Raw genomic sequence first — 458,935 nt, 5'->3', positions numbered from 1 at the left:
TAAATAATTAACTCAAGATGGATTAAAGACTTAAATGTAAGACCTAAAACTATAAAAAACCCTAGAAGAAAACCTAGGCAATACCATTCAGGACATAGGCATGGGCAAAGACTTCATGACTAAAACACAAAAAGCAGTGGCAACAAAAGCCAAAATTGACAAATGGGATCTAATTAAACTAAAGACCTTCTGCATACCAAAAGAAACTATCAGCAGAGTGAACAGGCAACCTACAGAATGGGAGAAAATTTTTGCAATCTACTCATCTGACAAAGGGCTAATATCCAGAATCTACAAGGAATTTAAACAAATTTACAAGAAAAAAAACAACCGCATCAAAAAGTGGGTGAAGGATATGAACAGACACTTCTCAAAAGAAGACATTTGTGTGGCCAACAAACATATGAAAAAAAGCTCATCATCACTGGTCATTAGAGAAATGCAAATCAAAACCACAATGAGATACCATCTCACACCAGTTAGAATGGCAATCATGAAAAAGTCAAGAAACAACAGATACTGGCAAGGCTGTGGAGAAATAGGAATGCTTTTACACTGTTGGTGGGAGTGTAAATTAGTTCAACCACTGTGGAAGAAAGACAGTGTGACAATTCCTCAATGATCTAGAACTAGAAATAGCATTTGACAGAGCAATCCCATTACTGGGTATGTAACCAAAGGATTATAAATCATCCTACTATAAAGACACATGCACACGTATGCTTATTGTGGCACTATTCACAATAGCAAAGACTTGGAACCAACTCAAATGCCCATCAATTATAGACTGGATAAAGAAAATGTGGTACATATACACCATGGGATACTGTGCAGCCATAAAAAAGGATGAGGTCACGTCCTTTGCAGGGACATAGATGAAGCTGGAAACCATCATTCTCAGCAAACTAACACAGGAACAGAAAACCAAACACCACATGTTCTCACTCATAAGTGGGAGTTGAACAATGAGAACACATGGACACAGGGAGGGGAACATCACACACCGGGGTCTGTTGGGGGGTCGGGGGATAGGGGAGGGATAGCAATAGGAGAAATTCCTAATGTAGATGATGGGTTGATGGGTCCAGCAAACCACCATGGCACGTGTATACCTACATAACAAACCTGTATGTTCTGCACATGTATCCCAGAACTTAAAGTATAATAAAAAAAAAGTAAGCTTTTTATATATAATGCAGAATGAAGAATAAGTAAAGTTTTCAAGTTAAAGTAAATTAAAAATTAAAAAGGTATCAATATTTAACTCAACTTTAAAACAATGTGCAGAGTAGCTTCAAATATAATTTACATGCTTAAATAAATTATAATATATCAAATTACAGATGCAAATGGTTAATATATAGAATTACACAATAATGATAACAATAGGATCAATTTTAAAAAACATTCAAATCATATTTTTCAGCAAAAGTAAAACTATTAATAACATTAATTTCTTAAAAATTATTTTTAGCAAACTTTTGACCTTTACTCAGTATGAGAACATCTTTTAACTTATTTAGCTGCTAGATATCCTTTCAGATATTGTTGGCATTTTTTCCTTTTTAACATTTGACAAAATGAATGATGAATTGATTAATTTTGTCAAATTAAATAATGCAATATAAAATATTTTAGTTTAATTCTGAAAGCCCAGTGCGCACACAAAAGCATGAGGATCAAATATAAACAACATCCACAAGGTGGCCAATAGCAGCCCATAGCGATGCTTGGGCCATCTCTTGCAATATGACTTTAAGATGGAATAATCATGCATTAGAAAGTTCTTTAATCACAGCCATCTATTCCACATAGTTTTGTAACACTGATCTTCCATACATTTTGCATATTTTCCAATTATTCAATTTCTATACTGCTAATGTGATGCCCCAAAACAACAGCAAAACCCAGTAATAGAAATTAAATACTAAGGAATAAGGTTTCATTATTTAGGGTTGAGTTATAGGGCTACAAATCATTGTAATAGCTAAGTTTTTTTTTTTTTTTTTTTTTTTTTTGCCGTCCATGAACCAATTTTAGCCCTGTTGGGGGCAGTATCACCCCTGTTGAGAGGTCATGGTCTAAATAAAGTATCATTTGTCACTCCTGTTTCTAAAATAACCTCCTGGTAGGCCTCAATACCTCCTTTCTTCCCCTCTGCTCTGTTCTGCACAATGCTATCACATGATTTCTCAAAACATAAATCTGATCACCCCACCTCCTTCAATGATTTCAGTGCTTTCAGAATGAAGCCACAATGCCCAACGCTACCTACAAATCATGCATAACTTGGTCCTAACTCTGGTTTCACCTCATACAACATTCTCCAACCTTCTCTGCACTTCACCAGCACTAGGCTACATTTCATTGAACCAATTCATGCCACAGGGACTTCATACATGCTGCTCTTCTGCCTGGAAGCCCCTTCTCTGCCTTTTTTGTTTAGTTAAAGGCTACTTCTTCAGACTGTTGCTTAATCATTCCTTCCTCAAGGAATCCTCTACTATTATCTTCAATTTCATCAAATCTGCCTTTAATAAACTGTGATACAGGAATACCTTCCCTTCAATAACACTCATCACAGTTGTAATTTCATATTTATTGTGCTATAAGTGTTATAGTTGCTATACTTTATAGTTTTTTTTTCCCATCAGTATCTCCCCTGTATCTAGCACAAGTCTGATACATGGTAGATGCACAATGAATTTATTAAATGAATGCATAATTGATGAATTAATTGTGTTTTAATGAACTTGAGTAATTCAAAGAGGTAAAGAGTGAATGACATCCATACCATAATAGTCAGCAAAGCCTTGATGAGGCAAAAGTAAAACTATTACAAGTATAAACTATAATAACAAGTAATATGACTGTATACCTTGATTCTTCTACTAAATTATATTCCACGAATCTTATTTTAAAGTCCAATTAAATAAATTGTGTGGGTTGCCATATTGTCACCTTAGAATGCCATCATATGTAGTGAATACTAAGACTGTTCTAAATATAACTACTTTTCGATACTTCAGATCACATCCTAAAAACTTGTAGTGCCTTAGGGACATCATTGTGAACCACAATTATCATAGCACAACTCAGCAGTCACAGACAACAAAGGCTTGCTTTCAGGATCTGTCAAAAATGCTGCACCAGCATTTTGCACTTCAGCCTTCTGCTGTGCTCTGGGCTGAAGACAGTACCCTGGCATACACCAAGTAGGCAAAATTAGCTCTCACAAGCCTTATCCATGGGAAATGGGTAAGGCAACCACTAACCTCCATCCACAGAAAATGGCCTTCATGCCATTTATGGTACAAGTGTTTAGCGTTGTTCCTGCTGAGGACAGCAATAATGTAGTGAAACATATAACAGGGTTTAGTCAGAAATTTGGGACTTAATCCTGCCTCCATTATTAACCAGTTGGATGATCTTGGAAAATGCATTTGACCTCTTTATACCTCAGTAGAAAGTTAGAATAAATCAGTAGTTGAAACATTTTCACTACTAAGCTCTCCTGTTAATAACTTTTAACCATAAATCTTGTACTTCAAAATATTATATTTAGAAAAATTCACTTACTGAGCAGTAAATTTTGTTTTGTTAAAAATTCTGACGAATATCTAAGGGGGTTAGGAATGGTGGCAAACAAAAAAGGGGAGCTGTGGGAGGCAGAAGGCAGGGTACATGAATGGGCGGGAAGGAGATGTCAGGGAATTAGTGTCCTGTTTTTATAGAACAAAGACTGAGCACGTTAGGGAAACAAACTCCAGCAAGAGTAGGACTTTCTCTAGGTATTTTGAAATATTAAAAATAGTTTACAACACCCATTACTACCTTTGTAATTACCCAAAGATCTGGGGCTGGACACTATAGCACAAGATGATCCCTGAAGTGCCTAGGAAAAGTGTGCTTCAAAGTGAATTTCTATTAAAAGAGTTTTGAGTCACCGACTTCTGTAATCAACTTAGGGAAATTTGGGGGGGGGGCAGGCAAAGGGGAGTTATCTCTTGTAAATATAAGTTACATGTTAAAAAAAAAAGTCATACAATTCAAAGGAAAATATTTCTGTCCTGCAAATACACATTCAAAATATTAATTGTATAAATATGTCCTATCATTGATTTAAATTCATTTACATTATGCATTCCCAGTGAGTACACTATTACACTCAATTGGGCAAAAATTATTTCTTGGGGGATGCTCAAAAAAATCTTAATATTGCAATGGTATATGGGCCGCCAAAGCTCAACCCTACCTGGTAAAATCTCATTTCTTAATTCTAGTTAATTCCTCTCTTTGGGTTTTGGATTTGAGAGAGGTATCCCATGAGCAGCATGGACACTGAATTCACCAAAGGTACACAAGATACATGCCAGATCAATGCTACAAAACTATGCACATAGATAGCTGTGAATCAAGGACTTTCTCTTGTTTGATGGCTGAATCTCAGACTCCTATTTCAAGAAGTGGCCTGCTCATGGCTATGGGTTGCTGTTGGCCTGTGGATGTTGTTTATATTTGTTCCTCATGCTTTTGTGAGTTGGGCTTTGAGAATTAAACAAGAATAGTTTACATTTTATTATTTATGCTGAAAAAAATCATGTGATCCATTATTAATTATGTCAAGTGCTAAAAAAACTGAATAAAAACTAGCAATTACATTAAATTATATTCTCATATCAAGCATAAGCCTAAAGTTAACTGAATAAGAATAGTTTTTAAGAAATCAATTTAATATTTTTATTTCAGCTGGAAAAATAATACTTTGGAGTGATTTTTCAAAACTTTGATTACATTTCTATCATTCTTATGTATTTATATAAATTTCTAGGATTTGACCCCTCTTTTGAATTTAGTTCCTTTAGAATTTTTTGTATTTAACAGCTGTCATTTTAAAAATTATTTTCTTAGTTTGTCCAATTTTTTTCCAGTTAAAAGTGAGAGTGACTGTCATAACTTTCTACATTCTAACTGGAGCAGAATGCTACTTATTTTAATTTTGCCATATTGATAGAGGAGAAAAATTAACAGGATACAGGGATTCTATACATTTGAGAAAGAAGAAGGGGTAGATCAGTATCCAAGGTGAAGATTAATTCTCCAGGCTAAAGACACTGACACACTAGGCACTTTATTCTGAAGGGGGTCTCTATATAGGGAAAAGCAGCAAATTGATTTCTTACAAATGGGCCCAAACACTAGGGATGATGCTGATTCTCAAATTGTGGGGCTTAAGCTCTTTAAACTCTTCTTATGTAAAGTCAGTTGATCCATGCCTTTGAACTAAAATTTCTTTTAGTTTCCTTTTAGGGTCAAAAGCAGATGTGAAACCTCATTCAATACTTTTCTCTTTGGTCCAGAAAGAGATGTTAGCCAGAATGCTAGATGAGATCAAAGATCTAGGGAGAAGCTCTAGTTTCTAATGTCCATGTATAGCCACCCTTTGTGGGTCACAGTTTGTAGAGGCCTGAAGCTAGGCAGAGTATGTATCTTTCTGAAGTTGCATATTCTGATAAGTAATGGTTTTCCATAGCTAATCATCCCAAAGAGGAAACCCTGTCATCAAGGCTGCTAAATGAGCAAATTAAGGAACTTTGTGCTAGAGAATGAGTTTTTGGCTGGGCACAGTGGCTCATGCCTCTAATTCCAACATTTTGGGAGACCCAAGCAGAAGGATCACTTGAGCCTGGAAGTTCAAGAACAGCCTGGGCAACATAGCAAGACCCTGTCTCTATCTTAAAAAAAAGTTACTGAAAAGAGAATGAATCTTTCTACTTCATTGCAGTATATTAGGTATTTGGTTAGCACATAACTTAGCTACATCCAGACCTGATGGAAAGGACTAACTATTTCCTGGAGGTGTGTTAGACTTTGAGCTGAACACTGTAACTGGAAGATGTGGATGGGTTTCTGCTTTGGACAGAAGGTGAGTATGTTCTATGTGTCAAAAAAACAGTATGAATATTTGGGTGGCCAAAGTGGAGGGCATTGTGGCTGAAGCTGCTAATGTATTATTTTTCGAATGCTGTCATAACAAATTGCCATAAACTTAGTGACTTAAACCAGTGGTCCCCAACTGTTTAGGCATCAGGGATTGGTTTTGTGGAAGACAATCTTTTCACGGACTCAAGGGTGGGATGGGAGATGGTTTCAAGATGAAACTGTTCCACCTCAGATCATCAGGCATTAGATTCTCATAAGGAGCATGCAACCTAGATCCCTCACATATGCAGTTCACAATAGGGCTTATGCTCCTATGAGAATCTAATGTCATCACTCATCTGACAGGAGGTGGAGCTCAGGCAGTAATGCCCACCTGCCACTCAGCTCCTGCTGTGCAGCCCAGTTCCTAACAGATAACAGATGAATGAACAGATAACAGGCCATGGACCCATGGCCCGAGGATTGGGGACTCCTGGCTTAAACAACAAAAATTTATTATCTTTCAGTTTTATAGACTAGAAGTTTGACATGGACCTCACTGGGCTAAGATTAGGTGTTAGCTGGGCTGAGTTACTTTCTGGAGATCCTAGGAGAAAATCTATATCCTTGCATTTTCCAGTTTCTAAAGGGCAACTACATTCCTTGGCTAATGGTTCCCTTTCTTCCTCCTCAAAGCCAGCAGTGGTGAGTTGAGTCCTTTTCACATGGAATCTCTGACCCTCATCTTAGCTCCCTTCTTACCATAGCTTGGAAAAAATTATCTGCTTTTAAGAATGTATGTGATTAGATTGGGCCTACAGGGATAATCCTGGATAATCTGCCTGTCTAAAGGTCCTTGCCTTAATCACATATGCAAAATCCTTTTTCCTATGAAAGGTAATATATTTACAGAAACATTCTAGTATTAGGATGTTTTGGGGGAAAATTATTCTACCTACCACAGCTAATTACACTTCAATACTAATGTTCTTCTTCGTCACAAGTATTACTAAAAACTGGGAATATCACTATAAATATCCATGTCATTTACTAAAAACTGGGAATATCATTGCCCAGAATAAAGACCATGTTTCTCCACTTCCTTTGATGTGACTAAATTCTATGATGGGATGTAAATGGAAGTGATATGTGCAGCTTCCGGAAGTTGCCTTAAAGAGGGAGGGCATTTATCATTTATCCTTCCTGCTGGCCAAAATGAACATATGAGGAATGAAGGTGGATAAGACATCTTCAGCCAAGATACAGAAGGTGCGTAATGAAGGTGAAAGAGTAATGAGACAGAAAAGTGTGTCTCAGTTAGTTGTGGAACCACTGTATCAACCCTGTGTTTTTAATGTGAGGGAAAATATTAACTCTATTTTCCTACCCACTGTTACTTGGGAGTTTTCATACTTACAGCCAAAGCTAATCCTATCAAATACAGCGTGTAATAAAGTTGCCAATCCAGTGTACAGAAAATGAGATAAATGGATGAGGAATGAGAAAACAGGATTTGAGATTTCTCCAGACTTTGGCCAGTTAAAGAAGGAGAAGCTATGGGTATGGCCATCCTCCCTACCCTCCCACCCCCACAGATTCAAGAAGAAGGTGTAACTGCAGGACACAAGAGAACTATAGGGCTCAAATACATCAGCCTTCTCCATTATGGGAGTCTCTCATCAAAGTTCTCTGCAAACTTTGGAAGAGTCAAGTTTTAATTTTAAACCTTATCAGTTTTCACTAGGAAAAGAAAAAGGATCCCCAAATCTCTGTGGCTTCAAAACAGCGAAGGCTTATTTCTCGTTCACTCTACATGTCCATCTTGGGTCAGTTGGGAGCTCTGCTCATTTTAATAATTCAAACGCCCAGGTGGAGAGAAGCACATCTTTGCATGTGCTTCCTTGCTCATGGCAGCAAAAAAAGGGGGCAGTATGGTGAATCATGCACTGGTTCTCAATGATGGTGCTCACCATAGCAACACTATTCACAATGGCCAAGAGGTAGAAGCAATCCAAATGTCCACTGATGGATGAACAGATAAATAAAATATGGTATATTCATACAATGGAATATTACCCAGCCTCAAAAAACAGAGGAAATTCTGTCACATACTACCACATGAATGGACTTTAAGGACATTATGCTAAGTGAAAGAAGCGAGTCAATAAAAAGACAAATACTGTATGATTTAACTTATGTGAGAGACATAGAGTAGTAAAATGCATAGACACAGAAAGTAGAATGGTGGTTACCAACGGCTGGAGGAGGTGGAAAAGGGAAGTTGTTTGATGGGTATAGAGTTTTAAGTTTTGCAAGATGAAAAGGTTTTGGAGATTGGCTTCACAACAATGGGAATTTACTTAACACTACTGAACTATATACTAAAAATGGCTAAGATGGTCAATTTTATGTTATGTGTTTTTTTGCTGCAATAAAAAAAAATGATACTCAGAAAAGACACACATCACTTCTGTTCACATTTAATTAGCCAAAGCAAGTTACATAGTTATGCCTACCTTTAAAAGATGGGGAGGGGAAGTGCAATCCTGTCATGAGGCAGTAAAGCAGAAATATTTGGTGAATAGTACTAATGATAATTGCAGTCTTCACTTCAGGGCATGAAGTATTTCCTTCATCTTTCTTCCCATGTACAAAATGCATTCATTCACTTTCCTCTGAGGGAAGAAAACTCAAAAGTCTCAGTGATGGCATCAATTTCAAAACCCAGGATCCCTGGATGACGCATGGTAGTCTTTATGTCAGGGGATAATGTGAAGGAGCCTGTAAAATAGGTCTGTGTATATCTCCTTTTGATCCAGAGACCTGGCCCTCCCACCTCCCACTCACACATTATCCAGTAGTAGAACAGAGTCAAGATACCTTCAACAAATACTCACATTAAAAAGCAGAAGAATGGGAAACATATGGCAGTCATTGGCCTGTCATTAGCAGTCATTGGCCTTTCAATATTAGACTAGGCAGATGTTTTAAACCTCCTACCCAGAGGATTGGAAATGTTCCTTGAATAGGCTGGATTTCCTGAAAGGAGCTCCCCTGTCCACTGATCTCCGTGATTCTCGGATTCTCCCTTTGGGAAAGTCCTCTTTCAGCCTTCTCTGAATAGGCACCCTGCTTCCTGCCTATAAATGGTGCAGAGTCCAAGAGCCATGTTAAGTCTCAAATTGCAACAATCACATTTAATCCAGGTTAGAGCCTTTGTTTAGCAGTAAAACTCTTACAAAATTAACCTTGGTTGTCTTCTGACTTACTCCCATGTTTCTTTCTAGATTTACTTCTTTGCCATATTTCTGTGTTTTCTTGCCCCAGCAGTTCTGTTTTCCCTGCCTCTCCCTTTTCTCCCTCTGTCCCCTCTCCCCTAATTATAGGTTCCTTGAGCCTAGCAGTGACAGCTACGCCTTTTCCCATGAGCCAATTTAAGTCATTCTGGGCCATTTGGTCTAACTGAAGGAATTACTGGGCACCATACCCTAATTCATGACCAGTGATCTGATCCTTGCCACAAAGCTGAGTTTTAATGTGCTTTTGTTGCTCAAAGGATCGATTTTACCTTTCATTTTTTAGACTGAGAAGCAGTTGCCTTTTCCAACCTTATAAGTTCTTGACTTTGTAGACTCTCTAAATCTCTTTCATCTACCCTTACAAACTGACCAAGTCTTCTCTGAATATATCTTTTTCTTACAATGTCTTATTAAATACAATTAATAATAGGCAATAAACAGTAATGATAATCTGTTTTCAACCTCTTCCCCAAAGTTAGATATGCCTTTTGCCTCCAAATTACTGTAGGGAATAGTCTTACCAAACTTTTCCCCACTAGAAAAATAATTTCCATTCTTCCAGGCTTCAGTAATAGTTTGCTTGATTCCTTCTGACCAGCTCTTAAGCCAATGCCACTTATTTTAGGGTTTGTTTTATTATTAAAGCAGCACCTTTCTCTTAGGATCTAAGTTCTATATCATTTCAGGATAAGATAGATAATCCTGTGGAAACAAATTTCCCTCAAATCTCAGCAGCTTAAATAAAAGGTTCATTTTTAGCTTTGACAGCTCTATGTCCATTGGAGGGGGGGATCTTCAAAGGGTTCTGTTCTGTTCACTGTGATCACTGAAAGAAACACATGGGCAATCTCCATATCAATATCTGTTTCCATAATCAGCTCCAGTGAGAGTGTGTCTCTTTTTTGTTTTTGTTGTTGTTGTTCTTTGTTTTTTGTTTTGCTTTGTTTTGTTTCGTTTTGTTTCGTTTTTTGAGACAGGGTCAGGCTCTGTCACCCAAGTTGGAGTGCAATGGCACAATCTCATCTCACTGCAACCTCCACAACCTCTCTGGCTCAAGCAATTCTCCCACCTCAGCCTCCTGAGTAGCTGGGACTATAGGCACATGCCACCATGCCAGGTTAATATTTGTGCGTTTTTTATTTTTGGTAGAGATAGGGTTTCACCATGTTGCCCAGGTTGGTCTCGAATTCCTGGGATCAAGCAATCCACCTGCCTTGGCCTCCCAAAGTGCTGGGATTACAAGCATGAGCCATTGAGCCCAGCCAAGTATGTCTCTGAAAGCTGGAAATATTTGGTAAGCAACACTAAAGGAAGCTCCATAGTTCTGGATTCAGTTGTAGAGAACAGAACCCACTCTACCTAATTTAAGGAGAAAAGGTTTCAAAGATTCAATAGACTATGGGATAGCTCAGAAGACTAAAGAGATAGACTGCAGGTTGAACTCTCAGAAAAGTCTCCCAAAGTCACACTCAGAACAAGGTCGTCAAAGGAGCTGTGTCTCTTTTGCAAGCAGGAATCCACTAGTATCGGGACTCTATAAGAATAAAAACACTTTCTCAATCATAAAGCCCCTGTCTCTGCCAGTTTCAGACCACACCTCACCGCTACAGTCTATGCCTACAGAGTGAATGCAGGGAGACATGCCTCTCTGAATCCACAATGCTGGTGCCTGGGATCTTTGCTGATGTTGTTTTAGGAAAAAAAGCAGCAGACACAGCAGATGTAGCAAAAGTGTGGCCTCTTCCTAACCTCCACTGTCTATACCTCATGCTTCTAATTAGGCAAATGCAAATTACATCAGAACCCCAGCTGTAGTGTGGACTCCAGCATCTAGAGTGTAGGGAGTCACACTAAAACTGAGATGGAGTTGAGCAACAATCCAGCATTTGCATCGGTAAAACACAGCAATAGGCCATATTATGGAGCACCCCGTTCTATAGCAACAATAAAATACTTCTTTTAATCATGTTTATCCCTGCCTACTTTAAAGTAATTTTAAGAGGTTTATGCTAAGTGTTCATAATCAGGCCCTTAGGGATTCAGGAAAAGTTAAAAATTTTCTGTGTTCTCTTTTATCATTTTAGGGGGAGTATAATATACATGCTTCAAATGAAATATGTTAAGCATCATCCTTCAGGGATATGCACATTCCCATAGTTTGGTGGTTTAACATCTTCAATTTTCACACCAGTTCCATGAAACAGTGTATCAGTTAGGGATAGTATTCAGCTGCACATCACAGACATCCACCTAAAGTGCCTTGATCAAACATGGTGTTTATTTTCCAAACATTAACAGTAGACTACAGCTGGACAATCTGGGGCCACTGCAGAGACCTCAAGTCCTGCCTTTCTGCTCTTTCATCATGAACTGTGGCCCTTCTCTCTTTGGACATAGATGGCTGTTCTACTTCCAGACATTGTTAGCAACTTCCAGGATGGAAGGAGAGGAAGAACAAAGGCACAAGGCAGCTAGCTACCCGGCTAGGTTTGTCCTGTTATTTGGTGTTGCTTACACAATCACCTTATGACTGTGTGTTCATGTATTTCATTAGCCCCAGAGGTGTCACATAGCAACCTCTATCTGCCAGGGAGCTGGAGGAACTAAAGATTGCTTTGTTATGTTTTGTTTTGTTTTGACCAGGCCTATTGCCAAAATCAGAATTCTGTTAGTAGGAAGAAAGCTAGTGTGAATATTGGGCAGGTAACTAGTGGTATCTGCCTTGAATAGACATTCTTTTTCTCATTTTATAATAAGGAAACCAGGGTTCAAAGAGGTTAAGTAATGTGATGGTAGCTCAATAGCTTGAGATTTGAATTCATGCCTATGACTGCAAATTCCAAACTTTTTGATAAACATTTATTTTTAAAATGGTTAAAACAATTTTTTTGACATGTTAAGAGGTAAATTGGATTATTTAGGAGAAAAAAAAAGAAAAAAACAACCCATTTGCTTAAGATTACAGACAGCAGAAGTGGGAGTGGGAATGAGAAGGTAGAAAAGGATGAGAGTTTTTTTGTGGGAGTAGCACAATTCTGTGTTTTAAAAACAACAAAAGCCTTATGCAGATAAGCAGCCTTGAAGATTATGGCACATTTGCAGGCTAGTTTTCCACTGCTGGGCAAAACTTTATTGCCTTGTGGCTAGAATTCATTCTGACCTGGTGGCTAGAATTCATTCTGACCTGGCCAAACTCATTTTATCGGCTAACTCTTTCTTAGTGCTTGAGAATTACAAGAGTTATTAACCAAGCTAACCTGAAAATCATCTCCAGTTGCTTTATGGTATTTTTCAGAATGATTCATTCGACTCTCATTTCCCCAAACCAGCATTTTCTTGCTTTCATTGAGAAAAGGAAAATGGTATGATATCTCCGAAAGGCAGGACCATTGAGGGTAGCGACGGGGATGGGGTTACTAAATGTTCCTTACAAGCTCCCAGGGATTCTGAGATTTGAAGGAAATGCAGAAGACACCAAAAATAGGTAGTCAAAATCACTAGCTTAAAGAAAAGGGTGTGGTCCCATTTGAGAGTGTACTGGCACTGACAGTAGTTTACAAGAATGTGCAATTCAGTCGGAGAGCTCTGCAACAACTACTAATTGGTCTTTGGCACCTTGCAGCTTGTGGCTTTTTACCTAAGGGGATGGGATGGAGTCCTTATTTTGCTGTGTCCTCACCATGAACTTTGGGGATTTCCTTCCCTTAACTTTCTCACCTCCTTGAGCCTGGATGGCTCTTGGCACCAGCCATGCTAACAATCTGACAAAAAGGAATGGCTAAACCAATGTATCCCAATCCCTGGTTCTAGCTACTGAGCATATCTAATTCATTCCCAAATAGTCATTTGGGTGCTAAAAAGAGCAAATTAATCACACTCCTGTGAGTTTAAGCAGCAGGAGCAAGAAGGAGAGGTAAATATCACAGAGATTGAACCTGAAAAGTACCAGGGGTGGAAAAACTGTGTAAAACATACCTGGGGTAAAGAATCTGCACAAATATTAAATTTGATTGAAGGTTGGGAAAACAAAGAGTGGGTTCCTTGGAAGGTCACAGAATGCCCTGGTTCCTCTTGCTGTTAATGCAGTTGTGAAGTATGCTTATGCAATCATTGACATTTAGCCTTGAAAGGGTGTGGCTTATGGGCTTTGGCCAAGGTAAGTTCCCTTTGAGGATTTGGGATCAGGGATTTTCATCTCCCAGGGGCCCAAGGAGCTGCCTAGAGGGGCTGCCTGGGAAGAAGAAGACACTTTTCTAGGTATCTGGATGTGTGCAGTTTTTAATCACTCTTCAGGTTCCTTGCAACTACAGAAGAGAAAGAAAGTGAAATAAACAGGTTGTGCCCAGCAAAACTGAGATGGAGCAAAAGCATGAGGTGAGGACTGTGGGGCGAGTTTCACCCACAGAATTACGCTCCTGCTCTGGAAGTATGTTGAGAACTCCACAGGCTTTTATAGATACCTGTCATCAGAATCCAAGTACCGGCATTCAGCAAATATTTGTTGAGAGCAAGGGCCTAGTCTATTAAATACTCTAGTCCCCGAATTATAGTGTAAGCAACACATGAAAAGCTTGTTTGAAAATGCAGATTTCCAAGCCTAGCCATTCAATACCTTGGGACTGGGGCCTAGGGATCTGCACTAATATCAGGCAGCTCATTTGATTTGGGACCGTTAGTTCTTGGACTCTTATTGTTGCTTTGTAAAAACTAACCTTGGTCTCTTCAAAAGTTAGCACCCAATCAAAGTAGAGACTTGACTGGAAAATACAAACAAAATATTCTTTTGCCACCTCTTATTTGTTGTTTTTGATGTTGTTTTGTTACACACCTGAATTCTTCACTGTGTATTTTTTGACCTATTTATGGAAGATTAGTAACTTAATCTGGAATTACAAACTATCAGAAGCAACACAGTATCATTTTCACTTTTCCCCTTTCTTCCTTTCTCCCTCTGTCTGTCTCTCTCTCTCTCTCTCTCTGTGTGTGTGTGTGTGTGTGTGTGTGTCTGTCTGCCAATGTCTCTGTCTCTTTCTTTGCCTTAATGATAGTCATGACTATCATTTGTTTTGCCCTGCTGTCTGAAAAATGCAAAGTAGGTGTACAGTTGCAACTATCAAAAGCAACAATATGTACATTCTGGATCTGACTTCTCCAGTAATTTGTCATTACTTACAGCAAAAGCCTAAGGGACCCTGCCTGTGTCTGCCTGAAAGAGGAAAAGAGGGACAGTTCAAGAAGGAGGTGATCTGCAAGTCATTCTTTCCCTTGAAAACTTCCTCTCAAGCCTGGTGTGGTGGCTTGCACCTATATAACTACTCAGGAGGCTGAGGCAGGAGGATCTCTTCAGCCCAGCAGTCTGACGTGCAGTGAGCTATGATTGTGCCACTGCATGCCAGCCTGGGCAACAGAATGAGATCTTACCTCTAAAAAAAAAATTTTAATATTAAGCATTTTTTTTTCGGAATGTCAAAGATCCACAACATTCATTAGCAGTGGCATTCAATTTTTTTGACCAAGACCATACTAAAAATATATTTCATGTCACAATCCAACATACACACATACATATCTGTGTTGTGTATGTGTTTATATGAGCACATATGGAAAATAGAAACAATTATCTTATGAAACATTACTTACCTTTACCATATATACTCTGCTATTTTCTATGCTTGGCCCTTTCTTTGCTTTTCTTAGCCTTCCCTTCTCCCTTCTCCCTCTCTCTCTCTCTCTCTCTGTGTGTGTGTTTGCGTGTGTGTGTCTGTCAATGTCTCTGTCTCTTTCTTTTCCTTAATGATAGTCATGACACTATAAATGGTTTTGCCCTGCTGATTGAAAAATGTGAAGTAGGTGTACAGTTCCAACAGTTTTGAGTAGGACAAAAGAGGAGAGGAGCTGGAATTGGAAAACAAGTTTGTTCACTATTTTTTTTCTTTCTGTCTCAGTCAGTAACTCTGTTAATTTATCCAGGTCTACCTTAGCTAAGATAGTATATACATCCTACTTTTACTGTCTTAGAGGCTGATATTCCAAAGTAGTAGAAATGCTCAGTGGAATATATTGATAAACAAATGAGTCTGTACTTCTTACCAGCTTGACCTCCTCACTGTCTTCTATGTGACACCCTCATTTCTGCCCAGATGTCTTTATCTCTTAACCTAGAATTCTAGCTACCTGCTAAATCATTCTCTTTGCCTACTCTTCTTACCTCCAGGGCCACCAGTAGAGGTTTGCACTGACTTTCCCAGATCTTGAAGGCTACTAAAGGTACAAGGGAGAACACTTCATTTCCTAGAGTAGTGCTCAGCCAGGTGCAATCTACATCAAAGGAAAGATAAGCAATGCTGTTGTTTTTCAACCGAAGCTGTTATTTTCATAACTTGTAAATGAACTAAAGATTCCAAGAACTCGAGGTCCTCACAATCAGCTTTCTTCATCCAACAAGCAAGCTTCAATTTCATCGTAGCATTTTTATTGTGTGCAGTAAAAACATTCACAATTTTGTTTGCTGTTGATGATCTGAGTGTTTGGTTTTGAAAAAAAATTAACAAAGAAGCCAATTTTGTGAGTTATTTTTCATCACAGAGGAGAAATATTCACCTTAGCACTACCTTTGTTGTGGCACCTTTCCATCTCCATGAAGAAAAATAGCCATCCAGTCCAGATTGCAAGTGCTACTCAGTATCCTTCTCACACATATCTTACTAAAAATGTTTTCACTGACTTTTTCTTTATTTAACTATCAAGTATTTGGCAAATTAATATCTTGAAAGACATCTTCATTATAAATATTATTTTAATGATAAAATTATTAACTTGTAAATTTTTATCTAGCTCTAAGCAATTGGTTTTTATCTTAATTCGTTTCAGTATACTATTGTCATTCACTGAATGCCCAAGAACAGGGAATCTATCAAAAATGATTAAGATCATGTCAAAAGGACACAAGCACTAATTTGAAAGGGTATGCATTGGCTAAAGATGTGGTAATAGGAGCATTAAAAAGGTAATAATAATGATAGCAATACACTGATGCACACCAAATATGTAAAAATCCATGAGTTCATAAAGATGTTCCAAAAAAGAAAGTAATCAACCACCTCTGGAGAGTACTAGATCAATTAATGTATTCTGAAAATTACTAAAGAAAAAGTGAAATATTAAACTTCATTGCTTTTTTAATACATATTTAATACATGATATTTTTAATACATATTTGCAGCCTCTGTGTTACCAAAGTGGATTTGGCCATATTTGTAATGTAAGGCTTCAACACATTTTCCTATGATGTGAGCTTTGCCTGCTAAGATGATTCTGAAACTAACTTTGCCCAATTTTGCTTTTTCTATAATTTCATATGAATGCAATCATTCAGTGTGGTCTTTTGTATTTGACTTCTTTCGTACAGCACTTTGTTTTTGATATTCATCCATGTAGGAAAATTTTTTATTGTTTTTTATTGCTGAATAGTATTCCACTGCATGTGCTCATCACAATTTGCTTACCCATTCACTAGCGCTTTTCCTGCATCTGCTGAAAGGATTGTTTTTCCCCCTTTATTCTATTAATCCTGCCAATTACATTGATTGATTCTCAGATATTAAAAAAGCAGCTTTGCATTCCCAAGATAAGCCCCACAGGTCATGATGTATTGTCCCTTTAAATGTTGTTGAGTTTCATTTACTAAAATTTTGTTCACGACTTTTGTGTCTATGTTTATGAGTGATATTGGTCTGTAACTCTCTTTTGAAGTCTTTCACTGGTTTTGGTATCAGAGTAAATCTGGTCTCATAAAATGAATTCAGAAATATTTTTGCAATGCTCATTTTATGCCTTGCAGAACTTTGAGAAATATTACGCATAAAGTGTAACATGACGGGTGTCATTCAAATATATGTCTCAAATATAAAATAATCAGTTTTTGCCTTGTTCTTTCTTTTCCTAATTTCCGTAACAAACATGTCCTATTCGTCTTCACATCTAGTTTGAAGTTAGCTGAATTAGTGAGTGATTTATAATCACAGATTTCAGAAAATTAGAGCTAAGTGATTTTAGGGACTGTTGTCACTATATATCTAGGGGGGGAAACTGAGGCCTTTAGAAGTTGCCACGCTCTTCCAGTACAGAGTACCTTCCCACGCTTTACAGATTCCCACCATGTAACATTCATTAAAAGCCTTTATGGGTAGGAAATGAATAAGGTACCTGCTGTGTATATATTTACATTATAAAGTTTACGTATTCATTCTTACTCTTTTTCCTTCCTATGAAGACACACACTGTTCTTATTCTTACAATCTCAAAGAGAGAGCAGCGAAACAATGAAACTTCAGGATTGTGTGGCCTGGAGGCTACTAGTTGAACTGGGCATGCTCAGTCGCCAGGCAGATTTTTTTCGGTGAAGTGGAAACTACAACAGCGCGTACCGCGCGCGGAGGTGGGCGTGCCCTCGTGGAATTTAGAACGTTGCCTCAGCCAATGGGGCCTCGCGGCCGGCTGGCGGGGCTCCTCATTGGAGCAGCAGGGAGGCGAGCAGAGGGCCCCCAGAGGGAGCCGCGGAGGTGCAGGTCGAAGAGGCCGGGCTACGTCGTGCCCTGCGCGTGAGCAGCTGCAGAGGCAGAGGCAGCATCCAGCGGCGGCGCCAGCAGTTCCAGTCCGTTGCTTTACTTTTTGCTTCACCGACATAGTCATTATGCCGAAGAGAAAGGTAAGTCTTACCAAAAAAAGATTTCAAAAGCCTTCAAATTCTGCTTACAGTAAATGCTGGCATTGCAATGGCTCGCGCAGAACGCGCGCGGTAGTAACCCGGGGATTGGGAATCTTTGCTCCTCCACGCTTGTTTTTAGATGCCTGTTGCAGACGTTCCTCTCTCTGTCCCCCCTACCCACTCCGTCCTCATCGATCTCTTAATGTTACTTTCTCTCCAGTGACGCGGTTTCCCTTCTTTTTGAACTCATTCTCGCTGGAATGTTTTCCACCCCCAACAACAAGAAGCAAAAGCGGCTTTCCATTCCGAAAGGGAGTTTCCTCTTTGCAAACTGCCAGGTTGCGAATTAGTGTGAAGGGAAAACAGCGAGAGGAGAAAAACAAGTACAAGCGTAAGGAGAGGGAAGAAAATAAATCAGGCAAATGTTGGGATTATTCCCATGCGGCTGTACTCGCGGGCTGGGTGCGCTGCGGTGGCTCCTAGGCTAAGGGAAAGAGAAAGCCATGTTTAAAATAGCGCTCACCCTCCTGCTCGCCTCCGCTGCAGACCCGTATGTACCAACTCCAGTGTCAATCAGGGCTGGGGCCGGCGAGGCGGGGCCTGGCGGCCTGGACCTACCCGCAGTTCGGGGCGGGAGCGGTGGAGTTGGCAGCGTGGAAGACGGGACGGCGCCGGGGCGTCCAATATGGCTCGTCCAAGGTCAGGGGGCCACCAGGTCCTCCCCAGCGACTGGAACCCACACTCGGTTGGGGAAGGCGGGGTCCGCGCGCTATCCGCCCCTCTGCGCGTCTAGCGAACTGGAGTCATTTTTGTCTTGTCTTCCGCCCCTTGCGGACTGTCCTCTTCTGCGCAGGCCCCGGACACCAACTACTACATTCAGGGACACAAATCTCCCTCGGGGTGGGGCTTCGACTTGTCCCGGGGAGGGAAGGGAAAGGTTTCCTCCTCCCTGAGAAATCAGTGAGGATTTCTCAGCTGGTTCCTAAGCAAGTGCTTTGCACCCTCCCACCGCCAGCCTCAGTGTTTCCAACAGTGTCAACGAGTGTGGGTATTAAATTTGAAGCAAAATTACACCTAATGTCTTGCTTTATCAAAGACCATGGACTAATTTGTGTGTGAGAGTGACTGCATTATTTTAAAATACTGAAGTTTTAAAAATTCAAAAGCTTTCCCCTTCTTATATGTTATTACTAAAAATTGGGTAGAAACTTGTCTCCTACCCCACTTTTTAAAAATAATTGAAAGTGTTTAAAAGTCTTAGAGTTTGTTGTGCACATACTGTGTCCCTCACGCTGTGCAGAATTTGACTTGCATTATCTCATTTAATCCTGAAAACAGCTTGAGCGGTGTTACCCCCATTCAGCTGGGACTTAAAGACATAAATTGTCCTGCATCTCACCAACCAATAACTACTAGTAAAGATTTAATCAGATGCTATAGATGCCAAAGTCTTATTCTCACCCATTTCGTACTCACTTACGAAAGGGTGGGTCAAGAGGAATTAAGGAAATCCAAAGGTACTCCCAGTTTAAGAAGACAGATGGCATATTAAGAGCACTAATACTTGAGATTTATTATTTAAACTTAATTTTATGAAGGTATTTTCTAGCCCTGTTTTACTAGAATTAGGATATTAAGTGATGTCACCATTTTCAGCATTTTGACTGAGGGTTAATGATGGATTGGAAATTCTAGTAGAGACAAAGGAACTAATCATCAAGATACGGGTTACAGAGTAAGTGAGCTGGAGGCCATCTTTTTTTCCTGGGAATTATAACCATTGTTTACATAAACAGTAGGTTAGGTGTGCACACTTTATGTATAATGGACCCTGACGATGGAACCCTTCCTTGCTGTTTATTCAAGGGCCAGAGCTGCTGAAACCATTATTCTTACTTCCCCTGTCTGCCTCTCTCAAGGAGACGGAAGGAAAAAAAAAAAAAACTAAAATAACAGTAAAATTACAGCTACAGTTTTATTTCCCTGGAAGGCAGGGAACCCCCATGCATAAGCTAGCCAATGGTCCTGAGACTAGGGGCAAAACTGTGTACAGGCACCTGTGTGTCATTCCTGAGGACATCAGAGTGTTCTCCGGTGATGGAAAACCTCTCCTTGATTAATAGGAAGGCTTTCCATTTATACCTGAAGCCTAACGACCTCAGTTGGTACCTGGGCAGGAACAACCTCAGATTAAACACGGCGATCATGGCCATCCATCTATCAGTCAAGTCTTAGAGCAGCCTCATGGAATCCTGAAGTTCACTGGAACTTATGTGAGGAACCACTGTCATTAGGTAAAGCCTGCTTAGATACAAAAAAGAACTGGAGACAATCCATGCATAGCTCTTCAAGATCTTCAAAGCTGGGGTAACTGCCAAAGCATTTACATACTACACAATATTTTTCTTGACTAAAGAATTGTCTGCTCTACAATATAATAAGCTTTTAAAATGTCCCCCTAGTACTTTTTTGCCTTCTTAGCCCCCTGTATCAACCTTTCCTAGAAATCAAGAAATGTTATTTAATGAACATCTGAGTAAGTTGTTCTGCAGAGCAAGAAGTGGTACAGATAAAGTCAATGAAAACATCTGGAATCCTAGCCCTGTTGTAATGCTGTAGGGACATACAGTTTTTGCCCTCTTGGAACTTGTGTTTAATTCAATGAGGTGATAAGACTAGCAGCACAAAACAGTTGAATAACATTAAAACTGTGTATGTGTTCCAGAATGTGTAGTTATAGATCCCACAAGCAGTAGGACAGATAAGGAAAGTTAACTTTAGGCTGGTCTTAAAAGTGTGGGTAGGACTCAAATATACAAAGAAGTCAGAGTCATTTTTTGTTACCAGGTATTCAAGTGTGTCTCCTGATTGTATCTTAACATGACCAGGCCTCAGTTTTGCAACTTCAGGGCTATAATATCATCTGAATTAATATTAAAATGTTCTGATGACATTTCTTTGTAAGTTTTATGTGTATCTTTGTGTGTGATAGTCATAACTACATTAAGCCAAGTGGTTTTTTATAAATGCCATAGTATTTTGTGAAGTAATACAGCACTTAGTGAAGAGTTCTTCAGTGCATATTATCTCTAAGTTTGTGAGATGTAAATAAAAGTGAGTTTCCTGTATTTTTTAGATAATGGATGGTGGGTGAGTGGAATTACAGGGGAAATGATAACATTCATGGACTCAGTGGTGAGACAATGAGTGATTGAGTTCTAGACTGTTCTGGCCAGACATCCACAAATGCCCGCAGTGGTCATGTTGTTATGTGATGATTTGATGTTCTACGAAGAGACATGAGCCAGCGAGGCCTAGAGTCACAGTCCTGGCATGATTAGCGACAGGAAACACATTTTTACCTCTTTCTTTTTATTAATATTTTCCAGTTCCTTATCACTAGAACTATTTTAAATGTCTAGTGTATCACATCAGAAATTCTCTAATGAGGCAATTTTCCATGAATGTGGCATGTAAGCAGTCATGTCTCTTGACACTTAAAGGTTTAAGGAAGGAAAGCCCATCTGCCTCTAGCTTTGAAACTCAAAATTAGGTTTTTATCTGTTTCCTTAAAATGGAAGGCCCAGTAGCAGTAGCATTGGGCTTATTAGCACAGGGGATGCTTAACTAACCATGATCAAGGTTTGTGATAGTTAATTTTGAAAAGAATATTACTTGTCATAACACCAAAAACAGAAACTGTAAATGAAAACACAGATAAATTTGGCTACATGAAAATGAATATTTCAATATGGGAAAAAAAACTGTTAACAAAATTTTTAAATTTATGAAAAACTGGGAAAAAATATTTGTACCACATATCACTGAAAAAGGTTTGCTGTTTTAAAAAGATAGCATCTCACATTTCCTTATGGAAAAGATGTATATCTTTATAGGAAAATAATGAAGACTCAAGTAGACAGAAATGTTTGGTTTTACTAGAAATCAAAGAAATGTACAATATTAAGAATAATGAGATGTAATTTTTAAAATAACCAATCTGGTTTAAAAAAAGATTAAAAACCTACTGGCTAGTGCTGAGGGATATAGACACTCAGCACTCTCAGTTATGAGAGTATAATTTCCTTTAAAACATTTATTGAGTATAATCTACTTACTATAAAGTCCATTCATCCATTCGAAGTATACAATTCAGTGATTTTTAGTAAAGTATAGAGTTGCGCAACCATTGTCATAATCCAGTTTTGTAACATTTCCATCATTCCACAAAGGTCCCTCATGGAGTTTATAGCCAATCCCCACTCCCAGCCTAGCCCTAGGCACTAATCTACTTTTGCTGTATCTAGATTTGCCTTTTCTGGAAATTTTATTTAAAAGAAATGATACAATATGTAGTCTTTTGTGACTGATTTTTTCACTCAGCATGATGTTTTTGAGATCAGTTTGTGTTGTAGCATATATCAGTACATCATTCTTTTTTATTGTCCAGTAGTGTTCCATTGTATGGATATACTCATTTTTGTTTATCCTTTCACAAGGTGATGGACATTTGGATTGTTCCAGGTTTGGATTATTATCAATAATGCTGCTGTGAATATTTGTAAATAAGTGATTGCATGGACATATATTTTCATTTCTCTTGGGAAGATTTCTAAGAGTAGAACTGGCAGGTGGTATGAAAGTCTATGTTTATCATTTTTTTTTTTGGAGGCGGAGTCTGGCTCAGTCGCCCAGGCTGGAGGGCAGTAGCGCGATCTCAGCTCACTGCAAGCTCCGCCTCCCGGGTTCACACCATTCTCCTGCCTCAGTCTCCCGAGTAGCTGGGACTACAGGCGCCCGCCACTACGCCCGGCTAATTTTTTTGTATTTTTAGTATACACGGGGTTTCACCGTGTTAGCCAGGATGGTCTTGATCTCCTGACCTCGTGATCCGCCCGTCTCGGCCTCCCAAAGTGCTGGGATTACAGGTGTGAGCCACGGCGCCCGGCCGTCTATGTTTAACGTTTTAAGGAACCTCCAAACTGTTTTCCAAAGTGCATGCGTTCTAATTTCAACATACTTGTTCATACTTGGTATTGTTGATTTTTTGCTTATAGAGATTCTTATGAATTTTAATTTATATTTCTGTAATAACTACTGACAATAAGCATCTTTTCACGTGTTTACTAGCATAATGTGTATCATATGTGAAATGTCTATTCAGATATTTTGCCCATTTTTAATTGGGTTGTCTTATTATTGAAAGAGTTCTTTATAAGTCTGAGATACAAGTCCCTTATCAGATATATGATTCGTAGATATATTCTCCCAGTTTGTGACTTAAAAATATATTTTTTTCTTAATGGTGTCTTTTGAAGAACAAAAGTTTTTAATTTTGATGAAATCCATTTAGTGTTAATATCTAATAAATATTTGCCTAATTCAAGGTTATGGATGTTTTCTCATAGAGGTTTTATACTTTTAACTCTTATATTTAGGTATGTTATCCATTTTGAATTAATTTTGTGTGTGGTATGAGGTAAGGGTTTAAATTCATTTTATTGCTTGTAGAAATCCAATTACCTCAGCACCATTTGTTGAAAAGACCATCCTTTCTCTACTGAATTGCCTACGCACCTTTGTTGAAGCTCCTTCATAAATGTAAAACTTTATTTCTGGACACTCAATTATGTTTTATGGTCTGTATGTCGTTCTTATACCAGTGCTACACTATCTTGGCTAGGTGAGCAGTGGCTCACACCTGTAATCCCCACAGTTTGAGAGGCTGAGGCAGGAGGATCACTTGAGGTCAGGAGTTTGAGACCAGCTTGGGCAACATAGCGAGACGTCATCTCTACAAAAAATTTAAAAACTACGCTATCTTGGTATCTTGATTATTATGGTTTTATAGTAAGATTTTAAATCTGGTAATGTCAGTCCTTCACTTTTTGTTATTTTTTCCCAAAATTGTTTCTGGCTATTCAGTCTTTTATGTTTTCATGTAAATTTTAGAATCACTTTATACATTTCTACAAAAATAAAGCCTGCCATTATTTTGATAGAGATTGAATTGAATCTATAAATCAGTTAGGAAAGAATTGCTTTCTTAGCAATATTGAGTTTCCCAGTCTGAATATGAAAGGGCCTGACATCCATAAATGCTTGCTCCATTTGATTGAGTTAAATATTGATATGGAATCTATGTTTGAGTAAAGGCTCCAAAATGGCAGGGCTGTACATTTAATTATTCATTTGCTCCATGTTAAACATTCATTGGGCATCACCTTTATGCAAGATACCATCGCCTTGGGAAATTAAATGAAAAATTACTGTTTTTTTCAACCTGAATGAGTAAATACCCTTGTTTTTAAGGATTTTTCTGTCTGATGGGATAGGTAGAACACATAAACAAGTATTTATAATTCATGCCAGAAAGTGATAATGAGCCACAAGAGAAGCTATGAGCAGTGAGCATTCAAAGGTTTGGCCAGGCTGAATGTCCAAAGAAGAAACACTGCGAAAGAGTGTTGTTCAGTTAAAAGGGTTGGGGGTTATAGCTTTTAACCACCCTGTTGTGTTTCAGAAGTTGTCTGGCGCCATGTTTCTAAATCAGCACAAGTTATTTGATTGATTACCTATTTTTGATTTAATTTTGTTTTGTAATCCTAATTTTACTTTACCATGAAGTCATTCATGGCTCTGATCTTCCTTTCATCCCCCATAGCACCTAGCACAGGTAGTGTAAATATTTGTAGAACAAATTGATGAATAAATTGTTTTCAAAGGAAGGGAGTAATAAGTTTAATCATTTCATACTAAGTAGGTTTAATTATTTCATACAGTGGGAAAAACTCTAGTATGGTTCTGGCATTTGCTGTTTATTAGCTATATGATCTAAGGTAGCTTCCTTAACCTCTCCCTTAGCTGCTAAGTTCCTAATTCTCTAAGACTCAGTTTCCTCTTCTGTAAAATGGGAATAATGATATGCTCTGTTTCGTTGATTATGAGAATTAACTGAGATAGTGAATTCAAAGAACTTAGCCCAGTGCCTGATATGTGTAAAACAATCAATGGATGTTTGTTGTGATTATGAGATTTTTAATTATTAAGAGAATCACAGTGAAATAACAGGCTTCTAACAAGCACTAGGCCTCCACTTTGTGGGATGATAAATGGTGCACGCAGTGAGTAGTAGGGAGCCAGCAGATCCCACCCTGATGTCAAATTCACTGCAATTATAGAAATACATGTTTAATCACCAAATAACAAATGGAGTGTTTCTGAAAGAACAGAAGCTTTAATCTTGTGCATTTTTACATGGTTGATTTTTCTAATGGAAAAAAAAATGTTTAAAAATATCTTCATATAATGTTAAAATTCCCTTGGAAGATCAGGTACCAAGTGATCCTCTTTTCCTATATTTTTCTCCTAAAACATTGCTTTTGTTTACACCAGAGTTAAATATATTCCACTTTCCTGCAGGGTACAATTTGGAAATGGTGACTGAAATAAACACCATTTAAGCTGTCTGCCTTCATAGTACCTAGAGTGTTGAAATATGATGTTAGTCTCCTGAGTAATTTAAAAATCACTGTCGAAGTTAACAAACTAAATCAAAATGTTGAATTCCTTTTCACTGGTTACTTACTTATTGTACATTTCACTGTCTTCTTAGAAGAATTCAGTCAAATCACGTAGGGGTTCTTGGTCAAGCTATTTATTGAATCCAGTATTCTTCTACCCTGTGGGCATATCCAGAAACAGGGCTATTGAGATATGCCCAAGGCAAATACATATTCAGTCACACATAAAGTAAATGATATGCACATTCAGAAGTAGGAAGATAGAAAAATGGTTTTAAACTTCGAAATTGGCTCCAAAATTTAATATTTTAAGAGAAATGTCAGTAATTAACACAAATATACTTACTACTATTAAAATTGAATTAATATCAAAATCGAGCTATTTCCTGAATGCCTGGGTGTACCAGACCTGAGATACGTGTTTTGTATTCATAATGCACCTTAGTTTAAATAAAAATGTGAAATTATTAGAAATAAATGCGAGAGAAGTATATACTATAATTTCATTTTTCATTTTATTCTCACAACAGTTTAATGAAGCAATTTCATCTCACAGCTAAGAAAGAGGTCTCTTTCTATGAGTCAGACTGTTTTTAGCACTTTGCATTAATAATATTAATTCTTCCAACCACCCAGTAAGGTGTGTCCGTTTCCCGTTCTCATTTTACATATGAGAAAATTGAAGCACCAAGAGGTTAACAGACTTCCCCACAGCACCTGTGATAAGGAATGGCTGAGTTGGGATTTCACTCCTGAAGTCTGGCTGCAGAGCCTGTGATCTTAACCAGTGAACCCTGCAGCCTTTCTCAAACACAGAGGAAAATATTGGGATTTAGTGAGATTAACAAATTTCCTCTGGGTCACACAGCTAGGAAGTGATAGAACCAGCATTCTAACCAAGCCCTCTTTTACTCAGGAATTTTGCTGTTAACTATTACACCATAATACTTTCTGTATATGTTTATTTCTAATAACCACATGTATTTTTATTTTAACTACAGTGCCTAATGAATGAAACATGGAGGAATCAAGAGTTACGTAAACATGAGTGTTCATTTGTTTAAAATATCTTTATTACAATATAGGCTGGTGCCATGGTTTCTAAATGCCTGTTGTAGAAAGTTACCCAACAAGTCATTATTATTTGTGATCCTGCCCTAAGGCTGGCCTCAGGGTGCAGTTCTGTTCTTGGTAAGAGAGGAGCATTACCATGAAATCTTCTAGGTATTTCAGTAACTAGTGGACTGTAGGGTTGTAGACAAGATACACATATGCAGTTTCCTCACCTAAATATTGATTGTTTAGAGTATTAAAAGTCTGACTCTTTATAATTTTCTCAGATTCCACTGTGAACTGCTGGATTTGCTACTTCCATGATACATTGTCTTCATCAATTTGCTATATATAGAATAATGGGAATACTCCCTTGTGAACAGGAACATGTAAATACGCTTGCATATTATACAATATATTGAGGGATTTTAATGTAAATATTAAGCTGTCATTACTTAGGGACTGGGTTTAAAAAATAAGTAGATGCTTTTGTTTTTGGAACTCGTGAAGAATAAAAGCTTAATAGCTAGGAAAATCCACTGGACCTAGGACTGGATGGATTTTTATTTAGGTGTGCTAGATTACCAGTTGACTAATGTTTTATTTCAGATGTTATTTTTTAAATGTACAAGTGATATTTTAAAATTATATTTTGATTATTTTGACCCCATACAATGAAATACAAAATCTACCCTGAGAGGTATTGGTTTTCTTATTTCTTTTACTTTTTGCTCACTCTTTGTCTCTTTCTTAGGTGGAAACTGTGGGATGTTTTTATAATATTGGACAGAATTAGTTAAGTTCTATATTGTAGAAATTCATGGTATGAAAAGTAAGGCATGATGTATATGGGAGAAAACGTACCAAAGACGAAGTTATCAAAATGTGAAGCTTTAAAGGCTCCTTAAGTTCCATATGTATTTTATTTAATACATTTTTTAACAAACTATATTCTGACTACTTCTCATTGCTTTACTTTACCCCTTAATTACAATTTTTAATTTTATTTGTCCTAAGCAACCATATGTAGATCACATTACAGCCAGCTGATTAGTTTTGCAAAAATACAAGGAACATCATAACTGTGTTTACCATTTGCCAGAAGTTAATGTATGTCCGAGCAAACAGGAAAATAATAAAGTAACCATCTGGTAACATCTCTTTTAAGAGCCCTGTTATAACAATACAGAGACTTTGGTCTAGTGTGAATTCTGCCACTTTTTACCTCGGGAAGGTCACTTGACGTCTTGGAAGCTCTACTCTTCATCTGTACAATGGAAATATTAAGACTGTGCCCCTGTTTATCTCAGAAATATTGAAAGCATCAAATGCAACAACCATATGGAAGCACACTGAACATGTAAAGTACTACAAAAAATTATAGATGATTTGGTGTATGTTTTTGGTTTCAATACTGAGATAAAAACAACCAGATCCGTGCGTATGACTTTTTAAAAACCCAGAATAATACTAAAATTTTGTTCAACTCAACATAAACTATTTTTAATAGGTTATTGTTTGTTATTATTTCAAGAGGCTCATGAATGATGGAGAATAGGAAGCACTCCTTTACATATCATTTGTTCTTTGGCTAGGGCTACAGGTTAAAGCATTTCCCAAGCTGGAAGGCTTTTGCTCTTCTAGAATCCCAGATCTGCACCCAGTTTTGAAATTAAGAACACTTAACACAAACCACTTTGAATGGTGTAGTGGATAAGAGTATGAACTTTGAGCCAGCCTAGAAGAGCTGAATTCCAGCTCTTCTGTTAATACTTACCAGCAAGATTACCAGCTGACTAATCTTGGGCAAGTTATTCAACCTCTCTGGCCACAATTCCTAGTTAATAAAATGGATATAATCATGTTTTACCAACCTCATAAGATTGCGGTGAAGATTAAATCATTTCAATCATTGCCTTGCACATAATTGCAGTACACATCTTCATTATTCTGCTGTGCTCCTTTTCCTTTGCTTTCCTGATACCCCAGTGCTTGGCATTCCCATGATGTACACATGGCACTTCTATAGTGTGATAAATAAGTACACAAGTAGCTAAGTTAGTCAGGTGAGTGAGATCTTAAGGTCCATCTTAACTAGTTTTACTGGTGAAGAAACTCAAGTCTAGAGAAGTCAGGTGTGAGCCAGACTGGAATTCAGGCTTCTGATTGAGCCACGTGCTTTCTGCATGGCCATGTTTGTACAAAACCACAGCACATAAAAAAAAAAAAAGGTAACTCTAGTGAAAGGGACAGCTCAGACCAAAGAGGTTTAAAATATTTAAACTTCTTTCTTTTTTTGAGACAAGACAGGCTAGAGTGCAGTGCAGCCTCCACCTCCCAGGGTCAAGCGATTCCCACACTTCAGCCTCCCAAGTATCTGGGATTACAGGCATGTGCCACCATGCCCAGCTAATTGTTTTTTGTGGGTGTTTGTTTGTGTGTGTGTTTGTTTGTTTGTTGAGATAGAGTCTCGCTCTGTCACCCAGGCTGGAATGCAGTGGCGCGATCTCGGCTCACTGCAACCTCTGCCTCCCAGGTTCAAGCAATTCTCCTGCCTCAGTCTCCTGAGTAGCTAGGACTACAGGCATATGCCACCCGGCCCAGCTAATTTTTTGTATATTTAGTAGAGATGGGGTTTCACCGTGTCAGCCAGGATGATCTCCATCTCCCGACCTCATGATCCGCCTGCCTCGACCTCCCAAAGTGCTAAGATTATAGGCCTGAGCCACTGTACCTAGCCTTGTGTGTATTTTTAGTAGAGACGGATTTTGCCATGTTGGCCAGGCTGGTCTCGAACTCCTGGCCTCAAGTGATCTGCCCTCCTCAGCCTCCCAAAGTGCTGCGATTACAGATGTGAGCCACTGTGCCTGGCCTATATTTCCTTAATATTAAATATAAACCCTAATTATTGAATTGTGTGTATTTACACTAATAAAGTTTCACTGAACATACTGGCACACAACTTTCTTTATTTTTAGTTATCTTTTATATCTGATTGCAAGAGAAATATTTTCCCTGCAAAGTGGTCCTCAGAAAAGAGAGAGTTGCTATTTATTTCAGTTCAAAGTCTTCTAAAGAAGCGTTCTTAATTACTACTTTTATCTTGAACAATAAAATAACATTTACAAAAGACATAGTAGCCTGCAGTGACCTTAATCAATGTAATTTGAGTTTATAGAAGTCACCTGTTGGAATTGATAAGCCAAGCAGGGGAGGATATGGAAAATAAATTTAACGTAAGTTTGATTATTAATCCCATGAAGGGACCTCTCAATTCCAAGTATTGGATATTTAAAGATTACTTTAAAAGCAATGTAGTAATAGAGGATCCCAGACATACACCTACAGGATCAATGAAAAACAACCAAGCCATTGTTAAACATCGCTTGGTGGCTTTGAGTAAAACTTCCAGTGTCTGTTTAATGTGTCATAGAAGTATTTGAATTTAAGGAGACTACCTTTTAACTCAAGAAACCTTATAAGAATTTCATGGACAGTGCCCTCATTTGTGGAGAGAATTAACCTTGTGTTAAGTAGTTATGTGTTCATTTTAGCTGAAGAGCGACAGAGTTAGGTATAGGCACATTTCAGACCTTCTCGTGGTGTGTTATTTGAATTTTTTGGTGCCATAGTGGTTTTCTTTTTAACCAATTTAATACTGGACTGCTTTTTTCCCCAGCCTTGAGTTTGTAACTGAAAAAAAACAATAAAAGTAATAATTTTAAAACATTGGCCAGCAAATTAGAAAAAGATTATCTCAATGTAATACACTCCCTAGGTTAAAAGAAATGATTGTTGGTCTCTTTGCACTGTTATATATACCATCAGCTTTTCCTCGTTAGCATGGATAACCTAGGAGTTGAGATTGGATTTATTCTGGGGCTGCTGGCAAATGGTTATTTGAGTTTCATAATTACTGTAGGCCTTCAGCTAATTCGCTGAAGTCGTAAAACAATAGCCTTTGTCACTTAAACTCTTAGAAGTAAAACTCTAAGTAACTAAGAGCCTATGTGTACCAATGAATTTGTACTACATGTACCAATACATGTACCAATACATGTACCAATGAATTGGTACTACATGTACCAATGAAGGTTTTTTGGAAGTTTAACATAAGAAAGGTCCAACACTGTGCTGAAAATCCTGAGCCCTCCTCTTTCTTGTCTTCCATGGGCTGAAGATCACTCCTAGTGCAGTAGCGTTAAACTTCTCTGCCTCCTGCCTCTCCCTCAGTGTCCTTCTCCACACTAACAAAGCCACAGACTGCTGCCATCTAAAGCCGTTCCTAAGCAGCTGTTGAAAGGGTGTAAGGATTTTCTTACACTCTTCTGATACCTTCTTGAGTTTGGAGGGAGAAAATTGGGCTCATCACCCCACAGTGCCTGTTTATGTTGTGGTAAGCACTGTTTACATGAAAGAAGGTCAGCAAACCTTGTTGATTCTTCATGGATGGCCTATGGAATAAAAATTCCAAGTTTCTTCCCTTGGTTTCTGATAGGGACTGCTGGAAAGACTTAAGGAAAATACAGTTCTGATCCCTTCAGTACATTTGAGTGTTCTGCACATGCAGGACCCAGGCATCTTTGTGTAAAGAAAGAATGGGGATGGCACAGTTGGTCAGCTGTTGAAGGAATCCACACTCCCTCTGCCCATCTCGACTCCCACACTCCTTCAAGAGTTCTGAGTCCAGTGCCTTCATTATCAGTACAAATGAAGCAGTTATATTACATGTCTTGTACAGAAGAGGAGGCAATATAAACCAGATTGATACGATATTGAAGAAATAGAAAAAATGCTGTGAGTAAACCTAGTTATGTAATTTGTATTAGGGAGTAGATATGGTACTGTTTTTAATAGAGTAGGTTTGCTTTTAGTCTTTTTCTTCTCCCCAGTATGGATAATATTTTTATTTAGAAAAAAACATAAATACAGAGAAATCCAGGAAATAATATAATATACCTATTTACCCACCACTGAGAATTCACAAATTGGAGTCTTTTAAAAATCATTGTTCATTTCAGGCCTTTTTAGAAAATAAATTATTAAAGTTCAGTTTCCTTTGAAACATCCCCTTGGTTCCTTTTTCCTTATCATCCCCCCTAAAGATAACCATCATCACGAATTTGTTGTGTATTCTTCCAGTTCTTGCTTTTATACCTTTATGACACATCCATCCATCCATCCATAATATTGATTTGTGCATGTTCTAAAATTTGTATAAGTGGTGGGGCGTGGTGGCTCACACCTGTAATCTCAACACTTTGGGAGGCCAAAGTGGGTGGATCACCTGAGGTCAGGAGTTTGAGACCAGCCTGACCAACATGATGAAACCCCATCTCTACTAAAAATACAAAAATTAGCCAGGTGTGGTGGCACGCACCTGTAATCCCAGCTACTCTGGAGGCTGAGGCAGGAGAATCGCTTGAACCCAGGAGGTGGAGGTTGAAGTGAGCCGAGATCGCGCCATTGCACTCCAGCCTGGGTGACAGAGTGAGACTTCGTCTCAAAAAAACAAAAAAGGCAATTTGTAGAAGTGTAGTCCTGTACATGTATTACTCTGTTTCTTCCCTCTGTCACTTGTCATTATAATGGAAGGGTATACTATGTCTAGGTATATTGTGATTGCTGATTTATTTGGACTTTTTATGTTTTCTATTCTTTGTTTTCCTTTGTTTTTTACTTTCCTGCTTTTTATTGGTAAATATGTTTTATTCCACCCCTCCTGATTTGGAAGTTTATAGATCCTATTTCTGTTCTTACATTTTTTAATGGTAACTTTAAATTTTATTTTAACAAAGTCTAAAATTAATCTGTATCTGTATCATCCTCCAGAACAAAACCAGGACCATAGTATCCTTTAACTTCTTATCTACCGACCCCACTTCTATCTTTCATGATTGTTTTTGTCTAAAGCTGTGCTATATGGTAGCCATTAGCTGCATGAGTTTATTAAACACTTAAGAATGAGGAGCTGAATTTGTTATTTAATTTTAATCAACTTAAGTTTAAAAACTGATATTAGAATCAGCGATTGGTAAATTATAAATGTTTGGAGCAACCTGGGTAAAACTACTGTAAGTTTTATGAATTCTAAATACAGATTAGATGTTCCTGATAAAAATTTAGCATTTGAATAAAAATGTGTTCTAAGTATAAAACGAACACCAGATTTTAAAGATTTAGTACAAAAAAGTCTGTGAAATATCTCATTAATCTTTTTTTGCATTAATTACAGGGTGAAATAATAAAGTTTTAGATATAGTCAGTTAAATAAAATATTAAAATTAGTTTTACCTGTTTTTATGCTTTTTTAATGTGGCAATTAGAAAATCTAAAATTATATGTTGTATTTCTGTAGGAAAGAACTGCTGTAGAATTTCTGTTGAAACTTAAAAACACAATAGGTAATGTTGTTTACGATTAGTGGTTAATTAAATTTATTAGTATATTTTTTACATTTTTTTCTTACATAGTTTTCCTTCCTTCTAGATTTGTTTTTCTTATTACTAAATTTGAACCTTTAGTAATAGATTCTTGTTGAAAGAAATGCTTTGTTGGAAGTGAACTCTCTTTATGTTTGTATTCTGAAATGGCTTTATTTTGCCATCACTCTTGAATGATAGCTAGGTATAGAATTCTAGGTTGGCAGTTTTCCTCAACTCCTTGAATAGTACTCTATATTTTCATACATTTGTATTTGTTGTTGGAGAAGTAATTCTTTATAGGTAATCTGCCTTAACTCTGATAACTTTACAGATTTTCTCATTTTCCTTGATGCTTTGTAGTTTTATTACAATATGTCCTGTTGTATTATTTTGTTTGTTTTGTTTTGTTTTCAGTTTGTTCCTTGGTGTGAGTGTTCAATCTGGGGAGTCAAGACTTTACTTTGGGAAAATAGTCATTATGTCTTTGCCTTCCTACTGATACCTCTTTCTCTGCTTCTGAAATGCCTATTAGATAGTTGTGGAGCTTCTCAATTAACCACATCACCTAACCTCTCTTTTGTTCATCCTTTTGTTGTTCTTTGTTGCATTCTTAATTCCTCAGCAGTCTATGGCAGTTCCTACTGTGTCTGGTCTAGAGTTTATCCGTGTTTTGAGTTTTTTATTTCAATGAGCCTGCTTTTATTAGCTTCAAAATTTCTATTTTGTATGAATCAAAAACATTTTAATATAAAACATACATACGTATGTAGTATCTAAATAAATATTATTTACATAATAATAAACCACCATCTAGCTTAAGAAATATAACTCTTACCAATGACTTTGTCTTTCCCAGTCAAATTACCCTCCCTTTCCTCAGCAAAAGGTAACCTCAGTCATGATTTTGCAGTTATCATTTGTTATGCTTTTCTTTATAGACTTTTCTTGTATTTGTATTTTCAAACTTTATTTAAAATCGTGCCATGACTTCCCTTTTTTGCCCAACATTACGTTTGTGAGATTCATCTCTGTTGATGTGCACACCCGTAGTTCATTTGTGTTCACTGCTACATATTATTTGATTATATACCACAGTGTATATATCCTTCTGATGACATATGTTTAGGTCGTTTCTACTTTTTAATTAATTTTAGCTAAGTATATATTTTTTCAACATCCTTTTATTTTCATGCTTTCTATATCCTTGAGTTTTTGGTGTCTCTTTTAAGTATCATATTGTTGTATAAGTGTTAGTTACCTATATTGTTTATTATTTTTAAGTCTTAAAATCTAATTGAGCAAGCATTCCTTCCCTCCCCACTCCCCATTGTTTTCCTTCTTGGGGTGTGCCAGAAGGGATAAGAAACAAAGCCTAGGGCTGGTACAGGGTGAGAGCATACAGGAGTATCCTCACATAAGCAGCTTCCTTAAAAGGCATGAGAAACCAACAACAAAAAGTTAAAACGTCTCTTGCAGACGTGGATACGTGCATGAGACCTTTTTATTTGACCATGATTTGGGCCCTCTTGACCATTCTTGGTTCAAACTGGATTAGTGTAAGCCTGTTGTGTCCTGGAGAGTGGGGCAAGAGCCCCCTTTGCCTTGGCAGTCCCTGCATCCCGTCTAACTCTCCTCATCTTTCACATCCACCTGCCAGGAGGTTGAAGTACATCTGAGATCCCCTATATCCACCCCCAGCCTTTTGTTTCCCTCCTTTCTATGTTTTTATTCTTCGCAATCCCTTGGCACAAAAAGCTTTGGGTTTCTGTTTTAATCCCTTAAAACCATGCTCTCTTCCTTCCTGTCTCCGGCCTGTGGCTTAGTGTTAATTGATGGAGAGGGTTATGTGATAAGACAGCTTATAATGGTAGGTCTTTCCAAAATAGTCTACCTGTTACTCTGTGCAACAAAAACAGATAACCAGTTTGCAGGGAATCTGGATGTAAGGAAATGTGCTCAACTTTAAGGCTCTGTTGAATATAGTTTCATACTGTATAATTTAGAAGACTAAAGATCTTTTTTATTGCATAACCTCTGTGTAACAATTTACAGTTTATGAAATGCTTTCTCCAGTATCTCACTTGATCATAAGCAGTACCCTTTGAGTTAGCTGTCATTATCATCTATCATTCATGGATGAAGGAGACTGAGCCACCGTGATCAAGTCACTGTCCCAGATCGTACAGCTTCTAGGTATAGAGCCAAGATTCAAACCAGGTGTCTTGAGCTCACATCCTGCATTCATACCATTGTATCACACTGATCCCCGGTAAAGATTGATTGTTCCTGACTGCAGGTGTATTAAATGCTTGCTAATAGAAAGCCATTGTGGTAGATTGCCAGAGAAACGAGCTTTGCTAGCTCTTTACATCCAGAGCCTTATGTTCATTTGTCTGAAGGCATTCACATTTTCAGTGTACCTGCTTTTTTCATGCAGTGCCTTTCCAAGTTTCTCTTTTTTGAATAATTTGCATCCCATACAAACATTATTAGGTCGGTGTTTAGAGATTGAACTCCATCATATTGCCTGTCACTAATCCACTGCATAGAAAAATATGAAAATAATGTCATTAACATCAGTTTTTCTTATAATAGCTATGTACTGCTGCTTTAACTGCCTATCAATTATAGGTAGAGAGTACCCTAGACTGAAATCTACTGAGTGACCTGACAGGTCTGAATGAAAGCCCAGCACTCCTAGACAACCAAGGGTCTGTTGTGTGGCCAGAAGGGTTGAGTTTGTAGCCATGGAAGTGAGCAAAGACCAGTGGTCCACCTAGGAATTATCTTCATATGCTCAGACTAAGATTTTGCCATCTCTACCACAACTGACTGATTAACACAAGATCTATAAACGAAATATTCCTGTGCAAGAGAGTGGGGTACAAAAAAGAGAAAACTGTTTCTTCATAATTGAGAAGGTTCCACGGAGGAGGGGAGATGGTTAATTTGGAAACAAGAGAGAAATCCATGACATGGGAGGTTCTGGAAAGAGGGCATATGATAGGCTCTGGGTAACGGGCAGCTCTAGGGAATAGAGAAAGGTCACTGGGTCCTTTGCCTTGAAGAAAAGCTTTTATCTTTCCTAAAGACTTTTATATATACTTAGGACCTTTGTTTTGCGTACATTTTTATGACCTAAGTTTTTGAATTTAGCCTTATTTTATGTGGACTTTTCATGTATTTACATCACCTAACTTTTTAATTCCATTCACTGTTACATAAATATGTAAATAAGTAATAGTTTACTTAATCATTTCTCTATTATTTACTGATACATGAGTTGCTTCCACTTATTCCATATTAGAAATAGTACAAATAAAACCATATTTTTACAAAGAGTTTCTTTTTCTGAGTCCAGGTACCAAAATTAAAATTACTAGGTCATCATATTAATTCTCTGTGTCTTTTTCATATTGCCAAGTTGTTCTTTGAAACGATTATATTAATTTACAGTGTCACTAGCCTCAAACAGTGGGTTTTATGATCTCTTGAATTTTGTTCTCATTTTATCAGATGAGGCATTACCACATAGCTGTTTTATTTTGCTGAGCCAAACATCGTGTCAAATGTCAGTTTGCTATTTGTATTTTTTTCTAACAGGAGCTCTATTCAGATCAGCAGCCTATTTGTGCCATAGAGACTGAGTATTCACTTTCTAACTTTATGTAGTTTAAAAATGTTAAATAGTCTAGTTTTCTAAGTAGTTTAGTTGTTTTAATATTATTTAATAACTCTTAGCCAATAAAAAATATTGGGACATGTGCAGTGTCCAATAAATCCAAAGTACATTTTACTTTAAAATATAAAGAAAATATAAGATATGTTTTTCCCATAGTATACACATCCTTTAAAGGAATCAGGTTTGAGCTGTTACAAGAGGAGGCAGGTGCTGCCCCAGGGGATGGATCAAAACCTGGAAATAAATCAGCTGAGGGTGGCACGTAGCCTGGCTGTCATGCCAAGGCTGGGAGTTTAGTAGAGATGCTGGAGTTGATAATGGAAAAATGGTAATCTATGATAAATTTGTCAGTTCATATCAAGAAATGGGCTAGAAATCAAGGCTAGGCAAGGATGGGATGAAAATGTGCTTTTGTGGTTGGCCTGGGCTTTACCAGCATCCTGCCCTTATCTTAAAGGAATGGAGTGACTGGAACAAGCAAATGGAACAAGAGGGTGGCTCCCAGGCATTCCTGCCACTGACCTCTGGCCCCTGTTCTTTAACTGGAATCATCAAAGATAAATGAAAGTCGCTTAGGGTGAATGCACATTGAGAACAGGGAATCACATAGTTCTTTCACCATTTCTGCTTTAAAAGTCGAGCAGTTATGCAGCTATCTACCGTGTGTGTGCATGCATGCACGTAGGTGTGTAAAAGACATACCCTGTTGTAATTTACTTTTTCTTTGCAAAAAAATCTGTTGGCTTGTCTTGTCCTGGGAATGAGATAACTTTTTAAAAACATTTTTCTAATGTGTGTTTTCCAATTTAAATACAATTCACTGAAATATTTTCTTTCTAGTCTCCAGAGAATACAGAGGGCAAAGATGGATCCAAAGTAACTAAACAGGAGGTAAGTATATCTTTGACATCCTATATTTAATTATTTACATTGAAATGTTTAATATTGTTAGGATTGTCTGCATCTGAATGAAATGCGGACAATTGTATGAACAAAGTTTAATATGAATGATCAAGGTTGTTAAGACTACCTGAAAGAGCGATAAGTGTCTATATGTAGTCTCGCTTGGCCTAGGTGTGTTTCAGTTGGGTATATTGATGAGGCATTTTCCACTTACTGTGTTGTTTATGTTTCTACCTGTCAGCCCTGCTTTCTGTTAAAGCAGATACTGAGAATTCCTTCTGGGCAAAGAGTAAGATAATAGGTAAATTCATCAAGGAGAACAAAGTCTGCCTTTCACAGCAAGAAAATGAAAGACTGTTGATCTCATAAATTCTGTGCTCCAGTGAGTGGATTATAAGTCACTTTTTAGGTTCTGAATATTTTGCCTGAGAAGGATCATCTCTAAAATCAAAAACTATAGGCCGGGCGCAGTGGCTCACGCCTGTAATCCCAGCATTTTGGGTGGCCGAGGCGGGCGGATCACGAGGTCAGGAGATAGAGACCATCCTGGCTAACACGGTGAAACCCCATCTCTACTAAAAATATAAAAAGTTAGCCAGGCGTGGTGGTGGGCGCCTGTAGTCCCAGCTACTCGGGAGGCTGAGGCAGGAGAATGGTGTGAACCTGGGAGGTGGAGGTTGCAGTGAGCCGAGATCACACCACTGCACTCCAGCCTGGGTGACAGAGCGAGAGAGACTCTAAAAAAAAAAAAAAAAGAAAAAGAACTGTAGAGGGATACACAATATGTCAAAATATTAAAGCTTTTTTTTAAATTGGGAACACTCAGGATATTGGGATAATTAATTAGGCAATGATTCAAAGATGTTTTGTTTTAAAATTCAGAAACCTCCAAAAGTCTAGAAACTTGGAAGAGATTCTTGGATTTGACCATCCACAGTTATTATTATGAACCTCTAAAAAAAGATGGGCTAAACAGTAGGAAAAGAGATATAACTTTGATGACAACCATTCCGTTTGCACAGGGCTTTAGAATAGGTGGAAAACTGCAGCTGTTACCCTTGAACTTATCAACTAAAAGGGGTCATGGGTGAGACAAAAACAATATCTAGTTACAGGTTCTTTGATTGGGTGATTCATAATGTGGTTAATAATTCAGAGGAGTTTATCGTGATACCAAAACCCCTGCACAAGATTTGTACAAGGAAATTCATTCTGCCAAGTGGAAAATCTTAAACAGAACCTATAAAGAAATAATTTAAAAGCAAAACAAAACAGTCTGTCCCCATCATCCATGTACCTAGCATTCACTGTTTGACAGAGTTTGGAATAATCATGAAGTTTGTTATCCAAAACAGAGTCATCACACACATGCAAGAACCAACCAAAAAATGATAAATGCTTGAATTTTCTTGGGAAATGGCAAAATGTGATTTTTAGAACAGTTGGCTAAGTATAACTAACCTTAAATGTTTTTAAGATTTGGACACCAAAACAAAAGCATTTGGGTTTTTCCTTAGGGACTGGCATTTAAATTGATTTGTCAGTCAAAAAACCTAGAAACACCATGGCACCCAGTAATCTTTGATTGTCTTTCCAATCCCACTACACCAAAAGTAAATCAAGCTTGTGAGAATGTATATATAAAGGATATGTGTGTGGTTTTGCTTGTACAGCTGTCTTATACATATTATTTTATTTTATTTTATTTTATTTTTTGAGATAGCATCTCACTCTGTCATCCAGGCTGGAGTGGGTGAGGTGGCAAGATCATAGCTCACTGCAGTCTCGATCTCCCTGGCTCAAGTGATTCTCCCATCTCAGCCTCCAAGTGGCTGGGACTGTAGGTGCATGCTAGCACACCTGGCTAATTTTTTTATTATGTTTTTATTTTTAATTGTTATTTTTATATTTTATTTTATATTATTTCTATATATTTTATGTATTTTTGGTTGTTAATAAAAATGGTTTCTAGATAAGGCTCTACCTGTCATTTAAGCCAAGGCCAGATTAAAACTCATGATAATGTCTTCAGGACATCAACACAGTTATTTAAAAAGTGAAAAGGTCAGTTAGTTTGCTGATGGTTTCGGGTAAAAACTGTCAGTGTATTGATTGATTGATTTTTTTTCTTTCCCACTGGATTGACTGAATTTTCCAGTTATGTCATTGAGTATGCACCACCTTGACTTTAGTGAATAGATAACAGTTACTAAGGGGGATTCTCTTTTGAAAATCCTCTTCCACTGCCATATTAGAAGGCATTGTGCAGAAGATAGTACTTCAGGGGACTTGGACAGTAAATAACCAAAATAATACATTATAGTCATTACAATCAACAGTTACAAACCCTTTTACATCCATTATTTTGTCTGGTCCATATAGTAACTCTAAAATGAGAGGAAGGCAGATTATTCCTCAACGAAAACATATAAGCACCTATAATGCGCCAAGCACTGTTCTAAGCTCTCCAGATCCCACAGTGAACAAAAGAAGCAAAAATCGCTGCTTTCATGGAGCTTCCTTTTAGTGGGAGAGAGAGTAAAATAAAATGATTGAATATTAGCTATGAAGAAAAACAAAGTAAGGAAGGAGAATAGTGAATGTCAGAGAAGTGCTATTTTTGAGGACAGATTGACAGATGTTATCCCTATTTTAACTAGAGCAAAGTTCTCAGAGAAACATGATTTTCCCTGGGTGTTAGAACTTGTAAATAGCAGAACCAGGAAAGATATCTGCATCTCCTGTTCCAAAATCCGCTATCCCTATGGCCCTTTTATGACAGTCCTAAAAATCTGGTAATCCAGTATCCATTTTTCTGTCTTGTCTATTCCCAGCCAAGGCTCTGAGGTACAAACTTTTCTACTTCCCAGTTTTGAAAAAAAGGCAATTTCTTTTTAGGCATTTTTTTTTTTTTTTAGAATTAAAAGCAACTTGACTTTTGGGTTTTGCTTGGAGGTACATGGTCAGGCTCAGGAGCAACAACATCTCATAAAAATAAAAATACTCCCACATTCCAGAGGAATAGTCCATGTGTTTCAAGCAGTATCCAGCAAAGTGCAGTGATTCTATTGAATCTAGCTATCCCTGTGTACTTTGTCATTGGGAGATTAGACTTCTATGTTGCTTTTGCAACCAGGATATTAAAGTAGAAGATTTCATGTCTTTCAGAATAGGCTTCACCAGAATTTTCTCCAACCTAAAGGATGATCATGCCTATGGGATGATGCCTATGGGATAATTCCACTGTGACCAGCACCTATATACCATAGTGGCAAACCCTCACATTTGTCGTATCTGTTTGTCATATTTATCAATGATGACTTTTCATTCTAAAAGCCCTCCTTCCCTCCCTGAGAGCTAGTAAAATAATTGGATATTGGCAATTAAGGAAAACAAAGCAAGGAAGGGAAATAGCGAATGTCAGAGAAGTGCTGAGGAGCAGTCTCTGGACCACTTTTCCTGAGGATTCACAATTAAAAAAAAAAAAAAAAAAACAAGAGAAATTCTTAATAGCTTTTTTTTCCCCTCGTAGTCCCACCCAACAATCTGAGTCTCAAATGAGTACTTCACATGTTAGTGTTTTAAAAAGGAAAAAATAGCAGTCTAATCTATTTCATATCCAATAAATATAGTCCAATAATTTACAGATTTTAAGGCTGTGAAAGCTGATAGAACTTTCCAGGAAGGTGTCCATACTTGTATGCATAATCAGTACTGCTGACTGAGTGAAAGGTTCATCTCAGCCTCCACTGTTTGCAGTGAAAACGAAAATCTCTTATGATAGCTACTGGAAAAGAAAATGTAAGAAAAGTCTTTTTTAATGGCATAGAAAGAAGAGCTGGGAAATTGTATGTAGCAAGTCATAAAATGATTTTATAATAGAAGATAGGATTTTTAGGTACTGGCTGGTTTAGACAGCTTAGGCATTTTTTTTTTTTTTTTTTTTTTGCATTAATTTCCGAGGCTTTTTATTTTGGAACTCCTGTACTGGACCTGAATTTTTAAAAGGTATTAAGTCCTTTGGATCAGAACAGCTGTTAGTCCCAGTAGAGCAGTGCTTAGATTGGAATGTCTCTGGAAATCCCAAAGAGCTCTCTGGCATCACTTAGTCTATTTGGTATGTTCAGGTCTTCACATGGAGAGGAACAACATTGTCGCAGCTGGGGAACTTTTCACATGATTTTGCCTCACTTCATGGAGATTTTATTCAAGACAACTAGATGGCAGATAGGGAGGCAGTTTTGAGTAATGGCTAACATGTTTGGACCCTTTTCAGGCCCCAAACTAAAGAGTAACTGAGTAGTGGCTCTAGGACTTCTTCCCCTCCCTACAAGTTCACAGTTGCTGTATGTTTCTGGTGCTTACCCCTTCTGTTCATCTCAACACTTATTGAGGGCCCCTGCTACATATTGGAGCCATAGAAATATAAGAGAAGGTGGTCCTGTGCAAGGAGGTATGGAGACGTGTCAGATGAGGTGAACGTGAGGCAAGACCAGCATGGTGCACATGAGTTGACATCAAGTGGAGAGAGAGTCAGATAAGGCTCTTTCACCTCTCTTTAGCATGGAGACTGTCACTTTCATCTTGGAAGGTATTGTTCTGCCTGCTGTAGTTTATGAGACATGGATAGTCCTTGAGGCCACACTGAAGCTTCAAAGCTGAGCTCTGTTGGGTAATTGGAAGGTGCTCTTTGCTCCTCTATGCTCAGAAAGTACATTAAAAAAACACAAGATACCTCTTATTGCCCGGTTTACTTGAAAATGTTGCCTTCAGTATACTTAATACGGTTAACCATGCTGGGAAAGGTATTGCAGGATTTGGATTCTGGTTCCCAGGGACTTATGGGTGCACTGTCAAGAATGCACCCTTGATAACCATAGCAGGCACTATGGTTCCTATGGAGAATCTGACACACACTCCTCCTGTACTAATTCACAGGGCTATGTGCTGAGTTGTACAAGCTTTTACTCTGTGCAGTGAGTGTATCCCACCCAATCACTTAACCTGCACAGCCTTTCATTCTCAGCACATTCTCCTAGCTGGCCTTAAGTCCAGCTCTGATCTTTCTTCGAGACTCCAGGGTTAAAAGTATTCATGGAGGCTCTGGCCCTTCGTTTCCTTCTGTAGTTTAAAGAAAGATGAGTTTAGCTTCTCTGGCTATTTTCAGCAAGAAAGTTCTTAGATGTGGAGATGGCAAGAAATATTTCTTCCAGTTTGGCCTGACTGGCTGACCTAGACTGACCTTAGCCCCACTTCAAGAATTCCATGATTCCTCATAATTATGGCATGGATTCCTACTGACCATTTTTGCTGTCCCCCTTAGGAAGAATTATTTGAAACATTTAAGCTATTGTAATGAGGCAAAGTCTGCATAAGGCAGTGAGAATTAGGGAAAGGCTTGGATTCATTTATTCAGCAAATACTGAGTTTGTACTATATGTTGGCCAGTACCCTACTGTACTGGAGATGGAGCAGTGAATAAAACAGACAAAAAGTATGGAGTATTTATTTCTAGGGCACTTTTTTTAAAAAGGCAGTTATGCTTTTAGAATGTGAAATCCCTTGGGGAGCCACCGTAGGTTGGATGGTAAGTAGAATATCAATTTTGTGTGTTATTGCTGAAATGCCTAGGACAGTTCTGTTAATTTAGATTTTCTTTTCAGGGTCATTTGCTGTTAACTTGTAATATCCTTGAAGAAAAAAAGATTTCCCCAAAATATCAATTTCTACACAGTTTCTCTGTAAATTTTCTAAACTTTGAAATTAAAAGAAAAAGTAATGCACTTTTAATTCTGGTTAAATCCTTTGAACATATACTACTAGATAAATGTGTTTGTTTTGTTATAGGTAAAAAGAAGCCTTTCTTGTTAACTGCCAAGATTTGTAGTCATTTTCATTTCTAACATAGCAGCAAGATGGGGAACTCCTGCTATTTTGGTTTCTACACAATTGCATAAGTCTCTTCTTGTATTAACTTAAAAGCTTTAGTTCCATTTTTAAGGAGCTGGAGTCAGACTGAAGACTAGCTCTTAAATAGCACCTCAATGTTCTTGCTGTTGATTTTGTCATAAAAGTAGAGGTTTTAATTTGGGATAAAGCCTAAGTTGATCTTCATTTCCCTTACTTATTCACCACACCCTTAGTTGGGAGAAGCCGTTTATTTGAACAGTATACCTACCCCTTTTTAGAAACACTTCCTCTTGAGTGTCATCGTGCCCAGGGGACTTGGGATATGTTTCACTGTGCTTACCTGGAGAAGGTGATGGGAATCATACATTATAGTCATTCAACAAAGTAAGGTATATTAAGAATAGATTTTTAAAAATCAACTTCGTTTTATATAATCACCAAAAAATATGTATATTTTCCCATTCCCTTTGTAGCCCACAAGACGGTCTGCCAGATTGTCAGCGGTAAGTACCTTAGAACCACTTCAGTGTTAGTTCTTATGAGTACATGTTCCCTTTGTCCAAAGTGAAGCAGCAAAAGGAAGATTAACATGGTTTCCCATGAGCTTATTTTCTTTTTGAAAATTACCTAGGGTCCTCATGTCTAGCAAATTTGACCAGTGTTGCCAAGCAATTCACTTGATCAAATGTGTCAGAAAAACAGTGGCCAGCCCCATAACGAAGAATATAAAGCAGGATGTTGTTTGACATTGCTAGATCTCTGAAACAAAAGTAGTATATTAGGCAAAGTTCCAGTCTTCAGATTGTACCTATGATGTGCTGAAGTGGACAGAATTCTGATTCTCTGTCCACAACTCATACTTTAGAATGTATGTATGAGAATGTTCTGAAAGTTGTCTGAGTCCATATACTGTAGCCTCATTTCAGACCTAAAGAATCTTTGTAATAGTAATAATTCTACTTTGCTATTTGGTGTCTCCTTCTGTGGGCCAGGAGATTCTTGTGGGGTTAGGATACAAGCTGAGATGGGCAGATGTGGCTGAGCCTCTGAGGTGGACATCCTTCAGCTCTTCCTCACCAACCTGTGCTCCTTACTGGTTCTTATGCTCTTCTCTTTTGCTGCTCTCCTGAGAGATTAGCTGGACTCTAGTGGAGGATTTTGGTTAAAATTCCTGCAGCCCAGACTTCCCACTGAGAAGGTAGAGGGAAAGGCATTGGCATTTTGGCTGACACTATATTAGTATATCCCCATACTAGCTATTACAGAAGCTTCATGCTACTTTGGTCTTCAGGAAAGCATGGATTTCATTCTCAACCCAAATCTGTGCCTGATACAATATAAGGAATCAAAGCAAAAATGGGTATTAGGACCACTCACAAGTTCAGAAATACAGCTGTTTGGATCAGGCAAGCCAGTGTTTCACGTGAGTCTCGTAAGGAAGTATATTAGTCTGTTTTCACACTCACTGCTGATAAAGACATACTCAAGACTGGGCATTTTACAAAAGAAGGAGGTTTAATTGGACTTATAGTTCCATGTGGCTGGGGAAGCCTCACAATCATGGTGGAAGACGAGGAGCAAGTCACATCTTATGTGGATGGCAGCAGGCAGAGAGAGAGCTTCTGCAGGGAAACTCCCATTTTTAAAACCATCAGATCTCACCAGACTCATTCACTTTCACAAGAACAGCACAGGAAAGACCCGCCCCATAATTCAATCACATCCCACCAGGTTCCTCCCATGACACATGGGAACTGTGGGAGTTATAATTCAAGATGACATTTGGGTGGGGACATAGCCAAACCATATCATTCTGCCCCCAGCCCCGCCCAAATCTCATGTCCTCACATTTCAAAACCAATCATGCCTTCCCAACAGTCCCCCAAATCTTAATTCATTTCAGCATTAACTCAAAAGTCCAAAGTCTCATCTGAGATAAGGCAATTCCCTTCCACTTGTGAGCCTGTAAAATCAAAAGCAAGTTAGTTACTTCTTGGGTAAAATGGGGATACAGATATTGGGTAAATACATCCATTCCAAATGGGAGAAATTGGCCAAAACATAGGGGCTACAGGCCTCATGCAAGTCCGAAATCCAGCAGAGCAGTCAAATCTTAAAGCTCCAAAATGATCTTTGACTCCTTTTCTTGCATCCAGGTCACGCTGATGCAGGACGTGGGTTTCCATGGTCTTGGGTAACTCCGCCCCTGTGGCTTTTCAGGATACAGCTTCCCTCCTGGCTGCTTTCACAGGCTGGCATTGAATGGCTGCAGCTTTTCCAGGCACACGGTGCAAACTGACAGTGAATCTACCATTCTGGGGTCTGGAGGGCAGTGGCCCTCTTCTCACAGCTCCACTAGGCAGTTCCCCAGTAGGGACTCTGTGTGAGGGCTTCAACCCCACATTGCCCTTCTGCACTGCCCTAGCAGAGGTTATCCATGAGGACCCTGCCTCTGCAACAACGTCTGCCTGGGCATCCAGTTGTTTCCATACGTCTTCTGAAATCTACGCAGAGGTTCCCAAACCTCATTTCTTCACTTCTGCACACTCGCAGGCTCAACACCACATGGAAGCTGCCAAAGCTTGGGGCTTCCACACACTGAAGCAATAGCCCCTGTACCTTAGCCCCTTTTAGTCACAGCTGGAGCGGCTGGGAGACAGGGCACCAAGTCCCTAGACTGCACAGAGCAGAGGGACCCTGGGTCAGGCCCACGAAGCCATTTTTTCCTCCTAAACTCTGGGCCTGTAATGGGAGAGGCTGCTGCAAAGGTCTGTCACGTGCCCTGGAGACATTTTTCCCATTGTCTTGTGCATAACATTTGGCTCCTCATTACTCATGCAAATTTCTGCAGCCGGATTGAATTTCTCCTCAGCTCAGAAAATGGGATTTTCTTTTCTTTCGCATTGCCAGGCTGCAAATTTTCTAAACTTTTCTGCTCTGTTTCCCTTTTAAAACTGATTGCCTTTAACAGCACCCAAGTCACCTCTTGAATGCTTTTCTGCTTTGAAATTTTTTCCACCAGATACCCTAAATCATCTCTCTCAAATTCAAAGTTCCACAAATCTCTAGACCAGGGGCAAAATGTTGCCAGTCTCTTTGCTAAAACGTAACAAGAGTCACCTTTGCTCCAGTTCTTAACAAGTTCCTCATCTCTATCTGAGACCACCTCTGCCTGGATTTCATTGTCAATATCATTATAAGCATTTTAGTTAAAGCCATTCAACAAATCTTTAGGAAAGGTCACAGTCATTCAGCAAGTCTCTAGGAAGTTCCAAACTTTCCCACATTTTCTTGTCTTCTTCTGAGCGCTCCAAACTGTTCCAACCTCTGTCTGTTACCCAGTTCTAAAGTCACTTCCACATTTTCATTATCTTTCAGCAGTGCCCCACTCTTCTGGTACCAATTTACTGTATTAGTCCATTTTCACGCTGCTGATAAAGACATACCCAAGACTGGACAATTTACAAAAGAAAAAGGTTTAATTGGACTTACAGTTCCATGTGGCTGGGGAAGGCTCACAATCATGGAGAAAGACAAAAGGAGCAAATTATGTCTTACGTGGATGGTGGCAGGCAAAGAGAGAGAGCGCTTGTGCGGGGAAACTCCTGTTATTAAAACCATCAGATCTCATGAGACTCATTCACTAATCATGAGAACAGTGCAGGAAAGACCCACCCCCATAATTCAATCACCTCCCACTGGGTTCCTCACATGACACATGGGAGTTGTAGGAGTTACAATTCAAGATGAGATTTGAGTGGGGACACAGCTAAACCATATTAGGAAGAGGTGTCAGTCACTAGGAGGACTTAAGAGCTGGGGTTGCTGTTGTGAATCTCCAGGCAGTTAAGGGAACAGACCTTGTAAGTCAAATGAAAACCAAAGTTTAAAACAAAGCTTTTCCTGAGCACCAGAAACCAGCAATATAAGCACCTTCCACTGAGATCATTCCCTGTGCTACCGAAACAGAGCCTCCTCAGAGGCCAGCAGGATTACAGACTACAAAACCTCATTTCCTGGTCCTATCAAAACACTTGAATGCTGGGTCAGAGGGAAAGGTCTGTCCTACAGAAAATAATATAAAAGGAAATTGTTTACTGTAAATGGAGAAAACATGTATATTAATACAGTATATCAAAGCTTAGGATGACAAAATGTTTTAAATTCTGAAAATGTAAGAGCCATGAAAGCTGCTGTATTTGGCCTGCAGATTTAGGGTGATAAGAAGATTAATAAAAACATTTCTTAACTTTTCAAGCTCGATTTTCTTTTTTTATTTGAAAGGTCATTTCTAACAGCCAATCTTCTGAAATCAAACTGTCTACAATTTCACTTTATGCCCTTGATGAAAAGGGGCAGATTCAGTGTGAACGTGAATTACCTAGAGGCACTAGGGAGGAACATGTATTTTTCTCCATAGGGGGAGACCCTGGCCAGTGTTTTCTATTTTAAAACCATTCTTCTAGTGCCAGGAGAGATGTACACTTTTTTCTAGTTCTATGAGAGAAATATTTGCCCTAAAATATCCACAGAAAACTCCTGGTGTAAAATGGTTATCTTTCCCCAGTTATCCGCATGTGCCACCTGGTCTCAGGCCCCTGGGAAGCTGGCCAGGGCTGAAGCATTGTGTGGCAGAGGGTCCATGGTCACACGGTGTGCAGGTGCTGCTCATGGGAACTGGAGGAGGACCACATGAGGCAAGAGAAAAATAGTTTCCTAGGGGACTGTTTGGCTAATAATATCTGTGAAAAATTTAAACTTTGGGAGCTAACAGTAGACATTTTATCATTATAATGATGTTCTCAATAAAAACCTTTAGACACAAATGAGCCCAGCATATCTGGTTAGACAAGAGATTCTCACCTTGAGCTGGCATTGGGGAGAATAAAAGTAGGAAGAAGCTTGGCAACAGAACTCGAAATCTACATTAGAAGTGGAAGGATTTGGAAGTGATTTTGAAATACTTCACAGGCAGCAGTCTTCATTACCAGTTGGGCTTTGCTAGTGATTGTGCTGTGATTTCTAGACTGTTAGGAAGGCCAGTGCAACTGAATTCATTGAGTCCTTTGGCCATGGGCCTGAGTCATTCCTCTTGCTGCTGTGCTGTGATAAAAGGAAGAGCAGACACATTGGAGATAGAAGCTTAGACCTGTTCCCGGAGAGCTATTCTGGACCAGGGAATAAGGAGTCGGCTTTTCAATCTCACCTGCAGTTCCCTTGTGAACCCAGGGTGAAAATAGTTATGAAATGCAGAGATCTTTATGCTGTTACCTGGTGCTGAAAATAGGATGAAATACTTTTTAATGACCAAAGCCATGTCAAAATGGATAGTTGTCTTTGTTAGTCCTTTTGTGTTTCTTTTGGTGCTGATAGTTTTTTTTTTTTTTCAGTATTTGTGTAATTTAAATTATCTTTGCAGAAACCTGCTCCACCAAAACCTGAACCCAAACCAAGAAAAACATCTGCTAAGGTAAGAAGTGCTGTTTCCCACTTTTGGCTTTTTAAACAATGAATAAATTATAATTCCCTACCTCAGAATCATTCAAAGAAAGGCCGTATTTAATGATCCAAACTGAAACCATTACCACTGTTACGGGCTTGCTTAAAGGCATAAAGCACAGTTTTCTGCGTTAATAGGAGTGTGTTTTCCATTTGGTCAGTGAGGCACGGGAAGTCAGAGATGTTGCTCTGAGAAGCCTCATGTCCGAAGGGGGTTTGGCAGCAGCCTCGTGAACATGCGGTTCATGCGGCACACAGCGGGGATGAGTTTGGGCCCTGGCAGCACTGCCCCACTATGGGAGGAATTTGGGAAGGGGCTTCTGACTTCATCTAACTGGATTTCGCAGGCCAGTCTGAGGTCTAATAATAATAATATAATAATGCCAGCAGGTAATATTGGCATTTATAAGGCCCTTATAGTATGGCAGATAAGGTTGATTGCTTTACTCATATGACCTTCACATCAACTCTGTTGAAGTAGATACAAATATCCTGTTTTGCAGATGAGGAAACTGAGGTACAGAATTCTTAGGGAACTTACCCAAAATGGCTTTTCTGCACTCTGCCCTTTGGTATTGTCCCATGTGAATTGTTTAAAACTTATGTGTATAGTGGCATGAGTAGGTGATTTCAGAAACAGAACTCACTTTTGTTGTTTGGTCTTAAAATTAGGAACTTTTCTTCATCTGGGCTTCATTTCCCTGCACCTTCCCAGCTTTCTAGTCATGCAAGCCACATGTCTCCACGTGAGGGGTTCATTGGAAAGCAGCCACAGAGCCACCCCCTGGCTGGGTTCTTCCCCAGCTCTGCTTCCTCCTTCCCCAAGTCCTGCAGCTGCTCTCTCCATGGCAGAACCACTTCTCCCCTTACTGGAGGGGAGGTCCACTGAACAAATCCAGGAGAGGAATCATTGTGTTTTCCACAGAAGAGAAAGTACACTGGACTTTCTGTGCAACCTGTTACTACATTTTCACAGAGACTCATATTTGTGCAGTGTAACTCAGTTGAAACCCAGCAAAATTAGGCTCCCGTGTCTCCATAAAGGCCACCATGATGGTAACGGTTGTACTTCACCTTGTGTTTGGACAGAGGCTGATTGATTTTAGCCATCATCACACCGTGTCTAACATTCTCTTTCACTGTGCTTTGATCCTCTGTTAGAAAGAACCTGGAGCAAAGATTAGCAGAGGTGCTAAAGGGAAGAAGGAGGAAAAGCAGGAAGCTGGAAAGGAAGGTACTGCACCATCTGAAAATGGTGAAACTAAAGCTGAAGAGGTACTTTCCATAAATACCTCCCACTGATTGAATCAGTGTCTTTAAAGAAATTTCTCAATCCTTCAGCCGGTGATAGCACGTTCTTAATGTCTCTTTTTATTGCCTGTAATGTTATTGCAGATCCACATCTCTCGCTCAACTGTTAATGTCTCAACCTCCAGAGGCACCCCACCCAGCACACTGTCAGTAAAGGGGCAGATTGAAACAGTGAGAGTTAAGGGTACAGTAGAAAATTCTGCATGTTTGCAGTGACTAGAATCAGATAGTAGTGTGGTGGTTTTTTTTTTTAATCATTATGAAGAGTGGGAGCTTGCAGGTAAGGCTTCTGTGGTGGTTTGAAAAGCAGAAAGCAATAAATGAAACAAAGTGTTTGTGTAATATATTCCTGCCTTGTCTTCTTCACTCAGAGTTGAAATAGGTTTTGCAGTAAAGCTGGAAAAAAAAAAGAAAACAAATGTTCAAAACTGTGTGTGTTGGTGGGTGGAATTTCCTTTGCTTATAGTAGTTTCAGTAGTAACTATATGTTTTTTTTTCCTTTCTTTTTCACAGGCACAGAAAACTGAATCTGTAGATAACGAGGGAGAATGAATTGTCATGAAAAATTGGGGTTGATTTTATGTATCTCTTGGGACAACTTTTAAAAGCTATTTTTACCAAGTATTTTGTAAATGCTAATTTTTTAGGACTCTACTAGTTGGCATACGAAAATATATAAGGATGGACATTTTATCGTCTCATAGTCATGCTTTTTGGAAATTTACATCATCCTCAAGTAAAATAAATATCAGTTAAATATTGGAAGCTGTGTGTAAGATTGATTCAGCATTCCATGCACTTGCTTTAAAATTTAGTCCTGTGCATACTGTGGTGTTTTTACTGTGCATATTTGAATTTTTCATGCAGTTTTTCTAGAGCAATAATCAGTGGTGCTTTTGTACCTAGGTTTTATGTGATTTTAATGAAACATGGATAGTTGTGGCCACCTGCTGACTATTTGTGGTTTAAAATAAAAGGTTTACTTGTCTGCAGAATACCTGACTCTTAGTATCTTTACTGCATTTTGGGAGTGTTTCATTTTATTGTTGCAGAAGATATAAAGAATTTTGATAGACCTTGCCATAGCGGTATCTCCAATAAGTCAAATAAGATTGTTTCTTAATTTTCTGGCCTTTAACATTGTTACTATTTTAATAAAATCATCTATGAATGCTAATGTAGAAGAATTACATCTAATTCACTTTATACCAGAAGTGGCCAGCAATGATTACTGTATAATAAAACTTTATAAAGCACTAATTTTTAAAAATCCTTATAAATAGGATATAGTGCTGCTAAATCAAAGCTAGTAAAAAAAAAAAAAAAAAAAAAAAAAAAAAAAAAACATAAACTAAGGCTCAACTTTGAAAATCTCCCACTTTTGAAATGATAAATACTAAGTCACATTTGTACAAAATCCTTCGCATTCAGTTGAGAACTTCACAGCTTTGAAAGTGCTTTACCCAACATGAGCATGTTTCAGCCTTGCATCAGTTTGAGAATGGAGTTGGCATGGGTATTATTAGAGCTCCTTTCTAGGATAAGAAATAGGGATGTGGAGTGTATTTGACTTACTGGAAGGAGAAAATCCAGGCTGGAGTCTTGAATTTTAAACAGTGTCTTTATGTCTATGAAAGGACATAGCAGTGCCAGGAACAGAGGAGTTATTTTATACATATAATTTTTCGTTGTTGTTTGCAACCTGAGAAGTTTGGTAACTGCATAAGCACTCCAGGAAAGCTGAATTCTGGGCATTTGTCTTAAATGAAGACTTGAATCTTTTAAGATGGCAGGTGGTGCCTGTGCTGCTCAGGGACTCCTGCAAAGAAGCTGTTGTTCCTTTGGGCCTTAGATGCTTTTGTATTGTGCTTATGAACAAAAACAAAGTTCCTCCTCCAGATTATATTTTGGGCCTAAGAACTTAAACTTGCCTCATTGTCCCAAGTCTGTCATTAGTTGACTGCATATATCAACCATGTTATATACAGAATAATCTTGTTCATAGTTTACCTGGCTTCTGAGTATGAAACATACTTTAATTCATGAGTTTTGGACATGCTAAAAACTGCTTTACTGCAAAGAAAAATATCTAGTATCCAATGAACTCTTCACAAAAATATTTTCAGTATACAGTTAGTACTCAGTTGAAGTATATTGCTGGCTAGTTTCCATTCCAGAAGTGAATCATAAATTCCCTAGGTTTACTTTTTAAAAAATTATATAAGTGATCCCAGTGATTTTTTTTTAGAAGACCAAATACTACAATAATACATAAAGCAAAAAGTCAAAATCTTTTTTCCTCCCATTCCTACATCCCAGAGATAATCACTGCACACTATTTTCTCTATTTTCTCTTTCTCATGTGTGTGTATGTGTGTGTGTGTTAGGGTTATGTACACACACACATATATATGTATATATATAATTTTTAAAAGAGAATGAATCAGTATCCTATTTTGAATTTATTCAATCTGTAGTTGGAGAAATAGATCATTTCTAATATTACAGTGCTGTCAATGATACTGCAGTAAACATGCTTATATACAAAGTTTTTCTACCTATGTATTTCTTCTGCTCAACTAAATAACTTCCCAGAAGCAGAATGTCTGAATCAAAGGGAATATACATTTGACATTTTGACTGCCTCCAAAAAGGATGTACCAATTTCCCCTTCCATCACCAACATTTGAATACCATCTCTTTCCACCTTTGCCAGCACTCATTTTGGTCAGTCTAATAAATGAAAATATGCCTCACTTTTAATTTTAAATGTATTCTATTATTAGTAAAATTAAACTTTTTCTGTTTAATGGTCATTTGGATTTCTTCTGTGAATTCTGATTTTGTCTTTTTCTGTTGGGGAGTCAGTGTGTTTTAAATCATTGTTGCTCATAATAACCATTGATGCTATTACTATTAATAGCATCAATTATTACTATTATTGCTATCAGTAATAGCATCAAACACACAAAGATCAGGGGTTCTGTAGGCTATTGGTGTCTACTTAAGTACAATATATGGATATTATCGTGGCCACATTGAAAAACCGAGCAGGTATCATAGAGACCACAGCTACCCAAAATAACCCAGGATCCCTAAATTGGTCCCCCAGAACTTGAAGACTTGATGAATATACTGCCAAAGATAAGGACACACTACCTTCAACTACATGGAAGCTGTGGGACTCTCCATGCACTGCCCCACTGCTACCCCTTTGGTGAATTTATAGAAAATTAGAAAAAGGTTCTTCTTCTCTAAGACACTTGTCTGCTAATTTGCTGGAGAATCATAAAAGCCCTATGAATCTACAATCACTTTGAGTCAGATGGTACCCCCGTAATTGGGTTGCACTATTTGTACACTTAAAATTTACTGCACACTTAAAATTCTTTCTGGAGGCTACCCCATGGATTCTGGTGCAGCAAGAGTGGGCATGTGGCCCTGGAATCCCCAATTATAAGTTCTGTGAAAAGCTAATCTGAACCAAAAGTCAAGATACAATGGTCAAACAATAGGTGAACCATCCCATAAAATCTTAAATGTATGTTTACATAATTAAGAAGTTGGAAACAGGTATGAAATGAAGGTTTCTATCCCCAAATTTTAGGGGACATCACTGTTGGTTAGAGGTACAAATGCTATCCCTTAGGTTGACCAAAAATAATGGGCTTAGAGAAGCTGTCTCAGCTCAGCTATCACATGCTAATGCGTCTCTTTTTTGAATGTTTTTCCCTTTACCATGAATGCCAAACTTTTATTATTTTCTATTTATTATTTTATGCAGAATATTGATTTAAAATCTTAGGATGGTTATAATGATTAGGATAATAATAGCCAGAATGTGTATAAGGTCCTGTAAGAAGCACTTTACATAAATAATTTTAATTTAGGAGAAAATGTTTAATTATTTATTTAAATGTAATGTTCCTATCCCCTAGTGAAAATAAGCCCAATTTTACAACACCAAATAGAGACTTAGGCTCACTTAAAGCCATAAAGGGAACTTTGTGATTATGCATCTCTTCCCTCATGTGAGAAGAGAAAGTCTTTGAAAGCCCAATTTTAAAATTATATTTACATGTATATCTTCATGACTTTAAATTAGGCAATGATTTCTTAGGTATGACATCAAAAGCACAAGAAACCAAATTAAAAATAAGTAATTTAGGCTGGGCATGGTGGCTCACATCTGTCATCCTAGCACTTTGGGAGGCCGAGGGCAGATCACCTGAGGTCAGGAGTTCGAGATTAGCCTGGCCAACATAGTGAAACCCTGTCTCTACTAAAAATACAAAATTAGCCAGGTGTGGTGGCACATGACTGTAGTCCCAGCTACTAGGGAGGCTGAGGCAGGAGAATTGCTTGAGCTCAGGAGGTGGAAGTTGTAGTGAGCTGAGATCATGCCATTGCACTTCAGCCTGGGCGACAGGAGCAAAACTCAATCTCAAAGAAAAAAAAAACAAAAGATTTCAATAGACATCGCTCCAAAAATGGATGCAAATGACCAATAAGCACATGAAATATGAGAGGACAGTCAACATCATTAGTAGGGAATTGCAACTGAAAACCACCATGAAGAATCACTTTATACCCACTGGGATGGCTATTACAATAATTTTAAAGGAAAAATAGTACTGAGAAGATACAGAGAGATTTGAGCCTTCATTCACTGCTGGTGGTACTGTAAAATGGGAAGCCTCTTTAGAAAAGAGTTTGGCTGCTCCTCAAAAGTTAAGACAGTTATCATATGATCCAGCAATTCCACTCCTAGGTACATACCCAAGAGAACTGAAAGCATATGTTCACACAAAAACTTGCACATGAATGTTCATAGTAGCATTATTGGTAACAACGAAAAAGTGGAAACTAATCCAGATGTTCATCAACTGATGAGTAAACAAATATAATATGTCCATAAAATGGAATAGCCATAAATAGGAATGAAATATTGATACATGTTACCACACAGATAAACCTTGGAAACAAAATGCTAAGTAAAAGAAGCCAGACATAAAAGGCCACATATATGAAATATCTGGAATAGGCAAATCCATAGAGACACAAACTAGATTATTGGTTGCCAGGGGACAGGGGAGGAAGGAAAGGGAAGTGGCTACTAAAGGGTGGAGGGTGTCTTTTGTAATGTCCTGGAATTAAATAGTGGTAATGCTTGCACAACTTTGTAAATATACTAACAACTACTGACTTGTCTTCTTTTAAAAAATGACTTTTATAAGCCTACTGAGAGCACAGGACTTAGGAGGCCTGAGCTTAAATCCCAGCACTATTTCTCAAAAATTGTGTGAACCCAGACAGGTCATTTAAGTTCTAGCTCTCAGTTTTCTCTGTAAAATAAAGATAGTATCTGTTTGACAAAGCTGTTAAGATTGAATGAGATAGTCACTGTGAAATCACCTGGTGCAGTATCTAAAATACAGTAGGTTTTCCACAAATATCAGTTGAACTCATTGGATGAATACAAACGGGCTATGTAGCCATCTTCTGATGAGTATGTACCACATTTTTTGTCAGAGGCAGTGGGTATCCCTTGAACAATGCAAAGGAATTGTGCTTCTCTTAGAAGGCAATATATTATAATGCTTAAGCTTGTGAACACTGAAGCCAAACTTGTCTTGGCTACTCACCAGCTATATGACCACAAGCATTTACTCAGTTATTTATATTTTAGTATTTTTATTTAGAAATGGATTAAAAATGGTACTTACTTTATAAGGTGTTTAGAAGTGTTAAATGGCACAAATTAAGTGTTCAGGGAGTGATGTGGTTTGTCTGTGTCCCCACCCAAATCTTACCTTGAATTGTAGTTCCCATAATTCCCAAGTGTCGTGGGAGGGACCAGGTAGAGATAATTCAATCATGGGGGCAGTTTCCCCCATCCTGTTCTCATGTTGGTGAATTAGTTCTCATGAGATCTGATGGTTTTATAAGGGGCTTTCCCCCCACCTTCGCTTCTGACTTCTCTTGCCTGCCATCATATAAGATGTGCCTTTGTTCCTCCTTTGGCTTCCACCATGATCATGAGGCCTTCCCAGCCTTGTGAAACTGTGAGACCATTAAACCTCTTTTTCTTTATAAATTGCCCAGGTTCATGTATGTCTTTATTAGCAGCAGGAGAATGGACCAATACAGGAGTATTAATATTTCTAGCCAAAACTTGGAGCACATTAGTTCCTTGAGGAGTGGTTGCATTGTCTCATTCTCCCTTGTGCCTCTAGGACATGACAAATTAAATAGACTCAGTAAATACTTGTTGAACTGAATTTGGTCTTTTATGGACAGGAAATGACCAAGCTCAGGGTTGTTAGCACTGCTATATCCATCTCCAACTGAAGCTAATTGGACGCTATATGTTTGGTGTAGCCCAAACATATAAACCATGGTTCTGGCAAGTATTCCTTGGAATTAATGCAAAAATTAATCTTTATCTAATTTAGTTTGGATTTAAAGCCTTTTGAAACACTAATACCACAAATTTAAGAAAATATTTCTGTTGGTTGTGGTCCTATTCTTGTGATAGTACTTGTTCACCTTGTGTATACACATTTATTTTTAATCTAGACCCAAGTTCACTTTTGTAGAAAAATTATACCATGATCTGTTATACCTTTCTTTTTAAATCATATAATATTTAACAACTGAATACAGAATATCCCCTTAGAGATAAATACACCTGGACCTACATTAATGGGTCTCACTGGGTTCCTTGAAGCCAAGTCATAAACTCTAAAGCTGAGAAGAGCCTCTGAGGTCATCTAGTCTCTCCCTGATGTGGCTTAGATTTCTCTTTACAATAGGATCAAGCAAAGAGTTACTCAGACTGATTAAATACATCCGGTTTGAAGAAGTATCATCCAAACAGCTCTGAAAGAAAGTTCATCCTTATTGCTGAGTTAAGAACTGTCTCCTTGTAGCTTCCAATTATTGATTCCAGTTAAACTAGGATCAGGCACATATAAGCTAATTTGATCCTTCCCCCAAAGCTGCTCAAATATCTAAAGATGTCTATCGCATCCTGTCTAAAACAACTCTGTTTCTCTTACCCTGCCAGATTATGGTCATAGGACATAAATGTCTTTTTTTATTTTATTTTATTTTATTTTTTTTGATGTGGAGTCTCACTCGTTCGCCAGGCTGGAGTGCAGTGGCACGATCTCAGCTCACTGCAACCTCTGCCTCCTGGGTTCAAGCAATTCTCCTGCCTTAGCCTCCCGAGTAGCTGGGACTATCGGCGCATGCCACCACGCCCAGCTAATTTTTGTATTTTTAGTAGAGACGGGGTTTCACCATGTTGGCCAGGATGGTCTCGATTTCTTGACTTCGTGATCCGCCCGCCTCGGCTTCCCAAAGTGCTGGGATTACAGGCATGAGCCACTGCACCCGGCCGATGTCTTTTAAAAGTGTGATGCATTTAAATGAGTCTTATAAATTCAGATGGTTGAGAAAAAGGAGCAGGAATATTCAAAATGGTCACATTAGGTTGAACCAAAAGAAAGGTTTATCTTCTCTTCTCATTTGGACCTGCAAAAACAGCATTTTCCTACGGCTCAACCTACACTTTCCCTAGCTGTTCCCACCTCTGCAAATTTGATTAGTGTGTCTTCTGTGAGTTCATCCTGATCTCCAAGAAGTATATTTTACTAGGCAAAGAGTAATCCAGGAGTGCGCCAAAGTCTATCTTCCAAGTTCATCAATTTAGCAAAAATATATTGAACACCTAGGTATCAGGCATTTTGCAAGGCACTAGGGAAGCAGTAGTGAAAAGGTTAGTTTCACTGCTCTTATGGTGCTTAGAGTATAGTGGGTGGGGAAGCCAACATTAATTACATAGTAACACAAATAAACATACATTTACCAGAGCCATTATGGAATCCTAACCTCTTTCATGGTACACCTTTAATGTAGTTTCTCTAATGGATTTCATTTTGGGAACTATATCTCCATGACTTTAACAGATGTTAGCCATAAACAAACCCACAAGAAATTAAATACGTTAACTTAATGAATAACATCTTAAAAGTATTATTCATCTGGTTGCCAGAGAGTGCCTGCCAAAAATGACAATTTGGGTTTGGCGTAATTAATGTTTAGTTGTACTTCCAGGAAATAATTTGTCTTGAGTATTTCTTGTGGCTCTTCCACTAATATATTTTTGTACTAGAAAACCCTAGAATGTCACACAAATTGCCTATGGAATTTGAATTTAAGGTAAAATAGTTTTGGGGAATAAATGATAAGAGGAAGGTAGCCTCAGAGTTGGGAATCGTAGGCCTGGGCTTGACCTTAATAATTATCTGATGTAGTTTTATTCTTGGAGCTGAGTCTCCTTTGAATTCCAAAAGAATTGCTTTTTCTCCTGAGAAATTTTTGAAATCTCCTGAAGGTAGGATCGAATCGGAATAAGGTGATTTTAAAATATGCTTTTGCTCTTTAATGGAATTCAATGTAGGAAATTGATAATGAATGGTACTCTTAAAAACTGGTAAGTACAAAGCACCACAAGCTGCTTTTAACAAGCAAGTGTTAAGCAGTTACTATGTTCTGAGCCCTGTGTTGCAAGAGTAATCACAACCCCAAAAAGAGATTTAATTTTTGGCTTTGTTCTTGTAAGGCAAAACAGGCCTTTGGCCATATCTACTTCTGGATTTTTTTCCCAGCAAAGTTGAATACTAATTCATCAAAACTGAGATGGAGTAAAACCCTCTGTTAATCAACAGCACTTGTCTACAGGGTGCCCCGTGATGGATAGAAACAAATGGAAACTTTATTGATCTTTTCTGTTATAATGAGTTGCATTTCCTCTTGCATTTTCACAGCACTTTTCTTGACCTATATTTTGTACTTACTTCATTCACACTGTAGAACATTATTTCCTTGTCTCTTTTCACAAATAGAATTTGAGCATCTGGAAGCAAGGAGTTATTCATCCTTATGTTCTTCAAAGCACCTCAACCAGTGCCTGGTACACAGTAATTATTCGGTAAATGTTTATTTGTTTGGTGGACTAAAAAGTGGAAGTCGTTCTCCCGAGTTCAAAGTACCATTGACCTTGAAGGGAGAGAAAACTAAAACACACAAAAAAAGAAAAAATATTTTCCAGAGCACAGAATTAAATGTTAAATGTATGCAGTTCAGACTAAAAATGCTTTAGGAGAGCAGAGAAAGATACCACCTTGGGCAGCTTGTTGGGAGATTTAATGATAAAGAAAGGGTAGATGTTGCCAATGCTTTAAGGAGATAAGAGTGGATCTGAGAGGAGTTTGAGTGGCTGTTCAGACAAGGGGACAACCTTTCCAAAGGCTAAAGGTAAGCATGGGTACTCAAATATCCCTGAAGTAGGTTCTTCTCCCCAAACCCAAGTTTTGGATATGTGAGCAAATTGATTCACTGTTCTGTAAAAGGATTTGGTTGGATTAGATTAATGGTTTGTAAAATCATTTTTTTAAAAGTGGTAGAATACTAACAATTCTTTCTCAGTGGTAGTAGGGGAAGCTATAGGGACACTATGACCCAACCTCTTGGCCATCACCTCAACCTCAAGGCCACTCCTGGGGTTCATCAACTGAATCCATGGGACACAATTTGAAGACTACTGAACTAGGAAACTCTAAAGGCTGAGAGGACAAAATAACCCCTCTCGACAATCAATGCACACAGTTTTTGCAGAAAGATAAGGAGACACCATGTCTGAGCAGAAGGTTGATGGAATGAGGCAGTAGGAACCGAGACTGTGAACACAAAGCAATCAGCACCATGCCTGGCACACAGTAGGCACTCTGGAAATGTTACGTAAATGTACGTGGGAACATAGGCAATGCACAAAAGACCCACAAGATCATAGAAAGCTTTGAAAGTCAGCCACCAGTGTTTGGACTTGAACAGCAAGAAACATGAAGCCACCCTAGATTCTTCCATGGGGGAGATACAGGATGAGCATGTGTCTGGGGAAAAGGAGTCTGGCAACTAACTGGATCCCTCAATTAACTCATATTTTATCTTTAATTAGAATATAGTCTGGATATTACATATTAGGAAATTACTGTTAGTTTTATAAGTTATAATAGTGGTTTTGTAGTTATTCACAGGAAATGTGTGCTGAAGTGTTGAGGGATAAATGGTTGTGATAGCTGCAACTGATTTTCAAATGATTTACCAAAAATATTACCCATACATAATATACCTATTATATATGCATACATATGTATACTCATATTCATCTAGATAGATACATATGGCAAAATGTGTGGTGGTTATATTGGTGTTTCTTACAATGTTTTTTTCTGTATGTTTGTACATTTTTATAATAAAAAGAGAAGTGGGAAAAAATGTTTTTCTTTGATCTTCTTATAAGAGAAAGAGGGCAATTACTATTATAATCATAAACATTAGGAGAATGCTTACCCTGCGTAATAAAGAAATTGGCCTGACCCAAAGAGAGGTCTGGTCCTTGTCCCTGGCTTCTGGGAGGTAACCTTTAAACTCTTAGAATTTTCCAAGTGAAAGAAACGTCTTGTTATTCATGGTGGGCTAGACAACTCCTGGTAGTTTATGCTAACAAGGTTACCCATGGTGTGGCCCTTGAGCCATGTGGTGTTAGCGTGACATTGGAGAGTGAGGGGAGAGACTAGAAACTGAGTTTAACCACATGGGCAAACAATCATTCATGCCTACATAATGAAGCTCCAATAAATACTCTGGACACTGAAGCTAAGGTGAGCATCCCAGGTTGGCAATATTACATGTGTATTGTTGCACATTGAGACCAGGAGAGTAGAAAATCCTGCGGATAATGGAAGCCTTGTGTTTGGAGCCCTCCTAGATTTGGCCCTATGTGTCTCTTCCTTTGGCTGGTTCTAAGGAGTATCCTGTAGTAAACTGTAACAGTTATCAGTGTAATGGCTTTCAGTAAGTTCTGTTAGCTCTTTCAGTGGATTATCAAAACTAGGCATGGTTTTAGAGACCCACCCTAGGCTTGCAGTTAGTGTCAGAAGTGAGGACAGTCTTGGAGACTGTCCCATTAGACTTTGCAGTTTGCCTAATTTCAGACACAGACATTCTCCTTAGTGCTTTAGTGTGAATATTTAATATTCATAACATGAGTAGTAATGGGTTGTTGTAGGTGTTACTATTTTGCCTGTTTTACAGATGAGGAAACTCAGGAACAGGGAATTAACTTGTTCAACATCATGCAATGAGTAAATGGTAGAACTAGAATTTAAACCCTGGCAAGCTGCTCCAGAGCCTGTGCATCTTGTTGATTAAAAAAAAGAAAGAAAGGAAAAAAAAAACTTAGAGATACAAGTGAAAAGAATTCCAGAGTAGGTAAGTCCAGGAAGCAATGAAGGTTGAGTCCTGTCCTCTCTGTTCTCTAACTACAGTTCTGTAGAGCAATAATGGTCCTCCTGAATGAGGACCCTCAGGCATACCAATACCTTGTTCTCTAAAAGAAAGAATCAGTGATGTTTAGTACTACATACTTTGTTTTCTAAGGCCATTAGGTGGGCTAATTAGTTTTACAAAGAAGGCTAAGAATTCTAACAGAACGGGCTTTCTCATTAACTCTTTGCTTATCCAAGTAGCCAGACATCCACATTCTCTGAACATTCCAGTTAATACCAAGCTTCCTGTAAAATTTCAGTGGCATGGAAAAATGCTTTAAAGGGGTGAGTAGTCCCACCTCTCCCCACTAATTGATAGTTGAAAATAATCCAAATCTAAATGGCATGTGCTTCAGAATTCCAAAATAGGGGTGGTAAGAATTGCAATACCCTAAGGAAATTATATTATGGAAGATTTATCTAATAAGTGAAGATGCCATATACTTTTCTTTTTCAAAATCCAAAATGCTCCAGCAGGAGGGTTCTAATTTTAACAGACCACAAGTCTCAAGACTTTGCTAGAACTATGATAGTTTTTTAAACCAACTAGCTGGATATTCATTAAATCAAATTGTCACAAAAGCTTGCACATAAATGGTACTATATAGGTGCAAGCAAAGTGTGAATGACCATAGTTGGACATTTGCTCTTTTAATATGTGCATTGGTGTGTGAACAATAGCCTTACACAGGTTGTAAGGATGCTATTCTTCTCTTGCCACCCCCCAAAAGCCTAGAGGTTCACTAGTGGGGAAAAAATTAGGCAATGCCAAGAGCACATAAAACATGAGAAATTCAAGAGATTAAAACCTCTGGTGCTGTATTATTCTTCTAAATTAGGCCTAATGGTCAAATGAATCTCTAAGAGGTTTTAGTTTATGCCCTTCTATGGAATTCCTTAAGTAGCTCATATTTCACTAGAACAAAAAACTCACAACTCTAAACGTCGTGTTTTGAGATTATGCTTTGCTCTAGTCATTTTGTGATTTTGTTCAATCATTAAAAAAAAGTTCTACAAGAAAATTATGCATTGTCCTAAAACCTTATGTAAGGAAAAAAAAAAAAGGAAAGAAGAAAAACACCTACCAGCAAAGAAAAATAGACAATGTGTACATGTTTCTTCATCTGTAAAATAAGAATAATAAAAGTGCCTATCTCCTAGGGTTGTTATGAGGATTACATGAATTAACATTTTTAAAGTGCTTAGAACAGTGCCTGGCTAGTGGTAAGCTACATAACTTTATTTAATAAAACTGGCGCAACTGGAATAAAGTGAACATCAGAAAACCTGCTCTGTCCTCCTTGCAAGTAATTAAGTACCATGAGGTCTTTCTGGAGGCAGAGAGAATTGAGGTACAGTGGGAGAAATGTGTTTCCAGCAAGTCTTAGCTAAGTGTGTTATCCCTTGGTTTATTTTCATTATATGAGTTTTTGATTCCTGCATACTTTGAAGTTTGCCTCAAGGGAAAAAGTTGAATTGAGACTCTTTGTGACTAGAATCTTTGGCCTGGAAGGTTGGCACCTTCAGCTATTTCTCATGCCAAGCCTTTGAGATTCTGTTCCCGTTCCAAAAGCTGACAGGAGCTTCCTTGCAAGTTCCTCTGAAAGAAATGAATGAGACTAAACTCCAACAGATTTCTGCCTTTACAGACCCTTAACCAGCCTAATTAGCTTGGTGAATTAGCAGTGTGAAGGGTAGAATGCAGAGCGGGCCCTAGCTCTGGGGTAGAGGCACATGGGGCCCCCACAGATCAGGAAGCAGGACCAGTTCTACATAACCAGTCGGGGAAGCTCCAGAGAGGCTTCACTGAAAGACTGCAGAAAAACTCCTGCCATCCTGCAGCTGATTCCACAAAAAAAAAAAAAAAAAAAAAAGAAAAAAAGAAAAAAAAAATGTGGATTTTGAACTGTGAACCATGCAAAATTATATTTATAACCAGAAAAGGCTTTGCTATGCCAAACCTAGTGGGCAATATTACATCATTGACACCTTTGGACTTAAAAAGAGAAAGAAAAATTTAAGGTGATTCTGAGTAGCTCTTTTCCATCTCTAAAGGGAGGGGGAAGGTGACTGAATTGAAAATGGCCCTAAACAGTGACAGTAGGGATCCAGGTCAAATACAAAAAAGAACTTCCAGGACTTCCTAAAATAACTATACTCAAGCCCTGCCAGACTTACTGCCTTATGTAATAAATATTTGTTCAAAACTCTTTTACTATCTTGAAATAAAGTTCATAGATAATATAACCTATCTACAGGCATAATTTCAAAATCAACACATACTGCTCTAGCTGTAAAATGAATAGGAATTTTTAAGTAATTTATAATAAACTGTATATTTTAATATGTAGATGTTTAGGCATGACTTCACAAGAAGACATAATGGAAGAGACAGATGCACAACCTGAGAAAAATAAAACCTACTCAGTGGATTATCAACATGCTTCCTTTATACTTGAAACTTTGAAATAGAGAATAAATATGTTGCTACGTATGCTTGGAATCACTGTGATGCAACAGCTACAGTTGCACTGGAGTCTCAAAGTCTACAAATGGTGTTACTATTGGCGATATGATTTTCTGAAATGGTGCACACAATACTTATTAAAGATCTAAACTAAACATGTTTAAAACTGCAAGAAAATTTCAGAAAATTCAATGTGAATATATTAAAACACAGTAGATTCTAGGCTTGGATACTTTTAAACAAGGTGACTTCTTTTTAACTACATGAATGTACAGTAGGATATGTGAAAGTCATGAGAGAATCAGGGCAATCCTACACTGTGTGGACCTGTTCACACCTTGCGAGATGTCTAGCATCCCTAGTTCCTGTCCAGGAGATGCCAGTGACCCACTCCAGAGCCCCTCACCTACCTCACCATCCCTTGTCACTGTGACAATTAATAATGACTCCCCAGAAGATGAAAACTTTCCCTGAGGGCACAGTACATCCCTCATTAGGACCTACTGCTCTAGAACTTCAGTAATCTCCCATCCTGAAGTCAGAGTGAGCATCTGGGTACAAGGTCAGGCTTCAAGGGGCAGGATCTGTGCTCTTCTTTGGGGGTATGATGGAACAAGGGATTCCAGGTCACAAATAAACTCCCTTCTCGATGGATCTCCACTCTTTTTTATTTACTTTTACCTTTTTTAAAGCCAAATGTTTTAAAAGTCAAGTGATACATAAGTACCTGCCTACTACACACTTGCCCTCCAAAGCTCACTCCCCAAAAGCAAACACTTTCAGGTATTCCCCTAGTGTCTTGCTTCCAAAATTCCAAATAATATGCTTTTCTCTTCTCAGTTATTGATTTTTTAATCATAATTTTTAATAATTTTATATTATATATGTTAATGTATATTATAAAAATAACTTTTAACCACAAATACTATCGATTGGCTTCCCAATAGGGAATACAAACTTTCATACCATATTATAGCATATATTGAAATTAAGCTATTTTCATATAATGTTTTAGATTTGCACATGTATAATTTCATGTGATCCTCACAGAATTGTTGACAGGTATGTTGTCATATCATTCCCATTTAAAAGATAAGGAAATCAGAACACAGATAAATGTTGTGCCCAAGACCACATGACTAGAAAATAGCAAAGATGGAACTGGAGCCCAGAATATTTGCTACTAATATACTGGTTTTTTTGTTTTGTTTTGTTTTGTTTTCATTTTTACTTCAACAGCTATGGAACCATTTTGCTTAGAGTCTCGATTCTGGTAAAAACTCCCTCCAGGTCCTGTTCCAGTGGCACCTTCTTCATGAAATTTTCACCCCTGGGCAGGTCTTTTCCTTATGTTTTCACAGCCATTTGTCTGTGCCTCCATCATAGCCTTCATCACAATGAATAATAAGTTGCTCTTTTCACAATCCTCGAAGTTAGAGTGTGAGCTCATCAAAGCCCTGGACAGCTTCTAATTCCTTTTTCTGTCCCCAGAGTGCAGCAGGGCATCAGGCGCCTAGAAGATGCTCAGTCATCAGGGAACGTGAAGAGACAACTTTAAGCAGAGGCCTGTGCTAAGTGCTGGGGGCACACAGATGACTAAAACAGAACACATTTCCTGACTTCCAAACCCCCAGGTTGGTCAACGTGTGGATGTATGAGTGCTACTCTCTGAAATGGGTAGAGGAGTTACATTTCAAAAGGATAGCTGCGCAGAGACTAAAGTCCTCAAAGTTAAAACATTAGCCAAGATGACAGGAAGCAGAACACATAGAAGACAAACAAGATTCATAATATAATGGAAATCCTAAGGGGGAATGCAGTTAACAAAAGAAGAGTCTGGTAAAGATATGCTCTTACAAGAACAAAGATGGAAAATAATTTTTGGCAATGAAATTGAAATTTTTGGCAGTGAAAGTGATTTATAAGTAAGGCCAACAGGAGAAGTTTACATTAATCAAGATGAGGAATGGTAAATGTGTAGATTGATATTTTATCTGGAAGAATATTAAATAGCTTTAACAATGGAGAAAATAGCTTTGGCTTTTCAGGTGGCCAAGGAGAGAAAGAAGAATAATTTAAAAAGTTAAGCCCTTTGTGTCAATATGATAAGAGAGAAGGAATAGAATTTAGCAATAAATGGGTCATGGATATGAAGTCGAAGGGAGTTTATGAAGATGTCAAATCAAGTGCTATTGACAAATTCCGCAGAAAAAAGGAAAATAAAGGAGACAATTTTTTTTGTGAGGGGTGAGTAATTCTTTCGTTTCTCAGCTGAGTAAGAAGCAATGGCAATGAACACCTAGTAGAAATTCCGGTACATATGTATAGTTGTGTCCATAAATGCCACCCAAAAGCATTTGAATTACCAGTCTTGCATTTCTTTTCTTTTTTAACCTAAGAAGGAAAACACTCTCATTAACTGTGCTAAATATCAGTTATAAATATATAAAAATATACATGTAATTATAACTACAGTTATAAGAAAATAAATAACTCCAAAGAGAGGTCCTATTCCTGAAAACAAGAAATAGGTTCCTGGTTCCTGGTTCCAGATTTGCCAGACAGACACCCTGCAAGGGCTGTATGGCCAAGATCAGCATCTCCTCCCAATATCTCCTTCTCAGAAACGGACTGGATTTGAAATCTGTTAAAAATTAGGGGAGAAGCAAATTGTCTTTATTCACAGAAAACAGGAATTTGTATTTAGAAAATCCTGAGGAACACACACATAGAAAAAAAAACTGTTAGAACTACTTTTGAAAAGTTTGGCAAAATTGCAGTACACAAAGTCAATATACAAAAATCAATTGTATTTCAGTATACTAGCAATGAACAATCCAAAATGTTCTAAAACTGAATTTTGGTGATAGTTGCAAATCTGGGTAAATTTACAAAAAGTAATTGAATTACACATTTAAAATGAGTATATTTTATGGTATGTAAATTATACCCCCATAAAGTATTTTTAAAATTGGGGGACGGCTCAGGCACAGTGGCTCAGGCTGTGATCCTAGCATTTTGGGAGACCAAGGCAGGAAGATCACTTGAGTCCAGGTGTTCCAGATCAGGCTGGGCAACATAGTGAGACCCTATCTCTACAAAAAATAAAATAATTAGCTGGGCATGGTGACACATGTCTGTAGTCCTAGCTACTTGGGATGCTAAGGTGGGAGGATAACTTGAGTCCAGGAGTTTGAGGCTGCAGTGAGCTATGATGGTACGTGCCACTGCACTCCAGACTGGGTGACAGAACAAGACCCTGTCTCTAAAAATTTTTACAAATTAGGGGATGTCAAAGAAGGAAAAACCACAATTTTTTTCCACAAAAGGAGGATTTTACTCGTTACCTACACCTAATTTTTATGTTGTAATATCTGGGGTCAAATACTCTGATTTTGAAGGACAGAGCCCCAAATGTGGTAATTCCAGGTCATTCAGAGTAGCAGTCAGATATACCACTGTCATAAACCTCAGTACTGACAACAGCAGGTAGAACTTTGGCAATCACATTTGATTGCCGTTTATCTGACAGAGCACTGAGGAGTCTGGTTACAGAACAACAGGTTAAGGTAAAGTGAAAGGTAAGTCAGATGGCCAGTGATGGCTATGGGAGATCAGGGTCCTTATTCCCTGGGTTTGTGTGGATCGTGCCTTAGAAGGACAAGAGGCATTGGGTACTTAGAAGGAAACTCCCTCCTCAACTTCCAAGACCCAGTCAGTTCCTTGGACCAGGGCAGGGGTCTTGGCTTTGGTAACTCAAAACTAACAGAATACTTAGAACTCTCAACAACTCTCAGCATCTTTGCACAGGCAGATGAAAATACACTCATGGGGATCTACAAATGATCATTGTAGAAAATGTCAGTGGCACAATGGCCCTATGCCTTTGGCTTTTTAAAGCCCTACATGGTTATAATTGAAGTCACATTTGTAAACATAAAACGTTCCCAATAATGACTATAAGAATATTTAATACTTCTGTGAACAGTTTGTATTTCCTGTCTAGAAGTAGCATAAAAACCATCTGTGGAGTAGGTTTAGATGCTGAGCTCAGAAGCAAAGTTTTCAGATATAGTCTCCCGTGCTCTGGTGATTGAAATAAACAGGTGCTCAACTGGAAAAAAAATTCTTTTTTTTTCATACAACAATAGAAATTCATGAACTGATTCTGTGGCATTTAGGTCTGTAGCCATTTTTATTCCAGCTTTTATTATTTTTAACCTATTATTTTTTAGAACTATTGAGTGACTTATGAAAAATACAGTAACCCATTGTCATCTGTCATATTTTAGGAGTACTCTGTCAGTGAAATATTCTGGTTCAAAGAGAGTTGACTAATTGTAAAGAATAGTAATAACAGTCAGAATAATACTTAGAAGCATTTACTAGGTCTTGAAACAAAGTTATCTTAATATTCTGCAAAGAAGTTTTAGTGAGAAAACTAAAGCAACTTGCTTGTAGTCAGGAGTAGTTCCACAGATTTCCTATGGGCCAAGCACTCTCTTAAGTATTTTATATACATGTTTCCCTTAGTGATCATAAAAAAAAAATCCAAGGAGAAACTATGATTACTCTTATTTTACAAATGAGATTTGGGAATAATTTTTGCCAAAAATTGCTATTTAAGTTGTAGCTAGAATCTCATTAGAGTCTACCTGGTTCTAAAGTGTATTCACACCTTTCTTCTTTGTGGTATCCAGCAATCCTTCTTTGACGATAGAAGATGCTTATTAAGTCATACAAGGATGTAAATACGAAACTGAATTATTTCCAGAAAAAGCTAGTTACATAGTCTCTCTTTTGTCAAAAATATCATCATCATCATTCATAACAAACATCTGCCATCCCCAAAAACAGCCACCCAAATTTCATTAATGATATTGAGTTGTTGAAAATTCCTCATGCCTGGCAAGTAATGGTCACTTTGGATTCAAAATATCAGCTCAATAAAAGGAACCACAAAAGGAAACGATTCTGTGGCTTTGATACAAAGCATGCATTGAAAAGGTAATTTATAAGAAAGGCAGACTGAATGGATTTCAGGATGAAATAATGAATGTTAAATTAGGCTTTTAAAATCTTGAATAAAGGAAGTTTCAAAGTGACCAAATACAATTTTGTTTAAAATTTTCTTCTTTTATATTAGCACTTTTTTTAGAATAGACAGTTATTCATCTTTAGCTGGCTCCTGAAATTAAATAAATTGATTTTTAAAAAGAGGGTTTTAATAAGATATTTCTGTTCTTGGTGCATTTTCATCTTTATCCACAATGTTCTCATAGAGTCCCAAGAGCTAAAGAGTAATTTGAGGTTGCGCCCTTTTAGGACCAGGTGAAATGGCAATTGTCAAAGTAATGGGGTCAGCAGAGGGCCGAACAGCTTTTTCTTAATTAGCATGTGAAAGGGAATGTGGGCAAATTAACCTTGTATAACTAAATCTCCACTTTATTTGCTGCTGGGTAGCCATATTGCTAGAGCTAGATTCATCTTTTAAAATGGAACTCTTTGGACAATCCTGTAACAGTTCCTTTCACATTCTTGGTCATATGTGTACATAATAGTAAAACTCACGTATTTAATACTACATGCCAGGTTTTAGTGTTTTACATATATTATTTCATTCTCACAATAACACTATGAGATACTGATTTTGTCAGGATTCATTACAGAAAAAATGAAACCACTTTATGCAAGCTGGGATTCAATACAAGGAGTTAGATGTTTACAAAGTTGTTGGAAAGGCTGAAGGAATAGGTTCTAGGCTGGGCCTCCAAAAGTAATTATCAGAGAAATACAGAACTCTCCCACTAGGAAAGCTACTACTTTCAAGGTCACTGAGAGCTAGTAAATTCAAGAATGCATCCCAGAGCAGGAATCTAGATTTGAGAAGCTGCTGCAGATCCCACCACTACCCCTGCCTTTGGCACCAAAGAAGCTGGGAAAAGGACACTGGACCCCTGCTGCAGATGTAGCCTCACACCTCCAAGATCTAGCGTTCCAGCAGAAAAATGGCCAAGTGAGGTGAGAGAATGGCCTCCACATCTGCCTTCCAAATTTCAAACAAGCCAATCTAAATGACGAGACTGACCTAACATCCAAATCCCTACGTGCCAAGGGGTTTGAGAAATGCAGATATTAGCTTTTCAACCTCCGCAGGAGGGGAAGGACCCCTGGAGGGAGGTGGAATATAGGATAAGCAAGGCAATCCACTTTATTCCAGGTAAGTACTATTATTATCATCCTTATTCCTCACCCTTCAGTTTGATAGATAGGGTAACTGAGACACAGAGGATTAAGTAAATGGCTCAGCCAGGTGTGGTGGCTCACGCCTGTAATCCCAGCACTTTGGGAGGCCAAGGTGGGAGGATCACTTGAGGTCAGGAGTTCGAGACCAGCCTCGGCAACATGGTAAAACACCATCTCCACAAAAAATACAAAACTTGGCCAGGCATGGTAGTGTGTACCTGTAAATCCCAGCTACTCCAGAACGGAAGCATGAGAATCCTTTGAACCCAGGAGGAGGAGGTTGCAGTGAGCTGAGATCGCACCACAGCACTCCAGCCGGACAACACAGCAAGACACTGTCTCAAACAAACAAACAAACAAACAAACAAAAAAGGAAATTGCTCAAGGTCACACTAAGACAGTCTTCAAAGAACCCATGTTCTTAACAACTGGGCTTCACTCCTGAAAGTCCAGTGTGTCCTGTGCACACACAGGTTAAATGAAAATCCCAGTAGCATTTTTTTTTGCTTAAGGTGAAATCTTTTTCAGTGATAAAAAACATTTCAACAGTGTAAATCAGGAAAGAGCCAAAGCTCTAGTACACTACTGCACTCTTATTGACCTTTACAACACTAAATAAAATCTACTTAGAGAGGATCCAGCAAAGCTTTTGAATTTCACTTTTTCAGAATCTCCAACTGTTGATTCAGGTACTATTAGATGCTATTTGAGACGATGTTTTGATGGAGAATCAGGAATATTCAGCAATTCAACTTCAAGTGAACCCCTACTATTCACTAAATTGAAAGGCAAATCTCAGAATTTACTATTAAATGTGACAATGAGTCCCTTCCAAAGACACCAAAATCAGGCCTTCAGAGAGGAATAGAAATATTTCTCATCCCCTAGCCCAGACCTGGTGTGGCAGAGACACTGCCTAGTGTTTACCAAGCCCATTTACTTTCCTCCTGGGCCCCTTGGCAATTAGGCTCAGGCTATGTGAGTTCTGACTAATGGAAGATGTGTGGCAGTGATATACATGACTTCTATGCCTGGCCACTCATTCTGTGACAACTAGGATTTGTGCTGTCAATGGTGGTGTCAAAAGATAGAAGAAACCTGAACTCCTCCTGCGTGACTGCCAACCACATTGACTGTGATGTGAGGAAGCAATATATTTGTATCAAATTAAGCCACTGAGGTCTGGGACTCTTTGTTAGACGAGTTAGCTGACCTGGACCTTCTGCTACAGATCTTCTTAGCAAATGCAAACCTGGGTCCAGTAGACCTAGCCCGCCGGCAGGGGCAGACCAAGTTAGATTTGTAAAGGAGCATACAAAAGAGTGTTACTCTCTGGATAGCCTTCATCTCATGGCATTTTTCCTACCATTTCCTCATCAACATCATCTCTTTTTTTCAAAATTAATCGAAGTGTTGCCATTTCCTTTGCCTTGCTTCTGTTTCGCAGGTCAGAGCAATGAACCTGGACACTGTTGGAGATGGAAAAAAAGAACTAAGATGGAGTCAGAGAAAAGGGACCCTACCTGTAATTGCTGGATGTGTAAATGCCTTAGACAGTTCCACCCTGGAAAAAGTAATCCCTTCCAAATGCTGAAACCAGGCCATCAGGATCAGCTCTCTTCTTCTACCTGAGATGGGTGCAAGCTGGGTAAAAAGACATCAGGGAGAAAGACGATTTATGCTTGCTCTTCGGTGCACCACTGGGAACCACTGGGACAGAATGCAATGCAAGGTTCTCCTTCTGTGTATTACAACACACGAACAGGCTAAACCAGATTTCCCTCCCTAAGAAAAAAAACTAAAGCTCTTTAAAAGCACCATTTATGTACAATAGCAAATATGTTCATTGTAGATCACTTTTAGCTGTTCATTAAACCAAATCCCCTGGGGACATTTTATGCCAATGCTTTGGAAATTAGTCCTTGTTACTTTATGTAATTGAAAACAATAAAGCTAAGTGCCTGTTACACTCTTCTGTAATTTGAAACAGGGATTTGCAACCTCAGGTCCTATCTCCAGGCCCTTCACTGGCCTCAGAGGTAATGATGGGAAACTGTGTGTTATATTCATTATATCAGAAAACCTTGCAGAAATGGCACATTTAACTTGAAGCTGTATGAGCTCACTAAAATGCCAAGTCTCTGTTTTTTGACTGAGATAACATCAATTTAGTACAATAATTGATTGTCTAAAAGGATAATGATTGATAACTGATTATCTCATGCTATCTGGGAACTTTAAATAATAGTAATTTAATGTCTTAGATTAATATAAATGGGATAAATTAATGATGCTATAAGACTTTCAAAAAGAAGACCCTTTAAGAAATAGGCTTCACGTAGAAAAAAACTATTAACAGTTTAAAAATCTAGCCAAAAAGTGGAAACAGCCCAAATGTCTGCCTCCTGATGAATGGAAATATGAAATGTGGTATATCCATTGTCTTAGTCTATTTTTCACTGCTATAACAGAGTACCACAGACTGGGTAATTTATAAAGAAAAGAAGTTTATCTGGCTCATGGTTCTGCAAGCTGAGAAATGCAAGACTACGGTCCAGCAACTGGTGAGGGCAATCCTATAGCAGAAGGCAAAAGCAAACATGTAAGACAGACAGAGGAAAGCCAAACTCATCCTTTTAATCAGTAATCCACTGCTGAGATAACTAACCCACTCCCTCCATAGTAGCGTTAATCCCCTCATGAGGGTGGAACCCTCATGACCTAATCCCTTCTTTAAAGTTCCCACTTCTTAATACTGTTACTATGGGAATGAAGTTTCAACATGAGTTTTGGTAGGAATATTAAACCATAGCATCCACACAATGGAATATCATTCCATGATAAGGAATGAAGACTTGATAGATATTGTAACATGAATGAACCTCAAAAAATTACGCTTAGTGAAAGAAACCAGTTACAAAAGACTATATATTATGATTCTATTTATATGAAAAGTCCATCCCGTGCAAATCTGTAGAGACAGAAAGTAGATTAGTGATTATCTAAGGCTGAGATGCAGGAGAATGGGGAATGACTCTTAATAGCTATGAGGTTTCTCTTTTGGATAATGAAAATTAGATTGTGATGATATCTATATCTATATATATATATATCTGTAAATATATAAAAACAATGGAATTGTACACTTAAACAGGTAAATTTTATGGTACAGGCATACCTCAGAGATATTGCAGGTTTGATTCCAGACTACCACAATAAAGTGAATATTGCAATAAAGCTAGTCACACAAATTTTGTTTCCCAGTACATAAAAAAGTTATGTTTATACTATACTGTAATCTATTAAGTGTTTAATAACATTTTGTCTAAAAACAATTTACATGCTTTAATTGAAAAATACTTTATTACTTAAAAAATGCTAACAATCATCTAAACCTTCAGCGAGTCTTAGTCTTTTTGCTGGTGAAGGGTCTGGCCTCAATGTTGATGGCTGCTGACTAATCAGGGTGGTGGTTTCTGAAGGTTAGGATGGCTGTGGGAATTTATTAAAATAAGACAATGATTTACCGCATTGACTGATTCTTCATGAAAAGTTTTTCTGTAGTGTGTGATTCTGTTTGCTATTTTATCCACAGTATAACTTCTTTCAAAATTAGAGTCAATCCCCTCAAACCCTGCCACTGCTTTATCAACTAAATTCATGTAATATTCTAAATCCTTTGTTGTCATTTGAACAATGTTCACAGTATCTTCAACAAATGTCGATTTCATCTCAAGAAACTACTTTCTTTTCTCATTCACAACAAGCAATTGGGAAAATTTTAGAGAATATATTCAAGTATAAAGAAGAAAATATTACCACCACCACCTAGTAATAACCTTTGTTAACATTTTGGCATGTTTCTTTCTAAGGTTTTATATATATTTATGTTTATTTATGACCTAATTAAGTTCATACTATAAATTCATTTTTGTAGATTACAATATCATGACCAGCCTCCAGTTGGCAATGGCTGCTAAAAAGCCTAGAGTCAAAAGCACAAAGCCTTACAGCATTCATTTTATGGACAAAATACTTACAGCTTAACTTTATGTTTTTCTATTCAGACTTCTTTCATCCTATTTTCCATGGTCCTTTATTTCCATATTTAATATAATTTCATTATATGTAGTTCTATAAAACATTCTAAAGGCTTTCTAAAATAAGTATTTTCATCATAATCATTTTTAAATATACAGTTCAGTTGTGTTGAGTGTACCCTCATAGTTGTATGACAGATCTCCAGAACTTTTCCATCTCAAAATATTGAAACTCATTGAACAACTCTCCATTTTCTCCTCCTCTCGTACTCCTGGTAACAACCATTCTACTTTCTGTTTCTGTGACTTTGACTACTTTGGATACCTCACATAATCGAAATTATACAGTATTTGCCTTTGTAACTGGCTTATTTCAGTTAGCATAATGTTCTCAGTTTATTCACATTGTAGCACATGACAAGATTTCCCTTTTTTTGAGACAGAGTCTCGCTCTATTACCCAGGCTGGAGTTCAGTGGTGCAATCTCAGCCCACTGCAACCTCCACCTCCCAGGTTCAAGAAATTCTCATGCCTCTGCCTCCCGAGTAGTTGGAATTACAGGTGCACATCCCCAAACCCAGCTAATTTTTGTATTTTCAGGAGAGACAGGGTATTGCCATGTTGGCCAGGCTGGTTTGGAACTCCTGACCTCAAGCAATCTGCCCACCTCAGTCTCCAAAGGGCTGTGATTACAGGCATGAGCCACTACACCAAAAAGAAAGATCGAGATTTCCTTTCTTTTTGAAGATGAATAATCCATTGTTATATTCCACAATAGTCTTCCCTTATCCACAGGAGTTATGCCTCAAGACCCCCAGCATATCCCTGAAACTACGGGTCTACTATGTTTTTTCCTATACACACATACCTATAATAAAGTTTAATTTATAAATTAAGGCACCATAACAGATTAACAACAAAGCTAATAATAAGATGGAACACTTATAAAAATATACTGTAATAAAAGAGTGTGAATGTGGTATCTTTCTCTCTCTCTCTCTCTCTCTCTCTCTCTCTCTCTCTCAGTATCTTACTGTATGTGATTTTTTGGACCACAGTTGAATACTGGTAACTGAAACCACAAAGAGTGAAATCAGAAATAAGAAGAGACTATTGCACAGCATTTTGTTCATCCATTCACCCAGCCATGGACATTTGGGTTGCTTCCACTTCTTGGCTATTGTGAATAATACTGCTATGACATGGATGTGCAAATCTCTTTGAGAATCCCCTTTCAATTATTTTAGACATATAGACAGAAGCAGGATTTCTGAATCATATTATAGTTCTATTTTTAATTTTTTGAGGAAACCACTATACTTTTTTCATAGTAGTTTCACCATTCCCACCAACAGTGCACAGGATTACAATTTCTCAACATTCTTGTCCGCACTTGTTATTTTCTGTTTGTTTGTTTATAGTAGCCATCATAATGGATGTGAGGTGATATTTCATTGTGATTTTGTTTTGCATTGTTCTAATGATTAGCAGTGTTGAGCATCATTTCATATTCTTGTTGGTTACTTGTATATCATCTTTAGAGAAATGCCTATTCAAGTTCTTTGCCCATTTTTGATCAGGTTGTTTTTTGTTGTTGAATTGTAGGAGCTCTTTATATATTCTGGATGTTAGGCACTTATCAGATATCTGATCTGCAAATATTTTCTCCCATTCACTTATTAATTCTGTTAATTGTGTCCTTTAATGCACAAAGGTTTTAAAGTTTTATGTAGTCCCATTTGTCTATTTGTGGTTTTGTTGCCTATGCTTTTGGTGTCACATATAAGAAATCATTGCCAAGTCCAATGTCATGAAAACTTTCCCCTATGTTTTCTTCTAGGGATTTTATAGTTTTGGTTATTATGCCTTGGTCTTTAATACATTTTAACTTAATTTTCATATATAGCATAAGATAAACGCATAATTTCATTCTTTTGCCTGTGGATATATAGTTTCCCTTGAACCATTTGTTGAAGAGATTGACCTCTTCCCATTGAGTGGTCTTGGAACCCTTGTCAAAGACCATTTTACCATATATGTGAGGGTTTATTTCAGGCCTCTCTCTTCTATTATATCAATCAACATGCCTGTTTTTATGCCAGTATCACACTGTTTTGATTACTATAGCTTTTTATATGTTTTGAAAACAGAAAGTGTAAGACCACCACCTTTGTTTCTTTGTTTGTTTGTTTGTTTTGAGATGGAGTCTCACTCTGTCACCCAGGCTGGAGTGCAGTGGCGCAATCTCGGCTCACTGCAACCGCAGCCTCCCGGGTTCACGTGATTCTCCTGCCTCAGTCTCCCAAGTAGCTTGGACTACAGGTACGTGCTTCCATGCCTGGCTAATTTTTTGTATTTTTAGTAGAGACAGGGTTTCACCATGTTAGCCAGGATGGTGTCCATCTCCTGACCTCATGATCCACCCACCTCAGCCTCCCAAAGTGCTGGGATTACAGGAGTGAGCCACCATGCCTGGCCCCACCTTTGTTATTTTTTAAGATCGTTTTGGTTATTCAGTATCTCATGAGATTTTATAGGAATTTTAGGATGGCGTTTTCTATTTCTGCAAAAATGCCATTGAGATTTTGATAGAGATTGCATTGAATCCATAGATGGCTTTTGGTAATATAAGCATCTTAACAATATTAAGTCTTCCCTACACATTGGGTACAGTGTACACTGCTTGGGTGATGGGTGCACCAAAATCTCAGAAATCACCACTAAATAATTTATTCATGTAACCAAACACCACCTGTTCCCCAAAAACCTATTGAAATAAAAAATAATTTTTTTAAAAAACAATATTAAGTCTTCCAGTTCATGAAACTGGGATGTCTTTTTATTTATTTGAGTCTTCTTTAATTCCTTTCAGCAATGTTGTGTAGTTTTCAGGTAAGAGTGTATCTCCTTGTTAGAATTATTCCTAAGTATGTTATTCTTTCTTATGCTGCTGTAAATGGAATTGTTTTCATTTCCTTTTCAGATTGTTTGTTGTTACTATATAAAAACGCAATTGATTTTTGCATGTTGATTTTGTATCCTGAAATTTTGCAGAATTTGTTCATTATTTCTAACAGGTTTTTTTTTTAATAGAATCTTTAGGGTTTTCTACATATAAGATTATGTCATCTACAAACAGATAATTTTTCTTCTTTTCTTATTTGGATACAACAAACAATTTTTAAATACAATAAAATTTATAAACCACTCTTTTTCTCTCAAACATATTTTCCACATCATTAAAAATATTTTGTAGACATCATTTTAATTGTTGCATATAAGTCCATCATCTAGATGTGCTATAATTCACATGACCATTCCTCATTTAGGTTGCTTTAAATTCGTATCATGATAAACAATATTCTAGGGCATAACTTTATGTACAGTTCTTTGGTCACATATAAAATTCTTTTTTCCTTGTGATAGGGTCCTAGAAATTGCACCACTGGGTCAAAGATTATAAATATTTAAAGACTTTTACACTTTTTTTTAGTTTGGAAATGCATAACTTTAAAAATAGTAATTGAACATATAGTATTTGAATATGTTATATCTATTCTTTGAAAATTTACAATATATCTTACATTTTTAGATGGCATAAAATACACCATCTTTGTAGCTTTAAATATACAAATATATCAATTATATTTTATTATCATGTTGCGCTCTTTTGTTAACACTTACATTCCTCTCCAAATCCTACTTCCTCTTTACTGGGGTGTTAAGTAGCCCACTCTGGTGGGTTCCCAGAGGCCAGGATGGGGTGGGGTCGTCTACTCCAGGATGTACAAAGTAGGAGGCAATTAAGTGGTCCACTTTAGACAAAGTTCATGGGAGCAGAGAGTGAGGCTGAGAGTCTTTCTTCCAAGGAGATATAGAATGAGCCTGAAGGGCCTAAGGTTAGGCTGGACTTAATGAGGCTCAAACAGCTGGGTGTCAATTGGAAAGTGGGGAGATTTGGGTTGTCACAGTAATTAGGTGGGCATTGAGTAGACAGGGGTTACAGATGCTAGAAACATTGTGTTGCTTGAGACAGTCCTCTAAAATAACTTTCCAGCCCCCAGTGCTATTTATTATCTCTCCCATTGATACACACTGGGCTAGTTTTGTGCTGACACATTTAGATTCCAAGAGCTACCCTGTATTGTATTCCCTTAACAATTAAAGACCATAGAAATGTAGACATTCAGTGAATGAATAACTTCAAAGTCCCTAAATGTGAAGCTTTAACTGTTGTATACCTTCTAAAAATGCATGTGACAGTGATAACAGGTTAAAATAAAAGGAGAAAATTTATATTTATTAAACACTTACTATGTACCACAAACTTTACTTATTACTTTCCTATGGAAGCTATAACAAATTATTACAAACTGGGTGACTTAAAACAAGATAAATTTATTCTCTTGAAGTTCTGGGGTCCAGAAGTCAAAAGTCAAGGTGCCAACAGAGCTGCACTCCCTTTAAAGGCTCTAGGGGAGCTTCCATTTCCTGCCTCTTGCAGCATCTGGTGACTGTAAACATTTCTTAACTTATGACCACTTCCCTCCAATCTCTGCCTCCATGGTCACAAGACTGTCTCCTCTTCTGTCTAATGTATTGCCACCTCACTCTTATAGCCATACTTGTCATTGGATTTAGGGCACACCTGGACAATCCAGGATGATCTCCTCATCTCATGATTTTTAATTTAAATCTGCAAAGGCCCTTTTTTTGAATAAGGTCACGTTCATAGGCTCTATGGATTAGAACCTGAGCCTGTCTTTTTATGAACTATCATTCAGTTCACTACAATTTACTCCCAGAATTTTGTTAAATTCTCCAGCAATCTTGTGATGGAGACATCATTATCCTCTGTTTACAGGTGAAGAAATGAAAATTTAGAAAGAAGTACTCGGCCAAAGCCTTCTGGTGCATGCCAGAGCTAAGATTCACCCCAATGCTCCCTGATACCCATATCCAGTGCTGACATGGTCTACCCTGTACCTGGTTGGTTATATGGCACTGTTCCCACCAAAACAAAGTCAGCTTCAGAAACAGTGCTCACAGGTGACCTTGAGCACTCCACTGGTCTCGACCTAAAAGAACTAAAAGTCTTATTTGCTAAAGGAGCATTCAGTCTAATATAAGAAATAATATAGTCAGGCAATTATATGAGTTCTTTTCACAGTTAAATCCAAATAAATATCAACCTAACCTAAATTTCAATATCCATACAATGTTCCAAAGTATCTTTTTCCATTTTCTTATCCCCTGAAAAAAAGGCACATTTCTTTAGATTGGTCCAGTGCATTCTCTCAACATTTGCTGAGTACCTACTAAAATTTGTAGTATGATATGCTTTGAAATCCTTCTTCCCTTGTTTTGGACATTTTTATTTTACTGTAAGGATAAATTTGAACTCACACCAAAAAGAGGCCCAAAAATATTCTGGCATTCTCCACATCCTGGATTATTTTAAAACCTAATTTATTGAATATTAACTTGTTGTTTTGCTCTTTTCCTTTGTTTAAATTTAAGTTGTTTTAAATAGCATTTAAGGTTTTACATAACTGCAACTGGTTACTTCTAGAAAAACTTCTTTTTAAATAAAGCTTTTTTTACAATTCAGCTTTAGGAATGTTTGAAACAGGACCAAGGGATGCACATTCAGTCAAACCCATCAAAGTAATTGTAAAATAAGAGAATATCTTGCTGTTTTTCAAGGATAGCTTGTCTTACCAAGGATGGGGTTTTCTGCAAATGTGTTAGGATGTCTCAAGGGTAATAAATCTCATATAGTCAAAAAAGTTCATAGTTTTTTTTGTTTTGTTTTGTTTTTGTTTGTTTTTTTGTTTTTATTTTTGAGACAGAGTTTTGCTCTTGTTGCCAGGCTGGAGTGCAATGGAGCAATCTTGGCTCACTGCAACCTCTGCCTCCTGGGTTCAAGCGACTCTCCTGCTTCAGCCTCCCCAGTAACTGGGACTAGAGGCATGTGCCACTACGCCCGGCTAAATTTTTGTATTTTTATTTATTTATTTTTTAAATTTTTTTTTGAGACAGAGTTTTGCTCTTGTTGCCCAGGCTGAAGTGCAATGGCGCGATCTCGGCTCACTGCAACCTCCGCCTCCCAGGTTCAAGCGATTCTCCTGCCTCAGCCTCCCGAGTACCTGGGATTACAGGCATGTGCCACCACGCCCTGCTAATTTTGTATTTTTAGTAGAGAAGGGGTTTCTCCATGTTGGTCAGGCTGGTTTCGAATTCCCGACCTCGGGTGATCCGCCCGCCTCAGCCTCCCAAAATGCTGGGATTACAGGCGTGAGCCACCACGCTCGGCTAATTTCTGCATTTTTAGTAGAGACGGGGGTTTCACCATTTGGCCAAGCTGGTCTTGAACTCCCGACCTCAGGTGAGCTGCCCTCCTTGGCCTCCCAAGGTGCTGGGATTACAGGCGTGAGCCACTGTGCCTGGCTGAAAGTTGATAGTTTAGAATCACAGCACCTTTCAGGGAAGGGATAGATTATTTCATAATTTTGTGTGTTTAAGGAAATAATACATTTAATAAACTCACATGCAAAAATAACATCTGTTACTACTGATTGAGGAAATTTAGCAGAAATGCAAAAATTGAAATGACGTTAATTTGGCCACATTGGAGAGGATCGGCAGAAGAGACTCATGTTTAGATACTTTAAAATGTAAATAGTGCTCATCAGGGGACACAGCCTCACTTCACATAATGTGTTTTCAGATAAATAAGTGGGGGAAATGTGCACTAATTCTATAGGGGCATAATTAAAAATAATTAGGCAGAAAAAAATCCCCTCACTTATTTTATTTAAAAACTTCAAGGAAAAGACAGAGATGGATTTTGCATTTTCAGAAAATGGTGAGCGTGTAGTACAGGCTTGAGATCGGAAGTCCCCAGTGATGTAAGCTTCCTTCTTCATGTATACCTGCCAATTTACTTTAAAAAAAAAAAAAGTGCTTACAATGGACTGTCTCCAGGGAAGAGAAGGTATGCGCTTAATGACTCAGTCCTTGGCAACCATCAATAAGTATGCTAGTTAGAGGCAATCAAAGAGTGTAATGTGCATACTGCAAACCCAGGAAAATACTAGTGTGGATAGATAAATAATAAACAGATAGATAGACATATTATGGTGAAATGAAAAAGTAAGCAGAATGGCAATCACCCTGGCTTTTGCTACAGTAACAAATAATAACCAAATCTCAGTGCAAACACAAACATTTATTTCTCGCTCACATTATAAGAGGGCAGTAGGTTGATCGGGCTTGGGGCAACCGTGGCTAGGCTCTATGTCTTCTTATTCTGGGACCCAGGTTAAAGCAGCAGCCACTATTTGGAGCATATAATACTCAGAGAGAAGGGCAGAAGATGAGGGGGCAAGAGCTACTCCCCACAAGATCATTGGAGTTTTCTGCAGGGACATAGCATACTCCTTATCCACTCACATTCCATTGGCAAAGCAATTCCAAAGTCAGTGGGGCGAGGAAATTGATTGCACCACAAGAAAACATGGGAAAGGGGGAGAGAAATGAGGAATTGTGAATAAATAAGTTTATCACACCCGAGAGATAGAAAACAGTAAAATAATATGACCGAATGTACTTTTTTAAAGAAAATATTATGATTATTAAACACATAATTCAGACAGAAAACTCCTTCTGCCAGTGGCAAATGAACCCAAGTTTTATGGGGCCTGAAACCTGTGCAATTTTTATGATCATCTTTAGAAAAACATGGTCAAATACTGCTAATAAAATTAGGGGGTTTGAAGCTTAAATTTAATTAGCTTCAAGGTAAATCTGATTTTGCCTCCACTTTAAGTAATGTAAAAACAACCTAACTCTATTCATTAATAAAATTTTGGTAGAAATTTCACTTCAGAACTTGTATTAGTACTGTTCTTTTAAAATAAGATACTGTGTTTTTTTTGTTTTTTTTTTTTTGTTTGTTTTTTTTTTGAGACGAAGTCTCACTCTGTCACCCGGGCTGGAGTGCAGTGGCATGATATCGGCTCACTGCAACTTCTGTCTCCCAGGTTCAAGCAATTCTCCTGCCTCAGCCTCCTGAGTAGCTGGGATTACAAGCGCGCACCACCATGCCCAGGTAATTTTCGTATTTTTAGTAGAGACGGGGTTTTACCATGCTGGCCAGGCTGGTCTTGAACTCCTGGCCCATGATCTGCCTGCCTCGGCCTCCCAAAGTGTTGGGTTTACAGGCGTGAGCCACAGCGCCAGGCATGATACTGTATTTTTTTTTAATAAACAGAGAATCAGTTATTCGTTTGGACCTAAGAACATGATAAGATAATCTTCTGGCCTCTTGAGGTCACCTAGGTCATTTAAAAACTACAAGGGAGGTAAGAATTCGCTGGATGTCCTTCTCTGAAGAAACCCATTGATTCAAATTGTATTTATCTAATAGAATCCAAATTGGCCGCCATTGTTAAATATATGATGACCTGCTTTGTGATAGTATTGTAATGAGTATGTTTAATTTTGGAAAAAAATGTTTGCCCCCACCCCTGGCTCCAGAAGATGGCTGATGTGTAAATGCAAGATTTTTCCTAAGAATAAATGCTTATTTTTTCAGCTAACATAAAAAGTAACTTATTTCATATAAATTTTCCAGACTTCTAGATATTGTTGTTGAGAATATGGAGTAAATTATGGATGATGTAGTTTTTAAAGCCAGGTGAGCTGACAGTAAACAATAAGAGTATAGGGTTAAAATATGGTGGGGTATATTCATGGTAGGTCCAGATCCAGTCAGTAGGTTAAGACATGAGGAAACGTTGAAAGATGGAAGCCAGAAAGAGCCTGTACCCCAAGTCTCTATCATTCTACTCTTTACTTGGTGTGGTAGGCAGGATAATGGTTCACAAAGAAATTCACACCCTAATCCCCAGAACCTGTGACTATGTTCCTTACATGGCAAAGGTACTGTATAAATATGATTCAGGTTATGGACTTTGAGATGGGGAAATTATCCTGCAGTGGCCAGGTGGGCCCAATCTAATTATGCAAATCCCTAAAAACAGAGTCCCTGTCCTGGCTGCGGCCAGAGAAAAAGATGTGATGACGGAAGAGTCAGTGAGATTGGACCTGCTGAGCTGGCCTCCAGAAAAAAACAGAGCACTGCCGACACATTGATTTTTATCTGGTAAGATTCTTGCTGGACTTCTGACCTACAGAACTGTAACTTAATACATCTGTGTTGTTTCAAGCTACTACATCTGTGGTAATTTGTTACTGCAGCAATACACTAATATACAAAGCTAATACACTTGGTGAAGCAGGGCAATGAATCACCAATAATATATGCAGATGATGGAGGTCCTTAATTCCCTGGTGCGAATGCCTCAGAAAGATCAAGTTCCCCTAAACCTCAGTCTTCATCTTTGACTCTTACCCAAGTTTCTGAGGCTAAACTGGATACATGCACTGCCACTCTGCCGTGGTCCAACAGGCATTCTTTTTTCAACCCAGTTTATCTCTGTCCGTTTCCTCAACTTGTGTTTGTGAAGTGACATTTTAGGTCCTCTTAGTCTGCTTATTCTGCATGAGGTAAAGTGGCAAAATACACTTTGACAACCCTATGAGTCACTTTCTCCAGCATGATCAAACTGCAGTGGATCAGGGAAATGGTTTTGGAAGTACATGTATTTTCTCTTGGTACAGTTTGACAATTTGGTTTGTTCATATTGCCGAAACTGAGCATATAATGTTAACTTCTTCTATGGTCTTTGAAATATGAACATATTTGAACTGTTACACTGCATTCTGATTAAATCCACTTAAACCTTATTGCAATGCATGCCTATGTTTTTATTATCGGCTGGACAGACTGCTGTGCAAAACAAGAATCCGTCTAGCTCCAAAGGGGATACTCAGGAAGAAACCGTAAGAGGAGCCCTTAATTAAAAACATAGGCGAGTCATTTGGGGGAAGTTAGAAAAAAATACGGTCTATATGCAAAAGCAAGTGATGGACTGATTCCAAAACATTGTTTAAAATACTTTGAGAAATAGTCATTAATGAGGTGAGAAAAACAGTCACTTAAGCTATTGTGAATGGTTTTCTTTGCACATAAAATAGGCTGGAAAATGGATTCAAGCAGCAGTGAACGTGTGATAAGTAAATAGACTAAATCTATGAGGAGAACAGAGAGTCCTGGAGAAAGACATTGTGGAAGAATAAGACTATTTGCCAAATAATGGACCAGAATGATGAACTTTGTATTAATTGACATTGTAAAGTTATTATACAATATTTAGTATACTTTAATGCATATTCATTTTTTCAACATCAAAAGATTTAATAATGTTGTGAAGAATATTTAGCATTCTCACAGAGCTTAATTCTGGATCTCAGCTGTTCATCACTGAACAAACAGGATGCAATACTAATGGAGCATTACCTTGCCCAGAATATTGACTATTAATAATATACAGTCATTGAGAGGAAGCACCAGTTTATGAACACAATTTAAATACTAGAGATTGGCAAAAGAGAAGATTATTCGTGTTCCTAAAGATGTTTGTTCATGTCAACCCTCTTTCCACTGTAACCCAAGTAGAAGCAGTAAGAACATATTATGAATTTCCTCCTGAGAGACAGCTAAGTGCACTGGACTTGGTGCCATAACACCTGGGTTTCAGTCTCCATTCCTCTGCTTCTGGCAATGGGAACACTACAGGGCCTCCCAGAGCCTACTTTCTACCTGATAAACACAGATAATATTACCTATTTTTGTCTGATTTCCAAAATGAGGTAACATGATATACTGCAACGTGAAAGTGCTTTGTAAATTTTAGAGTTCTATACATTAGGGTCCTTATATTAGGCTTTAAAAAAATAGTATGTAAATCGTTAAAATACCACTTCAGCACAGATATATATTGTTATAACTTTTGATAGAATTTTATCAAAACTTAATCTAATAATAGTTTCATGCTTTGGTACTTATCATCAACTTAGGTTATGTGTGTTTACAGCGATGTTCATTGCACGTAAATATTTGAAAAATAAATGCTCCCTTCACAGTTTTACCTAGAGCTAGGCCTTGTGACCTTTACTTTGTTTCTGAGTTTTTTTATAGTTTTTGTTGACAGTCAAATCATGTCTTCATTAAGGTGCCAGACAAATATTAAATTCAGTAATCTATTGACCAGCAAATATTAATAACTTATTCACTTATTATGTGCATGTTACTATACAAAGTACTATTCAGTAAACTCAGCAAAATGAGCAGTTTGATTTTTTTTCCCTCTTCTAAACTGACTAGCTCTTTGTCTGAATTAATCAAATCAACCAGTAGATTTTTGGCTTCCTGTAGATGCAGCTTAAATGTCACTTTCTATCTTCAAGCTGCTATTTTGAAAATTGGTGGTGTGTAGGTGGAAAACACTTCACTATTTACAAGTAGAATACTATACAGTAAGGCTTATTAGATTGTTATTTTCTCTCTGTAGGTTTATTTTATTTAACATTTTATTATGGAAAATTTTAAACATGTGACTAGGCATATGGAGTAGTATCATGAATCCCCACACACCTAACCCAGTTTCAACAATTAACAAATCATAGCCAGTCTCACTTCATCTCTACTCCCATCGATTTCTCTTCTACCCCATGTTATTTTGGAGCAAACATCAGATATCCTATAATTTAACTCTTAAATATTTCAATATATATCTTTAAAAAGAAAGAATTTTTTAAAATTAATCACAATAGTATTATCAAATCCCAAATACAATTAACAAGAATTGCTTAATATCATTAAATATTTAGTGTGTATCCAAATTTCCAATTGTTTCATAATTTTATATTTTTTTTGCAGTTTGTTTCAATCAGTAACCAAATAAGGCCCACACATTATGATTGGTTAATACGCCTCGATTCTATTTTAATCTTCAACTTTTTCTTTTTTTCCCTCTTGCAATTTATTTGTTGAAGAAACTGGGTGATTGTCCTATGGCCTTTTCTACAACCTACATTTTACTGAGTGTATCCCATGGTGTAGTGTAATATGTTTTTCAGTCCTATGTGTTTCCTGAATACTAGTAGTAGGATCTAGAAATGTGCTGTGCAATATCATATTCACATATAGTTTCTTTTCTAAAAATGAACTTATTATTTCAGAATAGGTTTAGATTTACAGAAAAATATGTGAAGATCATACAGAGAATTTACATCCAGTTTTCCTTATTATTAATATCTTAAATTACTATGGCACATTTGTTAAAATTAACAAACAAATATTGATACATTATTATGAACTAAAATCCATGCTTTATTGAGATGTCCTTAGTTCTTACCTAATGTATTTTTTCTGTTCCAGGATCCCATCTAGGATATTACATTGCCTTTGTAGTTATGACTCCTTAGATTCCTCTTGGCTATGACAGTTTCTCAGACTTTTCTTACTTTTGACGACCTTGACAGTTTTGAGGAGTACTTGTGAGGTGCATTGCAGAAAGGGTTATGGGTTTTAGGGAAGGAGACCACAGAGGTCAAGTGCCGTTTTTATGACATCATATCAAAGGTATATATTGTACATATTAATTATCACTGTTGATGTAATCTTGATCACCTGGCTGAGGTAGTGTTTGTCAGTCTCCATTATAAAACTACTCTTTTTTCCCCATTTCTACACAGTGCCCTTTAGAAGGGGAGCACTACACAAAACCTCCACTTAAGGAGTAGAGAGCTATGTTTCATCACTTTTGGGTGGAATATTTTTATTATTTATTTATTTATTTATTTATTTTGAGACAGTCTCACTTTGTTACCTTGGATGGAGTACAGTGGCGCAATCATGGCTCACTGCAGCCGCCACTTGCTGGGCTCAGGTGATCCTCCCACCTCAGCCTCCTGAGTAGCTAGGACTACAGGTGTGTGCCAACACGCCCAGCTAATTTTTGTATTTTAAGTAGAGACAGGGTTTTGCCATGTTGGCCAGGCTAGTCTCAAACTCCTGGCCTCAAGTGATAATCCACCTAGGCCTCCCAAAGTACTGGGATTACAAGAGTGAGCCACTGTGCCCTGCCTATTTTCATAAATTATTTGGAATTCTTCTGCACGACAGATGTGTTTCTTTTCCTCCAATTAGTTATTTATTTATTCAATAATTTAGTCAGTATGGACTCATAGATATTTATTTTACATTTCGGTTATAATTCTACACTACTTTACATTGTTGCTCAAATTGTTCCAGCTTTGGCCATTAGCTCTTTCATTCGGCTCCTGTGTTCCTTTGTCATACCCCTACTGCTGTGAGTGTGTGTGGTTTTAAGGACTTTCTTACCTTCTAGCACTATAAGATGCTTTAGGCTCATCATATACATTCCCTGACCCCGTCCTAGAATCAGCCATTTCTTCAAGGAAACTTGGTACCTTTAATTTGAGAACGGTATTAGAAATAAAGATCTAAGACCAGATACAGTAGCTCATGCCTGTAATTCCAGCACTTTGGGAGGCTGAAGTGGGCGATTGCTTGAGGACAGGAGTTCGAGACTAGCCTGGCCAACATGGCAAAACCTCATCTCTACTAAAAATATAAAAATTCACTGGGCGTGGTGGCACATGCCTGTAATCCCAGCTACTGGGGAGGCTGAGGCAGGAGAATCGATTGAGCCTAGGAGAAGGAGGTTGCAGTGAACCGAGATCATGTCACTGCACACCAGCCTGGGTGACAGAGTGAGACTCTCTCCAAAAAAAAAAAAAAAATCTAAGGGCTAGATTTAATAAAGTTTTTAAAAGTCCTTCTTTTATTGCCATTATACCTATTTCAAAAATTTTAAAGTACTTTTATAGTTGGTTATTTTTAAATTTTGATTTTTATAGTTCAATTTTCAAAAGTTACCTAAGGTGTCTGCTTGTATTGAATAGTATATCTTTTATTCCAAAGCAAGTCATTTAAACATATATTTTGTTTCTAAATATCTTATTATTAAATACAGTGTCTGAAAGCTCATATTTTTCTACATTTTGTCAGTCCAATCAGTTCAAGAGGCTGTATGGTTAAGTGAAGCTAAGTGATCTTTGACTGTTTTTTTAAAAATTCCTAGTGAATTGACTAAATATTTTGACACCTTGTAATTACAAAGGGCATAGAGAAAGTAGATTAAATGACAAATATAATAAGGAAAGATTGTGTTTATTTCTGTGTAAATCATAGAGTAAAATGCCTTAAGGCAAATCCTTATAGGGTGGACTTTCTGAATAGCTAGGTAAAACAGTGGCTAAACCTTTCATTATAAAATTTATGAAGTATTTGTTCAAAAAATAAGCAATGGAAAAATTTTATATAATACTAGGTGAATAAGAGAAAATATCAAGAATGGTCATTTCTATATAAAATATACTAATTATATTATTTTCTTTTATTGGTTAATTTTTTCATAGAATTTATTTTTTTAAAAGGTGAATCTTATGGAAGTTATACATGAGGATGCCTTAGTCAGGCAAACCTAGCAAAACAACTTACGAACTTCTTGACACTGGGCAACTTGCTAATCTTTCTGTGTTATTTCCTCTTCTGTAAAATAGATTGTGAAGACAAATTGGTTCGTATATGTAAAGCTCTTAACATATACATGTGATATATGTGTAACATGTATGTATATCAACATGTATGCATAACATATATAGCACTCTACAAAACATGTAGAGCCCAGCCCTTCCAAATGCTCAGTAACAGTTGTCTCTTTCTTATCTTTAATAATATTTTATTTTCTTTCTACATACTTTCATGTTATTTTTCTTTAGTAATAGTCAATAACTTAAACATTTTGCTAATCCAGACTGACTCCACCTTTCAGTGCAAATTAATGAAATTTTGCTATAGTTAATGTTTTCTCCAAACCAATATTGTATTGGGAATATTTGTATTATTTTGGTACATATTAATGAGTTTTTCCTCTTTTACTTTTCTTAATGTGTAACCTTTGGTTATTCTGCCCAAGGCTTTAGGATTATAACTGGAATACAAAAATCAAGAGGGTTTCAATATTCAGAAGAATGTGACAAAGGGGAAGGAGAGGCCAGCCTATCATCTCTTTTGGCCTAGGGAAGATTTGCAGCAAAGAGAAGGGAGACAGAGGCAGGAAGTAAGACTCACTCTCAACCATCTCTTCCAGGCAAAAGTCTTGCCAGCAGGGTGGTGCATTAGATATACTGGGGAACCTGAAAGAAGAGAGTCTTTGCATTGCTCCCTCTGTGGAATTCTGGGAGGACAAGTGGGGTGAGAAGCCCAACAGTGGCACTTGGTGGAGAGAGTTGTGTAGACCAAAGAGTCTGCTCTCCTGGCCTGCTTGTGGTGAGCAGGGGATCCAGAAGTGCCTGTGTATCCTGCTGGGGAAAGTAGAGTTCCAGAAGGACCAATGGACTAACAAGGTCCTGAAGAGAGACAAATAGGCAAATAGTCCAATGGTAGGTATTTACAAAACTCGCAGGGCAAATGGGACTATCAGCCACCACAGTCACAAGTCCAGGGACCAGACCAGCCACTCAACTGCAGAGACCAGGGAGAGGCCACCGAGGTCACCATCTGAATCCAAAACTCCTTTTTGCTACCACCCTCCTCACCCCCTTCACGTGATATCATGATTGTGTCTTGGAGTTGAGTAAAAAAAAAGAAGAGAAAATCTTAAATAATTAGCATTTTCCCAGAAGAGACTGAGGTATCCCCAAAAGACTAAACCATAAGAAAACTCAGTTATTGTGAATCCTTAAATTTAAAATACACAATCTAGTAGGTGAGAAAGAGTAAATCGGTTATGAGAAACAAAGTTATTAAATTTGCAACACTGCTACAAATACAAAAGGATTTGAAAATGACAAGTGCCTTCCTTTCCCAGCTGCTGTGAGGATCAGAGGGGCAGTTAATGGGAAGCAACATTAGGATGTGAAAGTGCTCCATGCAGCTAATGATAATGACAGCTGCATGCCCTGCGCTGAATGTGCTGGGATCAGAACAGGACAAGCAGCAGGCACATCTCAGCTCCAGGCCAGGAGGCAAGGGCATAGACAAGAAGCCAGGTCCAGGCCAATTACAAGGTGTCAGGGAGAAGAAACCAGCACCACAGAGCAGCAGATTCAGATGAAATGTGGAAAGGAAGCCAAGAGGCAGCAGAGGACCAGGCACAACCTCCTGCACGCAGAGAAGCACCATGGAGGCATGTTCTCCAGGAATGACACTAGGCCTAGCGCTATCTGGTATTCCTCTTGCTCAAATGTTTGATGCAAAAGACTGAATATCTAAAAAGCATGTTCACTGAAGATATGCAATAGAGTGTGGCTATTAGTCCCACAGAGTGTGTGTATTAGCCCGTTCTCATGCTGCTAATAAATATCCAAGAATGGGCAATTTATAAAGGAAACAGGCTTAATTGACTCACAGTTCAGCATGGCTGGGGAAGCCTCAGGAAACTTACAATCATGGTGGAAGGAGAAGTAAACAAGTCCTTCTTCACATGGCAGCAGGAAGCGCAGGTGTCGAGTGAAGAGGGGGAAAAGCCCCTTATAAAACCATCAGATCTCATGATAACTTACTCACTATCATGGGAACAGCATGAGGGTAACCACCCCCATGATTCAATTACCTCCCACTGGGTCCCTTCCACAATATGTAGGGATTATGGGAACTACAATTCAAGATGAGATTTGGGTGGGAACACAGCCAAACTATATCAGGGAGCCTTGAATTAAAATTAAGAATCATCTTGTCAGGGTAGAGAATTAAGAAAAGTTTAAATTATAAAACTTAGTGAGATCAGGGTAAATAATTCATGGAAATTTTTTCTCTAAGTTTCAGATTTAGGAAAGTGGATCTTTGTAAAAACATGGCCAAAAATATGTGGCAAAAAAAGATTTGGAGATTCTGATGATCTAGATATTAATTCATTCATATTCCTGGCCCCTATTAGGTGTCAGATTCTTTGATAGGTAATAAAGAGGTCTTTGCTAACAATCCCGCAGGAAGACAGCCAAGTCAACGGGCACTTAAAGAACATACACAATAATGGAAGAGGTATGGGAGTACAGAAGAAGGACAGCTAAGTGCATGTGGGGTGCCAGAAGAGGCTTCCTGAAAACAGTAATATCTGAGTTAGAACTGAAGAAGGAATGCATAGTAGCTAGGTGAACAAGTGGGCGAAGGTGCTTCAGGCCAAAGAAACAGCATAAGCAAAGGCCTCAAACCAGAGAGACTTGCATTTGTCACCAGACTCAGACAAATGGGTAACCAGTGCACAGTGAACATGCTTCACACAGCATAAGAACAATTATACACATATAGTAGTCCTTTATATTTCAGGCAAAGAAGGGCCAAATACCTTGAAAAAAGAGAGTATGTCATGGAAATTCAGAGGAAAGAAACAGTTCTGTGAGTTATGAAAAAGCCTAGAAAGAATTCTGATGGAAAAATTTGGGCTTTAGACTTAAGATTTTCATTATTTAATGGAAAATAATCCTATAGAGATCAAAAAGTTATCTCTACATGATCCTTCAAACTTTGCTGTGTGGCTCTATTGTGAGAATGTGTATATGTCATGCTTTTTAATTTGTAATAGTATTAGTTCTTAAGTTCCTTGTTACCAGTTTCAAAAAATCACAACCAAAACTTGGTACAAGATTATGTATCTCCAGATAATGTATTTAAAAATGAGTGCTACTAATAAAATAAAAGATTCTGTAATCAAATAACAACTTTTTATAACTCTTAATAATGTTACACTTTAAATCTGAGGGGGGAAATGTGATTAGATTGACCCACAATAGTACATTTATTTATTTTCCTTCAGGTTTTCTCAAATTAACAAGATTTTGTTACTTGAGAAACTAGAGAGTAGTGGCTTTCACCTGCCTCTGCTTAGGAATTATTATGAACCAAAAATACTATTCTTCCTGTAAACAAAATAAACACACTTTTCCATTTTCAAAAGAAGTTTTCCTTTTCTAACCTAAGAAATCCCAAATAGATCAGATTTTTCCCAGTTCTATCCAAGTGTTCATTTCTAGCCAAAGATTCTGTCATAAAGCCTGCATTTGGAGAAAATCTATCCTGGGGGTGGGGTGAAGAGACTATAAAAAGGAAATGATGGTGTAATTTTAAGAAGAATATTTATAGTTGTGTGTACTAATTTATTCTTTTAAACTGGCTCGGTATTTTGATTTGGTCTAAAATAGATCAACCCTACTAAATTTATATTGGATGATTGTTTGTTCAACTATTGAAAATGTGCAGGGAAGTGGTATAGCTTGATGATTAAACATCCAGACTCCGAAGACTGCTTTGTCTGGGTTCGAATCGCAAGCCTGCTGCATTCTTACCACATTACCCTGGGAAGGTTTCTTAAACTCTCTCCATTTTCTCAACTGAAAAATAGAAATAGTAACAGTACCTGTCTCAAAAATAAATTGGTACCTGGAAAGCAGTTAGAAACATGCCTAGCAAACAGCAAGCACTAGGTCATAGCTGCTAGTATTATTCTGTTTTTATGAAGTCATAACTGCAGGTGTGCTGTTTCTTGACTTTTCTGTTGAAAACATCTTTCCTTTCCTATCCTCCCTCTGCTCTCACTCTATCTTCTATACACTCTGGTTCATTTCCATAGCCATTCTCCATTGCCCAACAGGGTTTTCACAAAGGTGTTCAATAACTGTTGAATAAATAAATGCCTCAAACTCCTGTTTGTTTTTTAAGTCCTCCAGAACTATACCTGGCCCTCTGACCTCCTGCAATGGGAGGAGTGCACACTTCCTTGCTTCCGTAGCCTTTATACATAACCTCTCTCTACAGTTAGCACACCTGGATGAACTGATCTTTATATAACTCTTTCTTGCCTTCAGTTTTCTTCAAATTCACGAGATCTTGTTTCTTACTTAGGGATTACTATGAACCAGAATCTGTGAGCTTCTTGAGAGTAGCGGCTCTCACCTGCATCCCCTAATGCTTGGAATACTGTAAGCTTGGTTAATGATTCATTGAGTGAGTGCATCAGTGAATGATTGAATGAACTCATCTTAACTCCTCAGCAGGAGCTGGATATTCTCCTGCCAGTAGTCATCCTCCAGGAATTATAAGCACAAAGCCAATGGCTCCTCTGCGGAAAGGCCTGACCCTGGGAAAGGGTGGCAGAAACCAACAGCAGAGAATTCTGCCTGCCATCACCAAACCACAGAATGAATGCTACAGCCGGAGCTTAATGTATTCTAATGCCTTCGTTTCACAAATGAAGAAACTAAATCCTAAAAAGCATTCAGTTAATATCTCCTAGAACATTAGAGAAGCAACTGGGAATAGAGTCTAGGTCTCCTGGCTTGTAGTCAATACTTATTCAAGTGCAAAGAGATTATCTGTATAAGGCTTGCGTGCTTCATGAAAGCTTAGCAGTAATAGGTGAATGAAAGAGATAAATAGGATAAATTTAAAAAGTCCTGGCTTTTTAATTCATTATTTTTAATGAAAGCCTTGCTAGTTATAATATCCTCCCATTTGAATGTATAAACTATTAATGATTGAAGCCATAGGTAGAAATTAAAAGTAAATATTATGGTAGTGATGGTATCCCATATTTTAGAATCTAAGAACATGTACTGCTTTTGCCTGCCCAGAATCACTTCCTCTTTTCAGTAACAACAGTTCACTTTTCCTTTGGGAATCTATGTCTTCTCAAATGCCAACTTTCTTCTCGGTAATTTCAGTGAAGATGTCCAGCTGCCCCAGTCAAGTTGTGGCCTCATGCACCTGGCTGTGCAGATCAGACTCTCTCCCCTATATCTGAATTCTGAGTAGAGTGATGTCGAGACAGAAAATGGCCAGTGCAGATTCATTCCAGTGAGCTTTCTGGGGGTGTTGTTCACTGATTCCTCCTAGACCTCCGGAACTACCCTAGGACCTGTCCTTCATGGGGTTACTTATCAACTTTCCCTTTGACTGTGTGAGCTAATCCATGTCCTTCTAACAGATTTCTTTTCTGTTTACTTAGGTAGAGTTTGTTTTCATTGTTTACAATCAAATTCTAGTAGCAGTTGGACTTGCAAGTTCCACTTTTGTTATGGTTTGTGAGTACAAACCCAACAGCAAAAATAAATATGGAAAAAAAAATTTATGTATGTATGTGTGTGTGTGTGTGCATGTTACCTACTAAGTATGTAACTGCACAAGAGAAAATAGATTTGTGTTACAATGTATACAAAGGGAAAATAGGCCAAACTTGATTTTACCATGGAAATCTATCTGGAATTTTATGTACTTAAATGAGAGCTTTCTTTGAATGTTAAAAGTTGTCACTACGCTTATAAAAACATAATATGCAATATTATAGATGTACGCATTTAAACTTAGGTTCTTTGTTAACTGTCCTGACATATATTTCCCTTAAAATAATATTTAATTTAAACTGGTTTATTTATGTAGGTAATAGTAAACCAATAGTAGAGATCAAATTCATAAACTAGAGAAAATAATATGTAATTGTAGCTTAATTTAGCCACATTATTTATATTAAGCTACAAACACATATTTTATAAATACATGGGTACATGCAAAATTCTGTGTAAATCATATGTTAATGATTTCACCATAAACTGTATCTGTTCTTTACTTTTAAATTGCACTTAATAAATTAAACTAGAAAGTTCATGAAAGTTGTTCATTTAAGTAAATATTGATGAAAAGTTATTAAGAATTAACTCATGAGAATAATCATCTGTGTTCTCTCTGAAAAATAACTATTTTTGGAAAAATATGACACAAAGTTTCTCAATAAATATTTGAAGATTTTTTCCCCTTTTTACCCATCTCTCCTTTTGATTGTATTTAACTCTTTCCTGGGTGAATGTATATTTTGCAGGTAGAATGTCACATCAAGCACTAGAAAAATTTCTGACACAGTATTTAGTATTTATTTAGTATTTAGTATGTAATTTCTGATGGCAGCAAAAATTTACCTAAGAATTTATTAGGAAGTCTTTTTACAATGACTGTAATAAACACTTGGTGCAATATTTGTACACATATTCTAAACAATTTTGTAATAGTTAATATGTCAGCTTTCCTCTATGCTTGGTATACTCTTGAATGTAAAACAAAGATCCACACAGAAGCTGCGCTAGTTTTTATTTCTTCCTCAATACAAGAGCTACATACATAACATGTACACCTAAGCAGAAAGATGAAAGAGATATATGGCTTCTTTTATTTGAGGTTGTTTTCCATTATCTTTCACAACCTGACCTGGGTAGAAAGGCTAAAACACTGATCTTCAGCAAATGTTGATATTAAAGTTATGTGTATACTGTTATTTAACAAACAGTTTCTGATAACACTTACTAAGTGATTTTTATGAATTAGGAAAATCTTTAAGAGGACTGGTGTCTTCAAATTCTCGGTTTGCAAAAATTACTGTATATCTACAAGGGGTCATCAAAAAGTTCATGGAAAGTGCATATTATAAAAAAAGTAGTGTGTGGATTTCAAATTGTTTTGTACCAAAATAAACTTGTACTAATTTGTACTAACTTGTTATAACATGTATGAATAGGATCTAGTTTTGCAGCACTCAGAAAGATAAAACTTCAGTTTGAATAGAGCCCCTATCGAAGCAACACGAATTCCTTTAAAACTGAAGTAAGAACAAACATCCAATTTATGGTGAAGCTTGGGTGGAAGAATGGTGAAATTATTGCTGCTTTACAATAAGTTTATGGGGACAATGCCCCAGAGAAATCAGTAGTTTACAAATTGATAACCCTTTTTAAGAAGGGATGAGACAAATTTGAAAATGAAGACTACAGCTGCAGATCATCCACATCAATTTTGAAGGAAAAAAATGATTTTGTTTGTGCCCTAATTGAAGAGGACCAATGACAAACAGTAGAAACAATAGCCAACACCATAGACATCTCAATTGGTTCAGCTTACACAATTCTGACTGAAAAATTCAAGTTGAGCAAACTTTCTACTCAACGGGTGCCAAAATTGTTGCAGCCAGATCAGCTACAGACAAGAGCAGACTTTTCTATGGAAATTTTAAACAAGTGGGATCAAGATCCTAAAGCATTTCTTCAAATAATTGTAACAGGAGATGAAACATTACTTTACCTGCAATAGACTGAAGACAAAGCACAATCAAAGTAATGGCTACAAAGTGGTGCAAGTGGTGGAAGTGGTCCAGTCAAAGCAAAAGTGGACCAGTCAAGAGCAAAGGTCATGGAGACAGTTTTTGGGTGATGCTCAAAGCATTTTGCTTGGTGACTTTCTGGAAGGCCAAAGAACAATAACATCTGCTTATTATGGTGGTATTTTGGGAAATTTGGCCAACACTTTAGCAGAAAAACACCCCAGAAAACTTTACCAGAGAGTCCTTTTCCACCGTGACTATGGTCCTGCTCATTCCTCTCAACAAACAAAGGCAATTTTGCAAGAATTTTGATGGGAAATCATCAGACATCCACCTTATAGTCCTGATTTGGCTCCTTCTGATTTCTATTTGTTTCCAAATCTTAAAGAATCTTTAAATGGAACTCATTTTTCTTCAGTTAATAATGTAAAAGAGACTGTATTGACATGATTACATTATCAGGATAATCTGTTCTTTAGAGATGGATTAACTAGCTGGTATCATTACTTACAAAACTGTCTTGAACTTGATAAGTCTTACGTTGAGAAATAATGTTTATATTTTTTATTTTGATCTTTTAATTTCATTTTCACACACTTTATAAAGTCCCCTCATTACTATGTGTATGTATGTATGCATGTGTGTGCATTCTAATCACTTACTTTTTTGATGTTGCTCTTCTGTGCCAATTTTCAACTGAGAGGGGACTTTAAAAAACAACAACAAAATAATTTTCTATTGTTTTCAAGATAATTTTAAATGTAAAGTACATTTTAAAATATGGTAGAATACACACCAAAATATTAATTTATGATTACCCTAGCAGGAAAATAATATGGGAGGGAGGATCAATAGTAAGGGAGGAGAGAAAAAGAAAGGTGATTTTAATTTTTAACTTAAGACACTTTTATATTTTTTGAATTTTTATAACAAACATGTACTACTTTTATAATTAAAAAGTGAATTTCAAAATGAAAAATGTAGTTACTACTGCAAAATCCCATTAAAATTGGAAAAAATGTATATTTTGTATTCGTTCATATATTTTTTGAAGTTTGATCTTTTTAAATTTTGATTAAGCCCTTTACAATCTTTTCTATAGGTAAATAATTTAGTAGTGTTAAAAAATGATAATGGTGACAGGAATAGCTGCCAGGTTTTATGCTAAGTGACTTACATATATTGTTTATTTCATTTTCACAAAATCCTATCGGCAAAGGTAGGATTAGTGTGTTCAGTGAGGCTTGAAGTTTATATGATTTGGGGGAGGATAGATCTTTAAGAAAATAATACAAAATTACAGTGGCACTTCACAGGACATTAGAAGGGGGTCTGGGTGGATGAGGGGCCGTAAACTTTAAGCTTTGTAGGCTTCTTTAATAAATCTATCTCTACCCATTAATCACATATTAGTTTGGTTATACATATGGGGAACTGAGGCCTAGAGAGATAACTTACCTAAAATCATGCACCTAACAAGTGGCTAAGCAGCCACTTTGTTTTTCTAAGAGAATTTTTATATCTCAGTGATCACTGACCTGAAGTATTTTCAGTGAGTTGGAGAGAGAGCTCAATTTCTGCCCAGCTCTGACTTAAGGATGTCTGCTTCCCTTAATTACTTACTCCAGTAAGAGACAGAGAGGAGAAAGACGGAAAACTGGAGGAGGGGAAGGAAAGTCGAGAAGGGAGCCAGAGGGACCAGAGGTTGTGCCATTGAGAGAGCGAGAGGTTAGAGAACAAGCAGTGTTCAAATTCATGACCATATTCTTTAAAGGCTGTTTGTTGGCCACCATGGGGCTTGCTGAAAAAAGAAGGGGGTTACATGAGTCAAAGTGTCTGAAGCAACAAGTGTGATTCCTGGTTGATATATACTCTTGATGACTAAATATGTAGGACAAAATAAGAGATGGGGATGTTAGCCAATGCCATTATCATTATCAGGGCAAGGGACAAAAGAGAAACAAAAGAAAGAAAAAAAATAGTGCTGTTTGGGGACCTGAAGCAGAAGGCAGATGAAATTGATACAGTCATTGCATTTACAAGAAGCAGGAAGATTGGCACTTGGAAGAAAGAAGGATATCTTCCAAAAGATGTAAGAGGAAAGAAGGTATATTGGGCAGGTTCCAATCTAATTTGAGTTCTATGTTTTTAATCCTCCTACTAATGCTGATAAAGGCAACAAGGTTTAGGGGGTGATTCTTTAGGGCCAATGACTCCGAGGCAGCCCTGAAGCATCTGCCAATGGAGTTGATGCCCCTTAATTGCTGTTCATCCTTAGGTCCTTCACAAGGCCTTGCATAGGGTCTTTAACAGAATAGGTATTCAAGAAAAGAGTCTGAATGATTCAATCGTGGGGCTCACAAGAGAGGATAACCATGAGCTCTCAAAAAAGAAACCTCCTTGGGGCCCAAAACGTTTTCTTCTCTCTACCCTCTTATTTCCATCTTTCTCTAAGAAATCCCTTCCCCCTAGGAAATTAGTGCACATGGCTGGAATCCCTAAGTAAACTCATAGAGGTAGTTATTTCTCTCCAGATCCATGAAGATGCATAAAATAATTCCATAGGCATGAGAAGACCAAAGGCAAAAGGTCTTCAGAAATAATTTGATTTATAGGTATGTATGAATACACTGATACTGTGCCCATGGATAATTGGTGCTGTGGTACAGTTCTTGGTCACCATCCTAGATTGGACTTTTGATATTTTCCAGCAATTGCACTAGATCTTTCCCCTTTGCCACAGCTCTTTCTTGTTTCTACAGCAATTAATCACCAAATCTCATCAATGCTGCCTCCTAAATACCTCTCCAATCCATTTGTTTTCAAACTTTCTCAGTGCTCCTCCTAATCTTTCCGTGTCTTATTTCTTGATTACATCACCAAACTTCTAATGGATTTCCCACCTTTCCTAGCGTTCCTCTTCTTTCTGTATTCTAGTAATCATCTCCGACTTCTCTTAACTTCTAAAACACACCATATTTTCTTCCTCTGTGCTTGCTCATGTCTTCCTTTTCCCAGAAACACTTTTTTTCTCTTCTCTACCTTTACAATATCTACTTATGCTACAAGTTTCCAATTAAATATCTTTTTTTAGTGAGCCATTCCCATATTCCTCAGCTAGGTTATACTCCCTTCCTGTATGTTATATCATATCAGTCAATTTACTTTATTGCGTTTATTTGTTGAATGTGTTTTCCCTACTAGTCTGTACATTCCTGGAGTGTCTTGACTTCACTCCTGTGTTCTCAGCTCCCCAAGTTCTACCCCAGGAATTCACAGGCCTCTAAGTGCTGTTTACTTTCGCTCCACCTTTCTCCTCACTAAAGCCCAAGGAATCTTTATCTAGTCTGGGAGGGGTTGAGAAGGCTTCTCATCTTACACTTCCTGCTTTTTCCAAATACTTTTGTCTTGCTGAGGCCTACAGTTTTGAAACTCAAAAGCAAAGAATTGATCCCTTTGTTCTCTGCACTCGGCCGTTTCATCCTTCTGCCAACACAACAACGGCAGATGAAATGGCAGAAAAGCAAAGGGTGTAGGAATGTGAATATGAGGGAGGGGGCCAATCAAATGTTATCTCCACCCTCAGTCCACCCCACATTAACAGCCAGCCCTTGACCAAAGGATGACATCTGTTGTCCACGTTCTGTGGTGGATGCTGTGCTGCATTTCCCAGATTACTGCTCTACTGCTACAGGTCTTACTCTCCCTGGAGTTAGGCATTTTGCCTGCTGACAGCTACCAGCTTTTGGCTTTCTCTGAGAATTTACCTGAGCTGTAGAGAGCCTTCTTACCTAATTTTTAGCTTCTTCCCTTAAGGATCTCACATCCAGAATAAAGGCTGGCCTAATTCCAGGAGTTAGCTGAAATCTTATAGCAACTATATCACAGCCCATCTTTTCCTTGGTTATCTCCTGCTTCCTTCCCTTCTCCCAAAGTGTTAATCCCAGGAAGTCTCCAGTAAACTTTCTGCACACCAGTCTCTATCTCAGAGTTTACTTTTTGGGGGACTTAACCTGCAATAGCCATTCTTAGACTTCTTTTGTCTATGAAGATTTTTTTTTTAATTTCCATCCATCTATCTCCCAATTCCTAAAACCTAAAAATGGTGGGAGAATTTTAAGTTGCTTGGAGGCTTCCCTCAAGAAGTCACATGGGAAAAGAATGATAGCTTATTTCTGCTCATTTTAGTTTTAGGATACAGTCAATGGGGATATTGTTGCAAGGAAAAAGAAAAAATAGTGGAGACAAAAAATCTTGTACATTTGCTCCTTTCTAGATTGCATTGAGAAGGAGTGTGTGTGTGTGTGTGTCTGTAGATAACTGGAAGAATTTAAAATAAGATGTTTAAATGAAAGTTGCTGACAATTTTTTAAGTACAAATTATAAAATTTTATAAAATACTATAAAACCAAAAAAACTTCAGTCTTCTTGAAGAGCAGAGCTGATATTTGTTATGCAAATTATGAAATGCCATATTCCAAGACTTCCAGTATCAATTGCTTCTCACTGGAAAACCAAATGAAAAAAAAATCAAGTTGAAGAAAAGGCAACATTAAAAGAGATAACATCTATGGTGTTTTTTGATACAAAGGAATGATAATGCTACTTTTTTTTACTGAGAGTTAAAAGGATTTTAGAAGTCATGTAGTCTAAAATTGTGGACAGTGCAGCAGTACCTCCTGTGAGTTATTTTCTTTTGCTTAGAACACACAATTATCTTTCTAATATTAATTTTACATGTTCTTGTTTTGAAGTTTAATTAATAATTCTTGCTACATATCAACTGGAGGCCTTATGCACTACATTGCTTTTTCTTGTTCTTTGATTGTGTGCATACTGATGCATTTACCTATCTTCCATCTAATTTTGCCCCTGGGATCTATTACATTTAGTTAGTACAGAGTGTCTAAACGAGATAAATTGATTTACTTTGGTCTGCCCTCAGACTTATACTACACTTAACCCATGTTCATGATAGTTCAAGAGATTTCCCCTCTTCTCTGAATAACTACAAAACAAAGGTGGACAGTGTCCGAGTGATGTAGTATAATAGCTCTCTTGAGCATTGCCTTGTTGTATATGAATTATGCCACAAAGAATACATCTGTAATTTATTTCCTTGTGTGTCAGTGTATGTGTATGAGAAGCAAGAGCTAGACTGTCTCTTTACTATACAGTTTATTATTATTATTTTGCCTCTTTATGAACACTAGCAATTTTATTTAGAACGTGAAATGTAAAACAATGTAATAAAAATAGCCACTTTTTATAAGTGTTTCCCATGTTCTAGGCATCATGTTGAGTATTTTCTATACATTTCACTCATTTAAGCCTCATTATAACCCTGTGAGGTAGGTATTAAATACCTACATTTTATAAATAAGAAAACTGAGGCTCAGAGAGTTTAAATAATTCGCTTAAAATCACATGGCTGGAAAGTTATCGTAAGTAATTTACAATTATTTTTTAGCCACTCTTTCAGAACTTTTAAAGATTTTCACTTCAGGTCTTGATCAACTTCTCCAGAAAGAGCCTCTTTGCTCTTAACTCCCTCTCTATGTTTAAGTAACCCAATTCCACAGCTTTTCCTCCTCTCCATGTAAAAAATGTTTCACACTCCTTCCCACTGCCAGCTATCTTTCCTGTTCCCAAGTGTGTATCTCTCTACTCAGCACTTTATATCTTCGTTATCTCTTAGACCTTCCTAACTGGATGATGAGCTGCCAAATAAAATCACAGGAGGAAAATATAAAGCATCTCATCTTTCTCTCTTAAGTCTTTGCTGTCTTCTACTTCCTTGTCAATGAGTGTTCAAGTTCTCCAGTTTCCTGAGGCAGGCCCAGTGCTAAAAATAGCCCACTATGTGTAGTACCCTGGCAGAATTTTCTGGGCTATGAGAACCTAAATAAGAACCGCTGGTAAATTGAGATGACCAAGTTCTGGAAGTGAGTGTGGGGACACCCTGTACACCTCTGCTGTTGCCACTGTTAAGATGCTCAGCCTACCCCAAGAATTTGTTCATAATTCTTCTTGGATACATGATGGAAAGGCACTACTGTGTTTCCTTCACTCAGAGGACAGTGGCATAACTTACTATTTCAAGGGCATAAAACAGGCATAACCATTAGGATACAAATGTAATTTCAGCCTGTCTGTCAATTATTTCATTGTTCTGACTAAGCAGAGAAGTTTGATGTGAAGTAAATGTTACTTGAACTGTTTAATAAATAAATGTTTAAAAAATATATGTTTAAAGAAATGCGATTTTTGTAACTTATTTATCTAACTTATTAAACTTATTTTATTATTCACTTAATAGTTATTTATAATTATTAAAATGTTTAATAAACATTATTAAATTCATTGCAAATTGTTGGAGAATAATTTTCTCTCAAACATAATATTTTGGGGACCAAATATATAATATAAAAATAATATAAAAAATCACCTTTTTTAAAAGGTGATTACATTTCTTAAAAGAAGACTTCCTGCCAGGACACAGATGAAAATGAACCAATATAGCGATATATAAGTTCATACTCTCCAGCTCACTATTATTATGAAAGAACTTTTTTCCACAATAAAATAGCTTTATAATTTTTCTGATTATAGTGATAATGTATTTTATTTTTAAAAATTCAATTTGATATAAGGCAGAAAGTAAAAATTACACAAAATCTCCCACATGAAGACAGCTAAATAGCTAAATATTTTTACAACTTGTTTATACATACATGAGACCTAAGCCAATCAATTTATTTCCCTACCCATGGGGATTCAGAAATGCAGCCAGTTGGAGCCAATGAGATGTGAGAAGAAATCTTGTGAAAGCTTCTTTCCTCACTTTGAAGAGAGGGCCATTGGAGGAAATTGGCTCTTTTTCTCTCGGCCATTGTCAAGTATAGACGTCACTTCCAGAAAAACTACTGTAGCCTTCTTGATACAGGCTTCAGGAGGAAGCCAATTCAAAAAATTGGACAAAGATGAGAGAATCACAGAGAAACGCACTGGATAAAGACACTGGGTTAAGCCACTTTTAAAGGCCACCATGCCTCTGAACATCTAACAGTGTGAGCCCATACATTCCCTCATGGTTTATTAAGCCTATGTAAGTTGGATTTCTTGGTACTTGCAGCTGAATGTATTCTAACAAGCACAGATAATTTTTCCTATTAAAAAAAACCCAGCGTTTGTACAGGGTTTGTATTTTCTTAATAATTTCTGGGTTACTAACTTGCCTTAAAAAGTATCCCTACTGTGTAGGTTATACATATTATCTAAATTTTATATTTTTGAAATTTTATTATTTTATTAACTTTTAAGACAAATGCAGTATTTCTGTATATCATGTGAGATAGTAGTTCAACTTTAATTTTTTCAAATAATAATTGTGCTACTAATATGCAAATGAAATATGCTAATTTACTAAATAAACCATTCTCTTCCCTTTGAAATGAAATACCACCTTTGTCCTATATTAAGTTCCCATGTATTCTGTGATTCTTATTCTGGTCTACTAATCAATTAGTCTATTCCTATGCTAATATCCAACCATTTTGATTATGCAGACTTTATAACATATTTTAATATCTGGCAAGGATTCTCATCATTATTTTTCATGTTCTTACATTTCTTAGCTTCTCTTGAACATTCATTCTTCCATATAAAATGTAGAATAATCCAATTTTCTGAGAGCAGAGAGTTTTAATTGGAATTTCATTAAATATATAAAACAATTTGGGCAGAATTGACATATTTGTAGTATTAAGTCTTCCTGTACAAGAACTGGGTGTTTTTCCATTTGTTCAGCTGATGTTGTAGCCCTTCAATAAGATTTTATGATTCTCATCCTATAGGTCCCCTACGTTTCTTATTAAATATATTTAAAAATATTTTAATGCTTTTGTACTGTTGTAAGTGGATTTTTTTTTTTTTACATTTCTAATTCTAGAGATTATTTCTAGCATAGAACCACACCATTCCTTTTTTGAGTAGGTATTACATATACAGGCATGTTACCAAATTCCCATGTAATAGTTTTTAAATGAACTCTCCTAAGTTAATGCCTGGAATAATGTTTGCTCTTGGTTTTGCATGAGTGCATTTATCGTATTTAGATGGTTCTCATTTATTCATATTTTTTATTAGAGTTTTGTAGGAATGGCTGCTGAATTTAACCAAATGCCTTTTCAATATCGATTAATATGGTTTTAATCCATGAATATACTTGTATAATAAATTATGATGTTGAAAGAGCTCCTGACATGACACAGTCTTTGCAATAAACTACACTAGGTCATTGCTGATACACTGCTGGATTTTATTTGCTAATTTTTAATTAAGATTTTTGCATCTATATCCATAAGTGAAATTGGACTATTACTTTATTTTTCCATTATTATTACTGTCTGGCATTAGTATTAGCATTATGCCAGCTTCATAAAATGTATCAGCAAGCGCAATATCATTTTGTAAGATTTGAAATAGTTTAAATAACCTTGGAATTATTTCTTCCTCAATAATCCTAAATGTGATAAGTGTATTTATTCTTTGTTTACATAAGAGCCCCACAGTCAGTAGCTCTGATTAAAACTAAGAATACATGCATTCTAAAAAATTATAAATGGCCTACGTAGAAAAGAAAATGGCTTTGTGAATTTGAGGTAAACAAAAATCAAAAGCAAATTAACTTCTCATCTCTTACCCATGATGATGGCTCAAGGTTCATACTCTTTCATTCCCTTTTAGGAAATATCTTACCTTTTTATACTTTCATCTCCCCTTACTGATTCTGGTCTTTTACAACTGATCTTGTCCAAAGTGCCTGCAGGACTCCTCATTCATATATATCCACTGATTTTGCATAATTGCATCTTTTTCTTTCTTTTCTGCCTCTCTATGTAGGCAAAAGCATGACTTTTTCTTGATAAAAACTTCCTGAAAACTCTTGAGACACTATTCATTTTCTCATGCCCTCTGTGTCTCAGTGACAAGTTGTAAGGGTAGAAAACATTTCTAGACTGCTAGATTATGGATCTTGAAGCTCATGCCATAGTTATGCCACTCTCCTTTTCCATCTTCATGGTCATTACTTTATGATATCCCTGTATCAACTGAGGCCACACTGGCTCAAAATCTTCTTTTTGATTCTCCTTAGAATCTTGAGAATATGCAGGGCCCACACTGAAGATCCACTAAATCCTCATCTTATAATTTCTTATCTTCTTTCCATCTTCATCTCAGTTAAACCTCAACATTCATCTCCATGACTGTGTAAATCCTACCATTAGAACAACTTACACAAGAGCACTTTGTGCCAGGCACTATTCTAAGAGCCTTATGTGTTTGACTCATTCAGTCATTACAAAAACCCTCTGATGTAGGTTAAAATTTCCCATGAGGAGTGTGAGGCACAGAAGAAAAAAAAATGTTACTTACTTCCCTAATGCCACACAGCTAGTAAGGGGCAGAACTGCTATTAAAACCCAGACAACCTGCTCAACCACTGCATTATATAAGAATAACCTCCGGTTTTTAACATTTTTACACTTATAGTCCTGCTACATTTGCCCTTTAATTCCATTAAAACACTGGTTTCTTCTAGAATCTTTTGCTCTATCAGCCTCCTTTTGACTTTCATCCTATTTAAATTGATCACTACACATATTTGGGTTGTTAATCACTTCAACTACACATTCCCAAACTTGCTTAACTTTCTGGAGATTGCCTCTTCATCCTGTAATTTGTTTTCTAAGCCCTACTATGAGCACAAGCATTTATTTTTTCTACTCCTTCTCTCAAGTTAGCAATCACTGCTGTAGAAAATGACAAAATCATGTTGACCGTCTCCACTCTAAATGCTACAGACTCGCTGGGTTGGTATCATTGCTCTGCAGTTCTTCTCCTTCTGTCTAACTGACTCTTTCCATTCCTTATAACTATTCCCTTAGCAATTGCTCTGTAATTTTACTTTCTTCAATCTTGTCGTTCAACTTCTCAACAGAAGACTTAATTTCTAATATCACAAGAATATATTGGCCATTATGAATAGACTACTTCAACTTCCCCATTTTTTGCCTCCAAAATGTCCTGTATTTTTGTCCTTCCCTAAACTTTCCTATGTGTTTCAGAAGAAGTGGTCTTATTTCTCTCTAAGCCTCTTAACTTATGACCTTGAATCAATCTTCTTTTGCCTCCTTTGACTTGTATGACCATTAAGTATTGACTTTTAAATTTTTGTGTTGGCCAGGGTCGGTGATGCTATATTGCAGTAACCAAAGAAAACTACCTTTAAAGTTTTAATAAAATTTTTATTTATTTTTATTTTATAAAGCCAAATTCATTGTGGCTTTTGCTACCTCTCCAGAGCAACTGCCTTTGATTTCATTACTCATGAATTCAGGCAGCTATGATCTTGTGGTTCCCCACATCAACATGACACCCCTTCCTTTGTTCCTATGACAGGGAAAATGAAACAGATTTGAAGACTATGTAGACTTGTTTCTTTCACCTTTTGTGTCATTCATCTCTCTCTCTGTCTCTCTCTCTCTTTTTACTAAATCTTTTGTCTCTATCACAAATAATGCTGAGTTTAAGCCATCTTGAAAATCTCCTTACCTATATAGTGCTCACTCCCACTTGCCTTTTTGCCCTTTCTCTTACACAAGAATTTATCAAATCACTGAAATATCATTTCTACACTTCTCAGACCAAGTTTACTTTCAGACCCTTGAAAAATGAATATGCTCTTTCCCTCTCCTTCCCCATCATTCCATCTACATATGATCTCTGATATATTCCCCACATTCCAGCCACACTGCACTGTTCAATGTTACCCACATGTCCTGTGCATTCATATGCCTCAGTGTCTCTCCTCATAAGATTCCAGCTTTCTCAAATATAGATGCTCCTTCTCTGAATGTGCTTTCTAAATATCTTACCTCTGCAATCTATGTTCATTCTACAAATTCAGCCCAGATTTTATTTTCTTTCTGTAGCTTTCCGTAACTGCAGACAGAAAGAAGGCTCTGAAATCTGCAACTTATAAATAACTATATTTAAGCTATCTTATATTGTATTCTAATTATTTGCATGACTGTTTAACTTTCCATCTAAACTATAAGCTCATTGAAAGAATAATCATATCTTGTTTATCCATGTACTCAGCACCTTGCATGGTAGTGCCTGGCACATAGAAAGTCTTTCAGTAAGTACCTAGTGAATAAATGGCTGAAAAAATCAATGAATAATGAAAGTTCTGAAAGCCAATAGTGGAGGGTGTATGTTATAATTTTTAGGTGTCATTGACGTTAGAGTTCTGTTTTTTTAAGAGAAAACTATATACAATTATTTACATTTTAAAAATCATTGGTAGCAGAAGTCACATAAGGTAAGGAATAACTAATATATTGTAATGTATTATTTATGCAACATTAAATAAAAATAGCATGGCACAAAATACATACTAAACAAGCTATCCATTTCAAGGATTTAAAGTATGTCTCCATATTAATGATACAATGTCTTACAATAAAGACCAGAGTGCTCTGGCATGTCTCCTGTGATAGGTGAAAATGTTTATAGCATCAGCAATATCGAAGTGAATTTTACTTTGCATGCCTGAGGTGTTATAAATGAACATGTCCCCTTCAATATATAATATTAATGCTGGAAAAGAGCTGACCAAATAATAATAATGATAAAGCTCACCAAATGTTTAAGGAAAGGTCTTTTTTAAATATTCTGAGGATGTTTATAATTATTAGTCATAGTTCTTTAAATTTGGCTTTGAAATAAATGACAAGGCTTGGGCTATGAATAAAGCTGACATATCAAGACATTACTTCAACCATTAATTTTGGGTATTTCTATAATGCTTATTCACTTGATTATCACATTCTGTCATTTGAGTTGAATTACAGGTCAAAAATTGTTATATTCTAAATCTTTCTTTTGTTCAAAATATAAGCAAAGAGACAAGAGAATCCTGCCGAAATACAATGGTGTTTTTTTCATTCACTTATCAAGTGTTCACAGTCATACTATACAGAATTTAGTCATTGTGGATCTTGCTTTTGTTAGAAAACACTTTTTAAAAACTAAGATTCTTTTCTATATTAAGCACATCATCTGTCTCCAAAATTGTTGATTATTAACTTTGCCTCTTTTTAATGTTCTGGTCCATACTCTGGGACTGGCTGGGAGTTGTTAGGGAGGAGCCACGAAGCAGCCAGAGGAAGCAGCTAAACATGCAGGCACCTAGCAATAATGTGCCCAGGAATGAGAGTCAGAAACCAAAAGGAGTCAAGGTGAAACCAAATGAACATAAGTGCAGAGCAAATCCAGAAGCCAGAGCTAGGGATCAAAGGCAATTTGAGTTACAATAGACAGTTATTGTGGGGGAGAAAAGAGGAAGCAAGAGGAGTCCAGGTAGCAAAGGTTAGTGAGCAAAAACACGGTAAGGGAGAGAATCAAGGAGAGGGCAGAGCAGTTACTATACTTGGGATTGAATTAGTGCCAGGGGGTTTGTTCAAAGAGCAAGAATGCCTGTTCAGAATTCTGCTGAACATCTCATTTGGCTTCTACTTTTGTTTATTCTTAATCTTCCCATCCTGGTGTTTTTGATCCCAGGCCTTGAAGGCAAGAAGAGTGGCTTCTGACATTTTAAATTATAAACATTTTCTTTCTTTCCAAGAAAAAGAGCAAAGGTCTTAACATTTCAAAATCCAAAGAGAAAAACGTGCAACTGAGAATCAACTGGTAAAAAATACGGCTGTAGTGGATTAAGAACCAATTTAGACTTTGTTTTTATAATTTAAACTAGGTCAACATACCCAACGTAGAAATGTAAAATATAGCATGAAATATATATCTGATATTGCTAGTACTGTGGACCTCCATATGTAAATCACATAATTATGTCAAATTTCCAATGGTTCAGGATTGCATGATTGTGGAGTGAAAGTCCAGATCATGTTGTACATGCACACTTAGTAGTAGGAATTCATAGCTTTAATGGATTTTTAAAAGTGAAATATTTACTATCTCCACAAAACATTCAAAAGATCATACTCCTACTCAGATTATTTATCATCATGATGGTACTTTTTATAAAGATCAAGTATGAGTAACCTACAAAAAATTGTCAGTTGTTCCAGGGCATAACATTTAGAAAAATGTGGTTCCTCTACAGTGAGATACCATCTCACACCAGTTAGAATGGTGATCACTAAAAAGTCAGGAAACAACAGGTGCTGCAGAGGATGTGGAGAAATAGGAACATTTTTACACTGTTGATGGGAGTGTAAACTAGTTCAACCATTGTGGAAGACAGTGTGGCCATTCCTCAAGGATCTAGAACTAGAAATACCCTTTGACCCAGCCATCCCATTACTGGGTATATACCCAAAGGATTACAAATCATGCTACTATAAAGACACATTCACACATATGTTTATTGCAGCACTATTGACAATAGCAAACACTTGGAACCAACCCAAATGTCCATCAATGATAGACTGGATTAAGAAAATGTGGCACATATACACCATGGAATACTACGTAGGCATAAAAAAGGATGAGTTCATGTCCTTTATAGGGACATGGTTGAAGCTGGAAACCATCATTCTGAGCAAACTATCTCAAGGACAGAAAATAAAACACTGCATGTTCTCACTCATAGGTGGGAATTGAACAATGCGAACACTTGGACACAGGGTGGGGATCTTCACACACTGGGGCCTGTCGTGGGACGCAGGGAGCGGGGAAGGATAGCATTAGGAGAAATACCTAAAGTAAATGAAGAGTTAATGGGAGCAGCACACCAACATGGCACATGTATACATATGTAACAAACCTGCACATTATGCACATGTACCCTAGAACTTAAAGTATAATAAATAAAAAAAAAAAAAAAGAAAAATGTGGTTCCTCTAGTCGATAGGTTCCTTACATCAGCCAAAGACATTCACAGAGAGTTGGGTTAGGAGAAATAGTGCCATAAGCAAGAGGGAAAAAAATTGTCATCTCTCTTCCCTCTACTCTTCATATTCTTTGTCCAGCTGAATGTGGTTTTCATTTTATACCCTTCTAGATATAAAAATAAAAACAGATATTGTTAATTTCATAATGCAAGGAGTTCTAATGCATTAAACTTTTGTTTAGTTATTTAAATGTTATTAATATAGAAAAGTACATCATATTATAAAATGTTGTAACTATTACATTCATTTATTCAAAAAACATGTACTGGGTGCCTTCCCTAACCAAGGATGGGCCCTAAGAGGCAGCACCTATTCTCTATTCACTATTTCAATCTGATTTCAGGGAAGAAGACAGACCTAAACTGGCCCGATTTTTACTTTTGTGCTCTCTAATCTTCTCAGTACTCAATACAATTAGAGGATCACATTATTTACCTGCTCAAAATCCTTCAATGGCTTCTCATGTCAGTAGACTAAAATCCAGACTGGTTACTTTGTCTTATTTATTCCTGAATAATCCTGCCTCTGTCTCTCTAATTTCAGGTCTTGACAGTATCATCCACAGGCCTTCTTTCAGGATCTCACATCTGCCTAGCTTCTCCCTACCTTAGGACTTTACACATGCCTCTCATCTGTCTGGAACATTCACACACACACACACACACACACACACACACACACATGCACACTCTATGCATAACTAACTCCTTCTTATTCTTCAGGTTTCAATGTAAATATAACCTCTTGGAGATAACTTCCTGAAACTAACATGTAAAATAATTCATGTCACATGCTTTCTCTTATTTTCTATTGTTTCCTTCATCATACTTACAGCAATTTGTAATCATATCATTTACTTGTTAATTTTTTAAGTTTCTTCCACTAGGTTATACATTCCATGAGGGCAGTGACACTAAGCAGTACTATATCTTGACCTAGTAGATGTTCAGTAAATTTTGTTGAATGAATATTAAATGAATAAAACAATAAGGAAATAATTGCGAGGTAGCATTTACACAAGCACATGGCAGTTTAGTACTCACTCTAGATGTATATTCTAGGAAAGACTTCATCATAATATAATAGAATTTGCGGCAAGATATTTTAATAGAAGTGAAATAATCTAGTTTGATAGGTCATATGTTCCCAGGAACATTTTTTTTTTCACTGAGTTCAATGAAATGAAGGGAAAAGAAAAATCCTTTGTGAGCACCGTCAAACCTCTTCTGAATGTACAAAGTACAGAGGTGGCTTTGGCTCTATGCAAGAAGCTTCAGGTAGTCAGTGCTTATTTTATAAGAGGAGAAAAGTGAAACTTTCTGTGAGTGACTCTAGCATTACAACTAAGACCTAAAACCCAGTCTACTTCTAGTTCCTTCCTGCTCCACTCCTCCTGTGAACACAAAGTCTAGCAATTTGTAGACAATTTACAGACATTTATCTGTGGCCTTTCTCATACTGATTATTTCTTCTTTTTTCTTTTTTTTAACTTTTAATTTCAGGGGTGCATGAGCAGGTTTGTTAGATAGGTAAATTCGTGTCATGGAGGTTTATTGTACAGGTTATTTTGTCACCCAGGTATTAGGCCTAGTACCCATTAGTTATTTTTCCAGATCCACTCCCTCCCACCCTCCACTCTCTAATAGGCCCCAGTGTCTTTTGTTTCCTTCTATGTGTCCATGTGTTCTCATCATTTAGCTCCCACTTGTAAATGAGAAGATGTGGTATTTGTTTTTCTGTTCCTGTGTTAGCTCGCTAAGGAGAATGGCCTCCAGCTCCATCCATGTTCCTGTAGAGGACATGATCTCATTCTTTTATATGGCTGTGTAGTATTCCATGGTGTATATGTACCATATTTTCTTTATCCAGTCTACCACTGATGTTTATTTAGGTTGATTCCATGTCTTTGCTATTGTGAATAGTGCTGCAATGAACATATGCATGCATGTGTTTTTATGATAGAACAATTTATATTCCTTTGGGTATATACCCAGTAATGGGATTGCTGAATCAAATGGTAGTTCTGTTTTCAGGTCTTTGAGGAACAGCCACACTGTTTTAAACAATGGTTGAACTAAGTTATAATCCCACCAATAGCGGATAAGCCTTCCTTGTCCTCCTCAATCTTGCCAGCATCTGTTATTTTTTGACTTTTTAGTAATAGCCATTTTGACTGGTGTGAGATGGTTTTGATTTGCATTTCTCTAATAATCAGTGATATTAAACTTTCTTTCATATGCTTGTTGGCTGCATGGATGTCTTTTCTTTAAATTAAATTTAATTTAATTTTGGTTTAAGTTCTGGGATACATGTACAGGACATGCAGGTTTGTTACATAGGTAAATGTGTGTGCCATGGTGGTTTGCTGCACCTATCAACCCATCACCTGGGTATTAAGCCCCACATGTATTAGCTATTTATCCTGATGCTCTCCCTCCCCTCCACCCCCCAATAGGTCCCAGTGTGTGTTTTTCCCCTCCCTGTGTCCATGTGTTGTCATTGTTCAGCTTTCACTTATAAGCGAGAACATGCATATATGTCTTCTTTTGAAAAGTGTCTGTTCATGTCCTTTGCCTACTTTCTAATGGGGTTGTTTGTATTAATATTTTTCTTGTAAATTTGTTTAATTTCCTTATAGATGCCAGATATTAGACCTTTCTCAGATGAATAGATTGCAAAAGTTTTCTCCCATTCTGCAGATTGTCTGTTTACTCTGTTCACAGTTGATTTTGCTGTTGATAGTTTCTTTAGTTTAATTAGATCTCATTTGTCAATTTTTGCTTTTGTTGCAATTTCTTTTGTCATCTTCATCACGAAATCTTTGCCAGTTCCTGTGTCCAGAATGATATTGCTTAGATTGTCTTCCAGGGTTTTTATAGTTTTGGGTTTTACATTTAAGTCTTTAATCCATCTTGAGTTGATTTTTGTAGATGGTGTAAGGAAGGGGTCCAGTTTCAATCTTCTGCAAATGGCTACCCAGTTATCCCAGAACTGTTTATTGAATAGGGAGTACTTTCTCCATTGCTTGTTTCTATCAACTTTGTCAAAGATTAGATGGTTGTAGGTGTGCACCCTTATTTCTGGGTTCTCTATTTTGTTCTGTTATTCTACATGTCACTTTTTGTACCAGTACCATGCTGTTTTGGTTACGGTAGCCCTGTATTATAGTTTGAAATTGGGTAGCGTGATGACTCCAGCTGTGTTCTTTTTGCTTAGGATTGCCTTGGCTAGTTAGGCTATTTTTTTGGTTCCATGTGAATTTTAAAATAGTTTTTTTCTAGTTCTGTGAAGAATGTCATTGGTACTTTGATAGGAATAGCCTTGAATATATAAATTGCTTTGGGCAGTATGGCCATTTTAAAAATATTGATTCCTATCCATGAGCATGGAATGTTTTTCCATTTGTTTGTGTCATCTCTGATTTCTTTGAGCAGTGTTTTATAGTTCTCCTTGTAGAGATCTTTCACCTCCCTCGTTAGCTGTATTCCTGGGTATTTTGTTCTGTTTGTGGCAGTTGTGAATGGGACTGCATTCCTGATTTGGCTCTTAGCTTAACTGTTGTTGGTGCATAGGAATGCTTAGCTTGACTATTTTTGGTGTATAGGAATGCTAGAGATTTTTGTACAATGATTTTGTATCCTGAAACTTGGCTGAAGTTGTTTATCAGCTGAAGAAGCATTTGGGCCAAGACTATGGGGATTTCTAGATATAGAATCATGTCATCTGCAAACAGGAATAGTTTGGCTTACTTTCTTCTTATTTGGATGCCCTTTATTTCTTTCTCTTGCCTCATTGGTCTGGCCAGGACTTCAAATACTTTCTTGAATAGGAGTGGTGAGAGAGGGCATCCTTGTCTTACACTGGTTTTCAAGGGGAATATTTCCAGGTTTTGCCTAGTCCATAAAATGTTGGCTGTGGATTTGTCATAGATGGTTCTTATTATTTTGAGGTATGTTCCTTCAATGTCTAGTTTATTTAGAGTTTTTAACATGAAGGGATGTTGAATTTTACTGAAAGCCATTTCTGCATCTATTGAGATAGTCATGTGGTTTTTGTTTTTAGTTCTGTTTAAATGATGAGTCACATTTGTTGATCCGCATATGTTGAGCCAATTTTTCATCCCAGGGATACAGCCTACTCAACTGTGGTGGATAAGGTTTTTAATGTGCTGCTGGATTTGGTATGCCAGTTTTTTTTGAAGAGTTTTGCACTAATGTTCATCAAGGATATTGACCTGACGTTTTCTTTTTTGTTGTTATTGTGTCTCTACCAGGTTTTGGTGTCAGGGTGATGCTGGCCTCATGAAATGAGTTAGGAAGTAGTCCCTTCTCCTCCAGTTTTTGGGATAGTTTAGTAGAAATGATACCAGCTCTTCTTTGTACATCTGGTAGAATTTGGCTGTGAATTTATCTGGTCCTGGGCTTTTTTGGGTTGATAGCCTATTTATTACTAATTCAATTTTGGAGCTCATTATCGGTCTGTTTGGGGATTTGATTTCTACCTGGTTCAGTGTTGGGAGGGTGTATGTGTCTAGGAATTTATCCATTTTCTCTAGATTCTCTAGTTGTGTGCCCATGTTCATAATATTATCTGATGGTTATTTGTATTTCTGTGGGGTCAGTGGTAATATCCCCTTTGTTATTTCTAATTGTATTAGTTGGATCTTCTCTTTATTCTTTTTTATTAGTCTAGCTAGCTATTTTATTATTTTTTTCAAAAAAACTCCAGGATTTGTTGACCTTTTGAATAGTTTTTCATGTCTCAATCTCCTTCAGTTCAGCTCTGATTTTGGTTATTTCTTGTCTTCCGCTTGCTTTGGGGTTAGTTTGCTCTTGGTTCTTTAGTTCTTTCAGTTGTGATCTCTTTAAATTGAGATCTTTATAGCTTTTTGATGTGGGCATTTAGTGCTATAAATTTCCCTGTAATCACTGCCTTAGCTCTGTCCTAGGTATTTTGGTATATTGCATATTTTTTCTCATTAGTTTCAAAGAACTTCTGATTTCTGTCTTAATTTAATTATTTACCCAAAAGTCATAGGAGCAGGTTGTTTAATTTCCATGTAATTTTACAGTCTTGAGCAATTTTCTTAGTCTTGATCTCTAATTTTATTCTGCTGTGGTCCAAGATAGTGGTTGTTATGATTTCAGTTCTTTTGCATTTGTTGAGAAGTGTTTTGTGTCTGATTATGTGGTCAGTTTTAGAATATGTGTCATGTGGTGGTGAAAAGAATATGTATTCTGTTGTTTTGGGGTGGAGAGTTCTGTAGATGTCTATCAGGCCCACTTGATTCAGTGCTGAGTTGAGGTCCTGAATATCTTTGTTAATTTCCTGCCTTGATGATATGTCTAATACTGTCAGTAGGGTGTTGAAATTTCCCACTATTATTGTTTGGGACTCTAAGTCTCTTTGTAGGTCTCTAAGAACTTGCTTTATGAATCTGGGTGTTCCTGTGTTGGGTGCATACATATTTAGGATAGTTAGGTCTTGTTGAATTGGACCCTTTACCATTACATAATGCCCTTCTTTGTCTTTTTTATCTTTGTTGGTTTAAAGTCTGTTTTGTCTGAAATGAGGATTGCAACCCCTTCTTTTTCCTGTTTTCCATTTGCTTGGCAGATTTTTCTCCATTCCTTTATATTGAGCCTATGGGTGTCATTGCATGTGAGATGGGTCTCTTGGAGACAGCATACCAATTGGTCTTGGTTCTTTATTCAGCTTGCAACTCTGTGCCTTTTAATTGAGGATATTTAGCCCATTTACACTCAAGGTTAGGATTGATATGTGTGGATTGGATCCTGTCATCATGATATTAGCTAGTTATTATTCAGACTTGTTTGTGTGGTGGCTTTATAATTTCATTGGTCTGTGTATTTCAGTGCATTTTTGTAGTGGTTGTTAATGGTCTTTCCTTTTCATGTTTAGTGCTTCCTTTAGAAGCTTTTGTAAGGCAGTTCTGGTAATAATGAATTGCCTCAGCATTTGCTTATCTGAAAAATATCTTATTTCTCCTTCACTTATGAAGGTTAGTTTGGCTGGATATGGAATTCTTGGTTGAAATTTCTTTAAGAATGTTGAGATCATGGCAGATGGGAGGCAGGACTACATTGCAGCCCCCACTCGGACAGAGAGACAGTGTGTGCAGGCTGACATCATGAACTTTTGCTCCAGCATGACTGCAGGAATACACTAGGAAAGTCAAGAGAACCCACAGACCCTCTGAAGGAAGCAGATTGCTCCTGCAGGACCCAGGAGACACCCCAAATACTGTGGAGTGGCCAAACTGTGGAAGTGGGAAAGGGAGATCGTCCACCCTTGAACACATGCCCCCACTGGGGAAACTGGAGGTCTAGATTAAGGAGATTCTGACCTTACCTGGAGCAGAGTCCATTTAGAGAGCCAAGTGAAATACAAGTGTAGAGGAAGCAGTGGGAAAAGCCCTGTCGGATTGCTGGGCCGCCTAGCAAGCCATTTCTGCCTTGTCTCACAGGGGTCCTTGAGGAGGGCTGCCAGAGGCACTGGGAAAATGTCACAAGAAGGAAACCTCCAACTGAACTTTGTAACAATTTGAACTGATTGAGAAGTCTTCTGGCCAGAACTCAGGGGAGGGCATGAATCCAGTGTGCAGACTCCACAGGCAGGAGAATAATGAAAGCCCTATTTGCTTTCACAGCTGGGAGGCAGGTAGCCTGGGGCAAGCTGTTAGCCCTGCTCATCTACTTCCTGGAAACAGACTCTGTGCTGTTGCAGGGGGGAATGGTGGGAGTGAGACCAGCCTTATGGGTTGCTTGGGAACTGGGTGAGTCCTGTGATTGCCAGCTTTCCCCCATTTCCCTGACAACCTACATGACACAGTAGAGGCATCCATAAGCTTCCTAGGAACATAATTCTATTGACCTGGGAACCTCACCTTCATCCCCCACAGCAGCTGCAGCAAGACCTGTCCAAGTAGAGTCTGAGCTCAGACATGCCTAGACCTGCCCCCACTTAATGGTCCTTTTACCCACCCTGGTAACTGAAGACAAAGGACATATACTCTTGAGAGTTCTAGGGCCCTGCCCACCACCTGTTCCTCCCCATACTACCATAGCTGACCCTCTCTTGAAACCGCCACCTCCTGGCAGGAGGCCAAATAGCACAAAAATAGTGCATTAACCAACCAAATATAAGGATTCTCACAGAGTCCATTTCACCCCCCTGCCACCTTCACTGAAGCAAGTGCTGGTATCCACGGCTGAGAGACCCACAGACAGTTCATATCACAGGACTCTGTGCAGACAACCCCCAGGACCAGCCTGGAGCCTTGTACACTTGCTGGGTGGCTAGGTCCAGAAGAGAGATAACAATCACTACAGCTTGGCTCTCAGGAAGCCACCTCCCTAGGAAAAGGGAGAGACTACTACCTCAAGGGAACAACCCATGGGACAAAAGAATCTAAACAATAGCCTTGAGCCCTAGGCCTTCCTTTAGCAAATGAGAAGAAACCAGAAAACAACTCTGGTAATATGACAAAACAAGGTTCTTTAACACCATCAAGAAAGCACATTAGCTCACCAGCAATGGATCCAAACCAAGAAGAAATCCCTGATTTACCTGAAAAAGAATTCAGAAGGTTAGTTATTAAGCTAATCATGGAGGCAACAGAGAAAGGCAAGGTCCAGTGTAAGGAAATCCAAAAAATGATACAAGAAGTGAAGGGAGAAATATTTAATGAAATAGATAATGGACAAACTTATAGAAATGCAAAATGCTCTGGAAAGTCTCAGCAATAGCATCGAACAAGCAGAAGAGAAAACTTCAGAGCTCAAAGACAAGGTTTTTGAATTAACCCAATCTGACAAAGAAAAAAGAATAAGAAAATATGAACCAAGCCTCCAAGAAATCTGGGATTAGGTTAAACAACCAAACTTAAGAATAATCAACATTCCTGAGGAAGAGAAGAAACCTAAAAGTTTGGAAAATATGTTTGGGGGAGTAATTGAGGAAAACTTTCCCAGCCTTGCTAGAGAACTAGATATCCAAATACAAGAAGCTGAAAGAACTCCTGGGAAATTCATCGCAAAAAGGTAATCACCTAGGCACATTGTCATCAGGTTATCTAAAGTTAAGACAAAGGAAAGAATCTTAAAAGCTATGAGGCAAAAATGCCAGGTAACCTAAAAAAGAAAACCTATCAGATTAACAGCAGATTTCTCAGCAGAATCCTACAAGCTAGAAGAAATTGGGACCCTATCTTCAGCCTCCTCAAATGAAACAATTATCAGCAAAGAGTTTTATTTCCAGCGAAACTAAGCTTCACAAATGAAGGAAAGATACAGTTGTTTTCAGACAAAAAAATGCTGAGAGAATTCACCACCACCAAGCCAGCACTATAAGAACTGCTAAAAGGAGCTCTAAATCTTGAAACAAATCCTGGAAATGCATAAAAACAGAACCTCTTTAAAGTATAAATCTAACAGGACCTATAAAACAAAAATGCAATTTAAAAAAAGGTACAGGCAACAAATAGCACAATGAATGGAATGGTAGCTCACATCTCAATACTAATATTGAACATAAATGGCTTAAATGTTCCACTTAAAAGATACAAATTGCAGAATGGATGAGAATTCACCAACCAACGATCTGCTGCCTTCAAGAGACACAACTAACACATAAGGATTCACGTAAACTTAAGGTAAAGGGATGGAAAAAGTCATTCCATGCAAATGGACACCAAAAGCGACCAGAAGTAGCTATTCCTATATCAGACAAAACATGTTTTTTTTTATTATACTATAAGTTCTGGGACACATGTGCAGAATGTGCAGGTTTGTTACATAAGTATACATGTGCCATGGTGCTTTGCTGCACCCATCAACCTGTCATCTACATTAGCTATTTCTCCTAATGCTATCCCTCCCCTTGCTTCCCACCCCCAGGCAGGCCCCGATGTGTGATGTTCCCCTCCCTGTGTCCATGTGTTTTCATTGTTCAACTCCCACTTATGAGTGAGAACATGCGGTGTTTGGTTTTCTGTTCCTGTGTTAGCAGATAAAACAAATTTTAAAGCAACAGCAGTTAAAAAAGACAAGGAGGGACATTATATAATAATAAAAGGCCTTGTCCGACAGGAAAATATTACAATCCTAAATATATATGCACCTAACACTGGAGGTCCCAAATTTATAAAACAATTACTAAGAGACCTAAGAAATGAGATAGACAGAAACACAATAATAGTGGGAGACTTCAATCCTCCACTGATGGCATGAGACAGTTCATCAAGACAGAAAGTCAACAAAGAAACAATTGATTTAAACTATACCCTGTAGTAAATGGACTTACCAGATATTTACAGAACATTCTACCCAACAAACACATAATATACATTCTATTCAACAGTGCATGGAACTTTCTCCAAGATGGACCATATAATAGGCCACAAAAGAAGTCTCAATAAATTTATGAAAATTGAAATTATATCAAGCACTCTCTCAGACCACAGTGGAATAAAACTGGAAATCAACTCCACAAGGAACCTTCAAAACCATGCAAATACATGGAAATTAAATAACCTGCTCCTGAATGATCATTGGCTCAAAAACGAAATCACGATGGAAATTTAAAAGTTCTTCAAACTGAACGACAATCATGATACAACCTGTCAAAACCTCTGGAATACAGCAAAGACGGGGCTAAGAGGAAAGTTCATAGCCCTAGATGCCTACATCGAAAAGCCTGAAAGAGCTCAGACAATCTAAGGTCACACCTTAAGGAACTAGAGAAACAAGAACAAGCCAAACCCAAACCAAGCAGAAAAAAGGAAATGACCAAGATCAGAGCAGAACTAAATGAAACTAAAACAAACAAACAAAAATACAAAATGAAAAAAAGGTGGTTCTTTGAAAAGATAAATAAGATTGACAGACCATTAGCAAGACTAACCAAGAAAAGGGAGAAAATCCAAATAAGCTCAATTAGAAATGAAACGGATGATATTACAGCTGACACCACAGAAATACAAAAGATTATTCAAGGCTACTATGAACACCATTATGAACATAAACTAGAAAACCTAGAGGAGATGGACAAATTCCTCAAAAAAATACAACCTTCCTTGCTTAAATCAGGAAGAATTAGATACCCTGAACAGACAAATAACAAGCAGTGAGATTGAAACGGTAATAAAAAAAATTACCAACAAAAAAAATCCAGGACCAGATGGATTCACAGCAGAATTCTACCAGACATTCCAAGAATTGGTACCAATCCTATTGACACTATTCCACAAGATAAAGAGGGAATCCTCCCCAAATTATTCTACGAAGCCAGTATCACCCTAATACCAAAACCAGGAAAGGACATAACCAAAAAGGAAAACTACAGACCAATATCCCTAATAACATAAATGCTAAAATCCTTAACAAAATGCTAGCTAACCAAATCCAACACATATCAAAAAGATAATCCACCATGATCAAGTGGGTTTCATACCAGGGATGCAGGGATGGTTTAACATATGCAAGTCAATAAATGTGATACACCACATAAACAGAATCAAAAACAAAAATCACGTGATCATCTCAATAGCTGCAGAAAAAGCATTCAACAAAACCCAGCATGGCTTTATGATTAAAACTCTCAGCAAAATTGACATACAAGGGACATACCTCAATATAATAAAAGCCATCTATGACAAACCCAAAGTCAACATCATACTGAATGGGGAAAAGTTGAAATCATTCCCTCTGAGAACTGGAACAAGACAAGGATGCCCACTCTCACCACTTCTCTTCAACATAGTACTGGAAGTCCTAGCCAGAGCAATCAGACAAGAGAAATAAAGGGCATCCAAATGGGTAAAGAGGAAGTCAAACTGTCGCTGTTTGCAGATGATACAATTGTTTACCTAGAAGGTCCTAAAGAATCCTCCAGAAAGCTCCGAGAACTGATAAAAGAATTCAGCAAAGTTTCTGGATACAAAATTAATGTACATAAATCAGTAGCTCCTCTATACACCAACAGTGACCAAGCTGAGAATCAAATCAAGAACTCAATGTCTTTTACAATAGCTGCAATAAATAAAATATTTAGGAATATACCTAACCAAGGAGGTGAAAGACCTCTACAAGGAAAACTAAGAAACACTGCTGAAAGAAATCATCCCATGCTCATGAATGGGTAGAATCAATATTGTGAAAATGAACATACTGCTAAAAGCAATCTACAAACTCAATGCAATTCCCATCAAAATACCACCATCATTCTTCACAGAATTAGAAAAAACAATTCTAAAATTCATACAGAACCAAAAAAGCCCACAGAACCAAAACTAGACTAAGGAAAAAGAACAAATCTGGAGTCATTACATTATCTGATGTCAAACTGTACCGTAAGGTCATAGTCACTGAAAAGTATGGTACTGCTATAAAAATAGGCACATAGACCAATGGAACAGAATAGAGAACCCAGAAATAAACCCTAATACTTACAGCCAACTGATCTTAGACAAAGCAAACAAAAACATAAAATGGGGAAAGGACACTCTATTCAACAAATGGTGCTGGAATACTTGGCAAGCCACATGTGGGAGAATGAAACTGGATCTTCATCTCTCACCTTATACAAAAATCAACTCAAGATGGATCAAGAACTTAAATCTAAGACCTGAAACTATAAAAATTCAAGAAGATAACATTGGAAAAACCCTTCTAGACATTGGCTTAGGCAAGTTTTCATGACCAGGAACCCAAAAACAAAAGCAATAAATACAAAGATAAATAGCTGTGACTTAATTAAACTAAAGAGCTTTGCACGGCAAAAGGAACAGTTAGCAGAGAAAACACACAACCCACAGAGTGGGAGAAAATCTTCACAATCTATACATCCAACAAAGGACTAATATATCCAGAATCTATAACAAGTTCAAACAAATTAGCAAGAAAAAAAGCAAACAATCCCATTAAAAAGTGGACTAAGGACATGAATAGACATTTCTTGAAAGAAGATATATTAATGGCCAAAAAACATATGAAAAAATGCTCAGCATCACTAATGATCAGGGAAATGCAAGTCAAAACCACAATGCGATACCACCTTATTCCTGCAAGAATGGCCATAATAAAAAAATAAAGAAATAATAGATGTTGATGTGGATGCAGTCCACAGGGAACACTTCTACACTGCTGGTGGGAATGTAAACTAGTACAACCACTATGGAAAACAGTGTGAAGATTCCTTAAAGAGCTAAAAGTAGAACTACCATTTGATCCAGCAATCCCATTACTGGGTATCCGCCCAGAGGAAAAGAAGTCATTATATGAAAAAGATACTTGCACACACATGTTTATAGCAGCATAATTTGCAATCACAAAAATGTGGAACCAACCCAAATGCCCATCAGTCAATAAGTGGATAAAGAAACTGTGAGATAGATAGATATATATATATATATATATATATATATATATATATATATATATATATATATATATAAAATAAAATACTACTCAGCCATAAAAAGGAGTGAATTAATGACCTGGATGAGATTGGAAACTATTATGGTAAGTAAAGTACCTCAGGAATAGAAAACCAAATATCGTATCTTCTTACTCATAAGTGGGAGCTAAGCTATCAGGATGCAAAGGCATAAGAATGACACAATGGACTTTGGGGACTCGGGGGAAAGCATGGGAAGGGACTGAGGGATAAAAGACTACAAATTGGGTGACATGTATACTGCTCAGGTGACGGGTGCACCAAAATCTCACAAATCACCACTAAAGAACTTACTCATGTAACCAAACACTGCCTGTTGCCCAATAACCCATGGAAATCTTTAAAAAAATAAAATAAAAATAAAAAGAATGTTGAATATTGACCCCTAATTGCTTCTGGCTTGTAGGTTTTCTGCTAAGAGGTCTGCTATTAGTCTGATGAGCTTCCCTTTGTAGGTGTCCTGACCTTTCTCTCTAGCTGCCTTTAACATTTTTTCTTTCCTTTGGACCTTGGAGAATTTCATGATTATGTGTCTTAGGGATGATCTTCTTGTGAAGTATCTTGCTGGGGTTCTCTGCATTTCCTGAATTTGAATGTTGGCCTTGCTAGCTAGGTTAGGGAGGTTCTCATGCATGGTATCCTGAAGTACATTTTCCAAGTTGGTTTCATTCTCCCCATCTCTTTCAAGAACACCAGTGAGTCACAAATTTGATATCCTCACATAATCCCATATTTCTTGGAAATTTTGTTTATTCATTTTCCTTCTTTTTCTCTATTCTTGTCTGTCTTATTTCAGAAAGCCAGTCTTCACGCTCTGAAATTCTTTCTTTTGCTTGGCGTATTCTCCCATTAATGCTTACAATTGCATTCCTAAATAATTGTAGAATGTTTTTCAGCTTTGTTAGGTTGATTACTTTCTTTTCTATACTGGTTATTTATCTGTCAGCTCTTGTATCATTTTATTGTGATCCTTAGCTTCTTTGGATTGGGATTCAACATACTCCTGCATCTCAATGACCTTCATTCTTATTCATATTCCAAATTCTATTTCTGTCATTTCAGCTATCTCAGTTCAGTTCAGAACCCTTGCTGGAGAGGTAGTGAGTGCGGTTGTTTGGAGAAAGAAGACACTTTGGCTTTTTGAGTTGTCAGAGTTCTTGCACTGGTTCTTTCTCGTCTTTGTGGGCTAGTGTTTCTTCAGTCGTTAAAGTTGCTGTCCTTTGGGTGGATTTTTTTTTCTTTTATTCTGTTTGATGAGCTTGAGGGTTTGATTGTGGTATAAGATGGATTCAGTCCACTGGCTTCATTTCTGGAAAATTTTAGTGGGTACCAAGTCTCAGCTCCCAGCTCCTGGACTGCAGGCTGTAACTCTTAGGGACTTGTTTCGGGTCCTGACTTTGTTCTCTGGCTCCTCAAGGCTAGGAACCCACTGTGCTGGGGGAGTTGAGATGCTGCCACTCTACTGGTCCCTAAACTCTGATGGGTAGTGCCAACAAAAATGTGGTGGCAGTGGGCTCTGTCCTTGTTTGCACATGCCAGCAGCAGCAGCAGTGGCAGTGTCAACATGGAGGGGTGCACACTCATTGGCTACAGTAGGATGGTAGAGAGTGCTGGGATGCCTTCCTCCATGTAGGTGTTTACAGCAGCAGCAGAAGTAAGACTGCTTAGAGGGGTGGGGAGGCCCCTGCTGGCAACTGTGCTTATGGGCATGCTGGTGGTGGTGTTAGCATGGGGGTGGGGTGCTCTTCTTTTTTCAACATAAAATGATTTTCAGTTATTTGTAAAAGGGCTTCTTACATATAACTGGGAAGGAAGAGGTGAGGTTTGTGTTTTTAAATTACAGATGCTCCTTTAAAAAAATTGGAACTGTATTTTCATCAGTGAAACCCTCTGCTTTAAAATCTCAGTGTCATTGCCAAAGACTAAATACATTGACCTTGGACTCAATTTTGAGCTACACATTCATTTCTCTAGAATGTTGGTAAAAGTTGCAGAAGTAGAGTCATCTGTATATTTCTCTTCAAGTCCTTAAACTTTTAGTAAACCATTATTTATGGATCTAACACACTTGTAAACAATGCCAGCAACATATTATTTGTCCTGCATGCTTATAAAATTCTTTTTTTTTTTTTTGGTCATGGTTAGATGATTCCCGGTAACTACATTTTAATTCTAATTCTGAGAAGTAAGTAACAAAAAAACTATAATCCTTAAAAAAATCAGTTGAATTAACAAAGGCACTTGCTTCACACAAGATTAAATTAGGCCATATGAAAAGTTACTTTGCATAATCTCTTCATGACTTTGCATCTAGTTATTTCCAAGCTAATATATCTAGCCTCTAATTCAAAAAGAATTGTAGACATGACTTTATTATCTTCCTTATGGAAAATTTCTTGATAAAAATTAGGTTGCTTCACTATTGATTTGAATCTAATTTTAGCAGTGGTTAGAAGTTCCAACACAGCTTTCTACAAGGATTTGAGATTTGACATCCATCTTAGTAGGTGTTGATTTACTTTCTGTTTTAAGCAGTTTCCACATTAGGGATTTGGGGCTCATTCTACCCACAAACCCTAATAATTGCCTAGGTATAATGCTACTCTGCATATATCACATGACTGGTGGAAAAATAAATCATTCATTTAACAAATATTGATCAAAGTTCTGCTGTGTGCCAACTATTATGGCAAGTGTGGAAGAATCAGAATTAACTAAGAAGAAAAAACAGACATGGAAACATTTCAAGGAAGAACTAGCTAGAAGGGAAGGATACAGAAGGATGGTGTTGGCACAAATCTCTGCTTTAGGTAAGTCAGGAAGTTTTCTAAAGGAGACATTTAAGTAGGAATTTTCCTTTTGGAGTTGGGTTGGAGAGTAGGTAAGAAGAAATCAGGAGGGTTGAGCATTCCAAGGAAAGAAAACAGTAAAAGACTAGGGACATGAAATAATTTATTGCACATTGCTTGGCTTGGATGTAATTAGTAGAGTAGTTAGTTAGGCAACAAGTATTTATCAAATAACTACTAAGTGCCAAGCATCTTGCTTGGTTTTGGAGATTTCAGATGTAAAGAAGACAGACCCACAAAAATATTACAGGTAAGCCCAGAAGACAGATATTAAAGAAATGATTTCAAGTGTGTTACGTGCTTCAAAGAAGTGTTACTAAGTCTAGAAGAATAATAAGTTTGAAGTACCGAATGTTGCTCCTCTCTCTCAAGTTTGCCTACTTTTTCCTAACTTCATAAAGGCTTTCTTTTCCTGTCTCCATTCACAAACCCAATTCAAGTAGCTAGTCTCATTGCCTAAGAATACACTTTGACATTATGTAGAAAAGAAATAATCTCTGAGGCTTTTCCTAGTTTTGTCATTATTGGTATAATGATTGAAAGCATGGAAGTGGATAATTGACCTAAAGAGAACAAAGGGTGTAAGTGGAAAAAAAAAAAAAAAAAAAAAGCAGGGCCCAGCATAGAGCTATGAGGAGTGCACAAAGAAACTTAAGAAAGAGCTAAACAAGAAGTCAGAGTAAAAACAGACTGAGAGAGAGGGTAGGCAAGTGAGTTGGAGACACAGGCAAGGCCCAGATCATGAAGGACCATGTAAATAATGAAAGAGTTTTGTTCGAAATGGCCCCACACCCTCAGCTGTTCCTTAGTTACCCTTCCTCTACTCCCTGAACCAGGTTACTCCTTTTGTCGCTCCTCTATGGACATTTCAGAAAGTCCCCTATTTCCTCTGTTCAACACCCATTGCCTTGGGACAACCCTCCTCTTGCCCACACACATATGACTGATATGACTTAGCCAACTTTACTATGAGAAATGTAGTGGTACTGAAAGGATTTTTTCTCCCACTGTTTGTTTTCTCTCTGTTAAACATTTTTGTGAGTTTTATTATAGTATAATTTACATAAATAAAATTCATCAAGCTTAAGTGCATACTTCACTGAATTTGGACAATTGGGCATAGAGTGTAACCACAATCACATTCATGGCATGGAACTTCCCATCACCATGAAAAGTTACTGTATACTCCCTTTGCAGTTAATTTTTTCTCTCCACCCTCTGGAAAACAGTGATTGGGTTTCTGACACTATAGTGTGGCTTTTTCTAGAATTTCATATAGTGGAATAATAGAATATGTAGTCTTTTGTATGTGACTTCTTTCACAAACCATAATAATTTATAGAATCATCAATGCGAGTATAAGTAGTTTTTCCCCTTTATTGTTGAGTAGTCATTCATAATATGGATATGCCACAAACTGTTCATTCATTCTCAAGTTGATGGTATAAGGGAGCTTCAAAAAGTTCATAGAAAATGGAATTAAAAGACAAAAATAAAAAATGTAAACATTATAAACATAAGTTCAATCAAGTAAACTTAGACACTTTTATAAGTGATGATACCAGTTATTTAGTTCATCCCTAAAGAACTGAGGGTCCTGGAAATTTAACCATGCCAATGCAGTCTTCTTTACATTATTAGCTGAAGAAAAATGGGTGCCATGTAAATATTCTTTAAGATTTGGAAACAAAAAGAAATCAGAAGGAGCCAAATCAGGACTGTAAGTTGGATGTCTAATGATTTCCCATCAAAACTCTTGCAAAATTGCCTTTATTTGATGAGAGGAATGAGCAGGAACATAGTCATGGTGGAAAAGGTTAAATTTTCTGGGGTGTTTTTCTGCTAAAATGTTGGCTAAATTTCCCAAAACACTCTCATAATAAGCAGATGTTGGCCTTCCAGAAACTCACCAAGCAAAATGCTTTGAGTATCCCAAAAACTGTCACCATCACCTTTGTCCTTGACTGGCCCACTTTTGCTTCAACTGGACCACTTCCACCACTTGGTAGCCATTGCTTTGATTGTGCTTTGTCTTCAGGGTAGTACTGGTAAAGTCATGTTTCATCTCCTGTTACAATTCTTTGAAAAAATGCTTCAGGATCTTGATCCATTATTTAAAATTTCCATTGAAAGACCTGCTCTTGTCTGTAGTTAATTTGTGTGCAACCAGTTTGGCACCCACTGAGTTAAAAGTTTACTCAGCTTTAATTTTTCAGTCAGAATCATATACACTAATCCAATTGAGATGTCTATGGTATTGGCTATTATGTTTTTAATCATTGGTCGTCTTCAATTAGGGCATGAACAGGATGAGTTTTTCTTACAAATACATGCAGATGATCTGCCTCTGCAGATTTCATCTTCAACATCATCTCATCTCTCCTTACAACAAGTTATCCATTTGTAATCTGCTGATTTATTTGGAGCATTATCTCCATAAACTTTGTATAAAGCACCAATGATTTCACCATTCTTCATCAGAAATTAAATCTTTGTTCTTGTTTCAATATTAGCAGCATTTATGTTGCTTTGATAAGAGCTCTTTTAAAACCAATGTCTTATCCTTCTTATTGCTGCAAACTAGATCTTGTTAAGACATGTAATAGCAGGTTAGTATGAGTTTATTTTGGTGCAAAAATTTTTTTGAAATCCACGCACTGGGTTTTTTTTATGATATACATTTTCCATGAGCTTTGAAGACCCCTCATATTTCAATTGTTTTCAGCTTGAGACTACTATGAATGAAGCTTCTATAAGCTTTGCTGTACAACTCTTCATGGAAGTGTGTGTTCATTTCTTTTGGGCAAATCCTAGGAGTGAAACTGTTAAGTCATATGGAAAGTGTATGTTTACTATTATAAGAAACTGCAAATTGTTTTCCAAAGTGGCTATGCCATTTCATATTCTGTCCAGAAATGTATGAGAGTTCCAGTCGCTCAACATTTTCATCAGTACTTGCCAGTCTTTAATTTGACCCATTATAGCAGGTGTGTAGTTGTGCCTCACTGTGGTTTGAATTTGCATTTCCCTAATGACTAATGATGCAGAATATTTTTACATATACTTATTTGGCATTTGTACCTCTTTTTGGTGAAGCCTGTGTTTACATATTTTGCTCATGTTTTAAAACAATTTTTGTCTTCTTATTACTGAGTAATGCAAGAACTTTATATATTCTGGATATAAGTCCTTTATGACATAATGTGTTTTGCAAATATTTTCTCTCAGTTTAGTGCTTGACTTTTTATTTACTTGTCAATGACTTTTGAAGAGCAAAGTTTTAAATTACAATGAAGTTCAATTTATCTTTTTTCTTTTATAGTTTGTGTTCTTCATATCCTAGTTAAGAAATCTTTGATAAATCCAAGTTCATTAAAAATTTGTCCTGTGTCTTCATCTAGAAGTTTTATAGTTTTAGCTCTTACATGTACATCTATACTCAATTTTTAATTAATTTTTGTATATGATTTGAGAAAATGATCAAAATTAATTTCCATATAAAATGTTATTATTTTAGTACCATTTGTTTAATGATTATCATTTCCCCCATTGAGTTATCTTGACCACTTTGTTGAAAATTAATTGATCACATATTTTTAAGTCCATTTCTTCAATTTTTGCTGTGTTCCATTAATTGCTACACCAATACCACTATTGATTATTTTGAAATCAAGAATTATAAGCCTTTCTACATTGTTGTTATTTTTCAAAATTGTTTTGGCTATTTCACATGCCTTGCATTTCCAAATAAATTTTAGAATAATTTATCAATTTCTACAAAAAGAAATTTGCTAGATTTTAATTGTAATTATATTAAATCTGTAGATTGATTTGAGGAAAATATACAGCTCAATAATATCTAATCTGTAAGCATGTTATATCTCTTTAATTATATCGGTTTTATTTATTTTCTTTCAGCAATGTCTTATAGTTTTCCATATACAGGTTGTAAACATATTTTGTTGAATTTATCCTTAAGTATTTTATACATTGTGGCTACTGAATTGGTGTTTTAAATTTTTTTAATTTTCAATTTTTCATTGCTAACATATAGAAATTAAATACGTTTTTATGTTGACCTTTTAACCTGCAACCTTGTTAAATTCATTTATTAGTTCTTATAACTTACAGAGTTCACTGAGTTTATTATATACATGATCATGTAATCTACAAATAACATTTTTCTTTGCAATCTCTATGACATATTTATTGCTTTGTTGCATTTATTAAAACTTTTGATATGATAATAGGAGTGGTAAGAGTGGATATCCTTTTCTTCTCAATCTTAAGGAAAAAGCATGCAATCTTTCACCATGAAGTATTATGTTTGTTGTAGGTTTTTTTAGTTACCTTTTATCAGATTCAGGACATTTTCTTTAGTCTCATTTTGCTGGGAATTTTTCTAATGGCTGGGTATTTAATTTTACCAAATGATTTTTTTCTTCATCTATTGAGAATGTCAAATATTTTTTTCTATATTGTTTCTTAATATGGTAAATTACATTAATTGACTTTTTAAAATGTTGAACCAACTTTGCATTCCTAAGACAAATTTCTCTTAGTCTTGATGCATTATCTTTTTAAAATATATGTATTGCTATATGCAATTTACTGATATTGTGAAGATTTTTGCACCTATATCCTTGAGAGATATTAGTCTGTAGGAATTTTGTCCTTTGTAATGTCTTTGTAATGATTTGTTACCAGGTTAATACTAGTCTTATAAAATGAGTAGGGGAGTGTTCCCTTCTCTCTTATTTTCTGGACAAATTTGGATAGAGTCTGTATTATTTCATCTTTAAATGTCTGACGTAATTTGCCAATAAAGTCATTTTGTGGAGTCTTCCTTCATTTTTCTGAGACCAAGTATCGCTCTGTCGCTTAGGCTGGGGTGAAGTGGCATGATGTCGGCTCACTGCAACCTCTGCCTCCCAGGTTGGAGTGATTCTCCTGCCTCAGCCTCCCAAGTAGCTGGGATTACAGTGTGTGCCACCATGCCCAGCTATTTTTTTTTTCTTTGTACTTTTAGTAGAGACGGGGTTTCACCTCATTGGCCAGGCTGGTCTCAAACTCCTGACCTCAGGTGATCCACCTGCCTCAGCCCCACAAAGTGCTGGGATTACAGGTTTGAGCCACCGTGCCCGACCACTGGAGTTATCTTTGTGTGCAGCTTTTTAAACTATAAATTCATTTCCTTTAATAAACACTGGCTATTCCAGTTATTTAAGTAAGTTGCTTCTTGAGTATGCTTTGATATTTTGTATCTTTCAAGAAATTTGTCCATTTCATCTAAGTTCCTAAGTGGTAGGTATAAAGATATTCATATGTCCCTATTATACTATTAATATAGGTATCATCTTAGTGATGCCTATTTTTATATTCCTGATATTATTAGTTTGTATTTTCTCTCTTCTTGATCAGCTTGTCTAGAGGTTATCTAACTTTATTCATTTTCTCAAGGAATCAGCTTTGGTTTCATTGATTTTAAAACATTTTTGTTTTCCATTTCATTAATTTATGCTCTTAGCTCTATTATTTTCTTTCTACTGCTTGCTTTAGGTTTAATTTGCTCTTCTTTTGCTAGTTTCTTAAAGTGAAAGCTTATTGATTTAAGAACTTTATTCATTTCTAATAGGAACATTTACTACTATAAACTTCCTTCTAAATCATACTTTGTCACAGAAATGTTTATATATGTGTGTTCATTTTATTCAGTTTAAAATATTTACTAACTTTCCCCGTGATTTATTTTTTGACCCATATTTTATTTATATGTGTGTTAAATTCCTGGTATTTGAGGATTTTTCCGGGTATCTTAGTATTTAGCTCAATTCTATTGTGGTTAGAGAACATATTTTTCATGACTTCAGTTATTTTAAATTTCCTGAGGTTGGTTTTATGGCCTAACATATGGTCTATCTTGGGGGACTATTCCATGTGCACTGAAGAAGAATGCATGTTCTGCTGTTTCGAGGTGCAGTGCTCTATAAATAGCAATTAGGTGAAGTGCTGTTCAGGTCTTCCGTGTTCTTACTGAATCACTCTCTGATTTTTCTGTCAACTACCAAGAAAAGAGTGTTGAAGTATCTAAATACAATTTTGGTTTTGTCTGTTTCTCTTTTCAGTTCTACCACTTTATGTTTTATGCATTTGAAGACCTGTTATTAGGTAGACACACATTATGTTATGTCTTTGCAATAAACTGGCCCTTTACCATTATGTAACGTTTCTTTTTCTCATTTTGAAGTCTGACTTCGATGTACCGAATTCAGTATTCTTTTAATTAGAATTTCATATTTTATGTTTTCCATAATTTTAATTTTATTTTATACTTTTACTTTCAGCCTACCTATGTCTTTATATTTACAGTGGATTTCTTGTAAACAGCATTTAGTCTGTTATTGCTTTTACATCTAATAAATTTCTGTCACTCAGCTTGCGTGGTTAGAACAGTACTGTCCAGTAAGGTAGCCTCTAACCACACGTGACTCTGAAGAGCTTAAAATATGTATGACTGGTCTGAATTGAGATGCATTGTAAGTATAAAATACACATGGAATTTTAATGATTTTGTATAAAACAGAATGTAGAATCTCTCATTGATCTTTGTTGATATGTTAATATATGCAATATGTTAATATAATATGTATATAATTATATATAATTAATACAATAGCTAATATAATTTGTATAGTTACATATAATGATTTGTATACATTCTATTAAGCAAAATATATTATACAATTAATCTGTTTCTATCTTTAATGTGGCTACTAGAAAATTTAAAATTACTTACCTTGCTCACATTATATTTCTATAGAACAGCACAAGCTTAGTCTACTTTAGTTCAATTTAATGGTTGATTGTTGATATGATTTATTTAAAATCTGTCATCTTGCTGGTTGTTTTCTATTTGTTCTATTTATTATTTTTCCCCTTTCTTCTCTTTCTCTGCCTGCTTTTGAAATAATTTACGACTTTATTTTTCTTCACTACTGGCTTATTATTTATACACTTTAAAAACGTTTAAAATTCCTAAGGTTTACAACTTACATTTTAAATTTACCACAGGCTACCTTTAAATAATGTTATACTACTTTTGATATAGTATAAGTATCTTTCACAGCAAAATATTCTCTTTTTCGCTTCATTTATGTTATTTTTTCACACATTGTATATGCCTTTATATGTGCCACAATCCACAACACATTGCTTCTATTTTTGCATTAGTCAGCTGTTTCCTAAAATAAGGGAAATGCCTTTTATATTTACTTTCATCTTAAGTACTTCTGGAGCTCCTCATTTCTTTGTATAAATCAAGGTTTCTCCATGTATCATTTTCTTTCTGCATGAAGAACCTCCTTTTACATTTTTTTAGTAGCACAAGTGTGCTCATACTGCTTTCATTCAGCTTTTGTTTTTCAGGAAAAACAAACAAACAAATGTTATTTTACCTCTACTTTTGAAAGATACTTTTTTTCCAGATATAAAAATCCAGGTTGACAGTTTTATCTTTCAGTACTTTAAAGATGTCACTCCATTGTCTCCTGGCTTGTATAGTTTCTGATGTAAGGTTGGCTTTAATTATTATCACTATTCCTTTATATGTGATGTGTGTATTTTCTCTTGATGCATTCAAAATTGTTTCTTTATTTTTGGTTTTATGCATTTTGAATATGATGTGTGCAGAGGTTTTTTTTATACTCTTGAGCAAAAAAATACTCTAGGCTTTTTGAATCAATATTTGTCTTCTTTAATTAATTTGGACCACTATCTCTTCAAGAATTTATTTGGTCTCATTGCATCTCTTCTCTTTCTTCAATTCCAATTGCATGTACATCAGACCACTTTTACATTAGATGAGAGCTCTTGGATGCTTTGTTATGGTTCTTTCCACCCTTTTTTATCCCTTTGTGTTTTAGTTTAAATGAGTTTTATTCAGCTATTTTCAAGTTCACAGATTATTTCCTGTATCAAGTCGACTGAGGACTGCATTGAAGGCATTCTTTAGTTGTGTTGCTTTGTTTTTTTATTTCTAGTATTTTATTAGTATATTTTTACGGTTTCTATCTTCTGCTAAAATTCTCCATGTGATCATGTATGTTGATCAGCTTTACAAATAAAATCTTTAACATTTTAATATAGTTATTTTAAATTCCCTGTCTGATTTCCAACCTCTAGGATATCTCTGAGTCTGAGTCTATAAATTGCTTTGTCTTTTCACAATGTGTTGCTTTTTCTTATCTTTTTATGTCTGGTAATTTTTATTGAATACTAGGCATTGTATATAGAACAGTCAAAATTGAAATAAATGCTATTCATGCATAGAAATAAGCATTTTTTTTCCTTCTGCTAGACTATCAGTGTTGGGGTTGAGTCAGTCTAGCCAGAAATTTAAGTGGATTTTGGTTTTCTTGTTGTTATAATTACAGTTCTCCACCAGTTTCAATTTCCTCTAGTCTTACCTTGTGGTTAGAGTTGAAGATGCTTTGCTGAATGGTTTTTCTTTTTTTCCCAATGTTCTTGATCTACCCTCAGCTTTAAGTCTTCCTGTGCAACTATGCCACATTGGAGATCTTTCTCCACAATCTTGACTCTTTTCTACTGGTAGCCTGTTCAGTGCTTGCTATCTGGGGAGGAGGCAGGAAGTTTTTCTGTTGTCCTTGTCCAGCTTAGTCTTACTCATACCCCATGTGACTGTGTCTTTGGGGTAGGGCATTCTCATGTTCTTGTCCCTCCTCCCATGTCAGCCAAACTCTGCCTTGCATACTTCATGAGTCTTGTTCAGGGAGTTTTCTGAGTCTTTCCCAGCAATAAGAGACCTCGAATAGTTTTGATAGAAACTCGTTGTCTAGAATTGTTTTCTGCCCCTCTTTAATGAGTAAGGTTATTTTTTCTTTTTAACCCATCCACCAGCCACAATGATACTTTATCCGTGTTCTTGAGTACCAACGTTTGCTGCTTCTACCTCTGTGCCTTCAGGCTATTATTTCATGAGGGTTCAGAAACGCTTCTTGTCATTTCCACATTAGTGCCCAATCTGCTTCAGTGAACATGAACCACTGAAGGAAGTTCTTTCTGGTCTCTTGTCCTGCCCCAATCTTTCTTTTAAGCACCTGAGTGAAACCAATGGAAAAGAGTTTGCAAGTAGGTGCAAACTCCCTTTGTGTTTGTAACTCCCAGGGATCTATACTCTCATGCTAGCCCACACTCAGCTTTTCTACAAATCTCTTAAAGTTTTAGCTGTTGCATATCATCTTTTTCCCTATGCTTTTTTTCTTCATGCCACAGATGAACCATTTTGTACATTCTTGTGCTCCTTGGAGGGGCTGGTCTGTTTTTGGATTTCAGGCCTCTTGATTGTCCTATAATCTTAGCTCTCTAATGAGTTCAAGAAAATTTATGGGTTTGTAACTCACTGCTACAAACTTTCATTGTTATGTGAAAGCATCATTTCACACACCCCCACCTCTCCCAACCCTCACCACCAGCTTGCTACACTTTAACAGAATGAAGAACTTTGTCTTCATTACTGAAAGATACTTTTCTGGATATAGAAATCTAGGTTAAACATTTTTGTTTTCTTTGTTCTTTAATGAGGTTTCTCTGTTATCTTCTGGCCCGCAAGGTTTTTGATTCAAAAAAGTCTGCTCCTGTTTTTTAATCTTTGTTCCTTTGAGCATAATGTGTCTTTTATCTCTGGGTACATTTAAGATATTCATTTTATCATTAATTTTTAGTAATTTGATTGTGATGTGTCTTGATGTGTTTTGCAACACATTTATGTTGCTTGAGGCTCATTGAGGTTCTTGGATCTGTGGTGTATAATTTTCATCAAACTTGGAGAAATTGTGGCCATTATTTTCTAAAATATTTTTTCCATTTTCCCCTCCCATTCTGATATTCCAGTTACACACATTATACTCTCTAAAATAGTTAATTACTCACTAACCTTATGTTTATATTTTTCAATGGGTTCTCTCTTTTGTTTAATTTTGTTAGTTTATATTGCTGTGTCAAATACACTAATCTTTTTTTTTGCAGTGTGTGATATGCTATTAATCTCATTCAGTTACTTTTCATTTCAGATCATGTATTTTTCATCTATAGAAGTTTAGTTTGTTCATTTAAAATATCTTTCATTTTTCCCATCATTATGTTCATGTTTTTCTCTACCTTCTTAGACATATGAAATATATTTGTAGTACCTATTTTGACATCCTTATCAGCTAATTCTATCTCTCTTGTTCTGAATCTGTATCTATTGGTTTCTTTTTCTCCTGCTTATGGGTGGCATTTTTCTGCTTCTCTGCATGCTTGGAAATGATTGATTGGATGCTGACATTATTAATTTTACATTGTTGGATGCTGGATTTTGTTGTACTCATTTAAATAAGTGGATTTTTTTTTGCTTGGAATTAATATTTGGTCCTTTTGAGGTTTGCTTTTAAGCTTTATGAAACAGATGTAGCATAACCTTTAGTTTAGGTTAAACTGTCCCCATTACTGAGGCACTATCCTTCTGAGGACCCTAATAGATGCCCATGTATTAGGAGGAATTGCCTGGGTAAAGTTAAAAATTGCTTAACCTATTTTTTTCCTGAGGATTCTTTCTCAGCCTAGGGCAATTCCTTCCATGCATTTGCAGATCAGTATGCAGCCTTAAGACTTGTGGAGAACCCTAGGAAGATCTGGGGTGCTCTATCTCACTTGCAATCTCTCTCTCTCTCTCTCTCTGAAACTCATCAATTCAGTATTTGCTTCACAAATTCTAGGTGCCTTCTTCTCTCTGAACTCCAAGCTCTGTAACTTCAACTGAGCAAGACGCCAGACTTTGTTTTGGCACTCTCTCACCTTTCTATGACCTAGAAACTTTTTCCAGGCTGTAAGATGAGACAATCAAAAGGCTTACTTAGTAACTGGGTGTGGTGGTGCATGCGTGTAGTTCTAGCTACCCAGGAGGCTGAGGCATGAGGACCCCTCAAGCCCAGGAGACTCACCTGAGCAACTAATGCAAAACCCCTGTCTGTAAAAAAAATAAAAATTAAAAAGTGTTCTCCTATTAGTCTCCTTGCTCTCAGAGATCAGTATCCTATACTGCTTATTGTCTGAATGTCTAAATATTGTTTTGACCAGTTTTAATATGTTTAAAGTGGTAGGTTAAATAACATTCACTTTTACTCTATCATCTCTAAAAGTAGATGTAGCCCACTTAAAGGTTTTAAAGTAGAGAGAAAATGGTAAAATTTGTGGTTAAGTCACTCTGATGGGTAAATAAAGTGAGACTAGAAATGAAAATCAGGTTAAGATACCAATATTCCCAGTAACAGACAGCAGGAACATGAATTTTTGGCAGTAGACACGAGCATGGATAAGAAGTGACAGATATAATAAATATTTAGGGCAATAGGAACTAGTGACTAATTGAATCCGGAAAAATCAAATGAGATAATGAGCACAAAATAATTTTCAAACATCCATTTAAACATTCGTTAAATAACTACTGTGTACCCCGTCTGATCGGTTAACAGAGTGCTAATATAAGTAAGACATGGTACTTCGGCTAAAAGAATTAGCAGACTTATAATTATAAAATAATTCAGAGGCTACCATAATGTAAGTACAAACAAGATACTATATTATACTAATAGTGGCACTCTAACGATTGAGGGGAGTCAAGGAAGCCCTAAAGAGAGAGTCATATTTGAGGTAGTTCTTGAAAAATAATGGGAGCTTTTCAGCAAGATAAGAAGAGAAAGGATATCCAGGCAAATAATAATAATAATATAAGCATCGTGATTTCCAAGAATAAAAACAGTATTACTATAAATGAAGTCTTGAATATGTGGTACACTTAATGTGTGTAAACATAAAAGTATAAAATTACAAAAGCAAGATATTATTATTGCATCTCCAAGAACTATTTCTATAGATATATACATACATAATGGGAAATATGGAAATAAGTTTTGGTGATGCCATGGTACTCAAAGTAGACTCTGTTTCATCAGTTACACAGCACAGAAGAAATCAATATTTATGCCTGCTTCTAATCCAGGATACAACAAATGCAATTACTTTAAAATGCCTGCATTCATGTACCAAGATAATGTTCAAACAATCCATGCACTTTAAAAGAAATAGAAATAAATATTTGAAATAGCTCTAAGAAATAAAGAAAATGTTATATAGCAGTTCATTATTTTAAAATTCTTTTTATGTAGGTGAATTCCATTGGCAATCATTGCTACACAACAAAATAGTGTTCTTTTTATTTGCCTCCACATCCCTTAGTAACAAATAGAAATTATTCTTAATATTTTGGTTTTAAGCATTCTGATATTAACTTTGACTTAATCTCCCTGCTTTCCACTTGGAATTCCCATTCACGTGTGCCTGTTGTTCTGCAAGCAAGATCCCCTCTTAACCCTCTTCAGAAAATAAGTCTCCAGGCTGTTGCTGCCTGGTAGAGGTTAGTCACTTGGTAGTGTAGAGTGGTGGGGGTGTCTGTGGATGTATCTGCTTCTCAAACAGACATTCAGCTAAGTCTATTATTGCCCAACATTAACCTCCACTAGCAGAAGTGCCAGAAACAATTTCTGAGCCTTTGCAAGGGGGCAGGGGCATGGCTGATTCTGTATTGTAAATCAGGTTGTATCTCTGCTTTTTCTCCACTGCAGCCTCAGCTTTCCTGAGTCTGTGAGTCAGTTGTTATTTGTCTTTCTTCTTTACAGCTTCCTATATTTTGGTGGTATTGTTTGTCTGCTGTTCTCTTTGTCCTTGTGGGTTTATACCTTATTTTTTAAAATCCATTTACTATCACTGTAGTGGGCCTTTAGCAGGGAGCTGAAAAATGCATGTGTTCAATACTTCCTCTTTAACTGGAAGTTGTTCAGCTCATTCTTTTTTAATATCTGTGTCTGTGTATTTTGTAATGTACATAATATATTTGTGCAAAGATACATATATATTATTTATAGATAAATATCTACATATCACATTGCTTAGTTTAAATTAGTTTTTCTTCTTCTTACAAATTGTAGTGTATAATTATAAGGTTCAAAGACCTCTGCTCTGCCTGATCTCTAAATGGTGTTGTCCTCCAAGGCTTGGAGCTTGGCTTTTTCTCTTTTCATGTTCATAGTCCCCCCAGGTGATCTTCTTTAGAGCCAATGTTGATGACTCTAAAATTTATAATTTTAGCCATGACTTAGCCTCAGATATGCGGATTTCACTTGATATCATCACTTAGATGTCTAATAGACACCTCAAGTTAACATTCAAAATTGAACACTTGATTCCCACAACCCCACACCTCACACAAACTACACTCATCCAGTCCACCTCAGTTATTCAGTCAAAAATTTATACTGAATTTGATTCTGCTATGATTCCAAAGCTTGAGAATGCAACACCAAAACAAAACTGAAAAGATTGCTGTCATGCAGCTTATGTTCTGGAAGCAAAAAGGAAGCGACAACAAACAAATGTAAAAATCAATATATATCTTGTGTTTATATTTACTTACATTTATCTAGGTGAAGTGCTATTAAGAAAAATAAAGCTAGGTAAGAGGAATGGATAGTCATGGTGTGTGTGTGTGTGTGTGTGTGTGTTGTGTATGTGTGTGTGTTTTGTTATCTCTTCTCTCCACCTTCCAAAATTTTGTCATTAGAGTCTTCTTTGTTCTTTTTGTCTTTGTGAGTTTATAGGCTTAAAATACAATCATTAACTGCCATTTAGTGGATGTTGAAGAGGGTGCTAAGGGAAATGCACATGTTTGATTCTCCATCTTTGCCTGTGAGTTAAAGAGTGTTAAGGGAATGTCCTCAAGATAAGATGATATTCAAGCAGAACCCTGAAAAAAGTGAGGAACTAAGCCGTACAAAAATCTGAAATAAGAGCATTCCAGATGGAGGGAGCTGCAGGTGATAAAGCCCCTAAATTAGAAGTATGCTTTCTCTGTTCAAGGAACAAGAAGCCTAGTGCTACTGAAGTGGAGTTGAGAGGTAGGATGGGAAGGGAAGCCTGTTAGAAAAGGAGGTAAGAGAGGTGGCGTGGGACCAGATCATTTATTGGAAGTCAAGGCAAGGATTTTTATTTTTATTGAGAGTGAAGTAGGAAGCCCTTGGAAAACTTAAAGCAGATATTATTAAAATTATGTTTTAGATAAATCACCTGGGCTGCTATAAAGTATCCTGTAGAGAGACAAAAGCAGAACCAGGGACACCAATTAGGAGAGTATAGGCAAAAGATAATGATGACTTGAACTAGAATTGTGGCAATAGACAAGTTAGATTTTACTGATGGACAAGACAATAGAAAAGCCAAGCATATTCCAAGGTTTTTGACTTGAAAAAAAATGTAATTATAGTGTTACTGAGATCATGAATACTGCAGGTGGAATGGATTTGTATGGGTGGATTGGGGGAGGAATAGGAGCTCAGTGGGACATCCCAAGTTTGAAATAACTGTTAACTAGATAGTGATGTTGAGTGGTTGTTGGATATGAGTCTAAGATGTGAAGGAGAAGTCAGGTGGCTCTTCTAATTGGAGCTAATCAGTATTTGTACAGTATTTAAATACTGTTATTAAAAGAAAGGGTGGCCAGTGAAATAGGAGAACCAAGATAAGGTGGTCCCTGGAGGATAAGTGAGAGAAGCATTTCAATGAGAAGGGCATAATGAACTCTGTTAAATGCTGCTGAGAAGATGAGTGAGATGAAGTCTAAGAAATGAGAATTATACTGACAATGTGGAGGTCATTGATGATCTTGAAAAAGGAAACTTCAGTAAAATGAAGGGAGTGAACACCTAACTAGAGTGCTACAGATGGTGACTGATGACTCAGGAAGACAGAAGTCATCTGCTGTAGCAAGGTACACAAGTAGTCAAGAAAGAGGAAATGCAGAGCTCAGATGGAGATAGTGGTCTTAGGTAGTAAACCAGACAATTTATCCATTGCAATTGGAGGGAAGGCAGGAGGCTCAGTTTGTAGTAGATTGGCAAATATGACCAGAGATGTGGAAGCTCACTTTTGGTTGAAATAGCAAGCAAGATAATTATCAGCTGAAAAAATGGATAGCAGACAAATGTTCAAGGTCAAAGGAAAGAGGAGATGCAAAATAGTTATTTAAGAGAGTAGGAAGGTGAATTAACTAGGAAATTATAAAACTATAGTGGGAAATTATATTTTAAAATATGGCATGACTAAAAGCCACTTGAAGATTTAGGTCATAAAGAGAGATCAGTCAGCTTGATCCAGTGATTTTTCTCCATCCATGTTTCATTGCTCAGGTACAGGTGAAAAGTGAATAGAGATTTAGATTTGACCAGGTTTGGGGTTTGGCCAGGCAAGTTTGATGGAGAGGTGCAAGCAATCCATCTTCCACACAGCACCCAGAGTCAGTTTCTAACATCTTAATCAGATTATATATTGCCTCACTTCAGACCTTCAGGGGCTCCCCACTGGACTTTCATTTTAGCCCAAATGGTGGCCATCAAGGCCCTTGCTCCTCTGGCCACTTCTCCAACCTCCTCTAGCACTACTTTCTGCATGACTGCTCTATTGCGGGCACACGGGCCTCTTTGGTTCCCAAACATTCAAACCCTTTTTGTCTCAGACTGATGAAATCCTTTCTTTCTCTGTCTGGGCTGCTCTTCCCTTAGTTCTTTAATTGGCTACTTTTATGCATTCTTCATGTCTCAGATTAAGCTGTAACTTCCTCAGAGAAGACTTCCCTGAGAATTGCACTTAAAGCACCTCTACTCGTGTACTCGGCATCACATCACTTCCTTACTTTTAGTGCCCTTAAACAATCTGAACCATATCTTTATATATTTCTTCGCTTGCATGCCCCAACCAGGATGAAGGCAGGGAATTCATCTCTTTCATTCTTCTTCTATTTCTAGAGCAAAGATTTTCAAATTTATTTATCTCAGAAAGTTTACATTCTTAGAAATCACTCAGGATGCCAAGGAGCTTTTTGATATGTAAGTTATATCTACCATGATTTGCTACTAGAAATTGAAAAGCAGAAATTTGGAAAATATTAATGGATTTCTTCATTAAAAAAACAATTATTTTGTTGGTTTATGATTGGTATATGTAACCAATTAAATTGTTAACATAAATAACATTTTATGAAGAGTAATTCTATCTTCTAAAATAGAAAAAAAGTGAAAAGAGTGGTATTATTGTTTCTTCTGCAAATTTTTTTTTTTTTTTTTTTTTTTTTTTTTTTAGATGGAGTTTTGCTCTTGCTGCCCAGGCTGGAATGCAGTGGTGCAATCTCAGCTCACTGCAACCTCTGCCTCCCGGGTTCAAGCGATTCTCCTGCCTCAGCCTCCTGAGTAGCTGGAATTACAAGCGCCCAGCTAATTTTTTTGTTTTTTTAGTACAGACGGGGTTTTGCCCTGTTGGCCACACTGGTCTTGATCTCCTGACCTCAAGTGATCGGCCCACCTCGGCCTCCCAAAGTGCTGGGATTACAAGCTTGAGCCACTGTGCCTGGCCTGTTTTGCAAATCTCTTTAATGTCTGGTTTAATAGAAGATGTTGATTCTCATATCTGTCTCCATATTCAATCTGTTGTGATCTGTTGTTTAGATTGAAATATATGAAGACAATCTGTCCTCCCACCAACATATAATTGGAAAAGGAGGTATATTTTATAGACTTTTTAAGTACTTGTATATACCATCTTTGGTAGTACACTAAGGGTCAACAAGTGGCTATTCCTTAAAGGTAAGCTGCAAAATGGAATCTGTATCAATTAACCTTTTCACTGTGCATAAATTTTTTGGTCTACTTTGAGATTTGAATGGATCTTTTACCTGTGCATGACTTTGTAACATCATGCATTGGTCATCTGGAACTTATTGGTTTACTAGTTTATAAAGAGTTTTCAAATGTTGACATATTTTATTATATAATATTTTAAAAGCACATTTGTTCTGATCTCATCAAAGTATCTTTAGTATTGGGAAGCTGTCAAGCTTATAGTAGGAAATACAAATTTTCCAAAATCCTAATTTCTATTTGAAAACTTAAATTTTTTATTGGCATCAAATATTGTTAATTGCTTATTTTGAAATAGCAGACTTTTTTTATTTTTTGAAAAAAACAGTGTTTGCAAAATTCCTAAGCCTGAATAATCATAGTTGTCAGCCAGTTGTTCTTTCAAGTGATAATGATGATCCATGAAGAAAGTAGCTAATTCATCTTTCAAATAATGGGAAAAGTGTTTTTTTCCCAAAATGGCCATTGTACTTCAGCATGCATACTTTCAATTTTACTGCAAAATATAAAAAGGTTCAAATTCAAGGATTGAGATTTAATAAAATTAATTTTTTAAACTGCTCCAGCAAGTATATTCTTAATAAATACAACTGGCATTATTATTATTTTTTGTTTTTGTTTTTACTGTGAGTACATGTCAGTCAAAGACACAGTGACCATTGGTACAGTTTGGTGCTACTTCCTTGATTCATGCTAAGACATCAGCAATTTTACCCACTGTTGCTTTTGCACCATCAATGCAGATATCAACACAGTAGAAAAAGAACATCTCAAAATTGTTATGGATATAGTTATTATCTCATAGACCCCCTGAAAGGGTCTCAGGATTTTAGGCATTCACGGATCATATTAGAACATATGGTAGCCTGGCACATAGTAGGAAGTTATTAAATGTTTGTAATATAAATGAGGGGTTATATTATTTTACTACTTAAGTCTATTATCGTTGATTTGGCAACTACTTGTTCTAAAAGTAACTAAATCTTATAATTGATCATTTTGTTAGAAACATTTTGTAAGATAAAAAATAGGGAATCATTTAATCAAAAGTACATAGCAATATCTATCTTCACACGGAGTTGTGTAGACACTGCACAGATTGAGTTAAACATACTTCATGTCTTGAGAAGTTTATCAGCATTGCAGACATAAAGGGCATAAACAGAGATAATATTGAACAAGTACGTTAAATTAGTTAATACTGTCAACTTCTAGAAAGAAAACCACATATTAGATATCATTAATGTCTAAGTCCTCTAGGGAGAAAATTTAAAACCTTACTAAATAAAATTAAATAAGACCTGAATAAATGGAGAACTGCATTTAGATGAAGTGACTTAACAATGTAAATATGTCAACTATCCTGAACTTACTCTATAAATTAACTGCAATCCTGATTCAAATGTCAGTCGTAATAGACAAATAGATGAATTGAACAGACATAAGAAACAGACAAAGGAATGATAAAGGTACTATGGAAGAAACTCCTAGAATCAGCAAGACTAAAAACCTAGAAAGATGGAAAATATATGGATAATTAGTATATTATCTCAGTAAATAGAAAATAAATTTAACAATGAGATACTACTTTACATCCATCATATGGGAAAAAATTGCTGATTTTGATAATATTAATTGTTAATGGATAAATGAGTATTTCTTCATATTTGGCTTCTGCCATTTTGAAGAAAAATCTGGCAAAGTCATTGTGCATATATCATATGATTATCTGATCTCACTCTTAAAGAGAAAGGGGGAGATAAAAATTTTATAAAAGAATGTAAGATAATATGTTTTTTCACAACATTGTTTATGAAGGCAGGGAACTGGAAGCAACATTGTTGTCCATTATTAGAGGACTATACTAAAATAAGGTTGTGGAGGCATACTACTGAATACCACATGGTAGTTAGAAACAACATAGATCTTAAAAGTGTAATGCTTTGTGAAAAACAGAAGAAAATGAATGGGTTCCATTTATGTAAATTTAAAAGTATACACAAAAAAATGACACTACATGTTTCTAAAGATACATATAAATTTGAGAATGTATATCAAACACATTAGAGCAGTTACCTGTTTGGGAGGGAGTAGAATATGATAACAAGAAGAAATCAGTTTAAAATTGCTTTTTTTTTTTTTGCTTTGCTCAAATCAATGATGATAATGTGCCATGAACCAGAGTCTGCATCTATCTCACTCTCCTCTCTTTTTCTTTAAAAAAAAAAAAAAAAAAGGAAAGAAAGCTACATACATTGTAAAATAGTAACACATTTCAGGTAGTCTGCATATTTACACAAGGATAATTAGAAAAATTTGTTACCTACCTCTTTTGTGATTAATCAGGGAATTAGCCAGACAACTGTAGAGTTTTTGAAGGCTGAAAGAAGATCTAAATTATTTAGGTTTTCTAGTTCCCTGATTGCAAGTATATCTGCTCCTTGGCCATAACAAATTGATGTGTCTATTTTTCTCTAGAATAGTTAGCAGCAAAGGAGATGCCAAATATTCTTCTTATATCCTGTTTTAATATTTAACTCTCAACCCTATCAGTGAATTCCTTCTTATGTCTGTGTTATATGTCCACAGTTACTTTCAAGTCATTTCTCAGAGAAGAGAAATGGTCTATATTTTTCTTGTAATAATGCTTCATGTATTAGAAGGCAGTTATTATTTCCAGACTAATTAATTCAAACTCCTTTTCTCATGGGTCTTATTTATTCAACACTTTAATCATATTATTAATCTACTCCAAACTCCTTAACTTCACAGCATCCTTATTAAGGTAAGGAGACAAAAACTGGGTGCAACACTAACTCCACAGTGTGTCTAATCAAGAGAGAGAAATTATTTCCAACTATTGCTTTCATGAGTCCTCAAAGATAACAGTGGCTGGGCGATCTCATCAACCATTTTCTTTATGAATTTTAATTATTACAATCCCCTTATATGTATAAGTTTTATTATTACAAAGCACTGTCATATTTTTTCTTCCAACAACTCAATAACAACAGGAAAGATGCCATAATTCTCTGCACAGATGAGTAATGTAAAGTGCAAAGAGGTTCCCATAACTTGCCTATGATCACTGAGCTAGTAAGTGCTGGAGGTAGAACCTCCCATTCTAAGTATGTAGGAAGCATGTAATGTGCTTGAATGGGAGGCAGCATAGAGCAAGAGAAAGAGCATAAATTTGTTGCCGGAGGACTTGGATTCAGACTCTAGATCTGTCACTGGTAGTCTTGTGGCCAAACAGAGATAATAATAGGGTTGATGTGGACATTGTGGTGTAATCAACTCTCTAAACTTTTATTGTCATCTTTTCCTTGTTCTGATGAGTTGAATACATCTGACTTTAAAAGGTTATTTCAAGATTATTTTCCTTCTCTTTTCTGCTCCCACATCACCAGTTTATTTTTCATGAAAATATGTTCTTTTTTGTTGTTTTTAGTTGCTTGGTTTTTATTTCTGTTTTACTTGAAGCAACATTTCTTACTTCCTCTTATTTCTTAGATTTTTATTAATAAAATGAAGATTTGCTCTGACACCGTTTTCCTTCCTTAGACTGTATAATCAGGCCAGTCTCAAGATATTTATAGAAAATAGACAAAAAACTAAAAAGCATTAAATATTTCTACTCACTTATATTTGTGGTTTTGAAGCTGTAGAAAATGGAGCAAATGACCCCAGAATCAAAGAAGAAATATTTTAAATCAACATAATTTTGTCATATTTAGTGACTTTTTAAACCTTCAAAAGTTAGTATTGGAGAGCAAAATTTCAGAATGTGTCAGGGACCCACCATTGAAATAAACCATTTTGTTTATTGAATATAATCATAGTATTTGTACCCCTATTTTCCTATCTGAAGTGCCAGAAAGTCCTCACAGAAGATAAGCAATACATAAACTTTATTTTTTGCTATGGGACATCTGGAAGTGTCTACCTAACATTCCCTTTCTAGACAATTCTCTGCTTTCATCCACATAATTAACATTCGTCCAGGGCCTCTTTCCATGTTTCCAGTTTCCTGAGATTTAGCTATATCCCTGATCTACTTATGATGTGGTTACTTCCTTGGATTACATGAGCCAATTTAATTTTCCTTTTGCCTGAAAGTGGTGACATTGATATATCTCTCACTACCCACCTAATACCTGCTACAGATGAGGTTTACATGGTTAAGGTGATGTCTTTTGGATGGGCTGCTGAGCTGAGTAGGTAAAGTGGGAAAGCATAAGGCAGGAGTAAGTAGCCTGGCAAAAGTAACATTAAGCTGATGTCAAAGAAAAAAAATCATCCATTGGAAGATACAACAACTTTACATAATGAATATTACAGAGTACAGGCATCAGCAACATAGCATTAAAAGAACAATCAAGTGAACTGCCTCACAGCTATCTTGCTTTCATAGATACTATGAGATATTATGCAGATATCATAACTGTATTACAGGTATTATAGATTAGAGATATTATAACTATCTTAACCATACAAGTGCCCTTGATTCGACTGTAATTATTTAGTGTTGCTTCAAGTCTACAACCCTTTAACCCTTTCAATGTGCTGCAGCACCTAACATTCAGAAGTGCCACAGGAACATGAAAGATTTGAGGACTCGGACTAACATACAAAATAGAAAAAAAAGTCGTTGAGACACCCCCTATTTTCTCAATTCGAGGTCTTTTCTCTTCACATTTAATGTGTCTGGAGTTGAAATATATTTCATACTGATATTTTCTTTAAAACTTACCAGCCATCAGGGAAAATAAGACAGTAAGTTGTCATTGTCTGTGCATGTGCAAACCTATGTATTGAAGGAAACTGTTCAACTCAGTTATTTGCTGTTTGAATTTTAAGTTAAATTGGCATCTTGTTTTTGTGAAGTGAAAGCCTTTCACTAAAACACTGAACATCTACCTGTTAAAAGCTTCCAGTTAACTGTTAAGAAAAGTGATTTTTTAATTTACATAAAACCCTGTGATTTTACCCAAATAAGATGTACAGAGAAAACACTGGTATCCCTCAATATGCCTAGAAACTCTCCTGTCAAATCTAAGGATGCTACAGAGGTCAAGCTTTGAGCATAGATTATGAAAGGCAGTGGGTTATCATGGTATTATTCATAATTGATAATAGCCTAACATAATTCTGAAAAATTAGACGTGGAACACACAGAAGATTTACTCTCGTACTCTGATTTGCTGCTGAAATTAAAAGGCATATAATTGTATGGATAAAAGAATCATATTACTGGCAGTTAAGATAAATTATCTTTATTTAATATAGTTGTTTTTCCCTCTTGAAAGCTACTATAAAATAGTTGAAGTATGCCAAATTGCTAACATCTTAAAATTGAGGGATTTATGTATTTTTTTCTATCCTAACAGGCCACTAGTTGTGATTAGAGCAGCTATTTTTCAAATACGTGCATCTACAAAAAATAATGTTGGATTAAATACACCTGGGTCCAGTTGAATTGCTCAACAAATAAGTTTATTCTCTTCATTCTCAAAAACTTCCAGGACACGATTAGTTCATGCATTGTTAATTGAAGGTTCTGTGAGTTTCTGCTATCATATTTTAAAAGTTTCTTTTAGGAAAAGTTTTTAAAGTTCTTATGAGAGGTTTCCACCAGGTAGTCTATTGAAATCAATTGGTGATAATTAAGTGAATTTCACTGCCACTATAGAGACTCTTTTAAAACTCTCATAGAGATTGGAAATTGATTGGGATTGAAACAAGAAGAAATCTCCAAGTTTCAAACATTTCAATGACCCAGTTCCATAAAAATTGCAAAGCTTGGCTAGGCATGGTGGCTCACACCTGTAATCCCAACACTTTGGGAGCCTGGGCCAGGAGTTTGAGACCAGCCTGGAGAACGTGGCAAAACCCCTTCTCTACCAAAAATACAGCAATTAGCCGAGAGGGCACCCACATTCCCAGCTACTTGGGAGGCTGAGGTGGGAGGATCACTTGAACCCAGGGGACAGAGTTTGCAGTGAGTTGAGATTGCGCCACTGCTCTCCAGCCTGAGAGACAGGGTGAGACCCTGTCTCAGAAAAAAAAAAGGAAACTTCAAGCTTTGAGGCTACTGATAACTGAGATGGCAAGATCATTAGTACTCAAATAGTAAATTTAGCCAGTCACGTACTGGTCCTTACATAACCTTGAGTTTCTTCCAGTATCAATTGACCTGACTGAGAATATTTAGGTGATCTCTAGTTCAGAGTTGCAACAGTATTGAAACTTTTTATTTTAGAATCTCTCATTTAATAGAATTCCATAGCCTATATAGAATATATGTATATGTCAAAAACACATAGTTTTCTTGCATCTTTCATATTTTTGTTTTATAAATAATTGTGCCTAGATATGTTAGTGTCAGTATGACCTTTTGTAAAGCAAAGTTTCATTATGTAAAGATATTTAATTTTTAAAGAGTAATTAAATACCTTTGCTTATCAGGACCCTAGTGTAAAAAAAAGCAGCGTGGAGTATTGTAGCTTGATACTGACAGATCAGATTCAGATCCTTTGATCTGTTTAAGTTTCCACGGGGATGGATCTTAAAATAGTTGGTATATCATGCTAATATACTGCAACTTGTTGTTTTTGCCCCGTGTGCCACCAACTGCCCACCATTAGTCAAGAGAAGCCACATGCAAGCATAACCAGACTGTATCATCTTTGTCATTATTATCATGGTCCATAAATTAAGAGAACACACTAAAATTCCTACAATCATATACTACTTTTGAGATTACAATTGCTGGTATTAAATTTAGATCCTTTTAGAATTCTGACGTTTTGTATTAATATTGCATAGACAAATGATAATTTCCTTTCTGGGTGAAAAATACTTCACTCAACACAATGGGTATAATGAACAAACTTACTTAAATAATTATTTAAGTTAACAAGTTTATAAAAAATCTATATAAAGGGATGATTTTTTTCAGAAAAAAAGACGATTAAAAAAAACTCAGAATCTGGAGCTCTATTTATTGAATGGGGCAATTGGCAAGTCAGGTATCAATATATCCCCAAATAGTGTAATAAAATGCTTCAACGATAAAATAAAATACTTCCTTATTGAAATATTTGTATTTTGGTATATTACTGACTCTTTATGGGGAAACTCTTTTTTGATATATAGATTGCTTAGTTATCGGATTAAAGAAATCAAAATGGTAAACTGCCAAAGGGAGAAGTAAGTGTAATTTGAATCTGAGACATGACGTGAAAAATAAAAAACATGAATGGATGATGGAACATTTCTTTCTGGATGACCTTATTGTTACCTTTCTTTTCATCAAAGAAGCATTCCCAGGTATCAGAAATGAAACCAAAGGAAGATTTAGATCAAAATACGGTGCTTACCGGAAGTAAACCCATGCATGTAAGGTCAAGCAATCTTCAACAAAGGCACCAAGGATATGCAGTGGGAAAAAAAATAGCCTCTTCAAAAAAATGGTGTTGGATGCAGTTTTGTTACAGGTGTAGTGAACTAAATTTTTCTTGTTTTGTTTTTTGAGGCAGAGTCTTGCTCGGTCGCCCAGGCTGGAGTGCAGTGGCATGATCTCGGCTCACTGCAAGCTCCGCCTCCTGGGTTCACGCCTTTCTCCTGCCTCAGCCTCCCGAGTAGCTGGGACTACAGGCGCCCGTCACCATGCCCGGCTAATTTTTTTTTTTTTTTTTTTTTGTATTTTTAGTAGAGACGGGGTTTCACCGTGTTAGCCAGGAAGGTCTTGATCTCCTGACCTCGTGATCCACCCACCTCGGCCTCCCAAGGTGCTGGGATTAAGGGCATGAGCCACCATGCCCGGCCGTGAACTAAAATTTTTTTAAAATGATGTTGGGAAAACTCGATAGCTACATGCAAAAAAAATATGAAATGGGATTTTTATCTTATGTCATATACAAAAATAAACCAAAAATGAATCAAAGATTTAAATATAAGACCTAAAACCATGAAAATCTTAGAAGAAGGCATAGGGGAAAAGGCTGCATGGCAGTGACCTTGGTAATTTTTTGGATATGCCATCAAAAGCACAGGCAGCCAAAGCAAAAATAAACAAGTGAGACTACATCAAACTAGAAAGTCTCTGCACAACAAAGGAAACAATTAACAAAATGAAAAGGCAGCTTACAGAATCGGAAAAAATATTTGCAAATTATATCCACTAAGGAGTTAATATCCAAAATCTATAAGGAACTCATACAACTCAGTTGCAAATAACCCAATTAATGGGCAAAGGGCCTGAATAGAAAATATTCCAAAGAAGACATACAAATGGCCAACAGATATATGAAAAGATGCTCAACATCACTAATTGTGATGGTTAATATTGAGAGTCAACTTGATTGGATTGAAGGATGTAAAATATTGTGCCTGGGTGTGTCTGTGAGGGTGTTGTCAAAGGAGATTAACATTTGAGTCAGTGAACTGAGAGAGGCAGACTCATCATCAATCTGGGTGGGCACCAACTAATCAGCTGCCAGAGCAGCTAGTATAAAAGCAGGCAGAGGAATGTGGAAGGACTAGACTGGCTTAGTCTTCCGGCTTACATCTTTTTGCCATGCTGGATGCCTCCTGCCCTTGAACATGGGACTCCAAGTTCTTCAGCTTTTGGACTCTTGGACCTTCGACCACAAACTGAAGGCTGCACTGTTGGCTTCCCTGCTTTTGAGGTTTTGGGATTCAGACTGGCTTCCTTGCTCCTCAGCTTGCAGACAGCAGATTGTGGAACTTTTATGATCATGTGGGTCAATACACCTTAATAGACTCTCCTTTATATATGCATCTATCCTGTTAGTTCTGTCCCTCTAGAGAACCCTGACTAATACCCTAATCATCAGGGGCATATAAATCAAAACCAAAATGAGATATCATCTTACTCCTGATAGGAAGATTATTATCAAAAAGTCAAAAGATAATAAGTGTTGGTGAGAAAGTGGAGAAAAGAAACCCATTCTCTTTATATTGTTGGTGGGAATGTAAATTGCTACAGACATTGTAGAAAAGAGTATGAGGTTTCCTCAAAAAATTAAAATAGAACTACCATATGATCCAGCAATCCCACGTCTAGGTATATATCCAAAAGGAATGAAATTTGTGTGTCAAAGAGATATCTGCACTCCAATATTTGCTTCAGCATTATTCTCTATAGACAAGATATGGAAACAGCCTAAGTGCCTGTCAACAGATGAATAGAAAAGAAAATGTGGTGTGTATGTATGTGTGTGTGTATATGTATACATATGTATGTAAGTATATACACATACATACACACCACATACACAATGGAATATTATTCAGCCAAGAAAAAGAAGGGAATCCTGCCATATGCAACAACATAGATGAACCCGGTTGACATCACTCTAAATGAAATATGCCACACACAGAAAGACAAAAACCACATGATCTGACTTACATGTGGAATCTAAAAAAGGTGAAATCATAGAAAAAGATAGTAGATGGGTGGTTACCAGAGGCCGAGGTTGAGGAAAATGGGGAGATGTTTGTCAAAGGGAAAAAACTTGCAGGTATAAGAAAAATAAGTCCTGGAGACCTAATGTACAGCATGATGACTATAGTTAATAATAATATATTATTTATTTGAAATTTGCCAAGAGAATAGATCTTAAGTGTTCTCATCACAGGAAAAAAGGTAACTATGTGAGGTGATGGATATGTTAATTAGCCTGATTGTGGTAATCATTTCACAACATTTCACAATGCATACATATAGTAAAACATACATTGCATACCTTGAATATACACAAATTTTGTTTGTCAATTTTACCTCAATAAAGCTGAAAAAAAAAAGACAGTGCTTAATAAGAACAAGTCAAAAATAATGAAGTGGACTTCATCATAAACAGAAGCTGTTTTAGAGCTTCTGGTTTATTAGAAATAACATAGAACTAATAACATTTTCCTGACATGAATAATGATAGAATGAGTTATTATAGAATGATCAAAATGATTAGTCTCTATTCTGAGATCTGGTGCTGTTTGGCTGGAAAGAAAAAGAAAACATAGAAAAAAAACCAGTTTATTGTGAGAAAGAGTAATGTGATTTTTAAAAAATCATTCAAGTCTTGATATACAGTGCATTTAATCTTACCAAATTGGCTTCATGATTTAGCATAGACATATGGTAAACTAACATCTAGGTGCTTTCCCTTGAAAGGTAGACCATGTAAATGAGTCACTTAGTCTCTTTTTTTATGTCAGTGTCCTAGAAATGTTTTATAACCTTAAACAAAAGTTTCATCTGAATATATTCTTATTTTTATTTTTTAACGCAAGTAAAGAAATACAAACCAAATACAATATAGTTACAATTTTTAAGCCACTGAAAGAGCTGATTATCCTGTTGTTAAACCATTAGCTATAATGTGGGATACAGCAAGAGATCATTGGGCCAAAAATGTCCACTCTGAGCCCTGAGTGATCTGGATTCCTAATTCACCCTCAGAGGGTAATTTTACGGGGGGTGTTGTTCCATAGCACTTTGACAATGGGTCTCATTTTTCTGTTTCTCTACTCTGCAAAGAGACTACATGGAAGACTCTTAGCATAGTAATTTAAAACCCCTCTTTGAGTGCCAAATAAGTTATGGAGTCCATGTACAGAGAAAAAGAACACATACACAAACATTTGCAAACAATTTCAAGATGTTCACACTGTCCAAAGCACCCGTGTACCTGGTCCCAGGTTAAGAAACTATTTTGCAATGTCAAATATGCTGTGAACTTGCTGTGAGCACAGCTTTTTCCCTGTCACTGAAGTCTATATAACTTCCATAATATGATATTCTCACTACCAGTAGGTATAATGCCTGCTGGAGGATAGAACAGGAGAGAAGAGCTTCGTCAGTCTGTAGTCAACCCCAGAAGGGTACATACTAGCACACAAAAGCGATGAGCAAGCCCTGTGTATTAAACATTCTGTCATCACTGACAGCCCCCTAAAAAGTCAAACCTACAATTTATCTAATGTTCAAATTTTAGTACTTGAATTTACAATACTTTTGTTAGACAAATATATGCTTTACTTAAGTAATTGTAGAAGAGTTTATATTTTTCCTCTATTAAATGGTTAAAAACATGTCTTCATGACATTCCAACTCACTCTGTTGGCAAAAAAAAAAAAAAAAAAAAAACAGAAAACAAAAGAGAATATGGCTTGTTTCCAAGCTTTTCTGCAAAGAATAGTGCAGTGGTGAAGAATTAGGCACAGCAGTTAAATCTTTTGCTTCATTTTTTTTTAAACAATTATGGAATGCATTCATCATACAAAGTCTTACTGTCAAATTGATCCCAATAGCTTACACTGAAGACCTTTAATGAAGCTGATGGGTGAAAATTATATAAGGCAAGCATCAGGCTAAATACAACAGTGGAAAGCTTCCTTCTCACCCCTCCTGAGAGAAAAATAAAATTTTTAAAAAGTATCAAAGTTTTAAAGTATTACTAAAAAAATAAGGAGAAAGTAAGAGAGACAAGTTGGCCAAACTTGGGTGAGATAAATGTTTTTAAAGTTTAAGAATGGACTTCTGTTTCCAGCCAAAATGAAGTAAGGATTGAATCTATTCTCCTTCCTGAAACAAAAACTGAATAAAATGTATGAAGCATTGGTTTTCAAGAAATTGGACTTAGGCAATGAACGACAGTGATCCTAAGACAATGGAAACAAATGAGATGAGCACCTGATTGTCTCAGCTTATTGCCTAGAAATAGTTTCCAGACTGGTACAGAACTGGAGGACTCCAGGAGGAGACTGCAGTCTCCCTGAGTTCAGGATGCATAGCAAGCAGTCCAGGGAGGCCGAGGTTGCTGAAGGTTGCCAGGCATAGAACTATATAAAAGGAGATTTCCTACATATACTTAGTTTACTCAAGAAGAAAGAGATCATTTTAGTAGTCATATACTAATTAAAGAAATTAAATTTTTAGCTAAAAATATTCCTATAGAAAAAATACCACGTTCAGATGGCTTCATAGGTAAATCCTAACTAGGCATATAAGGAAGATAATAATCTTACAAAAATTGCCAAAAAGTTAAAAAGGAAAAAATACTTCCCAACTCATTCTATGAGGCCAGCTTTACTCAAATATGAAAATCAAAATCAATCCAAGACTTTACAGGAAGCAACTACAGACTAACATTTTTCATAAAGATAGATTTTTTATAAACTTTTTTTTATAAAATGTAATAAAACATTAACAATCTGAATTAAAAAGTCGATTCCAACTGGGGTTTTCTCAGAAATGCAAGGTTGGTTTAACATTCAAAAATCTACCAGTGTAATTCGTTATATTAATTCACCAGTTTTCTCAGAAATTCAAGATTGGTTTAACATTCAAAAATCTACCAGTGTAATTCACCATATTAATAGACCAAAAAGGAAAACCATATGATCAACTTAGCAGGTCCAGAAAAAGTATTAAACAAAATCCACAGCGATTCCCGATTTAAAACAAAACAAGCAAACAAAAAAAAACTCTCAGCAAACTAGGAAGAGAAGGGAATGCCCTCAATCTGATAAACAGCATCTATGAAAGCTCACATTTAATATCAGATTTAATGGTGAAAGATTGTTTTTCTTCTAACATCAACAAAAAGGCAGTATGTCTGCTCTCACCATTTTTACTCTACATTTTATTGGAGATTAGAGTAAGGAAAAAAAATAAAAGGCATGTAGATAAGAAAAAAAAAGAAGAAGTGAAATTGCTGTTATTAACAACCAGATTCTCCTATATGGAACATTTTGTGAAATTACATAAAAGCTATTGGAACTAGTATAGTATTTTTTTGCAAGTTTGATGTTTATACATGCAACATCAGTATACAAAATTCAGTTGTTTTTCTGTATACTAGCAATGAACAACTGGAAATTAACATAAACTTTTTTTTTCTACAAAGAATCAAAGGCAATTCAGTGATCTGGGAATGGATATAATCATTGATATTATTCACCACAAGCCTTTCTGCAGATAAGAGAAGTCCATACTAAGTAACAAAACAGATTCAGACTTCCCATAGCTCATTAAAATTGCCCCATGAGTTGCAGGACTAGTATTTCTGATTCCTGGTAACTAATGAGATTGATAGCAATCTCATAAAAATCACAAAACTACTTCTTTCCATTACATTTATTCATTTAGAGACAGAGTCTATGTCACCCAGGCCAGAGTGCAGTGGTCCAATCTCTGTTCACTGCAATCTCCGCTTCCTGGGTTTTAGTGATCCTTCCACCTCAGCCTCTGGAGTAACTGGGACTACAGGTACACGCCCCCATACCTGGCCAATTTCTGTGTGTTTTTGGAGGTGGGTTTTCACCATGTTGCCCAGGCTGGTCTCAAATTCTTGAGCTCAAGCCATCCCTCTGCCTTAGCCTCTCAAAGTGCTGGGATTGCAGTCCTGAGCCACTGCACCTGTCTACCATTGCATTTAATTCTACATAGATAATCTAAGACTATTTGAAATTAGTTACCATGACTGACACTGTAAGTTCCGAATAGTTTGTCCTATATCTATAAATCCTAATTTTAAGGAAATTGATTGATTCAGTCGGAGTAATCAGTGATTTGTGCAGTCAGAGTTGTGTACAATAACAATATATATTTTTATCCGGATAAAAATACTAAGCTTTTAGTGTAAAAATGGACTAAAAATATTTAAACTAGTGGCTGAATTAAATATTAGCCCTTTAAGTGTTTAGTTTGTTCTTAGTTAATATAAATCAAAACAACTGGTAAGAAACAGCCAAACTGTCAGTTAACAACCAAGAGCATTTTTCCGAGAAGAGGAGTAAGATTTTCACTGGATTCTTAGAAGTGTTGTTACTCAAATGAGTTTTGAAAATCACTGAGTTAGAGATGTCTGTCACGGTATTTCAAAAATATTTTTCATAGAAGGGTGTCTTACTCCAAACAATACAGATATACTTAATTATTTATTTAACAACAACAATGTACTAGTTACTATTACTGGGTTTTTTTGTTTTTGTTTTTGTTTTTTGAGACAGAGTATAGCTCTGTTGCCAAGGGTGGAGTGCAGTGGCATGATCTTGGCTCACTGCAATCTCTGCATCCCAGGTTCAAGCGATTGTCCTGCCTCAGCCTCCTGAGAAGCTGGGACTACAGGTGTGCACCACTACACCCTGCTAATTTTTAGATTTTTAGGAGAGATGGGGTTTCACCATGTTGGCCAAGCTGGTCTCAAACTCCTGGCCTCAAGTGATCTGCCCACCTGGGCTTCCAAAAGTGCTGGGATTACAGGCGTTAGCCACAGTGCCTGGCCTATTACTGTGTTATATAACAAACCACACCAAACTTAGAGAATAAATAATAATCATTTTATGTTGCTTATAAATTTCATATGTCCAGGGCACATCAGAGAAGTTTTGCTGCTTTGCAATATCCATGAACACTCAAATTACTGGTAATGATTCAGAAGGTTGGGAACTGATATTATCTGGAGGCTCCTTCCCTTACATGTTTGGTGCTTGTGCTGGGATGACATGAAGACTGGGCTCAGCTGGGACTGAGCCCAGGTATTCATTGGAATACCTACATGTGGCCACTCCATTTGGACTCTCACAGCAGGGCAGGTGTGTTCTGAGAAGGGAACATCCATAGAGTGAGCTTTTCAAGAGAACCACATGGAACCTGCATGGCATTTTATGACTCAGCCTCAAAAGTTATATATCATCACTTCTGCAATTTTCTGTTGTTTGGAGCAGTCACAGACTACCTAGATTCAAAGGGAGAGGACATAGATTTCACCTCCTGTAACTGGTACATTGCTTTTGATGAGGGAGTGGCAAGGTCACATTGTAGAAGAACATGTGGGATGGAAGATATTTTGGCAGCTCTCTTTAGAAAATACAACCTGTCACTGAGAACAGCAAACAAACTCTTCTTTTCAAGTCAAGTATAATAAATAGTATATAAATAAACACATAATAAGTACCTAATTAAATAGTAAATAAATAAAGGCTAAATTAATGGAAATGGTGTCTGGCTTCTGCTAATCTATAAGCAGGAAATGAGGCATTCATGTTATAAGGCTGATTTTCCCAAACAGGAGACTTCTAACTGTCCCATAGCTTCCTCTTGGGAGATACTTCACTCATCCTGACTTACCATTAGCTGTAGACATAAAATGTTATTCCAATTGCTAAACAGATAATATTAATGATCACCACTTCTGCTGAGGGCAGAGTAAGAAGGGATTATTTCGCATAAGTCCCATGTATTACTTATAAGGTTAATTTTATTCTGTTAAAAATATAGTTGCATCTAATTTTTTATTCCCACTGACCTAAAATGAATTCAGTTTATTTTATTTTCCTAGCATATCTGCTGTTTAATAATGGCTTGTTATTATTCTCAATTTATATGAAGATCTTTTAAACCTTCCTACATTTAAAAAACCACTTATTATATATTTAACTATGAGTCAAGTACTTTGCTGATGCCAGAGACATGATTCTTGCCTTCATTCCTTGTGGAGGACAGGTATCAAGCAGATAGTTACAATGTCATGAGAGCTATAAGGAACTGCAGGATGGATGCAGTGGGGTCATGTAATGGGAGATGCAGTATAGTCTTTGGGTTAAAATATGGGGATGGGGATAGAATAATATATTTTGAGGAAGTAATCAGCTTGTATAAGAAAGATCATGGCACCTTTAAGAAGAGAATTATATTGAACACCTTTTTAAATTTTCATTAGATGGTCTTTTTCTTATTAATTTATGAGAGTTAAAAATATATTCTGGATATGACTCCTTTATCGGATATGTATGTTTCAAACACGTTTTCCCAGTGGCTTGCTTTATTTTTTTAACCTTCTTCTTTTTTTCTTTTTTTTTTTTTTTGAGATGGAGTCTCGCACTGTTGCCCCGGCTGGAGTGCAGTGGCACGATCTCAGCTCACTGTAACCTCCGCTCCCGGGCTTCAAGTAATTCTCTTGCCTTAGCCTCCCAAGTAGCTGGGATTACAGGCACCCGCCACCACGCCCAGCTAATATTTTTGTATTTTTAGTAGAGACGGGGTTTCACTATGTTGGCCAGGCTGGGCTCAAACTCCTGACCTCGTGATCCACTTGCCTCGGCCTCCCAAAGTGCTAGGATTACAGGCGTGAGCCAGCACGCCTGGCCTATTTTTTTTTTAACCTTCTTAATGATGTCTTTTGATGACCACAAGTTCTTAAGTTTGATATTGTTTATCCTTTTTATGATTAGTGCTGTCTGTGTCCTGTTTTCTCATATATCCCATGTTCATGAAGATATCTCTTATATTCTTTTTAAGAAAGTTTTTGGTTTTAGCTTTCACAGTTAGGTCTAATAACTTATTTATTTCTTTATTTATTTACTTAGAGGAGGATCTCACTATGTTGCTCGGGCTTGACTTGAACTCCTGGCCTTAAGTGATCCTCCTGCCTTAGCCTCCTGAGTAGCTGTGACTACAGCGTGCACCACCACATCTAGCTGTAATAATCCATTTAAAATTAATTTTTTGATATAGAGGAGCAGTTGCCCCAGCACCATTTATTGTGGAGAACTCCATTGCATTGAATAGTTGGCACCATTATTGAAAATCAAATAACCGAGTATGTGTCGGTTTACTTTCTGAACTCTCTGTTCCCCACTATCTTCATGAGGTAGCTTTATGTTCAGTCTTCAAATTTGGTAGTGTAAGTCTTCCAACTTTCATCTTATTCTTCATTGTCTTCTTGACTACTCTAGGTCTTTGTACTTTTGCACAAATTTAGAATTGGCTCATCAATTTCTCACTAGAGAAATGCAAATTGGATCCACAATGAAACCCACTACCCATCCACCAGAATTGCTAAAATTAAAGACATAAAATATTAAATGTTGACAAGAATGTAGAACAATTGGAAATCTTGTAAAATGCTGGCAGCAGGGTAGAATTGTAAAATCATTTTGAAAATATTTGGGATTATCTACTAAAACTGAAAAATTCCTAGTCCCTAATTCATAAATGCCATTGCTATGCATAGACCCAAGAGGAAAGAGTACATATGTCCACGAAGTTACTTACACAAAATACCATTTATATAATTATGGCTAATCATAATAGCCATGTTATTCATAGTAGCCACAAACTGGAAACAAATCAAATGTCTTTCTGTAGACAAATACATAAACAAATTATGGTTTATTCATATAATGAAATACCGCACAGCAATAAAAAACTATGGATACATGCAATAACATAGATGAATCTCAGAATGGTATGTTTGGGAAAAGAAGTCAGGCACAAAAGGATACCATACTGTGTGATTGGTTTACATAAAAATCAAGAACAGGCAAAACGAATCTATAATGATGAAATTCAGAATAATACTTACCTTGGGAAGAGTACTGATGAAACTGTATAGATGACGTAAATTTGCTGTATTTTGATCTGGGTGGTGATTGATTACATGAAAGTATACATTGATAAAGACTCAGCAAATCATACCCTTAAAATTTTTGTATTTTACTTTATGTCTATTATACCTTAATCTAAAATAGAGAAAATTCTAGTATAACTAGAGCAGATAAATCAAAGTGGAAGAGTGGTTTGAAAAGAAGCTTGAAAACTATATCAGATCATGTAAAGCACTAAGAGTACCCCACTGATATGGTCTGGCTCTGTGTCCACACCCAAATCTCATCTTGAATTGTAATCTGAATTATAATCCCCATGTGTTTGGAGAGGGAGCTCGTGGGAGGTGATTAGATCACGAGGCTGGTTCTTCCATTCTGTTCTTGTGATAGTGAGTGAGCTCTCATGAGATCCAATGATTTCATGAGGGGCTTTCCCCCGCTTCCCCAGGCACTTCGCTCTCCTGCCACCATGTGAAGAAAAATGTGTTTGCATCTTCTTCCACCATGATTGTAAGTTTCCTGAGGCTTCCCCAGCCATGCTGAACTGTGAGTCAATTAAACCTCTTTCCTTTATAAATTACCCAGTCTTGGGTATGTCCTTATAGCAGCGTGAGAATGGACTAATACACCCACCTTCTGGTGTGACGATTATAATGAAAAATGAAGCTGATTGTTGAAAGAATTGTTAGCCACTGTGACCATTTTTGGTGTTAATTATGGTAGCATCACTAACCAGCTTTTAACTGGTAGTGTTAGCTATATTCCTTTTGCTTACAGGTGGCAGAAACCAAATGTGAGCTATCTTAAGCAAATGGGAAAATTTATTATATGCATACCGGGTTATCTCACCCAATTCAAGGATGGGAACTTGGTATCAAGTAGAACAAACGACTTAGACAACATCTTGTCTGGCACTTTTCATTTGGACAAAAATTTAGTAAGTAGTAAATATGATTGAACAACTGGTTAATTTATACAAAATACCTGGTTTGATTATCCAGATGGACCATTCTTTTCTTGGGTAAAATCAAAGATTTTTGTCTTGTCAGTAATTATAACAATAATTATATAAAACTGACACTTCATAAAAATTTATCAATTTTATAACAACACCGGAAGGTAAATGTTATCACTTCCATTTTACAGATGTGGAAAATACAACTTAAAGAGTTAAATGACTTCATTATAGGCAAGTAGCTGAGAAGTAGCAGTGTTAAGTTTCAAACTCTTTCTGCATCCCAAATCCATGTTAATTTTATCATACCATATTTTCATGAAACACTAACATGAATAAATTTCAGTTTGGAAATTCTGGAAAAATTAGTAATTCTCTGTATATTTTGTGCATCTATATCTTCCCCCAATTTCGAAGACTTTGAATTGTTAAGTGAAATAACCATACACTCAACATCACTGAGGATGTCAGTAACTTATGAGGTTAGACAATATTAATATACAAATATTTTTCTCTCAAAGATTTTTATATCTCTTCAAATGCACTCTGAAAGAGCATTTAGAATCAATGTTGCAAATGTCTAACTGACTGGGATTTGCTTTTGTGATGAGAAAAAGAGAGAGACATTAGAAAATGCCATTTTTAGTCAAGCTAGTACAACAAAGTCACTTTTCTATTCCTCAGAGTAATGACAAGAGATATCTGTGAAAAGGCATACTAGGCCCCATAGTGTCACCTGCAAAAAGTTGAAGAGGTATTCTGAAACATTCATTAATTTCTTAACAGATTTAAGTGTTATAGATTAAGTCCTTTTATTTTAAACCTTTTGAACCAATGATATTACTTTCTTTGCTCTTGGAAATAACAAATACTCTGGGATACAGTTAGACTTTAACAGTTCTAAATCTCTTCTCTTCCAGTCTTTAAGAAGTGTTTACAGGATACAACATTAACTATGTAGTATTTATTCTTGCCAAAAATCGTCAAATTTAATATAATCATGAAGAAACAATTAGCAAAATTCAAACTGAGAAATGTTCTGCAAAAGACTTTTCCTGGACTCTCAAAAACTAAGGATGCCATCAAAGATGGAAAATTCTGGACAACTGTTCCAGACGAAGTGAAAATAGAGCATTATATCAAGTAAATGCAACTTGAGATACCTGACTGGACCCTGGGTCAAAAAAAGAATAAAGGAGGGAAGGAGGGAATGAAGGAGGGAATGAAGAGGGGAATGAAGGAGGGAAGGAGGGAAGAATGAAGGAGGAATGAAGGAAGGAAGGAGGGAAGGAGGAAGGAAGGAAGAAAGGAAAGAAGGAAGGAATAAGGGAGGGAGGCAGGGAAGGATGGAAGGAAGGAAGAAGGGAGGGAGGGAAGGAAGAAAGGAAAGGAGGAAAGGAAGGAAAGAATGGAAGGGAGGAGGGAAGGAGAGAGGGGGGAAGAAGGGAGGAAGGAAAGAAGAAAGGAAGGAGGAAGAAAGGAAGGAGAAAGGAGGAGAAAGGAAGAAAAAAGGAGAAAAGAGAAAGGAATAAGAAAGGAAGGAAGCAGGAAGAAAGGAAGGAAGGAGAAAGAAGGGAAGGAAGAAGGAAGAAAGAAGGAGAGAGCAAGGAGGAAGGGAGGAAGTAAGGAAGAAACAAAAAGACAAGAAGGAAAAAGAGAGGGAGGGAGGAAGGGAAGAAGGAAAGAAAGAGGAAGGAAGGGAGGAAGGAAGGAAGAAAAAGAAGCAAGGAGGGAGAAAGGGAGGGCGAGAAGGAGAAAAGAAGGAAGGAAAGATGGAGGGAAAGAGGGAGGAAGGAGGAAAAAAGGAAGGAAAGGAGGGAGGAAAACAGGAGGAAAGAAGGAGGGAGAGAAAAAGGAAAGAAAGAAGGAGGGAGGGAGAGAAGAGGAAGGAAGAAAGGAAAAAAGGGCAATAAAGGACCTTATTGGGACAGTGGAGAAACTTGGATGTGGATTATATGTTAGGTAATAGTGTTAATGTGAAATATCCTAAGTGTGAAAATATATGATGATCCTGTAGAAAATACCCTTCCTTCCAGGAGATACATTATGAACTATTCAGAGGTTAATAAGAACAGAAACAAGGTACTTGCTGGTTCTAGAATTCTAGATTTTGATGAATAACTTTGTGTTTGTCCTACCCATTTTCCCCATGACTTTACTACATCCCTTCTCAGTTTTCAAAGACATTAACATATTTAGTCTATTTTCCAGCGGTCAACTTTCTATATCTTTACAACATTTTAATTATCTTTCTCTAGATAGTTTCAAGCCTTATGTATTCTTTGAGGTGTGGTGACTAGTACTTCAAAATACATCTAATGCTGATGTACAGTCCTTGGGATAATATTTTATGTTTCCAGTACTCTTCTTTTTGGCACTTTGTATTGGGTTTTGGCACAGAAACTTTTTAGGACAATGTTTTGCATGGACTAATCTAAATGACTCAAAAATGCCTTGTCTAGCAACTCATCTTGGATCTTGCCACTTGACATCATTGGCTTGGCTCTTTTCTCCTGAGAAAAACATATTGTCAACTGAAAATCAATACATGTTAACGTGTATTTGTATGCCGCATCATGTTCTAAATCATGAAAAATTGACTGGTTCCAGTGTAGACTCTGGGGACATTAGCTGTTTATTCTTCAGAAACTGGCTAAATTCTTCCCTTGTTACTCTTTATTTTCTCTTTACTAAATTTTGCTCACTCGTAGGTCAAATAAAACATTGATAATATGCGTATATGTGCCTTATATCTTATGCAGATACATACTAATATGTCTAAGCACATTTTTGGTAGAAGAGGAAGAACAAATAAAAGTATTGATCCAAATAAGAGTTCATGTTGGAATGTAGTAATAAGACCATGGGCTTTGGACCAAGACCAATGTCTTCTGAATCCTGGTTGTGTCCTTACTGGCTTCTGACTGTGGTTGAGCCATGGAACCTCCCTGGGCCTCTGTGTGCCTTCCAGGTTAGTTGTAAAGAGAATACCTTATGCTTAGAGTAAACCTTTAGTCAATATTAGGCATCCCTTTCTTTGTCCACATGAGAAAGTATAAAAATAGTATTATCCAACATTTATTAAGCCCTTATTATGTACCTAGTTCTGTGCATGGAAAAGGGTTTATGCATATTAATAGCATAGGAGTCAGGAGATTGACTGGCTAAGAGTGAAGGCTCTGGAGCAACCTTCCTAGGTTTTATTCCTGACTTTATTAATCACTAATTCATGACTTAGGACAAGATGTTTTATCATTCTTTGCCTCAGTCTCTTTGATCTTTAAAGTGGGGGAGGTAACATTGCCTTCCTTATACAGGCCTTATGAAGATTAAATTAGGTAATATTTATTAAGTAGTTAACAGTGTCTGGCATATCCCATGGTACTATGTATCATACTAAATATTTGATATGTGTTAGCTTTTATTATAGACAATGTTATTATCTAATTCAATCCTCACAGCAGCCCTATGAGTTAAGTAAAATTCTTATTCTTATATTATTTGTGGAAAAATGTTAAGCAAGGTGAAATAATTTCCCCAAGGCCACTCAGTAAGAGACAGAATTAGGACTTGATTCTTCTCTGTCTATATTGTTAACTACTAAAATTTCTCCCTATTTCTCTCCAACTCAATTTCTTATGGGGATTGTCTAAGTAGTCTCTGATATAGGAACTTTCATAAAGCTTTCTGAAAGTTTAAATATAAACTTTATCTCCAAATCTCCTTAGTTATGATTATTTATCCCCTGAAACAACTCTAGTGAAACCTACAAACATCATTTCTCATGCAGAAATCATGTTGACTCCTCCATACTAAATTATTCTCTTTTGGCTATTCAGCTATCCTGCCTTTTCACCAATAATCTCAAAAACATTTCAGGGCTGACTGAAATTTGAAAAGACAGTGTGAGTTTGGACAAACCATTTAACCTCTTTGAAAGGAAATTTGGACTAGATAATCTGCAGGGTACGTTCCAGCTCTAAAATTCTGTGATCCTATGTGTGGAATTGCCACAATCATGCGAGTAATGGCCCAGATGCTCTTTTCCACTTGGTAGTGGAGCCTTGCTGATGCACCATGCTATTTATTAGATACCCTATTTACATGCATGCTTGTTTTCCCTCTGATTCTTGAAAGTATAAGATGTAAGATGGAGATAAAAGATATGCAAGAGAAATGTACTAAAAAAGACATATTAAAGTTAAGTGGTGTATTAATCTGTTCTCACACTGCTAATAAAGACATATGTGAGACTGGGTAATTTAAAAAGAAAATAGGTTTAATTGACTCCCAGTTCCACATGGCTGGGGAGGCCTCACAGTCGTGGTGGAAGGCGAAGGGGAAGCAAGACACGTCTTACATGGCAGCAGGCAAGAGAGCTTGTTGTGTGGGGGAACTTCCATTTATAAAACCATCAGATCTTGTGAGACTTATTCACTGTCATGAGAGCAGCACAGGAAAGACCTGCCCTCATGATTCAATTATCTCCCACTTTTTCCCTCCCATGACACATGGGAATTATGGGAGCTACAATTCAAATGAGATTTGGATGGGGACACAGCCAAACCATATCAAGTGGCAAGAGGAAATGTGAAGGGGTAAAAACGGAATTGCTGTTCATTAGGTTAGGCCTTCTTTTTGGGCTATTATTTTGTATTCTGTGACCTCATTTTAGTGATCAAATCATCCCTTCATTTTATATTCAAATAATACTGTCATGAAGACTGAAAAGAGAGAGCCAATATTGAAATGGCACATGATAGTCTGGTGTTTCTTTTAAATACAACACACATTTTGTTTCTTTCCCTTCAATGGGAAAACTACCAGTGGTTCCATAGGATTTTGTTAATCTTGTGAAATTATGGCAAACTGGAATCATCATTAGGCACCACCCTAAAATATCTCCAGAAATGACCATAGTTTATTTATTTAACCAACACATTCCAAGGAAAAAAACCCACTGAATTTATTAAATACCCATTGTATGTTCTGAATTGTGCCACATAATACAGAAATCTAACGTTCAGGAACTATTCTAAAAAAAACCTCTTAGTTTAGTTAGTGAGGAAGAGCACTATAAAACAATAAACTATCTGAATGCTATACCACTGTAGAGATATACAGAAGATTCTCTGGAAGCACAAAGGATGAACACCTAGTTGTTTGTTTGCTGGGAGGAAAGACACAGGGTAAGGTTTCCCAAAGAGGCAAAGAATGGGCTGTCTCTTGAAAACCACATTGGAATTGGCCTGGTTTGGAGATGAAGATTATAGAGAGGCCAGTATGTGCAAAAAAATAAAGGAGACATATCTGGAAAACTAAATATTTCCATACAGAAAGAATTTAGAATGATTATGCTCTGGTGGATAAAACTGAGTGTGGAGAGTTCGAGGGAGGGCAGATCATGAAGGATCTCACATATCATACTAAGGACTGTCCAGGACTCATGAAGCATCATGGATGGGGTTTAAGCAGTTGAATGATATTTGTTAGCAGTTTACATTTCCAATCATCAGAGAACTTCTTAATAAGGATGCTAATGACATTGCCTGGCTAATCAATTCCCAGGGCTTAATCCAGTGTCTGGAATATGGTAGCTCAACAAATGTTTAATATATGAGATAGTAAATAAATGAGTCAATCAATCAATAAAAGAACTTAGTCAAGAATTTGCTTCTGGACTGCACACCAAATTATTTACAAGGATAATGATGAGATTTACTTTAAAATATTCAAGTAAGAAAGGTTGGGGAGGATAGGTAAAACCAGAATGTCGAAATGTGGATAATTGTGAACACTGGGAATTGGAAATCTGGGGGTTATCCTTCTATTCTCCTTACTTTTTTGAATGTTTGACAATTTTTCCATAATAAAAAGGTTTGAAACATCGCTCCAAAGTTAATGACTTGATTTCTAGACTCCAAATATTACTGTGTTGAAGCATAAATATGTTAGGAAAAGAAAAACTAAACTTTTAATGAATGACAACATGTTTGTAACCTAAAAAAGCTAAAAGGAAAAAATCTGCACACTAAAAAATTTTTTGGAGTAAATGCAACTTGTGACTCTAGTTTGTAAGTTTCAATCTACTTGTGGCTAGAGGACTTGATTGAAACCTCTCTATGGTTAATAATATTGTATAAATAAAAATAATCTGTTATAAATTAACTGTTAATTTTAAAATATGAAAATAATACCCTCACTCAAAAAGTGTTTTGAAAAAAAATTCAAGAGTCTATCACACTCAAGTGATTACTTCACAAAGTTTTAGCATGTTGTTTTGCAGATGCTAAAAATAACTTGGTAGACTTTATTCCGGCTAGCATTGTAAAATATATACATTTTGTACTAAAAGCAATTAGGTTAAGATACAGAAACATAGTCTATATGAAATACTCATTGTTTCAAAAATGTGAATTCTTTGCAGTTAAATTTGAATGGTATATATAGCCATTGATTCATATCTCTTGCAATCCATTCAATAAATTGAGTTATTGCTGTTAAACAAAGTCAGATTTTAATAACTGAAAATTTCTGGAGACTAGCCAGATTATGCAACCTTTGTTTTCCAGATGTTGTGGTTAGAGGGGTCACTGCTGCTTCAGATTATCAGCCTCTAGTAAGCTGGGCATCTCCATGTGTTGAAACAAAGTACATAATGAGGGTCAAACTGCAAGTGTTTAAATGATGGTTCTTCAGCTGACACACAGAGAGAAAGGAATAACGCTGCAATGAGAATACTATAGTAGTAGGAATGACATATAAGGGCCAAGGACAGATGTTAGAGGTTGACTTTGGGTTTTTATGTCATCTTAAATAATTTTGCCCAGGAAAAAAAAAACACAGCTTCACAGCAATGCAGAACACCAGAACTTGTGACAGAAGTTCTTATTTTTTTCATCTTTTTTAACATTAAAAAAATTTCTATTAAAATATTATGAGTAGTAAAAAGGGAAAAGATCATAAAATAATAACAGGAAAAAAGTTGGGTGATTAACAGAGGAAATTACCTTTGTAATTACTATTCTAATAGAAGAATGCCTGTTAATAGGCTTTAGGGGAAAGTATCTTCACTATCGTGCCACGGAAATTTGCCATTGTGTGTTCAACACAAACTGATCTAAATTTTTTTAAGGTATAATACGATCTGGATCTAAAAATGAAAATGAAACAAGTTATCTAAATATCTCAAAGAAGTGAAGTTAAGCAATATTAACCATAGAGAGGTTTAAGTTTATGTAAGTCCTGAAAACTTTATGGAGTGTGAAAAATGCAAAAACTTTTTTTAAAATTTAGTAATTCCTCTAACTCAGTAAAATCTAACATCTGAAGAGGGCCACATTTACCTGGACTTCGGTAAAAATGTTGAAATAAGAAAAATTTGGCAACACAAAAATGCAAATACATACTGCACAAACAGCAAACGTTTGCCACTTAGCACTTCATTTCTTTCCTTATGGAAAAACAGAGGAAAGAAAGCAGGAAGAGGGAAGCAGGGAAGCAAGGCAGGAAGAAAGGAAGGAAGACAGGGAGGCAGGCTACATGTTTTTTCCTCCTTTTGACACCAATTCTTTAAATTGTTTTAGTCTTTTGTATAATAACCAGGAAACCTGAAAATAAGAGATGTTGAAGATTTTAATGTGTGACAGTCCCAATTATAAGAGGAAAGAATAGATTCATATTTATATTTTTAGAGTTCTTAGAATATATCCAAACTGAAAATATAACATGGGAATTGTTTCTCCAAATAATTACATATCTTATTTTCCGTATTTTACCTTTGGAAACTAACATTTCACTGATGGAAAAGAAGGAAACTTTTACAGAGACACAGAAAAAACTGAAAATGCCGGAATATCAGGGAAAGATGGAATTCTTACACAAGTACTTGCCAAAAAACCCAAAACACTGAATGACAAAAACAAGTGTAAAGTGTAACATGTACAAACTATAATAAGACAAAAAGACAATATACTTCTTCCTTCTCACATGATGCTACTTACCCAACATTTTTAAGAAAGATTTTCTCTAATGATGTCTTAGAGGCATTACTTCTGATACCTGTTAAGGGGAAATACCACATATATTCTTACCACAATATTCCATCTAAAGGCTATCATAGTTTGTCTATAAATCATTATCAGTTGGTAAATTTTGATGAGCATTTAAAAATCCACTCCAGCCATTTCGTCTGCACCTGTATTTTTAGGCACTCAAGTGTAAACATGAAAACTGTTAGTGTAACAAGATTTGTAGGTGTAATCTTAAAATCAAATTATAAGCTTTTCTTAAATTTTAGCACACACATCTTGGTTGAAAGATCTACCTGGTATCAATATTGTTTTAAATTTTTAACTATGATATAACTAATTTTTTTGTAATAGCTAGTCATTGTTTCAATAAACATGTATGAGAATATCTGTGAAAGAGAATAAAGCAACAGAGGCATAAGTCAGGGGGACCTTCGCAAGTACACACACATCCCCATATATGAAGAAAAACAAAAATAATATACAAATTAGATTGTATAATTAGGTCTCTTATAGGAATTCAGAAAATAGAGTATTTTTGGTTACAGTTAAATCTAAGTTGCTTTATTCTTAATTTTGAATTAGAACTTATATATGAGTCTCAAGTCAGACTTGTGAGTGCTCTGAATGTTCAGTCCTTATTCTTTCAAACACCTGTTCTTCTTTGTCATCAGTAGTGTCTACTTTGGTGTCCTTGATATCCATTATTTTTACTCTGTATAGATTCCTCACTATTTGTCAGATAAAACTTTCCCTTCCTTTTCTATAACTAAAATGCTTTTTCTTTGGGGTTCCTGAAGTTTATGGCTTTAGGCACATATAAAGGCAAGTGACTATGTAACTGTTTTTCTCAAATGCCATCTTAACATCGCATAGATAATAGTGTACTACCAGAGCCTCTGCACCCATTTTCTCCTCCCCTCCCCCACTTTACCTTCTCTTCTTTCACTGTTCTCTGTTCAACTCAGCCCACTCCCAGTCCATCAGACATCTTCCTATGATAGAACATGCCTACAGACTTCTCCTTTATGTTTCCTGCCATCTGGAACAGCTTTTTCTGCTTCATCCACTGTGTTGCTCCAAATCTTAGGGGAATATGTTCTAAAATTGTTTTTCTCCTTTAATCTTTGTAATTGTACTGTTAAAACTCATGAAGTGATCATTTAAAACAAACTATATAAATAAACCCATGAAGATGTGTATTTCTTGTGCAAATTAAGACTTATAAAAATACAAACTACTAGAATTATTTAACTTGGATAAAAAAGATTGAGTGAATTACTAACATTTAAATACATAAGGGATAACATGATTGTTGAGGACTAGCTATATTTGTTACACATTAAAAGGAAACGTGCTCTAATTTAAGTAAAAAGATTCCTCAGTGAGATATAAGGGAGAACTGTTAATGTTAAATAACAAAAACATTGTTAAATAATGGAATGGCTCACTTAAGTTGGTTATCTCTATTCTTTTTGGAGCAGCCAAATAGTATATCTGTTCATGTGCTTCAAATCTGATAAATATTCATGCTCTATGAAGAAGGATATGTGTGTGTGTGTGTGTGTGTGTGTAAGAGAGAGAGAAAGTCAGATAAGCATGGACAGAAACACACAATATTGGGGAGCAAGCCACAGTGAGGAGTGTGGCTTGTTAAATAAGATCCTTGACAGTTGTATTGTGTTCTTGGGGCAGATGAGTAGTTTTTTTTAAAGTACTTTTGAGAGAACAGTGTTTTCTACTTTTACATTTCTGTATTTCACAGGATAAAGCTTCTGCTATAGAAGAAATGTAACATCAAAACAAAAGCAAGATTTAACATGAAATTTTAAAAGTTGTACTTATAGAGATTTTTTGAGTTACGTATTATTCACCATACTACTGGAGATTAAATTTCATAAATGTATAATTTTTGTACTTATAAATACCATCCCATCTTGTTCCTGAAACAACTGAAATGATAGTATTTGATTATTTTATTGGAATAATAGCTTACAAGATCAAGACAAAATTTTTGTTAAATATTTATTTTGTTTCATGTGTTGCCACGTGAAAAGTGATGAATTTCACATAAACTTTTATATTTCAAGAAAAGTTTCTATATCTCCTAGAGAGACTATATTATGTAAAAACGTTAGGTCTTGGCTTTCCAAACTTTTACTATTATTTGTTAACCTTGTTATTTAAACTGCATGGAGATCTTTTTAAAGTGATATTTTATTTTTGGAAACCCATAAAAATGTTAAAATAAACAAACAGGAAAGGATATAGATGGAATCTGAACTATCCTTATATGCAAAAGAGTTGGCTGAACAAAAAATTGCAAGGATCATTGCTTTGGGAACTAAAATCTAGAACTTCCAAATAAGACTTTTCTTTCTATTTGATATTTACAGACTTTGTACATAAACAAGTACAATAAACAACTTAATAAATCTTACAGTTAACTGTCAATGCTATAATTCACAAATGTTTTTTATGTTTAAGAAAATTAAAAGGGCTATTTGGAGTATTTGTTACATTTAAAGGACTTAGTAAAATTCAATTCAATATCCACTGTTAAATACAAATAGTTTATTTGGCTGAAGGGAAGTTTTAATTTTTAGCAGGTAATGTATATTTTCTTATAACAGACAATAGTTCAAAGGGAAGGTTACAACAATCTGCATATTGGACATTTGAAAAAGAAATATAAACACTGTCAAAAATCAATCAAAATGACAGGAACATCATGTTTAGAAAACTTAGAGGGGGATTTTCCAAAAAATTTTTAAGGAGCTAAGTACTAGTAGCATATTTAGGTGAAAGCTTTTGTGGCTTCTAAATGAAAAGAATATATGAGATAATCATGCTAGTTTTCTATGTTTACAAAACACACAGAAGATATATATCACAAACTTTACCCAGAGTAATATTATATTCCATGTCATAATTTGGTTTATTTTCAATCACAAGAATAAAACATCTATTAGTAAGAATCATACATTCCAAGCCTTCAAAACCAGAAAATCCCACTATAATTTTTAGTTTCTAAACTCTGTTTATTTGAAGAACTTCAAGATCGTGTAAAATATTACAATTATTTGAAGAACACTTTTTTAAAAGTTAAGCTAAAACAGCATCGGTCTTAGAAGTAAATACAATTTGCAAAAAGGCATACAAAATTTCCTATCTTTTCAGTCTATCTTTTCAAGCCTAACCACCTAGAAATAGGCTACTTTACCTATAATTGAATAGAATAAAGTGTCTTTAAAGATGCAAATATGTTCAGTATTTGAGAATAGCTATCTTAAAAAAAATAAGTTATTCTGATAACCAGGTTGCAATAGGACAAGTCATGGTAACCTTCCATTTTTAAGATTCAGTTACAAAAGGCAATTTTATATCCTATTATTCCAAAGGGTTTGAGGCTTTATTTCTTCTTCCTCATATGTATGATGATTTCTGGATGTTTTAGTATAGGGCATCACACTGGTGCAGCACACTTGGGCTTACAGTGCAGCCCAAGGCATTTGCAGCAAGTATTTCCCACTAGGAATGTAAGGAGCTAGGAGGTTACAAGGCTTGAGGAAACAATCTAGAAAACCACAATACAGCTTGTTGGTCCTTTCCCCACAAATAACCTTTTTAAACCAGACCCATAAAATGCAGTTTATTATCTAACATTTTTAAGGAGAATCTTTTGTTAAATGTTAACAAAAGAACGACTATCCAAATTCCCTTTAAAATGCAATCCTTAAAAAATATTGAACTCTCAAGTCTTTTTGGAAAGTGCTTAAATCATCTGGAGATAAATATCATTTGGTGTCCTTGTTTTCTAACAAATGGCTTTTTCTATTGTTTCCATTAATTTCACCCATATTCGTTTTTTTAAAAACAAGGCCCTTATCCTCATCAGCAAAACACAGATGTATGATTTAGCATATAAAATCGGTAATTACATACTAATTTACGAAAGATTTTTTTTTCTCCTTTTCGTCAGTTTTCAAGAAGTCTTCCCGTGATTAACTGTAAACAGGAATGGTTTACATCTCAAATTAGAAGCCATTAATTAGCATGACGAAGTCAACTGCAAGATACACAGATTATTTAAATTATTTAATCACTATTCACCTTGGCTAAACTGTAGTATACTCTTTCAATATCCTTAGGCAGGTTATCGATCTGTCACTAAATTACCTCCAGATCAGTTAGACATGAATATTAGCGTCCTTTCCTTTCCCTCAGGTTTACATTCTCCCTTCTCGTAAACACTTAAAAAAGCTTTAAGGTTCTTTAATTCCAAATACCTAATTAGCCATCACTAGCCTTTTTGTAATAAGGAAAAAGAGTATCTGAAGTACAAATCAAGAGTTCGCTTTGCCCGTTTAACAATAAAAAACATTTAAAAAACGTACGCCAAAGGCAATGGCAGTAATAAAAGAAATATGCAGAGGTGGCTTCAGCAAATAACGGGTTTGCAAAACGCAAGTGCTTAACAAAAAGCAGCCCAAACCTCTATTGCAATATACAGCACTCCAATAAATTACACAACACTTGCATAGGCTGCAGAAATAACGCAGGACAAGACTTACACAGATGCCAATCCGCAGCATTTATACACATGCACATGGCAAGAGACAGAAACCAAACACTATCATTCAACTCGGGAAGGGTAGCGCGATCCCGAGCTTGCCCAGCGTGAGAGTGCTCTCTGCGTGTGTGTCTGTGTACGCGCGTGAGTGAGACCCATCCTTGGGGCATTTCCCCTCTCTGGGCAGTTTTGCTTCATTTGTTTCATATTTCTGCTACATAGAAACTAACTTCCATCTCAGCTCCAGCCAGCGCCGCTGAATAGAGCCTGTGCTGCGGCTCCGTGTGCGTCAGATCCCTCCGCGGAACCGTCCCCGGCCCCCTCCCTGCCACTATCGGCCTCCACAGAGAAAGCGCCTTCCAGCCAACCGGCGGCTTGGGCTCCGACATCTTCTCCGACTGGAAATAAATAAATAAATCGCACGCCCTGCGGGGAGGAGCGGGTGGGGGTCTCACTGTGCCGCGTGCGGAGCGCTGGGGACGAGGGGTCGGAGGCACTCCTTTTTTAGCGCCGGGGGGCGGGGGCGCGGGCCAGAGCCGGGGCCGAGCCCTGGGCCGCGAAGGCGGCGGACTCCTTTCTGCGGCGGAGGGATCCGCGGCGGAGGCGGCCACGGCCGTAGTCGCTGCCTGAGAGTTGTTGTTTCCTCCTCCTCCTCCTCCGCCTCCGCCGCCGTTGCTTGAATGGTGGAGCCGAAGCTCGGCTCGTGAACACACACTGACAGCTATAGGGCAGGCGGCGGCACCGTCCCCGCTTCCCCTCGGCGGCGGGGTGTCCCGTCGGCGGCCCTGAAGTGACCCATAAACATGTCTTGTGAGAGGAAAGGCCTCTCGGAGCTGCGATCGGGTAAGTCGGGGGGCTGCCGGGGCCGCTGGCACCGGGCGATTCCGCCCGCGGTCCCCCGCCCCCCGCCGCCCGACCGCTCAGCCTGTGTGTCTCCCCGTCCCTCTCTCCCGCGCAGAGCTCTACTTCCTCATCGCCCGGTTCCTGGAAGATGGACCCTGTCAGCAGGCGGCTCAGGTACGGCGGCGCGCGGCGCGGGCCGGGCCGGCGCTCGCCGCTCGCGGGCGTGGGGGAGGGAGGCGGCGGCGGCGGGGCCGCGGCCCGGGGCGCGGGGCTCAGCTCTCCCCGCTTTGTTGTTGCAGGTGCTGATCCGCGAGGTGGCCGAGAAGGAGGTAAGGGCGGCGGCGGCCCGGCGCGTCCCGCCGCCGCGCGGCCGCCTCTGGGCCGCTGCGCCGCCGCTGCCGCCGCCGGCAGGGCGCGGGGCGCGGGGCTCGGGGTCCCCGCCGGGGCGCGGGGCGGGCGGGGGAGGGGAGCGGGCGGGTAGGGGCCGGGGGCCGGGCTCACGGGGTGTCCTCTCCCCGCAGCTGCTGCCCCGGCGCACCGACTGGACCGGGAAGGAGCATCCCAGGACCTACCAGAATCTGGTGAGACATTCACGTCGCAGAGCAAAGAAACTTTTCCCTGAGTCGAATAAAAATTGAATTTCCCGCAATTTTTTACAGAGACAAAAACTTGGCCCTAGAACGTGAAAGCTCCAAAGGCCATGGGGAGGGTTGGGAGGCCGGCGCGGGGTCTGCGGGGGCCAGTGGCCGGGGGTACTCGTACTTCGGGGCCGCAGGGGCTGCGGACAATTTATTTGTGATATTTTGTTAATGTGCTAGAAATAAAGATACGTCATGAGTGTTGTGCAGTGCAAGGCCGGAGGAGGAGGGGCCGGCGCGCGCGTCCGTGCGGGCGCGGGGGCGCGCGAGAGTCGGCGGCGGCGGGAGCGGCGCGAAGAGGGAGAGCGCGCTCGCTCGTTCGCTTGCTCGCTCTGCACGCGCGGCCGGCTCGGCTTTCTCCTGCCCTACACAATAGCTGGTGACTAACTGCTCCGAAGTGGCATTAGCATTTCACAAGCAGGCTATCCAGCCGCTGCGGTACCGTGGCAAGACATTATTTTTTCCCCCTCTGTCGTTTATTTTGTTTTCCTTAAATTCAGTCCTGGGTTTTTTGTTGGAAGGATTCTGATGTGTGATGATAGTTGGTCAGTGCTTCGTCTTGCATTTACTAAAACACATCTTTGCAGAAGTGTAAAGCCTGTAATTCCCTAAAACCAGAAGTTTAGTAGGCTTTTTTTAATTCTTATGGTATGCCTCTCGTTTAATTAAAAATTATTATTGGAGTACACTGAAGAGTTTTGATTTTTGTCCACATATTTACTGTGGGATGGAACTTGGCCTATGAAAGTTGTGTTTATATTGGGACATATTTTGTTTAATAGCTTAAAAACCTTAATTTTGTGGGTTGTCAAAATGAGTATTTTAGGAATCTTTAAAAATTGCTTTTCAGAAGTGGATTTATCACTTCAGTATTGTGATTGGAAGTTACTTTAAAGGAGCTATATTTTCTGTAACACTTTCTCCTAAACTGATACAGGTTCGTTGTGTGAATATGTGTGTGGGGCAGTTAAAGCAGTCGCACCGGACCCACCAAGCCTTTGAAATTTATGTAGTGTGTTGATTTTATGAGGCTTTTGTAACTGTTTTGAGATAGTTATGATTACTAATGTTACTTCATCAGAACTTCTCTAATGACTAGGAAGTTTCAGCGAGCTTAGAATGAGTGTCTTTTGTGAGGTGAAAGCAGGACATGATTATAATGGCGCTTTTTTTGGTATGTAGTGTATTTCCTAACTTTTGTGTATAAATCTCTTGTGGTTTAATATAAGATGTTGATAACCGCTCAAGGCTGTTGAAATAAGCAAGGGTACTGAGGTTTAATACATCTAATGGAGATTTAACAGTGTATTAGTGTATTCATTTTCACACTGAACGTGTGTTAATTTTCAAGGAGTGATTTGGGTTACTTTCATTCAATTCTTGGCCAAAGTGAATGGAGCTGGAAGTAAACTCCAAGATTTACTAATTTGAAATTAATTTTTAGGTTTACAAATACTTGATAGAAGTCTTCAGTGAATTTACATGTCTTCCTTGATATTTGAAAAAATTATCGCAAAGATTATAATACTCCATTTTTAAGATGGGGCAGGTTTTACAAAACTCGTCTTTGCATCTGCTTTTACATCTGTGCATCTCTTAAAAACCCACAAACCTTAAGTCACTGAGGAATGCTGCATTTTCTTAATCTTTTGGTAATGTTACATTTTTTAAATGAAGCAGCTTAATGTTATCTGGCTAAATTATGGTAATGGCTAATCCTCGTAGGAATATCATTTTGTTTTTTTGTTTTTTTTTTCAGTAAAAATGAGCTATCAATTTTGATTTTGAGTTAATTTAATTTTTGGGGGGAGGGTGGGGGGAGGAATTATTAGTAAAGTGAATTTCTATCCCTAGTCTGCATCGCAGATTTAAGATACAGTAAGCATTCTTTCTATCTATGTATTATGCTCAAAATTCACCTATTTTGAATGGAAGTGGTTTTTCTTGCTTGGAGTTTTCTCCTTACTAGAACAGGAACGTTGGCATACTCATCAGACAGTTTAGAAATCTTATTAGAACTTGGAGTTCTTTGACTCGTTTTCTCTTTTCATTCATTCAGCATATTGCTTACTCTATATCTACTGGATGCAAGGTACCATTTGAGGTGCTTTCTCATCCATCAAACTGTATATCTAGGTGTGTGAGTTAACTTTATTTTACCTTTTTAGTTGAGATTTAGTTAGGTCTAAAAACATTTGGAACACTGGATTTTTTTGTTCAATAGTTGATCTCGCTGTTTAATATCTAAGTCAGCACATGCAAAGTCTCTTGTACAGTATTTTCTATTTTAATTATTCTGACTTAAAAAGTTTTACGTTGTTGTATATCGAGTTGAATTTATTTAACATTGATTTGAAAATTACTTGTTGAGTCATTAGTTTCTACTCTACCTGGAAATGATTTGTTGTATTAACTAATAAACTGAGCAATATTTTAAATGGGAGAACTCATATATCACATCGCATTGAAATTTCTAGGAAACCTCAAATTATTGCTGCTTAAAATGGGGTGTAATATTTGTAGATGTGAATTTAAAAATAGTCACTGATCATCTGTAGTTAGTCTAGTTACAATCGCAATGGTTGAATTTTAATCAAGAGGAAAGTAGAATTTTAAGAGCAGTTTTAAAAGTTTGCAGGTTAAAATTGATGCGTTCATTTCAAGTGTGATTGAGAAAGGAAATGGTCGTATCTTATGGTTGTTTCTGTCTCTGGTATAAAACATGACTGATTATCACCATCTACCTTAAGATTTAAAACATTTTTAACAAAGTAAATGGAATTGGATAGGAAGCTAAAAGTTGTTTTTGGTACTATGGTATACGTTTAATTAGATTTTACATTTTTTAAAATATGAGATTTATTTTAAAGAAAAGGGGCACTTTTTCCAAGTATCAGAATTCTTAAACTGTAGAATAAAAAACTTTTTTTGGACGAAAGGAAAGCTTTGTCATTTGTTTATTTCTTAGTTTGAATAGTGAATCTAGTTAGTTTATTAAGTCTGCTTTCTAGTTGTCACTTAATGATGATTGCATATTTACGAGATCTAGAGGCAGAATTTTCAAGCATTTTACCGAATTTGGCACTCTCTTGATTACATTTTTTCTTGTAAGACTTCTCTTTTTTCCCCCCAAGAACTAGTTCATGTTTTGCCAATCTGTTAAAATGATTTAATTTTTTCCTTGTAAAATAGTGATACTTGCCTTTCTTAAAATTATTCCACTTTATTAGAAATCTTTTTTGTTTGTTTGCTTGTTTGTTTTAAGTGAAAGGATTGGGAGTCAGGAGATGTGGATTGTGGTTTTAAGCCCCGCTGACAGTTAAACTGTAGGTAATCTTGGGCAAGTCATGGAATTTCTCTTTGTCCCAGTTATCTCATTTGAAAAATAAGTGGATTGAAATTTTTTCAATCTGAAAATCTGTGATTTTGAACTAGAAATAGCAGTACATTGTATTTAAGAACTAAGCTTTATTTCATTCTTAGAGCTTAGTTTTCCAAAACACAGAAAAGTAGAAATCACATAGGTTACAAAATTATATAAATGCTTTTCATAGTGCCATTCTTTGGTGGTAATATCATTTCTTGTTGCAAAGATGATTTGAGACACTAACTACGTTGTAAAATGCCCCAAAATTACCATGATTTCCATCATAGTTTAAGTACTAGTTTTCATTATTGTTGGTCTCAAATTCAGAGATGAATAGGAATGATGGATAGGATTTATTTAAGTATATATCTTAGGTATACATTTATTTAGTGTGTGCTGATTAATGTGAAAGTTAAGGTATAAAACCTAGAGACAACTTTCAGGGAAAAAAAAAAGATATCATATTAAATGTTTTAGAAGTAGGGATTCCCATTCTATATTGAAGATAACATAGTTTCAACACTTGATTATTATAATTTTTTGGGGTTGGGTGAACATGTAATAAAGTAAATGTGTGTAGTTGTAGTAGAGTTACTATTTCCTTTTTTAGTAGAGTATCAATGAAATAGAAGCTTTGCGTGGTAGTCTCTAAAACAGCTTTAATCTCATATGGTCGTTATAATGATGAATAAAATATGTTAGGCGTGAAGGGTTATATGATGAATAAAATGTTAGGTGTGAATATGTTGCTGAGAGGCTGAAGGAGCATTCTTCATTCTTTCTTACATATAGAATTATTCTATTGATGCTTATACCATTTTTTAAAATTTGAGGCATTTACAAACTTTTTAAATGCAATACTTACTATATTGTTAATATTCTTAAATAGTTGTAAAGCGGCATGAGCATAAAGCGGGAGCTGGAATGTCCCTTTCCCAAACCATAATGGTTTTTATTTGATTGTTGTGAGGCAGAATCGTATTGAGGGAGTCTGTTTTCCATTCTGTAAAATGGGCTAATAATAGCTTCTACTTTGTGTGGTCTGTGAGTAATAACTGGCATGAATCAAGTACTATGTAAGGGTTTTGGTTTGCTATTATCAGAACTTTAGTAGTGGTAGTAAAGGTTGTTCTGCTTAGAGCTTTATAATAAAGTTTTCTTTAAGAAAAGCATTTACATTTTTATTCCAGGCACAAGTATGTATATACTTTCTGAACATAGAATCTGCAGTATAAAAAGGCCACATTAAAACTTCAGAAGAGTCCAGGTGTGGTGGCTCATGCCTGTAATCCCAGTACTTTGGGAGGCCATGAGTTGGAGACCAGCCTGGACAAAATGGAAAACCCCATCTCTACAAAAACTAAAAAAAAAAATTAGCCAGGTGTAGTGGCGCATGCCTGTAGTCCCAATTACCCCGAAGGCTGAGGTGAGAGGATCGCCTGAGCCCAGGGAGGTTGAAGCTGCAATAAGCTGTGCCCCATGCCACTGCCCTCCAGCGTGGGTGACACAGTGATACCCTGTCTCAAGAAAAGAAAAAAAAAATCTTCGGAAGATACTATAATTACTTTATAGACTCAAGGATGAAACAGGTCTAAAAAATAAAGGAAAAATGTTTAATACCAAAAATAAATCATGGTTAAGGCATTGTGGATAGACCTCTGGAAAAATTGTGCTACTGATTTCTACTGTGACTTGTTTTTATGGAACACTGAACATTAAGAAATAATTTGGGTGGTTGACATATCCTGAATGGATTAGAGAATATGCAAAGCTTTTTTTCTTTGGGTAATCATCAAATGACATTTAGGAATATATGAAGAGAATTTGGCTATGGCGTCTGCCTCCTTCTATACAGTTATTTGTGAGATTTACAACCATCACAATAGTTTGTATTCTTTTTGGAAACTGTCAGAGAAGAGATGTCTTGACTTCTGTTTTGTCAATCTGTTTATATATATTTTAAACAGAATTCAAGAAAGACTTTAGCTTTAGGTAAAATAAATCCTAACCGATTTCAGTTTTTTAGTTGATTCAGAATTTCTTTGTAAGTTAGTTTTTGGTTTTCTTTTTTTTTTTCATAATCTGGAAAGTTGTGGATGAATAATAAGAAAATAATAATAATAATAGTCTAATGCAGCTTCAGCTTAAGTTAAAACCAATTGACAGTCATTCTTCCCTTTCTCAAGTTTTGTGGGTATTTACCATGTCACTACAGAATTGTAACAAATAAAATGTATCTTGTACAACTTACTCTGAACAAGTAATACTAAATAGGTTAGTTTCATTCTTACTAGTAGTTTCCTTGTATAAATTTCAGAATTCATAGAAAAATATCTGTAATACTAAGCTAAGTAGCCTTTAGTTGCCAGAGAATACCAAACATACTTATTTAAAATAACTTCCTATTTTAATGCACTTTTACTTAGAAAAAAATTTTTAACAGCTAATTTTAGGATATTTAAGTTGCTTTTGTGGTTATATCTAAAAGTGGCAAAGGCTATTATAGGAATCAAATTTAAAATTTTAGAAAGACATTTTAAATGTGAACATTCTCAGTTTCTATTATTTTTTGAGAAGCTATGTCAATGAAATTATGAGGAAATTGTGAGTTAATAAATTACTTTGCAGTGAATAATGTTATTGGACCTATGGAATATAGAGGAGTGTAAGTATTTTATAACAAATTGGTGAAAATGATAACATGTTTTTTCTTGATGGAATTTGATAAAGCAGGGTACTGAAAAATCACAAACTGTTATCTTATTGAATAGTGATGAATGTAAGTTGACAAGTTACTACAGAGAAGGCAATCATCAGTTGTGAGGCAGGTCCTCCTTTATTTACCTTACACACTCAAAAACAGCCGTATTTGAGCTTAGGCATCACAGGTAAGAAAAGGATGGTTGGATGAGGAGTTTTTGATAAGAAAATTTAGGTGGCAACATAGTCGAATGCAGCTTCTTCTTATATTAAAACTAAATTGTAAGGAGAATGAGATGTGTGGTATAGGTAAGCCCTAGGTTATCCATGACAGTACAGATGGCTATGGCAGGTTTTTTTGCAGAAGAGACACAGGAAGAATTCATGTACAGCAGGCCTTCCTTATCTGCGGGTGTCACATCTGTGAATTCAACTGTAGATCAAAATAGTTTAGAAAAAAATACATAAAAAATTTTTAAAATACATTGTAACAATTATTTACATAACATTTACGTTGTATTAGATATTATAAGTAATCTAGAGATGATTTAAAGTGTGCAGGAGGAGTGTAAAGGTTATACGAAAATACTGTGCCAGTTTATATGAGGAATTAGAGCATCCTGGATTTTGATTTTGGTGTGGGGTTTCCTGGAACCATTCCCCCATGAAGATTGGAGGATGACTGTGTTCTGGACTCCAGCTGACCCATGGTCATGTGTCATGGTCTATTTGGTCTCTGTCATGAATAGAAAAAGGCATGTAACTTGTCTTGGGAAAGGTTATAGTATAATGCAAGAAATACATACCTTGTGTTTGACTCTGGTTTAGTTTTTGGGTGTAGAGACACTAAATTCTAGGCAACTTAGTGAAACATCCGTTGTCTGAAACAACTTTGCTGTCATTGTATAAGAATTGTGTTATTTTGAGTACTGTGCTTGAAACTGAAACATTAAAAATGAAACTGGTCATTCAAGATTATTTACATTGGCCTTAGTATAAGCAGTTAAAGGATGTTTCGTCCTTAAATTAATACACAGTAACTTTTCATCAGATTCCTAGATTTGAGTTTAACGTTTTACTAATAATGCTTTAAAGAGAATTTTAAAATTACACAAATTAGCACATATGACGACTTAAACATCAAAACTTGAAAATTTGTTATTTTAAGCAGTTAAATGTTGTCATTTTGTTGTATTTTAAATTATTTTTTATGGAGCATCCCTACTTTGGTTTATGGAAACCTCAATTCTGAATAGAGTCTCTTTTTTTTAGCAAGATGTAATTGGTTTATGATGAATAAAATTTGGAAGCGTAGTATTGCATTTTCTTTTTTTGTTTGTTTTTCTTATAGTATTGCATTTTCTTTAAATGACAAATTTGTGTTGGTATTTGTATTGATAATGTAAACTGAATTATTATCTAAATGAATTCTTAACAGTTAAGTAAATTCTGAATATGACATATTCTTTGAAGCTTGTTTATTCACAATTACTTGAGCAAATAGACCATCAAGATTTTTACACTTAATAAGGTTCTATATTAATTTTATTATAATTATAAAGAAATAATAGGCATCTAAGGGTCCTTCTGAGAATAGTTACCCAGGTTAGAGGACTTGACTTGTACTGACTTATATGGGTTCTATTAAGTTTTTAATCAAATCTACGTGTCGATGGGGAGAAAAACTAAAGTTCTAATAAGGAAGCTGTAACATAATAAAAATATCAGTAAACTTGGAATCAGGAGACCTGGGTTTGATTACTATTTCTCCTATTTTCCAAATGTGTGCCCTCAGACAAACTGCTGCCTTTGAACTTCAGTTTTCTTTATGTATGAAATAGGGAGAGTAGTTAAGCTTATGTGCTTATGAAGATAAATAAATTTTGGGAACACTCAGCACAAAGTAAGTACTCTGTTTTTCTGTGGAGAAGCTATTACAGTTAAAAAATCAGAAAATGCATTCTTTCTTTAAAGATTATAGATATAATTTAACCCACACTGTTAGTAACAGATTTATAATTGTAAGCTTGGATGTTTTTAGAATTTTAGGGGCTGGGATTTTAATATAGGCCTTACACAGTAATTATCACATAGTATTTCTATAAATTTATATTTATATATTGTATATTATATATTATAAATAATAAAATATAATTAATGTATATACAATATATTGTATTTCTATAATTTTGTTTATATGCTACAGTAGTGTACAAATAAGAACTATATTCCAATAAACTGGCCTTTTAGAACTCAAAAACATAATAGAGAGCAGAAGTGTAACTAGCCTTTTATATCTGACAAAACTGTGAGAGAATAGATTTGAGAAGATCTGAAAAACTGACTTTTTTAGAACCAATTAGGTGTTCAGAACATAAGGATGAAGTGAAAGCCTAGTTAGACAAATGATACTGGTGCCAAACAGCAGGGTCTTATTTTCATAATAATTATATACTAGAGGAAAGAAGGGCACTTCTAGGTCTTCACAGCTAAATCAAATAATTGGAATGAATATATTGATCTAACATCACTTTGAAAAGGTTGTTAAAAACATGCTCAAATTTTTTTCCTATTTAGATTTACAAAGATTTTGTTCAACACGAAGGGTCAATATGTAATATAGAATGTAATTAAAGTAACAGCCAACTGTTAGGTACAGTACTAACTGCTTCATATGGTTTAATTTAATAATTTATGACTACTTTCCAAGGTGGTGACTGTTGTGATACCAGTCATACAGATGAGGACACTGAGGCTTAGAAAGAGTAAATGTTTTTCCCACCCTCAGCCTTAGCAACTTTAAACCCAGGCTGTGTGACTTGAGATTTCGTGGGGTTTTTTGTTTATTTCGCTTTGTTTTTGAGACAAAGTCTTGCCCTGTCACTCAGGCTGGTGTGCAGTGGCATGATCTTGGCTCACTGCAACCTCTGTCTCCAGGGTTCAGGCAATTCTCCTGCTTCAGCCTCCTGAGTATCTGGGACTACAGGCACGTGCCACCACGTCCGGCTAATTTTTGTATTTTTGGTAGAGACGGGGTTTCACCATGCTGGCAGGGCTGGTCTTGAACTCCTGACCTCAAGTGATCCATCAGCCTCAGCCTCCCAAAGTGCTGGGATTACAGGCATGAGCTACCATGCCCAGTGAGATTTCGCATTTTAAACTACTGACCATTTCTTTAAAAACTGAGTAGAGTTCTTAGTGACTGTAAGTCTGGTAGAATGCAGCAGCTTCCAGATCCATTGTATTTTCTTCCTACTGATAACACTTGCCTTTTAACAATACCTTCCACTGAGATAATGGCAAAATTTTTTGGCTGGGAAGGATGGCTGTTTATGTGAAGTAGCATACTATCAGAAAATGTTGTTTTAGCCAAAAATGCGGGATAATAAACCTCTCAAAGAGCTCAGTTTCTTGTTTCTTCCATACTGTAATTCACATTCTCAGAAGATGACCCTTTTGTTCAAATTGCAATGGATAATTTTAGAAATACTTTATATATGTGATCTGGAAAAGGGATGATACAGATTTATGACTTGGGCCAAGATGGACAAGGAATGAGCAGAGTTGCTGCTGTTTCACAGAATTCTTTTGTTCTTGCTGATGGAAACGTTGCTAGAACCATGAATCATTCTTTCGATCAGGGGGTGGTAAACTAATGGCTGCTGTGGGTAAATTGTGCAGGAGATCTGTTTTTGGAAGGCCATTAAGCTAAGCATTGTTATTGCATTTTTAAAGAATTGTTTTTAAAAAATAAGAACATGCAATGGAGATAGTATATTATTCTTAAAGCCTCAAATATTTACCATATGATGGTTACAAATGTTTGCTGACTTGCACTCTAAATAATATAACATGATATTTTAAAAAAAGGATACCTTTGGCTAATTCAAATTTTAACTATGAAAAAGAGTTAAAATGGATGGACAGTTAGCCAAAGATTGTTGTTCCCATAGCAAGCAACTCAACTGAGAACGGAGGTGGAAGGGACATAAGTTTGAAAAAGCTCTGACTAGCCTCCTGGTTTAGCCAGTAGAGGTGTGAATCTCAATGGGATGGCATCAGGATTTGCATCCATAGGGCCCATTCTTGCATCTTATTGGAGGAGAGAAAATGTTTTGTTCATCAAAAAGGGATGAGAGCTAGGCATGGTGGCTCATACATGTAATCCTAGCTACTTGAGAGGCTGAGGCAGGAGGATCACTTGAGGCCAGGAGTTCCAGACTAGCCTGGGCAGCATAGAGAGATGCTGTATCTAAAAAAATAAAATAAAAATTAGGTGTGATGTAACGCACCTATAGTCTCAGCTGCTCTGGAGGCTGAGGTCGGAGGATCGTTTGAGCCCAGGAATTTGAGGCTGCAATGAGCTGTGACTGTGCCCCCTAGCCTTGGTAACAGAACGAGATCCCCCTGCCCCCTTAAAAAACAAACAAAAACAAAACCAGGGTGGATGAGTTTAAAAAGTTTTGAGCACTACTGATACATGGGCATTCTTGGGGAAATTTAAAAAATAGTAACAAATTTGGTATTAACTCTTTAATCTGTTTTTACTTTCTAATTTTAAATTAAGGGTTTAGAGCAGTATAATCTTATAAATATTGTAGTTTTATCTTCTACTTTTACCCTTAGAATTTTTTAAAGTGTTCCCTTTTACCTATAGGAATTTATGCTTTTATGCTAGTTTCCTTAGTAGTGCAAGTGAACTGTGAAATGTTTCTCTTTTTCTGGCTCAGTTTAATGTCTGTTGAAAACTATTCAAAATGTCTGTTGTATGACTTGCTTATATCTTGCACATTGATATATACACATATTTGAGGTAATAGGTCATTTGTGTGATAGTATGAATTGTAGGGTCCAGAGTTAGATTGCTATGGTTTGACTCTCTTATGTGCTGTGTTTGAACTTGGGAAGGTCTCAATATCTTTTTAAATAAATTCTATAATTTTTTTATAGAATGGGAATAATGATAGTATATACCTCTCAGAGTTATGAGTAGTTCCATGTAAAACTTACCACACTTACCATAGGGCCTGGCATTCAGTGTGCAGCCAATATGTGTTAGCTATATTAGTATAATTTATCACACTGACTTTATAATCTGGTCATACTTTTTATGTCTTGAATGTTAAGAATTTGAAAGCACTTAGGGTCACAGAAAGTAACTCGTATATCAGAAATTGGGGATCTTGAGGGGTTATTTTTCCCCTGAAATAATATTGTATGGCAGATTACTGAGAAACCACATATATACAATATAGTAAGAGATTTTATTATTATATTATTTTAAATGTGTCTTTTAATTATTTACCAGTGAAATAAAAGCTAATTTAAATTAAAAGCTTAAGTTTATATTAAAGATATGGGGTTCTTACTAAGTTGAAAACTGAAAATCACATATGTATATCTGTAAATAATGGATTAATATTTATGAAGAATATGAATATGATTAATATGTTTATAAAGAATGTTTAGAAAAAGTAGAAAAGATTGTTTTATTTTAAAAAATATTTTTGTTTATTCTGTGTGTGTGTGTGTGTGTGTGTGTGTGTGTGTGTGTGTGTGGTATAGTTAAGAGCAAAAAGATTCATGGCCCCTGCTCTTTTGTAGTTAATGGTGAAGTAGAAAAACATTAAATTACACTTTTAAATGTATAATCACAAGCCAATATATTGAGTTAATAAAGGAAAGTCACAGGAAGTGTGCAACCAAGAAAACAGACTTGGATTGTGTAGAGTATAGAAAAACAAAGGAAGTTACATTAGAGGGAAGATCTGAGACACATGGAAGAGTTGTCTGGGCAAGGAAGTGTGGGGAAATGCAGAGTGTATGCTATATGATAAAGTCTGACAGGAGAGAGAGATTATGCGTAAATAACCTGAAAGAAGGCCATGTGTTTGAAACGTGAAAAGTGAGAGTTGGGGAAAGGGACTGGGAATGTGCCAGGTGAAGCTAGAAAAATAAGAAGTGACCATACATGCATTTCTGGGCTGATAGACCAAGTTAAGGATTTGGATCTTTATCCAAAGAGTGAGGAAAGCATCAGAAGTGTTTTAAGTAGGGGTGACTTGATCCAATATGTATTTTGGAAAGAACATTCTAATTGCAGTATAGAGAATAGATTTGAATGGGGCATGAGTGCATATGGGAAAGGTATGCATTTATTGCAAAGATTATTTGGACTGTTATGGAGATACAGGTAGATGGATTTAAAAATAGGAAGGAAAAATTAAGTTGAACTTGGTGACTGCTTGGATATTGGGAATATGATGGGAAGGAGGAAGGAATGAACTGTGTGCAAAATGCAGCTCCTTGGTTTCTGGCTTCCAAGGTTGGATAAATGGGGTTGACATCCACCCAGGTAGGGAACACTTTAGTGGGGAATGTTTTCATGAGGATCCATCAATTCAGTTTTGCATATGTTGAGTTTCAGATGCTTTGGGGCTCTAGAGAGCTGTTTTAAGAAAGTTTGCTATGCAAGTCTATGCTATAAATAGAAATTTGGCAATCATTGTTATAACAATTGTCCAAAGAGAGAGTATATAGTGAGAAGAAAAGAGGATCTGGAACTGGACTCTGGTACCTAGGATCTTAAGGAACTTCACTATTTAATGGCTATATAGAGGAGTATAAGCCTAAAAGAAAAATGAGAAGGAATGGTTGGAGAGGAAGAAAGCAAGCCAAGGAGTGTCACAAAAGTTAAGAGAAGATAGTTTGCAAATGAGGAAGTGTTCAACAGTTAGGTGAAATATTATGGGACATTAAATAAGGTATAGATTTAAAAATGCTTATTGGAGTTATTGATAATTGAAGGTGAACTTTTGATAAGAGCTATTTTTTGTAAAGTCATGAGTGTGGGAGCTAGTGTGGAGTAGATTGAGGAGAGGATGGGATACGAAATTAGATGGACTATGGACCATTCTTTTAAAAACATGTTTCCGGAGAGGAAGAGAACGGGAAAGGGGTAGCCAGGATATTTGGGTGGGGAGGTGTTGGATAATAGCAGTTAGGCAGGATTTTTGTTTTTTCCTAAAGTGGATGCAAAATGAGCATGTTTACATGTAGATGGGAAGGAGTTGGTTGAGAGGAAGTTAGTGTACATACTAGAATGTGGAGGTCTAATTTATAGTGTAGGATTTCCGTGCAGTCAGAGAAGTTAGGATTCAAAGCATAAGTAGAGGGATTGGATCTTAAATATTTATTAAGAGGGACAGTTGTGTTAATAAGAGACAGAATTGGTACAGGTGTAGATAGGTTTACAGATTTGATAGGGAAGAAACAAAGCTTCAGCTTTAAAAAAGGTTCTCCTGTAAAGTAGGTTAGGTCATCTGCTGAGAAAATGAGGGGTGGGGAAGAGGATTCTTGGGAAAGAGAGGATAATAGCATTGTTTGTTAGTCTGTTTCCACTGTTCTTTCCAGAGACCCTTTCATGGTGGTACCTCAGGGACTGCTAAGAGGAAGCAAGTAGAGAGTCAAGCATTGAGATATGTGTTCCCTGATGCCACTTAAGTAAGATACTTTCTGAGTACCTTTACTTTAATCTGTTTTGTCTAAAATTTGTTTGAAGACATGTTCTAAGGCTTTCTTTAAAAAGTGTTTTAAAACTGTTAGAATTGGCCGGACGCTGTGGCTCATGCCTGTAATCCCAGCACTTGGGAGGCCTAGGGGGCGAATTACTTGAGGTCAGAAGTTCGAGACCAGCCTGGTCAACATGGCAAAACCCCGTCTCTACTAAAAATACAAAAATTAGCCAGGTTAGGTGGTGGGGCGCCTGTAATTCCAGCTACTCGGGAGGCGAGGCAGGAGAATCACTTGAACCTGGGAGGCGGAGGTTGCAGTGAGCCGAGATCCCGCCATTGTACTCCGTCCTGGGTGACAGAGGGAGACTCCGTCTCAAAACAAACAAACTCACCCCAAAACTATTAGAATAAAGAATTATACCATGTAAAAAAATTTTACTGCATCTATTTTTATGTGCTGGGATAGGTGCTAACAAAATGTTTTGGGTTTTTTGAGAGTGGGGAAGTCAGTCGTTTCTGCATATTCTTAAATCTTCATATATCCAACTAGAACTTTATTAAGCACTTAACTATAAGTACTGCATTAGGTATTGGGTAGACAGAGGTAAACATGGCCCAATCTCTCCTTATGCAGGACACAGACAAGTAAACTGGCAATTTTAGTATAGTGCATGAGTCTTATGAACCCCCAAAACAGGGCACATAATGGTAGGGCTTGTGTATTTTTGCAGGGAAGAAGATCGTAGCTGTCATTAGATTCTTAAAAGTCTAAGTATCAAAATATATTAAGAACAATTAATATGGTAAGTACTACACAGTGCTAGAGGGATGAAGGGACATTCGAGGAGTATAATGTGCTGTGGGAACACAAAGTGTCCAAAAAGGGGCACAGGTGGTGTAAATAGGTCATGGAAGGCAGTGAGTGAGACATAGACTGAGACATGAAGGAGAATGAGGTGTAGAGGTGAGCAGGTAAGACAAGATTGCCAGCAGAGGCATCAGCTTGTATAAAGTCTCAAAAGCCAGAGAAAGCACAAGGAATTTAAGAACTGGAAGTATCTCTTCTAACTTTAAAATGAAAGTTGATTTTGAAAAATTCAAACATTCTAAATCACCAAAGAAAGCTTGAGTCAGAGTGGATTCATAATATTTTATTGAAAGATAGAATATTACAGTAAGGATTTTCAGTTTCACTACCTGAAAATATATTTTGCCAGAGGATACTAAAACAGGATCATCACACATCTGAAGTTAATAAGTAATGAACTTCCATCTTCTTTAAAGTAAAATTTTTAAAAGGAATTTTGATCAATTAAGTCACATTAAAATAATCATTTGCAAGCTTAGAACTGGAAGCAACCTTACAAGTATTCTAGACTTCTAAATTTTATTTTTGAGTAAATTATTTTGGGGAAGATTAAAGAAAAGTATACGATTTTAAAAACTCATTTTGGTAAGTTTTCTTTTAAATGCTTTTTAATTTAGCTAATCATACTAGTGTTTCCTAAAGTATGTTCTGAGTGAATATGATAGATATTATTAGGGAAAAAAGGGATTCTGTAGCTAAATGAGTTTGGGAAATAATCTCAGGATTTTTCAGAGACTTCAATGTCAGTGTGCTTTTTGACTGCAAAACAAGGAGGTAATATGTATAATTCATATGATACAAACTGTATTAGAACTCCTTTTTCCAAAAATACTCATTTTACTGGCTTATCACCTACTGTATGCCAAACTGCTGTTTTAAATAATCTTACCAAAGATTATTTGGTGGCAGTATGGCTCCATGTTATCTTTGTGAAAGAAGGAGTGTATTTTGATAAAGAGTAAGGTAGGTTTCTCCTATTGGCTTCAGTTTAGATGGGTATTAGCTACCTTTAAAAACATATCATTCATGGATTTCTGCAGTTAAGAGTATAGCAGATATTGCAAGATGGAATGAGATGATTTAAATCCTCACCTCCCCCCACATCAGTCTTATCAAAAGGAATTCATGTTAAAGTTGCCATTACTTGGTAAACTTGAGGAACAATTTTCAAATTTCTTGGTCTTAGGACCCCTTTACACTTACTAAAATGTATTGAAGTTCCTTTATTTGTGTAGCTTATAATCTATTGGTATTTACCATATTAGAAACTTAGCATTTAACATATTGGAGACCTATTAAATAATACTAATAAACTAATCTTATTTTAATATAAGTAACATTTTTATAATAATTATTCCCAAACAAAACAAATTTGTGAGAAGCGTGGCATTGTTTTACATTTCTGTGAATCTTTAATATCTGGCTTAATAGAGGAGACATTTTCCTATCTGCTTCTGCATTCAGTCTGTTAAGACATCACATGTTATGTGTCCTGTGGAAACCTCCACCGTGCATTCATGAGAAAAAGTGAAAAACAACTAATATAGTGTTATTCATAAGTTTTATCTGAGGGACCTCCAGGGGTTCCCAAAACATACTTTGAGAATAGCTGAACTAGATACTACTGTGGAAATTTTTTTCTAACTTGATAGCTAATTATGAAGTAATACAATAGTATTTTTTTCCAATATAATTTTATTTAGATAGTGAATATTGTTTATTTACTGAAAGACTAATAAAAATATTAGCATTTCATGTCATGGTTTCAAATGCCGGTATAAATTAAGCAGTATTTTGAAGTTGTTCCAAAAGTGCTCAAACTTTTTATAGTGGGTAGCTTTATTTTATGATTGAAAGATATTTAAAGCAGCAGTTGGAATTTTGCCTTTCTCTCTGTAAGGTTTTTGGTAAATTATGAAATTCAGCATAGATGTTAAGTGTTCTTAAATTTTTTAATAACAAACTATCAGTTCTTAATTCTTAATTATTCTGGAGATTTACTTTACATCAAAGACGCAAAACAAAATATTTTATACTTGGATGAATTTTTTTATTGTTGCTCAAAGATTTTGAAAATTAAAATGATAAACTGAAACCTACTATATTTGTCTTTTACATAATAGGTGAAGTATTACAGACACTTAGCACCTGATCACTTGCTGCAAATATGTCATCGACTAGGACCTCTTCTTGAACAAGAAATTCCTCAAAGTGTTCCTGGAGTACAAACTTTATTAGGAGCTGGAAGACAGTCTTTACTACGCACAAATAAAAGTATGAAAATTTTCTCATAGGATTTAGACATTATTTATCTCACTTTTGTTTTTGTGTTCTTTGTATGCATAAAAATACATGTGTTTAATAGGCTGCAAGCATGTTGTGTGGAAAGGATCTGCTCTGGCTGCGTTGCACTGTGGAAGACCACCTGAGTCACCAGTTAACTATGGTAGCCCACCCAGCATTGGTGAGTTGTTTGAGTTCACTAGTAGTTAATAGCCTCTTGGTAAAGAGCTTTTGAAAATGAAAAGGTTTTTTAGTTACTGTGGTATTAGAGAACTTCATATTATGTACATCTGCATTCAAAAAGAAAAAAATAGATTTTTTTTCTTAGTAGTAGTTTTAATAGTGAAAAAGTCATGTATAATGAGGGATTGTGCACATTGCACCTTATGTAGGCCAATTAGCTCATTGGAATTTTATTTTTACGAAAGTTCCATATTAAGGTATATATTATTAGGTCGAGTTAGTAGAATCAATATATAATTCAGATTAGTTATAATGGTAGGAGACAAAAGTAGTTATCTTTTTAAGAGCACAGTACTTTTTTTTTTTTTTCTTTTTTTGGCTAAAGTTTCAAAGAGGGAGTACTGATGCAAGTATGTCTTCTTGAGATGCCTCCTAGGTTCATGCCTTTCACATCTGCTACTACCAGGCCCTTGCCTTACCCGGATTAATACAGCATCATCCAAACTAATCTTCTTGCCTATGGTGTCTTCTATCTCTCTCTCCCTCCCAGTATAGTGTGTAACACTGTAATAGTAACCTTATTCAGTTCTACCTTTGTTGTGTCACTCTTCTGCTGAAGATAGTATAAAGAGGTTAAGATATTTTAATAGTGTTGTACTTTCTCTAAGTGTACTCCTAATTTTCAGAGACCTTCAAAGTTCAATCATAGCTTCTTTTCCACTCTCATGTTCCTGCCTAGCCAGGAATGTTACTCTTCTTTCTTCCACCTGTTCAAATCTTACTTAATTCTTCCTTTTCTGGATACTTATTATACAGATCGTAAGTTTATATGACTTTTGTTTGGCATTTTTATATATATATATATATATATATATATATATATAATTTTGCTTTCAACTTTTTGTTTCCTTTTATTTCTTGTCTTTTAAAAATATAAAAGTGGCTTTTAAAAATACAATATGATAATCTGTGTTTTATCTGGAACATTTAGTCATTTACATATAATCATTGATGTACTTGGGTTTAAATCTACTATCTAACTTGCTACTTTGAAGGCAATCCCTTTTTCTCTAATTGTTTTTAAGATTTTTTCTCTTTCTGGTTTTCTGCAGTTTGAGTATGATATGTCTTGATGTTAATTTTTTAAAAATTTGTCTTGCTTAGATTCTGGAAATGTCTTTTATTGACATTGAAAAATTCTCAGTCATTATCTTAAAATAACCTCTGTGTTCCTTTCTCTCTCCTTTCCTATGGGACTTAAACACTTTATCTGCTTCGTTATCCTTTCTTCTATGTTTTACATGTTTTTGACTCTCTGATGTATTCTGAATTGTTTGCTCTGACTTACTTTTCAGAGATAACGTATGTGATATCTGCGTGGTGGGTAATCATCTATGATTTTTTTTAAAACATAAGATTGTCCTGTTTAAATAATTTCAATATATAATCTTGCTATAATAAACAACCATTAAAACAACAAAAAAATTTGAGAGACGAGGGTATATTTGTACTTAGAAAAGTATTCTAAGGTGGTATAATAGGATTCCTGCAAGAAGGGAAAGATAAAATATTATAGGAGTTTTCCCATTTAGGAAAAGTTTATCCTGTCTTTGAAAAACTATAGATCCACATAATAAGGAGAACACGTTATGCTTGTTCTTTCAGTACATTGTCAGTCAGGCCTGTGGTAGGTAATGAAAGTGTAAGAATGATTGATGGTAAATAACATTTGCTTTGTGAGTAATTCCTGTATGCCAGACACTGTTCTAAGCATTTTCTATTTATTTACTCTTTTAAAACCTTAAATGTTCTATAGGTAGGAACTATTATGCTTATTTTACAGAGGAGACTGAAGCATGGAAAGATTTTGGTAACTTGACCAAGTTCACACATGCAGTGAGAAGTGAAGCCAGGATTCAACCCAGACTGTTTGACTCCATTATGCTATGCTTTATTCCCAGTAAACTGAATTTATTAATAATAACACTTGGCTACTCAAGAAAATTGGTGTTAGTCATTTTTTGTAAAAGGGAACCAAATATTTATAAAATCAAATATAATATTTTAGGCCACGTCGTTGATGGTCAGATTAGTAAATACTGCTGACAAGGAGAGAGGAACATTTATCTTCCCTTATTCACAGGAGATACATTCTGAGATCCGTAGTGGATGTCGGAGACAACAGATGGTACAGAACCCTATATATACGTATGGCAAAAATACCTTGGGTTTTGCATCCAAGCATAGAAATGTAATTGATTCATTTAGGTAACAGAATTAATTGCCAAGCAGGTGATTGATGTACCTTTCTGAAAGACTATTTTATTTTTAGAGTTTAAGATAATTTTTTTCTCTCTCTCTTCCATTGTGATTTTCAGGAAAATCTTTGCTTTATTTTAAGAAACACCTGTAGTGGATTGCCCATTTTGCCTACTTTTAAAAATTGTATTTACATATATTTTTTGAAAGCACTGCAGAGAAGCTAGACTGACCAAAATGACTCAACTTGCATAGTCATAGGTTAGTGTCTGTGTTTTGCTAGAGTTCACCATGGTATATATTTTGTTTTATTATCGCTATAAAGTAATGAACAGGATGGTGTTGGGGAGAAATAATTCATCAGTCTTCTTGCCAGAATAGTTGCCTGCATAGTGGTACAATGCATTATTTCAAGCTGTTACAGTATGGTTCAGAAGATTGAAAAAAATATATATGAATGTTTGTAGTACTGACTTATTTCTTCTTTTGTTGAGTCTTTGCCATTTTCTGTCTGGCTACCTTTAAAAGTTTTCTTTGCTCTTTCCTTGGTCAGTGTGGTATTACCAAGTATCAGTGGAGGTAAGAAAAAATTCTTGATATTTTAGCTTTTCTTAAGATACGTACGTAGATTTAAACGTTTAATATAGATCCCAAATATTAAAATTTTGACACATTTGGGGTAGTAGTTTTTCTTTAAATAAACTTTTAATTTTGGAGTAAGAAATTATTTACTGAGAAGTTACACAGATGGTTTAAAGAGCTCCTGTATACCCCTCATGCAGTTTCCCCAAATGTTATACTTTTGCATTACCTGGTCTATTTCTCAGAACTACTAAGCCAATATTGGTGCATTACTGTTAACTAAACAGCAGACCTTATTCATGTCTCACTAAGTTTTCCCACTAATTACGTTTTCTTATTCCAGGATCCAGTCCAGGATACCGTACTTGACATAGGGTTTGTTAATTTTTTATTGGACTCCTTACTGTAGTTCAGAGGATAATTTTAGGTTAAGCTTGTGGCAAAATTGGATTTTCTTAGATATTTCAAACCATATGGAAACTGTTGGACCTCTTGAATATCTCACATTCATCTCAAACTTAAAAATACCTAAAATGTAATTTTTGACACTCTCTGAACCTTGTTACTCCAAGCCAGAAGCCTGGAGATAATTTTATTTTAGATTTACTGTTCATTTCTTATGTCCGTTTAATAAATAATACCTGTTTATTCTACTTTCTTGAATTTGTTCTCCATTATCATTGCCACAGCCACATTTCAGGCCTTGGTACTTCTTGCTTGGAGTTCTACATTATTCATTCACTCGCTGAGTAAATATTGTATATCTCTAATTATATCTGGCACTGGGCTAGGGTCTGGAGTTGCGGATAAGCAAGAACAAGACCTCTGCTCTCCCAGAACTTAATTGCTACTTGAGCCCCTGCCCCTAGTCTATTCCTGTATGTATCCTAGGAGTCAGATTCTAACCAGGGTTTTTTAACCTTGGCACTGTTGAGACATTTTGGGCCAGATAATTCCTGGATGTAGGCAGCTTTCCTGTGCATTGTTGGATGTTTATTAGCATCCCTGGCCTCTGCTTGCTAATTGCCAGTAGCATCCCCACTACCCCCTTGTCACAATTTAAAAAGTCTCCAGACATTGCCAAATATCTCCTGGGCAAAATTATCACTGCTCTAAACTTTTTGAAGTGCACATATTACCATGTCATGCCTCCTCCTTTCCCCCATTGAGAGTGACTGAATGATAGTGTCAACCATTTTAATGTGTCACACAAGACTGACCTTTTCCCACTTTTCCTGCCATGTCCTCACCTGCACTTTGTGCTCTAGCTTAGTACAACTCTTTGGCAGTTCTTAGAATCAGCCATGTTGGTTTTCATCCTTTTGTCTCCTCACATGTTTTATTTCTCCCTGGAATGCCCCTCTGTTTTCTGTACGTTGTACAAATATCTGTTTATCCTTTAAAACTCAGATGTTAAACTGGGCAGAATTAAGTGGTTTTACTTATCTCTACTATTGATTTTATCACATGGTTATGGCTATTTATTTACCTTTGTTTCCTCTACTATACTGTTAGGTCCTGGAGGACAGACATTATGTTTTATTGCTCTTTAGAGACCCAACTCTTCAGCATTAGTAAATATTAAATGAAAAGTAGTAGGTAGTTGATGAAATTCATACACTGGGATGGGACAAGTAAAGTTCAAAGGTGGGTAAGGTATTACAAAAATGGAATGAAGGTTGGTAGAAAGAAGAGAAGCTTGATCCAAGAATAGCTTTGTGGTAAGAGAAGATAAAATCACCAAACCAGAAACTGATTTTTAAGAAATTAAGGTTTATGAGTAGACTGAGTTATCAGTTCATTACACTTGGAATATAAAATACATACCTATACAATTTGAGAAGCCACTTGAGCTTGTCTCAGTGTTTTCTTATCCTGTTTTATTTTATTATGTGCTTAGAATTCCCAACTACTTTGAACCTTTTGGTCTTTGATGTAAGTTGTGAAAATTGAACTAGAACTCAGTCTCAGCAAGAGACCCAAAGTGGTTCACCTGCCTTCCAGTGCTCTAGAACCTCCTTTAATACTGTTTTCAAAAGCAAAGACAAAAGATCCCACTGATCTGTTGTTATTACTAGCTTGTGATTCTTTTATTGTGGAAGAGAGATGTGAGTGTGTACTTGGCATAGCAGCATTTACTTCCAAAGGTATTAGCGAATCTTTAGTATTGTCCTTTCTCTTACCTCCATACCCACATTATGCCTGTTTTCAGATATAGTTTATTCTATATTTGCTTATACTTCAGTAATAAATGTGCATGAGTAAGGGGAGATAGGAAAGAAGAGACCTAAATACATTAAAGGGGTTTTTAAGATTAAATTTGGAAGTTGGTTTAATGCATGTTTATCTTGTGAAAAAGATTGTAATACATTAAATTAAAGCAATTTCTGCTGATTGCTTTGTTTGCATTTTTCTTACATTTGACATGTTAGCAAAGTAAACTTTTTATCTCTAGGTCTTTCATTTGTCATCGTTTTTGGTGTTTTGCCTAAGTATTTCCATATTTTTATTTTACTTGTCTGTGGAGGTTTGCTATTAAGTTCTGCAGTTTTGTGTGAGGATAAGGAGTTTTGAGAATCCTGATTCTTAAACATGTTTGAGGGTAAGGAAAAAACTTTGCCTTGAAAAGTAGCTTCACTACCCAGACATCCAATTAATGCTAAGAAGCCTTTGCATTTAAAAAAAAAAAAAGTCTTAAATCTTGTCTACATTTATAATTTTGTGATTCTCTGAGAAGACTAGTTTGAATAAAGACAGCAAACAGTCACTTAAAGCTAGATGCAAATCTTTGTAGAGAAGACTCTTCTTTCTCACCTTGTGCTATATTTTGCCATATTTCCAATATTGTGTTTGAATTTTCTGTAGCTGGTAATTTCTTAAATTTATTCAATCAAGGTTTTTTTTTCTTAGACTCTTAGGTTTATATTTTTCCTCATATATTTCTTACATAATTATTAGAATTTTTTTATATTACAAATATATGAGATTACATAATTTTAATATATAAGTTAACAGTTACATATAATTCAGCAAATTATAGGATATAATATATGGGGTTTTTTTCCTGTTCACTTATCTTTTTCTAATATGCTATATTCAGTGTTTTTTCTTTCCATTTTCTTACTCAATCCATACTTTATTCCTAGTTAGATATCTACTCATCACTTATTTAAATATATTTATTTTAACCTATTGTTTCTCAGTAACCATTTTTACTTTTAGAGCTCATTTTCTGTTTTTCTAGTCATAATTTTAGTCTTATAAAGGTTTTATACTTCGCTTTTTTTTTTTTGGTTTAATGATTGTTGACTCAGTTATATTCTTTTTTGTCTTGGTCTTTGTTTTTTAGTGTTTTCCCTGAATGATCTTCATATTTCTATTTGACACAGGTTTTGTTGTTTTATTAACTATTTTCTCCCTAGCCCCTCCCCTGCCTTTCTATTTCCTCCCTTTTTTTTGCCTCTTAAAAACAGGTTAGCTGTGAGAGACTTGCAAGGTGTATTAGCATTTTTTTTTTTTTTAGGGAAATAATGTTCATTATGCCAAAGTATCAGATGTACAAAATATATATTTATTTATTTTTTCCTCTGCTTAAATTTCTTTTGAAATTAATGGTTGACAAAAAAAAGGGGGCAAAACTTTGAAGAAATGAAACTCCCTTAGGTGAGTTTAAATTGTTGCTTTTGTAGCTAGCTGTGTTTTAATTTCTTCTGTAACTAATAGGATAACATTTGTTTTTAGGTTATAGATGTGATGAGGGATATCCCCTCCACTTCATATAAACCATCTGGCAAGCAATTCCAGTAGTAATTAGGAATCACTAGCCATTTTCCCTTTTAGTTTGCATCACATATTTTTCCAGAGTGATTATTGGGTTTGATTTTGTTGAATACTCATATCTGTGTAGGTGAAGCAAATTATGATATTATTTTCTCATAAGGTCATGACTTTTTATTTTGAATTTCTTCAGGGATCCTTTAAAGTTACGTATTCAGTGTTTTCTTAGACATCTTTTGGACCTGGGAAGTCCATGATCAGATCAGGCTGAATAGATATTTTTATAAACAAAGGAATAATTTGTTCAGCTCCATAAGGAAGCCTCGGGGAAAATTGGGCTCCAACAAAAGTCTTTTAAAAAGTAAAAGAAAACTATGTTCAGTTAAATTAACTTTTATGGCACATGAAGATTTGATTGTTTAGGGACAGTCCATATCAATGTTAGTATAAAATACCTTTGAATTTGCAAAACATTTTGTCTCGTCTGTTTTCTATAGCAACTCTTTAAGATAACCCTACATTTTTAATTTAATTTTATTCTTTTGAGATTGAGTCTCGCTCTGTTGCCCAGGCTGAAGTGCAGTGGCGCAATGTCGGCTCACTCCAACTTGCTCCTCCCAGGTTCAAGCCATTCTCCTGCCTCAGCCCCTCAAGTAGCTGAGACTGCAGGCATGCACCACCACACCCGGCTAATTTTTGTATTTTTAGTAGAGACGGGGTTTCACCATGTTGGCCAGGCTGGTCTCGAACTCGTGACCTCAAGTGATCCACCTCGGTCTCCCAAAGTGCTAGGATTACAGGTGTGAGCCACCACACTCAGCTGATCTTACTTTATTAATGAGGAAACTGAAGCTTAGAAAAGCAGTAACCAATGACATTATATCTCTGTTTTTGTGTGTATATGTATGCATGTACCTCAGATCTTATGCTTTTAACTTTATGTCACATTTATATAGCACCTTTTTGCCTTCTCTGTGAAATTCTTTATGTGTTAATGTGCCAGCTCTGTCCATTTGTTGATTTGGTAATAGCAGGTGTTTGAATTTTGCCTCAGTATTTGAACTCTAGAAACAATGAAACATGGTGTGTTCTTTTCAAGTTTTTATATAGTGCCAGATACTTATGAGATCAGGTATTTAATTCCTTGGGAAAGTGTTGATAATTTTGGTGTCAAGCTGATTAAATTTTTTCTAAAATGAAATTTTGTTTTCAGAACCCTTTGATTTTTTTGCAAAGTTAGCTTTTGCTTTTACTTATATCCTTTCCAATTCATTCTCATTGTGGTCAAGAGAAAACTGCAATGAGTTATCCCAAAGTAAATCTTACTATGTATATTACTCCATTCTTTTCTCCCCCAAAACTTCAACCCGTTATTACTGGAATTTAGTCCAAAATACCTAACCTAGCTTAGAAAGCACTCTATATAGTCCGCTCCCCTACCTTCTCAGTCTCTTCTCTTGACACTTGCCCTTTCTCTACTCTGTGTGCAAGTCAATCTTGACTTCTTCATGTTGCTTGAATGCTATGCTCTTTCCAGCCTCAGGCTATTGCACATGCTGTTTCCTCAACCTGGAATATGCTGCGCTCACATCAGCATTCTGTGGCTGTTCATTTTTCAGGTCTTAGTTTAAATGTCAGTTTTTCAGAGAAGTTTTCCCAGACTCCCAGATATCCACCCCTCAGCCCCAACGTGTTTAGAACCCTTTTGCTATATATTTCAAGATTTCCCTATACCTTCTATTTGATAACACTTAACATTGTTGTAAGTCCTTGTTTCATGTCTTTCTTCCCTGCTAGACTGCAATCTCCATGAGGGTAAGTACCATGTCTTTTCTTTTTCCCTCTTATTCTCTAGCCCATATTTGGCTCATATAGGTGCTCTATAAATGTTTGTTGACTCAAAATTGAGTGATTAAAATGTTTGACATTAAAAAAAACCACCTAACTTAAAAAATGTTTATTTAAAAGAAAAATAAATTGTTATTAAAACAACTGTAAACATTTTAAAATATTTAAAACTGAAAACATTATGTCATTGTGTGTTTTCTACTTGAACTAGCATCAGACTGGTTTCCAGGAAATAAAATAGGAGGAAGATTAAATACTATTCCTAATAATTATCATATCTACCCTTTTTATTAGTGCTCTTAATGTAGTTGGTTCATGAAATTTTTTGCTTACTTCTTGGAATCATCATTTTCTGTATTTTATTTCAGTTTAGTATTTGGGTTTTCCTTTTCAGACATTATGCATCTTTATGGTATCTGCTAAATTTTAAAAACATAGTATGTTTCAAACAGGAGGTGCAACTACACACCAAAATTGAATATCTAGAAATCTGGAAAGTAGCTGCTGTGCATACTGATTATTTTAGTTATAGTATTAAAGCGAAGAGAGAAGCTATCATGGGTGCTATGTTGCTCAGGTGACTATTTCCCCTTACTCTTCTATTCCCAATACCTGCCCTCCTTTTTTTGTAGACAAAAAGGTGACTACAAGATTATCTTTTTATATTGCAACCCAGTTCTTTGTACTTTAACTGAAATTGGGACTATCATTCATTATAGTTACTATTACGGTGATTTATTTGTCCTGTTTCTATGTTGGTTGGTTGCTACTTGCTGGTACAGTATGATGTAGAGACCAGATGGTACTGTAGGAGTAAACCAACCTGTGTTGAATAATTTCCCAGATTAATTCTGGCCCTCGAATTATGAGTATTTGGTTGTCATTACTTCCTTGATACCCGTGTTAATAACAGGTCTTTCCATTGTGGCTCTATAGTGAATTAAACATTCCTCCTTATATGATTCCCTCCGAAACAAAATTGAACCTGAACTATCTTTGACATGTTTCTCTTTTTGTTTAAAAATTCAGTGGGAAAGATTACACAAACAAATCTTACAACAAAGTTGATGGCCTGCTTTGTAGTATTATCTTACAGCTTTCAAATCAAAACTGATGTGAATTATTTCTTTATAGCATATCATTTTTTCAGTCCATTTTCAAATACGCAATTGTCATTCTCTATAGCATAATATACATTCATACACTGTAATATGCTTAGGCATTAGTGTTTCTTTTTTATGATTAAATAAATTTAAATTCCTTGCATCTTTATCTCTAGGTTTATTTTTGTCAGTCTTTGAATTTAAGCTAGTCTCTTTAGATATTTTAGAGTTTTCCTACTGCTTTTTTGAATTCCTTGAGGTAGATTGAGTTATAAAAAATTAGAATGAACGTATGCTCTATAGAGAAAGTTTGGAAAACAGAACAGCTCAAAAATTAATCAGTCTCACTCCTTAACTGCTGTACATACTTTGGCATGTTTTCTTTCAGTCTTTCTTTTCTAATATTGATCTGCATAGGCAGCATATAATAGTTAAGGGTACAGTCTTTGGCACCAGACTGCCTGAGTTTAAACCTGGGCTTCACCTCTAGTAAATTACATTTTATCCTTTGGTTTCCTTACTGGTAAGGAATATCTGCTTATTGGGAATAATGGAAGTATCCACCTCAAAGGATTAGGGAGGATTAAATGAGAATATATGTAAAATATTTAGAATAGTGCCTGGCATGTAGTAAAACACTCAGTAAATACTAGCTGTTATTCTCTAAATTTGCTACACGTCGTAAGAGTGTTCTGTAGCCTTTTTCCTCTCCTTGTTATGTATTGTATGGTGACATTTATACCCACATTATTAATTGCAGCAGATAAGACTTTTTTTTTTTAATCGTCAGATTCTTGAAGTCCTAGTAAAAACCTCTCATAACTCTAAACCATGGTTGCTTTCCTCTTCCTTTATAGCCATTTTCTCAAGGGTTTGATGCCTGGCTTTAACGTAACTTCTGTTAGAAAATTATGATTAGCAATTTTTTTTTACCCTCATATTTCCTTTTCATTAAAACACTTTTGTGGATCTCTAAAATGAGCAACATTTCAAGTAATTTTATGCCTTATTAAATACTTTATGCCACACAATACATTTATCTGATAGAAATTCTGAAATCACCAACACCATATATAGACAACTATTTGGACTTGTAATGAACTAATGAACTTGGAGGGTCATTTTTATAGACATTACTCTCTGATGTCTAGTCATGAATATAGCATTATTTTCTTGGAAAATCTAATTATCATCTAAAATTGGAGATGGCACATATGAGGGGTAAATCAGTTTGGAATTTGTTTTCATGTACTCTTAAGTTACTCAATTTTAGTGTCATGGAGTTCCAAACTGTTGTTTTACAGTGATAGTTATTAATCGTATTTGTAGAAAGCCAAAGCCTTTATTAATACAGATGGTGGAGATTAAAATGAAACCTGTTACTGATTATTTAGAAGTTACTCCCTTTTATATTTTAATTTAGGAATCATTTCTGTAGTTGTTAATTATAAATTATAATTACTTTTGCATTTTATTTACAGAAAACCTGGGAGCTTTCCTTCCAAGTGTTTTCTTTAATTAGAATCACAGAATAAAACTAGTCAAGACCAGCCATGGTGGCTCACGCCTGTAATCCCAGCACTTTGGGAAGTTAAGGCAGGCAGATCACTTGAGGCTGGGAGTTCGAGACCAGCCTGACCAACATGGTGAAACCCCGTCTCTACTAAAAATACAAGAAAAATTAGGCATGGTGGTGCACACCTGTAATCCCAGCTACTCAGGAGGCTGAGGCATGAGAATCGCTTGAACCCAGGAGGCGGAGGCTGCAGAGATTGTGCCAGTATACTCCAGCCTGTACGACAGAGTGAGACTCTGTCTCAAAAAAAAAAAAAGTAAAACTAGTCAAAAGAGGATAAAAAATGAATTAAGTAAAATTAATGAAAACCTTCTCATAAAATACTGATGCGTCTTGTCTGAGTACCCCCAATTCTGCAGCAGAAAAGGCCCAAATTTTACTGAGATACCTTCCGAGTTACATATTCTTGTGCCTCCTCACTTAATTCTTCTACTGTATAAAAATTGGTTCTCCAGGTTTTAGAATCTACAGCTACATGCTTTTCCTTGCATTTCATTAGGCTGCCAGCAGGGCTCTGCTTTCATGAGTTGGCAGAAGTTGTAAGCACTGTTTTTGTGGTCCTCCATTTCTGATTAAGAGGGAACAGCTTTCCTACACTGGAGTAGGTATTATATAGCATATTATATTGTTATTAACAGTTAGAAAACAATAATAACAAAAAACACTAACCTTTGTATTTTGTTAATTCATAGTCATTTTCATTTTTTTCCAAGTCATCTTTTTTAACCATGGTTAATTTTGATCTTGGGTAATTTATTGCAGCTTTATCATGTGTGCTTGTTCATTTTACAAAGATCTTTGCAAAAGGAGAAAAAAGTCTAAACATTTTGTAGGGAGGTAATGGTATTTCTGCTATAGTACTTATTTGCAGGGTTTTTTTTATCATGTATTTTTCTAGTGCCTTCAAAAATGTATTTACTAAGGTTATTACAGATACTCTTTTATGGCAGCTACCTTTTTCTTTCTTTGTGAACTTGGTTCAAATGATGTAGTGAGAGAAAATGAGGTAACTTTATTATGTTTATCTTTTTAAAAAATCATCTGCATTGAAAATTTGGGCCCAACAACAGGAAGAAAGCACCATGTTCTAGATAGAAAGATGTCAGTTTGGTAGTAAAGTTAAATTTACATTTCCAACAAAATTTTGTAACTTTCTGTTTATTTTCAAAATTAACAAATAATAAAGATACAACATTTTTACGTGGACTTATGAGAGGAATACCCAAATAAATATTAAAACATCATTGATTGTAAGATTAAAATTTTGGTATTGGCATATAAATAGACTGTCAGTCATGTCAGTGGCCCAGCACAGAAAAAAAAAAAATACATATGTATATATAACCATATATACAATAATGTAATCAAAATTTAATAGAAAAGAATTATTTAGTAAATGGAAAGGCTGGAACAAATAGTTACTTGAGGAAGAAAAAATAATCTTTAGAGACCTCATAATGAGTATTATAATTGTAGATGGATTAAAGAGTTAAGTGAGAAATCTAAACTACAAAAAAGTAAAAGAAAATGTAAGTAGATGTTTATTGTACTGTTGGGCTGAGTAGGAGAACTTCATATTAAAGCAGTAGAAGATATTAATATAATTGACTGTGTAAAATTTGTGAAATTGTGGGGTGTCAAAGAACAGCATAATATGAAAGCCAGGTATATTGTGGTAAATGGAAATGTTTCTCTAATAATGTAACTGGAGAAATTAAAGTTTAGAACGAGTAACTTGCTTAAAGTCTCCATAGTGACAAATTTGAACACAGGTCTGTCAGACTTAAAACCTCTTATTTCATTAAGGAATACAACATAGCTGTTAAAATGCTGTTTTTGAGGTAAACCTTTGCGAAATTTTAAAAGTGATTGCTATAGACAATAGAATTATGGGTTTTTCTTTCATTTATGTTCTTTTCTAAATTGAATATGCATTAGTATTATGATTGGATAAGTAAATCAGTTCTCGAAAAATAACTAGGTGTGAAGTAAGAAGTGACTTATGGGGGAATTTGACTTATTATCCTAGCACCTAAAGAAGTAATGGATGAGAACCCAAGGGCTGAATATGCGCATAGTCACATCTAATGTTTAAGAAGTTGTGGGCCTTTTGTTGATCTCTACTAATTGGCTTTGTAGACTTGAGCACATATACTTTATTTCAAAGGCTGTTCTGAATGATTTGCTGCAAATGACATGCTTCAGTATTTTGCTCCTTTTTTACTTCAGACTTTATTCAAATGGATAACAGTGATTTCTGGAATTTTTATTTCATTTATCCTCTATATTCAGAAAATTAAGTGAATACGTTCTCCCCTTATTTCCCAATTAAATTCATTTAGCAGGGCAGTTAAAATGAAGCACTATTTAGAGATATTTTGAATATTTTAATCTGTGAGATAAATCTTCCTTTTTTTTTTTTTTTTTAATTCTTAAACCTAATTTGTTGTTGTTTGAGATGGAGTCTTGCTTTGTTCCCCAGGCTGGAGTGCAGTGGCATGATCTCAACTTATGGCAACCTCCGTCTCCGGGGTTCAAGCTGTTCTTCTGCCTCAGCCTCCCACATAGCTGGGATTACAGGCACCTACCGCCACACCAGCTAATTTTTGTATTGTTAGTAGAGATGGGGTTTCACCATGTTGGCCAGGCTGGTCTCGAACTCCTGACCTCAAGTAATCCACCCACCTCAGCCTCCCAAAGTGCTGGGATTACAGGTGTGAGTCCCTGTACCCACTAAACCTAATTATTTTTGTTAATATGTAATTTATTTGTTAATTCACCAACCTGTGTCAGCTCTTAGGCTAATCAGAGAACAAAATAAAATCCTGCCCATGTGAAGTTTGTTATCTTGTAGTAGGAGCAGGCAGGAAATAAGCAATGAATATAATAAATAATTAAATAGGTCTGGTAATAAGTGATAGATGAAGAGCAAATATAAAGCTGAATAAAAGGGGATCAGAAGTTATGGGTGATGGCAGGGGCTGTGTTGCTATTTTCAGTGGGCTGGTTAGGTTAGGCTTTATTCAGAAGGTAACAGACATCTGAGAAAAGACTTGAAAAGGTATAAGGGAATTAGCCATATGTGGAAAAAGACTTCATGAAGAGGGAACAGCCAGTGCAAAGACCCTAAGTTTGGAGCACACCTGGTGTGTTGGAAGAACAGGAGATTGGAGTGGCTGGAGCAGGTCAAGGCGAGAAGTAGCAGGTAAGGTTAGAGATAATGGGAGATAAGTTTCTGCAGGGCCGTCTTAGGCTGATGTATCAGGAAGTTGGTGTTTATTCTGAATGAAATGAAGAGCATTGCAGTTTTGAACAGAGGAGCAGTGTTGTAGTGCAACCAGTTAGGATGCTTTTGAAATCTTCCTAGAAGAGGTTGCATTTGAACTGATCCTAGAGGATAAAAAAGAATTTGCCAAGTGAAAAAAGAACAGATTTGCTTTGGGAAGCTTTATTTAAGAATAGTTTCTATCACTATACTTATGAAAATAAATGTACTTTTAAATGAAAGTCATATATGCTTCTTGATTTAAGGTTAAATTATAATGTCATATAAAGAATTTATCCTTTTGTGTCCCCTTATCTGTTTAACCATGCTCATTTTAAAAATTGATGTTCTAGCTTAATAAAATTTAAGGACTTCCAATAATCCAAGAGACATTTCCTTTTTACTCAAATTAATTGGTCTCTTATTAATTTCTTTAGAAAGTGAATAATTGCCATTTGCCCTTCTGCCATAAAACTATAAATTAAATTGAACCATCTTGTATATCTTATTATTAAGGAAGATTTACTTATATACTTTTTTAATTTAAAAGGCTCTATACTCAAGTTTGAGAAATATAAGAGAATTTTTGTCTTTAAGGTACTTAAGATCTGATAGGAGAGATAGACATTTTCCAAATGGTATTATAAAAAAATGGGAGTTCATCGAATGTGAGTCCTAGCTCATCCTTCTATCTTTATAAAAATTATCTACCTATTTGATATGGTCAAGCCTTCCTCAAATTCAACCTCTTCAGTTGTACAACTACTGAACTATACTTACATTTTCTCCTTTAAATCCTATAGTTAGAAAGTTTGAACCACCACCTTATTACCTGGGAATCTACGTATGTTCTTTCTGTATGTCTTATTTTTTAGTGCTGTTAACACAAGTTTGTCAATGTTTGAGAGCCAGGACTCTGCTAAGTACCTTTTCTTTCAGAATATAGTCATAGTATAGATAGCCAATAGTTAATTGGTAGCTAAGCATTACAAAGGGTAGTGTGGAATATAGTTTTAGCTATAAATATGTTTCACCTAATGTGATTCTGGAAAATGTTGCTTGAAAATTTGACTGTAAAGTAACTTTGAAAAGGTTATTCTTTTTTTTCAATTGGCTTCCAAAATGAAAATAGATTTAATCCCAGTTTAGGTCAAAGATTCAGTAAAACCTGTGTTTAAGAAGCAGTAACATTTTCTTTTAAGAGAAGTAGTTTTTGCTTATAAAATACTTTATCATCTCCGATTTTTAGATGGTCTTTATAACAAATTTATCTTAAAAATTCTTACCTATATACTAATGCTTAATCATCGAGAAATGGGTCTTGATATATTATTTCCAACAATGATATTTTCACACCTGAACACTGTTAGTTTCCTAAAATTCGACATTTTGGAAATTTTGGATAGAGGGAATTAAAGTACACCTTGGTAATACTATCAATGTTTTTGTGGCATGTCATCACTTATTTTCTTACAACAGACAGCTGAGTCTGAGATGTGAGTGATCCTTGGTGTTTGGATAAGATGATTTTAATTCTCATTTGGCAGGAAAATTGATGTCTATGGTTTTTGTGTGATTCTTGCATTAAATAAGTTTGGAGCCAAAGCATTGGAGGATGTCTTTTACCAGGCCATTCCTGGGCGTGAAGAAAATGTGTCTGGGGTCTAAGCTATGATTGAAACTTATTGAGTCTCTGTTAAATTGGTATATAACCAACTTAAGCCTAAATATGCTAATTGACAACTGTCAAACCTTGTTTTAGAAATTCCCAAGTGTTGGGGTAGATTGTTGCATAGAACTTACATGCTAACAGCAAGAGAAATACTGTATCAGAATATAAAATTATTGCTGTGATGAAAGAACATATAAGCATAGTGTAATTATTCTTTGAAATATTACTGCTTAGGAACCTGTAAAGGCTATATATCTCCTCACCAGGCCCAAAGATTTTTTGGGGGTTTGGGGTGGGGGCAGCGGGAGTGTGGAGTGGTTGGAAATATAGTGTGAGCCAAACATTTATTGGATGTGAATAATATAAGCAATACTGAGATTCTTCATAATACAACCAATATATTTATGTTTTATCAACTTTAGGGCATAATTACTGGGCTCTGTACCTTGGCTAAGTAGTATTTTGTATATATATTTAGTTTTCTTTAGGGCTAAATTCGACCGAGAAACCCTAGTGCTAATTACCCAATGTAGATGGCAGTCACTGTTAGAAAAAAAAAAAAAAGCCTGTATTAGAAGATCATCTGTAGGTTAATAATGTGCCTGCAGATCAGTCAACATATATTTATTGAGCACCTTCTTTGTCCATAAGTTACCAGTATAGAAAATAAGTACAGTAGTAATTTAGATGGAAGAGGACATTTTCAGCTGGAGTCAATGTATCAAGCTTTGGGACAGAAGATAAACTTCAGTCAGATCTTGAATAATGATTAGAATGAATGAGTTGAAAGGGAGAACTAAGGGAGAGCTAATAGATTCCAGAGAAGGAATCATTATACAGGTGTTTGGCAAGATTCCCAGTTTAATTATTATTTTTTAATAATGCAAATGACGTATTCCTTTATCTTCACTTGTTATAAAGATGTTTTTAAATATCATTCTGCATGTCAGATTTCGAGTGTTCAAGTGTTACTGATTTATGAAAAGTACACTGGGTTCCAGTTTTAAGTGCCTTTGTAAGAAAAACTATTTCATAGACAGCTTTTAAGGAAATAACATATAAATGCTTTAGGTTTTTAAAGAGCACTAGCCAGAGAGTAAATAAATCTGAGCTTTAATCCTAGCTTCATGCCTTACTTTGTGATTTTTGGACAGGTCATTTAACTTACAAATTAAGTTATAAAGTGAGAATGATAGTGCCTGACTTATTTCAGGTGAAACAATGTTTTTATTCATTACTTTAAAGACTTTTAACTAGAAGCCATATATATCAGAAAGCTTCTTTATTTTTACCTGCACATGACAAATTGGAGTATGTGAATTCTTAAAAGGTGATCATGTAAGAAAATTAATTTCCAGATTACATTTATTTTCCTTCTTTTTCTTGGTAGCGGATACTCTGTTTTCAAGGAAGCTGAATGGGAAATACAGACTTGAGCGACTTGTTCCAACTGCAGTGTATCAGCACATGAAAATGCATAAACGAATTCTTGGACACTTGTCATCTGTGTACTGTGTAACTTTTGATCGAACTGGCAGACGGATATTTACTGTAAGTAATTGCTAAAGTATTATTTATATTCATATATGTAATTGAGGAAATATTGCTTATAGGTGAACTTGAAGTAAAACCTTGCTTTTTTTTCTTTTAATAGGAAACCGGAAATTCAGGTGGTTTCACTTACTCTAACAGAAGAGTTTAGTTAAATTTGGACTTTATCCAAATTCAGAAAGTTTCTAAATGACATGTTGCAGCACAGTCACAGTTATTATATGGTTGTACATCATGAATAAGTATGGTTCTCAACATATATCAAATACACAGTTTGACATTTTGCAAAATGGCATAAAATAATTTTAATTTTGAACTAAGGACATCTAAGTATGTTGAGAGATTATTAAATGTGCCTTTTTATAATTGTATGAGATTATTGAATATACCTTTTTATATTATCTGTAGAAAATCACTTGCTTGTCTATGAGAAATTTCCCTTAAAATAGTGATTTTAAAAAAGCTAAAAAATTCTGAGCATATCTAATACTCTTATTACCTGTTATTCTTAACAGTTCATTCTTCAAAATATCTGATGTTTTGTTTATAGAGCCTCTTTGGGTTTGTTTATTTGTTATTGTTTCTTGTAACCTGTTGAATAGAGAAAAGCAAAGCTTTTGAGCTTTATTTTAAGTGAGAAAATTACTTTTGGAAATATTTGATTTTCAGGTGCCTTAACATCTACATTCATTAAGCATAATACTACACTATTATGATGATATTTATTATTAAACACTACCCTGTGGGCTGAAGGTATGCATTCATTCACAAGGTTTTTAATTTCTTTTGAAATAAGAAAATTTGAAGTGGAAGTTAAATGGAAATTTTCCTGTCTTTGAAGAGAGCAGCTGTGAATTTTACGTAGTTATGACAATTATAGATTCCTCTTTTTAGTAAATTTGCTTGTAAACTGAGACCTATTTATACCTACTACTTCTCCTCTATCCATACACCCAGTCATCTGTAAAACAGCTAAATAGCAGGATGTAGGAATGCATTTTTATACTTTTCTTTTCCCTTGGCTCTAATCTACCTCAGGCATTTGCACATCACTTCTTATATCAGTATTTTCCCTTTTTACGTTCTCTTGTATCAAGTATTATTTTCAGAGTGGAAAATAGGCATCTCTATATTTGCTGAAGTGCCTGACATACCTACAGTAGTAATTTGCTCTCAAATAGTAATCGAAAATTAATTTAGCCATTCAAGTTTAATATGGGTATATTCAAATTCACCTCTCAAAAACCTTAAGTAAATTTGATTTTTCTAATGTTTGAAAGAATTCTTTCAAAAACAGTAATAAATTAAAATAATGAAAAAGGAGCACTATATTGTGCCAGTAGGTCAGTATAAAGTTATGCCATTGTAAAGAACCTTGTAGGAATTCTTTCTTTAAAAATGATAGGGATTGTAAGCATTTGTTTATCATATTTTATGAAGCATTTTACATGTTTTGATATTAATTAGACATATAATCTCCTGGAATTTTTTTAGGGAGAATGCAGTGAAATAGTGTGCTTTTTGCTATCTCATGAGTGTGGTAGGTACAGACTTGGAAGAGCTTTTTGAACCAGGGTTCAGCATGCTGCTGCCTGCGTCTCAAACCCAGTTTGTCACTTGTTCTTATAAATGCAATTTTATTGAAACACAGGCATGTTCAGTTGTTTATATATTGTCTATGGTTGCCTGTGCACTACAACAGCAGAGTTGAGTAGTTTTGACTGAGAACATATGGCCTGCAAAGCCTAAAATATTTATCCAGCTCTGTACAGAAAAAAATTGCTATCCTTTTCTAGACATTTGATTCTTTCTTTTAAGGGCATGTGATTTAGAGAACAAGAATAATATGCGAAGAGGAAGCTGCTTGTTGGTTATTTCTTTAGTTGAAAGCACATCAATTAAGAGAAGAAAAGTAGCACTGTACTATTTTATATGGTCTTACCAAAGTCTAAAGATGTTTATTTTTTAAGAATGTGATAGAATTTGTTTTGCTAAATTCAGTCTCATTTGTAATTTTTTACTGGTGGTTTGGAGTTACAGATTTCAGAATGTTACCTTACAATAAGAAATAACGAAGATATGAGGGCACTATTTTTTTGAAAAATTCTTGTATTTTTATTATTTTCACTTCAAGTGGTGGTAGGGTACACATATGTTCACTATTCATATTGCTCATTAATAAAGTGGGTGCTGAGTGTTTTTTGCATTTCACTAGGCACAGACTAGACGCTAACTAGTCCTATGGAAATCAGTCTTGAAAATAGATAGAATCAGCCTTTAAGATAGTAGATCATGATTGACCAGTGAAACACTCCTGTGAGAGAACATACTGTTATTATTTTTGGAGGTAACAATTTGGTAATGGATCAACCAGTATTTCCTTTTTATATAATTGGTATTTTAAGACCTTGCAGATTTATTTCTAAGATATTTGTGTATATATATTTGAAAGCTTTTTCCAAGGGATTCTCTTGAGTCCTTTCTGAACAGGCACAGCTGGAGGCATACAGTACTGTGGTTAAAAGCATCAGCTTTGACATCAGAGGGCTTTTAGTCACAGCTTTACCACTTCTACTAGTGAAACTTTGACAGATTACCTCATCTCTTTAATCTCCAGTTTTCTCATCACCTAAAGAGAGAGGGGAGTAGATGATAATAGTACCAACCACATAGGATTTTTGTGGGATTACATGAAATAATGCATATAATTAGTACTGAACAAAATAGAAAGCAGTCATTAGGTTTTTCCTACTGCTACTTATAGATTTAAGTAAATTTTATCTTTTATTTTTTATCCAAATAAAATCTTATTTATAAATGGTATACAAGAATTAAAAAGGAAATCATTGTAATTGATAATGAAATTCTGTATTAGGAAAATGTATCATTATTTTGTATGACAGTATTTTAAGAATGGGTGCTTTCCCAATTATTTTAATGAGAAAAACCCAAGGAGGGAAATAGCATAATTGCCAAGTCAGATTTTGTTCACTAATTCTCTTTTAGCCTTTTAATGTTTTTTACTTGGTTTTAAAATCATTTCCTTAAGTGACATTTAACGGAGAAAAGCAGAGTTAATGAATTTTCACAACTAAGGCACTCAAAAGTACATGGAACGCCATATAAAAAGCAGAGTTTTCCCCCCTTTTCAGAAACATAAATTGTCTCTCTGATTCTAATTAATATGGTATAATAAAGAAAATGAGTTTATGCATTCCTTTAATGAACTTCAGAGTTTTATGAACCAGCCACTGTTTTAAGCAGTTGGGATATAGAATTGAAAGTAGTATTTGTTCTTGGAGAGTTCACAGATGGTAAACAAACAATATTGATATAATGTGATAAAACCTTGACAGAAGGTGTACAAGGTACTGAGATACCATAGGAGATAAAGATACCTAATCCAACCTTGTGGTAGGAGATGGTAAGGGAAATTTACTAGAGAAGTAACAGCTTGGTAAATTTAGGAGTCGAATTGGATATTGCAGACTTAGGGAAAGGCAATTACAGACTTTGGGAGAATGTAACATGCAATTGTGTATTAATGGATATGGCATAGAATAAATATGGCTCATCATAAAGAACTAGCGATATTGGTGTGGTACAAAATCAAGATACTTTTGTGACCTGCTAAATAGTGGGTTTCTTTTCTGAAGGCAATGGAGAGCTAATGATTGATGTGGTTAGAAGAGTGAGGAGAATTTTTCTTTTCATTGAACCCTTTTGCATTATTGTAGAAGATGGATTCAAACTAACTCTATATACAGAGAAATTGGCAAAAAGTTTCTGGCAGTGATCTATAAAAGAAATCAGGGATTAAACAGTCACAGTGGGATGGAATTGACAGATTAAAAATAGGATTTGTAAGACTCGAGAGACTGATTTGTATGTAGGGAGTGAGATGGAAGAGTATAGGATGACATATTTTTTCACTTCTGTGATTTAGAAAGTCCTGTCATTTACTGTGGTAGGAATTTAAGGGGAGAAGTTTGTGAAGGTGAAACGTATTGACTTTGAGATATCTATGTGGAAAGTCAAGTAGAAATGCCCAGTAGGCAGTGGGAACTCAGATTTAGGTGAGAAGATTTAGTTTAGGAATCATTCAGCTTGGAAAATGGAATACATTATCTTGTATGTATCTAATGTAAGAAGGCTGAAACTTCAGCTTTTAAAAAAGCAGACAAAAGAAGAGTCAATAATTGAGACAGAGAAGCTGCCTGAGAGGCTAGGGGAAAAAAAAGAAGAGTGGTGTCTTAGAAGCCAGGAGATGAGAATTTCATGAAAGGCAGAAACCTAAAGTAAGATTAGTACTGAAAAACATCCTTTGGGTTTGTCAAGGTAATTGATGACTGCTATGGTCTGAATGTTTCTGTCCCCTCAAAATTAATATGTTGAAACCTAATTAATCCCCAATGTGGTAGCATTAAGAGGTGAGGGCTTTAGGAGATGAGGCCTCAAGAATGGAGCCCTTGTGAATGGGATTAGTGCCCTTACAAAAGAGGCTCAGGGGAGCCATGTAAAGATACAGCTAGAAGGCACTATCTTTGACACACAAAGAGAGCCTTTACCAGACACCACATCTACTGGCACTTTGGCCTTGGCCTTCCCAGCCTCCAGAACTGTGAGTAATAACTTTCTGTTTACAAATTAACAAGTGTCTAAGGTATTTTGTTATAGCAGCTCCAACAGACTAAGACCAAAAAATGTTCTGTTTTAGCATTGGGGATAGGAATGAAATTGCAGTGCAGTGAAGAGGGAATGGGAATTGAAAAACTGAATACACTTAATATAAACTAAACTTTCAAAAACTTGACAATTAAAAGATATGATAGTCTGTATTCTGAATGTGGAGTACTGCCGCTTAACTTTGTGCTTCTAATACATTGTATTTTCCTATTACATTGCCATGACAGATGTCTGTTTTCCTATTAAGTTGTGAGCTTTGTCTTTGCCTTTGTTGTTATTTTTTAGATCTGTAGTGCCTTGCAGAGTATCTGATGTATACAGGAGGCATACCACAAATGATGAATGAATCAAGCAATTTGAGATATAAAAATGACTAATGTCCATTCTTGCAGAAAACTTAGCATCTGTTAGGGGAAATACATACAAATATCTGTAAGATAAGTTCCTCTCTGCTACTGTACTTCGGTTACACTGATCTCTTGTACTTCAGACTTGGAAAGCCCATTTGTGGCTTGAAGTCTTTGTATTAGGACTTTGCCTGGGATCCCCTTCTCCAAAGTATTCATGTGGCTGATTATTATTATTATTTTTTAATTAGCAGATAAAGACCAGTAGAAGATCTTAGTTTGAAGATCTTGCAATATGTCCCCCAAAGATACTAATCAATTAAAGAGCAAACATTGCAAATTTATGGGGAAAAACCTTGGAAATACTAATGTAACCATGTTAACTTCACTAGCTCTGGGATGTGTTGACGTTGTGTTCTCAGAAGTGATGCGCTGAGAAAAACACAGCTTCTTGTTTGTGGGATTACTGTAAAAGATAATATGACCTGGATCTGGTCATGAAGAAACATTGACAGACCTAGGTTTTGGGTCATCCTGCAGATTGTAAGGCCTGTATTCTTTATAACCTGCTGAGGACATGAAAGAGAAAGCCTGAGAAAGTATTCCAAATTGAAGGAGCCTGATGAGACATGTCAGTTAAATATAGTGTATATGGGTTTGTGGGCCAAAAAGGAAAAGAGAACATTGTTGACAAAACAGTTGACAAAATTTGAATAGGCCCTGTAGATTTGGATGTTACCAGTATTGTTATTGGTAGTGTTATCAGTATTGATTTCCCAACTTACATAGGGAAATATCCTTGTTTTAGAAAAATATACACTGCGATATTTAGAGGTAATGGGGTATCAAGTCAGCAGCCTTGCTTTTTTTTTTTTTTTTTTTTTTTTTGAGACGGAGTCTTGCTCTGTCACCTAGGCTGGAGTGCAGTGGCACCATCTCAACTCACTTGCAAGCTCCACCTCCCAGGTTCATGCCATTCTTCTGCCTCAGCCTCCCGAGTAGCTGGCATTACAGGCACCCACCACCACGCCTGGCTAATTTTTTGTATTTTTAGTAGAGACAGGGTTTCACCATGTTAGCCAGGATGGTCTCGATCTCCTGACCTCATGATCTACCCGCCTCGGCCTCCAAAGTGCTGGGATTACTGGCGTGAGCCACCGCGCCTGGCCCAGCGTTGCTTTTAAATGGTTCAGAAAAAAGATTAATGGTAATGGAGTTATGTGTGTATGTTATATGGAGAGAGAGGGAGGGAAGAAAGGTGGTAATGGAGATATGGGAAACATTTGTACTGTTCTTGAAACTTTTGTACGTTTGAAATTCAAAATTATTTTAAGTGCATAGGAGGTTGTTTAGAAGCAATAGTGAGCATTTAGCATGTTTGATAATAATGGAAAAGAGGCAGAGTATGGTCATTTAGAGGACAGTAAATTGTAGGAAAACTGGATTGAGAGGAAGAAACTACTAAGATAGCAAATTTGAAGATACGAGAGGAGATTATTGATATGTAATGATATTTAAGGAGGTGGGATGTATACAATAGCAGTGTGGACTTTTTAGAAAGGTAGTTATTTGGTCCACAATTAACAGTTTCTACTTTTCAATATGAAATGTTCTGTCTGGCGAGAGTCTTGTTTATGGATTCTAGAAATTACTGATAAAGCTTGGCAATAGAAGAGTATTGAATAGAGACAGGAAAAATGATTGCTGATAATGCTTAGCCTACCCAGTAAATAGGAGATTCATGAATTCGTAGTGTTGTGGAATTAGTATGCTTATATTCCTTACCGTAATGTTTCTTGGCATCCTGGTAGCAGTATCAGAGCAAGTGATGGTTAGATTGACACCGGGTTGGTCATTGGTGGTATAGATGAATAAGGGTCGAGAATGAAATCAGACATGTGTTGAAATGTTTGACCCTGAGGTTTAGGTTGATTTGTAAGGGAAATGAAACACAGGTCTGATAGATTGGTAAGAAAGAAAATAAATGACCTAGAAAAAAATTGAACCAAATTTAAATTGTACGCAATTTTTAGTTTTGCTAGAAAAGCAGGTTACTTTTTAGCTTGAATAGGAAAATGAAATTGTAGTAAATATGACAATACAGACAACATTTTTGGCATTCATTTCTACTGCTTATTCTAATGGCAATAAGAGATGAGATCTCTGACTCAAAAGCTGTAAAGTAGCCTCAAGAGAAATTAAAATTCTCCTTGTTGACTCTGCCAGATAACAGTAGGTTTTCAAGGAATGCCAAATTCTCTAAGATATTTTTAGTTAAAAAATCACATAATTTCTTTTATTTTCATGTCAAAGTAGTAATCTTTGTATAATTTATGCCTCTCTTTTAGGTACATAGGTCAATATTTTAATTTTAAGGTTTCTCAAGTTATCTGAACAGAAGTAAACTGTTTCCCAATGTGTACAGTTTTCTGCTTGTGTTATTGAGCAGAGGGGGCTTGCTGCCCAGTGTACTAGAAGCCAATACTATGACACTGGGTTTTTGAGAAAAGAAAAGCTTTATATTGAAAGTCAACTCCCAAGAAGACTCAGGGGTCAAGCTCAAATCTGTCTCCTCATGCTGGTTTCAAGGCAGTATTTTTATTACAGGTTCAGTAGGGGTGAATTCTGAGATTAGTAGGTGTTTGGTGGAAGGAAAGGGGAGGTCTGGAATGTCCCTGGGCATGCACAGTTAACTCATTATGATACCTCATGGGTCACATGTGCAAATTCTAGGGTAGTTAGTATGAAATGTGGTAGATAGTCAGGCTATGATGTCAGCAAGCTTGTTCTGTGCAGACTCCAGTTGGCCATCTTGGTTCCAACTGATTTCAGCCAGTTCTATCTCATAAGTAGAGGGAGTTTCAGTGTTTGGACAAGTTGTTTCTTAGTTGCCATCCCGCACACTCAAAGAATATTAGTCATTCAGTGTTAATCAATGTTAGTCGTTGATTTCTTTAACTCTTTGGGGCATGATTTCACTTAGAGAATTCAACCATTCCTTGTCATTTATGCTGCTTCCTGTAAATTACTTTATTACTGAACAGAATTGTCCTCTCTAATTGTCTACTTCATAGTTTTGCAACATCTGGGCCTAAATTGACTTCTTGGCCTTGCATAGAAAGGCCTGTATTTCATTTATGTAGTCAGAGTATCTGTAAATAAGCCATACCAGAAAGAGCTCTATCAAGTTGTTCTGAAACTTAGCTTTTCTTTAAATAAATAAATAGTTCAATTAGGCCTTTTGAAGCTTAACCTCTGGAAACTCATTAAATTATTAAAATTTGGGGGCATAGACTTTAGGTGCTGTTTGGTTTCTGCATCGAATTGAAGTGATTCATGGCCCTGTGTCTGAAGTTGTTTGAAGTTTTCATGGCAGTACGTAGGCCATTTTTTTCTGGATTTTGAGGATAATTTTAATACCAAAGTGCCTAACAGTAGAAAGCCACGTCATAAAGACCTGTGGAACTTTTCTTCATGAGAACATTAAAGTCAAATGTGTTACTAGACACTGCCTAGGCTTTATGAAAAATGCTAATACAGACGTACCCTGTTTCATTGTGCCTTTATTGCATTTTGCAAATACTGTATTTTTTACAAATTGTATATTTGTGAAAACCCTGAGTAAAGCAAGTCTGTCAGCATCATTTTTCTAACAACATATGCTCAAGTCTTGTCTCTTTCACATTTCGATACTTCTCACAATATTTCAAGCTTTTTCATTATTATTATAACTGTTATGGTGATCTATAATCTCTGATGTTCCTATTGTAAGTCTTTTTAGGGTGCCATGACCTGCACCCTTATGGCGAACTTAATGAATGTTGCATGTGTTCTGATTGCTCCACCAACTGGCCCTTCCCCATTTTTCTCTCCTTGGGCCTGCCTATTGAAATTAATCCAATTAATAACCCTACAATGGCCTCTTAGTGTTCAAGTGAGAGGAAGAGTCTCAGGTCTCTCACTTTAATTCAAAAGTTAGAAAAGATTAAGGCGAGTGAGGAATGCATGTTAAAAGAGTTAGCCAAGTTGTGAATGTAAAGCAAAAGTTCTTGAAGGAAATTAAACGTGCTACTCCAGTGAGCACACAAATGATGAGAAAGTTAAAGAGCTCATTGCTGATATAGAGAAAGTTTAAGTGGTCTCTATAGGAGATCAAAACTAGCCACAATACTCTTTTAAGCCAAAGGCTAATCCAAAGCAAGACCCTGACTCTTAATTCTGTGAAGGCTGAGAGATGAGGAAGCTACATAAGAAAAGTTGGAGCTAGCAGAGGTTGGCTTACGAGGTTTAAGGAAAAAAGCCATCTCCATAACATAAAAGTGCAACGTGAAGCAACAAGTGCTAATGAAGTAGTTGCCGCAAATTATCCAAAAGACCTAGCTAAGATCATTGAAGAAAGTTGCTACACTAAGCAATAGATTCTCAATTACAGGTGAAACAGCTGTGTATTGGAAAAATACATCATCTAGGACTTTCATAATTAGAGAGAAGTCAATGCCTGGCTTCAAAGCTTCAAAAAGCAGGCTGACTCTTTTGTTCAGGGCTGATGCAGCTAGTGACTTGAAGTTGAAACCAGTGTCCATTTACCATTTTTTAAATTCTAGGACCATAAGAATTATGCTAAACTACTTTGCTTGTGCTCTGTAAAGGGAACTACAAAGTCTGGATGACAGCATATCTTTTTATAGCGTGGTTTACTGAATATTTTAAGCCCACTGTTGATACCTACTGCTCAGAAAAAAAAAAAGATTCCTTTCAAGATATTACTGTTCATTAACAAGATGCCTGGTCACCCAGGAACCCTGATGGAAATATACAAGGTGGTTAGTGTTGTTTTTATGCTTGCTGACAATACATTTATTCTGCAGCCTGTGGATCAAGGAGTAATTCTGATTTTCAAGTCTTATTTAAGAAATACATTTCATATGGCTGTAGCTGTCATGGATAGTAATTCATTTGATGGATCTGGGCAAAGTACATCGAAAACCTCCTGTTTCACCTGTAATTGAGAATCGATTATTATCGCCATTCTAGATGCCATTAAGAACATTCGTGATTCTTGGGAGGAGGTCAGAATGTCAACATTAACAGGAGTTTGGAAGAAGTTGATTGCATCCCCTGTGGATGACTTTCAGGGGTTCAAGACTTCAGTGGAGGAAGTTAACTGCAATAGCAAGATAACTAAAATTAGTAGTGGAGCCTGAAGGTCTGACTGAATTGCTGCAATCTCATGATTAAACTTAAATGGGGGAGGAGTTGCTTCTTATGGATGAGCAAAGAAAGTAGTTTCTTGAGATGGAATTTACTCTTGGTCAAGATGCTGTGAACATTGTTGAAATGAAAACAAAGGATGTGGACTATTACATGAACTCAGTTGGTAAAGCAGTGGCTTGATTTGAGAGGGCTGACTCCAATTTTGAAATAAGTTCTACTGTGGGTAAAATGCTGTCAGATAGCATTCCATGCTGCAGAGAAATCTCTTGTGAAAGGAAGAGTCCAATGGATGCAGCAGACTTCATTGTTGTCTTATTTTAAGAAGTTGTCACAGCTACCCCAACCTTCAGCAACTCCACCCTGATCAGCCAACAGCTGTCAGCATCAAGGCAAAGCCCTCCACCAGCAAAAATATTACTACTTGCTGAAGTTTCAGATAATTAGCATTTTTTAGCAATAAAGTATTTTTAAGTTAATGTATGCCCATTTTTTAAAGACATAATACTATTGCACACTTAATACACTGCAGCATAATGTAAACGTAACTCTTACATGCACTTGGAAACCAAAAAATTTGTGTGGTTTGCTTCGTTGGAATACTTGCTTAATTGCAGTGGTCTGGAACTGAGCCTGCGGTATCTAGGAAGTATGACTATATTTGTTTTTATTTGAGTCTTGCCTCTGAAACTTTTTATTTTGAAGAATGTTGAAGTTTTTAAAGGGATTTACAAAATCAGAACTTTTTTTGGATATACAGAAAAAAATACTAATTGCTTATAGTAAGAAATCCAGCTGCATGCTGAAAGGAAAAGTAATTGGTACCATTACCTCCATACTGTAAAAGTACTAGAAGAAATAACAGTGGTTACAAAGTAAATATCTGATGCTGTTTTCTTCCTTCATCCTAAAGTGCAGAAGTGTGTTGACTGTTTTTAAGGCACATTTCTTTATCATAATATGTGTGTTTTTTTCAGGTGTGGCAGTAGACTAAGCTAATTTTAGAGTACTTGAAGCCAAATTGTTAGGATTGGAAAAATGTAAATTTTGTTTAATTCCCACCCTTTCTCAACACACTTTCTCATAAATAATATCTATGCTGTTGTGTTTTCAAGTATAGAGATGTACTCTTTTAGCTTCCTTGGCTTCATCCTTTGATGACAAGATTGTCTTGACTTAAAAAGAAACCCTGTAAATTTGGTGTCTCATTTTGTTTTGGGATTTAAATAAGCTAAGGGCTATACAGATTTGCTTGAGATTTTTCCAGCTTATGCTAAGTTTGATATAAACAAATGATAATATTAATGAGCACTCTTTCGCAGTAATTATAACCATTTTACATTATTGAAAAATGAGGCTTGGTGTGATGGCTCATGCCTATAATCCCAGCACTTTAGGAGGCTGAGGCAGATGGATCACTTGAGGTCAGGAGTTTGAAACCAGCCTGACCAACATGGTGAAACCCTGCCTCTACTAAAAATATAAAAATTAGCTGGGTGTGGTGGCGGACGCCTGTAATTCCAGCTATTCTGGAGGCTGAGGCAGGAGAATCTCTTGAACCTGGGCTGCGGAGGTTGCAGTGAGCCGAGATCGCACTACAATACTCCAGCCTGGGCGACAGAGGAAGACTTCGTCTCAAAACAAACAAACAAACAAACAAAAAAAAACAAGAAAGAAAAATGAAACAAGTGATTTACTACTCTCTTATCTTTGTGATTAAACAATAGCACAATAATTTGATTTTAAAATGAATTATAAAAAAGATTTTAAATTTTGTACCCACCCCATGGATTTCTTAAAACCTGTTCATAGTTTTCCAGATAAAAATCTACACTAAGTGGTCTCTCTTCGTAATCTCATCTGCTATCATTGTTTTGACTACTATGGTATAAACTGATAACACCCAGATCTCTATCTCTAACCTAAACCTCTTCTTGTAGCTTCAGATCTATTACTCACATAAACATTAGCAGGATCTGGCTAAAATACTATAGTGACCATGTCTTGTCTGCTTACAAATTGTCTAGTGACTACCTCAGCAGGTTAAATACAAACTCTTAACAGGCATTTAAAACTCAATTATCATTCTTAGGTAAAACATTTCCAGCATAATCACTTATTTTCACTTACACTTTGTACTTTCAAGTTTTCTTACTTTGCCAATTCCTAGCCCGAGCAGCAATCCCCAGCAACATTGAGATGTTACTGAAAAGAAATGACTACTTAGTTTTCCCTTGAGTATTGGAGCTTTGCTGAAAAAACTATGTCAGTTGAGGTATTTCTAACATCATGCTATTTAAATTTAGCAGGTCTTTAATTGTTGCTTGCAGAATTTTTCCACCTTTCTTACTGCTTTTATTCCACTGCATTTCCAAACTTTCTTCACTTTTTTAGTTCATTCGCTTGTTGTTCTCTCCCTCTCACTTTTAATCCTCAGATTTTGTTTTGTTTTGTTTTTGCTGAGGTTACATGATCTCTCCCTACTTCCTTTTCTTTCATACACCTTAGAAGAGGTATATCTTATGTCATTGCCCCTTTTCACCATTTACGTAACATTATTTTTAATATCCATAACTTGGTTTTAACATTTTATTTTTCTTTGGTCAAAAGACTATAATATCTTACTCTTTGGCTTATTGATCTTAGTAACATTCGTGGAACTAGAGGTAGGCTTATGGAAAAGAGAGTGTATCCGTTCAAATTATGTTAGACATTTTGGTCTTTTTTAAAATAATCATATTTATCGATTTTTAATTCATTCTTCCTCATTTATTTAAAACACATTTATAGCCTGTAATCCCAGCACGTTGGGAGGCCAAGGTGGGTGGATTACTTGAGGCCAGGAGTTCGAGACCAGCCTGGTCACCAGGGCGAAACCCCATCTCTAGTAAAGATACAGAAATTAACTGGGTGTAGTGGTGCACATCTGTAATCCCAGCTACTCAGGAGGCTGAGGCATGAGAACCACTTGAACCTGGGAGGTGGAGGTCACAGTGAGCCATGATCACGCCACTGTACTCCAGCCAGGGTAACAGAGCAAGACTGTCTCAAAGTAAATAAGGAAATGTATAAATAATAAAATAAAACACATTTATAGTGCTTTAAACATTTTTTCCCAATACATTTAATTTTTCCTCTGCAGTTCTTCTAGTCAATTATTTTTGAGTACTTGTATATTGTATAGTCATCTTAAAAGAGTTTCATTGAATTCATGCTCAGATTATCTTTTGTTTCAAATTTCCATAAAGTTAAATTAATTATCACAAGCGATGATATATGAGATAGAAATTGCTTAAGAATGCTTGCAGTTCTGTTGGAAAATCTTCCGGGAGTCCTGAGGGGTAGAATTAGGGGTAGGGGCAGCAAACTTCTGTGGGTCATGGAAGAGGATAATGGAGAGATTTTTGTGAAAGGATGGTCAAAAATTTCTCTCTCTGGCAATTTGATGGAAGAAAAGAAAGGTTAATTGAGATAATATGCACTCAGAGGGAAGCATATGCATTTTTGTTTGTTTTCAGCACTTGTCTAAAAAGAGCAAATTTAATCAAGCAATACTAAAGTGGTAAGATAACTAAATGATAAACCCAGTAGGAATATAGTAGGACTTCCTGTTACATTTTAATTGGTGAAAGTCACTGGAGGTTAATTTTAGGTCACAGATTACCATTGCTCCTTTCATTAAAACTGACATTTTGGTCAAAAGACTGGTGTTTTTATTTGTTAACATGAAAAATATGTGAAGCATCTTTATAGTGGAATGTAAAACACACTCTTATTCAAAGATTCATAAGAATGATATGAATTGTATCAGTATTGTGAAGCATAACATGATGTCATGATTTTACTTTTGTTATATGGTCTACCTACTGTAGTGTACTTAAAATTCTTTGTGTACTGAATGCAGGTGAGAACCAAAATTGCTTCAGTTTTGGGAAGATAACCAAATGTAGTGAATATGTTGATTCAATTTGTGAAATGTAGAGAACTTAATTTGAATGAATGCCCTAAAGCATTTTTTTTACTCAGCAAATCCCTAATGTGTTTCCGATGTGCGTATAGACCAGCTTTCTGGGAGTCATAGTCTGCTACAGCTCTTCCTTCACTTCCAACAGATAATCAGTGATGTGCTCCTTATCCCTTTTATTCCCCAAACAGCTGTTATAACCATGTCTTTGATTATTCTTTTTTGCTATAATAATTTGTGTTACCACTTATTCTCTCCTGACCATACTATTTTAACAACTTTCAGCTGGTCTCCTTTCTGTCTTAGCCTAATTCACACTGATGCCAGGATGATCTTTAGAAAACACAAGTATGATCCTGATACTCACCTGTTTGATATCTTCAGTGACCCTCATTACACACCACTTTTCTTAGTAAACCGTAAAAGGCCTTTCACAAATTTTTTTTACTTTTTCATCCTTATGCCTTCACCTCACACTCTAAATTACCTTGCAGGCTGCTTGCAGTTCTATGAACTACTCACATTGTTTCACATTTTCATGCTTTTGACCATACTTTATAGTCACATTATGGAATGCTCTTTTTAAAATAATAATAATGATATTATTAAAATAAGAATATGAATACTGTCACCAGCAAAAGCAGTGTTAGAAGATAAAGCTGTAACCATGTGTCAGACACTGTCTCATCTCTTCACCCTCATTTAGTTTTGTGACAATCCTATGAGGTACGCATAGGTGAGAAATCTGAGGCACAAGAAGTGTATGTAACATGTCCAAAGTCATGCATTTGACCCTGAAGGCTGTCCTCTAAGCTACATTACATTGCCTCTTCTTGCGTGAGACTCTATTCAAGCATCACCACTTCTGGGTTCCTTTCCACCCCGTACCTCTGCATCTCTCAGAAAAAGTAGACTGTTTCCTTGTTTGAATCTCTGCTGATTAACAGTGGTTAAACACTTAGGACATATAAGTGTTTATATGTCCTATATAATACATAGGACGTTATCACATTTACATTCTTCTGTCTTGCTTCACAAGGACAAGAATACTGTGTCTTTATATCTCATTCTTATATCTTTAGTGGTTGTCACATAGTCACAAGACAAAGGGATAAATGAATGCATGAATCGCTTAATTTTAAAGGTTTAGGGAACTTTAAAGGCCATCCATTTTAACCTCCGTATTTTATAGATGAAGAGCCTGAGGTGAGGTTAAGGGTATGTGATAAGAATACTAGACAACAATATGGATAGTTGACCAAAGTTAAGTTTTACTGGTCTTTATAGTGGTTAGTAACCCATTTATTTTACTCCAAAGCTTAATCAGAGGAACTGGTTTTATCGTTAATTGGGGGGTGTTTTAGGTATCATTGGCAGAGTCTGATTTAAGATACAGCATTTAACATACTCTGTTTGGAAACATTAATATGTTATATTTATTGTCAGTATGATGATTTATATGTTATATTTATTGTCACTATGATGCAGAAAGTTGTCTGAATTATATGCCTCCATAGGTCCTCTGAGTTCTTTCTAATGTCAGATATGAAGGTGTTTCTTTAAGAATTAGATTGGAAGGTCGTTAAGCATTCTAACATGAACCCTTAGTAAAACTGTATCCTGTAAAATATTCAGTAATTTTGCAAAAGTGTGTGTTTTCTCTTTTAACCTTGTGTTAAAGACTAGAAAATGTGGCAAAAATATTAAGTTTTGAATCTGGGAAGTAGATATATGGGGATTAACGATACTATTCTTTCTACTTTCTTATATATTTAAAATTATTATAATAAAAAATAAAAATAGAGTCTGAATGTTCTATCTCTATTTTGGCTATATAAAATGGGAATGTTCATTTGTAAATATAGATATTCATAGGAAACTCCATATCCTTTACAATTTCTTTCTGGACTTACACTACTATGGCAGAGTAAACAAGTAATTATGTATTTTTATTGACTTCATACAGATGAGATTAATTTTTTTCTGATAACTGGCTTTAGATAATGTCATGTTTTTAGCTGAAGATCAGTGATAGGAAACTCACAGCTTCCTGAGAGAAAAAGCCCCAAACAAGCTTACTTTTAGTTTTGTATTACAAAACAAAATAGATAATATTAGTCACCATTGTAGCTTGCATTTGTTTTGCAGCTATGATTTTTTTTTTTTTATTTCAGAAGTTCAATTTCTTTTACAGAAATCCACATTGAGGGTACTTTGATAGTAGATAGGGAACCAAAGGTAAATATTAATTATCTTATCCCACTTGTCTTATTTGCTGGTGAGTACACAAGTGCTCTTTTTAAGTGGTTTAATAAAGAGCTTTGTGTAAGCTAACACAAGTATTTAACACTTTTTGGTATTTAAAAATATACTTGTTCAGAAGTGGACAGAACAGGTAGATTTATCAGTGTTAAGATTTTGAATTAAAATTTATGGGGTTAATTCTATTAATATCCATTCTTACTTTAAGGGTTCTGATGACTGTCTTGTGAAAATATGGGCAACAGATGATGGGAGGTTGTTAGCTACCTTAAGAGGACATGCTGCTGAAATATCAGACATGGCTGTAAACTATGAGAATACCATGATAGCAGCTGGAAGTTGTGATAAAATGATCCGAGTCTGGTGTCTTCGAACCTGTGCACCTTTGGCTGTTCTTCAGGGCCATAGTGCATCTATTACATCACTACAGGTAATTGTCTTAATCCCTATACATTGTTGTTGTTGTTGTTGTTATAATGTAAAGTAAATTTAATGAAGTCACTTTTGGTTATTAAATTTTAAGAAGTTACTTTTATAATCACCTTTATAATCCAGTATATAAGGCCAACTAAAATGAAGACAGGAGTATGTCTGCTTTCTTTATAAATATATGGACTTTAAATAACATAACCTTGGTAAATTCTTGCCATTTTCTAACTGTTGTTGTTAGTTGCTATTTGTATGGCAAAAAGTAGATTTTATTTTGACTGTGTCACTCTTGTAAAGATTTTTTTTCTGTGATTGTCTTTTCAGTTCTCACCATTGTGCAGTGGCTCAAAGAGATATCTATCTTCTACTGGGGCAGATGGCACTATTTGTTTTTGGCTCTGGGATGCTGGAACCCTTAAAATAAAGTCAGTTTCTATTTTATTTCATAGATTAAATGTGTTTAGTTTAATGAGTGAAATTGCAAAAGTATAAAGTAGTCGACAATAGGAATACATTTACTTTTTCTCCTTGAGTAAATAATAGAAATCCTCTTTTGGCTCTTTACTAACCTGTTTTATTTTTATTCCTCCCCTTTTTTTATGTTTCAAAGAAAGTTTCTCATGTTCACATTTTTTTTCTCTTTATCCTAATCCTAGCTCTTTCCTTCAGCATTTACCTGTTTTATTACCACTCCTTTCTATGTGCTGCATAGTTTTAATAGCTGCTTTTGATGCTCAGAACTTAATCTTAAGAATTTCTAATGCTGTTCTTTAGAATAATTTTAATTATTGATGCTACTGAATCTATAAACTTTAGATTTTATTTTAGATCTAGGAAAATGTAGGGAGACAGAATCATTGAAGTTTCACTAAACTGCATCAAGGTAGATAGATGTATTCCCCTCCCTCCCCATAATAACATTTTGCATTTGTGCGGTCGCCCATATTAATACTTCGGTTTATCAAAACAAGTTGGCTGGATAGTATTATCTTTGGATTAAGGGCACTGAAATGGTTAAATGACTTTCCCATAGTTAAAACTATGTTTAAAAATTGGCAAGGCCAGGACTAGAGCACTTCTCTGCCCTTTGATGCTTTCTATACCATATCTTTTATTTATTTATTTATTTATTTATTTTTGAGACGGAGTCTCACTGTGTCGCCCAGGCTGGATTGCAGTGTCGCGATCTCAGCTCACTGCAAGCTCTGCCTCCCGGGTTCACACCATTCTCCTGCCTCAGCCTCCCGAGTAGCTGGGACTACAGGCGCCCGCCACCACTCCCGTATAAGTTTTTTGTATTTTTAGTAGAGACAGGGTTTCACCGTGTTAGCCAGGATGGTCTCCATCTCCTGACCTCGTGATCCGCCCACCTCGGCCTCCCAAAGTGTTGGGATTACAGGCATGAGCCACCGTGCCCAGCCTCTATACCATATCTTTTAAGTGGATGTAGTGGGGAGAGGAAATAGTGTATTTGCTCCATGGATAGTCTTTGAACAAGAAAGTAGTGTATTCAATTGATTATTCAGTTGATTTCACAGTGTTGAAATGGCCATTTCTGCCACTCGGGGTGGAAAGTCATTCAGATTAGAAGGTATATATCAGTAATTATCTCTGACTGCTATGTATAAATTAGCAACCCAAGTTGAGTTATTTAATAAAATAATATATGTATGCCTTTGTTATTTTAAAAACAGTAGTGTTTAGATAATTGTTTGTAATGCAACACATGCTTCTTTAACTTCATGTATATGAACATTCTTGTAGAGTGGTTCTTATGGCAGCTTGGGGGCCATGGTAGCTCGAGTAACAAAACTACTTCATTTGAAAAAAGATTGTGATTTAAAACATGGTTCTTTGGACAAAGCAAGTTGACTTCACTTCAGTTGCATCCCTCGTATTTAAAGTCTTTCTGTAGATAGATAAAAGTTGAAATATTTTACTGATGTATATGGACAGTAGCAATAGTTAATTGTTAATTGTTGCTACTGTTTTTTAACCTCCTCATGGACCTGATGGGGATACCTTTCTCTTTTCCTGTCTTATTGTTTTAGAGAAGAAAAAGTGATTAGCAATGTTCAAATTGGGATAGGAACAGAAAATGTTTTACAGAATTAAACTCACACCTTATTTGTGCTTCTTGAGGATTTTATTGCTAAGTACAATAACATTTCATGTTTCTGGATGCTTGAGAAGTAAGCTTGTCCATATAAATGATTTTTTCAGAACCTTTATGTAGAATCACATATAAACCACTACCCTAATACAGTATTTTTTCTCCATGAATGTTTTTATATAGATATAATTAGGAATATATATATAATTTTGTTTTCTTAATATTTTACCATAGATATTTATATGTATTTTAATAGCTTGCATTATGTTCAATAGAGTTGTTATATACAACTTAGTAATTTTTTTATTTTTGGACTTCAAAGTTTTTTCTAGGTATTTATAAGTAATATTCTTTCCTATTCCTATATTCTTTCCTATTCTTGTCCCTTAAAATTTTTAAATTCAGAGTTCAGGCATAAGAATGAGTACTCTGGCTGGGCACAGTGGCTCATTCTTATCTAATCCCAGGACTTTGGGAGGTCAAGGAAGGAGGATCACTTGAGTTCAGAACTTTGAGACCAGCCTAAGTAACAGAGCAAGATCTTGTCTCTACAGAAATTCAAACAAACAAACAACAACAACAACAAACGCCAGACATGGTGGTACACACTTATAGTCCCAGCTACTCAGGGGTCTGAGGTGAGAGGCTTGCTTGAGCCCAGGAGTTAAAGGCTGAAGTGAGCTGTGATCTCACCACTGTACTGTAGCCTCTGCGACAGGGCCAAGATCCTGTCTTATTAAAAACACAAAAACAAGAACAATCCATTGCTCTTTAGATATAAGCCTTGGAACACCTATTTTCTTTATGTGTTTACACATAGTTGAAAACTGCCAAAAATTTGGCAGGATATAGATTTATACTGTTTATGTCACATAGGATTTAATTAATAATCAAAGGCAAAAATTGTATTTAGCTATAATGCTTTTGTATATTCTGCTGGGGGAAATGACTTTAGAAATCCTGCATCTGCATTAGTTGAATGAATCAATTCAACTTTGGGAACTCAAATATCTTTATAAATTCACTTGTATGTGTGTATTACCAACTCACGAGCAAAGATGCTGTTTCTTAAATGGGTAGTCTAAGTGGCTAAGTGAACCATAAGCTAGCTCCAGAGGTCTCTGGGTAGGAGGAAGCTGTCCAAGTATATTTAGACTTAGGTGTAAAGAGACTAGGAATCCTAAAATATGCATATAATATGATGATTACAAATTTTTATTTGTGATTATTAGGCGCTTAGTCTGCCAAGCTAGTACTAAGCATTTCACATTTGTTATCTCAATCCCTATAACAACCCTTTGAGAAAGGTACAGTTATTATCTCTGGGGCAGATAAGGGAAAAACCTGGGGCACAGCAGGTTACATTGTTAGCAGGTGGTACTGGAGCCAGGATTTAAATACTACTAGAGGTATAATGTCAGAAACCCCTTTTAACCACTGTGCCAAACTAAGTGGCAGTTAGTCATTGAAGGATTGGCTAGAACTTGTTGAACCTAATAAAAATACTAATATTTATTGAGCATATTGGACATTGTACTAAGCACTTTACATGTATCACACTCATTTAATTCTCCCAGCAACTCTGAAATAGGTTCCGTTTTACCCCTGTTTTACAGATGAGGATACTGAGGTACAGAAATGTTAACTTGGCCTAAGGTCGCACTCTTGATAAGTGATAGACCTAGAAACTGAACTCGGCCCAAGGCCCTTTTTAAAAATGTTTCCTCAAATAATGCATCTAAAAACAAATTATGGGTAGCTACTTGTTTTTTCCCTTTAAAAATATAAAATCTTTTTATTTTTTAATTTTAGTTTTTGTGGGTATGTAGTAGGTGTATATATTTATGGGGTACATGAGATCTTTTGATACAGACATGCAATGCATAATAATCACATGGTGTTAAAGGGGGTCTCCATCCCTTTAAGCATTTATCCTTTGTATTACAAATTATCCAATTACACTCCTTTAGTTATTTAAAAATGTATAACTACTATTGATTATAGTTACCCTGTTGTGCTATCAAATACTAGGCCTTATTCATTCTTTCTATTAGTTTTGTACTCATTAACCATCCCCACCTCCCTCCTCTTCCTCCCACTACCTTTCCCAGCCTATAATAGCCATCCTCTACTATCTCATGAATTCAACTGTTTTGATTTTTAGATCCCCAAAATAAGTGAGAACATGTGATGTTTGTCTTTCTGTGCCTGCCTTATTTCACTTAGCATAATAACCTCCAGTTCCATCTGTGTTGTTAGAAATGACAGGATTTCATTCTTTTTTTATGGCTGAATAGTACTCCATTGTGTATAAGTACCACATTTTCTTTATCCGTTCATCTGTTGTTGGACACTGTGGTTCCTTCCAAATCTTCACTATTGTGGCGGGGCGTGTTGGCTCACGCCTGTGATCCCAGCACTTTGGGAGGCCAAGGCAGGCAGATGACCTGAGGTCAGGAGTTTGAGACCAGCCTGGCCAACATGGTAAAACTCCTGTCTCTACTAAAAATATAAGAATTAGCCGGGCATGGTGGTGCACACCTGTAATCCCAGCTACTTGGGAGGCTGAGGCATGAGAATCACTTGAACCTGGGAGGCAGAGGTTGCAGTGAGCTGAGATAGCGTCACTGCATTTCACCCTGGGTGACAGAGTGAGCCTCTGTCTCCAATAAAAAAGTAACTTGTAGTGCTTTATTAAATTTATTGGTTAATCAAAATAATTCACCAGTGTGTAAAGAGAAGTGTCTAAAAATAAGTAACATTAGCAATGACAAAGACTCAAATGATGGTCCATCAGGTTCCAAAGCATCTATGTGTGTGTGTTTTCCATTAAACTAACCTTACTGATTTGCTTTAAACCTAAACAAGTAAACAAACACATAATTACTTACATTGTCACACTAATTTAATACTTTAAAATATAATTTCATTGCTTTTGTCATTTGGCTGTAATTTAACTTATAAAATTTTAAGTTGAGGCAGGAGAATCACTTGAACCTGGGAGGCAGAGGTTGCAGTGAGCTGAGATTGTGCCATTGCACTCTAGCCTGGGCCACAGAACGAGACTCCGTCTCAAAAACCAAAAAACCCACAAATCTTCGCTATTGTGAACAGTGTTGTAGCGAACATGGGAGTGCAGATATCCCTTCAATATACTGATTTCCTTTCTAAAATAAAAACCTTTTAAAAATGGTAGTTTATAGGACTATTTGCATATTTTTGTAATGAGTTTCAGGTAAATGGTTGCTTGGAACTTATGTGAGCAGATGTACCAAAAATTAAAAAAAATCTAGAGCTATAATCCATAAGGTAGTAATGAAAGCAATGCATTTAGTTGCCTTCATAATTCAGATTAATTTACTTAAATTACAGTTAATTTTGCTCTGAATAAATGTTTAGGTTTTAAGAATGTTCTAATATCTGTCTCTCTAAATGAGATTTGTTCTGCTCATCTGTTACATTAGAGCCTGTGAATATTAATAGAATTTGCTGTAAATACTAATGTAAAACTATTTACAAACTTATTTTTTAAATTCTTAACATTTTGTTGCATTCTGTATCAGTAAAAAAGATAATTCTCTTTGCTCAGAATATATATTAGGTTGGTGCAAAAATAATTGCAGTTTTTGCCATTATTTTAATGGTAAAAAGCTTTTTTTTAAAAAAAAGGCAAAACCGCAATTATTTTTGCACCAACCTATAGCTCAGAAATATTTTATGTATATACTTTTTTCCAGTAAATGATCACAAAACTAAAACTGCTCTAAATTTGTTATATATTGTGAAAGTTATATAGGCTTAAGCTCTAATTATTTTTGCATTTCATCAAATAGTGTAGAAGAACTATGCCAAAATGTACAGTAAGTAGGGCTTCAAATATAATCAGTATATTGGAACATTACATACACATTGTTAAATGTATTAGAGCTGGTGTCATGATAAAAATCTTCATTTTCTCTAATTGGTTGACTGTAACATTAAACATTTAATATCAGTAGTATTGATATAAAATATGTAATCTGTAATACAGTTAGGCAATTAATGTAAATACAGCTGTGTGTAACCTGTTTTCTGTAGACTGCTATTTTGAATGAGCATTCATTGTAGTTGACGTAAGAGTCAAAGTATCTTCAGATTTTCACTAGGTTAAATGTAATATCCCTACTTTTTGGGGTCTTAAAAGACATGTTTTATCACATTAGTAGGTCAAAGAAGGGAAAAGCTTAATTAATGTAAAATACTGAAAAAGTTCAGTTATTGATGGTATACATAAGGCACAGACAGCACCTATTTTGCTAATGTATTCATGTTTGCGAATAGCTTAGTTCCTTATATGTTTGTACGTTGCTATTCTATATGAAAAACTGAGAACATGTTAAATTTGATTAGAAGTAAGTGTAACTAGTAACTGCATGTCTGGTGTGACAGTGAATTTGGAATTGTTCCATGTACGTATTGTTGTGTAATAAGGAGCTCCTACAAAATCTATATCTAGAATTTCTACAAGATCTTCTGATTTATGACACATAATGATTTCTAAGTTGTTTTTAGGAAGGGAGCCATCTGTTGCTTCTTAATTTTGTCCTTCTGGGATTATTTTTTGAAACAGATTATTTCTGCTGCTACTGGTTCCTTTAGGATATTTTTAATTCTTTATTTTTTGTATTACAGCCCAAGACCTGCAAAATTTACAGAGCGCCCTCGGCCTGGAGTTCAAATGATCTGTTCTTCTTTTAGTGCTGGTAAGTTTCCCTCATTCTAATTTTCGACTTAAAGTTGTTCATTTAGAAGCCTTATAGTGGAGTGTGTAATATTTAGGAAAATATTTACTGTTGTATTATCAATCATGTTCTTATACATATGCCAGAGCTAATAAGTAACTGAGAATTATTATAAACTAACTTAGAAATATTTCATTTATGCAAGAGTTTAGTTTATATAATCACATGACTGTTTTTCTTTAAGAAGACTATAATGTTCTAGTAGGAGAGAATAAATAGTTTCAAAATCGACCCTGTTAAAGAATGAATGTTTAAATAGTTGTTTCATTGTAAGAATGGTATTTTAAATCTGGTTTATGTTTTCATGGATTTTGAAGGTATTCTATAGTTAAGTAAAATAAATTTGATTCATATTTGTACATCTTTATCAGTTAATTCGCTACATATTGTTCTTATTTGCACTTTAAAAAGTGATTGTATAGCAGTGCTAAGATTCCAATTCAGATTTGTGTTTATGCAGCAGCATTTTGAATGGATGTTAGGGTATTTTTAAACAAGTTATAAAAAAAATCTGGTTATTTGTAGTAAATTGATAAGAAAATTAAATGAAACATGAGTAGATCCAAATAGTGTCTAATACCTGTTCCTCCTACCTTTATTTTCAGTTTTACTTTTTCCGCTCATTTTATAATTGTGGATAGGAGTATTACCTGAGATAAGGGATAGCAAACTAATGAAGTGAGTCTGTCTTTGCCATACTAATATCCAAACATGTTCATTTTCTAACTTCTAGATGTTCAGTGCCACTGCCATGGATTCAGTATTCCTTGTAGTAGTCATACAAATATAGGCATCATACATGCATCCAGAATACTCTGAATTTTTACTCCTTTTTCAAGGACAATTTGATTTTTTTAAGGGGTTAGTGGGTAGATCATTTAGCAAAAGTACTTAAATATTTTATTATATACAGGTATTGTTTTCAATACTGTGGAAGAGTGTTACTCTTGAGTACACTGCATATACAAATAACTGTAATGCAAGGTAGAATGAATATGCTACAAAACAAAGTCTTAGGGGAGTTCTGAAGAGAGCAGCCTCATTTAATTGCAAAGTTTGTAAAGAAAAGTTACTGAGGGAGTTGGGCCTTAAAAGTTTGATAAGATTTTGACACATGGGAAATGAGACAACAGAAAAATTTCAGCAGAATTGCGAGAGAAATATTTTCTAGTGAAGGTGACTGATAATTTTAACATGGTATGGTTATATATTCACTTAGTGAAATTATTTTTTGAGCAAAGCTTTACTTCTATAAATATTGAAAAATTCATTCTAGTCAGATATATTCATAAACTTCTTTCTTAAATTCCAGTTAGATGTGTTATATATTTAGGATAAATGTGAATGGTTTTGGAGTAAAATATTAATTCAGTATATACTGTAATTTTGCTTACATTTTATTATCTAATTTTCAGAGATTTTGAAGTTATGTTTTACTTCTTAACAATTGCTGTTATTCTTCATAGGTGGAATGTTTCTGGCGACGGGAAGCACAGATCATATTATTCGGGTTTATTTTTTTGGATCAGGTCAGCCAGAGAAAATATCAGAATTGGAGTTTCATACTGTAAGTATTGGTGAAAAGAATTAGATGAGTATAATTTATGTGAGTCCAAGAGTTTATATTCAGCACCCACTTTTTTGTTTATTTGTTTATATATAGGACAAAGTTGACAGTATCCAGTTTTCCAACACTAGTAACAGGTAAAATATTTGTCTAATTTAATTCTAATTTTAAAATTATGAAATAAAGACAATTTTAGTCATCAGATTTTATTTGAAGCTGTATAGGAAATAATCACCTACCTAAAAGATCTTGACCAGTTATACTTAAAAGTGAATATAGCCTTCACATGCATAGGCACGTCTTTCTCTTATTTGTAATAATGTTAGTATACTTGGACACTTTTAGTAATTACTGCTTTTTAAATCACCCTATATATTCCAGATATGTTTCAAAATGTAGAGAAGCTTTTGGTATAGATTGAAAATGTATCACAGTATAATATTTAAGGCAGACCTGTTTATTGATGATATTGTATAAATTTTCCCATGTTCTTGTTATAAAAGGAAATAAAGCTACTTCTAATACCTTGAGTAGAATAAGTCAGATTCTTTAATATTGAGAAGAAAATCATTGTTTTTTCCTTGGAAAATGTCGATTTTATTTCTAGGGTAGTACATAGTGACCTTGAATCACTTTTGAAAATGTTATTTTGTGACCTAGCCATGAAAATTGGAATGTTTGCATATAAAATTCTAAAAAGCCCATAAAGTTTCAGAAGTTATTAGAATGCTGCATAAATAAAGATGAATGCTGTCTTTTTAAACAAGATCTCTGGGAAAAGTGCATTTTGGTAAAGCATGTATGATTTTTCTTTGGGGGATCGGATTCCTTTTAATACAGGTTTGTAAGTGGCAGTCGTGATGGGACAGCACGTATTTGGCAATTTAAACGAAGAGAGTGGAAGAGCATTTTGTTGGATATGGCTACTCGTCCAGCAGGGTAAGAGGTCAAATTTGAAATATTATGTATATATTGATTTTTTAAAGTATGTTATAGTGCAGGTTGGTGACTCTCAGCCTATAAAATTATATATCATGTTAAAATTACTACTTTTCTGCGATAACTAGAGGTACAATTGGAGATGAGCAGTGTTGATTTTTATGAAATGATTCATTGGCATATTTCAGGACATTGCATTAATTTTTTTAAGGAGATGATAAAAGTACTGTAAGAAAAGTTTTAACTTTAAATATTTTTTTCAGAAACCAGAACATATTATGTTTCGTTTATCACAGAGGGACAATATTTTATGTCCAATGGTTTCTTCAAGCCAAGATAAATTAAACTGCGTGTTGTAGCTGTTATTTTGGTTTTAATATTTTTCTCCACTTGTATTTGTGTGTAGTCATCTCAGATGGATGGGAAAGCAGAACAGTCAGCAGGGGATGACAGCAACAGTAAAAGATGGAGAGTGAGCAGCATGGCACAGAATTCCTGGATCTAGATAGAGTTATAGCAGTGATATTTATGCAAGATCATCTTACTAATGGCTTAGAAGTGCTAGAATTCTGGAAATCCTGGATTTCCTGACTCAGTGCAGGGATTTTTACCATCATTCCATGTTGATTCAAACTTCTCAGTTACTGTTAAGTGATAGTTATTATGTTAGTGAATATAAATACTAATTATAGATTATATGTTTTGGTTTTTGTTGTGTCAGTATTTTAATAGTCAGTGTAAAACACTTCCTCACTTTCAGCCAAAACCTTCAAGGAATAGAAGATAAAATCACAAAAATGAAGGTTACTATGGTAGCTTGGGATCGACATGACAATACAGTTATAACTGCAGTTAATAACATGACTCTGAAAGTTTGGAATTCTTACACTGGTCAACTAATTCATGTCCTGATGGTGAGAAAAAATTCTAATCTTTATTTGATATAACTGAAGCTGACTATAGAATGAAACATTCTCATTGAGGAATAAAGTCTTTTATGTTAGCTAAAAACTCTTGCTTGCTGGGGTAACGGCTTTGTGAGTGATTGGGAATAATTTTAACAGTGCAGTTAAACAGGTTTGGCTTGGAAATATATAGTAGATATTTGCTGTTTTTTTAATATGAAAAGATCCATCCACCAAGCCCTGGACAATGATATTAGCTCAGTTTCATTATTATATATACATGACAAATTTGAAGATTTTTGCCAATTTAATACTTCTTAAAACTCCATTTCTAGAAATAGTGCCATATTGGTATTTCATTATGTTTGTTTTTCTTTCTTTTTTAATATCTATGATTCTTTGACACTTCAAAAATATTTCAGGGTCATGAAGATGAGGTATTTGTTCTTGAACCACACCCGTTCGATCCTAGAGTTCTCTTTTCTGCTGGTCATGATGGAAACGTGATAGTGTGGGATCTGGCAAGAGGAGTCAAAATACGATCTTATTTCAATATGGTAATTATCATTCTCTTCATTTTATACCTACTAAAGATTTGGGAGCTTTTTGACAAAGGTACTCTGCATGTCACAAAGGAAATCCATTTAAAAATTGGTTCATTATTTTGACTTTAAATTCCCATCAATAAAGAATGATTTATTCCACACTTTTATTGACATGCTGAATTTAAAAGAAAATTAATTGTGCATATTACAGTGCCTGTACATTGTGATAACTGATACAGTTTTATCAGTTTTAGCAGTGAAACTTTGGAAATTCACAAGTATGAAGATACAATATAGAGAAGAAAAAATACTTGGAAAACCATGTGAAGAAATTATAAATAAATACTCGTATTATTGTACTTGTTTAATAGTCTTCTAGCACAATAGAATTTTACTCAAGTACACTGATTTTAAAATTAAGGCCAAAGAATCAAGCATTTCTTGCTTTTAATCAATTGGTAGTATATTAAATATTTGAGTTTATACTCTTCTCTTCACATTTTGTTTCTTAGATGTTAACATAATTGGCCAAGTATTTGAATTACAATGTTTTAATATATCACATACAACTTACCGAGCAGTGTTTCTATTTACTGTATGAAGTATTAAGGTCTCCTCAACTACTGCAGTTTGTGTAGTCATATTTTTTAAATGTCTACTTTCTGTATATTAGAGATACCTTTCAACAAAGAACAAAAGAAAAAACAGTTTCCACTATTTCAGCATGTTTAAATTTTTTTAAAAAACCAATTATAGAAATCTTTAGTAATGAACCATAAAACAATACAATTAGTACATGTGGTCAGAATTATTTTGCCAAATAAATTATTTCACAAAACAGTTGTGAAACATGGTTTGTGAAAAAATTACACGAATGTGATGCTATGCTTGATTGATAATCAGAGTAAAGTTATTTCTATGTCGTGAGTAAGCAGATATAATAGCAGATTTTTTAGTGAGGGAAATAGCTTTAGCTATCTTTAAGGCTGTGCCTTAGAATACATTAGGTAAGAAATAAGGTTTGTAAAACCCTCTATTTCTAGAAAACAGTGTTAATTATTTGGTGTGCACTTGTTAGTGATGGATGGATTTCCTTTGTGATTGTATTGAGATTTTTTTAAAAAGCCACCTGTAAATATGCTAGTAAAAAATATTTTCTGCTTTTCTATCCTTGTGTTTCTGATTTGCTCCTTTTTGGAATATCTGTTGAATAAGGAAATTAGTCATTTCTCAATCTGTCTTTATAGCTTAAAAAAAATAATATGTGAGCTATATATATACTAGTGGCTTCATTTAGTAGTTTTGTATTTCCAAAGGACATTATTATATTGGTAGAGTGTTTGGAGGGAAACTTTTCTCCCATAATTGAATACCGCTTTAACTTTTCAGTTATATAAAGGTGAATTTTCCCTTATCAGGTAAGTTGGTCACACTAATATTCTACCTTTTCAGTAGATAACAAAAACTGCAGCACCTTGAGAGTTAAGTGATTTGCTCTTAGACCATTAAAAATTAGTAATGTAACCAGGAGTAGAAGTCAGCCATAATATATTGTATATTTTTAAAAATTAGCTGAGGGATTGGTTACATTACTGCCTTAAAAATTGTTTATTGTTAAATAAGAGTGTTAGATGAGGATATTTTTCTGGTTCTTTTTATGGATAAGAGATAGGAAAACTCTAAAGAGCAGAAGAAACAAATACATGTAATAAGTTGAATTGGATAGTATTCATAGAATTGCAGACAGTGAGCAAAACATAAACCAAAAAAGCTAAAAAACAGAAAGTGAGCCACCCTTCATCTCATTAAAATAAAGATACTACCTTTAATTTTTTGTATGATGTTTAATGGTTTCCAAAATGCTCCCACATATTTTACCTCCTTTGGGTCTCATGAAAACCTTGTAAGATGATCAAGATAGATTTTATTATTCTTGGTCTTAGGAATGGAGAAACTGTACATTACAGAGATAAAGTGCTTTGCCCCAATTTACTGAGTTCACACAGCTATTATGCGGGCACTTGGAGCATAAACCCATGACTCTGGTTGTACTCAAATCTTGTCATGGTTGGCTTTTTGAGCTTTTGTCAATGTTACTGCATAGCTAACTTTTAACAATACTCAGTTAGTGATATGTCTATGAAGAAATGTTTTCATAATGGTAATAAATCTGAGTGGATCTTTTGACATCTTACTCTTTAACTTGATTTTTTTTCCTGTCTGTCTTTTATGAGTTATCTAATTGCCCTAATTCTTTTTGCTCTTCACTCTTTTGTTCTTTTCATTGCTTGTTTTATTTATGGGCAAATGGAAGATAAAGCATCCAGCATTGCTATTAAGAAAATAAAGAGAAACAATTCGAGGGAGGGCCTGCGTTCTCACTGCTTGCTATCATGAATGTTGAGTTTTGGCTATAATTATAGCTATTTGGCTCTCTGTAGCTAATCAATAAGTTTTTCAGTTACTAAAATACCACGATACTTGATTGCATACAAATTTAATCCCTAATGTTAAGTTGTAGTAGTAATCACAAGTTCAGTTTAGTAAATATTTTTTGAGCACCATGTGAAGGGTCTAGTCATATATAGTGCTTTGGTCTATTAGAGGATGAAGAATTCTGGTGGAATACTCCTTTTTTGACTAGAAATGGTGAAAGTTATGTGAAGTATTTTTAAGATTAAATAATATTTCATGTGACTGTTAAAACTGAAGTTTATAAAACAGATAAGTAAACTCACCATTCCACCTACAGCTAGAAAATAAGGAATGTAGACTATACCTTTAGAATAACAGTTTTAGTACAAATTTCTTAAATACTGGTTTTTATCAAGTATATTTTAAGAATACTTTAATATTTCTCCTGCTTTTTGAATAATAATTGAATTTTCCATTGGAAATTTATACCTTTGCAAAAGATAATGGAAATCATGTAACATATAATTTAGTATTTTGTATTCATCAGCATTTTACTGCATTTTTTGTGTAATTATGGAAATGTAAATTCTTTTTTTGAAATTTTAGAAATAGCCAAAAATCCTGTTATGTTAAAAAGCCTTTCAAGTGAAAAGGTGAACTTTCAAATGCCTGTTTGATACATAGTAATTACATTTTAATAATTTTTAAATATAAGATTATAAAACATTAATATTTTAATATTGCACTGATAGTCATCATTGTAATAAGTATTCTAATTTTTTTCTGTATCAAGCCATGACTTATACTTTTAAAAATTTCTTGTGCTTTATTTTGGGACCATCTAAATTTGTCAGCAAATTAAAGAGTTTGAGATTGGGAATTGAGATAAAGCTATTTAGTTCTTTTATGTTTAAATAATTTACTTCATTCTGAAATCTTATAAATGGATTCTCAACTTTCAAGTAGTATTCTCCAGAGAAACTGAGGGGTTTATTTTTCTTGTTTTTACTGCTAACTTTCCTCCTAATAGAGGATCTCAATGATAAAAGCAGTTGGGGAGTGGGTGCTGGGTTTGTTTTTGTTACTTATAAGAAGTATATGACACGTGAGATGATGTTTTAAAAGAGGCTAACATAGGGCATGAAATGGAATAGACAGTATATGTAGCTTGTACTCCCCCTACCCTTTCTGTTGTCTCATCTTTAACTAAAAACTTTTAAAAGCACTTATTGGGAAAGCCTTTGTGGTTCTTTTTGTTGTTGTTGTTTTTCTTTTTTAAGTGAACAGGAGAAGAAACCAAAGAGAATTTTGTAGAAAATATTATGAGACAACTTTATTCTTTAAAAACAAACAAACTACATTCTAGGCCTTCAGTACTTTTATTTCTTTACGAATCAACTGAACAGTCCTTACATAACTTGAGTATTCAGAGGAAATGTAGTATATATTTGGATATTTTACTGAAGCAAGTAGTGTATATTAAGAATATTCCAAACTATAATAGTTGGGTATAACTTAGTAAGCCCACATTTGTTTGGCATTGGCAGGAGGTAAACATCAGAATAGCTTTGTTTTGATGAGAGTTGTTCTAAACTCTAAAGGCTCTATACTCCCATTAAATGCTAAAAGGCAGATAAATAATTCCCAGAAATAGCTTGAAAATGTGTGCAACTCTCAGGACTGAAGCTGAGGGCCTTCTGTGAAAGAGGTCGCCAGGTTTAGAAGTTAATTATAACCTTAAATGTTCCTAAATATAAATTGTTTTATGGTCTTTTATTCCCCATTAAATTAGCACCGGACAGCTAAGTTTTAACTACGAGTTTAACTAAATGAATATTAAATTAATTTGAAAAGATAGAGACTTTTCACATTTCTTAGTACTAGGCCATTTGAATATTAAATAGTAAATAAGAGATGCTTGGAGTTGAATTTGTAGACCCCATGTTTTTAGTAGCTTTCCTCATGTTTCTGGCGGTTTTGCTTTATTTCTCTTACTCTTTCTTTTCTCTATAGCCCTAGCTGTGTCTCTATCTCTCTTTCCATATCTTTCTATTTCTGTCATTACTCAAAGCTGTAGTTTGTTGCCTCCTGTCTGGTTTTCATTTTAATCAAAGAGTATAGTATGTCTCTTAATAGAAAGCAGTTTTACTGAATTTGATTTTTGCTTTACTTTGTTGTTTCATGGGTAAATTCCAAATAAGTTTTTATTTGATTAAAGTTTTCCTTATTTTTATAATTGTTCTCTTAACCTTTCTTTTACTTAAGAGATTTTTTTAAAAAAAAAAAGTTCCAGTGTCCACTAATCCAGAACAATATATTTCTCCTTGCAACGTTCCAAACGAGCAGAGGCTGCCAATCTACCACCCAGAATTTTTGTACATGCATACTTCTTCTGATGTTAACATGTTCTCAGTGTGACCTGTACTTTAGTTTTAGATAATTGTAGCTGTATGTATCTAGGAAAGGGAGAAAGAGAAGCTCAAAATAGGTACAGCTCATATTGTGTTATCTCTTATTAATCAGGAGAAGAGTCTCTCTCTTTCTCTTTCTTTTCTTTTCTCCCTCACCCAACCCTCCCTTTCTCCCTCCCTCCCTTCCTCCCTTCTTTCCTTCCTTCTTTCTTCCTATCATCATCTAACAAGATAATGTCCTATATTTATACTCTCTGTGTTAAAAGGACTCTCTGATGCTTCCAGTCTATGTTTCAGCTTCTTTGGGTAAGGAAGTACTTTCGGTCTTCTTACCATACACTTTAGTAATTATCACTTTCAGGTTTTAAGATTCTTTAGATTATATCTCTCTTATATATATATATCTTGGTACAAAAGGCATGTTAATCTGTTGCCATGAATGTGAGTTTGTCTCTCCAGCTTCTCACACTGCATTATATGTGGTAAATTACTTTTATGTAGTAATTCTTTGACATAGTCCATGACTTGCTATCACAAGGGTATTTGAGATTTGATAGTTATATGAGAAGGTATATGAAATTATACAGAATTTAAACATGCAGATGAAAACATTTTAACAAATATTTGAGTGTTTTCTTTTGTGTTAAGCACAAAATATGAGGACCACAAGGGAGAATAAGACGTGGTCTTTTTAGTCAGCCTACAGTTAAGTTGGGGAGACAAAATATACAAAATATACCTTAAGGGATAAATATTGATAAATAATTTCAAACAGTAGCATGACAAATGAGAAAAGACAGTTGCTGTATCTTAAGATGTAGAGATCATTGTCAGGGTGGACGATTGGAGACGTTTTGTTGAGGAGAAGGAATTGAAACTATGCCTTGAAAGATAAATAGGAATCGAGTCAGTAAGAAAGAGAATGAATTTTATAAACAAGAGGAACATTATAAAAAGCTAAGTGTCAAGACATGTTCATAGAAATTTAGATATTTAGGAAGCTTGATTGCAGTAGATTTTGGAAATAATGACGAAAAACAAATTGAGATGAACTGTCAGTGACTTCAAATGATCTCATAGGCATAAATACCTATGAACCTTGTGGGGGCTTTAGTAAATTATTTTATAGGATGGTCGAGAAGCTAAGAGAAAAATAGTTTGGTTGCCAGTAGTACAATTTCAGGTATGAAATTGAATAAGTGTGAGGACAACTACTTTAATTAGTCATGAAATATTATAGGGGTAGTTGGTAGGAAATTTGTAAAGAAAAAAATACATAAATGACTTGGTGTTTTGTGACTATATTAGGATTTGGGCTATAGGATGACAGGGAGGAAAGATTTAATAAATGGGTTTATAGAGTGTTAAGCCCGGGTGACCTTGAGAACAATGGTTTTATTAGTGGAAATATGAAAGACATAAGGGAGAACTGACTTCTTTATTCAGTTCATTTGTAATAATGTTTATTGCGTTGAACTACCTATGTGGAAATGGCCAGCTGGCACTTGGAGATAGACTACTTAGAGGGGCTAGGAGTAAAAAGAAGAAAGTGTTGAAGTGTTTCTTATAGTATATAGTTTACTTTCTCGTGGAGACAGGAGAAGGAAGTGCAGAAGGCTTAGAAGTAAACTTTGGGAAATACTCATATATTTAGCAGAATGGAAAAGGGGTCACAATCCTTAAGAGGGTGTGTCAAGGAAGACACACCATGCTAATATGCCAAAAAGACCAAAAGAAAATAAGCCTCAAGGAAGGCCTAATCAATAGTATTGCTCTCCCCAGAGAAATCATAATATGGGTACAAAATGATGTTAAATTTGAAGATATTTATTTTGGTAATATTTTTCTTTTGATGAAAATCTAGAGCTGATTTTTCAGAATCACTTTTATATAATAATTTTTTTTTCATTTTATGTAATAATCTGATCTACTGATTTTTATCAAGTCAGGTCCAGCAGTTTCCTTTTTTATGTTGGCATAAGTTAAAGAATTTTCAAGATTAAAACAGCCATGCAATAACTATTTTAAAGTAATTTGATAACACCTGAACTGTTGGAATTTGGATTTTTTTTTTTTTTTAGACGGAGTCTTGCTCTGTCACCAGGCTGGAGTGCAGTGGCACAATCTCAGCTCACTGCAACCTCCGCCTCCTGGCACAATCTCATCTCACTGCAACCTCCGCCTCCCGGGTTCAGGTGATTTCCTGCCTGCCTCAGCCTCCCAAGTAGCTGGGACTACATGCGAGCGCCACCACACCCAGCTAATTTTTGTGTTTTTAGTAGAGACAGGGCTTCACCATGTTGACCAGGATCCAACACTTATTTCAAATATACATCTGAGTCTTTTTTGTATCTAGTTTACATATTTTTCCCTAGGTTGGCAAGCTCTAATCTAAAAGTTTTTTTAATACATAAGGAAGGACTTCTTAAGGGTTATTCTTAGCATAAATTCCATTTATCACCTCTTTTCATTCTTGGTATATGAGTCCATTTCATAAGATTATTTTAGGGTATTTTAAAAGTTGCATACATAATTTAAAATTTTGGAGTATTTCCTAGGTAAGATGCTTTCTTCTAATGAACGGTGTGCTTAAAAAAAAAAAAAAAAAAAAAAGAACAAGACATACTGACCCTGCTAATAGAATTGAAATAACTCTAGAAGAGGATGGTTCTGCCTAAGATAGCCCATATTTTTTAACCTTCCTACTTTGTGTTAAGGTTTTCTAGAAGCATATACTTCTCATATTCACTCTCTGTATATTCTTCATGATTGATATAATTGAGATCCTGAATTTTAGTATGCATTCTGCTTTTAATATACTTCATCTCCAGATTTGTCCAGTTTTTTTCAACATACCTTTCAGAACCTCAGATGGTAGGATTTTAGAACTGGATTCTAGTGATCATTTATCTCCATCATTCCACAGAGATTAGGTGATTTACCTATTACTGATGGAGAGATGTCTTGGGTCTTCGACCTCATTCCTCTGTCTAATCATTCATCTTTCTGCTTCAGGAAAATTATGTTAGTTGTGTATAGTACCTTCCCTCAAAAAAGGTATTAGTATTCTTTCCTTAATGAGTCCTCATCAGAGCTCTTAGCTCATAAGTTTTTGTATCATTTAATTTCTTTAAAGTTTAGTATAAATCTCTAAATGCCTAACAAGTTTATACTACTCATTTATTGGTAGTATTTATAGAATTCTTTAGTCAGTATGAGAATTTTCAAATAAGGGAGTCATTATTTTAACACATCTGATCCTCCCATCTCCTCCTTTTAAAAATAAAACAAAATACAATAATTGCTGAATATACTTTTATTTTCTTTTTACTCCTCTTATTCTTTTTGAAGTTTTCACAGTTACTGGTAAATACTGTCTCATAGATTATCTCAGCTAAACCTTATTGATATTTAATGTCTATGAGCTTTATGTGGTCTTTATTTCTATATATCCAAAAGAATGCATAACAAGCATACTTGATTTTATTAGAGGAATAGTTCATCTAAAATGCACTTATTTTGATAATTTCTCATTACTTATTAGTTTCACTCTATTTCTAATTATTTTACTACAACTGCAGTAAGTGCTAGCTAGCATAAGCTATATGTAGTATTAAATTTTATGTTGACACATTTTCTTGATACGCAGTGCATTTAATTTTATGATAGGCTTATATACCTTTCATTTGGTGAGAGAGGGTATTTTCTTTTCGTTTTTGAAGATAAACCTTACTGCTTTCTAGTAGATGTGAATATTCAAATAGTGCCTTCATTTAAAATTTTGTCTTTGAGAATTCTTACTCATAAATACTTTGACCCTTGTTTAAAAAGATAAAATTCTTTTCTTTTGATTGGCTTACTTAATCGTACCATACATTTTAAAACCAGTTAGGCTATTTTTAGTTAATATAGAGAAAGTAAAATATTTTCCTGTTTTATATCATCAACTGTTTGGAAGCCTGGTCTGGAAAACCTAGTCTGCAGTTTATAGATATGGGTGTTTATTGTCTGAGGATCTATTAATAAATAGAGAGTTGGTCTTTTAATTGATGAAGTTAGAGGCACCTTTTCTAACTGGTTCATGAGTAAAGCAGATTCTTTTAATGCCTCCTTTAGTAAACAAATGGTTAATCCAAATAATATCCTTTTCTTTTTTCTGATATGATTGAAATATACTTTCATTTTCTCCATATAAAAGTCACTTTGGAGTTAAACAGATGCCTTATACCAAGAAAATTAATACTGTCTTGCCATATTCACAATGAAATGTGTTATATAGGACACACAGGCATCTTAAATATGATTGCTATTTTTTCTTTGCTCTTTTAGAGCTTTATAAGCTTCAACTGTCCCCAAGATTATTTCAGAGATCTACTAACTGTAAATGTGGCAACATTGATAAATAATAGGGTCAAGGGTTGATCAGTCCTACTTGCCCCGCAACCCTCACCCCCAAAAAGAAAAAATGTTTGTTTAAACAACACATGAAGGATACCATGCTTAGGAACATTTATCAGATTTCCTTTGAAATTGCTAAATTGGACTACTTTCAAGTCTCCACTCTACTTCAAATTGTAATCTTAGACTTGTAATTATACTTCTGGAAACATTTATTAGAGTAGATTTATAAAGTAGTTGCTTTTTTGTTCTCTCTCTTGGCTTCTGTGAAATTTTGAGTGAACTGAGTTAAAAAAAAATCATTTAACAACACATGGCTAAGGCAGTTTCAATCCCCTAATTTTTAGTTTTTGATATAAAAGTCTATTTAGAGGTGTACTTTGTTCATGTGGTTGCTTATTTATAACAGTTCATGTAACTTTTTTTTTTATTTGCCTAGGAAAACACTGAAAAATAAAGACTTGAATCCTGAATTTGTACTTATAGTCTTTCATTTTTGGCAAATGCCTAGCTGTATGGCTCCTGGTGCCCTTATGGTAATCTGGAGAAATAGTTATATTCTTTCTTGTTTTTGAATTGTTTTAAAGTAGACTTGGAATCAGTTACCTTCTTCTCCTATCTTATCATCCTCCAACTTTCTTCACACTCGAGATATAATCCTGTTTCACTTATGATTCATTTCCTTTCTTTTCTAAGTTTTTGTGTATATTAAACATTAGATAATTTTCCTAGTTTTATCTAATATGGTTACATTTTTTAAAAAGTTATTCTTTCTTTTCTATTATTGTAACCATCCAAAAGAGCATTAATAAGCACTGTTGCACACATTTCTTCTTTTTAGCAAGCCAAAGGAAAAAGCTAGCTTTCTTTTTGAGGCAGTCCCATTTGTGGTATTGTATTAACTTCTTAGGTAAAGTCCTTTCTTTTATAGAAATATTTTCTCTTTTTACCAAAATGCAAACCTTCCTTGAGAAATCAGTTATTCTTCTTCTGAATTTTAACTTCTGCATTTGGTGAACTGTACATCCATCCTTATGCCACATTTTTAATACTAAAGAAAGAAAGTTACTACCTTTCTCTTTTCCAAGCATTTCCTGGGATATTACTAATAAAGCTCAATTTGTTCTAGATCAGTGGATACCGGAACAGAAAGGAGGTATTTCTTACCTGATAATGTGTGTGTGTTCCGATTCTGCTAATCCAGAAATCCAACAGCATTTGTTGAAAATCATCCTTAGTTGTTATTTGTTAGGGAGTCAACTCCCTATTTTAGTTGTTTCTGAAATTCAGTCCCTAGATGTGCTTTAGATAGGGTAGAATTTTTACCTCTTTCAGAACACTGCTAAAGAAGTTTTCAACTGGAACATAGTCTGAAGAAGCACTGAGAGCAAAAAATTCAGAGTGGTGATTGGCCACCTCTGTTTGATTGACAGGTTGCAGGGAGGAAACCCATTCGTTCTGGATTAATGGAACTGGAAAACAGAAAACAATTATCAGGTAAAAAAAACCTTTTCTTTAACCTTTGAAATTCACCATTTAAAAGACGAGTCAGACTACCAGGGAATTTATTACCAAAAATAATAAAATCTAGTGTCATTTGAGCAATGATCTCTGGCTACTACTTCCAAGAATTACCAAAAAATCCGTACAGTTGCTACATGTCAGCTTTTGCAGAAAGGGCATGATTGAACGGAGATAGATGGAGTGTAAGACATAATTATGTGTTAAATCTGAGTTTAAAACATGAAGCAGAATTCTATGGGTGGGGGAGTTGGTATTCTTTTATTTCCTGAATTGTGTTTGGTCTGTGGATAGAATACTTTATTTTTCAAGGCTATTAATCTGGCACTTTTCATGAATATTCATAAATTTTATTACTGTACAATGCTTGTTTTACTTAATCTTCACTTCATTAGGATGTATGCTTTTATCTTAAAATTATTGTAATAATAGTGACCAATTCTTTTCATTTTAATGGTAGTTTTCTTACTGTTGGTTAAATATATTTCAGATTGAAGGCCAAGGACATGGCGCAGTATTTGACTGCAAATGCTCTCCTGATGGTCAGCATTTTGCATGCACAGACTCTCATGGACATCTTTTAATTTTTGGCTTTGGGTCCAGTAGCAAATATGACAAGGTAGAGTATGATGACTATATATCATGTCCTTATTTTTTTTTAATGCATGTTTAGGGGTTGTATGTTTTTGGAGTGGGTGAGAATCAGCATCTTTACATTCAGGATAAAATTCGAAGAATCTTGTGTTAAGTAGTCTGGAGACTTAGTTTCGGAAAGGAAGGTGAAGACAGCAGTTAAATCTCACTTTAATAGGGCTTATTATTTGAAAATCTGCATATTTCAGGAAAAAAATAACTCTTAGCCTCCTGGGGCAATCTAGATTGGAATTCTTAACTTGGGGTATATAAACTGGAGATGGAAGATGTTATCCATAGTGGGACTCTGAAATTATGTAAAATGTTTTTTTAATATAGATAATACGTACTTATCTAGGGTACAAATCTGTGGCTTTCATGTGGCTCTTAAAAATGTATTATATTACCTGATTGTAGTTAATGTTTTTTATTAAAGATCCTGTCCAGTTTTTGGGGGGCTTTTTTTTACAGAGTAGGGGTGAAATGTCTCACTATGTTGCCTAGACTGGCTTTGAATTCGTGGGCTCAAACAATCCTCTCATTTCAGCCTGCTAAATAACTGCAGGTGGCACTACAGGCATATGCCCTGCCACTTTGCTCAGCAGTTAAAGACCCCAACTTTAAGATTAGTGACTAAAAGAATTAAATTGCTTACTTGTGGTGGAATGGTATAAAAGGTTATGATAGTAAATATTGAGTAGTTTATAATTTAGTTTAAAAAATTGCAAATTAACCAGTGAAATTTTATATAATAAAATTTATGTCCTGGTTGAGTTTATATTAATAATTTTATATCATCTCAAAACATTTAGAGAAAATGCTTATTAACCCTTAGAAAATCTTATGTGATTTTTATAGTAATATTACACAAATCATACTTACTGTATACCTAAGGATTTAAGATAAAGCATGGTAGCTCTGTGGAAGTAAAAATACTGTTGAATGATTTATGACTAGATTTGATGTTACCATTTAATTTAAAATTGAATATTGAATAGCTTATTTTTAGTGGTAGCTTTTCTACACAGTAGCCTCCTCTTATCCACAGGGAATATGTTCCATGACTCCAAATGGATGTCTAAAACCTTGGAAAGTACCAAACCCTATTCACACTGTGTTTTTCCTATACAGTAATGGGTGGGTAGCATATCTAGACAATGTGGATATGCTGGACAAAGGGATGATTTGTGTCCCAAGTGAGATGGCACGTGATTTCATTATGCATTTTGGAACAGTGCACAGTTAAACTTATGAGTTGTTTATTTCTGGAACAGCATTTTTGGAGTCAGGTTGACCACAGGTAACTGAAACCATGGAAAGCAAAATTGCAAATAAGAGGGGACTCCTGTGTATAATCCCTTACTTGTTTCAGAGAAAATTTAAAGCAGCTACTTTTCTGATCATAATACTTAAGGTAGAAAATTAAAATACCTATTTACAATTAATTCAGGAAAATAATATTTTAAAAATTGTTGCTTAATACCATTATTCGTATTCAGGTGTTTGCTTTCTATTAGAAATGATGTAGACTTTTTTTCTACAATGATACATTTTTATTTTTCCAGTCTTTTATGGACTTTTCTTTTTGCAGATAGCAGATCAGATGTTCTTTCATAGTGATTATCGGCCACTTATTCGTGATGCCAACAATTTTGTATTAGATGAACAGACTCAGCAAGCACCTCATCTTATGCCTCCCCCTTTTTTGGTTGATGTTGATGGTAACCCTCATCCATCAAGATATCAAAGATTAGTTCCTGGCCGTGAAAATTGCAGGGAGGAGCAACTCATCCCTCAGATGGGAGTAACTTCCTCAGGTAGGTGCTCATTTTCTTAGACAATCAAATTTTCTTCTTCCCACCGAACTGTTAAAATTGCTAATTGAGTAAAACTTTGTTTGCAGTTGTTAAGTGGATAAGAAGTAAAAGTATGTTTTATACTTTTATACAGGTCTTTGATCATGCTTAAGGATTACAAGTTAATTATGGAACATGGGCGATTTACAGTAATAATTTTGATTTATTATCCATTTGTAACCCCTAGGGATCAATAAGGTAGTTCCTGTATTTGGTGTGAAACAAGTGAATTAATTTACTTACTCAGCAACATTTATTGATAATCTCTTCTGTCTCTGACACCTGCTAAGCCATGGCTATTCAGTAGTGGATTAAACAAACATGATCCTTGCTTTCATGGAATGGGTTAGTAGATTAATAAACACAGTTCATTAGAATAAACAAATACATAGTTCAAATTGTGATGAATGTTACTAAAGGGAATAATAGCATGATGTGAGAGAGATTGTAGATTGCCTGTTCACATTGAAGATGTTTTAAAAAGTTACCAACTTTTAAAGGTTTATAAGAGGATTGACATGGAAAGTGTTGAGAGCTGTTTTAGTGAAGTATAATGGAGTGTTGAAGAATTAAATGAGAGTTAAAATGGAGTCAAAGTCTACAAACTGCTTTCCCTCTTTTGACAAGAAATGCAGCACTAGTGTATTAAGTAAAAATAAGGAAAGGTTCTGTAAAGAAGGTTAAACCAGTTTTGTCATTATGAATACTTCTACTATATTTTTAGACTAGAAAAATATTTATGAAAATATTTTAAGTTCTAGACTTCAATCGACAAAAGCTTCTAAGTAGCTTTTGTGTTGAGTGACTTTTAAATAATGAAATTAGATTCTGTAAGGAGCACAGAAAAAATCAACCTCAAACGTGCATCTTATTTTTCTTAAAGGATTTAGCATGAAGTTGCAATAAAGATGGACATACTGGATAGAAGGGGCTCCTCTTGGAATTAGACACGTCCACTTAGAATGGAGGGTGAGAAGAAGCATTAGAGGAATCATTCCTGCTGCTACTCCTAGAGTAGTGCAGTCCAGTGGACTTATCTGGAGTTTGTGAGATTAATGTGTCTCAGTACGTGGACACAGCATGAACTCAAAGAATAAGTAGTATTCGAGAAGTATGGACAGATACTCAGACTCAGATTAGATAAGTTTCAGTATTAGAGAAGTTCTGGTCATAGGACTGAAATTAAGAGAAATGTCTTCAGTCTCTCGGAGAGGAATTGGCAAAATCAGATTGTTCCCAAGCCTCAAAATAGATAGCTACTTTAGGGTTTCAGACACAGGGAAATAAGGAAAAGACTCATTTATTAAAGTATCAGTGCTAATTAATTATTATTATTACTTTTTAAATCCATTTACCAATTTATAAAGGGCTTTCATAAACAATATTTAATCCTGTATCTTTGATATTCCAGTCCTGCAGGTTGAGAGAATTCAAAATTTAATGGTAATGTGTCATAGAATCACAGGGACTCTAACCTCAGCTCTGATTCTCAGTCCATTATTCTTTCTTCCATATAAAATAGGCATAATCTTAAAAATGAAATAGATACCAGTTGTTGGTATCCATAAGAGAATCCATAGCAATAATACTGGCTTTGTAATGAGTCCCAAAATTTTTCAGTGTTCTGATTCTCAGAATTCAGAGTAAAAATCTTTTTTTGTCATATTTTAGACTTATTGAGTCTAAAATTGGTTAATACAAAAACAGAACAAAAGCAAAATTCTTTTCAAAAAAAACCTTAGCTTTTTATTTGCAAATCCAGATAATAAAATTTATTCTGGGAAATCTCTCAGAGTTAGGGAAAAATAGATTTGAGTTATTATAATAATAAATTAGCTTGTTGTATTGGCACCATACAACATACTTTAAATGTGTTTTTTTCAGTTGTAAACTTGAGCTATATCAGATTATTCATCAGTATTGCAACATGGTTTTCCAACAGCAAACCAGGAAAGAAGTATAAGACATTTGAACTTTTACTTCTGTCTGCTTTTACTACTTCTACTTTGGTGACCTTAAACAAGTTATTTTATCCTATTGAATTTTAGTTTTCTTTTATAAATGAAATTATGCATGTAATACATGTAATTTCTTTTTCCTTTTACCTTTCTTACTACTACTTCATTTCAGAATATTCTTGCTCTCTTTTCTTACCATTTAAGCCCACCCTAAAATTCTGAGCTGATCAGATCTTCTCATATACTTGTATGGCTGATACTAATTGCTCCCTTCTTTATACTCATGGCAATATTTTTCATATATTTTATAATATACCTTTTAAAAATTTATTCAGCAAGAGTGAATATTTTTTAATGCCTAGCATTGTACTAGATTTAGATAAGGTAAGTGAGACAGTTCATGCTTTTGAGGAACTAATGGGTTTGGACTTCATTTATGTTTTATATTGGTCTGAATACTTAGATATGTATGGGTTGTTTAAGGAAGTGAAAGAGGGTAGCAGGTAATTCTTTCAGAAGTAATTGGAAAGATTTCACAGAGGAAATGTCATGGAATTGCCATTTTAGTTGGTGCTGGAATGGTAAGTTAAGAGATTGTCATGTTTATCTTTATAGTGGGAATATTGTGTTCAAAAGTTTCAGTGCATGAAGGTGTTTACTTTTTAGAAGGGCAGAAGTCAAGTGGTCCTCTATGACAAGTAAGAATTAATGCTGGAAAACTTGGATGGATTAAAATACAAGTTTCTCCCTGCTTCACAGCGTTTGTACCTCTTGCGTTCTACCTGAAGTGTTCCTTATCTAGATCTTTATGTGGCTATCTAATTTAAATCTCAGCGCAAATGCTACCTTGTCCGAGAGGACTTCTCTGATTTTTCTGACCCACCATCACCTTCTTTATTTCAACACCTCTCTTTCATACTCTGTATTAACTCCTGGGTTATTGTTTACTTTCCCCATCAGTATGTCAGCTCCCTAAAGAGTAGGGATCTTCATGTCCCTTATTTACCACTAGATCTCAGTACCTGGCGTAGTTCCTAACATATAGTAGACAGTCAATAATGTATTGAATAAATGAGGCAGTAAACATTTTTTTTAAGAAAATGGGTAATCAGATGTGTCATTTTAAAAGAAACCATGATCTAAGTGGAAAACCTTACTATTGCCACTTATTAGATATGTGACTTCGAACAGTTATTTTGGTTTTCTCATCTATAAAGTGGAGTTGTTTATACATACCTAATGGAGTTACCATACGGATTATGAGTATCTGAGTCATGATAAACACTTAGTAAAAGTTAGCAACCATCCTCATCGTTATTTTTGATAAACTAAGATGGACAGATGTTTTCTTTCCTTTTTTTTTTTAACTCCCATCATTTATAGTTGATCATTTAAGTCTTTTACCCAAGCAACATTTATGTTTAATTCTGAACTCATAAGTGAGGTTGGTGAGTAAAATGGTTTGAATAGTAGCTAAAATATTCGTAATATTTTGTGTGGTATTGTATAGGACTGAATCAAGTTTTAAGTCAGCAAGCAAACCAGGAGATCAGCCCACTGGACAGCATGATTCAAAGACTACAACAGGAGCAAGACCTGAGACGTTCTGGTGAAGCAGTTATCAGTAATACCAGCCGTTTAAGTAGAGGTAAGCAGGTATTCTATTTTAAGTGAAATATTTAAAAATTTGAAACAGCCTAAATCTCCCACAGTGTTAAGTGGTTTAAAAAAATTATGGTACATCCGTAAAATGAAATATTAGGTTGCCAAAATGATCATGGTTTTGAAGAATATTTAATGACCTAAGAAAATGGTTCATAATGAGATTTCAAGTTAGAGATAATGAGTTTTTAAATGTGTATGTCTTCCACATTTTCTATAGTAAACATGTAGAATAGTCAAAGCCACATTCTTGAACATCTCATCACCCTTATTGTTGTATATTATTAAACTTTAAGAGTCAAAACAAATTTATGAACCATTAATACTCTTGGGTTTGTCTAGTTTGCTTCTTATGAAGTTTTCTCAAAAATACTTAGCATTTTTTTAAAGTAATGATTTTGTATCCTTGGGGCTTAATAGTCTATAGTTATGATTCATTGACTTATCTAATCAACTGAATAACCATGTTTTGTTTTCATTAAACCACTTTTGCCTGTGGTTTAGTTCCTGATATGGTAATTTAATTATTTTGCCACAATATGAAGTTTCTTATGGAAGATAGTGTTTTATCTCTTTTTTCTGTTATAAACTAATGGAGAAATATCTCTAAGTAGAACTTAATATAGTAACTTTTTCACTTAGGCTCCATAAGTTCTACCTCAGAGGTTCATTCACCACCAAACGTAGGACTAAGACGTAGTGGACAAATTGAAGGTGTACGGCAAATGCACAGCAACGCACCAAGAAGTGAAATAGCCACAGAGCGGGATCTGGTAGCTTGGAGTCGAAGGGTGGTAGTACCCGAGCTATCAGCTGGTGTAGCCAGGTAAGGGAAGTTGTGAATTTTTATGTACCATAGTTCCTTGGGTTCATTTTGGAGTTAACAGCATTCACAGCTGTTATTTTCAGCTCTGTAATTCCTCTGAAATTTTTCTGGAAGGGCAGTATAAACTATTCATGACTGTAGAAAAATTAAGTTTCTAAAATATATTTATTTCTAGAATGATTTATGTAAATGATAAGAATGATACGTGTTAAGGTCAACAGGAAAATCATAAATTTGGATTGACCAAATAGGAGGTTTTATTGAGTAGCATATTTCAGTCTTGGTTTGTCCTGTTTAACTATATCTTAAAATACATTTTATAAAGTTTGTTGTAATTATTTAATTTTTTAATGGATTTAGCCAGCCATTCACATGATATTCAGATGCAAAAAAAAAATAAATTGGAAAATACAAAAAGATTTTATATATATTAAAATATTTATATTTAAAAGTATACATTTATGACTTTAAAAGTATTGATTTAATAAAATTCTATTCTCTTAGACCATGCCATGAGGGAAGTTTATATCCAGTTCCTTTTGATCTTCAGTCATGAAATACTCATGAATGAGGCCTATATGAACTTAAGTAAGGCTGATTTCTGTGTATGAAGTGTGTTCTAAGTATGAAGGTCAAAATGTGAATTTGAATTTAAGATTGTCTAGTTCTTCAACTCAGAAGATAGTAATTACATAATTAAAATTTTGGTCTTAATGTTCATATAGATTATGCTTTTTGATTGGACATACTTTGAATTTATGTTAGGATTTAGAATTAAATACACACCAAAGGTATACATTTACACTTTCTTATGACAAATATGCCCAGTTATCCGTCATAAATTAATTAACTCACATGGCATATTTTTAGTTAGATTCTTGTTTACTTTTTAATTCTAATGTTAAGGTTTGAAAGGGGTCAAATAAATAATGCCCATTTTTTCAACACCAATTCTGAAATAATTGAAAAATAACATGGAGAATAAGACATAGTAAATCAGCCTATCACTGTTTGTTACTATCACTTTTTATTTCGTGAAATAAAACCCATATCAGTAACAAAAAGTAATATTCCACAAAAACCATATCAGTAACAAAAAGTAATATTCACCAGACACAGATAGCAGTGGGCCACAGTTTTTCTCCCCTTGTGGGACAGGACATGTGGTTTGCTTCTTTAAGATGCAGGGCCAAATGTATAATTGCACACAATGGCATAAGGCTGGGCTGTGCTAAGCTGGGTTTTTCTTCCAGAGCATATCAGTTGACTAATTTACTCCTCCTCTGGAGAGGAATGAGTCAGGAGATAAGGTTGCTAGTTGTAGGTTGAGGCTCCTGCACATGGAAGGGAACCTGAGGAGTGAGGAAGATTTATTTCTCTTCAAATATTCTTCATCCTTTTATTCCTTTATCATTGGGCTTAACTATTCATTGGCCTATGGTCAAGCAAGACTGTGGCCATAACTTTAACAGATATTCTTTCTTTGGGCTTCCTGGAGCTTTGTCTCTAAAACTTTGTACTCATCCTATGGGAATCTTCCTAAGAATCTCTCCAGTGGGTAGTCTAAAGTTTCCTTTTAAAAAGGCTCTCTGAAATGGGTCAGCCTCATCCATTAATTAAAATGGAATCCAATGACATACCCAACAGGGGGCTAAGTAACATAGAAATAATTCTCATAACTCAATAGTAAACAACAGAATCCAACCGGAGAATGGGCAAAAGACATGAACAGACATTTACCAAAGAGGATCTATAGATGACAAATAAGCACATGAAAAGATAATCAATGTCATTAACCACTAGGGAAATACAAGTTGAAACCACAGTGAAATATCACTGCATTCTTCTCAGAATGGTTAAAATAAAAAATAAGTGACAGCACCAAATGCTAGAGAGGATGTAGAGAAAACTGAATTACTCATGCATTGCTAGTGGGAATGTAAAATGATAGAGCCATTTTGGGAAACAGTTTTGCACTTTCCTAAAATCCTAAACATGGAACTGCCTGTCATATGACCCAGCAGTTGCACTATTGGGAATTTATCCTAAAGAAATGAAAACTCATGTTCACACAAAAACCTGAACATAAATGTATAGCAGCTTTATTTGTAATACCCAAAAGCCAGAAAGATACCCAGATGTATTTTAGTGGGTAGATGGTTAAACAATGGTATATTCACACCATGGACTACTACTGTGCAATAAAAAGGAACAGCATATTGATACAATGGGTATGAATCTTGAGGGAATTATGCTGAGTGGAGAAAAATAATTTCAAAGTACATCCTGTATGATTCCATTTATGAAATATTCTTGAAATGACAAGGGTATAGGAATGGAGAACAGATTTAGGTTGCTAAGATACAGGCATACTTTGGGGATATTGCAGGTTTGGTTTCAGACCAGTGCAGTAAAGCAGCTCACATGATTTTGTTTGTTTGTTTCCAAGTGCGTATAAAAGTTAAGGTTATACTATTCTATAATCTGTTAATTGAACAATATGATTATGTCTGAAAAAAACTACATACCTAATTTGAAAATTCTTTACTGCTGAAAAACGCTAACAACCATCTGAACCTTCAGTGATTATACTCTTCTTGCTGGTGAAGGGTCTTGCCTCGATGTTGATGGCTGCTGGCTGATCAGAGTGGAGGTTGCTGAAGCTTGTAGTGGCTGTGGCAATTTCTTAAAATAAGACAATAATAAAGCTTGCCACATTGATTTGACTCCTCTCATGAAATATTTCTGTGTGGAACTTATTTCAAAACTGGGGTCAGTCCTCTCAAACCCTGCCATTGCTTTATTAGGTTCATGTAATTTTCTTTTCTTTTCTTTTTGAGACAGAGTCTTACTTTGTTGCCCAGGCTGGAGTGCAGTGGCGTGATCTCGGCTCACCGCAACATCCACCTCCCAGTTTCAAGCAATTCCCCTGCCTCAGCCTTCCCAGTAGCTGGGACTACAGGCGCATGCCACCATGCCTGGATAATTTTTTGTAGTTTTAGTAGAGATGGGGTTTCACTGTGTTAGCCAGGATGGTCTTGATCTCCTGACCTTGTGATCTGCCCACTTCAGCCTCCCAAAGTGCTGAGATTACAGGCATGAGCCACCGCGCCTGGCCAAGTTCATATAGTTTTCTACAATCTTTGTTAACATTTCAGCAATGTTCAAAGCATATTCACTAGAGTAGCCTCCCTCAAGAAACCTCTTTGTTCATTCATGAGCCACTCCTCATTCATTTAAAGTTTTATTATGCAACTTCAGCAATTCAGTCACATCTTTAGTTGCCGCTTCTAATTATAGTTCTCTTGCCGTTTCCATTACATCTACAGTAACTTCTTCCACTGATGTCTTCAGCCTTCGGAATCATCTATGAGGGTTGGAATCAGCTTCTTTCAAACTCCTGTTAACAGTGATACTTTTCCTCTTCCCATGAATCATAAATGTTCTTAATGGCATCTACAATGGTGAATCCTTTCTAGAAGGTTTTCAATGTATTTTGCCCAGATCTGTTAGCAGAATAACTAGTGCAGCTATAGCCTTATGAAATGCAATTTCTTAAATAAAAAGACTTGAAAATAGAAATTATTCCTTGACCCATAGGCTGCAGAATGGATGTTCTGTTAGCAGGCATGAAGAGAACACTAATCACCTTGTATATCTGCATCAGAGCTCTTGGGTGATTAGGGGCATTGTCAATGAACAGTAATATTTTGAAAGCAATCATGTTTTCCGAGTAGTAGGTCTCAACAGTGGGCTAAAAATATTCAGTAAACCATGCTATAAATAGATGTGCTGCCATCTAGACTTTGTTGTTTCATTTATGGAGCACAAGATGAGTATATTTATCATAATTCTTAAGTGCCCTAGGATTTTTGGAATGATAAATGAGCATTAGCTTCAACTTGAAGTCACTAGCTGTATTAGCCCCTAAGAAAAGATTTAGACTGCCCTTTGAAGCTTGGAAGCCAAGCCCTTACTTCTCTCTAGCTGTGAAAGTCCAGATGATATCTTCTTCCATTTAGATGGCTGTTTGATCTGTTACTACATTGAAAGTCTGTTGTTTAATGTAGCTACTGTCTTCAGTGATCTTAGCTAGTTATTCTGGATAAATTGCTGCAGCTACTTCATCAGCACTTGCTGCTTCACCCTACACTTTTATGTTACACAGGTAGTTCTTAGGCCTCATGAACCAACCTCTGCTAGCTTCCAACTTTTCTTCTGCAGCTTTTTCCCCTCTTCCAACCTTCATAGAAGAGAATAGAGTTAGAGCCTTGCTCTGGATTAGGCTTTGGCTTAAGGGAATGTTGTAGCTGGTTTAATCTTCTATCCAGACCGCAAAAACTATTTCTGTATCGGCAACAAGCCTGCTTCACTTTCATATCATTCCTGTGTTCACTGGAGTAGCATATTTAACTTCCTTCAAGAGCTTTTCCTTTTCATTGAAAACGTGGTTGTTGGGCACAAGAGGCATAGCTTTCAGCCTGTCTCAGATTTTGACATGCCTTTATCACAGAGTTTAATCGTTGCTACCTTTGATTTAAAGTGAGAGATGTTTTCACTGGATCAGTTAGGGTTTTTAATTGGCCTAACTTTAATATTGTTCTGTCTCAGGGAATAGTGAGGCCTGAGGAGAGGGAGAAGATGGGGCAATGGCTAGTTAGTGGAGCAGTCAGAACACACGTAACATTTGTCAGTTAAGTTCATTGTTCTATATAGGTGAGGTTCATGGTGCTTCAAAACAACTACAATAGAAGCATAAAAAATTACTGACAACAGATCTCCATAATAGATATAATGGTAGTGAAAAAGCCAGAAATATTTTAAGAATTACCAAAATGTGACACAGAGACACGAAGTTAGCATATGTGGTTGAAAAATGGCATTTGCTCATTGCAGGGTTCCACAAACTTGCAGCTTGTGAAAAAAAAAAATGCACTATCTGCAAAGCACAGTAAAACAATGTATGCCTGTGTACACACACACACAAACTAATAGAAACTAATAGAAGTAAAACTGGGGAAGTCTCAGTAAGATCAGTGGATTGTATAAATGTCAGCATCCTCCTTCTGATGTTGTACCATGTTTTACAAAATGTTACCATTTGGGGGAATTAGATAAAGGATACAAAGTTTTGCAAAATGTTACCATTTTGGGCCGGCGCGGTGGCTCACACCTGTAATCCCAGCACTTTGGGAGGCCGAGGTGGGGGGGATCACGAGGTCAGGAGATCGAGACCATCCTGGCTAGCACAGTGGACCCCCGTCTCTACTAAAAATACAAAAAATTAGCCGGGCGAGGTGGCGGACGCATGTAGTCCCAGCTACTCGGGAGGCTGAGGCAGGAGAATGGTGTGAACCCCGGGGGGCAGAGCCTGCAGTGAGCCGAGATCATGCCACTGCACTCCAGCCTGGGCGACAGCGAGACTCCATCTCAAAAAAAAAAAAAAAAAGTTACTATTTGGGGGAACTGGATAAAGGATACAAATAATCGCTGTTATTTCTTACAACTGTATGTTAATCTATAATTATTGCAGTAAAAAGTTTAATTTAAAAAAAAAAAATTAAGAACAAAAAAATTAAATCCAAGCCTGTTCTTTTCACAAGATTTAAATTTGCTCATTTTATTTTCCATTCAGAATTATGGCCAGCCACAATGGAGATTGTGCCGTTAAGTAACATGATAACATTAATATCATCTAGTAAAGAAATATCAACAGTATATAGTTGCACTGTGTTTTAGTATTAACTACCTTCTTATTATAAAATCTTAAGGGAGAATTAAATTTCAAATACCCTTGCATTTCAAAAACTTTAAAGTTGTAAGATATTGAAATAAAAAATAAAATTATCTTCTCATGAGTTCATTTTTTGTATTAAAGTTTAAAATTAGTGTTCCTCAATTTGTGTTGTTCAGTTTCACCTTGATGGTTTGAGTTTTTTCAGTCGGTGAAACCTGACCTCCCTGTCTCTGGAAAGAGTGTAGTTCTTTCAGGGCTTTCCGTGTAACCTCAGGGTCTGTTGTATTGAATTTTTAAAGAGATTCCAGCTATCTATATGGAACAGAAGATTATCAAAGCATAGGCCCTATCCTAAAAAAAAAAAAAAAAATCCAATTTCTCACTCTTGGAAAAATTACCCTAGGAATCACCACATTCCCAGAATCTAATACTTGGTTTGCCAGAGACCATAGCAGGAACCAGTAGTATCAAGTTGGGGTAGACAGAGTTTGTCTTTCCATTATTTCAGTCATTTAATGCCGGATGTCCTGAGCCCACAACCTATGAAATTAAACTTAGAAATCTTTATCACATGCTTCCATCTTAAAATAAAACATCAGGAGTAGCGTTCCTTTCCTGATACCTAACATTCCTTTTGGAGGAAAGTTATGTGTAAAATTCTAGATTAATGCATATGGCTTTTGTCTTTCAGTAGGCAAGAAGAATGGAGAACTGCAAAGGGAGAAGAAGAAATAAAGACTTACAGGTCAGAAGAGAAAAGAAAACACTTAACTGTTCCAAAAGAGAATAAAATACCCACTGTCTCAAAGGTACATATTAATTATTTTGATGTTTAATATTTGCTTCTTAAGTATAGTGACCATTTTAAGGCTCCATTTTGTAATTTAACATGGTATTATAAACAGGTTAATGATAAAAATTAACATAGTAAATCTTGGTTATCTCTGGATTATCTATTGTTTACTATTTAAAATTTTTAATTCCATTTCTGCTTTGTAGCATACCCTTTCCCAAAGTGCCAATTCTTACATACTCATGAAATTCTAATAAATTACACTGAAGCCTCATCAAGAACTTTCTTTAGCTCTTCATAATCTTGTGTGCCATCTTTGTACAGTCTAAAAATAGCATTTTGTTATGTTTTTCTATGTGTTTTTGTGGTGTCTTGCATCTATTCATTATTCTAGATAATCAAGTCAGCTAATGCTGCTATAGATAATATTTCTCATTTTCTTCATTAAGAGAGGTAGATTGTCCCTAATAGTTTTGACTTATTGGCTTTTCTGTCATCCTACTCTGGAAAAACTGTTGCACCCAGTAGATTTCAATTGGTCATGGCCTAATTGAGAGAGATACGTACTTCCTGAGTGTGAAGGAATCACAAATATCGCTTTTTCCTTTTTTTCTTTTCTTTTCTTTTATTTTGGAGAAAAACATCTTAGCTTGAAAGCTTCAGAGCCTTAGAGTCTGAAATTGAGGAAGCCTATGTGAAACTTCTTTTTAGGTCCAAGTCACTATCTAAAGCAATTATTGAAACAAAGGAAAAATAAATAACTGGCCTTCTTCACCAGCTTCGTGTTCCTTCCTTTTTTTCATTTGAGTTTTTTAAAACTCCTAAATCAGTCTTCTTCTCTAGAATTCACTTTTCTGTTTTATTACTCATCTCTTCAAAATACTCAAGTAGTCCTTTTTTCTTTACTGAGTGTATCATACCCTGGGATCAGTAGGACCTCACAATGCTAGAATTCCTGTTAGTATAATAAAGGAAAATTTCTTTCTGAAATAATCTTGTTTTTTGCTTGATTGATTGGTTGGCTTTTTCATGGTAAGTGGAAAGCGTACCTTTTTTGCATCCTTTGCTGAGATAAACTTATATAATGATGATGAGAGTTTGTATTGCTTGCTACTACCTTTATGGATGGAATATGTTAATATCTATTAAAATTAAAAGATGTGCTTATCTCTTAATTCAGTAGTACTTTGAGGACTTTTTAAGAAATAAAAGGAATGATATGTATATGTATACATATATGTATGTGTGTGCATGCACACTCACATATTTTTAGCGTCTGTGGTCGCAAAAACTGGAATAACCAGTTATTATTTATGTGGTCAGCTGGCTATCATTTATTTTTCCCAAATTTAATTGGTTATTTTCGATTTCAAGGATGTCTAATTGAGTCTTTGTTTTTTTCTAAGACAAGACCCTGCATTTATTTCATGGATGTGATTCTCTTTTTTGTTTGGTTGGTGGGGAGACAGAGTCTCATTGTGTTACCCAGGCCAGAGTGCGTTGGGACAGTCCTAGCTGACTGCAGCCTTGGACTGCCTCAAGTGATCCTCTTGCCTTATCATCCCAAATAGCTGGGACTATAGGTTTATACCACCATGCCTGGCTAACTTTAAATTTTATTTTTTAACTTTGTAGAGACAGGGTATTGCCATTGCCCTGGCCAGTCTTAAACTCCTGACCCCAAAGCAGGATTCTCCCACATTGGCCTCCCAAAGTACTGGGATTACAGGCATGAGCTACCATGGCTGGCCTTTGTATTCACTTTTGAGATAGCTTTATTAAGTTTTTTGTGTTTTTTAGGTATAAATTTTAATGTTTATTGAGTTTGTCTTCATCACTGTGTTGTACTTTATCAGTTTTTTAGTGTTTATTGGTTGTATTCTCATCTGCAGAAGACTTCTCACATTTATTCCAGCAGAAGAAAAATAAGCCAGCCACATGGCATCTTATCTTCATAGTGGCAGGGTAGCTTTATGATCCCCATTTTGGTTTCCAATTTGCCTCTGCCTATTACATATGCCTCATAGCCCATTATCCTTTTTCTTACATCATTTCTATAGGTTTGATGTAGATACAGAAGAGTTCAGTGTTTGGTTTAGTCTTTTATCATGAATCCTTATGTCTGTCATTAATTAGAAAAAAAAAAAACAGCATTTTTGTAACTAATCAATCAGCAAGTAAATATCAGCATAACCATGATAAGCCTTTAACTTGATGAATGTTAAAATATTTGAGTTGGTACTATAACCTCATCCATTTAAGTGATATCTTAAATATGAACAAATGTTTTTATTGTTGTTGTATGTTAGGATAAATTGTCTCACTTTGTCACCCAGGCTGTAGTGCAGTGGTGCAATCATCCCTCCCTGCAGCCTTGAACTCCTAGGCTCAAGCAATCTTCCCAAGTAGCTGGGACTATAGGCATGCGCCACCATGCCCAGCTTGAATTTTTTTAATTAAAAAATTTTAACTTTTAAACTAAAAATCCTGCTCTTTAAACAATCTGTGAATAAATTTAATTTATTTTTTTCTAGAATCATGCTCATGAGCATTTCCTGGATCTTGGAGAATCCAAAAAGCAACAGACAAATCAACACAATTATCGTACAAGATCTGCATTGGAAGAGACTCCTAGACCCTCAGAAGAGATAGAAAATGGCAGTAGTTCTTCAGATGTAAGATATCAGCACATTCATAAATTAGATGTCATTTTTACTTATTTTTTTAAATATGAGTTTCATTCTTCGCATTTATTGATATGTTTGTAGATGTAGCTTAAATATGGCATTTTGGGGTCTTATGATACAGCTTTTATTTTCTAAAAATCTATTTCTAGGCATGGCACACATACACATAATTTCAAATCCACAAAATAAACTCGTGAATTAATTATTCTCATTTTATAGATAAGGATTCTGAGGCTCAAAGATATTTAGACTATACAGTCACCTATTAAGAGGTAGAGCAGGGATTAAATGCAAGTTTGTTTTACTTGAAAGCCAAGCTTTTTAAGTGGTACCATGAAGCTGTAGTGTAGTGTAAGTATAACAACAAATCAATAAGTATTTGACAATTTTTGTTAGTTTTTAATCTCTGTACCAGTTTACAGCTTTCTCAGTGTAATTTTTAAATATTCCTCATGCGTCATTATTTCAGTAAATATTACTGTCCTTACTAAATTATATATTATTTCAGTGAAGGCAATCAATTTGCAATCATAAACCAATCTTATTAAGCAGTTAAACCATCTCCATTCCTCTTTTCTTCTCAACCTTTCCCATCACCTTCCTTCTTTACAGGTTAGAGATGTAATCATTTTAGATATTGACTACTATACACTTTTGAAGCCATGTTGTGCTTTGAAATGCTAGGCATATATGAGAATTCTCTAAATATATTCTCTTTATCCAGGGCAACATTAACTCTCAAACTGAGAGTATTCTAACCACAATTTAAGTTAGTCTCCAATAGCTTTGGGTCCTCATATAGCCAGGTCAAAATGATATATTCATTCTGGCAAAAAAAGAGAAATATACTGATTATATGAATTTGACACATGGTAATTTGGATAGACATACAAAACATAAAATACATGTGGGCTAATTATTTATCTTATAAAATGTCTCTTTATTTTTGAAAGAGTTTCCTCTAAATATTAAGTTTCTATATAATATTTAAAATATTCTGTTTATTAGAAACTTAAGAACTGTATTTCCAGAAACACATCTGTTACAACAAGTCCTTCAAGTGTCTTCAAACTAATTTATTTATGCTTTAACATCCTTTTAGAAATTTAGAATATATTTCTAGAAGAGTCCATTGAGAACAAAGTATCACTTTGGGCACAGTATACTAATTAATTGGAAAGAATTCTGATTTTTTTGGTTCAGATGTTTTGTACTTTAGTATTTTGTATTTGGAATGTAGGAATAATTCTGTTTCTTTTTCCCCCCTTTAAGGAAGTAACACACAAAATGTGGGAAAAATCATATCACTTGCTTAGATTTGTTATATCGAGCAGTGATTAAATTTGTTAATAAAATATGCTTTTTGTTAATAAAATATGCAAATGTGATTTTTTCATTTTTGCTTAGTTTTCATAACTGTGGAATAGACATATAATTCACATTCTTCATTAAAACATCAAAATGGGAAAACTTTTGTCCCAAGTATATTATTTTATTTAAATATTAAAAGAATCCACCCCATTGTCCTCTTTAAAAGTTATCTGAATATGCCCAGCAAGTAAGTAACACCATTCTTACAGAATGTTGTCCAGGGTTTGGACTAAAGTGACCTGGGCTTAAATCAAGTTTTGTTGCTTATTAGTTGTGCCGCCTTGGGCAAAATTCTCAAATTTTTAAAGCTTTAGTTTGTTTATTTAAGTAACTCTCTATCACCAATAGTGCATTGTCAAGCCCAAATGGGGTGATACATACAAAGTGCTTAGAATAGTTTGTAACATACAGTAAAAGCTTAATAAATATGAGGTGTTATTGTTATTGGAGCATAAAGTTTATTTAAGTGAGGAAGACATGCAACATTTTTGCCATCAAAAAACCCAATTTTATGAAGAAAATGCTTTCACAGATAATATTCTTTGTTTACTCATGAATATTTACCAAAGAGAAACAGAGTGTTTAAGTATTTTTTAATCCTTTACCATTTAGATAAAATAAGACCAGAAGTGGAACATCCTTTTTTATATGGGACAGCTGTTTTAATAAGTAAAACATAAATGTGCCTATAATAAATAAAACATAAATGTGCCTTCTCAAAGCACCTATAGAAGAGAAAGCTTAGTGTTTTAAAAAGGCTCAAGAAGTAAAAATTAATTTCAAATGTAAATATGGAATTTGTTATCATTTTATCTAGATACGTTATGAGGCTTTTACAATGGTAATCTGTAGGATTGCTCTGAATCCAATATTAGTATTATGTCTTTATATACATTTACATATTCTCATTTATTTGTGAAAAAAAGGTAAAAGCTGTATTTTGCAACTAATTTTTTAAAGAGAAGCAGCTGACTCTTTTATTATTTTATTATTATTATTTTTGAGACAGTCTCTGGAGTGTAGTGGTGCGATCTCAGCTCACGGCAACCTCCGCCTCCTGGGTTCAAGCAATTCCGTGCCTCAGTCTCCCAAGTAGCTGGGATTACAGGCATCTGCCACCATTCCCAGCTAATTTTTTGTGTGTTTTAGTAGAGACAGGGTGTCGCCACGTTGGCCAGGCTGGTCTCGAACCCCTAACCTTAAGTGATCTGCCCACCTTGACCTCTCAAAGTGTTGGGATTACAGGCGTGAGCCACAACACCCTTTGCAACTAATTTAAATCAAATTTTAAATATCCCAATATGACTGATATTATAAGATATCACTGATATTTTCTGTAATCATAAAATGTTATTTTATAAAATTATGCAATAAGACATGTATTCAACATATCTTAGGAAGGCGAAGTAGTTGCTGTCAGTGGTGGAACATCCGAAGAAGAAGAGAGAGCATGGCACAGTGATGGCAGTTCTAGGTAAATGAATGCTTTTTATTTTTCCAAATGTTATATAAAGTCTTTAGAAAGGTGTTTTTTTTTTTAACCAGCAACACGTTTCAAAGTCTCTGTAAGTTCAAAGTTCTTCAGAGAGTTTTTGAAGTTGTATGAAATGTAGATTTTCTGATATATGTTCTCTATAGAAAATAATTTTTTGGTGATTGCAACTAGATCTGCAAAATGATGCTTTTAACTTTATCATCTTAGTATTGTTTCTTCTGAATACCGTTATAATGTTGAATTGCAAACCAGTTTCATTACTGGTTTTGAAAAGTATGAAGTTAAGAAAGCAATGCAAGCCTCCTGAGTTAACTATCTTATATAGTGGAATTTATGGAATACTAATGATAAGAGGAATAAGCTCTCCTTTTTCTTGTTATGCCTACCTTATTTGACCAGACCAGTGAGGATTCCTTCAACTCCTTATACTGGCGATTCACATTGTTGCAGAGCTTATGACCTTGGCTAACTTTGCAAGGTCTTAATAGCAAAAAGAGAGTATAGCCTTTGGGGATGGCAATTATGATTAGCTGCTACACTTATCCCCCACCTTAGTGGCTCTTAAAATAGACGAGACAAAGTATGAAGTAGAGGCTGTAAGAGTTCCTCAGTTGTACAATCAAGGGCTCTCCTATTCCCACAGTAGTGATTTCTGGTAATGATGTGCAAATGTGTGTGGTTATATCTAGTAGTTTTCTGTATTCAAAACAGGTCAATGAAGGAAAAATTGAATTTCTTTTGGCTCGACAGCAGAATCAGAGTATTTCAAACCCTGAGATGACATAGGAGTTCCTGTATTAAAAGAGTAGTGGTGGTTTTAGCAGTTGAGGACGGTTGTAAAGAATGCTGGACTCTGGAGTTTGTAATTATGTTTATGCTGACAGCAGAAGATCTTCTGTAAGAGCCAAGTACTCCAGAGAGTGATAACTGTGTGATTTGGCAGGTACCATTTACAGTGGCCATGGCTGGAGCTAGTATAAATAAAATGCTCATAAGTTGAAGACAACCTATTTTAGAATAGCATAGCTGAAAATAGTGTAAGTTCTTAAAAATCATTTTAAATTTCATAGTGAAATCACTAAATCATGCTAGAGAACATCTTAATTATTTGATTCTTATCTGGGATGATTAGGATAATCAGAGATTTAGGTACGTGCTTATAAAGAACATTTGGACAGTGGAGAGGGGTAGTGGGGAGGGTTAGTGACAATGGAATAAAGCTCCAGAAAAATCTGCTTTTTCAGTGTTAATGTTAACAGCAGTATTTTTAGAGGCATGAGGTCATATATCATTAAATCTGGGAAAGCTAATTATTGCTTTTAACATAGTATAACTTAGGTTCCTTTAAGACATTTATGTTCATAAAATTGTACAAAATAAGTAAATATGCTCACATACTAAAATTAATATAGAAGATAATACAACTAGATTCTTTATTTTGCAACATGATTGGTTCAGTAAATCGTTTGTCAATGAAGGTAAACTAAAAAGAAATGACAAACATGATTGGAAGCAGTATACAAAATATAGTAAGGCCTGTATTTTTCTGAATCATGGCATGCTTTGAAGCATAAGATACACCTAACGTGTAGGGTGTAGGTAGGTAGAATAATTTTATCTAAATGAAATTTTGTTACTTTACATGCAGAGTAAAGTTTGCAAACACAGTCTTTCCCCTGGGTAGGAACACTTCTGACTCTGCCAGTTCAATATCCAGCTACCCTGAGAGCACTAGTACTGGACCATAAGAGTTCCCCTGTCTGGAACTCCCACCTCCCCTTAAAAAAGGAATCCCCATATCTCCTTAATGTTGACACCTTCTGTGCTCTCCAGGGTTATCTTTTTGCTGTCAATAGAACTGAGAAAAGTGACCCCCTCTTATTTTTATATGCTCACAGAATTTGTAACATATGCAACACTCAGAAGTCAGTATTTTTCTTAAAATCTTGGAAGGTACTTAAATTTGTTTTTTCACTTAAAGTTGTGACTTTATGTATCTTCAGGTTTTGGGGGAGTTTTTTTGCGATATTTAAGTAAAGCCTATAGAATTTCAAGAAACTTTTGAAGATGAGTTGAAAATTAGGGAAGTTTTTTTGTAGTTTAAGTATTTGTTCTGTCATTTCTCTTTATTATAATCTTTCTTTTCGTTTTTATAAAACAAGTCTTAAAATTTTATCTTGTGTGTTATCTAATAATCCCTTCTCTCCTTCTAGTGACTACTCCAGTGATTACTCTGACTGGACAGCAGATGCAGGAATTAATCTGCAGCCACCAAAGAAAGTTCCTAAGAATAAAACCAAGAAAGCAGAAAGCAGTTCAGATGAAGAAGAAGAATCTGAAAAACAGAAGCAAAAACAGATTAAAAAGGAAAAGAAAAAAGTAAATGAAGAAAAAGATGGACCAATATCACCAAAGAAAAAGAAGCCCAAAGAAAGAAAACAAAAGGTTTGGTTTTTAACATTACAAATTTGGTGTTTTCTAGAGAAACAGTTTAAAGCACACATCTTGAAGTACAATTGATCACAAACATTGTTGAAGTGTATCAGCAAATAATAATAGAAAAAACTCAGAAATACACAGTAGTAAAAAAGTTTACCTAAATATATTTAGTTTATTCGAGTTTTTAGATATTTAACATGTAAAAGTATTTACTTACAAAATTGCCATATTCTAAACATTGAACATTTAACCTTAAAAAGATCAGATTTTTCTTGACAGTTTGGTGGGATTTTTTTATGTGAAATACATAATGATACAAAACATATAGTGTATTAATCTATGAATTGCCTTTATGTTTAACCATCCTTATTAATTGTTATTGCTGAAAATAAACAAAGTCTGTGAGGAACATCACACAGAGTAGAAATGACACAACTTGTTACAGTTGACCCCAAGGCGAATAAAGTGGGGTAAGATGGTCTTGTAACATTCCTTCATTAATCTACAGTGTGTGAGCTATAAGTTTTCAGTCCTTTGGTCAGTAGCAGTATTGATTTGATTACCACAATTAGGTCTGTGGACAATTTGAGAGAAAGCAGAGAACGTAAGAAATATTATAGGAAGAATATCTGTCAGCTCTTATGGAGTTGAAATTCTTTAACATAGGAATGAAAATGAGACCTGTTTAATTTTTGTTCTAAAGTAAATACAACACGAGGGGCATGTTTTCTGCTTCCCAAAAGACTGTAAATGGGAAGCAGTATTTGGTTAAAAGGAAGATTTTTTTGTAACCTCTGCCATTTAAGTATAAATTGTCGTTTGTAGAATTAAATAGTAGGAGACCGTAGGGTCTTTATTCCCACAGAGCTTTCAAAAAGTATAAGAATATATCTGTTTTAAGTGTTTATTTTATCTACATTTGTTGAGTTCTTGTTTCAGCTTTATAATTATGAGTTACTTTAATTTGGATTCCACAGCTGCTGTTTTTCTTGTTGTCTCCTTTGCTTTTGTTTGGGGAAGCTTTACCAAAGAGAATGCCACACATTTACCCACACATTTTCTTTTCTACCTTGTCAGTGATGATAAATGTAGTCTGATTTGTTATTTTATGTATGTAGTAGACAGATTGGTTAAAGAAAACTGATTTAGCCATGTGTCTGGCTAATTAGGTAAATATTCTTTTTCATCTCAGGACAGTTTTGATGAACTTTTGAGGTTTGCAGTGATAAGTTACTGTGAGAACAGTTCCTTCATCCCAAGAGTACAGTTTGCTTCATCTGGTCCCCTTAATTTGATAATTTTCCTCAAACTAATACCATGGGCTCCTTCATGCACTGGCACATATAGATCTATTGTTAACATTTGGCAGGTTTTAATTTCACTGTGTTGTTGCAACAAAGTATTGTGATAGGATGACTCTGCCAATAGAATTATGTGGGTCACTTTAAATATGGTAAGGTTAGGATACTGGAGGGTATTCCCTTTAGTTTAAATTTTGTTCGCATGCCTAGCAGTGATGTAACAGTAGATGGACTTGTTCTTATTCCCTAGTCCTCTAGTTATCTCAAATAAACATAAAAGTATTTCCATTCTTAAACAGGGTCATCTTATGTTGGGATTTCAGATGAGATTTCCTAGAGGAAATAAGATTTGAGCTGCGCCTAGAAGCATTCCCATGGTTGGAAAGGAAAGAAATTATTTATACTTTCCATATTTAAAAAAACCTCAAATCATGGAGCTAGAAATGTTAAAGAATACTCAATGCATTCTTAACCCCTTAATGGTTATAATTAATAAGTGACAGAAATCTTCCTCAACCAAACATTCTAAGTTCCTCAGGAATTATTGGGGAATAAGATATGTCCTCATAATGATTTTTGGTGATGCCCAAAGTCTTTCAGTCATACATATGATTATTCTTATTTAATATACAACTTACCTGTCTTGATGTAAAAGTTGTTAGCTTCCCCATTGAACATAGATAAATTCCTTATGGGGAGAAATCCTTGCCTAGCAATTAATAGTCCATATTGAGGCTAGAATTATGATTTTCAAACTTTTCTGTCTTTCTTTTCCTTTTTATTAGTCAAAGGAAACCTTTTTCAAACAAACTTTTAGCTCCTCAGTATACAAAACTGATAGCAGCTGCTCTGAATAAAGCACAGTGGAAGTTCCTGGGTTGTGGGATCTCTGTGATATACTCAGTGCATAACATAATGGCTACTTTATTTGATAACTGTGTATATATCAAATTACTGTTTGGATATCATTTTACTCCTCACATCCAACACCTACAAAACTTATTTACCAAGCTTTTTCCTCAAACCCGCTGTACCCCAGCCCTCTTTATCTCAGTAATATGACGACTCTCTTAGTTGTTTATACCAGAAACCCTGGAGATATCTTTGATTCCTCTTTTTCTCTCATATTCCACATCCAGTCCATCAGGGAATTAATTATCTAATGGATTATAAGTATATTCAGCACTTTACTGTTTTTCACCACTCCACTGCCATCACATTGGTGTGAATCACCCTGAACTCTCATTTATATTACTGTGGTAGCATCTCATGTGTCTTCCTGTTTCTCCTTGTTTCTCCCTAGGGTCTATTCTTTAAAGCATAGGTTGACAGATTTTTTCTACAGAAGGCCAGCTACTCTGCCATAATAGCATTTATAGACAATACATAAATGGGTATGGCTGTGTTCCGATAAAAATTTATGAAAATTGTGGCAGGCCAGACTTGCCCTGAGGGTCATGATTTGCTGATCCTTGTTTTGATGCATCCAGAGTGATCCTTTTAAAATATAAGTGAGATCGTACTATGCTTCTGCCTAAAATTCTGTAACGAGCCCATCTCACGTACAGTAAATTCCAAAGACCTTTACCCTAACTCTCCAGGGTAATGCTCTTGATATGTTTGACTGAGAAACACTCAGTGTGGCTGTGGCTAATAGGAAAAAGAGGAAAATGACAACTACTACAGTTGGGAAGTAGTAGTATTACCTATTGCAAGTAGTGTTCTCTGATATCATGTTATGGCATTGCTTCTTTTAGTAAACAAGTATTATTTTATACTGATAATTACACTACCTTGTTTTTAAAAAAACAAGTAAAATGTAGCAGTCTTAGTGTACAATCATTTTTAATGTTTTACGTGTGATTCACAAAAGACTTTAATCAATTGCATAACTTTTTTTACTTGTAAAAATATTAGGTTTCAAATGTTCTTAGAAAGTTCATTTTTTTCCTGAGTCTAAGGTAACAACATCAAGACCATTGTGGCCACTTGTGGGTGACCAGCAAAGTTAAGGAACTTTCTCAGAGGCATAGTTTCTCATGCTGTGTAGAAGTGTAATGTCCAGCTTATGGAAATAATTAGCTTTCTACATGTTGCACTACTCAACTCCTATGAGAATACCTTATTTAGTTGTAACTTACTATAACTAGGATTAAAAAAAAACTCTAGGCTGTCTTGGTTTGTTATATGGAATGTTTATAAAATTGATAGCATTTTGAAAGGAAAGGAGAATACACAGAGCTTGTACTTTGGGGTTTGTGGGGATATCTTGTTACCTTGTTGTGAGTGTTGGCTATGGATTTTTGGGTTTTGCTTCTAGTTAGTTCTCTTTGTAGACAGTGATTTGGAGAGATTGAATAACTCTGTTGCCACTGCTGCCATTTTTTCTAGAATAAGTGTTTTGTTGCTTAAAGGATAGTCATCTCTCAGTAGACACGGAGGATTGGTCCCAAGACCCCTGCAGATAACAAAATCCAGGGATGTTCAAGTCTCTTATAAAAAATGGCATATAGTATTTGCATGTGACCTACACACAGTCTCCTATATACTTTAAGTCATTTCTAGATTATTTATAATACCTACTACAGTGCCTACACATCATTTTATTTGTGTGGATTCAACATAGTATTCAGAATGTAGCAAATTCAAGTTTTGCCTGTTGGAACTTTGTGGAATTTTTTTTCCAAATATTTTCAGTCAAGGTTGGTTGAATGCATGGATGTGGAACCCATGGATACACAGGGCCAACTGTATATAATATTGTACAATGGTGCCCTTCCCCTTTTATTTAATTATCTTTATAGTTATTTTAAAGAGTAGATTTGTGGATTAATGCTTTTTTGATTATTACTTAACAATTATTACTTAAATTTTGTCAGAGATTGGCTGTGGGAGAACTAACTGAAAATGGTTTGACATTAGAAGAATGGTTGCCATCAACATGGATTACAGATACCATTCCCCGAAGATGTCCATTTGTGCCACAGATGGGTGATGAGGTACTTTAAAAGTTTTAAATTATCCATTTTTCCTCACATAGTTTTAAACATTTTTTAACAGCTCTTGAAATAGACTTCTGGAAAATAGAAGCAGTTTTGTAAAGTATCTCATTCTAGATATTTGTATCTATGTATGGAGAAAGTACAATTAGGAGTGAAAGTCTAATAATCTTCTTTGAAGCTGCTGTAAATCTGAATATTATAAGAATGAAAATTTTGTTAGTGTTTTAAAAAGAAATGTATGTTTTAGTAAGAGGTTTTTATTGCCAGCTTTCTTTTTCTTTTTAAATTAAAATATATTCATTTATCTTAAGGCTTAATGTATAACATGTTAAAGGAAAAATGAAATTTAGCAATTTGTTTTCATTTAATTTTATTTCAAAAAGTGTTAGTGTTTTGTTTACCCACAGTGTTCACAGTTCATTAGATCTTTAAAAAATCTATAATCTTAGAATAAGAAATACTATTTAATTTTTAAGAAACTGAGGATGAGACCATTGTTTTAGAATATGTACTTGTGAATTTAGAATGAAAATGTAAGAACTGGTCTCAACATTTTTTACTCAAGGTTAATGTCTCCTTGTTTTGTACACAAATTTTAAGAGGCAGTGTTATCTGGTGTCCAACAGATTGACCATAAATAAATTGGGAATTAAAATAGAGGCTTCTTTAGCAAAGCACACTAATTTACAGTATAAAGTGGTAATTGACACTTTAAGAAAAAAAAGAAAACAAAAACTTTTTAATGCTAGAGTGATTCTAAAGAACAGTCTGAAAGAATTTATTTAAAAATCCTACTTGCCTCATACGACTTGAAGAGCACAGAACATTACCACATTGTTGTGATATAGTACAGTGATAGATCTTAACATCCTGTAGCATTAAGATGTGAAATTATATTTAATACATTATTTCAACATGGCCAGAAAAGTTTGTAATTCCTTGTTGAATGATTTCCTTTCAAAATGGTTAGGTTGTCTTTTTAGCTGCTGGTGCTTGAAGGTCTTCATTATTCAGCACTATTCCATCATTTAAAGTTCCAGACAACTGGAGCAATAATGGTATTTTTTTAATTTAAGTTTTAGGGTACATGTGTACATTGTGCAGGTTAGTTACATACGTATACATGTGCCATGCTGGTGTGCTGCACCCACTAACTCGTCATCTAGCATTAGGTATATCTCCCAATGCTATCCCTCCCCCGTCCCCCACCCCACAACAGTCCCCAGAGTGTGATGTTCCCCTTCCTGTGTCCATGTGATCTCATTGTTCAATTCCCACCTATGAGTGAGAATATGCGGTGTTTGGTTTTTTGTTCTTGCAATAGTTTACTGAGAATGATGGTTTCCAATTTCATCCATGTCCCTACAAAGGACATGAACTCATCATTTTTTATAGCTGCATAGTATTCCATGGTGTATATGTGCCACATTTTCTTAATCCAGTCTATCATTGTTGGACATTTGGGTTGGTTCCAAGTCTTTGCTATTGTGAATAATGCCACAATAAACATACGTGTGCATGTGTCTTTATAGCAGCATGATTTATAGTCCTTTGGGTATATACCCAGTAATGGGATGGCTGGGTCAAATGGTATTTCTAGTTCTAGATCCCTGAGGAATCGCCACACTGACTTCCACAATGGTTGAATTAGTTTACAGTCCCACCAACAGTGTAAAAGTGTTCCTATTTCTCCACATCCTCTCCAGCACCTGTTGTTTCCTGACTTTTTAATGATTGCCATTCTAACTGGTGTGAGATGGTATCTCATTGTGGTTTTGATTTGCATTTCTCTGATGGGCAGTGATGGTGAGCATTTTTTCATGTGTTTTTTGGCTGCATAAATGTCTTCTTTTGAGAAGTGTCTGTTCATGTCCTTCGCCCACTTTTTGATGTGGTTGTTTGTTTTTTTCTTGTAAATTTGTTTGAGTTCATTGTAGATTCTGGATATTAGCCCTTTGTCAGATGAGTAGATTGCGAAAATTTTCTCCCATTTTGTAGGTTGCCTGTTCACTCTGATGGTAGTTTCTTTTGCTGTGCAGAAGCTCTTTAGTTTAATTAGATCCCATTTGTCAATTTTGGCTTTGGTTGCCATTGCTTTTGTTGTTTTAGACATGAAGTCCTTGCCCATGCCTATGTCCTGAATGGTAATGCCTAGGTTTTCTTCTAGGGTTTTTATGGTTTTAGGTCTAACGTTTAAGTCTTTAATCCATCTTGAATTGATTTTTGTATAAGGTGTAAGGAAGGGATCCAGTTTCAGCTTTCTACATATGGCTAGCCAGTTTTCCCAGCACCATTTATTAAATAGGGAATCCTTTTCCCATTGCTTGTTTTTCTCAGGTTTGTCAAAGATCAGATAGTTGTAGATATGCGGCGTTATTTCTGAGGGCTCTGTTCTGTTCCATTGATCTATATCTCTGTTTTGGTCCCAGTACCATGCTGTTTTGGTTACTGTAGCCTTGTAGTATAGTTTGAAGTCAGGTAGTGTGATGCCTCCAGCTTTGTTCTTTTGGCTTAGGATTGACTTGGCAATGCGGGCCCTTTTTTGGTTCCATATGAACTTTAAAGTAGTTTTTTCCAATTCTGTGAAGAAAGGCATTGGTAGCTTGATGGGGATGGCATTGAATCTGTAAATTACCTTGGGCAGTATGGCCATTTTCACAATATTGATTCTTCCTACCCATGAGCATGGAATGTTCTTCCATTTGTTTGTATCCTCTTTTATTTCCTTGAGCAGTGGTTTGTAGTTCTCCTTGAAGAGGTCCTTCACATCCCTTGTAAGTTGGATTCCTAGGTATTTTATTCTCTTTGAAGCAATTGTGAATGGGAGTTCACTCATGATTTGGCTCTCTGTTTGTCCGTTGTTGGTGTATAGGAATGCTTGTGATTTTTGCACATTGATTTTGTATCCTGAGACTTTGCTGAAGTTGCTTATCAGCTTAAGGAGATTTTGGGCTGAGACAGTGGGGTTTTCTAGATACACAATCATGTCATCTGCAAACAGGGACAATTTGACTTCCTCTTTTCCTAATTGAATACCCTTTCTTTCCTTCTCCTGCCTAATTGCCCTGGCCAGAACTTCCATCACTATGTTGAATAGGAGTGGTGAGAGAGAGCATCCCTGTCTTGTGCCAGTTTTCAAAGGGAATGCTTCCAGTTTTTGCCCATTCAGTATGATATTGGCTGTGGGTTTGTCATAGATAGCTCTGATTATTTTGAAATATGTCCCATCAATACCTAATTTATTGAGAGTTTTTAGCATGAAAGGTTGTTGATTTTTGTCAAAGGCCTTTTCTGCATCTATTGAGATAATCATGTGGTTTTTGTCTTTGGCTCTGTTTATATGCTGGATTACATTTATTGATTTGCGTATATTGAACCAGCCTTGCATCCCAGGGATGAAGCCCACTTGTTCATGGTGGATAAGCTTTTTGATGTGCTGCTGGATTCGGTTTGCCAGTATTTTATTGAGGATTTTTGCATCAATGTTCATCAAGGATATTGGTCTAAAATTATCTTTTTTGGTTGTGTCTCTGCCCAGCTTTGGTATCAGAATGATGCTGGCCTCATAAAATGAGTTAGGGGGGATTCCCTCTTTTTCTATTGATTGGAATAGTTTCAGAAGGAATGGTACCAGTTCCTCCTTGTACCTCTGGTAGAATTCGGCTGTGAATCCATCTGATCCTGGACTCTTTTTGGTTGGTAAGCTGTTGATTATTGCCACAATTTCAGATCTTGTTATTGGTCTATTCAGAGATTCAACTTCTTCCTGGTTTAGTCTTGGGAGAGTGTATGTGTCAAGGAATTTATCCATTTCTTCTAGATTTTCTAGTTTATTTGCGTAGAAGTGTTTGTAGTATTCTCTGATGGTAGTTTGTATTTCTGTGGGATCGGTGGTGATATCCCCTTTATCATTTTTTATTGCATCTATTTGATTCTTCTTTTTTTCTTTTATTAGTCTTGCTGGCGGTCTATCGATTTTGTTGATCTTTCAAAAAACCAGCTCCTGGATTCATTAATTTTTTGAAGGGTTTTTTGTGTCTCTATTTCCTTCAGTTCTGCTCTGATCTTAGTTATTTCTTGCCTTCTGCTAGCTTTTGAATGTGTTTGCTCTTGCTTTTCTAGTTCTTTTAATTGTGATGTTAGGGTGTCAATTTTGGATCTTTCCTGCTTACTCTTGTGGGCATTTAGTGCTATAAATTTCCCTCTACACACTGCTTTGAATGCGTCCCAGAGATTCTGGTATGTTGTGTCTTTGTTCTCGTTGGTTTCAAAGAACATCTTTATTTCTGCCTTCATTTCATTATGTACCCAGTAGTCATTCAGGAGCAGGTTGTTCAGTTTCCATGTAGTTGAGCGGTTTTGAGTGAGATTCTTAATCCTGAATTCTAGTTTGATTGCTCTGTGGTCTGAGAGATAGTTTGTTATAATTTCTGTTCTTTTACATTTGCTGAGGAGAGCTTTACTTCCAAGTATGTGGTCAATTTTGGAATAGGTGTGGTGTGGTGCTGAAAAAAATGTATATTCTGTTGATTTGAGGTGGAGAGTTCTGCAGAAGTCTATTAGGTCTGCTTGGTGCAGAGCTGAGTTCAATTCCTGGGTATCCTTGTTAACTTTCTGTCTCGTTGATCTGTCTAATGTTGACAGTGGGGTGTTAAAGTCTCCCATTATTAATGTGTGGGAGTCTAAGTCTCTTTGTAGGTCACTCAAGACTTGCTTTATGAATCTGGGTGCTCCTGTATTGGGTGCATATATATTTAGGATAGTTAGCTCTTCTTGTTGAATTGACCCCTTTACCATTATGTAATGGCCTTCTTTGTCTCTTTTGATCTTTGTTGGTTTAAAGTCTGTTTTATCAGACTAGGATTGCAACCCCTGTCTTTTTTTGTTTTCCATTTGCTTGGTACATCTTCCTCCATCCTTTTATTTTGAGCCTATGTGTGTCTCTGCAGGTGAGATGGGTTTCCTGAATACAGCACACTGATGGGTCTTGACTGTTTATCCAATTTGCCAGTCTGTGTCTTTTAATTGGAGAATTTAGTCCATTGACATTTAAAGTTAATAGTGTTATGTGTGAATTTGATCCTGTCATTATGATGTTAGCTGGTTATTTTGCTCATTAGTTGATGCAGTTTCTTCCTAGTCTCGATGGTCTTTACATTTTGGCATGATTTTGCAGCGGCTGGTACCGGTTTTTCCTTTCCATGTTTAGCGCTTCCTTCAGGAGCTCTTGTAGGGCAGGCCTGGTGGTGACAAAATCTCTCAGCATTTGCTTGTCTGTAAAGTATTTTATTTCTCCTTCACTTATGAAGCTTACTTTGGCTGGATATGAAATTCTGGGTTGAAAATTCTTTTCTTTAAGAATGTTGAATATTGGCCCCCACTCTCTTCTGGCTTGTAGAGTTTCTGCTGAGAGATCCGCTGTTAGTCTAATGGGCTTCCCTTTGAGCGTAACCCGACCTTTCTCTCTGGCTGCCCTTAACATTTTTTCCTTCATTTCAACTTTGGTGAATCTGACAATTATGTGTCTTGGAGTTGCTCTTCTCGAGGAGTATCTTTATGGCGTTCTCTGTATTTCCTGAATCTCAACGTTGGCCTGCCTTGCTAGATTGGGGAAATTCTCGTGGATAATATCCTGCAGTGTTTTCCAACTTGGTTCCATTCTCCCCATCACTTTCAGGTACACCAATCAGACGTAGATTTGGTCTTTTCACATAGTCCTATATTTCTTGGAGGCTTTGCTCATTTCTTTTTATTGTTTTTTTCTCTAAACTTCCCTTCTCGCTTCATTTCATTCATTTCATCTTCCATTGCTGATACCCTTTCTTCCAGTTCATCGCATCGGCTCCTGAGGCTTCTGCATTCTTCACATAGTTCTCGAGCCTTGGTTTTCAGCTCTATCAGCTCCTTTAAGCACTTCTCTGTATTGATTATTCTAGTTACACATTCTTCTAAATTTTTTTCAAAGTTTTCAACTTCTTTGCCTTTGGTTTGAATGTCCTCCTGTAGCTCAGAGTAATTTGATCGTCTGAAGCCTTCTTCTCTCAGCTCATCAAAGTCATTCTGCGTCCAGCTTTGTTCCATTGCTGGTGAGGAGCTGTGTTCCTTTGGAGGAGGAGAGGTGCTCTGATTTTTAGAGTTTCCAGTTTTTCTGTTCTGTTTTTTCCCCATCTTTGTGGTTTTATCTACTTTTTGTCTTTGATGATGGTGATGTACAGATGGGTTTTTGATGTGGATGTCCTTTCTGTTTGTTAGTTTTCCTTCTAACAGACAGGACCCTCAGCTGCAGGTCTGTTGGAGTACCCTGCAGTGTGAGGTGTCAGTGTGCCCCTGCTGGAGGGTGCCTCCCAGTTAGGCTGCTCAGGGGTCAGGGGTCAGGGACCCACTTGAGGAGGCAGTCTGCCCGTTCTCATATCTCCAGCTGCGTACTGGGAGAACCACTGCTCTCTTCAAAGCTGTCAGACAGGGACATTTAAGTCTGCAGAGGTTACTGCTGTCTTTTTGTTTGTCTGTGCCCTGCCCCCAGAGGTGGAGCCTACAGAGGCAGGCAGGCCTCCTTGAGCTGTGGTGGGCTCCACCCAGTTCGAGCTTCCCGGCTGCTTTGTTTACCTAAGCAAGCCTGGGCAATGGTGGGCGCCCCTCCCCCAGCCTCGCTGCCGCCTTGCAGTTTGACCTCAGACTGCTGTGCTAGCAATCAGCGAGACTCCGTGGGGTAGGACCCTCCGAGCCAGGTGCGGGATATAATTTCGTGGTGCGCCGTTTTTTAAGCCCATTGGAAAAGCGCAGTATTCGGGTGGGAGTGACCCGATTTTCCAGGTGCCGTCCGTCACCCCTTTCTTTGATTAGGAAAGGGAACTCCCTGACTCCCTGTGCTTCCTGAGTGAGGCAATGCCTCACCCTACTTCGGCTCGCACACGGTGCGCGCACCCACTGACCTGCGCCCACTGTCTGGCACTCCCTAGTGAGATGAACCCGTTACCTCAGATGGAAATGCAGAAATCACCCGTCTTCTGCATCGTTCAGGCTGGGAGCTGTAGACCGGAGCTGTTCCTATTCGGCCATCTTGGCCCCTCCCCGCAATAATGGTATTAATGAATAGAATGAAAGTATGGGATAGTGGCTATCCCAAAATGTTACTAAAAACTTAGCATTTTAAAACACGTTCTTCTACTAGTGGGTGTCAGACTGCTGTGTTCAAGTACTAGTTCTCCAAGACAGTAGTCAGGAGTCACTTAAATTTGATCTTCATGAAATGTGGATAAATGTATGCCCTGCTGTCTTACCAGGATTTGTGTAAGGATTAAAATATATGTGAAAGTACATTTTTCATTTCAATGTTTTCTGCATATGTACAAACTACTTGCTAAAAAAGTTAACAACAAAAGTGGACAATAAACTTATTAGTCAACGTTATTATGCAACATAGATTAACTTATTTTGATTTTAAGAATAAAATGGTGAAACCAGAAAATAACTTTTCATCTTAACTTATAAGTGTGTATTCAAAGTAATGTTATTTAGAACACTTTGGTTATGATTTAGTGATGTTAAGACAACTTGAGAGAAAGGAGGAGGGAGAAAATATTAGAATTTCTATTAGCTGAAAAGGCATTAGATTTTCTCTTTGCAATTTCAGCTGATACCCTGTATATTGGATTAAAGGAAACACATCCAGGTTGTAAGATTATGACTTTATTTTTTAGGTTTATTATTTCCGACAAGGACATGAAGCCTATGTCGAAATGGCCCGGAAAAATAAAATATATAGTATCAATCCCAAAAAACAACCATGGCATAAAATGGAGCTACGGGTATGACATTGATTTATTATTTAATAGCCCCAAAAATACAATTATGGAATTTGGAGAAAATTGTATCAAAGGTTACTATTAACACAATAAGAAACTGCATCATGAAGATACCTTGTTTAATTGAAGCAGTCCTAGAGAGTAGGAGGTGTTTAATTTTCATCCAGAGAAACACAAGATTTGACTGAATTTATATACTCCAATGCAGTTTATGGGTTGGGTACAAAATTTAGTTATAGTGAAAATTAGGTAATAAGTCTAAAGTAAGCTTTGTATTCGTAAATTTGATGCGTATTTCTAGATTTGTCATCAGTAGTTCAGTTACCAATAGGTCTTTGGAATGGTGATAGAAAACTTACTTTAGTAACTATACTTTAGTAAAGTTCTCCTTATTTTTTTTTCCTTTTTTACGTTTTAAAAATTTCATTGTAACTTGCATACTATAAAGTGCACAAATCTTAATACAGAGCTCAGTGAATTTTTACATGTACACAGTCATCACCATCCAGATCAAGATTTAAACCAAGAAGTTTTTTCTCAACAATGTTTAGCAGTCTATTTTGTGGTTTATTTTGTAAAGATGGTTCCTTATATTCTCTGTCTCTCTCAGGAACAAGAACTTATGAAAATAGTTGGCATAAAGTATGAAGTGGGATTACCTACCCTTTGCTGCCTTAAACTTGCTTTTCTAGATCCTGATACTGGTAAACTGACTGGCGGATCATTTACCATGAAGTAAGGACTGTTGAAAGAGGCAATGGTTTTCTTAGTATTGTAGATTGTTTTTCAAGATTCAGATACATTTGAACATCTTTTAGGTATTTTTAGGTATGTGACCTAATCAATTTGTTTCTGTTTGTAATTAGATACCATGATATGCCTGACGTTATAGATTTCCTAGTCTTGAGACAACAATTTGATGATGCAAAATACAGGCGATGGAATATAGGTGGGTAATTTATTTAGAAGCTATCGATGTTTGATGTGGTTTTTTTTTCTTAGTAAGTGATTTACTATTTTTCATAATTGAGAAAAAGATTATCAGAGAAATCTTTTTGCTATTTGTAGGAATGTTAATAGCAAAGTAAGATACTATGTCAGAGGTATTGTTAAGTTTTGTTTAGGAATGAAAACAGTCGATGTTGAAATTTAAAACATTTTTTCTGTTACATTTGACTTTATTTTCATGTTTTACATGTTAAGTTAAATTTTTGTATAAAAATATTAATAACAATTTAAATTTGAAGCCAAAAGAAGCTTAACAAGATGTATAAGTTTGTACTGGGACTAAAGCTAAACTGACATTTTTCTTTTATTGGTTAATCCTATTATAATCTTTAAAATTAGTATCATAAACAAGTCTCAAAGAAACTAAAATCTGTAAAAGTTTTCAGGCACTTAAGGTGCATTAATTTACATATAGATGATGTGCCACTTATGAGAGTAGTTCTCTTAAAAATTTCATATAGGACCAGTGTGTGTCATGGTATGATGTGTACACGGTATGTATGGTTTGAAAAAGCACATCAATTGATATACCAGTCTGTCCTTCAGTGCCACTAGAACGCATTGACATGGTGGTTTGTCCTTTGTTAAAAACTTGTATGTGCTCTGTAAGGAGAAATTAGGAAAATTTGGAAGCTATCAAAATTATGGACATGGAAGTTAGAAAGAAAATTTACATCTCATGTTCCATTTCCCTAGAAGTTTTGAAAGATGTGTTTCATCAAATAAGGGAGTAACCAAGAAAGGGAAAAGAATGGAATCCCCTCAGGAAACAGGAAGTCCAGAACAGGAAAAGTTAAAAGGAATCCCAAATAATATTCAGTAGAAGCCTCAGGATAGCAGCTACCTAGCAGGTCCAAATCTCCTTCAAGAGGAAAGTCTTCAGGGGGAAAAAATTGGAACACATAACTTATCTAACAAGTTTGTCTTTGTGGAAAATTACATTGAAGAATGTTTTTTACAGCTTGAGCTGTTAGAGATTGTGGGAAGATTTAATTGTAAATTCACTGAAAACCAAGCATTAAAAAAATGAAGCAATTATTAATTTTAGGGAAAACAAAATTATATAAGGAAGGAATTATATGCTGTTTTGCTTAGGAGCAAGCAGTATTTACACAGTCATGATTAAAAATTGAATATGGATTAAATATAATACACATACTTTTTATGCACAGTTGTATTGAAGTTATAGTTGTCCCTTAGTATCCACAGGGAATTACTTCCAGGACCTCCATGGATACCAAAATCTTTGCATACATAGGTTCCAGAATTGATCCTACGGAACCCCCCGATGTGAAAAGTTGGCCCTTCCATATTCATGGATTTCACATCCCACTAATACTGTATTTTCAATCTGCATTTGGTTGCTGATGCAGAATCTGCCAATACAGAGGGCCAAATCTGTTTATTGGAAAAATCTGTGTATAAGTAGACCTGGTCAGTTAAAACCCATGTCTTCAAGAATCAACTCTGATACTTACTGTCAAAAATTGATGAGTGAAGAAATCTGTAAGTCAAGAAGTAGTAGGTAAAATAGATGAAAACATTTTTCTTGGTTTTGGCTATCAGCCTTTGGTACATCTGATTGTTTAAATTTTTCACATACATTACTTGATATGATAAATTGTATTTTATTTTATTTTTGAGATGGAGTCTCGCTCTGTCACCCAGGCTGGAGTGCAGTGCCGTGATCTTGGCTCACTGCAAGTTCCACCTCCCAGGTTCACACCATTCTACCTCAGCCTCCCGATTAGCTGGGACTACAGGCTCCTGCCACCACGCCTGGCTAATTTTTTTTTTGTATTTTTAGTAGAGACAGGGTTTCACCGCGTTAGCCAGGATGGTCTTGATCTCCTGACCTTGTGATCCGCCCGCCTCAGCCTCCCAAAGTGCTAGGATTACAGGCATGAGCCACCGCGCCCGGCCGATAAATTTTATTTTTTAAGGAGTTGCATTTGCCAATAAATTGCGGAACAAATAATAGAGATCAAAGTGCAGCAATATTCCAGAAGTGAGCTCATAACCTTGGCAAAGTAATGTGGCTAACATTGGACAAATCACAGAGAATTAAAATGAATGAGCATCATAATTTTCTCATTTGGATCTTACAATTTTATTCTAATTTATGGGTTAATATTTCTCTAAAGTTAGTATCTAATTAATCTTTTATATCTGAGGATATATGCATTCACCCACCGACTGCCATTTAAAATTACATTAGTAATTTTTACTTCAGCCCCTCCTCGGAAATGTATTAAGGCTTACTCTCAATGGTGGACTTCAGTAGTAGTCCAGGTTCTTTGCTTAACTTTCTTGTTATTCTACAGATATTGTTCGTTATGATTAGGCACACATTACTCAGTCCTTCCTCTTTAGCATAATAATCAGTCTGTGTAGGGTCATAAGATACAGCTCTTTGAAACTTTATGTTTAGTGTGAGGTAGTGGTGGTGTCAAGAATGCTTCTTATTAAACTATATAGTAGCTTTTTGTTAAGTGTCACTAGTATGCATCTGAGGAACAACTGTCAACAGCATGCAGTTGTGTTCTATTAACTTTTCTCCTGGCTCCAATTTTCTTTTTTATCATATTCTTTTACCTTGTTTTTCTAATTTTTAATTCATTTCATGCTATATGTTTTTATAAACTTTTAAATCCTTTTTGGTAAGAAAATGAGAACATAACTACTTTTCTCTTTGAGTTTAAAAATAAAACTGATTCAGATTAATTGCTAACTTAATTCATTTTAACTTAACTGTGTGTCAAAATGTGGAGTGCTTTAATAGAACTCATTAGTCAAAAACTACCAGGAGGTAGACATCACCATTTCTATTTTATAGACAAGGAAAATGAAGTTCAAAAATAATTAATATATTCAAAGTTATACAGATACGTTATTTGAACCCAAGTCTTTCAGGCTCTAGCCTATGCTAGCCACGAGAAAACTCAAGTACTGTGATAGCTGAGGAACAGGAAAACATTGCATAAAGGAAGTAAGTGACTTACAGTTTTCTTATGACACAGAAGGAACATGAGAATATTTAGATAAGAAAAAGCCATAGCATTTATAGCTTGTTCAGGTCTTTGGGAAAAAGCAGGTTAAGTAATACGACGACAGCAATTGGATAAGGAAATAGACACAAGGAGTGTCCTCTGTTTTAAAAAGAATAGTTGTTTTATTTTTGTTTCTTTTTTGTTTCCTTTTACAGGAAAGGGAGAGTGAGTGAGTATTAAGGGTGATTGAGATGAAGGAAGACAGGTTGGATTTTATGTTGTTTGTTGTTTTTAGCGTGGAGTCTTGATTGATTGTTGGTTGGGGAAACTTGCTTACAGAAAGTAAGAAATTAAAAGACTAAGTAATTGTTGAGTGGAACTTGCCGCAATTATAATTTTATTTCAGTGAAAAGTTTGGGTATAGTGTTAATGATGAATTTCAAATGCTAGATTGGTAAAAATGCCTAAAACAAGTGAATTTCTGTATACCTTAATGAAATATAAAAAATAGAATTGAAAACTGTTAAGTCACACTTCAAGTATGCTTACTAAATTCCTTTTTTCTCTTGGTATTGCTGATTGTACTTACTTATTTTTGGAGTTTGTGGTTCACTTTTTGTCTTCTGAAATCATACAGGCAGTTTAGGTACTTAAAGGTTAACGTTAGGAAAAAGCAGTGACAGCAGCCATGCATTTCAGAATGATGAGTTAGTTTTTGTTCTTGGCCAGGTGACCGCTTCAGGTCTGTCATAGATGATGCCTGGTGGTTTGGAACAATCGAAAGCCAGGAACCTCTTCAACTTGAGTACCCTGATAGTCTGTTTCAATGCTACAATGTTTGGTAAGGAAATATTTGTTGTATTTTAGTTCACCTAGGCTTGCTTTGAATTTTTTTTTCCATCTATTAAGAGATAAAGAGACTTCTTTTAAACACAGAAGCAATTATTTTGATAATTGATTTTATTAAAATTGTGATACAATAATTTAGATTTTTTAATATAATGATTTTTCTTTCTTTAAGCTGGGACAATGGAGATACAGAAAAGATGAGTCCTTGGGATATGGAGCTTATACCTAATAATGGTAAGTGTGTGTTAGGCTTTTTGTTTCTCCATTATGGAGTTAATTTCTTAAGAAATTATTTAAGATTTGCTAACATGCTACCACTTACAGTTGTGAGTATCAAATAGAAAACATTCATTTGGCAAATATTTATTATTGTACACCTTGAAGTAGGGGAGATTCAGCAGTGAAGAAGATAGATATAACTCTTGCCTACTTGGAATTGATTGAAATTAATTTATTACAGCAAAACATGAAATTGTTTTATTAATTACTATTCACCCAAGAAAGTGTGCATTTGGGAGGCAGAGACACTTTTGTAACTTTAGCAGAGTGTTTAAAGTGTAACATAATAGTTAAGAGGTCATGCTTTTGAGTGAGACGGACATCAGTTCATATCCTGACTTGTCATTTTTTATGTGATCTTGGCAAGTTCCATAAAGCCTCACACCCCAACTTTTTAGTACTCGGCCTTAGAAACCGTCAAAGCTAATACCTTCCTTATAGGGCTACTTTGAAGATTAAATAGCATCATGTGTGTAAAGTGCTTATTGTAGAGCCTGACACATATAAGAGCTCAATGAAGATATAGTTGTAATTAATAATGATAATATAACTGTCATTATGCATATGGCCTGACACATTCAGGATTTAATAATTAGCCTTAGGCAGTGAGTATGACATCTTCCTTGCACTGAGAAAAGGACGTTGGGACCAAAGCCTGGAGATTATATTTTCTTTCCACTTCATTGCCCATTTTTGTTTGTTTGTAAAAAATACAACACACATGCACAATTGCATAAGCCAAAAAGGGATTAGAAGGATATTGTCGAGATTTTAATAATGATTATTTATAGAGTAGCATTATAAAGACTTCATAAATTCTTTTACGTTATTCTATATTGTTTGATTTTTAAAAAATAATATATTACAGGGCAGGAGTGGTGGCTCACACCTGTAATCCCAGCACTTTGAGAGGCTGAGGCAGGTGGATCACGAGGTCAGGTGTTGGAGAGCAGCCTGACCAACATGGTGAAACCCCGTCTCAACTAAAAATACAAAAATTAGCCTGGCGTGGTGGCGTGTGCCTGTAGTCCCAGCTACTCAGAAGGTTGAGGCAGGAAAATTACTTGAACCTGGGAGGCGGAGGTGGCAGTGAGCCGAGATTGCACCACTGCGCTCCAGCCTGGGCAACAGAGCGAGACTCCATCTCAAAAATAATAATAATATATTACATCTCTTAGCAGATAAAAATAAATAAGATCTTTAAAAAACAAAAAGGAAAACATCTAATTTCTAACATAGTAGAAATAATCTTTTATTAATTGAGTTGCTCAGTAGTTATTGTAATCCAAAGTCAGAGAAAAAATAACTGTTGGAGAAAATAACCCAGTCTCGTAGACCTCAGAAATGAGAAAATTGTCATACTGATTAGCTAAGATTAGTTCTCTGCAGGAATTATCACTTTGAAAATTTAATGCCAATAATATATTTTTTTTTATCTCACTGCTAAATTAGAGCTGTTTAAAATTATAAAATATCTTAAATCAATTGGTAACCATGTTACATGGCTTATGTTTTTGTTTTGTTTCTCTCATTTATTAAAAAGAAAGTTTGAATTTGAACTCACATTGAACTGTTGTGAATATGATAGCAATGCAGCCAGTTGGTGTTATAATGCCTTGGATATTTTTTAAATGAATAAGTGATACTGATTCACTGTTTTGTTTCCTACCTAAATATATTGAAGGGTGGTTACTGTTGTTGTTCTATTTGGATACACATTCATACGAACCTATAGAGTTTAATCGTAGTTTGTGATGAGAATTTTGATTGTACACAAACAGTGGCGTATTTTCTAGAGTGTATCTGCCAAAACTTAGTCTAAAGGAAAAATTACCTAGCACGTTTCTAGATTTTGGGTTACCGCAACCCTCTAGTGATTCTCTCAGCTAAAACTGTTAAAGATTCAAGCATGCAGAAAGCATACCTTCATAATTTATGAGTAATAAGCATAAGCATCATTTGTCAGTTTTCATAATTCTCTCTGTTCCTACATTCAAAAATTGAAGCTTTGATTGAAGTATTTCTAGAAAATGTCACTTTAGTTCAGTTTTACCTTGTGTATACTTTATCAAAGTAAACATGGCAATTATGAAGTGATTCAGAAAACTTTGAAATTTGCATATTTTATAGAAATGATTTCTGCACATGTACTTGATTACAGAGCAGATTTTCAGGTATAATTTTGGAGAAGTAATTATTTAGAGAATTACTTATAGTATCATTTAAAAATTAATTTAAATTTTAGTGACCCTTAAAACATACTTTCCTTTGTTAAAATAAAGAGTATATTTACAAATCTATACAAAATATACTTTAATTTTGTGACTGTTATTTTTACATTCTAAAGCTAACCTGAATACTAATAAGTTACCATGTATTTGCAATGATCTGCTTTTCTATTTCAGCTGTATTTCCTGAAGAACTAGGTACCAGTGTTCCTTTAACTGATGGTGAGTGCAGATCACTAATCTATAAACCTCTTGATGGAGAATGGGGTACCAATCCCAGGGATGAAGAATGTGAAAGAATTGTGGCAGGAATAAACCAGTTGATGACACTAGGTAAGTAAAGCAACACGCGAGTATAGAAAAAACTGGCAGAACACAAAGTAATGGAAAAATACTGTTATTCTCCAACAAAAATTTTTTTTCACAATATCCTAAGTCAGTGGTTTCAGACATTTTAAGTGGAATCTCTTTTTGAATGTGGTCTTAACACAGGACTTAACTATTTAAAACAGTTATAAATTAGGTTATGTTAGCTGAATTTTAGAATAAGGGCCTCCTAGAAGTGCCAGAGGCATCTCTGAAAAAACTGGGTCCTCCACAACCCAATTTAAAACACTTGACATATTCAGGCTGACATGATATGAATTGGAGGAGGAGGATTGAAAGCTGAGTTATAATTATATGGGTAGCTTGTACTGGTCTCCCCCAACTTAATATACACACACAAAAGAGGATCTTCTTAAGGGGAGAGGAGAGGGTATATTAATTGCTCTGCCTTGTTAAAAGAAAACAGTGACCACAAAACTTGATTATCTAAATTCTGGGCTTCTGAAGTAACTAGATTATGTGGTGGTTTGTAGCAACCCACTCTCTCAATAAAGAATCAGCTGCAAAGAGTCTAGAGAGAAATTAACATGAGTAAGAAGAGCTGGATGGACACGGAGATTGAGGAATATTCAAATCTGAAGTATTTTATAAAATGCCAACACTTTATAGGAATAGCCTTATAAATACTACCTTAAATAATTTTAGCAATATTTTAGGATATTAAGTATTATATGCGAATGAGCAAAAAATTGGGAGTGATCTTAACTAGTTATAGTTTTTGCTGTACAACTTTACGGTGTGTATTGGGTCAGTATCACTGAATCAAAACTTCTGGGTCTGTTTCCTTTTCTCTACTTGTCTAATATTTCACAGAATAATGTAAAGTTGAGATAAAGGGATACGTTTGAGAAAGTCAAAGGTTAGATTTGAATGCAGTATGTTACAGTGTTAATAATAGAATGGCTTTGCCAAATATAGATTCAGGAATGGCCAACTGTCAATTACGGCAATGTATGTGTACTTATTAGGTCTGATATATGTATATATAATTTGTTTCTTTCTCCCGGTGAACCTATGAATAAAACAATACCCCTAGAATTTGGCAGTGTAAATGTAGACATAATAAAAAGTGAGACTCTTTATGTCAGCTACACTATATTGTTTATGAAAAGACAGTGGCAGACTAATGATTATGTAGATTAGGACTTTTTAAGTCTTAATTCAAGCAGAATTCTTCTTGAATTATTTTAGGCATACAAAAATAAATTTACAAACTTATCTATTTATTTTAGATATTGCCTCAGCATTTGTGGCCCCCGTGGATCTGCAAGCCTATCCCATGTATTGCACAGTAGTGGCATATCCAACGGATCTAAGTACAATTAAACAAAGACTGGAAAACAGGTTTTACAGGTTAGAACCATTTGATGTAGCTACTATCAAAGGAAAGCTGGTGATCTTTCCACCCATTTACTGATCTTTAGCAGTGTTTCTCAACTTTTTGTATATAGGAATGCACATAAGATTATGGGGATTATGTTAAAATGTAGAATCTTATTCAGTAGATTTGGAGTGGGACCTGAGATTCTGCATTTCTAACAAGTCCCAGTAATGTCGATGCTGCTGGTCTTTAGACACTTAAAATACAATTCCTAGATCCTAGATACAGTTTTTCCTAGAGGCTGACATGATTTGATATTCACTGTCTTTATATTGTATTTTATAAAGCAAGGCAAGGTATTTCATTTTCTCCTAGATAACATTAAAATATTTGTTCATTGATTTTTAATATAATATATAATAAAAATTTTGTATTCGTATTATGTATTTTGTTCTTATTTTGCCTGTATTCAGCTTATCATTACTTATAACACTGAAATTTGAAAATACTCAGTTTTTCATAGTTGTAGTTTAGCATGAAAAAGAATTAGAGTTAAATGGCCCAGGCATAATTTCAATTAATTTGCATTATCTAGGTAATTTTGATGAATGTCTTTAATCGTCAGTAGGCTTTATTATTACCTAAAATGTTTTGTCAAAAAATATGTTTATAGTTTTTAAATAATGGAATCCTGTTTTTAGTTTTAATTTTTATCATATGACCTTTGCTTAGCAGTCCAACAATTTAATTTGTGTAACATTGCATTAAAAGTTTTTGTGACCAGTTATTTATTACTGAAGTCCTTTCCGTTATTCTTCTTTTTAACATAGAGAAGCTTTATTCATATTTTGTATTAATATTTTTCTATATAAAATGTGCCTTTGGTTCTTTTTATGACTTAAATTTTATTTCTGTATCTCATTGTGAGGGGCTATCCTGTGCCTGTACCCACTAGATGCCAGTAGCAGCCCCCTAGTTGTGAAAACCAAAAATGTGTTCAGACATTGTCACATGTCTTCTGGGGAGCATAATTGTCCTTGATTGAGAACCACTGGAATAAAGAAAACTAATATATTAGACTTTAGTTTCTAAAGATTTTTCTGATCTTCTTAGGTGTACTTGCTGTTGCTTCCTTGATATTTGTCAAAAAGCGTAGAGATAAGGAGAAGTCCTCCCTGCTATGTGGTTCCCAACCATCCCACCCTCAAAGCATTCTTCAAGTCTTTTTCAATATCAGGTGTTGGAAGTTTAAGAGAAAAAAAAAAAAAAAAGGAATTCCTAACTATATTCCTCTTTCTCCCTTGACCCCTTAAATTGCTAAAGATTGGAAATTAAACCTAGTGCTTCAGAGATGAAACAAGACATGGGTGGATGAGAAGGAAAGAACTATTTGTATACATACACTAATTGTTGGACTGCAACTAGAAATATAAGCTGCTGATGTCTTCCAATATTGTTGTAAATATCTCACATATTGCTCAACATGATAATTGCTAAAGTATACTATACATAAGGTTTGACTTACAATGGTTTGACTTAGATTTTTCAGCTTTACAGTGATATGAAAGGGATATGAATTCAGTAGAAACCATACTTCAAATTTTGAATTTTCATCTTTTTCTGGGCTTGTGATGTACTCTTTCATGATGCTGAGCGATGTCAGTGAGCTACAGCTCCCAGTAGCTCCCAGTCAGCCACGTGATCATGAGGTTAAACCAATACTGTACAGTGTATTGTACAGTTGATTGCCATATGATGTTGCCCAACCATAGGCTAATGTCAGTGTTCTGAGCACATTTGAGGTAGGCTTGGCTGAGGTAAAATATTTGCTAGGTTAAGTATATCGCATGCATTTTTGACTTAATGGTATTTTGAATTTACAGTGGGTTTATCAGGATGTAACACCATCGTTAGTTGAGGAACATCTGTATTTCAAGATACATTATATTTTAAATAGGCTTTTGGCATTACCCTAGTTTTGTAGCCAATTTAGGAAAAAAACATTTGAAAGACAATACTTACATGAATTAGAAATTGCCTGTTTTCCAACCTGATAATAAACTCTGTTATAAACCTAAGTTATGTTCTTATTCAATACAATGATGACTTCAATGTATTACATTCAATACAATGTAAGTAGGTTTTTGCTTCTTCCTTCACTCATTGGTGTTAGACTTCTTACAGTTTGTTTTTCTTTCGTGAAACTTCTAGTTCAATCTCTTGTTAAACTATTACTGTCAGTTTGCCCTGCTGGTATTAATCTAATACTTTATTTTACACACAGTTTTCTATATGATACACTGAAGATATCTGTGATTCTGTTATCAGAATGAGCCTTGTGAATCTATTTGAAATGCACAGTTTTTCTTTATGTTTCTATGTCCACAATTAGATACAGTGTTATTCCATATGATTGTATTTCTGTTCACAATCAGTAAGATTTTCTAAGTGTTTTCTTTATTATTTTAAGTCAGGCCACATATTAGATAATATTCTCAAAAGTTGTCCTTGGATTTTTATTTACTTTCAGAAATAAAATTGTAAAACTCCAGATTTTATTTTAGCATTGTCAATTAAGTGTTCAGAAAATAATTCTCATTTAGTTAGGTTTCTTGGTAAACTAGCATGCTATATTTTTATGATTTTGTATCTCATAAGGTGGCTGTCAGTTAACTTCTCATTTGTATATGTCATTTGATTACCAGTAAGATAATTAGATTAAAATTACTTGTTTCCTTTTTGTTCAGAAGTGAGGGTTCTTTATTACCAAAAAATGACAGCACACATGACAAAAATACATAAAGCCAAAACTTAAAACTCTCCCCTTTCTACTCTCCTGCCACTCCCCATATAGACGTTCTCCCTCCCAAAAAGAGGCCTTTGTTAATATGGTGTGTTCCATTCCAGACATCTTGTATGCAAATACGTAGTTATGGTTGCCCCTCTTTTTTTCCCCTAACACAAATGCAGTTATGCTGCTTTGAAAATGACTTTATAAGACCAATGGTTTTTACAGTTGGTTTAGACTGAAGTTGAAAAGTTGGAATGTCTTGGTTTTAAATGATGTACACATATTTCTAAATATAAGGAAGTTAAAACTTCTATATTTTGTTTTTTTAAGGCGGGTTTCTTCCCTAATGTGGGAAGTTCGATATATAGAGCATAATACACGAACATTTAATGAGCCTGGAAGCCCTATTGTGAAATCTGCTAAATTCGTGACTGATCTTCTTCTACATTTTATAAAGTAAGTTATCTTTTCATATGTAATTATGATAGTTTTAATAATTAATGGCACTACAGTTCCTCTTAAAATAGAAAACATACTGTTTGTAAAGAAGAAACATTTAAGAGTAGCCAAAATAGCTCAGCTGGGAGAGCATTAGACTGAAGATCTAAAGGTCTCTGGTTTGATCCTGGGTTTCAGAAGAAACAGTTCATTGGCTAATAATAAGAATGAAATCATAAAAATCGTATTACCATTGTGTTTTAAGGTTAAAATTGTTTAAAAAAAGATTATTTTCTCAATCTAACTGTTAGACAATAATAATAGTAAAAATTTATTTAACATGTAATGTTTTACCTACATTAACTCTTCTAACCCAAATAACAATCTTACAGGTGGAAGAGATAATTATCTGGAATTTTGAATTGAGGAAACTGTGGCCTATAGTGGTTAACATGTATAAGGTTGCACGGTAAATGAGTGTCTGCCATCTGATTTGAGAATTTTTCATCCTAACAGTATATTGCCCCTGTCAAGTATATTAACAAGTATTTAAATAGTCCAGCAGGAGACTGAATTTAACTTTCATGATTCTTCTTCAAAGTCAAGTTTACTTCCTCATTGATCCCATAACAAGAGTGATAAGCACTATTTATTAAGGCAGAAGTACTTTCCCTTCCTTATCTTAAGGATTTTATGCAATCATATAATGAATTGAGCCTCCTAAGTTGAAGGCAGAGAAATGAATTCTATATTTTGTACAAAGACTGCTGTGATTCCATGTCATTATTTGTATTGAATTTTTTTTTCCTGGTTGAGAAGTAGTAACAGCATTTTAAAAGCTTACTTAGCTGTTATCAGCTTTCATTTTTACATAATGAAAAATTCAGGATTATTCAGTTTTTTTTTTTTTTTTAATAAACATCCCTGCTTCATTCTCATTAATGGACATAATCTTTGAGCTCCTTTTTGATTAATGTGTTTTAACTGAGGAATGCAGGTCATTTCAGTATAAGAAAACACCAAACATAATTAATAAGGTAAAGTTTGTGCCCTTTCTCTACCTTATTCTCTAAGAAATCTATTGCTTTCCAATGGTTTGGGGGCTATTATTGCTATGCTTTTGTTTTCCTTATTGAAATTAGTAATTAAGCATTATCCTCTGAAGACTCTTATGTCTGTAATTTTTTATAAGTGTTATAACTATGTGTATGTGTATCTGTTTTTTCAAAGAGAATCAGTAGAACTACATGAGATAGTATATTCATATTTCAGTGAAATAATTTAGATGAAAATTGTTAATACATTTGAAAGTCTGTGAAATGTATTTCTTTCAAACGGCTACTTTGAAATGTCTTTGAAGTCAGATTCATGAAATACTTAAAGCATTTGTATTGTATATTTCTAAAAATAAATCCATGGCATTTTTTTAGATGTGTATAGTTTGTTTAAAAATACTTTTTTTAGCAGATAGTCTTCAAGATATTAAGTATTCCTTGAAATTTTGATTATTATACTTTTTAATTGAGTTATTTGGCAAAATTTCAAGCAATTGATACATACAAAGTAATGTGATGGATCCTTTTAATACAGTTTCATAGGATAGATAAATCTGTAAGAAAGTATAATATAAGGAAAACTGTGACAAGTAGTAAGAGAATTGTATAAAAGTTTAGATAAGAATAGGATTACTTTTAGCTGTGATGATGGGGATTCAGATACAGGGGAGGAGAAGTCTGTTAAGACATTGTATACAAGGTGTAGATACTGATAGATTCTGGAAATGTTAGATGAAAAGAAAGCCATTCCAGGGATAAGGAGCAGCGTGAGGTAGGAAGTTTTAATTAAGGGTAATATAAATTGGAGAAGTCACAGTAGAGATACAGTGCTATAAATCTGAGTTGGGGCCACATCGTGGGTGGCTTTGAATATGAATCTAAAATATAAGCTCTGAGAGCAAGGGGCTGTTGAAAGTATATTAACATGAGAATAACATGTTTTACACTATGCCTTAAAAATGTTAATTTGACTGCAGTGTCTAATTTAATTGACAGAGAAGAGACAAAAAGCATAAATAGCAGATTGACTGCTACAGTTGACCAACTAAGAGTTGATGAGGGCTTAATTTATGAAAGTGAGAAAGGGACAGATGCCCAGACATACTTGAGGATAGAGTTCACAGCCCTTGACCACTAATTGGGTTTATAAGGAGGAGGAAAGGGAAAGAATAATGAAAAACCAAGATTCCCATTACTGTAAGAATGATATGTTGTTAAAGAAAAATAGAAAAAGGAACAAGGATATCTGGGGAGTCACTATTAAGTTTAGACGTGGAATTTTAGGTGTTGGTAGAATGCTCAGGAGAAGGGTTAGGACAAATTGCAGGAATTTTGGAATTCATTTACACAGATAAACCACAAGTATGTGAAGCAAAAGGTACAGTGTCAAGATGCGTTAAGAACAAAATTTTAGGAAATACATTTAAAAATAAAAGAAAGAGTTGGAAGACAAGAAATGTATTAGCTGTTTGAAGACTGAGGAATGGAAGAAGCACAGCAGATACCTAAGCAAAGACTGGGAGATGAGACTTGGGTTTGGTGTAATGATATAGTGAGGCCACACTGAAAGCTCTACATAGAGTGGAGGGGTCAGGGTTAAATGTGTGTGCATAAATTATTGGAGTAAGCCAATGGAGAAGAAAGCAAGCCTTCAGCTTCAACTTTTACCTTAAAATATGGTTTTACGAACAAATTTTTAAGGAAAAAAATTATCATGGTTCTAATCTTACATGTTAACATTTCCTTGTTATGTAGGGATCAGACTTGTTATAACATAATTCCACTTTATAATTCAATGAAGAAGAAAGTTTTGTCTGATTCTGAGGTATGTAATATTTCATTATTATTACCATATTGATATTCTCTATATAAAAAAATTTACATATTGTAGTTTTCAGGTAAAAGCTGTTGTGAACATTATTTTTTGTCTAGTGTAGTTAATTTAAAAAAAAAAAACAACTGGCAGTAGAATATTCTTCTTATAGTTAAAAAAAATTTTTTAATGGGGGGAACCTTTTTAATGAGTCAATAAAGTGCCCCAGCATATACATTACAGGTGTTCCAGTGTGTAAAGGAAATAATTGCTAGTTAATCAACTATAAAGTATAATGACATCTAAAATGTTTTATGAATCTGGTAAATTCTTGCCTCAAAGGATGAAGAGAAAGATGCTGATGTGCCAGGAACTTCTACTCGAAAAAGGAAGGTAATATAGTTTTAGTTTTAGCAGAAGTACTTTATATGAATTAAAATGTATTAAGAGCTTTCTTTATTTTTTTACTCTTAGCATTTTAAAAGACATTAAGTATTTCAAATTAGTTTCAATTACAAAATGTATGTTTTTTAGAACTTGGTGAATATTTTCTTTTGTTTGAATTATTGTATATTACCCAATTATCTAAGACTACATTAAAAGTACAAATTTTATTGTGTAAGTGCTCTTTTATTAATATATTTGAACACTTTTATCACAGGACCATCAGCCTAGAAGAAGATTACGTAATAGAGCCCAGTCTTACGATATTCAAGCATGGAAGAAACAGTGTGAAGAATTGTTAAATCTCATATTTCAATGTGAAGATTCAGAGCCTTTCCGTCAGCCGGTAGATCTCCTTGAATATCCAGTAAGTATTTTTGAAAATATTTTCTTTACCTGTCAGTTTGCTACATACCTTTTACATGACAGTTGGCTATTTTAGTTACTTTTTATGATTATAGTTTATTTCTTTATTATTTTATACATGTTCTCATTATCCATTTGGCTACATAGAGAATCCAAATTTTGAATAGTGTGGTAAAATGGAAGGAGCCCTGAATGAAGACACTGTAAGAATTGGGTTATTCTGTTCCTACTAGTTGTGCAGCTTTGAGCAAGTCCCTTAGTTTTCTCATCTGAATTTTTTTTTTCTTTTTTTGTCTTCCCTACACTGATTCCATGAATTTATTATGGCAATTATCTAGAAAAAAAGAATAATGCCTACGTCCTTACAGGATTATGGAGATGTAAAGAGAATATATAAAAATAGTTTTTAGGCTGGGCACGGTGGCTCATGCCAGTAATCCCAGCACTTTGGGAGGCCGAGGCAGGCAGATCACGAGGTCAGGAGATCGAGACCATCCTGGCTAACACGGTGAAATCCCGTCTCTACTTAAAATACAAAAAAAAAAATTAGCCAGGCGTGTGGGCGGGTGCCTGTAGTCCCAGCTACTTGGGAGGCTGAGGCAGGAGAATGGCGTGAACCCGGGAGGTGGAGCTTGCAGTGAGCCGAGATCCCACTGCCGTACTCCAGCCTGGGCGACAGAGCAAGAGACTGAGTCTCAAAAGCAAACAAAAAATAGTTTTAAATGTGAAGCACTGTGTACAAATGTAAGGTGACATTATTGTATATATTTAGGTTATGCCAATGTGTAATCTTTATGGAATACATGGTAAAAAGAGCTAAGTAAACATGATTTAAGTATTTATTTTGGCGTGCAATCATAGCAATCTAAATTTAATGTAGAGTGATTTCTCATCCCTTTAAAAAGTAATTAAATGTTATATAGTTCAGGGGTCGGGCGTGGTGTCTTACACCTGTAATCCCAGCACTTTGGGAAGCCAAGGCAGGCGGATCACCTGAGGCCAGGAGTTCAAGACCAGCCTGACCAACATGGTAAAATCCCGTCTCTACTAAAAGTACAAAAATTAGCCGGGCTAATTTTTGTTCTAACTTACAATGATGAAAATAAAGAAATTTCATCAACAGATAAATATCAGAAAATGACTTTTTTCATGTCATTTAAAATGCCAGAAACATAGAATGTTAAATGTGGAAGAGAAATCTTTAATTCCAGCGGCGTGATAAATTGAGCTAATTAGAACCTCACCTTTCAAAAAACCTGGGACTGAGCTGATGCTATAATGTTCTGGCTTTCATTTCTCTCTGTGTTTTCACAACTTATGGATTTCGCTTTGGTTCTTGCAAGCTCAGCTATGTATTCTTTTGAAAAATAAGTTGCAGTTTATTCATTGTTTTAAGCGTTTGTATTCTGGGCTTTGCACAGAAAAGAAGAGATAGAAATAAGACAATGTTTTTATTCTAGAGGCACAAGTATTAACACTATACAGAGATAATTGAGTCCTTGGGCAGTGGTGAAAAAGGAATTTGGAGCTGAAACCCAACCCTAAACCAGAAATATTGAAGAACTGTACCCTGAATGAAAAGAAGAATTGAATAATTCCTTTCACAACAAAGAATGTTTCCCCCAGTGGTTCTAGTGTCAGAGAGGAGAAATTTTCCTAAACTTACACTATACATGGACTTAGAATCCAAATTTGCACCACCCTTGTGTAGAAATCCATTATGGAAAAAATGTTAATCCTTAACTGAATGAACTAATGATTTAAAAAAAAAACAACACCTATATAAGGGAGTGATCTACCATAATAAGATAACAGAAACAACAAATGAAAATATTAGTACCCTCTCCCTGAAAATTTGAGTAATAGATTATTCTGAAGTACTGTACTTCATTAAAAAAAAGAGAGATGACATTCCTTGTAAGATTACTGTTGTTATATGTACCACCAAGAAAAAAGAAATGCTGTTGAGTTAAACTTTGATAGATAGTTTTGGTTAAAGGAATAAATGAAAGAATAAGAAACATAGGGAAAAAATATGTTATTTGAGAGGAAAAGAGTGAAGACATATTAAAATCAACTAAATAGAATCCTGGAAATGAAATGTATAATTACTGAAATTAAACTTACTGGACAGTTTTAAAAACAGACTAAAGAGATAGTAAGTGTAAAGATCTAAGCAAATTCTATAGAATCCCACACAGAATGATAAAGAGATTAAGAGTGTGAAGGAGAGGGTAAGAGGTAGTGGTAGATAGAAAGAGAAGGTCCAAAATATGTCTAACAAAAATTTCAGTGGAAGAGAATAGACAGAATGGGAGAGGAGCAATATTTGAGGAGCTAATGGCCAAGAATTTTTTTTTCCTTTTTTTTTTTCTTTTTTTTTTTTCTTTTTTTTTTGGGACAGAGTCTCACTCTGTCTCCAGGCTGGAGTGCAGTGGCTCAATCTCGGCTCACTACAAACTCTGCCTCCTGGATTCAAGCGATTCTCCTGCCTCGGCCTCACGAGTAGCTGGGATTATAGGCGCATGCCACCACGCCCAACTAATTTGTATATTTTTAGTAGAGGTGGGGTTTCACCATGTTGGCCAGGATGGTCTCAATCTCTTGACCTTGTGATCTGCCTGCCTCAGCCTCCCCAAAGTGCTGGGATTACAGGCATAAGCCACCATGCCCGATGGCCAAGAATTTTCTAGAATTGGTAAACATTTGAGAAGCTATGATTCCTGATCGGGATATACAAGAAAAGAATCTTTACCTAGAATAAGAGTGAAAAAAACTCAACAATTGAAAGTCAAAAAGAAAATATTGAAACAGTCATACAGAAAAAATGGAGGAGACCTGAGACTGCTCCAAGCCACTCACTTTACTGATGTTGAACTGATACTCATCACTCTAAGATTTATAGACAAAACTATTTATAGCTATTTATTTGTAGCTATTTATAGACAAAGCCACAATGGGAACCCGTATCCCTTATGTCCAGTGCACCAGTTATATGTGATATTCTGAGACAATAGGCAAATGAATTTTTATATAAAGAAAGTAGTTCACTTTTCAAACTTAAAAGGGAAATATATAAGAATGCAGTCATCTTTTACATGTTCAAAATAATGAGAACAATATTTAGCAAATACTTAGAACCTGTCCCACCAGCTAAACGTGTTAGGCAACAAAAAGTAGTAGAAATAAGAAAAATGTAATCTCTTGCCTCTTGCAGTACTCCATGATGGAGGTTTGTTGTTTTGTTAATTACTGTCACAGAAGAGAAAAAGAAAACTTCGGATAATCTACTTTTTATAATTCAGAATTAACTGTATCATCCTTTAGTGGAATATTTAAGGCAGATCATGCACTTCATATTTCATCTTTTATATGAAAATATTGGTTCACATTTTGAGTTTAATCAAATATTCAAAGCAAGATGTTAAAAATTAAATTTTTAATGGAAATGAATGGGCTTAATATTCTACAACGTTCATTTATTCAACAGAATTGTATTGAGCAGCTATTATGTACTATACTACATGGTGTAAGCCCAAGATATGAGCCAAGAAAAATTAAGTATTCTACATAAATAAAATTTACATTAACCAAAATATTGCAAAACATTTTAAAAAATCATTTTTATATTTTGCCCAAATCCACAAAGTTTGTAAAGCCAATAATGTAAAATCTCCAAGGACTTGTTAACGAAAGAGCCCACCTCTAAATAATCTATGGATCAAACAAATCTCATGGGAATTTAAAAAATGCATTGAACTCAATTAAAACAAATTCAGTATATCAAAATTTGTAGGATGCAGTTAAAGCAATGCAGGGAAATTTCTAATACTAAAATGTACTAAAGAGTACAGCAGAAAAGGAGAAGTTTCAAATCAATAATCGAAGCTCACTCCTCAAGAACCTAGAGAAAGAAGAGTAAAATCACCCAAAGGTAAGCCAACAAAAGGAAATAATAAAGAGCTGAAATCAGTGAAACTCAAAAAAGAAAAACAATAAAGAAAATCTATGAAATTGAAAGCTGGGTTCTTTGAGAAGATCAACAGAATTGACAAGCCTCTGTTAAGATTTACACAGCTTATAAAGAGAGAAGACAGATTGTTAATATCAGAGATGATATAGAGCATATCACTGTAGACCCTGCAAATACCAGAAGGATAATAAAGTAAAAATAAGTAATACTACAAAGAATTCTACATATATAAATTTGATAACTTACATGAAATAGACCGATATTCAAAGTATAAACTACCACAACTCACCCAGTATGAAGCAAATAACTCAGTAACCCTATTAAGGAAATTTAATTTGTGATTATAAGTTTTCAAAAAACAAATGTCTAGTCCTGGATGGCTTCACTGGAGAATTCAACCAAACATTTAAAGAATTAACACAAATTCTACACAATCTCTTCCAGAAGATAGAAAAACTCAAAATTCCCAACTCACTCTATGAAGACCAGTGTTCCCCTGATCTCAAAACCAGACAATAAGAGTAGAAAAGAAGAAAAACCTTTAACGAAATAACAGCAAATAGAATTCAGGAATATATTAAAAAATGATTTTATACCATGACCAAGTGCTGTTTATTCCAGAGATACAAGGATGGTTCAGTATTCAAAAACCAGTCAGTGTAATCCATCATATTAATAGGCTAATGAAGAAAAATCTCATGATTATATCAAGTAATCCAGAAAGAACATTTGACAAAATTTCACACCCATTTGTTCTGTGAATGTGTATTTTGGTTATGGTAAAGTCAGTGCGGTCACAGGAGGAAATGAAAACAAGGCTTGGAAGGAAAAAGTTTATTATACTCGAGTCCCAGGCCAAGCATGGTGGCTCACACCTGTAATCCCAGCACTTTGGGAGGCCAAGGTAGGTGGATCACTTGAGCTCAGGAGTTTGAGACCAGTCTGAGCAATATGGCAAAACCCCGTCTTTACAAAAAATACAAAAATTAACCGGGTGCAGTGGCGTGCACCTATAGTTCAAGCTACTAATGAGGCTGAGGTGGGAGGATTGCTTGAGCCTGGGAGGTAGACATTGCAGTGAGCCAAGATGATACCACTGAACTCTAGCCTGGCAATAGAGTGAGACCCTATCTCATTAACAACAAAAAAAAAAAAGTAAAAAAGAGTCCCAGAAAAGTCGGGGCTTACCACATGCCACACAGGGCCACAGGGGAAGTGCTAGGTTTTGGTTGGGTAGGAGAGACCAAAACCAGGGAAAAGCTTAGAAATCCTTTATTGGGGTTTCTGCAGGAAATGCAAGGCAGGTCACAGTTAACAGCTTATTATTGGCTAGTTTGAATAATTCCAGTGGGCCCTGGGGCACAGGTATCTAGTTGTCTGGTCCCAGCTCTGAGATGATTTAAAACAGGGAAATACTGGCTTAGTGTGTGAGAGTGAGAAAAGGAGCTGATTGTGGCTTTATACTTGGGATTCATTGGTATGTATATGAAAGACATGTTCTCAGTGGAACCCCTCACTAAGACTGCCCAGGAAGGGGCAATCTTTTCCCAGGTCTGTAAGGCCCCCCAGGTACCAGATCATCATTGGCCTGTGAATAGATGGCAAATAGACAAATGCAGAATCTGAAGAAGTGAGACATTAATTCATTATAAAACCCCTAAGAAAACCGGGAACAAAGGAAAACTTCCACAACTTGATAAAGTACATCTATAAAAAGTACATCTACAGCTAATATCATGTTTACTGGTGACAGACTGAGTGCTTTCCCCCTAAGAATTAGGAATGACTGAAAAATGTTCACTCTCACCACTGCTATTCAATGTAGTACTGGAAATTCTAGCCAATGCAATAAGGCAAGAAAAGGAAATAAAAGGCATAACTATTGGAAAGGAAGAAATAAAAATTTGTAAAGGCAGTAATCCTACCTTATAGGACACCTTCTTCATGGTCAGACGTATTTGATCATAATTTAAACTTGATGGTGCAAAGTCAAGTTGTTACACTTCAAAAAATATAGTCGCATACTGAGGGACTGTTGAAAAGCTGCAGGCCAGGTGTGGTGGCTAATGCCTATAATCCCAGCACTTTGGGAGGTCAAGACGGGCAGGTCATTTAAGCCCAGGAGTTTGAGACCAGTCTCAGCAACATGCTAAGACCCGTCTCTACAAAAATTATAAAAATTAGCTGGGTGTGGTAGCGCCTGCCTGTAGTCCCCGCTACTTGAGAGGCTGAGGTGGGAAGGTTGCTTGAGTCTGGGAGGCCAAGGATGCAGTGAGCTTTGATGGCACCAACTGCACTCTAACCTGGGCAGCAGCAAGACTGTGTCTCCCAAAAAGGGGGGGTACAATACTCTTTGTCCCTGCTAAAAAAAAATAGCATATTCTGATAATTTTAGAATTATATACCATATTATGATAATTTTCTGTTGCTCTTCCTGTTTCACGTGTGTGTTTTTATTGGTTCCAATCTGTTACCTAATTTTATACTCTATTGACTAGGTAGACATCTCAGGTGACATGCATAGACTTTGTGACAACTATTTACATTCGTAATTCTTTATTACTGCAAAGCAAAACTCCCAATTTTAGTACTGAAGTTGAGATTACTAGAACTTAGGTGTCTGCATAAATGGGATGCTGGCATACTTCCATTGTTTTTATTTCCTTAAAGTTACAGTTGTGTTTTAATGAGTCAGACCTTTAGAATTTATAAGTAGTATAAAGTTTTGAGTTTTTCTTTCAAACTTTCGGTTGTAGAGCTGGGCTTTTTCCTTACTCTTTTACTTTCCCTTTTCCAATACAACTCCATCTCCCAAGTCTCCAGTGAAAAATTAATAACTTCTGTGTTCTTGAATAAGAAAATTATTGTTGATTGCAGTATAAGGGGGGGGAGTATGAAATAAATAAGAATTATTAGAAAAAAGGGACTCTTGATAAGGGGAACAGGAGTGATTATTAAGAGTTCTAGGACTTGCAGTCATCATAAAAATCCTGTGCGAATCCCTGCACTGAGAAGTGATGCTTTGTGTAGTAATAATCATAACACCACCTGTTTTCCCTCTCCTAGGACTACAGAGACATCATTGACACTCCAATGGATTTTGCTACCGTTAGAGAAACTTTAGAGGCTGGGAATTATGAGTCACCAATGGAGTTATGTAAAGATGTCAGACTTATTTTCAGTAATTCCAAAGCATATACACCAAGCAAAAGATCAAGGGTATATAATTACATTATTTTCTTTTATGACTAGATTAAGTTAGAGGAGTGTGTTAAATGACTAAATGTTGCTTTACTTAAAATTTAGGTCAAAGTTAACTTTCTGTTACATTCTTAATGTTGTCCTACTGGAAAAAGAAATTATACCTTTCTACTCAGCTCCTTGTATGAAATAACATTGATGTTATCTTTGATGTCTGGGAATGGTTACTTTTCTTGAAGTAGTGCGGTTGATGCAAATTGTCCTGGTATGCACCAGAGCCATCTGGCCTTGAGTTTTCTAGCTATTATCTGCCTTGTGGAGCATTTTTGCGAAGATTTTTACAAATAAGTAAAAATATAATTTAACACTCTGACCAGACATGACATCACAAAGGAGTGCTATATAGCAACGAAATGAGAAAGAATAGATGCTAGTCCTAGATAGAAAACAGGTTCAAACATTTGGGATAGTTTCAGTGTAATAAAGTTGACAATAAGTTTTGTCTGTATGAGCCATTTGAATTTAGAGTCGGACTTTTCTTTAAGAATCTCAAAACTTGGAAGATTTCTGTTCTAAACACAAAAATACATAATTGTTAAAATGCTTCAGTTTACCTTTTCATCAAAAGATTAGGAAAAAGGGATGTAAAAAACAATAATTAAATTCTAAATATTTTTTACTGGAAAAATATTTACATTACAGTATTTACTGAACAAAGGTATTTTCCTCCAAGGAATGGTTGAACACTTTTTTTTTTCCCTCACAGATTTACAGCATGAGTTTGCGCCTGTCTGCTTTCTTTGAAGAACACATTAGTTCAGTTTTATCAGATTATAAATCTGCTCTTCGTTTTCATAAAAGAAATACCATAACCAAAAGGAGGAAGAAAAGAAACAGAAGCAGCTCTGTTTCCAGTAGTGCTGCATCAAGGTATTTAATTTCTTTTAAATACCACTAGCTGATCTATAACTTTCATCTAAATGATAGAACTTGGTGTTTTTTAATACTTCCTTTACTATTCCCTATATTGCAGAATGATAATTTGACATGCAAGTTCCTATGATGTGGAGGATTTTTAATCTTTTAACTAAAGCTATACTAGTGTAAGTGCTTAAATTCAAACTGCTAAATCTATACAGTAAAACAGCATTTTTAGGATAGTGATGGCATCATGCTTTCCGTCATATAACTTTAGCATTTACAGCGATCCTTCACTAAATATTCACTTTCAAAGGCTCACAATCATATGAAATCCACTATAAATCTCATATTTTAACATATTTCATAATAGTACAAATATTGAATCCAAAAATATTATAAACTGTTTTATTCGTTCACATAGAGCTATAAGAGTGACTGACAATACTATTTTATTTACAGCCCTGAAAGGAAAAAAAGGATCTTAAAACCCCAGCTAAAATCAGAAAGCTCTACCTCTGCATTCTCTACACCTACACGATCAATACCGCCAAGACACAATGCTGCTCAGATAAACGGTAAAACAGAATCTAGTTCTGTGGTTCGAACCAGAAGCAACCGAGTGGTTGTAGATCCAGTTGTCACTGAGCAACCATCTACTTCTTCAGCTGCAAAGACTTTTATTACAAAAGCTAATGCATCTGCAATACCAGGGAAAACAAGTAAGACTCACTTTCTAAATTGAAATGTATATGATGATTTTCTTAATTTAAGCTTTTACTTTGCCAAATGCAATATACTGAGTTTTAGTAATTCCTAGCAGACACTGTTGTTTTTGCCTTCTTTATTAATTTCCTATTTTAAAAAAAAGTTTTTAATAAGAAGAATTAAATTGAGGTTTAGGTCATTATAGACTAATGCTTAAAAATGGCAACTCTGATCTAAACTACCTGAATTTAAATCACAGTACCCACACTAGCTAGCAATTTGCCAAGACTTGCCTTCGAAATTTTGAAATGATGGGACAGCTTCTAAAAGGGCTGAAACTATTAAGAGTTTCTAGTTGGATACGCCTTTTTCCTATTAGAAAGTAGCTTTCCTAAGAAAGCTTTAAGCATCCTTCAGGTTTTGTTGTCTTGGCTAATTCAAATAATTCAGGTTAACCTTTTTTCTTATCTTTAGGTTCAATAACTCTTAATTTTTAAATTTTGTTTGTATGTTTTAGTACTAGAGAATTCTGTGAAACATTCCAAAGCTTTGAATACTCTTTCCAGTCCTGGTCAATCCAGTTTTAGTCATGGCACTAGGAATAATTCTGCAAAAGAAAACATGGAAAAGGAAAAGCCAGTCAAACGTAAAATGAAGTCATCTGTACTCCCAAAGGCGTCCACTCTTTCAAAGTCATCAGCTGTCATTGAGCAAGGTAAGGTATTACTTGTATCTTTCAAGATACAGTAGATCCTTATTATAAATAATGCTTTTGTTGGAATCAGCATTTATATCCACTTTTCAGGTTGCCCACTTAAAAGTCACACATCTGTATTAGTTGATAAATTTACTGCAATGAGCTATTATTGTGCCACTGCACTCCATCCTGGTAAACAGAATGAGACCCTGTCTCAAAAGAAAAAAAAAAAAAAGAAATAAATCTTCAAAGTTTAAATTAAATAGGGTATAGTTAACCCAATGTAGCATTCTTCACTTTTCTAGAAAAATGTTTAAGTAATTATTGGATCACAAAACTACTTATTTTTCTAGACTGACTTTTACTAAATAATAATTCATTGGGGTTGTCTACAACTGTAGAATACAACTTTTGACACCTTACTGTTACACTTCAAGTTCTTTCACCTCCAGGTTTTTATTGTAAAGTCTTTATGTTTGAAAGATGAAGAAGGTAAATAATAAAATATGCCATGTGACATGTTAAAATAATATGGCTTCTTGGCAGCAGACAGCCCAATAATAAGCATTTTGCATCATGACTTTCAAAGTGTGTCTAAGACATTTCTTCATTGTTGTCTTCAGAAACCTCTCTCAAAATTTAATTTCTCTACTGAAATCTTATTTTTGTTAATGGCATTGGGATCTACCCGTGTAAACTTAAAATCAGGGAGTCATCCTAGCCTTCTCTTCAGCAACTGAATCTGTTCAACAGCTTTTTGTTTTTGTTGTTTCTCCCTCCATAACATCTCTTAAATCTATTCTCTCCTCTCCATTCTCACCTCCATGACATTATTTCAAGGCCTACATAATTTCTTGCTTGGACTATTTTCCTAGTTTCCTAACTGGTCTTCCTGCCTCAGTTCTCAACTCTTTCTTAACCAGTCCCTCTCTCATATTGCAGCCAAAGCGATCTTTTTATTTCTCTCTAGCACATGTGGATGTGTGTACGTACACACAGAGAAAACACTTCCTTGCCTTCAAATCATATATGGAAACATTTTAAATTTTTTGCCTGTTACACAAGACTCTTTATTACTTGGCTCTTGCCTAACATTCCAGGTTCTTTTACCTTCTTTCTCTCTTTTGTATCCCAGTCATCCTAAACACTTAGAAGTTCCTGAGTCTTTGTTCTTTTCTCCTTTTGGGGGAATGTCTTTTTTTCCCTCCTAGTTTAATTGTCTGTTGCCTTTCACGTCTCACTTAAAATATCGTCTTCTTTAGGAAGTCTTCTCCTGGCTTCTTTAGATAGAATCAAGCACTTCCTTTTTTTTTTTTTTTTTTTTTTTAAAAAAAGACAGGATCTTGCTCTGTCACCGAGGCTGAAGTGCAATGGCCTGATTTCCATTCACTGCAACCTCTGCCTTGCCGGTTCAAGCAATTCTTCTGCCTCAGCCTCCCAAGTAGCTGGAATTATAGGTGTGTGCCATCACACCTGGCTGATTTTGTATTTTTGATATAGACAGGATTTCACCATTTTGACCAGGCTGGTCTCAAACTTCTGGCCTCTGGTGATCCACCCCACTCGGCCTCCCAAAGTATTGTGATTTCAGATGTGAGCCACCACGCCCAGCCAAGCACTTCCATCTTTATGTCCCAGAAAACCCTGTTCATTACCTTTGGTGGTACTTATAATGTTGATCATATTATTCATTTTCACATGTCTGTATCTCCAAAGAATCTGAGCTTAATGTGTTTACTCATTTTTAATGCCCATTATACAGAAGATAATAAGTGTTTGAATAACCAAAATGCTTTGCATATGAGTGTTTCACATTTTTAATAATCTGCCCCCTTTCTGAACTGAATTTAGAGTTTGAATAGTATATTGGCCTTGCTTCTTTTTATTCATGAATCCTAGAGAAATCAAATATATATGATGAATTGGTTCTAGCATTATGATAGCGGAGGTCTGGTATCATAACCTGTTTGATTTTTAATTTTTGAGTATTACAAATACTCGAGTACTGGTACTGTATAGAAATATCATTATCTATTAGTTAACATTAACAGTGTTTTATTACAAATAATGACACCTAAATTAACTATTTAGAATCAAGCAGTGTTGTCTAGTGGAATATAATACAAGCCATATATGTAATTTTAAATTTTGTACTCACCATGTTCAGTAAAAACAGGTAAAGTTAATTTTAATAATATTTTATTTATCCCATTATATCCAAAATGTTATTTCAGTATTTAATCAGTATTTTAAAATGTATACTGCTTTGGTATTTAAATTGAAATTTAAATAAAAATTTAGTTCCTAAGCTGCATAACTTTTCATGTGCCCAGGACAACACCGTTCAATATCAGTGGTTTTTAAACTTTTTTAAAAAACTTCTGAATTCCTTTTTAAGAAAGCTGCATTCATTCTTAACCTTTTTACATTATATATTGCTTTATAAAGTTGATGAGTCCTATAGTCCCTGTCTCAGAAAAATGTACATAAACATATCCATACAAAATTTGGGACCATTACAAGGGATTCATGTAGTCCTTAAAGCCTATCTTCTGTAGTAGGTACATGTACTGGATATTTAGAACCCTTGTAGTCATAATGTAAAACAAAAGAGATTGACAGAATCCCTGGGCAGTTTAAATGTCAGTTGCTCCATAGGAAATACTTAACTACTTTATGTCCACACCCACATTTTTTCCCAACCACTAATCTAAAGAGAGTCATTTCACTATGGGGGTCAGGAATTAAAAGCTTTGCATTTTCTGTCTGTACTTGGCTCTGACCTTTGGTAAGTCTCTTAACCATGTTGTTTTGTTTTGTTTTGTTTTGTTTTTGAGATGGAGTCTCCCTCTTGTCGCCCAGGCTGGAGTGCAGTGGCGTGATCTCAGCTCACTGCAACCTCCGCCTCCTGGGTTCAAAGGATTCTCCTGCCTCAGCCCCCTGAGTAGCTGGGATTACAGGCACCCACCACCACGCCCAGCTACTTTTTGTACTTTTAGTAGAGACGGGGTTTCGCCATGTTGGCCAGGCTGGTCTCGAACTCCTGACCTCAGGTGATCCGCCCACTTTGGCCTCCCAGAGTGCTGGGATTATAATCGTGAGCCACTGCACCCGACCAACCATGATTTTCTTATTTACAAAGTACAGTTCCAACCTGTGACCAAAAATGCTGTTATGAAGATGTATTCTCTTTAAAAGCAGTTTCCATCTATGAATTTCCTCAAAAATAGAGCATTGCAAATCACCTACCATATCAAATAAAAACATGTCAGAAATTTGGAGGGAAAGAGAGTTAGTTACTGGTAGTTCCTGTGGCATATTTTTCCTTTATCTAAGTTATAGCATTTTTTTCTACAACAGAAAGGTAATTCATCATCTCCAGATCCTTCAGGTTTAGAATTTGATTGCCAGATTTTCTCTCCTGTTTTATGAAGCATAATGGCCTTTTATCATGGAGTTTGTTACAGTGGGATCTTAATCATGATAATGGTGGCACACATAGTGATTTTGATTGATATATATATATAATCAGTATTTCCTAGGATTATAGTCATTTGCCATTTATTACACAAGGAGATAGGACTTTTCAAAGCCTGTGAAAACTGCCATTTAGTTGTTTTTAAATCCTCTTTAAACAGTTCTAAGAACAAAGTTTTTGACCAAGAGTAACTTATTTCTAAGTTAGGAATAAGAAACCTTTAGTCATCCCAGCTTTATACTCAATCACAATGTTAACTTAGATAAGTCACTTATTTTCTATGAGCTTTACCTCCCTCATGAGATCGTTAAGAATCTGTCTCTTTTAATTAGAAAATAAATAAGATCATTGAACTATTAGTGTTTTCTAGGTTCTTTTTTCTCATTTTAATAAAATAATTTGGATTATGTCATTACATATAAGTATACCAATGGGGCCTTACTGACAAGTTTGAGAGTCAAACAAAAAAAGAAACTCCATATATTAAGTGTACTGTTGTTCCCTTTTAGGAGATTGTAAGAACAACGCTCTTGTACCAGGAACCATTCAAGTAAATGGCCATGGAGGACAGCCATCAAAACTTGTGAAGAGGGGACCTGGAAGGAAACCTAAAGTAGAAGTTAATACCAATAGTGGTGAAATTATACACAAGAAAAGGGGTAGAAAGCCCAAAAAGCTACAGTATGCAAAGCCAGAAGATTTAGAGCAAAATAATGTGCATCCCATCAGAGATGAAGTACTTCCTTCTTCAACATGCAATTTTCTTTCTGAAACTAATAATGTAAAGGAAGATTTGTTACAGAAAAAGAATCGTGGAGGTAGGAAGCCCAAAAGGAAGATGAAGACACAAAAATTAGATGCAGATCTCCTAGTCCCTGCAAGTGTCAAAGTGTTAAGGAGAAGTAACCGAAAAAAGATAGATGATCCTATAGATGAGGAAGAAGAGTTTGAAGAACTCAAAGGCTCTGAACCCCACATGAGAACTAGAAATCAAGGTCGAAGGACAGCTTTCTATAATGAGGATGACTCTGAAGAGGAGCAAAGGCAGCTGTTGTTCGAAGACACCTCTTTAACTTTTGGAACTTCTAGTAGAGGACGAGTCCGAAAGTTGACTGAAAAAGCAAAAGCTAATTTAATTGGTTGGTAACTTGTACCAAAATATTTTACTTCAAAATCTATAAAGCAGGTACAGTTAAGGAATAAGTAGAACTAAGGCTTCTGCTTCCTTGCTGCTGTGGTGGAGTAGGGAATGTTATGATTTGATTTGCAAAAAAAAAAAAAAAAAAAAAAACAAACTTACGAGACACTTCACTTCTTTAAATGAATATATATATATATATATAAATATATACATATATATTTTAAATGTTTGCTATTTATTGCCCTTAGATAGGTTATGCATTTTCACATTCATTTCATTCACTGTTTGAAACGAAAGAAATTGATCTATAATGAATTCCTGATTTATTTATAGAAAAGACAATTCTGCTACACTCTTTAGGAGCATAATATTCCTAGTGATAGAGCATTTCATGTTAAAATGAATTATTTTTGACCAAGTGAGGTACATTTCTATTGATACAAGTCATGCCCCTAAAAGATAGATGTTATACAGAGTAGCAGTGAATTAAGAAATGTTTCCTCTAAAAGATAAATATAAAATTTCCACCATTTGATACCCTAAACAGTTTAATTTTAATTATAGAATGTTCATCTACAAAGTATCTAGAGGAGGCTTTTGCTTTATTCCATTTCTGCCAAACAAGAGAAAATGTACTGATGAAGGGAAACATATCCACATTGGAAAACATTTGACTGTCTAATTTTTCAGACCTTGATTCTTATATCACTCAATCTCTGTTTATTGTGCCAAAGACTGAGAATCAGTGCAGTGGAAAGCCTGTTTTTGACGTCAGGACAGCATACACTTTTCAATATTGGAAAGGCTATATATTCTAAAGAGCAAGTTATTAAAGAGTTATGCTGAGATATATCTTTTTTTGGTACTAATAGAAAATAATGCACTGGTGGGTCCTTTGACAGAGATGTTCTAGAGGAAATGTTTAAGTGGTTAAAGGATTCAAGGAAAATACAGGAAAAAAGGTATGGGATTTGATGTTTACTTGTTGATCTGGATTAATGTCATTTCTAAACTTTAGACATATCTAATAGCCTAAAATGACTTACAAAGAAACGTGTCTGTGTGTGTATGTGTATATATTGATAAATGGGTATAATTAAATATATATACAAACACATACTTATATACTATTACCCAGGTATAAATTCTTTTTTCAGGATTTTTTAGATAGCAGTAGAATAAAAATAATTTTAAAATGTCATACTTTATAGTTTAATTTTAAGGGGGAAATTGGTTATTTTCAATTATTAAAGGTTAAAATAGGCCAAATCACTTTTTATGCAATCATGTTTTATACAGTGGTCTCATTGCACATTGTGTTTTTTCTGCACTTTTTACGGTATCCTTATCATGCTGGTATGTCAATATACACCCTAAAGAAAAACTCCATTTAATGATTGTGCCTTGTATTCTATTATTTTTTGCATCATTAGTAAAATTAAGTTGTCTATTGTAAATGATAACTATATGACTTAGGAGAATGTATTGCTATATGTACTGCTATGGAAAAGGAAAGCAGTTATTTATTTGTTTATGGTACAGTTAGTTATTTTATACCTTAAAAACCAACATACTTACCATTTCTATTGTTTAAAAATTACTGTCCATTTTTTTAAAAATTTAAAGAATGTAGTATTTTCTGAGGACTGGTATGGTACAAAAATGTAATCAAAATTTTCAGATACTACATTTTTAAAAAGTGAGGATGGGGAAAATATGTATCAGCATGACCCTGATGTAGAAAAATAAAGTCTGCAATTGAACCTTGGCAAAATACATTACATAATTATTTCTGATAAGGATAAATATTAGCTGTCATTTAACTGTCGTGAAGAATGAAAAAGTGATACATTTGGGCTTTTTAGATCATTTGTAACTAAATTTGTACAGAAATTCTCCTGTGAAATTAAGTAAACCATTTTCCAGATCTTGACTGCATTGCTGAGATTTTGCAGTTGAAAAATAATTTCAAATTTTTCAGGTTTTTTGTATATTTATTTTTTTCTAACAAATATATTTAACTATAAAATTAAAATTCAGTAGTTAAACTCTTCATAATGCAGAAATGGATGGCTTGATTGTATAGAAAAATGAGTCTTTCAGTTACACCATTCTTGAAAATAATAGTGTATGTTTGAAATTTGTCATTAATTAGTTGCTTTTGAAGGCAATCTATTTGAAATATGTAATTTCCTGATGTTATCTGCATTGTGTTAAGAAAAAAATAATAGGCTATAAAATCAATTTTTGTAAAAAAAATGTACAGTTTTAAGTTGTGTACAGAAAAAGGAAGAGCGTACACAGTCTTAGAGTGGAATATACCTCTAGTACAGTGTATGTGTTAATTCCAACTCAAGCAAAGAAATGAGTATTTACCATCTTTCCTATAACATGTAAATGTATTATTCCTGTTCTACAGACACTGTATATTTATGACCTTATTTGGACATTATTAGACACTGGTTTCTTAGTAAAGCACAGTAACTTGGATCAGATTCTTTGTAACCGAAACACTTAAACATGTATTAGTAATACCAATATATTTAGATTTTATATTTTTATAATTTAGCTTCTATGCATTACAGAAGTTGAATTAAGAAATTTAAGTCATCACCATATTTTTGTTTTCTTTACCACTTGGGAAAATAATCCTCTTTGAGGCAGTAACACTATGTATGTACTGTTAATAGGCCAGAAAGAAATATTGGCAGTTGTCTTAGGTAAGCAATAAAAACATCTCCAATTTACTGAAAGTTCAGAAATATAACTCTTACATGCATGGAAAGTGTAAACCAATTTAGGTATTTCTAAGTACCCAACCCTAGTATTCTCTCCCTCAACTCCAACATTCTCAAGTCCCAGATGAAAAGTTTCAGTGGAGCATTAGTTTAAATATTTAGTCTAATCAGAGACTCACAGCCCTGGGCAATAGATACATAGCTTTTTAAAATTTTATCCTTTGTGACCTGCTATAGTGGCATTGGACTATTTTCTGCATGTATTATAAACTAAAGATTGGCCTTATTTCAATTGTTTTTATTGCACAACTTCACTACAAATTTAAAGACTGCTGGCATTATTATAAAACTGTCTTCCTCCAATCCAAGTAAATAAGTATGTGGAATATTTGTGAGCTGGATTAGGTAACATCTGAGACTTGGGATTGACTAAATTTAGTTATCACTTGGAAATGAATTACATAAGATACAGTAATCAGAGAAAATATCTTTATGCAGCATGTATGTTAACATCTAGAACTGTCCCTCATCTGCAGTGCAGTAGAGGAATCAGACATTTTAAGAAATGTATTCAAATATTTTTATCTTATATGTTAGCAGCATTTACATGTTTTCAGATATGATTTGTAATATAAATTAATTTCTCCAGTTAACAATGTTTACTTCAATTCTGACATTCCATTTTATACATATATACCTACTGTATATCTCTCTCAAATGTCAGCTAGAAGCAACTTTTTCAGTTTTCTATCTAATGAAAACGGATATATTCTGAATGTTTTTGTTACCTGAAATTTATTTTTGAGTAGGTTGAAAGGACCAAGATACTTGAGTGATTAAAGGACTGTAAGTGTTCTGCTTATATGCAGGAGTTACATGATTTTAAAAGTCATAATAGGGGAAGTAGTTTTATCATCTGATTACTCCTATTAACCTAAAAAGTATTTCTAACATAACAGATTGAGCAGTGGTTTTGTTACACTTAGGCAAGAATTTATTTTCCCATTAAAATTTGAAAAATACACTTTTCTTTGCTTCTACCCTTGCAGTTTCCCTTAGTTCCCCTAATTTCCAAGTGATCTGAACTAAAATTAATATTACATTTACTAAGAAACTATTTTTGTTAATTATACTGAGCAAAGTTTGCTCCAAATGAAAAGTCATTACGAACTATGTATAGTACCCAAGAAAAGGTCAAATTGAGTCAGAAGACTGTAAGTACCACTTTTGGCGCTCCAGAGATAAACCTTGTACACACTGCAGTAGAACAGTGAGTAGAAAATATGAGCTATAAATAGATATTATTTTTAGTTTTGATAGCTCTGTGTTGAAATACTTTTTTAATGCAGATAAAAATTATCAGGAAATTAACCTTATGGCACAGACCAAATACTTAGTGCATGGCTGAGTTTCTACAATTCAAGGAGCCAAGAAAATAGGTTCAAGATGGAATATAGTACATGCATATAAGGCAGATGCACACATGCTGGTTACTTTAAGATTGTGTGTGTTGATTAGTCACAATGATAGACTATAACATGAGACAATACAAAGTTACATTTTTGGACCATATTAAAACTGCAAGAAGACAGGGGTCTTACTGAAGATCTTTTAGAAAACTTAAATCCTGTCACAGGATATTTAGACATGTGTAGAATGTAGCTCAATTTTTAAAAAGTAACTGACCTAGAGGGTGAAAGTTGAAACTGACACATTTTCAAATTAAGATTATGCTTATTTTGTACAGAAAACAATGTTTAAACACAAGCAGATCTGTTGTATGTAATAAGTAACACAGAGTTTTAAAACAAATTAATTATTTAGCTTTATTGAAGTTTGTTTTTTTCCTTCCGAACCTGGAGTATCATATTATAAACAGCAGTTTCACACCAGAATAGCAGTGCCCTTTCTTTTTGTACATACTGATTGGACCTTTCTTTACTGTTACGTGGACACTTTCTATGTTAGTTTTGATGCATAATTCTTTGAATCCTTTTATACAAACTAGAATGTATGTGTAAGAATACCTGTCCCTGCAATGTAGTAACTACAAACTTATTTTTAAATAAATAGAAAACTTGTTTTTCTAAGCTATTTTGTAGAGCCTCATGATTTATTATTTGCTTTTTAAAGTTTTTTGGCATCACATAAAGCACTTAGTACATAATCTCAACAAGCTGCTTACCAAAGTGGTCATATGGCAGATACCATTATGTAAATGCTGGTTCATTAGAGTTTCCAGTGCCCTGTGTGTTTTGCAAAGTGTGAAAACTGTCAGTTAAAAGATATTTGGGTGCCGAAATGTAATTTAATTCCAAAACAACTGAAGGTCAAAAACTTATATGCCTTTTTATGTGTACATTTAATAAAACAATTTTATTGATTTCTTACCGTAAGTTACTGTGATGAGTGATAAATACTTCACTATTCAGATACTTTCGTAAGAGATACATTTCAGTGGAACACTTTGCATAAATATTTTCTCAAAAATGTGCAATTTCTGGGAAAAAAGGAATGATGGAAAGAAGGTTATTGCAGTTTTCCTAGAAATTTTGTCAGATTGGCATGCATTTTTATTGACTAAGAATCCCAATTTTAGCATGAAGACCATTAGATATGAATACATAAGGCCATAACATTTCAAATTAAGCACATGGAGTGATTTGTAATTTTGTGTTAATTTCTCCCTAAGATGTTTTGTTAAAATGATTTTGTATATAATAAATTTCTAAGTTGAGGAAGGAAGGTAAAAAAAATTCCTGATAACCTTTTCTTTATGAAGTCTGCTAATAACAATACCTAGTATATACTTAGAAGAACCAGCCAAGAAAAATTACCTTTCAGCAACCACTCTTTACTTATTTCTCTTTTGTAATAATACCAATTTTATGACCCAGGATTCCCCAGTATTTAACGGAAGTAAGATTAAAGACCAAAGCACAAAACCTCTGTTCCTTGCAATATAGTACTTCGTGTTTGTAATCAATGTGTGGTAAATTTAACACATTTACCACTTACTGATTAGTCTTTGGGAAAAGAATGGTGGAAGTCATTCAATGAAATACCTTTCTACCTAATTGGTTAGACATACTGGCAGCACAGTGTAATGAACTGGCCTGGAGTTGGGAAATGGGAATTTGACCTTCATTCCTGACAGGAAGTAGAGGAACCCCAGCAAAGTCGTATCTCAGAGCTTCATTTTCCTCATCTGTAAAGTTTTAAAGGTTGATTAAATTATCTGTGAGGTCTAATTCTGTTCAAATAGCCAGTGGTGATAATCTCATTTGTATACTGTCCTCTGTATTCATGGCTCAACTTTGGCTTTTATATTTAGTCCCTAAATAGAATACATCATTTAATGTGTAGCTTCCAGACAAGCTGTGTCTTGCGGCCATGACCTGATTGTTGTTAAGTGTGAGGTTTTCTGAACCCTTAGCAGAAGGACTTTTAATGTTTTTACAACACACTATTGTATTGCTATAAATTGTGAATTGCTTTAAAAGTACATGTTTACTAATAAAAAGAAGTACAGGCACACTTTATTTTATTGTGCTTTGCATTATTGCACTTTGCAGATAACTGGTAACCATGCATCCAGCAAGGCTGTCAGTACCATTTTTCCAACAGCAGGTGATAACTTCATGTGTCACATTTTGGTAATTGCGATATTTCCAACTTTTAAAATCTCATTCTATCTGTCCATGGTGATCTGTGATCAGTAGTCATTTATGTTACCACTGTAATTGTTTTGAGGTGCCACAAACCACACCCATATAAGATAGTTAATACATGTTCTGTGTGTTCTGACTGTTCCAATAAATGGCCATTCCCCCCTCTCCCTCTTTTTGAGACTTCTATTCCCTCAGACACACCAATATTGAAATTAAACCAATTAGTTACCCTACCGTGGCCTCTAAATGTTCAAGTGAATAGAAGAGTCTCAAGTCTCTCACTTTCATCAAAAGCTAGCTATGATTAAGCTTAGTGAAAAAGGCATGTCAAAAGCCAAGAGAGGCTGAAAGCTGAAACTATTGTGCCAAGCAGCCAAGTTGTGTAAGCAAAGGAAAAGTCATTGAAGGAAGTTAAGGATGCTACTTCAGTGAACATATGAATGATAAGAAAGCAAGCAACCTTATGGCTGATAAGGAGAAAGGTGCAGTGGTCTGGATAGAAGATCAAATCAGCCACAATATTCCCTGAAGCCAAAACCTAATCCAGAGAAGGGCATTAAAGCTCTTCAATTCTGTAAAGGTGAGAGAGGCAAGAAAGCTGCCAAAAAAAAAAAAAAAAAAGTTGGAAGCTAGCAGAGGTTGGTTCATGATGGTTTTGGTTTTTGTTTTTGTTTGAGACAGAGTTTTGCTCTTGTTGCCCAGGCTGGAGTGCAAAAGTGCGATCTCAGCTCACTGAAACCTCCACCTCCTGGGTTCAAGCGATTCTCCTGCCTCAGCCTCCTGCATATCTGGGATTACAGGCGCCTGCCACCATGCCTGGCTAATTGTTGTATTTTAAGAAGAGAAGGGGTTCACCATGGTGGCCAGGCTGGTCTCAAACTCCTGACCTCGTGATCCGCCCGCCTCAGCCTCCCAAAGTGTTGGGATTACAGGCGTGAGCCATCGCGTCCGGCCTGGTTCATGATGTTTAAGGAAAGAAGCCATCTCTAATAAAAGTGCAAGGGGGTGCTGATGAAGAAGCAAGTTATCCAGATGATTTAGCTAATATCATTGATGAAAATCTATACAAATTTTCAACGCAGATGAAACATCCTTATATTGGTAGAAGGACCAATCTAGGACTTTCATAGCTAGAGAGAAGTCAATGCCTAGCTTCAAAGGACAGGCTCTCATTGGGGGCTAATGCAGCTGGTGTTAAGATGAAGCCAGTGCTTCTTTACCATTCCAAAAATTCTAGGGCCCTTAAGAATTATATTAAATCTACCCTACCATGCTCTGTCAATGGAACAACAAAGCCTGCATGACAGCCCATCTGTTTATAGCATGGTTTACTGAATATTTTAAGTCCATTGTTAAGACCTGCTTTCCAGAAAAAAAATAAAAAAATAAAAAAGATACCTTTGAAAACACTACTGCTCATTGACAACCTGGTCACCCAAGAACTCTGATGGCAATGTACAAGGTGATTAGTGTTGCTTTCATGCCTGCTAACACAACATCCGTTCTGCACCTCACAGATCAAGGAGTAATTTTGATTTTCAAGTCTTGTTATTTAAGAAATACATGTTGTAGGCCAAGCACAGTGGCTCACGCCTGTAATCCCAGCACTTTAGGAGTCCAAGGTGGGTGGATCACCTGAGGTCAGGAGTTCAAGACCAGCCTGGCCAACGTGGTGAAACCCCGTCTCTACTAAAAATACAAAAATTAGCCAGGCTTGGTGTGTGCCTGTAATCCCAGCTACTCAGGAGGCTGAGGCAGGAGAATTGCTTGAACCTGGGAGGTGGAGGTTGCAGTGAGCCAAGAGTGCACCATTGCACTCCAGCCTGGGCAACAACAGCGAAACTCCATCTCAAAAAAAAAAAAAAAAAGAAAAAGAAAGAAAAGAAATACATGTTGTAAGGCTATAGCTTTCAGAGATTCCTCTGAGGAATCTGGTCAAAGTACATTGAAAACCTGGAAAGAATTCACCATTCTAGATGCCATTAAGAACGTTCGTGATTCATTGGAGATCAAAATATCAACTTTAACCGAAATTTGGAGGAAGTTGATTCCAACCCTCATGGATGATTCTGAGGGTTCAAGAATTCAGTGGAGGAAGTCACTGCAGACATGGAAATAGCTCGAGAACTAGAATTGGAAAGTGGAGCCTAAAGATGTGACTGAATTGCTGCAATCTCATGATAAAATTTGAATGGCTAAGGAGTTGCTTCTTATGGATGAGCGAAGTTTCTTGGGATTAAATCTACTTTTGGTGAAGATGCTGTGAACATTGTTGAAATGACAACAAAGAATTTAAATACTACATAAACTTAGTTAATAAAGCAGAAGCTGTTTGAGAGGATTGACTCCAATTTCGAAAGTTCTACTGTGGGTAAAATGCAATCAAACAGCATTGCATGCTACAAAGAAATCTTTTGCGAAAGGAAGAGTCCAATGGATGCAGCATACTTCAGTGTTATCTTAAGAAATTGACACAGCCACCCCAACCACCACCCTGATCAGTCAGCAGGCATCAACATTGGAGCGAGACCCTCCACCAGAAAAAGATTCTGACTTTCTGAAAGCTCAGATGATCATTAGCATTTTCTAGCAATAAAGTATTTTTAAACTAAAATATGTACATTGTTTTTAAGACACAATTCTGTTGCACATGTAACAGACTAACAGTATGGTACAAACATAATTTTATATGCACCAGGAAACAAAAAGTTTGTGTGACTCGCTTTATTGCAATATTTGTTATATTTTGGTGGTCCGGAACCAGACTCACAATATCTCCACGGTATACCTGTACTAAAGTTTGTGATTTTCCAGGAACCTATGAGAAATCTCCAAGATAATTTTAGTGTAAAATACCCTACTTCTTTTTCTTGTTTTTTGAGACAGGGTCTCTCTCTTGCCCAGACTGGAGTGCAGTGGCACAAATCGTAGCTCACTGCAACCTTGAACCCCTGGGCTCAAGCAATCCTCCTGCCTTAGCCTCATGAGTAGCTTCGACTACAGGTAGACACCACCTCACCAGGCATTTATTGATTGATGGATTGATTGATTGTAGAGACAGGAATTTCACTGTGTTTCCCATGCTGGTCTCAAACTCCTGGGCTAAAGTAATCCTCTTACTTTGGCCTTCCAATGTGCTAAGATTACATGCATGAACCACTAAGCCCAGCCCATCCTGAAATTTTTATCTCATTTTTTCTAAATTTAAGATCCAATTCAGTGGTAAAACAGAATCAGTGGCTTTCAGAGATAAATTAATCATTCGATTAAGATAGGATGTTGCATACCTGAGAATAATAGTTGGTTTTCTGGTTAATTTTTTTTTATTTTATTTTTATTTTTTATTTTTATTTATGTTTTTGACAGAGTCTCACTCTGTTGCCCAGGCTGGAGTGCAGTGGTGCGATCTCGGCTCACTGCCACTTCCACCTACCGGGTTCAAGTGATTCTCCTGCCTCAGCCTCCCAAGAACTGGGACTACAAGCGCTCACCACCTCAACCACCTAATTTTTGTATTTTCAGTAGAGACAAGGTTTCACCATGTTGGCCAGGTTGGTCTCAAACTCCTGACCTCAGGTGATCCGCCCGCCTCGGCCTCTCAAAGTGTGCTGGGATTATAGGTGTGAGCCACGGTGCCCAGCCACACAGTTGTATTTCTCTGTTTCTCTGTATTTCACTATTGTTCTTAGTTTAGTGTCAGCTACCTATATTAATCAAAAATTTTAATGAAAATAACAAGTTTCACAGAGAAAACTGAAAGGATGGTAATTTAAAACTATAATATGCAAGTATTTTTGTAGAACAGCAAATCTCATTAATATATATAGCAAAATTTTTAAACCTTGAATTTGCAAAAATGAACACTTTTATTAAAAATATGACTTGAAGACAGCAACTCCATAGTGTACAAATATAAGAAACAACTGTATATATACTTAAAATTATTCATAGCAGTATTTCAGTGTTGCTTATAACTGAAATATACTCAATTTTAAGATACCTGAGGATCTTTGAAATTATGTTCAAGCTGACATGCTATAGAACAATTACTGTTATAAAAAACTTTGTCAAGGCTGGGCATGGTGGTGCACAACTGTAATCTCAGCACTCTGGGAGGCCAAGAACTCTGAGCCCAAGAGTTCAAGACCAACCTGGGCATTATGGTGAAACCCTGTCTCTACAAAAAATTAGCTGGGCATGGTGGTACATGCCTCTAGTCCCAACCACTCGGAGGCTCACATAGGAGGAATGCTTGAGCCCAGGAGGTTGAGGCTGCAGTGAGCTGAGATAGTGCCACTGCACTCCAGCCTGAGTGACAGAGGGAGAGCCTGTCTCAAAAAACGAAAACAAAAAAAAACTGTGTCAGAATTATGATTCAATTTATTTGAACATGTGTTTTATGTTTTTAGCTACTCCAAATATTATGTAAAAGTAATATTAGCTTATATGTTCAGTGGACCAATATAAGAAGTTTAGGTACTCCAGACTAACTTGTCTCTTCTTGAGAAAGCAAACCCAATGTTCACTTAACAAATTAAATGTATGCTTATATTATATTCCACACTTATACAGGAAAAAAAGCCATTTTAAAAATATAATTTCAATTTTTATTTTAGATTCAGAGGGTACATGAGCAAGTTTGTTACCCAGGTATACTGCGGAGGTTTGGGATACAATTGATCCTATAATCCAGGTACCAAGCATAGTACCCATAGTTTTTCAATGCTTGTCCCCCTCCTTCCTTCCCCCATCTACTAGTCTTCAGTGTCTATTGTTTCCATCTTTATATCCATGAGTAACCAATGTTTAGCTCCTACTTATAAGTGAGAACATGTGGTACGTGGCTTTTCTGTTTCTGCATTAATTCACTTAGGACAGTGGCCTTGGGGTGCATCCATGTTGCTGCAAATGACATGACTTCATTTCTTATGGCTGCTTAGTATTCCATGTTATGTATGTACCACATTTTATTTATCCAACCCACCTTTGATGGGCACCTAGGTTTATTCCATATCTTGGCTATGGTTAATAGTGCTGTGATGTACAACCTGCCAAGATTGATCATTAAGAAATCCAAAACTTCAACAGACCAATAACAAGTAATGAGATCAAAGCCATAATGAAAAGTCTCCCAGTAAAAAAAAGCCTGACACCTGATGGCTTCACTGATGAATTCTACCAAACATTTAAAGAAGAACTAACACCAATCATACTGAAACTATTCCAAAAAATACAGGAGGAGGGAATACTTCTAACCTCATACTATGAGGCCAGTATTCCCCTAATACCAAAACCAGACAAAAACACATCAAAAACAAGAAAACTGCAGGTCAATTTCTCTGATGAATATTGATGCAAAAATCCTCAACGAATACTTGCAAATTGAATTCAACAATAAGTGAAAAAGATCATTCATTATGACCAAGTGGAATTTGTCCCTGGGATGGAAGGATAGGTCAACATATACAAATCAATCAGTATAATACAGGACAGAATAACAAACAAAAACCATATGATCATTTCAATTGATGCCGAAAAAGCATTTGATGAAATTCAACATCCCTTCATGATAAAAATGCTCAAGAAACTGGACATAGAAGGGACATATCTCAACATAATAAAAGCCATATATTAGAGACCCACAGCTAGTATCATACTGAGTGGGGAAAAACTGAAAACCTTTCCTTAAAGATCTGGAATACAACAAGGACACTGTCACCATTGCTATTCAACATAGTACTGAAAGTCCTGGCTAGAGCAATCAGACAAGGAAAGGAAATAAAGGGCATCCAAATTGGAAAGGAATAAGTCAAATTATTCTTGTTTGCAGACGATATCATCTTATATTTGGAAAACCTGAAGACTCCACACACACACACAAAAACTATTAAAACTGATAAGCAAAGTCAGTAAAGTTGCAGGATACAAAATCAACATACAAAAATCAGTAGCATTTCTGTATGCCAACAGTGAACAATCCGAAAAAGAAGTCAAACAAATAATCCCATTTATAATAACCACAAATAAAATTAAATACCTAGGAATTGACCAAAGAAGTGAAAGATCTCTATAATGAAAACTATAAAACACTGGTGAAAGATATTGAAAAGAACACAAAAAATGGAAAGATTCCATGTTCATAGATTAGAAGAATCAATATTGTTAAAATGTCCATACTACCCAAAGAATCTACAGATATCAAAATACCAATGACATTCCCCACAGAAACAGCAAAAACAATCCTAACATTTATATAACATCAGAAAAGACCCAGAATAGCCAAAACTATTGTAAGTAAAAGGAACAAAACTGGAGGAATCACATTATCTGACTCCAAATTATACTACAGAGCTATAGTGAGCAAAACAGCATGGTACTGGCATAAAAACAGACACACATAGACCAATGGAACAGAATATAGAACCCAGAAACAAATCCACACACGTACAGTGAACTCATTTTTGACAAACGTGCAAGGAACATACAGTTGGGAAAAGACAGTCTTTTCAGTAAATGGTGCCTGGAAAACTGGATATTCATATGCAGAAGAATGAAACTAGACCCCTATCTCTCACTGTATACAAAACTCAAATCAAAATGCATTAAAGACTTAAATCTAAGACCTCAAACTATGAAACTACTACAAGAAAACATGAGGGAAACTTTCCAGGACATTGTTCTGAACAAAAATTTCTTGAGTAACACACAACCACAGATAACCAAAGCAAAAATGGACAAATGGGATCACATCAAGTTAAAAAGCTACTGCACAGCAAAGGAAACAATCAGCAAAGTGAAGAGACAACCCACAGAATGGGAGAACATATTTGTAAACTACCCATCTGACAAGGGATTAATAACCAGGAGCTCAAACACCTTTATAGGAAAAACATCCAATAATCCGATTTAAAAATGGGCAAAAGATTTGAATAGACATTTCTCAGAAGACATACAAATGGCAAAAAGGCATATGAAAAGGTGCTCAATATCACTGGTCAACAGAGAAATGCAAATCAAAACTACGATGGGATATCATCTCACCCCAGTTAAAATGGCTTTTATCCAAAAGACAGGCAATAACAAATGTTGGCGAGGATGTGGAGAAAAGGAAATCACATACACTGTTGGTGGGAATGTAAATTAGTATAACCACTATGGAGAATAGTTTGGAGGTTCCTCAAAAAACTAAAAATTGAGCTACCATATGATCCAGCAATCCGACTGTTGGGTATACACCAAAAAAAAAAGGAAATCAGTATATCCAAGAGATACCTGAACTTCCATGTTTATTGTAGCACTGTTCACAGTAGCCAAGATTTGGAAGGAACCTAAGTGTCCATCAACAAATGAATGGATAACAAAATGTGGTACATATACACAATGGAGTACTATTTGGCCATACGAAAGAATAAGATCCTGCCATTTGCAACAACATAGATGGAACTGAGGTCATCATGTTAAGGGAAATAAGCCAGGCACAGAAAGACAAACATCATATGTTCTTACTCATTTGTCAGATCTAAAAATAAAAACAGCTGAATTCATGGAGATAGGGAGTAGAGGATGGTTGTCAGAGGCTGAGAAATGTAGTGGGAGGGTGTCGGGGAGGTGGGGATGGTTAAGGGGTACAAAAAAATTGAAACAATGAATAAGACCTAGTATTTGATAGCACAACAGGGTGACTATAGTCAATAATAATTTAATTGTATATTTTTAAATTCCTTAAAGTGTATACTTGGATAATTTGTGACACAAATGATAAATACTTAGGGAGATGGATACCCCATTTTACATGATGTGATTATTACACATTTCAAGTCTGTATCAAAACATCTCATATATCCCATAAATATACACACCTACCACGTACCCAGAAAAATTAAAATAAAAAATTTAAAACAAACAGTGCCGTGATGAAAATACAAGTGCATGTGTCTTTTAGTAGAATGATTTTCTTTTGGATATATACCCAGTAATGGGATTGCTGGATCAAATGGTAGATCTGTTTTAAGTTATTTGGAAAATCTCCAAACTGCTTTCCACAGTGGCTGAACTAATTTACATTCCTGCAAACGGTGTATAAGCATTCCCTTTTCTTTGCAGCCTCACCAGAATCTGTTGTTTTTTGACTTTTTAGTAATAGCCATTCTGACTGGTGTGAGATGTTATCTAATTGTGATTGTGATTTGCATTTCACTGATGATTACTAATATTGAGCATTTTTTGATCTTCACCCTCCTCCCACCCTCCATCCTTCAGTAGGTCCTACTGTCTATTATTCCTTCTTTGTGCCCATGTTTAATCAGTGCTTATTTTCCGCTTATAAGAACACACAGTATTTGGTTTTCTGTTCCTGTGTTAATTTGCTTAGGATAACGGTCTTGAGGTACATCCACGTTGCTGCAAAGGACATAATTTTGTTCTTTATTATGGCTGCATAGTATTCCATGGTGTATATGTACCATATTTTCTTTATCCACTCCACCAGTGATGGGCATCTAGGTTGATTCCATCTTTTTCCTATTATGAATACTGCTGTGATGAACATATATGTGCATATATCTTTATGACAGAATGATTTATATTCCATTGGGAATATACCTAGTGATGGGATTACTGAGTTGAATAGTAGTTCTGTTTTTAAATTCTTTGTGAACTCTCCAAATTGCTTTCCACAGGGGTTGAACTAATTTACATTCCTACCAGCAGCAGTGTATAAGTGTTTCCTTTTCTCTGCAGCCTTGTCAGAATCTGTTGTGTTTTGACTTTTTAACAGGAACTGTTCCACTGGTGTGAGATAGTATTTCATTGCGGTTTTGATTTGCATTCCTCTAATGATTGGTGATGTTGAGCATTTTTTCATATGCTTGTTGATCACGTGTATGTCTTTATTTGAGAAGTGTCCGTTCATGTCTTTTGTCATTTCTTGAATGAGACTTTTGGTTTTTTTGCTTGTGGATTTTTTTCTAATTATACTTTAAGTTTTAGGGTACATGTCCACAATGTGCAGGTTTGTTACATATGTATACATGTGCCATGTTGGTGTGCCGTACCCACTAACTCCGTCATTTAACATTAGGTATATCTCCCAGTGCTATCCCTCCCCCATACCCCCACCCCAAAACAGGCCCCGGTGTGTGATGTTCCCCTTCCTGTGTCCATGTGTTCTCATTGTTCAATTCCCACCTATGAGTGAGAACGTGCGTGTTTGGTTTTTTCTCCTTGCCATAGTTCACTGAGAATGATGGTGTTTCCAGCTTCATCCATGTCCCTACAAAGGACATGAACTCATCATTTTTTATGGCTGCATAGGATTTCATGGTGTATATGTGCCACATTTTCTTAATCCAATCTATCATTGTTGGACATTTGGGTTGGTTCCAAGTCTTTGCTATTGTGAATAGTGCCGCAATAAACATATGTGTGCATGTCTCTTTATAGCAACATGATTTATAATCCTTTGGGTATATACCCAGTAATGGTTGGTTCTGTTTATATGCTGGATTACATTTGTTGATTTGCATATATTGAACCAGCCTTGCATCCCAGGGATGAAGCCCACTTGATCATGGTGGATAAGCTTTTTGATGTGCTGCTGGATTCAGTTTGCCAGTATTTTATGAAGGATTTTTGCATCAATGTTCATCAGGGATATTGGTCTAAAATCCTCTCTTTTTTGTTGTGTCTCTGCCAGGCTTTGGTATCAGGATGATGCTGGCCTCATAAAATGAGTTAGGGAGGATTCCCTCTTTTTCTATTGATTGGAATAGTTTCAGAAGGAATGGTACCAGCTCCTCTTTGTACCTCTGATAGAATTCGGCTGTGAATCCATCTGGTCCTGGGCTTTTTTTGTTTGGTAGGCTATTAATTATTGCCTCAATTTCAGAGCCTGTTATTGCTCTATTCAGGGATTCAACTTCTTCCTGGTTTACTCTTGGCAGGGTGTATGTGTTGAGGAATTTATCCATCTCTTCTAGATTTTCTAGTTTATTTGCGTAGAGGTGTTTATAGTATTCTCTCATGGTAGTTTGTGTTTCTGTGGCATCAGTGGTGATATCCCCTTTATCATTTTTTATTGCATCTATTTGATACTTCTCTTTTCTTCTTTATTAGTCTTGCTAACGGTCTATCAATTTTGTTGATCTTTTCAAAAAACCAACTCCTGGATTCATTGATTTTTTGAAGGGTTTTTTGTGTCTCTATTTCCTTCAGTTCTGCTCTGATCTTAGTTATTTCTTGCCTTCTGCTAGCTTTTGAATGTGTTTGCTCTTGTTTCTCTAGTTCTTTTAATTGTAATGTTAGGGTGTCAATTTTAGATTTTTCCTGCTTTCTCTTGTGGGCATTTAGTGCTATAAATTTCCCTCTACACACTGCTTTGAATGTGCCCCAGAGATTCTGGTACGTTGTCTCTTTGTTCTCGTTGGTTTCAAAGAACATCTTTATTTCTGCCTTCATTTCGTTATGTACCCAGTAGTCACTCAGGAGCAGATTGTTCAGTTTCCATGTAGTTGAGTGGTTTTGAGTGAGTTTCTTAATCCTGAGTTCTAGTTTGATTGCACTGTGGTCTGAGACACAGTTTGTTATAATTTCTGTTCTTTTACATTTGCTGAGGAGTGCTTTACTTCCAACTATGTGGTCAATTTTGGAATAGGTGTGGTGTGGTGCTGAAAAGAATGTATATTCTGTTGATTTGAGGTGGAGAGTTCTGTAGATGTCTATTAGGTCTGCTTGGTGCAGAGCTGAGTTAAATTCCTGGATATCCATGTTAACTTTCTGTCTCATGATCTGTCTAATGTTGACAGTGGGGTGTTAAAGTCTCCCATTATTATTGTGTGGGAGTCAAAGTCTCTTTGTAGGTCTCTAAGGACTTGCTTTATCAATCTGGGTGCTCCTGTATTGGGTGCATATATATTTAGGTGAGTTAGCTCTTCTTGTTGAATTGATACCTTTACCATTATGTAAAGGCCTTGTCTCTTTGGATCTTTGTTGCTTTAAAGTCTGTTTTATCAGAATCTAGGATTGAAACCCCTGCCCTTTTTTTTTTCCATGTGCTTGGTAGATCTTCCTCCTTCTGTTTATTTTGAGCCTATGTGTGTCTCTGCACATGAGATGGGTTTCCTGAATACAGCACACTGATGGGTCTTGAGTCTTTATCCAATTTGCCAGTCTGTGCCTTTTAATTGGAGCATTTAGCCCATTTACATTTAAACTTAATATTGTTATGTGTGAATTTGATCCTGTCATTATGATGTTAGCTGGTTATTTTGCTCGTTAGTTGATGCATTTTCTTCCTAGCCTCGATGGTCTTTACAATTTGGCATGTTTTTGCAGTGGCTGGTACCGATTGTTCCTTTCCATGTTTAGTGCTTCCTTCAGGAGCTCTTGTAGGGCAGGCCTGGGGGTGACAAAATCTCTCAGCATTTGCTTGTCTGTAAAGGATTTTATTTCTCCTTCACTTCTGAAGCTTAGTTTGGTTGGATATGAAATTCTGGGTTGAAAATTCTTTTCTTTAAGAATGTTGAATATTGGCCCCCACTCTCTTCTGGCTTGTAGAGTTTCTGCCGAGAGATCAGCTGTTAGTCTGATGGGCTTCCCTTTGAAGGTAACCCGACCTTTCTCTCTGGCTGCCCTTAACATTTTTTCCTTCATTTCAACTTTGGTGAATCTGACAATTATGTGTCTTGGAGTTGCTCTTATCAAGGAGTACCTTTGTGGCACTCTCTGTATTTCCTGAATTTGAATGTTGGCCTGCCTTGCTAGATTGGGGAAGTTCTCCTGGATAATATCCTGCAAAGTGTTTTCCAACTTGGTTCCATTCTCCCCGTGACTTTCAGGTACACCAATCAGATGTAGATTTGGTCTTTTCACATAGTCCTATATTTTTGGAGGCTTTGTTCATTTCTTTTTACTCTTTTTTCTCTAAACTTCTCTTCTCTCTTCATTTCATTCATTTGATCTTCCATTACTGATACCCTTTCTTCCAGTTCATCGAATCAGCTACTGAGGCTTGTGCATTTGTCATGTAGTTCTCGTGCCATGGTTTTCAGCTCCATCAGGTCCTTTAAGGACTTCTCTGCATTGGTTATTCTAATTAGCCATTCATCTAATCTTTTTTCAAGACTTTTAACTTCTTTGCCATGGGTTCAAACTTCCTCCTTTAGCTCAGAGTAATTTGATCATCTGAAGCCTTCTTCTCTCACCTTGTCAAATTCATTCTCCATCCAGCTTTGTTCCATTGCTGATGAAGAGCTGTGTTCCTTTGGAGGAGGATAGCCTCTCTGATTTTTAGAATTTTCGGTTTTTCTGCTCTGTTTTTTCCCCATCTTTGTGGTTTTATCTACCTTTGGTGTTTGATGATGGTGATGTACAGATGGGGTTTTGATATGGATGTCCTTTCCGTTTGTTAGTTTTCCTTCGAACAGTCAGGACCCTCAGCTGCAGGTCTGTTGGAGTTTGCTGGAGGTCCACTCCAGACCCTGTTTTCCTGGGTATCAGTAGCAGAGGCTGCAGAACAGCAGATATTGGTGAATAGCCAATGTTGCTGCCTGATCGTTCCTCTGGAAGTTTTGTCTCAGAGGAGTACCTGCCCGTGTGAGGTGTCAGTCTGCCCCTACTGGGGGATGCCTCCCAGTTAGGCCACTCGTGGGTCAGGGACCCACTTGAGGAGGCAGTCTGTCCCTTCTCAGATCTCCAGCTGTGTGCTGGGAGAACCACTACTCTCTTCAAAGGTGTCAGACAGGGACATTTAAGTCTGCAGAGGTTTCTGCTGCCTTTTGTTTGGCTATGCCCTGCCCCTAGAGGTGGAGTCTACAGAGGCAGGCAGGCCTCCTTGAGCTGCCGTGGGCTCCACCCAGTTCGAGCTTCCCGGTTGCTTTGTTTACCTATTGAAGCCTTGGCAATGATGGGCGCCCCTCCCCCAGCCTTGCCGCGGCCTTGCTGTTTGATCTCAGACTGCTTTGCTAGCAATGAGTGAGGCTTCATGAGCATTGGAGCCTCCAAGCCAGGGGTGGGATACAATCACCTGGTGTGCCGTTTGCGAAGATCGTTGGAAAAGTGCAGTATTAGGGTGGGAGTTACCCGATTTTCTAGTTGCCATCTGTCACCCCTTTCCTTGGCTAGGAAAGGGAATTCCCTGACCCCTTGCACTTCCTGGGTGAGGCAATGCCTCGCCCTGCTCGGCTCATGTTCAGTGCACTGCACCCTCTGTCCTGCACCCACTGGATGACAATCCCCAGTGAGATGAACCTGGTACCTCAGTTGGAAATGCAGAAATCATTCATCTTCTGTGTCACTCACACTAGGAGCTGTAGACCGGAGCTGTTCCTATTTGGCTATCTTGGCTTCACTTGCTTGTGGATTTGTTTAGGTTCCTTATAGATTCTACATACTAGAACTTTTTCAGATGCATAGTTTGCAAATATTTTCTCCCATTCTGTAGGTTGTTTACTCTGTTGATATATATATATATTTGCTATGCACAAGCTCTTTAGTTTAATTAAGTCCCACTTGTCAATTTTTGTTTTTGTTTCAATTGCTTTTGGAGTCTTTGTCATGAAATCTTTAACAGGGCCCATCTCAAGAATGGTATTTCCTCAGTTTCCTTCTAGTGTTTTTACAGTTTTAGGTTTTACATTTATGTCTTCAAATCCATCTTGAGTTGCTTTTTGTATATGGTGAAAGGAATGAGCCTGGTTTCAACCTTCTGCATGTGGATAGCCAGTTATCATAGCACCATTTATTAAGTAAGGAATCCTTTCACCATTGCTTGTTATTTTCATCTTTGTCAAAGAGCAGCTACAGATGACTGTAGGTGTGTGGCATTATTTCTGGGTTCTCTATTCTGTTGCATTGGTCCATGTGTCTGTTTTTGTACCAGTACCATCCTATTTTGGTTACTGTAGCCTTGTTTGAAGTCAGGTAATGTGATTCCTTTGGGTTTTTTCTTTTTGCTTAGGATTGCTTTGGTTATTTGGGCTCTTTTTTGGTTCCATATGAGTTTAGAATAGTTTTTTTCAAATTTTGTAAAATTTTTTATTTGAGATGGAGTCTTGCTCTGTTGCCAGGCTGGAGTGCAGTGGCACAATCTTGGCTGACTGCAATCTTTGCCTCCCAGGTTCAAGCCATTCTCCTACCTCAGCCTCCTGAGTAGCTGGGATTACAGGCATGCACAATCACACCCAGCTAATTTTTGTATTTTTAGTAGAGACAGGGTTTCACCATGTTGGCCAGGATGGTCTCGATTTCCTGACCTCGTGATCCACCTGTCTTGGCCTCCCAAAGTGTTGGGATTACAGCCATAAGCCACCACGCCCCACCAAAATTAACTTTTTGATGTGCTGCTGGATGCAGTTTGCTAGTATTATGTTGAGGACTTTTGTGTCTAAGTTCATCAGGGATGCTGGCTCACAGTTTTCTTTTTTCATTATGTGTTTTCCAGCTTTTCTCATGCTGTCTACATAGAATGAGTCAGGGAGGAGTCCCTCCTCCTTGATTTTTTTGGAATAGTTTCAGTAGAATTGGTACTTTGTACATCAGGTAGAATTTGGCTGTGAATTCATCTGGTCTGGGAGTTCTTTGATTGGTAATTTTCTTACTGCTGATTCAATTTTGGAACTTAATATTGATCCATTCAGGGTTTCAGTTTCTTCCTGATTCACTCTTGGGAGGTTGTATTTCCAGGAATTTATCCATTTTTCTCTAGAGTTTCTAGTTTGTGTGTATACAGATGTTCATAATAGTCTCTGATAATCTTTTGTGTTTCTGTAGGGTCAGTTGTAATGTCACCTTTGTAATTTCTAATTGTGCTTGTTTGGATTTTCTCTCTTTTTTTCTTTGTTAACCTACCTCGTGGTCTATCCATCTTGTTTATCCTTTCAAAGAGCCAGCTTTGGGTCTCATTGATTCTGTATGGATTTTTGGTTCTCAATTTCATTCAGTTCTGCTTTGATTTTAGTTATTTCTCTTCCTTTGGTCACTTTGGGGCTAGTTTGTTCTTGTTTTTCTAGTTCCTCTTGGTGTGAGTCAGAACATTTATTTGAGATCTTTCTAACTCATTGAGTTCTTTAGTGCTATAACCTTTATCTTAACCTTGCCTTTGTTGCATCTCAGATATTTTGGTATGTTGTATTTCTGTTTTCCTTTATTTTAAAGAACTTTTTAAATTTCTGCTTTAATTTTGTTGTTTACTTGAAAGTCTAAGAACAAGTTGTTCAATTTCCCTGTAATTGTGTGGTTTTGAGAGATCTTCTTGGTATTAATTTCTATTTTTATTCCACTGTGGTCATAGAGTATGTTTGGTATGATTTGATTTTTCTGAATTTATTGACACTTGCTTTATGGCCAAGCATGTGGTCAATCTTGGAGTATGCTTCATTTGCAGATGAGAAGAACTATATTCTGTGGTTGATGACTGGAGTATTCTGTAGTGCCTATTACATCCAATTGTCAAGTATCTAATTTAAGTCTGTAATTTCTTTGTTAGTTTTCCGCCTTGATGATCTGTTTAGTGCTGTCAGGAGGGTGTTGAAGTCCCCCACTATTATTGTGTGGCTGTCTAAGTCTTGTTATAGGTCTAGAAGTATTTGTTTTATGAATCTGGGTTCTGCAATGTTGGGTGCATACATATTTAGGACAGTTGTCCTCTTGTTGAATTGATCTCCCTATCATTATGTAACACCCTTCTTTGTCCCTTTTTTTTTTTTTTTTTTTTTTACTGTTTTTGGCTTAAAGTCTGTTTTATCTGATATAACAACCATGACCTCTGCTTTTTTTTTCTGTATGAGTAATAAATCTTTCCCCAGCCCTTTACTCTGAGCCTATGAGTGTCATAACATGTAAGAAGGGTCCCTTGAAGACAGCAGACAGATAGGTCTTGTTTTTTTCTTCAACTTGTCTCTGCCTCTTAAGTGGGGCATTTAGACCATTTGCATTCAGGGTTAATATTGATACGTGTATACTGGGTTAATATTGATATTTTAAAAATAATTTTTTTTTGAGACAGGGTCTTACTCTGTCACTCAGGATGGAGTGCAGTGGCATAATCATGGCTCACTGCAGCCTCAAACTTCTAGGCTCATGCAATCCTTCTACCTCAGCCTCCCAAGTGGCTGGGACCACCGGTGTGTGCCACCATACCCAGCTAATTTTGTATTTTTTATAGAGATGGGATCCCTCTATGTTGGCTAGGCTGGTAACAAATACCTGGGCTCAAGCAAGATATGTGAGGTTTTGATCCTATCATGAAGTTATTAGCTAGCTGCTTTGTAGTTTCTACTGTGTGGCCTATGTACTTAGGTGTGGTTGTGGGCTATGTACTTAAGTGTGTTTTGTGGTAGCAGTTATCATTCTTTCATTTTCATGTTTAGAACTCCTGTGAGGATCTCTTGTAAGGCTGACCTAGTGGTAACAAATTCCCCTAGCACTTGCTTGTCTGGAAAAGATTTTATTTCTCCTTCACTTATGAAGCTTAGTTTGGCAGGATATGAAATTCTTGGTTAGAATTTCTTTTCTTTAAGAATGCTGAAAATAGGCACCCAATATCTCCTGCTGTTAGCTTTCTGCTGAGAAGTCTACTGTTAGTCTGATGGAATTCTCTTTGTATGTATCTGACCTTTTTCAGTAGTTGCCTTTAAGATTTTTTTTTTTTTTTTTTTTTTTTAGTGTTGACTTTGACAGTCTGGTGACTATATGCCTTGGCAATGTTCATTTTGTATAGTATCTCACAGGTGTTCTCTGAATTTCTTGTATCTGGATGTCTACCTCTATCAAGATTAGAAAAATTTTCTTGAATTATTCCTTGAAATATGTTTTCCACATTGTTTACATTTTCTCTTTCAGGAATCCCAACAATTTGTAGGTTTGGTTGCTGTACGTTATTCCATACTTCTCAAAGACTTTGTTCTTTAAAAAAATTATTTTTTCTTTACTTTTGTCTGGCTAATTTGAAAGACCTGTCTTCGAAATCTGAATTTTTTTCTTCTGCTTGGTCTAGTCTATTGATAAAGCTTTCCATTGTATTTTGAAATTTCTTAAGTGAGTTTTTCAATTCCAGAAGCTCTGGTTGACTTATTTTTAAAATGTTTATCTCTTCCTTCATTTCTTGAATTGCTTTAGAAGATTCTTTGTGTTTATTTTCAACCTTGTCTTGGATATCATTGAGTTTCCTTTCAATTCCATGCTTTGAAATCTTGATCTGTTATTTCTGAGTTTCCATTTTGTTTAGGAACCATTGCTGGAGAGCTGGTGTGATCCTTTGGTGGTATCACTACATTCAGATTTTTCACAGTGCCAGAATTCTTGCACTGGTTTCTTCTCATCTGAAGACACTGGAACTTCTAATTTTTTTTTTAGGTGGAGTCTCACTCTATTGACCAGGCTGGAGTGCAATGGCACATTCCTGTCTCACTGCAACCTCCACTTCCTGGGTTCAAGCAATTCTCCCGCCTCAGCCTCCCAAGCAGCTGGGACTACAGGTGTGTGCCACCATGTCCGGCTATTTTTTTTTTGTATTGTTTTAGAGTGCTCTGATGTCTGGAGATCTGCCTGGGCTTGTCTCTAACCACTCTGTTTCTTTTCTAGCTCTTTGTTCACCTAGATGTAGATTTTTCTATATTAGCTGTCTTGGCAAACTACGTATGTTCAAGTGCCAAACTCATTGATAGTAACAATAATGACTAACACAACGAATTAAACACTAGGTGTTAGGCACTGTTCTGCATTCTTTACATGGAGTAGCTCATTTAGTCTAAACATGTTTATGAGTCAGATACTATTATTCCCATATTATATTAGACAAAGTAAAACACAGACAGATTAAGTAACTTCCCTCCCCCCACCACACTGCCAAATTAGTTGACTGGATTGATGAGTGACTTCTACATATGGATTATAATACTCCAAATGCAACTCTAAGGTTGGGTCTTATTATAAAAGGCCAGTGTACAGACCACCAAGAGGACCTTCTTGCACTACACATAATCATTTTCTGATATCTAGGATTTAACAAAACTGAGGCAAGAAATAGGGTCTAGAAGCAGGCAATCTAAAGACTTTCTAGAACCAAATTAGACAAACAAATGAACAAAAAACCCAACCTTCTAAGCCCAAGAAAATAACTTTATAACTTCACTTTAGCCTCTTCATCTACATAGGAGGTACACAAAATAACCAATGGAAACCTCTAGAGGGTATTTAAACCCCAGAAAATTCTGTAACTGGGCCCTTGAGCTGCTTGCTCCGGCTGCTCACACCCTGTGGAGTGTGATTTTGTTTTCAATAAATCTCTGCTTTTGTTGCTTCATTCTTTCCTTGCTTTGTTTGTGAATTTTGTCCAATTCTTTGTTCATGGACACCCTTGACTGGTAACAAAACATCATCAATCTGCCACAGATCATATTACTTTTAATTGAATTGCCAACACTATTATCTGGACATATGGGTTTGTCCATGTCCTTCAAAAAGCAGATGCCAAGATAGAATAAAATGCACAAGGATTATAATAAAAGAAATGCCTACAAAAGAAAGTGGGAAGGGAGCCAGGAAAGGCTGGGAGGTCTTTCAGGCTGTCATGCCAGTGTGAGCCACAAGTGAAGGAGAAAAGGAAGTAAGGTTGAATGAAGTGTCCTTGACCTCTATGTAGTCTAAGGAAGGTTTGGCAAGGCTGTTGGGGAGTCCTTGGGCCAAATTTGATCATCACAGGAGTCCCCTGTCTCCCAGGTATGCACCAACTTAGGTATCCCTGTGTACTCATTATTGGCTAGGATAGTCTGAGGGAAGTGTGAATCCACAGCACACACACAGCAGTGAAATTCAGAGTGCAGCTGCTCGGGCCTTGATCTAATAAACTCCCTGCAGGTGAAACTCTGTGAGGCACGTTTTCTTGGCCACTATAACATGCTTTAGCATCCTAAAAGTTTTGGGCTTTATTTTAGTCATGAGGTCTATGCAACATTTTTGCTTACACTATTGCCATATTTTCCAACTTCTTGATGAATTATATTGTTAGAAATGCTGACAGTCTTTGAATCACTCTATCAATTTTAGTTGCTCATAATTTAATGCATCATATGCATTGTAATATACAGTGATCCATATCATGTGGCCAGAAGTTCACATTTGAGGCATGATGACATTTCTGCTTATAATACCTAGGTTATAAAAACATGTAACTTAGGCCAGGTGCGGTGGCTCACACCTGTAATCCCAGCACTTTGGGAGGCTGAGGTGGGTGGATCACCTGAGGTGAGGAGTTCGAGACCAGCCTGACCAACATGGCAAAACCCTGTCTCTACTAAAAATACAAAATTAGCCGGGCATGGTGGCACGTGCCTATAATCCCAGCTACTCGGGAGGCTGAGGCAGAAGAATCACTTGAACCTGGAAGGTGGAGGTTGCAGTGAGCTGAGATCACACCACTGCACTCCAGCCCGGGTGATAGAGCAAGACTCCATCTCAAAAAACAAAAACAAAATAAAAACAAAACAAAACCAAAAACCTGTAACTTGTTAGTATTAATTGGTACTGATAAAATTTGTTCATCGTATTAAGCCAAATGTCATAATCACTTAATAAGTGAGTTGTTCCATCATTACATGTAGGCAGTGACAATTCACTGGAAATCTTTCTAGCAATTATAAATATGTCATATTTCACAGAAGCAGTGAAATTGTTTAGGAGCATTGCCTTAAATTAATTTTTTAAAAGAAAGAGATAATCAACCAAAAAAATAGAAGACATGGAATTTAGACAAAACAGCTCCACTGAACATAATGCAGAAATGTCACATTACAACTGCGTAATGCTTTGCATCTTGGGAAACACTCATTTCTTTTTTCCTCATATAGTTTGAATGTCTGTCTACCAATAACCCTGGTATGCAACAGCAAGACATTTTATTTTAGAAACATGAAGGTATTATACAAATCATTTTAATGTGCTGAATATTATGATACCAAAACTCAGATAATGGCTTATCTTCAAAATTAAGATTCATTTTCAGGCAAGATGTTTTAAAAAGTTAATCTTTGGGTTAACCTTTTCATAATTCTTGTCAGTTGAAAGGCAAGTTAACAAACACTCTTTTTCTCCAGTTTTAAGATTTTTTTTTCAATGTTCTTTTGCAAGTTATTAAGATTACCTAGTAGTGAGTTAATTAATTTATTAATGTGCTAATCATCAATTAAAGCAAGCTTCTTTTAATTTAGTGGAATGGTTAAAATGATCTATATTACAAGTGAAATTTGTAACATTTTGGAACATATCATATGACCTCATATTTTGGAACACTTCATATGACTTATGCATTTTAGCTTAGTATAATGTTGTGATGATTACAAATATAGATTCTATATTCTGTCATATGTGGTTACTAAGAAGCAACTAGCAAATGTCAAAAGCATAACAGTATATCATCTGTTCACTTCCTATTTGCTGCTCACTATTTTATTTTACCCAATATCAGTATTTTTCCAAGAATTTTAACAAATGCCCATTTTCTATTCCTTTGATATAAATAGTTGAAATACTCCTGGAGTGAAAAAAGTAGAGGTTTCACTGTAAATAGCCATTAATTAGTTCACTCTCATCACTTTTTAGTCTAAACTGTATTTTAAAGATGCAGTCATCTTCTCAGCAATGACTTTTTTTTTGAGACAGAGTCTCGCTCTATCACCTAGGCTGGAGTACAGTGTGTAATCTTGGCTCACTGCAACCTCTGGCTCCTGGGTTCAGGTGATTATTGTGCCTCAGCCACCCAAGTAGCTGGGATTACAGGTGTGTGCCACTATGCGCAGCTAATTTTTATATTTTTAGTACAGATGGGGTTTCACCGCATTGGCCAGTCTGGTTTTGAACTCCTGACCTCAAGTGATCCACCTGCCTCGGCCTCCCAAAATGTTGGGATTACAGGCGTGAGCCACTGCGCCCGGCCCCAGTAATGACTTGTACTTTTTTTTTTTTGAAACAGAGTCTTGCTCTGTTGCCCAGGCTGGAGTGCAGTGGTGTGATCTCAGCTCACCACAACTTCAGCCTCCAGGGTTCAAGGGATTCTCCTGCCTCAGCCTCCCGAGTAGCTGGGACTACAGGTGCATGCCACCACGCCTGGCTAATTTTTTTTATTTTTAGTAGAGATGGGGTTTCACCGTGTTAGCCAGGATGGTCTCGATCTCCTGACCTAATGATCCGCCTGCTTTGGCCTCCCAAAGTGCTGGGATTACAGGCGTGAGCTACCGCACCCGGCCATGACTTATACTTTTATGGAATCAATCATGATTTTGCAGTCCATTTTAGACCATGACACACACACATACACACCCACATATATATGCTTATAGATCCCTTATGAATTATAAACATTCAAATATTTATGTAATAAATTTAATAAATTGCAGATATTGTATATAAGTGTAAACATGGATAGTACATTTCTCTTTAACAAATCAAGAGCCTGGGTGCTAATATATTTTTTTCCACATTTCTGGTGGCATATTCTTTGTCTCTTCATACGATAATAATTTGTAATATTTCAAAGATTTATTCACGTTTTTACATAAGGTAAAATTCATTCATTTTTATTGCTATATAATATTTATTGTGTGAAAACATCACAATCTAACCATTCTGTTGCCAGTAGACATGGTGGTTGTTTCCACCTTTTGCTATTAGGAACAAACCTGTTATTGACAACATTTCCTGTAGTTCCTTTGTATCACTGCAGCTCACTCCCTGCACTGTTGCTGGTGGTGGTGGTGGTGTGTATGTGTGTATACACATTTATGTGTGTATACAGCAAATCCAATTCTGATCATGTTATTACTTAAAACTCTTCAGCTGGTGGCTTGGTACCACCAGGAATAATATTCCAGATGGCCTAGAATGACTTCAAGATACATTATTGTACTTATATAGCAATTGCTACAGAAACTCAAGCAATTTTTTTGATGCTACACATCAAAATAATGATGTTGTGAAGTGGGTTTGCTACCCCTTCCACTTTCTTTTGTCAGCAGAACCTACTCTTGTCCCTCTTTGCTCTCTATTCTGGCACTATAGAGAGTCTAAATCTGATCAGATGTAAAAACGAATCTCTTATCATCAAACTTTTCCAGGAAAAATAAAAAGGAAATCCTCTTCTGGGAAGTTGTCCCAGAAAAAGCTATAATGGTGAAAAAAGCATGAGAGGAGTCACATGTCCCTGGTCTTTATGAATTGCCAAGTCAATTTTCTGGATCTCTTTGCATATCTAAAAAAGGCAAGTATGATTCCTGTATGGCCTGCCCTCTGGAGTGGTGTTGAGGATCAAAAAACAAAACAAAACAAAGCTTCCATATATTTCACACTTAGTGAACACCTGCTATGTCCCAGTCACTGTACTAGGTACAGAGACAAAAACCAACAACAACAATAAGGGTGCCTGTCTGAGTTCTCTGCATCCTGGCCATGTAGATTGACAGATTAAACTCTCTTAGCCTCTATATGCTCGCTTGTAAATGACGAGGGTAACAGAAGCTACTTCACATGGTAGTACAGTATTCATAACATCTACTTAACCCAGTGCCCGGTACAGAGTACTCAGATAATAAATTGCTGGGAATGAAGTGAGATAAATAGGTAACTAAATAGCTACAGTAGTGATCTTGACTACATTGGAGAGAAACATGCAGCTGCTGTAAGATACAAAAGGGTCATCTAATTCAGCTGAGGTGGCAGTCCTGCAGGATATGATGTTATCAGTTTTCAACTTAAAGGCGAGTAAATCATCCAGAGAAACTGGATAATTTCATTTTATTGATGTTTTTGCACAATAAAATAAAATCCAGAAAAACTGGTGAGGCAATGGGGATGAGTAACATCCCAGATGTGGGATTGTGTTTCATTCCCCTGGAGCAGGAGAGAAGGATCAAGACTGGGGAATATAAAGGGATCGGATCTTGAGGTGCCTTGAAAGGGGCAGAGGAGGTTGACCTCGGTCCCTTTGACCATCAGGAGACACCAAAAGTTCTAAGCTGGGAAGAACGCAATCAGAGTCGCATTTAAGTTAGGTCACTGCGTTCTGGCATGGATTTGCCCTGACCTGATTTTGACACTGGAGTAGGTAATTTGCGGGGGAGGTGGCCCGGTCTCAAGCAGTCGCGATAGGAATGGAGTAGGAGCCTGAGAGGAAGTTAGGGGAAAGAGGTAAAATCTACAGCTGCTGGCAGCAGAAGGAAGGCGGAGGCTGCAGAGGACACGAAGGCCATCCCGACCCTTGGCAATAAAGGGCATAGGAGGGAAGTGTCAAGACCTAGGCATGGGCGTCACCGCACAAGATAAAGCTCAGTTGGACCGCGGTAGATTTCGTCCAGGACCCGGTGCCAGTAGGCCAAGGAGCGGTTCAGACCCCTGCAGCAGCGTCTTGGGGTGCTAACGCCCTCCGCTGTTGGTGCGCGGCTGTCCCAGCACGGAGCGCGCACCCAGCAATCATGACAGCGCGGAGCGCCCTGGAACTGCGACAGGGCGGAGGTCGGGAGGGTGTGCGTGTCTGGGGCAGTCCCAGCCGGCGAGAAGCGCGATTCAAGCATCCGCGGTCCTTGCGGCCGCCGCCTGCGCCCCACGCCGAGGTGAGGAGCGGGAGCCCGGGTCATCCGCCGCCACTCCAGGAAAGGCTCCGCCCTCCGCGCCGAGAATGCGCCCTTCTGCCCGGGCTTGATATCACTTTTTCTTGTTACGACCTAGTCCATTTCCTTAGGTATTTTGTAGCTATCGCACGACCTAGGTCTACGTTGTATAATTCGTCAAACAGTAACTATTGTTTCTATGGGAAATCAGTTTTTCAAATGTTATCAGTCTACTGTTTTCCATGAATAGTTTACTCTTCGGGGATTCTGTTCTGATGCTGATTCCTGAGCTAAATTCTTGGATTTGTATTTCCCTTGAATATTCCAAAATATCCTGGACTATGGTGGACACACAGACTTTCAATAAATTCTTGAGAATCCATCGCGTTTTTTATGCAGAGGAAAACCAGTATCCTCTTTCTCCTTCCTCTTGTAACTGATAGGCCCTCGCCCGTCCTCCCTAGGCCATCCTGCCGTGCCCTCCGTCCAGTCCCCTTTTCCCCTCCCCGAGCAGGCATTCCCTCATCCCCTGTCATGGACCTTGCACCATCATCCTAATTAGCAACTAAGTCCAGTTTCTCTCCATTACAGTCTGGCAACCCTCCTCTCCCGTGAAACTCCGAAGGGTCATCGTTAGTATTATTCAGACAAATGTCAAGGCCTGCCTTTCAGACTCCTTGTGTCCATGTTTGTGACCCACCTGAACTTTTTCATTGTTTCCCTTCCACCCTTTTCCTGTATTTTTGTGGGAAACAGAATACTGTAATGAAAAGATGCCATTAAAAAATTATGAAAAATATCCAACATATAGAAATAACATCACTGATTCTGCTGAGAGTGAGCAAAAAAAGAAAAGAAATAACATCAAACATCTGGTCTGTATTCAAATTTCCAAATGTCTCCTGCTATAAATATTTGTTGATTTAGCGTGTTTGAATCAAGATCCAAATAAACTCCACACATTGTAATTGGTTCCCATGTGTCTTAAAGTAATTCATAGGTTCCCTTGGCATCTGGACTTCATCTTAGCCTATGTACCACTTTTTATTGTTGCTGGAGCAAATTAAAGGCCCTTCTCCTAGTGAAATGTGGGGACCCAGCAGTGCTGTTCAGATTTAGAGTTGTGCAATTCTGCATTTGTCATGCCCTTAAATAGCCCAGCTTTTCGGCTTGGAATCAGGAAGTGAAAAGAGCATACAAATACATGTCTCTTTAATTATGTTTTCATTCAGGGGAACGTTGAAGTACTTTATGAAAATTGCTGAGAGAAGCTAGGTTAAAATCTTTACATTTCAGGGAAAGAGAAGGAGGCTGTGCTAAGCTTCAGGCCAATCTGATACAACTGCTCCTTGATTCACCATGAGATTATGTCTGGATAAACTCAATGTAAATTGAAAATATTGCTAAGTCAGAAGTGTGTTTTTGACTTAGGATATTTTCAACTTATAATGGGCTTGTCTGGACATATTCCTGCCATAAGTGGAGGTATATACTGAATGTGTATGGCTTTTGCACCACCATAAAGTTGAAAAATCATAAATTGAACTATCGTAAGTTAGGATCATCTGTATTTGCTTGCTTCGCCATCTTAAATCATTAGTTTTCCTTCTCAGTATACACTTTTCCCTCTTATCACTTCATATTTTCTCTGTAGTCCCAAGACTGGCCTTTCATGCTATTACTCCTCACAGTTTCTGATCAACGTTCTAATGCCAAAGGCTGGCTGACAAATCATCAAGGATGCTGTAGAAGAGGTTTGAGATTAGACAGAAGGTGGGCCCAGAATTGATCCTATCTATCTCCTTCAGCTCTAGGACTGCACATACATCAAGAAATAAACCTGTTGTTGGGAAAGAACTTGAAAGGCAGATGATGACTCACCATCTTCTACCTATTAGACTACTGTTGGTGAAGAGTCAGCTGAGGGTGGCTTAAAAAAATATTGCACATTGATTTTCCACCCCATTATGTGTCTAAACCCAGAAGTTCTTCTGGTAGATGTGCACACGCTAGCAATATGTAGGCACCTATTGAACACTGACCAATGAGTGCCATCTTGGCTGAGTCTGGTGGCTTACACCTGTAATCCTAGCACTTTGGGAGGCCATGGTGGGAGGATAAGCTGAGGCCAGGAGTTTGAGACCAGCCTGGGCAACATAGTGAGACCTCATCTCTACTAAAAATAGGAAAATTAGCCAGGTGTGTTGGTTGAGTCTTAGCTACTCAAGAGGCTGAGACAGGAAGATCACTTGAGTCTGGTGTTCAAGGTTACAGTGAGCTATGATGGCACCACTGCATTCCAGCCTGGGCAACAGAGTGTGACCCTGCTCTAAAAAAATAAAAAATAATGGCCGAGTGTGGTGGCTCACGCCTTAATCCCAGCACTTTGGGATGCTGAGGCGGGTGGATCACGAGGTTAGGAGTTCAAGACCATCCTGACCAATATGGTGAAACCCCATCTCTACTAAAAATACAAAAAAATTAGCCAGGCATGATGGCGGGCACCTGTATTCCCAGCTACTCGGGAGGCTGAGGCAGGAGAATTGCTTGAACCCGGGAGGCAGAGGTGGCAGTGAGCCAAGATTACACCAATGCACTCCAGCCTGAGCAACAGAGTGAGACTCTGTCTCAAAAAATAGATAAATAAATAAATAAATAAATAAATAAAATAAAAAATAAAAGGCCGGGTGCAGTGCCTCATGCCTGTAATTCCAGCACTTTGGGAGGCTGAGGCGGGCGGATCAAGAGGTCAGGAGTTTGAGACCAGCCTGGCCAATATGGTGAAACCCCGTCTCTACTAAAAACACAAAAATTAGCTGGGCCTGGAGGCATGCGCCTGTAGTCCCAGCTACTGGGGAGGCTGAGGCAGAAGAATGGCTTGAACCCGGGAGGCAGAGGTTGCAGTGAATGGAGATTGCGCCATTGCACTCCAGCCTGGGTGACAGAGTGAGACTCTGTCTCAAAAAAAAATAATAATAAATAAATAAAAACAAGTGTTATCTCAGTTACTAAGCAAAACATCTAATATAATTAGGCTACCTCAATTTTTCATTGTGTGTGTGTATTCAACAACACACAGACAAAATAAACATTCTCAGTAACAGCTTCTAAAGTTTTAGTTTTAACACAGAAACTATGGATTAAATGGGTCTCTGGAATTTCACTTCCCTTTCCTCAGGAAAGGATCTTCTGTTCCTAGTGAAGAAAGCTTTTCTTGCAGTAGAAGCTTCCTCTTTATTTTCATCACAAATACCAGGTGGGCTTTTATCTGGACACACAAATGTAAGATACCTGTTATATGACCCCAAGTTTTGTGGAAAATATGGTGCTTGAATCAGAGGAAATTGTGCTATTTATCATTTATTTTAATAAAAATAGGTATAACTAGGAAGAAAGCTAATTATATGGTAATGTTTCTAATTAGTTTTCAATCCAATACCAAAAAATAAAAATTAGTGACAGATTCACACAGTAACTAGAAAAACACCTAGCATTTTAAGGGTAAATATTTCTAAAATAATTTGCACAGCAAAGTTAGTAACCTTGTTTTTCATCTTTTTTCCTCATATACTGCTTAGAGATGCATCATGGAAGACATCACTGTGGAGTTGTGTACAAATAGTGTAGTGACAGTTTGCAACTCTGTGTTCTCCTAGCAGCTGTATCAATATGGCATTTCATCTCTCCGGGGTATGACAATGATTCTGCTCAGTCTTCGAAGAATATTGTCTTACTTTATTTCTTTCATCCTTGAAAAAATAGCCACCATCTTTCAGAGAAGATCTTTACCCATCATTTAAGATAGTATTTTGGGATTTCAGGGCAGAAAATAATGTGATTAATTAATACCTCTTTTTGGCAAATAAAATATATAAAATGACACGTGCACATTTTACCATTTATGTTGAAAGGTGAAGTCCTGGAATAAAAATCCCCTAAAACACTGGTATAATCATCCTTTTGTAAATATTTGGGGAAAAAAAACCCTAATCCAAGATCAGTATGCATTTTCCTTTTGCAGTGTAAGTTTGTAACTGAATCATCCTCCCTAATCATTTTCTTGGGGTGGGGAGTAGAGGAATGTGAGTCAATAAATTGTAACACTCCATGTACTTATTGAGATTAGTACAGTACTTTTCAAAAATATTTTGGTGATTTGAATACTTACACATTATACTTAGCTTTAAGATAAACACGAACTCTTATTAAAATATTTTCAAAAACTAGCTCTGATCACTGATGGGCAAATGGGGGCAAACAATTTTGTAGAAAAATGAGGTCACTTAGTAACCTTAGGTGACAACGTGTAATTTCGGAAAAATATGTACTTTTCAGCTTTATCTCATGAAAAGTGAAGCAAGAAGATGAGGACAATGAAAAAGTGACCTCAATCTGTTCTTTGTCCACTTTGTTTCATCTGCCATTTCCCAATAAATGTGCAAAATAAACTAGGTTACTCAGAAAAAAAAAAGAGTATTCAATCTCCTATATACCTGAGGATAATTTATTCCAGCATATATAAAATCTTACTTCTAGCTAGACTTACTTCCAGAAGACTTAACAAATTTCTCATGTATTTTATTAATTTCAATCATGTTAGTCAATTTTAAATTTCATCTCTTCTTCATAAGTAATGTTTCTTGGAAGTGTAGCATTACAACTATACTACATCCCATACTGCTGATCATTTTAAAACATTCTTTAGATTTTTACTTTTCTTTCCAGTCTTGACTTTCACTTAGGTACAGATGTATTGAATTTATCTGTGGGTGTACAAAAAGTATGGATAATATTTCTAGGTCAGGTACGGTGGCTCACGCCTGTAATCCCAGCACTTTGGGAGGCCGAGGCAGGTGGATCACGAGGTCAGGAGATCGACACCATCCTGGCTAACATGGTGAAACCCTGTCTCTACTAAAAATACAAAACATTAGCCAGGCATGGTAGCATGTGCCTGTAGTCCCAGCTACTCGAGAGGCTGAGGCAGGAGAATCACTTGAACCCAGGAGGCGGAGGTTGCAGTGAGCCGAGATCGCACCACTGCACTCCAGCCTGGGCAACAGAGCAAGATTCAATCTCAAAAAAAACATTTCTAACAAGTAGCAGACTGAAAACTTAGCATTCAAAGTATTACCTCCATATATTCTGGAAGTAATATTATAGGCCCTATCATGCCACACTATTTTTCAAGGAATTTACTGTTTCTTCAACTGCATGTCTCTGTCCCTTTCTGAATATTCTAATTCACACATAGAGAAGCAGTAATTGCATGGCTCTTTGAACATTGCTGATGTTTCAACTTTTCCTGTCATCAGGGCTACAGTGATCAACTGAGGGCTGAAATCTGTCCAAAACTCAGAGCTTCATGTATTCTCATAGTTATTTAGGTGGCTGTTGCAGTGTTATGTTTCCAGAGTTATCACCAAACAATATGAAATATCATTAATTAATATTGGTCAATGAAGTGTCTAATCTTTTAGAGAAAACACTTCTAAAGCGTTGTATTTAATATTAGGGAGATCAATCCTCTATTTCTTCTTTTTCAAGTATTTAATAATTGAATATTTTGAAAATGAATGCAATGCTTCAGAGGAGTAATATTTTGGGATACTGTAAATTCTCAACATTCCTACAAAATGAAACCAATACAGTCATTCTTCAAATATATGCTGAATTTTGTGGTTTGCAAGTAAATTCTCTTTAAAAGTTTTAGCTGCATATTCCTATTGATTTCTTTGTGGACGACATGAATCTGTATCACTATATCTTTTTAGAAATAGGTACATTGAAAATGAAGATGAAATCTATGCTTACTTTGTACGTATTGAGCTAGTGAAATATTTGATATATTAAACATAATTCTGTATTTTATTTTGTTGACATTAAACTTTGAATTAATTATACTTCACCTCCTATTCCCTATAGAATGTAATACCTTGAAGTTTTCATGATTAATTTGGTACAAACTAAACAATTTCTTTTGATGCTATTTACTTGGGCTGGAGTTGATTTATCTGAATTGTTATACTAATTCTTTTTAAATGAAATTATAATATATATGACTGATTCAATGGAAGAACAAAGCATTACTCTTTTGTATGAGCTATACATTTACTGTTGCTATCAAATACAAATATGATTTTCTAAAATATCCTTTGGAAGTAAAATTAATGCCCGTGCGAACAAATTCAATTTAAGCATCTGTTTACTAAAAATTGTAAGTTTACTGAATTTATTAGATGCAATTTTATAGTGGCTGCTGTCAGAATTTCAAAAGCAACTTTCTCTGGCCAGCAAGTTATGGCCTGCTGGTGAGGAATGTGTGGCTTAAGTGGTAATCACCCTCAGTGGCAATAGGAGGTAAAGGGCAAAGATACACACTTATAGCTGATCCAATAAGCTTGAAATGAACATAGGTTCTGAAATGATTTAAGAGGCTTGTTTACACAACAGAATGTATGTTGTTGCATAGCCACAAACTACTTTTTGAGAAAGCTAAGCTCTGGAGAAATAAAAGCATGCTTATTGGACTGCAAAATGTGCAAACACAGTTTGAATATGTGTCCTGCATTTCCCATCCCTGCTTCCAGGTGTACCAATGTTCAGGTAACTTTGCCATAAACAGTATCTGTCTTATTTGAGAATAAAGCACGATACCTCACAGCCAACTTTTTTCCTCCTTAGCCTTTTATTACCCAAACCTTGGGAAAAAAACTGTTTCAAGCATAGCCCTACTCTTGAGGAGTTCACAGTCTTGTGAAGGGGAAGATAAAAAATAATTAGGGCATAATTAATGTGACCAGCGTAAAACTGATGTCCATATGAAGCACTGAAACTATATGTCTGTATTTTACTCTTTGCCCAAAATTGTTCTTTGAAAAAAGGAGCAGGATAGGAGACAGAATCTTTATTTTTGAAAGACACTGAAAAAGTGTCTTATTCTGAAAAATGGACATACAGTCCCACACGTACTGTCACTGCCTGACCCCTGCCTATCACATGGTAAGCGACATGGCATTTGGGAGGCTTTTTTTTTTTTAATTCAGGGATCAGTAACTTATTTCAGGATCATTTTAGATTAGAACTTTCACCTGCCACCTGGGCTTTTCATCTTTTAGTGTGTAAATTATTTTTAGTTTTTGGTTCACTAATATTGTCTTGTTAATTATACTGAGCATATAAAACCCTAATACATCTTTTTCTTTTTTTTGCAATAGTCTCGCACTGTCGCCCAAGCTGGAGTGCAGTGGTGTGATCTCAGCTCACTATAACCTCTGCCTCTTGGGTTCAAGTGATTTTCATGTCTCAGCCTCCCGAGTAGCTGGGATTACAGGCGTGTGCCACCACACCCAGCTAATTTTTTTTTTTTTGTATTTTTAGTAGAGACGGGGTTTTGCCATGTTGTCCAGGCTGGTTTCAAACTCTTGGTCTCAAGTGATCCACCTGCCTCGGCCTCCCGAAGTGTTGGGATTACACATGTGAGCCACCATGCCTGGCCTCCTAATAAAGTTTAAACCCTATGTAGCAAAGAATACAGTATGCTTTTTCTTAGTCTTCTTTTTCTCACTCTTATAATGAACCAACTTACATTCAGAGTCCAGAGGCAGTATTTGTTCATTTGATGTGGGATTCATGATAATTCACAGGTGACATGGCTATCTGGGAGTAATTGTTGGTTGGGATGTTGAAGAAGGATTCCAGGAGTTGCTGAAACAGAAATATCCTTCTGATAAACAGGTTTATAAGAGTTTTATTGTTTTAATAGTAGAAAACAATCCTTCTTGAAAGATTTCTATTAATATTACCTCTCTTGAAGAGCAGTGTCTGATTTGAATTACCCACTGTGAACTACAGTCTTGTAAGATACTGGGCATTTTATGTATGTATGTATGTATGTATGTATGTATGTATGTATGTATGTATGTATGTAGATGGAGTCTCACTTTGTCACCCAGGCTGAAGTGCAGTGGTGCGATCTCGGCTCACTGTAAGCTCTGCCTCCCAGGTTCGAGCGTTTCTTCTGCTTCAGCCTCCCCGGTAGCTGAGATTACAGTCACACGCCACCACGCCTGAGTAACTTCTGTATTTTTAGAAGAGACAGGGTTTCAATATATTGGCCAGGTTGGTCTCGAACTCCTGACCTCAAGTGATCTGCCTACCTCGGCCTCCCAAGTGCTGGGATTACAGGCGTGAGCCAACGTGCCTGGCCTACCCGGGCATTTTAAATAAATTTAGGCCACACTAGGTTATGAGTAGAAGCTATTTGGGGCTGGGTGCAGTGGCTCAAGCCTGTAGTCCAGCACTCTGGGAAGCTGAGGCAGGACTGCTTGAAGCCAGGAGTTTGAGACCAGCCTGGGCAACATAGCAAGACCTTATCACTAATAAAAAATTAGCCAGGCCTGGTGGTGTGCACCTAATGTTTCAGCTACTTAAAAGGCTGAGGTGAGAGGATTTCTTCAGCCCAGGAGTTTTTAGGCTGCAGTAAGCTATGATTGAGCTACTTGCACTCCATCCTGGGTGACAGAGCAACAGCCTCAAACAACGACAACAACAAACTCAGTGATTTGGTTGCAAATACCATATATGTAATAGTAAATGTCTAAATGTTAGCTTAAACTAATTTATATAGGTCTTTTTTTGTTGGAATAAATAAAGCATTTGCTTTCATTTTGTAATGCAGATAATCATATAGTAACTCCCACATTTGATCTCATAATTCATGCTTTTTATAGGCTATAAGAACTCCTTACTATTAAATTCTTATCAACAAATCTGACAGAGTTGAGATATCCTTAGCCCATATTCCTGAGAAGGAATATTACAAAACAACAATTATAGGATGAGGTACAGCATCTTGAGTTACAAATTATTTTTCTAAGTCCTATTTGTTTACACTGAACTCAAATTGACCGTCAAATAAGAATACTGATAAAAGTACATTGCCACTATAAAAAATGTAATTTTTAGTATGTAATTGAATGGAATCCTAAAATTCATTATGAATTATCAGTAATATATGAAATCTTATTTTAATAGCATTTCCTTTTAATAGCACTTCCATTTAGGATACAGTGGGTCTGTTTCAAATATCCTATTTAGAATTTTTGTTTGTCTTTCAGAAAATAGAAATTATAACTTCCTACTTTCTGGAAAGATTTTTTTTTTTTTAAACAGAGTTCAAAAGAAGGAAATTCTAACAGGATTAAGTTTAGGATAGGTTTATTCTAGTAGACTTTGTGGCACAGGTCCCCTAAATAATTCATCATAAGATTCCAGTGTATGCCATGTATCAAGAAATTAAATTGCTATCAACTGACAACTAAATTTGATACCCTTTAGTATACAGAATACTACACATAAGTCTTTCCAATCTTTGAATGATTTCTTCCCTAAGCTCTTCTATAGAAAAATGTAGGATTGTATACTTTACAGGATTTTTTTGTTTTTTTTGGAGACAACATCTTTAAAAGTTCCTGGAAATTCTAAAAAGTGCCTACTAACTTAAAAAAAAAATTGTCTTTAGGTATTTCATGCTAAGTTGGAAGCTTCTTTATCAAATATGATGCAACCAAATACAGCATGAACCCATAGCTAAAAAAAAAAAAACTACCCATGTGATTAAATTTTTGTTGAGAACGAACAATTTTTTTCTTGATGCACAACCTCATTCTACTTTTCTGTACAACTGGATAGTAACTTCTTTTTGGTAATAAAAATTCAACATATGTTACATTGGTTTTCTGACAACTTTATTTTCAATATGGCTATTTAAAAATTCTTCCTAATGGAGGATTTGGAAAAGCCAACTTTTAATTGAGCCAACAATAATCAAACAATGCAGCTGATATATCAGCTACTATTTTCAGAGTGACCGTTATGTGCTAGCAATTGTTCTCATGATCATATATTTATCAACTTTAATCCTTATAATAACACTGCAAGGTTAAGTACTATTAGTCTCTTTCATTTGTAAGGACAAAGGAAGATTAAAGAGATTAAAGTAACTTGCCTTTTATCCAGCTAGTAAATTTTCCCAGCAAATATTTGAGAGCATACTTGATATTGGCCCTGAGACTACCTCTGGGGCTGGGAACACAACTGTGAACAAGACAGACAAGATCTCCACTTTCAAGGAGCTTACATTCCAGTAGTAAGGTCAGGATTTGGATATAATGGTGTTGAACTCAAACTCTTCTTAGCTTCTACTCTTCCCCTACAGCAACACTCCAATAAGATGAATAAAATTGTTTCAGGGCCACTTTAAAAAGTGGGTGAAGCTGGACACTATATACTGGAATATGTTGTAAGAAAGTACTGTTGGTATATAAACATCCAGATTTATCAATGGAAAAACTCTATGACCTAGATGTATAGAGAATGGAAAGCCTATGCTGCATAACAGACATGGCTTATGATTGCCTGTAGATAAAATGTAATTCTTACTGTAGATAGCAGTAATACATACTTGCTGTTAACTTTCAAATGGCCTTAAGAATCATTATTATCTCAGTGTTTGACCTTGGTCTGTTCAGCAAGGTAGTCTCAAGCCATTTGTGGCCTTCAAGTACTTGAAATATGGCTAGTGTGACTGAGGAACTAAATTTTAAATTTTATTTAATTTTAACTAATTTAAAAACTGATACTTGATCCAGTTACAAGATTTTTTAGGCATGCTAGAACAACCTGGGTATGTGAATCTCTTTTTTTCAACTGTACATTTTAGGAAATTTAAATACAGATAAAATATTTCTGATGAAAATTTAGCATGTGAATTGAGATGTGCTATTATGTAAAAATATACACTGAATTTTGAAGATAAAACAAATATCTCAATTTAAAAAATACTGATTACATGCTGAAATAATATTTTTGATATATTTGGTTAAATAAAATGTTATTAAAATTAGTTTCAACTGTTTCTTTTTTAAAGTTTTATTTTTAAAAATGTGCGTACAGGGCCAGATGCAGTGGCTCACGCCTGTAATCCCAGCTACTTGGGAGGCTGAGGCAGGAGAATCGCTTAAATTCAGGAGGCAGAGGTTGCAGTGAGCTGAGATCGTACCACTGCACTCCAGCTTGGGCGACAGAGAAAGACTCCATCTCGAAAAAGAAAAATAAAAAAACATGTGCACTAGGAAATTTTAAATTACACATATCGTTTGCTTTGTATTTGTATCACTCTAAGGAGCCCTGTTGGAGTCCGATCCAAACATTAACTCTTTTATTTTTGGCATCAAAACATTTTCCTATTATACCTCATTATTCTTTTGTAAAAAGCTATGAATTATTTATCACTATTTCTATTCATGTTGTGAAGTTGTTAAGGTTGGGGTTGTTATCTGCATCTTACCAAAATGGTCTCTGGTCCTAGTAAAGAAACTGTTAGATGTGAGATAGCCCTCAGTAGACTTCACCTTCCTAAACATATTGCTGGGTGTGGCAAGCATGAAAGACCTTGGCTGTTCTTTACCTGGGCCATTTCTCAGTATTGAGTTTTGAGTGAGCATCTATAAGGGATGAGGCAAAGAGCAGGTTTGCTTCTGTTCATGGATAAAAAGCAGTGAACCCTCCAAGCTCAGTATTCTTTACCTACAACAAAAGCCTGCTGTATATGTAGCCATATTGCATATGGCCATATCATTTTGCCCCCATGGGACCTGGGACAAGGGGAAGCAATGAGAATGTGCTGATGCTCATGCTCCTTGTTGTGCCATGAGTAATAGTCCTTTGTTTCTGTCTGGGAATCTCAAGTCTTCTGTTAGCATCCATGAAGAAGTAACAGGGTAACTACTTAGCTTCTAACTAAAGTAAAATTAAATATCAGACCTGACAGGATGCACTTAAAATTATGTATTTATACTCATTTTTAGTTGTGGAAAATTATTAGGTTTGATGGGATATAGGAATTCTTTTCCATAAAAATTTTGTCTTACAATTTAAAAAATTTAGCTAACTTATTGAAGCCTAGTTTTTACATAAAATTTGGTTTTATATAAAAATGTGGCTGAGAAAATTTTAGCTTAAATATCTTTAAAAATTATGAAATGCAAGGGTCAATATCTGTCCTTATAATAGAAATATTACACATGTGCTTGTATGAACTGTCAGTATATAAGTATGCACATAATACATTTATTATCCAAGAGTGTTTTTCAGAGTAGTCTTTTAAAAATAGAAAGTGAACATAAGTATTCTGTGGGACTATATTCAAAGATTTATAGATTTTGGAAAGAAATAGCTTATCTCCTATACCATATATATATATATATATATATATATATATATATTCAGGACAAACGTAAACATTATAAAAAGTATAAAAATAGGTAAAAAGATACAAGTACAATATAATTTGTTTGGAATTTCAAAGGTGCTTTTTTCTCTTCTCTTTTCCCTTTACCTCAAAAGTTATAAATACTTTTGAAGCAGCATGTATTGTTGCACTTTTGATTTTTTGTTGTACAGTTAATGAACTTGAGAGTCTGGATGACTGGTGATCATCTATTTGGCCTTCCCATTCTTTTGTTTCTTCTTCTTTGATTAGTAAAGGTTTTCCTAAGGTTTGGCCAACAAGGTTACAGACTTCTTGAGCTTTGCGCCACGCATTCTCAACAGCAACAAGACAGGCTTGCCGTCTTAGGAATTAAATGGAGAGATTATTAATATGACACTCAATGAAATGTAGCACTGGATAGTTTTGTTTAAAGAATATCTTAGTTAAAGATGTGCTTAAACTTACCGAAGATTCTCAACAGAACCTGGAGTATGATAGAACTGGGGTGGGCTGATGACAACAGAGCTATCTAGCTTTTCAACAAGAAAGTTACAAATATTTTGCATTTTTCCAAATTCAGTAAATGTAATGCAGACCTGTAAATGAAATGACACGATATTATTTTCATGTCTGATGTACTGTTTCAAGATTTTCTCTACATGTAAGTAAAAAAAGTATAGCCAGACTATGAGGTCATTTTATAGTATGTAACAGATTTTTAAAAGCCTATTTGATACTTATAACTAAATTATTTTGTTCTTTAAGATTTTTGCTTTTGAATTTTCAAATTTATCTAATATTGTCTTGAATATTAAAAAACTTATATTTTAAACCAGGGATTTTTAAATGAAATTGAAGGAGTTTCCCTTAAACCTTATTACTTGGCTAAATTTTAATCCTGATAACTAGCATGATTCCTTTGTCTAATCAATGCCCTTAGCTTCCTGATTAGTAGTAATCATGCCATACTTCACTGCTATCATTGAGAAATGTTTCTTCTTCCAATAGTTCTGTTCAGATCTATATGTGGAAGCTAATGTATTTCACTCTGTCTTCTGCCTTTAAATATGTGGAAGCAGTCCTTATATTCGGCAATACTTTAAAACCGGTCTGTTAAGTCTTCAATGAAGGGAACTAAACCTTGTCTTTTTTTTTTTTTTTTTTTTTTAAGAGAGACAAGATCTTGCTACGTTGCCCAGGCTGGAGTGCACTGGCATTATCATAGCTCACTGCAGCCTCAAACTCCTGGGTTCAAGCGATCCTCCTACCTCAGCCTTCCAAGTAGGAAGGGCTACAGGCATGCACCACCATGCCCAGCTAATTAAAAAAATTTTTTTTGTAGAGGTGGAGTCTCACTATGTTCCCCAAGCTGGTCTCAAACTCCTGGCCTCAAGCAATCCTCCCACCTTAGCGGTTGTAGACATGAGACACCACACGCAGCCTAAACCTTTTCTTCTAAAGAACCCTTAACACAAGGTCAATATGCAAAACAAAATACAGATACTACAGAATAAGCTGGAGTAGCAGAGAGAGACATAAGATAACCTCACCTTATACAATGCAGAACATCTGTCTTTAATCATAATTTTTTTTTTTTTTTGAGCCAGGGTCTCTTTCTGTTTTCCTGGCTGGAGTGCAGTGGTGTGATCACGGGCTCACTGCAGCCTCAACCCCTGGGTTCAGATGATCCTCCTGCCTCAGCCCCCCGAGTAGCTGGGACTACCGGAACGTGCCACCATGCCTAGTGAATTATATCACTTTTGAAAAAGGTATAGAACTTTGTAACCACCATAACAAAAATTTAGACCTGTTCCAACACCCCTAAAAATTCTCTCAGGTAACTCCTTTATCAGTTCCTTCCCCAGTTCCTAAACCCTGGCAACTACTGATACATTCTCCACTGTTAAAGATTTGCCTTTTTCAGAATGCCATATAAATGGAAGCATATAGTATGTGCTCTTTGAGATTACTTCTTTCATTTAGCATAATGTATTTGCAATTCATCCACATTGTTGCATAATATTTTTGTTCCTTTTATGCTGAATAGTATTCGTTACATGATCTAATCACAGGTTGTTTTTTTTTTTTTTTTTCCATTTAGGTTGCTTCCAGTTTGGGGCTATTATAAATAAAGATGCTGCTTTTTCAAAGTAGTTCTAGATCCTTTGTATTTCCAAATGTATTTTGTAATCGGTTTTTGTCAGTTTCTATTTTTTGAAAAGCTGGCTGAGATTTTGATTAGGATTGTATAGATTAATTTAGGGAGAACTGATATCTGGAATAGTGAATCTTCCAAACCATGAACAAGAAGTGTTTCTCCATTTATTTAGGTCCTCTTTAATTTCTCTCTGGAATGCTTTGCAGTGTTTAGCACACAGGTCTTTCACATCTTTATAACAGATTTATCCCTATGTATTTTAAATTTTTTGATGTTTACTAGTTCTAATAGCTTTTTTGTAGATTCTATCAGATTTTCTACAATGGTCATGTTGTCCATGAATTAAGATAGTTGCACTTCTTCCTTTCCACTCTGGATGTCTTTTATTCTTTTTCAAGTACAATGGTGAAAGAAGACATGAATGAAGACATCTTTGATTTGTACCTGATCGTAGGCACAAAGCATTCACTGTTTCACCATTAAGTATGACAGCTGTAGGTTTTCATGGATTCCTCTTATCAGTTTGAGGAAAATCTCAACTGTTCTTATTTTACTGATAATTTTTACTAGGAATAAATAATGGACTTTGTTAAGTGCTTCTTCTGTATCTATTGAGATAATCATGTGATTTTTTTCAGTTTATTAATGTAGTGAATTAGATTGACCAATTTCTGAATGTTAACCAACCTGGGATACACACTTGGTCATTATGTATTAATATTATTCTTTATACCTGCATGTAAAGGATACGTGTGTGTGTCCATGTGTGTAAGCATGTATGTGTATAAATCATTAAATTTGGCTAAAATTTAGTTTATAATTTTTGCACATTTATGATGGATATTGGTCTGTAATTTTCTTTGCTTGTAATGGTATTTTTCTGGTTATCTTCTGACCTCAAAGAATGAGCTAGGAAATATTTCTTCCTTTTCAGTTTTCTGGAAAAATTTGTATAGAATTGGCATGATTTCTTCCTTATACACTTTCTAGTTTCCTTTTCAATTTCTTCTTTGACACATGGGTTACTGAAAAGTATGTTTTAAAATTCAGCATATTTGGGGGATTTTCCTGAGGCCCTTCTATTACTGGTTTTTAATTTAATTACACTGTGGTCAGTGAACTTTGTATGATTCAAATACTTTTTTTTTTTTTTTGAGATGGAGTCTTGCTCAGTTGCCCAGGCTGGAGTGCAATGCAATGGCACGATCTCGGCTCACTGCAACCTCTACCTCCCGGGTTCAAGCGATTCTCCTGTCTTAGCCTGCTGAGTAGCTGGGATTACAGGTGTGCACCACCATGCCCAGCTAATTTTTGTATTTTTGTAGAGACGGGGTTTCACCATGTTGGCCAGGCTGGTCTTGAACTCCTGACCTCAGGTGATCTGCCCGCCTCAGCTTCCTAAAGTGCTGGGATTACAGGTGTGAGCCACTGCGCCCGGCCAAATACTTTTATATGACACAGAATATGGTCTACCTTGGCAAATGTTCAATGTGCACTTGAAAGGAATGTGTAGGCTGCTGTTTTTGGAGTGTTCTATATATGTCAAGTAGGTCAAATTGGTTGACAGTGTGATTCAAATCTGTTATATTCTTACTGATTTTCTGTCTATGGTCTTATCAACTACTGAAAAGGGGGGTATTGAAATCTACAAAAGTTGTAGACTTATTTATTTTTCCTTGTAGTTATATCATTTTTCCCTTAAGTATTTTGAAGCTTTATTATATGTATAAATATTTAGTGCTGTATGTCCTCTTGATTAATTGACTTTTATCATTATGAAATGACTGTCTTTATCTTTCATAGTCTTTGCTCTGAAATCTACTTTGATTACTATAGCCACTCCAGCTTTCTTTTCATTTACGTTAGCATGACATATCTTTCTCCATCCCATTACTTTTAACCAACATATGTCTTCATATTTAAAGTACACTTCTCTCAGGCAGCATGTAAGTGGAGTTAACTTAAAATATCTGTATTTTAATGAAGGTATGTGGACCATTTACATTTAACGTGATTATTGACATGGGTAAATTTAAACCTGTGGTCTTGTTATTTCCCCTTTACTCATTTTCTGTTTTCTTTTTGATATTTTTATTATATTATTTCATAGCTTTCATTGACTTATTAGCCGTAACTCCATTATTTTAGTGTTTGCTTTAGGATTTACAGAATACATATTTAAGTTATTACAATCTACCATCAAGAGCTAGCATATCATTTCACATATAAGAAGTTTATAACACTGTACTTCTGTTCTTCCCTTCTTGACCTTTGTGCTATTGTTGTTATATAATTTATTTTTACATATGTTATAATCCCTGTAGTTCATCATTATCATTTATTTAGTCAGTTATCTTTTTTTTTGAGACAGAGTCTTGCTCTGTCGCCCAGGCTGGAGTACAGTGACGTGATCTCAGCTCACTGCAACCTCCGCCTCCTGAGTTCAAGCGATTCTCCTGCCTCAGCCTCCTGAGTAGCTGGGACTACAGGCGTGACCACCATGCCTGGCTGATTTCTGCATTTTTTAGTAGAGACAGGGTTTCGCCATGTTGGCCAGGCTGGTTTTGAACTGACGTCAGGTGATCCACCCACCTCGGCCTCCCAAAGTGCTGGGATTACAGGTGTGAGCCACTGCACCCAGCCTAGTCAGTTATCTTTTATATAAATATAGAGATTTCTAAAGAGATTTATATTAAGAAAAACCCACGTAGTTACCATTTTCAGTACTCTTCAGTCCTTTGTATAAATTCCTATTTCTTTCTGGCATCATTCTTTTCTGCTTAAATGATGTCATTTAAATTTCTCATAGTGTAGGTCTACAGGTAATGAATTATTTCAGCTTACTGGAAAGGTCTTTAATTGGTCTTTGTTTTTCAGCACTACTTTTGCTGGATATATTAATAGAAACTCTTCGTTGATATATATATATATATATATATATATATATATATACACACACACACACACACACACATATATACACACATATATATACACCTTTTAGTTTTAAAGATGTGGCACAACTGTCTCCTTGCTTGCATTGCTTTCAACAAGAAATCTGTTGTCTTACCTTTGTTCCTTTGTAGATAATATGTCTTTTTTCTCCTCCTCTGGCTGTTTTAAGATTTATCACTGGTTTTGAGCAATGTGATTATAATGTGTACTGGTGCATTTTTTTTTTCAATTTCTTGTGCTTAGGGTTAGTTGAACTTTTTGACTCCATGGGTTTATAATTCTCATAAAGTTTGGATATTTTTGGGTCATAATTTTTCCAAGTATTTTTCTTGTCCCCCACTTTCCTCTGCATTGGGACCTCAATTATATGTATAATAGGCTATTTGATGTTGTCCTACATTTTATTAACTCGTTTTTACATCTTTCTTTTCTGTGTTTCATTATGGATACTTTTTATTGCTACATTTTCAGGTTCACTAAGCACGTCTTGTGTAAGGTCTAATTTGCTGTTAATCCTATTCAGTGTATTTATTATCTCATACACTGTAGTTTTCATCTTTGGAAATTCAATTTGTTTTTTGTTTTTAATATCTTGCACATCCCTCCTTAACTTTTGAGCATGTGAACTACAGCCAAAATAACTTTTAATGACTATGTCTTTTAATTCTAACATCTGTGTCACTCCTGAGTTGGTTTGGAATTGATTTTTCTCCTTATTATGAGCTTTACTTCTCTGCTATTTTATAGACTAGAAATACAGGTAAACCGAATTAAGATAAAATTTCATATAAATAAATGTAAAATCCCACAGTTCATACTGAAATAGCAGTAACAAAGTATAAGATGAAAAAAATATGATTTAAAGGTAGCACATGAGAAAGACACTTTTATTGTTTATAATTATTATGACTATAAGCTGAATTGAGGGAACAATATGATGCAAATGCCAAAAAGTTAATTCAGTCTTGCATGTGTTATTAGAAATAAATATTCTAGAATAAGGGAGATAATCAACTTTCTCTAGTTTGGACTGGCCAAATCATAAGTAGAACAATATAGCTATAGATGGTTTTGAATGAAACTGGCTAACTAAAGAAAGAGTTTGTTACATAAGAAATGGCCAAACAGGGTTCTTACCCTGGAAAAGAAAAAAAAAGTAGCATCAATATGAAAATGAACTTCAAGTATATATTTTAAGGAAGAAGTATTTACCTTGTTTTGTTTCTTCTTACAGAGGTACACTAATAGATGGCTACTAGTGAGTCAATTTTGGCTTAATGTTCAAAGATTCTCTATTGATCAGATGTCTGAAAACGGAATGAGTCTTATATATTCATGCCTATATATGTATAAAATATTTCACAATAAAAATAAATAAAAAAGATTGGATGGAATAATATATGGAAAATGCTTAACACATAGCAGGCATGCAAGGAAAAGGAGAGGGAAAGAAGGGGGAGAAAACTATATGAGTAGTTATACTACTACTTTTGCTTCCTGATACACAGTATTGAATACCTATTATACCCCAGGATTAAAAAATTCCTCTAGGCTGGGCACGGTGGCTCACGCCTGTAATCCCAACACTTTGGGAGGCAGAGGCAGGCGGATCGCCTGAGGCCAGGAGTTCGAGACCAGCCCGGCCAACATGGTGAAAACCCGGTTCTACTAAAATTACAAAAATTAGCCAGGTGTGGTGGCAGGAGCCTGTAATCCCAGCTACTCAGGAGGCTGAGGCAGGAGAATCGCTTGAACCTGGGAGACGGAGGTTGCAGTGAGCCAAGATCACGCCATTGCACTCCAGCCTGGGTGACAAGAGTGAGACTTCGTCTCAAAAAAAAAAAAAAATTCCTCTAAACACTAAGGTTATAACATGAAAATAACATAAAAAGTGGAAAGAGTACTGGTATAGGAATCACAAAGCTAGGATTTTAATCCAACCCTCCTTCCCACATCCATTCATTCACCTACCATTAAAGTCATCACTTAGAACCTTTTTTTAAAATTAAATCAACAGTCAGTGTTTGTACTATTATGATTGTTTACAGCTGAACAATATAGTGTACTATGATTGCATTTCTTTTCTTCTAGTCTTCATTGAATTCCTGGGAGTTAATAATCAGTTCATTTTTATTTGTTTGCTTTCTTAGTTGTACATGTCCTTCAAACCCTCTGACAAAAGCTATAAAATTCAAATAAATAGGTCAAATTAATTGGGTAATCTATGAGTTCCTTTATTTTTTTCTTGGAGGCATTTTACTGAAGCCCTTAGTCCTCCTGTCCCCTGAATCTGGGGACATTCCTTTGCCATTACCTGGGAACTCCTGTTTTTCTCTTTCTTGGTTTGCTTCCTCACGTATGGTAGGGAAATGTTTTGAGACCTTGTATGCAGGAGTGATGTTTCACATTTTTAACATCTTTCAGAGGGCATTAATCCATCAGATCCTGGCCAAATAAAGAACAGTGTGACACTTCTGGTCAGCCCTGTCTGCTTGTCCTTGTATTACCGTCTCCTTCATTGTTTTTTGGCCAGGTAAGGATTTCTAGATTAGACATTGTTTTCTCTCAGAATTGGAAGATGTTGCTGTCTTGCTTTTCAGTTTCTAGCTTCCAGTGTTGACACTGAGAGGTCCAATTGCTGTTCAGATTTCTGACCCTTGGTTTGTGAACTATTTTTCTTTCTCTAGAACTTTTGGAGTCCTTTTATTCCTGGGGTTCTAACATTTCCAATATGCTTTGATGAGTTTGTTGTTGTTGTTGTTCATTGCGCTGGGCACCCACTGGGTCCACTGAATATGGAAATTCAAATCTTGCATTTTAGTAAATTTTGGATAAATTTTTTTGATTATTTTATTCTCTTTCACTCTGTGCTCTCTTTTTGGACTTTTTTTTTTTTTAACTTATACTTTAAGTTCTGGGATACATGTGCAGAACGTGCAGGTTGTTACATACACATGCCCTGGTGGTTTGCTGCATCCATCAACCTGTCATCTACATTAGGTATTTCTCCTAATGCTATCCCTCCCCTAGCCCCCCACCCCCTGACAGGCCCTGGTATGTGATGTTCCCCTCCCTGTGTCCATGTGTTCTCATTGTTCAACTCCCACTTATGATTGAGAACATGCGGTGTTTGATTTCCTGTTCCTGTGTTAGTGTGCTGAGAATGATGGTTTCCAGCTTCATCCATGTCCCCGCAAAGAACATGAACGCATCCTTTTTTATGGCTGCATAGTATTCCATGGTGTATATGTGCCATATTTTCTTAATCCAGTTTATCATTGATGGGCATTTGGGTTGGTTCCAAGTCGTTGCTGTTGTAAATAGTGCTGCAATAAATGTACGTCTACATGTGTCTTTACAGTAGAATGATTTATAATCCTTTGGGTATATATCCAGTAATGAGATTGCTGGGTCAAATGGTATTTCGGGTTTTAGATCCTTGAGGAATTGCCACACTGTCTTCCAAAATGGTTGAACTAATTTACCCTCCCACCAACAGTGTAAAAGTGTTCCTATTTCTCCACATCCTCTCTAGCATCTGTTGTTTCCTGACTTTTTAAAGATTGCCATTCTAACTGACATGAGATGGTATCTCATTGTGGTTTTGATTTGCATTTCTCTAATGACCGGTGATGATGAGCTTTTTTTCATGTTTGCTGGCCGCATAAATGTCTTCTTTTGAGAAGTGTCTGTTCATACCCTCCAACCCACTTTTTGATGGGGATTTTTTTTTTTTTTTGTAAATTTCAGTTCCTTGTAGATTCTGCATATTAGCCCTTTGTCAGATGGATAGCAAGCAAAATTTTTCTCCCATTCTGAAGGTTGCCTCTTCACTCCGATGATGGTTTCTTTTGCTGTGCAGAAGCTCTTTAGTTTACTTAGATCCCATATGTCAATTTTGGCTTTTGTTGCAATTGCTTTTGGTGTTTTAGTTATGAAGTCTTTGCCCATGACTATGTCCTGAATGGTATTGCCTAGGTTTTCTTCTAGGGTTTTTATGGTTTTAGGTTTTACACTTAAGTCTTTAACCCATCTTGAGTTTAATATTTTTATCTTTGAAACAAAGAGAAGCAGCATGGCAGGTGGAAGGTAGATAAAGAATTTCATGCCTTTTGGAATGAAATTTTTGGACATTATGTCAAAAGTAATGTTCCACCATCTAATCTTTCTTTCTTTCTTTTTTTTTTTTTTTTTTGAGACAGAGTCTCACTCTGTTGCCCAGGCTGCAGTGCAGTGGCATGATCTTGACTCATTGGAACCTCTGCCTCCTGGGCTCAAGCAATCCTCCCACCCCAGCTTCCAGAGTAGATGGGTCTACAGGTGCATGCCATCACATCCACCTATTATTGTATTTTTCTGTAGAGAAGGGTTTTACCATGTTGCCCAGGTTGGTCTGGAGCTCCTGGGCTCAAGCAATCCGCCCACCTCAGCCTCCCAAAGTGCTGGGATTAGAGGCATGAGCCACTGTGCCTGGCCTCATCTATTCTTTAAAAAAAATTATTTAGGCCAGGCTAGGTGGCTCATGTCTGTAGTCCTAGCACGTTGGGAGGTCAAGGCAGGCAGATCACTTGAGGTCAGGAGTTGGCCAGACCAGCCTGGCCAACATGGTGAAATCCCATCTCTACTATAAATACAAAAATTAGCCAGGTGCCTGTAATCCCAGCAACTCCAGAGGCTGAGGCAGGAGAATCACTTGAACCTGGGAGGCAGAGGTTACAGTGAGCTGAGATCATGCCACAGCACTTCAGCCTGGGTGACAGAGTGAGACTCCATCTCAAAAAAAAAAAAAAATTGGAGCTGTACTGAGGTGTAATTTATATATAAAAACTGCACATATTTAGAATATACAATTTGATGAGTTTGGACATACGCATACACCTGTGATACTATCACTATAATCAAGACAAAAAACCTATCTATCACGTCCAAAATTTTCCTTGTGTCCTTTGTGTATGTGTATGATAACAACACAACATGAGATCTACCCTCTTAACAAATTTTTAAGTGCACAACACTGTGTTAACTGTAGGCACTACACTGTATAGCCCATATCTAGAATTCATCTGCATAACTGTAACTTTATACCCATTGAGTAAGAAATCCCATTTCCCCTTCCCTCCATTCTTTGGCAACCAGCTTCTATTTTTTGCTTCTATGATATGATTATTTTAGACTCCTCATGTAAGTGGAATAATCCAGTACTTATCATTCTGTTACTGATATTTCTCTTAACATAATGTCTTGCAGGCATAGCAATGTTTCAAATGGTAGGATTTCCCTTTTTTTTAAGGCTAAATAATATTTCATTGTATGTATATAACACATTTTCTTTATCCATTTATCTGTCAATGGACATTTGGGTTGCTTCCATATCTTGGCTATTGTGAATAATGCTGCAATGAACATGCAAATACAGGTATTTTTTCCAGATCCTGATGTCAGTTCTTTTGGATATACACCCAGGAGTGGGATTGCTGGGTCATATCGTAGTTCTATTTTTAATTTTTTGAGGAACCTGTATACTGTTTTCCATAATGGTTACATCATCATACATTCCCACCTGCAGGGCACAAGGGTTCTAATTTTTCCACTTTCTCATCGACACTGTCTTCTGTTGTTGTTGTTGTTGTTTTTGTGTGTGTGTGTGAGATGGAGTCTTGCTCTGTCGCCCAGGCTGGAGTGCAGTGGCACAATCTTGGCTCATTGCAACCTCCACCTCCTGGGTTCAACTGATTCTTCTGTCTCAGCCTCCCGAGTAGCTGTGATTACAGGCGCCCGCCACCACACCTGGCTAATTTTTTTGTATTTTTAGTAGAGATGGGGTTTCACCATATTGGTCAGGCTGGTCTTGAACTCCTGACCTCGTGATCCGCCCACCTCGACCTCCCAAAGTGCTGGGATTACAGGTGAGAGCCATCGCGCCCAGCCAATCTTCTGCTTTTTTGATAATAGCCATTCTAATAGGTGTGAGGTTATAGCTCAATGTAGTTTTGATTTGTATGTCTCAAATAATTAGTGATGCTGAACACCTTTTTCTATACCTTTTGTCCATCTGTATGTCTTCTTTTGATAAATGTCTATTCAAGTCCTTCGTTCATTTTTAAAATCAGGTTATTTGCTTTTCTTCTACTGAGTTGTATAAGTCTACCAACCATCTAATCTCATTCCATATATTTAACAGTACTTAAGAATACTGGTATGTGTTATACATTAGGCTCTAGTGTTTGCTAAATCCATAGTCATAAAGCCACACATTGTTATTAATGCTTAGGTTGGTACATTTTGTATCTTGTGATCCCAATACTTTGGTTTCCACTGACTGCTGGTGCTGACCTAAAGGCAATCATGTATTGGACTGTGTGATATGATATAAATTCTGGCTACCTGGAATCCCTATACAAAATATAATCAGATTCTCTCTTAAGAAATCTGAATATAAAACATTAAAAAGGTAAAGCAGAAGGAAGAGGAGCAGAGTTTAGCCAAACTCTCATTTAGTCATGTTTTAAAACAAGCAGCTCTAATGCTCTCTTTCTGCATCTGAAAGGTCAGTTCCTAGGACAACTCAGTGGTTTCAAACACATTCCAGTTTTCCATGAAGCCTGGCTGTGTAGTTTCTGGAACTGTTTCTTTTTTCTTATTATTCCCTTGGTACCTTCATAATAAACCTCCTTAACTAAGATAACTTGCTTCCATCTATATTTATTACAATCTGAAGTGCTAACAGGTGATAATTACTGGAGGAGTGCTATAACATACTACCAGCTCTTAATCTCTGTAATTTGGATAATTTGGATCAGACTGCTCTTCATACTGTTTTGAAAGGTATTTTTCAGTTCCTACTACTACGAAATAAGTTTTGCCAAGTGGATCCCTAAAATCATAATGAGTAATTTAAAAATTCCTTGACATAGTAAAATTTTAAGTGGAGAAATCACAAAATGATTACAGGAAGCATTGGGGCAACAAACAGAATATTGTGGAAGTTGCTTCTCAAGAGATAAGAATCCAGGGTTCTAATTTCTATCTAATTCTTGTTATATGACCTTTGAGAAATCTGGGCCTAAGTGATTTGAACCTAAAGTCACACCTTTAAAGTCAGAAAAATAATGTATTATCTGCCTGAAGATAGAAACGGGTGATGGAGATACTTTCTACTTCAAAAGACAAAGATTCTCTCATTTGATATACAAGATTTCAATATAAACCCACTCTTCGTTTCTTGTTACAAGGAGGTGGCACGTACTAGGCACGTACTCCAAAATGTTTGGAATCAGAAACAGCAGTCCTGTAACCTAACCACCACTAGAACATACTCTGATTTCACAAAATCCTGGCCATTAAATCTTTAAATATAAGTAAAAAGCATAGGCAGTTGCAGGAACTAAATGTTGTCATTAACTGAGTGTACTGAAAATAGTTTTATTCTTTTTAATTTGTATAAAGGTTGAATGGTTTTCATTTTTAAACAATATTTATCACAATACAGTAAAATTGCACTGAAAAACAAAAGAATGTTGAAAAGCATTTCAAATCCTTTATGTTATGACTTTATTTGCTTTTTATCTAAAAAGAAATTTCTCTCCTGTAGTGTCACCCGCACATTAGGTGATGACAGTACTAAAACTGTATTTAGTGGCAATTAACTGCTATTTCCCACTTGCTGTTTTTATTCCATTTTAAACTTTCTTTTAAATCTCAAGTTTATTTAAAAGCCGAAATAGATATATAACACCAAGATGATTTTGAGAAAAATAATCTTCTATTAATATCATGAGAAGCATTTTTCACCATTCATTTCAGTTCAAGAATAAAAATGACTGTCTCCACAAAATCATGCTGCTTCCAATTATTTGTTAAGTACATACCTCTGCTTCCATGTGATAAGCATTTTCCACTCTCCTAAAATCCTTTGTCACAGTTATATTTTCTGCCTGAAACAGAAAAAGTCCAAGAGTATGATTACTAAATATTTGATGCAATTACTCTAAAACATAAATTAGAAACCTACACTAATTAAAATCAGAAAAACATAAAATATGCAAAAAGAACTTTGCCTGATGTTTTAAAACTTTCCTAAAAGTGACATAAAATGAATTCAGAAATTGATTTTGCTTAAAATTTCATAAATGTCACTCCTTTTATAATTTGAAAATAGTTTTATTCTTTTCAATTTGTATAAAGGTTGAATGGTTTTCATTTTTAAACAATATTTATCACAATACGGTAAAATTGCACTGCAAAACAAAAGAATGTTGAAAAGCATTTCAAATCCTTTATGTTATGACTTGATTTGCTTTTTATCTAAAAAGAAATTTCTCTCCTGTAGGTGTCACCTGCACATTGGGTGATGACAGTACTAAAATTGTATTTAGTGGCAATTAACTGCTATTTCCCACTTGCTGTTTTTATTCCATTTTAAACTATTTCTTAGTTTATATTACCTTATAATGAAAGTATGAAGTTAGGGTGATATCTATGAGCAATTGTTTGCACATAAAGTATACTTAATGTTGAGTGTCAGTGTTTTAAAAAATATTTAATTTACAAATATTTTAATACAAAATTACCAAATACTTATCATGTGCAACTCTGGGCAAGTTACTAAATTTTTTGAGCCTTAGTTTCCACATTTATCAAATCAGGTTAATACCACGTACACCATATAGCATCATTGTGCAGATTTAATGAGAAGTTGTATATCAAGTATTTGGCATAGAGAAGGCACTCACCAAAAGTGGATGCTATACCACTATGATATAAATATTTATTGAAACATCTAACCTGAGCCAGTTTGGTTTTAGAAAAGTACTAATATTTATATATTCTCAGGGTAAATACAAGGCATATAATACTGACAAAAAAGTTGAATTTCTTATTTACTTTCCAAAAGGGTTTTTAAATTCAGTGATTAAAATCTTCAGCTACTCTCATTCTTTGGGGACAAGCAAAACTTATATTTTATGTAATTTTTTTTGTACCTTTCAAAATATATGTTAAATCAATATATGATTATGCCAAGTAATTTAATTATGTTATTTGAAGAAGACATGGTTGCATCTAAATTTTAAGATATAAACTAATTACAAGCAGTTTATGTTATCCAGAAAAATTCTTAAAAGTTTTAACCTAAGTTAAAAGCTTTTGACTCAAGTTCCAAATATCACTCTGATGTCTGTCAGTCCCATGAAAATATTAACACAATATTTTTATTATGAAAGTAATACCTACTCATTGTGGAAAATTTAGAATACAGGTTAAGTACAAAACAGTACGGTAGTTCTCCCTTAAACAGTACAGTAGTTCTCCCTTATCTACAGGGGATAAATTCCAAGACCTCCAGCAGATACCTGAAACCATAGATAGTATCCAACCTTATATATAACATTTTTTTCTGCTCTGATAACCGAGACAGCTACAAGTGACTAATGGGTAGGTAGCACATACAGTACGGATACACACTGAACAAGGTATGATTCACATGCCCAGGTGGGACGGAGCAGGACACAGAGATTTCATCACGCTACTCAGAATGGTGTACAATTTTAAACTTATGGATTATTTCTGGAATTTTACATTTAATATTTTTGGACCAAGACTGACTGCAAGAATTAGGGGTCTGTACTATATATATTGCTTGCAATCACTTTTTCACTTAACATGAAACTTTTTTGTCATTTAATATTTTATGACATGTAAACATATGTCATAAAACATGTCTCATTTTTCACTTTTCTCCCACTTCACTTGATAAACTTCTGATTGAAAAATTATTAGAGAGATAATTTTATGAAAGGTAATTGGAAAGAAAAGTATCTTTTATTGCTATTTTTGTTTTTAATAGTGTTTTTAAAATAAAAATACATGCTAATCAAAGAAAATCTAATACTAGAGAAAATAATCAAAAAGTAATAACATTCTCAAACCCCATTACTGTTAATATTTTAGTAAACATTTTAATAAACCATCAATGCATATAAATGTATCTAGATCTATATACAGACTTTTTCATAAATAAAATTATATTCTACATTTTGTTCTTAACTACTGATTGACAGGGTCTTGCTTTGCTGTCCAGGCTGCAGTGTAGTGGTACAAGCATGGCTCACCGTAATCTTGAACTCCTGAGCTCAAGCAATCTTTCTGCCTCAGCCTCCTGAGTAGCTAGGAGGATAACAGGCACATACCACCATGCCCAGATTTTCTAAAAAAATTTTTGTAGAGATAGGATCTTGCTATTTTGCCTAGGGTGGTCTCAAATTCCTGGCCTCAAGTGATCCTTCCACCTTAGACTCTCAAAGTGCTGGGATTACAGGCATGAGACATCACACTTGGCCTGAACTTTTTAAAATAAACTTTTAATTTTGAAATAATTTTAAATTTACAGAGAAGTTACCAAGATAGTACAGAGGTCCCATCTACCTCACTTTCAGACTTCTCTGATGTTAATATTATAGTACATCTGTCTAAACTAAAAAGCCAACATTAGTAGATTACCATTAACAAAACTCCAAACTTTATTTGGATTTCACCAGTTTTTCTATTAAATGTCCTTTTTACTACCACAGGATCAAATCCATGATACTGTATTGCATTAATTCATCAAGTCTCCTTAGTCTCCTCTGGTCTCTTGATAGTTTCTCAGTCTTCCTTTGTTTTTCATGACCTTGAAAGTTTTGGTCATGTATTTTGCAGAATGTCCCTCATTTTGACATTGATGTTTTCTCATGATTAGACTAGAGTTATAAATTTTAGGAAAGAATACCATAGAGGTGAAATGCCTTTTTAATCACAACACATCAGGCAGTACATGGTATCCACATGACACTACTCCAAATACTAATACTGGTCACTTGGGTAAAGTAGTGTTTGCCAGTTTCCTCCACTGTAAAGTTACTATTTTCCCCTTTCCATACTTTATTAATTGGAAGCATGTCACTAAGTGCAGCCCACACTCACTCAATAAATACTACTTTATTTCTTTTGTTGCTCAATTGTTCTAGCTTTGGCCATTGGGACTTCTTTCAGGTTGGCTCCTTTATCTGTTTGACATACCCCTTTCCTTTACTTTTTGAGCACTTTCTTACTTTCTGTTGCAAGATATTATAGGCTTATGCAGTTTCCTTGCCCCAGTCCTAGAATAAGCCCTTTCTCCAAGAAGCATAGTACCTTTTCTTTGAGATTTATGTAGAACCAAGATCTGAATGCTGAGACTGCTCACTGCTATTGGGGTGTCATTCCTTCTAGGCTCTCTCAGTGGACAGAGCTAGGTTACATATATATATGCATAGACATATATATACGCACACAGATACTAACTTACATGTAAAATTTTCTGTATTTTTCCACCTGTACAATATACAAAGGTAAACATGAGTTCACACTGATGTTTTCAACTCTAATCCTGAATCACAGAATTCATTTTAACCTTCCATTTTTATCTGTAACTTCCCTCTCTGATAGTGAGAAACCTGGCTCCCACCATCCACTATCCACTTATTTATTTGTTTAACCCCAGTATATACATGTAAAGCACTTTCAGACTTATTAACAAATACCCCTTTGGAAAACTTATTTACCAACTAGAGCATGGAGTTTTTGTATCTTTATTCTTCATCCTTATAATTTCCAGTCAAAACACCATTTTCCAGTAATTTAGGACAGTCCCTGCCCCTATCACCTTAAGCACAGTTATGTCACTCATTTGTAAGAACTGGGTTCATTTGTCAAGAGAATAAATTTTATCCTGGGATTGATCCTGTGATAGGCTCTTTGATGCCTTTTTCCTCCAGTTTACATACATCAAGCTTCACTATTTGTGATTTACAGCTCTATGAGGTTTGACAAATGCATAAAGTCATGTATGTACCACTCCAGTACCATAAAGAATAGTTCTTTCACCTTAAAAATTTCTCCGTGCATCTCTTTTAGTCAACCACTTTGCCCTCCAACAGATTGTTAACCACTAATCTGTTTTCGTTCCCCATAGTTTTGCTTTTCTCCAGAAGATCATATGAATAGAATCATAAAATTCAAAGCTTTTGGGTCTGGCTTCTTTCACTGACTAATATGCAGCTAAATTCACTCACATTGTTTTGTGAATCAATTCTCATTCCTTTTTATTGCTGAATAATATTCTTTTGCATGGATGTACCACAATTTTTTTAATCCATGCCACTGCTGAAAGACATCTTGGCTGCTTCCAGTTTTAGAAGTTATGAATAAAGCTGCTATAAACATTTGTGTACAGATTCTTATATGTACTTACGTTTTCAATTCACTTCGGCAAATTATCCTAGAATGCTGACTTCTATGGTAAGTCTATATTTAACTTATAAGAAACTATAAGACTACCTTCCAAAGTGGCCATATAATTTTGCAATCTCACCAGCAATGAACGAGAATTCCTGTTGCTCTGTATCCTTCCCAGCATTTGGTATCAGTGTTACTGTATTTAAGCCATTCTAATAGGTACATAGCAGTATTTCATTGTGGTTTTATTTTCCATTTCCCTATTGACAAGTAATGTTGAGTATCTTTTCATGTGCCTATTTGCCATCTGTATAAGTTCCTTGGCGAAGTGTCTGTTAAGATCTTTTGTGCATTTTTATTGAGCTGTTTGTTACTGCTGAATTGAGGTCTATATATGTTCTTGATACAAGTCCTTCATCAGCTATGTAATTTACAAATATTTTCTCCCAGTCTATAGACTGACTTTTCATTTTCTTAACAGATACAAGTCCTTTATCAGCTATGTAATTTACAAATATTTTCTCCCAGTCTATAGATTGACTTTTCATTTTCTTAACAATGTTTTTCACAAAGTGAGTTTTTAATTGTCATAAAATACAATTTATCTTTTTGTTTGTTTCATGGACTGTGCTTTTTGGTAACACAGGTTGAGCATCCTAAATGTGAAAATCCAAAATTCGAAAAGCTCAAAAATTCAAAACTTGTTTTTAAGCACAAACATGATGCTCAAAGAAAATGCTCTTTGGAGAATTTTGAATTTTAGATTTTTGGATTTGGGATATTCAATCATTAAGTATATAATGCAAATATTCCAAAATAAAAATCTGAAATCTGAAACATTTCTGGTCCCAACATTTCAGATAAGGGATACTCAACCTCTGTATCTAAAAACTCATCTTCAATCCCAAGGTCACATAGATTTTCTCCTTTTCTTTTTTTCTAGAAGTTTTGTGTTTTACTGTTGGGAAAGGCAATCTCATGCTATAGTCTTTTGATCTACACTCAACTGCCCAGGAATGGGCTGTGGCCCTGGAACACTTGCTTACTAAGAGATAAAGTATCTTTCAGAGCTTGTGCTGGGCTTGTTTCCTTGTATGGGAATACCTTCCCCATTTCAGACTCAATATGTACTTTTTGCTTCTACTTAAAGGTTGTATGTCATATGACACCTGACCAACCTCACTACTATATCTGTACCCTGCAGGAAGGGGACTGAGTCCTTCTGTTGCAGCACAAGAGATGTGCATGTAGGTCAACTGCCCCTGCATTAGCTGCTGGGAAGCAGTTGCTGGCCATGGGGGACTGACATGTACTACTGACTCTGATGTCACTCTTGTCTTTTCTCTACATAAGTAAGGTTTGTTCCATCCAGTGCTTGACTGCATTGTGTTTTCTTGGTGACTCTCATACCAAAATGCAGTGGGCAGAAGTGCTTGGACTTCTATCCTGGTAACAGGCAACAGATGCTACATGCTCAATATTGACCAATTTTGAACAAAGTTTTGTATAAGGTGTGAGGTGAGTGTGGAGGTTCATTTTTTTGCATACAGACATTTGACTGTTGCAGCAACATTTGTTGAAAAGACTCCTTTCTTTATCGAATTGCTTCTACACTTCTATTGTTTTTCTCTCTGAAAAACAATCTTAGAACCAGTAAAATACTTATTTACTTTAGCCCAGTGATTTTTTTATTTTTTTAAAATTTTTATTATTATACTTTAAGTTCTACAGTACATGTGCACAACGTGCAGGTTTGTTACATACGTATACATGTGCCATTTTGGTGTGCTGCACCCATTAACTCGTCATTTACATTAGGTGTATCTCCTAATGCTATCCCTACCCCCTACCCCCACCCCAAGACAGGCCCTGGTGTGTGATGTTCCCCATCCTGTGTCCAAGTGTTCTCATTGTTCAGTTCCCACCTTTGAGTGAGAACTCAACCTAGCCTTGCTAGGTTGGGGAAGTTCTCCTGGATAATATCGTGAAGAGTGTTTTCCAACTTGGTTCCATTCTCCCCGTCACTTTCAGGTACACCAATCAGACGTAGATTTGGTCTTTTCACATAGTCGCATATTTCTTGGAGGCTTTGTTCGTTTATTTTTACTCTTTTTTCTGTAAACTTCTCACTTCATTTCATTCATTTGATCTTCCACCACTGATACCCTTTCTTCCAGTTCATCTAATCGGCTACTGAAGCTTGTGCATGCGTCACGTAGTTCTTGTGCCATGGTTTTCAGCTCCATCAGGTCATTTAAGGTCTTCTCTACGCCGTTTATTCTAGTTAGCCATTCATCTAATCTTTTTTCAAGGTTTTTAGCTTCTTTGCAATGGGTCTGAACATCCTCTTTTAGGTCGGAGAAGTTTGTTATTACCGATCGTCTGAAGCCTTCTTCTCTCAACTTGTCAAAGTCATTCTCAGTCCAGCTTTGTTCTGTTGCTGGCGAGGAGCTGCATTCCTTTGGAGGAGAAAAGGCACTCTGATTTTTAGAATTTTCAGCTTTTCTGCTCTGGTTTCTCCCCATCTTTGTGGTTTGATCTACCTTTGGTCTTTGATGATGGTGACGTACAGATGGGGTTTTGTTGTGGATGTCCTTTCTGTTAGTTTTCATTCTAACAGTCAGGACCCTTAGCTGCAGGTCTGTTGGAATTTGCTGAAGGTCCACTCCAGACCCTGTTTGCCTGGGTATCAGCAGCGGAGGCTGCAGAACAGCAAATACTGCAGAACAGCAAACGTTGCTGCCTGATCTTTCCTCTGGAAGCTTCGTCTCAGATGGACACCCTCTGAGACGTATGAGGTGTCAGTTGGCCCCTACTGGGAGGTGCCTCCCAGTTAGGCTACTCGGGGGTCAGAGACCCTCTTGAGGAGGCAGTCTGTCCGTTCTCAGATCTCAAACTCCGTGCTGGGAGAACCACTACTCTCTTCAAGGCTGTCAGACAGGTACATTTAAGTCTGCAGAAGTTTCTGCTGCCTTTTGTTCAGCTATGCCCTGCCCCAGAGGTGGAGTCTACAGTGGCAGGCAGGTCTCCTTGAGCTGTGGTGGGATCCACCCAGTTTGAGCTTCCCGGCTGCTTTTTTTTTTTACCTACTCAAGCCTCAGCAATGGCGGAGCCCCTCCCCCTCCCTCACTGCTGCCTTACAGTTCGATATCAGACTGCTGTGCTAGCAGCAAGAGAGGCTCTGTGGGTGTGGGACCCTCTGAGCCAGGTGCGGGATATAATCTCCTGGTGTGTCGTTTGCTAAGACTGTTGGAAAAGCACAGTATTAGGGTGGGAGTGACCCGATTTTCCAGGTGCCGTCTGTCACGGGTTCCCTTGGCTAGGAAAGGGAATTCCCCGACCCCTTGCACTTCCCGGGTAAGGTGATGCCTCGCCCTGCTTCGGCTCACGCTCCATGGGCTGCACCCACTGTCCCGCACCCACTGTCTGACAAGCCCTAGTGAGATGAACCCAGTACCTCAGTTGGAAATGCAGAAATCACCCGTCTTCTGCATCGCTCACGCTGGGAGCTGTAGACTGGAGCTGTTCCTATTTGGCCATCTTGGAACCTATGCCAGCCCAGTAGTTTTTAAAGGGAAGTGTGTGCAGTCTGAAAACAACCCATATAAGAAGACAGTTATCTTGCTTCTCTATATAGTAAAATATCTGATATATTTTGAAATTCTAAATAATATTACAGGGAATGGAGAAATAAAAATTGCCTGTTGACAATCAGATGGAGAAGGTCTAAGCAGAACATAAACAATGTTTCCAGAGGACATAGAATCTAAGAAAGTTTTTAACAGAGCCAAAGTTTCTAACAGAAACTAACAGACCTGCAACCACAAGAAATAATTAACATTCTTTTTCTGCTTGATTGCTGTGCCTTTACTAAAGGCACACCTAGCCTAACTGTAATCCTCTGGGTTTCCTATGAAAAAATTAATAAAATAGCCAATCACCAAACTGTCCCTGTCTGCTTCACTGATCCTTTCCTGGAACTACTCAGCACAAGGCCAAAACCTTTAAGAGGCTCCTCCTGAATACCTGTTTCTGAAACACTCCTAAGGTCCTTTGGGATGCATTATTCTTTGTTGCATCATGCTAAATAAACCTAACTTTGTTTCACTATAGATACGTTTCTGATAGTCTGGCTGGTGGGTTCCAACACAGAGTATGAGATTTTTTGTTTATCTATAGGGCAGTGGTTCTCCACCAGATGATTTTGCCCTAGGGGACATCTGCCAATGCCTGGAGACATTTTTTATTGTCACAGCTGGGGAAGAGGAATACACTACTAAGTGGATACACAAGATGATCAAGTGTCCCTGTGAACCTCAAACTGAGGAGGTTCCTCAGACATGGACCTGCCAGTTTTAAAACTTGAACAGTTTCAGGTAAAGGAGGACATGCTGGTCACCCCATGGGTAGGGGCCAGGAATGCTGTTAAATATCCTACAATGCACAGGACAGCCCCCAACAACAACGAGTTATCCAATCCATAATGTTAATACTGCCAAGATTGAGAAAGCCTGCTATAAGGGGCACAAAACTGAAAAATATTGAAATATATCAGCCTACTCTGCTAAGTTTTCTTGATTAAGCTACTGTTTATTTCTAAATACAAAAGGCAGAGTTTTAAGACAAAATGGTCAAGACAGGAATAACTACTTAAGTAATATGGGTGTATTAGTCCATTTTCACGCTGCTATAAAGATACTACCTGAGTTTGGGTAATTTATAAACAAATGAGGTTTGACTCTCAGTTCCACATGGCTGGGGAGGCCTCAGGAAACTTACAACCATGGCAGAAGGCAAAGGGGAAGCAAGGCACGTCTTACATGTTGGCAGGAGAGAGAGAGAGAGTGATAAAGTGTCACACTTTAAAGCATCAGCTCTCATGAGAACTCCCTCACTCTTACAAGAACAGCACGGAGGAAACTGCCCCCATAGTTCAATTACCTCCCATCAGATCCCCCCCTTGACACATAGGGATTACAATTCTAGATGAAATTTGGGTGGGGACACAGAGCCAAACCATATCAATAGGGAAGCACAAATCATGATGATAACAATCTCAATAGCCATAAAAATTATTTTCATAGGAATAAAATTTAAAAAAGTAAACAAGAAGAAAACCATAAAACTTTAAACAGTCTTTTAAAATCTTCTGGGAAAACATCTCATCTATTCAATATATATATTTTTATTTATTTATTTTAGATTCAGAAGGTACATGTGCATGTTTGTTACATGGGTACATTGCGTGATGCTGAGGTGTGGGGTACAACTGATCCCGTTGCCCAAGTAGGAAACACTACGTGGTTACTTTTTCAACCACTTCTGTGCTCCCTCCCTACTTTTGGAGTTCCCAGTGTTTATTGTTCTTATCTTTGGGTCCATGTGTACCCAATGTTTACTTCTCACTTATAAGTGAGAATATGTGGTTTTCTGTTTCTGCACTGGGGTAGGATAATGGCTTCAAGCCTTATCCATATTACTGCAAAGTACATGATTTTGTTCTTTTTTATGGCTACACAGTATTTCATTGTGTATAAGCATCACATTTTCTTTATCTAATCCATTGTTGATGGGCACCTGGGTTGATTCCATGTATTTGCTATTGTGAATAGTGCTGCAATAAACATACAAGTGAATGTGTCTTTTTGGTAGAACGATTTATTTACCTTTGGGTATAGGCCCGGCAAAGAGATTGCCAGGTCAAATGGTAATTTTATTTCTAGTTCTTTGAGAAATCTCCAAACTGCTGTTCACAGTGGCAGAACTAATTTACATTTCCACCAAGAGTATAAGCACTCCTCTTTCTCTACAATCTTGCCAATATCTGTTATTTTTTGACTTTTTAATAAAAGCCATTCTTACTAGTGTGAGACGGTATTTCACTGTGGTTTTGATTTGCATCTTTCCAATGACTGGTGATGCTGAGCACTTTTCCATGTGTTTGCTGGCTGCTTGTATGGTTTCTTTTGAGAAGTGTCTACTCATTTCCTTTGCCCACTTTTTCACGAGATTGTTTTTTTTCCTGCTTATTCCTTATAGGATTCTGGACATTAGACCTTTGTCAGATGCATAGTTTGCAAATATTTTCTCCCATTCTATAGTGTTTCTGTTTACTCTGTTGATAGTTTCATTTGCTGTGCAGAAGCTCTTTAGTTTAATTAAGTCCCATTTGTCTATTTTTTATTTTGTTGCATTTGCTTTTGGGGTCTTCATCAAAAATTCTTTGCCTAGGTCAATGTCTAGAAGAGTATTTCCTAGAAAACCAAAAAACTTTACAGAAAAACAAAGCATTTAAATAAATGGACTGGGACACAACACTGTAAAATCAGCCATTATCCTGAAATTAATTTGTAAACTGAATGCAAAATATAAATAGAAATTTTTTGTATAGAAATTTTCCACCCTCTGGAATTTCTGACTATAATTTCATGTTGTCACTTAAAATGTCCCTCTGTTCCTTGCAGACAGGGAATTTTTTTCAGAAGAGTAATGAGGGGAGAACTTGCCCTACAAATGCTTTATGAAGATAATAATTTAAACAGGATAGTACTGGCACAGGACCGTAACAAGGATCAAATGAACTAATTAATTCTGTAACTAATTCAAGAACATCTGAAGATTACAAATAGCAATAAACAGTAACATTTCAAAGCAGTAGGTAAAACAAGAAATACAGAATCCTCATGTCATACACTCTTCCCCTACTACCTCTGAGCAGTAACTATGTGATTCAGGGTAAGCCGTAATAGGTTTAAACTACTTAGGATGATCACATCTGATTTGCTATAGGATTAGGTTAAAAGATGGACAGAAATCCATATCTAAGCTAATTGGTCTGGCATTTCTCTGGCCACAAAAATAAGTTTAGGTTGTCTATTTAGAGTGAACTGTAGGATTTTTTAAAATAAATATGGTTGCAGGAAACAAAGACTATTGTTTTTCTTTTTAAGCTATGGTATAAGATGTAAGGCTTGGGAATGTTGCAGCCATTTTAGTATCATGCAGGAAGATGAAGGTAAAGCCAAGAGAACTACATCAAAGTATGCAGAGCCTTGACAATGAAAGCCCATATTACAACTTGACTTTCAATTACGTAAAGCAAGGTTCTTGCATGTGTAGTAAAGGAAAGACAGACTTCAGTAAATGGTGTCAGTTCAGCTACTTACCTATTTAAGAGAAAACAAAACTCTTATCCTTATACCAAAGTAAATTCCAAGCACAGTACACATATCTAATATACTACAAAGGTTCCTTAAGAGACCAGGAAATATTAGTTAATAGTTCTATAAGGCTAGGTGTGGTGGCTCATGCCTGGCATTCCAGTGCTTCAGGAGGGCAAGGTGAGAGGATTGCTTGAGGCCAGGAGTTTGAGACCAGCCTGGACAACATAGTAAGACCCCGTCTCTATAAAAAATTAGCTGGGCATGGAGGTGCGTGCCTGTAGTCCTAGCTATTTGGGAGGCTGAGGTGGGAGGATAGCTTGAGCCCCGGAGTTTTAGGCTGCAGTGAACAATGATAGTAATCACCCTACTCCATACTGGGCAACAGAATGAGACCCTGTGTTTAAAAAAAAAAAGTTATATAGCTTTATGCTTGAGAAGAACCCAATACACCCAATAAACATTATATACAAAGGTAGAAAAAAATACAGAAAAAAATTAATGAATTTGGCTAAACAAAACTTTAAGATTTTGAAAGTTCAATACTATAAACTAAGTTATACAGCAAATAAAAAACTGAGAAAATTTTTTGCAATATATGACAGGTTATTTACAATCTTTTTTTTTTTTTTTTTTTTTTTTTTTGAGACAGAGTTTCACTCTGTTGCCTAGGCTGGAGTGCAGTGGCGTGATCTCAGCTCACTGCCACCTCTGCCTCCTGGGCTCAAGTGATTCTCCTGCCTCAGCCTCCGGAGTAGCTGAGACACAGGCGCCCACCACCATGCCTGGCTAATTTTTATATTTTTAGTAGAAACAGGGATTCACCGTGTTAGCTAGGCTGGCCTTGAACTCCTGATCTCAAGTAATCCGCCTGCCTCAGACTCCCAAAGTGCTGGGATTACAGGCATGAGCCATCGTGCCTGGCCAGGTTACTTATAATCTTAATTTTTAAGGTTCTTATCAATTTAATAAGGTAAAGACAATAGAAAAATGGGCAAAATATTGTGAACTAGAAATTTATATTTAAAAAGTTTAAGTTCAAATGATAAAAAAGAAATGGCAGTATCATTTCTTGGACTGCTAAGTTGGCAAAATTACAGAAGAAAATAATGCCTACTGTGCCAAGTGAAGATGTAAACGTATATTTTTAGAGTACAATTTTTCATAAGCCTTCAAATATACATAATCCAGGAATTAATGTCCAAAGAACATTACCAGTTGAGGATCCCTAATCCGAAAATCCAAAATGCTCCAAAATCTTAAACTTTTTGAGTGCCAACATGACACTCAAAGGAAACTGGAGCATTTTGAATTTTGGATTTCCAGATTACAAATATTCCACTGGTACATATAAAATATAAATATTCCCAAATCCACAACTTCCAAAATCCAAAACATTTCTGGTAAAGCATTTTGGATGGGATGCTTAACCTGTAATTAAGGACATGTATAAATATATAGCTTACGAGGACATTCATGTTGTGACCATTTTTAATAATGAAAAACTTTAGCCAATGCCTATGTTCAATTTGTTGCCACTACTTCTTATCTTAATTTGGGTGCCCCTAGAAACATATCCTAAGACAAAGATTTGCATACAGTTAATTTTGAAGGTGATCCCAAAAAACACCATTAACAGAGTGGGATGCAAGACAGATAAGGAAAGAAAGGCACTAAAGGATATGTTGTCAAGCAAATTACCGCTGTGGTCAGCTCAAATTTAATCCTGCAGAGAAACTCTAGGAACCAGGGTGGAACACATACCTCAGAATTATCCGACCCCAAGGGGTGAAGATGCTGGGGTCTCTTTCCATTCATTTCCCTCAGTCATTCTAGTTCTACATTAGCCTTCAGATGAAGGCTGCTGGGGCTGGGGGAGAGGACTTTAATTCCCTGGCATTACACTCTGGCCCCATTTGCAGAGAGTGGATTCCGGCAGCCAGGGAAAGCTTTCACTTTCAGGCAAAGAATTTACAAATGTTGTCAGATGGAAGCTGGGCCTGCATGCACACAAATGTGAAGTGCCAAAGGATACAAGTAGTGGTATCAATAGCATCAGTGACATCTTCCCTACCTAAAATCTCAATTATCCACTGTCAAGAGAATAAAGAAGCAACATCCTGTAGTGGTTAAGAGCATGGACCCTAAAGTTAAAATTCTGCCACTTCCTGGCTGTGACCGTGTGCAAGCAACCTGCCAATAATCACTCTGGTCCTTGGAGTTCTCATCTATAAACAGCCCTATCCTCATGTCCCAATCACCTCCTAAAAGCCTCCTCCGAATACCATCATACTTGGGATTAGGTTTCAACTATAAATTTTGGGGGGAAACAAACATTTAGTCCATTGCAAGAACTATATGCCTTGATGTGTCATGATGTAAGGTAAGTTCTCGTCTGCTGTTCCTGTGGAATACCTCCTACTGGGTGTCATGGTGGCTGAGGTGGTCTGTTGTGAAGCAAAAAGGAGAAAAGGTGTCTGTCTTTTGGTTGCACTGTGTTAAAGGAATCTTACAGTAGTCTTGCTCATACTGCAATGGGTTAAAGGGGTTAAACACTCCCTTCAGCATTTACTCCTAGTCCTCTCTTGCACTAGAACTTAGATATGCATCCTGAGTGACCGAAACACTTTTGTGAGGGAGGACCAGACATTGTGAGGTCATTTTATGCCTACAGTTGGAGAGAGAAGAAAATAAAGGGGAAGCAGAGATATCAGGGTAATTCTTGGTAGCATTCACTATATACCAAATCTACTGGCTCCTTGATCTTGGATGCCCAGATTCCAGAACTGTAAGATACACATTTCTGTTGTTTATAAGCTACCCAGGCTATGGTTTTTCATTACAGCAGACCAAACAAACTAAGACAATATAAAGTATTGTTTAAAAATGAACAATGGGCCAGGCGCAGTGGCTCACGCCTGTAATCCCAGCATTTTGGGAGGTTGAGGTGGGGGATCAGTCAGGAGTTCGAGACCAGCCTGGCCAACACAGTGAAACCCCATCTCTACTAAACATACAAAAATTACCAGGCGTGGTGGCAGGCGCCTGTAATCCCAGCTACTTGGGAGGCTGAGGCAGGAGAATTGCTTGAACCTGGGAGGCGGAGGTTGCAGTGAGCCTAGACTGCCTCCATTGTACTCCAGCCTGGGCGACAAAAGCGAAACTCCATCTCAAAAAAAAACAAAAACCAAAAACAAAAATGAACAATGAAAAGAAAGGCTTAATGTTTGTTGGTTGAATGAGTAAATATTGCTTAGAACTTTAAAACACTTTTCAATGAAAACCACGCTAGAAGTAAGGATTATACCTTCACACAAGTTCATAAATCTATGATCTATACCATAGCTGAATAATTTGTTCACTTATTGTTTCATTTTTTTTCTATTATTCATTCAGAAGGCATTTTCTGAGTACACATTATGTGAAGTGTATGGACCATAACTCATACAGGCAAAAAAAGAACAAATGGTCTTGGCTCTGGAGAAGTTTAGAATATGGAGGAGAAACAAGTAAATTAAGAATTATGATACAGGATAAGTTTTTATTACAAGTATAGGGAGTGAAGTGTTGCATGGCAGGGATTAGTGTTATATTAGGAAAGGAATGCCAAGAAGGTGAATTTGGGCTGATTCTTTTCTTTTCTTTTTTTTTTTGAGACAGTGTCTCACTTCCATAGCTCAGACTTGGGCTAATTCTTAAAGAAAAATACAATAGAGGGGAGGAAGATATGATAGGAGATGAGGATAGTCAGGCTCCATCTTTTTTTTTTTTTTTTTTTTTTTTTTTTTTTGGGACGGAGTTTCACTCTTGTTGCCCAGGCTGGAGTGCAATGGCACGAACTCAGCTGACTGCAACCTCCGCCTCCTGGGTTCAAGCAATTCTCCTGCCTCAGCCTCACAAGTAACTGGGATTACAGGCATGCACCACCATGCTTGGCTAATTTTGGTATTTTTAGTAGAGACGAGATTTCACCATGTTGGTCAGGCTGGTCTTGAACTCCTCACCTCAGGTGATCTGCCCTCCTCGGCCTCCCAAAGTGATGGGATTACAGGCGTGAGCCACCACGCCCGGCTCAGGCTCCATCTTTTAAGCAAAGGAGTTTGGATTATGAGGAGCCCTTTAAGCAGGGAAGTGATGTTTATAAATCTTACAGCTCAGAATTCTAAAGTTTAAAATGAATACAGACTTTGTGAAGACCCATAATTCATTCTGAAAATATAAATGATATTTTGTATTATCTCCTGAACAAATTATCTACCTGACTGCTTTCATCCATTAGCAGAGATAATTGGGAGGTTACTGTCTTTCTTATGTCTTGCCTTGAACACTGAATCTTGATTACTCTAAGTTGGACTTAGTTAATTTATTTACTTACTACTTATTTGAGACAGAGTCTCTGTCACCCAAGCTGGAGTGCAGTGGCACCATCTCGGCTCACTGAAACCTTCGCCTCCCGGATTCAAGAGATTTTCCTGCCTCAGTCACCCTAGTAGCTGGGATTACAGGACTGTGCCACCATGCCCACCTAATTTTTGTATTTTTACTAGAGATTGGGTTTTGCCATGTTGGCCAGGCTGGTCTCGAACTCCTGGCCTCAAGTGATCCACCTGCCTTGGCCTCCCAAAGTGTTGGCATTACAGGCATGAGCCACCATGCCCAGCTTATGTTGTTTTATATATTAGAGACCTGTGAGCTCTTTTTATTTTATGTAAATAACTTAAAAACTTGTTAACATTATTCAAACGACTACAGCACTAGTAGCAGTTTTTTAAAACTATTTTTCTACATATTAAACCCACTTTACTCACATTATTTATAATTATCTGTATTTTTCTAAATTGTAAAATCATTTGAAGAAATCTTGTCCAAATGACTTTGTAATAACTTGTATGTTTGTATTATAAATGCAATTCAAATATCTTTTCTTGTTAAAAATAAGGACTTGCTTTTTCGGGGTATGGAATTTCTTGCAATAGACTGGAAGTAACAATGCCTGCACTTTTACCAACTCAATGTCATCCTGGATAAGTTACATCTCTGGCCTTTGGGGTCCTACTCTATAAAATGAGAAAACTGAAATCGTTGATCCCTATGATTTCTAATTTTCTTTCATTCTAATTATCGGCAGAATTGGAAGCAACTTACATTCTGGTTTCAGGAATACATGAGTTCAAATATTGCTCTACCTAAAGTTCAGAGCATTGTTTAACCTCTTTAAATTTGGAAAACAGGGATATTAAAACATGCCTAACAGTGCTATTGTGTGGATTAAATGATGGCTTCATTTTTTTTCTTGCCTTAGGAGTAGGCTTAAGGTAAGATTTGTTTAGTGATTTGTCTCATGGACATCTCCGTTAAGTAAGTAGAAGTATTTCGTATATGTGGTATCCACAATACTGGCTTGATTTTTTCTTTTAAGTTAAACCTAAGAAGGCCGAAGAAATTTTGGGGGAATCACTATAAAATGAAAATCATTATAAAATGAAAATGGACGCAACTTCTTCCCCACTTCCCAACGTTACTGTTTGCGGAACATACTCAAGAACCATTCCATGCAAAGTTTTACATGATCGGAAGGAAGCAGGTCGTGCTCTTCACTTGCCAATTCCATGGTGCGGAATAAAAACAAAACAAAACAAAATATTTAGTGTCCAGCACTCCACGTGGGCAAGTATTTACAACTAACATTTCAAGTTTTAACATTTCATCACTTTAAATTTAAAAACAAAATCACTGAAGCAAATATCCCCAGATAAAAACCTACCCAATTTGCATTCTTTTATTTTTAATTTGCCTGAGGCCAATAATTACCTTCGTCTAGGAGAAGAATGGGTCAAATATTCACTCTGCCAGGTCCTGGCGTCCCGGAGTACCTTTGCAACAAACGCGTCCTAAACGCTCCAGACCCTCCACATCTCCCTTCCCGCTAGGGGGGCCTGTGGGGCCCGACCATCTGCCAACCCTTTTGTGTCTTCCGGCTCTTATTTCCTCCCCCGCGGAGATCTCACCTGCACGCCCTGCTGCTGGAGGCTCTGCGTGATGTAATCTAGACGGCGACAAACGCTCTTTTTGGCCTCGGCTGCCGCCTCCTTGGTGCTGCTCACTCGCACCACCACCTGCGCCCGGTCAGGGCCCGCAGACACTTCTGAGGTGCCGCTTACTTGCACCTCGCGGGTAGCAGTTTGGGCTTGTGTTGAGGAGAGGGGGTGGCGTAAGCCCGGTAGCGTCTCTCTCCCTGAGGCCAGGTTGTTCTCCCGGCTCCGGTCAGCCCAGGGAACCAGTTCCACGAACACTCGGGTCGGAGGGGTCTTTTGCAGAGACATAGCGATGGCAGCTGGGTTTCCATAGTAACTACCGGCCGACGGCGGCCGAAGGGGCCAATGCGCACCAGGGCTTGCCTGTGCACGGCGCAAAGTATGCCGGGATGGGTGTGGAGGCCGCGGAACTTCTGGCGGGCGCAAGCTATATGCCTTGTTGATCTTGCCGCATCTTTTTTACTAGATGTCGGCTGAGTGAGTAGCTACAGTTTTTAACATGTTTAACTTACGGCCTTCAAAAATTGTTAGCGGACTTTCTCTGTTGCCTCCTCAGTGAGCTCTGCCCTTTCTCGCAACTCCTTGTCGTCCCACCGCGCCTCTGCACCTCAGAGGAAGGAGAAGAGTAGCGAGGCCGAGCGGGTTTTTAGATTTCTCTGTGATTACCCCCAGCCTTGTCTTTTCTGACTTTACCGTCCCCGCTTGGGGTACTGCTTTTTGAGGCTCCCTCGGCCACATTTTTGTGGTTCGTGAGAGGTTTCAGTTGAGGTGAACTTTTTGCCCCTGTGATCTTGGACAGTTTATGATTCTTCATATCTCAGTATCATCTTCTCTAAAGCAGGGTTGATAATATTTTTTATATTAGTAATATATAATATATTCTAATATATATAATATATTCTAATATATAATATATTCTAATATATATAATATATTAATATTATCAAAGCAATGTTGATAATATTTTTCACATTTGCTATGTGCTTATAAGGCGCCCATTGTATGTAGAGTGCGTTGCATATGGAAAGCAGAGTGAACATAATGGATGTTTGTAATGATAGCTATGGCTTTGGCATCATTTTTGTGTCTCCCCATTTTTTTCTAAAATCCCTGGAATGGTTCGGGCCTTGAATTCCGACAGAAGAGATTTAGGTGGTAGCAAAGCACGTCCAACATGGAGTTTGCTGGGCCTGCACAACTTGGAGCTTCTCTGTACCCTTTTCTTCAGAGAACTTTTAGAACACAACCCTCAACTTCCCGTCTTCTGGATTCTCTTCCTAGCACTAAGCAATGATCTTTGTAAAAATAGCCCCACTGACTTATACGTCTTTACTATCTGAATTTTATCAAGAGAATCGAGGGGGGAAAAAAGAATTTTGAATAACTAGTTCTAGAAGGACAAGAACTGTTCTTTTAAAAGGACCCTGAAAAGCTGACAGTCCTCTTGTAGTTTCTTCACCATCGTTTTTTCTGTTCTTTTCGATTAGTATAATTCAACTAAATCAATGGTACCCCCCTCCTTTAATTAGGCTCATCACTAGATTAACATAATTTTGTGTATATCCATCTTGTTTATTGTTAGCTGAAAACAATTTTAATTTAAAAACTAACGTTAAGAACTTTCCGTCATAGTCTTTTATTATTTAAGACACCCAAAATAATGTTTCTTAAACTTGGTGAAAAATTCTTTTTCCCTTACGATAAATGCGGAAGAATATAGCCTCCAAAATAAATTATTGAATGAGTGAATGTCATAAACAAAAAGCAACAGGAGTTAAAGTGTAAGTATTTAGTATACGATAAAAGATTTCATATCAGTGGAAAATGATTACATGGTACAGGGATAATTGTAAGCTATATATATAATATACTATAGCTATATAGCTATAGTATATTTTATATATATATATATTTTTTTTTTTTTGAGGCGGAGTCTCGCTCTGTCATTCTGGCTGGAGTGCAGTGGTGCGATCTGGGCTCACTGCAAGCTCCGCCTCCCGGGTTCACGCCATTCTCCTGCCTCAGCTCCCGAGTAGCTGGGACTACATGTGCCCGCCACCACGCCCGGCTAATTTTTTTGTATTTTTAGTAGAGATGGGGTTTCACCGTGTTAGCCAGGATGGTCTCGATCTCCTGACCTCGTGATCCGTCCACCTCGGCCTCCCGAAGTGCTGGGATTACAGGCATGAGCCACGGTGCCTGGCCCATTGTAAGCTATATTTTTAAAGAATTTGTATCTTATATCATACATTGAAAATAATTCAGATGAGACCAAAAAGAAAAATAATTGGAAGAACCTATATGTAAATATAAATATTCTGGGGGATGGGAAGGCTGGCCTTAATCATAATTTCATGTGCAGCAACCATGAAGGAAAAGTTTGAAAAATTGGACTATACTAAAAAAAATCAGTTATATAAAGCAAAATAAAAACAAAGGTGGGGGGGCAAATAAATGGGGAAAAATGTTTGTTAATGTTTATTATGTATAAAGGGCTAAGAGTCTTAATGCTTAGAGAACTGTTGCTAGAAGAAACAAACGTGTCAAAAGAAAAATAATGAACACTGAGGCAAACTGTATTAGATTGCTATTGCCATAACAAAAGTCTTTCGGCTTCAAAGACTTTGGAGCTTAAACAGCACAAATTTATTTTCTCACAGTTCTGGGGCCTAGAAGTCCAAGATTAAGGTGTCAGCAGTTTTGGTTTCCCCCAAGGCCTTTCTGGTTGGCTTGCAGACGGCTACTTTCTTGCAGCATCCTCACATAGCCTTGCCTCTGTGCACATTACCCCGATGTCTCTTCATAGAGCCTCACCTTTGTGACTTCCATTTAACCTTAATTACCTTCTTAAAAGCCCTGTTCCAAACACAGTCACATTGAAGAGCACTCCAACATACGAATTTTGGGGAACACAAGTCCACAATACAGACCAAGAAAGCAGAAATGTTAGTAGTCTATAGGATGAAAAAAAAAATAGTTTATCCTCACCAGTAGTTTAAGAAATGCAAATTTAACTACAGTGTAATGTCTGTTTTTGAACTATCATTTTGGCAAATAACAAAGCCCGTGAGAATGGAGAAGGAATAGATAATACTGGATTTTGAAAGAAGAATGAATTAATTCTTTGTGACAGAACTATAAATTAATAGTATATGAAAGAGAAGGATAAGCCTAAACTGACTTATGAAGTTTTCAGCTGGAATGATTGGGAGAATGAATGAAGAGCATAGAGCTATTTGTTCAGCTCATAGTAGCCCAGTTCTCTCTCAGAGTCAAGGCTGAGCCCCTAGCAACTGTTTTGAATAAGGTGACTCTACCAAGTTGATTGTACTAAGAATAGGTACCTAATTCCAGTTGAACCCGTTGGAATTTTTCACATGAGAATCTATATTTACACCAAATTTTAAAAATTTAGTCTCTTAGGTGACAGGGCTGTGACATACACTCATATATATATTTATGTAAAACCTTGGGAGATATAGATTGGCCATTTTTCTATTAGAGAAATAGAAAAAGTGTAGAGATGGGGTGGGGAGAAAGAGAGAGAAAGAGAAAATGATACTTTCCAAGAGGATCAGAGGTGAGATGGAAAAATAGTCCAGATGCAATTCCAGTCTCTTTTTTAAGAATTTTTTCTTAGGCCTGGTTTCATTCCTGCCCTGGAGTTCTCTAAAATATTCCTGTATCCTTATAAAAATTCCCCTCCCCCTTTTTTTTGCATAAGTAGCTTGACCAAGTTTTATGTTATCTTAAAACCAAGACTGATAAGAATAAATGAGAAGGAGAATTTAAAGCTGACTTTTATACCTGTCAGCCTGAAGGAATTTATAGAACTTCACACAAAGTGGATCTGTAGGTGCACTGCTCAAAGCTTCACCTTTTGGGGAAATTTTCCTTCTCCACTGTTATTCAGAGATTTTACAAGTGACGTTGTTCCACAGCTGCTTCTCATTTTTTACTGGCACCTGCATACCAAGCCAGCCTATCCATAATCTTGCCATAAAAGCTCAGGTTTTTTTCCTCCTCCTTCAGTTGGCCATAGAGTAATCCCTACATAGCCATTGGTGTGAGGTGAGGGAGGTGTTTTGGTGCAACCTTGGTGGGTGGCATGGGCGTCTGAGCTGCTTGCTCATGCAGCTTGCTTATACCCTCTGGTGCTTGTGTCTCAGATGTGCCATTATCTTTTTATCTGTTTCTGGTGGGGTATCTGACTTTGAGTTGAAGTCTCTGACAGTACCCAGCTTATGATGGGCAATTCCAAACATCTCAAAAATTAAAATCCCAAGTGTCAGAAGAGAATGGAATAATACATTCTAAATCCTGAGGGGGAAAAAAACCTAACCTAGAAGTGTGTATTAAGGTCCTTGCCTTGTTCAAAAAGATGTCAGATGTACTAAAATCACTTTAGACTTTGTTACACTTTATAATTAAATACTTATGGAAAATATATTGGTAAATGAAGAAGCCAAAAGGAACAGAAAAAAGGCTCAAAGGGGTAAGGGAAAGATTAAGATAGTACAATGTTGTGGAACCAAAGTTTGTATAATTGTCAAAAAGAGGTGATCCATAATGTCATGGTACAGGTCAAAAACTTGAAGATGAAGACATGCCTATTGCATGTAATATTTAGCAGATTTTTAGTGACCATTCAAAGAAATGTTTTACTGTTAACCAGATAGCAAAGGGTTAAGGAAAAGTGATTGGGAAAAGTAGAAAGAGATAAATATTTGTTAATGTTCTCTATAGTGAGTTTTTTTTTTTAAGTAATTGGATTTAGACTTTCCAGAAATGAAGTGAGGTATTATCCTATTTTATCTCACAAATAACCCAGACACTGGGTATAGCTTTCCGTCTAGGCTTTTATTTTATTTCCAGGTTTGTTTCTTGCTTTCTTAATAGGTTGCGGTTGTTTATCTTCTGGCACCTTAAATGATACAGGTAGAATAGGATGCTGTGTGGACCATGGGGATTTTTGCCAGTCAGCTTTGTTTACTTGTCTCTGCTGCCCCCTTACACAGGGTTCTAGTCTCATGATTACATCTTCACCTTGAAAGTTACAATTTAGTCCAGGAAAAGTGCTCTCAAGTGTATCTTGATATCTGAGTGAAAATAAACCTGAATCAGCCAATCCACTATATCATTTTGTTGTTAGACTGGGCTACCCTATATTTTGCTGTTAGATTTCATACCACCTGATTCTGTGTACATGCTTGACTGTCCTCTTGGACACCTCAAATTTTCAGAAAAGTTTATGGTTTAAATGTGTTTTCACTTTGCTCATTTTCGCTGTAACTCATTTCACATCACTGTTTTTCTTTTGTATTATCTGGCTTATTATTCTTGGTTTTCACATATCTAGCTGCATAATGTAACTACTTAACATTTTAATTGGTTATGGGAAGCACTGAATGCTTCATTTAATTAGTGGAGAAGTAATATTTTATAAATGAAGCTATGGTAGTAATAGTAACAAGTATTAGTTGTAATTATATCTTAACTAATTTACATCGTATCCAAGAGACTAAGAAATGTTTGACAGTTCTTTTCAGATTTAAGCTGTGAAACTCTCACTTTGATAAAGACTGCTTCTTCTTGATGTCTCTCCTTGAAAGCAGTGGATTAGAGGTAGCTTTGCCCACAGATATTTTAACCTCCCAAAAGTATTTAATTCCAAATTTTAATAGTGTCAAAGCTAACAGGATATTGCAGATACATAAGTTACTTAGGGAGGAAATCTTAATTTCTTGATATTTTATGTAGAATAAATAGTCAAGTTTATACTATAACATCCTGGCAAAATTGTAACAAGTAAGAGAAGACTGCTTACATAAATTCTGTGTCCATGAATACTATATTAGATGTTTGTAAAGAGTTATTGTAACTGTAATTCTCTAAGCATGCAGAAGGAAATGAAATCTTGATTAGATGGTCAGTTATTAAAGATCTAACAGGGCACAGAGATATAGATGATAATAAATTAGCAAAATTATCCAAGAAAAAAGATGGTGTCCAAAAAATTGACAAAGGGAAGATCCTGTAGTAAGAAAACATTGAATTTAGAAACTAGAGAAGCATAGTCTCATTTTACAGATGAACACACTAGAACCCAGAAAAGTTTTTCAAGTCATGTCCCCCAGGTTACCGGCAGAGGCAGTCTAATACTCTTTTCCACTCTGTCCTGCTGCCTCCCAGTAATCACTGATTATTTGCACTACTTACAGAGCCTATTGCTGCTGGCAAAGCTCTTTCTCAAAACAAATAAAAAAATCTACTTCACCTCTAGCCTTTTTTGATTCTTACAACACTGCTCTTCTTGTTCTACTTCCTTCTCTCTTGTCACGTCTTTCCTGTAAGTTTCACTGGCATTTCAGCTTGCTTCTTCTCCCTCTAATTTTTTCTTTTTTTGAGATGGAGTCTTGCTCTGTTGCCCAGGCTGGAGTGCAGTGGCATGATCTTGGCTCACTGCAACCCCTGCCTCATGGGTTCAAGTGATTCTCTTGCTTCAGCCCCCCAAGTAGCTGGGACTACAGGCATGCACCACCACACCTGGCTGATTTTTGTATTTTTAGTAGAGACAGGGTTTCACTATGTTGGCCAGGCTGGTTTCGAACTCCTGACCTCATAATCTGCCTGTCTCCCCCTCCCAAAGTGCTGGGATTACAGGTGTGAGCTACCGTGCCCGGCCTCTCCCTCTAAATTTATAGCTACTTTCATGGATTCAGTTTTCACCTCTATTGGCTCAATTTTTTTTTTTTTTTTTTTTTGAGACGGAGTCTCGCTCTGTCGCCCAGGCTGGAGTGCAGTGGCGCGATCTCGGCTCACTGCAAGCTCCGCCTCCCGGGTTCACGCCATTCTCCTGCCTCAGCCTCCCGAGTAGCTGGGACTACAGGCGCCCGCTACCACGCCCGGCTAATTTTTTGTATTTTTAGTAGAGACGGGGTTTCACCGTGTTAGCCAGGATGGTCTCGATCTCCTGACCTCGTGATCCGCCCGCCTCGGCCTCCCAAAGTGCTGGGATTACAGGCGTGAGCCACCGTGCCCGGCCTTGGCTCAATTTTCTTGTGTGTAGTATGAGAGAATTTGAGTTGCTTCTTTTTAATTCTAAAAGCTGAGTAAAGTTTAATACAAAATGATGAATGTTATAAAAGTCTTATTTTAAAAACCCGTTGTCTGACTAGACACCTTACCAAAGAAGTTAATACATATGGCAAATAAGCATATAAAAAGATACTGAATCTCCTATATCATTAGAGAATTGTAAATTAAAATAACAATGAGATAACACTACACACCTGTTAAAATGATCAAAATCCAAAACGCTGACAACTTCAAGTACTGATGAGTATGTGGAGCAACAAGACCACTCACTCATTTATTGCTGGTGGGAATGCAAAGTAGTACAGCAACTTTGGAAGACAGTTTGGCAGTGTCTTACAAAACTAAACTTGTTCTTACGTGAGATCCAGCAGTTGTACCCTTAGGTACAATGCACAAACTGTGGGCCAGGTGTGGTGGCTCAAGCTTGTAATCCCAGCACTTTGAGGCCGAGGTGGGCAGATCACCTGAGGTCAGGAGTTTGAGACCAGCCTGGCCAACATGGTGAAACCCCCATCTCTACTAAAAATACAAAAATTAGCTGTGTATGGTGGTGGGTGCCTGTAATCCCAGCTACTCAGGAGGCTTAGCCAGGAGAATTGCTTGAACCTAGGAGGTGGAGGTTGCAGTGAGCTGAGATCACGCCACTGCACTCCATCCTGGGTGACAGAGGGAGACTCTGTCTCAAACAAACAAAAAAACCCCACAAACTGTGGACTTAGGTGATAATGATGTGTTAATATAGGTTCATTGGTTGTAACAAATATACCTTTGTGGTGCAGCATATTGATAGGGGAGGTTGTTGTATCTGTGTGTGGAGGTAGGGAAGGCGGATATGGAAACTCTCTCTACTTTGTGCTCGGTTTTGCTGTGAACCTAAAATTGATCTAAAAAGTAAAGTTTAGGCTGGGTGTGGTGGCTCACGCCTGCACTTTGGGAGGCCTAGGCGGGTGGATCACGTGAGGTCAGGGGTTTGAGACCAGCCTGGGCAAATGATGAAACTCCATCTCTACTTGTAGGGGTGGGTTGCCCCTACACATCTGTGGGTGTTTCTCGTAAGGTGGGACGAGAGATTTGGAAAAGAAAAAGACACAGAGACAAAGTATAGAGAAAGAAATAAGGGGAACCGGGGAACCAGCGTTCGGCATATGGAGGATCCCGCCAGCCTCTGAGTTCCCTTAGTATTTATTGATCATCTGTGGGTGTTTCTCAAAGAGGGGGATGTGTCAGGGTCACAAGACAATTGTGGGGAGAGGGTCAGCAGACAAACACGTGAACAAAGGTCTTTGCATCATAGACAATGTAAAGGATTAAGTGCTGTGCTTTTAGATATGCATACACATAAACATCTCAATGCTTTACAAAGCAGTATTGCTGCCCACAGGTCCCACCTCCAGCCCTAAGGCGGTTTTTCCCTATCTCAGTAGATGGAGCATACAATCGGGTTTTATACCGAGACATTCCATTGCCCAGGGACAGGCAGGAGACAGATGCCTTCCTCTTGTCTCAACTGCAAGAGGCATTCCTTCCTCTTTTACTAATCCTCCTCAGCACAGACCCTTTACGGGTGTCGGGCTGGGGGACGGTCAGGTCTTTCCCTTCCCACGAGGCCATATTTCAGACTATCACATGGGGAGAAACCTTGGACAATACCTGGCTTTCCTAGGCAGAGGTCCCTGCGGCCTTCCGCAGTTTTTGTGTCCCTGGGTACTTGAGATTAGGGAGTGGTGATGACTCTTAAGGAGCATGCTGCCCTCAAGCATCTGTTTAACAAAGCACATCTTGCACCGCCCTTAATCCATTTAACTCTGAGTTGACACAGCACACGTTTCAGAGAGCACGGGGTTGGGGGTAAGGTTATAGATTAACAGAATCTCAAGGCAGAAGAATTTTTCTTAGTACATAACAAAATGGAGTCTCCTATGTCTACTTCTTTCTACACAGACACAGTAACAATCTGATCTCTCTTGCTTTTCCCCACACTACTAAAAATACAAAAATTGGCCAGGCGTGGTGGTGCATTGTTGGGGTGATCAGACCCAACACCAGGTCATGGGGGCGACGAAGTCTGGTGGAGCCAAAGGATTGAGAAAAAGATAATTTGAGAAATAAAGTGGGACCAGGGGGCCATCGCAATTGTGGAGGCTGCGAAGGCCCTGAGCTCTGGGAGCCCATGCTATTTATTGGTAATCCAACAAAGAAGCAGGTGATGAGAATGTGGGGGTCAAAAGGGCAGGCACATGATCTACAGCTGTGACGGTTTAGTATTTATATGGAACATGTTCTGGTACTTGAGATAATGGGAATACAATCGATCTAGGAGCCTAGGAGGGCTAGAAGCAAGGAGCCAGCAAGTCTAGACACATTCCAGAGGCCATTATGTCAGACATGCAAGCCCTGCCTCAGTTTTTTTTCCCAACACTCAGCTTTTTCCCAACATGCCCCCTTCTCTTTTTTGTAAAAGAGAAGGTATTATTACTATCATTATTACTAGCTATCATTATTACTAACATAAAAGGTGGCCTCTTTTAATTGAGCAAGGCAATTGCAGGCTGTGCAGCCCTAATTGCTGGTTGGTGATCCAGCTTCATTTTTCTTAGCCCTTATTCAAACTGGAGTCACTCTGGTTTGAATGCTTCACACATATCTCTCCTTTTCCTTTTACGAGAGGACCCTTAATCCTAGGGGTTGCAGAAGGATGAAGGTCCATCTTATGTAATTCCTTCATGCTGAATAGGGGTGATGATATTCCTGCCTAACTATTAGGCTCTCTTGTATTCAGGGTAGAGAGGAGCTGAGTCAGAAAGCATTGGTTCTTTAAGCATTGTGACTCTAGTTGGTCTTCGTTCCATCTTTGCATTCAGATTCAACTGTCTTGTACTGGGGGAACCCGGTCCATGGTTGGGATCCATGGGTCCCTCCAGTCTCCCGTTCCATGGTCGTACACATCTTGAGGGCATCCACAGGGTTCATTCATATCCTGCAAAAACACAAGCATACCCTCACCCCCACCTTAGTAAATCTGAAACAGAAGCAAAAACTTTTGTGGCTGTAGCCGGGAGGCCACTGATAATGAGGAACAGGCCCCTTGTAACACAAGGCACAGGGAAAGCAAATAGAGGCTTTTCAGACCTTCAGTTTGCACTGTACAGGTGGTCCCCTAGATGCTGTGGCTCATGATAAATCTTCAGATGTTTGGTGGGCACCCACACTGGCAGCTGATTGTCAACTGGAGAGACACAAGCAAATCCTCTTCCCCAAATAATTATCTTTCCTTTTTCCTTTTTCCCAGCTCCCTGCATGTGCATCCCTCCACCACATATCCTGTCCAGCCCCTTTTACCTTCCTTCCTTCCTGTCAGGCATTGTTCCGCTGCACCGTGGGTTGAATTACAGTATTAACAGCCCTTAAATCTGTTAACATTCTCAATTTCCCTGATTTTTTCTTATTGACAAATACAGGAGGATTCCAAGGGGAGAAAGTATGTTCTATATGACCCTTTTATAATTGTTCCTGCACCAACTCTTTTAAAGCCTCAGTTTTTCCTGTTTCAGCGGCCAGTGGTCTACCCAAACTGGTTTGGCAGTTAGCCAAACAAGAGGAATGGGAGCTGGAGGCTCAACAATGGCCACTCCTAAAAATGACACCCCAATCTGGTCTGATCTGTTTGTCCTTTTAATTCTAAAAGTTCTGATTGGCCGTATTTATCTTTTCCTAGTCCTTTTCCGTGGGCGATATCCCATATTTTTCATCATTCGTCTATTGTTATTATTATATTGACCCATAAGAATAGATATTTCAGCATGCCATTGTTGGAATAAGTCTCTACCCCATAAATTGACAGGAATAGGTGTAATGATAGGCTTAATTGTCCCTTACTGACCATCCGGCCCCTGACATGGTAAAATCAAGGAACTTTGAAAAACTTCCAAGGCAGCTCCTACTCCAACAATGCGAATGGATGCCTTTTGCTTGGGCCAATGTCAGAGCCATTGATTTATAGCAATAATAGAGACATCAGCTCCAGTATCTAGTAGTCCTTCATAATCTTTTCCCTGAATAGTTACTGTGCAAATAGGTCTTTTGTCAGACATTTGATTAACCCAGTATACAGCCTTTCCTGTTGGATTAGTACTACCAAAGCCTCCTGTTCTCTTCACTGTGCTGCTTCCTAGTTTTATGTAAGGTAACAGCAACAACTGAGCAATTCTTTCTCCTGGGGAAGCAGATCTCGGAGTTGAGGAACTAGTAACTAATTGAATTTCTCCGGTATAATCAGAATCAATTATTCCCATATGCACAGTGACACCTTTCAAATTTAACTCGACTTTCCAAGTAATAGACCAACTGTTCCTGCTGGTAAGGGTCCCCTAACTCCCATAGGGACCTTTTTTGGTGTGGCTCCCCAGGAAGTAAGGAGAGGGGAATTGTGCTGCAGAGGTCTACGACAACACTGCCTGCTGTGGCAGGGGACAATTGTACATTTGTAAGGGCACTGGCTGTGCCAGGTATGCCTTGGTTTGTTGAGGGGCTCAAGGCGGGCCCCTATTCCTGTTTCCTGAGAGAGGTTGTCCATCTTTGCTACTTTTAGAATGACATTGACTTGCCCAGTGATGGCTTTTTTCACAACGGGGACATACACTGGGACTTTTCTGTTGTTTGATGGTAGCTCTTGCCTTTTGATTTCCTTTTCTACATTCCTTTTTTCTGTGTCCAAATTGCCCACAATTAAAGCAAGAGCCTGAGAAATGGGGCATATTATTTCCGACTCTTAATCCAGCCATAGCCTGAGCTAAAAGAGTAGCCTTATGTAAGTTACCTCCAATGCCATCGCAAGCCTTAGTATATCCAGCTAAATGAGCCTTCCCTCTCAGGGGTCTAATAGCAGTTTGACAGTCTGCATTAGCATTATTGTATGCAAGAAGCTGCATTACAAATCTTGAGCTATTTTATCAGTTATGGTTTTATACACAGCCTCCTGGAGCCGAGCAATAAAATCAATAGGATTCTTTAGGTCCTTGTCAGACAGAACTGAAAGAAGGATATTTTTCCCCTGTAACATGTATCCTTTCCCATGCCTGTAAGCACACAGAGCGCAGCTGAACAATGGCAACATCCTCCATTACTGCTTGATTTTCTAATCGACCCCAATCAGGTCCGACTCCCATTAACTGTTCAAAGGAAACAGGCACAGGTGGTTGTGCTTGTGTATTTTCCCTTGCCTGAGTTTGAGCTTCATCAGCCCACCAGGTTTAAACTGCAAGTACTGAGATGGAGTGAGAATAGATTTTGTTAAAGTATCCCAATCATGTGCTATTAATCGATTATCAAGAGAAACATTTTTCATAAAGTTTGCACAAAAGGAGAGTTTGGCTCATATTGACTAATGGCTTGCTTGAATTCCTTTAACAGCTTAAAAGGAAAGGTGGTCCAATTAGCTATATTCTGTCCTCCCTGCTGGATTATAGTTACGGGAAATTGTCATGCTTCAAGGTCTCCCTCGGCTCTGGCCTTTTGAATAGAATTTTGTATAGCACCACCAATTGCTCCAGATTTTAATGTTGCAACTACAGGAGCAGTAAGTTTTGTAGCTAATTCATCTTCTCACCCATTAAGGGGAGAGAGAGGAGGTGGCCTTTCACTTAATTCAGCAGGTCGGCTAGTAAAACATACTTTTTTAAAATTTCTCTTTCTTTTATTTAATTTGCTTTCTTTTATTTAATTTCCTCTGTTTCCTGTTCCTCACATTCAGAATCTGAAGTTAGTTTTTTACACTTGTCCTCTTCCTCATCTGAATCTGCCTCATCATCTGTTTGAAATGGCTCAAGAGCTGCTTTTATTAGCGCCCACATTGACCAAACCGAGACTGGAATTTTTGCTCCATCTTTATATGCTTTTTTTAAATCTCTGCCAATTCTCTCCCATTCATCCAACTCTATAGTCCTTTGTTCCGGGAACCATGGGCAAAACTGCTTTACTGCAATAAAGAGTGATAACAAATTCTGAGTGCTAACTTTCACTTCATCTCTTTGTAGTAAATGCCTTCAGAAATTTAAACAAGCAGAATGTCTGCTTTCACTTTGTCCCATTGTTACCCTGGTTCTTCCGGAGTGCTCAGCTTTCCCACCGAGCTTCTTTTAGACGTACTTGGGTATCCTTTGACAATGCATCGTCCGCTTTCACACGCTCTAGCATTTCTTCACCAGGTCTTTGTTGCTCCACATTGGGCAGCCAGGAATGTTGGGGTGATCAGACCCAACACCACGTCGTGGGGGCGATAAAGTCTAGTGGAGTCAAAGGATTGAGAAAAAGACAGTTTGAGAAGTAAAGTGGGACCAGGGGGCCATCACGATCGTGGAGGCTGCAAAGGCCCTGAACTCTGGGAGCCCATGCTATTTATTGGTAATCTAACAAAGAAACAGTTGGTGAGAATGTGGGGTTCAAAAGGGCAGGCACATGATCTACAGCTGTGATGGTTTAGCATTTATATGGAATATGTTCTGCTACCTCAGATAATGGGAATACAATTGATCTAGGAGCCTAGGAGGGCTAGAAGCAAGGAGCCAGCAAGTCTAGACACATTCCAGAGGCCATTATGTCAGACATGCAAGCCCTGCCTCAGTTTCTTTTCCCAACACTCAGCTTTTTCCCAACAGTGCATGTCTGTAATCCCAGCTACTTGAGTGGCTGAAGCAGAAGAATTGCTTGAACCCAGGAGATGGAGGTTGCAGTGAGCCAAGATCATGCCACTGCACTGTAGCTTAGGCGACAGAGTGAGACCTGGTCTTTAAAAAATTAATAAAAATAAAAAACACGGTCCAATTTAAAAAAAGTAAAGTTTACTAATTAAAGCATGTTTTTAAACCAGCATTGTGTTTTTAAAAGGCAAAGGCATTTAGAGTAAAATGGCCTGCATTTTTAAGATTGGTGAGCTGTGTAATTCATCTCTTGTGAGGCCCAGTTGCTTTATTTTTTTATTTTTTATTTTTTTTTTGAGACAGAGTCTTGCTCTGTCACCAGGCTGGAGTGCAGTGGCACGATCTTGGCTCACTGTAACCTCCGCCTCCCAGGTTCAAGTGATTCTCCTGCCTCAGCCTCCTGAGTAGCTGGGACTACAGGTGTGCACCACCATACCCAGCTAATTTTTTTTTTGTATTTTTAGTAGAGACAGAGTTTCACCATGTTGGCCATGATGGTCTTGATCTCTTGACCTCGTGATCTGCCTGCCTTGGCTTCACAAAGTGCTGGGATTACAGGTGTAAGCCACTGCACCCGGCCTGCTTTATCGTTTATGTGTGTATATACATATATATTTATATATATATTTAATGGGCCAAAAATATTATGAACCAGTGGTACTAGAGTTCCACTTAGGGAACTGGGCACTGTCTTCATTTAGAAAAAATGCCTTGATAAGCTTATCTGAGTGTGGAAGGTGAGGCCTTGAGTGTGAGTTCTAGAAGGTGATTGCAATACAAAGAACTAAACAGTTGTGTACAAAGAAATGAATAGAGATGTGGGAGGAGAAATGCCAGAAAGAGAAGGGGGAGGAATTAGAGAAAAGGCCATGCAAGATAGATAGGAGGCTGAATCCTGTGGAGAAGGAGACAAATGCCTTGATAGCAATAGTGGCCATAACTTTAAAGACCACAGAAGTCTAATTTACAATGTTTAGTTGTTGGCATCTTGGCAATGTAACAACATGACTGTGTTGCATTGTGATTTGGGAGAAATCAAGGAAAGAAGCTATGTGTATAACAAAGATAAGGAGCATCTGCAAAGGGCAAGATATGTGAGATCAAGAGTTCAGCAAAAGTGGAAGACACAGTCAATTATGAGAAAGCAAGTCCATAGGATTAAGAACAATGGAATTTCCCACAGGAGCCTGTCTCAGAGGATGAGATTCCAGTTGACAGATCAGATAACTGGATTGACAGAATGGTTGTGCAGATATTTAAAGGTTTGCAGCACAGTGCTTGACACGTGGCAGTAAAAACTTAACGCACTCAACTTCAATGGTCTTGTATAGTCTGGCATCACAACTTTTGGAGCTGAGACAGCCTTAGCTTTGAGAATTATCTGAGCAATTAGTACAGAAGTTTTGATGGAACAAAGCTTTTCCATGATTTCTAACAAAGCATGGAGGAAAACTGCTTATCTGAAAATGCCATTCACCCAGTTAAGAGACAGTACCTGTTAGACAAAAAGATTTAACTGAAGTTGTGTGCCCATGAGGATAAAGTTATGACTTGTCATCTTTTTTCCCCAGACTTTTATGCTTCTCATACAAAGCATAAATTATACTTCTCATACAAAGCTAGAGAATATAATAAACTATAAGAACCATAGAAGATTGTCCGAAGGAGGCTTACATTAGATAAATAACATTCAGGGAATGACAATAGAACTGAAAAAGAAACTATATTCTCTCGGAAACATGTTCATAAAATTCAGTACATTCAAGAATACTGATTAATAAGATATAGAGGTGGATGAAGTGCTCCTGAGATGCAATGAATATAAAAATAGAGAAAAAACATAGAAAATGACTAGTAGTATCCTTGGATCAGCCCCTTTTCACAACCATAATCATTATTCTGTCATAGTCATAGTTTTCCTGTCTCTTTGCTTCCAGACTTTCCTTCCTGAACCAATTGTCTAATTCAGTGGCCACTAAAAGAGTTTTATCATTGGTATCAGCAATTTTGAGTCTAAAGTGATCTTTCATATCAAATTTAAGTTTCAAATCTGTGAACTTCAGGGTTTCCTATGAGTGGTTCCAGCACTTTTTACCTTACTGATCTTTTGATGTGCCTTGATTTCCATCTCATTTATAGCCAGATTAGTTTAATGATTTTCATATACACCTAACAATTTTATATACACTTCATAGCCAGCTCACTAGTCATCTGTCCAGAAGAAAATGTTCTAATTTCCTATTAGTCATTTCATGTTCTGTCCTTCCCCCATTATAATTAATTTTTGTTCACTCAGAAATATCAGGGATTAAATGATTCTGAATTTTTGGGCAATGTGGCTGATTTAATACAAGTAGTCTATGCAAATTATCAACATTGAATTATTTTATGATAGAATCTTTAATGATATTAAAACATAATGGAATTTCTGTTTTATAATAGAATCCTTAATGATAATGCTAAAACATAATAAAATAAAATAAAACAATAATTCAAAAGAAACTTCAGAATCTTGTAGTGACTTAGCCTCACCAATACAAACAATAATTATTATTCAATAGTATTGCAAAATAAACCCAATTGTTAAGATGTTCTAGGTGTTTTTGGCTTCTGGATAAATAAGAGATAAATAAATATTTTGGGAGGTAACAGATACTAGTCCTGCTAGACTGTAATTATTTATTAAACATCCTGGGGACTTATGTATTTGACTACTCAGCATTTTGGCAATGAATAACCCACCCCATTTGTTCTTTTTGTTTGTTTGTTGAAGGTTGATCTCAAGTCTCATAGACATATTATTTAATGATGCAAAGGGAAATTTTGGTTGTCTAAACTGATTTTCCCAACATTGCTCTTTTGTAATGGTGGGAGAGGACAGAAGATTCAATTCCTGTCATCTCTTGCTCATTTGCCTAATCCTTCTTCTGAGGTAAGTGTACATACTGAGATAGTGACAATTTTTGTGAGTTCTGCAACGTTGCCTGGAAAAAGCCTGGGCTTTGGTGTCCTACAGAATTGTGAATGCCGTTTTCTAGGTATGTAACATTGTAAAATTTAAGTGTTTCTGAGAGCCAGTTTTTCAGCTATAAAATAGAGATAAAATTTACTAGTTGCAGAGACTGTTAATGCTCACCAATATCCATGTGTTTTCCTTTTCTTCCTGGGCACAGTTAAACTATATTTTCAGCTTCCCTTGTAGGTTGGTGTCTTCATTGCTGACTTCTGGCACTGGAATGTGGGTGGAAATAAAGTGCACCACTTCCTAACTTAGCTCATGAAAATCTTCCATGTGCCCTCTTCTTTAGCTGGCTGACTGGAGAGGACTCCAGAGACCTATGAGAATGAATAACTAAGACAGAAGAGGCCTGAATTAAAGTTTGCTGTGAGTCCCTTGCCACCCCCATCAGTTGCAAACAAGAATTAGTATTTATTTTGTTAAGGCACTGAAACTTGGGGGATGTTTGTTTCAGCAGTTAGCCAACCCTGATTAATACACTTCATTGGATTATTATGAAGATTACATGAGGAATCTTTGTAAAGTGCCTGATATAAATTAGGTGTTTGGTAAATGATAGTTTTCATCACCATCATCCTTTACACATATAAACAGGTAAGCATTCAAGCATTGCAGGTGCTAAGAATTACCCACATGACCAGATTCTACAGGATCTGAACTGGCAGAATTGACATTTTGCTGCCACTATTATAATTAGACCCACCGTTACAATTTCCGCTATTTTTTAGTTGTATAGGTGGATAATTCATTTAATGATAGATTTTGAGGTTATATGTTTCATTCCTTTATTGGCTTGTTAGTTTTATCTAGTATAATCTTAACATATGATACCCCTAACTTAATTTGTATGTCTTATACCTGTAATTGTGTCACTATTCAAGAGCTAGGAGAGAGAGATGAGATCAATGATGTTCAACAGAAATCTGATCCAAGCCACATACTTGATTTAAAATTTTCTAATAGTCACATTAAAAACGGTAAAGAAAAAACCAGGTAAAATGAATTTTTTTTAAATTTTATTATTATTATACTTTAAGTTGTAGGGTACATGTGTGCAATGTGTAGGTTTGTTACATATGTATACATGTGCCAGAATTTTAATAGTATATTATTTAACCTAAGATTTCTAAAATATTATTTCAACATGTAATAAATATTATTTGTATTCTTTTTTGGTGCTGATTCGGAAATCAGTATGTGTTTTAAACTGACAGCACATCTCAATTGGACTAGCCTAATTTCAAGTGCTCAATAGTAACATTTATATAGTGGCTACCATATTGGACAGTTCAACAATAGATAATTCAGAAAAGAGCTATTACTACAGCTGAAAGAAACAAGAAATGTCAAAGTCACGTGCCACCAATACTGGGTTCGCCACATTTTCTTTGTACATGAAGGATAGCTTATTTTTATTGTTCTGGGGAAACAGATGAGGATCACATCACCAGGATGCTCATCCAGGAGATGAGCATTTTACATATGAGATGTTATTTATTGGGAGACACAAGTCCTGAACCTTCATTGTAGCTCCACCTGCTGTGGTACTTTGCATATAGAAGTCTCTTGCAGAGAGTCATTCATGGAGGTGATCAATGTTCACATAATTATGTGTTCAATATTCATACATTTATAATAAAAATATGTGTATCTCTTACAAGAAACCAAACATTCTGAGCTCATATCCTAAGGGAAGCCATGAACCTGAAATACAATAACCCTAAAATTTAAAAGCAATAAAAGTTTTATTTTTCTTAAGGAATAACTGTTTGTTATTACTGTTGGTCTCAATTTTTAAAGGAAATTTATTTTTTTAAATAAAATATAGACTTTAGAAATCTGTGTATTGAAATGCACATCTATCCTTGTTTCAATTATAGTGCAGAAACTAGTCATTTTCCAGTATACAAAAGGTAAAACAGAGTTTACTTCAAAGACATAAAAGTAAAACAGAGTTTAGTTCAAACATTGTAAACAATGTTTGAATACATAGTATGGTTAAAGGTGACAGGCAGTCACTTCTGGGAGGGAATAATATGTTGCAAGTTTGAAAGAGAATGGATTATTCAAGATGTCATATCATGAGAAGGAAATAGTATCTGATATTGAAAGCACTGAAAGAGAATTTAACATGTGCTAGAGAAACAAGAGATACATCTAATGCTTAGGAAAGATAGGGTTTTAGGACCCCTTCCTTATACCATATACAAAAAAATCAACTGAAGATGGATTAAAGACTTAAATGTAAAACCCCAAATTACAAAAACCCTGGAATACAACCTAGGTAATACCATCCTGGACATAGGAATGGGCAGATTTAATGACAAAGACACCAAAATAAAGTACAGCAAAAGCAAAAATTGACAAGTGGGACCTAATTAAACTTAAGAGCATCTGCACAGCAAAAGAAATTATCAATGGAATAAACAGATAGCCTACATTCTGGGAGAAAGTATTTGCACACTATGCATCTGACAAAGGTCTAATATCCAACATCTATAAGGAACTTAAACCAATTTACAAGAGAAAAACAACCCCATTAAAAAGTGGGCAAAGAACATGAACAGACACTTTTGAAAAGAAGACACGTGTGGCCAACAGGTATATGAAAAAAAGCTCATTATAACTGATCGAGACCATCCTGGCCAACATGGTGAACCCCGTCTCTACTAAAAATACAAAAAATTAGCTGGGCATGGTGGTGCATGCCTGTAATCCCAGCTACTCGGGAGGCTGAGGCGGGAGAATTGCTTGAACCAGGGAGTCGGAGGTTGCAGTGAGCCAAGATCGCACCACTGCACTCCAGCCTGGCAACAGAGAGTGAGACTCCACCTTAAAAAAAAAATACTGATTCACTTTTGCAATTTTTCAGATACTACTTGATGTGACACCTCCCCTAGGCTTGCTGTGGGTCTCTTGGAAGATAGAGCTATATTAACTCCTTGACTTAAAGGGCAGCAGACTATATAAGGTCTCTTTACAGACAGAGTAGGGAGAATAATGAAAAACTTTTTGATTTCTAGAGAGAAGAGAGAAGACATAGCAATGGAACTGTTCTTAGCTTTGTTTGCTACAACTCTTCAAAGTTTAATTTTAGATTCAGTGCATTTATTCATAGAGCATGAAACATATAATCATGCCTTTTACTAATTGCGGATACTTAAAATTATATATTTTTGACCTACTGTGTTATGGTCAATTTGAAAAAGAATGGTTTGATTATATATTATTGTCTGTAGATTCCCTGTACTATTCTAGGATCATATGACATATTATCATTACTAAATATAGCACTAATTATTGATGCTCCCTATGGTATTTAAAACTAATTTAATTATAATGTTTCCCTAAATTCATATTTTAATAAAGCAGAAGAAACTGATTACATTTGAATGTACAAGCTTATATGCTACTAGAAACAATTGTTTTCTAAATTCCTTAATTTATTAAAAAAATAGCAATGGCTCTCTTAAGGAGCCATTTGTGCACTGAGTATAGAAAGGTGTATAACTGTATTAAAATTTAAGGCAATGCATATTTTTATAGCTTCCTTATCCCCAAAACACTTCTGTATTGGCTGGTTCACATACAGAAAATGATACCTTTTCCTGCTGACCAGAAACTTCTTCAGATTATCTGGTGACTTAAGAGACCTTAAACAAACATTCTTAAGCAGTAGTTCCCAAAATAGTTACTTTCTAAGTTATATTCTTTAAATGTCATGGTTCTTCACATGATTGTAGATGTGTATTAAAGAACTTGCTTCCCCAGGGTCCATGTGCTAGGTTGTTATTATTTTCCCCAATTATTCACTGAGTTCCCCATAGGAGGATTGTACTTCCCAGCCCCAGGGTTGGCCATGTGCTTTTCTTTGACTAATGGGAACATGAGTGACTTATATGTTGTCTAACCATAAACTTTACTTGCCATCAGTCATTTCACCATTGCTTTTTTCCCTGTGGCACAAGAATGGTGTGTCATAGAGAATGTTCCTTCAGCCTGGATCCTGGAATGAAGAAAACGTGGAACAGAGTCACAGCCCACCTGCAGTCAATATGGAACATAGGCTGGAAATAAACCTTTTTTGTAAAACAACAGGATTTGGGGGTTGATTTTTACCACAGCAGAAACTTGGAAAAGCTGACTTCTCAGACTGTAATTGCAGCTCTTGTTGAATGAAAAAAAGGAAACTTAGGTGGTCATGTAACTCACTTCTGTTCTACCAGCCTGCACTTCAGCCTGCAGTTGCTTGGGTCCAATCCACTCCTACATTTTGCTCTTAAGGATTTGAACTGAGAGGCATAGAATGTTGTGTTCAATTATGGTGACCTTGAGCTGAAAGGTTTTGTAGAGCAAGGGTTACGGTTGGTTTCACAAGCTGAAGTCATGAGTAAGCAGAAGGTATAAGTGAGCCGAGGAAGCTGATATGCAGATCATAGTAACAGTCAACATTTATTGAGAAGTTACTTTAGGCCAAACATTTCTCCAAGCACACCCTATGTATAATCTCCTTTAGTCTTCATATCCATGCTATGGACAGGGCCAAATTGAGACAGCTGCAATAAGCATTGAAAAGATTATGGTGTTTTGTTGCCACTCCTGCAATGTAAGCACAAACCCAAGATAATTTCATATAATACCCATTATATTGCAAAATCACCACTTTAATGACCATATGGATGCTTTTTCATATCAATTTTTTTGAAATATTTTATCCCTTCATCTTGATTCCCCTGCTTTGCTGGTGCATGGAGCACATTCTTATTCTGCCTATGGGTAATATATGACTGCTTATGAGGTAGGTACTGATTATTATTCCACTTTACAAATAAAGAAATGGAATCTTCAAGAGGTTGCAAAGATGTCTATGGTCATATACATACTAAGGGCTGGAACTGAAATTCAAACTTGGATCTATTATCATAGATACAAAAATCAGTGCACTTAGCCACAGTGGAACAAAAGATGAAGCTTAGGAGACACCAAGAAGAACCTCTGCTCCTCATTTTCCAGTTTCTAACTCTTATGTGGCCTGGCTATGGTTAATATACTGCTCTTATATGTGCACTGGAGGTGAGGAGAGAATAGAGAAGTCAAAGAAAATGCCCTCATCTATCTGTCTTTAGGGTTACTCTTCGTTTGAGGTATCCTAAAACAATACTGCTTGTTTCTTAATATTTTACTAGAAACCCACTTAGGGTTTGTCCAAGCCCTCTTTCTTGTTACACCACAGACATAAGTCCAGGCAGCTAGGCCAAGGTGGATTGAATGACAGCTATGCAGATTGTACAAATATGTGGCAACTAAGACTTTGTCACCTAGTCAAGTTTATTGTGCTTGGCTGGCTCTTCTCTCCCTTAAAATAAGAAGTCCTGTCTTCTGTAGTTTCTCAGTCTCTCAAGCAAAATTTCTCTATGGTGTAGTGACTCAGTTTCCCAGATATCTGCACATTTCTGAGCCCAAGTAGTAGTGTTAAGAATATTTATTTTTGAATTAGACTGCTGTCAACATCATTTGCTAGCCAGAGGACATTGAATAAATTACTCTTCTAAGGAACTACCACATAGGGTTATTGGGAAGTTTGGGTGAGGCTTTCTGCTATAGGCTGAGCATAGGCTGAACATGGGCTGCTTTGTTATTTATTATCGACATGTAGTGCTTTATGTGTCTACAAACTGATAATCTCTTGAAATAACTGAGGTCCACACTTTCCAACCCAATAGTTTAGAAAGCCGAGAGTCTCAGTTTATCTAAATGGATTAAACCTTTAAGGTACTTTTGATTTATCTCTTAAAAGGGAGTTGGAATATTGTTAAGGACCTTCTAAGTCAAGCCTCCCTTGAAGGCCCCTTTGTTACCACTGATATTAGTGAACCGTGTCCAGCTTCATGGTGGTGGCATTGTGGGAAGGAACACGAGGTCCTTACTCTGATTGCAGCTGTGTTCATTCTGGCTAGGAATTTCTGACAGGGAATAAAATTCAGGGCCTTCAGCTGTCTAGTTGTGTCTTGAGGCTATACAACTTGAAGTTTTGCCAAATCCCTCCCCTTCACCCTTCATGGGTTTTTGGCAATTGGTTACAGGGCATGGAACTTTGCCTGTAATCACATGGCAGGGACCAAGAATTCTAGGTTCTTTATCATCTGCAGGTGCAGCCCCTCAGGTATTATGCAGCTGCAGTGAGGGGTGTTTAAAGCAGGGAACCATACTGACTAGAGTTTAGACAAGTGATTCTCAAAGTTTTGTGTGCGTCAGAATCAACTGGAGGGTCTGTAAACATATAGATTGCTGATCTCTGACCCCTGAGTTTCTGATCCATTAGCTGTAGGTGGGGCCTGAAATTTTGCATTTCCAGCAAGTTCCCAGGATATGATGTTGTTAATCCAGATACCTAGAAATATTTCTCTATTAATATTTGTATTGTGTCCTCTCTCCATAGGATTTTACCACTCAAAAATCTTTTTATTAACCAATATGATATCAGATATGGATGTAGTTGACTGGCAGACATGGTTGCATAAAATCTATTGATGGGGACTTGTTTTACTGAATTTTCTATCAAATCACATAACAATGACATCTGTATGGTCACTGCTTTACATTTATTTATAAACATTAAACGGAAGTATATTTGGGTGAAGTACAAAGATAGATAAAATTAGATTTAACAATAGGAAACATATTTTCAAGAAGTATAGTTCAGTTTTACTCTTGGGAAACATATTTTTATAGAGCTAAAAGTAAATAATGTCCTAATCTGAGAGGCCTGAAATAACACTGCTGAAATTTACATGCTTTGTTGAATGCGACTTTTAGAAATGTTTACTCCCAAGAAGTCTAGGTTCAAGATGTATATAAAATGATATTGATAATTCACATGTATTAATTGTTTATTATTTGCTAAGCATTGTGCTAGATGCCTTCCTCTTACAGTCTTATGAGGTAGGCACAGTATTTGCATCCTTGTTTTAAAGATGAGAAAACTGAAGCTTAGGGATGTTAAGTGACATGCCATACTCATACCTCGGCAGGATTTGAGTGAAAGTCTGACTCTCAAATTTAAGCTTTTAATTAGTATCCTATACAGATTTTATAGGACAAATTTGTTAAGTCAGAGATACAAGCCCTCTGTTGTTGTCACCTTTTAACAATCTTTCTTCCTTCAGAGAACTCCCTTACCCTTCAAGTACACAGCTTCTTCCTGATTTCTAGGGATCCTTCTTTATTGAGAAATTTCATGCTTTATTTGCATGTTAATGTTTTCACCTCTTTTCAATTAAAGGCTCTGTTTCCTATTGAAGTTTTAGGCAATATCAAGTAGGATTTTTTTTTTGAACAAAGAAAAATTATTGTCTTTGAAATCATACTATTTCTGAGGTTAAGTTTAAAAGCTGACCTGCTTGTGTCATATTAGGATTCTTTCAATCTTAGGAGAGTGAGAACAATGGAATTCTTGAACTTTTCCCATTCTTTCTTCTGGCTGTGCTCTCGATGAGCTCTATGGACTTGACCAAGTCACCTACCCAATTTACATCTCTGTTCTCATTCACCTTTTGTTTTATGCATGCTTAGTTTTCATATTTTGACATCGCTGTGGCATGATCGCTTTGAGCGCAATATTTAAAAATCAAAGGGGCCAAGGCTTTCAATCATTAGACTTGTTTTAAAAGGCAAAGAAACTATTGAAAACCAGAGTTGCATTTCATGCATTTTATGCATGCCTCTAACTTACATTAGAGGCTAACTTATCATGTTTATTTCTGGTTTATGAAGGTAGATTTTGTAAGAACTATTCTGTTCTGGTTTTTACTTTTTATTCTTACTAAGAGTCTGTGAGCACTACTCTTGAAATGCTTGATCTGACCCAAGTTGACATGTGCTTATTTTCCTTCCTGAAGCAAAAGCCTATTAACACTTCAAAAGGTTTCAAACCATAAGATTACCATTACTCCAAATATTCTCTCCAATTCAAATTGACAGAGTTCCCACTCCATCAAACACTTGGTAAAAGAGCATGTTTATCTTTAACTTCAGAAGAGTATAACACAGAAAGTGTAAAGTGTTATATAAAAATTTTATTCCCAGAGTATCAAAAGATAAAAAAGCAAGGAAAATTACATTATATGTCTTTCAGCAATCATTTTTTTCACTAATTTAACATTTATTGAGGGCCCACTATGTGTTGTTGAGGGCCCACTATGTGTGAGACAGTGATGCTGCTAGACTCAGACCATCTTTAATAACATTTGAATGTGTAAGATTTTTGCCTTGGCTTTCTTCATAGAAATTTCCATTGGTATAAAAACAAAATATTCATTAAAATAATTTGATAGAATGTTCCACAGCCAGTTCTATACTTCTATGTGTACAAAATCAGGAAGAACCTCTTATTTTCCCTAGAGCAGATCTTGGGGATGTTGCATACCAGTTCACATTTATTGAGCACTTGTAGGTGCTATACCAAGTGTTGAATGGATACTCTCTCATTTAATCCTCTCAAGAGTCCTCAGACACAACCATTATTATCACACTTCTGAAGTTGTAGAAACAGGCATGGAGAACGAACTCACTTGTGCAAAGTTACACAGCATCAGTCAGGATTCAGATTGTTTTCTGTTGACTCTGAAGTTCATACCATTAACTGCTATACTACAAAAGGTGCTTGCCTAAAGATGGTCCTATACTTTTGACTTTGTAGTCTCTGAAGCTTAAGTACCTCTGGGTTTTGCAGCAGCTATGGACATAGAAGCATGTATGGTAATAATAATGATAAAGCTATCAATTGTAATAATTATAATGGTTAATAATATAAATGATAGCATTTATAACAATATAATTAGATAATATAGTAATTAATATTTTTATAATGTGTTATATGTTAGTAATATTATAAAATAGCTATCTTCAATAACCCTTACAATATGCTAGACAATGTTCTGTGTGTTAAACCATGCATTGACTCATATGGCTTAAAAGCAAAATATAAGAGAAGCCAGATGGAGGGATATTGAGAGACATACTGAGAAGTTGGAAGGCATGTCTTTTACCTATTAAAGCGCTGATGATGTCAGATATCCAGATACTTGCAAATTTTGGGAAAAAGATAAAATTTTTAATTTTTATTTTCATATTTAAGTTCTTTAGGTTTAGCTTTGGTATCAACTAAATGCCACCCCAAATGACAGTACAACAGGGTTGTCACATTTAACTCCTTTTTGTTAGTAAAATATAAGAAAAAATAGTGAGGGAAGATATGGTACATTCCAGTAAATTGTATTCACCTTTCATATTATATTTGTTCTCATGGCTTTTGAAGAGTAAGAGCACCAGGGAGAATAGTTGCTTTAGTTTCATTATCAGCTCCTCTGATAATGTATTGGTGCCTTGGCTACTATAAATTGTCATCTTTGTATTCTGGGACTACCAACATTGCCATATTTGTGTTCTAATGCTGTTTGGAGCTCACTGTTGGTTGGGAACATGATTCTGTGTTTTGGATGTTTTCAAACTGAATAATATTGTTTGTTTGATATCATCTATTGCTATGCTTTTTAATTCATCTTCTGTATTAGAGCATCATCTGGTAAGTTAAAGAAAAAGCATGAGCTCAATTTCTAAAGGTTCTGATTTAATTAATCTGGTATTTTTAAAAAGACTCCCCAGGAGATTCCAATTTGCAGCCACTGATTTCCCAGATGCCCAACATTTTATTAGCTTCCATCTCTGAATTACAATGTCTTTTCTTCTTAGCACCATGAACAGGATGGCATCAAAGTAGAATTTCTTCAGCCTAGTCCTCTGAAATAAGTTTAAGAACCCCAGGCTAAATATGCAAAACATAGAATTACAGGAATGTCTCAGGTTCTTTATGTTAGTGCTAGGAAATTAGGGGATCCTTGTGTGGCTTTAGGCCTAACTTGGTTTAAATTGACTTGTTAATACATTCATTTAACAGCGATTTGTATAGGTACTTTTAGGAAACCAGGCTGATAATTGGTCTGTTACATATATGTGTTCCTGTTTGTGTCATTGTCTTAGTAAGAAGTATTCTATATTGCTATGATTGGATTTAGTTGTTTTTATGTGGCCTTATTGCTTTTAGTGGAAGAATTATTTTATTATGTTCTTTTGTAACTTTGTTGATCAGTTTTGTAGTTCTACTATACAATGAAGTAGAACATGGTTATTGTTCATTATGATACTTACATACTTTATATAAAGAAAATTATTTAAAGAACTGGGTGGTGAATAGGTTGGACAATTATTATTTTCCGTTTCATCTTTTTTTCTTAAATGATCAGTATGATGTAGCTTATTAATTAGGTTTTTTTTTGTATATTTTTATTTTGAAGGGGGGAAAATACTACTATCACCCTTTCTCTAGCATCCATAATTATTGCTAAAGAAGTTAAATTACCATCAAGAAATTCAACAGTTAAGAGAACTACATTAGTTATTATTTCGATGTTGAAGAACCAATTGAGTATATTTATGTTCTTAAATTTTGTATTAATAATTAATATTTCATCAGAAATTTTTGACATGGAAAATAATTTGTGGAAGAGCTTTTTCCTTATAGAATAAAAGGCCTAGAGAGACTTCTGCGTCTTCCCCACTCTCGTCTTTCAGGCAACTGATGTTCTGAACCATGTAACTTTTCAATTTTTATTTTTTCCATTTTGTTTTAACATAAAAAGCAACACACGTTTAGACATTCTAGCAAGGTACAAAGAAGAAAGTGAAAATCAGTCATAATCCCATAATGATTGATTCTTTTTTTTTATTATTTACTTTAAGTTCTGGGATACATGTGCTGAACGTGCAGGTTTGTTATGTAGGTATACATGTGCCATGGTGGTTTGCTGCACCTATCAACCCATCATCTAGGTTTTAAGCCCTGCATGCATTAGGTATTTGTCCTAATGCTCCCCCTCCCATTGGCCCTCACCCCCCGACAGGCCCCAGTGTGTGACGTTCCCCTCCCTGTGTCCATATGTTCTCATTGTTCAACTTCCACTTATGAGTAAGATCATGCTGTATTTGATTTCCTGTTCCTGTGTTAGTTTGCTGAGGATGATGGTTTCCAGCTTCATCCATGTCCCTGAAGAGGACATGAACTCATTCTTTTTTATGGCTGCATAGTATTCCATGATGTATATGTGCCAAATTTTCTTTATCCAGTCTATCATTGATGGGCATTTGGGTTGGTTCCAAGTCTTTGCTATTGTAAATAGTGCTGCGATAAACATATGTGTTGCATGTGTTTTTATATTAGAATGATTTATAATCCTTTGGGTATATACCCAGTAATGGGATTGCTGGGTCAAATGGTATTGCTGGCTCTAGATCCTTGAGGAATTGCCACACTGTCATCCACAATGGTTGAACTAATTTACATTCCCACCAGCAGTATAAAAGCATTCCTATTTCTCCACATCCTTGCCAGCATTGGTTGTTTCCTGACTTTTTAATGATTGCCATTCTAACTGGCGTGAGATGATATCTCATTGTGGTTTTGATTTGCATTTCTCTAATGACAAGTGATGATGACCTTTTTTTCATGTTTGCTGGCCACATAAATGTCTTTTTTTGAGAGGCGTCTGTTCATATCCTTTGCCTACTTTTTGATGGGTTTTTTTTTTATTGTAAATTTGTTTAAGTTCTTTGTCGATTCTGGATATTAGCCCTTTGTCAGATGGATAGATTGCAAAAATTTTCTCCCATTCTGTATGTTGCCTGTTCACTCTGATGATAGTTTCTTTTGCTGAGCAGAAGCTCTTTAATTTAATTAGATCCCATTTGTCAATTTGGCTTTTGTTGTAGTTGTTTTTGGTGTTTTAGTCATGAAGTCTTTGCCCATGCCTATGCCCCGAATGGTGTTGCCTAGGTTTTCTTCTATGGTTTGTATGGTTTTAGGTTTTATGCTTAAGTCTTAATCCATCTTGAGTTAATTTTTGTATAAGGTGTAAGGAAAGGGTCTAGCTTCTGTTTTCTGCATATGGCTAGCCAGTTTTCCCAGCACCATTTATTAAATAAGGAATCCTTTCCCCATTGCTTGCCTGTGTCAGGTTTATCAAAGATCAGATGGTTGTAGATGTGTAGTGTTATTTCTGAGGACTCTGTTCTGTTCCATTGTGCCTAGAGATGGAAGTTAGTTCCTGATCTGATAGCCAATTTCAGCGTTTATGATCTTGAAAGTCATAGAGTCTGCCTTTTGTGTATCAATTCTGTTCCAATTTGGATCTTTTTTCCTCACTGGGAACAGTAACTTAATTTCCTTCCGAAATATTTTACGTACTTTCAAAGAAGAACTTGAACATAGCACACGTGTATTTTTTATGTGAAATGAAGCAACTCCATTTAATTTTTGTTCATAATGCTGATATTCCATCTACTGGACAAATTTTAACATCTCTTGGATCTTTCCAGTTTCTCTAAAACTCATTTAAATTTGTGTGATTAGGACTAGACACAAGCCTAGGAATGTTGAAAGGCGAGTCAGCAGTACTCTGATAGTTATTTGTGTATCTCCCACAACCCCACAGATCTTTCAAAATTTAGCTGAAAATTCATCTCTCTATGATGCTTTTCTTGGATTGAGGCCCTCATCTGGTCTACTACATTTATCCTTGTGGCCATGTTTTGGAGACCTTCAGGGTCAAGGTGTATATCTTTGCAATTTTTGATTATATGACCGCTGTCCTATATCCCTTAGCTCCTTAAAATACAATTGGTTTTATATTGATTTGTTCTTGTAAATGACTCTGTGTCCTTTAGCCCTTTCATTTGTTTTCTCTGAATGACATGTAAGCTCATTTTAGGGTCATGGGAGAAAAGGGACAACTCAAGTCTTGTTTTTCTTTAATACTTTTTCTTGGTCTCCTCCCATAACTCCCCAGAACCTTGTATGGATTATGTTTATGGCTTTTATTTTTTAAAGGTGATAGAGTCTGACAAAGACCAGATTTGAAAAGACCAATGACTAATTCTTTTAAAAATATGTGTATTCCTATAAAATATATCAAATATTAATCTGTGGAAAATTCTCCAAATGATATCCTAAAAACCTGCTAACCACTCTACAATGCTAAAGTTGAGATTCTTAAGGAATTATTTATATTATGAGATATTTCTCATTTGTAAAACATATTTGATTCACTTTAAAATCTGCCTGTTCTTTTTCATAATGACCCAATCTTGCCTTGATAGTTACAATTTCTTTAAATATTTTAAACACCCTTATTATAGAGTTACTTTGAGATTGCTCTATTATCTGTGGATCCCTGGGGATGATTTTTTCCATTTGATGTGCCACTCATGGCATTTGCTTTTCCAGCAACTTAATCTTTTATAGCAATTATCTTCTATGTGCCCATGGTTATGAAGGTGTCCCTTTGGGGAGGTTTTATGCTTGTCAGTTACAGTGTCCTACAGAACCTGTTGTAGACCATTTCCATTGGTTTTACTTTTTGAGGTTTCCATTCTGTGTGAATTGTGTAAGGATTCAGACTCCACATCTGCGTACTACGCAGGCCAGAAACTTACTTCTTACAAAAGATTCTAGTTTGGCCCAGGCCTGAGGTACACTGTTTGTATCTGTGCCATGTCTTTGCATTGGTAGGGGATGTCCTCCCAGTTAGACCTTCCATTCCCAGCTTCCAGGTCAGTGCCAGCTCTTGCCTGCACATGTCATCAGGCATCTTCCTTTCTGCCTCTTGGGTGCATTCATTCCAGTTACCTCTGTAAAGTTTGGACTTCAGCTTCTAAGCATTATTATTGGTTCTCTTTGTCTATGGCACTTGAAGATTTCCTTCCTTGCTTTAAGCTTGGCTATGTATTTTCCCTCATATTTTACCTAGCATTATTATATGTTTAGAAAGGGAGGGAGGCTTCCTGCTACTGCTTAGCCCACTCTCTGGACCCAAATTCTTAATTATAGACCAATATTGATCTCATTCTTTTGGCAGACATTGTTTCTTTCCACTATCTGTTCTTCTCTGTAACTTCTTAATTTTGTCACAGTGACTATGCTGAACTAAATACTCATTTTCTCAGCTTCCTTTGTAGCTAGAAATGGCCGGATGAAATAGTTCTGGCCAGTGAAACTAATAAGGATAATAAAGGGATGGGTGCATCTGGCACTCTCCTTTTCACCTTTGTTCCAATTTTGATACCGGACTTAATGTTTAGAACTATAGCAACTCTTTTGTGACTATGAGATGACAAGCATGAGGACAAAGGTCATTGTACAAAGGACAGTAGAATGGGAAGCTGGAAAGAACCTTGAGAATTGATGGCATTGTTGAGAAATAGAATCAAAGGCAACGTACTGCTGCTTGTGGAGACAAACTCTTATTTGTAGAAGCCATGGTTAGTTGGCTGTTTTTGTTACTTGTGAATGAGCACATTCCTAATTGATATATAGCCCTAATAGTTGCAATGTTGGTATTATGTAGCAAAATAAGAGTGGAGAGACTCTCCTAGTGACTTCCAAATTATACTGGGCGATACAGACTTTTGAATAGTGATCAATTTGTGACATGTATTAAACAAGAGTTGTTAGAATTTATAGACAAATCAATACCTATTCAGCCTACGTGCATTGTGATTATTAGATTAAAATACTGGCATATATTTACAGTTGACATTGTCAGCATCAGGACAAACGTCTCTAAGAAAGTCTGTTGACTTCTGTTGCTTTAAAAAAGAGAATAGTACTTTGATTCTGCTTTATTATAAATTTTAAACTCTAGCTTTTGAATTACTCATGCATCTAAATAATACGGTGCTATATAGCATTTTAAATTACAATAAACTGTATATAAAAGATAAACATGACTAGAATAGAAAGTTTACAAAATTAATAGGAAGAAATTAGAAATAATTTCTTATAAATAAATAGTATAATTAGAGTGGGGAATGGAACAATAGATATTTAATTTTTTATGTGATGGGTTTGAAATACAACCTCCAGAAAGTGCTTTTGGTTTTCCTTCATGCATATTCTGTATTGTGTAGTGACAAGACATTACATAAGATGGCAGTAGGAGATTACAAATGTTCCCTCTCAGAGTGACATGTTCCAATGAATTGGCCTGTAAAATATAATAAACACAATTATATAATAGCTGTTTTGGATTGCTAGATTTCATATATATATATAAAATCTTCATTGACTACCCATCACTTTTATAATGGAATGAAGAAAGCTTCTTATTTTTATTTCACATACTTTTTTAAAAAGGATTCATATACAATGTTATATTTCAGTTCACTTTTTTCTGCCCAACTCTCTAAAAACTAAAATTTTGCTTGTTTTTCTAGACTATGACTTAATAGAGTAAGGCAAGGTTTCTTATAATATTTTAGCATTTTATTAAATAAAAAGATATTATTGCCTGCTGTAAACTCATAAAAAGGATATATTTCCAGAGATTAACTATTTCATTATTGTTTTTTCCTACATATTATTGGATTTGATATTTTAAAGATTATGTTATTATTTTTAATCTTAGAAAATTAATCTGAGATGAACTAGGTTTTCCAGGATGTAGTTAGATATAAGAGATTGATAGTAAGCTTTATGTGCTTTGCTGTTTCCAAAAAGATGAATATATTGCTTTGTGCCTCTAACCATTAGAAGCCCAGAAATTAAGATAAGCCATAAATAATGACTGTATATTGATAACAAAAGCAAACATTGGGCACAAAATTTCTAATATTTGTACTGTTTATTATTTTTCTGGAAGAACTTATGCATTCTTTAATGTCAGTCCATAAACACCAGAGGACCATCTGAATGTAGACAACTCTGCAAATCTGCTAAATCAGAGAGGAAAACATCGAATCTATCTATATAGAATCTATGTAGAATCTTGATATAGATTTGTTGTTAAACCTAGAGAATTGAAGTCCATAAACCAATGAATAAATTACCACAGGAGAAACACTTCATTGATGACAAATATGATCTTTTTTAACTATTACTCTTCTTATGTAAAGGAAATTACATTTTAATTCTTCCAGACTTCCAGACTTTTTGACTTTCCAGAATATGAAAAGTTGTGACATTCTTTATATACCTAAACATTGAGGATTTGATATTTTTTCCCTGCTCTGTTGGGATAAATTCTGTACACTTGGGATAAAATAAGGGGCATAGCTTTTGTTTTACAACATCATGCATATTAAACCTAATGTAATTTGTTTATTCAAAATGCAATTAAACAAATATGAAATTATAAACATAAAACTGTTACATAATTAAATTTGATACCTGAAAACTGGTAGATTTAAAAATATGTCAATCAGCAAGTGTTACAAGTCATAAGAGGAAATTGCAGGGTATTATTACTATTATTATTTTAGATATGAAATATGAAATTTTATGTTTATTGCTTTCTGATCATTTAAACCATATGAGTAAAATTTTTAATTATAATGAATAGTTTATTTTACTCTCATCCAGTACATGTTGTTTATTATTTCATGTGTATATGTTAAATATTATCTTTTCTCATCCTAGTCACTTAATTTTTCTTTAAACATTTCATAATGTTATAACAAATTAACTTTTAATTTAATAGTGTTATTCTTCATCAGATTTTGCTAGAGAGTAGTAGAATATTCTTGGATACAAGGTTTTTAAAGTTTTACTTTTTAAAGAAGTTATGTTGTCTCTATTTGTAGCCCTATCGTCAGAGTTTTTATATTCAGATGTCTGTTTTTCCTTTTCATCTAAATTCAGCCTACCCACTGTACCTGTATACCGATTCTTACCCATGCAGCCTGAGTGAGCAATACTCATGGTTCCCCAACAAGCTTCCAAAATGAGTATCCTTCAATATCTACAGCTCTTAGCTGGACGTCTTTTCATAGTGGGGGAATCTATTCTCTGCTGCCCTTTATTTTTGGGTCTTAACTGTTTCCACAAATGCTGAACTAATTCTCTGTCATATAGACAGCTGTCTGTAGGACTCAGCATCTCAGTTACACTAGATCCTAAATATTGTGCAAGCTCTAGAGTTTCTATTCAGCTCTGACCAGCAACTAGTGGCCTTTTAGCAAGGAGCACAGTTAATGCAATAAAGTATCTTGGGGCAGCAGTGGAGTGGGGTTCTGTATGTGTGCCTTCCCATGAAATTGTCCCATGTCTTTATTGTTCAATTGATAAAATTCTCAAAGAGTGACACAAAAACTCTACTTTGAAATGCTTTCTGCCCAGGGCTGCAGAGGCAAAAGTATGCAAATAGTCCTATAGCCTAGCATTTTTAAAAAGATTTTTATTTTAGAAAGGAAATCAGTATATTGAAGAGATATCTGCACTCCCATGTTTGCTGCAGCACTTTTCACAATAGCAAAGTTTTTTTTTTTTTTTTTTTTTTTTTGAGATGGAGTCTCACTCTGTGGCCCAGGCTGGAGTACAGTGGTGCAATCTCAGCTCACTGCAACCTCTCCTCCCAGGTTCAAGTGATTCTTCTGCCTCAGCCTCCCAAGTAGCTGGGATTACAGGTGCAAGCCACCACGCCCAGCTAACTTTTGTATTTTTAGTAAAGACAGGGTTTCGCCATGTTGGCCAGGCTGGTCTTGAACTCCTGACCTTGGGTGATCCACCCGCCTCGGCCTCCCAAAGTTCTGGGATTACAGGCATGAGCCATCGTGCCTGACCAAAAACTATGCTTCCTAAACAGATTTTTACAGGGAGGAATTTGCTACCTGAGAAGACATAGTTCCATCCAGTGGTAACTAATCCAACTCTAATCATATGCTCCGGAATGATCCTATAGTTAAGACATTCAAAGTCAAAGTTAATAATAGCTCTTTCCAGCTAATTCCAGATAAAAACAATCACTTTCAATACGAATTAGCTCCAATGCTCTCTATTAAAAAAAAAAAAGCTAGTGGTTCTGATACTCACCAGCTCCATGACCTTGGGCAAATGACTTAACCTTTCTAAACCTCAGCTCTCTGGTCTAATAATGGCATAAAGATTGGATGAGTTAATGAAAGTAAAAACAGTGCATTGCTTACCACTAAGTAAGTAAATGTTAGCTCTGATTATTATATTATTCAAAGATATAGCCCAAATGAAGTAGTTTCAGAGAATACATGGGAGGCATATTCCACAGGAACAAACTTAAAAAGTAGCTCTTAGGGAAGATCTTGAACTTCCAACAATGACAGGAACACCAAAATGAGAAAGAAAATATCTAGTTTAAAATGTATGAGCATAGATCCAGGAGCTGATGTGAAAGTACTTGGTCCTTTTTGCTCTTTTCAATAGATAGTACACTTAAAAATGGCAGCACTTTGATGGAGAGACCAATGTCACACCAAATCAAATGACCATGTGGTGAACTTGGTAATTATAAGTACTAACAGCAAGCTGGCCAATGGCCAGTCAGCATTTCCATTCCACAGGTGCTCTTCAACAGCAAAGCCTGGTTACATTCCCATTAGTTGTTCACACAGAATGCTCAGACTCATGTGGTTTCTGCCTTGTCAGTCATAAAATGCTCAAAATTCCTGCCATAAAATGGCAGGAATTCAGTGCTGAACTCAGTATAATAAGTCACAGATATTAGACAGTTTCCACAAACTAATTATACTTTCATATTTCTAGTCTTAAAAAAGGATAATTTCTATACAACTGAGAAACATCTGAAAGCCAGTTGGTTGAGGTCTGAAACTCAAACTCAGCAATGCTATCAACCCTGAAAGTATGTGAAATGATTAATGTGGTGTTTCCACAGAGTTTGCCTAGGAAGTAAGTAGCACTAGAATGCCCCATCTGAAAAGGGTAATGATAAATTGGTGGTTTGGGGGAAATGGTACAGTAGGTGCCAAATGTCAAATCCCTGATATGTATCCTGAGGTATGGAAAATTCCTTAGGCTTTTGCTACTGTGAGGATTTGAGAATATTTCTGCTTCCTGAATCTACTTCTGAGGAAATTTCAGTTTCCCTATTAGAGGGACTCAGCATTCATTTAGGGACCATTTGTACTGAGATCACAAGAGTCCTTTCTGGGAACATCAGTCCTTAGAAGAAGGTTTTCTATTTAACTCCTAATTACTTTGCTACACTATAATCCCTATTTCAGTAGGATCACTAAGTTTTGCCAAAGGAAAAAGCCAATATAATCAATAGATTGTAATTAAATTCAAATGCCGTATTTGGGAACTTTGCCTTGAAGGAGGATGAGGAGCTGTTTTCAGGCACAGAAAGCAAGAACAGTTTGGAGATTTGAAAGAACATTCTGTGATTGAACAATGGCAAACAGTCTGGTTTGTTGCTAACACTGGGGCTGGAACCTTGGAGGGAGGCCAGTAAAAGAAAGATAAGCTTCTAGATCTCTGGAACAAAAATGTCAAGCAAAAGCTACCTCCCACTCAAAGCTCTTCTCAACTGTGTGTGCTTTTGCTGTGATTTGCCTTCACAATGCATTCTTCTTGTCAGTTCTGTGCAGCTGTTAACTGAATTATTGTGGTAACTTTGGCCATAAGTGATGGTCTTGGCTAACAGTTACTCGTAATAAGAAGAGATTGGCCAGGTATGTTGGCTCATGCCTGTAATTCCAGCACTTTAGAAGGCCGAGGTGGGTGGATCACCTGAGGTTAGGAGTTTGAGACCAGCCTGGCCAACATGTTGAAACACCATCTTTACTAAAAATACAAAAAGTAGCTGGGTGTGGTGGTGCATGCCTGTAGTCCCAGCTACTCAGGAGGCTGAGGCAGGAGAATCACTTGAACCCAGGAGGCGGAGGTTGCAGTGAGCCAAGATACGCCACTGCACTTCAGCCTGGGCAACAGAGCAAGACTCCATGTCACACACAAAAAAGAAGAGATCACAAAAACATAAATGGTTGTTATTATTTCATAGTAATGTTATTTTTTACTAGATGGACTGTGCTGTCACTTACCCTGTACTGGAGGTGGGCTTTTACCCTTCTCTCCATCTCCCTTACTCACCTATCAGGCAAGTCTATAGCCCTATAAACCACACCCATGTGTGCCTTCTGTTTCTATATCTTTCTTTTCCTCTTTTGCTTGAGACACTCCACTCAATCCCACCTTTGCTCTTTGGACACTTTTATTTCTTCTGGCTTGGCTCCTAGTGCTGTTCTCTTTGTTCGCTAATTTCTGCTTGTTTATATTTTATGGAGTCTCTCTCCTTTGCTTTTTGCCCTATCTGAACCAGATTGTGTTCTCTCCCATGCGACCTGTACCTCCCCTAGAATTTTAGCCATATTCTCTCAGGCAGAATTAATTCCTCCCGTAACTTGCTATTGACAATTCCTGCATCCTGCCTTGCAGTATAATTCATTCATTCATTCTGTCTCTCTCTCTCTCTCCTTCTTTTCCTCCCTTCTTTCCCAGCTAAAATATAAGTTTCTCAGGGCCTAGTTTATCTTCAAACCATAAAAATACTTAATAAATATTTAAGTCGAATTTATTTCCTGTTCTGTCTAGTAACTCAAATTATTGCATTTCTTTTTCTACTCTCCATTAAAATATTTTAATTTGGAAGTTAATAAATGACATTGTTTCATTACTTTTATACTTTATGCCTGGGTGGCAAATACATGGAAATTATTTTCTGTGATCACTTTTACAGGCCTCTAAGGGTGTTGTGGGGATTAAATGGGATAATGCATAGAAGCGCGGCATCTGGCATAGAATAGAGCTCACTAGCATTAGTGTTTTTAATAATTAGAAGGATCACAAATGTTGAAGTTCTGTGCTTAAACGCGTGAACTTAAGGTAAAAATAACATCAGAAAGGAATAGTCAGTTCTCACAAGTACTTATGTAATACTATTCAACTTTTTTTCTTGACAGCAGCATTATGACAAAAGTAAAACTTGAGATCTGTAATAGTCTGTGGCATAATTACATTTAGATGGTTACAAATGAAAAGATTGTAAATCTCCAACTTGTATGAGATGCAAAGAGGTCTTTCACAGGACCATAATAAACTATTCTAGCTAAACAACTGTCTATCATCTTTTCTCAGAAATCTTGTGATATTTCTTACATTTTAATGTGTGCTAACATGCATGGCTTGGTCCAACGTACCAGAGTGATGCCTCTAAATCATGCTGATAGCCATGTAAACTGGTACCCAGACTTTCTCTCTCACTCTCTGTCACACACACACATGCACACACGCACACACACACAATTATAACAGCCCACCACCAGGAGGGTAGAAAATCAGTGAGTGAGTTTTCTGATTGTGGGGATGAAATTGCTCTGGGTCATTTATTCTCTCTCCCTCAGGCTTCCAAGTGACAGTGACATATTTTTCTTTTCTGATTTAAAGATGTATTCCTGACTTTGTAAAAGAGTGTCCACCTGGCCCCCAGAGGTTCTTATTCGTGGTTTCGGTTTCATTGCTGTCCCTTAAACACCCCAAGCAGAATTCTGCTTCATGTGATAGCACTTTCATTTCCTCTGCCAGGACAACTCTTGTTCTAGATAGCCACATGGCTTACCTCTTTGCTTCACCAGGACCTCTGTCACCTTGTTAGAGAGTCATCTCTGCTCATCTTAGGTAAAATAGAACACCCGTAGCACTCTCCATTCTTTATAACTCCATTACTACCTGACATTGCTATTTTATTATTGTCTGTCTGCCCCTTGTAGAATGTAAGCACCGTGGCGTAGCGGGCTTTTTCTGCATTGTCCATTAGTCTGTCTCCAGCATTTTAAACTTCATTTAGTAAAGAATAAGTATCAAAAAAATATTGTTGAAAGAATGTATAAAACTAGCTGAGATAGAGACAACTGTCATTTATGGAAAATTACAAGTCCTGATTTATGAAGTATGCCTTTGGGTGCAAATAGTGCACGATAGCTTAGACATGGACTTGTGTCTGATGACTGAGGTAGCTTCTGGACTGATTTTCCTGCCTCTAGTCTCTTCATCTTTGTCTGCATTGTTCTGAGTTTTCCTTCCACAAAAATCTGATCATGCCACTTTCCAGACCAACTTCATTTTATAGTTCTCTGTCTTTTCGTACCAAATCCAGGCTTCTAGGGTGACTACAAGATCCCTTAAGATCTACCCTAATTTGCCTTTCTAGTCTCATCTTTTCCCACTCACTTTCCTGCTTATACAGAGTGGCTACGTGTACATCCCTGCACAGATCACATTGTTTCATGCCTTTTCGACTTTGCCCACGTTCCCTGCTTAGTGTTTTTATTTATCACTACCAACCCCATAAGAGTTCCCTGTAAACTCTTCACTCAGGTTCTGTTTAAACATCATAGCCTCTGAAAAGCCCCCACTCTTCCTCCTAGTCCCAGCCAATCATGGTCTAACGTCATTTGTAGGCTCCCTTATGCATATGTGTCTTACTAAGGTGCAGCAATTTGCATTCAGAACCATTATTATTGGCTCTTGAGGTATGAGTCACACACATCCTGTCCATCTTTGGCCATCAGTAACCATCAATTGTCTGAACTCTCACATGTGCTGATTTTTTATTATCTGGGAAGGTTGATGGCTCCTTTGTGTCCCCCATGATTAATTTCTGGTGCTCAGTTAATATGAGCCAATTTAAATATTAACATAAAGAACACTTGATAAGGTGACTCAATTAGGAATCCCAGGCACAGTATTTTCTTAGCCATATGTAAATGATATCTTGTTATTTATTTTAAGCATCTTATTTTAGCTGTTCTGTTATAATTTTGAAAAGCAAGTGATTAATTGATGTGTGAAATTATAAAGATATATTTTTTCACCTTAAGTAGATGGAGTAGGAATTTTCTATTGATAAACTATGACTATGTTTAAGTTTTCAAGTAACATAAATGTGACACAGGATTTTCTAGAACAGCACCCTTCAGACTTTGTTATTTCTTACTCATGTCAGTAAAAACATAAGAGCATATATTCCATATGTTTCTATTATTTTTAAAAAATAGTAATGTTTTAATTTAATTTAATGATACTTATATGGAGCTTGCTATATTTAAGGCACTGTTTTAAGAACTTTGCAAATTTATGGAGTAGTTAGTTATCCTTGTTTTACATGAAAAGAAACTGAGTCATAGATTAAATAAGTTGCCCATGTTAGACAGTCATAAGTCACAGAGCTGAGCAGTCTGTCTGCGTGCTCATGCTGTCAATCCACTAAGCTGCCTTTATAATAAATAAAAATTTACTATAAACAATAAGTTCTAATATATTCTGTGTGTTACAAAAGATACATAAAAATTAAAAAGAACAAGGCAAAAGGGAACAAAATAGTGGTGTTTTAAAATATCAGGCTAATTGTAATTGCATAAGGGCTTCACATAATCAATGACTAACCATCACAGGGAAGAATGTATGCTTAAGAATGGTTTATAATGAATGATTATAGATGTAAATCTGTCCTTCAAATTGCAATCTTGATAACTTTGAATCTTTTGGCCTACAACTTTTTGTCGAATCTAATTTGATCATCTTCATTTTTAATCTTATAATATGGCTGTTGAATAGCTTATACCAGGAGTAGAATTTCCCATGTTACCATTTTCTTGTTCACTTACACACTTCCATCACTGGTATTATCCTCAGCATGTGATGCCTTTGAAAGAATATTTTAGACCTATTTGTCCTTGTGAAGTTTAGTATAGATAAAACTTGACAATATACTCTACAAATTCTCCTAACTGGTCTCTTGTAAACTGCCATAGATTGTAACCTGCTGAAATCAGAGAATGACTACATGAGGGCACCACTGTCTACCCCTCTGTGCCTGGAACATGCATGCTTCTTTCAGGATATTTTGCTCACTGTATGAGATATGGATCCTCTGATATAGTTACTGAACAAGAATGCCTGTGAAAATCCATATATCAAATGTAGACTCATATTATATTTAGAGAAAATGGAAATAGAAATTCTAATATTTTTCTTTACTCACCCCAAAGGATTGTCGTGTGCTGCTTCCATCTTTTTTTTGGGTTAGAGAACCCTTGAAATGCAATGAAAGAAGTCACCTGAATGTAAAGCCTCAAATACGAAGATAAAACTGGCTCAGAGAGGCAAAAGAGGCTTAAAAGATGAAACTCAGCAGAGTTGCAACACAAAGTTGGCTTACAAATAAAAATAGATATTGTTAACACATTTAAAATGTGAGAACAATTTAAGTTGCAGTAGCTCTTTCTGTTAAAAGTCTTTTTCCCCCCTTTTTTGTTGTCAGCCAATTGCTTCGTGGTTATGTTCAATCCTTAATTTACACCTTTTGGCTGAGGCCTATGGGCATATTGTGGTATTAACAAAATTGAAACCAACTATTGCTTCTCCCTTTCCACTACTGGATCAGGATCTGTTGCTTGATTGCATGCACTAATGAGCCATGAAATATTATTGTTCTGCTGATTTAACTCAGGGAGGCCATTGGGGATTTGTTTGAAAAGTTGAGAGATGGTTGGAGTACTTGGCGTACAGATGAACTCACTAAAATACATGAGATTTTTCATTGCACACACACAATAAAACAACAGCCCAGCCAACTAATCAAATGAAAAAACAAAAACAGTCCAGAAAGTTGTATGCCAAAAAATGATTGCACAGATTAAACATATAATTTTCAGGTAAGTATTAAATTATTTAGTCACAATTTAGACACTTAAAGGAGAGATCATGTTTTATAAAGTTATAAAGTGCTAATTTCTGTGATACTTGCATGGTCTTTATAGTGCTTCCCTTTGTATAGTGTTTCCTCTGCTTGTTTTTCATTTGCCTGATGTAAGACTGTATTTTACCTTTTTGTAGTTAAGGAAATTTAGCTCAGAGTAATTAATAGGTCTATTATTATCCATGTATAAACAGATTTGTATATATGTTTCGATAAATCAACAAAGAAAATATCACAGGAGAGATTATACCTCCCTTTTGTTTGCTTACATTTAACTATAAGTAGATAAATAATTTTAAGAAACACTACCTTAAATTTGAAGTGTTATCAATCCTTTATGATCCAAAGATATGTTTTGATAGATGTTGATCAATACAGAATGAGTAGCATAATTGAATAGATTAAATTAGCAAATTATACTGCATTTGTAGAATATATTCATCCTCAATTTTTACTAAATCAAAATTTTAGATTTTTCAAGCAGAGTAAAGGGCACAAATACTTCTTGAACATACAGAGTTTGACTGTTTCATTTATTCTCACTTGTATCTCAAAGTATTTCATAAATGTGAAATATAAAATAGCATAATAATGAAAAACTGCTGTCCTTTGTCTTGCCCCTCCAAATTCCCAGTCCTCCCAGAGGCAATCATTTTTATTTATTTCAGCCATTTCTTGTAGTATTTTCACCCATGTTATCCATTGATTTCCCATAAGATAAGATAAGGCTTTCTTTCTTTCTTTCTTTCTTTTTTTAAGGAATTGAACAATGAGAACACATGGACACAGGAAGGGGAACATCACACAGCGGGGACTGTTGTAGGGTGGGGGGAGGGGGGAGGGATAGCATTAGGAGATATACCTAATGCTAAACGACAAGTTAATGGGTGCAGCACACCAACATGGCACATGTATACATATGTAACAAACCTGCATGTTGTGCACATGTACCCTAAAACTTAAAGTATAGTAATAAAGAAAAAAAAAAGACAGAGTCTTGCTCTGTCACCCAGGCTGGAGTGCAGTAGCCTGATCTCGGCTCACTGCAACGTTTGCCTCCTGGATTCAGGCGATTCTCCTGCCTCTTCCTCCCGAGTAGCTGGTATTACAGGCACACACCACCATACCTGGCTAATTTTTGTATTTTTACTAGAGACAGGGTTTCACTACATTGGCCAGGCTGATCTTGAACTCCTGATCTCAAGTGATCCACCTGCCTCGGCCTCCCAAAGTGCTGGGATTACAGGTGTTAGCCACCACGCCCAGCCAATATAAGGCTTTCTGAAATAAAATCTTTTATTCTTTTCCCACATTTTACTTTCCTGCCCAACTACCCTTTTGATGTAATCATATAATAATTTTTAGAATAAATCAGTATTCAGTTTTTACATTGTTATTGTGAAAATATTTTTTACTACAAAACCAAGTGGTAGTCTATGACTGTTTTTTAATAAGATGTTTTCCTTTGTAGTTAATAATTCCCCCTTTTTCCATATACATTAATTTTTAGTGTATCTATCATTAATTATTTTTTATCCATTCAGCCACTCTATATCCTTTAATTGAATAATTAAATCTATTTATTTTTTAATTGTTTTCTAGTTTCCTTTGTGGTTAAGTGATGTTTTTCTATTAGCATGTTTCGATTTCTTGCTTTTTAATTTTAATGTATCTGTGATAGATTTTTGCTTTGTGGTTACCATGAGGATTTCAAGAAACATCTTATAGTTATAAAAGTTATTTTAAACTGATAACGACTTAACATCAATTACAACAAAGGAAGAAAAAAGAAAACCTGTATCCCTTAACTATGTTCTCTACCCACACTTTGCATTTTTGATGTCACAATTTATGTCTTTTTATATTGCATAGTCATTAACAAATTATTGTAGTCATTTTTTATTAGTTTTTTCCTTTTTATATTAAAGATATGTGATTTACAAACTTCCATTACATTATTAGAGTATTCCAAATTTGTGTACTTTTATTACTGAATTACATACTTTCAGATGCTAACTGTTACTCATTAGCACCCTTCATTTTCTTCTTGAAGACAGCATTTCTTGTAAGACAGGTCTGGTGGTGATAAATTTCCTCAGCTTTGTTTGTCTGGAAAAGTCTTTCCCTCTCCTTTATTTCTAAAGGCAGCTTTGATGGGTAGAGTATTCTTGATTGGCAGTTTTTTTTCCTCCAGCACTTTGGATATATTATCTCACTTTCTCCTGGGCTTTAATGTTGCTGCTGAGAAGTCAGCTGTTAGAGATACTGGGATTCCCTTGTATGTTATTTTCTTTTCTCTTGCTGCTTTCAGGATCCTCTCTTTGTCTTGGATTGTAGAAATTTTGATTATAATATGTTGTGGGGTAGTCTTACCTGGATTGAATCTGATTGGAGACCATTGACCTTCCTGTACCTGGGAATTTATATCGTTTTCCAGATTTGGAAGATAGTCTGTTATTATTTCTTTAAATAAGCTTTCTACTCCTTTCTCTTTCTCTACTCCCTGTTGAACACTAATGCCCTGTAATTTGCTGTTTTGACGTTATCCCATAAATTTCATAAGCTTTCTTCATTCTTTTTTATTCTTCTTTCTCCTCTGACTGTATTTATAAGTAACCTGTCTTCAAGTTTATAGATTCTTTCCTCTGCTTCATCAGTTCTGCTGTTGATGTTCTATATTGCATTTCTCATTTGTTTTCATTTTATTTTTCAGCTCCAGGATTTCTGTTTGTGATATGGTTTTGCTCTGTGTCCCCACCCAAATCTCATCTTGAATTGTAGCTCCAATAATTTCCATATGTTATGGGAGGGGCCTGGTGGGAGATAATTGAATCATAGGGGTGGTTTCCTCCATCCCATACTGTTCTCGTGGTAGTGAAAAAGTCTCATGAGATCTGATGGTTTTATGAGGGGTTTTCCTTTTCACTAGTCTCTCATTCTCTCGTCTGCTGACATGTAAGATGTGCCTTTCACCTTCTGCCATGATTGTGAGACCTCCCCAGCCATGTGGAACTGTGAGTCCATTAAACCTCTTTTTCTTTATAAATTACCCAGTCTCAGGTATGTCTTTATCAGCAGTGTGAAAACGAACCAATACAGTTTGATATTTGAAAAAATTATTTCAATTTTTAAAATTTCTCGGATCAACTTTTGACTTGTTTTTCCATATTTTATTGATGTTTACTGAGCTTCCTTAAAGGTAGCCATTTTGAATTCTTTGTCAGGCAGTTCCTCCATCTTCATCTCTTTAGGGTCAGTCACTGGCACCTATTTTGTCCATTTGGTGACATATTTCCCTAATTTATCTTAATCCTTTTGGCCATGCATTGATGTCTGTGCATTGACATAGGTACCTAATTCAGCCTTTGCAGTCTGGCTTTGTTTGTGAGCTTCCTTTAGCATTTTTAAGGCTTTCTTTATGAGCCTCTTTAGAGATTCAGAAAAGGTTGCCTGGTAGGTCCCTAAGTCTGTTACCACTCTGTCTATTGCAGGGCTGGGGAGTACCCTAAGACCAGGACTGCCATGGCTGAAATCCTTTGGTTGTCAAGGCTAACACAGTGCTGGTTGCTCCTGAAGCCTGTGGCTACCAAGACCAGCACAGCACTGAGGCATGTCCAAGTCTTGCAGCTTGTATGACCTGCCCACAACTGAGGCTTTTCAGGGCTCAAGGTCGATGCAGTTGGTCATCTGCCATTATTTCTTAAGGGTTCTATCTTACGCTTATCAATATTAATTTCCAAGTGTGCAAACATTTCAGATAATCTATCAATTTCATGAATTCTTAGACTCCTCTTCTAGATCCCTGTATCCTACTTTTCCCATCTGGACTGGTTGCTCCCTTGGCCTGATGAATTCCTGTCATCCTAGGACCTTCTTTTGTAGCTCTAGCTTGTGTTGGCTCTACTCTTTCCTAGATTCTGTGTCTTCATCTTAAAAAAAGTATATTTCCTCTTTTTTCTGAGGCATATCCTACTATGGCTATCTAGGAAAAGGTGCAATGTTAAACAACTTAAAAAATTCATTGCACATCCAAAATTTCATTTACTTTCCCCTCACACTTTATTGATATCTGGCTGGATATTATATTCTAAGTAAAAATAATTGTACCATAACATTTTGAAAGCATCAGATTTCCTGCCATTCTGAATCCTTTGTATATAATCTGATTTTTACTTGGAAAGATTTTACATTTTTGTTTTTACCCCTGGTACTCTAAAATGTCATCAAGATGTGCCATAAATAGGGTTTTTGTCTTTCATTATACTGAGTATTCATTGGGATTGTTCACCTTGTAAATTTATGTCCTTAAGTCTTTGCATATTTCCTTGTACAATTTTTTGATGAATTTCTCCTCTCCAGTTGTTTCTGTTTTATCTTTCTGTAACATTTATTATTTAGATATTGGACCACATGGGTTAGTCCTCTAAATCTCTTCAAATATTTCCCAACTGTTTGTCTAATCACTTTCTTTTCTGAGAGATTTCCTCTATTTTATCTTCTAGATTTTTAATTGATTTTTTTCTGACACTTTTTAATTTTGAATTATTGTTTTTTAAAATTTTTTTATTGTTATACTTTAAGTTCTAGGGTACATGTGCACAACGTGCAGGTTTGTCACATATGTATACATGTTCCATGTTGGGGTGCTGCACCCATTAACTTGTCATTTACATTAGGTATATCTCCTAATGCTATCCCTCCCCCCTACCCCCACCCCATGACAGGCCTGGTGTGTGATGTTCCCCACCCTGTGTCCAAGTGTTCTCATTGTTCAGTTCCCACCTGTGAGTGAGAACATGCATTGTTTGGTTTTCTGTCCTTGTGATAGTTTGCTGAGAATGATGGTTTCCAGCTTCATCCATGTCCCTACAAAGGACTCGAACTCATGCTTTTTTATGGCTGCATAGTATTCCATGGTGTATATATGCCACATTTTCTTAATCCAGTCTATCATTGATGGACATTTGGGTTGGTTCCAAGTCTTTGCTATTGTGAATAGTGCCACAGTAAACATACATGTGCATGTGTCTTTATAGCAGCATGATTTATAATCCTTTGGGTATATGCCCAGTATTGGGATGGCTGGGTCAAATGGTATTTCTAGTTCTAGATCCTTGAGGAATCGCCACACTGACTTCCACAATGGTTGAACTAGTTTACAGTCCCACCAACAGTGTAAAAGCATTCCTATTTCTCCACATCCTCTCCAGCACCTGTTGTTTCCTGACTTTTTAATGATCGTCATTCTAACTGGTGTGAGATGGTATCTCATTGTAGTTTTGATTTGCATTTCTCTGATGGCTAGTGATGATGAGCATTTTTTCATGTGTCTGTTGGCTGCATAAATGTCTTCTTTTGAGAAGTGCTGTTATATCCTTCACCCACTTTTGATGGGGTTGATTTTTTCTTGTAAATTTGTTCAAGTTCTTTATAGATTCTGGATATTAGCCCTTTGTCAGATGGGTAGGTTGTAAAAATTTTCTTCCATTCTGTAGGTTGCCTGTTCACTCTGATGGTAGTTTCTTTTGTTGTGCAGAAGCTCTTCAGTTTAATTAGATCCCATTTGTCAATTTTGGCTTTTGCTGCCATTGCTTTTGGTGTTTTAGACATGAAGTCATCGCCCATGCCTAAGTCCTGAATGATATTGCCATGTTTCCTTCTAGGTTTTTATGGTTTTAGGTCTAACATTTAAGTCTTTAATCCATCTTGAATTAATTTTTGTATAAGGTATAAGGAAGGGATCCAGTTTCAGCTTTCTACATATGGCTAGCCAGTTTTCCCAGCAACACCATTTATTAAATAGGGAATCCTTTCCCCATTTCTTGTTTTTGTCAGGTTTGTCAAAGATCAGATGGTTGTAGATGTGTGGTATTATTTCTGAGAGCTCTGTTCTGTTCCATTGGTCTATATCTCTGTTTTGGTACCAGTACCATGCTCTTTTGGTTACTGTAGCCTTGTAGTATAGTTTGAAGTCAGGTAGCATGATGCCTCTAGCTTTGTTCTTTTTGCTTAGGATTGACTTGGCAATGTGGGCTCTTTTTTGGTTCCATATGAACTTTAAAGTAGTTTTTTCCAATTTGGTTAAGAAAGGCATTGGTAGCTTGATGGGGATGGCATTGAATCTATAAATTACTTTGGGCAGTATGGCCATTTTCACCATATTGATTCTTCCTACCCATGAGCATGGAATGTTCTTCCATTTGTTTGATTCCTCTTTTATTTCGTTGAGCAGTGATTTGTAGTTCTTCTTGAAGAGGTCCTTCACATCCCTTGTAAGTTGGATTCCTAGGTATTTTATTCTGTTTGTAGCAATTGTGAATGGGAGTTCACGCATGATTTGGCTCTCTGTTTGTCTGTTATTGGTGTATAGGAATGCTTGTGATTTTTGCTCATGGATTTTGTATCCTGAGATTTTGCTGAGTTGCTTATCATCTTAAGGAGATTTTGGGCTTACAAGATGGGGTTTTCTAAATATATAATATGTCATCTGCAAACAGTGACAATTTGACTTCCTCTTTTCCTAATTGAATACCTTTATTTCTTTCTCTTGCCTGATTGCAAGATGATAGCAATCTTGCAATCTTGCAATTGCAAGATGTTAGCATTAGATTAGATTAGATTACCATTAGATTGCAGATGCCTGAGATGGGTTTCCTGAATACGGCACACTGATTGGTCTTGACTCTTTATCCAGTTTGCCAGTCTGTGTCTTTTAATTGGAGCATTTAGCCCATTTACATTTAAGGTTAATATTGTTATGTATGAATTTGATCCTGTCATTATGATGTTAGCTGGTTATTTTGCTCGTTAGTTGATGCAGTTTCTTCCTAGCCTCGATGATCTTTACTGTTTGGCATGTTTTTGCAGTGGCTGGTACTGGTTGTTCCTTTCCATGTTTAGTGCTTCCTTCAGGAGCTCTTTTAGGGCAGGCCTGGTGGTGACAAAATCTCTCAGCATTTGTTGTCTGTAAAAGATTTTATTTCTCCTGCACTTATGAAGCTTAGTTTGGCTGGATATGAAATTCTGGGTTGAAAATTCTTTCCTTGAAGAATGTTGAGTATTGGCCCCCACTCTCTTCTGGCTTGTAGAGTTTCTGCCGAGAGATCAGCTGTTAGTCTGATGGGCTTCCCTTTGTGGGTAACCCGACCTTTCTCTCTGGCTGCCCTTAAAATTTTTTTCTTCATTTCAACTTTGGTGAATCTGACAATTATGTGTCTTGAAGTTGCTCTTCTCGAGGAGTATCTTTGTGGTATTCTCTGTATTTCCTGAATTTGAATATTGGCCTCCCTTGCTAGATTGGGGAAGTTCTCCTGGATAATATCCTGCAGAGTGTTTTCCAACTTGGTTCCATTCTCCCCATCACTTTCAGGTACACCAGTTAGACGTAGATTTGGTCTTTTCACATAGTCCCATATTTCTTGGAGGCTTTGTTCATTTCTTTCCACTCTTTTTTCTCTAAACTTCTCATGTTGCTTCATTTCATTCATTTGATCTTCAGACTCTGATACCCTTTCTTCCACTTGATCGAGTCGGCTACTGAAGCTTGTGCATGTGTCACGTAGTTCTCATCCTGTGGTTTTCAGCTTCATCAGGTCATTTAAGGACTTCTCTACACTGGTTATTCTAGTTAGCCATTTGTCTAGTCTTTTTTGCAAGGTTTTTAGCTTCTTTGCAATGGGTTTGAACATCTTCCTTTAGCTTGGAGAAGTTTGTTATTACCGATCATCTGAAGCCTTCTTCTCTCAACTTGTCAAAGTCATTCTCCATCCAGCTTTGTTCTGTTGATGGCAAGGAACTGCATTCCTTCGGAGGAGAAGAGATGCTCTGATTTTTAGACTTTTCAGCTTTTCTACTCTGATTTTTCCCCATCTTTGTGGCTTTTTCTACCTTTGGTCTTTGATGATGGTGACATACAGATGGGATTTTGGTGTGGATGTCCTTTCTGTTTGTTAGTTTTCCTTCTAACAGTCAGGACCCTCTGCTGCATGTCTGTTGGAGTTTGCTGGAGGTCCACTCCAGACCCGTTTGCCTGGGTATCACCAGTGGAGGCTGCAGAACAGCAAATATTGCATAATGGTAAATGTTGCTGCCTGATCCTTCCTCTGGAAACTTCATCTCAGAGGGGCACCCAGCTCCATGAGGTGTCAGTCGGCCCCTACTGGGAGGTGTCTCCCAGTTAGGCTGCTCGGTGTCAGGGATCCACTTGAGGAGGCAGTCTGACCATTCTCAGATCTCAAACTCCATGCTGGGAGAACCACTACTCTCTTCAAAGCTGTCAGACAGGGAAGTTTAAGTCTGCAGAAGTTTCGCTGCCTTTTGTTCAGCTATGCCCTGCCCCTAGAGTTGGAGTCTACAGAGGCAGGCAGCTCTCCTTGACCTGTGGTGGGCTCCACCCAGTTCGAGCTTCCAGGCAGCTTTGTTTACCTACTCAAGCTTCAGCAATTGTGGACCCCCCTCCCCCAGCCCCATTGCCACCTTGCAGTTCAATTTCAGACTGCTGTGCTAGCAGTGAACGAGGCTCTGTGGTTGTGGGCCCTCTGAGCCAGGCACAAGATAGAATATCCTGGTATGCCATTTGCTGAGGCCTTTGGAAAAGCACAGTATTAGGGTGGAAGTGTCCTGATTTTCCAGGTACCATCTGTCACGGCTTCCCTTGGCTAGGAAAGGGAATACCCCCATCCCTTGCACTTCCCGGGTGAGGCAATGCCTTGCCCTGTTTCGGCTCACGCTCCATGGGCTGCACCCACTGTCTGAGAAGCCCCAGTGAGATGAACCTGGTACCTCAGTTGGAAATGCATAAATCACCCAACTTCTGCATTGCTCACACTGGGAGCTGTCAACTGGAGCTGTTCCTATTTGGCCATCTTGGAACCTCCCCGCCCTGTAACACATTTTCTTTATCCAGTCTATATTGGTGGGCATTTAGGTTGTTTCCATGTCTGCTGCAATAAAAATACTTGTGAATGTGTCTTTATAATAGAATGATTTATATTCCTTTGGGTATATACCCAGTAATGGGATTGCTAGGTTGAATGGTAATTCTGCTTTGAGTTCTTTGAGAAACATCCAAACTGCTTTCCATAGTGGCTGAACTAATATACATTTCCATCAGCAGGGTATAACCATTCCCTTTTCTTTTCAACTTCACCAGCATCTATTATATTTTGACTTTTTATTAATAACCATTCTGACTAGTGTGAGACACTATTTCATTGTGGTTTTGATTTGCATTTCTCTAATGATTAGTGATGTTGGGCATTTTTTCATATGCTTGTTGGCCACTTCTTTTAAGAGTGTCTGCTCATGTCCTTTTCCAACTTTTTTTTTTTTTTTTGAGATGGAGTCTTGCTCTGTTGCCCAGGCGGCAGTGCAGTGGTGCAATCTTGACTCACTTCAACCACTGCTACCCAGGCTCAAGTGATTCTCTTGCCTCAGCCTCCTGAGTAGCTGAGACTACAGGTGCACACCACCACACCCTCCTAATTTTTTTTTTTGTATTTTTAGTAGAGATGGGGTTTCACCATGTTGGCCAGGCTGGTCTCGAACTCCTGATCTTAGATGATCCACCCGCCTAAGCCTCCCAAAGTGGGATTACAGGTGTGAGCCACCATGCCTAGCCTTTGCCAACTTTTTAATGAGGTTATTTATTTTTTGCTTGTAAATTTGTTTAAGATTCTTATAAATGTTGGAAATTAGATTTTGTCAGATGCATAGTTTGCAAAATTTTCCTCCTATTGTGTAGGGTGTCTGTTTACTCTGTTGATAGTTTCTTTTGCTGTGCCAAAGCTCTTTAGTGTAATTAGGTCCCATTTATCAATTTTTGTTTTTGTTGTAATTGCTTTTGGAGTTTTCGTCATGAAATCTCTGCCAGTTTTGATGTCCAGAATGGTATTGCCTAGGTTGTCTTTCAGGATTTTTATAGATTTATGTTTTATATTTAAGTCTGTAATCCATCTTAAGGTTTTTTTTTTGAGATTTTTGTATATGGTATAAGAAAGGGGTCCAGTTTCAATCTTCTGCATATGGCTAGCCAATTATTCTACCACCATTTTGTGAATAAAGGGTTTTTTCCCCATTGCTTGATTTTGTCAACTTTGCCTAATATCTGATAGTTGTTGGTGTGTGACATTATTTCTGTGCTCTCTATTTTGTTCCATTGGTTTGTGTGTCTATTTTTGAAACAGGACCATACTGCTTTGGTTACTGTAGCCTTGTAGCATAGTTACAAGTCAGATAATGTGATGCCTCCAGCTTTGTTCTTTTTGCGTACAATTGCCTTGGCTTTCTGGGATCTTTTTTTGGTTCCCTATGAATTTTAGAATAGTTCTTTCTTTTAAAAAAAACTCTGTGAAGAAAGTCAATGGTAGTTTAATAGGAATAGCATTGAATCTGTAAATTGCTTTGGGCATTATGACCATTTTAAAAATATTGATTCTTCCTACCATGGAAGGATGGAAAATCATGGAATGTTTTTCCATTTATTTGTGCCATCTCTGATTTCTTTGAGCAGTGTTTTGTTGTTCTGATTGTAAAGATCTTTCACCTCCTCATCTAACTGTATTCCTTGGTATTTTATTCTTTTTGTGGCAACTGAATGAAATTGTGTTCTTCATTTGGTTCTTGGCTTGGATGTTTGTGTATAGGATTGCTACTGATTTTTATACATCGATTTTGTATCCTGAGACTGTGTTGAAGTTGTTTATCAGATCAAGGAGATTTTGGGAAGAGACTATGGGGTTTTCTACATATATAATCATATTCTCTGCAAACAGGAATTGCTTGACTTCTTCTCTTCCTATTTGGATGCCTTTTATTTCTTTCTCTTGCCTGATAGCTCTGGCTAGGACTTCCAGTACTAAGTTGAATAGGAGTGATGACAGAACACATCCTTGTCTTGTGCTAGTTTTCAAAGGGAATACTTCCAGCTTTTGCTCATTCAGTGTGATGTTGGCTATGGGTTTTTTATAGATGGCCTTTATTATTTTGAAGTAGGTATGTTCATTCAATGTCTGGTTTATTGAGGGTGTTTTCACATGAAGTGGTGTTAAATGTTATTGAATACCTTTTCTGCATCTATTGAGACGATCATGTGATTTTTGGTTTTGGTTCTGTTTATGTGATGAATCACATTTATTGATTTGTGTACATCGAACCAACCTTGCATCCCAGGGATAAAGCCTGCTCAATCATGGTAGATTAGCCCTTTGGTGTGCTGCTGGATCTGTTTGCTAGTATTTTGCCGAGGATTTTCAGATTCTGTCCTTGATGGAACCTGACTGGTACATTTACTAAAATATGTCTTGGTGTTGACCATTCTGTTATCTTTCCAGGAACATAATGTGCTTCTTCAGTTTTTAGATTCAAGTCTTATTTTGTTCCTATGACTTTTTCATGATTGGCATTTTAAATATTTTTCATTCCCTTAATTTCCACTCTCTCAGTATCTCCAATTTTGTGTATGTTGAATTTCCTTTCCCTTCCATACTTATCATTTTCTCTTTGATTGTTAACTATTTCACTTCAATTAAAAAATACTTTAAATCATGTTTTCTATGTATCTGCATTATTTCATGACTTTTTGTGGGCTTAATTGCCAGGACGTCTTTATTTTTCTTTCTCTTTTTTTGTGTGCTTGCAAACTTATCTTTAACTAATTTTGTTGTGTCACCATGTCTTTCTTGATCTTGAATAATTCTCTTTTGAAGTTTTACTTTACCCAGGAATTTGTTTTACAAAGTGTTTTATATTTATAATTTATATTTTGTGACACTTTTATTGGTTCCGTGGCAATGTTAATATAAATATTCTTCATCTTATTCTGGCTCTTTTTAAATTGGTACACATCCTCAGATGAGTTAAATTTCCCCCCCAAACCAAGAAGCTCTACTTAATTTCCTTATAAAACAGTATTGAGTGTATGTGTCTTCTATTAACTTTTATTTCATTTTAGTCAACAGGACAAAGCAAATTCATGTATGCTTATGATGCAGGGCATATTTCAGTTGTCCTGATAGAATGAATAGTTGTGCTTTCTAGGTATGCCAATAACTTTTTGAACTACTGATATTTTCCAGTTTTGTTTGGGCTTGCAGGCACAAATTTTTCTTAAAAGCTTACCACACTCCATATTTGCCTTTTGCTGAACTTGTCATTTCTTTCTCATATTGTGGTTAGGGATGCAGTTTACATTTTTCTTTTCTGTTCTCTTTTGGAATGACTTCCCATGATATACAGGTCTGTATTTATACTGTGTTTAATACTAAAGATTTGTTGGAATTTTTAAACTGAGAGCTTTATGAAGACCAAAGTTTGTATAGTGACTACACTCAGACTCTGGAATGAGTGCTAAACATTATTTTAAGCTCAATTTGATATGCATGATTATTATTATTTTTAGATGGAATTTCACTGTTGTTGCCCAGGCTGGAGTGCAATGGCATGATCTCGGCTCACCGCAGCCTCTGCCTCCTGGGTTCAAGCGATTCTCCTGCCTCAGTCTTTGGAGTAGCTGGGATTACAGGCATGTGCCACCACGCCTGGCTAATTTTGTAATTTTAGTAGAGATGGGGTTTCTCCATGTTGATCAGGCTGGTCTCAAACTCCTGACCTCAGCTGATCCAACCACTTCAGCCTCCCAAACTGCTGGGATTACAGGCGTGAGCCACTGTGCCCAGCCAATTTAAAAAAATAAAAATAAAACTTTGTAAAAGTTTATCCCAGATAGGCGTGATCCAAGGAACAATCTCTGTTCTGACCTATTGTTTATATCTCCTTGTGTTGTCTCAGTTATTCTTTTATTATCATAATATTTTGCTCTGTGATACTTGCAGTAATTGTTGTTTTCTCATTATAGAGTCCTTTATTTGCATCCAGCTCTCAGACTATGATCCTGTTAATGATCGAATGTCATGCTTAAAAAAGGGTTTGCTCCTTTTTTATATAGTCTGAGGAGTTCAGGCAGCCAAATTCCCTGTAAAAGAAATAGGTTTTATGGATTCCTTGGCCATTGTGTTTTCTCTGTAGCCCAAGTTCTGTTTGTCTTGATTCTTCTTTCTCTCACTACTGGTTGCATTTTCTGTTCTCTACCATGATTTGCATTGTTTGCTACACTTAGGACCTGCATGGGCTATATCAGTAGGAAGATTGACTAAGTTCTTCCTGGTGGAATGGGTTCCTTCCTGCTTAGTGTATACGTTGAGTATGTGATCACTCAATTTGTAGCAAGAAGATAACATCTCTGACATCATTGACTTCTTCTGCATATCTTACAGAAGCTCTAAGAAGAATGGAAGAGATGTTAGTATTTAATTATTTTCTGCTCAGTATTATATAGATTGTATTGCCTCTTCCAAGTATCCATTACACTTTAAAATAATCATTTCAGTAATAATTATTAATACAAAGGATGACTCTAGAGATTGGATTTTTAAACTCTTTTAGCAGGTTGGTGGTGGAAATATTTAGAGACGAATGGGAGTTTCTGTGTCACTGTATTAAACAGGTAGGCAGTCAACCTCATTCATTTGTTAGTAAAGGGAAACAAAATCCAAGGGCTGGGATTTTCTCCCTTGTATTGATGGGAGGTGGATGGACTGTGGGGGATGTTCCACAAGGGAAGGATGTAAAATATAGTGCAACAAGGGAAGGCTAGGGAAAAATTCAGTAAGCAGATTCATTGTTGCCTGGCAGCAATAATGACACTTCTAGGAAACTCTGGTCCTTGGGCTTTGTAACATCTGGAAGAGTTACAAAGGTATTATGTTGAGAGGTAATTGAAAAGGCTTTTTAGAAAGAGGTCATTTTTATGGGTTTTTTTAAGATACCTGACACACAATATAGGTTTAATAAATAGTACATAAAATGTTACCTCTAGGGAAAAATTGCATTTTAGATCTCCATTTTCCCTGCCGTGAACGGAAAGTGGAATGAAGTCAAGAGAGATAAGGGTTTATATGGCAGTCCCAGCAGTACGTTTAACATGATCCTGGGTTATTAATAGTAAATTTGTTCTATTTTTGGGGAAATCAAAACAGTCCTCTCACAGATCATTTTCAGACGCTTACCAATATCTTTTTCAACGCTTTTTAAAGGGTGTATGCACTGGCATATAAATGACTATGGGGAAGCAGAAAAAAATGGAGGTTTAAAATAGTAGAAGTCAGGATTAGACTGCAGTAGCTTATTAGATCATTGACACCTAGAAGACTTTGTAGATAAAATTATTTCCATACATAAAATCCCACTCTTTTGTAGAACAGAACACATCTGGAAGAACAATCTGTTACCTCTGGACAAACCCAGCTATAGGATCCGTGGGGCCGAATACAAATGAAAATGCAGAATCCCTTGTTCAAAGATTATTGAAAGTTTCATGATGGCAGCAGCAGAACATTAAACCAAGTGGGGGATTCTTATAGGTGCAGGGCACTGTTTGACTATACATGTCTCCCACCCATGAAGTTGGCCCTGCCTCCGGCTGTGCTCCCCACCTTCCTTCCTATTCAACTACTGATGTCTGCCATTCTATCTTTTACACTTAAACCCTCCCCTTGGTAAGCTTCAATTGCTCCTCAGTTATCAGTCACTGTAATCTCAGTGAATGTGAGTTTCATGGAAGCTCACAGCTGAGAGCAGGTTTGATATATGGTAGGATAGAGATAAGTCAGGGTTGGGAGAAAGATGAAGGATAGCAGGCTACAGGAGGCTGCCAGGGTATGGCATGGGGATCTTGAGTACCTTATAAGGAAGATGCCTTTATTCAGAGTAGGATTCCTGGAATGGCCTAGTAGAAGTAGAAGTGGGCTGAAGAAAAGCTTTTATGTTTTGCGCTTATGTAGATTTTGTGTTGTGGTGGACCTTTTTAGATAGAGTAGATGGTGGTGGGCTAAAGTGCTGATGTAGGTAAGTTTGGACGTCTCTATGCATGTGCTGAGGACTTCTAAACTGGAGGTATTAAGGGTGAAAGAAACCACTCCTCTAGTCTGCAAATGCTAAGGTCCTCTTTTATGCCTTAACAGATTCAGTAGCAGTTTACTCATGCTCATGTCTAGCAACTCCAAAGATGGTCCTGGGAAAAGCTTTCACCCTGACTTACAGTATAGCTAACCATTACTTAGAAGCTTAGGTTGTGTATTTTTAATGTGGGAAAACAAGAAGGAATCTGAGTTTTCATAGTAAAACATCTACTACTCATAAACCTGTGTGGTATACAAATCATGTTGCTCTCGTCTATTAATATATAGAAGGAAAGTGTATTAGTTACACGGATTAGTGTTGTTATTATAATGCTGCATAATAAACAAAACATCTCTGTAGTATACAACAATAAGCATTTATTCAGCTTATACTCTGGAGTTCCCCTAGTCCAGTCGTGGCATGACAGGGCTTGCTCATGTATCTGTCAGCTAGGCAGCTCTGCTGTTCTTGGCTGGACTTGCTTCCATGATTGTGTGCCAGCAGGCTGTTGGTTGATCTAGTCATTCTTGCAACATTGGATGACTTGGTTTCACTCCATGTGTCTTATGTCCTCCAGTAGGCCAAACTGGACATGTTTTCATGACAATGGCCGTGGGCAATAGGTAGGCAGAGACATATAAATAAAATTTCAGGCTTCTGCTTGCATCACATCTGATAACATTTATTGGCTTGAGCAAGTTGCAAAACCAGCCCAGAACAGGAGAGCTTTCCAAATTCCAAAGGTAAGGAGGTGGACCCTGCCTTTTTAGGGGGAAGAACTGCAAAGGCATGTGGCAAAAAACATGGGTAAAGAGAGGAAGGAAGGATTGGAGTCATTTATAGCTTCCATTTACCATAGTCTGTCAAAAACTCTGCTAAGACTTGATGTTTAGATTACAGTGATATACTAAGTTTTTGTTCCTTTATATCATTAAATGAAGCCGAATCACCAGAAAAATCTGACACCTATATATCAGTTTTTAATGTATTGTCTCTCAGCTCCAACTACCATTCTGTGCACTGCTTTGTGAAACTGGAGCTGAACCTGGTAAAGATTTCTCTTTCTCCAGCTGGCTTGATGCTAAGCTTTATCAACAGAGGGTGCTAGAGGGACATTGTTGAGGGGATGATGGCAGGAGGGTGCTTCCCTTCCAGGTTCCAGTCCTCATTCCTTGTTATTCATTGTGAAAGTCAGTAGATCAGTGTGCAGATGGCCTAGTGGAGCTGATCATCAAGACCAACTCCTCCCTCTCACCTAGGGGCTGTTTTACTGGCAGTTCTGTACACACACTTAGGGAGCTGTCTTCCTACCTAGCTGGACCACTTTTATATTTCAGGTCAGATCTGTTCCCTCTGTTGTTTCTTCCCCTCTGACAGAAAGTGGTAGCCCTACCCTCTTCAAAATTCTTGGTTCTTCATTTCCTGTACCCCTTCAGCCTAATAATTTTTTTTCCGTAAGTGCTATTTCTGAATCTCTTAGAGCAGGGGTTGGTAAACTATGATTAGTGGACAAAATAAGGGGATATCATTCTATACTTATCAAACTAGCTAAATATTCAGACTTATGACAACACACTTATGGGAAGGTTGTGGGGAAGCAAATATCCTAATAAAATGCTAGAAGTATACTATCTTTTGGGAGGTCACTATAAAATATATAACATGTAATTATATATACAATATGCAATAAAACACTTAAAATGTGCATATTCTTCTTAACTCAGCAATTTAAAAAATAATTAAAAGGATGTGTAAAGACTGATGTAGATTGGAGGCAAGATGGCTAACTAGATGCAGCTAGAAGGAACATCTGTCGCTGAGGGACTGGAACATTAAGACTGGCACACTCCTAACAGATCTTCAGAGGAAAGGCATTGAGAGTGGATGGAGGGAAGATGCAGATGCTAGGCTGAAAAAGGAGGAATCTGGGAGCCCTGCATGGGGCTACAGGGACTCATTCCTGGCATTCAATGACTACTGGGAAAGGAGTGAGTTGAGCAGGCAAAGAGCAACCTGTTTGCCTGCTCAGGACAGTTGAGTTGGAAGGGAGAGCTTTATAGAGAAGTGGTAAGGTCACAACTCCAGCTGGCGTGAAGACCAGAGGGTTTGGTGCAGGAGCATCTGTAGTGGAGCATAGCCAGGGGCGCCCATTTCCCTAGGCTTGACTTGCTCCTCTAGGAGACGTTAGTGCTAGGGGAAGTGTAAGACCTGAACTTTGCAGGATGATCTTGCCCATGAGATTGGGCCAGTACAACCTGAGTACCCCTTGGTACACTGGCCTCCCCTGGGGCCCCAGCTTGGCTGTGCCTGCTTGCATTGTAGCCTTGGGTACCCAAGGGGGTACCTCCTGGGCACCTGCATTATAGCTCCCGTGCTGGCAGACCATGCCTGACCACAGAAAGCTCCAGCAGAGTAGCAACCATCGACATGTACCTGTCCACTCACACCTCACACTGCAGCCTCTCCATGCTGCTTTGCCTGCACGCACTTACCCACAGCCACCCCTACATTGCTTTGTTGGCATGTGTGTGTGTGTGTGTGGACAAACCTTACATCCCCTTCCTAACCTGTGTGTGTGTGTGTGTGTGTGTGTGTGGGCACACACCTTGCCATGCCACTGGTGCTGGTGTGAGTGCACGCCTCCCCGTGACCCCATTGGACTGCCATTGTTGTGGGAGTTTTGATGGGTACAGAACCTGCCAACCCCACTACCACTAGCACCACAACCCTGCCCTGACACTGCACCTGGGTGAAACTAGGCAGAGAACAGCAGACCTGCCCCTACTCTGAGCTGCCAGCCACTGCTGCTCATGTGAATGTGCACAGGAGGTGCACACAATCCTGTGCCCATCAGTTCCCCACCCCTATGCTAACACCACCACCAGTGTGAATGCATGCACAGACATCAGTGGGGCCCCCCATACGCCTGTACTGTGCTGCCTCTGCAGCTGCAGTGAACACCTGTGCAGAAGCTGGTAACCCAGCACCTGCTAGCACCCTACTGTAGCCTATGAGCATGAACTCAGCTGTGCTGCTGCGGCTGCTGGCATGTGCAAATGAGGATATAGCTCACTGCTCCCATCCTATGAAGTGCTTTAGCTGGCAACACTTATCAGAGTGTTGTGACCAGTGGTCTATGAGCACCTTGGCCCCTTCAGTACAGCAGGTTCCTAACCTTGAAAAGCCAGGGAACAAAGCTGGGCCAGATACCAGTTCCCCAGTTGCGGAGTTCCAAGCTGAACCTTGGCCCCATAAAATCTTCCAGAAACAAAGCCAGTCAACGGAACCTGCCTTATACCACAGTCAAACACCCAAGGTTATAAAATAGGATAAAATAAAAAAATAACCCATCCAGGGATCTGCTGGCAAGATGACCGAATAGGAACAGCTCCGGTCTGCAGCTCCCAGCAAGATTGATGCAGAAGACAGGTGATTTCTGCATTTCCAACTGAGGTACCCAGTTCATCTCATTGGGACTGGTTGGACAGTGGGTGCAGCCCACGGATGGCGAGCTGAAGCAGGGTGGGGCATTGCCTCACCCAGGAAGTGCAAGGGGTCAGGGAATTCTCTACCCTACCCAAGGGAAGCCGTGAGGGACTGTGCCATGAGGAACAGTGCACTCTGGCCCAGATACTGCACTTTTCCGTCTTCACAACCCGCAGGCCAGGAGATTCCCTCCAGTGCCTATGCTGCCAGGGCTCTGGGTTTCAAGCACAAAACTGGGCGGCCATTTGGGCAGACACCAAACTAGTTGCAGAATTTTTTTTTCCATACCCCAGTGGTGCCTGGAACACCAGGGAGACAGAACCATTCACTCTCCTGGAAAGGGGGCTGAAGTCAGGGAGCCAAGTGGTCTGGCTCGGTGGTTCCCCCCCCCCCCCAGGGAGCCCAGCAAGCTAAGATCCACTGGCTTGAAATTCTTGCTCCCAGCATAGAAGTCTGAGGTCGAACTGGGTTGGTCGAGCTTGGTGTGGCGGAGGGGGCACCCACCATTGCTGAAGCTTGAGTAGGCAGTTTTACCCTCACAGTGTAAACAAAGCCTCCAGGAAGTTCAGACTGGGAGAAGCCCACTGCAGCTCAGCAAGGCTGCTGTGGCCAGACTGCCTCTCTAGATTCCTCCTCTTTGGGCAGGGCATCTCTGAAAAAAAGGAAGCAGCCCCAGTGAGGGGCTTATATATAAACCCCCATCTCTCTGGGACAGAGCACCTTGGGGAAGGGGTGTCTATGGGCACAGCTTCAGCAGACGTAAACGTCCCTACCTGATGGCTCTGAAGAGAGCAACAGATCTCCCAGCATAGTGTTCAAGCTCTACTAAGGGTCAGACTGCCTCCTCCAGTGGGTCCCTGACCCCCATTTATCCTGACTGGGAGACACCTTCCTGTAGGGGCCAACAGACACCTCATACAGGAGAGCTCTGGCTGGCATCTGGCCAGTGCCCCTCTGGGATGAAGCTTCCAGAGGAAGAAACAGGCAGCAATGTTTGTTGTTGTGCAGCCTCCGCTGGTGATACCCAGACAAGCAGGGTCTGGAGTGGACCTCCAGCAAACACCAGCAGACCTGCAGCAGAGGGGGCTGACTGTTAGAAGGAAAATTAACAAACAGAAAGGGATATTACCAACATCAACAAAAAGGATGTCCACTCAGAGACCCCATCTGAAGGTCACCAACATCAAAGACCAAAGGTAGATAAATCCATGAAGATGGGGAGAAACCAGCACAAAAAGGCTGAAAATTCCAAAAACCAGAAGGCGTCTTCTCCTCCAAAGGATCACAACTGCTTGCCAGCAAGGGAACAAAACTGGATGAAGAATGAGTTTGACACATTGACAGAAGTAGGCTTCAGAAGGTGGGTAATAACAAACTCCTCCGAGCTAAAGGGTCATGTTTTAACCCAATGCAAGGAAGCTAAGAACCTTGAAAAAAGGTTAGAGGAATTGCTAACTAGAATAAACAGTTTAGAGAAGAACATGAATGACGTGATGGAGCTGAAAAACACAGCATGAGTACTTCATGAAACATACACAAATATCAATAGCTGAATTGATCAACTGGAAGAGAGGATATCAGAGATTGAAGATCAACTTAATGAAATAAAGCAAGAAGACAAGATTAGAGAAAAAATGAAAAGGAATGAACAAAGCTTCCAAGAAATATGGGACTATGTGAAAAGACCAAATCTATATTTGATTGGTGTACCTGAAAGTGACAGGGAGAATGGAACCAAGTTGGAAAACACTGTTTAGGATATTATCCAGGAGAACTTCCCCAACCTAGCAAGGCAGGCCAACATTCAAATTTAGGAAATACAGAGAACACCGCAAAGATACTGCTCTAGAAGAGCAACCACAAGGCACATAATTGTCAGATTCACCAAGGTTGAAATGATGGAAAAAGGGCAGCCAGAAAATAAGTTCGGGTTATCCACAAAGGGAAGGTGATCAGACTAACAGCAGATCTCTTGGCAGAAGCCCTACAAGCCAGAAGAGAGTGGGGGCCAATATTCAACATTCTTAAAGAAAAGAATTTTCAACCCAGAATTTCATATCCAGCCAAACTAAGTTTCATAAGCAAAGGAGAAATAAAATCCTTTACAGACAAGCAAATGCTGAGAGATTTTGTCACCACCAGGCCTGCCTTACAAGAGCTCCTGAAGGAAGTGCTAAATATGGAAAGGAACAACTAGTACCAGCCACTGCAAAAACATACCAAATTGTAAAGAGCGTCAACACTATGAAGAAACTGCATTAACTAATTGGCAAAATAACCAGCTAGCATCATAATGACAGGATCAAACTCACACATAACAATATTAACCTTAAATATAAATGGGCTAAATGCTCCAATTAAAAGACACAGACTGGCAAATTGGATAAAGAGTCAAGACCCATCGGTGTGCTGTATTCAGGAGACCCATCTGTGTGCTGTATTCAGGAGAACCCATCTCACGTGCAAAGACACATATAGGATCAAATTAAAATTAAAGGGATGGAGGAATATTTACTAAGCAAATGGAAAGAAAGAAAAAAAAAGCAAGCTTTGCAATCCTAGTCTGATAAAACATACTTTAAACAAACAAAGATGAAAAGAGACAAAGAAAGGCATTGAATAATGGTAAAGGGATCAATGCAACAACAAGAGCTAACTATCCTAAATACATATGCACCCAATAGAGGAGCACCATGATTCATAAAGTTCTTAGAGTTCTTAAGTTCTTAGAGACCTACAAAGAGACTTAGTCTCCCATACAATAATAGTGGGAGACTTTCACACCCCACTGTCAATATTAGACAGATTAATGAGACAGAAAATAAACAAGGATATTCAGGATTTGAACTCAGCTCTGGACCAAGCTGACCTAATAGACATCTACAGAACTCTCTACCCCAAATCAATAGAATATACGTTCTTCTCAGCACTTTAATCGCACCTATTCTAAAATTGACCACATAATTGGAAGTAAGACACTCCTCAGCAAATGCAAAAGAACAGAAATTATAAGAGTCTCTCAGACCACAGTGCAATCAAATTAGAGCTCAGGATTAAGAAACTCACTCAAAACTGCACAACTACGTGGAAACTGAACACCTGCTCCTGAATGACTACTGGGTAAATAATGAAATGAAGACAGAAATAAAGATGTTCTTTAAAACCAATGAGAATAAAGACACAATGTACCAGAATCTTTGGGGCACATTTAAAGCCATGTTTTGAGGGAAATTTATAGCACTAAATGGCCACAAGAGAAAGCAGGAAAGATCTAAAATTGACACCATAAAATAAAAATTTAAAAGAACTACAGAAGCAAGAGCAAACAAATTCAAAAGCTAGCAGAAGATAAGAAATAAGTAAGATCAGAGGAGAATGGAAGGAGATAGAAAGACAAAAAACCCTTCAAAAAAATCAATGAATCCAGGAGCTGTTTTTTTTGAAAAGATCAACAAAATAGATAGACTACTAGCCAGAATAATAAAGAAGAAAAGAGAGAAGAATCAAATAGACATGATAAAAAAATGATAAAGGGAATATTGCCACTGATCCCACAGAAATACAAACTACCATCAGAGAATACTATAAACACCTCTATGCAAATAAACTAGAAAACCTAGAAGAAATGGATGAATTCCTGGACACATACATTCTCCCAAGACTAAACCAGGAAGAAGTCAAATCCCTCAATAGACCAATAACAAGTTCTGAAGTTGAGGCAGTAAGTAATAGCCTACTGACCAAGAAAAGTCCAGGACCAGATGGATTCACAGCCAAATTCTACCAGAGGTACAAAGAGGACCTGATAAAATTCCTTCTGAAATGATTCCAAACAATAGAAAAAGAGGGAATCCTCCCTAACTCAATTTATGAGGCCAACATCATCCTGATACCAAAACCTGGCAGAGACACAACAAAAAAAGAAAATTTCAGGCCAGTATCTCTGATCAACATCGATGCAAAAATCCTCAATAAAATACCAGCAAACCGAATCCAGTAGCATATCAAAAAGCCTATCTACCACGATCAAGTTGACTTCATCCCTGGGATGCAAGGCTGGTTCAACATCCTCAAATCAATAAACGTAATCCATCACATGAACAGAACCAAAGCCAAAAACCACATGATTTTCTCAATAGATGCAGAAAAGGCCTTTGACAAAATTCAACAGCACTTCATGCTAAAATCTCCCAATAAACTAGGTATTGGTGGAACATATCTCAAAATAATAACAGCTATTTATGACAAACCCACAGCCAATATCATACTGAATGGGCAAAATCTGGAAGCATTCCCTTTGAAAACTGGTGCAAGACAGGGATGAACTCTCTCACCACTCCTATTCAACATAATATTGGAAATTCTGGCCAAGGCATTCAGGCAAGAGAAAGAAATTAAGGGTATTCAAATAGGAAAAGAGGAAATCAAATTGTCCTGTTTGCAGATGACATGATTGTATATTTAGAAAACCCCATCTTCTCAGCCCGAAATCTCCTCAAGCTGATAAGCAACTTCAGCAAAGTGTCAGGATAAAAAATCAATGTGCAAAAATCACAAGCATTTCTATACACCAATAGCAGACAAACAGAGAGCCAAATCATGAGTGAACTCCCATTCACAATTGCTACAAACAGAATAAAATACCTAAGACTCCAACTTACAAGGGATGTGAAGGACCTCTTCAAGGAGAACTACAAACCACTGCTCAAGAAAATAAGAGAGGACACAAATAAATGGAAAAACATTCCATGCTCATGGATAAGACGAATCAATATTGTTAAAATGGCCATATTGCCGACAGTAATTGATAGGTTTCAATGCTATCCCCATCAAGCTACCAAGGACTTTCTTCACAGAACTGGAAAAAACTATTTTAAAGTTCATATGGAACCAAAAAGAGCCTGCATAGCCAAGACAGTCCTATGTAAAAAGAACAAAGCTGGAAGCATCACGCTACCTGACTTCAAACCACACTACAAGGCTACAGTAACCAAAACAGCATGGTACTGGTACCAAAACAGAGATATAGACCAATGGAACAGAACAGAGGCCTCAGAAGTAACACCACACATCTACAACCATCTGATCTTCAACAAACCTGACAGAAACAAGCAATGGGGAAAAGATTCCCTATTTAATAAATGGTGCTGGGAAAACTGGCTAGCCATATGCAGAAAACAAACTGGACCCCTTTCTTACACCTTATACAAAAATTAACTCAAGATGGATTAAAGACATAAACTTAAGACTTAAAACCACAAAAACCCTAGAAGAAAACCTAGGCCAATACCATTCAGGAAATAGGCATGGGCAAGGACTTCATGACTAAAGACACATGCACACATATGTTTATTGCGGCACTACTCACAATAGCAAAGACTTGGAACCAACCCAAATGTCCAACAATGATAGACTGGATTAAGAAAATATGGCACATATACACCACAGAATACTATGCAGCCATAAAAAAATGATGAGTTCATGTCCTTTGTAGGGACATGGATGAAGCTGGAAACCATCATTCTCAGCAAACTATTGCAAGGACAAAAAACCAAACACTGCATGTTCTCACTTATAGGTGGGAATTGAACAATGAGAATGCTTGGACACAGGAAGGGGAATATCACACACCAGGGCCTGTTGTGGGGTGGGGGAAGGAGGGAGGGATAGCATCAGGAGATATACCTAATGTAAATGACAAGTTAATGGGTGCAGCACACCAATATGGCACATGTATACGTATGTAACAAACCTGCACATTGTGCACATGTACCCTAGAACTTAAAGTGTAATAAAAATATATATATATAAAATAAATAAATAAAACACCAAAAGCAATGGCAACAAAAGCCAAAATTGACAAATGGGATCCAATTATACTAAAGAGCTTCTGCACAGCAAAAGAAACTATCATCAGAGTGAACAGGCAACCTACCGAATGGAAGAAAATTTTTGCAATTTATCCATCTGATAAAGGGCTAATATCCAGAATCTACAAACAACTTATACATATTTACAAGAAAAAAACAACCCCATCAAATATTGGGCAAAGGATAAAGAGGCACTTCTCAAAAGAAGACATGCTGCCAAAAACATAAGAAAAAATGTTCATCGTAACTGGCCATTATAGAAATGCAAATCAAAAGCACAATGAGGTACCATCTCATGCCAGTTAGAATGGTGATCACTAAAAAGGCAGGAAACAGCAGATGCTGGAGAGGACATGGAGAAATAGGAATCCTTTTATGCTGTTGGTGGGAGTGTAAATTAGTTCAACCATTTTGGAAGACAGTGTGGCGATTCCTTAAGGATATAGAAGCAGAAATACCATTTGACCCTGCAATCCCTTTACTGGTTATATACCCAAAGGATTATAAATCATTCTACTATAAAGACACATGCACATGTATGTTTGTTGTGGCACTATTTACAATAGCAAAGACTGGGAACCAACCCAAATGCCAATCAGTGATAAACTGGATAAAGAAAAGTGGCACATATACACCATGGAATACTATGGAACATGGAACGTAGTTCATGGAACACCTACAAAACTAACACCATACATGGAACACCTGCAAAACTAACTCAGGAACAGAAAACCAAACACTGCATGTTCTCACTTATAAGTGGTAGTTGAACAGTGAGAACACATGGACATAGGGAAGGGAACATCACACACTGGGGCTTGTTAGGAGGTGGGGGACTAGGGGAGGGATAGCATTGGGAGAAACACCTAATGTAGATGACAGGTTGATGGGTACAGGAAACCACCATGGCATGTGTATACCTATTTAACAAAACTGCACGTTCTGCACATGTACCCCAGAACTTAAAGTATAATAATAAATTAAAAAATAAAATAAAATAACCCACCCAAAGGACAAAAACTTAAATGATTGAAGGGCTGTCAGCACACCAATATGAGAAAGAACCAGGGCAAGAACTCTGACACTCAAAAAGTCAGAGTGTCTTCTCTCCTCTAAATGATGACACTAGTTCTCTAACAAGAGTTCTTATCCAGGCTCAGATGTCTGAAATGAGAGAAATAGAGTTCAGAATATGGATAGAAATGACATCATTGGGATTCAGGTAAAACTCAATCCAAGAAAGCTAAGAATCACAATAAATGATAGAGGAGCTGACAGACAAAATAGCCACTGTAGAAAAGAACATAACCAACCTGTTAGAGTTGAAAACAGTATAAGAAGTTCATAATGCAATCACAAGTTTTAAAAGTAGAATAGATCAAGATGAGGAAAGAATCTGAGAGCCTGAATACTGGCTTTCAGAAATAAGGTAGTCAGACAAGAATAAAGAAAAAGGAATGAAAAGGAATAAACATACCTCCAAAAAATATGGGATTATGTAACGAGAACAAGTCTATGACTCATTGGTGTCCCTGAAAGAGATGAGAATGGAAGCAACCTGCAAAACATAGTTCAGGATATCATCCATAAGAAATTTCCCACCTTGTGGAAGATGCCAACATTTAAATTCAGGGAATGTTGAGAACCCCTGAAGATACTTCAGAAGAAGGTTGTCTCAAAGACACATAATCATTAGATTACACATAATCATTAGATTCTCCAAGGTTGAAATGAAAGAAAAAATGTTAAAGATGGTTAGAGAGAAAGAACAAGTCACCTACAAAATAAAGCCCATCAGACTGACAATGGACCTCTCAACAGAAACCTTACAAGCCAGAAGAGATTGGGGGCCTATTTCTAACATTCTTAAAATAAATTCCAACAAAGAATTTTATGTCTGGACAAACTAGGCTTCATAAGTGAAGGAGAAATAAGATCTTTTTCAGATAAGCCATTTCTGAGGGAATTTGTTATCATCAGATCTGCCTTACAAAAGCTCCTGAAGGAACACTAAATATGGTAAGGAAAAACCACCATCAGTCATGACAAAAACACATTGAGGTGCACAGACCAGTGACACTATAAAACAACCACATAAACAAGTCTGCAAAATAACCAGCTAACATCATGATGACAAAATCAAATCTACACATGACAATATTAACCTTAAATGTAAATGGACTAAATGCCCCAATTACAGAAAAGACACATAGTGGCAAGCTGGATAAAGAACCAAGACTCACTGGTATGTTGTCTTCAAGAGACCTATCTCACAAGCAGTGTCGCCCATGGGGTCAAAATAAAGGGATGGAGAAAAGTCTACCAAACAAATGGAAAACTGAAAATAGCAGCGGGTTGGAATCCTAATGTCAGAAAAAACAATATTTAAGTCAAAAATTATCAGAAAAGACAAGGGTATTATATAATGGTAAAGGGCTCAATTCAACAAGAAGATCTAACTATCCTAAATGTATATTTACCCAACACAGGAGCACCCAGATTCATAAAGCAAGTTCTTAGAGACCTTCAAAGAGGCTTAGACTCTCATACAAAAATAGTGGGAGACTCCAGGACTCCCCTGACAGTATTAGATCATTGAGGCAGAAAATTAACAAAGATATTCAGAATCTTTTTTTTCTCTTTGTTTAATTATTATTATACTTTAAGTTTTAGGGTACATGTGCACAATGTGCAGGTTAGTTACATATGTATACATGTGCCATGCTGGTGTGCTGCACCCATTAACTCATCATTTAGCATTAGGTATATCTCCTAATGCTATCCCTCCCCCCTTCCCCCACCCCACAACTGTCCCCAGAGTGTGATGTTCCCCTTCCTGTGTCCATGTGTTCTCATTGTTCAATTCCCATCTATGAGTGAGAACATGGGGTGTTTGGTTTTTTGCCCTTGCGATAGTTTACTGAGAATGATGATTTCCAATTTCATCCATGTCCCTACAAAGGACATGAACTCATCATTTTTTATGGCTGCATAGTATTCCATGGTGTACATGTGCCACATTTTCTTAATCCAGTCTATCATTGTTGGACATTTGGGTTGGTTCCAAGTCTTTGCTATTGTGAATAGAGCCGCAATAAACATACCTGTGCATGTGTCTTTATAGCAGCATGATTTACAGTCCTTTGGGTATATACCCAGTAATGGGATGGCTGGATCAAATGGTATTTCTAGTTCTAGATCCCTGAGGAATCGCCACACTGACTTCCACAATGGTTGAACTAGTTTACAGTCCCACCAACAGTGTAAAAGTGTTCCTATTTCTCCACACCCTCTCCAGCACCTGTTGTTTCCTGACTTTTTAATGATTGCCATTCTAACTGGTGTGAGATGGTATCTCATTGTGGTTTTGATTTGCATTTCTCTGATGGCCAGTGATGATGAGCATTTTTTCATGTGTCTTTTGGCTGCATAAATATCTTCTTTTGAGAAGTGTCTGTTCTTATCCTTTGCCCACTTTTTGATGGGGTTGTTTGCTTTTTTCTTGTAAATTTGTTTGAGTTCATTGTAGATTTTGGATATTAGCCCTTTGTCAGATGAGTAGTTTCAAAAATTTTCTCCCATTTTGTAGGTTGCCTGTTCACTCTGATGGTAGTTTCTTTTGCTGTGCAGAAGCTCTTTAGTTTAATTAGATCCCATTTGTCAATTTTGTCTTTTGTTGCCATTGCTTTTGGTGTTTTAGACATGAAGTCCTTGCCCATGCCTATGTCCTGAATGGTAATGCCTGGGTTTTCTTCTAGGGTTTTTATGGTTTTAGGTCTAACGTTTAAGTCTTTAATCCATCTTGAATTAATTTTTGTATAAGGTGTAAGGAAGGGATCCAGTTTCAGCTTTCTACATATGGCTATCCAGTTTTCCCAGCACCATTTATTAAATAGGGAATCCTTATTCAGAATCTTAACTCAGCACTGGATCAAGTGGACCTGATTGACACCTAGAGAACTTTCCAGCACAAAGCAACAGAATATACATTCTTCTTATTGCCACATGGTACAGTCTCTAAAATTGAGCACACTGTTGGACATAGAACAATCCTCAGCAAGTGCAAAAGAACTGAAATCATAATAGTCTCTCAAACCACAGCACAATAAAAATAGAAATCAAGACAAAGGAAATTGCTCAAAACTGTACATTTACATGGAAATTAAACAACTTGCTTCTGAATAACTTTTGGTTAAATAATGAAATGAAGTCGGAAATCAAGAAGTTATTTGAAACTAATGAGAACAAAGATACAACATACCAGAATCTCAGGGACATGGCTAAGGCAGTGTTAAGAGGGAGATTTATAGCATGAAATGCCTACATCAAAAAGTTAGAAAGATCTCAAATTAGCAATCTAACATCACAAGAAAAAGAACTATTAAAGCAAGAGCAAACCACCTCCAAGCTAGCAGAAGATAAGATACAACACAATTCAGAGCTGAACTGAAGAAAATTGAGATATAAAAAACCATTCAAAAAATCAGTAAATTCAGGAGTGGGTTTTTTGAGAAAAACAAAAGATAGAATGCTAGCTAGACTAATAGAGAAAAAGAGAGAGAAGTTCCAAATAAACACAATTAGAAATGACCAAAGGTGTGTTTACCACTGACCCCACAGAAATGCAAATAACCATCAGAGACTAGTTTCAACACCTCTATGCACACAAACTAGAGAACCTAGAAGAGATAGATAAATTCCAGGACACATACAACCTCTCAAAACTGAACCAGGAAGAAATTGAAAGCCTGAACATACCAATAATGAACTCCAAAATTGAATCAGTAATAAATAGCCTACCAACCAACAAAAGCCCAAGACCAGATGGATTCACAGCAGAATTCTACCATATGGGCAAAGAAGAGCTGGTATCATCCCTACCGAAATGTTTCCAAAAAATTGAGAAGGAGGGACTCCTCCCCAATTCATTCAATTAGGCTAGCATCATACCGATATCAAAATGTGTCAGAGACACAACGACAACAAAGAAACTTCAGATCAATATTCTTAATGAACATCAATGCAGAAATCCTCAACAAAATACTAGCAAATTGAATCCAGCATCACATCAGAAAGCTAATGCACCATAATCAAACAGCCTTTATCCATGTGATGCAAGGTTGGTTCAACATATGCAAATCAATAAATGTGATTCATCCCATAAACAGAACTAAAGACAAAAACCACATCATTATCTCAATAGGTGCAGGAAAGGCTTTCAATAAAATTCAACATCGCTTCATGTTAAAAACTCTCAATAAACTAGGTATTGAAGGAACATACCTCAAAACAAAAAGAACCATCTACAACAAACCCACAGCCAACACCGTATTGAATGGGCAAAAGCTAGAAACATTCTTTTTGAATACTGGCACAAGACAGGATGTGCTCTCTCACTACTCCTGTTTAACATAGCATTTGAAGTCCTGGCCAGGGCAGTCAGGTAAGAGAAAGAAATAAAGGACATCCAAATATGAAGAGAGTCAAACTATCCCTGTTTGCAAATGACATCATTCTATAGCTGGGAAACCCCATAGTCTCAGCCCAAAATCTTCTTGCTGATAAACAACTTCAGCAAAGTCTCAGGATACAAAATTAATATACAAAAATCAGTAACATTCTTATGCATCAACAACAGCCAAGCCAAGAGCCAAATTAGGAACACAATCCCACTCACAATTTCCACAAAAGTATAAAATACCTAGGAATACAGCTAACCAGGGAGGTGAAAGATCTTTCCAATGAGAATTACAAACCACTGCTCAATGAAATCAGAGTTGACACAAACAAATGGAAAAATATTTCATGCTTATAAATAGGAAGAGTCAATATTGTTAAAATGGTCATACTGCCAAATCAATTTACAGATTTCATTCTATTCCTATCCAACCAATGACATTTTTCACAGAATGTCATTTCACAGAAAATTTTAAAATTCATATGGAACCAAGTAAGAGCCCGAATAACCAAGGCAATCCTAAGCAAAAAGAAGAAAGCTGTAGGCATCTTGTTACTCAATGTGAAACTATACTACAGGGCTACAGTCACAAAAACAGCATGGTACTGGTACAAAAACATGAACATAGACCAGTGAAATGGAATAGGAAGCCCAGAAATAATGCTGTACACCTACAACCATCTAATCTTTGACAAAGTTGACAAAAACAAGTTATGGGGTAAGGACTCCCTATACAATAAATGATGTTGGGATAACTGGCTAGCCATATGCAAAAGACTGAAATTAGACCCCTTCCTTATACCATAATCAACTCAAGATTTGTTGAAGACGTAAATGTAAAACTCCAAACTAAATAAACCCTGGAAAGCAACCTAGGCAATACCATTCTGGTCATAGGAATTGGCAAAGATTTCATGACATACATGCCAAAAACAATAGCATCAAAAGCAAAAATTGACAAATGGGATCTAACTAAATTAAAGAGCTTCTGCACAGCAAAAGAAACTATCAACAGATCAAACAGACACCCAACATTTTTGGCACCAGGGACTGGCTTCATGGGAGACAATTTTTCCACAGATGGTGGGGTGTTTGGGGGACGGTTTTGGAATGAAAGTGTTCCACCTCAGATCATCAGGTGTCAGTTAGAGTCTCATAAAGAGTGCACAACCCAGATCCCTCACATGCACAGTTCACAATAGGGTTCACGCTCCTATGAGAATCTAATGCCACTGCTGATCTGACAGTAGGTGGAACTCAGGCAATAATGTGCACTTGCCTGCCACTCACCTCCTGCTGTGCAGCCCGGTCCCTAATAGGCTATGAACTAGTACAATTCTGTGTCCTGGGGTTTGGGGACCCTTGCCCTGCAGAATGGGAGAAAATATTTGCAAACTATGCATCTGACAAAGTTGTAATATCCAGCATTTACAAGCAACTTAAACAAATTCAAAAGAAAAAACAAACAACCTCATTAAAAAGTGGGCCAAGGACATGAACAGACACTTTTTTATTTTATTTTATTATTATTATACTTTAAGTTTTAGGGTACATGTGCACAGTGTGCAGGTTGGTTACATATGTATACATGTGCCATGCTGGTGTGCTGCACCCATTAACTCATCATTTAGCATTAGGTATATCTCCTAATGCTATCCCTCCCCCCTCCCCCATCCCACAACAGTCCCCAGAGTGTGATGTTCCCCTTCCTGTGTCCATGTGTTCTCATTGTTCAATTCCCACCTATGAGTGAGAACATGGGGTGTTTGGTTTTTTGTCCTTGCGATAGTTTACTGAGAATGATGATTTCCAATTTCATCCATGTCCCTACAAAGGACATGAACTCATCATTTTTTATGGCTGCATAGTATTCCATGGTGTATATGTGCCACATTTTCTTAATCCAGTCTATCATTGTTGGACATTTGGGTTGGTTCCAAGTCTTTGCTATTGTGAATAGTGCTGCAATAAACATACATGTGCATGTGTCTTTATAGCAGTATGATTTATAGCCCTTTGGATATATACCCAGTAATGGTATGGCTGGGTCAAATGGTATTTCTAGTTCTAGATCCCTGAGAAATCACCCCACTGACTTCCACAATGGTTGAACTAGTTTACAGTCCCACCAACGGTGTAAATGTGTTCCTATTTCTCCACACCCTCTCCAACACCTGTTGTTTCCTGACTTTTTAATGATTGCCATTCTAACTGATGCGAGATGGCATCTCACTGTGGTTTTGATTTGCATTTCTCTGATGGCTAGTGATGGTGAGCATGTTTTCATGTGTTTTTTGGCTGCATAAAGTGTCTGTTCAGACACTTCTCAAAAGAAGACATACATGCAGCCAACAAACATGAGAAAAAGCTCAACATCACTGATTATTAGAGAAATGCAAATCAAAACCACAATAAGATACCATCTTACACCAGTTAAGACTGGCTATTAGTAAAAAGTCAAAAAAATAACAGATGCTGGCTAGGTTGAAGAGAAAGGGAATGCTGATACATTGTTGGTGAGATTGCAAATTAATTCAACCAGGTGGAAAGCAGTGCAGCAATTCCTCAAAGAGTTAAAAACAGAACAATTATTTGACTCAGCAATTCATTACTGGGTACATACCCAAAGGAATATAAACTGTTCTGTGATAAAGAACATGCACATGTATGTTCATTGCAGCACTATTCTACAATAAGTGGATAATATTTAAGTGTAAACAATAAAAGTCATAAAAAGATACTTGAAGTTAGAAAAACTACAGTCTGAGGGAACAAATTTGAGGTGAAGTTTCAGCCTTTTAACTTGTGGGGAGGGGGATTATCAAGAAGATGGATCCTTCTTTCTTCCTCAAATCACAGTGTTTAAGGGACAACCTTTTCCATCCATGAACAAGGAGGCAGTTTATGAGTGTGACAGGCTGAAGAGTATACAGTCTCAAAAAATCTCAAACCCTCAGGGACTGAGGGTAATGTACAATTCTAGAGGTCACTGCTCACATGTCTTTTATGTGAATGATGCCCCCATGGAGTTGGGAAACGTGTAGCTGCTGTGCTCTTCCCATATATTCATTTACTTCTAGACCACCTACTTATGTTGTCAATAATAAGCA

The 458,935-nt window shown here is 36.4% G+C and overlaps 3 protein-coding genes, 4 long non-coding RNA genes and 2 pseudogenes across 24 annotated transcripts, besides 21 other annotated features; 6 read left to right on the top strand and 3 right to left on the bottom strand.

The window, feature by feature from the left end:
• Positions 15,674-18,800, bottom strand: HMGN3-AS1 (HMGN3 antisense RNA 1). The gene is made up of 2 exons (NR_040671.1): positions 18,547-18,800; positions 15,674-18,412 (listed from the first exon to the last, which is right to left on the bottom strand). It is a non-coding gene; the product is annotated as an HMGN3 antisense RNA 1 (long non-coding RNA).
• Positions 17,674-18,463: an enhancer, noted in NCBI's record as "H3K27ac hESC enhancer chr6:79943728-79944517 (GRCh37/hg19 assembly coordinates)". NCBI's record gives its function as "activates a minimal SCP1, AML or CMV promoter by ChIP-STARR-seq in naive H9 embryonic stem cells {active_cell/tissue: H9 hESC(naive)}" and the evidence as "EXISTENCE:reporter gene assay evidence [ECO:0000049][PMID:30033119]".
• HMGN3 (high mobility group nucleosomal binding domain 3) lies at positions 17,792-51,229 on the top strand. Of its 9 annotated transcripts, none has more exons than NM_001318886.2 (7): positions 17,792-17,928; positions 37,452-37,502; positions 43,898-43,927; positions 48,844-48,894; positions 50,085-50,198; positions 50,319-50,405; positions 50,748-51,229. In NM_001318886.2, the coding sequence occupies exons 1-7, from the start codon at positions 17,914-17,916 to the stop codon at positions 50,784-50,786; spliced, it is 387 nt and encodes a 128-aa protein (NP_001305815.1). In that variant the 5' UTR covers positions 17,792-17,913; the 3' UTR covers positions 50,787-51,229. The 9 variants fall into 9 exon arrangements, with proteins under 9 accessions (NP_001305815.1, NP_001188292.1, NP_001305813.1 ...); NM_001201363.2 differs by having other exon boundaries at positions 50,319-50,411; NM_001318884.2 differs by having other exon boundaries at positions 50,319-50,418.
• Positions 18,464-19,254: an enhancer, noted in NCBI's record as "H3K27ac hESC enhancer chr6:79942937-79943727 (GRCh37/hg19 assembly coordinates)". NCBI's record gives its function as "activates a minimal SCP1, AML or CMV promoter by ChIP-STARR-seq in primed H9 embryonic stem cells {active_cell/tissue: H9 hESC(primed)}" and the evidence as "EXISTENCE:reporter gene assay evidence [ECO:0000049][PMID:30033119]".
• Positions 18,467-18,516: a silencer, noted in NCBI's record as "silent region_17348". NCBI's record gives its function as "represses an Ori minimal core promoter by ATAC-STARR-seq in GM12878 lymphoblastoid cells {active_cell/tissue: GM12878}" and the evidence as "EXISTENCE:reporter gene assay evidence [ECO:0000049][PMID:35858748]".
• Positions 22,272-22,772: an enhancer, noted in NCBI's record as "H3K4me1 hESC enhancer chr6:79939419-79939919 (GRCh37/hg19 assembly coordinates)". NCBI's record gives its function as "activates a minimal SCP1, AML or CMV promoter by ChIP-STARR-seq in naive H9 embryonic stem cells {active_cell/tissue: H9 hESC(naive)}" and the evidence as "EXISTENCE:reporter gene assay evidence [ECO:0000049][PMID:30033119]".
• Positions 45,411-45,910: an enhancer, noted in NCBI's record as "H3K27ac hESC enhancer chr6:79916281-79916780 (GRCh37/hg19 assembly coordinates)". NCBI's record gives its function as "activates a minimal SCP1, AML or CMV promoter by ChIP-STARR-seq in naive H9 embryonic stem cells {active_cell/tissue: H9 hESC(naive)}" and the evidence as "EXISTENCE:reporter gene assay evidence [ECO:0000049][PMID:30033119]".
• Positions 45,911-46,412: an enhancer, noted in NCBI's record as "H3K27ac hESC enhancer chr6:79915779-79916280 (GRCh37/hg19 assembly coordinates)". NCBI's record gives its function as "activates a minimal SCP1, AML or CMV promoter by ChIP-STARR-seq in primed H9 embryonic stem cells {active_cell/tissue: H9 hESC(primed)}" and the evidence as "EXISTENCE:reporter gene assay evidence [ECO:0000049][PMID:30033119]".
• On the top strand, positions 65,295-72,310 carry LOC124901347 (uncharacterized). The gene is made up of 2 exons (XR_007059653.1): positions 65,295-65,731; positions 71,791-72,310. It is a non-coding gene; the product is annotated as an uncharacterized LOC124901347 (long non-coding RNA).
• Positions 71,305-71,505: a silencer, noted in NCBI's record as "peak5913 fragment used in MPRA reporter construct". NCBI's record gives its function as "represses an SCP1 promoter by STARR-seq MPRAs in K562 erythroleukemia cells {active_cell/tissue: K562}" and the evidence as "EXISTENCE:reporter gene assay evidence [ECO:0000049][PMID:32103011]".
• Positions 99,617-100,340: an enhancer, noted in NCBI's record as "OCT4-NANOG-H3K27ac hESC enhancer chr6:79861851-79862574 (GRCh37/hg19 assembly coordinates)". NCBI's record gives its function as "activates a minimal SCP1, AML or CMV promoter by ChIP-STARR-seq in naive and primed H9 embryonic stem cells {active_cell/tissue: H9 hESC(naive and primed)}" and the evidence as "EXISTENCE:reporter gene assay evidence [ECO:0000049][PMID:30033119]".
• Positions 117,026-117,526: an enhancer, noted in NCBI's record as "H3K27ac hESC enhancer chr6:79844665-79845165 (GRCh37/hg19 assembly coordinates)". NCBI's record gives its function as "activates a minimal SCP1, AML or CMV promoter by ChIP-STARR-seq in naive H9 embryonic stem cells {active_cell/tissue: H9 hESC(naive)}" and the evidence as "EXISTENCE:reporter gene assay evidence [ECO:0000049][PMID:30033119]".
• Positions 173,793-173,842: an enhancer, noted in NCBI's record as "active region_24767". NCBI's record gives its function as "activates an Ori minimal core promoter by ATAC-STARR-seq in GM12878 lymphoblastoid cells {active_cell/tissue: GM12878}" and the evidence as "EXISTENCE:reporter gene assay evidence [ECO:0000049][PMID:35858748]".
• Positions 173,963-174,202: a silencer, noted in NCBI's record as "silent region_17347". NCBI's record gives its function as "represses an Ori minimal core promoter by ATAC-STARR-seq in GM12878 lymphoblastoid cells {active_cell/tissue: GM12878}" and the evidence as "EXISTENCE:reporter gene assay evidence [ECO:0000049][PMID:35858748]".
• Positions 174,220-318,055, top strand: PHIP (PHIP subunit of CUL4-Ring ligase complex). Of its 4 annotated transcripts, none has more exons than XM_005248729.6 (40): positions 174,220-174,445; positions 174,561-174,619; positions 174,745-174,774; positions 174,967-175,026; positions 191,656-191,806; positions 191,898-191,996; positions 209,471-209,631; positions 226,310-226,531; positions 226,855-226,955; positions 233,315-233,385; positions 234,891-234,991; positions 235,088-235,128; positions 235,832-235,930; positions 236,691-236,844; positions 237,258-237,392; positions 248,616-248,744; positions 250,350-250,575; positions 254,083-254,220; positions 254,877-255,060; positions 261,492-261,606; positions 264,125-264,265; positions 267,046-267,122; positions 269,357-269,588; positions 273,763-273,882; positions 281,586-281,693; positions 282,301-282,425; positions 282,557-282,639; positions 286,418-286,529; positions 286,710-286,771; positions 289,222-289,377; positions 290,664-290,784; positions 293,874-293,999; positions 296,792-296,861; positions 297,192-297,242; positions 297,511-297,660; positions 304,699-304,851; positions 305,600-305,763; positions 306,214-306,473; positions 306,977-307,174; positions 311,144-318,055. In XM_005248729.6, exons 1-40 carry the CDS (start codon positions 174,406-174,408, stop codon positions 311,779-311,781), a joined length of 5,463 nt encoding a protein of 1,820 aa, XP_005248786.1. In that variant the 5' UTR covers positions 174,220-174,405; the 3' UTR covers positions 311,782-318,055. The 4 variants fall into 4 exon arrangements, with proteins under 4 accessions (XP_005248786.1, NP_060404.4, XP_011534221.1 ...); NM_017934.7 differs by having other exon boundaries at positions 261,489-261,606; XM_011535918.4 differs by lacking the exons at positions 174,220-174,445; positions 174,561-174,619; positions 174,745-174,774; positions 174,967-175,026 and adding an exon at positions 183,300-188,653 and having other exon boundaries at positions 261,489-261,606.
• Positions 174,333-174,502: a silencer, noted in NCBI's record as "silent region_17346". NCBI's record gives its function as "represses an Ori minimal core promoter by ATAC-STARR-seq in GM12878 lymphoblastoid cells {active_cell/tissue: GM12878}" and the evidence as "EXISTENCE:reporter gene assay evidence [ECO:0000049][PMID:35858748]".
• Positions 175,002-175,501: a silencer, noted in NCBI's record as "silent region_17345". NCBI's record gives its function as "represses an Ori minimal core promoter by ATAC-STARR-seq in GM12878 lymphoblastoid cells {active_cell/tissue: GM12878}" and the evidence as "EXISTENCE:reporter gene assay evidence [ECO:0000049][PMID:35858748]".
• Positions 175,208-248,622, bottom strand: LOC124901346 (uncharacterized). The gene is made up of 2 exons (XR_007059652.1): positions 247,772-248,622; positions 175,208-181,583 (listed from the first exon to the last, which is right to left on the bottom strand). It is a non-coding gene; the product is annotated as an uncharacterized LOC124901346 (long non-coding RNA).
• LOC100419073 (nucleoporin 155kDa pseudogene) lies at positions 184,340-184,784 on the top strand (annotated as a pseudogene).
• Positions 204,930-205,536: an enhancer, noted in NCBI's record as "OCT4-NANOG hESC enhancer chr6:79756655-79757261 (GRCh37/hg19 assembly coordinates)". NCBI's record gives its function as "activates a minimal SCP1, AML or CMV promoter by ChIP-STARR-seq in primed H9 embryonic stem cells {active_cell/tissue: H9 hESC(primed)}" and the evidence as "EXISTENCE:reporter gene assay evidence [ECO:0000049][PMID:30033119]".
• Positions 273,063-384,923, bottom strand: IRAK1BP1 (interleukin 1 receptor associated kinase 1 binding protein 1). Of its 7 annotated transcripts, none has more exons than XM_006715336.4 (6): positions 384,583-384,923; positions 367,031-367,096; positions 354,515-354,645; positions 354,176-354,410; positions 349,364-349,482; positions 316,569-317,013 (listed from the first exon to the last, which is right to left on the bottom strand). In XM_006715336.4, exons 1-5 carry the CDS (start codon positions 384,895-384,897, stop codon positions 349,390-349,392), a joined length of 840 nt encoding a protein of 279 aa, XP_006715399.1. In that variant the 5' UTR covers positions 384,898-384,923; the 3' UTR covers positions 316,569-317,013; positions 349,364-349,389. The 7 variants fall into 7 exon arrangements, 6 of the variants coding, with proteins under 6 accessions (XP_047274150.1, XP_006715399.1, XP_047274149.1 ...); XM_047418193.1 differs by having other exon boundaries at positions 384,386-384,617; XR_942279.3 differs by lacking the exon at positions 354,176-354,410.
• Positions 280,163-280,710: an enhancer, noted in NCBI's record as "NANOG-H3K27ac-H3K4me1 hESC enhancer chr6:79681481-79682028 (GRCh37/hg19 assembly coordinates)". NCBI's record gives its function as "activates a minimal SCP1, AML or CMV promoter by ChIP-STARR-seq in naive H9 embryonic stem cells {active_cell/tissue: H9 hESC(naive)}" and the evidence as "EXISTENCE:reporter gene assay evidence [ECO:0000049][PMID:30033119]".
• Positions 280,711-281,260: an enhancer, noted in NCBI's record as "NANOG-H3K27ac-H3K4me1 hESC enhancer chr6:79680931-79681480 (GRCh37/hg19 assembly coordinates)". NCBI's record gives its function as "activates a minimal SCP1, AML or CMV promoter by ChIP-STARR-seq in naive H9 embryonic stem cells {active_cell/tissue: H9 hESC(naive)}" and the evidence as "EXISTENCE:reporter gene assay evidence [ECO:0000049][PMID:30033119]".
• Positions 294,109-294,181, top strand: TRF-GAA8-1 (tRNA-Phe (anticodon GAA) 8-1; annotated as a pseudogene).
• Positions 384,136-384,736: an enhancer, noted in NCBI's record as "H3K27ac hESC enhancer chr6:79577455-79578055 (GRCh37/hg19 assembly coordinates)". NCBI's record gives its function as "activates a minimal SCP1, AML or CMV promoter by ChIP-STARR-seq in naive H9 embryonic stem cells {active_cell/tissue: H9 hESC(naive)}" and the evidence as "EXISTENCE:reporter gene assay evidence [ECO:0000049][PMID:30033119]".
• Positions 384,136-384,888: a biological region, named in NCBI's record as "H3K27ac hESC enhancer GRCh37_chr6:79577455-79578055".
• Positions 384,569-384,888: an enhancer, noted in NCBI's record as "active region_24766". NCBI's record gives its function as "activates an Ori minimal core promoter by ATAC-STARR-seq in GM12878 lymphoblastoid cells {active_cell/tissue: GM12878}" and the evidence as "EXISTENCE:reporter gene assay evidence [ECO:0000049][PMID:35858748]".
• Positions 384,919-385,028: an enhancer, noted in NCBI's record as "active region_24765". NCBI's record gives its function as "activates an Ori minimal core promoter by ATAC-STARR-seq in GM12878 lymphoblastoid cells {active_cell/tissue: GM12878}" and the evidence as "EXISTENCE:reporter gene assay evidence [ECO:0000049][PMID:35858748]".
• Positions 384,984-403,183, top strand: LOC107986613 (uncharacterized). Its single transcript, XR_001744210.2, has 2 exons — positions 384,984-385,086; positions 401,711-403,183. It is a non-coding gene; the product is annotated as an uncharacterized LOC107986613 (long non-coding RNA).
• Positions 393,225-393,791: an enhancer, noted in NCBI's record as "OCT4-NANOG-H3K27ac hESC enhancer chr6:79568400-79568966 (GRCh37/hg19 assembly coordinates)". NCBI's record gives its function as "activates a minimal SCP1, AML or CMV promoter by ChIP-STARR-seq in primed H9 embryonic stem cells {active_cell/tissue: H9 hESC(primed)}" and the evidence as "EXISTENCE:reporter gene assay evidence [ECO:0000049][PMID:30033119]".
• Positions 403,184-458,935: the final 55,752 nt, after the last annotated feature.

Source organism: Homo sapiens, chromosome 6, assembly GCF_000001405.40.
Source record: "Homo sapiens chromosome 6, GRCh38.p14 Primary Assembly".
In the NCBI taxonomy this organism is placed as follows: Eukaryota; Metazoa; Chordata; class Mammalia; order Primates; family Hominidae; genus Homo; species Homo sapiens.
The sequence above is the reverse complement of the archived record's forward strand: the minus strand, read 5'-3'. Positions and strand labels throughout refer to the sequence as shown.

What these genes read in the sequence shown, in the direction of transcription:
- HMGN3 (NM_001201363.2), top strand. An exon ending in CCAAAGTAACTAAACAGGAG is followed by an intron (nt 37,503 to 43,897) that starts GTAAGTATATCT and finishes TTCCCTTTGTAG; the next exon opens with CCCACAAGACGGTCTGCCAG. An exon ending in GGCAGATTGAAACAGTGAGA is followed by an intron (nt 50,412 to 50,747) that starts GTTAAGGGTACA and finishes TCTTTTTCACAG; the next exon opens with GCACAGAAAACTGAATCTGT.
- PHIP (NM_017934.7), top strand. Translation starts at nt 174,406, where the DNA reads ATGTCTTGTGAGAGGAAAGGCCTCTCGGAGCTGCGATCGG. An exon ending in TTTCAATGCTACAATGTTTG is followed by an intron (nt 286,530 to 286,709) that starts GTAAGGAAATAT and finishes TCTTTCTTTAAG; the next exon opens with CTGGGACAATGGAGATACAG. An exon ending in GGAGCTTATACCTAATAATG is followed by an intron (nt 286,772 to 289,221) that starts GTAAGTGTGTGT and finishes TTTCTATTTCAG; the next exon opens with CTGTATTTCCTGAAGAACTA.
- IRAK1BP1 (XM_006715336.4), bottom strand. Translation starts at nt 384,897, where the DNA reads ATGTCTCTGCAAAAGACCCCTCCGACCCGAGTGTTCGTGGAACTGGTT. An exon ending in TCCAGCAGCAGGGCGTGCAG is followed by an intron (nt 367,097 to 384,582) that starts GTGAGATCTCCG and finishes TTTCTGTTTCAG; the next exon opens with GCAGAAAATATAACTGTGAC. An exon ending in AAGTATTTATAACTTTTGAG is followed by an intron (nt 349,483 to 354,175) that starts GTAAAGGGAAAA and finishes TTTCTGTTTCAG; the next exon opens with CAACTCCTGGAATCCTTCTT.